The 576,716-nt window shown below is 39.2% G+C and overlaps 2 protein-coding genes and 1 long non-coding RNA gene across 6 annotated transcripts; 2 read left to right on the top strand and 1 right to left on the bottom strand.

Moving 5' to 3' along the window:
* Positions 1 to 40,869: 40,869 nt before the first annotated feature.
* On the top strand, positions 40,870 to 43,536 carry LOC124884760. The gene is made up of 4 exons (XR_007042500.1): positions 40,870 to 40,940; positions 41,068 to 41,091; positions 42,307 to 42,332; positions 42,433 to 43,536. It is a non-coding gene; the product is annotated as an uncharacterized LOC124884760 (long non-coding RNA).
* A 119,605-nt stretch (positions 43,537 to 163,141) lies between these two features.
* dph1 (diphthamide biosynthesis 1) lies at positions 163,142 to 260,273 on the bottom strand. Of its 2 annotated transcripts, none has more exons than XM_047391473.1 (12): positions 260,114 to 260,273; positions 257,896 to 258,045; positions 244,316 to 244,379; positions 201,767 to 201,888; positions 196,077 to 196,231; positions 192,425 to 192,546; positions 189,361 to 189,429; positions 187,938 to 188,094; positions 179,872 to 179,972; positions 167,061 to 167,139; positions 164,261 to 164,395; positions 163,142 to 163,876 (listed from the first exon to the last, which is right to left on the bottom strand). In XM_047391473.1, the coding sequence occupies exons 1-12, from the start codon at positions 260,163 to 260,165 to the stop codon at positions 163,796 to 163,798; spliced, it is 1,287 nt and encodes a 428-aa protein (XP_047247429.1). In that variant the 5' UTR covers positions 260,166 to 260,273; the 3' UTR covers positions 163,142 to 163,795. The 2 variants fall into 2 exon arrangements, with proteins under 2 accessions (XP_047247429.1, XP_047247430.1); XM_047391474.1 differs by lacking the exon at positions 260,114 to 260,273 and adding an exon at positions 259,295 to 259,359.
* Positions 259,449 to 515,212, top strand: rtn4rl1b (reticulon 4 receptor-like 1b). 3 transcript variants are annotated; one of them, XM_047391470.1, is made up of 5 exons: positions 259,449 to 259,542; positions 260,132 to 260,299; positions 261,148 to 261,435; positions 510,489 to 510,940; positions 513,351 to 515,212. In XM_047391470.1, exons 3-5 carry the CDS (start codon positions 261,423 to 261,425, stop codon positions 514,236 to 514,238), a joined length of 1,353 nt encoding a protein of 450 aa, XP_047247426.1. In that variant the 5' UTR covers positions 259,449 to 259,542; positions 260,132 to 260,299; positions 261,148 to 261,422; the 3' UTR covers positions 514,239 to 515,212. The 3 variants fall into 3 exon arrangements, 2 of the variants coding, with proteins under 2 accessions (XP_047247426.1, XP_047247427.1); XR_007042361.1 differs by lacking the exons at positions 510,489 to 510,940; positions 513,351 to 515,212 and adding exons at positions 259,640 to 259,741; positions 278,470 to 278,640 and having other exon boundaries at positions 259,492 to 259,542; XM_047391471.1 differs by lacking the exons at positions 259,449 to 259,542; positions 260,132 to 260,299; positions 261,148 to 261,435 and adding an exon at positions 293,751 to 293,832.
* Positions 515,213 to 576,716: the final 61,504 nt, after the last annotated feature.

The raw sequence follows: 576,716 nt of genomic DNA, 5'->3' as shown, positions 1-576,716 counted from the left end.
GTTAACTGTTTATTACTTGTGCTTAATAGCTCCCTTTGACTCTCTTAACTCTAGGCTGGAGCAATGAAAAGGTGTCAAAGGTTCAACTCTACAATGATTTAGCTCCTATTTTTTAATAATAATAACAATATAATAGACATTTTTGATCTCACAATGGAGAAATTGTCCTCTGCATTTAATCCTTCCCTTAGGGAGCAGTGGGCTGCCATAGTATGGTGCCCGGGGAGCATAAGGGTCTTTCTCAAGGACCCAAAGGGGCAGGCTGTGGGATTCAAACCATGATACTTGTGGCCTCTCCGAGACACAAATGCCCTGCCCTTAAACCACTAGGACACCACTGTTCACTCCCTAGATAGACCTTCTGTCCCACAGAATGACTGATTTTATCTCTACTTCTGCTGATCTCTCCTTTGGTGTTCTGCAAGGATCCATTCTTTGTCCTCCTCTTTCTACACTGTACCTGCACAGTTATCATTTAGAAACATTGGACTTTCTTTAATTTCTATGCAGATGACTGGCAGATTTGTTTTCCTGCCTTGTTGACAGTAAGAAATGGAAAGCACAGATTTTCTGATATTATAATGGACTGCAGTCATGTTGTTCAGACAACGATAAGAGGGACATTTATGCTTTTGGCAGTTTGTTTTTGCTGGTTCCAGTTCCAGCATTTGTCAAACATAAAGTCCATACTTTCTACACAATCTAGAGACACTAATCTATGCTTTTATTACATTATTTCTTGACAACTGTAGTGGCATCCTTTTTGAAAGTAGTAAGGCTGCCACATTGCTCACTTACAACTCACAATGTTTAACAAGTACAACTAAATGGAATCTTATTTCAAAAATATTGGCATCTCTTCAATGGCTGCAAGTTAATTTTTATTATCATATGTTTAAGCTTGTTTCATTTAGTTTTACTAGTCTCTTAACAAATTTGCTTTATTTAATCTGTGTAAACTACAGCATCCACATATATCCTCTTACTCCCCCTGGTCAGTTGACCACATCCAGTTCCAAAGACACAATGCAAACTGAAAGTTGATAAAGCCTTTGCTGTTCCATAACTGAAATACCTTGTGATTTAACGTTAGGCAATCAACTCCACTTGTTGCAATTAAATTAAGAATAGAAACACACCTTTACTTTTGGCCTTAGACCTAGTATGGCATGATGACTGTGACCAAATGTTTATTTTACTCTTAGTAAGACATTTACTAGAATGACTATCTTTGTTTACCTTTATTTTTATCGCTTGTTTTGCGTTCTTTTATTGTCGGATTTTATTGTACAGCATTTTGGCCAGCGTTGATACTGTTTTTAAAGTGCTTTCTAAATAAATTGATATATTCTGGTATGTTAAAGGCTTGGAGAGCATTTCATAAGGGTTTGTCCTTGATTATTGATATGAATATATTATTTAATATTTAATATACATATTTTAATATTTTATTAAATAATAATTCAGTCAGTAAAGTGTTGTCCGGTGAATACCAGCCCAATAAGGCGGTGGTATTAGGATAATAGTGAAAGGGGTGAGCCAAGCTCTGACATTACTGAACAGCAAAACTCTGCACACACATGGAATAAATTCACACAATTTCCTAAAACACAAGAATTTATTAATAAAAAGAAGTCAACTCAAAGTCATATTTCAATCAACAAACTCATTACTATACTAGAACAATCCAACTAAACTACCAAGCAAAATGAAATAATATGGAAGACCAACTATGTACAATAAGAACAAGTGAATCAAAGATGATTAAAAGCTATGACCAATAAAATGATGCAACATTATTATTCAATGTTATTTATGTTTGAGAACCAATGATTTTCTTGTAGAATCTGGAAATTAAGTTAAGTTAGTCTTGGAACTAAATTAGACAATTGGCATACCTTCAAACAACCATTCACAATGTAAGATAAAACACTTAAAAATAAAGATAAAACATTGTTAATAAAATAATATTTTATAGAATGATTTGCTGAATAAAACCAACCTTCTGGATGACTAATTCTCAATGGAGTTTAATCAGCTGGCTTTATTTAGTACAATAATATTTACGGAGATACCATTAAGGAAATATTAAAATAATATTTAAGTAAATATTACACTGCCTGGCCAAAAAAAAGTCTCCACCCAAAAAAAAGGGTCACACACTAATATTTCGTTGGACCACCTTCAGCTTTGATTACGACACGCATTCGCTGTGGCATTGTTTCGATAAGATTCTGCAATGTCACAAGATTCATTTCCACCCAGTGTTGCATTAATTTTTCACCAAGATCTTGCATTGATGATAGTAGAGTCTAACCACTGCACAAAGCCTTCTCGAGCACATCCCAAAGACTCTAAATGGGGTTAAGCTCTGGACTCTTTGGTGGCCAATCCATGTGTGAGAATGTCTCATGCTCCCTGAACCACTCTTTCACAATTCGAGCCCGATGAATCCTGGCATTGTCATCTTGGAATATGCTCGTGCAATCAGGGAAGAAAAAATCCATTGATGGAATAACCTGGTCATTCAGTATATTCAGGTAGTCTGATAGCTGACCTCATTCTTTGAACACATACTGTTGTTGAATCCACACCTGACCAACTGCAGCAACTCCAGATCATAGCACTGCCCCCACAGGCTTGTAAAGTAGGCACTAGACATGATGGGTGGATCACTTCACCTGCCTCTCTTCTTACCCTGATGCGCCCATCACTCTGGAAGAGGGTAAATTTGGACTCATCAGACCAAATGACCTTCTTCCATTGCTCCAGAGTTTAATCTTTATGCTCCCTAGCTAATTGAAGCCTTTTTTTCCCGGTTAGCCTCACTGATTTCTTAAGGCTACACAGCTGTTCAGTCCCAATCCCTTGAGTTCCCTTCACGTTATACGTGTGTGAAATGCCCTTACTTTCACTATTAAACTTAGCCTGGAGTTCTACTATTGTTTTTCTTTGATTTGATTTCACCAAACGTTTAAGTGATTGCTGATCACGATCATTCAGGATTTCTTTCCAGCCACATTTCTTCCTCGAAGATATTGGGTCCCCACTATCCATCCAGTTTTTAATAATGCGTTGGACAGTTCTTAACCCAATTTTAGTAGTTTCTGTAATCTCCTTAGATGTTTTCTCTGTTGGATGCATGCCAATTATTTAACACTTCTGAAACAGACTGACATCTTTTCCAAGACCACGGGATGTGTCTTTCAACATGGTTGTTTAAGAAATGAGAAGCAACTTATTGCACTAGTTGGGGTTAAATAACTTGTTGCCAGCTGAAACATAATCGCCCATGCAGTAATTATCCAATGGGAGGCTCGTATCAACTTGCTTAGTTAAATCCAGGTGGCGACTTTTTTGTTGGCCAGGTAGCGTATTTTGAATAAGAACCATACCTTTCTGGATAAATTGGTCTTAATGGTGTTTAATTAGCTTTTACATTCTGTAAAATAATATTTGGTGAAATATTATTTTCTTAGATTGGAACCTAACAACCTTTCTGGATTAAAGATTCTTAATAGACTCCTAAATCACGTGTTACCTTAGCTGATAGCAAGTTGAAGCTAAGGAAAGAAGCTTATAAAACTCCTTTAAACTCCTTTAAAAATCAAACATGTATCTTTAAAGTACCATCAATAAAAGGATCAAAATGCATAAGCGTTATGGCCGATTTGTGTTTTGAAAATCCATCCTTTAAATAAAGTTTATCTTAACACAACATAGAACACATCATTAGCTGAGCAACTAGTCTGCTAGCACTTAGCTGAGTTTTCTCAACACGTACAACAAACCAACCATCATTGTTACATTATTTAGATTATTTCATTCTAAATCTTCTCTGCCTAAACACTACTTTTTACGTGAACCTTTCTGAAGACAGGGTTTCCTGGGCGAGAAGTTGAGAAGTGAAACTGTAATCCACATGTGGACATTAAAGGGACTAGTGTTGTAGCTAATCTCAGTAGCTGTAAGGGGTCAGCTGTTTCGCTGGCCCGGCCGAACTGTATGACAGTGGGGGTTGCTCTTGCTACCTGGACATGCACGCAGGAAGCCATGCGATGCTGCGGTCCTGATGCCTTCTTCTTCTGGCCATGGGGAAAAATCAGCTTAGGTTAGGGCTGCTTCTGGAGGCCTCACAAGAAAGTCAAGCCACACTTTTATGTCTGAATGATGGATACTCAAACAGCAAAATCATTACTTAACTTTGTTGCATATGATCAGCGCAGTTGTAGTCACTTTTGGATCCAAGGATTCTTTGAAGTAGTAGCCTTACTTATCTGTGACGTTTGGTCTGATCCCTCCATTAAACGCTATCCACAGCCGGATTGAAACCGAGTAGAGAGAAAAACGTATTCATGGGTCAAGATTCCAGCTCTGACTCCTCCTCTTCCTTGGCTGTGTTAAGAACACGTTAGTGCAATGTTGAAAGATGCAGAGGTCCATACCTCTGCCTTTGTGTGCAGTTCAGAGCCCATGTTCATCCATGTTTCACTTCATGGCTGGGGTCCCAACACCCAGAACACATTGGAGACTACAGTAAAAATCCCACTTATTGGTCTTGTTTAGTAACATATCGGTCATCATTTGGTTTTTGAAATTAGCCTTGAACACACACGCATTTCTGATTTCTAGCTCTAACACATCCATCTCCACATCCTGTTGCAGTTAAAGCAAACACATGTTGTGGCCAGTGATTATAGCCAAGTGTTTACAATCCTCTTTTATTAACACTTGAGTTAAACAGCATGTGGTACCAACCTGACATTCATTTAAAAAGGGACAAAACGGGAATTGGATTTGACAGTTGTCCTCTACCTTAACGCAAAGGCACCTGCTAATCCTAAATATTGCACATCCCAGCAACCACCAGTGACCTTGACTGGGTCACTCGTTCACAGCAAGGCAAAAGACAAGAGGACATATTATCATGCATGCACACTCTTACACCTTAAGGAAATTGAGAGTAACCAATCATTAAAATCCCTTTTTTGAATTGTACCAAAAGAAAACCCATTCATGCACAAAGAAAAAATGCCTTCACACAAAGAACCCCCAGATGATAACTGAACCAGAAAATTCCTAACTTTAACACAACAAAGTTAACCACAGCCCCATTGTGCAGTATTGAACTCTGTTCACTTCTTATCTCTGCAAATATGATCACATTTGCATTATGGCTAACATAGAAAGAGGTGTTCCATCTTCCTTTCTTTTCTATTTCTTACTAGGTTGCTGATGATTTATTCTGCCTCCTTCTTTCTAATTCCAATTTTTATTATTGCCCCATTTATTCTGTTCTACACCCGTCAATGCCTAATTTCCCAATATGCAGGTAAATTGAAAATGGCACTTCAAGCTATTGCACAAGCTTCCATCTGCATCTTTAGAAGTGTGCATGTGCATTAGGGGTGCGAGTGTGTCCTAGAAGTGCATGTACATGTGTGTAATGAGAACCAAATGGTGGAGTGTGTGAGTGCATGGTTTTTCTCCCCCATCGCTAATCAGACAGCCCCCAGGAGAACTCTGTGAGTATGGACTTGGGGCTGAGAGCCCTGAGCTTTTCCATAAATCAGCTCTGCCCTGAAGAAACCTGGATACACAAGGACACCGCTGACATTCTGATTGAACTACGAATCGCCAAGTTCTGATCAATTTAGTTATTGCTTTAATACTTTATTTTTATTTTTATCTGCAGTTAAGACAGCAGAAAGAGGAATGTATCATTCAAAATTTGGCTTTATGTATTGGTTAAAGCACAGGCAAGAGCTGTGAAGCAGCATAAAGTATGAATTTGCCTATATTTGACAACTGACCACACAGAGACACAGTTTTGCCCAGGCAGGTGGTCTCCGATGACAAGGTCAGATGCAGACTAATAAGCAATAATTTATGCTTGTTCTCTCAAATTAGATTCCCAGCTTTGTTACGGATCTTATTAGTATATATGCGCCCCCCCCCCCACACACACACACACATTTTCACCATCTCTTCCTTCTCTACTTTTGTTTCAGACTGTATTCCCTGCAGGAGGTAGCCTCTCCTTATCCTCCATCTCTCTTTCTGCTCCCATTTCTTTCTCTCCCACATCTGGTCAGGCAGCTGTAGTTGGCCAAGGTTCATTCGGGTGGGAAGGTGTAGAAGGAAGAGGAGGAGGAGAGCTGGGGGTTTTGAGAAGGCTATCAATTGCAAAGCCCAGGGCACAGTAAAATAAAAAGAATAGATTTGACGCAAAATGTGCACAGTGAAAGAAAAAAGACTGAACCAAATCTCTTCGGTTTCTCTCAGTCGATCTATCACACTGTCTCCCTGTGCGCCATTAAACTCTATTAAAGAGAACAGCAGTGCAGTGAGCAGGGGTAAGGGAGGATTGGTTTTTTTTTGTGGGGGAAGCAAGGGAGGAAAGTGAGGGCAAAGATTTCAATAATACATTTCCACGTCTTAAATACATTAATTTATTTCTCCCCAAGGCTCTTTTAAAGTTTAGGGGAAAAAGGGAGGAGGATGGAGAGAAAAAAGAAGTGAGGGTACTTATAAGATTTTTATTGTGGAATCCTGCTTCCATTGTTTCTCTGGTCAACACATTGCCCTAAAAGTCCACATGCCATTATGGCCACACAAGCTTGGAGCTGCTAAACACTCTCAGATGGCATTAAAAACATTGTGTGCACATGGATATTTCTTTATTCATGCCTAAGACACTTTCTGTTGTCTGCAATATGCCAGTGTTAGCAAGTGATTTATCACTTGTGAGTGCGTCATTGTTTTTCACATTCCAGGATGTTGTTTAAGCTACCTTTATGCCATCAACCATATTGCTGCTGTTGTTCACCCTGAGTGCCACTTCCTCTGCGTTCAAAATGAAAGTTCACGACCCCCTGAAGTTCACTTCGGGACGAGGGTCTTTCTGAGGCAGAGTGAACTGTTTGCTGTGTGTTTGGCTCACGTGACTCCAGCACATGGTAAGTCACCCCGAGAGTGGAAAAAGCTCCACTTTCAGTCACTCACAGTTCTTTCCAACTAATTTTATGGCCAGCCACATATCACAAGTAGCCAAACAAACAGAGAGGGATACATGGTCATAGTAAGAGGCTAGAAACAGTAAGGCAGATATGAACTATTAAGCAGCTATCCATCAGTGTAAGTAGAAAGTGACAGATGGAAGTAAGTGTTACACAAGTCTGCAGGTACAGTGCCTGGCAAAGCTATTCATGCTCATTGAACTTTTCAACATTTCTTGTTGAAACGGCAAATTCAGTTTACTTTATCAGGATTTTATTAGGCAGACTAACACAAAGTAGTGCACATTGTGAAATTTAAGGAAAACAATACACGATTTTGCTAATTTATTTTATAAATACATATTTTAAATGTAATTTCATCTCAAGTTAAATTCAACTGTTCCGTGAAGGCCCCAGATTTTTTTTAGATACAATTATTAAACACACTGCATCATGAAGACCAAGGAACACAGTAGATAGGTCATGGATAAAGTTTTGAAGAAGTTTCATGTAGGATCAAATTCTAAAACAATTAGTCAGAGAAGCAGCCTATATAGGGCAAGTGAAACTCTGTGGGAACTGCAGAAATCTAGTGCTCAAGTAGAAAAGTTTGTCAACAGTACAACTATATTTTGTGCACGTCACAAATCTGACTTTTATGTGAGAGTGACAGGAAACAACCACTGATGAAAAAAGCCACAAGAAGACCTGTTTGCGGTTTATCATCTCTGTAGAAGACACAGCAGAAGAAGGTGCTCTGGTCAGATTTCACCAACATTTCAGGCCTACAAAGATTGCACATCAGCCTGAATACACCATGCCCTGGGTGAAACATAGTGGTGTTATTGTGTTTGGGAGGTCTTTCTTCAGTAGGGACTGAGATGCTTATCAGAGTTGATGGAAACTCAGATGGTGATAAACACAGGGCAATCCTTAAAGAAAATCTGTTAGATTGAGCAAACACTTCAGACTTGGGTGTAAATTTACCTTCCAGAAGAACAACGATCTTTAACTTACAACCAGAGCTACAATTGGGTGGGATACAGGTCCTTCTCAAAATATTAGCATATTGTGATAAAGTTCATTATTTTCCATAATGTAATGATGAAAATTTAACATTCATATATTTTAGATTCATTGCACACTAACTGAAATATTTCAGGTCTTTTATTGTCTTAATACGGATGATTGTGGCATACACCTCATGAAAACCCAAAATTCCTATCTCACAAAATTAGCATATTTCATCCGACCAATAAAAGAAAAGTGTTTTTAATACAAAAAACGTCAACCTTCAAATAATCATGTACAGTTATGCACTCAATACTTGGTTGGGAATCCTTTGGCAGAAATGACTGCTTCAATGCGGCGTGGCATGGAGGCAATCAGCCTGTGGCACTGCTGAGGTGTTATGGAGGCCCAGGATGCTTCGATAGCGGCCTTTAGCTCATCCAGAGTGTTGGGTCTTGAGTCTCTCAACGTTCTCTTCACAATATCCCACAGATTCTCTATGGGGTTCAGGTCAGGAGAGTTGGCAGGCCAATTGAGCACAGTGATACCATGGTCAGTAAACCATTTACCAGTGGTTTTGGCACTGTGAGCAGGTGCCAGGTCGTGCTGAAAAATGAAATCTTCATCTCCATAAAGCTTTTCAGCAGATGGAAGCATGAAGTGCTCCAAAATCTCCTGATAGCTAGCTGCATTGACCCTGCCCTTGATAAAACACAGTGGACCAACACCAGCAGCTGACACGGCACCCCAGACCATCACTGACTGTGGGTACTTGACACTGGACTTCTGGCATTTTGGCATTTCCTTCTCCCCAGTCTTCCTCCAGACTCTGGCACCTTGATTTCCGAATGACATGCAGAATTAGCTTTCATCCGAAAAAAGTACTTTGGACCACTGAGCAACAGTCCAGTGCTGCTTCTCTGTAGCCCAGGTCAGGCGCTTCTGCCGCTGTTTCTGGTTCAAAAGTGACTTGACCTGGGGAATGCGGCACCTGTAGCCCATTTCCTGCACACGCCTGTGCACGGTGGCTCTGGATGTTTCTACTCCAGACTCAGTCCACTGCTTCCGCAGGTCCCCCAAGGTCTGGAATCGGCCCTTCTCCACAATCTTCCTCAGGGTCCGGTCACCTCTTCTCGTTGTGCAGCGTTTTCTGCCACACTTTTTCCTTCCCACAGACTTCCCACTGAGATGCCTTGATACAGCACTCTGGGAACAGCCTCTTCGTTCAGAAATTTCTTTCTGTGTCTTACCCTCTTGCTTGAGGGTGTCAATAGTGGCCTTCTGGACAGCAGTCAGGTCGGCAGTCTTACCCATGATTGGGGTTTTGAGTGATGAACCAGGCTGGGAGTTTTAAAGGCCTCAGGAATCTTTTGCAGGTGTTTAGAGTTAACTCGTTGATTCAGATGATTAGGTTCATAGCTCGTTTAGAGACCCTTTTAATGATATGCTAATTTTGTGAGATAGGAATTTTGGGTTTTCATGAGCTGTATGCCAAAATCATCCGTATTAAGACAATAAAAGACCTGAAATATTTCAGTTAGTGTGCAATGAATCTAAAATATATCAATGTTAAATTTTCATCATTACATTATGGAAAATAATGAACTTTATCACAATATGCTAATATTTTGAAAATGACCTGTAGATCGAAACATTCATCTGTTAAAATGGCAGAGTCAAAATCCAGACTTCAATCCAATTGAGAATCTGTGGTAAGACTAAAACTGCTGGTCACAAATGATCCAAATTGAATCTGACTGACCTTGACTTCTTTGGCAATTAAGAATGAGCACAGCTGGTAGAGGCATAACCCAAAAGACTCGCAGTTGTAATTGCTGGACAGTTCAGTAAAACATTAATACTTTTGTAAGGCACTGGATATGGTCAGAGTGAGGGGCCAGAACCAGCAAATTAGAAATGGACCTACTATTCAACAAGAACAAGTAGAAAGTGACAGATGGAAGGAAGTGTTACAGATGTCTGCAGATGTGTGTGCATGTGGACATCCTACAGGTGTATATCAGATTTTCAGATGGTGTGCATGGCATGTGTCATTTTGTATATGAGTGTGTGGGGTTACAGTATGGTTAAGGTGAACTCAGGGTCCTCTCTGTACAGGAAGCCCCTGATTAGCAGTAATGAGAACTGCAGACCATATTAATGCAACCACACACCTCTCCCTCTTTGCCTCCCCCTTTACTCTACTGCTCTTGCCATCTGCACTCTCTACATCCCATGCCAGACATCATAAACCCACTGCAGAGCCCTGAGACACACCAGAGCTCTTAGGGGGGTGGGGTTGGGATGCTGGGGGAGGCAGGCAGGGGGCTGCCATGCACTCAGTCCCCTCTTGCACATTTAACTCTACTATTTATTCTCTGAAGCAAACACATGTGGTGGGACATACACAAGTACACACATTGGAGACATTTTGGACCATATGAAAGAAGATTTCTCAGCACAAACATTTACCCACCTAAACAAACACAGTACACAAAGAGCACAGTGAAATTGAAACAATATGCAGGTGTGAACATTCACAAGTTCTCTAAAAAAAGCACATTTTCTATTTCCCATCAAACTTCATTTGCATAGAAAGAATCTGAGCTCAGAGATGAAAGATAACAGGAGCACAAGTGACTGGGGATATGGATGGGGAAAGGAGGCTATGGAAAAAAGGTCTGCTAGTGTGCTGGACTTATTAAATGTTCCTGCAGATGGACAGACAGGGCGTTTTCATATTGAGACACGGATACCCTACTCTGCTCTATTCTCCTGACTCCCACCCTCACACTAACATGTGGTTCACATTCAAAGCAGAGATGTGCAAACCAACAGCCAACATCTCATTGTGACTGGCAGCTTGTACTCTTCAGTCATAGGGATGAACATGGAAAACAGAACTGTGCCTTTTTAAATTATTATGGACAACTGTGGATAACACGTCTTACTTTTTTTTTGTTTTTGAGAAGATATTGGTTGTTTTTACATTTATGAAGAAGAACCTGAAGAATATCTCAGTTGTAGTTGAAAAAAAAAAAAAAATGTTTTCCCTTATACTGCTCTTTTGGTTCAAACTGGTTGTAATGTGATGACATAGAAAGTGCAGAATTTGTACATATATTGCAATGTTACAGTTTATTTAAATTCCAGTTCTGGAAGATTTTCTGTTAAGGGGTAAGAAAAAGGGCCTCAAATTTCCTTCTTCTAAACAGTTCTATTGGCTTAACTACTTTGTTTCTATACAGATATTAGGCACATTTTACACCTGATATGATCCCATCTTAAAATTGTAAACCTTTAGTTTATTTGAAGTTAGTTTTCAAACTTTTCAATAAATACATTATATCACAAATATCTTTACATTGTTTTTAAAGTAGTGCCAATAAAAATCCTTTTATTTGAAAGGGCAATAATGTTTTTTCTGGTACTTATGTCGGTGTTTGTAAGGTTAAAAATTAGCACCGCATTTTAAAAGCAAAAACTCAGGTGTAATTTGTGTGCTCCAATTCACATTGAAACTTGTGAAAAGTCAACTCAAGGTCACAAAAAAGCTTAATTATTATTATTTTTAATTACCATGAAACATTAAACAAATTGTCTTCTTAACGAATACTCTTTCATTTTATTTTATTAACCTAAAGGGCAAGTATGAAACTTTAGAAAATACAGGAGGGTCGCTCAGGTTCAGGTGCTGGGGCAGTCTGACTGTTTTTATGTGTACGCATGATGGTGGGAATATGTGATTGTGATTGTGTGTGCCTGTTTTTTGTGTCAGGTTGGGTCTTGGGCTGCTCCCTCTCCTGGATCAGTTTAGGACCCTCATCAAATATGGGCCGCCACACTACATGCCGGTGGTTGGTATCTCTGCCCGCCGTTGTACTTGTGGGTTTCGGTATCCGGCACTGGGTGCTTTGGTGTGTGCGGGCTCACTCCTGGTGGCTGCTTGCCGGGGCCTGGACCTCTGGGCTCTGTAGGGCCTCTGCTTGGGGAGTGATATGTTCCAGGGTCTCGGGTCTCTGGGTCCATGACTGGATCTGCTCGGGCGTAGACGGCTGCCGACAGGGCCTGTGGGCTCGTCGCTGCAGCTCCCTGGGGCTTCTGCACTGTAGCTGCTGGGTGGTTCCCCTGAGACTCTCCCCTGCTCTTCTCTGGGAGGGTTGCGGTAGTCCTGGCGGTGGTTCTCCTGGGGTTCCTGTGCTCTGAGGGGCCTCCTCCGTATCTGTCCCGGGTCCAGGCGGGCTCCTCACACTCACTATTGCATATTTTTATGGAGAAACCTTGTATGCACAAGCGCGCTCACACTCAGACCCACAGGTGTTTAGATACAGGTGTTAACAGATACACAGATGTTCTATATTGAGCCGTATTTACCACTAAATACATCTTGCATTGATAAGTACTGTGCACTTTTCGGTAAAAAAGCTGGTAATATGAACGTTTCTGCAAGTGTAGAAGCAAGCAGGGTGTTATCTTGTATTCTCTTCATCCTTCTTTCTTTCCTCCATTCCTTTCTCCTTCTCTCCCCTTTTCCTTTTTGCCCCACATTTCTCTCTTTTTTTTTTCCTTTTCATTTCTGTCACCGTGTCTGTAACACGTGAAATAATCCGAAAGCAGTTTCTAATAAAGTTTCATTTTATAAGTATCAAGCAGAGCTTTAAAGCATTAGCTGTATTGCTCCACGTCAATTCAATTCAGTTTATTTATATAGCGCCAATTCACAACACATGTCGTCTCAAGGCACTTCACAAACGTCAGGTTCATACATTCCAATTAATCCTAATCATTGAACAGTGCAGTCAGATTCAGTTATTTATTCAAATTGGATAAAAAGTTTTTCTATCTAAGGAAACCCAGCAGATTGCATCCAGTCAGTGACTTGTAGCATTCACTCCTCCTGGATGAGCATGTAGAGACAGTGGACAGTCACTGGCGTTGACTTTGCAGCAATCCCTCATACTGAGCTTGCATGTAGCGACAGTGGAGAGGAAAAACTCCCTTTTAACAGGAAGAAACATACAGCAGAACCAGGCTCAGTGTGAGCGGCCATCTGCCACGACCGACTGGGGGTTTTAGAGAACAGAGCAGAGACACAAAGAGAACAAAGAAGCATTGATCCAAGAGTCCTTTCTATGGGAAGGAAAAGTAAATGTTAATGGATGTAGCTCCTTTAGTCGTTTCACCTAGAAAGAAAGAACAGATAAACTCTGAGACAGTTTTCAAAGTGAAGGTCTGAAAGAGAGCACGTAGAGTTAGTCACAGTAAAAGCTCAGTCAATTGCCATGTCTAGGAGAGAGAAAGGGTTAAACACTGAAAGACAGGGCCATGTGGATCATCGGTAGAGGGTGAGCATTAAGTTGTTGCCAGCAGAAGCTTGGACGATGCCCCTCTCCAGAAAGTTGTCACAGGTAGACACAGAGTCAGGCCAGGTGTAGCTTCTAGGAAGAGAAAAGAGAGAGAACAAAGTTAAAAGCTGAAATAACAGCAAATAATGCAAAATTGGAGAGTATTGTGAGAATGTAGCGAAGAGGGTTAAAGTGGTCATTATGTCCTCCAGCAGCCTAAGCCTATAGCAGCATAACTACAGCGATAGCTCAGGATAACCTAAGCCACTCTAACTATAAGCTTTATCAAAAAGGAATGTTTTAAGCCTAGCCTTAAAAGTAGCCAGTTTATCCATCTAGAGCCCACTGATGGCCATTGTTATACTAAAAACTACAAGGATTGGGATACCTCTGTCGGGGGAGGACTGTGGGTCGGACCAAAGCGCAGACAAGAGCTCGGTAGCCGCATCTTAGAACTTCCTTGTTTATTCAAAAAATATCCAAAACGTAACAAAAACACTGCAGGGATGAATCATAAGTACAGTCCAAAACTTACATGAACTCTGCAGGTCACTTAAGGCAAAAACGTAGCAAAAACATAGCATAGTCTCCAAACGAAGCATAGACAAAGCATAGACATGGTAGGGAACGGGGTAGTAACAGAACGAACCAGCCCAGGAACTAAGCAAACAGAACTACTAATATACACAGAGCACAAAGAGGGGAACAAAAGGCAGGTAATCAAAGAAACAGGGAACAGGTGTGACATGGACGCAGGGAGACAGAGGGAGCAGGTGAACTTAATAAGACTAAGACATGAGGAAAGGGACTGATTAACAAAACAGTGAAACGGACCTAAACGAAAACTACAGACCAAGATAAAACAGAATCAAGAATAAACACGAACTAAAGGAAACTGAGAACTGGAGGTAGCACAACAACCTAAGATCTAAGGACTAGCAAAAGAAACCATAAAGTCCAAAAATGTCACTCCATGACAACCTCTCTCTGTCAGATTGATCATAACCATTGGAAAAGAGAGGGGGCCATACAGGTAGCAGAAATGGAGGGTGTGTTTGCACCTCAACCATAACTGAGCCAGTTTAGGCTAAACCTGACTCCCCCTCTCTCCATCCAACAGGGAGGGAAGAAGACGGAGGTAAAAATTAAGGAAGATAGCTCAGAATAACCTAAGCCACTCTAACTATAAGCTTTATCAAAAAGGAAGGTTTTAAGCCTAGCCTTAAAAGTAGACAGGGTATCTGCCTCATGGACTAAAGCTGGGAGCTGGTTCCACAGGAGAGGAGCCTGATAACTAAAGGATCTGCCTCCCATTCTACTTCTAGAGACTCTAGGAACCACCAGTAAACCTATGTTGTTTTTCTTTTATTTGAACTAGTAAGTAGGGGCAAAACCCTAACCCTAACCCAAGCCAAGAGATGGAAGACTGGGAACTGCACACTGAGAGATTCAACCTGTGTCCATAAAAGAGGTAAGAGAACAACCCATGTTGGACTGAAGTAAGGCACTTTTTTGTTGTTTTATTTGCTTATTTCATACTCACATTCACATTCATACATCATAATACATATTTACATTAATATTAGTTTGAAAAGAAGGTAGGTAGAAGAATAAACTTTTTTTAACCTTACCCCCTTCCTTTCATGTGTAACTTACTTCACACATTATTCTTCATTGAAAGAAAATAATAAAAAAAGAAAAAAAAAAAACTATAAAAACAGGACACCTTTTCTTTCACAAGAAGAGACATAAGATACCCAAACACAAATCAATAAATTATATTTTTTCAAATAACACAATTTATTTTAAATAAAGCACAACAAAAGAAAGCAATAGACTCATTTATATTTTATACTTTTAAACATTTCCTTTACTGTCCGAGTTTAAACTACTCCTCTCCATCCATATTTGTATTTACAGTTTGTACTTTGTATTTCTTTAGAAATGGCTTATGTTTTTTACTTTGTTTTAATAGTAATAATTGTTAGACAATAATAGATAATAGTAATTCGATTGTATAAATGTTATCAATGTTTTCAGTTGTTCTGTTTATTTTTTATTTACTGTGGGCTATGTGACGGTTGTTGGCAGTTGGCAGCACTGTTGCCTTGCAGCAAAAAAGTCTTGGGTTCAAATCCTGGCATGAAGTTTGCACGTTCTTCCTGAGCATCCGTGGACTCTCTTCGGGGTACCGTGGCTTCCTCCCACAGTCCACAAAATCACTGTTATTGTTGATTGTTTGTCCTGTATGTCTCAGTGTTGCCCTGTGATCGACTGGTGACCCTGTCTCACACACAGTTACCATTGGAGACAGGCACCAGACATCCCCACCTCGGAAGGATAAGTAGGTGTAGCCAATTGATGGATGTAAAACATGGAACTTTAGTATTTGTTTCTTAAATGTATTGTATAGTCAAAATCTATAACTGGACCATCATTGTTTCTACAGCTTTGACTCTTTGTTGCAACTTTAGACGAAGACACATTTTAGATTTACACTCTGAATGACATAGTAGGATGTCAAGTTTGAAGAATATGTTTTTATGTGATTTGATTTGATTATATCCCTTTGGGTATTATTTAGAATATAGTGTGGGGTTCTGTGTCTCTGCTAATCTATTCAGAGTGTGTGTAAGTGTTGTGATGGTTTGGTCCATATTGCCTAAAGACAGAAAGATTTGTTACTATATTATTACAGAAGTTCTGGCTGCAACCAAGAGGTGGAGGGTGTTTGGTGGGATTGGGATTTCATTGTGGTCCCCATGGCTTCATTGACATGTGACCTCTAGCTCTAGCTGTATGTTTACAGCTGAGTATAAAGCACCTGCAAAGAAAATTAGCACCTCTAACTCCAAGGCCATACCTGTTTCAGGTTTCAGTTGGAGTAGTTTTCTCAAGTGGAAAATGTTTCACAAATTATTCCTAAAATATTTGGGAAATTTGGAACACGGGATTCACCTGTGGATGTCTGCACAATCTAAAAACATACAAAAAAATACACAAGAGTGTGGTAAGTGACCACAAGAATAAAATATCAAACTTAAATCACCGTAATAATATTTTTTAAATGTTTATGGCTTATAGTTGACAACAAATGATGAGCTAAGTAATTCGGCATGGACTCTTGCTTAAATAAATTCACGAGTCGACTAAATCAGCTGTAACATCTTAGTTAGGGGTGATGATGGCAACAGTGGTAGGGATTTGACTTGTAACTAGTGGGTTCAAACCCCCGATCTGTCTGTCTCAGTCATTGTGTCCTTGCGCAAGACATTTCACATGCCTTGCCTGCTGATTGTGGTCAGAGGGCCCAGGGGCACCTGTGTATGGCAGCCTCACTTCTGTCAGTCTGCCACTTCTTCTGCCTTCTGTCAGTTTACCACTGTCAGTGTGTGAATTGGTGGATGACTGATTGTAGTGTAAATCGCTTTGGGGTCTCTGGGGACTTCATAAAGTGCTATATAAGTGCAGGCCATTTACCATTTCCTTTATTGATGAGCTTCAAATATTTGATGTTTGAAGCTTCCTTGCCATCAACGTAATATTTAGCTCTCTTCACAGTTTATCTATCAGATTCAAGTCGTTACTCTGACTGTGTCAGAATAGGACATTTTTGGACTTAGTTTGTGGCTTTGTGTTAACTTTTGTTTAGTTGTTTCCATTTTGTGTTTGGCATCATGTTTATTAATTCTTTTCCTCCCTCTACCACCTCCTAGTTTGTGTTTTCTTCCTCTCACTCTTAGTTCCTTTTGTGGTTGCTTTCTTATTACTTTGTGTGGTATTATTATTATTATTATTATTATTATTATTCGTCCTTGGATTCTCATTTAGTATCTCTGTGTTTATTTATGGTTAGGTAATTGTTCTCATTCCAGCTTTAGTTATTGTTTACATTTGGTTTGTTTACTTTGTAAATCAGGTTCTCCTTATGGGCTCTTTGTTTGTTCTTAGGTTGTTGTTGGTGTTCCTATGTTTCCCTTTAGTTTCTCTGTTTACTTTAGTTCTTAGTTCTTCTATTTTCCTCATTCCTCCTCTGATTAATTATCTTGCATAGTCTGTGTTTTCTGTTTATTGTTTATTATTAGTCTTTTCACTCTTCCTCAGCCTTTGTATTTGTTTCTTCTGTTCCTTCTGCCTCCCTGCCTCCTAGTCACACCTGTTCCCCGTTCCTTTGATTACCTGCCTTTGTTATCCCACAGTATATTAGTTGGTTTGGTGTCTTTGTTCGTCGCTGGTTCCTTGTGTTCGTCATTACCCCGTTCCCTACCATGACTATGTTTTGTTTATGCTTCGCTTGGAAACTATGCTTAGTTTTTGCCTTGAGTAATCTGCAGAGTGCATGTAAGTTTGGCCTGTACTCATGCTTCGTACCTGCAGTGTGTTTTGTGACGTTTTTGCTCTCATCTTGCAACCTCTAAATAAACGAGGATAAATTCAGATGCGCCTCCCAAGCTCTTGTCTGCACTTTGGTCCGACCCAAAACCCCATCATGACAGACTGGGTTACTCCAAAATGATAAAATTACTCTCAGTAACAAGAAACATGTTAGTAAAATAAAAGGGTTTATTCTAGTTACTCTAAACCTATAAAACCGATAGGTATTGAAGATTTTTGGCTTAACTGTACCAGAAGTATTACCAAATGCTCAAGTTATTGCACTTAAAGTGGTGCCAGTAGCAGTAATCAATTTTCCAGAAGCAGTCTATAATTATTATTAATAATATTAGTAATAGTTGTAGTAGGAGTTGTAGCAGTAGTAAAATATGGATTTATTTTGTTTATTTGATCTTATGCTAGTTCCCATTCTTGAAAATTGTTGAAGCAGGATGTTGGTTCTGTGGGAGTGGAAATTTGCGTGAGCATTCTGGAACTTTACCAAATATAAAAACGCTTAAGACGCTTAGTCTAAAAAGTTACCAAATATAGAAATGGTAGAGTTACACAAATTTTTCACTAATAGGTAGCTGCATTTCTGCCTGCATCACTTATAGTGCACTTAGCACTAAAAAAGTTCTTATATTTTTTGCAAGGAATGATTAGCAAAGTTTGACCACTACCCTTTATTAAATGATGTTGCTCACAGACAATCTCTAGCACATACACACCATACACCCAGCATTAACTTTTTATAAGTGAAAAGAATGTTGTAGGCTGCTTTAATTAGCTTTCAATTATGTTCTCTTACTTTCAGAATTCACAATAGGGTCTTTTTCACCAAACCAGTTAAAGTGCTTACTTTGTCCTAGATCCTACTTAGCACCAGTTCTTTGTGTTTCCACCACCAAAACTCTAGTTCTGGCCCTTAAAAACTGCCAGTTCACTGCTGGACCTGAGGAAAGAACTGCTATCATCAGGAGCTAGAGGTTGGCTCATACAGAAAAGCAGCCAATCAAAACGGTTTATTTAAAACTCTGGAGCTTAGTCTCATTTTTCAGATGCCACATTTCAAACAAACAAACAAACAACCAACCAACAATAACAATAATAATGAAATCTTGGATTAGCATCTGAATAACTCGGGAAGGATGTTTCTTATCTTCCTGCAGTTTCTTTTTCAATCAGCTGTCTTAAGTAGTTCAATGTGCTGCTTGGAGCTGCTCTCATAGCTTTTTATTTTCCACTGAATCCATAAACACCATTTCCGACTCAGTTCTTGAACACTGTCCATCTTGTAATACGGCCAGGTGGTATTAATACCTCTCTGAAAGTTTTGTTTACCTTCCATTTTCCAGCACTGTAGGAGGTATGAGATATGTGAGCTGGTTATGACTCTGAAAAACTCACAAAGACTGCTTGTTTTTTATAGCAGCATCACTATGTTATGGTGCTCATATTAGGGCATCTGTTTGCAGGGATACAGAGATAAATAATATGATTTGTATAGTTAAACTGCCTATGCACTACAATCCTTGAAAAACTGAGAATAAAACTGGGGGAGGATCACTCATTAAATGGATGAAATGTTTATAATTACCTAATGACATGGCTCTGACATGTTTCTCAGGTTGTGGTAAAGTAAAGTAAACTGGTTCTTTTGCAAAAACCAGTTGAGAACTGGCTCTAGCACCTGCCATGGATATGTTCTAGAACCACTTTTGGTGATGGTTTGCAGGAAGTTGTTTCAGTTTGCATTGAGGTTTCAAAGAAAATCGGAGTTTCAAAGAAATCTGACAAGCTATTAAAAAATTAAACAGATAAACCGGACCATTATGAAGACCTCAAACATCCGGATAAAGGTTAACTTATCATTGGCTGCTAGGCAGATATTGGCAGCTGGAGGAAAAGTACTTCTCAGGTTGCTTCTCTTTACATGGAGTTAGAACAAATACATCTCTAAAATGTACTCCCTATGCAGTTATAAAGTCCAAGGTGCAGATACACCTAGTGCTGTTTTGTGCTTATAATTGTGTTTTCATTTCTTATTACGTTTCTATGTTTGATGGACAATATCACAGTAAGCATGTACAGTTTCAATAATGACCTTATTTTTAAACAGTAATATCAACTTTGGGAGATTTTTGTCATGGTATGACATCCTTGGACTTGGTTTGTGTTTTTGTGTTAACTGTGCTTAGGTTTATGTTTTCCTTTATTGTTAATTAGTTCCACCTGTCCCTTATGCCTCCATGTCTCCTTGCCACACCTGTTCTTAGTTCTTGTGATTACCTGCCTTTGTTTTCTCCCTGTATATTAGTTGGTCCGTGTTCTTTGTTCCCCGCTGGTTCCTCCGTCACTATTCCTGGTTCTGTTTTCTCTACATTTTCCTACAGAGAACTCTCATGTAAGTTTTGTCTGGATTCTTGTAGTACCTGCAGTTACTCGCTACGTGTTTGTAAATACCTCTGGAAATAAATTCTGAAGACTCTTACAAACATGCTGCTCCCAAGCTCTTGTCTGCGCATTGGTCCAATCCGAACACAGAACGTGACATTAGGAACCAGCCAGTACCACGACCAAGCGGACAAACAAAAAGAGCTGAAAAAGTGGATGCGACTGCAGAGGGAGGATTTAAAGAAAATGTACGGCGATGAGGTGGAGATTGTACCTTCACCCATGTTGCTCCAGGAAATGGAGGAAGCTGAAGGACGCCAACCGACGCCGGTATCTCCAGTCTCCATACCGGGTCGGATCCGCTCCAGTTTGCCTCCAACAGTCTCAACCACTGCCGCCTCTTCACGCCGTCGTCGTCATCGCCACGAGCCCTCCTCGTCACCCATAGTAACAGCAGCTGCCCCAGAGCCATCCTCGTCTGCAGCAGCCCCTGCTGCGGCCGAATTCCCCGCTGGTTTCGGCTCCCGCCCTGGACGATGTCGTCGCCACGGAACAGTCGCCATTGGGGAGGTTCGGATAGGCGCCTCCAACCGTTCTACGGAGGGTCCATCCGCCATGGCCTCCTCGCGGCTATCTTCCCCGGAGTTGGTGGGGGGTCGTCCAGCGCCCTCTGCAGTTCTCCAGCCGCCGGTGCAGCCTCCAGCCCTGAATTGGGTTCAAGCCAGGCTGGATTTCATGAAAGAGGATTTCATGAAGGGACATTGCTGTGATTTTGTGCTTCATCTCATGGATCATCCTGAAGATTTGGAGTTCGTGCATTCATTACTACAAACTGAGTTTCTTTCTGAGGGATGGTTAGACGCTCCAGCTCCTGTCTCCGCTGGAGGTCCCTTCGACCCTCTTCTCGTGGCCGTTAAGGCAGCCAAGCTACAAGAGCCACAGCCTGCTGCCGGGCCTCTGGACTCACAGCCTGCCGCCGGGCTACAGGACTCACAGCCTGCCGCCGGGCTACAGGACTCACAGCCTGCCGCCGGGCTACAGGACTCACAGCCTGCCGCCGGGCTACAGGACTCAAAGCCTGCCGCCGGGCTACAGGACCCAGAGTCCAGAGAGGGGTTCAATGGAGAACCGCCTCTCATCCAAGTTCCTGAGTTTCCTGAGGGGTCCGAGGACGGACCGCCTCTCATCCAAGTTCCTGAGTTTCCTGAGGGGTCCGAGGACGGACCGCCTCTCATCCAAGTTCCTGAGTTTCCTGAGGGGTCCGAGGACGGACCGCCTCTCATCCTAGTTCCTGAGTTCCCTGAGGGGTCCGAGGACGGACCGCCTCTCATCCTAGTTCCTGAGTTCCCTGAGGGGTCTGAGGACGGACCGCCTGTCATCCTAGTTCCTGAGTTTCCTGAGGAGTCCGAGGATGGACCGCCTGTCATCCTAGTTCCTGAGTTTCCTGAGGGGTCCGAGGACGGACCGCCTGTCATCCTAGTTCCTGAGTTTCCTGAGGGGTCCGAGGACGGACCGCCTCTCATCCTAGTTCCTGAGTTTCCTGAGGGGTCCGGGGACGGACCACCTCTCATCCTAGTTCCTGAGTTTCCTGAGGGGTCCGGGGACGGACCGCCTCTCATCCTAGTTCCTGAGTTTCCTGAGGGGTCTGAGGACCGATCGCCTCAGATCTTGGCTCTAGGACCCACTGACTGTGCTCCTGGGCAGTCTGACACCACAACTGACTCAGGGCCAGACACACCACAGCCTGACCCAGGGTCAGACACGCCACAGCTAGACACACCGTAACCGGACGCTAGACCCAAGCCTCTGCGGGCCCTGCCTAGGCCCAAGTTTTCGCTGCGGTTCTGGATTTGCCGCAGACCTCCGAGGCACCTGCTTCCACGTCGCAGACCGCCTGACACCTCGCTTTGTGGGCCTCCTAGACGCCTGCATCTCTGTCGCTGCCGACCTCCTAGACGCCTGCATCTCTGTCGCCGCCGGTCTCCTAGACGCCTGCATCTCTGTCGCCGCCGGTCTCCTAGACGCCTGCATCTCTGTCGCCGCCGGCCTCCTAGACGCCTGCATCTCTGTCGCCGCCGGTCTCCTAGACGCCTGCATCTCTGTCGCCGCCGGCCTCCTAGACGCCTGCATCTCTGTCGCCGCCGGCCTCCTAGACGCCTGCATCTCTGTCGCCGCCGGCCTCCTAGACGCCTGCATCTCTGTCGCCGCCGGCCTCCTAGACGCCTGCATCTCTGTCGCCGCCGGCCTCCTAGACGCCTGCATCTCTGTCGCCGCCGGCCTCCTAGACGCCTGCATCTCTGTCGCCGCCGGCCTCCTAGACGCCTGCATCTCTGTCGCCGCCGGCCTCCTAGACGCCTGCATCTCTGTCGCCGCCGGCCTCCTAGACGCCTGCATCTCTGTCGCCGCCGGCCTCCTAGACGCCTGCATCTCTGTCGCCGCCGGCCTCCTAGACGCCTGCATCTCTGTCGCCGCCGGCCTCCTAGACGCCTGCATCTCTGTCGCCGCCGGCCTCCTAGACGCCTGCATCTCTGTCGCCGCCGGCCTCCTAGACGCCTGCATCTCTGTCGCCGCCGGCCTCCTAGACGCCTGCATCTCTGTCGCCGCCGGCCTCCTAGACGCCTGCATCTCTGTCGCCGCCGGCCTCCTAGACGCCTGCATCTCTGTCGCCGCCGGCCTCCTAGACGCCTGCATCTCTGTCGCCGCCGGCCTCCTAGACGCCTGCATCTCTGTCGCCGCCGGCCTCCTAGACGCCTGCATCTCTGTCGCCGCCGGCCTCCTAGACGCCTGCATCTCTGTCGCCGCCGGCCTCCTAGACGCCTGCATCTCTGTCGCCGCCGGCCTCCTAGACGCCTGCATCTCTGTCGCCGCCGGCCTCCTAGACGCCTGCATCTCTGTCGCCGTCGGCCTCCAGATCGTTGGCCTCTTCACTGGCTACATCGCCGCAGGTCTCCACGGCTTCACCACCAACCGCTCAGAACTCTGTGCCTGTTGGGGACGACCTCCTGGTCGCTCGCCTGAACTCTGGGCCTGTTGGGGACGACCTCCTCGTCGCCCGCCTGAACTCTGGGCCTGTTGGGGACGACCTCCTCGTCGCCCGCCTGAACTCTGTGCCTGCTGGGGACGACGTCCTGGTCACCTGCCTGAACTGTTTTTTTTGTTTTGGACTTTGTGTTTTCTAGTGGTCGTCTGGGATCCGACCTTAAGGGGGGGGAGGTTATGTCATGGTATGACTTCCTTGGACTTGGTTTGTGTTTTTGTGTTAACTGTGCTTAGGTTTATGTTTTCCTTTATTGTTAATTAGTTCCACCTGTCCCTTATGCCTCCATGTCTCCTTGCCACACCTGTTCTTAGTTCTTGTGATTACCTGCCTTTGTTTTCTCCCTGTATATTAGTTGGTCTGTGTTCTTTGTTCCCCGCTGGTTCCTCCGTCACTATTCCTGGTTCTGTTTTCTCTACATTTTCCTACAGAGAACTCTCATGTAAGTTTTGTCTGGATTCTTGTAGTACCTGCAGTTACTCACTACGTGTTTGTAAATACCTCTGGAAATAAATTCTGAAGACTCTTACAAACATGCTGCTCCCAAGCTCTTGTCTGCGCCTTGGTCCAATCCGAACACAGAACATGACAATTTTACCGTTATAATCATTAAAACTAACAACAGTTTCATGCCACCAAGTCAGATGTTAATCCCAGAAAAATAAGCACCTGTTTTCCTGCAACATTTTGGGAATTCTTATTCATGAAGGAGTTGAGGGTTTTAAGTAGAAAGTCTGGACTTCTCTACTCAATTATTTGTTCAAAACTGTCAGGAAAGGGTCTTGGAACTGGGCCCAAATGCAGACAGACAGGCAGAAGCAGCATGGTGATTCAAAAAGTTTAATAAAATAAAAAGAGAAACAATGACAGCCAGACTTGGAAATGGCAGAAGCAGGCATGGCATGAGTAACACAATATAAATCAGCGAGGAGCAAATGGGAAGCATAAATAGTAGGGGGAACAGGTGGAAAGCATGAGTCTGATGAGCAGGTAGCAGGTGGACTCAGTGAGCTTAATTGCAGAGGGGCTGAGAGAGACTAATAAACATGATTGAAACCGCATTGTAAAAAAAAACTAAAAGGAAATATCTAACAGGGAACTAACAGAAAATCCCAAAATAAAAAGAGAGCCAAGAATGACTAGGAAACTGAAAATTAATCTAAACATGAAAACTCCAAACAATCATGAACAGTGGGAAGTGAACTAAAGAAGGCAATGTTTAAAGAGCACATAGATGACAGGGGAAAAGTCCAAATAAACACACAGAAAGAAAATTAAAAACTCAAAACTCTTCAAATCATGACAAAAACTTGTTAATGAACCTTAAGATAGTATGTCTATAGTTTCTACAAACCATCTTTACAGATAAAAAAAATAGCAGTATATAACATTTAAAGTTACTATAATTAGTATAAAAATGTCAGCACAGAAAACAGACATCTATTTTGTCTTGCATGTGTGTCTACATGTCAGCAGGTGCCTGTTTTTTGAACATGTTCAATGGTAATCACAGTTAGCGGATGAGGAGCAGACACACATGCAAACATAAACACAGACGATTAAAGGAGAGAGTGACATAAAGGTGAACCAGCATGGGGAAACACATGGCATTAAAGTCATCAACTCACAAAGGGTAAGAAGTGTTTGAGAAAACAAATGTGGTCCCAGACAAGAAGAGATCGAAGAAAAGGGTGGGGGAAGGAGACAAAGCCAGAGAAGAAGTGGTCTGCAGATGACTGGGTGGGAATGGTGGTGGGGGTCTCTCTCCCTCTCTGTCTAGTTTACCCAGCTGGAAAACCACAAGACCCAGACAAGGCCATGAAGTCACCCACTGTACCCTACCCTCTCAGTTTCCAAATTTCCTGTCTTCGTAAGTGTGATGTCACAAGCCAGCTGGGGATGTCACGTCCCCACCCCCATCTACCCCTCCTTCTGTCCCCCATGTTCCCTGTTGCAGCACAGCTTCAATCAGCTCGCTGAGGCTCAGCTAGTTTATGAAACACGTACAAACAAATGTCAGGATTCATACGCAGTCCTGGAGAGTCAGGAAAAGTATAAAATCTAAATTTTAAAGTATTGGTATAAATATGTAAAAATAAAATTGAGTTTGGAAAAATTTTTGAAAAACTGAAAATAAATAATAATAATAATAAAAAACATTTACAATTTTTTTTTTAGTTCAATAAGACTATTTTTCAGCTTTCAGCTTTTAAGTTACTGACAGTGAACTGACAGATAAATGTACATAAAAAAAATCTAAATTTCCCAAATTCCTTTTTCAGACTGTATCATGGTTCTAATCTAGACCTGTTGTTGTTTAGATATAAACAAATTAAGCATTGAAACTCCTCTATCTTTTAATTTTTACAAAGAAGTATCAATAATCACAAAATGTGTCTCTGTATTTAATGCGCCCCGGTCTAGATTTGACAGGTCGAAGTGTTATACATTTGGAAAGAGAGCTTATCAAAACCTTGTTCGTTAAATTAAAATAATTAACAGGGCCCACTGTCCTGATTTATTAAAGTGTTTCCCAGTGACCACACACCTGACCTTAATAAATATGTGGTTAACAGGGGTCTGCAGCACTTGATAGCATTCTGAGGAGGTATTGCTATCATTTCAATCAAGTGTGCTGGACCAAAGACACGTCTAAAACATGAAGGATGATGGGCCCTGAAGGCCAGCGTTAAGAATATTCTAAAAACTCCTGAAAAAACAAAAAACATTGAGTACTGTGTTTTATTGTGTTTTCATAAATTACTTTGTGACATAATTTCCATTTGATCTATTTCCCATTATGTGTTTTAAGAAGTTATATTTTGTTCCTCATCATTGGGTTGTACCATTGCTGTGCAGCACTGAGATATAACTCTTGCAGAACATAACACACAACAAAATGAATGTTTCAGCTGCACTCTCCTAACTACTGACAGCTGTGTAGACATGGTAAAAAGGCAGGCAATGAGATGCAGTAGCCAAAACAATCTCTCTTTCACTTCGACTGTCCTTGTAGACACTGGGTCATTTATTGCCATTCTCATGACATTGTCAATAATGAGTGTTAGGAACAACACATTTTCATCAGATTGACAAACACAACGAGTAACATCACAGTGAACAAAATACAACAAAACAATATACCACATACGAAATATAAAGGTAACACAGTACTCCATCAAATAAATGGTTGACCGATAACTCAATTTTCTTATTTAGTCTTAGGCACATAGAAGGTTTACCTTATATTTTAGCACCTAACCAATTGAAGTTCATATAAGTACAAAACAAGCAGTTGGTATCATATAGGCGACTGTGGCTCAGTAGGAAGAGTAGTCGTCTTGCAATCAGAAGGTTGTGGGTTCGATTCCTCCTGCCATAGGTTGATGTGCCCCTGGGCAAGGCACTTAACCTCAAGTTGCCTACTGATCTGTGTATCGGTGTATGAATGTGTGAGCGTTAGTGAGTACAATTGGGTGAATGTGGCTCTAGTGTAAAGCGCTTTGAGCAGTCTGTATGACTGGAAAAAGCGCTATATAAGTTCAGTCCATTTACCATGTTGTTAGGAGGCCATAAGCCCTCTTAATCGAACTCTGCTCAGTTTGCAAAACATTGCTAAAAGCTAAACCTTTGGTGCTCCAATCTTTTTCTGACATTAAAAATTTTATTACACACAGCTTTTAATGGTTATGACTTCTGTTGACATACTGCCATACACAGGAAATGGAATTGGCTCTTTTTATCCAATCAGAAGTCTGCTTTTATTGATGCAGCCAATAACAATGTTTGCCCAACAGAGGCTTTTATTCACACGTTTGTCCAACAAAAGAAAGTTTTGTGAATGTGATATCAAGGTGACTTTAAATTACAGGATTTTAAACCTAAAGAAAATACGTTTTTTATAAAATTTATGTAACTGCATGAAAAATATATTAGAAAACACTTTTTCTTGTGGGTTACAGTAAATTTGTTGGAACCCTTTCATGCAGTCTGTACAGTCTTTGGTTAAAATGCTCCTCAAAAAACCTAAATGTTATAAAGTAGTCACAATTGCTACCTGTGCGACCTCTTCTCTTTTCCAATGGTTATAATCAGTCTGACAGAGAGAGGTACCCCCAATCCTTGTGGTTTTTAGTATAACAATGGCCACCAGTGGCTCTACATAGACAAACATCATCAGTTTATTATTTTACTTAGTAGCCCTACACATAGCCCATTCTAAAATGTCCAAACTCTAACACTCAGTAATTTATTGTAACCTCCCCAACAACTCCACACCATTCCAAACCCTTCGTGAAGTGCCTTGAATTGAATAATTCAAGGCAACTGAATTGATTTGAAAAATGCCTCGTCACAAGTGGAGAACAAGTGAACCAAGGTGGATGAGTAGTTCTTTTTCTCTTATTAATATTTTTGTGAGGCATGGCACTGGCGTAGAGGTACAGAGCGTGACCCTTATACGGAGGCCTTAGCCACGACGCAGGCATCCCGGTTTCAAGTCCCAACCCTGAAGACCTATGCTGCATGTCTTCCAACTCTCTCTACCCAACTTCCTGTCTGCCTACTTGGGAAAAAATAAATAAATAAAGGCCACTAATACAGCAAAAAAAAAAACACATTATACATATTTTTGCCTCATGACCATTCATAGAAAGAACAGCCAATGAAATAGCGCTCACATATTGTATTATGAGCAGCATTTAGAGCTATTTTTTAAAAAAGGCACCTCTACAGGAAGAGAAGTATGTGACAGATTTATGGCTCAAAGTGACCATTAAATTTGTTCAACTTCTTTGGGGCACCTCAGACTAATGAAATGCTGGTGACTGGCTCAGGAGGAGGAAAGCATCTGTTGTTATTTTATGCATTTAAAGTGTTTGTTGTAACTGAAAATGGAAATTATGTGTAATTTTCATGTTTTGTTTCCAACCCGATGTCTGTAGTCAAAGAAGGGAGTTATTGGAGTTGACAGTTTCTTAATTCATTACTCATTTCAATTGGGTGTTTCCTCTAAGCTGGTTCTTGACCTGTAGATGTCTGCATGCTATGCACATTCTAAAACAAAATTGTGAAGAATGGTTCCAGACAAAGCCAAGTTTGTGAAAAGGTACACTTATCCTTACATGCAACACAGAGAAACAGGCCAAACTCTTACAACAACCTTTCTGCAAAAACAAAATAGTTTTTCATAATATCATATGGTCACAAAATAGAAATACTTGAAACACAGTAATAAAACAGGGAAAAAAACCTAAACATTAAGCAACCAGAGGAATGCAACAAAACAGCAAACTAACTCTGAAACAATGTATAGAAGGAACATGCCAAGGTGGTGTAGCGTGTATATATTTTCACCTCTCAGAGAGGAGGTCTCTGGTTTGAATCATGGCTGTGCTGGCTTTTCTTCTGCAAGGAGTATGTGAGTTTTCCTATGCTGATGAGCTTTTCCCTCTGTCATTTCTTTACACAGCCCGAAAGTACGTTAAATCAATTGATGATTCTGAACCTAATCAATGATTGCACACAGCCATTTAATCTTATCTGTATCCTGCAGTTCTGTGATGGACTAGGGACATACAGGGGTTGGACAATGAAACCTGTCATTTTAGTGTGGGAGGTTTCATGGCTAAATTGGACCAGCCTGGTAGCCAGTCTTCATTGATTGCACATTGCACCAGTAAGAGCAGAGTGTGAAGGTTCAAGTAGCAGGGTAAGAGCACAGTTTTGCTGAAAATATTGAAATGCACACAACAGTATGGGTGACATACCAGAGTTCAAAAGAGGACAAATTGTTGGTGCACGTCTTGCTGGCGCATCTCTGACCAAGACAGCAAGTCACCTCAACTCTCCTGTTTCCACCAGAACTGTCCGTCGGGAGCTCCACAGGGTCAATATACACGGCCGGGCTGCTATAGCCAAACCTTTGGTCACTCATGCCAATGCCAAACGTCAGTTTCAATGGTGCAAGGAGCGCAAATCTTGGGCTGTGGACAATGTGAAACATGTATTGTTCTCTGATGAGTCCACCTTTACTGTTTTCCCCACATCTGGGAGAGTTACGGTGTGGAGAAGCCCCAAAGAAGCGTACCACCCAGACTGTTGCATGCCCAGAGTGATGGTTTGGGCTGCCATATCATGGCATTCCTGTTTACATTTACATTTAATCAGATGAAACCAAAATGAAATTCTATAGATTTATAACCTCATTTATATGTGAGAACATAGTTTCTTGGTTCTCAGTTGATTTGAATAAAGAAATCTAGAAAACATAAAGACGTTATTCAAATGTAGACGGCAAGGCACTTTCTTTGTGAAGTTTGCGTGTTGTGAAGTACTTTTTGATGTTCAGTTTTGTATGTCCCCTCTGTATCTGTGCTGTCTCTTTGCTGCTGGAAACCTGTCTGGGATGTGCTACACACCTTGACTGCTAGGAGAAGCTCCACTTTGCTTTAATAAAACAATGGGTGCTGAAAATGAAGGAGTGAAAGTGAGTGGACTGGGATAAATTAGACCTGTAAAATGTGAGGTATCATACCTGGTTATTGAAGAAGTTTAATTGAGATTTAAAAAAATTATCTTGTCACTGACACAAAAGTGTATATATGGCATTTTGTTTGACTTTTATTTTAATCAAGTAATGACCGTCTACGACTTCATGACTAGTTTATTCTCCAGATCATTGACATTAAAATACTGCAAAGTACTTGAATTTACTTGCTGCATGTAAGGGTATCATTTACTAATATTGCAGACACATAAATCCTTTCGGTGAGTCAGTGAGGGAAGCCACCTCCCATTTGGGGACAACATGCAAATCCTTATGGCATAAATCCTTATTTTGGTGAAAGTTTTGCATTGTTTTTTGAGTCAGTTAAGTTGTGGTTTCAACAAGTTTCTAAAAATGAATGGACTTAATTTTGTTCTCAGAAATAATGAAAGTATGACAGTGTGTGTGTTTCTGCATTTTTGAGAGACAGAAGTGCATGACTCCCCCCCCCCCACACACACACACAGTGTGTTACGTGCAGGCTGACACAGGACCCCCCAAAAGAAACTGAATACCATAATATTCCTCTGCGCTGCCCTGAACCCACCCTGTCCCCTGCTGGCCACTGTCCTTATTCAAATACACAACGCACACATGCACACGCAGACTTTACTTGAGTTATCACACAAACACATCGACTCTCATATACACACACACACACTGCAAAAACACTCCCTCAACTTTAATATGGGATTATGTTTCAGTGATGCACTTGTGTGGGTGTGACATGGAACAACGCACACAAATGCTTCGTGCACTGGTCCTTCTAAAAACACTTACATCCTTTCACTTTCTTTGAAGGATGGGGAAATGCTCATACTGACAAATAAACAGACCCCCCATCCCAAACCCAACTACATGTGCATGCTTTTCCAAGAGCTTCGGTCATGTCTCCAGCGACCTGATGCACCAAGCAGCTCCGCCTCCCATCCTATGCTCTCTTTCTCTCTTCCAACTTCAGCCCTACCTGATTGTCTGCTTGTTTTCCCTGGTGGCTCTCAGCTTCCGTTCCCAGGCTGGGAGGTGGGAGGTGGGAGCAAAGCCTGCGACACACAGTTTCCACCCCTGAAAGCCATGGACTACTGGTGGTTCCTTCTGTCCATTAGGCCTACAGGAAACACCTCAGTCCAGCTGCTGTCCAATCAAACTAAAAGGCTGCTCATGCTTCAGCCTGGAGTAGAAGTAGGGCTAGGCTATTGAGCTATAAAAACAGTGGAGGTTTATCAGTCACGTTTAGCAAACAGTTGCCTTTCTGGTGCTGTTCACCCAAGTGGTAATCAGAAACGGTTGTTAACATCTATCAATATTATAACGGAATGATATTTCTTATCAACATGAGGTCTGTCATGTGATGCTACCTAGTTGCTATAATGTAACTTTATCTGGTGAAATAAGTCTAAGCCATGTAATAAGCCTGAGAAAGAGGGTCATTGCTTTTAGCTTGATTGTTAAGCTGTAAATATGTTTTTATAATTTTTTGTTGAATTGTAAAAGCAAGTTGCTCTTTATTTGCCCTGTAGCATTGATAAAGTCAACTAGGACTTTCTAAGGCTTCGTGTTGTGCCTTTGTTGTTCTGCCTGACAACACTGTTAGAATAGCATTTAAGAAGCCATTAACACTTTTAAATTGTATGTGCAGCAGCATTTTAGGTAATCTGTAGAGATAATTATCTTTGAAAGAGTGACAAACAAGATATGAAAACCTATAGATGCTATCAAATGTGAAATGTATTCAATTTTTAATGTATTTGTAAAAACGCAAAAGCAGAGCATTTTCAAAGACTTTTATGTAACGGGAACCATCTCAGCAAAAAGAAAAATAAAAAAATAAAAAAATTGCATGTCCTACACGTTAATGATATGTAAAAAACAAAACAAAACAAAAAAACAAACGGTATTGTCGTCTTGGTGTCATGAACACAGTGTTGTGTATTGTTTTGTCTATTGAGCTGGATGGACCTTTACAACCCTTCTGGTAATCTCAGATATCAATACAGGCAGTGACAGAACACATGTGGTGTTTTCTAAAAACAATGGAAAGTGCACAAAGAACAAAATAAGTGTCAGTCTAAAAAAATATGTAAAGAAGATGACCACTATCTGAAAACACTGAGCTCAAGCTATGTTGTCTTTGGTATTTTGATAGATTCGCTTAAAAAAGTGGAACGTGTGTCTTTGTGGATATAAAGGTTATTTCCTTGGGTTGCAAAGCCACCTTCAGATTAAATGTTCAGCTTGATAGTTTTCATCCTACTGGGCCTCCTGCTCTGGTCGGTGAGGCAACTTGTAGGTGGATGTCTTACAAAAATAACCTGTAGAGGTGATGTGCTGGTTCTATAACATTAAGAACATTTTGTTCATGTGTTTATGTATTTATATATCACTGAGATCACTTTGTCCTGTAATGTAATTTCAGTAAAAAAACAAACAAACTTGAACCTTTGGCCACAATACCAAAAGGTACGTTTGGCACAGCGCATTACCAAAAGAACACCAAACCAATTATAAAATACAGGTCCTTCTCAAAAATTAGCATATTGTGATAAAGTTCATTATTTTCCATAATGTCATGATGAAAATTTAACATTCATATATTTTAGATTCATTGCACACTAACTGAAATATTTCAGGTCTTTTATTGTCTTAATACGGATGATTTTGGCATACAGCTCATGAAAACCCAAAACCCAAAATTCTCACAAAATTAGCATATCATTAAAAGGGTCTCTAAACGAGCTATGAACCTAATCATCTGAATCAATGAGTTAACTCTAAACACCTGCAAAAGATTCCTGAGGCCTTTAAAACTCCCAGCCTGGTTCATCACTCAAAACCCCAATCATGGGTAAGACTGCCGACCTGACTGCTGTCCAGAAGGCCACTATTGACACCCTCAAGCAAGAGGGTAAGACACAGAAAGAAATTTCTGAACGAATAGGCTGTTCCCAGGGTGCTGTATCAAGGCCCCTCAGTGGGAAGTCTGTGGGAAGGAAAAAGTGTGGCAGAAAACGCTGCACAACGAGAAGAGGTGACAAGACCCTGAGGAAGATTGTGGAGAAGGGCCGATTCCAGACCTTGGAGGACCTGCGGAAGCAGTGGACTGAGTCTGGAGTAGAAACATCCAGAGCCACCGTGCACAGGCGTGTGCAGGAAATGGGCTACAGGTGCCGCATTCCCCAGGTCAAGCCACTTTTGAACCAGAAACAGCGGCAGAAGCGCCTGACCTGGGCTACAGAGAAGCAGCACTGGACTGTTGCTCAGTGGTCCAAAGTACTTTTTTCGGATGAAAGCAAATTCTGCATGTCATTCGGAAATCAAGGTGCCAGAGTCTGGAGGAAGACTGGGGAGAAGGAAATGCCAAAATGCCAGAAGTCCAGTGTCAAGTACCCACAGTCAGTGATGGTCTGGGGTGCCGTGTCAGCTGCTGGTGTTGGTCCACTGTGTTTTATCAAGGGCAGGGTCAATGCAGCTAGCTATCAGGAGATTTTGGAGCACTTCATGCTTCCATCTGCTAAAAAGCTTTATGGAGATGAAGATTTCATTTTTCAGCACGACCTGGCACCTGCTCACAGTGCCAAAACCACTGGTAAATGGTTTACTGACCATGGTATCACTGTGCTCAATTGGCCTGCCAACTCTCCTGACCTGAACCCCATAGAGAATCTGTGGGATATTGTGAAGAGAACGTTGAGAGACTCAAGACCCAACACTCTGGATGAGCTAAAGGCCGCTATCGAAGCATCCTAGGCCTCCATAAGACCTCAGCAGTGCCACAGGCTGATTGCCTCCATGCCACGCCGCATTGAAGCAGTCATTTCTGCAAAAGGATTCCCGACCAAGTATTGAGTGCATAACTGTACATGATTATTTGAAGGTTGACGTTTTTTGTATTAAAAACACTTTTCTTTTATTGGTCGGATGAAATATGCTAATTTTGTGAGATAGGAATTTTGGGTTTTCATGAGCTGTATGCCAAAATCATCCGTATTAAGACAATAAAAGACCTGAAATATTTCAGTTAGTGTGCAATGAATCTAAAATATATGAATGTTAAATTTTCATCATGACATTATGGAAAATAATGAACTTTATCACAATATGCTAATATTTTGAGAAGGACCTGTATGGTGGTGGAAGGATCATGCTATGGGGTCATTTTTCTGCAGATCGAACAGTTTTTTTTCCAAAGTGAATTAAATCATGAACAATTTAAATGCTAGTCAGCTTTGACCCAAAACCTCAAGGTGTTTGCTAGAAAATAGAAGGGATTTTATTTATCAGCACAATGATGAGTTCAAGTGCACATCCAAATGAACAAAAGTCACTTTTAAGAGCTAAATCCAACAGCAAATTTGGACTGTCACCTGAAAGGGGCAGTGTACAAGAGATGTCTTCACAATCAAAGAGATTTGGAGAAATTAAGCAAATTGCCAAGGCAAGTTGTGGGATGTTGAATGAGACTGAATGCTAAAATGGGCTCGAAAGGTGGTTCAACAAAATTTTATTTCAAGGGTGTTAAAACTTATAAAACCAAGTTGCAGCCTTTTTATTTTTTATATTTTACCTCTCGTTATGAAATAGCACAATACATTTTTTTTATATCACAAATCCCTGGTATTTATATAGGGGTTTGCAGATTGTCATATCCAGATTGACTGCATTTGAGTTTCCTTTTTTAAATTCAATTACTTGAATAAATGAACATTCAATGATATGCTAATTTATTGAGATGCAGTGGGTGGTGAGGTATACACTTTTTATGCATCCTTTAAAAGTGACACCTGCATGTCTCTTTTACAAGCTTTCCCTGAGGAACTTCCTGCATTTGCACTTGTTAAAGCCTGCTGGCTTCCATGACATCCATGAATAATGCACCAGACTCTCATTATGTTGAAATACTGTAGTTTCATGAGCCAGTGTAATACTGTGCACTAATGCAATGCAGCTTCTATAACTGACAGCACCCACCCACCAGTCACTGAAACTTGTTACTCATTTGGAAACAGGTAAATTGTTCCACTCGTTTCTTTGCTTATGGCCTTTTTTACACTGCAGGTTTCTCTTTTTATGCCCTTGGGTTGATGCTGCTGTTTCACTGCTGAGTGTTAGACTAAGTCAGACGTGAAAGTGAGCTCAAACATAGAACATGAGGCACTCATTTTAGATGAGTTCTGTTTTATATGAAACAAGAGCAACAGTAATCCACCTGAATTGCACCAAGGTAATTTGGTTCCTATTTCCTAATTCATTAAGGTTTTATGTAGGCTCTGTAAACATCTGCACAGGACTTGAACTCTACGTTGTGCCACTAAAACATGAAAAGCAGTTGTAGAAGTCAATAAAAAGGCAAGGAGGGATTTGTTGTTAGACATTAGAGCCTCTCTGCTATAGTTGAGTTGCTTACGCACAACACATTTCTACAAAATAAGACTGCTGGTTCACCTCGGTTTTTATTAGTTTGCTATGTAAACCTCAGAGGAAAATTACAAAGGGAATTTTTTGAGCCGCTTGGTAAAACGTGTGTTCTTACACAAACCTTATCCAAGAAAAGCCCTTAAAGTTCCTTTTTGGTGTTAAAATAAATGAACTTAAAAACTAAACTTTGCATTAGCAATACTCTTTTTTATGATGTGCATGTTATGATCTGATAAATAGTTCTTTCGGTTAGCCAGATAACATACCACTCATCGCATGACATGGCCAAGCTGATAGAGATCTGCACTTCTGATGCTTCCGCTTCAGAAGATGTGATACCAAGCATGCCCAAATGTCAGTATGATCAGTGGCTGGGTGATATCAGGAGAGTGTATAATGTTTCACTGAGCTTTTCACTTTAGCTTCATATTTGTTTAATAAACCTTGACATGGTCAAATCTGTGGCATGTGGTTCTGTATAGCTAAGGTTTACATTTGGACTGTTTTAGACACTGAAACTCTAACTTATAGAGGATGTACCTTCTCTTTGCCATGACTCCAAGTACAATACAAGCAGCAAACATGCCTAGTAATTAAAATAATTCTGCAAAGAAGAGTGGGACAATTCCTTCACAGAGATGTGAAAGACTCATTGCCAGCAATCACAAATACTTGATGGCAGTTTTGGACAGCCGGTTATTAGATTTTTACTACATGAAATCATCATTTCAAAAACAAATATTGTATTTACTCATGTTATCTTGTCAGATATTAAACAAAAAAAAAAAACAAACATCTCAAACAAAGGGCAAAACCCTATTTCATGGCACTGTAGAACATTGGACTTTGGGCACCTGTTACAGCAGCTTGAGAACAAGGTCAAAGAGTGTAATCAACAGAAACACATCTGTGCACACTCAGTCTAATTTATGGCATCTTACCGAAGCTATGTTTTTATCAATATTTGTAATAATGTTAAGTTTACCTACTGCAATGACAACATTATCGGTACTGTCCTAAATACAAAATTCTTAACATTGTGTTTGTTAAGCAAGTGTTGTTATCTTACAAACTAATTTCTTTAGTCCTGCTGGAATAAGAAATTCCCACTCTGTATTTATCATAGTCTAAAGCGCAGGTGTCAAACTGCGGCTCTCAATGGACCAAATGGACTTTAGATGTGCCTCTGCTTCAATCTGAACTTGAATTAAATAATTAGGTCATTAGCAGGACTCTGGGGAACCTGACTGCATACTGAGGAGGTAGTTTAGCCATTTCATTCAGATGTGTTGGACCAGGGACACATCTAAAAGTGAACAGCAGCTGATTTGATCATGTCACTTACCATCTGGTGACACCTCTGACAAAGACGAAAGCTCTGTCGTTGAAACGTGTCAGGTATGTTTTGACAACATTGAGTTTGATAACAGAAGTATCTAAAAGCTGCACATCTAGACGTTGCAGGACACCAGCTCTCGAGTGTTGGAGTATAAAACTCCTGGTCTAAAGCATTTATAGTACCAGTTTCATAGGAACGCCAATCTAATATATGACATCTCTCTGTGTAATGTAAACACTGAGCAGGCATCAGTTATCTCAGAGCCACACAGATACATATTTTATTGTAATCTCATGTTAAACATGTTATCCCACTGTATCCTTATGATTGAGGAACATGTGACAGTTAAGTCTTATAAAACCTTTTGGTTTTATAAGACTTAACTGCCAACCTTTTGGTTGGAGTTTTTTCAGAAGTATTGGGGGTTTGTAGGATGGGTGCTGGGGCTGTAAGGAAGACAAAATATGATATTTAAATGGGGGTACTATAGAAATCTCACTTCATCTTACCTTGAAGGCTTAAAGAAACAACTAGCAACATAGAATGTAACACAGCTTGAAATGCAATGCTATACACCTGAAGGGTTTCATGTGAAATCATCCTGAATCATTTTGAAACAGCTTATCGAATATTTTGGGTTTCCTTCCACAAGCTTCTCATAATTGTTTGCTTGAATCTTGGTCCATTCCTCCTGACAGAAATGATGTTACTTGGTCTTGTCAGGGTTTGTGTTGGAGATGCTTGGGAGCCACATGGGCAGGTTTGGATCCTTCATTTATTTGGAAGGAGGGGGCAGAACAGGAACATTCAGGAACTATGCTGGCAAGAAAAACGGGAACATCACAGGACGTGGCGACAGGGAACAAAGATAACAGGTGAGCTTTTAAACAGGGGGAAGTGACTAGTGAGACAATGGGAAGGAGAGGCAGATAATCAGATGATTGCTTACAGGTGCGATGGCCAGGCGAAGGAAACTGAGGGAATGGAAGTTGCTATACTTACTAATGCGGGGAACACAGAGACATGGAAGAAAGTAAACTAAACCTGAACCTACAAATGTAAACAAACACAACAACCAAAATGGCAGATCCAGACAGGTCTCAGTTATAGTCTACCACAAATTTTCTACGGGATTAAGATTTGAGCTTTTTGACACCCACTTCAAAATATTAACTTGTTGTCCTTAAGGTACTTTGTAATTAACCTTCTGGCTGGTGTCAAAGATGTTGCTTCAATATTTACTCATAATGGGCTTTTCTCATGATACCATCCGTTTATTTTAAGAAATACACCGGTCCCTCATACAGCAAAAATGCCCCCACAACATGATGCTGCCACCCTCGTACTTCATAGTTCTCAGGCTTGCAAACTTCCCTAACTTTGAATTTTTTTTATGACCAAACACTTCAATTTTAGTTACATCAGACCTCATGGCATGCCACCTCACCAAAAATATGATCTTTTTCCCTGAGTGCATTTGGTTTCCTTCTTTCTGTGAGGTCTTTTAGCCAATCAGTACAAGACTTCTTTCCCTTTGGGTAAAAATGCTCCGTCACCTGCCTTAGCCACCATCTTCACAAGGTCTTTTGGTTATGTGCCAGGGTTGATACCCACATTATTCACCAAAACACGTTCATTTCTGGGAAATAGAACCAGACTCCTTTCTGAATAGCATGACATTCTTGTGGTGTTTCAAATTGCATATAATTGTTTGAATTGTTTTGAACAGATAAACATGGGAAATTCAGGCACCTGGAAATTGTTCTCAAGGATACAAACTTGTGGAGTCCCAGATGCCTTGCCTGATTTATTTTTTATTTTATTTTACCTGTGAGTTCTATTGTTGAATTTATTCCGATTTGACCAAACCTTTAAGAGATCTCTCCGATCACGATCATTCAGGTTTCCAACCATACTTTTTTCTCAAAGACGATGGTTGCCCAATATCATTCCAGTTTTTAATGTGTTAGACAGTTCTCATCCCAATTTTAGTAGTCTCTGCAATCTTCTTAGATGTTGTATCTGCTTGATGCATTCATATGATTTGACCCTTAACCAGACTGACATCTCTCCACGACAACAGGATGTGTCTTTCAACATGGTTTAAGAAGTGAGAAGCTACTCATTGCATCAGCTGGGGTTACATTAATTGTTGCCAGCTGAAAGATAATCACCCTGCAATAATTATCCAATAGGAGGCTCGTACCTAGCTGCTTTGTTAAATTCAAGTGGTGACTATTTTTTTTGGCCAGGCAGTGTATTTTCATAATATCACACGAGAAAACAATGTGTTTGAGGTTTTATATTAAAATACATCCACAAATGTGCCTACACGTAAAGTAAATGCTGTGAATTAACCTACCAGAAGACTAAAAAAGCCATTTCATCATCTACGCTTTTGCAAATTGTTTAACGGCACTGTTATCTTAGCGTACATCACTTTCTGAACATGAAGTGATGAGTAATTCTACTATGAAGGAAAAAGGACTACTTTTTTGTAATTCTAACTAACCTAAAACAAGAACGGCTTAGTCTGATTTAATGCCAGATGTTGAGTAAATGTGCAATGTGCTAATGTTTCATTTTATACAGTGAATCTGACTTTAACTATATATCATGATGTCATGATGCATCTGTTTAAAAAACAAACCCAAGATGCTTATTTGTGGTGTAGCTTTTAGCATAATTTTAAAAAGTAGACTCTTTTTTTTTTTTTTATGTTAAACAATGCTTACATTTATTTTATTACCAGCTTTAATTTACTTTATTTATTTTGCCTTTTGTATTTTTTCATGTTAAATGTTACAGCGTATCTATAGACCAGTTTAGCTTATACACTAATTCAGTTTTCCTTAAGTCTTTGTGCGACAATCAAAACAGGTAATAAATATTATGTATAAAATTATTAGAACTGTCATAATAAATAAGTAAGATTATTTTTGGCAGCTTCAGAAATACATGATACTTTTCTGTTTTAAATAAAAAGCAATTAGATCATGCTTTTTTTAAAAAAAAAACAAACTTTAGACTTTCTGTTTTGGCTCATTCTAAAATGTTAACCTCATCATAGGTTTATTGTGTCTGCAGTTTAATCACACATTGTTGATAATTATTATTTTATATTTTTGTTTTTATCACATGTAGCTATTTTATAAATTATTTTTATCATAGTTTATTTATGTTATGTTTTGTTTTTTCTTTCTTTTGATTATTTGTGGTTTTGGTTTAATTACTTTTTGAAAATATATGTTTCTTGTATTTTTGTGTCTGCCTAAGGTGATTCCTTCTCCTCTTTATCACCATTATTGAAACAATTGCTTCAACAATTTGTTCAGTACTTCAAACCAACACTATCTTTGTTTACCACAGGTTTTCTGTTATTTAGCCAATTAGACCTTGGTCATTTATGTATTTTTGTTTTGTTTTATCTGATGTAAAGCACTTTGTGTTGCCCTCGCTATGTATGCTTGGTGCTCTACAAATGAAGAATTATGGGTTATACAGTTTAGTTTTACATTTTGATAAATTTTTTTTTTGTTTATCGTAAAACTGTAAAACAAAAGTATTCTTATATTTTCAATGTTTATATACTGTTAATTATTCCATATCAGCAATTACCTACTTTCCAGTGTTTTTTCTGCTGGTGTATTAAGTAGTTTGTCAAATGAGATGCTGGTTTATTGGTGATATTTGGCTATGGAGCATTCACTGTTAATGGCACAAGGTCAATTGCTAAAAACATCAGACATACGATCACTAAATAAGGAAATAAATAAAAAAAGCTTGAGTAAAAGAGGTATTTACTTCATTATGGATGACTCCTGAAAGAACCATTTCTGGATTTAAAATTAAGCTGAAAAGATTAATAAGGCACATTTTAAGGTAAATCCTCACTTATACTATTATATACAGTGCATGTGTGAGGGGACTAATCCTGATTGAATTACATGGTAAACTCAATTGTTGGATATCCAGAGCTAAGACAGTGTCCTCGGTGTACCCTCTGCACAGAGCAGGAAGCTGCCAGCCTTTTTGAGATTAGGCCTGTTTCCTCTCTCCGCAGTGCACTCACAGCGACCTCGTGGTCCTGCGACCCCTGCAGCCTTCCTCCGGGTATGTATGGCATACAAGCCATCAGCCGCAGAGCGTGAAGCATGACAAGCACAAAACCTACTAAATTATGCCTCAGAAAATGATATTTGAGTTCAAGTCAAAAAGAATATGGTCCTTCCTGGCACAGAAGATGAACACTACAGTGTTCAGCAGACACAACACAGTCACATATGCCAGTACTGTGTCTTTGCAGACCGTTACTGGAGGACGCACCCTTTGTTTCTCCCCCTCCCACACTAACAAACTGTGGCAGTAATTTTTCCCTTCTTACTGCATTTTACGAAGCATAATGCGAAGCACCTGTGGCCACAAGAGGGGCCAGACAAGGGCTGGGGGAGCATGTCTGTGACCCAGCTTAAGTCCGGTAGGGCACACTTTTTTTGAGGTTTAGAAAAAAGCCTGACCTTTTGTTTGACATATCGGTTGGTCAGTTCACTACTTTGGTCAATCTCTTAATAACTACAGGTTTGATTATTTCTGATGTCTTTCAGGGTTGCACCGTGCCCCCTCCCAAGGTAATACTTTGTAGAGGTAGTTTTGCTGCAGTCACAGCTGCAAGTCTTTTGTCTTTTGGTGTTTCCGCCAGCTTTGAAAATTTAGAGAGTTATTCCTTGCAAAATTAGCTGGAATTCTGACATGAAAAGAGAGTCAAATGTCCAAGTTTTGCCCTAGAAATGAAGGTTTGAAAACATTAGTCTGTGTGTAATCAATCTGTATAATGTGTTTCACTTAGTGAATTCAGTCACTGAAATAAATTACCTTTTAAATAGTATTCTAATTTATTGAATAGGACTATACATGTTTACAAGTGTGGCAATCTACTGGGGAGATACAATACAAGAAGAACTGATGAAATGTGTACACTTCCTCTAAAGTGGCTGATGCATAATTGAGCAATGAAGAAAACCCTGAAAGCAACCCATGTGTCATGGGCTTGATCTTTATCTCCCAACAACCTGATATGTGACCAAAGTACAGGATATTGCACCTGACAAAGATGAGTGTTTGGGTCATGTCAAAACGACTACGTAGGTCACATTTGAGTTGCACTAAGGTTCATAAAACTTGCTGTTAAACTGAGGTTAGATTCCTTTCATCTGACTCTGTGGGCTATTGAGGCCACATGTAACACTCAGCTTGCTGTAAAAACAAGGGGTTATTAGTCAGAGTGAAGAACTGCAACCTGCAGTTCTGTGACGTTTCAGGTCAGCTGCTTTCTATTACCTCTGGGGGTGACTTGTTGCAGACTGTGAGTGTTTAAACCTGACTGGCTGTCTAACTTTGGATGCAAACATTGATCCTATTGATGGCTTGTTGATCTGAGTCATCCAGTAACCACCTCAGATGATAGGTGATGTATGTTTGTGTGCCTTTTTCTGTTACTAAACCCTTGACCCAGTCACTGCTGTAGTATTTTCTGGCTTATTAAAATAAAGGTTCATCACTCCATTATTTTTATTCATCATGTAATAAGCCTGTGTTTCTTGACAGGTTGCATTTAGTGATTAGTTAGGAGTCAGGAGAGCACAAGCTGCTATTTAACTAGCAGCTTGTGCATTCACAGGATGATCTTAAAAAAATGTCTTTGTTATTAAATCCTAATCACAGGTAAAATGTTTGAAGATCATTTACATGAGGCATGGCTGTCACTGGTCTTTGTTTCATTTCAGCTTCATTGTTTATATACTATTTCCACTTTTTTCTAATGTCCATTTCTTTCTCATCATCAGGCAACAAGAAAATACACCCTCTCCAGGTGACCCTAATACTCCTTTGCACTCAACTTCACGATTGCACTTTGCACGATGAAAATTTCTCTCCACTAACCTTTTTTCCCTCTCACACCTGGTCCCCAGCATTTGTCTGTGGTTTCCTTGGCCCTCAGTAGTTGAGTTTTTGGATGGTGATAATAAAAGGCTTGTTCTGCTCCATGTCCATCATATTACGTGAGGAACGTGTTCAATCAACCAGGATCTGGCTGCAGGGGAATGCAGCCTGTTTGAAATGGAAATTTGTGTTGGTTCATCCTCTGCCACCCCGAAGAGTCACAATGGAAATCCCCTTCTAATTTATTGGCATGAATCAGTTCCAAATGAATAAATTAGGTGAATATTTTTTGTGTGTGGACTGATGCCATTTGTAATTCCTTTAAAAAACATTATGTGAAGCTGCAGAAAATGGCCCATCTAGAGCCTTTGATAAACATTCTTATCTAAATGTGAGATGTTGAAATGTGATCTGCTCAGACAGAGCAGAAAGCCTAAGGCGTGTGAGTGTATGTATGCCTCACTTGCCTTTCATTTGCAGGACTAAGGGCCTGCTTTATCAGCTCCACCACTGCAGCTGGCAGTAATGTGTGCCCACCCATGTAGACAACTCTTTCAACTTAAGACAGCGAAATACATCTTATGCAGACACAAACCCTTGCAAATTAAAATGTGTGGCAGTGCATTTATGACTGTGTGTGCCAGCCAGCTGGCTTGAGGATAATTCAAAATATCTTGGCTGATTTACAGAGTCTCTTCAGGCTTTAGAGAGGTCTGCCTCATGACTCAAGACAGAGCAGGGACTGTACAGGGACAGCCAAGCCTAATGAGTGCACTGGTGCCAAATCCAGAACAACTAAGAATGTTTGAACAGCTCAGAAAACCAAACACACAATAATATATCAATCAGATACAAAGCAATAATGTAAACATAATAAGAAATTAATTAAAGCAAAGATACATGTCAGCTTTAAAGTTTGAAAATGCAATAGATATATGAGCAAATTAAGATGTTTTTTTTAGTTGGTTTTTTTTACAACAAAGAACATATTCTGATTTTTGCAGAAAAAAAACTTTTCAAGTCCATTAAAAGATTGGAGGATATAACTGTTAACTAAAAATGCAAGTTAATGGAGTTGTTTTCTAATAACAAGCTATTGTTATATGCAAATAAAACAAGATTTTGAAAAGAAACCAGTATACCCTTGATTCTTTCTATAAATCAAAAAAATTTAATAGATTAAAGAAAAAACAGGTTAATTTATCTGTTTTTCACCTGTTACCAACTGATAGAAAAAGGCCCTATTTGAAATGTAGCCTCAGATCAAAACAACGAAATGGAAAGTGGGCAACCAGACAAAGTTCAATATTAACATTAAATTGGTTAGGTTTACGTGAACCACAACTTGTTCTGCACCTAACTGTAAATAATGTAGTAACATCAAACTGATATCACTGATACAGCTACTGCTTCTGGTAGAAGTGCAAGCAACATAAAGATCAAAAGGAATTTGTGTGAAAGAACATTTTAAGAAAAAGTTAGTAGCTTAAGTAAGTTAAGTTTCAGATGAGTATTTTGTTCCACATTAATTTGCTTATGAATTTATCCAACACCATCAACTGAGCAATAAACCTCACATAGACATTTTGGTATGAGTGTATATGTCTAAACATACTCTTTAGAGAAGAGATTTAGCCTATTTTTAGACCAAGCAAACCTGCATGGTCTAAAATTGGTTTAAGTGGAATTGGAATTAGAAATCCATTAGGCCTGCAAAAAAGTCTGTAAATCATGCAAAAATGCCAGACAGCTTAAGCTAAAACTTAAACTTGGCTTCTCTTGCATTAATTTCAATAAATTTTCCAGTGACGATATTGCTGTAATGATGAAATGTACAGATAAAACACTGTATTTTTTTATTTCAATGAGGATAAAAATGAGAAGATTAGTGGTAAATATAAAATATTTGTTGCACTGGTTGCTGTTAAACATTCAATCTGTGAAGGCCATTTAACGACAGCAAGGTACCCTCTGGATATCAGATATCAAGGTAAAAAAGGTAAGTTGTCCAGCAAAAATAAAGGATTTTCCAACCAGAACGTTTACTGCGTCATACAGAAGCAGCACCTCTGTGACCGAAATGCTAAGAAAATAAATGATGCGGTGTTGACAGAATATCTCTGAGGCAGACAAATAATGGAGTTTAATTTGTACTTTTTACAAAACTTTCAAATTTACTAGCAACAAGACAAAACACCTGACTGCACACGTGAAAAGACCTGGACTTAAATGTTGTTGAATCTTTAAATATCGTGTCAATGAAATTTGTGTGATCTTGTAGTTTATTGCATATAGACACAATTTTCTTATTTTTTATCTGTGGGTCTGAAGTTTGAGTTCTTGCTCTTTTTTATGGTTGTTTGTTATGGGGTGACTGTGGCTCAGTAGGAAGAGTAGTCATCTTGCAATCAGAAGGTGGTGGGTTCAATTCCAGCTTCCTCCTTCCATATGTCAATGTACCCCTGGGCAAGGCACTTAACCTCAAGTTGCCTACCAATCTGCATATTAGTTGGGTGAATGTGGCTCTAGTGTAAAGTGGTTTGTGTGACTGGAAAAGCAGTTCATTTACCATTTATCTAATATAAGTCTATGTTTGGACCTCTAGTAAACCTCTAAAAACAAATATAATACAAAACAAAAGAGAAAATGTTTAGCTGAGCTTGACTAGCGCAAAAAAAAAAAAAGGAGCAACAACAGCAACCTCAAAATCATGACCATTTCATTACTAACCTTTGCTATTCTAACTGAGGTTTCAGGCAAAATACAATTTTCTGCATAATTACTGTAATTTATAAATCATTTTATTGTATGTATTGTATGTATACATGAGCGGCTAACATTGTTATGCTTTAAACAAACTTAAGCAACACAAAGTTAAGGCTTGTTTCTTCAATGGGTTTTTCAGTATTTTTCCTCTGGAAATTAACTCTCTGGAACTATTGTGGGGTCTGAAAGCTGTGCATTTTATGTAGGAATACACATAAAATAAGTTTTATTTATATAGCACAAAGTTACAAAGTGCTTCACATTGATAAAAACATACAAAAAACATACAAATACATAATAAAATACATGAAAAAAAAGCAGAGCAAGCTTAATAAATAAAAGCTCATTTATACAAATATGCTTTAAGGAAATTATTTTAAAGAGGACATGGAGGAGGTCTGTCTGATATCAAGTGGACAAGCATTCCACAAAAGAGGAGCCCTGACCATGAAAGCCCTACAACCTTATGTTTCAAATCCTTCTTCTGGGAAAAGTAAGCAACAATTGGAGGGATGATCTTTGAGTCCTATAAAAAAATACACAGCAGCAAGACCGTTTAAAGATTTAAAAACAAACAATAATATTTTAAAAGCAATTCTCAACTTTACAGATATCCAGTGTAGCCAGTGGGTGTCAACTCACATTACATGATATTATCGTCAGCAATTCTACTAAAATAGGCGTGGCTCCATTGATTGATTTTCTTGCATGTTAGTTGCCATGCCCAGACAATGGCACGTAACTAATGGAAAATGGGTCTTCAACCCACTTTTGGGTTGGGACCCATCAGTTGACACAGACTGTTCCAGAGGATTTTACAAAACAAGGTAACTGCAATAGGTATAGTAAATCACTATGCATAGTTATGTCAGTGAGATACAGACATTAAGATTAATAGACCCATTGTTTAATCACACAAATTTATTTTTAATCAGTTGTATGGGGGAAATTTACTGACAAAAATCAAGAGCACATGTTTTCAAGTTGAGAGCAGGATTTCATTCTGCTTGCACTCAAACTTAGTATAACTTGCAGTCAAAATTAGTAATGCTTGCACTCAAAACTTCTGCCATCTTTCAAATATACTCTGCTCTTTCTCAAATCTTTATTTCTGCGCTCTGGTCTAATGCTTCTTGCATAGATAATTTCTCCTCCTGCTCACTTCATCCTCCATGCGCACAGACTTGCTCTCTGCTCGGATCAAAACTGTGCTCTCAAGTTTCTTTCCTGCTCATAAATTCTTTTTGCTCTCTCTTAGATTAAAGTCGCATCATCTCCTAGCAACCCTATCAGCCAATAAAATTACAGTGTGCAACTGCTAGGTCACAGGTTTAGTTGGGGTGCACTTGTTTCCTTCTACTGAGCATACTTGTGTTGCTACTTCCCTGACACAGGTCATACGGAGCAAAATCTCGCAGTAAGTGTTTCTATGCATGTGTTGCGCGTCGCAATTTAGTGAAATAGGTCAATCTACTTCAATGGATAGCTCAACTCATCAAAGTACAATGACAATGGGTAATTTAAAATATCCTGAAGTAAGTTATTTTAAACATTCAGTATTTTAATATGTACGTCTGTTTCTATCAACATAAACAACATTAAAATAAAATATAACAATCAAACATCTTTTCAGTGGAAGACATATTTAAGAATTTTATTGTAAATTTGCTGATTCATCTACTATATCAAAGATAAAGTTAATGATTTACATTATCACTGTTACAACAATATTTTCAATAAAATGGTAACAAAGCTAAACTTACATTTAAAGGGTTTGGCCCTTGTTGGGTTAAATTGAACTTTCTTTTTACTTACTGGGATAGCTATTTATCTGAATCATACATTTTATAAATAAATGCTTATTCTTCATTTTCATAATTTAAGTGCTTCACAATAAAATAACTGTAATGTTATACTTTCTACCATTGTTAAAGACTCTGCTGAGGCATCAAATTCTGGAGCAATTGCTGAGCCAAATGCAATATGTTCTCAGTTATCAATTGTAGCAACACAGGCACAGTCAGTAGAAGGAAACAAGCGCACCCCAACTTAGCCTGTGACCTAGCATTTGCACACTGTCATTCTATTGGCTGATATGGTTGCTAGGAGATGATACGACTTTAATCTGAGAGAGAGCATAACGAATTTGCGAGCAGGGAAGAAACTTGAGAGCGCAGTTTTGATCCGAGCAGAGAGCAAGTTTGCGCGCATGGAGGAGAAAGCAAGCAGGGAGAAAAAATTGTTAAAAACTGACAAACCAAAGCAACCCAAATTATTTCAAAACACAATGATTATCACATAAGAAACAGCTTGGAAAACATCTCATTGTTTCTGCTTTATTGCCAATAACAGCTCTGCAAGCTGCTTTTGAAAGCTACTTGGCCTCTCTAAATGATCTACCATAGCCACTTGTCTAAAAAAATGCAACACACATTCCCAAAAGCATGTAGGAGGTGTTGATGGAGGCGGTGTGTGGTTGTATAATTGATCAAACAGGACTGCCACTGGCTGTCTTGTCTCTTCCTCCTGCGCTGATAAGATTTCGCTGCCTTTTTAACTTTGTGCATCACAAGGAATTTAGTGTACTGCCATGTTTATGATTGTGGGAATTAAAACTATCAGCTTGATGTCATAACATCTGCACAGCTGCCTTTTACATTTTTTCTATGTTATTCTATCATCTTTCATCATTAGTCACCAAGCTAAAGACGGTAGTCGAGGGATACCTTCATGAGACCAATGTGTGGTTGTGAGCTTGGTTTACACAAGCATCCTTTCTAGATAAATTTTTGTAGCATTCCTTTGGTACATGTCAGTACCGTCTATAATATGTAAGACAACCAAATATTTTGAGAGTTCCCTATTGTGATTTTGTTGTCGTTGATTGTTGGCTCCTAAGATAAAAGGAGGCATTATGATTAGCCTCTATTTGCTTACTGGTTAGGGCAAACACTAACCAGTTTACATTATCCAAGAGGAGGTTTTTTATCCATTTTTGGTTGACTATATGTCCAAAATTCTTTACAGTACGTAGAAAGCAACATATGTAAAAACTTTTACAGCACCCTCCAAACCTGTTGGCTTTTGTTACATTAGCATAACCTTACTCAAAAAATAATGGATAAATCTTATTTTTGAATTGAATGCATTTATTCAGCACAGCGAAAAACATCTCACATTATAGGTGCCCCATGCAGAGGCTACAGTCCTCAACGCAGTTGTCCCCAGTTTGACAGCCGACCCTGGGCTCATTTGATGCATGTCTTCCTGTCTCTCTGACCTTCTTCCTGTCCAGCTACTGATGAATAAAGGCCACCAGTGCCACAAAAACAACAAAATCTCACATTATGAAATAATTGACTTTACATAGGGTGCACAGAGGGCAGGAAGACGGTTTAAATAGTGACTGAGACTTTTTTTGGATGAAGTTTACATGCTTTCCCTCTGCATGCATTGATTCTTTCTGATCTCCTGCCACACTCCATGAACATCCATGTTAACTTTAAATTGACAGGTATGTAATAGAATAAATGACAAACAAAGCTGGGTGAGGACCTAGGTGTCATCGTCTTTCTAGCTGCTTTGACCCACATGCAGAAATACACAGGAAAACAGGAAAGGTTTTGACAAGTTTATTAAGAAGTTTTTGTTTGCTGGAGAAACAGGAACTTGCCGCTGTATGGAGAAGAGATCAATGGTAAGTGACAGGTAATATTCTGGGTTGTTGATCTTGATATATTTTTGCTTACCGAGGGTGATTAGGAGATCCGCCAGGGGGGAGGAGAAGTGAGATGATGGAAAACTCTGGGAGCGTGTCGGGTAAATGAAAGGTCCAGGTAATTCTGTTTTACTTGCACTTGAGGTGGCACCAGGTGAATGATCTTGGAAGGGAGCAGGGTGGAGGGTGACCCAGGTTCGTTCACAGGAAGCCTGAGGAGACTTGAAATGCAGCCGAATGCAGCCAACTGAGAAGATAATCCGTGAAGTTGTCTTACGGAGAGAGAGTCTGGATCTTCTGCATATGCAGACTGGATAAGAAACTCGGAACTGGAGGTAACCTGGGAAGGAGGACACGAGGAGGTAAGTACTCAGAAAATAATCACAAGCCGACTTGTCTTAGCCAGCTAGAGTTACCACTCTAGGTTAACACTCAGTGTTGGCAACGTTGGGTACTTAAGCTCCTCTCCTGATGAGGCTGATGGAGAACACCTGTGGACTCAGCTCCTACCGTGCGTCTGGTGTCATCTAGAGGTTGGATGGGGTAAGTTGCAGGTAAAACAGGTGAACAGAAAGGAACTCCCGGAACTGCGACATTAAGTTCATGTTGCCACTGTACACACCGAGGAGAATGGGAAGGAATGCAAAAAACATCTGCAAAGCTTACTGTTTTGAATAGTGCATGTGTTTTGGGAACAAAGGTATGGAACTGCATATGAATAAAGATGAACTGATAGTCTGGGAATTAAATGTCAGTGATTAGAAAGTACGTCTTGCCATCAGCTTTCCATTCAATTTCAGGGATTTAGCATACCAATGTGAGTAAAACATCTGCATATTGTTGCATGAAATTTGGTAATGTTGTCATTGGGTCATTGCTCTGATATTTGGGTTGCAGTTGCATTGATGCTGTCACACTTTCACACATGTGCAGTACATGTAGCATGTGAGAGCTGGAGCAATCATCTGTTGGAATTTTTCACCATATGCAAAACTTTGTGGCTGCCTGGCTTATAGCGTGATTAAACTTTGTAAGCTACAGTGTCAAATGAGTGGTGAGGTGATACCTGAGGATTATTTTTCTATGGCGAAAGGCAGAAATGCAACGGTAAGATGGGGGTATTAGCTGTCTCCATACTTTGCAATTACTTGTAGAATTGGTCAGTTTTACAAAATGTAGATCACCCTTAAATATGTCTTTTAATCACTCTCTCTTTTTGTACAACACAGCTCTCGGCCTGTGATCTCATCCACATGTGATTTCTTATCATTTTAAAATTGGTCCATTTGGGTTCCACCCAGGCGTTCAGTGAGTTACCACATGGGACTAACATGATTAACAAACAAGGCCTGGGGTGGGGGGTATACTGCAGAATGTGTAAATCTGCCTCTAGAGGCCTATGTGGTGTTATTCTGGAACCTTGTCAGATCACGGGGGAGATATGAGAGATCTATGACCAGCTCACAGGGGTGACAAGAGGCTGTCTGAGGGCTGGAAGGATGGTTTAATGTACAAAGAGGAAGGGGGATGTTTAAGGTAGAACAAAATCCTTAAAATATTTTATAGATCTTTCTTTGCCCTTCTGAAGAAAGAAAGCAAGGGGTATTTTTTTCAAACACATACACTAAGTGATTTTGATGATTGATAGAGAAAGGAAGATGAAGAAAAAGAAAGGAGAAAAAAATCAGGGGTGGTGGCAGGGGGGTTTAAACATGATGCAAACCATTTGGAGTAGAGAGCGGAGGTTGCCAGCACAGCCTGCTCTGTTTAAACTGGAGAGGAAGTGACCGTATATACAGCATGCCAGCAAACTCTCTCTCTCTCTTACTGTCTTTCTGTATCTCCTCTTTCTCCCTTAGCTCTCAATCTGGCTTTTTTCTCACACATGGAGATATACACATATCTGACTTGTACAGTTTGAGACGCTCTGGAGAGACTGCGCACACATAGGTACAGACTCAGCAGTCAAACAATGACCACTGGTTAGAGAGTGTGTTTGTTATTTCAATATTATGTTTCTTTACATCACCATTACCAGCCCCATCACCATTATTATCATTATTACTATTATTACAATCTGGAAGGCTGGGGTGTGCATGTACATGGGAGAGAATGAAGCAGCTCTGAAGGAAGAAAAGAGCCAAGAAACAGAGACTAAAAAATGAAAGATGGAGCAAAAAGGGAGGAGAGGAGGTCAACACCCGTCCATGACTTAATCTTATGCCTCTCTATGGAGACCTTCCCAGGAATGAAAATGTACGCACTGAGACACAGAAGGAGAGAGTAGGATAAAAAGTGAGGGGGAGATGATTTAGTGAAGTGGGTGACAAGAAGGTGAAGGTGAAAAGAAGCAAAAGAGGGAATTAGAGTGAGATGTATGGGGAGGTGTGGTAGGTGTGATTCTCATCTTTAAGGATGATTGTGTTTTATTGCATTCAGAGTTTTCATCACATTTCATCGTAAATTGATGGTGTTCCTTCCTACTACAATTCCATACACAGTTAAAGTGTGCTATGAAGCCCTGTCCTTGTTTCGTTTAGGTCATCTTCAGAAGTTACTTAGTTAGGAAAAAGGTTCCAATATAAACAATATGGCACAACTACAAACCTACTAAGACATGATCCCCACACCTAAACTAGGAGGCCTGCTAAAGAGCATTGTTATGATTTTTACCATAATTATATTATTTAATATGTAATATTTTAATATTTAATTACATAATAATTATGTCTGTTAAGTGTTATCTGGTGGAAACCAGGTATCAGAACAATAATGAAAAGGATGAGCCAAGCTCTGACATTACCAAACAGCAAAACTCTGCACACAAGGCTTACATTCACACAATTTCTTATAAAACAAGAATTTATTAACAAAAAGAAGTCAACTCAAAGTCAAACATATTTCAGTCAACAAACTCTTTACTATACTAGAACAATCCAACTAAACAATCAAGCAAAATGAAAGAACAAAGAACTACGGTACAGTATGAACTAGTGAATCAAAGATGGCTGAAAACCATGACCAATAACGTGATGCAACATTACTATTCAATGTTAATTATGTTCGAGAACCAAGGATTATCATGAAGAATCTGGAAATGAAGTTAAGTTAGTCTTGGAACTAACTTAGACAATAATTAGTAGCTTCAAACAACCATTCACAATGCAAGATCAGATGAAACGTTATTTTACCAAAACAATATTTTAAAGAATGATTTGCTGAATAAAACCAACCTTCTGGATGATTAGTTCTCAATGGTGTAAAGCTGTCCTTATTTAGTACAATAATATTAATAATAAATTAAATTAATAATAACATAAGGAAATATTATTAAGGAAATATTAAAATAATATTTAAAGAAATATTACTTTGAATAAAACAAACATTTCTGGATAAATGAGTCTTAATGGTGTTTAATTAGCTATCACATTTAGTAAAATAATCAGTCAGTCAGTCATTTTCTACCGCTTATTCCATAGTGGGTCGCGGGGAAGCTGGTGCCTACCTCCAGCAATCTATGGGCGAGAGGCAGGGTACACCCTGGACAGGTCGCCAGTCCGTCGCAGGGCAACACACAAACAACCAAGCACACACTCATTCATACACCTAAGGGCAATTTAGGGTGACCTAACAGGCATGTCTTTGGAATGTGGGAGGAAGCCGGAGTACCCGGTGAGAACTCATAAGATGATGGTCATCAGTCACGTGTTACCTTAGCCATTAGCCGTTGAAGCTAAGAAAATAAGCTTATAGCTTGTTACCACTCCTTTCAAATCAAATATGTATCTTTAAAATACCATCAATAAAATGATCAAAATGCAGAAGCATTGACGACACGCTATGGCACGGTATCTGTGTTTAAAAACCACCCTTTAAATAAAGTTTGTCTTAACTTTAAATACACAACACAGAACACATCATAAGCTGAGCAGCTAGTCTGCTAGCACTTAGCTGAGTTTTCTCAACAAAAACAAACACCAAACTTCATTATTACAATTTAGATAGTATTTAGATTATTTCATTCTAAACTAATCTTCTCCGCCCAAACACTACTTCTTATGTGAACCATGTTGAGGAAATGGTTTCCGGGCGACGAGTTGACTGTACGACTACGGCACATTGCAGCAACTTCAGTGGGGATAGCTCTCACTACCTGGACATGCATGCAGGAAGATGTGCAATGGTGTGGTCTCCAGCCTTCTTTTCCAGGCTGTGGGGAAATTTGCTTCTATTAGGTCTGCTTCTGGAGGCCTCAGAAGAAAAGTCAAGCCAAGCTTGTCTTATTACACCCTTTATATGAATGAATGCTGGAAACTCAAATAGCAAGTCATTACTTATCTTTGTTGTATAAGATCAGCGTCACTTAAGATCGGCGTCACATAAGATTGTAGTCACTATTGGATCCAAGGGTTCTTAAAAGGAAAAGCCTTACTGGCCCGCGGTTTTCAATGCTTCCAGCTGATGCATGTTCTGGTCCCTCCATAAGCCGTTGTCCGCAGCTGGAATGAGCCCAAGCAGGAGGGGAAAGGTGTCTTGAGGTTGGAGATTCCATCTCTGACTCTTCCTGGGCTTTGTTAGGAATAGGTAAGTGTCAACAGCATTAATCAGAGAAACAGCAAACATAGCCACGGAAGCAACCAAGCACAGTAAATTTGGAGGAGCTGCAGAGACCCACATCTCAGGTGGGATATTCCTAAAAACGTATGTTCACAGATATCCTCTATTCAGTCTAACTGACCTTGAGCCTTTTCCAAAAAAAAAAAAAAAAAGCATAGTTGTGAAGAAGAAAAAGAAGCAGCACTGGCGCTAAGATGCACACATGCTCATGACTTACAGGGGTTGGACAATGAAACTGAAACACCTGTCATTTTATTGTGGGAGGTTTCATGGCTAAATTGGACCAGCCTGTCAAGTTCATGACTGCCTTTTAAAGTACAGTACAGAGGCTGCATGTGCTGTCAAATAAGACCAAACTGGTTCAATATTCCTAAAGGAAATCAGCATGAAATTACATTTTGATTTAAATAAATCTAATTCTTTGTTATTATATTAATTCAAACATTAAAGTTTTATGACATACTGGTCAGAGTTTTACAGGTAGTCACCATGGGCATTTATATATTGTTTTGTAAAGCTGTTTTTATCCATGGCTGCAACAGTTAGACAACATACAGGGGTTGGACAATGAAACTGAAACACCTGTCATTTTAGTGCGGGAGGTTTCATGGCTAAATTGGACCAGCCTGGTAGCCAGTGTTCATTGATTGCACATTGCACCAGTAAGAGCAGAGTGTGAAGGTTCAATTAGCAGGGTAAGAGCACAGTTTTGCTGAAAATATTGAAATGCACACAACATTATGGGTGATATACCAGAGTTCAAAAGAGGACAAATTGTTGGTGCACGTCTTGCTGGCGCATCTGTGACTAAGACAGCAAGTCTTTGTGATGTATCAAGAGCCACGGTATCCAGGGTAATGTCAGCATACCACCAAGAAGGACGAACCACATCCAACAGGATTAACTGTGGACGCAAGAAGAAGCTGTCTGAAAGGGATGTTCGGGTGCTAACCCAGATTGTATCAAAAAAACATAAAACCACGGCTGCCCAAATCACGGCAGAATTAAATGTGCACCTCAACTCTCCTGTTTCCACCAGAACTGTCCGTTGGGAGCTCCACAGGGTCAATATACACGGCCGGGCTGCTATAGCCAAACCTTTGGTCATTCATGCCAATGCCAAACGTCAGTTTCAATGGTGCAAGGACAATGGACAACATCTTGGGCTGTGGACAATGTGAAACATGTATTGTTCTCTGATGAGTCCACCTTTACTGTTTTCCCCACATCCGGGAGAGTTACGGTGTGGAGAAGCCCCAAAGAAGCGTACCACCCAGACTGTTGCATGCCCAGAGTGATGGTTTGGGCTGCCATATCATGGCATTCCCTTGGCCCAATACTTGTGCTAGATGGGCACGTCACTGCCAAGGACTACCGAACCATTCTTGAGGACCATGTGCTTCCAATGGTTCAAACATTGTATCCTGAAGGCGGTGCCGTGTATCAGGATGACAATACACCAATACACACAGCAAGACTGGTGAAAGATTGGTTTGATGAACATGAAAGTGAAGTTGAACATCTCCCATGGCCTGCACAGTCACCAGATCTAAATATTATTGAGCCACTTTAGGGTGTTTTGGAGGAGCGAGTCAGGAAACGTTTTCCTCCACCAGTATCACGTAGTGACCTGGCCACTATCCTGCAAGAAGAATGGCTTAAAATCCCTCTGACCACTGTGCAGGACTTGTATATGTCATTCCCAAGACGAATTGATGCTGTATTGGCCGCAAAAGGAGGCCCTACACCATACTAATAAATTATTGTGGTCTAAAACCAGGTGTTTCAGTTTCATTGTCCAACGCCTGTATATTGTTTTATAACATGAAAATGTAACTGCCAAGCAGAGTAAAATGGTTATAAAATACAATAAAATTTTATCACACTAAAACAAAGTTCAGCAATGTAACACCCTCGGGTAAATAAAAGAAAATTATACTGGGCCTGATGATGCAGAAGTGGATGCTCCTTTAGCTTCTGCTGGTTGGCAGGAGGGTAATGAATCTGTGGTTTGGATAGGACGCATCGTTTATAAGGCTTTTTGGTCTACGTATGAAGAAAACCATCATATTAATGAATTAAACTCTGCTGTCACAGTTTATATCAGAAAAAAAAGTATCTGTCCTAGTCATGCATTTGTCATTGCAGAGTTTTTAACATCTGTGCTTTACTGGTTTTCAATCAAGCGTGACGAAGGCTAAATGTGAACTAATATTCTCTGGGCTCTTGTTTGGAGCTTTTTATAAACCAGACACAGACTACCTATTGGTGTGGTGTCTGTTTCAGATGTTTGCTGGCGGTAAAGAACTCACTTGACTGGAGCACAGCTTGGTTGACGTCATCCTATAAAAACACTGTGCAACTAATTGGTTTATGATCACTTCCAAATTAGTTCCTTGTGGATTTGTTTTGAGTGAGAGGCTGACATGAATGAAGAAGGTTACCTGGCAGTCGAGCAGGCTGAAGAAATTACCTGATCTTTTATATTTACAGGAATTATTTACAAGTTAGACTGAAGGGGACATACGCATTTAACACTTTTTTCTCAGAAAAAAATATTTCTATTGGAGCTATTGGCAATAGATTTAAATAAGTCTGTGACAACAAATGCAGTCCATACGTGATAAAAAATCAAAACAAATAAGTTCATATATTTAGTTTTGTGTTAAAAAAGTAGAATGAGAAGGAATATAAGGATTAAACACATAAAAAAAAGCATCCTGAAGGGAAAAGAAAACAGCTGAAATCTGTAGAATTTCGAAGACAATCTCGCCCTCTATTAGTGCAAGTTAAAATAAGATAGTTTAGTCCTAACGGCAGGCCAATAAAGTAATTTCTCATTACCAAAGGATTTCACAAGAAGCATTTTAGGATGGGTAAAAGTAAAGAGCTCTCTATAGGCCTGAGCAACCTTAATACTGAAAAACATATAATTTGCACGTGCAGTCTTTCTAATCTTCTGAATGTTCAAGTGGGAGTCATTATGTGGAAGTGGAAAGAAAATAATTTCACTGCAAACCAGCCATCCGCAGGTGCTCTTCACAAGATTTTTTAACAGATATGCCAAAATAATAATCAGAAAGTTTTTCCAAGAGCTAAGGACCACTTGCAGAGAGCTACAGAAAAACCCAGCATTAGCAGGTAGAATTTTTCATGAAAACCCATTTACGTTTTTGTGCACTTACTGTGCAAGACTGCACTGCTGAAGAAAAACATTGCAAAACTCATTTGAAGTTTGTCACACAACATTTGGACAAGTCAGTGAAATATTGGGAAAATATAGTCTGGTCAGATGGGAATGGCCTGTCATCCTAAAAACACTAAAATAACAATGAAGTTTAGAAGAGGGAAGATCGTGGAGTGAGGCTGTGTTTGGGCATATGTGAATGGAAGACTTCATTAACTAAAGGAGGAGTGAACGGCATTCTGGATAAAAATGTGAAGATGAAACCAGAGGGGAGTTTTTAATCCACACGATGATCACAATCACACAGTCAAGAACACTTTCATTGAATTTCAGTGAAAGGAAATAAAGTTCCTAGAATGACCCAGTAAATCCCCAGACTTAATTCAATGTAAAATTTCTAGAAAGAACCAAAGATCAGTAATGAAAGATGTCCCAGAACCCTGTAATGACAGTTCATGTGAAAGAATGGGTCAATAAAAATCACATCAATGCATGCGACGTGTTTCTCAATGCAGGAGAAATCTTAAAGTTCTGACTAGTAAAAAGGCTTTTCTGCTAAGAATTAAAAAAAATAAATGAAAATAAGCATGTTGAATACTTTTTTCTCTGTCTTTCCACTTTATACCACAAAACTTTCTCTAGGAACTATTGTATTTTGTATTCTGAGTGGATAACTTGGGTTGATAGTAAAATCTAATGAGAATTTAATTTCTATAGGTCTACTGGAAATGTATTTACTGAAACTAATGGTAACGTGTTAAATATATCATTACCCCTCCCCATTTTAGTGATTTGGTTTTCATAGTAAATGTTCAGTTTTTTACATTAATATTTCAAAAGTTATGAAATTAGACTTTTAATTAACCAAAATGGTGAAGTTGGCATTCTACCACGTCTCTTGGTATATGTCACTGATCTCATTGTCAGCTTATTCTGTTAAAGTTTTCTCCATAATGACTGATAACAAAAGCTGTAAAATGCTTCAGAGAACTAAACACGCCCACATATGTGTGCTTTTCATGTGTGTCCATGCTGTTGTTTCTGGTGGCTTGACTTCAGGATTGTGTCGAGGCTGTTTGTAATAAATGTGCCCAGTTGAGTGGGCCCAAAGAGATATATCACAAATGGGAGGGGAGGAAGAGTGCACAAGGGAAGGAAGAGGATGGAACAAATGGGGGTGAGAGGGGAGCAGAGTGGGAAAAGACATGAAGAAAAGGAGATGGGGGAAAGAGGGAGAAGGATCAATTAATAAGTAAAAAAAAAAAAACAGGGGGGCAGGGGGCTGTTTCTCCTGAGTCCTGCTATGTTTCCCATTATGTAAGCCCTGGTCACCGGCAGCATGCCAGCAGGCAAAATAAAAGAGTCTCTCTGGCTTGGCATGGCTTGTATTTTCCTATCCTCAGTTCAGGGTCAGGGAGGGGTCAGGCAGCTGGATGGGGCGCTGGGGGGATTGTGGGGTCTGGGCTGGCCTCCAAAACCCAAAAGGCCCAGGGTTCAAGTACCAGCTGAAAGCAATCAGGGGGAAATCTGGGAGTGCCACAGCTGCTCGCAGCAGCGTTGTTCTGTGGCCCAACTCTCTCTCTCTGTGTCTCTGGCTCTCTTGTCCCACTTCTACCCTCCCTCCTCTGTTGCTTGCACCCCCCCACCCTCCTTACTTTTCTTGACAGGCTTGCACACACAGAAAACTGCATACTTTAAACATGAAGCCAAAAGTACACTTCTGCTGTTGTGTGTGTGGGCACATGCAGCATTTGTATGTTTACATCTGCGTGCTTGTATGTGTTTGTCAGTTTGCAAGTGGGGTCACTGAAAAGACAAAAGGGATAAAAAGAAAGACTAATGTCTGGTCTGCTTAGACAATAACCAGTTGTGCACCACAAGACTGTACGAGTGTTTCACCACAGAGCATCTTAGTAAATCCTCATGTCTGCAGATATGTCAGTGTATGCGATTGTGTACATTTGAACCAGTCGTGTCAACCAAAATGTAATGGGATGCAAAATGTACTTATCACAGGTGTTTTGGATCACAGTATTTCAATAAAACCCACTGCAAGCATGCTGTGTCTCCAATATCACAGGTGCCAGCTTTAAATTAATGATGAAAACATTTTGTTAAGCATAGGGATTAAAATTGTTTCCTCTGGTTTCAGTCTAATCTTTTCCTCTAAGGGCACATTAAATGTCAAAAATATAATGTCTTTTCAGTGATTTGTTGCATTCTTTGATGTTTTTCATTTACCACTAAGATAATAGCTGGATCCACAGGACACTGGTTCCTCAACCAGTGAGATGAGCCTGAAAACAATGTAGAGTTTAATCCTGTACCAACCTTGATAAAAGTTAACACTACTGAGCAAACATGGCTCACTTATTGACTGTAGAACGCCTTATAAAAGTATCTTTACCTGTTCTTTACTTCTTCTTATTTTGTCACATTACAAGAGAAACCTTTATGTACACTATATTGCCAGAAGTACTTGTCTACTTTTACATGTACATGACCTTTGATGACATCCTATTCTTTCTAAGGTCCAGTTTGTTGATGGAGCCACTGTTGCCAGCAATAGCGACTTTAACTCTTCTGTAAACATCTTCCTCGAGGTTTAGGAGTGTGTTCATAGTTAGATGAGAAAACCAAACTATTTACACCCATTGATTTAGAAAGATCTCGATGCATATAGTATGTACATATTTCTTTATATAATTAGATATGTTGGAAGGTAATAATAATAATAATTCAACCACAAAGGTGTTCCAGAAGGTTAAAGTCAGAACTCTGGGCAGGCCAATGAAGATTCTTCACACCAAACTATACACCTGCAGCCATGGAAGTGATTGTAACACAGGAATTAATTCATTTGGTGGTTTGACCCAATACTTTTGTATGTTGTATACATTTTATATGATAGAACAACACAAAGTCTTGAATAATTGCGACATATGGTTAAACATGGTGGTGGTGAAAGCATCATGCTCTGGGGATATTGTTCAGCATTGACACAGAAAATGGGAAAATTGATGGAGCTAAATACAGGGCAATCCTGAAAACAAAATGTTAAAGGCTGCAGAAAAACAACTAAAACTGGAGCGGCGGTTCACCTTCTAACACTAGCCCGAACTACACTGGGATGATCTATATTTACAGCATATTCAGGGGAAACGGCCAACGGTCCTAAAGACACCAAAATATAATTGAGGATCTGTACCAAGGCCTGAATATTGAAGTTCACAGATGCTCCTCATCCATTCTGACTGAGCTGGAGATACTTTGAGAAGAAGTGAATACAAATAAATTTCACAATTAAATATTTTGTAATCCAATGAAAATTCTTCTTCCGACTCCCAATTATGTAGTAGTTTGTGTTGCTCCATCACATAAAAGCCCAATAAAACACTATAAGGTTTGTGGTTGTTATGTGGCAAAATGATGAAAATGTTCAGAGGGTATGAATACTTTGGCAAAACATTGTAACTAGATTGATCTCTCTCACTGATAGATTCAGTGCTGGTTGAATGACGGAGATGATAATGTGCTACACAACAAATGTTTTTGTAGACAACTGATTGTTGGGTCAACAAATGTAAAAAGATCAAATGTTATGACATGTTAAATGATAATTAATTGTTTTTGGAGAACCATCAGCATTGCTCAGATTCTTTTTCCTCTGAATTTTGATGTAATTTCTGAGGAGAGTATAATTTTGAGAAATTTCTGCAATCTCTCAATCAATGTTTGCAATATGCCAGAAAGGAACTTAATTCTTACACTCATTAAACAGAACACTGATCCATTTGTAGGGAGGGGTAATGTTCTATGCCTTTAAATATGTAAAAAGTTTCCCCAGTGTACAACAAAGTTGGTTTTAACAGACTCCAGGAGCTAGTAACCCCATTAAGACACTTTGAGTTATTTTATTAGCAAGAACACTTACCTGTGAAACATTACATATTAACATCTTCTTACAAAAAAAACTCACCATGAAACCTCTCAGCGGGATGATGGGGGGGGGGGGGGGGGGGGGGGGGCTGCGAGCCCATTAGACTTGTTTTAGAAGCATTTATCTTATAATGGGCCAGAGATAGAGCAGAGCATTCAGCCATTAAGCTCTGTATAATGTTTATGAGGGATCATGGATCTCCATTATGTCTTGCTTAATGTGCAAAACAGATTGTCTCCTGTTGTGTAACCAAAGGGTTGGCACTGGTGCCTTTTGCCAGTGCATGAACCTTCTTTTATAAATGAACTAGTCCTGGAATCACCATTATCAGTTGCATTCCATGTGTTAATTTCTTTCAACTCATGCCCCCCATCTAGACACCTGGGAAGGGGAGCGGAGGAAGGTTGGATGTTTTGAGGAAGCCAAAGAAATAAAGCAGCAGTGTGATTGAAAATGGCAAAACAGAGGAAGTGATATAGACAGAGAGCCAGCCAGCCGAGCAAAACACCAGACACAAAGAGCTGGAATGAAACACACAAGTGCATGCACACAAGCATACACGGTCTCCAACACATGCTCCCTAATTGTCCAAGAAAAGGGGGCACTGACAAATAATGCTTAAGGATCTTGCTGTATGAGACACCCACAGCTCATTTGCGAATTTGTTCCCTCGCTTGGAGTGATGGAAGGAGCACGGCTGGCTGTCGTCAGCCTGGTCCAGAGCAGGAAGTGTGCTGGGGATAAGGCAGCCATGTGGCAGGATGTTATGGATTTCTAATTAGGGCAATTCATCTGTCAGCAAGGGCATGCTTTCACTTGAGATTTCTCTGGCCTAAAGCTTGCTGGCTCTCAGTACTTTACACTCCAAACTTTAACCATGCTTCTTCATGCACATTTTTCACCCAGGGTGAACATGAACATTCACACACTGACCTAGAGATCTCACAGCCTTTTGTGACAAGCATACGAGTTCTAGGACAGACTGCGACAAAACAAATCATTCAGTTACCACCACTGACATCAGCCAAATGGCCAAGAATCATCTGAGGGCATCCCCTGAGACCAGTCTTTCTTTGGCAATGTAAAACTATGAATGAGATAAGGACTGGCCAGTACAAAGGGTGAGAAGGTGGGAGTGAAACCATTTGTCCGGGGAACTGAACTTCAAATAATGTAACATTCTCCTTGAAGTAAATGTTGGAGAGACTGCACTGTTTTGTAAGCAAAAACCAAAAATGCTTCATAGATGTTCCAGTGCCTGTTAATTGGAGAGCTCCCCAGGGAGAAAACCCTGCTATTGTGTTAAACCAGATATCCTGCTGCAGCTCTTTTGGACAGGAGCTGATAATCAGACAAATAAACATACAAAGGGAGGTGTGCTATATGTCTAACAAGTGCGCGTTCATGTGCGTAGGTGTTCGAAAGAGTGAATGCACCAAACAAATATTGGCAAGATTTGTGGATTAGAATTGCAATGGTCATAAAATGTCTCTACAAATCCATTTTATTTTACAAAATTATTCACTTAATGCTTCACAGAAACACGCCCACAAAAAGAGGTTGTAAAATACTGTTCAGATCACTTGGTTTCATGTTGTGCATGAATAATGGGTATTGAAGTGAGGCCTGTTCAGAGATACCCAATTTTTCCAATTTGAACTGTGACTTCAGGGAGTGTTCTTTAACACCACTCACAAAAAGTTAAGGATATTCGGTTTTCAAGGGAAATTTCAGGATCAAACTAAAATCCATTATAACCCTTACTGCTGAACTTAGTATGACCTTCTCTAAACATTTGAATGCAGATGTCCAAGTGTTCAGTGTTTCAATAGTTTTTGCACAACTTGCTGTTCTCTAACAAGGAGGTTAAAGGCAAATCACAACAGGTGTTTGATCCACAAATCGACCAGTGCATTTCCTGGTTCAATCAGAATTGAAACCGTCCTCCTTATGCTGTTCACATTTTAACATCATGAGACTGGACATTCTCCATACCTGAATCCCATAAAAAACCTATGGGATCTGTTGAGTCGCCGCCTGGAGGCTTGTAACCCCAGAATCTCAATAACCTGTGGACTGTCCTTCAAGAAGAATGGGATGCCATGCCTCAGGAGACATCGCTGTCAAGCTGTAATTGATGCTCAAGGGCACAAGACATGTTATTAAGACAATTAAATTTTCTTTAGGTATATCCACCACTGTTGTTGACTTTTGTTTCAATGAATTGTTAGAGTTGAGGAAATGACCATTGCATGATTCTACTTAAATGTCATACTTTCATGATAAACTATCACTGCCGTGTGAACCTTTTACGTTTTCCATAAATTTCACCTGTAAGCCAGATATTCCCAACTTTTTGTGAGTAGTGTATTTCTGATGGGGAACTACAAAAAGACTTTGAAGTAAATGGTAAATGGCCTGCTCTTTATCAAGTCAAAGAACTCCAAAGTGCTTTACACTACAATCAGTGATTCACCCATTCATAGACAGTGGTAGGCTACAGTGTAGGATGTATGTAGGAGGTATCTTTATTTGTTTATGATAAGACCCCATCCTAAAGGTGTCTGGCCATTGACAACTACTAACCAGCACAGCTGAAATCTTATGATCTGTTCTGTCTCTCCGCACCAAAGTGTACCATGTTCAAGGTGCTGATTGACAAGCATCAAATGACATACCGCACTGTATCCCTGTGTGTTTTTGCCTTAATTGGTCTCTTCAACTGTAGAGCAAACAGTTTTAAAAAGGACAAGTCTAGTTTAAAACTCTGATCCGTGATGTCGTTCTTGTTTGATTTTTGAAAGAGTTTACTTTTACGACAAAAAAAGATAAAAAATAATTTAAATATAAACTAATCTAAAAAATTCCAGATGTTTATCTTTTATAACATGTAATTAAACTGGTATAGAATCTCAAAGATCTTTTTCTTATTCCCCAGCTTCTTTTTTTCCATAATTGTCCAGATGTGGATAAAATCTAATTCCATTTTTTTCCAGACTTTTCAACAATGTTCACTTTTCCATTTTTGTCTCTCTCTACACAATGTATTTTTTGGCTGAATGAATAGAATAAAATAAAAAATATATATATCAGAAATAAAAGACAGATATTTTACATAGTTTACAGTATAACAACTCAATGATATGCCCGTAAAGGAGTAGGAAAATGTATGTGGACATAAGATGATCTTATACAGTAAATCTTACTAAACTGCCTCAGCAGCAAGGCTGTTCTTATTTCATCATGTTGGTGGGTCCATCATTATAGCCTTTAAGGTGCTGTAAACCTGGAGGACCAATACTCAGGATAACTTAAAAACAATTGATTCTGGCTCTTTGGAAACAAAACTAAAACTCATTCTGTATCAGAATAAAGTCAAAGCCAAAAAAGAAACTAACTGATGAGAAGCAGCTATCGAAGAAAAAGTCTGGGACATAGAGTGGCTTGGACACTGTGCCCAAACATAACAAACAAAAGAAAAAAAACTTACAGTAAACAAGGTTTCACAGAAAGCAGTAAAGATGGGCAGTGAGAATGAAAAATGAGAAAACCCAGTAGTGAAGGAGTGATAAAACAGAATAGGGTGTGAGAGAGAGCAGAGAGAGCCGAGTAAGGATGAAGCGAGTGATGGAGGAGGAGGTGGGGGTAGAGGCTGTGCGAGGCCGGGAACACAGAGGAGCGGCCGGGGGGATGTTTAGATAGGTGCAGGCTGCCACTAGGAAGTCCACGCTCCAGTATAAACAGGCCGCCACACAACCCAGCACTCCCAACTGTGGGAGAAATCTGCCCTAAGACGCATGGTGTAGTGCTGGCCAACAAAGTGAAGAAGGGCGAGAGGGAATGAAGGAGTGGGTGGTGGGGGAGGCTGAGGAGGATGGGTACACGACCACTTTGAGATCCCTGCAGAATATATACAGAACTGAATCTGGCCGCTGGACCCATTTCCTCTTGCTTCCCTCTCTGCAGTATGTACGGGACTCTTGAGGCCATTACGGCTGCTCTTATCTCAGTGTAATCTCTACACACATATAAACTCACACTTGGAATACAAATGCAAGTCTGTATCATTTACAAGAAAATACAGTGTGTTGCAAAAGCACTCATACCTCTTGAACTTTTTCACATTTTCTCACATTATACTCTAAACTTTAATGTATTTTATTGCCTTTTTTAAAAGTGTCAAAACAAAGAAGATTTTTTTAAATAAAAATGAGAATAATGCGGTGTACATTTATATTCAACCCCAGTTGGTCAATACTTTGCATGACCACCTTTCACTGCAAAGTCTACAGAATAAAATTTGTGCCTGATTATGCAAATTTTATTTATATTTTATTTCACCTTTGTTTGTAAAGGTAATTCTTACTGAAAAAAGAGATCTCCTTTTCAGGAGCGCCGTTAGTCAGAACGGAGGAAACAGATCAGTGAACAGTAAATTTTAAGTCTTGGAACAGATTATCAGTTGGATTTAGGTCTGGACCTTGATTGGGCCTTTCTATCACATAAATATGCTTATATCTAAACCTTCCCAGTCTCTTTTACAGCATCTAACACGTTTTCTTCTAGGCTTGCCCTGTGTTTAGCTCCACCCGTCTTCCCATCAACTCTGACCAGCTTTTCTGTCCCTGCTGAAGCAAAGCCTTACCATAAACATGATGCTACCGCCACCGTGTATTAATGTGGTGACAATGTATCCATGGTGAAATGCTAGTTTATTCCACACATTGTGTTTTGCATGAAGGAAAGAAAATTTAATTTAGATATGTTTTGACCAGGGCATCTCTTTCACACAGCCTGTCGAAATCTGTAAACACAAAAAACCTATGTTTCGGATCTCTGCAGCTCATCTAGAGTTATTATGGACTTCTTGCTGATCTCCTTACACAGTCTATCAGTTTAGGTCAGGGGTGTCGAACCTTTATGGACGTTGTTAAAATAAGCATATCCTTGCAGGATCAATGGGCAGCTGGTGTCTATCTTCGGTGGTCATTGGGCACGAAGCGGGGCACATCCTGGACAGATCACCGGTCCATTACAGGACAACACAGAAGCATGCAGTGCTAACAGCCATGCGCGCACAATCACACCTAAGGCCAATTTAGATAAACAAATGAACCATACAGTTTTTTGACTGCGGGAGGAAGCTGGAGTACCCGGTTGGAACCCACGCATACACAGGGAGAACATGCAAAAACTCTATGTAGAAAGACCCCATGCTGGGATTCAAACCCAGGGCCTTCTTGCTGCAAGGAAACATTTCTAACCACTGTTCCACCCTTTTGTTAGATCATTTGCCATATTGAAAACTGTGTATTATTTGTTTCCTTTTTTTTGTTATTACATTGTTTGAGATTTCATGTTGGTCTATAGCATAAAACCCCTATGAAATACATCACAGCTTGTGATTTCATTGTGATAAAATGTAAAAAACATTCAAAGGATATGGATACTTTTGATCAGCACTGTATGTCAGTCAAGCGGATAGTTTTGTCAAAACACATTTAAAAGTGGGGAAACGTGTCTCATGAGAATCAATGTTTTGCTCAGTGACACTTTAACATGATGTGGACTGATGAATCAAACTATGCTTTCAAGCAGACTGACTATATCTTCACTATAAGACACAAGCAGCAGAAGGTTGGAAATAAAAGGCATCTGGTACAGGGCTCGACGGACTCTGCTGCCAAAAAAACATTAACCTTTAGCCTAACTGAATTGGCGGTTATTAGAAACATTTTCCAAATGGATGATAGAATAATATTCCTCCACATCCGTTGGTTTTGTACTGCCATTAACACTTTAAATCTTTTTGGATCAGTGGCCAATCTATAGACGTAAAAAATATCTACAAATAACAAAATCTGCAGTTTGTCATGTTTTGTGAATTAGTAAAACATTGCTTTCTGAGTGTAAAAGTCAAAAATAAAATAAAATAAAATAATTGGCTCAATACATCATATTTTTTGTTAGAGTTTAATTATATGGTATCAAGATATGTAGTTTTGTTGTCTGTTACAGTTTGTAGTTTTGCGTATTTGAAAAATGGACAGGTTCTTAAATCATAGTTGTTCCTCTGCCCTTTAATCAGATCTGTTTAGATCTAATAAGTTTTATTTTTATAAGCTCCATGGGTACAATTATTCAAAGGCAAGATTCTTTTGCATTTGTTTTATTTAAGATAAATAAAGCATTTTCTGATGAAAATAATACAGTCTTTATTAATTTTTGCAAGTAATACAATAATAAAATAATAAAATACAACACGAACAGCATTCATTTTCTATCCGTGAATTAATAAGCAGAATAACAGAATGGAAGATAAGCAGCATGCTCCAGGTGGTCAACTGATGTTGTGCTCAGTGTCAATATGAAAAAATACTCAGTTTGACAAATAAGATAATAATACTCCTCAGTGTTAAAAGCTTATTTTAAAGCTTTAATTTAGAATTTCCACTCTTTGAAATCCAAATCTTACATATGCAATGCTGCATCACTTAGTAATTTTTGTAAGATTTGAGATAAACACTAAAAAAATAAACAACTTGTGTTCTATCTACACTATAATTACATAACTTTATTTTTGTTTGTATAAAATAATTAAAAGTTTATGTTGCACATTTCAGAATTGTATAGATGTTTGAATATGAACTTTTTAGGAGTGCTGAACAAATTATTCTCAAAGTTATTGATGACTGATAATCAGTTTAGTTGTAAATGTAAAGCAATGCATATACAGTGATGTGCTTCCTCACAGATGTCTTCTGTTTTTGTTTTCTTGTCACACATAAAAGTTTCACATCGTCAAATACATTTACACAAATTTACACATCATACAAACAAAACCAGAGTAAACAGTTTTCCAAATGCTGTTTTTGAAATGATTTGAAACCCCGCCTTATGTAAAAAAGTTTTCTTTTTACTCTTACATGTACAAGTTCACTCACCTCACAATAGAAGTTGCACATCTCTTGTGGTTTTCATGTTAGTCACAGAGTTTTCAGAGGAAATTCCTTTGAACATGAGAACCAGCAAAAACAAGCACTGTAAGCGAAGAGAAACACTCAGCATTCCATAAGACCAGACTCGAAGGCAAACCCCTGTCGCACACAACAATTTGAAGGTGACATCATATCCTGCAAGGTATCATCTTGTTTTCTAGATCACCTGGAGAAGAAGCTTTCTTGCTCTCATCCCGCACACACGCGCACACACACACACACACACACACACACACACACACACACACACACACACACACACACACATAGACGACAGAGAGATTATTGCCTTCAAGGGAACCCATCTGTACCTGGCCCAGACACCTTGGAGCTTAATGCGGAGAAAGGCCAGTCTCACCATGTTTAGTCTGTTCTTCTGTCCCTTCAAATCATGACAAGACCCATGAGAGGCTGAGGAGTAACTGAGGAGACTTACAGTGACATGATAGTTACACAGCTCTTCTCCTGTAGACATATATTCAGCACACTATTTATTCTGTCTCTGTCAGAGGTAAATTATTGTATGCACAAAAAGCTTGGTAAAAGTTTCTGTCTGAAGTTACAAGATTCTGATTTTATCCCAAGGCATTACAGCAGCAAATAGTAGAATAATTTAGGTTTAGAGGTTGTTAGGTTAACTCTAAACAACATACTCTTTTGTCAGTAGAATACCTACAAAAACATCAGCAATTCATGTTTCATATTGTGCTTTCAAGACCTATAAAACCTTGTATACTTTCTGGTGATGTGCTAAATGGAAAGAAAAAGAAAACTATAATTATTCAGTGCTTTCAACAACTTTTATTAAAATAGATATAAAAAACAGGTCCCCAAAACAAGACAGAAGTATAGAAAAAGTAATGTGTAACTACACATCCAGCTCTTGAGACATGACAATGCAAGTACAAGAAAATAAAGATTCCTACTGCTTTGTTTTCACAAATAGAGTTTAGGTTTGAGAAATTACAATTTATGTTTTACAGAATCACATTTCAGTTTAGAATTTTCTAATCTAGGTTTGATTAATCTAAATATTTTTATCGAGATATGATGACATGTCATCCAGTTTAATCAAAGAAAACATAAACAATTCCAACAAATGCTGAAAAATGGAAGAACATTTTTAATATGGCTACCGATCTTCCCAAAACAATGATGGTAGATTGCCCCATCCACTGGCCCATCAGTGCAGAGAAGTCTCTTAGCCTTAGCCCCCTGATGTGCATGTCCAGATCATTTAGTCTTGTCCAGAGTGATAGAGTGATTGGAATGTTTTGAGGACTTAACCACTTAAGGTCAGTAGAATTTGCCTTATTTATTGACAGTGTGCAATATGGTCGCATAAGTTATCTCCAGGAACCAGCACTTTAAGAGATGAAATACGTATTTAACTCAATAAGGTGGGTTTTTTCAGAATTCGTATTTGTTTCCTTACTTTGAAATTACACTACTGATTTACATAGCACTTGTTTAGTTATACTAAATGCACTTCACACTACAGTCACGTTAACCCGGTTACACACACATTCATATTCTGGTATTTAGATTAGTAAACAACTTACCCTAAGGTGCCTTGCGCATCTACATGTGACATTGGAGGGACCTAGAATCAAACTTACAACGTTCTGACTGTAAGGTCACCAAACCACAGACCTCAAAAGAACAGAAAATAAATCCTGAGTGAACTGATTTAATGCAGATGCTGACAAATGGTGATGTAGACAAGAAATGTTTTAAGCAGGTAATTACCATTTCTTGCCTATTTTTCTGTCCTATAGTACACAGTACTGTACAAAGGTTTTAGGCAGGGATGAAAAAATGCTTTAAACAAAGAATGCTTTTAGAAATATAAATTCTGTAAGCATTCTTTGAATTCATTGTTTACTTTTATCAATTTACAAAATGCTAAGTGAGCGAACCCAAACTATCTTCAGCGTAAAGAAGAACAATAATTACTGGAAGTGATGGTATGGCCCCCGCAGAGCCCTAATCTCAACATCATGGAGTGTGTCTGTTATTACATGAAGAGACAGAAGGATGTGAGAAACCCTACATCCACAGATGTTTTTTTTTCATACTTAAATCATTCAGTTAAGGTCTATATAAAGTGGAACTGCAATGCTTTGGTCTGAATTCTCTGTTATTGTAGCTCCACATGCCCCTCTTTTACCTCTGATCTGAGGTGCATCTGACAGCAACTTGTTTTGGTGCCGTCTCTTTAAATGCTGTTGAGGCACTTCACGCTCCGCCCCCCCTCTAGGTCAAAGAGCGCTGCACTTTATCGCATTTGACCATTTTTGTAGTTTGATAATTATCTAGCACCGCAGAAACAAGACAGAAACGGCAAAAACAATGCAAAACTCTTTATGTAATAAAAACATTCAAAACATGCAGTACGGTTATGTCCTCAAGGGGCTAAAAGCAGCACACAGCACTAATATAAGCAGAAGACACGATGCTACTGATATCAACGCAAGGGCCAGGACCTCATATCAACACAAAATTCATATCTAAAAAAGTTTGTATCTTTTTAACGTTATTTGCCGCTTTTCTGTGTCTGTCGTTTCCATAGACAGACGGAACCGATCCCTTAATCGGAATAAGTCTTTCAGCAGACCCTTCTTTATACTGATGGAGGTTGCTGACGCACCTGTCCTTGAAGTGGGGGGAATAGGAATTTTCCCACTGATGTGGGAACATTTCCATTAAAAATAAAATTGAACTAGACACTTTGAAGAGGTTCTGATGCTGGGGGACGGTGTAATAAATTGTGTGGGTTAATACACCCAACAACTGAACCGAACTTATCCTCTCGCAGCATAGGCATACTTTTTGAGTTTAGACTACAAAATCATAGCAACAAATAAATATGGTGAATACACGAAAGTGATCAACTAGATGTCAATGACCTTATTTAGCTGTTCTGCAACAAATACTGTGACATAACAGTTGGAAAACGTAACATATGATAGAGAAAACTGAACAGACTGAAAAATATGACCCAAACAGAAAATAAAGATATCTCCGCAACACCTGGAGAGACTGAATTTAACTTTTCTGCACTCCTACAGACTCCAGGTACACGACAAAATTAATAAAAGTGGATTTTGCATGATACATCCCCTTATAAGTATTTCTGTTGCACATTTACTTGTTGATGGATGTTGTCTGATAGTGATGAATCCTTGTAGGAGAGCCTTTTGAAAACCTTTTGAGAGCTTTTGAAACTGACATGACTATCAGCCCAAGGCCTAATGCCTCACTGTTGGGACTTACAAAAACATGGCTAAGTGCCATTTCTTTCAAAAACTCAGATCAAAATTTAGAAGAAGACCAGGTGAGTTGGGGGGCAGTTGAGAAATAGGGCAATGCATGACAAAACAAAAGTGGACCCACACCCAGCCTAACACAATGATGCAAAAAACTACACACGCTCACAAAGTGGATGCCAGTAAACACTAACAAGTCCAGCAGTTCTTCCTGGAAGAGCCCCATGAAACAGCTGTGAGTCCCAGCAGAGCCCGACTCTCCCACTCACTGGGCCTCGTACAAGCAAACATACACCCATGCCCTCACACACTGATATACATACCACACGCAAAACCTCGCTCAGACTTTATATGTTCTGATCTTTAACATTTAAACACTCACAGACAACAATCTTTGAAAGTAATTTGTCTTGCGTGAAATGTTTTGTTGCACAACAAATAAAAAGAACTATGGATTATTGTAAATAAACATGTATTTTCTAATGGCAGTATGATTTTGTCTTGTTCCAAGCTGGTTTAAAGCAAAAAAGCTTTCTTTGGGTGGATTTGTTAAGCCACCCAAAATAACATTTTGCCTAATCCCTTATAAACCACAAAAAATTACTTTGACAAATAAGTGAAAAAAGATGATAAGAAATTTTAAATTGTTCTTAAGTTGTTCTGAGTACTTTTTACAAAATACTGTAATCTGTAGTTTTAAATAAACAACTGCTTTTCCAGCAGGCCAGGTAGCAAAAAAACATTTGATCCAACGTACCCAACTAGGAACAATTATTCACTTGGTACTTATGTTTTAGCTTTATGTTTTTCTAAAGAGAAGTGGCATTTACCTCCTAGCTATAAAACATTATTACTGGGCAGCTAACAGAAGTGCTCTTACTCACCAGAAAGATAGTGATTCAACCTCAGGTGATGCACAGGTATGGCCAGAGCTTGATGCTTGATATCTCTTTGTGCAATCCTATTTTCAGTGTTCACACCAACAGACATGCAAATGTGTTTAAGCTTATTCCTAAAGTATTATATCAGATCAGATCAGACAGGTTTTTGGTATCCCTAACATTTCTAAACTCAATCTATTTTTTTTTCAACCCAGGGCAGAAGGATAAAGTAAACAAAAGTAGTGCAACATGTCCAGACTTTTATGTTGACAGTCAGTTTACATAATTTTCTCAGCCTCTGTAACCTTCGGTATGTCCAGATTAGACATTATGTTGGTGGACATTTTTCACAGTTTGAATTCCAACCACCTACTTATACTTTTCATCATAACAAACAACTTCTTGCATGTCCCTAACATTTAATTCTAACACTTTGAAACGTTTCAGTCTCCTTAATATCAACAAGAGAACTCTGGGCAAGAGATCTAGGCTCAGATGTCTCAGAGGAGCTCAAGGAAGAAGCAATGTCACATGTCCATTCCTGCTCTATTTGTCATCGTTTTTCTAGCTGCTTTGACCCACATGCAGAAATACACTCAGGAAAACAGGAAAAGTTTTAACAAGTTTATTAAGAAATATTTTGTTTTCTGGAGAAACAGGAACTCGCCACTGTATGGAGAAGGGATCAATGGTAAGTGACAGGTAATATTCTGGGTTGTTGATCTTGATATATATATGTTGATATGATAGAAGGACTTGTGATGACAGGTTTGATCTGAGAAACGTGGAACGTTGGATAATGCAGAGACTCGAAGGAAGCTTCAGGCGGACAACTGAAGGACTGATAACTGCCTCAATCTCATACGGGCCAATGAACCTGGGGGCAAGTTTCTTGGACATAGATTTTAGAGGGATGTTACGTGATGAGAGCCAAACCTTCTGACCACGCGGGTGGTGGGGAGCTGGACCCCTTCTCTTGTCAGCATACTTCTTGTTCTGTTCTGCGGTGCGTTGAAAGGCTTGTGCGGTGGCTGTCCAGATGTGATTGCATCTACGGATGTGATGACGTACAGAAGTGACAGAGATCTCTTTCTCGTCCGCAGAAAACAATGGTGGTTGGTAGCCCAGAGAAGCTTCGAAAGGGGAGAAACCTGTGGCAGGAGAAGTGTGAGAATTATGAACGTACTCGATCCATGGCAGGAATTGGCTCCAGTCTGTGGGGTTGGTTGATGTTACACAACAGAGGATGGATTCCAGTTCTTGATTCATCCTCTCCCTTTCGCCATTGGACTGTGGGTGATATCCCGAGGTTAAAGATACTTTAGCTCCCAATGCTAAGCAGAATTGTTTCCAAACCTTAGCTGTGAACTGAGGTCTATGGTCTGAGAGGATCTCCAGAGGTATTCCATGGAGTCTGAAAACTTGCTTCACCAGAAGTTGAGCTGTCTGAAGGGCAGAGGGTAGTTTTCTGAGGGGAATGAGATGACAGGTCTTAGAGAAATGGTCGATAATAGTGAGTATGGTGGTCATACCTCTTGAAGTAGGAAGTCTGGTGACGAAGTCGAGGGCTTTATGTGACCAGGGCTGCTTAGGAACACACAGGGGTTACAACAGTCCTGCGGGTGGTCTGTTAGACGACTTATTTTTAGCACAGATAGTACAGGCTTGTACACACTGTTATGGCTTGCAAGATATTGGACCCCAGAATGCAGACGAGCAGGCATCGTGACGGTAAGTGCAAACGATTTAATAACAAAAAACTCACTCACTACAGGAGGCAGGAACAAAACAAACGGGCAGGCAAGACAGGCATGGCATGATCAAAAAGACAAGACTTAGTTAAAGAACAAGACATGAGCATGAGAACTAGACATGAGCATGAGAGACGTTTCCACGATGACTAACTGAACAGGTGTGTATATATGGAGTGAAAACCAGGTGGAGCAAGGAGACAGATTAACTTGAAGCAGGTGAACAGAATAAACTTAATTAACAGACACAACAAAACGTGGCTGCGGCAAAAACAGAGACTCTAATATACAAATAAAACTTGACAAGACATGAACAAGACTAAAACATGACCAGAAAAATAATAAACAAAAGCATGATTCAAAACATATAAGGAAAAAACCTGAAACCAAAAAACCCCAAATCATAACACATACTCTTTAACTTCCCTATGAAGGGACTGCCACCAAAACCTCCTTGTCAGAGTTGTCCAGGGAGAACTGTACTTGAGCTTATGAAAAGCTGCATCTGCCTGTGGAGTCCTCTCAAAAGGGTGTCTAGTGTAAGTCAGACCGGTTAATGGGGCTGCAGTTTGACTGTAGTTTCTGATGAATCTTCTATAAAAATTGGCAAAGCCCAAAAACCGTTGAAGCTGTTTACGTGAGTCAGGAGTGGGCCATTCGAGTACAGCCTTAATCTTGTCTGGGTCTGAACGAACCTGCCCACCCTCTTGGATGAATCCGAGAAAGGTAACAGAGGACTTGTGAAACTTACTCTTTTCAGTGCCTCTAGGAGGCGTTGAAGGACCAGGCGGAAGTGTTGTTCTGCTCTGAGAGGTCTTTTGTGTAAATGAGGATGTCATCTAAATACACAAAAACGAAACGACCAATGAAGTCCCTCAGGACATCATTCACCAGGGCCTGAAACACGGCTGGGGCGTTACAGAGGCCGAAAGGCATAACAAGATACTCAAAATGTCGTAAAGAGGTCTTAAAAGCTGTCTTCCATTTGTCCCCCTGGCGGATTCAGACATGATGGTAAGCATTACATAGGTCAAGTTTGGAAAATATGGTAGCATCTTCGAATGCAGAGGAGATGAGTGGAAGAGGATATTTGTTCTTTATTGTGATAAGATTGAGTCCCCTATAGTCAATGCATGGACAAAAGGATCCATCTCTTTTTCCCCACAAAGAAAAATCCCACCCCTAGTGGAGACGTTGAGGGACGGATGATTCCTGCAGCTAGGGACTTAGTGATATATTTTTCGAGGGTCTGTCGTTCTGGGCGTGAGACATTATAAAGTTCACTGGGGGGCAGAGGTGCCCCAGAGAGAAGGTCAATGGTGCAGTCGTATGGCCTGTGAGGAGGTAAGGACAGAGCCTTAGTCTTACTGAAGACCTGTTTTAGATCCATATACTCCTCAGGAACTGAAGTTAAGTCAGGATACTCTGCTCTTACAGGATCAGGTTCTGGTTGTTTGGGTAGAACGGCTGAATTAAAACAGGACGAGAGTCAGTTAGTGGACCAGGAACTAAATTGACAGTTTGACCAGTTAAAGAGTGGATTGCGCTTCTGGAGCCAGTGAAAACCTAATACTAGGGGGTTCTGAGATACAGGAAAAATGAAGAAGGATATCAGTTCATGATGATTGCCAGAGATCATTAATTCCAAAGGCTTGGTCTTGTGTGTGATGTGTTGAAGGTTCGTACTGTTCATGGCAGAAACCAGGTGAGGGATAGGAAGGAGTTCAGTGTCGATCTGAGCCAGTTCCACCAGACGTTAGTCAATTAAACTTTGCTCACTTCCTGAGTCAATGAGAGCTAATAAATGGAGTGAATCTTGGGTTACCAAGATGGTAGTTGGTATGGTGAATCGGTTATTGGTGGGGGCGACATGGTGGTCCGTCAGGTTCCCCTTTACAGCTCTCTTTTGGTCGGACTGGACAATAGGCGATGAAGTGTCCAAGTGTGCCACAGCATAAGCACTGTTTGGATTCCATTGTTCGTTGACGTTCCTCAGAGAGAGCCGAGTTCAACCAATTTGCATGAGTTCTGTGGAAGGTGTAAGTGGTTCAGGGTGAGGTGCTGCAGCTGAGCTCTGAGGTGCCTGTGATCTCACAGCAAACCTTTCAAAACGTGACTTTCTTCTATCTCTCAATCTATTATCAACTCGAGTAGCAAGAGCTATGAATTCCTTTAGAGTCTTGGGTTCATCTAGCAAAACTAACTCATCCTTCAAAGATTCGTGAAGGGACTGGAAAAAGGCGGCTTTAAGAGCGCAGGTATCCCAACCTGAAGCTGCAGCTAGTGTACAAAATTCTATAGAAAACTCAGAATTTTGTTTATTTCTTTGTTTTAATGGCCACAAGCGGCGGGTTGTATTGGTCTGGTCTAACTCAGTGTCAAGCATCTGCTTGAATTCACTTACAAAATCATTATAAGTGCAGCCGAAGCGATTATAATCGGTAACGCGAGCCTCAGCCCATCTTAGTGCCTTTCCAGAAAGGAGTCCTAAAATAAAAGAGATTTTAACATGATCATGGGGAAAAGATTATGGAGAGCGATTAAACACTATGGAGCACTGTAGGAGGAAACCTCCACAACTACCAACCTCACCAGAAAACTTCTCTGGATTGGGAAAAATGATGTCATGGGAATGAGGAAGTTGCTGTGAGATGGCGGACTCAGCGGTGGCCCCTGGTGTAGCGGGGCTTAGACTGTTCAAGGCATGCTGGAGTAAAGAGGACATCTGTTCAATCTGTTGGTTTGTGTGGCGTTGTTGTTCCACGTGATTGAAGTGAGTTTCCGTGGGACTGGATCTGGAGGCTATGATCTGAAAGAGTCCTCAATTCAGTTTTATTTATATAGCGCCAATTCACAACACATGTCATCTCAAGGCATTTCACAAAGGGTTTGGAATGGTATAGGGTTGTTGGGGAGGTTAGATTAAACTACTGAGTGTTAGAGTTTGGCCATTTTAGAATGGGCTATGTGTAGGGCAGTGGCGATTGCTCTAAGACTGCAAGGGAAGCTCAGCTTCCCCTAAAATGTCAAAAATATAAGTGATCAAATATATACTGTTGTGTGTACATGTCATTGACTAAATATGCACTACAACGCATTCAACTTTTGTTCAGAATCGGCTTCTTATCACTGGTAACAACGCAGCTTTCCTCACTCATTCCTGCAGCTTCACAGTGCTTTAAACTGTGAGTTCAATAGCGAAGCAAAAATGCTGGGCTTTGTCCCGCTCATCGGATGCTCAGCGTCTCTGGGAGTCTATGGGGGAGCCTCGGCTGCAGCGAAACGAGACGAGTCATTGGATAAATGCTGGGCTTTGTCCCGCACACCGGACGCTCAGCATCTCTGGGGGTCTATGGGGCAGTGGGCTGGCCTCGGCTGGCCCGGACGCTCAGCTTCTGCATGATGATTGGATGATCTGTCTGAGGCTGAATCCCTTTTTGATTGACAGCGAAATCAGTGAATCAGCGATCTTGAAATTGAACTTCCCCTCCGTGAAAGACCAGCATCCGCCACTGGTGTAGGGGTACTAAGTAAAATAATACCCTGATAAAGTGTGTCCATGTAGAGCCCACTGGTGACCATTGTTATACTAAAAACCACAAGGATTGGGAGTATCTCTCTATGTCAGATTGATTATAACCATTGGAAAAGAGAAGGGGTCGCACAGGTAGCAGAAATGGAGGGTGTGTTTGCACCTCAACCATAACTGAGCCGGTCTAGGCTAAACCTGATTCAACCTTACTCCATCAAACAGGGAGGGATGAAGGCAGAGTTAAAAATAATTGGAGAGTGTTGTTTCCTGTTGCATTGTGTGAAAGGTGGGTAACTTTAAAATGGGCTAAGTCAATTCAGTCTAATCATAGTCAAGTCAGGCACATGCATTCCAATTAATGAACATGTTTGCATTAATAACATAGTCAAGTCAGGCACATAATCCTCCTGAGTGTATCTGCTGGGTCAGATTGATCTGAGTGTTCTGTCATCGTTTTTCTAGCTGCTTTGACCCACGTGCAGAAATACACTCAGGTAAACAGGGAAGGTTTTAACAAGTTTATTAAGAAATATTTTGTTTGCTAGGGAAACAGGAACTCGCTGCTGTATGGAGAAGGGATCAATGGTAAGTGACAAGTAATATTTTGGGTTGTTGATTTTGATATATTTTTGCTTACAGAGGGTGATTAGGAGATTAGGAGACAGAGGTTGGATGGGGTTATTAGCAGGTAAAACGGGCGGTGCAGACTGATGCAATATAAAGTTATGCATAGACTTCTTAAGTTAAGTTCAGCTGCTCAGAACCTTCAGCATGAGATAAATATATTTCAGCTGATAGGTTGTTGGCCCACATGTTCTTTTGGATTTTGGACTTGCTTTTCTCAGTGGCTTATAGTGTTGAGTGATGTTGCTGGAGTATGCTCCAGATGTGCTGCAGTACATGATATGGCGATATTTGTATGCCCATTGTGGTTAGCTTCTGCTACATGTCTAAATGGCTGTTCACCTTGGAATGATGGTGAAGAAACTCATCTCTTTGACTTGACTATCCCTCAACCTAGTTTTGCATGCTAGCTCAATGAGAGGTCAACAGTTTAACAAACAGAAAGACCACAACTAGGATCATGGCACCCTAGACAGATTTGAGAAAATGTGGATTGTCTTTTCTGACTCATTGCTGCCTCGCCTAGAAAGAAACTCTTCATATTGCATTTTTCTGTGGCCTTCGTTCAGATAACCCTTTGACCACAAATTTGATTTTTTACCTATGGTCCAGACAGTGTTGCTGTCATATTATATTTCTTTCTTCCTATTCATTCATTCATTTCTTTTTTTTTTTTTTGGTCTGGGGTCGACATCTTCACAGTGTTTTTCTAACACATATGGACATGTGACTAATTAATATCAATTTTAAAATACTGAAAATCTCACGTAATATAAATAAAAACTGAAGAAAATGCTAATAAAGGCTTTAAAATTTTTGTAAAATGTAAAAAAGCTATTTCTGGAGAGAAATAAATTACAATGTCCATCCCTTTATTCCTGAATAAATGGCTAAAAACACACACAGGTACACTACCTGTCAAAACTTTTGATACATTTCTCACATAATGGGTCTGTTTACTTTCATGACTATCTACATTGTAGCTTCTCACCAAAGACAAAAAACTTTGAATGAACACACATGGAATTATATAAAAAGCAAAACGTGTAAAATAACTCTATTTCACACTTTCACACCCAATTCTTCAAAATAGCCACCCTTTGCTTTGATTACTGCTTTGCTCTCTTGGCATTCTCTCGATGAGCTTCATGAGGTGGTCACCTGAAATGGTTTTCCAAAGAGCCTTGAAAGAACTTTCCAGAGGTTCACTGAGAGATGGCGAATACATAAAGTTATTTTACAATTTTTTGTTTCCTACATAATCCCATATGTGTTCATTGACAATTTTGATGCCTTCAGTGAGAATCTACGTACTATGTAAATAGCCATAAATATAAAGAAAACCATTAAATGAGAAAGTCTGTCTAAAACATTTGACCGGTAGTTTGTATCACGTGCAACAGGTGCAAATAAATTTCAGACATATTGTTGGCGGGCTACTGACTGTGGAAAAAAGCGTTTTTGTTGAGTCTTTGGTTGAGACCCAAATATCTACCTGAGGCCTTCAGAAGTAAGACTGTTGCAGTTAATTAGTCCAAAACCAGGGTTTCTGCAATAATGCACTTTAGACTGATGATTCTAAAATTCAATTATTTGTATACCAAAACAGAGGACATGTTTGGTATAAAATAAATGCATTCCAGAAAAATAACCTCATCCCAGCTGTGAAACGTATGAAGGTGGTTTGGGAATGCTTTGCTGCAGTGGGACCTCGCCCACTCACCATGAGAGAATCCACCATGAATTCCACTTTGTATTGGAGTGGACTTAAGGAAACTGTGAAACAATCCATGAAATAATTCAAGATAAAGTAGAACTGGACTCTGCAACATAAGATTGACCCAAAACATAACAGTAAGGAGGAACTAAGAAATAGAAAGTCCTGGACCAAGTCCAAGTCCAGATCTGAGCTCATTAAGATGGTAAAATGGACTGAACTTGTATAGCGCTTTTCCAGTCATACAGACCGCTCAAAGCACTTTACACTAGAGCCACATTCACCCAATCGCACACACATTCATACACCGATATGCAGATCAGTAGGCAACTTGAGGTTAAGTGCATTGCCCAGGGGCACATCGACATATGGCAGGAAGAAGCTGGAATCAAACCCACAACCTTCTGATTGCCAGACAATAACTCTTCCTACTGAGCCACAGTCGCTAGTTTGCCTTTAGATGCTGTGGTTTGACTTGAAACAGGTTGTACATACAAGCAGAGGGGCAAAGTTTCCTCTGACTGTCAGAGACATTTATAATGATGTTTGTAATGAAAATGCTAAATAAATTATCTACAAGAAATTATTTTTGAATTTTCCCAGCTTTTGCCAATCAGTCAAAAACATTCCTAGGTTCATGTGTATTTTAACATTTTGACAAATTTTTTTTGTTTTCATCAAAGTTATTCATGCGTCCAATCATTATTTTATTATTTTATTTGTCTAGTCAAGAAGATTTTTGAAATTTTATGTTGTCACACAGTCATGCGTCAGCCTCCCCTCATGTGCTTGTTACTTCAGATGGCAGTTCTGTTTTTATTTTTCAGCTGACTGTGGCATCGTTGCATAATGAATATTCCCATTCAGGAAACTATTGTTGACGTTATTTAATGCAGTCATAAACTGCTTAGAAGTTTAAAGCATGTTCTTATAATTATGGACACATGGATATTATAATTTTAGAAATGTTGATTATTATGATGAAAGCAAATAATACAAAAAAAACAAAACAAGATAACACAAACATTTACCAGATTTTAAACGTGTCTAGGCATAAGTAGTTATGTTAGGGCCATGGATAGTTTGAAAATAAGCAAATATTTACATACACTGTATGAAAACACCAGTGATCTTTTTTTCTCATAGTGTCTGAAGTTTTCCTGTTTTAGGAAAGTTTCTAAAATGATTTCTATTTGCTAAAGGCCAGAATAATGACCAACATTTTCTTTCAGATAACATTTGGTTACTATCTTCAAGTTCAGAGGTCTGCAAACATTTTCTTAGCATTTGGTGGAATTGCCTTTAAAATGTTTGGCTTGGGTCAAATGTTTTGGTTTTCCTCATGTTTCTAAAACTTGTTTGCTAGAATTTCACCCATTCCTTCAGACTGAACTGGTGCAAGTGAATCAGGTTAGTAAGTTAGCTTGCTCGCACACAGCTTTTCAGCTCTACTCACATCTTATCAGATCTGAACGTAAATTAGCTATAGAGCTAAGACTAGCGCTTTGTAATGGCCTCTTCAATACATTGACTTGTTGTTCTTAACCGTCTTTGTAGCTAATTTTATGGTGTGATTAGAGTCACTGCCCATTTGGAAAGCCACCTGTACCCAAACTTTAATGTTTTGACTGATGTCTTGAAGTGCTGCTTCAATATTTCAACATCACAGCCTTTCCTCATTAAGCCATCAATTTTGTGAAGTGCACTGCTAATCTCTCCTGCAGCAAAATAACCACATAATATGATGCTGTGAGGGTGTTTGGATGGTATTATTGAGATAATAAGCCACCCCACCTTCCCCCACCCCTAACCCCTTTACCTCCATGTGTATGACCAAACACGTGCATTTTATTTTAATCTAGCACATGACACGTCCCAATATATTACAGTCTTTGTTCCTGAGTAATTTACAAACTGTAATCTGTCTTTTTGTATTGTCTGAGTTTCTTTCTCACTCACCCCATGTTTCATTTTTGATGATGACACTCCTAGTTTCAGCCAGCATCTTCATAAGGTATTTGTTTTTGTTCTGGGGTTAATACACACATCTGATCTCTTTCACTTTCAACCTTGAGACACAAAACCAGTCTACATTCTGAACAGTATGATGGCTGGAAATCCCCATGCTGTATATATATTTGCATTTAATTGTATGAACAGATGAATGTTGAATCTTCAGGCAGCTGGAAACTGTACCCAAAGATTAACTGACTTGTGAAGATCCATAATTCTCTCCCTAATATATTGCCTTTGGATTTTTTTGTGATGTCAGACAAGCATCACTGTGTTTGAGGAGTTGAGGAGGTGTGGAGCCATTTATTTAAAATCATCCTCTGAGCTGTCCCAAATTATTAAAAGACATAGTGATTGAGACTTCAAATAGAGAAATGAAAATTAATGTCAGACAATAAGAGAAAAGGTTATATTTTTGTAAATTTTGTAAATGTATATAAACATTTGGTTTCAACTGTAAATGTGACCAATACATCCTTTCTGATAAACGTCAAAAAGTTATTGCTCACAAATAAGTATTCTGGCAGTACAATGCTTTGTAAATGTATTCATCCCCTTTGGCATTTTCACATTTACTTGTGTTGCAAGTACAAGCTTCAATGTTTATCATTAGGGTTTTATGTACTAGACCAACACAAGTAAAGTGCAAAATATTTACTCATAAAATTCAGAAAAGGGTGAAGTGCTTATGAATCGCCTCCCAAAAAGAATAATTTAAAGAACCACCTTTAGCTGCAATTAAAACTGCACGTGTTTTGGGCTTCTCAAGTTCAGGTTCTCAATTGGTTTTAGGTTTGGACTCTAACTTATATCCTTTGATCTAAATCATTCCATTGTAGTTATGGTTGTACATTTAGGGGCATTGTCCTGCTGGAAGATGAACCTCTGTCCAAGTCTCAAGCCTTTTGTAGCCTCTAAAGGGTTTCTTTCAGCATTGCTCAAACTGTGTTGATGGTATGATGGATGCTCCATCCATCATACCATCAACACAGCTTGTTTGAGCTTGGAGATGTTGTGCTCTGTGGCATGAGTAGTGGTCAGAAAGTTAAATGTTAAAGTTCTTCAACATGTTTGCTGTGTTCTCTACATGGTTTGTGAAAAGCTACAATTTCAAATGTAACTTTTTATGGCTTTCTTTCAAAAATGGCTTTCTTCTTGTGACTCTTCTATAAAGGCCAGATATATGAAGTTCACAACTAATAGTTATCCTGTGAACAGATTCTTCCACTTGACAAGTGCAGCTCCTCAAAAGACCCAATTGGCCTATTTGTTCCTTCTTTGATTAATGCTGTTTATTTGTGGCCTGCCAGTTCGGGTTAAGGGTCATATCATGGTGGGTTTATTCTATGCTTTTCGGATACTAAAATAAATCTGTGATGTTACTAAAGCTTGGGTTATTGTTTCACAACCAGTCTTTGAGATGCTGTTTGTTCACAAATGTTCTCTAACAAACCTCTGTGCATCACAGAACCATCACAAAACAGCTGTGTTTATACTAAGATTAAAATATACACAGGTGGACTCTATTTACTAATTAGATTGCCTTTAAAGGCATCTGGTTGGACTGGCTTTTATTTAGTAGTATCAGAGTAAAGACGGCTAAACTTTTCAGACTTTTCAGATTTTTATAAAAAAAAAAAAGAAATGTAAACCACATTTTGTTTCAATTGTAATTCACAATTATACAATACGTGTTGGTCCATTACTTAAAATCCCAATAAAATACACTGAAGTCTGTGGCTGTAACATGACAAAATGTTAATAAATTCAAGGGTGTGAATACTTTTGCAAGGCGCTGTCTACAAAAAAGTGTTTACTAAAAACGTGTGCCCACTCAGTTGTGAAAACACCTAAAACTTGTTGTCTGCCTCTGGCACATACCTCTCAATAACACACAATTCTCCAGATTTTGTGGTATGTTCAGATCCTGCCAGTATCAATGTTGACTCACAGTCATTTGAGCATTCCAAAGAAAACACTTCATAGCTTTGCTCTGTGAACTGTTACTGTGTCTTTCTCGTTGTTGAGTTTTCACATTAGCTTATGCCAGTTTGACTCTTAATTCAGTTTATGAAGAATTCACACTCCATATACTTTTAGATAAACCAACAAGTCAGTTAAAGGAATAGCTCTGATTGTTTGAAGTGGTATTTTGTGGAAAGTTCAGGAGTAGTCTGTGTCTTTCAGCAAATGTCGTATTGAGATGTCGAAACAAAAAGGTTTTTTCACCAGAAAGTCGAGCTAAACCGAACTAATCAGAGTGAGGCAAGTTTCAAACTTGATTTCTGCCAAAATGAAACAACTTAATTTGAATGTTATTTTATACCTTTATGCACTCCTATAACATTTGTGTTGGGTTTTCACAGCTGCAATTTGTAAATTAAGAGTTTGTCTTTAAACAACATTATTGTTTTGAAAATCAAGAAATGTAAAATTCTTTGTTTCAACAGCAACTTAACCATCCCTTGTGCAAACATGTTCATTTTAAGGATAGCAGTGCATTATTCTTATCTATTGTATGGACAAATATTACTCAAACATTAAATAATCTTATTAGTTTTTGTAGTACTGGGACTGGATGCATCACTCTGTCTAAGCTTGTGATTAACAGGAAATCGGTCATTCAACATTTGCTTCTGTCTGAGTTTCAAAGTGTCACTCAAATGTATTATAATGTTATTTTACATGTCTCTGGTTATATGTGTAGTTTAGGTGTTTGAATGATGCTGTCCAAAAAGGTTTCCACTTTCCTATTATTGTACACACCTCTTAGATGGCAACATTATATCAAGCTAAGGAAAAGTAGCAAAAACAAATGATAAAAGACACAGTGTGTATGTACAGTTACAGTAAGTGCATAATTATTCATACCCCTGGTAGATTTAGGTTTAATGTAGCCTTAATATCACCCATGTTTTTTCTGACTGGAAGTAACATTAATATTTTGGAGCGGCTTAGCCATAGTCCTGGTTGAATCTGAAACAGAATCTGTGGGGGGAGTTAAAGATTTGGGTGACAGCAAGTCCATGCTCAAAGACCTGAACACATCACCAAAGACAAATTGTCACATTACCAGGGTAAATATGCAAAAACCTGATCTTCCCTGAAATTCTTGGCTCATTTATTATTAGAAATAAACTTCTAGATTGAATAAAAAAATAAATCTACATTAAAAAGTAAAGAAAGTGTAAAGTGTAAAGAAAACATTTCATTACCCTTTCACTAAAATCATGGTTTATGTTTTTTTGTAGTAAAGTATTTTCATAATTTATTGAGTAACTTGTATAAAGGTGCTCAAATCTCATGTATAATTTAATAAAATTGCACACTGTTATCTAAAATACTTTGCATTATATTTTATTCTTATTGATTTGTCTCTTATCCTTGTACGGGCCAAATGGCTCTCATAAAATATGATCCCTGATAAAACCAAAATAAATCTAAGTGAATTCCACCTGGTAAATATTATTAATTGGACTCATTTATCATATTTCCTTTCAGTAGACTGTGGAATATTATCTTAAATTGACTGTCAAAGTTTGTACAATACATGTCCCTGGCCAATACAAGCTGATGTATGGTCAGTTCTACATGTCCAATGGTAAAGCATAAAAGGTAAAGAGGCAAAGTGGCTAAATGACCAGTACCCAGAAGCAACAAAGCCAGTGGTCTCAAGAGATGCTGAGTAGGTTGGCTGTGAGTCTCAACCAGCCGGCCTATGAGTGTGGTTTGGAAAAGCCACACTTGGAATCCCTTTACAAGTGAAAAATACACACACCTGTTGGGATTTAGAAGACCGGGTGTAGTTTTATAGGTGTCTCTATTATTAACAATGAAGAAGGAGTATTCGGTATGTTACAATAGTGTTCAATGCTAAACACGTATTGCATCAAAATGTGGGAAAAGCATTAATTTTAACAAACTATCTGACAGAAAAAAACTGCATGAAATTCATGTTGGATTGGAGTTAATTTAGTTGGGAATAAATCAACTTTGGCACTTACCTAAGTTTAATGAGCTATTAGCCAGGCTATTCACGGAGACCTAATCTCAGAAAGATGTTGCAGATAACTCCACACAACCCCATTTCAAACAAATAAAAACATCCCTTTGTGCCTAATCAAATGTGATCTTTTTTGCCAGGAATTGTTTTTAAAATTGTTTTTTTGTTTGTTTTTAAATAAAGCACAATATTTCAGACAGATTATTCCAAAATATATCATTTGGCTTTTAATTTAGACATTTTGGTGATAACATCTTCCCGCTTTAACTAAAAAAATCCAGATTTGCATCTTTTTAGTGGACAAAGTTGGGAATTTATTCAGAGAGAGGATCAATGTTTTACAACCCTAAAACTGAAATTCTAATACTTACAGCATGTTGTTTTTATACTTTAACATTTTTAATGTGGACAAAATTCAATGTGGAGTAAATAACAAAAAACATGGAAATTTGTTTGCTCAAACAAACTCCATAAAGTTTAGATTTGTTGACTTGTTTGTTTTCTTTCCACAAACCCTAAATTCAGTACAAACATAATTCTGCTTTGTCAACCTAACTCGTGCCGTAGCTCATTTTGGAAAGCAGGGTCATGTTCTCACCACAAAAAGTCCATAACTTGCTGACACTATTGTACATAAATTTCCAAATGCTTCATTACAAGCCTCAAACAGACTTAAGGAGGATGTAAGCTGCACTGCTGCACTTTCAGTGACACGCTTTCCCAGGCTCTGCTCCAGTAAGCGTGTTGCGTCACTGCTCCGGGTCTCATGTGGTTTTTCTGTGGTTGCAACTGCTCCAGTTCACAGAGTGAGCACTGAGTTTATGAAACATTTCTAATGATAACAGATCCATCCTCACATACTCACTGGCTGTAACACATTAAAAAAGCAGTTCTTGTACAGACGGAATAAAAACACCTGAAAGTGATAATTCCAGATCCGGTTTTCCAGTTTGGGGAAATCTCCCTGGATTTTATTGAATGAAGCCCAGAGCCACTCAGAAGGCTTGAGTACAAATATGATCCAGTCCTAATGACCTTAGCAGATGTTTCAGTTGGAATTGTGAAGTCACAGCGGTACTGTCTTAAGGTCAAACCTTCATCTGTGCCTATTTAACCTAGAGCAATGTCATTACATAGGCTTTCGTCCTGCAGGATGTATAGTGAGAAGAGAAGAGAAGAGAAGAGAAGAGAAGAGAAGAGAAGAAAAACTCTTCGTATTGTATTTTCTGAAGTTCTTTTCTTTATCTTCTTTGAAAAATATAATCATATTTATTGTCATTTAACAATTGCAGGCAAAATAAACAGAGACTAAGGAAAAGCTTTAAGAACGTTAAACTATTAAACAAAAAGTCCTTCAAATAAGTTGGGTGTTACAATGTCATGATAATTTGCAAACGGAAATTTGTAAAGCATTGTGAGCATTTGTTTTGACCCCCATTTTATTCTGATATCCCTAAATGAAATGGGGAGCCACCAATGGCCTTAAGAAATCACTTAATTAGTTAGACGGAGACCACCTGTGTGCAAGGTAATCTCAGTATTAAAATCTGTTTTGTGATAGTGTCTGAGATTTGTTAGAGAATAATATTGAACAAACAGTATCATAAAGACCACATGCCTAGATGCAAAACTATGTGAGGCAGCCATCACCATCACCATTGTTAGGCATAGTGGTGGCGGCATCATTCTGTGGAAATATTTTGTTCCACAGGGGCTGGAAATCTAGACAAAGTTGATGGAAGGATGAATGCTGCTAAATACAAGGTAATCCTGGAAGAAAGCCTTCTGGAAAACTGTGAAAGACTAGACTGAGATTAACCTTCCAGAAGGAGAAGCCCAAATGTTTACTGAAACAGTTTGGATCAAATCATAGTTATGTGTTTAATTGGTCCACTCATTGTTCATGCTTAAATCCATTTGAGAATTGGTTGCAATTTGACTGAGGTTGAGCTAATTTGCAAAGACAAAATACAAAACATTTCTGTCTCCAGATGTGTAAAGCTTGTGAAAACACAAAATATTTGCATTGCAATTGCAAAGAAAGGTGGTTGTACAAAGTACTGATTTAAGGGTGCTTAATCTAAAAATGCCCAAAACGATTTATTTCTGTAAAACAATCTGAAAAACATAGATCATTTCTCTTTAAGGTTCACAGTTCTGCACTACTTTGGGTTGGTCTACCACAGAAAATCACAATAAAATACAATGAAAGTTAATGGAAAATCATGAAAACATTTAAGAAGTATAAAGACTTTTGGAAGGTGCTGTAAATCTATTTCAGTTAGAACAACAGTATAAAGAACTATCAGGAAAGTTTCTAAAAGTTTTTAAACGCAATTGATCTGTCTATTTCAGGCTTACATACATACTGAAAATAATTTTTTTTTTAAACGTTTGAAGAAAGAGAGCCTTTGCTGCCTTAAAGATGAGGAACATTTCATGATATTGCATTCATTAAACTCATTAAAGTTCTTAAAAAAAAAACATTAAATATTTTCTGCTTATATGTCATGCTTTTTTTATATTAGACACATAACTTTTCAGATATTGCATTGGGGGGAAGTCTTCAAAGCATTTACTAAGGGGAATTTTAGACAGACTTTGCTATCATTATCTGGTCGTTTGCACACTATCACAGTCAGAGCAGATGGCAACTAGATTGTGCTGCAATTTACACTGATAATGTGTCAAAAATACAAGGAATCCCTACTCTTTTATTTCTGAGAAATATTTTTTGGCTCATGTTGTAGAAAACGTAAGTCTAGTTCTGAGAGCTTTGCTTTAAAGCTTTGGAGAGCTCTTTTTTTTTTTACCGTTTTAGTACTGAATTAACTTGCCACCAAATCCCACAGATAAAAAACTAAGGCAGGCCTTTTGTAGCATTTCCTTAGCTTGCCATGCACACTGAGGACAGTTTTGGTTTTCAGATTATTGTCTAGAAACTGAAGCCAATATATATAATATATATATATATATATATATATATATATATATATATATACATATATATATGTGTGTGCGTGTGTATTCTAATAAACACATAATATTCTCATTCAAAGAGTTTTCTTTATTTTCATGACTATGAATATTGTAGCTTCATACTGAAGGCATCAAAACTATGAATTAACACATGTGGAATTATATACTGAACAAAAAAGTGTGAAACAACTGAAGATATGTCTTATATTCTAGGTTCTTCAAAGTAGCCACCTTTTGCTTTGATTACTGCTCCGCACACTCTTGGCATTCTGTTGATGAGCTTCAAGAGGTAGTCACCTGAAATGGTTTTCCAGCAGTCTTGAAGGAGTTCCCAGAGATGCTTAGCACTTGTTGGCCCTTTTGCCTTCACTCTGCGATCCAGCTCAACCCAAACCATCTTGATTGGGTTCAGGTCCGGTGACTGTGGAGGCCAGGTCATCTGGCGCAGCACCCCATCACTCTCCTTCTTGGTCAAGTAGCCCTTACACAGCCTGGAGGTGTGTTTGGGGTCATTGTCCTGTTGAAAAATAAATGATGGTTCAACTAAATGCAAACCGGATGGAATAGCATGCCGCTCCAAGATGCTGTGGTAGCCATGCTGGTTCAGTATGCCTTCAATTTTGAATAAATCCCCAACAGTGTCACCAGCAAAGCAACCCCACACCATCACACCTCCTCCTCCATGCTTCACGGTGGGAATCAGGCATGTAGAGTCCATCCGTTCACCTCTTCTGCGCCGCACAAAGACACGGTGGTTGGAACCAAAGATCTCAAACTTGGACTCATCAGACCAAAGCACAGATTTCCACTGGTCTATTGTCCATTCCTTGTGTTCTTTAGCCCAAACAAGTCTCTTCTGCTTGTTGCCTGTCCTCAGCAGTGGTTTCCTAGCAGCTATTTTACCATGAAGGCCTGATTCACACAGTCTCCTCTTAACAGTTGATCTAGAGATGTGTCTGCTGCTAGAACTCTGTGTGGCATTGACCTGTTCTCTAATGTGAGCTGCTGTTAACCTGCGATTTCTGAGGCTGGTGACTCGGATGAACTTATCGTCCGCAGCAGAGGTGACTCTTGGTCTTCCTATCCTGGAGCGGTCCTCATGTGAGCCAGTTTCTACCGCTTGATGGTTTTTGTGACTGCACTTGGGGACACTTTGAAAGTTTTCCCAATTGTTCGGACTGACTGACCTTCATTTCTTAAAGTAATGATGGCCACTCGTTTTTCTTTACTTAGCTGCTTTTTTCTTGCCATAATACAAATTCTAACAGTCTATTCAGGAGGACTATCAGCTGTGTAGTGTATCCACCTCCTGCACAACACAACTGATGGTCCCAACCCCATTTATAAGGCTTGACATCCCACTTATTAAACCTGACAGGGCACACCTGTGAAGTGAAAACCATTTCAGGTGACTGCCTCTTGAAGCTCATCAACAGAATGCCAAGAGTGTGCAGAGCAGTAATCAAAGCAAAAGGTGGCTACTTTGAAGAACCTAGAATATAAGACATATCTTCAGTTTTTTCACACTTTTTTGTTCAGTATATAATTCCTCATGTGTTAATTCATAGTTTTGTTGCCTTCAGTGTGAAGCTACAATATTCATAGTCATGAAAATAAAGACAACTCTTTGAATGAGAAGGTGTGTCCAAACTTTTGGTCTGTACTGTACATGTAAACATGTAAATGGAGCCCGAAAATCCTATGTAATTTTCACTTTATGAGTCCTGGTGTGTGGTTTTTTTGAAGGCAAAGAGTCTACATTTCACCAAAATAATATGCAAACCTGATTTGAAGAAAGCAGACAGACATAGCTATTAAGGGGGCTGTCTACCGTTATCTACACACATTTGCAGTTTACACAATGGGTCTGTGTAATTGGTTGCTCATGTGGTATACTGCTGGAAAGCACAGATTGCTTTGATTTAGCAGTTCTAAAACATTTTACAATGCAGTCATCCCAACAGGTGCGATCAGTGCCAAATACATGATAGTAGTGCTGATCTGTGTTCATTCAAGCCACTGGCTCCAGCCCTGTTCATAAACATAGCTGGATCCTTTTGAGCCCAGGAAAAGCAAATACAGTCTCCAAGTCATGAAGCAAGTCCAGTAGGAGGGCAATTAATCAAGTCTGGGGGAGCATCTATAGCATTAAAGTTTAAATCAAAGCTCTAAATAAAATAGGTTAAAGGCTGAAAGAAACCTACATAAACAAATGAATGTCAGTCAGCAAAAAGTGTACAAACCCATGTTGATATAGGTATGGCAGAAATGGTGATGGTAACTGCCCTTCCAACAAAACCTTTAAAGGGAACGATTGATGAGTTCTTAGTCAAAATTGTGAGTGCATGAACACACTCTTCAGATTATGAGTAAACAAAACAAAGGTGCACCTCTGTCTATTGTAATCGAGTTCCCTAACCAGGACATCTCTTCAGATGGGGCAGAGAGCCTGGATGAGCAATAAGTGCCTTGAGCAGGCCCATCGACCAGCCCATGTGTCTGCATGGAGCAGTAAAGAGAGCAGTGAAACTACCCAGTGACTACTGGTTTATAATCAGTCAAACACAGGCATGTCAGCCCTGCATTCTGTGACACTGGTGCTCTGCACACTGGTAGCACAGAGAAAGTCTGCAGGATTTTGCATTTGCATGACAAGGACAGAAAAGAATGAATGCAGATGCAGACTTTAGTACTTGGGTCAATACAGGCCCAATGGTGGATTTTAAACAATTACAAATACCTGCCGGGTTTCAAAATGTAAAAAAGTTATATGAGGTTAAATAAGTTTTAGAACTTTTTCTACTTTCAATGTAGAAAAAAGTAGAGCTCAACTGACAGACTGAAATGTTGTGGCATATGTGTGCACACCCTTAGACTAATACTTTCTTGAAGCCGCTGTTGATTTTTTTGCAGTGGCCTTTTTTGGTTGCATGACACATCTTGACTTGTGATATTTGCCCAATTTTGTTTTTAGAAAAGCTCAAAATAAAATTTTAAGTTCCTCTTCATCTTGAGCCTTCAAACAGCCCCAAATCATGATGCAGCTACCACCATGCTTCACTTAGGGTACTGAATGATGTGCAGTACTACTGTCTCTCTAACCTTGTCTTTTGGGGTTAAAGTCAAAATGTTTCACCTTGGTTTCATTACACCGTAACACATTTTTCCACATGCCACATGGATACTTCAGTTTGTTCATACTAAATTCAGCCAGGCTTGGTTGTTTTCAGTAGAGGCTCCCATTTTACGTGCCCACACCATTGCCCACGATATATAATGAATATAGGAGATTATTGTCACACCACAGCTATCTGTCTGCCAGAAATTCCTGCAGCTCCCTTATTGTTGCTGTAGGTCTCTTGGCAGTCTCTCTGACTAGTTTTGTGGAGAAACATCCAATTCTTGATATCTAATCAAGCACTGATTAGATATCAAGATTAAATAATGCATTGAAAATTGTGTTTTACTCCACTCCTGCCCCCTGACCTTTCGGAAGCTCTCTACAGATGATAGCTTCTACTGTGAGATGCAACTCAAAACATGTCTGGAAAAGCCTACTAGACCACCTGAACGTTATTTGTGATCAATCAAAGGATCTTTATGTTATGGCAGGTGTGTCTTCCTTTTAAACCTGAGATTCAATGTAATGGTTCTAAAACCCTAAAAACATCCACTTTCTTAGTTATCCTTAGTCTACTGCATTTACTTTCCCTCTGAAGGGTTTAAGTTTCATTTTCAATTGAGTTTTAAAGGTTATATGTCACCTTAAAGGTAGAAAATTTGTAAAAGGATTTATCTTAAGTTTTTTAAAACACAAAAACCTAACATTTCAACAGGAGTGTGTAAAGTTTTATATCAACTGTACTTCATTTGCATATGTAATTGAACTTGTAATGGAAATTGACAGAAATTTCTCAAATCATTGAACTGCATTGTTTCTGGGACAAAGAACAGTAATAGTAAATAGAACAGGGAATGGCCACAGTTTAGCTCTCAGATTCAGATGTGCTTCTCTTGTCACAGCCAAAGAAAGCTGCAATGCTTGTTTCTGAGTGTCCGAATACATGTCAGACAGGTTATCTGCTTCGATTGAGGAAATTATTTAAAGCAGTGAAAAAAAAAACTACAAAGTCTGGCTCTGATGCACTGAAAATATACACGTGTACAATTCCACATGTTGGAGCAGAACTATGAGGCTCTCCAGAGGAAACAGTGCACTCTACACATACACACATAATGCATGTTGCAATGAGCAATACTTGTGAGTCTGGCTAGGAGAGTTGTGTTTGTGTGTTGCCCGTTTATGTGTGTGTAAATGTGTGTGATTAGAACTAGAGCAGTGGGGGAGGGGGTTTGCAGGTGGCTCACTCAAGTGTTCTGCCAAGAAAGCACAAACCCCTGGGGTGGAGTAGAATAAATGAAAGTGGAAGAGGAGCAGGAGTGCAAAGAGGAGTAAAGGAAAGTTGAGAGAACTTGATTCTAGATGGTGATTATCATAATCAATTAAAAGCTGCTTTTGCTTTAGTCTCAGTACCCCATGACTCTCGCTGGGGCTTGGGTGTGACTTCTAGAGAGGGGCTAGGCCAGATGACTTCATTGCCATATGGTATCTAACCTCTCAGTCACACTCATTTACACCAACAAAAGCATACCCATTTTCCAAATACTCCCTTTGTATGACAGCACACTGTTATTCTGATAAAGCCATGCCCATATAAATGAACAGTAAGTCAGGTGGAATCGGGAGTATGTGGCCTCTGATCACAGTCACCCTCCCTGCACAGAATGGTTAAGGGTAGGTCTTGGGAGGGACATAAGAAAAATGCAAAGACTAATACATTACCTACTCATGTATTCTTTTTCTTGTTCATCAGTCAAAACAGAACTTGAGCTGATAAGTAAAGCTTTGTGGCACTCTGAAATTTTAGTTTTCATGCAAAACCAGATTAACTTGTTAGAGGCCCAAGTGGATCCCCACTTAGGGCAACTTTGAGAAACATTTACTGTACTGTATGAGAAACAACACAATTAAACACAATGTACTTGGATTGTGCATATCTTGATGTATACTACAGGTCAGACGTTTTAGACACTATTTCAGATGTAGACAAAAAGAGAGTTGGTAAAGAAGAAAAACTATGTGCACCCCAAAGAAGTTACATAAAACCCTTGAATTCTGTAGGGTGAGGGTGGGTGTGTGGTTATGTGGCATATGACATACTTTTAATTTTTTCAGAGGAGGTCTGTAAAGTTATGATCATTAGTAGTTCTTTTTCACAGTGATAATCTCTAGAGCAAAAAACATAAAGACATTTCACATAAAATAATGAGAAAAATGCTAAAATAAAACCTTTTTTTTATCATTATTGCTGTATTTAAAAACACTTTTTAGATCAAATTTATTCCCACTAGCGAACCTCAGGAGCAGCTGGTTTCAGACTCTTGACCTAGTCAGACAGGCTCCACCATTTTAACCGATTTTATCAAGTTAAAACAACTGAACTCAAAATATTCATGAAATGCAGCATTATAATATACCTTCCCATTAGACCATTGGGTCTGTTTTTTTTTTTTGCATCTGCAACTGCATCCATGACCTCAAACCGAAAGATCCAAGTGTGACTGAATCTGCACTTAAAGGATCAGATACTTGTGCAATTAGTGTGTGTTTAAAGAAAACATTGCTGGTACAGAGGTCAATAGAATTACGACTTACAAAAGGCTGTGCATTGACACGACTATTAATGAGAAAGTCAAAACAAATTTTGATATGCTGACGACAGCGAAAATATGGAATGTATTACGGAAGTGAAAGACTTGAGGACGAAGACACAAACAAACACATAAATCTATAGACAGACACAGAAGATTGTGGAGACAGACAGGCACCCTCTACCATTACGGTCTACATTATATTTCCCTTTCTCTCTGCCTCTATCACTCAATCTTGCAACCTTTAGCCGTTACTCCCTTGGCACTGCTCTTTTCCCTTTGAGTCTCAAATAATCTTTCAGGTTCCCTAAGTGGACCGGGTCCGTTTTCCTCAGTCCGTCTTCCTTTTTTCCTACTTTTTGCCAGTGTCTTGGCAGCTCTATAAAGGTAAGTGAGAACATAGTGTGGGTGTTGGTGTCTTGGGGTAAGTTATGGGTACTGCAGCCAGGGGACCTTGGAGAAAGCCAAGCACTGTTGGGCGAAGGATGAAAGACAAAAAGAAAAGAGGGAGGGCAATTTAAGGGTTCAGCATGCCAAGTGCTGATGTGTTTGTTTTCCATCACTGCTGTTCCGGGCAATGACAGAAAGAGAAAACAAACAGCAATGTTGATATATGACATCCAGACTTTAAAATCAACTCTCAAAGCAGTAATTATATAGTGAAAGTGTCTTATCAATAAAACCTTTATTATCTATTCGTAACAAACTTTCACACATGTAATCCTGTAAACAACAAAGCAACTTCAGTCCTCAATCATGTTATCTCTTTGCCAAATAAATAAAGGAATTCATATTAAATATAAAAGCAAATCTTGAATCGTTTTGCCTGAATGTGAAGCTGCTGACATAAATGTGAACGATAAGGTGGCAGTTACATTACCCATCGCTGCGACTTGACAGAGAATGAACATATTTAACAGCAGGGCCCCCGTTCAAACCCATGACTTTTACTGTATCTTTAGCTGTGTCTGACAACTTTTACACAGAGCAGAGGTGTTTTATGCAAAGTGTGAATACCTGTCTTTATAAGGTAGTGTGTTGCTCCTGCTGCGTGCAGGGACAGCTCCAGGCATGCAGAATTGTCTGGCTTCACACGGGAAAGGTAATGTATGGGACAGGTTGGAGGCGGGAGGATTCGGTAAGCAGCATCGACCTATCTGCTGTGTATGTAAAAGGGGAACAAGAGATACATACATAAACAGAACATCGGAGTAAATGTTTGGGCCACTTAGCTTAAAATTTTCAAAATAAAGAAAAATTGACAACAGTATAGCTTAATGGTCAGCAGAAAAACATGTTACTAAACTAAATATACTTTAATGAAATAATTATATTCAACTCTTCAGTTGTATAACTTTGTAGTGGAAAATGTTAGGTTTTTGTTGTGGGTTTTTCCTACTGAATAGGCAGAATAAACTGGAAATGCAGTCCCATGTTCCAACCTGATCCCAATGTCTTAATTTAAATATCTGGGGATACCGATATTTTCAGATCCAGAACACATTTTGTAACTACTTAAAGTTTTAGTGCTGTCATTGGACATTGTTCTATAAGGTTATATATGAATATATATATATTTATATTTTCATCCGGTTCAGTCTTCATGTTTTAGACTTTAAACTACTGGTAAACAAATCTGGTACAGACTCTTTAAAGACTGTGGAATAGCTTAGTGCCAATAGGAAGCATTGCCGCAGGTGCTAACTTTAGCTTTATTAGTGACCAACAGTTATCCAGTGGCAGTTTTCACAGTGCTTATAAATAGTTGTCTGTTATCTTTCATTTTGCCTCAGCCTTTCTGTTGTTGTGATAATTATTATAAATATATATTGGCTAATATTTAATATTAATATTTTATTAAATAATAATTCTGTCATTGAAGTGTTGTCCAGTGAATACCAGCCCAATAAGGCGGTGGTATTAGGACAATAGTGAAAGGGGTGAGCCAAGCTCTGACTTTACTGAACAGCAAAACTCTGTACACACATGGAATAAATTCACACAATTTCTTACAATACAAAAAATTATTTGCAAAAACAAGTCAACTTAAAGTCAAACACATTTCAGTCAACAAACGTTTTACTATACTAGACCAATCCAACTAAAAGAAGCAAGCGAAATTAAAAACTAAGGAAGACCAACTATGTACAATATGAATAAGTGCATCAAAGGTGGTTGAACACCATGACCAATAAAATTATGCAACATTACCATTCAATATTATTTATGTTTGTGAACCAAGGATTATCTTGAAGAATCTGGAAATGAAGTTAAGTTAGTCTTGGAACTAACTTAGACAATTGGCATACCATTTACAATGCAAGATCAGATTAAACATTATTTTAAAGAATAATTTGCTGAATAAAACCAACCTTCTGGATGACTAATTCTCAATGGTGTTTAATTAGCTGCCTTTGTTTAGTACAATATTTAAGGAAATATCATTAAGGAAATATTAAAATAATATTTAAGGAAATATTATTTTGAATCAGAACCAAACTTTTCTGGATAAATGAGTCTTAATGGTATTTAATTAGCTATCATATTAAGTAAAACATTATTTAGAGAAATATTATTTTCCTAGATTGGAAACTAACAACCTTTCTGGATAAATGATTCTTAATGGATTTATAAGATGACGGTCATAAGTCATGTGTTACCATAGCCGTTAGCAGTTGAAGCTAAGAAAAGATCCTTATAGCTTTTTACCAACCCTTTAAAATCAAACATGTACCTTTAAAATACCATCAATAAAAGGACCAAAATGCATAAGCATTGACAATGCGTTATGGCCGATCTGTGTTTAACAAACCTCCCTTTAAATAAAGTTTGTCTGAACTTTAAAAACACAACACAGAAAACTTCATTAGTTCAGCAGCTAGTCTGCTAGCACTAAGCTGAGTTTTCTCAACGCAAACAAAAACCAAACGTCATGAAATGAACATTATTTAGATTATTTCATTCTAAACTAATCTTCTCTGCCCAAACACTACCTCTTATGTGAACCATTTGAAGACCAGGTTTATTGGGCGACAAGTTGAGGAAAGCGAAACTGTCCCGGTAATGCATGTGCGGACTCAACAAAGGGACTAGCGTTGCAGATGGAGGGGGACGTCGGCTGGTTAGCCGGCCCGGCCAAACTGTACGACAAAGGCCCGTTCGGCTCCTTCTTGGCCACGATGTGGTGGGGTAGCTCTCGCTACCTGGACGTGCACGCAGGAAGACGTGCGATACTGCGGCCCCGACGCCTTCTTCTCCAGGCCATGGGGGGATATCTGCTTCAATTAGGGCTGCTTCCGGAGGCCTCCAAAGAAATTTTAAGCCAGGCTTGTCTTATTACACCCTTTTTATGAATTAATGCCGGATATTCAAACAGAAAAACGTAATCAACCTTAATTAACTTTGTTGCATATGATTGGGGTTATTGTAGTCACTTTTGAATCCAAGTTGAAGAGTTATGCCTGCTTGCGGGTAAGGAGATATTTGTGCAATGTGCCCCTCCGTCCGGTCTCCTTGAAAGCCATGTAGTAGAGGCCACCATGTTTTTGTTCAAACAGTGATGTCACAGGGAGTCAGCTATGACTCCTCCTCTTCCTGGGCTGGGTTAGCCGCAAGTTAGTGTGACACTGGCCCTGTCCCAATACCTGTTCTACACCCTATGCCCCTCTATGAAGTTTATACTTTGTAAAAGTATGGGTTGAAGTGCGCAGGTTACAAGCGTGCAAAATTGGAGAATTGGGACAGTAGGTGTTATGTCATCGACTTGCACCTCTGTGCCGTAACTGCGACATCAAAATGACCGGACTTCACTGTTATTGCGGTCTTGCTGCTAAAAAAAAATTTGGTAGGAGACCAAAAATATTTTGAGGAGACGAAAGCGCAGGAATTGAAGGAGGCTTATACACCAGACTCTCACTGCGGCAGAAGTGTTTGTAACGTAATTTCAGTGTTATGGGCTACTGACTGCCCAGAATCACCCTGAAGCTGGTTGTCTCTTACAGTGTTGAGCCTGAAAAACCAGTAAAAAATACAAATTGTTGGCTTGCTGTCTAAAGTTTACGCAGCTCTTATTATTCTGATTTGGTGGTTGATTACATGGATGGTTGTGATTGGTTTTTGCTCAAAACGTCACATGCAGCAATGAATTGTGGGGAATATACTTCGGCAAAGTCCGCATAGATGCCTGCTTAGCCGAAGTGTGGCTCGAGGGCGCAAAGGGGGCAGAGCGAAAGATCATTCTGGAGAAATGGATACACTACGCACTCGAACCCATCAACGGGAATATGCAATTAAGGGGACACAAGGGTGGAAGTGCGAGTATTGAGACAGGGCCACTGAAAGGTGTGGAAAAGTTCATACTGGCTTTCGATTATGTATTGTTCAGAGTCCGTGTTCATCATGTTGTAATCCATGGCTGGGGTCCCAACACTTTATTAAATTATTTTACTTGACAAATAGTCAAAAGCAGAGGCAGCTATACACAATGGGATGCTAAACACTGGGAGACATACCTAACATCTCAATAAAACAAGATTTTATTATTTTTATGTTAAATAAAGCTGACATTTTTTTAAATGCTTTTAACAAGTTTTAGCAACAACTTCGGCCATTAGCGTGGCTGGCTTAATTTTAACAACAACCGTTGTGTTTTTGTAGAATATACATATTATACTGTGAAACAAATTTCAACAGGACACCAACCTTTCAAATCTTACCAATTTCAATGGCAAATTGGGACTGAAAGTAAAATAAAGCAGCTTTCTGTTATCCAGTTATCCTTCCTGTGGTCTATTGAAGCTCCTTAGTGCTCTTCCTATCTAAAAAATCTCATCCTAAAAATTCTCCTAATTAGTTGCAGATGTTTTTCAATCTGAGTATGCTACCTTTAGTAATTGTTCAGTATTTCTCATGCTGTAAATTTGCCTGTACAGTCTCTTATTCTTATTTTTCTTATTTTATCTTGCTTGTCACTTTGCTGCTAGTATAAACAAATTTCCCCGCAGAGGGACAATAAAAGATATTTCTATTTTATTTTTATTATTTTCTTCCCTAAAGCACATGTCAAGCCAGTTATTGCAACAATAATCCAACAAAATCTGATATAAGTCAAACCAAATAGTTTAATAAAATAAGAAGCTACCACTTAAGTAAAAATGAAGCAAGAGCAGAGCAGAAGAAGGTGAAATTTTTACTTTGACAACTTTTATTAGCAATTAGTGCCATTATTACACATAGAATTTTGTAACATCAGTCTCTCTATATGTGTTATAGATTGTACATATTATTTGTGTCAAAGTCTTTCAACAACCTGCCAGGATTTGCTAATTCTATATGCAGCATGATCAGATCAGCAATGCTGCACATAGAATTAGTGTTCTCCCTTAGTCCTAGTGTATACACTTAGTATAAGAAGGGCTACAAAATCAATTAATTTTTCACACATTCATTTTAGACTGACTTTTAACTGCACTGTGACTATATCATTGTAAATATTCTATCATAGGTCAAAACAGGAAGGCTAAAGTATTGATTTCCCATTTTTTACTGAGTGGAAAATGTAACATAAGGTGAAAAACAAAGTTAAAGTTTCCTAATGGGAAATGAAAGAAAGATAGCTGGATTTTAGAGGAACAGATAAGAAAAACATGGTATGAAAAGTCATAGGACAGGCAGACTGAGGAAGTGGAAGCCCCCCAGCAGCCCATGCAGCCCCAACCTGTTTGCTGTCTGACCCATATCGCTTCGTGTGAATGGAAGGAAATTGTCTCCTGAAAAAAAAGCTATTTTAAAAGCATGCAACAATAATAGAATCATGTTGGCTTCTGAGAGAGGTACAACAATCTACTTAGGACAATACAAGGACAAGACGGAAGAGAAGAAGAAGGGAAAGAAAGACAAGCAAATGGACAACCAGGGAGGTTTATTTCTATTAGCCTTTAATAAATATCTGACAGATTTCATGAGGAAATATTGCAGATCACATGTAAAATAGTTTGAGACTGATGTCAACTGCAGTAACATATGAAATCTATTAGTGTGGAGCCACAGCAGACATGGGGTGAGAGGGAGTGAGCGAGCAGCAGAGGAACAGGGAGTGAGAGAGAAAGAGAAAGAGAGGGAGCACTGCTGAAAGTGATGCAGGAGAAAAAAATCTCACAGCCTTTCCAAATTCTTCAGGAGGTAAAAAAGTCAGCCAAGACACAAAATCAGAAAAAGGAGGAAAAAAAAATAGAACAGAAGTACATGCCTGTTCTCAAACACACACACACACACACACACACACACACACACACACGCACACACACACACACACACACACACAAACACAAACTTCAACACTGATCTCCACATCCTGCTCGGTTCAGAGCCAGCAGTAAAATGAGTGCCCACACATTGCTGCCAGCCCCAGGGAAGGATGGAGAATGGACACACACACACGTATGTGTATGCACACAGAGAATGATGCACAAAATAGAAAAAAAGAAAAACAAGAAAAAGAAAGGACTGGTAAGAGAAAGAGTCTGTCAAGAGTGTTACCATCTGTAAAATAAGACGCCCTTAGGGCAATGCCTTGAAGCCCACCTCTTTTTTCTGATTCTGAACTCGTCAACGACTATTGTTTAAAATCTTTTCACATCACTGCTTCAGTAGTGCATGCATGCCTATGTAATTCTGAATGAAACTAACATGTTTCTTTTTTTAAGTGCACCATCCTTAAGAAAGAAAATGCTCTGTGCAAGACAGCAGTAATGTTTTATTGCTGAACACGTCTGGGTTACCCTGAAATTCTGCAGTGCACATGCACACTAATTATATCTGTGAGAAGCTCATCAGTTTAGGACAGAGATAGTGAATGCCACATAAGCAATCACTAAATCTGGTAATGGTTACACACTCACATTTCCACCCACACACATACACACACACACACACACACACACACACACACACACACACACACACCCACACACACAAACCAACAGCGTGGTGGTTCTGTATTTTGGAAAGAGGAACTTGCACTGACCCAGTGGTGCCAGTATGTCTGTGGTAGTGTGGCAGCTATGGTGTTCCGCCACCCTCACCCTTGCTCTCCACTGAGACCCAAACCACAAACCCATACCCACAAGCCAGAGAAGCCAGGATGAATATACCCACCTCACACAAACACACACATGCGTGCACACACACCTAACAGAGTCAACTGACCACACATACCAAGTAAAGAGGTAGAGTTCTGGAAAATGAGAATGAGTGAGGTTTCTCTCTTTCTCTGTCTGTTTTCTCCCCTTTTTAATCATTGAGGCCTGAAAGGGCACACAGAGTTCAGCGGGGACGAGGAGGCTCGTAGGCGGGGTGCTGCTGCTGCTACAGAGATGAGCAACATCCTTACTACATAATACACTGCCTAGCATGGGAAGTTAAGGTGGTGACTGTGCTGAGACATGCCTGTCGCAAGGCACGTGGACAAGGGCATGCTCGGTAAACATCAAAATCAAACTGTAAATTCTCAACAGTTAAGGCACTAGGTCTGTAAAAGAGATGAAGCAAAAAATTTAAAAGATTTGTAATTAGTGAGATAATTATGACAAGGTACCCATAATTTTCACTGTGAAAAAAGGTGAGAGCTAAAGGGGGTCTCAATAATCATCTCAGTCTTTTCTAGCACAGCCACAAGGGGGCAATAGTGCCAGAAATGTTGTGGAGAGTAGACAAACCACTAAAATATGTAATAAAAACTGGAAACCTGTTTAAATCAAATGCTAATTGCTTATCTAAAATAAATTTGATTAAAAAACAAATCTTTAAATGTTTCTTAGGCAGTTTCAAAGTTATTTCCAAAGCATATATATTAGGTCAAATTATTTTGTTTATTTGCAGGTGAATTCTTATTTCAGGAGCATTTTATGTATTGCATTTGCTTGCTATGTATCTTACTTGTAAAATGGGCAAACAGTAATACATTCATGTGTTTTATTGTTGTGTTGTTACAAAATGAGTGACTTCCGTCAGAGTGATTACAAGGCAGCTTCTAAGGTATCGTGTTCAGACTCTACATCAAGGCTTAATTAGGGCCCTTTACATACAGTACCTTGCAGATGTATTTATGCTTCTTGAATCTTTCCATATTTGGTTGTCTCACTACCACAAATGTCTTGTTTTCTATTGGGATTTAATGTGACAGGCCAACACAAATTAGCACAAAACGTTGAAGCGGAAGGACAATGATACAAGGTTTTCTAATGTTTTAAACCCCCCCACCACCACCTTTCAGGCTAAAATCAGGAAATAAAATTGAATGCAACAAACTGCCTTCAGTCACATAATTTTTGAGTTCACGTGGTTGCAATTTCTTCGTATAGGTTTAGCTGTTCTATGAAGTTCTGGAAGGAATGTTAGGGAACATGAGTGAGTACCAGCACAATGAAGACCAAGAAACACAGCAGACAGCTCAGGAATAAAACTGTGGAGAAGTTTAAAGCAGGGTTAGGCTATAAAACATAACCCCAAGAGTGGAAAGAATAAAACCATTGTTGAAAGGAAGACATATGGTGACTCATTTGCAAGACTGAGATTGAAATTTACCTTTCAATTCAACCCACATTTCACATCACTCTGAACACACCACCCCTACTATTAAACGTGGTGGTGGCAGCATCCTGCATTGGTGATGTTTCTCTTCATCAGGGACAGGGAAACTGTTCAGAATTGATAGGAAGGTGGATACAGCCAAACAGAAGCCATTCCTAAAGGAAAACCTGTTAGAAGCTCCAAAACACTGGAGACTGGAGCAGAGATTCACCTACACTTTGCAGATCTTTCTTTGTAAAGGAAAGGCATAATCCATTTTTTTATTGTTTAATCTAATTCACAATTATGCACTATTGGGTTGGTTATCATATTAAATCCCAATAAAATAGACAGCCGTTTGTTGTTATAATTTAGACATTTGGAAAATAATACTTTTGCGAGCACTGTACGCTCATTGGATTCATCTACTCCATTTAAATTCATTGTTATTGAGCTGCTCATGCTGGCAAGGACAAACACAATAAAGTTAAAAGGTCATGTTTGATTCAATGGAACCAGATCACTGGAAATTGTACTTAAATACAGCAGATGAGTAAATATTCTCAGTCATTTTCCATGTCTGCCTTGTGTATAATGTGTTTATAATCAGCCGAGCAGAATGTGCTCCGCCTGCAGCTAAAACATCGCTTCACTTTAGTGTGGAACACTGTGTACAAGAGTCATAGTGTCCATTTAAATTTAACACCAACAACACAGCATCTCACCACCAAATGTGTACGTGTGCGAATGCGCTGGTTGCTGAAGGTTAAGGATCCTGTATGTGATCTGCTGGTAGAGTAATGGCCCAGTGGAGTAGAAAGTGATGAGAAGCTGGTGTTTGGAACCAAAGCAGGCCCTTATAAGGAGTCCTGGAGCTGTTTTCTCTCCCTCTTCACAGACTTGCTTCTCTCTAAAAGTGCTGCAAGGTCGGAAGAGAAGAAGACATCCTTCCAAGTCAACATATTTACATATTTGCAGCGGCATGGGGATATTCAGCTGAGTGTTGGCAGGCCCTGCAGTGGTCAGCCAGGACAGCTGGGCCTCGGCTGTGTCCTTATCAGCCTATCTCCAGCAGACGAAACAATGCACATTTGACAGTGTCGAGAAGGGCTCTGGACATCTTAAGATGTTATCTTTGGTGAAAAACTTAGAATGAACTTACACATGTAAAACAAGATTTAATATATGGCCTTCTTCCATAATGCACTGTAAAGCTGAAGGAGTTGCCATAATGTAAAAAATGTTGTGGTACTCATGATGTGGTACTTTGCAATATCTCATATATTTATATTTTTCACTTAAATACCCAAGGGAACCCCTAATCTTTCTCCCCACCCTCCACTTTAGGACACACTTTCTTTCCCCCTCTTTCTCTCACCATTTTTCTGCTTTCTCCCCCCCATAGCTCTTGCGAGGAACACAGCACCATGTTTCTCTTGGCAGAACTCTGCAGGCTGTCCCTGCGTGCCTGAAAAGCCATCGTTCTACCCGTCATCCTTTACAGCCAACGTGCACATTTCTCACATTTTCTGCCTGTTCTCTCTCATTTTGGCCTCCCCGCAGCATCCAGGCTCCTAGGCACTGCAGTCCAGGGCGAGGAGAGGTAGGTACTCATCCATATCCTCCATTGTTGCTCTTCGTTGAGTTCTTTGTAATTCACTAACACTCTATTACTCTATTTACCCTCTTTGCTCAGTCTGAGAAACACAGGTGCGTCAGTTTGAGTTCTTAAAGTTATGAAAACAAAAACTGTTAATTTGAAAGTTTCAAAGCCAATGGGAAACCGAATGTCTGGTAGGCACAGTGTCAATTTGGGGACAGAGGTTTCACCAAACTTGACAAAAACAAACTTTCAGACTTACCCACCAGAACAGGTGCAAGATTCAGATAAATAGGGGAAGTGGAACTCTGAAAGTGGAGGGTAAGCTTTCAAGAGCTGGATTAAACTCAAAGAGAGGCCAGGTAAATCTCACACATATAAATACATTTTAGAGGATAATTGAAACAGCTGGAATGTCATCCCACACACAAGACTGTTTGGCAGCATATCACTGTTGTATTTATTATTTAATTTGTTTCTTCTTAACTTTAATTTAAACTTTAATTCCACTGTGAGGCTAGGGTCTGGGCATTGCTACATAAATTTCTGAGAAATCAGTAAGAGGGGAGAAATAGAAGGAGGGGAAGAGAGAAAAAAATGAAAAAAAGTGCAGCCTGTCTCTTGGGTGCCCTTTTTGCCATCCCATTTCCTATGCATCTGGTCTGTGTTTGTGCTGGGAGGGAGAGGAGGGAGCAAAAGGGGGGACGGCCGTCTGGGGGCGATTAATAACCAGTGATTTATAGGAACTTTTATAGAATAATACAATGAAAATTTGTGTGTACGTGTGTGTTAGAGCATGTGTGTAAGCACCAGCGAGAGTGTGCACAATGCTTTTCTAATTCTGGGGAATCAAAAACAAATTATCGGGGAAAAAACACAGGCTGCACTCAAGATAGATTGGCCACAGATGGAGGCAGGAAATAAAAAGAGCGGAGGTGAAGACACTCGAAAAGACAAGCCCAAGAGGAGGACTGTGAGGGATAGAAAAGGGGTACCAGAGAGAGTGACAGGACGAGGGCAGGACAAGGTAAGGGCGTTATGAAGAGAGGCGAAGAAGAGTGGAAGGGGAGAGGACAAGAGGAGAAAGGGTGAGCAAGAGGACAGGGATGATGTCGAGGAAGAGGGAAGAGTGGGAGGAGAGGAATCAGGGGAGTTCCCATGCCCTATGTAAAGGAAGTGGGCTTAATAAAGGGGTTATAGTGATCCTGTGTGTGTGTGTGTGTGTGTGTGTGTGTGTGTGTGTGTGTGTGTGTGTGTATGCGAGAGAGTGGGCAATGAGATGAGCAGACCTCTCTGGCACAAGAAAGTATTTCCCTGCCAAAGCATGATTTACCCCCCCGACAAACTCACACTCACACTCACACACACACACACACACACACACACACACACACACCATTACATCCCTGTTCATCCCCATCAATTTTCAACACTTTGACACACACTCGTGCACACACACTCATGACCCCAACAACTGACTGTTTCATTTTTGCACTCACATGGCTTTAACATTACTCTGAAGAAAAACAACTCAGTGCAACTACCAGTAAGTACAGCTCTCTAAGTGATATACAAGCATTGAGTTGGTTCAATATTTATCTTGCAAAGGTATTAACATCCACCGAGCATTTTCATATTTTTGTCATGTTACAACAACAAACTTTTTTTTTTTTTATATGGATGCAATGATATCGACCAACACCAGGAAATATAAAATTAAACAGTGGAAAGAAAATGATCCATGCTTTTAAAGGATTTTTACAATAATAATCTGAAAAGAGTGGGACAGCTCCCTGTACTCTGATGCTCCTAAATCAAATCCAGTGTACCCAGTTTGCCTTAAAAATGTTGTCCATCTGTGTGGAATTCAATTTTAGCAGATAATAATATATCTGAAGGAGCTACAGAGATTCCCAGCAGGCAGAATCTGGTGACAAGAAAACCTTTAGTTGTACTCAGCAAATTTGACCGTTATGAGAGAGTGGTAGCAATGAAAATGCTGTTAAACGTTTGCCACATACTATGTAGAGAGCACAGAACACAGCAAACATGTGGATGAAGTTGGTCTGGTTAGATGAAGTCAAAAAACTATGTATAATTTTACTTCAACGTCACAATTATGCACTATTTTGTGTTGGTTCGTCTCATATAATCTCAACAAATTATTCATTGAAATTTGCAGTCATCATGAAAAAATGTCAAAAAGTTAAAGGGGTATGTTTATGTTAATGCAGTTAGCAGCCACCTTTCTCCAAAGTGACTTACAAATGATGCCTTTACAATACAGTTAATATCAAAGCTAACAATAAGCCAGAAGGAAGACCACTAGTCAGGTTCTGTCAGAAGTGACAGGGGTGACAGTGTAGAAGTAGAGTCCGGGCATAGAGGGAGTTGCAGAAAGTACAGGGTAGGTACCAGGCTAGGAGATGCTCTCTGAAGAGCTGGGTCTTGAGAGTTTATTGAATATAGACAGTGAGACCCCTGTTCTGGTAGAGCTTGGTGGGTCATTCCACCATCGTGGAATGACACATGAAAAGTGTCTGGATTGTATTGAGCATGGTGTAGGCACTGCTACCTAACAATCCCTTGACAACCAGAGTGACCAAGCCGTGACATAAGCCTTTGAGAGGACATTGAAGTATATTGGAGTAACATCAGTGACTTGAATATCATGTGAGCGGCCAAAGGTAGCCAGTGGAGCTCAGCGAACAGAGGGGTGATGTGTGCACCTGTGGGCTCTTTGAAGACCAGAAATTGATTAATACTTTTACAAAGTACTGTAGAAAGTAACAGATTACCCACATTGACGTACATAATGTCTTTATTTATTCTGTAGATATTTGTACTGTAAGTTGCTTTTTGATTCTTGACCTGTGAACGGCGCTCTATAAACAAAGGTTAAATTTTTCGAATCAGATTTAAAAGGGAAAAGGATGTTTGCGTGCATGCTTGTCAAAGCTGATGCATAAAGTTAAAGACGCCACTTGCCTCTGCTACATCAGGAAGAGAAGCTGATATCTTTGCAAAGATAAGTCTGTTCAATCATTAACAAGCTGCAAAGTGACATTTATGAACTGTAAAATTAGCTATTCTGTCTCAAGATGCACCAGTCTCTTAAAAAACACACAACATAGTATAATCAGAAGCATCATGAGTGTATCGGTTTGGAGTTATGCCGCAGCAGTTTTATTATGTGACATAGTAGTTTAAAAAGAAGCTGGCAGGGTACAGTTTCATCCAAACACAAGTAACTAAATGCTCTGACTCTGCTAGGATGGACTGTAGAAGCTGGCAACAGCCAGTTACTAATATGAATGACTTCCTGTGCTGAGGGCCTGGACTGTGGCATCTGTCAGCCTTCCTCTCAACCTCTCCCCTACTCCCTCCTTACTGACAACTCCCCTGAACTCATCCTTTCCTCCTCCATCCTTTTGCCCTCTTGCCCACTCCCCCACCACTACCCCCACCAACCCTCAACTGGGGCCTGAATCACAGTGTTTTACTCAATTTGCTGGTAAGCCTCCCTTTCTGAAGGCCTGCTGAGTTCTCTCCCATCTTCCTCTACTCATCTCTCCCTTGGCATTGCTACCCACGCACATACTAGTTCCTGTTGATCCCTCTGACCCCTTCACGGCCCCCTGGGCCTACTTCGTGTTGCCCCTGGGTAAGGGTTAAAGCCAGGAAAGACAGAGAGGTTGGTGGTTCTTGGCAGGACAGCAGAAAAATGAGAGGGGCCTTCGCTGGAAAGTCAATCAGAGACTGAATCACTCTCAGCTGGATTATTACAAAGAATAAAAGGCTGGCCATTCACTTCCAGACCCTGAGTACGTATCTTTCTGTGGAATTCTCATGCCTTTCCTTCCTGATCAAAATAACTTGGTGGGAGATGAAGAATGGTACTGCTTTGGATCACTTGGTTTTAGTGATGACAAGACTTTTCTGACTAACAAATGTGGGTGTTGATTTGCTGGGATATGTCTTTTTCTCAAGATTGATTAATATTTACTGTGTCACCAGGAATAAAAGCTCCTCTGTTAAAGAGTACCAACTTTGTTAAAACTATAATAAAACATTTTATTTATGGGCACCTTTCAGAACACTTATCTTCATCTTTAGGAAGTAAAACTGTCTAAGAACAAGGGTACAAAAGGAAAACAATATTTTAAAGTAAAATTAAGCCAGCATAAAAGATACTTATAGCAAAAAGTATAGTTTTTCATAATGATGTTTTTTAGGTATGATTTGAAAGCGGAAAGGAAGTAAAGTGGAAAGGAAGAAGAAGGAGTGGCTGAAAGTTTGCCCACAGTGGTAACCAGATAATAAACTAGGCCACTAATGAATGGAGAATGAAGATTACAGAGTTTGAATGAGTGTGTAGATGCACAGATGACTAGAAAGAAACTGGTCATTAATGGCCTTAAAAGGAATAAGAACAATTATTTGTTAATGATGTATGCTTGAAACATTAGAGTGCTGTTGAGAATGAACCTCAGATTCTTCATCCAGGGGGATTTTTCACTTGCGAATGTTCTGGAAAATCTATTATGTTAAATGTGTAAATTAGAAGGACGTCTGTTATGTTGCTATTAAAGAATCGGAAATTACCGTAGTCAAAAATTTTAGTTTTGGTTTCTCTTAAGCAGTTACAAAGTCAGTTGGGAGATGGAGCCAGTGTACGTTTGGTAGAACTATACGTGCGGATGTCATCCACATAACAACAGACATTCATGATGTATTTAAAGTTGTGGCGAAACATTTAAAGATGTGACAAAGGGAGAAGGAGGTTAAAAACAAAATAGTCCCCAGGAGAGAGCTGTGAGGTAGGCTGAAGTACTTCAACCATATGAAACTTCTAATTATCCTTGGGAGCAACTTCCAAACCATGCCTTTAAATTTCTGTTGACCCTAAAGACTAGAATCAATGACAGCATAAAATGAAGGTGTGATGTTTTTTTTTTGCCAATCTTCTCTTTTGGTTTTCAAAGGCAGAAATGTCCCTGCCTTTCACAAAAAGATTATCAAAAGCAGGAAACATAACTCTTATACCTAAATATTTTGTTTGTTCTTTTTTTTTACATGCACATAATTGTGTATGAAAATATATGGGCATGTATAATCAAATTAACTGAACTTTATATGAGACTCTATTAAGCAACTGTTAAGCAGCATGATCCTGCATTTCAACAGGTCTTTCAGAGGAAACATGCTGTAGGTAACAGACAATCATTTGAAGTGTTTCAGTCAACCTTTCTGCTGTCTACACAATACTTTGGTGGTATGGTTTGGTAATACAATTATCTTCGTTTTTCTTCCACATAACTTGTCAAAAACTGCCAAACAGCTGTGCTCACACTTGACATTTTGCATTGTGTACCGTTTAACCTATCAGATTGACAGTAGTCAGTGGACGTTTGTCCCTGCAAACACAAGGACGAGTAGTTATCTTTCTTTAAAGACACATCATGCTGCATTATAAGACTTAAAAGTGAGCTCAGTTTCATGATCATTTCCACAGAATGAAAATATCTCACTATGTGAAGTTGGACACATGAGCTTTCCCATGCAAAAAGTGGCTGCTACCAGAAAGGGGGCAAAGAATAATACGTGCACAAATCAGGTTGACTACGTGCCGACTTGCCCGTTTGTGTATGAAAGTGTTTGCTTATGACTTTTAGCCCCAGTATGACTGCAAACGTGCCGCGTATGTGTGACCACAGCAAACGAGAACATGCCCGCCGCAAAGAGACTAAATGAGAGAAATTTAGAGAACAAAAAGAGAGGCAGGCGTCAGAGGTGTAGCAGAACACCGTCTGTTTAAAATGTTTGTATGAAAAGACAGTCTTCTATAGGCACATAGTTGGAAATACACACAAACACACATACACACCAGGTCGACTCAAAGCCACACACCCACAAGTTTCACTTCTGCCTTATGTGGCAGCACTTTTGAAACACCAGTGCACCAAGGTTAGGGTTCACATACAGGTCAAGGCACAGAAACGCCACATAGGAGAAGTAAAATTTACAATGGTTCTTTTTCAATTATTGATGCAGTTGAGGTGCAAAAAGAGTTGTGAAGCTATTAAACAACATCCCAGATTGAAAGTGGCATACTGGCATGTACAGCAGTTATGATTCTATTGTTTTAAGATGTCTGTAAAATCTCATTGACAAAAAAGCTATCAGCATTGGAAGGTGAGTGCCTGCAGGGCACCAAGATTTTTGTAAACCTCACACAAACAACACACAACAAATGCATGCACATAAAGACCAACAGAAGAACGCATCACTGCACCAGTTTGTCTATCAGATTCAGATTTAATGAAACTGGCAAAAAGGCATCGACTAAACCATGTTGCTACAGGAAAAATTAGCACATGCGAAACTGTGTTTGTGGTGACGCTTCAGAGCTATACTGAGATGGGGAACTTGACCCTGGGAAATGAGCAGGGTCTGGACTGTAACTTATTTGCATAAACAAACTTTCAGACATTTACTTAATCAAGCCAAAGTGCTTATCATGACCTTTAAGACCTCTGCTGCGTAAATAGGTAATAAAGGATCTGCTTTTGTCTCAAGATTAGTCAGTGTAACCCTAATATGATGGATCTAAACGTGGTGGGTGGGGGGGTGGGGGGTGGGGGGGGGGGGGGGGTTTAGAGGGTCAGGAGGGTGAGCATAGCGCAGGCCAGGAGGAAGACTGCGGGTGTTGGACAAGTCTTTCTCATGGCCTCTAAGCCCTCTCTGGACTTGACTCTCTTCTTCTGATTGGTTGACTTCCAGACACTGTCTGTGAGACACACACACACACAAATGTGCTTTCACATCTCAAAACGAGAGAAGATTTTAATGAAGATAAAAAAAAAGTTTGAGCATCAGCTTGATAGGTTATCACGAAACCAAGAAGATGGAGAAAAGAGAGCTGTCCAGAAAGAGCGGACTGAAGTGAACTAAATGTCTTTGTTTAAAAATGCCAGTCACAGTGCCACAGTGTTTATGCTTCCTGTTAAAGGAAGAGTCTGCCCTCTGCTGATAGCCTCTTGAAGTGCACAAAATTATATATAGATTTAGGATACATTTTTACTCTGATTTTAAGTAGCAAGAAGAGCAGTGCAACTAGATTTCTTTTTCAAAATAAGCTGCTCCTCTCCATTTTCTTTAGATTAATTCAATTTAACAAAATATATTTATATAGCACCAGTTTATAACAGATGCCATCTGAAGAACATGTCCAAATTATATCTCCTTGGACAGATTCAAATTCTAACAAATGGCATCCAGTACAGTTAGATTCATTGAGATACATGTTGCTGTATTCTAATGCAGGAATTTAAGAATGCCATGTTAAAGGTGACATAAATCTCAAATATTTGGTTTAAATCCAAAAAGTAAAATGTTTTCTTAATCTTAGATGACATTTTGTTTTACTGAAATGTATTTATTTATTTACTGTCGTTAAATGTGTTAAACCAGGATGATATCCATGGAAAATAAACTGAAGCATATCTACAGCACATATGACTGCATTTAAAAAACAAAAATAAAAATATGCCAAAAAAAGCATTAATCAGAAGGCAAACATTTGGCTCCTCTGGTAAGAATTACCACTATGAATAACCCATTTAACAAGAGGATTCGCTAGTCTATAATGAGTCTTAAAGTATTATCTGAGGTGTATCGCTGTCTTTTTGCACAGCTTGAAAAGCAAAATATGGTTCAACAAGTCATTTAAGCTTTCAGACAAGATTTATGAAGTCTTGATTATTTTGACGAGGTGAAACTTCAAAGGACTTCTCAAGCATCCACTTACTGTACAGTAGAATTGTTTTATAGCAAAATCACGACCAAGATTTAATAAAAAATTACCTATATAAAAACAGCTCTTAAGGGAAAAATTCACAGCAGAGCTTTTTGCCCAAAAACTATTCTGAACAGATTTTGATCAGTTTGTCTAGTAAATTCAATTCATTTCAAGCAGGAATGGCATTTAATAATACAAAGATATATTTAAGATCCTAAGTGCACTCAGTGTCAGGTTGTTTTGCACAATTCAAAAATTAATACAACATTTAAAATGTAAATAACGACAATACCCACTGATCAATTGCAACTGATCAATTGCACTGTTACTAAATAAAAGCTAGTTACAAAGCTAAAGCAAAAGGAGGAAAATAAGCACAGGAGATTGTGCAAGATCATAGAACAGCAATGAACAGAATTTATCCTCAGCTGTGGTGCATGTAAATGTACATTGTTGTATTGTTGTAATGAAAAACAATACCAGAAAATGAAAAACAATGAAATGAAAAACAATAACAGAAAATACCCTACTACAAAATCTAAAGGCCTAACTAGAAGCAACGCAGTACACAGGGGTAATCCTGCACCTTTATGTGTCCAATACAGGCAAACAAAAGCTCCTTCAGAGAGCAGCAGCCTCTTTAAAGGTAGCCTCAGGCACACGGAGTGGGCCATTAGTCACAAGCTAATGGGTGTCTTTAATATGCAGAGTCATACAGACAGACTTTAACATGGGATTGACCCAGAGCAGGAACGATTGAAACAATATACAGTAGCCTCCACAGAGTTGCTTATAAATCATATTCAGTATCAACACAACATAAGAGTGTTTCTATAGATTATACACACACTCACTTTGGTGCCCGTATACATACGCCCTCAAGCAGGTCTGGCACTCTAATGTTAGTGTAAGCGGTGAGGTGTTTATTCCACAGCCGGCTGGTAATCCCTCTGTTAGGTTAAGTACTATCCTCAGAAGAATGAGGCTCACACGCAGCACAAATGGGCACACACACATAAGGTAATATGTTTAAAATCCAACTGTAAAACTGGTTAACATAAGATAAAGTGCAAGCCTGTTATTGATAAAAAACTTTAAGATATCAAAACTCTCAGTGCTTTTAAGTTTCTCTGCAATCCAAGAGGCCTTCATGCCTAACACTAACACTCCTGCTGATATGCATTATGTATTATAGCCTTATGCCTTAATCAGCATCCTTAAAAGCTTGTCTTACAATCAGACTTTCATTAGAATCTTTTATGAAGAAAATTTATTTTTTAAATTTTTCTCTTTACCAGATTTACCAGTCCTTACCAGTATACCAATGCTGTTTTCTATCTGCTGACGTAATTGTCTAGTTAGGTCCCCGAAAAATAACTTTGCAGCAAGAATACCCTGGGTTTTTAATTTTATTTAAGTGTAATTCAGTGTAATGTCATTTGTTTTTTTTTATTTATATGGCTATTTTTAATTATAATACATAATTTATTTATTTATTTGTTTAACTTTTTAAAAAGATGTCCTGGGTTTGAATCCCAGCCATGGACTCACAAGGTAACACAAAAAAAAACATTATCTGCATTTAGATTAGTTGGCCACTCAATTGTTATGAGTGAGTGCATGTGTGGTTGTCTGTCCTGTTTTTAATTCAGTAGGTAATTTGTAGTGTTAATCATTAGGGAATACTGTATACTCAAGCATTTATATCCTAATTTGAGATGCCTGTCCCTAGCTGGGCTTTAGATGAATTCATGGTTCCTTACTAGAAAACAAAGGAACAGAGATAAAATACATTAAAAATGTCAAACACATCAAAAGTATGAAGTGTCACATAGAAAGAAAGGAAAGATAAAATGCAAATTTTAGGCAAAAAAAGCACAGGCATGATAGAAATAAGATGAAAAAACCATCTTTAGCCTTTATGAGTTACTGAACCAGCAGCTCTGTGTGGACTAACAAGGGCAATGAGGACTCAAAGAGCTTCTTAATGTCAGCAAGTAAGAATAAAAAATCAAAACATTTTTTAAATAGTTTTATGTTCGTTCATCTTATTTCATCTTATATTTCTTGAGGAAGTGACTGTGATGTGATGTTGATGGGCTCATTTTCCAAGATCCCAATTAATTTATTATTATTATTAATTATATATGTCTTCACTGCTGCAGGTGCTGCTTTAAGACTGAGAGGTAGAACAGTAATTCAAATCGGAGTTCACTTTTTTTTTGAATGAATTCAGGTATTTACAACATAAAATGGTAGATAGTCTTAGATTAGTCCAAAAATATGCATGTTTGCTTTAGCGACCAGGGCTGGGTTTAGGAGGATGTGGGACGGGCACCAATACTGTCTCTACTGTGATAGAGCCAGTATTGGTTTCCTTCCAAAGCTGCAGTATTAATAGTTCGATACACACTGACTTAATTGTTTTAGGTTGTGTCCTCATGAAAATATTTTTTCTAAAACAATAAGATTTTCTTCTTCCTAAGCATGGGATTTCTGGCATCATTTCTGCAAAAAACATTCATGCATACTAAGAAATTGACCCAAAAATGTTACAGCAATTATTAGCAGGCTGGTGTTTGATTTTCTAATCCTGATGCTGAAATACACCAAAAACAAAGGAGGCGTTAAGCATGTGCTTAAACTATTGTTACATCTAATAGGGTGCCCATAGGGTGCTAGGGTTTGGTTAGAGGTGGGGCTATGACATTGTTTTCAAAAGGTTGTGCATTGGTTACCTACAAAGAAAATCCAACAAGTTAAAACACCTCACCCGATATGGCATTAGACTTGCAGAGTCTTCTTTGTAAACCTATAAAATACTGTGTTTGCAACACATCAATTCTTTAAGAAATAAATTAAAAAAACAAAACACTGAGGCCTCAGGCTACTCCCCCAGAAAACAGTTGCTAAGGTCTGGCCTAATTTTCAATTCTGCTTTGAGAATCCAACATGACATGAAGATATTTTGCATTTGAGAATTTTTTTTTTTTTTTACTTTTAAAACTTGTTTACAATTAGTCAAAGAAAAAAAATTAAAACAACACGTTTTTTAAATTTAACGTAAGACCTGACTTTTCAAATCTTACTTCAATAGACTACAAATATTTAGACAGTCGGACTGAAACATATGCAACGTCTTTATCAGCTACAGAAAATAAATTTGTATCTTTAGCATACATCTGGAAACTTGCACCAGGATAGCAACATTGCATTAATATTGTTTCTATTTTGCCATATGATAGAATAAGAGCCTACTCATGCCAACCCTCAGGTGAGCATGCAAGGATTAGTAGAAATATTTTTTATGTAAAATTAATAGATAAATAGAAGAATTGCTGACCAACTAAACAAACATATACAAACAAAACTGTATTTGAAGGGTTGTCCAATGTCCATCCCACTCATTTTAAGGAGTGCACTGGCCTTGTCTTTGTAAGTACAATGCTCCCTATGCTTGCTGATGACAGAAGGTAACCCTGGAAACAGCTGCGAAGGTGCTGTTACTCGTCTCCCTGCACACTGATACACCACTGCACTCTTTCCCCTCTCTATCACCAGCTGTGGTGAGTCATGATGGCAATCATCACTTTCCTGTACAACAACTCATATCGACAGGCAGACTTTTTGTTGCGCCTTTGTATTTGTTCTAAAATGACAGCCACATTGCTGCTAGTATTCAATTACAAATAGTCCGTTTTCTATTATTTATTAGCATGCCAAACATAAAATAGGTTATATACCTGGAAATGTTTATTTGCAGTAATTTTTATAAAAGCCGCTATAGAAAGGTTATTACAGTGTGTCTTCTATGTGATTTTCATTGTCTTCTGTAGAAGACCAGCAGGTCAAACTGAAAAAGTTGTTTCCACTCCCACACAAACCAAGCGACGGTTTGAAAATAGATCATGCAGAAGCTTCATTTTTGCATCAGAGGGTAAGTTCAGTTGGACAATCTGTTAGCTTAAAATGTACAAAATAAACATTTACAAACAGCAACTTTAAATGTAATCCTTTACACTTGTAGCAGTTGTGTACAAAAAATATGTGACTGCAAAATGCATGTAATTTTATGTTAATTTTGTAAGGTCGCACAAACTTTGATGCATTTTGATGTTATTTTATGCCATAATCCAACACAAAGCAACTGTAAAGTAGAAGGTAAAAGATACAATGTTTTAAAACAACGTGTTAAGGTATTCATCTTGTTGGAGTCATCCATTTTGGTTGCACATTTTGATATACGCAGCTCAACAGACGATTTTTTTCTTTAATTTGATCACGGACGCGTGGTCCCCCCTCCCCTCCTTTTCTTCAGACCTGATCCATCCTCAACCGGTGGAGAGCAGAAATCAACATCAAAGTAATTTCGTTCTTTTCATAGTAAATCGGATAGGTGCATTTAGAGGTCTGGGCAGGATGAGGCAGTTAAAGTGATGTAGGATCACCAGTAGTTAATCCCAGGTATTAACTTGTTGCATGCAATACTGATTGAATTATGTTATGTTATGCTGAGCTGTGTTTTGATTTGCTGCGCAAGCGCTGCTGAATTGTGCGTGGTTAATGTTTTGTCCGGCTGGTCTCAAATCAGCCAGGAGTTAGAAGTTGGACTTTTAAAAGTTTTTCATTCAAGGCAACTGCGGTCTGGGTCTCGCCCGACCACTCTTTGTTCCAGTTTTATTGCTGGAGATTTTCCACTGAGTTCCCGCCTCAGAGTTTTATGACCCTTTGTCAAGATTTGGGGCCTTCAGCTGGTTGTGGCTAAAGGGGCGTGGCCCCACCGTTTTATCAGCTGATCGCTGCAATCGAGACATCAGCACCAGGAGGACTTCTCTTTCCATTTAACCCAAATTACACATTTTGTCCATAAAACTACTGGTTTGATCTTCATAGACACTAAATGCGCCTATATGTTTTTCTTTTATTATTATTGTTAGGTAGACATTGTTATTCCCTTTGTGTAGAATAGTGCTTGTTAGTTAGGTGAAGGTTTTTGGACCAGAATAATGGTATATCAGGATTATTCGGCTTCAATAAATCTTCAGATATATATAATTAAGAGAAGAGTTTGTGCTAATTTTGTGCAAGAGTGATTTATCTGTCAAAACAAGGTCAAAGATCCCCCACCTTCGGTGGAGTGGTTGGATAAATAGTGACAGTTGGTGGTTTTGGTTAATAATTTGTAATTATTAAAGAGCTTTGAGCCCATAATCACAACACCAGAGGACATCTCTGATTTCTATTCGTAAGTGATGATTTTTGGTTAAGAAATAATTTTTTTTTCAAATTATGATTTTAAATTATAATTCTTGATGAATATTAATTAATCAATAATCATAATTCTTACAATCTTCTTTCACTCTGGTAAAATCCAGTTAAACAGTTGCCTTCAGAAGTCACAGATTAAGTAAAAAGTGTACATCTGTGTGTAATTTATTCTCCTTCTAAGTCTAGCTGTTCTGTGAACACCTCAGAGATTTATAATCAAATATTTTTAAGCAACGAACATGAAGATGTCAGACATAATAGTCAGGTCTGGGATAAAGTTGTGGAGACGTGTATAGCAGGGTTGAGGTTTAAAGCAATATCCCAAGCTTTCAACTTCTCTCAGAGCGCTGTTCAACCCATAATTTTAAAATGGAGAGGGTATGGTAAAACTGCAGAGCTACCAACACAGGGATGTTCATCTAAGCTTACAGGTCAGTCAAGGAATTGATCAGAAAAAACAGCCAATAGGCCCATCGTAACTCTGGAGGAGCTTCAAAGATCCACAGCTCAGGTAGGACCATCTGCTGATAGAAGAACTACTAGCTGAGCACTCTAGAAATCTGGCCTTTTTCGGCAAGACACTGTATAGTGTTAAGAGCACTTGAATTGTTTAAACACTCTTTTGCAGGCTTTTTGTCTTCGCAGAATCCCATGTGTATGTGTAATACATGCATACAGGTGGAAAATTGTTACATTGTCATGAGCCAACACTGTGATCCAGCAGCTTTGAGTTTTTGATATGCGGAAAAGATAAGGTCTGTTTAAAAGGCCAGCAACTTTAGCCAAGGCCCATTCGTGGCCAACAGCAGCTGGCTTGGCACATGTGCACCTTCATCTGTGTGATCTGGCCCCAGACTCTGACAGGAGATCATAATCACATCCATTCAAGATTCAATCACTGTTTGTGAAACTGTGAGAAGACTGAATGCGCGTCCCAGCCAAAGCATGTGTTTCCATTAATGCTGAACTACTTCTTCAAGAAAAGTGTGTTTTTATTGGAGAGGTGCAGGAATATAAAGTCAGTAGAAGTGTAGATCATGAGTCTCAATATGTAGTTTGTCTACACGTGTGTGTGGCTCACCGCCATGGAGCACAGGCACAATTTTAGAATAATAGAGTAACCACAGTGTGGCAAAAACAGGTCACCTAGTGTGAACAAAGACAAATCAGATATAAATGGCAAAAGGTTGCACTGCTTCCCTTTACTTAGAAACAGACAAATATAGCACAGACTGCTGCTTGATTTATGAACTTCAGACACAGTTTCCTTTGGTGTCTCTCTGGCTTCTTTGCAGAGGGTAAAAATGTTGTATTCTGTTCACAGAAGTTCAAGATGCACCTTTCCTGATGTATAAAAATGTATGTTTTTTTCTTTTTTTTGTCTTACTAACATGTTAATAAAGTAAAGAAAAAAAAAACCTTGGTGTTATTTTTGACCAGGACATGTCATTTAAATCCCATATTAAACAGGTTTCTAGGATTTCCTTCTTTCACCTGCGGAACATTGCCAAAATTAGAAATATCCTATCCAGGAGTGACGCTGAAAAACTAGTCCATGCATTTGTTACTTCAAGGCTGGACTATTGTAATTCGTTACTATCAAGATGTCCACAAAATGTAGTTAAAAGCCTTCAGCTCATTCAAAATGCTGCAGCAAGAGTTCTGATGGAAATTAAAAAGAGAGATCATATTTCCCCTACTTTAGTTTCCCTTCATTGGCTCCCTGTTAAATCCAGAATAGAATTTAAAACTCTCCTCCTCACATATAAAGCCCTTAATGATTTAGCTCCATCATACATCAGAGATCTGATTGTTCCATATGTTCCTAACAGAGCACTTTGTTCTCAGATTGCAGGTTTACTGGTGGTTCCTAGTGTCTCTAGAAGTAGAATGGGAGGTAGATCCTTTAGTTATCAGGCTCCTCTCCTGTGGAACCAGCTCCCGGGTTTGGTCCGTGGTCCAATGGTTATAATCAGTCTGACAGAGAGAGGTATCCCGATCCTTGTGTTTTTTAGTATAACGATGGCCATCAGTGGGCTCTAGATGGACAAACTTTATCAGTTTATTATTTTACTTAGTGCCCTTACACATGGCACATTCTGAGATGGCCAAGGTCTGGCACTCAGTGGTTTGGTCTGGCCTCCCACGCGGTCCCGCACCGTTCCAGACCCTTTGTGGGGTGCCATGAGATGACATTGTTGTAAATAAGCGCTATATAAATAAATAAATTAAAACTGAAACTATCTCTGTAGTTATGCTACTATAGTCTTAGGCTGCTGGAGGACATAATAACCACTTTCACCCTCTTCGTTACCTTCTCACACTACTCTCCAATTTTGCATTATTTGCTGTTATTTCAGCTTTTAACTTTATGTTCTCTCTCTTTTCTTTTCCTAGAAGCTACACCTGGCCTGACTCTGTGTCTACCTGTGACACCTTTCTGGAGAGGGGTATCGTCCAAGATTCTGCTGGCAACAACTTAATGCTCACCTTCTACAGATGATCCACCTGGCCCTGTCTTTCAGTGTTTAACCCTTTCTCTCAACTAGATATAGCAATTGACTGAGCTTTTACTGTAACTAATTATATGTGCTCTCTTTCAGACTCTATCCTGAAAACTGGCTCAGTTTATCTGTTCTTTCTTTCTAGATGAAACAACTAAAGGAGCTACATCCATTAACATTTACTTTTCCTTCCCATAGAAAGTACTCCTGGATCAGTGCTTCTTTGTTGTCTTTGTGTCTCTGCTCTGTTCTCTCAAACCCCCAGTCGGTTGTGGCAGATGGCCGCTCATACCGAGCCTGGTTCTGCTGGAGGTTTCTTCCTGTTAAAAGGGAGTTTTTCCTCTCCACTGTCGCTACATGCATGCTCAGTATGAGGGATTGCTGCAAAGTCAACGCCAGTGACTGTCCACTGTCTCTACATGCTCATGGATGCAATCTGCTGGGTTTCTTTAGATAGAAAAACTTTTTATCCAATTTGAATAAATAACTGAATCCGACTGCACTGTTCAATGATTAGGATTAATTGGAATGTATGTACCTGACTTTTGTGAAGTGCCTTGAGACAACATGTGTTGTGAATTGGCGCTATATAAATAAACTGAATTGAATTTAATTTAATTAATCTCCTTTGAAATCAAACAAATTTTAATATATGACAAAGTAAATACCAAATGCAGTTTTCAAATGATGTTTGATTTTTTTTAAGGCAAAAAAACTACCAAAACCAATCTGGCCCCTTGTAAAAACGTAATTGGCTCCTTTGTTAAATCATGAATTAACTGTGAACAACCCTAACCAAATCCCTAACCCTTTATTGAAAGCTGAGTTGAATTTTCCTAACCACACCCAGATGAGATCACTGCTGGACCCGCAGAATTAGCAAGTCATTCAAATAGAATCTGTCTGACAACATGAAGTAGGCTAAGCTATCTCTTAACACCCATGCCCCAATCTAAAGTAATTTAAGAACAGATGAGAAACAAAGCCATCAAAATCTCTGTCTGGAAATGGTAACAGAGGTGGTTACAGAGGTACAATATCAATAACAACATAAAGAGAAGGAAAAATGTCATCCATAGAAGAGTTCTAATGTAAAAACCAATGATGACCAACAGTAACTCAAACATCTATCTCACATCTGGATATCATGATGACCACCTAGGTTTTTTGGTAAATATCCTGTGGGCTGACAAGACAAAACTGGAACTTTTTTAGAAGGTGTGTGTCCCATTACGTCTGGCATAAGACTAAACAGCATTTCAGAAAAAGAACATCAATGTCGGAGTCTGAGTGTGTGTGTGTGTGTGTGTGTGTGCGTGTGTGCGGGATGTGAGCAAGAGAGCTTCTTCTCCAGGTGATCTAGAAAACAAGATGATACCTTGCAGGATATGATGTCACCTTCAAATTGTTGTGTGCGACAGGGGTTTGCCTTCGAGTCTGGTCTTATGGAATGCTGAGTGTTTCTCTTCGCTTACAGTGCTTGTTTTTGCTGGTTCTCATGTTCAAAGGAATTTCCTCTGAAAACTCTGTGACTAACATGAAAACCACAAGAGATGTGCAACTTCTATTGTGAGGTGAGTGAACTTGTACATGTAAGAGTAAAAAGAAAACTTTTTTACATAAGGCGGGGTTTCAAACCATTTCAAAAACAGCATTTGGAAAACTGTTTACTCTGGTTTTGTTTGTATGATGTGTTTGGATGACAGGTGTTCCCTATCTGCTGATTGCTTGGAGGAGTACTTAAGTGGGAGGCTGCCAGCACTTTGATGCCAGAGTGTTTGCCTTAGTGGTAACAAGCTCAGCCACTACTAATTTTGTGCTTCGTTTTTGAACTCAAGTAATCTTGCATTTTTGTTCCCTCGCAGGTACCTGAGGCTTTGTTTACCTTGCTGAGTTCCGACTTCGTTTCCAGAGTGTCTCTGAGCATCTGGATCATTAACTACTGAGTTAAGGAACTACCTTCTTGTGGATTTCTCTCACTTCCATCTGAACCTTTCGGACACGGACCAAGCTGGCGGCTTCCCGTTTCCTTCGACTCCAAGACCCAGGCATCAGCACATCCTGCTTCTTCCTTCTTCTCGAATATCGTCACCTGAGCTCCTTTTTGCTGGCACCAAGCTCACAACAGAAAAAACAACTGGACAATTCCCCTGCGCAAGTTAAGACTCTGAATCTCTCTACCCCTGGCGGTTCTTGCTACAACAATTTAGTAAGTCATTTCTCAGATCTAAGTAATCAGTTGCCTCATATCATTCGCTTGTTCACCAATCCATTCTGCTTCCTTCCCTTACAGTTGGTGTTCCCATTTCCCGTCCTAGACTACTTTGTTGACAATAAAAACCGTAAAACTTTTCCTTCTGAGTGTTCTTTGTATGTGGGTCAAATCTATTCTGAAAATGACAATCAATCCTGCAGTCAAACATGGTGTTGGTAGTGTTTAGTCTGGAGTTGCTTTGCTGCTTCAGGACCTTAAAGTTTTGCTATAATTTGTGGAACCCTGAATTCAGATATCCAACAGAAAATCCTGAATAAGAATGTCAGGCCATACTTTAATGACCTTAGGATCAAATGCACTTGGGTTATGCAGAAAGACAGCAATCCAAAGCACACCAGCAAATTCATCCCTGAATGGCAAAAGGAAGGTTGTCGAGTTACCTATTTAAAGACCTGAGTGAAATCCCATTGAGATGCTGTGTCCTTAAAAGGCCATTCATGCTCAAATACCCTCTAGTACGGGTGAAATAAAACAGTTCTGCAAAGAAGAGAGCACAAAATTATAACACAACATTGTAAAAGTATAATAGTCAGCTTTCACAAACGCGTGGCAGCTCTTGTTGCCGAGTGTGGTACAACCACTTATTGGTTGAGGCTTTAATTAATTTAAACAGAGGGCCAGATTGTTTGGGAAAGCTTGTTTTTCTTTTCCTAAATGAAACCATCATTTCAAAACTGAACTTTGATTTAATGCGGTTAATTTTGTCTGATAATACAGCTAATTTTGAAAACAGCTCATTTTAAATTAACTACCATACTTTATTAATTTCAAATTGTTCTAAACAGCTTAAAATATGGCTGTAAACTACCTCTGTCTAAAATGTTTAACCTGCTAAATACAGAGATAATAATTAAAAACGGAAAAATGTGTAAAACATTAATATTTGATTTAAATATAAATCATTAAAAAAAAAAAAACTATCTTTTTCCCACATTTATACTTCTGCAAATATACCCTTTATGCATTTTATTTATATTAGTTTTAATATTTGATTTTACAGTGAATACTTTAAAAACCAAGAAATTTCAAGAGCTGGGGACTATAAATTGCCTTTATTCTATTCTATTCTACATAAACTTAAGTAATAACTTATTTGGTTTATTAATACCTTGGTCAAAAGCCATTTGCATTAAATCTTAAATCTGTAATACAAAGGGGAAAAACTGAATGCAGGTGAAATGAGTGTCTGATTTGAATATTCTTCTTTTAAGGATAATAACAGCTGATCGACATGTTTTCCCGTGTAAAGCACCAGTTAAAGCACTTGAAAATGTATACTGTATGTTTTTTTTTTCTTTAAATATAACTGCAATGTGTTTTCTGCAATATGTAATCAAGCCACATACATCAAATCTTAATCAATAAATTTTATTTATGGCCGTCATTTACAAAGTGCACATGCAAACACAACAGAAAAGGCATCATTCAGACACGTCTGCACAAATTCAGCGCTCCCGACTACATCCTGTGGAGTGTGAAAAAAAAAGATCACAGCAAGACAGAAGGTGCATGAAGAAGCTGCTGCTGATTTTAGATAATCTAATTTGGCTCAGGGCTGCAACTTCATCTATCTTGTGAGCAAATGCCGTGACATTTATTGCAGGAAGAAGACCTTCCAAGGGTTTGAGGGCATGGCAGAAGCACAGAGATGGAGACTGTATGGACCCTGGCCAGGACAACGCTGGAGCTGACTGGGTTTGGGACCTCTGGGAATTGGTGAAGCCCTTTGGAGCCAGTGGTGGCTAAGGTTTCTCGCCTGACACATTCACAAATACTGCACACATCCACTCCCAAAAGATGTCCAAACAATTTTGGCAACCACCAGTGTATCACAAAAACAAAGGAATTATTGCAAAGTGTGTTCCTGGTATGCTTGCAAACACAGACTATATCTTGTTTGAGCATGTGTGAGCATATGGATGGGTACAGTAAGGTCTAGATTTAGTCTCTTCATAGAAAATGAGACCTGTCAGGGTTGACCTACACTTGTGGCAAGGTTCTCCATGGACTGTAATGATGCATAAAACATCCAACAACCGCTGACTTACTTTTGCTTTCAATTATTGCCTTTTCGGTGCACCGTTTGTGTGAGTGTGCGTGTGTGTGTGTGTGTGTGTGTGTGTGTGTGTGTGTGTGTGTGCATGTGCATGTCTGTGTTTGTGTTTGTGAAAGTGTGGGAACTCGGCCCACAAAGTGCACTGACAGGGCAGAGGTACTTCCACCCTCACTTGCTGTGCAACCCAACAGCAAACCACAGAGCCATTTCTGCTACCTCTTCTGAAACAAAAGGTCAAATCTGAATTTGAATCTACTTTTAGTCAGCTCCAGTTCCCTTTTACTGGAGATCTCTGTTTTAATAGATATGTGAAGAAAGTTTCTGCGTATAGATTTTTTGCACTTTTTAAAAGAATGAAATGTTTTCATAAAAAATGTTTCATGAAAACAAAGTTTTAATCATCAAGTCATGAAGTTCTAACCAAAAGCAAAGTAGAGAGCAAATTGGTTAAACTGAGAAGTTTTGATTTTGGACACTTATATATAATTTATTTTTCGATGTTTTTCAATATCAATGTAATCTTATCATAAAGATTTAGGGCATTCCACACATTCCCAGTCTGCTTTTATGCAGTAAAGGTTATGATGGTGCTCTTTTAGGATTTTATGTGAAAGACCAACTATAAGTGTAACATTATTTTGAAGCGGAAAAAAATTATTTATCCAGTTATCTTTTTACCAATAAAAGTATAAAAAAACATGAATTTAACTTGTATGCAAACACCATATCTAAGATACCCCTAAATGTATTCCAATAGGATATAAGAGTAAATAATGTTGGATATATATAAACCCCACACTTCAAATGTTTCATTTTTTTGTTTTATTAAAAAAAACTAAACCGTGGATCTTTTAGTTAACATTTTGGTTAGAAAATTCCGAGTTAAAACCCAGCTGCCCTCTCGACCAATTTCGATGTGCCCTAAGGCAAGGCATTTATACCTAAGTTGATTACCGATCTATGTATCAGTGTATGAGCGTATTAATGTCCTGAGGGTGGATGGATGAGTGGGACAGTCTGAATGACTAGAAAAACACCATACATTTACTCCATTACCAATTTACATTGTGTTTGTCTATCATGTAAGACATGATACATTGAGAAAAAGTTCAATGCGTATGAATTATTTTGCAAGGCACCGTATCTGTCACGTCGCACCATGAAGCATTTCTCAACTAAAATTATATCACACTCAGTAGTTTGAGAGATTGGGGAAGATAAAACAAACTCAAGATATTGCCTCGGGATGTAAATTACAAAGTCATGAGAAAAAAACAACAGTATCTTTCATAATAAGTGAATTGTTCTCCATTTAGCTGAAATGAAACTGGTCACAGAGACAGAATACTGCCACAGCTGTAAGCAAAAGGTCCTGACCCCTGGGTCAGCTGAGCTATAGCAAGTGTGGGATCGAAAAACAGCAGCAGCAGAGAGAAGCTCTCAACATTGGCCGCTTGTGTGGCTTCTCCATTGGTCGCTGCTTCCCTGTCTGTAAGGGAAGCAGGACAGTGCCAAGATGAAATGTTTTATGAGCTGGTCTCGACTAAACTCGCCACATTCCCACAAGCATTGCACTGAGGGGCGTGACTTTGACCATGCAATTGCTGCTGCCAGACCACAGGGAGTGTGCATGAAGCATTCGCAACACATACAGTACACGTGCACACATACTGTGAATTATGTGTCCACAGGTCATAACTTTAGAACGGCTGACCCCCTGGACTTCACAAAAGAAGCTCAAAGAAATGAAAAGTCAATTGATCTGTGAAATGACAATCTTGGTTAGTTTAATGCATGTCACTGCTTATTTTGAACTATTTTTTCAAGTCTTGTGAACTTATTTATTATCAGGAAACAATCTTTCTGCTTTTATTTTCTTAAATCAAAGGTAAACTTTATTCTCTAAGTACTATAGAAAGTTGTGTTAAATATCAAACATCTGCATCAAATTCTTAAATATCTTTACAGCAGGCTGAATGCTCTTAACTGTCATATTCTGTATTGCATTTACATTTCTAATTTAGAAATAAGTAACAAATAACAAATAACCAATTACTTGCTGTCAGGTGGTTTAGGATTAAAACTCAGGGAGACAGGATTGTGTGAAATGTATTAGCTTAAAATATAAATCATTCCAAAAACTAACATGAATGGAGAACAGATAACAGGAAAATATGGCAAAACAAGGACCAGGATGGGGCTGAGAGCAAAGGAACAGGTTTGTTAAAACAGGAGAAACCAGCAAGGTGTGGCAGAAAACAGGTGTCAGCGAAAGTGTGAACACAGGTGAGTTAACTGACTGGTGCAGAACAGCTGTGAGTGTAGCATTGAGCACTATATTGAGGTTTTAAGAACTAATGGGAGATAATGTCTGATCTAAAATATATACTACAAAGGAGTCAAGAAAACAAAAATATTTCACAAAAAACGGAAGGACCTAAAACCTAAAAACCAAAACAGAAGAATATAAAACCACCACAAGAATTCACAAATTAACACTAAAACACATAAACTCTAAAACAGACTGACAAATTAAACCAAAGTCTAGAGGACCATGATACTGGCACTTCCACTAGAATTTGTCAAAGACCAATAAAAGCAAAACTGAAAAAAAAATTATGAAAAAGAAATCATCAAGATGCACACCAAACAAATTATCTACATAAATTGTTTTTTAATTGGGCCCTAATTGAGACTACCAAACCTCTATCTCTGATGGGTAAAGGGTGTTTAAAGATGAAGACTCTGTTCTGAATGTTGGGGTTTTGGTTTCTGTGTGTGCGTTTGTGTTTTTTGTTTTCAGTTTCCAGACGGTGCTGGAGTTTCTCAGGTGTGCTGGGTGACAGGTGCGACTAATCTGCTGATTGCATTGGAGGAGTATTTAAGCAGGAGGCTGCCAGCAATTCAATGCCAAACTGTTTGCCTTCAGTGGTAACAAGTTCAGCCACTTCTAAGCTATGCTTCATTCTTTGTCACTAAGCTGATGTTGTTTGTATTCCTTCGCAGGCAGAAACCTGAACCTACTGATCATTCTTGGTTGAACTTTGACTTCGGTTCCAGAAGTTTCTGGACGATCAAGATTACCCATGTTTGGTGGATTTCGTTTCCAAGTACCGAGCTGGCAGCTTCCTGTTATCCTCCATCTCCTGAACCAAGGCAGAAGCGTACCCTGTCCACCCTCCAATGCAAGTACCTGAACATTGATTTAACTCCTGAACTCACCAGAACTCATTCTACAGCTCAAGTAAACCATCTGGATTTTCTCCGCTTCACACACCTGGGTCCCGACTCCCTCTACCCCTGGCGACCTGACTTCACTCACTTAGTAAACTGTTCTACTATTAACTTAATTACTTCTCGTTTATTCCTCAAGATTATAGTTCTTGTTTTCACCAGTTCTCCTTCGCCTCTATCCATGCAGTTGGCGATTCTTCCGTTCACATTCCAGTATCACTTTGTAAATAAAACACCTTTCACTAATTCAATTGTGCTTCTGAGTGTTCTTCCGTATGTGGGTCAGATCTATCTCGAACAAAATGACACTGAAAACCTTCAGGAGTCCAAAGGAGGTTGGTGTGCCTGAAACATCACTGAGTAAATAAAGCTTTGTTACTCTTGATCACACTTTCTCTCATTTTAATTCCAAAATCTTGTTGATAACAATGTTGAAGTGCATAAAGTAAATTTAAAAAATGGCTAATCCATTTTGTGCTTTACTTGGTAAAGTGGCATGAAGTTACGCTGAGGTACAGATACAAGTCATGATCAGATATCTTATGTGGTAAAGTTGTATTCACTGCTGGTGTAACTCAGATAAAGGACCTTAAAGAACCCCTTCAAAAAACATGAAAAAACCGTAAAGAAATCATGATTCCATGAGGAGAAGAAAGTGTCAGTGCTGCTTAAATAGACCACATACACCATATGTAGATAATAAATGTTTTAAAGTCTTTATTTCTGTTAAATACGATTTTACCACTTACAATGAAAACATGACATTTAGGAATAGAACATAACATCAGACAGATTTAAAAAAATAAAATAAAAATTTAAACCTAGGTTTTTAGAAAAGTGTGTTTAATACCCATTTAAAGATTGTTATTTTCAAAACGTACTTTTATTCTGACAAGCAAGCCTCATTGGAGCACATATTTCAACCTGGAAAGACTCACAAATGAGAAACACAGAGATGGCAATTGGAGGATTTATTGTTTTTCTTTTGGCACTCGGACCCCGGTGCAAGACATGGATGCTGATAATGAAATGACCTTGAATAAACAGGGTTAGAGTTAGAGAAGTCTACCCCCCCAGGATCCTGATACTGGTGTGTGTTAACACAGCGCAAAGCAGAATGGACTGACAGAAATGTTGCTGCCTATAAATCTGACAAGGGTTATATGGCCATTTTCAAACAATCTGAATGGCATCTTTCTAAGTAGAAAACATTTGGGGGTGTTGTCAGTTTTCTGTCAATCCAACAAATTCAACCCAAGGTCAGACAATGCAATACTCAGGGAAATTGTAGAAGAGTTACAGGCCATAAGTCTTCTGGAATCATGTCCTTTGGACAAATGAAACCAAATTAGAGATTATTGTTCATAATGCAAAGCACCAGCTTTAGAGAAAAACAAACACAGCATATCAGTAATAACACTCAAAAACAACTGGGCTTCGGGTTTGCTGTGTTGGCCACAGGAGCTGGGCACCTTGCGGTCATTTATTCAACCATGACTTCCTCTGCGAATCAAAATATTTTGTAGTCAAATGTGAGGCCATCTGTCCGACAGCTTTAGTGTGGGTCAATAAACAGAGAAAATGGGTACTGAGAGTTACTCCTGCTAGATATAGTGTCACAATTAAACTGTGAGGAGTACATAATTTTTCATCTACAGCTACTTTGCCATTATTGTTTAGTCATCACAGTGTGAAATCTGTTGTATGTTTTGGTGCTCTTGAGATTAGATTAAAACGTTTAAGACCTGATCAGTGTTGTGTCCTAAAACATAAAACCTTAGAAATGAAGAGAGCTATAATACGTTTTTGTCTTTTTTTTTTTTATTGCTGTACTGCTTAACAGTCATTTACCAACTGCCTGCTAGATATAACACGTATAGATCAACATAGGCATAAGAAGATAGGATAATAAGATCTTAACCCTTAAAATATGTTTTAAAAAGTCATCAGTTACCTATTGATATTGATTAAATGTCTTTTATATGCTTTTGCCATCCCAAAGTTTAAAATTTCAGCTTTAGAATTCGGCTCGGATGAGAAAAAGGTCTGCCACTAGGAAATTGTTTGCCCTTTTCATTATTTGACAATTTTCTGTACTCTGACCCTTGCCAGATTATGTCTCCAACTAACAAAAACCTCTAGAAATTTATGAGGAGAGGACATGTAGAATTCCTTTTTGCTACATAGCTGACACAGAAAGACAAATAGCCAGCAGTGCTGTGATTCTACTCGCAAAGTAAAAGCCAGATTTTGAAGAGGAAGGCAGTCGGTGGGTTTCGAGTGTGTGTTGGCATATCCTATGTGAGGTTGACCAGAGATAGATTACACACTTGGAGTGTGCGGTGACCTGTGCTGCAGCCAACCAGCAGTGGTCTAGATTGCGGCACTAAATCATTTCATATTGTAGCCATATCTGTTCTTCCCATGGCAGTTAGGAGCTGCAATCTTAACCCACACAGTCACTACAGGAATGTCCAATAATATAAACTCGGTTTTCACAAGTTAAACCTTTGACAGATCCCAAGAAAAAATATATATCAGGATGTACAACCACAAAAATCTTAAATGAGGAGAAAAACATCATAACACAGCAATGCACACTTGTGCTGTTTTTGGGATTTATTTGATTATTTAAACAAACGGTATATACTTTTCACTGCAGGTTGTGAAAATACAGTGATTTTTGATCATAAATTGTACACCAAGCCATCAAATACCACTCTGTTTACAACCAGTGTGAGCAGAAAAAAACGTGTTTGAGGGAGATCCATGAAAACTCATATCTAGAAACAGAAACTATACAGAAGTTGTTTTATTAGCTCAACACTGACATCTGTTGGTGACCCAATGTCTCACATGTCTTATACATCTGACAAACGCAAACGTGATATAAAACGTGTGGCATAATTGTCCATATTCTACAATGTACTACAATATCCAAAAAAATCATTGTATCTTTTACTGAGAGCTGTCAGATTATATATTTGTTCACAGACAGACAGACAGACAGACAGACAGACAGACAGGCAGGCAGACAGGCAGGCAGGCAGGCAGACAGGCAGGCAGGCAGGCAGGCAGGCAGGCAGGCAGACAGACAGACAGACAGACAGACAGACAGACAGGCAGGCAGGCAGGCAGGCAGGCAGGCAGGCAGGCAGGCAGGCAGGCAGGCAGACAGGCAGGCAGGCAGGCAGGCAGGCAGGCAGGCAGGCAGGCAGGCAGGCAGGCAGGCAGGCAGGCAGGCAGGCAGGCAGGCAGGCAGACAGACAGACAGACAGACAGACAGACAGACAGACAGACAGACAGACAGACAGACAGACAGACAGACAGACAGACAGACAGACAGACAGACAGACAGATAGATAGATAGATAGATATCCCTCCCTCCCTTTCTCGCTCCATTTTAATTTCTAAGAACAGAGCTCTATTTAGTTGTAAGTTCCTAAAGATTTTCTCTCAAAGCAATGACAGGTTTAAAAAATCTCTTAAAAATTTTAGATCATCCAACATAGTAAATTTATACATCACTGTATGTACGTTGATCTATATTTAGTCATGATTACGTGTATAAATGTCTTGGACTGAATAAAATGATTCACACAGTGCTGCCTTACACCTGGATCACACACTATATTTGACCACAAAAGCTATATTTAAAAATCAGTGATGCTGGCAGATCCATTTCTAAAAATGCAAACATTTCAACAGCTCAGCCAATGGGACGCTTACATAAAACATAGATTTTGCATAAAAGAAGCAGATCTTTAGCTATGTCTCAAAATACCGGGCAACTTTCCGTGTTACTCTGACAAGGTTAGCCAAGAGAGATAATACAAAAGATGTGTGAGCCATGTGTTTGTGGGGGAGGGGTCGCGAAGGAGTAGGATTGGAGAGGGAGGGGAGGGAGTGAGTGAGTCATTTGGATGAGTCATGTGCAATGTGTGTGGACAGCATAGAATGGATGGATGGATGGATGGATGGAGAGAAAAAGTCTTAGGTGTAGAGCTTAAGGTGTCACAGAGCTCCAAACTGACCAATGGTTTAGGAACAGATGTTTCATAATCTGGCAGCCTTTTCATCAGGATATACAATTATACAGTACAGGTGAAACTGGAATCTGCTGTATGTTCTGTCTGAGTGCTATGTTCCTCTGAGAAAAAAATGACGAATTCACTTTAAGGCTCAGGCTTGTGGTATTCCTTTGGAACCAGCAGAGGGCCCCTAAATATTTAGATTAAGGTAACCATCAAAGGAAGAAATACTGTGAGGATTTAAAAGGAATCAGGAGAGCCAGGTAGATGTGAGAACGTTTTATAATAGCAAATGAGAAATAACCTTAGGTACTGCGTAAATAGAAGTTTGAATGGTGGTAACTTTAATGACAACCCCCCAGTATTTTATCCCAGATGTTTTTGTAGAGCTCATCTTCTTTTTTCCACTTATTTTGTCCCACACAGAGAGTATGTTAACATCAGAGAAAGCTGACTTTTCTTTTTACGACAGTCTCTCTCTTTCTTATACTCCAAAACCCCAACATATTCAATCAAAGGTTTCTGAGCAGTCTACATAAAATAGACCATATTTATATTTTGAGACAAAAAAAAGAAATGGCTGTCTTAATGTGTCTGCCAAAAGTCAGCTTGGTGCTTGGTTCTCTTTGCTTGGATGAGTCGTGATGAGCTGAGTCAGACTGCAGACTTTGTCCAAATTCATTAGGTTTATCCTCAGCGAGGCAGTGGGACTCCAGTGGACAGTCTTTCCCTTGATCAAGCAGCTATGCTTGTGCCTTAAAATGATCAGTAATGAACCTACCCGTTGCCACATATACAAGCCAGGATGGTGTAAAAAGAACACAACACAGAGTTTTAATCAGGGTTAACATCATCATGAAGTGTCAGTAGAAGAACAACAATTTTCAGCGGAACATGAGAAACATTTTTTCTCTGTTTTCACAGAAAACCACACCTGTAAAAACAGAGTACATGAACAGTCACGTCTGATGCAATCAAACTAGCTTTGGGTGATAATGTTTAATTAATTCTCTCCCACCAACAGTGTGTGTGTGTGTTTTGTTGAGAAAAAGAAACGCTGTGGAGGAGGAAGGGGGAATGTAATGAAAGATTCATGAGCAGTGGTGATGTTCGAAAATAGATAGGGCTTTTATATCAATCTAAGAAAAAGATGCTGTAACCAATACATGCATGGAAGCAAACACAATGTTATCACATTACATTTTCAACAATGCAGAGTATCATGCATAAAAAAGTTAAAAATTAGAATATCATCAAAAAGTAAATGGATCGGAATGTTTGTGTGCAATATGAGTTTCACTTTTTGAATCAAATCATTCAAATTTATTCATGGACGGTATTCTAATTGAATAATAGATTTCAAGTGTTCATTTTGAAAACTAACAGACTCCAGCCACAGTCCATGCTTTGTGAATCTTCCCAAATTTCTGGAATGGGCTTTACAATCCAACAATTCACAATCCATAATCCTCCCATGTAACCCTTATCTGGGTTACTTGGTAACCTTTTGATAACACTTTTTCCTTCCACTAAACTTGCCATTAATATATTTAGATACATCACCCTGTGAACAGCTGACCTCTTTGGTAAGACCTCATATGACTTACCCTCCTTGTGGACGATGTCAATGAATGTCCGCTGAACAAGTCACCTGTCTTCTCCATGATTTAATAAATATACTATGTAAGATAAATCTATATGATATACATATATATGTGTTTCTTTTTCAACTATAATGCTAAAATAATTAAATTTTAGATCATATTCTAATTTATTGAGATACACTTGAGATGTAGAAAACATTCTGTTTTTTTGTACTGATTCAGCAGGCAATGGGGAATTAAGAATTGTATGAATACAGAACAAGCCTCTTGTAACGAGCTACAATTTAAAAATTCTGAAACTCTGAATCTGGTCTGTGTTACATCGGAGTGCAGGTGAAGCTATGTAGCTGTGGTAGAAAGAAAAATGAGGATCACAGATAGTGACTTTGGAAAGACAGAAAAAAAAGGGAGCAGGAAGCAGTAAAGCAGAATACTGATGAGGGGTCTGTGAGAGTGAGTAGGAGAAGTGAGGCTCTGCAGGTGAAAGTAAACCCTGTGGGGTCTTTCTTCCCTCTCCTCCCATGTTCTTGTGTAACCATCACACACAAAATGAGCAGAAACTGACAGTGTGGAAAGAAATGACAAATTAGAAGGGGACATAATTAGAATCTGTAAAAGGAACTCCAGGATTAAACTGTTTTTTTTTTTTGGAATATAATTTTTGGAATATAGATTTCCTGAACATAAAAGTTGCTCCCTAAAATCTCTTTCCACTATATTTATCCTTCGTTCATTCCTCATTTTCTCTTTACTAAATGCATAGTTTCTAGTTTCTGGAGTGTATGTTAAGTTGAGGTTGGGTGTCTGAGATGATACTACTGTACATGAAAAAAACTGAATTCTGGAGCAAATAGTTGTGAAACATAGCCTCAGGGTAGAAATGGGGCTGGGGGGAGCGAGTAAAACAAGCGTAAGAACATGAGGTGCACTGAGGATTGAACTCCCAGTGACGTATTATGGTTTCATTTCTAATTCATGACACCCTGGTGGGAACACTGACGGTTGGTTCTGGCAATAGGGTGGGTAAGAGCACGGATCGAAGCCACCTTTTCCCTATGACTTATTAATGTTTGGCTCACTCGTTCTTAAAAATCATCACATCATGTTCGGTGATGTCTTTTAGCTAGGACAGAGATGTTAATCTGAAATTAAGACACATGAAGCCCTGTAATTATGTGAATTGCGTTATTAAATGAGTTTAAGTTGAGTTTGAATAAAATCCCCAGTGTCTAAGTCTTTTCTGTGTCTAAGTGTTTCTGTCATAATTTGTAAGGCATCAAAAAAAAAATACACCTCGCATAGAAATTTTGGGCAACCACACTGATTAAACTGCAGGTGATGATGACATTTGAAGGTAAACTGGGCCTTGTTCATATCACTGGGAATGTCCCAATCAGGAGATTTGCCCTGATATTCATTCAAGTAACCTAATAGCTCATTAAAATAACACTCCACTTTTAATAATTGTTATATGGTAAATATTAGTTTTGTGATTTTTGTCCTACTCAACAATGACGTTGCCGTTGTTCTTGACTGCAACAGATATTTTGTCCCAACACGAGATTCTTGTAAAACAGCATTGATATGGTGCTCCGAAATGGGGGTGACTAAAGTTACTACAGTAATCTGAAAATGCGTTACTTGAAACATACATAGCTTTATAATTTGTTTCTAAAGATACATCTGACTTGACACAAACAGTCACAGTCTTCAATAAACTCTCCTCTTGAACCTCCTGATGTGTTTTCATGTAGATCAGTTAGCCTATGTAAAACGTAAGGATGTTTGGTCTGTGTTTTAAAATGACTTGTTCATGATTTGGTCCAGTAAATTTCAGAGTGGTTCCAAACTTAACAGTTTGTTTTAAATATTGTATAATTTAATTTCAGCTACACTCAAGAACCGCAGAGTAGGTCACATGACATAAGCAATAACATGCAGCAGCAAATACAGTCTCTGTTTCTGTGAATGTCATTGAAAAAAGGTATAAAACACTTAAAGGACAGGTGCAGACTGCAACGAATAATCAGGAATGCAGAGAGAATAATCAGGGCTGACCTTCCCTCCATCCAGGAATTATACAGGTCTGGGGTCAGGAAAAGAGCTGCTAAAATCTCTGCAGACCCCACACACCCTGCACATAAACTGTTCAGAGCTTTAGCTTCAGGCCGCCGCTACAGAGCACTGTTCACTAGAACCAGCTGCCACAGAGACAGTTTCTTCCCCCAGACTGTTTCTCTGTTGAACATTCAATAGAGTACAAAACAACAGCATACAAATGTTGCAAATGCACCTTTTTATTATATATGTGTATATTGTACATTGTAAATATGTATATTCTGTAATGCAACAACAAGACCAAAGAGCAAAGTGTACCGGAGTCAAATTCCTTGTTTGTATGTATGAACTTGGCAATAAAGTTGATTCTGATTCTGATTCTGATTAAGGCCTGATATTCAAAAGGTTTGCTTGTGCAAAGCTGATCTACAAACCAGGTGCAAATCGAATTGCATGTGTAAAACCGCGAAACAGAAGGCGAAAACTATTGAGTGTTTTTGCCTTCATGAATATGCAAAACATATGATGGTAAATGGCCTAAACCTATATAGTGCTTTTTTTAAGTCCACGGAGACCCCAAAGCGCTTTACAATACAATCAGTCATTCACCCATTCTTACACACATTCACACCCTGACAGTGTTGAGCTACAATGTTGCCACAGCTGCCCTGGGGCCTACTGACAGAACACATACCATACAGGCCATACACATACGCCACTGAGCCCTTTGACCACCATCAGCAGGCAAGATGGGTGAAGTGTCTTGCTCAAGGTAACAATGACAATGATAATGGCCCAAAGGGGAGACGGATATTCAAATGTAATTACTTACCACCCGTAATGCAATTTATCAATCCTGAAATGGATGTCGGGTGCAGTTTTTGCATCTATATTTAGCACTTTTGAAAGGTATGTGCAAACTGGCATGCAAAAATGTTGTGCCATGTACAGTAGTTTAACAAACAAAACTGAACATTAACAGCCACCAGAGACCAGAAAACCATCACGGAGCCACAGGGACATTGAAGGAAAAACAAATAATAATAGACAGATTATTTAATTTTTTTCCCCTCCTCTGTCATTGCTCTGTACAAAGCAGGCTGATGTCATATTAAATGATTATGGGCCTACCTTGGCCTACAATGTTTGGGTCATGCGTGTCATATCCCCCACTTCACATCACATGTCACAGAAAGAAAGCTGAAAACTGTCGTAGAGTGTGGGCGGGAGGTTGCTGGCAGAGTTGACGGAGTACGCACTGGTGGAGTTTGGGTGGGAGTATATGTCACTGCATGCAGTCAGTGCAACACAAACACAAATATTGCATAAGTCAAACTCATCCAGTACATTAACAGCAGTACAAATGTGCCACTGAGAGGTACACAACAGTTGCATTCAATAATATTTTTAAATACATTAATATTTATTGATGTTTTCATGGAACACAGTGGAAAAAAGTTCAAGCAGTTAAAGTAACAGTCCCAATTACTAAGTTTTGCCTACGGTTAGACTTTATCAATATTAGGATAAATCACAATTCTTATAAAGGTGATTTATTTGATAAAAAATAATACAAAAATTGCTCTTAACTAAATTCTGTATCACCTTTCTATTTATCTTATAGTATAGCATGCAGGTGGCACTGCTTCAAAGTGCATCAAATGTCATGTAGATATGACACAGGATTTTTCCTTTAATACTATGCAGATGTTCTGTCTGCGTTGATGATGATTCATTCACCCTCGAATATCAAATACTTGAAGTGGCTTCAAGAGGAAGGTCTTTCAACCTACTGGTTCAGTCAGCTAATAATTGTTTGACCACTTGGGGGCATGCGCAGATGCCCAGGTGATTATTAACTATGAGGAAATAAAACAGGTGCATCCTTGCAGACTTGATGCTTAACAAAATGCATTTCATTTGTTCCTGTTTAGGACCACAAAAAGTGTATGTTAAGAAATGTCAACATGTGTGGCCAGATAAGAAAGAGTGTGACAGCATATTTTGCAAAAATTAAGGTTGTTACATAAACAAGATAATGTGTTCAGTCTATGATACAGTTTTGTGAGTCAACAGGCCATACATTTCGAAGGCTAGCTGTGAAAAGTGTGATTCCACAGTTTATTCAGGATGAGACTGAGAAAATGTCACAGAAAGTACACCAGTAACAGGTACTGGTGTACAGCCTAGTGAGGGATTCTGATACTAATCACCTAAAATTTCCTTGATGGGGACCCCAGTCTAATTCTCAGAATTCGGAATAGGACATCTCTACAATAAATGTGTTTATGTTATTAATGTTTTGTTATTACTTTGATTTTATTTGTAACCCATAAAGACCACAAGGTGTTTAAATAGAAAGGTGTGGATTGTTAAGTCAGAGTTGAAGAAACATGGAGAATTAATGAGAAATAATGAAGAGTACAACATTTTTCACACCAGCTTTCAGAGGCAAGTTTGCAAAAACGTATTTCCTAATTTCTGGAGACACAAACGAGACAAAAAAAAAAGCTATTTAGGCTCAGCCCAAGTTTTAAATCTAATTCACTGGAGAGGAGAAAGCCTCTTAACTCAACGTCATCACACTCCACGTTCACTTAGCTCCACAGGAAAATACGCCTGCCAAGTCTGAAACTAGGATAAAACAAATTTGTGAGAAAAAAAAATTAAAGGTCATCTTTATTTAACAATGAGATATACTTAAGAGAAAGACATCGGCAGAAGCGTACAATATAAAGCAAATACATTTGTTAAATGTTTGATCTGAATGTGTGTCAGTATGTTTTTATTTGAACTCTTCTATTGTTTATTGTGCTGTTTAACTCTACTGTCCCTCACAGGGTAAAATACACCATTAATTTATTTGGACAAGTTAAACACAAAATAATAATGAGGGAAAAGAGAGCAGTCCTAGAAACAAGTGTCTCTGTCTTCTCTTTGTATGTTGTGTGGCAGACAGTATCTCTCTATCGGCTCTATCAGCATTAATCTATCAGCCAAAGCTCTGTAACTTATTCTCTATTCTGTAGATCTTTACCTCCCCCTCGTCGTTTTCCTGCTTAGGGAACTAGTGAATCATCACCGTTGCTCCCTCCCTCTTCTGTTAACTGCAGTTTTCTCGCCTCTACACTCACACATGAAAGAAAAACAGCCGTCTGCAGCCTAAGAAAGAACACCACCTATGAGAAGGCGAGACGTAAGTGAGGGAAGAAGAAAAGCTAAAAGTGCCACACAATGGCCATATGTGGTTGATATTTTTGCATAATTTTAAGGGGTGACGGATATTTACCACATAAACACTTCCTTACATCTTTAACTTCATATTTATAAATCCTCTGTCCTGTTCAGGTGTAAAATATTGTTGGAAAATATGTTTATAACATCTGCTGTAATATTTAACCATAGGAAATGAAGTATTGATAGTAATTCAAAATATAAACTAATGAAATTATTATTAATAGTTTGTAGAAAATGAAATTAAATAATTAGAAACTACTGAACTGAACTATTTAAATCTGTAGTTGATGCTTTTATATTACAAACTGTATTATTTTTTCTGTCATAAAGAGAATAAAAAATCAGCTATAAATAGAAATAGGGTTAAAAAGTATCAAAGTTGAGGATCTACAGGTCCTTCTCAAAATATTAGCATATTGTGATAAAATTCATTATTTTCCATAATGTCATGATGAAAATTTAACATTCATATATTTTAGATTCATTGCACACTAACTGAAATATTTCAGGTCTTTTATTGTCTTAATACGGATGATTTTGGCATACAGCTCATGAAAACCCAAAATTCCTATCTCACAAAATTAGCATATCATTAAAAGGGTCTCTAAACGAGCTATGAACCTAATCATCTGAATCAACGAGTTAACTCTAAACACCTGCAAAAGATTCCTGAGGCCTTTAAAACTCCCAGCCTGGTTCATCACTCAAAACCCCAATCATGGGTAAGACTGCCAACCTGACTGCTGTCCAGAAGGCCACTATTGACACCCTCAAGCAAGAGGGTAAGACACAGAAAGAAATTTCTGAACGAATAGGCTGTTCCCAGAGTGCTGTATCAAGGCACCTCAGTGGGAAGTCTGTGGGAAGGAAAAAGTGTGGCAGAAAACGCTGCACAACGAGAAGAGGTGACCGGACCCTGAGGAAGATTTTGGAGAAGGGCTGATTCCAGACCTTGGGGGACCTGCGGAAGCAGTGGACTGAGTCTGGAGTAGAAACATCCAGAGCCACCGTGCACAGGCGTGTGCAGGAAATGGGCTACAGGTGCCGCATTCCCCAGACCTGGGCTACAGAGAAGCAGCACTGGACAGTTGCTCAGTGGTCCAAAGTACTTTTTTCGGATGAAAGCAAATTCTGCATGTCATTCGGAAATCAAGGTGCCAGAGTCTGGAGGAAGACTGGGGAGAAGGAAATGCCAAAATGCCAGAAGTCCAGTGTCAAGTACCCACAGTCAGTGATGGTCTGGGGTGCCGTGTCAGCTGCTGGTGTTGGTCCACTGTGTTTTATCAAGGGCAGGGTCAATGCAGCTAGCTATCAGGAGATTTTGGAGCACTTCATGCTTCCATCTGCTGAAAAGCTTTATGGAGATGAAGATTTCATTTTTCAGCACGACCTGGCACCTGCTCACAGTGCCAAAACCACTGGTAAATGGTTTACTGACCATGGTATCACTGTGCTCAATTGGCCTGCCAACTCTCCTGACCTGAACCCCATGGAGAATCTGTGGGATATTGTGAAGAGAACGTTGAGAGACTCAAGACCCAACACTCTGGATGAGCTAAAGGCCGCTATCGAAGCATCCTGGGCCTCCATAAGACCTCAGCAGTGCCACAGGCTGATTGCCTCTATGCCACGCCGCATTGAAGCAGTCATTTCTGCCAAAGGATTCCCGACCAAGTATTGAGTGCATAACTGTACATGATTATTTGAAGGTTGACGTTTTTTGTATTAAAAACACTTTTCTTTTATTGGTCGGATGAAATATGCTAATTTTGTGAGATAGGAATTTTGGGTTTTCATGAGCTGTATGCCAAAATCATCCGTATTAAGACAATAAAAGACCTGAAATATTTCAGTTAGTGTGCAATGAATCTAAAATATATGAATGTTAAATTTTCATCATGACATTATGGAAAATAATGAACTTTATCATAATATGCTAATATTTTGAGAAGGACCTGTATTTGTTCATGGTGTTGAGAGTGACAAAGCTAAAAAATAAAAGTTTGAGTTGGAAAGTTAAACGCAGAGGTGGGAGCAGTAGAGCTTATAACAACCACCAAAGTTTGTAACGTATTGATTAAAAAGGAAACACCTCCTGTAACAATTTGTAATAATTAAGATTATTTTGTGTCCCCTAAAGTGAAGACAAACAAAATATCTTTTAATAATCATTAGTTAACAACTATTTTTTATTACTTAACTCAGGAAATTGTTTTGTGTTCCCGAAAGTGAATTCAAACTTCAAAATATGTTATTAACAATAACTATTGATTAATTTACTTAGGCTTACAAGATTGTTGTGCCCCTTAAAATTACACACCAAAATCTCCTTTTTACCATTTATTCACTAGTGCTGGATTATTATCTCACCATTAGGAAACATTTTTGTGTGCTTTAAAGTAAAGTCCCACATCAAAATCCATGGTTAACATTAACTAACGATTAATTTATCATTATTTCGTTGTCAGTAAGACTTGTTTTAATCTCCTAAATTGAATTTAAGCATCAGGTTGTTAACCATTAGTTAACTATCAATTAATCATTACACAACTATTGGAGAATCTATTGTGTCCACTATTTTTCTGGTCAAGTCACACATCAAAATCTGTTATTATTAAATAATTACCCATCAACTGATCATTACCTAATCATTGAGTTACATTAGTTAATTAAACACTACTGGTCAAAAGTTTTAGATAGACTTTCTCACTTAATGGGTCTCTTTATTTTCATGACAATCTATATTATAGATTCTCGCCAAAGGCAACAGAACTATGAATGAACACATTGATAGAGTAAACAAGAAGTGAAATAACTCTAAACATTTTTAGATTTTAGATTCTTCAAAATAGCCACACTTTGCTTTGAATAATGCTTTGCTCTCTTGGCATTCTCTCCATGAGCTTCATGAGGTAGGTCACCTGAAATGGTCTTGAAAGAACTTCAGAGGTTCAGTGAGTTAATATTTCAGTCATCACAGCAAAGGGCGGCTCCTGTGACCGTTAGTGTACATCAGAATTTTGATTAGTAAAGTCAATAGTTTCCGCTGCATCTCCCTTTAGTGTTCATTTAAAACCTGTTCGTGGGATCGCACAGCTCCTAAATGCCTCATAAAGATTACACGTGGGAAAAATAGAAAATTGACTTTTACAATGAGTACGTAATGAGAAAGTGTTTCTCACATAGAAAACGAAAGTGATTCATTGAAAATCTTCAAGGATACTCCAAATGATTCACTCAGTAATGACCGGAGGAAAGTCGGTTTATTAGTAAATTAAAAGGGGGAAATGTAAGTTAACCTTTGCTGTTCTCTCCTCAAAAATCATTCTGGCACTCCACACCTCCAAAGCAGTTTTTACTGGTCTGAGACGTGCTTTACAAACACGAATAGGACAAGTGCATTGCTGCACCCAATAAACCCTCTTCCCCCCATTCCTTCCTCCCCTCGCGGAACCCTGAGCGTCCTCCTGTTGACTACATCTCCTCGATGACGTAAGAGTCCACGTACATCGTCCAAGTCGGTGATGCTTCTGAATGAATGAGTGTCCCCTCCCATCTCCATTACTAGTACTACGGGACGTCTATAAGAGCACATCACCGGAACAGCCCGCTGAATTTTATGTGATACCGACGTGGAGGAAAGGGATGCGGGACTTAAAAAAGAAATCTGAATCAAAGCTATCTTTTTTTTTTTTATCATGAAATAACACAGCCTGCATCCTAACGATGAGTTTAGATAGAAGTCGATTAGTATTTTTTTGTTCAAGATTTTAGGTTTTAGAGGAAATCGTTTCTCAAAGTTTGATAGTCGTTAACTAATAATACTTAGTTGGACCAGTGGAGATTAAAAAGGTAAGTTATATCTTCTCTACTTGTCTACCTTTTTCTTTAAATTTATTATGCTTACAATATATGTTTTACCCACGTGTGATATGGCGAGAATCTTTAAAATACGCGTAATCTCACTCTATTGAAATCACCCGAATTTCCCTCTGCGTCTCACTCCGTGAATACGGTAGATTACAGAGGCTGGAAGTTGCTGCAGTGTGAGTCACTTTGGCGCACATAGGCAGTGACAACTGTGGAGAGGAAGAAAGGGGAGAGTGACTTGTAGGGTGTAGGCTACGCCGAATGCATGTTAACCAGGCTGCATCTCCGCAGATATAGAGAGCGAATCATGCGGTAGATTTCTGAGAAAGTAAAGGTATCAGTCGGCGCGGGACGTCCTGGATCCTTAGATTTGCTACGCGGCCAAAACCGCTGTATTAAATAACAATGTGCAGGTGATTGTTGGGATGACCCAGTTTGTGAGGAGCAAATCAGCATCACTGAGACGCCATATCAAGTAAACCATTATTCAAGCTGAGTTTTTTCTTTTCATGTTCAAATGACATCGTGACGCGCTCTTGAGGTGAAGTCAATTTTGCGTCATTCCTGCGCACATGCAGTCAACTTCCAATCATCCAGCAGAAGGCGTTAAAGACACAGCTACAGTCACCTATATACGTCCATAAGCTGCATTGCATTGCGTCTCTATGTGCTAGGAGGTGTGAGAGCGAAGAAGGAGGGGCAGGGGAGGCCTATTGCCTGCTGAAGGAAAAAAGCTTCCGAAGGTAACTCCTGAAAGGGGAGCTGGCTGCTGTGACCAGAATCACAATGAGCTCTGATCAATAAGCGTCTCCCACAGTTTTTAAGGTTGAATGTCCACCTGCGCAGGCGAACCACCCTGTCTTCAGGCGGGACACACGGAAAGGCGGTGTGAGGCATACAAATGATCAATATGTCGCTGTCCGTGGTACTGAGAGCGGGCTGAGGGCTGCTTTAGAAAATACACTCTAGGTCGTTTATAACAAAAGTGTCAGCAGATGTTAGATTACTTGTCTTCAGAGTTTAGTTTGTTAAAGGTTCTTTAAAGCGTCAGATCCCTTCTACGCATGGATTCAATAACTGTTCTCTCCTTCATAAGTTCCCGTTAAGTTTAACAGTGTAGCAGAAATGCTGTAAACACTCTGACCCCTGCCGATAAAAGCAGGCGCACATCTCTTCCAATATCTACGGCTCGAGTAGCTGCAGAATCGTGTTGGTAATTTCGCCCATTCACCATTTTGTACATTTGTAGTCTTGGTCAAACAAGGGCAATTTCACACTCGCTTTGACAACCGATCATTCTATTATTAATTTAATAAAATAGTTTTAAAGTGTACTGTAAGGGAAATAATATCTGCCAACAGGAAGTCTCTTAAAGTTGCTTTAGATTAATTTCATCCCCATTTCATAAAATTCATTGCCATTTCGTCATTCCATTTCGTGCCTGTAAACAAACTGTTTTGTACTCATGTGCTTAAAGACTGGAAGACGTTTTGTACCCTTTTTGACAACCGAAGGTTTTAATTGACTTTCTATTATCTGGTCTGCTGTAAGCACATGCGGTTGCATGACTCCAGTAAATAACACTCACCAGCAAGAGCGCATTTAGAGTTACTTTGGTTTGATCAATGGTTATAATCTTTCAGATTTCACAACAGTCAACTTGCCCCGAAAGGGATCAGAATAAAAATATATAGAAATGGGCTGTAATACAGGAGCTTTCAGAAAACAACAGATAATGAAATTAAATCATACTTGAGATTTGATTATTTTATGACAATTTATTTTCATTATTCATGAAAAGGGCCTTTACAAAGAAAAATTAACTGCTACACATTGGTTTGAGTACATACATTCAAAATGCTCTGTCTACACATATGAAATGAAAGGAGTAAGGCAAGAAATGGATTGGGGGTATGGCTAAGTGATGAACTGAACCTCTAAAGTCTGGTACAAAACAAATGAGCCTTTAAAAGCTCAGAATCGTGAAGGAGTGAAACGAAAAGAGGAACCTAAATAATTGGAAGTACTGTCTACGTTTTCAGGAAATAATGTAAAATGGTGGCTTTTTATCTCCATAATTCACAGAACAGTTACCTGTCAAGAGATATAAATTGATATGCAATGGTTAAAGCACATAGATACAAAATGGAAGAAGGAAAAGACTAAGTAGCAAATGGGTGCAGAATCTCAAACAGGCCTTCCAGCACCATGGACAGAGTTCTTATACTTCCCATAACTAAATTAAAAAGAAGAATTTGGTTTTTTCATGCATTGTTTCTACATGGGTTAGAACTGCAAACTTATTACATTATCGTTACAGGATCTTAAATAGTCTACAGAAACCATTTTAACTTTGTGGTAACCTGTGATGGCAGCTTTCACTTTTAATCTTTCTTCTTTTGTGTTTGCTCCTTCTGTGTTTGCATGAAAAGACACACGTTTTCCTCTTCGAGACACTTTTTTTATTTACACAGAGAGGTCCATCGGATTGAGTACCCGAGTGAACCGAGATGTTCTGACGTCATTTCCACAGATACTCAGTTGGGCTTGCATAAGCTACCTGCTCACCTTGTCTTCCTGTGTTCCTGTCTATCCCTATCTTGCGGCTGAGTCATCCATAACCGGCATGGAAATCGATAAGACAAACATGACAACTAGTGGGCTATGTAACTGTCCTGTCTGATCATGAATAGCCTCAGGCCTCTGCCAGAAAAGGCCATGTTTTGTGTGCCTCTCTGAGCATTGTGTCACTCAGCTTTTACAGCAGTTTCACCAACTTGTTTTTCTTTGCCCTTTGCACCATGATATGTTTGTGTAGCACAGTTATTAATTAGCAGAGCAAAGAGTCCACCTTTGTATTTCCCTTTGCATGTTACCAGCTCCCTACAGCCTGATTTTAGCCCACTGCTCTCAGTCAGAGCATCAAGACCTTGGCTCTAGACTGCTTACTGCTAAAATTAACCCAAAGTACAGTAACAGTCTACAGTCATGGCTACTGATGCCTGGCAAACCTCTGCACAGTGAGTGTGACGGTAATATATTGCGTGAAGTTGCCTTCCGGAGCCCAGCACTGAACACTGAGGCTGCATCACCAACACCATCATGAAAAAAACACACACACACACACACACACACACACACACACACCGACGTCAGCTGTTACCACAGCCAATCCCCTTTCCTCCTGCTGTCTCCATGGTAACCGTGGCATTAGATTGTTACTGTAGAAACAGCACCACTGGTAACAGTCTACAGCCATGGTCGCTAGGGGGCAATACACACACGTAATCCACAACGGGGCAAAATTGAGAGTATTATTTAAAAAGCAGTTCTATTTAACAAAATATAGGAGACAAAGATGTAAAGTGCTGCATGTTATAGTTTTCAGCAATAAAAGTGGAATTTATGTAATACTTATACCTATTTATGCTATGTGACAAACTAACCATCTGGTTTATAGTCTGATCAATTTAAATTCTGATACTTTTGATGTTTACATCTTTGAACAAGTAATAAGATATATTTTACTGTGTCATTCTGTAAAAAATACTACTGATTGAATTATTTTCTTCGGATGTGAACTGAACGCAATGTAATTATTCTATCTAAATAAATAAAAAATAATCATAAGCCCATACGAGACCTGGTGTCTTTTTCAATTTCAAATTTTTTTTGCTTCTTCTCAGAGTCAAGTGAAATCAGAGAGTCTCGGTCACAGTCAAAAATGATCTGTTGGTACCAATATTCAGTTTGATTATTCTAATTTATCAAAACTTTATCATAACTTGTTCAGTGAAGGACTTTGTTTATGCACTGTAGGACCCCGCATGCGCAAATGAACTCGAGAAGGACACAAACTCTTGATGCAAAAATGAACAAAAGCTGCTGATTATAATCAGCTGGAATTGAATAACAGTGATTGACTTAGCAATAAAAATTATTACAATTTTTCAGCTGCTATTGCTTGTAGATGATTAGAATTTCCTTAAGAAAAGTGTAGAGACAGTGAGAAAAAGTTAACTTTCACAGTAAAGTCAGAGCTAGTTAAACAGACAGTATTAAAAATCATATAAATTATTGAATGATGCTTGACTCTATAATAAAATGTTTGATTCATTATCTAGAAATATTTTTAAACAGACAACTAGAATCATCGCTCCAAGCACATTTTCTTAGACATTTGTCTAAAAAACAAGTAAGGAGGTTGGAAAATAAATAATCAAAAGACATCAAGAAAGATTTTCAAAGATGTCTAATCTAAATATTCTTAATATAAATAAATAACTTTTGGAAAACTGAGTTTTTAAGAGATTTTTCTGATAGTAAATCAAAGACAATCACTGGCTGACCTTGAAATGCATGAGTGTGTGGAGGGATTATCCTAAGGAATAAAGCCTTACATTTTTGGACTGAGAGCTGAAGAAGTCAATATTGTGAACAAGGCTAAGACAGCAAACTGCATTTGTACAAAATAATGAAACAGACAATGTATAATAAACCGAGTTGAATACATTTTTTAGGCCTTTTTAAGTTTCTTTCATCACCTGACAGTACAGAGAATAAACATTCAAATTATGGTGGAATAGTGTATTTTATCTTACACTAAAATCTGAATCAAAATGTAATATCAGTTTAATATGTATTAATTTGTGAAGATGCTATTATATGCATAATTAGTACCCATTGTGTGTTGTATTTTTGTATGTCCAGGTGTCTAATCTGGGGTAGATGCAGGTACATTCTGTTTTTGGGCATTTCTTAATAAGATGTTAAATAAAACAAAACAAGTTTAATAAAAAAAAAAAAACTATTTTGAGCAAAAAAAAAAAAAAAAAAATGAATCCATGAAAGTCACACTGAACTTACAAAACCAATCAAATGTTTTCAGGCTCACTTATAATCAATGCTTCAACAATCATGACATAAGCTGATAAGTACATACACTCAATAACTTTCTCTGATGCAGATAATACAATATTGACATTTTTAAGGCTTTACAGCTGTTGCAAGAAGGGTTTATGTATCAATAATTATCTAAAAAACTAAGTCATAAAAACAAACAGTACAAATGAATAAGAGATTTCAGTGTGAGTTGCAACAATTCAGCCGAGAATTTCAGAAAATAAGTTCAAAAGATCTCATTCATATGTGTTATTGTCAGATTACACACCCAAACCTGTTTGTTTTTAATTCTGCGAAGTATATTTGCATTTAATTAAGTTTATATTAATTGATTTTGCTCAATTCTACCAGTTTAATGTTTGTTCAGTGCTCCCTATTCAGGAAGAATTTCAATACAAATTCATATATATATCTAGTGATTAATTCTTAGATTTCATTAGGTTTCAGTTAATTAGAATGATTTAATTCAATTAAATTCAAGATTCTTTATTTGTTCTGACACAACAATCACAACAAATATTTGTGAATTTTTATGGCAGTGTAGGACAATGAAGCAACCTAGGAGTATTTGAATTTATGAGCCAATAATGGTAGGATTATTAGGGTATAGTTAAGTGACTTAGGAAACAACCAAATCATTCCCCTGAAATGATAAACTACAGTTAAGCCAAAAAAATATATTATTACACCTGGTAGATTTATGTTTAAATTAGACTTTTAATTTTGCCCAAATTTTTCTTCTGACTGGAAGTAATATTAAGGTTTTCAAGTGGTCCAGCAAGAGTCCTTACTCTAATCTGTGGAGGAAACTAAAGAGTAGGGGGATGACTAGAGGTCTTCCAACCTCAAACACTTGAAACTATCATGATTGTAGGTTGAAAATGACCCAAGTGCAGAAACAGACTGTGGTAAGATGGATAATTTTAAAGCTGAAAAACAAGGGGAACTTACAGGGGGAATTGCAGAGCAGGTCATGGAAGACAGTCAGTCATACAAACCTGGAATCCCAGTAACAGACAATGTAATTAGGCATTGGAACAATCCAGCAAAGCACAGTAAAAGACATAAGATTATAGTGCCTTACAAAAGTATTCACCCCTCTTGGCATTTTTCAGGTTTTGTTGTCTCACGGTCAGGAGTTAAAATGGATTGTTTCAGAGTTTGCACCATTTCATTTACAGAACATTCTTACAACTTTGAAGATGTATTTTTTTTTATTGTGAAGCAAACAACAAAAAGAACAAATTAACAAAAAACTTAAGCCTGCATAACTGTCCACCCCCAGGAAAATCACTACATTGTTTTGACTGTTTTGATTTTGACTGCCTTTCCAACACATTTAAATGTTTCCCCCAAACCACTCGAGTGTTGCTGTAGCAGTATACTGTGGGTCACTGTCCTGCTTCAAGGTGAACCTCCGTCCCAGTTTCCCAGTCCACGCTGCTGAAAAACATCCACACAGCATGATGCTGCCACCACCATGTTTTACTATGGGGATGGTGTTCTGATGGGATGTGTTGGGTTTGCGCCAGGCATAGCGGGTTGTCATTTTTTGCTGTTCTTGATTAAGTAAATCACTATTGAAATCTTCACATATTAACCAGGTTTTCTTATCATTTAATCCGTCCATGAGATTTTCAAATTTTCTATAAATTTTTTTATTTTAGAGCCTGGTGTTCTATATATACAGGTCCTTCTCAAAATATTAGCATATTGTGATAAAGTTCATTATTTTCCATAATGTCACGATGAAAATTTAACATTCATATATTTTAGATTCATTGCACACTAACTGAAATATTTCAGGTCTTTTATTGTCTTAATACGGATGATTTTGGCATACAGCTCATGAAAACCCGAAATTCCTATCTCACAAAATTAGCATATCATTAAAAGGGTCTCTAAACGAGCTATGAACCTAATCATCTGAATCAACGAGTTAACTCTAAACACCTGCAAAAGATTCCTGAGGCCTTTAAAACTCCCAGCCTGGTTCATCACTCAAAACCCCAATCATGGGTAAGACTGCCGACCTGACTGCTGTCCAGAAGGCCACTATTGACACCCTCAAGCAAGAGAGTAAGACACAGAAATAAATTTCTGAACGAATAGGCTGTTCCCAGAGTGCTGTATCAAGGCACCTCTGTGGGAAGTCAGTGGGAAGGAAAGACTGTGGCAGAAAACACTGCACAACGAGAAGAGGTGACCGGACCCTGAGGAAGATTGTGGAGAAGGGCCGATTCCAGACCTTGGGGGACCGGCGGAAGCAGTGGACTGAGTCTGGAGTAGAAACATCCAGAGCCACCGTGCACAGGCGTGTGCAGGAAATGGGCTACAGGTGCCGCATTCCCCAGACCTGGGCTACAGAGAAGCAGCACTGGACTGTTGCTCAGTGGTCCAAAGTACTTTTTTCGGATGAAAGCAAATTCTGCATGTCATTCGGAAATCAAGGTGCCAGAGTCTGGAGGAAGACTGGAGAGAAGGAAATGCCAAAATGTCCAGTGTCAAGTACCCACAGTCAGTGATGGTCTGGGTTGCCGTGTCAGCTGCTGGTGTTGGTCCACTGTGTTTTATCAAGGGCAGGGTCAATGCAGCTAGCTATCAGGAGATTTTGGAGCACTTCATGCTTCCATCTGCTGAAAAGCTTTATGGAGATGAAGATTTCATTTTTCAGCACGACCTGGCACCTGCTCACAGTGCCAAAACCACTGGTAAATGGTTTACTGACCATGGTATCACTGTGCTCAATTGGCCTGCCAACTCTCCTGACCTGAACCCCATAGAGAATCTGTGGGATATTGTGAAGAGAATGTTGAGAGACTCAAGACCCAACACTCTGGATGAGCTAAAGGCCGCTATCGAAGCATCCTGGACCTCCATAAGACTTCAGCAGTGCCACAGGCTGATTGCCTCCATGCCACGCCGCATTGAAGCAGTCATTTCTGCAAAAGGATTCCCGACCAAGTATTGAGTGCATAACTGTACATGATTATTTGAAGGTTGATGTTTTTTGTATTAAAAACACTTTTCTTTTATTGGTCGGATGAAATATGCTAATTTTGTGAGATAGGAATTTTGGGTTTTCATGAGCTGTATGCCAAGATCATCCGTATTAAGACAATAAAAGACCTGAAATATTTCAGTTAGTGTCCAATGAATCTAAAATATATGAATGTAAAATTTTCATCATGACATTATGGAAAATAATGAACTTTATCACAATATGCTAATATTTTGAGAAGGACCTGTACAAGCTACAATGATATTTCTTGTTTTTTCCATCTCAGTTTCTACAGTAACACAGTGCATTACATCATCCAAAGCTAATGACATACATTCTAATTTTTTCCACCTCAAAATACTTTTAACATACAATGCGACACCTCCACCTTTGTTCTTCACTCGATTTGTATAAAACAGATCATACCCATTCGTGTCAAAATCTATAGATTTGTCATTTAACCATGTGTCAGACAATGCAATTACCTCAAAGGAGCTTCTAAGTATTTTCAGAGAATCTTGTCAAAGTCTGCATAAAGACTTCTGCAATTAAAATGAATGAGTGAAAAAATCTAAATCCACAAGAGTAATTAAATTGTTCATCTGTATAATTTGCAGATATCATCAATTTCATTTAGTGAATTACAAAACACCACACCTTTTCAAAAGGTAGATCTCTTGCTGATTTTATCATGAACTAATTATGAGAGTTTCTATTAATAGAAAATAAGTGATAAGGAATGAAGAAAAAAGAAAGGGAAAAAAGTAAATGTTTTATTTCCTCCATTTCTGTTTGTGTTTTTCAAAGGAACTTTATTCTCTTATGTTTCTGAAGAAGGACCTTAACCCATCCAACATTTCACGGCCTGAGGTTCTCCTTCTTTGGGTACGGGCTGACTCCCATTCAGCGGTCTGCAATGTTGACTCCAGAACCATCTCCTCCTCTGGATTGTTCATTTTAACTCCAAACTCGCATAATGTAATTGCAGCAGCTTGATGGCTCTTGTACACGCTTACCTTCCCGTCACAAAAAACTGTCAGTCTTGCTGAAAATAAAATCTGTCACTTTACTTTGCTTTCATTAAGTGCTTTGTGCAGATCTTTGTATTTTGAACATTTGATAAACACAGAATTTGTAAAGTCCTAATCAAAATAAACCCGTCAATCATTTACTTGTACAGCTTTTGCTCTCCACGCAGCCTGCAGCAGTTTTTGTTTTATGGCATATGAATGAAATCGAACCAGAACAGCTATTGGGTGCTCCTTTGGTCCAGGTTTTGGCCCACCCGCTGTGCCCTCTCCACATGCAATTCGTCCATCCCTTCCAGTTTTTGTACATTGCTGCATTTATCTGTCCCTCTATCCTTACTAGTGTGCCAGTTCCTGCTGCTGAAAAACATCCCCATAGCATAATGCTGCCACTACCAAGCTTCACTATAGGGATGGTATTAGACTGGTGATGAGCGATGCCTGGTGTCCTCCAAACATGACGCCTGGCATTCACACAGAAGAGTTCAATCTTTGTCTCATCAGACCAGAGAATTTTGTTTCTCATGGTTTGAGAGTCTTTCAGGTGCCTTTTGGCAAACTCCAGATGGGCTACCATGTGCCTTTTATTAAAAAGAGGCTGTCATCTGGTCACTCTACCATACAGGCCTGAGTGGTTGGTTGCTGCAGAGATGGCTGTCCTGAAAGCTACTCTTCTCTCCACAAAGAAATGCTGGAGCTCTGACAGAGTGACCATGGGGTACTTGGACACCTCCCTGACTAAGGCCCTTCCCCCCTGATCGCTCAGTTTAGACGGCCGACTCTAGCCCTGGTGGTTCCAAATAACTTCCGTTTACCAATGATGGAGGCCACAGTGATCATCAGGACCTTCAAAGCAGCAGAAATATTTCAGTATGCTTTCCCAGATTTGTGCCTCAAGACAATCCTGTCTCAGAGGTTCACAGACAATTCCTTTGACTTCATGCTTGGTGTTTGTGCTCTGACACGCATTGTTAACTGTGGGACCTCATATAAACAAATGTTTGCCTTTCTTAATCATGTCCAATCAACTGAATTTACCTCAGGTGGACTACATTTAAGCTGTAGAAACATCTCAAGGACGATCAGTGGAAAGTGTGCACCTCAGCTCAAATTTGAGCTTCATGGCAAAGGCTGTGAACACGTATGTAAATGTGATTTCAATCTGAAAAGACTCACATAGAGAGGTATGGCAATTAGAAAAGTTTTAATGATGAGATGGTTTAATGATGGTTATTTCTTTGGCGCTCGGACCTGGGAGGAAGACATGAATGCTGAAAATGACATGAGATAAGATGATCATTTGTAAGGCTTAGATTTAAATATGTCTTCCCCCTGATCCGACACTGGTGGTGGATTGGCGGCCAGGGAGCGAGGAAGCCAGGAGTAGATGTGAAGGAAAATGGTGGAGGTGGGGTGGAGGAGGGATGAGCTCAGCTGACAAGCGAAGATGAACATGGTAGAAGCTCCTTTAAAAGCAAGGCGTCAGAAGGTGATTGGATGGAGAATCAGACGGACGGGATGCTGATTGGAAGGCCGGGAGACGCACAGAAGAGTCATTGGAAGGTGGAGGCGGTGAAGGTGAGTGTTTCATTTCATTTCATGAATTTTCGTCAAAACCCCATTTCTTAGTTTTCTATTTGTAATACATTTGCAGCAATCACAAACAAACTTCTTTTACATTGTCATTATGGGGTATTGTGTGTACAATTTGGAGGAAAGAGATTAATTTGATACCATATGGAAAAAGGCTGTAATATAACTAATTGTGAAAAAAGTGCAGCACTGTTTTTGTGAGGACGTGTGTGCAGACCGAGACCTTTCCTACATACAACAGCAATAAACCATGGTTCACTTCTAATCTCAGGAAGCTGTGCAGGAACAAGGAATAGGCTTGGGGACCGGGCCCGATAAATAGACGTTTTCAGCATCAACAGACCAGAAAAGCTTTTAGGACCTAACTGTCCACCCATTGTGCCTGAGAACCTGTACTGACTAACTGGTCCCCATCTTCACTCAAATCTTCAACAAGTCTATGGAGCAGTGTGAGGTTCTCTCATGGTTCAAAAGCTCCAGCATCATCCCAAGAAACACACCATCACAGGGTTAAATGGCTACAGACCTGACACCCTAACATCTCTGGTCATGAAATCCTTTGAGTGACTGGCTGAAGCATCTAAATTATCTACAGTTTTCTTACTGGGCAAACAGATCAGCAGATGATGCAGTCAATTGGGACTAAACTTCATCCTGCACCCCTTGACCACTCAGGGAGGTGTGCCAGGATTCTGATTGTGGACCTCTGTACACAAATGATTACATGGTTATTTCTTTGGCGCTTGGACCTGGGAGGAAGACATGAATGCTGAGAATGTCATGAGCTAAGATGTACATTTATAAGGTTTAGATTTAGAGATGTCCTCCCCCGATCCAACACTGGTGGTGGATTGGCGGCTAGGGAGTGAGGAAGCTGGAAGGAGATGGGAAGGAATATGGAGAAGGCGGGGTGGAGGAGGGATGAGCTCAGCTGACAAGAGAGTACGTACGTGGCTGAAGGTCCTTAAAAGCGAGGCGTCAGAAGGCGATAGGATGAAGAGTCATGCAGACAGGATGCTGATTGGATGGATGGCTGGGAGACGCACGGAAGAGTCATTGGAAGGAGCAGGCGGTGAAAATGAGTCTTTCATTCTGAATTTTCGTCAAAACTCCATTAACACTGATCTTGAGGATGAAGTAAAAGACACAAAGAACAGAATAAAAGAAATAGACTAAGAAACTAAACACAAAAGAATGAACTAATATGGAACACCTTATTAACAATAATAAACACAGAGAAAAAATGAGAATATGGCAAGACCTAAAGAACATAAGTAAACAACAAGGAAATCATTCACCATCGAAAACCCCCTAAATCCCAGAAATTCTGCCATTGTTTTAGTGTGCCACAAAAAAATATTAGTAATCCCCATACTGCCACTCCTTATAAAACTTTCTGAAAATAAACATGGCAAACTAGTGAAATAATTCTGTAAAGTTTAATGAAATAAAAAGAAATGATATCAGGCTCTAATTATGTCAAAATCCAATAAAGGTGGACACAGCTAAGATCAACTGGGCAGTGTCCTTTGTGTTCTTATTGATTGTCTTTTGTGTTCTTATTGAAATATTCTTTAAATAGGATGGAGCCACTCCATTAAAAACCCTAAAATCCAGCAATAAATCTTAAAATAATTTTTATAATGAACAGAATTTCCAGATGCTGTAAGAACCCAAGCTTTTGTCACATCTGCAAGCAATGAAACGACGACAGTTTAATAATGTTAGTGTTTCTCTAACTTTAATGTGCTGAGAAGTAAGGTGACATGCCTTCTGTTTAAAGCCATTACTTGTTAACAAAACAGAAACTTTTAGAGATCATAAGCGCCTTCTTTAGGAAAATGTAAGTACATTTGAATCCAGATATTTACATACATATTTCTACAACCCATTTTCTGCTATTACAGAACTCAGATATATTTGGGAATTGTGCTGTTTAAACTGTATAACTTGAATTAAATGATCTGTGTATCCTTCCCCAGGTATTTTGTTTGCCAATTACTCCAAACAGAACTGGTGTAACTGAGTCAGACTTGTGAATTGCCTTAATCACGCACACTTTTTCTGTTCTGCCAACAATTTTTTTATGGGACAGAAATTAGGGCTATGTGACAGGCACTCCAGAACATTGATTTTGTTGTCCCTGGATTTCGTTTATGCCATTATTCATTTGCAAGACCCACTTGTCCCCAAGGTTTGACTTCCTGGCTGATGTCTTGAGATGTTGCTTCAATGAACATCTCTGCTAAAACATGGTCATCAATGTGACCCAAGGAGGAACCAGCCCTGTGGAGGTCCAAAGTTCTTATCCTGATCTCTTGGCTGATGTCACACAAGGAAGTAGTACGTTGAGATGTACCCTTAAAATACATCTACAGGAATGCCTCCAGTTAAGTCAAATGTAGTGAATTAACATGTATAAAAGCTTACAAAGACATGACATTATCATATAATGTTACCAAATTTATTGACAGCTAGGTAATCTTAGTGTATGTAATATTTAATAAAATTATCTCTCCCTTATTATTCTGGCACTTAGCAAATATGAATAAATTAAGTAACCCTAACCATCCTAATACAGAAAAGGTTTAATCTGATTTAATGTCAGAAAAAAGAAAAACAAAAATGGCCATGTCACTTTTTATACAGTGTATGTAAATATCTGGTTTTAGCTGTAGGTGTTAAAGATTTTTATGCTTCCAACTAAAAGAGCTTCACAGGGTAAATATCTATACTATAGAGTGAAAAGGTGAAAGCTTTTAATGTAAAGCATAAGTTTTAAGAAAGATATGTATAAGACTTTCAGCTTAACCCCATCATGTCAGGGTACATTTGGTGGCAGGACACAACATGTTGAAAAAGACGATGGCTTTTGTGACAGGCTTGTGCTGGGGTGGCGCTTGGCTGTATAATTTGGGACAGGCTGACCTCCCACGCAGAATTAGTCATCTCTTTACAACGATTATTTTTCACTTAAGACTCTTATTCAACCTTTCAGCAACCTTCCGACCCACTGCTGTTTGGCTGGCCAGGCTTCTTTTCTCCCACACACACAGTCAGTAACATCTACTCATAATTATTTACTGTTCAAATTTTCACAGGGATGCTGTACGCTGTCAAATATACAGTGGCTGACTGATGCCTTAAAGAATTAGAGCAGTTTTAAATTAAAAGCAATGGGCTGTTTTGGCAGAACTAGAAACAATATGAATGAGATGTAGAGCATGTTGTAGCTCAGTGTACCTCTGAGCAAAATAAATTTGGGTTTTGGATTTATTTTGCACAAAAAAGGGCTTTCCTCTCCAGAAAATCATCTCTGAAGTGCCAAAATCACACAAAAAGTGCCGTGACAGCAGGCAGCTTCTCTTCCTGGACTCTTAAATCTGAAATTGAAATTGCACCTGCTGCGCCACATCAGACTTCCATTATTATAGCGATGGCACATTCAAAGAACAGTGTTTCTCTGCTGTGAAACGAAGATCTTTTTCCCCCCTCACATCTTTTTTTCTAAGCTTCTCAGCCAATTGCAGAGTGTTTTGACAGACATAGATACAGACAGGTTTAAACAAATCATTTAATGTAATCCAGGAAATGACAGGGACAAAAGAGAAGAGACAGAGGGAAAGAGACTGAGAAAGACATAACAGGAATACTGTTTCAAAGAGCAAGGTTAAAAGAAAATGGAAAATGTCTTTATCATATGTAATGTAATATTCAACTATCTCTGTTTTGTTGCTTTTTGTTTATTATATATATATATATATATATATATATATATACATTAACCTTAACACCTTTTGTTTTCAAGCCTGTGGTGTTTATTCTGTATCAAAAATTACAAACACTCACAGGTTGGAGAGAGAGTAAAGAATACAATAAAAGTGTGAAAATGTTTAAATAATGAAGTTTGGAGCCAAATTTCTCCTATGTCTGGAAGGTGAGATACAATTCAGCTATAAAGTGTTTATGTTAGCAAAGACAGTCTACTCTGCACAGTTGCTCCACACAGAGATGTGTGTAAACTGAAGGCACAGCAAAAGGGTATGAAAACAGTGCCACTCAGTGGTCACACAGTTGTTGGCAAGACAAGAAATTAAGAGTTTTGATGACTGGATTACAGGTCCTTCTCAAAATATTAGCATATTGTGATAAAGTTCATTATTTTCTATAATGTAATGATGAAAATTTAACATTCATATATTTTAGATTCATTGCACACTAACTGAAATATTTCAGATCTTTTATTGTCTTAATACAGATGATTTTGGCATACAGCTCATGAAAACCCAAAATTCCTATCTCACAAAATTAGCATATTTCATCCGACCAATAAAAGAAAAGTGTTTTTAATACAAAAAAACGTCAACCTTCAAATAATCATGTACAGTTATGCACTCAATACTTGGTCAGGAATCCTTTTGCAGAAATGACTGCTTCAATGCGGCGTGGCATGGAGGCAATCAGCCTGTGACACTGCTGAGGTCTTATGGAGGCCCAGGATGCTTCGATAGCGGCCTTTAGCTCATCCAGAGTGTTGGGTCTTGAGTCTCTCAACGTTCTCTTCACAATATCCCACAGATTCTCTATGGGGTTCAGGTCAGGAGAGTTGGCAGGCCAATTGAGCACAGTGATACCATGGTCAGTAAACCATTTACCAGTGGTTTTGGCACTGTGAGCAGGTGCCAGGTCGTGCTGAAAAATGAAATCTTCATCTGCATAAAGCTTTTCAGCAGATGGAAGCATGAAGTGCTCCAAAATCTCCTGATAGCTAGCTGCATTGACCCTGCCCTTGATAAAACACAGTGGACCAACACCAGCAGCTGACACGGCACCCCAGACCATCACTGACTGTGGGTACTTGACACTGGACTTCTGGCATTTTGGCATTTCCTACTCCCCAGTCTTCCTCCAGACTCTGGCACCTTGATTTCCGAATGACATGCAGAATTTGCTTTCATCCGAAAAAAGTACTTTGGACCACTGAGCAACAGTCCAGTGCTGCTTCTCTGTAGCCCAGGACTGGGGAATGCGGCACCTGTAGCCCATTTCCTGCACACGCCTGGGCACGGTGGCTCTGGATGTTTCTACTCCAGACTCAGTCCACTGCTTCCGCAGGTCCCCCAAGGTCTGGAATCGGCCCTTCTCCACAATCTTCCTCAGGGTCCGGTCACCTCTTCTCATTGTGCAGCGTTTTCTGCCACACTTTTTCCTTCCCACAGACTTCCCACTGAGGTGCCTTGATATAGCACTCTGTGAACAGCCTATTCGTTCAGAAATTTCTTTCTGTGTCTTACCTTCTTGCTTGAAGGTGTCAATAGTGGCCTTCTGGACAGCAGTCAGGTCGGCAGTCTTACCCATGATTGGGGTTTTGAGTGATGAACCAGGCTGGGAGTTTTAAAGGCCTCAGGAATCCTTTGCAGGTGTTTAGAGTTAACTTGTTGATCCAGATGATTAGGTTCATAGCTCGTTTAGAGACCCTTTTAATGATATGCTAATTTTGTGAGATAGGAATTTTGGGTTTTTATGAGCTGTATGCCAAAATCATCCGTATTAAGACAATGAAAGACCTGAAATATTTCAGTTAGTGTGCAATGAATCTAAAATATATGAATGTTACATTTTCATCATGAAATTATGGAAAATAATGAACTTTATCACAATATGCTAATTTTTTGAGAAGGACCTGTACAGCTATGTGGTAAGAAACCTCAATAAAAAAAAATAAAATGTCATCCCACAAAACTCAATTCCAGAAGGCACACTCACCAAAACACGTTCCATATCTTTATTATCCATGTTCCAAGGGTTGGAGCTGTTTTGGTTGCAGACAATATATTTTAAAATATTCTAAATACAGTTTATTTGGGCATACAAACACTGGCTGAGAGACTTTGATAGTTTAAGTGATGCAGATTAGAGATCCAGCATAAAGCATCTGCCTCAGAGGTACAGGGTCCTGCTAAATTATTTTGCCCCAATACAAACACATTTTCCAATGTGTTTTTTTAAATGTCTGAAACCAACACATAAAGAGCTCATAATTGAGGAGTGATACATGGCTTACATGTTCTAATAACCTCAACTAAAATCTGGTGCAACCAGTTGCCTTCAGAAGTCACCAAATTAATAAAGAGTCATACTCTGTGTAATTTAATCTCAGTATAAACAGGTCTGTTCTGTGAAGGCCTCAGAGATTAGCGGGAGAACATAAGTAAATAAACAGTTTAATGAAGACCATGGAACACACCAGCCAGGGCAGGAATCTAACTAATAAAAGTTTTCTTCTTAGAAGATCTATCGCTTAAAGACATTAGGAGCATTTATGCGCAGAATTGAATTAAAGTCTGCCTACCTCAGCAGACTGTGCACAGGAAGGATAGCTTTGAAAGGTACCCCAGAGCCCATGATCACAGTGATATGACAAATGTCTAAAGGTCACACTTATCCAACAATGATTTTCCAGACATCACCTTTGCTTGCTGAGATTTCTCCAGAGTCCATAAAACTTTATACATCATGTGGATTCTTAAAACTCTAACATTAAGATTTATTTTTTAAACGCTTGACAATAAATCATATAAAACAAAGAATATGGTGAATGTCACTTTAATCATGAAATCTTCTGCAACATTTTAAGTCATATACTTGTATGTTCTATAAGCTTTCTCTTTTCCAAGATTCAAGAACTGTAGCTCGTTATCCCTGTGTCTTTAAAATAAAATTTAAACAATCCAACAGAGTACAAATTCTTTAATTCTTGCATTTTTAAATCAAAATCAAAAATGCAAATCAAAAGAACTGTACGCTAATCACTGGAGAGGGATTGGAGAGGTGAAGAGAAGAACACTGTTCTTACAAGGGCATAATAATTCCTTGGGCAGTGCAACGTTTGTTTTAGAATTGAAATTCTGATCCAGGACAGAAGAGGATGCCTGATATCGACATTTCTCATTATGTCATCATCTCATTGTGTTCCGGTCATTCTTCTACCATGTGGTGACTACTGAGGGGAAGAATCGGGTGAGGGTTTTCACTGCCTGATTGTTCGATGGGTGTTTTATACACTAATGTTTGAAAGGTGTCTGATGAAGTTTTTGCTCACACAGAGGATGACAACTATGAAAATTTTGTTTTATTATTCAATCTCATTATATATATTATTTTAATGATCACTCATTTACATACTTGGGTTTTAACCAGTGTTGATCAACCTTGAAACAACATTTATTTATGATTGAGAGGGTGAAATGCTGATGAAAACTTTGGCACCTGATACTTTGCATGACCTAAAATAGTAATCACCCCCTCTCCCTGTCTCTTAATTGATGGCCTAACTTATAATCAGCGCCTGGAGCAATGGATCTACAGACGGCTCTGTTTGTCCCAGGAACGAAGAGTCCCAGATAAGTATGCCACTGTACCAGGGCTTCAGTTCCAAGAATTACTTTGTCTTGAACCTGTTATAAAGGGATGTTCTTTGTTTGTCTAGTTAGAGCAGTTTTGAATACATCTTGAACTGCTGTAAACTGCTCTCCCATGCACATGGTAATCAATAAGGCTGACATGACTAATGATCTCTGGTCTCTTCCCTTGGTAAGTACAAATTTTTCCAAGATTTTATTGAAATATTTAAAAAAGTTTGCATGTTTAATCAGAAAAGATTTACATTTATAAACAAGTACATAACAGCACATTCCAAAGTGAAATAGCTTAAACAGACAAAGGATGCTATTTTTAAAACAGCATAACTTGGGTTTTCTCACAAAACTTTTAAATTTTAGGGTTTGTAATATTTATTAACAAAACTAGCTTGTGTTAGTTTAAGTTGATTTGCCAGTCAGTTATATCCAACATAACCGAACCGGCTAATAACGCTGTTTTGTGCAGTGTATTTATGTTACAGCAGGATCTGTTGATCATCAGACTTTATGTGAACATGAGTAAATGATGGAACACAATCTCTTAAGGATTTTACACATTCAACATAAACTCTGGCAGTAAAAACTGATTGTGATATGATTGAAGTAAATATAATTCACTATAAATACAACTGACAAAGTGACTGGCAGTAGTACTCATATATTATTCACATTTTGTCAATGCCACCACAAAAGTCAGTGTATTTTATTGGAACTTTATAAAATAGATGAACACAAAGAAGTGCTTGAGGAGTAGAAGAAAAATGTTTTATAACAGTGTGGTGTGCATTGGTGCCCACTTGACCTGTGTTAAAGCATTGTAGAACCACCTCTGCAAGTGTTGCAATTACAGCTGCAAGCCTTTGGGGCATATGTCTATTCCAGCTTTGCACAACCACAAAGATTTTTGCCCATCATACTTTGCAAGATAGCTCAAGCCGTCAGAGTGTAGGAAGTCTGTTTATGAACAGCTTTGCTCCAAGTTTTAAATGGATATAGGTTTGGACTTACCTGGTGTCTTTCCACATACAAATGTTTTGATTAAAAACATGTTGGAGCTCAGGGTCATCATCCCAGGTTCCATGTCCCTGCTAAAGAAAAGAATCCCCATAGAATGATACTGGTACCACTGGGCTTTACAGTGGGGATGTGTTCAGGGCGATTTGCAATGACAGTTTTATTCCACACAGAGATTTTTGCATGTGGGACAAAAACTTTAATTTTGGTCTCATCTAATTAGAACACCTTCTTTCACATGTTTGTCATGTTTTGCTTCACAGATTGTGGAAAACTGCAAAATGGAATTTCTTCTGGCTTCCTTCATGATACTCCATCATAAAGGCCGTATTTACAGAGTACAGAACTAAAGGTACCCTGTTGACGGATTCTCCCACCTGAGCTGTTGATTTTTGCAGCTTCTCCACAGTTACCATGTTCCTCCTGGTTGCTTCTCTCTCTTAATGCTTTCCTTGCCTGGTCGGTCAGTTAAGGTGGACGGCTACGTGTTGGTGAGATTTGCAGTTGCGTCATACTCTTCAAATTTTAGAATAATGGATTGGACATAATCCTAAAACAAAGTCTCATGGTGCTCTATAAGATCTTCAAAGCTTGGGATATTGTTTCATAACCTAACCCAGATATAGGTGTCCCCACAGCTCTATCCCAGACCAGCTTGGTGATTACCTTGTTCTTCATGACGCTGTTTGTTCACTAATGTTCTCTAGCAAACCTTTGAAGCCTTCACAGAACAGGGACATCATTTAGGGACATCAAGGTACAGGGGGGGTCAAAACAAATAAATGCTACACTAATTAGATTTTTATTTGTAAAATGTTTTGAAAACCACTTCACAAATATGAGCTACACTGAGTTGGTTTGACATGTATTGTAATAAAACAAATTGTGAAAAAGATATAAGGGCAATAACTACTTTTGCAAGACACTGAATACATAAAATACATATTGAATCTGATATTCATAAGTGTACTATGATGGTGGACAATAAGTGAAACAGAGATACAGTCAACATCCAACAATCACATTCTGGCAGATTTAAGACAGATTTCACTTCTGGTATTTAATATATTTAAAGGGAGTAACTCAAAAACTGATAACTCTACCTGTTTTACTTATCTTAACTGCTGTGCACATAAATTAGACAGTATAAAAAATCCCAGAGTTATTTATCGGCAATTTTTTCAATGTCTGTTGAGAGCAGCTGGAAGTCATAAAACAATTCTAAATTTTAAAAGTAAAACAGGAGTCTTAATCTTTTAAAGACACTCATGACACTTTTGTTTCACAAAAGTTAAAATTGGAAGTTAATTTATATTTTATTGATATGTCTTTTGACTTCAGATTAAAAGCTGTGCACTTTAGATGGGGAGTAAAGAGGATTTATAAAACCCCTCACTCCTTTTCCCTGACAGAATATGCTAATAAATAAATAAAACATTAGCTAAGAGACAGAGCACTCAGCTGGTCAATAATTTATTCGTGACCCCTCCACTGAAGATCACACAGTCTAGTCTGGTGAGTACAAAGCCCTTTAAAATATCCGCCACTAGTGGAACACGCATCCTGAGAAATATTGATAACTGGCAGGAGAACTTCATCACCCTGACTTTTGTTGCCAAGGAGAAATGATGATGAATATGACAAGAGAAGCCTGCTGGTAGTTGTAGGTGAATAAACCCCAAAAGAAAACTCTATACACTAGACAGTATTCAGTCATGTGGGGAAGTTTCACAAGTTCTTTAATTCCTCTGAGGCTACAGCCAGCTACTGTCAATCAGTTATTGCTGAAGCAAAAACAGCAATATAGTGTTTTTTATTTATATATCGACTGGCTGCAACATCAATAAATAATGAGGATGGAGAGCAGTCGTGACTAGCTCTGCTCACATCTAGGAACTCGCAGCTCTCGGCTCCATAAACAGGCACACTGGTCTCTGCATTTAAAAACAAACGCGCGCACACTGAGCAAGGTTCTGTTTCTGATTTATTGTTCTAGAATTGGAATAGGAAAAGCAGAAAAAAACAGACAACGTTGCATCTTTAATATTTACACTGTACATCAACAGAAGTGCCTCCCACAAAATGTCTGAGTGCCTTGGAAACGTATCGTGAGGAGAAATGTCAGAGAAATTACAGTGCTTTCTGACAAATGGGCTGCATTTGACTAAAGACGCCCACGTTAACAGACTTTTTTCTATACAACATGTTCAAGGTCAGCTTGAGCTCTTTCTCGCTCTGTCACAAAAGCAAATGTCTGCATTAAGGAAAGGGCCTGCATATTTCCCCTGTGCAGGTAGATTTAGAGCAAAAAACAAATCCTTTATGAGAAGTAAAACTCACATGAGCATACATCTCCATCTACTTGAAAGAGGCATACAATCAAAATATGAAAAATGAGCTATGGGCTTGTTTGATCAGCAGGCCTGTGATTAGGGATTAGATCTAGCTGCTAATCCTACTAATGAGGATAAAAACTCTTCTGGCTTTTAGCCTAAATTGCTGTTAGTTAGTCTGGACAGACACCCTCGCTCTCTTCCTCCACCCCACCCTCCTCTCTGACCTCTTCCTCTCTGTAAAGGCAGGCATGAGATGAATCGAAGACAGCAGTGGTCACGAAGTGTCATTCCCTTTGACATCCACAGAGGGCGCTCTGACTCTGCTCACAAGTCTTGGAAGGAAGGGCTGGCTCGGTGCCTTGTTTCTGCAGGCAGGCAGTGGGATAGCATTAACACTTGGAACAGTGACAGTACCTTCCTCAGACAGATTAGTGGTAATATTAGGCATTATGGCTACTGCTTGTGCATTAACAGAGCTGCATTTAAATAAAAATTTAACAGCCTTTTTAAGGCCTGAACGAATAAGAAAATGTAGGAACCACAGGAAGGTCAAGGTTAAAAATCACACCTTCACGGTATGTTTCTCCAGCATGTGTTCTGCTGTCACTGGGCCACTGGGTGTCAGTGTGGCGACATGCTAATACCAACATCATATTTAGACCCAACAGAACCCAGTCACAATCTTTACCATCCATATGATCTTCTTTTCCTCCCTGTCAGTCATTCTCTTATCTCCAAGCTCTGCTCACCTGGGTCTGTCTCCGAGTGGGGCGAGCCGGTTGGTTTTCAGGGTGGTTGGGTGCCCACGGCCCCGAGCTCTGATTGGAATAGAAGTCCATGGGATACACTTCCTTCCAGCCTACTTCCTGCAGAGCAACAGCTGCCTGAAGAGAAACAGAGAGATTTACAGAACAAAATAAACCTGAAGAAGCACATTAGAGGCCGTCTTCTCTCATCTACTAACATACTTGCCGTTTTGCATGAATGATTTACAGAAAACTGCAGAGTGATGAGAAGACACAACAGACTGAGTATTCAGACAGGACAGGTAAAATGTTAAGCTTGGATAGCACGCACAGTTGTCATGTTATCCCTAAACAGCTGCATAGTGTGACATAACAGCTGTTAGAAGAAAATAATCGCACCAGCAAGACTTCAACATGACACACTGTAAATGCAGACTGCTCCATATTGACGAAAAGTGACAGTTAATATTGATTATGAATGCAGGAAAGAGCAGCCGAAAGGCTGAACACATGAATAAACATGCACAACAGACTGCAAAAAAATGTTTTTATGTTTAGTTAATCCCTCATCCAATTTATTTTCTGGGGCATGTAAAAGTATTCACAATGCATGACATTTTTATACATGTTTATCCAAAGTATTTTATTTGGATTTCATATGATGAAGCAAAATCACATAAAATCCATTATTGTGAAGTTGAATAAAAACTGCAGCATAATGCGGTGTAATCTCAATAAATCAAAAAAATGTGGCTTCTATTGTATTCAGCACCTATGAGTTGATACTTTCTAGAACCAACTATTGCTGTAATTGGGGTTTCAAGTCTTTTGGGATAGGTCTCTACCAGCTTTGCATATGTAGAGTTTTAAATGTCTGCCTGTTGTTCTTTGCTGAGGTGCTCAAATTCAGTCAGATTAGATGAACAATGTCTGTGAACAGCAATTTTTAAGTCTTGCCACAGATTCTTAATAGGTTGTGGTCCTGCTGGAAGGTGAACCTCCACTTTAGTATCACTCTTACACCCAGGATCGGCCTGTATCTTCCCATCAACTCTTACCAGTTTAGCTTTGCCTGCTGCAGAAAATGGTTCCACAGCATGATTCTGCTGCATGTTTCACAATGATGACAAAAGGTGATGTACAAAGTTTGTGTTCTCCCAAACAAAGCATTTTGCATGTAGGCTAACAACACGTTAGGCCTACATGCAACACTAAAATGTCTGTGGCAAACTGGCTTTGTGGAATGCATTACAAAGATATATCCTACTAAAACCTGAGGTGTTTCTCTCTGCAGCTCCTCCAAAGTTACTATAGGCATCCTCGCTGCTTCCATTTACAGAGTCCTGAAGGCAATTGGTTGCATGGATTTTATTTAGGGGTATAAGAAAAAAGAATGAATAGATCTGAAAATTTAAAAACAATGTACTCTTTTCCTTCAACTGTACAATTATGCACCACTTTGTGTTGTTCTATCACATACATTAAAGGTTTGAGTATGAGACAATGAAAATGTTCAAAGTGTATGATTAGTTTTGATGCTTTGGCTTAAGGATCATCTGTGTGGGGACACATGAGACACAAGATCAAAATATATAAAAATACTTAACCTTCACTCTTGCCTCTTTACCATCAGTCTCTCCACCTATTAGCCACTGCTCTCCTCCTATTCCCTCTTTCACACCAAGATCTTCTCTGTGGAAGTAGCTTCCCTCACTAATCCCTGCACTGACAGGAGAGCCAAGTGGGTCTTATTGACTATAAATATAACATGAGATGCACTGAAAATAAATGCTGTGTACCACCACCACCCCTCACAACCACCAACACACACCCTTTACTGTGCTCACTACTCCATCCCCATCTCATTCCTCTTCATCTTTATCCTAAATGCCACAGCATAAAGCGCAGCTCACTGAGACGCACGACACTCATAGGTATGAGATGAGGCTGAATTAAGTCTCATCACAACCGTATAGATACGAAAGCAGCTACAAATTATTTTAACGTACAGACATTTTCTGTTTTTTTCCCTTCAAATAGCTGGCAGGTAGAGCTACAGACGCAAGAACACAAACAGAATTTAAGGAAACAAATTGACGCTTAGCTCATTACAACGTGGGTGAATTTAACATTTTCTTGTGCACAATTATAAAGAAAAAAAAAAAAGTCCTTTCTTTATGTAAATGCAACACCCATTCTAGATGGCTTTACTCTTAAGTCTAAGTGCCTCAATGAGATGCATTGCTGGAATTAAACAGAAACCACTTCCAATCACAACCCACTACTCAAGACAGCAATTCTGCCTACAGTAAGTTCGCAAGGATTTAAATCAGTGGAACATCAATTAGAGAAATCCTTGTACGAAGTGATAGTTACATGCTTCACACTGCCAATAAAACAAGATTGTTGTCAATTGTTTGTCAGCCGCAGAAGCGTAAACAAACCCTCTCTCTGATATCTGATCATTCTTACCTCTTCAAAAAAATGACAGCTGAATGAGGGGCGGGACTGTGTAGCCCTGGGGCCAGCAGGGGGGGCTGGTCCTCCGCTCGTAATGTTTTACATGTGTGCACTTCTGTGCTTTATGGTACGGTGAGGATAGAGTGAGAATGGCACTCCATCTCGAGCACAAACAAGCCTTGTTGAGAGGTATATAAATTCACTCCACTCAGACATGGCACTGTAACTTGTCTCCTTTAGTTTGATAAAAGCTTCAAGATACCATCTGTAAAAGGTTCCTGCAAGGGCTGTACGTGTGTGTGTGTGTGTTTTGGAAAACAGTGACTGGTAGAATGGAGTTTACCTCGTACGGAGACAGCAGGGGTTTAGAGAAGGCTGTTCCCCAGTCGATTGAGAGGCGTGGGCAGGCGATCTGGACCCACCTGTAACAATAGAAAAAGGTCATACAAATCTGAGCTCAAATGTGTATTTATGAGGGCAAAAGAGGAAATGTGAAGCTTCGATGGAAGCTGAGACAGAGAGTTATTATTAAAAAGGCAGGGCACATCTGCGACTGCACATTGCACGTGAATTTGTGATGCAGCAAGTTGAGAGGGGGGAGGAAGCCTTCCTCCAACTGATCACCAGCATCTGTTGGTGAAATCTGTGCTGATTTGTACCACTTCTGAAGACAATTTGATTGCACTGAATAAGGAGCGAGCCAATGTGAAAGCAGGGCTTGGAAAGTAAGGAAAGATTGCAGTGGTCTAGTTGGGTGGACTGACTGCGGGAGGCATCAACATAAAAACAAGAAAAGGATACCAGGGTGAATTGAGAGAAGGAAAAAAAAGCTGCGAAAGAGGGAGAGGTTAGGTGAGTGTGAATAAAAAAGCTGCAAGAGCTGGTCTCCACGGAGGTAGCCTACATAGCTCACAGACAGGGTGGTGGGGCTGTGGTTTAGAGAGATGGGGTAGAGGTGGGCAAAAAAGCAAAGAGAGTAAGAGAGAAGGACAGAAGTATGCAGTGATAGGAATAAAGACAAAAATAGGAAGAGGGGTAGAAGAGGCGAAGATGAGAAGTGAAGTCAGAACAGAAGCAAAAAGTGAGGAAGAAGATTGGCAGGGAGGAAAATGTTTACTCTGAAAAATGCATGAGAGGAATGAGGAGACTGTGGATGTAAACAGCTGCAGGGAGGAGTGAACAATGGGAAAATGAAGACGGAAAAACAGCTGGGGGTACAAGGGTTAGGTTTCACAGATCAATGCTATCCACAGCTCCATCTCTACTGAGGCAGCATGTCTTACTTCGTCCCTAACCTTTATTACAGAGCTCCGTGGGAGCTATTGACAAATATAGATTTACCTGCCGCGCATAAAAATAAGAACACTACGTGTAAGTTAATGTCGACAACAACAAACCAGTCAGAGATTTGAGAAAAGGATTCAAGGCAAAAGAAAATACCAAAAAAAACCCAAACGTTTGGCACAAGTGAACCTTGCTGCAGTAAATACCCCTTTTGTTCATTCCTTATTTTCCAACTTTCGCAGTTTTTCAGCTGCAGAACAGACTGCACCACTAACTCTCACTCAGCTCTTCTCTCTGTCTCAGAAACATTCCACACCTCCTGGGCAAAATGTGACATTTTATAATTTTCTAATTATGTAGAATATTTTTTTATGGCTCCCCAAACACAGTGAAGTGTTATTTATCTTTCTAATTTTGAGTCAACTGAGTTAAAGAATTTAGCCCCAAATACCAGTCTCCTAAGACTAAGGCAGCCATTTGCTGATTTTCTCTAATTGCAACCCTTTGAATATTGCATATGCAACAATGCTGTTGCGACCCACATGCACAGGAGAAAATCTGTCAAGACTGCTTGTATGTTGTTTTTAGGATGTATTTTTCTCCATTTACATTTAGTTTTTCATTCCCATTATTATCTGCATGTAATTTAATGATACCAACATGCTTAGTCTAGATAGGGGTAATTATTTTAAAAAATGACAAACACATATTCCATTGTGAAGGTGTTCATACCATTTGAACCTGTGAAAAACGTTAAAAAACAATGTAACATCAATATAATTTACCAGAATTTTATGTTAAAGGCCAACCCAAACTAGAAAAACATTGTAAAGTGGGGGAAAGATAACACCTTTAGATTTTTTTAATAGGTAAAAAGCAATTAAGTGCCGAATGTATTTGTATTCAGCCAACTCTAAACTAATGCCAACCTATCGTTGCAACTATAGCTGGTATGTTTCTAACGACTTTGAACATTTAGAAACTACATTTTTTCTCACTTCTCAATGCAAAATATCTCAAGCTCAGTAAAGCTGTATTGAGAGCATCTGTGAACATCAGATTTCTTTCACGGTTGCCCTGCATTTAGTATCAACTCAGACCAGTTTCTCTTTCCCAGCTGAGGAAATCAACCCCCATGATGATATTTCCATGTCTTCCTGGGGGGGATTGTTTGTTCAAGGTGATGTGCAGTATTAGTTTTCCAAAATGTACATTGTTCTGCTCCTTCTTCCACATGTTTGCTGTGTCTCTTAGATAGCTTGTTTACAAATGGTAAATTGGATTATTTGTGGATTTTCTTCAATAGTGGGCTTTCTTTTTGTCACTATATCACAGCTGCTTCACTGATTGATGTTCTCCTTGCCTGGGCTGACAGTTTTGTCTTTCTATTTTCAGATGATGGACTAAACAGTGTTTGGGGGTAAGTTCCACCACAACTTTATCTCTGACCTGCCTGATGTGTTCCTTGGTCTTTATGTTATTGTTTCTTATCTCACGTTCTATAACGAACATCTGAAGGCCGCATAGAACAGCTAGATTTAAACTGAGATTTATATACACCCTGACAATTTACTAAAGAGTTAAATTTCGAAGGCTGCACTTAAGGCTGTCAGAGTAAAAATAATTGAACACAAATATACCACACACTTTTAGATAGGGGGAGGCAGTATGGTGATCTTAGATCTTGAAGGATAAGAAAATGTTGAGCTGCAAAAGCAGAGAGATCATGAGATTATCTTTAAGATGCATAAAATATACTTAATGATTGTGTTTTTAAAAAATTCTTAGGTTTCTGATTATCTATCAAACATATCATCTCAGAATGCAGCGAAAGTAAGGCAGGAATATTAAACCTTTTGGTTACTAAGGTAACCCCAGTTCTCTAAAAACTGGGTGAGGTATCTCACTATGGGAAGCCCCTTCAAATGTGACCAATACCACCACTTGGTGACTACCTCTTGAAGCTCATCAACAGAATGCCAAGAGTGTGTGGAGCAGTAATCAAAGCAAAAGGTGGCTACTTTGAAGAACCTGGAATATAAGAAATTTTTTCAGTTGTTTCACACTTTTTTGTTCAGTATATAATTCCACATGTGTTAATTCATAGTTTTGATGCCTTTAGTGTGAAGCTACAATATTCATAGTCATGAAAATAGAGAAAACTCTTTGAATGAGAAGGTGTGTCCAAACTTTTGGTCTGTACTGTATATATATATATATATATATATATATAATTTTATTGACATGATATTCCAACAACTTTAAAGATGCATTATTTTTATTATTGTTAGCAATAATAATAATAAAAAAAGTCAGTACTTTGTACAGCCACCTTTCACAGCAATTGCAGCTGTAAGTCGCTTTGGATAAGTTTCTATGAGCTTGCCACATTGCCACTGGGATTTTTCCCCATTCCTCAAAGCAAAACAGATCCAATTCCTTTAAGTTGGCTGATTTGTGTTTGTGAACAGAGATATTCACGTCCAACCAGAGATGCTAAATTTGTTTGAGGCGTGGAATTTGAGTAGGCCATTCCAACACATTTGAAGGTTTCCCCTTAAACCTATTGAGGGTTGCTTTAGCAGTATGCTTCATTGTCCTACTGGAAGGTGAACCTTAGTTCCAATCTCAAATCACAGGCAGACTGATACAGATTTTACTTAAGAATATCCCTGTATTTTTACACCATTTATCTTTCCCTCAACTCTGACCAGTTTCCCAGTCCCTGTTGAATAAAACATCTCCAGAGCATGGTGCTGCTACAATGACTTTTCACTGTGGGGATGGTGTTCTTGGGGTGATGGGAGGGGTTAGGATTGCACCAGACATAGCATCTTTCTTGATGACTGAAAACTTCGATTTTAGTCTCGTCTGTCCAGAGCACCTTCCTCCATACAATTAAGACAGTCCCCCTCATGCCTTTTGGCAAACTCAAAACATAATTTCTTATTTTTAACACTAAGTAATTACTTTTTCTGGCCACTCCATAAAGGAAGAGGTGAAAACTTTAGCAAGGCACTCTAAATACTGAGGGTAGAGTGGAGAATGACATTAAATATAAATGAGTTAATCAGCAGATTAGTGAAACTCTACTCTCTTGTGATACTATTAGTCTTTGTAAAGCTTCCTCACATCACTTTGGTGTATAATTTTGCTTGTGGATTCACTTAAGCGGATACTGTATAGCGACAACAAAGACAGCCATGATAAAGCGTACTTAATGTCTGCATATCTATACTGAGCAAAATGCAATATTTGTACCAATCAGTTTTTTTCATTTGGATGAGAAATACGGGAGGTGCTATTGAACACAGCCAAGCAGCTTTGACTTGATAAACAAAGGAGAGGTATGCAGCTTCAATGACACCTTCCTTACAGTCAACCAGGATGGTGTGATGGCAATGCAATGAATGGCTTCTGAGAGCATTTAAACACTGTATCAAAGTAAATGAAAATTGAAGACTGCAGACTTCTTAGACTTTGTAACATAAATCATCTTATCATATAAATTCAGTTAAAATCTTTTTATTTATATAGCGCCATTTTGCTACATGTCATCTCGAGGCACTTTACAAAAAAAGTCACTTCAGTCCAATTATACAGATTCCAAGTAAATTACTTATGCCTTATTCCCATGGCCTCTACTTTGGCCGGCTCCACTCCATTCAACCCATATGATGACTATTTCCATAACTGACTTTTCTGGTACAGGCTTTTTTGGTACCTGCTCAGCAACAGGTCCCAGTGGGGCTGAGTAGGGCCGAAACGTGAAGTGAACAGATTGATGTTCACTGACTGATCATTTGCATTGTTTAAGATGCCGGACTATACACACACTACACACAGTAGCACTGATCCAGGAGTACTTTCTTTGTGACAAAAAGTAAAAAGATAATGGTAGTAGCTCATTTAGTGGCTTTATTTAGGAGAGAAACAAAGCTAAACAGATAAGTAAGATAAGTTCTGAGCCAACATAAACAACATAAAGACATATGTTGTTAATGATGGACCAAATGGTGCCTCTGAAAGGGTCAGAGAACAATATGATTTTAGAGTCACAAACCTAGAACCACACATGCCATCCAGAATCTGAAGGATTGCCTAAAATCAATTCCCTAAAGATCAACAAGACTGAAAAACAATTAGAAGAATTCCAGTAATTGTATTAACAGTCAGACTGCTGTTGTTGCAAATTTAGGCATTTGGAAATATAAACATACAAGGGAGGGAAACAAATAATTTGGCACAATTATTTTTTATTAAAAACCAAAAGACAAAACAACCATGATTAATAATTAGTGCTTAAAACACAATATCATGTCATTATTTGTCATTTTCTTGATTCATTTCCAGAGAACCTTCTAAAAACAGTCTATTCAATACAACTTTATTGTTTAACATGCATGAATAATTATGCTTAATTGTTCCTAACTGTATCTTTTTACAGCATGCCTTTGTGTTTTAATAATGCGCTGATTAAGGATTAATTCTAAAAGCGCACTAGGAAGAGGTTGGCGGTTGTTATTAATGAGCAAAGAGTCTTCTGTATAAATCCGATTAGTTACAAGAGTAGAGTCTAAGAAGAAAGTAAAACAAAAAGCATTAAATGGGCAAAAGCTCACTTTTAAGGGGTAGAAAGCGCAGTAAAAAAAAAGAGGAAAAGACAGACTTGAAGTATTCGGAAAGAGAGACTTGTTGGTACTTGAAAAATGGTCTAAATGGTTTCCTCAGCTCCAGATGAATCTCACAAAATCAGAATATCACTGAAAAGCTAATTTGTTTCTATAATTCCATTACAAAAGCAAAACGCACAAAGACGAAGTACACACAGAGTGATAAGTTTCAAGCATTTATTACTGGTCATTTTAATCATTATGGCTTCAGTTAATGGAACCCCAAGTTTTCTCTGAATTTAGAATATTCCAAATGGTAAATGTAGATAGAGTCAGTGCTTCAAAAGACAGTGCACACAGGTGTATCCAGGACATGAGCTACAACTACCGGATTCATTGTATTAACCCGAAACAACCCAAATATGTTACGTGGGCTAAGGTGAAAAAGGACTGGACGGTTGCTCAGTGGTCCAAAGTCCCCCTTTCAAATAAAATGTATTTCCTTTGGAAATCAATGATCCAGAGCATGAAGGAAGAGTAAAGGGGGTTATAATCCATGGGGTATGAAGTCCAGTGTGACGTTTCCACTGTCATTGTTGATTTGGGGAGCCATGTCATCTGCTGGTATTGGTCCACTATATTTTACCAAGTTCATATTGCCAAGTTCAAACTCAAAGTTATGTATGAGTAATTAGTTTATGCTTCCCCTTGCTGACAAGCTTAATGGAGATGCAGATTTCAATTTACTAGCAGGACCTGTCACCTAGTAACACTGTTAAGAACCAATACATGGCTTAATGACCACTGGTTCACTGTGATTAATTGCCCAGGAAACTGACCTTACCTAAACACCATAGAAAGTCTCTGGGATACTGTAAAGATAAACCAAATCTAAAATAACAGCTGAAGGATCCCATTAAATCCATTAAATGCAACTGATTTACTGCCAACATGCCACACCTCATTCAAGTAGAATTTCATGCAAAAGGAGCCCCAGGCAAGTACTTACTGCAACGACTAACGGAGACCTTTTTATTGATTTTACATGGTTTTAAAATGTTTTGAGAAACAGTTTGGGGTAATCATTACCTGTGGGCCAGAATTAAAATTAACAAAAGGTAATTTGTCAAATTTATCAACCCATGTGTAATGAATCCATTTAATGTTTTGAATATTGCTTTTTTAATTTAATACCAGAAAATAATTTACTTTTCGATGACATTCTAATTTAATGGGATGCACCTACATTATGGTGGTATGGTAGGAACCTTTATAATCACGAGCTATGAAACAAAAAGAAATCTGCACTGAATGAAGTAGAAAGAACTATCAAGAAAAAAGATAAGTTAGGATTTAGGCTCAAATAGTGTGGCATCACTTTACCACTCACATGTAACTCGACAAAGAAAGCCAGCAGACATAAAGAATCCGTGATCATGACTTCATTCTTTTATTCACTCTTAAGAATGTGTTTACTTCAACAGAAAGTAGAACCTTTGAACACAAGCACACATGCCAGGATTAGAGGAGCAGATTTCAGGCCCAGCGAGCTCCATGCTGTGATGTATAAAAGCTAAAGCCATGTCACATTTTCTGCAGTTATGCAATGTGAGCTCCAACCTGGCCATACTGCATTCCCTGCTGTGGACCATTACAGCCCAACGTTAAGAGGAGGAACCTCCACCTGCATGATCCTGCTTCAATTTGACTCTCTGTTTCAAACCACTATAAGCATTAAAAGTTAACCTTTCAGAACTGCAGGGAAAAAGTGTTCACCTTTAATGCCAGGCTTAATTGAAATAAAACAATCAATTCCCTTTAAATGTGGCCCAAAATTACATTTTAAACCGAAAGATAAGAAGTGCTCTGTACATTGTTTGCCGTCTTAAATAAATGTGTCTGTGATGTTCAGATATATGTACAATAGTTTAAAGCATGCTTGGGGACAGACTAATTACACACTTAAGAGCATATGCTAATGGCGCTTTTCTCCTTACATGGAAAAGTATGTGAGTGTTTAATGACATAGACAGCCTGCGGGTGGGCTCTGTACCCTGCGCTGTCTTATAGTGCTCAGCGGCAGCACACACTACATCTACCTCTCAATCCTCCATTTCTTTCACTGCCTCTTATTTCTGCTTTTATGCAACCTCAGCATCATACACCTTTTTGTTTGCCACTGTCACTGTAAGAGAATGGAGGATGCATGCATTTTTTTAGGGTATTCTGAACAGACAGGAGAAAAAGATACAGTTAAAAGAGAAGACAAAAAGTGCAGTATGATGAAAGTTTGCAGCACAAAAGTATTGAATCGGTTTTAAGAGTTTATACAAACCTGTGGAATTTGACGTTTTTAATTTTTTAGGTGTTTTATGAAGAACTTTATATCCCTTTGTAGTACATCAAAAAGACAAAATGAAGTGCTGTGCACATTTATTGATACCTTGAGTAGTGGTGAATTAAAAGCTATATTAAAAGAAATGTGTATTTTTGTAGTAGCATAATTTCACACTGAAGACTAACAGCTGACTGTGGAAAATTTAGTTGGGAGGAATTTCCATGACTAGACTTACTGTACCAGTGGCATCCTATCACAGGAGCTTGATAGAAAAACTTCAATGTATCACTAACCTTTCCGTCACAGATGTGCAAGTTATCTTTGCAATTTGTCCTAATCTAGCCCCATAACATAATAGAGGCTAACTTTTCAAAGGTATACTTATAAGATGGATGGTCACTTTCGGCTTCATTCCAACTTCTATCGTCTGCTTTAAATTCAGAAAGAACTTAAAGAACAATAAAATATTTCTAATTTCATGGATTGATGTGTTGTTTTGTACAGCTTTTAGTTAGATGCATGTTGCAGATGATTTAAAAACACGGAATTTGGTTTTCATTTACATTTCACAATGCATGCTGACCCTTTCAAAAACAGAGTTGTAGTTTGCGCCTTCACTTTGTATTCTAGACTTTTCCTTTGCATCAAGGCTATACTTGCCACCAAAGCAGATCTTGTTGAAAAGCTTTTTTGTCTGTAATGAGGGTTTGTTTTGGTTGGGCAATTCGTGCCTGAATTACATAATTTTAGCATTGCACTTGTACTTCAGTCTGAGGAGCACAAAAACAAAATAAAACAAAAGAATCACTTTCACCACAATCTCTGGCTTTCCAAACACAGCCCCCTCAACTATCTCCACGTCTCTCCTGCTCAATCTCTCTCAGACCTTCTGTCCCTCTCTCACCCACTCCTCCCTCACACATCACACCTCTCATTACTCCGCAGTGCGAGGCCAATCCGAAGGAGGGTGAGTGCCAGCGCCTCGGTGATTGGAGCTGTTGCAAATCAGTGGCTTGCTGACCCCTTGTCCATCTTCAACTCAGCCTTTGCAGCTGGAAGTCCAATAAATCAGACAAACTGAGATGTGAAGTCAGACAGTATCTGATATTTCATTTCAGTAACTTGAAGAGTAAATTTCTAAAGATAGGAATGAATGTGGCTGGCCTGAGTGTTGGAGAATATTTCACCGTCTTCAATTGTGAATTTTTACTTTAATATGTGATCAAACAAGTTGTTTTGTCAGGAGGATTCATGGTTTTCCTGGATTTCATGCAAGGCAATGTGTTTATTGACATTAGATTATTAAAACAGGCGAGTTGGAGAAAATACATAAACACATATTCAAAGCATTGGTACCACTCTGTATTTCTCTATGTAGTTTTACACACTTATATTGATGCAATAGAGGATAAAGTAAGCTCTTTAGTGAATTATTCATGTAAGAAATCCACTTTCTGTGAACTCCGTTTTAATGCTGAGGAAAATGTATGACACTTTCAGGATGAATTATGCTGGAAATTCACCAAGACCTGAATGCCAATATTGTTTACGAACCCACAGGCTTAAAAACAGTGTTTGTCAGCTGTGTTGTAGTACACAATGCCAAACTATGCTGACACCTCAATTATGCATATAATGATGCTTACAGAATACATCAGAAATATTGCTGATTTACTACTTGCTGTTCATCACAATTGCTCAGAAGGGGAATAAGTTGATATATAAATTATTCATGTCAATGAGACAAATGTGGTTAGGTATTTGCAATAAAAAAAATATTGCACCACCTTGAGAGTACAGGTTATTTCCTTTATCTGCATAACCAACATGAAGAGGAGTTTTAAAAAGCAAAATCCAATGTTGCAGATTTTGTAGCCCTCGTTTATTTTTTTTTTACTTTCAATCACAATAATTTGTTTTAGAATAACATTTAAGGAAACAACAGCTGTTGACCTATGTGCTGTATGTAACATTAAACCGGAAGAAGAGTGAGCACACGTTAAAAACACAATACAATTAATTAGAGGGATCATAATAAATGTCTTAAAATTATACAGCAACATCATAATAATAAACCTAGGACTGATTTAAAAGCCACTGAATGAAAATGGGTTTTTAGCTGTAATTTAAAAAGAGTTAACATTGTATGTTGGAGAAGTTGGTTCCACAATTGGGGCCAACAACTGCAAAGGCTTGATCATCTCTGCGATAATTGTGTTTTAAATCTAAGATTTAAAACACAATTATCATGTCTCTGTACCATGAAACAACAAGCAGCAAGCAATCACCCTAAGTGATCTTAACTGACCAAATTTTTATGAGTTAAAATCAAATCATATTGGAGCTTAACCAACAAGAGCTCTGTAGTTCAGCAATAAATTCCTAAAGTTGATCTTAGTGAAGAGTGACAAGTATAGGTGAGATATACTCATTTTCTCATCCACGTTAATGGAGAAGCTCCGTCATTCTGGTCCAAATGTAGACATGATAAGGAGGCCTGACTAATACCAACAAACACCGAATTGCAAAATACAAGTTGGAAACACACATTTAAAGATCACTAATAAATGAAAATAATTTTACCTTCTTTTTAAACAAAAGTGGAATGAAAAATATACAGCATACCCAATTTGATCCTAAGATTTAAAAAAACAAATATCATGTCAGGATTTTTTAAGTGTGACTTCACAAAAGGCTCCAGGCTACACATATCCAAAGTAGTAGTTTTCTGGGAACCACTAGCACCAATGCAGGGTGGTGAAACTGCAGGAATTTCCAAATTTGAAAACTCTCTATGGCAATTAATAGGACATTGGTATAATTAACAGGAATTTATTGTAGGAATCAGAAAAAAACTTAGACTTTAAAATATTTAAGATTGGCTATAAACTGATTATAAATATAGTTAGGAAAATATATTTTTGCCTAATATGGTAAGTAAATTTGAGTCAATCACATGTACACACCAAGTGCTTAACTCAGGGGTATTGAAACCACGCCCCCCTACACTCAATCAGCACACTTCTAGAACCCTGGACTATTTAGGCCACATTTTGAGCCAACGCCACTGATTCACATGTTGAATGGAACGTTTTTAGAGGGAGTGGGGACTCTTCTCATTTTAAGTTTCAAACTGGAGATGGGGGTGTCATTTTATGGAACTTGGAATATTTCCAAAATTCTCCAGCTTAACTTTTCAATAAAAGTTTCTGGAAAGTTTCTGCCTCTTTGGAAGTCATTACCAAAGATGAGTATTTTTACTCTTTTATCCTCACTGAAATTAGGTTAATTGCTTTTGTCAAGACAAGTAAGCAGTGTTTTAAAAGAAAATGAATTTATACAATTGAAATGTGTGTAGATCTAAGTATAATCTGCATAGCTATGAAAAGAGATGATATATTTTCTTAAAAGAGAGCTAAGGGAAGCATGGGGTGAAGAATATTATTAGCCTTAGTATAGAACCTCGAGGGACACTGCAAGAGCCAAGATGTACACTGAAACTTTGATGGAGTAAACATGCAAGTATAGAATCTGTATTGCAGACACAAGTCTCGAAAAACATTGTGATGTACTGTGTCGAAAACAGCTATGAAGTCTAAAGGCATAACAGCTAAATCACCAGAATCTAGTGATTAAAGGTCATTAAAACTTAAAAAAAAGTCTTATTCAATTAGTCTGCTTTTCGGTGACAAGCTGTGGATTCCAAGACAGCAGAACATTGTTAATGGCAGAGATATACCAAAACAGCAGTGTTATTTATTTTTTCCAAAATATTTAGATATCGGATCAAATTCAACACATTCAAAATTTCAGACTCTTTCATAAAAATATAGGCAAAAAAGACAAAAATCAAGTTAAACCTTCGGGCCAAAAGGCCAGGTAACTGAATTTAGCCGTATTTACACCCCAAGTTGCTGCCTTTGCAGTATCTAAAATGTTTTCAGATACTACTGTTAAAAGGTGTATATTAGTATTTGGTGATATTCCTGGAATACAAAAGAGCCACTACCCTAGTTAGGAGGTCTTAGGCCAAAGAAATCTACTTTGCATAACTATTTATATCCTCTTTCCCCAGTATAGGACTTATAGTGATTATTGGAATCACTAATCTGAAACAACTAGAGAAAAACAACAAATCAATTTATCACATAACATTTACTAATTGAAAGCAGGATGTGGATCCTGGATCAATTCATGGATCTGAGAGATCAGCTTGATATTCACCTGGAGAAATCAGGATTACAATGGTAAACGAAATTAGTCCCAACACAGATTTAGGGAGTGTTAGCCTAGCTATTTTGGGGATAAAATGTAAACATATTTCATGATATTTTTAAATAAATGACTCAAAGGCTGGATGGTGAACAAGTCATTCCACTCAACTTATCAGAAGTTTATGTTCTGAAGGATAACAATGTCGTTCGGTCAGGACCTTGCAGAGATTTTTCTTACACAAAAACATAACAATCACCTTTCAACTTTGAAATAAGAGGAAGCTGTGGCACAAGAGCTTACAAAAACCAACAAAATACATAGCATGAGAAGTTTTTAAGACTAGTGAAAATACCAAAAGGACTACCTTTTCACTGCATTGGAATAAAAAACCTTAGCCTTGCACAATAATGCTTTTATTCAGTGTGGCTCCAAGGCATTAGGGTCTTCTTGAAAATAGATCTATACATAAGGTGTAACAGCACACCAGGTGGTTCACTGGCCGGGTTGCTTGCTGTTTTAGTTTAAAAAAATTAGGTGATCTGTAAATTTTAACTTTGGTTGTCACATTTAAGAAGTAGTATTCTAGAAGAGTAAATGTACATCTGAAAAGATGAGTGGACAGATCAAAGCAAAGCAAAAAAAAAAAAAAAGTTTAATAGGTAAATGACAAGCGTATGTGTTTATCTGTGAATCTTAATACTTACGCATCTACATCTGGAATCAGATCCAGCTTGCGGGGAAAAATCTCAGAGAGCAGCACTCGGGTGAAGGACTTGCCCAGAGATTGAAGCCTTGACTCCAGGTGCTACAGAAAAACCCCAAAAAAAACCGTCAATAATCAAAAATGGGGTTCAGTTAAATGAAAAGGCTCGAAATTAACCCTGCCTTTGTTCCAGAGTGTTGGGCATGAATTGGAATATTGTGGGGATGCATCTGTAGGCCCTACCAGAAGGCAGATTCCCATGAAAAACACACAATATTTAGTCATTTTGTGCAATTTGGTGTCATTTTGAGGAATTGTTTTTATTTGTACTAACCTGTACTCCAATAAGCATTAATTCAGAGACAAACATAGATCCATTTTAGTAAGACATGTAACAATTCTGTGGGCTGCACAGTGGGGCAGCTAGTGGCACGGTTGCCTTGCAGCAAGAAGTTCCTGGGTTTGAATCCTAGGCCTGGGGTCTTTGTGGATGAAGTTTGCATGTTCTTAATGTGCATGTGTGAGTTATCTCCAGGTATTCCGGCTTCCTCCCACAGCCCAAAATCATAACTGTTAGGTTGATTTGTCTCTCTATATTGCCTTTATGTATGAGCGTGTGTGTGTCTATGCTTTTCCCTGTGATGGACTTGCTACCTGTCCAGGCTGTACACCGCATGTCACCCAATGACTGCTGGACTTAGGCAGCATCATCCCCGTGCAGGGTAGTGGGGGATGTATAGATAAGTATTGCTATTTTCCATTTGTCACTCCACTGCCATGCTCAAAGAAACACATTCACATTGCAGGTCATTTGATGGCATTTTCTTCTGTTGACCTGTCAGCTTAAAGTTTACAAAAACTTCATGACCTAACTTAGTTATGAATCAGCCAATAGAGTCAGAATGTCATTCGTATTGTCATTAAGCAGGGGAATTTGTGTCACAGTGTAATGCAAAAGACAACATAGATGTACACCAATCACAACAATAGTAACCATCAATAAAATGAGTACATGCTTCAGTCAGTGCAGAAAAATTATCTCCAGTTAAGTACCTAGTGCAGGTTGATCATTTTAATGGCTGTAGGTATAAAGTAGAATTTCTCTGTTACTTTTGGCCCTCAGGAGCCTGAATTGCTGAAGAGTGGGTGATCAGGGCTGGTCATAATTGCCTGTGCCTGACATAGATGTCAGACAGGGAGGGCTGCTGTATGCAGATTATTTTACTGGCTGCTTTGATAATATCTGATGTTCATAGAATTGATTCTTACCCTACCCGGGGTGAAATTACGTGGGAATGTTTACTTGGTGCTTTTCTCATACATCAGTCTGTCTAGGCTTGCGATTTCTAGGATGTACTGGTTGATTTTCCATGGTTACCTTGAATGTTATGTTTCCATATAAAAGCCAGATGATGTTTTCAACCGTCTTCATTTCAACTGCACTCTAAATGTTTGTTTTTCTATTAATTTGTTGCAGAAGTATGGATTGTACATATATTTTCCAAATATAGAATATGAAATATGTTCAAGTTTAAATCACCTAAATTAGTTGAAATGAGCTAAATGCTCTCTTGGCAAGTGGTGAATTAACCCAAAATGCTATGTTTGTTTTTCCTTGAACTAGTGCTTTACAAAATGCTGATGTGCAGTATGAGGAACAGAACTATGGACAAATCTTTACTTATGTGTTTGACTATTGTTACTGACAGTAACAACATTTATATTGGGTTCACAATAAAGTTGAACAAAGTCTATTGAGACCTCTCTCCTCTAACTACTTAAGGTTGTCTGCGTCTGTCAGAAACAAAGTAAATCATGGCCTCAAGTAGTATTTTGGCTGACTTTTTATGTTGAGAGCAGTGATAAATATGTCTGTAGCTTCACAGTTCTATAACCCCAGAGTTACCTCTCCAACACCTGTAATCACTTTACATTTTCCTCTTCGCTGTACAGCCTCACAATATAAAATGATATATTACAAATCAAAGCACACCACATCTACTTTCTCTGACAGCCCTTTGAGCTCCCTGTATGCTTGTTCAGATGTGTTGATTTACTGGCAACAACCTCAACAAGAAGAAGCTTTAATTAGGATTTCAGTCTTTGAAGCTTCACATTTGTACCCATGCATTTATTGCTTAATAATGTCTCCAAACTAGTGACTTTCTGAAAAGAAAGGTAAAGACAAACAGTTCTCACTGCAATATTGTCCAGGTACCAACAAGTTTTACACAAATTTCCCCCTACTAATGTGTCCAAGTCTTCTTTCAGTAAAATCTGGTCATAATACTGCCACAGACAAGTACTGGATTGTTGACTCTTGCAATTACTTCATGCACATGCTGTCTGTAGTTTACCGTCTGTCTGTTCTGATTTTTTTCCACTTACTGAGTGTACAGTGCCTTGCGAAAGTACTCGGCCCCCTTGAACTTTTCAAACTCTTGCCACATTTCAGGCTTCAAACATAAAGATATAAAATTATAATTTTTTGTGAAGAATCAACAACAAGCGGGACACAATCGTGAAGTGGAATGAAATTTATTGGATGTGTCAAACTTTTTTAACAAATAAAAAACTGAAAAGTGGGGCGTGCAATATTATTTGGCCCCCTTGCGTTAATACTTTGTAGCGCCACCCTTTGCTTCAATTACAGCTGCAAGTTTCTTGGGGGATGTCTCTATCAGTTTTGCACATCGAGAGACTGAAATTCTTGCCCATTCTTCCTTGCAAAACAGCTCAAGCTCAGTGAGGTTGGATGGAGAGCGTTCGTGAACAGCAGTCTTCAGCTCTTTTCACAGATTCTCAATTGGATTCAGGTCTGGACTTTGACTTGGCCATTCCAACACCTGGATACGTTTATTTGTGAACCATTCCATTGTAGATTTGGCTTTATGTTTGGATCATTGTCTTGTTGGAAGATAAATCTCCGTCCCAGTCTCAGGTCTCTTGCAGACTCCAACAGGTTTTCTTCCAGAATGGTCCTGTATTTGGCCCCATCCATCTTCCCATCAATTTTGACCATCTTCTCTGTCCCTGCTGATGAAAAGCAGGCCCAAACCATGATGCTGCCACCACCATGTTTGACAGTGGGGATGGCGTGTTCAGGGTGATGAGCTGTGTTGCTTTTACGCCAAACATACCGTTTTGCATTGTGGCCAAACAGTTCGATTTTGGTTTCATCTGATCAGAGCACCTTCTTCCACATGTTTGGTGTGTCTCCCAGGTGGCTTATGGCAAACTTTAAATGAGACTTTTTATGGATATCTTTGAAAAATGGCTTTCTTCTTGCCACTCTTCCATAAAAGCCAGATTTGTGCCGTGTACGACTGATTGTTGTCCTATGGACAGACTCTCCCACCTCAGCTGTAGATCTCTGCGGTTCATCCAGAGTGATCATGGGCCTCTTGGCAGCATCTCTGATCAGTCTTCTCCTTGTTTGAGATGAGAATTTAGAGGGACGTCCGGGTCTTGGTAGATTTGCAGTGGTCTGATACTCCTTCCATTTCAATATGATTGCTTGCACAATGCTCCTTTGGATTGTATCCAAATCCGGCTTTAAACTTCTCCACAACAGTATCTCGGACTTGCCTGGTGTGTTCGTTGGTCTTCATGATGCTCTCTGCGCTTTGAACAGAACCCTGAGACTATCACAGAGCAGGTGCATTGATACGGAGACTTGATTACACAAAGGTGGATTCTATTTATCATCATCAGTCATTTGGGACAACATTGGATCATTCAGAGATCCTCACTGAATTTCTGGAGTGAGTTTGCTGCACTGAAAGTAAAGGGGCCGAATAATATTGCACGCCCCACTTTTCAGTTTTTTATTTGTTAAAAAAGTTTGACACATCCAATAAAATTCATTCCACTTCACGATTGTTTCCCACTTGTTGTTGATTCTTCACAACAAATTCGAATTTTATATCTTTATATTTGAAGCCTGAAATGTGGCTCTCACAGAATCACTGGCTAGGAAGGGTGAGGTTCAAGCAAATCTATTATCAAACCACCACCTCTAGAGCCATTTGGTGGACAGAAGGTATAATTTTTGATAACTGTTGCAATTACGTGTTGGCAGATAACCTCAGAAGGCATTTTTGGTTTGAAATTTTTATTTGGACCAGAATTCCAGAAAACCAAATCCACTGCCTTGAAAGACCAACCAGAAAATCAAAGAACTGGTCATCAAGCAAATACTATCTGTCACAACCAAGGACATACTTTAGTAAAGCACCTACTTATAAATGTCACCTAATTAATTATAAGTAATAGGGAAAAATCCCTGAATCATTAGTCTATGCAGTTGTTTTTATTCATTTAGACAAATCTAGAAATGGATAGTCCAGTCTGGACTTTATGCATTATTTGAAAGAATGAGCTGAGAAATCAGGTGGTGAACAATGTATGGCTTCATATCCACTGATCTGGTTCCATCTGGTTGAATGGAAACTCAAAAATGTAATTATTTTCCATTAGCTAACACCTTCCCAGTGTAGTGATAGTTTTCTTTCCTTGAAAAGTTTGGGGGTGCTTACTGAAGATGAAACACATGTGGGAAGTAATGTTGATGCTGATGATCCTTCATGAATATGGTCTGCTTTATGACGTTTAAAAGTAAAGTGCTTCACCCTTTCCAGCTCAACATTCTTTCTTGTGTCTGCATTCCACTTTGTACATCAGTGCATGATGTGCCTGTCTTTTCCTGTGTAAGGATTATGATTATTGATTAATTAACATTTATCAAAAATTATAATAAAAAATTATAATTCAGGAAAATAATTTCTTAACCAAAAATCATTACTTACAAATAGAAATCAGAGATGTCTTCTGGTGTTGTGATTATGGGCTCAAAGCTCTCAATAATTACAATTAGTTATTTATATTGATAATGACTGATAATGATTGGTAATAATTGATAATGTCACTGTTTATTCAACCACTTCACCGAAGGTGGGGGAACTTCGGCCTTGTTTTGACAAATAAACTACTCTTGCACGAAATAAACACAAATGCTTCTCTTAATTAAATATATGAAGATTTAGTGAAGTCATATAATTCTAATATACCACCATTCTGGTCCAAAAACCTTCACCTAACTAACAAGCACCATTCTACACAAAGGGGATAAAAAGGACTATCTAACTGTCATGATTTGGGGTTGTTTGGTTTTTGGTTTCGGGGTTTTTCCTTATGTTTTTCACTGTTCAAGTTTTGAATCATGTTTCTGTTTATTTTCCTGGTCATGCTTTTGTTTTGTCGTCTTGTTCATGTTTTGTCAAGTTTAGTTTTCGGATCTGGTTATGCTTTTGCTTCATATTTTTCTAGTTTGTGTTCAAGAGTCTCTGTTTTGCTCCAGTCACGTTTTGTTCTGTTAATTAAGTTTATTCGGTTCACCTGCTTCAAGTTAATCTGTCTCCTTGCTCCACCTGGTTTTCACGCCATATATTCACACCTGTTCTGTTAGTCATCGCGGAGACATTCTCATGCTCATGTCTTGTTCTCTAACCAAGTCTTGTCTTTTTGATCATGCCATGCCTGTCTTGCCTGCCCGTTAGTTTTGTTCCTGCCTCCTGCTGAGTGTGAGATTTTGTTATTAAACCTTTTTTTTGACTTACCATCACGCTGCCTGCTCGTCTGCATTGTGGGATCCAATATCAAGTAAACCGTGACACAAACAATAATAACAAAAGAAAATATATGCAGATTGAGTGTCTATGAAGATCAAACCAGCGGTTTTATGGACAAAATGTGCAATTTGGGTTGAATGGAAAGAGAAGTCCTTCTGGTGTGCTGCTGTCTTGATAGCGGCTATCAGCTGGGAGACGGTGGGCTGTGCCCTTAGCCACTAGCAGCTGATTGCCCCAAATCTTGAACAAAAAGTCATAAAACTCTGAGGCGGGAACTCAGTGGAAAACTCCCAGTAATAAAACTGGAACAAAGGTGTGGTCAGGCGAGGCCCAGACCACAGCTGCTTTGAATGGAAAACATTAAAAGTCCAACTACTAACTCCCGGGTGATTTGGGATCAGCCGAACAAAAACATGAACACGCACCTTGCTGATCGCATCCGCGTTATGCGATTCAGCCGCACTTGCACAGCAAATCAGAACAGCTCAGCATAAAACACTTCAGTCAGTATTGCATGCAACAAGGTGATACCTTGGATTAACTACTGATGATTCTAAATCACCTTCACTATGCCTCATCCTTCCCAGACCTCTAAATGCACCTATCCAAATTAATATAAAATGGTGAACTTCTCATCCGTCCAAGACAAAACAATATGAAGAACCGTTTACTTGACTGAATCAACAAGGAGGAAAACTCATGTCCTTGGAAATAAAACCTCTGGGGGTTTTCACCTGCGCCAGGTGTAGGCACGGTCTTTGATTGGTAAATGAATCTTCTGACTTTCTTGTATCAGACAGATTTCCAGCTTTCAAGCTCTTCCAGGAATGGCCATGTGAAGAAAAAGTTCGCCTGCGAGCTTTTGTCTCTCCAGAGATGCGCCTCTGTTGTGTCGTCCCGTGAGATGCACTCGAAGTTGTAACGAAAGTTTATTTTCCGGGGATTTTATAATCTCGGGTGATGTCAGAGCTGCGACATCTGTTGAGCTGCGTGTGTTGACCTGTGCAGCTTAGACTGTCTGACCAAAATGGATGACCCCAACACCAGCAACAGAAACACTATTCAGTAGTGAAACTGTTACTGAAGGAAGAACACTTGAAGATGGCCATTTTCAGTATAAGTAAGATGTTTAAAAATAAAGACAGAGGAAGAACAAAGACAAAGCCTTTTCAAAATCACAGTGAAGGAAAGGGTCCAAATTCTAGCAGTGATAACTGCTCTAATCAGCAACTCAAGATGCAAAGGACAATTTAAAATGTCAACCCTCCATTATTGTGTCTCCTTTTTAAAAATTTTTATATACTGTTGTTACAGCAGCAACTCTCTCCCACACATGGCGTTACGTCGCCTTTTCTCCGAATACAAATAAAAAATTAGGTTCTTCGGGATTTTTTTAGGAGTGATTCCACAACAAAATACAGCATTATATTCATTTTGTTGGGGGTTAGACCAACACATATCCCTGGAGAGTAGCATACAAAGGTAAGGTTAGGTTCCTTTTCAGCTTTAATAGGGAAGTTATATGAGACCCCTTATATATAACCTTATCAACAGGATGCATGTATCAATAAATAATCTGTTCTTCAAGTGTAGAAACTCCAGTTCCCTGCTGAATCTGTCTTTGGAGATGTGGGCAGTTGGGTGAGGTGTTTTGTGAGAGGAAGGCTACCAGATGGAGGGAAGAAATCCAAAAATGCTCTTTAAGTGAGATAAAGGTAAAAGCAATGTAGATATCTACCCTCCCTGGGAGGATTATGAGACATTTCTATGACTGGGCTCTTATCAGAGTTAGTTCTGTTCTTTTACTTGTGAGGTTATATGACACCACACTTCTTAATCTCAACAGATTGCCACTGGAGAGCTCGAGAGCTTTTATTTTAATCTGCCTTTTAAATCCTTTCTCATCTTAAAATAAAATTATCTGTCTTGTCTCCTGTTGACATTTTTACATCAATGCTGTCTTAATATTTCAAATCTGGATTTTAAAAAACCTAAGAGGTGCTTAAGTACAAACTTCAGAATATGTATTAGTTGAAGAAAGATAAGTGATCTGCTTTTAAATCTTTTTCATCTAGCATTTAAGTTATTGCCAACTCATACTGTAACACACAAGGATTAGTGGTAGAAGAGTTTAGACTGCACAAACATTCTACATATTTTTGTATACTTTAAATATCTGTCTGCTCTGATTGATCATTTCTGTCTTTCTAAAATCCTCCCCAAATGCAATAAGATCAAGAGTAGAACTTTCATAGGATATGTATATGAATCATGAAATAAGTGAAATAACAAGCTGCCAGACAGAACACTGCCTGTCCACATAACATTACATGTCACAAAAACACTTGTCAAAAAAACTCAACATGCAATGTATTACAAGTCATTGCACAAGAAGCCGCAGGACAAGTAGACTGCTGAAATGAGAATGCAAACTCACCTCTAGAACTTTGGGACTACCTTGTCGGCCAAGTGTTCCCAAGATCAGACCCCATCTCTGGGCCAGTCGGGCCTTGTCAATAGCCTGCAGCCTCGAAGCACGCATGGCCTTGTGATCATAGTACTCCCTGGAGAACATCTTACTGTAGGGGTCATATCTATGAACAAGCACAGAGAGAAAATTGCTATGGCACACATGTTTTAGAACGTGTGCCTGGGCATAAACAGAAAAATTATATCATTCAAATTACTAGTTGTTGTCGGCTGTCTGAAGGACAGAAATGCACAAAATGACGAGAAATTTAATCACGAAAAGCCATCAAGTATGACAGGAGCTAGAGTATCTTAGGGAAATGGGGGAGTTTCTGAGCATTTAATCTCCTTTTCTCTGCTACACTTGAGATTAGAATCTTGTTTATGAGGAAGACCTTTAAGCAGTGCATATTGTGTGTCATAGCACTTTTGTTATGGCACAGCAATGTTGATGATTTATTGACTTAGATTGTATTGAAAAACAGAACAAAAAGTTTTTTCTACAGTAAAAACATCAAACTTATTCAGATGATCATTGATTCTTATAGACTGTTTTTTTTTTTACAAATACATATCTAAATTGGATGTCATGCATCTGCTTTCAGCCTCCTTTATCCTAATACTGCTAAACTGCTGATAGCTTTTGTTAACCTCATTAGTTAAAAAGACCATCTGTCTAATTTAATGCAGGTATAAATGCAGTTGTTGTGTTCGGGCTCAGCAGTTTGTTAGAGAACAAAAGCAGACATGGCAGGGATAAAGTTGTGGACATTTTTAAAGCAGGTTAAGATTATAAATTAATATGCCAAGCTTTGAAGATTTCTTGGAGCACTGTTCTGAATATTAAAAAAGTATGGCACGACTGTAAACCTACCAAGAGTTCAACTAAACCAACAGACTGGACTAGAACAGCATTCATTTCAGAAGCAGCCAAGAGACCCACGATAGCTTTGGAGGAGTTGCAGAGAATCTGTTCACAGGGCAACAATTATCCATGCTTTCCACAAATATGGCCATTATAGAAGGGCTGCAGGAAGATAGCCATTTCAAAAAGAAAAGAAAAATAAATCCTGGTAAAATTTGCCCAATCGGGCCAAAATACAGCGAATGTTTGAGAACGCTCTTTTTAAGGCAAGTAAAATGAAACTTTTTGGCATACATACTATGTAGGACTTTAACAGGGACGGGTGAAACAGGTTAGAGTTAGTTGCATACAATATTCATAAAATGCATTGAAATCTGTGGTAGTAGTCTGTAAAAATTTCAGGAATATAAAACGATTGCAGGACACTTTATGTACTATCAAATCCTTTAATATAGTGCTGTACAAGGTGATAGGCAGGAAAACATCAAACATGTAAACATTTCTCCAACGTGTTGTCTCATATTACCTGTAGGCAGGGATGTCAGGGTTGGCAATCATGATCGACTCCAGGTGAAATCTTCCATCTCCAAGATAACTAAAGAAAAAATATATTTCATGTTGTGTACAGGAATTGAAAAAAATTAAAAAAGGGAAGATTATTATATCTGAGTATAAAAAATCTGTCATTTGAATTCATTGTTCCTCAATATTAAATGACATTTAGAGTATTTTTGAAGACACACAATTCAACATAAATGTACATTTGCAAATTAGAGCATACAAACAAATCAAGCACTCTTACATACTTGTATGAGGGGAATGTTCAGGTCTGTACCTGTTCCTTACTTAAGACATGCAAAACATCACACTAATTGGTTTCTTTTTAGAGCAGTTTCAAACTAGATGTAGGTTGTTTGCAACACAGGCAATTTTAAACATGGCGAGCCTAGACTATTTGTAGAGTGTGCTTATGTGAAAATATGCACTTATTTCCCTGCATGTAACTGTACAATAAAACTGAACAATGACACAGAATCAAATCAGGCACAGCCTTTGCTGCACTGCTTTTCATTGCTTGGAAACAGCCAAGGCCCTCATAATTACATCCCCAACAACAAACCTGCAAGCCCTCTAGTCCTGTTGTCCGATCCTGGTTGTGCTCTCTGAACATTTGCCTTATCATCATATTCAAATCCACATATTGTTCTTTATAGAAAAGAGCAAGAGCACATTCATAAGATTGATATGGTCGACTGATCATTTCTTAAAGCTCTTTTCAATGCAATTTCCGGCTGCTAAGACTGTTTTTCCAGTGCTTCAATGACTTGTATGTGCATTTACAATTTGTGCATGTAGTTTTCTGTCACACACACTAAGTTTTAATTAAAGTGAAATAAGCCAAAGCCACATTTTAATTATTTCCAATTTAAAAGGTTATTATATTCTTCACTGTTTAAAAGATATATCACTGCTAACAAATTTAACTCTGCTACTTTTGTTAGAGATAGAGATGGTATCTGTCACGGCATTAACTTTATAATAATTCAGTAAAAGGAAAGTAAAAGGAAAACTAATCAGTGAAGGAAACTATTACCTGTTATTAAACTTTTAGTGTTACTGCAACTGCACAACAAAACACTTTTTCCATTCGGTGCTGCATGAGAGAGCGTTGAAGCTCATATTTAGGGATCCTCATCATAATATCAATATATTATTCATTAGTTTAAAAGACATCAGGTTAACAACATATATTTACAGTGAGCCAAATCTGCACATCCTTAACTACAGTGGGGAATGACTCCTTGTGACAAAACACATAATTAATAATAAATAATTGTGCCTTGTCAGGCATCAGCATGAGATAGGATGGATTGATGTTGTGGTAGAAAAGAAAGCTACAATACTTAGACTGCATCTGAAGCCAAATGTTCCCTCCCTAATTTGGCTTAGACACAAAGGAAAAAACATGCTGACACAGCTAATTATCAGTAAAAGAAAGCATTTTTATGATCACAAACAAAGGACAATTTGACATAAAGTTATGATGTACTGGTTTACTCTCAGCAGTCTGCCCACCTAGTGTGAACTAAGTTGTGTTCTCATTCCCCAAATCGGAGTTATTTCCCTAAATCCAGTAATACCATTGTTTCATGATTCTGGAAGAAGAATTGGAAAAAGAAGTTCTTCCAATGCGCAGACTGTTTGCAGTGAACCCCATCTGTGTTTAGTTCCACTAAGCTCAACCATATTTTCTGCAATGATGCTCTTTGCAGTCAAAGTAGTCACTACATCCTTTTTGATGTTGTCTAGAAGAGGCCACAAATCCATTCAGGGTATGGCTCTTAAAAATATCTTTTTTTTTTTTTATATATAAAAAAATATATATATATACATATCTTTTTATTTATTTATTATAAAACAATTTATCTATATACAATGATAGAAAGTGACAGCAGAATCATCATCCATAAATGGTTTGTTCTTCCTGTGTCAGTGAGAATGGCTAAAATGGCCTTTTTATGTCAGAAAGCAGTTTGTCTGCTTTAATAATCAATGACAATGCCAAATAGGATTAATTTGTTGATGTATTAACTTTAATATAATGCTATTTGTACACACATAAGAGATATGAGAAAAAGATACCAACTCTAAGGCAAGCTCATCAGTTCCTCAAAACACTTCTGCACTCCAACACTGGTACATAAAGGACAACATATATTACATTAGTATGTGAAACACACTGTAACTCTTGCATAGCTTTTGTCTCCACTTGTGCATATAGCAAAGCAAAGTGTTCTCATTTTAATCTTCATGCGCTGGAAGGTTTGAATCACATGGTGTAACACCAAATGTCTAAAGCTAAATGTGTGCAGATAAGACAGAGGAGGAATTTTCACCTATGCATAATTAAATCAGGGGAATTACATTATCACACTGTGCGCAACAAAGAACAGGATTTGTCAAACACAAACCAGCACGAGATGTATCGACACAAAGCAGCTGCAGGCATGTTGTCTGCTGCTTGCCCTTGATACTTTTGCAAATCTCTCTCTTCTTTTTTCCAACACTTTGAAATGTCTTACCTACATAGAGTTATGTAAAAACACACAACAACCAGTCTTTTTGGACTCATGTAACAACTGACTAGAAGTTATTTTTTTCCACAGAAAATGAGATAACGTAAAATAGGCAATCACATGAGCTGCAACAAATGTGTAAACAAACTGTGATGTGCTGTACAGTTTATCAATTCTCATCGTGCGCATGTCACAGTAGGTGTCGCACTTTGAAAAAGCTCTTTTTTAAAACTTGGAAAATTTGGCATGGATGTGGATACATTGCAGTTTTAAAACATCCGAAACTGTCAAACCATATCCAATTCTGAAATTTTCACAGTGAAGAGGTATTTTTAGTCTCCTCTGGATCAGCATCTGGCTTTTTCTGGCTGCATACACCATAGAGACAACTCTGTAGTAACTCTGCCAACTTTGTGTCATGTGACTGGAGTATTGTCACAGTGATTATGACTTTAATCACATGAGTGGGCATGGAACTGGCAAGAGCAAGTCGGGAGGAAAGATATTTCTTACATTATGGCATCGACGTGGCGATCCAAGCAAGGAGAGGTGCAACCTAAAATTTCTCCTGGTGACAGAGGCCGACACTGGGGGACAAGCACATCATACTCTGGCCTCAGGGCTGCACTCACAGCCTGCAACAAGAAAGAGGGAAGAAATTCAACTGGTTTTAAGGAGGTGTGTGCAAACTTCTATAGTTATTATCATTTTTCAAGTTAAATTAATTACGTTTTCCTTTCCACTAAAGTTAGGTATTGGAATTTGAAATCGCCAAAAAAAAAATCCCTTCAGGTAATACTTATATTTTAATCAGTTAGGCAAAGAAGAGTAAGAGACTGATTTAAGGACTCTCAAATGATTTAACATAGTCCAAACCCACTATCCGGTATTTCTAAATGTATAACTCATAAAATCTGAATATAGCCCCTCTGACAATGACTAAAATAACAATAAAATATAAGTAGTGGTAGCTTGTCTAGAACACAGCATTACTAATGCTATATTTGGTTTGTAGTGAAAAGTCAGAATTTTTGAGTTGCAAGTTGCAATAATCAAGTAGAATGCTAACCAAGGTCTAAATTCCTAATAGGCAAGTTGGCAGTCTCTGAGCCAATTCAAGTTCAATATCCAATATATATGAAACCCATTAAAAAGGATTGTTGATTTACTGCTAATACTATCAATTACATTAAATATATATATATATATATATATATATATATGTGTGTGTGTGTGTATATATCATACTATACTCTCTATTTGTAAGCATGTTCTTATATCGTTGGACTCCATAGACTGGAGATAAATATGTTATTATCTTGTATTTCTAATCGTAGTTGGTACTACAATGGTTAGCAGATGCCACTGTTTTCCCAACCTGCAATTAGAACTCGCTAAACCCGAGAGCGATGTCTTTCCCAGATTAAAATTGGAAATGGCAGCAGACACATTTGCAGAGGCATTTCTTTCCACAGGTTTTGATTTTGGCCCCAGGTGCTATGTAGAGTTCTCAAGTTAAGAACTACATTGAAATAGGCAATATTTACCATCTATTCAAAAAACATAAGTTCAATTAAGCTGAATGTAGAGCTAATAATTTATAGCTTTTGGCTGGACAGAAAATAGAAACAAGAAATTGTATCTTCTAGTTGGGCTATAAAGCACTGGACAAGGTAGAGATGAAGCATTATGAGTGCAATTATATCTAAAATTAAGTAAAGTGAATCAGTTTTTTAATCCTTACTGAGAGTACATTATATGAATTGTCATTAGATTAGGAGTGCAGAGCATGATTTACAAATAGCGTATTTTACATTAGTAAAGGCCCACAACGGTGGTGAAAAACTCAAAATGAAAGCAGCAGAGCACAATATAGAACAGCAAGGGAGCAAGCCAGAGAAAGGGATGTTAAAGCTTAATACTATAACTGCAGCCACTGCTTATGTAAAGAGCAGTCCTGAGCATGATGCTGAAATGAGAGGCTTTCCGAGGTCATTGCGCCTTTCAAAGCAAAAATAACTGCTGCCAGATTTGACAAACCCACACTTGAACTGAGCTTAGAAGAGGGTTCATGAAAACCAGGAACCACAAAAAAATATACTGTGCAAGGGTTGTGATGCATGCATGCCTGTATATTTCTGGAGCACCAAAACAGAAAAGAATAACTGAGGAAGTGAAAACTGGAACTCAAGAGAGTATTAAAAAATTACAGAAATAACCTTGGATGATTTCCTGACACAAACAAGAAGCATCCATGTTTATTGTGTTTTGTAAAATTGTTTATACCATGTTTCCAGATTTTGACGACCATAAACTTCACTGTACTTTATAGGGATGTTATGTGATAGACCAACAGAATTTAGTGAACTAATGTGATAATGTGAATTGGAAAGAAAAGGACATATGATTTCTAAGATCTTCTTTTTTTTGTTTTTATTAAATCTCTAAAAGTTTGGTGCATTTGTATTCAAGCCCTGAGACAGCACTTGAAACCACCTTGTTCTGCAATTACAGATGCAGATCTTTCGGGGTAAGTTTAAACCACCACATCTAGAAGACTTTTTCTTAATTCTTGGAGAAGAATTAAGAATTCGGTTAACATTAATTATGAAGTCTTACCAAATATTCTCTATTGGATTTAGATTCTTCATTTGACTCTGCTGGCTCTAACACATGAGTATACTTTGATCTAAACTAGGGCTGCAACTAAAGATTATTTTGCTAATCAAATAATTTTTCGACTATCTGATTAATAATCTGATAGCAAATGTGCTTAATAGAATATTTCTTTAACAGGTGAAGCTAAAACTATGCCACTTGAGGAATTCTGGAAAGAGTATATTTACAGAAAATGAAGCTGTTTCATATTAAATGTACATTTGTACAACCTTGGCCTAATGACTGCTCTGAGTGGGTTGTTCTTTCAGCAAATGGAATGTTTTAGAGTCTGTATACTCCAGTTATCGATTATTTGATCACTAAATTAGTTGAGGATTATTTCAATAATCAATTAATCTGATTAATTGTTTCAGCCCTAATCTAAACTATTCCATTGTGGCTCTAGCTGTATTTATAGTTTCATTGTTGAGGGAAGTTGAACCTGACCCCCGATATGACATCTTTTAGAGCCTATAGCAGATTTTCTTCCAATATTATATCTATTCAAATATTATATATCTTTGTGTTTAGTTCCATCCTCCTTCTTCCCCCATACTGCAGCCCCTCACCATCCTTAACAACAGTGTCTGCTATAAATCACTTCCGGTTCCTAGGAACCACCTTTTCTCCAGGACCTGAGATGGTTCTCACACATAGACACCGTTTGGAAGAAAGCCCAGGAGAGACTGTACTACCTGCAGCAACTCAAGAAGTAGAACCTTCAACAGAAGGTCCTGGTCATCTTCAACACTGCCATTATTCAGTCTGTCCTGTGTTTATCCTTCACTTTGTGGTTTGGCTGATCCGCAAAACAGGACAGATCTAGAACAAACTATAAAGTCTGCAGAGAGGATCATTGGGGCTGACCTTATTTCCATCGAGAACTTGTTCAGGTCTAGGGTCTGGAAAATGCAGCAAAAATTTCTGCAGACTCCACACATCCTGGACACAAAACTGTTTAGACTTTTGCCTTCAGGTTGGCGCTACAGATGGCTATATGCACAAAACGAGCTGCTACAGAGTCAGTTTCTTCCTTCAGGCTGTCTCTCTGATGAACACAATGGACACCTTACAGCTCAAGTAGCCAACTGTGCTGCTGTGAACCAAAATAAACATACTTACACTATCACAATCTGCCTTTCTGTTTTTCTCTACAAAACAAAATGGCTGAACATACACATACATATACATACTGCTCCTTTATCCTTATTTTTATTTCCTCCAAAGTTTATATATTTATGGTTAATGTCTGTGTGCTGTGAGTGCTTGAAAACAAAGTCAAATTCCTTGTTTTGTGCACACAAACTTGGCCAATAACGCAGATTCTGACTGTAAATGGGAGTTGAATACACATGCATGCCACACTTTCCAGATGTCTTTTCTGTATAAATAAAAAAATCCAAAAATACATTCAAAAACCATTAATCTTTTGACATGACAGAATGTGATAAAGCATGAATACTTTTGCAAAGCACTGTGTATTGGAACAGAAGCATTCGTTGCTCACCTGCAATGCTGCCACAAACTGAATAGTGCTGACAAGTGCCAAGGATTGTCCAGGATTGAAGTTGAACTTCACTGTGTCCAGGAAGTGTGCATTGTCCATCTGGATATCCACAAACACATACAGCATCTTAATCCCAGCCGTGGAATCTATGGGGACTGCAGGAAAGCAAAGTCAAACAGACAGAAAAGTCAGATGAATAATTCACTCTCCTGTCAGATAAAACTGTAATGTATACACTGCTGATGGTGCCTGAAACACTAAAGCCCTTACCATGTTCAGACATAAAGCTATATGGGATCCATGAATGAAAATTTATAGCTCACAGCTGGCGTCTGTGGGCCATAATTGAAAATCATTCGCATCAACTTGCTAACTCATGCAGGAACTGATGCAAAGACCTCAATTATTTGGGGAAGGAGAGGGACACATGTGATCGCTATTAATGCTATTAATTTCATAGGCCATTTGCCACGCACTTGGGCTTAGGAGGCATAGCTAGGGATGTGCCAAAGATGGTGCTAAGCAAAGATGGCAGGAGTCCATGAGAAGAAGGGGAAAAGGGGACAAATAAAACAAAAGAAGTACGGTTTGTTTTAACAATAAAAATTATGTATCATCTTATTTCACATATAATATGCTCACCAGGAGCAAGAGGACATCTTGTTTTAATTGAATAAATGGCCCATTAGGGTGCAAATTTCAAGACTGGAGAAGGTTGCTCGATGACCTACATTAAAACAACCAAGAAACATTAAACCAAAAAATAGAAAGCTACATGAATTCAGATTGAATACAAACAACAATGCTGCTTTTTGTACAGAAGACTAAAAGCTGATGGGAATGAAACAGGAGTGAATTATGAAAAACTCAAACAAAAATACTTTGGAAAATTTGATTTAATTTAGGGTGAGAGAGAGATTTCATCGACAACTATATGAAGTTCAAATAATTTGGCAGACAAGACAGAAATGGAAAAAGTAAAAGGATACCGAGTATGTGACAGGTGGGCTGTCAATTAACAGGACAGAGAAGGGATTAATGATCCCACATTTGAGTCGGGAGTACAAGGTATGGTCTAAAAGTGTTGCACCTGATGACTAAAACTGAGAACTGAGACTAACAGCTGTCTGCTGCTTGTTTAGAGGTACTGCCAAACCGTAAAAGGGCAAAGCAAAGTGACATCGATCTGTGTTCACATTAGCATGGCAGTCTGAGTGCACTTAGGTTCTGCAATTAGAGAAACAGTCAATGAGACAGACAGGACTCATTGTATAATCACTGTTTTTTTTTCCTTATGTTTTATAAGGCCTATTAGATCAGCTCCTTATTAAAACCCATGTAAACAACTATGTGGGTAAATTGGCTAATAGTAAATGTTGATAATGGTACACCAGCTCATTGAAAAAGTGTCTGTTGGTAAATGGATACAACTAAACAGAATGTATAATTTACTTTGTTCAATTTGTGAGTCTGAGTGAACCAATGCTTTCTACTGGACATTAAAGAAGTAGAAAGCAAGACTAAAGTGTGGGATGCATTTAGTGAGTATGTATGCAATCTACCAATAACTGTTTGCTCATAGTAAACATGGGCCAGTATGACACAGAGTAAAAATACCATGGTTTCACCTTGTCAAGGTAATAACTAAATAAATTATAAACATAAATGTCTTACATGACTAAACTGCATTTATATAAAACAGAAAAGTAGCAAATAATAACAATGTAGCAAAAAAATAGCAAATAATCTGCAATAACATTATGTATAAAATGTATTTCTTACGTGGATGATGTAAATGTGTAGCTACCTTGTTTTCAGAAGCTGACCAGCAGGGCGCAGCGACCGACGGGGTTGGGGAAGCGCTGCATTTTTCTATGCTACAAATACCATGTATTCTGGAAGTTCCTCAAAACTTTTATTAAATGGAACAAATAGAACATGCAAATCTGGCAATGATTGTGCTGGAATAGACATTAAATATAAAATTCAGAAATTCAGCATTTCCATGTCAGGAAGAATAGATGTATGAAGGGATGAAACATTTTATTAAGGTTTTAAGTTTTAATTGCATTGAAAACATTATTACTCTTGCCTGTTGAGCGGCGTGGATTGACTAGGTTTGCAAATAAAAAAAGATGAACCGATCCGAGTTTTTGTAAAGTTTTCATGCATTGGGACAAGTAAACTATGATTTCCCCTTTAAAACATAACATAAGATCATGCGAGGATAGCATTTATAATAACTTCTCTAAGCTTCTTGTTTTGAGCAGTCATTAGTTATTTATATAGGGGCAGAGACAATGTCCACCCGCATGAGTGAGAGAGCATTTGTATTTTAAAACAAAGACAAAATGATTCACATTTTAACCTTCCGGGGACTCATTTTCCTTATTTTTACATCCCATCAGTTATTGGACTTTTTGCAGTACTTCTATGCAGATTTTTAGGATAAAGCATAATTTGGAACAAAGGCTGAAATATTGCATCTTATATTAGCATTTCATGCTGCTAGCATTAAAAAAGAAACATCAGCCTCATTGTGAATGTTTATTTATAAGTAAATCCTTGCCTTTACTCAAATTTATAAAAGGATGTTAACATATACAAATGCAGCATGCTCCGTGACAGAGTTGGAGTGTTTTCAAAAGGATAAAAAAATAAACTCCGCTGTAATCTGCTCATCCATCCTGTTATTTGCGGAATGTCTCTCTCTTTCACATTGTGACTAAACCGCAGTCATGTCTCTTTACTTTGCAGAAAATACAGTTTTGTGCTGAATAACTAACTTTCAGTAGACTTCACTTGGTAGAAGCATCCACACTCAAGACTGCTGTTGCCTGAATCTGATATTGCTTAGATAAGATTTGTTTCCTGGACAGAAAAGCATCGGACCTTTGTGTTTGCAACCAGCTGGACACCAGCCAGGACTGATCGAGTTAAAAGTTCAACGATTCCCGTTACCAGACGAAACCCAAACCAAAAACAGTAGTTTCTCTTGCCTTTAAGAGTCTCGATCATTCCTTTTTTTCCTTGAGTAGAAAATTATAAATTTATTTTAATTTACAGACAACTACTATTTGATACAAAACGAACAATACAACACTGCCAACCTTCTGTGTGCCTTTGTTAAAGCTGGTGAGGGAGAAAAGGTTTTAATTTTAGCGTGATCAAAAAGTTCTTAAGCATTAGTGAGAGTCTGTTTCCATTGTCTTTAATTGTTGTGGAACATTGTCTGCATTGTTTAAACCAGCCACATTTTATTTTATTTTTAAACTGAGCCATCTCAGTGAGTCAGCATTGTGTCTGTCAGTGAAAGAGATCACTGACTGATTGGTGTAGCAAATTAGTGCGTGAGAATAGAGACAGCAACTGAAAACTGATACTGAAATCTATTAAATCTGTGCAGCACAATATAGTTTAACATTACTGGAGCAGAGTTGAAGCTATGCAAATAAGATTCAACTCCCAAAGGAGGGGGAGCAATTTGCATATTCATACGTACGCATGTAGATCCGTCCATATTCTAAAGGAGATTAAGGTGTACAGTTACATCGGAGCCATTTTAAGGCATGGAAACTATTTTATACTGAGAGAAAAAATGTATCTTCATATATTGCTCAGATAGCTGTAGATTATCAGATTTTTTTATTGTCATAACATGATTTTGGATATGTAGTGTTGCATAATTCTAAGGTAATCTTTGACAATAACATTTAAGAAGACAGGACAAATATAAAAAAAAAAAAAACACTGCAGAGAAAATGAAAGGAACACAGCGGAGACAGTAACTGTGAGTCATTCAAAAAAAGTCTTTCATCTTTCACAGGTGGTTGAAATCTTAGGAAATAGTGCAAATGATGTCTGAGAGATGAAGGCAAAGATCATACACAGAAAGACGACCATGAACAAAGATTCTCTGGCAATTTCTTCTTGTCTAACTTAACTCTGAAACCCACAAATACTTCAAAACCTTCAACTTTAAACCTACTGGGTGTTTTTAGGCAATCAATGTGTAAATATTCCTTTCGTCCTCCATAAATAGATATCAGTACTAACAAAATTTCTCTATAATAGATAAATAATAGCCGGAAAATCGGAGAGCTTTGGGCTGCAATGGACAGACCTTTCTTCACTAGCATTAAAATTCTCTGGTCATTTCTGGTATTTTGCAGAGGTTAGCTTGTTCTGGCAGAAATATATCAAAATTATTGATTTAACATTTCTTCCCATGTTGTGCAAAAGACACAGTGAGGGCATGTGTGAAGGTTTTTAGAAACGGCTCAAGGTTTCCAAAGGTCAGCTTTAATGCATGTTCTCAATTGATGTGAGTGACAAATGTGATGCTCTTAAGGTCTGGTACCATAGCTCACAAAAGCATTCAAAAAGCTTGAGCTTTTTCACATTTTGTCTCATTTTGTCAAAATACCAAAATAACATTTTGTGTAATGTATTGATTTAATGTCACAGATCAACACAAAGTAGAGTATAACTGCAGAAGGAAAATGATATATAAGTTTAATACTTTTATTACAAATAAAAATCTAAGATGTGTAGCGTGCGTTCTTATTGAGACAAAACATAGAAACTATTGGCTGGAGTTACAGTTTTAACTCTTTTGGGATATGTCTCTACCAGGTATAAACAACTAAAGACTGATGTTTTTGCCCATTCAACTCACTCAAATTCAATGCAGAGCATCTGTAAACATCAATCTTTAAGTCTTGCCAAAGGTTTTCCTTTGAATTTAGGTTAACAATTTGACAGGGTCATTGTAACTGAGCAATATGCTTTGATCTAAACTCTGTCATTGTACCTCTGTCTGTGTGAGCGTTATTGTCAGCCCGAAGGTGAACCTCTGCCCTAGTCTTAAGTGTTTTACAGCCACTAATTGTCCTCCATTGAACTCTCCACTGAAGAAAAGCATCCCCACGGTGAAACACTGGAGGCAGCATCATGCTGTGTTTATGGTGATGTGCAGCATTAGTTTTCTGGCACAAAGTATTTTGCATGTAGCCTAAAATGATAAATTTTGGTTTAATCTTCCCAAAGCATCTACTTCTGCATTTTTGCTATGTCCCCTACATGGCTTTTGGACAGATGTAAACGGGAATCCTCTCCCAATTTAGGTGGACTGACATGTCTTGGAAGGTTTGCAGTTGTCTCACCCTCCTTAGGATTATAAATTGAACAGTGACTTGTGAGATGTCCAAAGCTTGGGGTATTGTTTTATAACCTGCCTCAGCTTTAAACATATGTCAGGATCAAAGTAAAAGGCCTAAATCTAAATGCACACCACAGTTTTTGTATCAGTTTGTATAATGTTCCTTCAACTTCTGTCATGCATTACCTAATGTTGGTCTTCAACAGAAAAACCTGATAAAATATGTCAAAGTTTGTGGTTGTAACTCACCAAAATATGGAAAATGTCAAGCAGTAAATTTACATTTGGAAAGCTCTGTATTCTTCCGTGAGAGAACTGGTCTCATTACTCTAATTACCTACATTATGCTTTCATCAACAACAACACCTGACATTCTGACTTTCCTGATGCTGGTGTACTTTTCTCATGTAGCCCATTCTCTGTAGGTAGGTATCCTTAATGCTTGTTCTCTTCAGGCTGCTGTGAATTTTTTGCATTCACACTAATTAAGAAACAGACAAACATATACAAGGAAAGTAAAGAAACGCACTGAGACAACTGTGGCCGTAGTGAACCATAAAATCGGCTCCCAGGGCACGAGCAGTGAAGTCGTCCACGCAGCAAGCCCCATAGGTCACGTCCCCCATAATGATGGTGTCTGTCTCCGTGAATCTGTGAAACACAGAGGCAATAATAAGTGCAGTCACAGATCATATGCACCTCGCCTTGATTCCTACTATAGGGATCAATACATATGGCATGCAAGGCGCTATGCGATTATTAGAAGGCTGAGTAACATCGATTCCTTTCTTGGAGCAGCAGACAAACCACAGCATACAGTGTTTGACCGTCTTGCTGATCAATGGCTGACTCAAAACAACTAAATGACTTACTAGGGTGTTTTTTTCTTTTTGACCAGTCATTAAAATGGCCTTAGTATAGCATAACAGGGGTATTAATGCGACAGCCCTGATATACGAACATTTCTAGGTCATTCAGGCAAACGGGCCATTGAAAGGCAGACACAAGCAAGAACAGAAACAATTAAAAGGTGCAGTTTAGAGTTTTGACATTTCTCTGAAGTGAAATTATTTTCAGTAATTTGACAAATATCATTTGGTAGTGGTTCTGTAGAAAAGTGAAGAAATCCTTAGAGAGGTGAAGGCTAATAGCTAATCTATCCGCCGCATTTTTGCTGACTTTAGCAAAAAATGAACAAATCAACTTGAAAATGTGTAAGCAGTCTGATTATGGGCAGCAGCTCTCTGCCTGTTCCCTCCTCCTGCAAACACTGGTTTGCCTAAGGACTGTCAATAAATGTCCCAACCAAACATGCTGTTTCATGGTGGTATTGTTTTGGGGGAAATGTTTGGGCCTCTGAACAGCTGATTTTATGTGTTATCAGCTGGTTTAGAATGTTATTAAATGCAGCGTATTGCCTGTGTGTAATTCGGAAAGCTGATGTGTCCTTTTTCTTTTCTGTCAGTCTTCAGGCATTGTTTATGATCTGTAAATGGTAAAATTACATGTATGACCTGCTCCGGCCACTGTGGTCTCTAATATTATTGTAGTTGCTCTTGAGTTTTATTAACTTTTCCCTGCACTGTCTCAAGGAAAACTTTCTCATTTCTCCTCCTCCCACGGCCAATCAGTGAACAGCAGTCTGTTCACGTCACATGTAGTCCCTATTCAGCCCTGGTCGTACATGCTCAGGAACAGGGACCAAAAAAGTAGGTACCAGTACGGAAACAACAGTAATGGAAATGCTCGCAGACCGAACCGAGTGGAGTCGAGTAGGGCCAAATCAAGCCAGTGGAAAAGGGACATAAGTAGCACAAATATTGTTTGATTGAGAAAAGGGTAGCAACCATTTATGAAAGCGTAAAACATAAATAACTGCTAATATCAGATTGTATCATATGGCACTAAACATTTTCAGTTATTTTAAATAGTTTAAATCAGGTGAAATTGAAGGTGTGTCTGACTAGCTACTAGCTTTTCATCGCTTTGAGGATTTCTTTACTTTTCTAAAAACTCACTACAATGTAACGTCACTCAACTACAGGTAAGGGAAGTATAACTGATAAAGCTCCACAGATAAATCGACTGACTTTTTTAGCTTGAGCAGCCTTGAACGGTGGCCAGACAGTTGGAAAGTAAAAAATCAGATCTCTATTTGATCAGTGAATGCACCATGTCCAAACCCTACCAGGTCAGGCTAAAAACCACTTGTCAATGTGAGTGCTGCTATCACATGTACATAGTTTGGTTAAGCTGGGAGAGAGTGAGAGAGAGTATGACTTAAATCAGATAACAGGAAGGCTGAACATGGTAAAGTAAAGTTGCTCTGTTATTGAACATAATGGATTTGGAAATGTTGGTACTCTTTCGAAAATATCAGTTAGGGTAAGGCTCTACTTTCTCCAAGGAATACAGACAGAAACTAATGTTAGTCATGATAGCTGTGCTAACCATGCTAATGGATAATTAACTGTTTTATAGCGATCATACTCTCTCACATGTGAAGTCACGCTGCCTCTGTTCCCAATCTAATAATTCTTGAAGAGAAATCAGAATCAGTGATTATGAGAAAGTCAAAGCGTTACAAAAAACATAGACGGCATAGCACCTACTTTAAAAAATCTGAACTATCCCTTTAAAGTTAATAAAGTTTGCAGGCACTTTTGTTATCCACTCTATGGGCTGGATACTTTGCAAATCTGCCCAGAAACAAGAGAAATCTCCGTCTACAACGGTTGCATGAAAATAATAAGCCGTTCAGAAAAAATGCTCCCCAGCACAAGTAGGTTGTGAAAGTGTTTTACAAACTATGTGGACCTAATGTTCCAGTTCGCAATAATAGAGGGAAAGAAATCATAGCTTCCTGAGAGGAAAACTAACAAATTAAACTTGCATCTTTGGGCCCAAATCAGTTTGAAAGAGCAACAGAATGTGTTACTGAGAAAACCAGCCTTTACTTTAATAGCCCTTTATGGGCAAATAAATGTTAAGTAAAGGCATTAAGGCTAAGTAAAACAAATAAAATCTGAGAAGAACACAGAACAAGTAAATGAACCAGAGCTTGAGGCAATTGAAAGGGAGGACAGAGCTGCAGGCGAGGAGGTAGTTGGAAGACGGTGGTTCACGCCAGGTATTTGGAGTTTCATTCTGACAGATTTAGGCTAGACAGAAAGGGGGGTGAACAGAGATGAGACCGATGGCTTAGGACGGGATAAACAGACACAGCTGCATGCAGAACAGCCTCTGTTCCAGCCAACAGAATCTTTGTAATGTGTCTCCTGCTGTACAATCTTTCAACCTCCATACACTCAGTTTATTCCTCGCTCTGCCCTCTCTGTAGGGGCCTCAGACAAACTTTCTATTAAGCCTTTCCACCTTCGTTTTCTGTGATGTATACTCCAGGTTAGGCTCCCCGTCACTGTCCCCTTCTTATATATGTTGTTTCTTTTTCTCCTCCCATTTCCCAGTTCCGTATACTCATAAGGTTGCTTTCAAGTGAAGAGTAGCACAGACTGGCTGAGCCCAACAAATCAGAACCAGCAACTTATATGGTGAATAAATATTTGGCAGGTAGACGTTGAGGATTTGTGGAAAAGTACAGTATATAATTACAGGGGTAGTTTCTGGGGTTTGTGGACTCCTAACGTATTTCCATTCACTGCGGCATGGTTTTTTTTTTTTTCTACCGGAGTCTGCTGACTTTGTTTGGAAATTAATAAATAGGCATCAACCCTACAGCTAAAAATACACAGCCTGCCCACCAGGAAAAAAGCTATCCACTGCAGACCATGAAAAGCCATTTACAATGCAAAACACAGCACTACAGAAGATTATTGTATCTAATCAGCCATCTATCTGCCAAAAACATCATTATCACACTATCTCCACTGGCACTGCAAAACATATCTAGTTATTTCCAGGGTGAAATTTTATGGTAATAAATGCTAAGGATCTGAGTAAGAGGCCGATGTGAGAGGTGTGATTCTACTGGGACATAGGCATAGTAATTACTGGGCGATGCATACTCCCATATCTCACTGAGGGCAAGAAAAAGAGGCAAGATGGCTGATAGGGTAAAGGAGGCTGTTAATAAAATCCAGATTTCCATAGATGTATTACAAAACAGAACATACTATGAGACAGCATAAAGTACAACGGTCCTCTATCACTACCAATTTGCATATATTTCTCCTTAAAACTCCCATCTCACTATTTCGGTTTGCACTTATCTGTCGTGTCGGTTTCTTTCTCATTCCACATTGTATATCTGCATTGGTTGAGGCAAACTTTGTTCAGCCTTTCCAGCTGAAATGTCATTAAGATCTAATTAAGATGTTAGAGGCGCTTGTGAACTCTGAAACCACCCTTGTTAATTAGCTCTTTAGCATACAATTCAAAATGTTTGAGAAAATACTCACTGATTTAAATCTTTCTAATGATAAAAAAAAATGGACTAGTGTCAGCCGCAAACACAACCAAACGTCAACATGGTTGGAAAATATATGTACACGTGCAAAAACAAACACAGGCTGTTTATTTACTGAAAGCTGATCGAATCACTTTTCATCAGCAGATTAAGCTGCTATATTTTTCATAAATAGCCTTTCACTTAGCTGCATTTCTGTTCTAGAAAAACAGGACGAACATAAAGCAAACTAATGTTTCTGCTACGTCCTCCAGAGATTATATTCTTTTTCTGACTTTGACAGGAATTCCTTCAGATGCCACCATAAAAGAGAAAGTTGTTTGGTAATAATACCTTACAGCTCAGAGAATCTGCAACAGACAAAGAATATAAAAAACATGCCTGCCTTTGAAGTACCCATTAGCACACACAAAGACATTATGTCACAAAAGACAATCTTGTTTTGATGGAAAGAACTAGACTGAATTAAGAAAACAGGCTTTCACCATCTGTCTAAACAGTTTTTTTATTTAAGGTTGCAGTAATTTGTGTTATGAGCTTTTGCAGGTATTTTTTTTGCCTCTGACGAGGCCATTTTGGTCAGACATAAACTTTCAAATGGCTTGCAATAGAAGCTGGAAAATAAATACTAATTATTTTTATTCAATTTGTTTCTGGCAGTCCTGACAAATACTGCAGATGCAATAGAGTTAAGATGTTCTGACAGTACATACTTCAGTTAATTGTACATGGAGAGTAACAAATATGAAATAACAAAATTTACAGTTTTAGGAAAATCCTGAGCCTGAGATTATGCAATACATCAAAAATAACAGCAGAACAATTTATTGACTAAGGCTGTGATATATGGCTTTTCCTCTCTTTTCATCTGTGCTTCCTACCCTCTGTGATCTCTACCATTTTGGGCAATGTCATTTGTGTCCGGTGTGAAAATCTGCTACCATGAGACTCTGTCCAACTGGCTTAGTATTACAGTACCATGAAAAAAGTTCAAAACACTTACCGAAGAGGCCTGTTTAGGCTGCAATTACTGATATCCAAACAGTATTTTGCAATATAGATATAGCACACACTGATTTTGCACTCAGGATAGATTAGCAATATATTGTGCAGCCCTTTGACTGACTCATTGATTAAGGTTTATGTATTAACAGCCAATACAAACAGCATCGTTTAGCAACTCTCTCATTGGTGCGGGGGCCTCTGTCCTGCCCGTTGATCTCCACTTCTTTTGCCTGAGACAACATTCACTGATGGTACTGTTGGCAACTCACGTTTCCTTGACTGGGATCAAGCCATTGCTTCTAAGGTCGTCCACATGGTCAGGATCCATATGGGATAAGACCCAAAACTTTCTTGACTAATGATTTTGAAATCTGTGCTATGACATGGCCTTACATGAGTAGGGGGGTATTGTGCATCTGCTCAATTAGTGTGACAAGATGGCGCCGCAGATGGTCGCCTCGGCGTGTTGGTGCGCATTGTTTTGTTTTGTTTTTTGCTTTAAAACGGTCTTCTGTGATGGTACCCGGAGCTTTCTCACCAGAGAAGAACTCATGAACATCAGGGCTACTACACCAGAGGAGTTATATAAAACTTTTCCGCCTACTGCTCTGGAATTTTTGGACATTCTGGTCAAAGGTGCGCTCACCTTTGTTCACGCGGTGAAACGCCGGAAGAGAGGGAAACGGGCTGGGGTGCTGGTACGACTTCGCCAGCGTGGACTACGAACACCGTTACCTGGAATATTTCTCTCTAACGTGCGCTCACTTCCCAACAAAATTGACGAACTACAACTGCTGTTGGGGAAAAACAGGGACTTTTATTCATCGGCAGTTTTGTGCTTCACGGAGACGTGGCTGTGTGGATTAATACCGGACTCTGCGCTGCAGCTGGCAGGATTCCAGCTCTACAGAGCGGACAGAGACACGGAACTCTCCGGCAAAGCAAAAGGTGGAGGAATCTGTTTTTACCTCAACAGTGGTTGGTGCAACGACGTGACAGTGATTCAGCAGCACTGTTCTCCAGACCTGGAAGCCTTCATCATAAACTGTAAGCCTTTCTATTCCCCCCGTGAGTTCGCTTCGTTCATCCTGGTCGGTGTTTACATCCCGCCGCAAGCTAACGTGCAGGTCGCACAGCGCATGCTCGCCGACCAGATACTGAGTGTGGAGCGGACCAACCCGGACTCCTTAGTAATCGTCGTTGGTGACTTTAACAAAGGTAATCTGACCCACGAACTCCCCAAATATAGACAGTTTATAAAATGTCCGACCAGAGAGGACAACATTCTGGATCACTGTTACACCACCATCAGAGACGCTTATCACTCCGTCCCACGTGCTGCACCGGGCCAATCCGACCACAACATGGTCCACCTGATTCCTGCATACAGGCAGAAACTAAAGCTCTGCAAACCTGTTGTGAGGACGAGAAGGAAGTGGAGCAGTGAGGCTGTGGAGATTCTCCAGGCGTGTTTAGGCTGTACAGACTGGGATGTGTTCAGGACTACTACCAACAGTCTGGACAAGTACACAGAGGCTGTGACTTCCTACATCAGCTTCTGTGAGGACAGCTTTGTACCATCATGCACCAGTGTGAGTTACAACAACGACAAACCCTGGTTCACAGCTAAACTCAGAAGGTTAAGACTGGATAAGGAAGAGACCTTCAGGAGTGGGGACAAAGACATATACAGAGAGGCTAAGTACAAGTTTGGCAAGGCAGTGAAAGAGGCCAAACGACTGTACTCTGAGAAGCTCCAAAACCAGTTCTCAGCCAACGACTCTGCGTCTATCTGGAAAGGGCTCAAGCAAATCACCAACTACAAGCCGAAAGCCCCCCACTCCATCAACGACCGACGCCTCGCCAACGACCTGAACGAGTTCTACTGCCGCTTTGAAAGACAAAGGGACAGTCCTGCAACCATCCCCCACGACACCCCCCAACAGCTGCAGCCACAATCCACCACCCCCATCTCTCCAACCTCAAGAGGCGCCTTGGCACCTCCAACCCCCACCCTGAAGTTCCCCCCCACCAGCCCCCTACCCACGCCGAGGACGGCTCTTTCCATCCAGGAGAGGGACGTCAATAAACTCTTCAGGAGACAGAACCCCCGGAAAGCTGCTGGTCCGGATTCTGTCTCACCAGCCAGCCTGAAGCACTGCGCTGATCAGCTGTCTCCAGTCTCACAGACATTTTTAACACCTCACTGGAGACATGTCATGTGCCTGCCTGCTTCAAGTCCTCCACCATCGTCCCTGTTCCCAAGAAGCCAAGGACCACAGGGCTTAATGACCTCAGACCCGTCGCCCTGACCTTTGTGGTGATGAAGTCCTTTGAGCGCCTTGTGCTCTCACACCTAAAAGACATCACCGACCCCCTCCTGGACCCCCTGCAGTTTGCCTACAGAGCCAACAGGTCTGTAGACGATGCAGTCAACCTAGCCCTTCACTTCATCCTCCGGCACCTGGACTCCACAGGAACCTATGCCGGGATCCTGTTTGTGGATTTCAGCTCTGCCTTCAACACCATCGTCCCAGTTCTGCTACAGGAGAAGCTCTCCCAGCTGAGTGTGCCCGACTCCACCTGCAGGTGGATCACTGACTTCCTGTCTGACAGGAAGCAGCGCGTGAGGCTGGGGAAGCACGTCTCTGACTCCCTGACCATCAGCACCGGTTCCCCCCAAGGCTGTGTTCTCTCTCCTCTGCTCTTCTCCCTGTACACCAACAGCTGCACCTCCAGTCACCAGTCTGTCAAGCTTCTGAAGTTTGCGGACGACACCACCCTGATCGGACTCATCTCTGATGGTGACGAGTCCGCGTACAGATGGGAGGTGGACCATCTGTTGGACTGGTGCAGCCAGAACAACCTTGAGCTCAACGCTCTAAAGACAGTGGAGATGGTTGTGGACTTCAGGCAGAACCCAGCCCCACCTGCCCCCATCACCCTCTGTGACTCCACAATTGACACTGTGGAATCTTTCCGCTTCCTGGGAACCATCATCTCCCAGGATCTCAAGTGGGAGCCAAACATCAGCTCCCTCATCAAGAAAGCCCAGCAGAGGATGTTCTTCCTGCGGCAGCTGAAGAAATTCAACCTGCCAAAGACTATGATGGTGCACTTCTACACAGCCATCATTGAGTCCATCCTCACCTCCTCCATCACCATCTGGTACGCCGCTGCTACAGCCAAGGATAAGGGCAGGCTGCAGCGTGTCATTCGGTCTGCTGAGAAGGTGATTGGCTGCAGTCTACTGTCGCTCCAGGAACTGTACACCTCCAGGACCCTGAAGCGGGCAGGGAAGATTCTGGCTGATCCCTCCCACCCCGGTCACAGACTCTTTGAGACTCTCCCCTCTGGCAGGAGGCTGCGGTCCATCCGGACCAAAACCTCACGCCACAAGAACAGTTTTTTCCCATCTGCCACCAGCCTTGTTAACAAAGCCCGGAAACCACACTGGCAGTCCCCCCCCACCCCCCCCCACCCCCCCCCCACCCCCACCCTTTTTTTTTTTGCTGACAGGACACTTGTAACCTGTAACTCTATGCGTTACATTAACGCTCAGCTTGGACTCCTGCTTTACTTGCACTGCCATACTTGCACAATGTTCACCTGCACTGTTGTATTGCTCTTGCATCTTATACTGCTCTATACTTACTCTCACTCACTTCAAACTGTGCACATATATTTATATTATATTGTAGATATGTTTATACTGTTTAATTTGTATTGTATTGCACCAACTACGCCAAAACAAATTCCTTGTATCCGGGTACAACATTTTCCTTTACACTTTAGCCTTTAGATGAACAGCTATTTTGAAGTAGCACAGGACTCCAGGAACATGCCTTTACTTCAGCTATGAAACATTTAAGGTTCTTTGCAAAAGTATTAATTAATTTTTTCACATTTTGTCATGTTTTAACTATAAATGTCAATGTGTTTCTGGGGATTTTATTTGATATGCCTCCACAAAGTGGCACATAATTGTAAAGTGGAAGGAAATGATACATGATTGATTTTAGAAATCTGAAAACTGTGACATGCATTTAGCACCCTTCTCTCTGTTGGTCCTAAGTACTGTACAATTTAGTGAAGTAATTAAGTATAATCCATTTATTTTTTTAATTCACCGAATTGTACAGTAGAGGCAATCACTCTTTAGTTGAACCGTAATGTTCTGTGAAAGGCTTCAGAATTTTTTTTAAAGGAACAATTGTGGAGAAACAGCATCATGAAGATCATAGAACACAACAGACATGCCAGAAGTAAAGTTGTGGAGAGGTTTAAAGCATGGTTTGGCAGTAAAAAAAAAGGCAAAGCATAATAATTCATTAAGCAGCGTTCAATCTATTATTAAAAAATAGAAGAGTATGGCACAATGGCAAACAAAACAAGTCATGGGTGTCTACCTAAAATAATAGGACAGGTAAAGAGGTACGTAGCATTAATCAGAAAAGAAGCAAAGAGGACTATAAAATCCAGACGTGCAGAGACCCAATGATCTCTGAGATCCAACGGTCTCAGAGAAACAGGAGAGCTATTGGTTACCCAGCACAGAAAGTTTGCCTTCATGGAAGAGTGGCATAAAGGAAATTATAAGAAGTTGGAGATTGTACTATCATCAGCATAGACACAACCTAGATTAAACTGGGTAAATTGGTTTCGGCACCTGTATCAGATTGTTTCTTTTTGGTTTGGTGTCCATACTCCACATGTTCTGTCTTTTATTCAGCAGTAGGCTGTTCTATGTGTGCCACTGTTAGGTTTGTTATTGGAAGTTATAGCTATGGTGTTTCTCTAACCCCATCAGCATGTCTGCTCTCCCTGTATCAATGCAAAGAATAAAAAGGAGGGGAAATTGGGCCCACCTCTGGTCAACACCAGCCAAGATGGAGAATGGGAGCAACATTTTGGCAGGCAATTGTATGACCCTTATGAAATCATGACACAGGATCAATGTCCAACAAACATGCCTTTATGGCACTCCATATGACCTTGGTGCATATCAGATTAGTTTGTGGGAAATCCAGTCAAATGCCTTCTCAAGGTCCATAACTACTGCACCACGCAATGCTCACTGAAAACGGTACATTGGCAGAGACACACTAAGAAATGCAATCAGCTACAGAATAAACAATAGTGTATGTAACAAAAATGCTTCATTGCCACACTTGTCCCTAGAGGGGCTTTTGAAAATAACTGAAGTCCTTGTCAGACTGCGAAATGTTGCACAAAATCATTTTCGTGACCACAATATTTAGTTGCCTTTTGTCTTTAGTTTCAGAGAAGTGGGATTTTGAGATACTTTGCCCATTATGTTCAGAGGCATTTCAGCTTACTTTAGTGTTCCCTCATTGCCCTGGCCAAGTCTGAAGTCTCTGAATGCAGAGAACCTGATAAACCAAAATGCGTATGATCAAATTAATTTGTCTCTGTTTTTGCTCCTGCACTGATATAATGAGGTGTGTCACAGGTTTCTGTAAGATCAACACTGCCACACTCATTCAATCGTCTCTTCTTCAAAGAGTTTACATCTTCTTTGCCACGGCTCTGAACTCAAACTAAGACAATTTTCTAGGAAAATTTTAAATTTAAATTTTATGGAAAGTAAAACTCTAAATAATAATGGTTATTGCGTTAATTTAAATTTTAAAATAAAAACGGGTGAAAATAAAATGTTATTAAGGTGAATGTTGTGGCTGAGTAACGGAGAATGAGGTTGGTTGTCGCACTTTATTTCAACTTCATTTCTCAAAACATTTTATCCCAAGTCAATTCCATTTTAATGTGCAATGGACGCCTAAAGTGTCTGGATGGAACAGAGTAACCTTACACTCCTCAAGATATATCAGTTCAAAAGATAGGGACTGCCAACCACAACTGTGCATTTGCGACAGCTGACTCCACAATGGGGATGGTTGTCACACACAATGGGTTGGGTGGTGCTAAAAGATAATGCAGACAAAAAAAAAAAAAAAAAAAAGCAGAATTAAGAAATAGATATTTTTTTTATACAATCTTATATGTTAAAAGGTTTAAATTCAGATTATAGTTGAAACAACCTCATAGAGAGGCAACAACGTTGAATATGTCATGAACTGACATATTGAAGGCATGGCGTGAACATTTTCTTTAGAACAGTTAGCATAGCCTCTTTTCCACTGCAGGGATTTTGAATATATAATTATTTCCTAGTTCTTTAAATTTCCCGTATCCACACTGTCCTAGATAAAGGCCTTGGTCTGATAGGATCTTCAGATTACCTCGGGATTGTTGGGGGGGCAGCATTATGTGTTGAGCAGCAATGACTGGTGGACCTTATCTTGTTCTGCCTTTCGCTCACCTGCCATATTCAAGATCTGCATTCTGTTGTCATTGTTTTCTACTTTATGAGATCTTTTGGAAAAAGGCTCCACATAAACCAAAGAGAGAATTTTATCTTCATCTGAAGATAAGTATTTGAATGTATATTTTTATGCATGTTCGCAAACTTCAACAGTAGAGAGACCAAAATAAATATCTAAGGCAGTGATGATGTATATACTGCTTACAGATTTTACTCCTTCTAACTAAAAGCTAAAGGATTTCTAAAATATTCTGCAAATAGAAATGGGTAAATTTCCAGTTCAGCAACCTCCGTTGGACTATTTTTATAGCAGTGTCTTGTCAGTGTTCAGAATCAGAATCAGAATCAGCTTTATTGCCAAGTTCGTACATACAAACAAGGAATTTGACTCCGGTACACTTTGCTCTCTGGTTTTTGTTTTTTGCATTAATGAGTACACATATCTACAATATACACATATATAAATAAAAAGGTGCATTTGCAACATATGTATGCTGTTGTTTGGTACTCTATTGAATGTTCAACAGAGAAACAGCCTGGGGGAAGAAACTGTCTCTGTAGCAGCTGGTTTTAGCGAACAGTGCTCTGTAGCGGCGGCCTGAAGGTAAAGCTCTGAACAATTTATGTGCAGGGTGTGTGGGGTCTGCAGAAATTTTTGCAGCTCTTTTTCTGACCCTAGACCTGTATAAGTCCTGGATGGAGGGAAGGTCAGCCCTGATTATTCTCTCTGCAGTCCTGATTATTCGTTGCAGTCTGGACCTGTCCTGTTTTGTGGATGAGCCAAACAACACTGAGATGGATGAAGACAGGACAGACTGAATGATGGCAGTGTAGAAGATGACCAGCAGCTCCTGCTGAAGGTTGAACGTCTTGAGTTGCCTCAGGAAGTACAGTCTCTGCTGGGCCTTCTTTCAAACAGTGTCTATGTGTGAAGACCATCTCAGGTCCTCAGAGATGGTGGTTCCTAAGAACCTGAAGTGGTCCACAGCCGACACGGTGTTGTTGATGATGGTGAGGGGGGTGTGTATGGGTGGTGTTCTCCGAAAGTCCACCACCATTTCCACAGTCTTGATTGGTTTGAGTTCAAGGTAGTTCTGACTACACCAGTGTACCAGCTGATCCACCTGCTGTCTGTATGCAGACTCATCACCATCCTGGATCAGACCAATGACAGTGGTGTCGTCTGCAAATTTCAGGAGTTTTACGGAAGAGTCCACTGAGCTGCAGTCATTTGTGTACAGAGAGAAGAGGGGTGGGGATAGAACACACCCCTGGGGGGGCAACAGTACTTACTGATGTGGTTCGGGAGAGGATGCTCCCCAGTCTCACCTGCTGCTGTCGATCCATCAGGAAGCTGTTGATCCACTGACAGGTGGAGGCTGGGACTTTGAGCTGGGTGAGCTTCTGGTGGAGGATGTCTGGTATGATGGTGTTGAAGGCCGAGCTGAAGTCTACAAACAGGATACTGGCGTACGTCGCTGGACGGTCAAGGTGTGCAGGATGAAGTGTAGACCTAAGTTGACAGCATCATTTGCCGACCTGTTTGCTCGGTAAGCAAATTGCAGGGGGTCCAGCAGGGGGCCTGTGATGTCTTTCAGGTGCTTCAACACCAGCCGCTCAAAGGATTTCATGACCAAAGATGTTAGGGCTATTTACTCCTAGGATGGTGGGTTTCTTGGGCACCGGGCTGATGATGGATCGTTTGAAGCAGGAGGGGACCTCACACGTCTCCAGTGACTTGTTGAAGATCCGGGTGAAGATTGGAGCGAGTTGATGTGCACGGGCTTTCAGGCATGATGGGGAGACATTAACAGGTCCTCCAGCTTTCTTTGTTTTCATGCACTGAAAGAGCCTGTTTAGTGCAGGCAGAGGATCTGAAGGTAGGGGGTTGGTTGTTTTACGGGTCAAATTTGTTCCTGAATGGGATGTGGTGGGGATGACTTGATGTGTGAACGGCTTCCTGTCATGTCTACAGTAGAAGCCATTCAGACGGTTGGCCAGGCAAGGATTCTGTTCAGGAAGGGTGGGGTTGCTCCTATAGGCAGTCAGGTTTCTCAGACCGGTCCATACAGCTGAAGTATCACCAGTAGAAAGGCTGTTCTTCAGCTTCTCACTGTAGCTTCTCTTGGTTGCTTTGATCTCTTTTGTTAGTCTGTTCCTGGCCTGCCTGTGCCGCGCCCAATCTCCACTGCTGTGAGCTTCTTCCTTGTCCTTGCGCAGCTTCCTGAGGTGTGGAGTAAACCATGGCTTGTTGTTCCCAAAGGTGCAGAACGTTTTGGTCTGCACACACATCTCCTCACATAAACTGATGTACAGGTCCTTCTCAAAATATTAGCATATTGTGATAAAGTTCATTATTTTCCATAATGTCATGATGAAAATTTAACATTCATATATTTTAGATTAATTGCACACTAACTGAAATATTTCAGGTCTTTTATTGTCTTAATACGGATGATTGTGGCATACAGCTCATGAAAACCCAAAATTCCTATCTCACAAAATTAGCATATTTCATCCGACCAATAAAAGAAAAGTGTTTTTAATACAAAAAACGTCAACCTTCAAATAATCATGTACAGTTATGCACTCAATACTTGGTCGGGAATCCTTTGGTAGAAATTACTGCTTCAATGCGGCGTGGCATGGAGGCAATCAGCCTGTGGCACTGCTGAGGTCTTATGGAGGCCCAGGATGCTTCAATAGCGACCTTTAGCTCATCCAGAGTGTTGGGTCTTGAGTCTCTCAACGTTCTCTTCACAATATCCCACAGATTCTCTATGGGGTTCAGGTCAGGAGAGTTGGCAGGCCAATTGAGCACAGTGATACCATGGTCAGTAAACCATGTACCAGTGGTTTTGGCACTGTGAGCAGGTGCCAGGTCGTGCTGAAAAATGAAATCTTCATCTCCATAAAGCTTTTCAGCAGATGGAAGCATGAAGTGCTCCAAAATCTCCTGATAGCTAGCTGCATTGATCCTGCCCTTGATAAAACACAGTGGACCAACACCAGCAGCTGACACGGCACCCCAGACCATCACTGACTGTGGGTACTTGACACTGGACTTCTGGCATTTTGGCATTTCCTTCTCCCCAGTCTTCCTCCAGACTCTGGCACCTTGATTTCTGAATGACATGCAGAATTTGCTTTCATCCGAAAAAAGTACTTTGGACCACTGAGCAACAGTCCAGTGCTGCTTCTCTGTAGCCCAGGTCTGGGGAATGCGGCACCTGTAGCCCATTTCCTGCACACGCCTGTGCACAGTGGCTCTGGATGTTTCTACTCCACACTCAGTCCACTGCTTCCGCAGGTCCCCCAAGGTCTGGAATCGGCCCTTCTCCACAATCTTCCTCAGGGTTCGGTCACCTCTTCTCGTTGTGCAGCGTTTTCTGCCACACTTTTTCCTTCCCACAGACTTCCCACTGAGGTGCCTTGATACAGCACTCTGGGAACAGCCTATTTGTACAGAAATTTCTTTCTGTGTCTTACCCTCTTGCTTGAGGGTGTCAATAGTGGCCTTCTGGACAGCAGTCAGGTCGGCAGTCTTACCCATGATTGGGGTTTTGAGTGATGAACCAGGCTGGGAGTTTTAAAGGCCCCAGGAATCTTTTGCAGGTGTTTAGAGTTAACTTGTTGATTCAGATGATTAGGTTCATAGCTCGTTTAGAGACCCTTTTAATGATATGCTAATTTTGTGAGATAGGAATTTTGGGTTTTCATGAGCTGTATGCCAAAATCATCCGTATTAAGACAATAAAAGACCTGAAATATTTCAGTTAGTGTGCAATGTATCTAAAATATATGAATGTTAAATTTTCATCATGACATTATGGAAAATAATGAACTTTATCACAATATGCTAATATTTTGAGAAGGACCAGTATGATGTCACCACATCAGTTAGTTGGTTTAGGTCAGTGGCTAAAGTTTCAAAAACAGTCCAGTCTGTGCATTCAAAGCAGGCCTGTAGCATCTGCTTTGATTCCTCAGTCCACTTCTTAACAGTGTGAACCGTGGGTTTGGAAGCTCTTAGTCTCTGTCTGTAGGTTGGGAGGAGGTGGAGACGACAATTATCCGAAAAACCCAGAGCAGCCCTGGTAACAGCATGATATGTGTCCTTTAAAGTTGTGTAACAATGGTCCAGTGTGTTTTTGTCTCTGGTGGGACACTTAATATGCTGTCTGTATTTGGGGAGTTCATTGGAGAGGTTTGCGCTGTTAAAATCTCCCAGTATTATGATGAAAGAGTCCGTGTATTTTTTCTCCACGTCTGTAATCAGCTCAGCGAGATGTTTGTCAGCGGCAAAAGTGCAGCCATGCGGTGGAATATATGAGCTAATTATTATAAACGAGGAAAACTCCCTCGGCAAACAAAACGGTTTACAGTTTATATAAAATGCCTTAAGATCAGGACTACATGTTTTCCCCAGTACTTTTATGTCTCTGCACCAACCTTCATTTATATAAAAGCAGATTCCGCGTCCTCGCCTCTTCCCCGATAGCTCCGCACTGCGATCCGCTTTGAACAACTGGAAACCCGGCAACAGCAGTGCGCGGTCCGGGATGTTTCCACTCAGCCATGTCTTGGTGAAGCAGAGAACCGCTGATCCGCGGAGGTCCGAGTTTTTACCGGCAAGAAGCAGCTCGTCCATCTTGTTGCTTAGAGAGCGGACATTTGCCAGACATCAGTAATTTGTGTGAAACTCTAAGCCTTTCTAAAATTTTGATAGTATTCAGCAGCAAGACATGGGACAACCAAGAGAATGTGACAGCCATCCCACAACAGTGACTTTAATTAACATGCCTGCAGTTAAGTTAACAAGCCTACACTGTAGCCTTGCAAAGAAAAAGAAATCCTACATATAGCACTTTCATTATACTTTTAAATTGTAATAAATGTTGAATTAAATTACTGCGTAAAAGCCTTAGATAAGTAAAACAGAAAAACTGAAAAGTTACATTTTGATGTCAAAACAACACTAAAACTCCTACCACCTCAATGTCTAGTGCCAAATTACTGATATGATAATGTAGCTAATCACTAAACACTACTTTGGAAATTTAAGCACCAACATTTTTTTAACAGCACCAAGGAGATATTAGTAATGTGACAACCACCCTGAGTAACAATCAACTCCATACTCTCAACAGAGATCTTAACTGAATATAGAAATATCTAGGTAAGTGCTATGATTAGAGCCAAATAGACTCCAAACAAAAAGCACTAGTGTTAATACATGCTTCAGAATAAAACACACTGGGGCATCCTTTCTGTAGTAGAGATTACACTATTTAACATTTCCTTCAAGCTACCAAATTTCATGAGATGCTCAATTATTATTATATAGCCCAACTAATTGGAATTTATGAAGACAAATATGAAAACATTAAGGTGAGTGGGTGTAATCACTGAAAGCAATCCATCCCTATACATCACTTCTGTAGCTTTCCCCTTATCATTCTTGAATTACCACATCAGCCTTGTTAATGAAGAAAAATTTCATCTTATATTAAGTAATACTATATACATATGACATTCATAATAGTATATGGACTCTATGAAACAATATCAGGCTAAGCTGAACTTTAAATGTATATTTAAGTAGAGTGTTTTCCGAGCAGTTATAGTTTTGCAAAAACAAAAATCACCTCACATCTCAACACATCTTCCTAATATAGAGGGTTCGTCCTGAAACCGGTGAGTTGTTGGTACTAACACCTGCTCTGTCCGTCTCAGTCGTTCCTTGGGCAAGGCAACAATGTAGCCAACCACTGTTTGTGTGTGAATGTGTGTATAAATGGGTGGATGAGTGATTGTAGTGTAAAGTGCTTCAGAGCCCTCTGACTTGATAAAGTGCTTTACCAGTGCAGGTCATTTTTTGGTATGCCACTAGCTTAAGGTTTAACTACTGAGCTAACTGTGGGAAAAAAGTTAATATATTGTTTGTTTTTATTTAGATAGGCGTTCTTGGTGCTGTTTTAATCCTTGAATTTCTATTGTTCAAGATACAAAATAATTGTTTAATTGCAATTCAAGTACATGAGAAAATCTCCTATTTAATGAATGTGTTTGTCGTAGTATTATTGTGCTAAGCTTTTTGTTGCAAATAATACACTATTTTATTTGTCATTGCAATTGTAAATTCCAATGAAATTTGGTGTTTTCATGATTGTTTAGAAATGTTTCACGGATATCAAACAATTAGTCAAGGGCAAGAGATAAATAAAGCAGTACTCCACATTTATTGGCTCCTCCTGTTAAGGATGTGTAAAGGGCCATAAAATAAATTCATATTTTATTGTAGTAGCATAATCTCACATAACTTTTTTTTACTTTTTGCAGAATTAAAGTTTTAAGTTTAATTTTGTTTACTCAATAAAAAATAAATATGTGTTTTAACAGTCAATGGTGCAGCAGTTAATGGCATTTCTGCTATTTTTACGTACAACCCCCTTTTTCCACCAGGACAACACTTCACACTTCCACTTCTATAGCATTTTAGAAGGTTGGAGCATAGAGAGAAGGATATTTGATCATTCCTCATTGCATAATAACAGAAACAGGCCCAGAAACTTACAAGTCCTCCAATGCCTAATTTAAACTGTTCCAATATATTATGTTTGATCTCACTGGGATTGTTCATCATTAAAAAAAGACTAAAGATCCTGGTTTTAAATATTTTACATATCAACAACTATTACTGAGCATGACAATGTTTTTTTTTCTTCTCCACAAGCAAAGCAAGAAGGAAAAAATATTGGAGTATTTCTTTTTCATAGTATATTGTTGTGAGAACAAAAATTGAAAATACACTGTGATTTATAGTTTGATACACTGATGTATTAGCCTAGAGAAACATCCTTGTATGAAGCAAATTAAGCTTTCTTGAGTGCCTTAATTCTGGCATTTTGGAACAGCTGTATTCAAAGTACTATATATGTTTTTAATATATAGCCAATAAATTATAAAAATATTTCAGTACAGTAAAACTGATTTATTTATCATGAAAATATATTTGCCTTAACATTTCGGTTCTTTCTTTACAAGCATAAAACTGATATGTGCTGATAACTGACCAAAACACATGGTTTCAGTTAAACTTCCAGTAGTGTTTGCAATTGGAGTCCCACTCACTAAACGTGGTGCCTTTCGAAGTTCCAGTTGGGTCAAACATTTGCATTATTGAGCCAACTGTAAATATGGATCAACACACATTTGCCTAACTTGCATGGTCATTGAGGTGAGTACAGGTGTTTTCCATGTTGAATAGTCAATAAGAGAAAAATGTCTGAGTCACCTAATATTTATAACAATGGGAAACAAGAAGTCATATATTACTGATTACTGAAAAGACCTAAAAAAGCATAGTAAGGGTTATAAAGAGATTTGATAACTCTTATTTTGTAGAGATTTTGTAAGAAGTGTAGCACCAGACATTTTGATGAAAACAAATATTTCTCAAGATATGATTTTTTCTTTTACCCACTTAATAAAGTTTTGTGAGATTATGCTACTAAAACAAAAGATTAATTTAAGGATATTTAACTATTTTTACCAGGTGTGTAAATAAATGTAAATGATCATTTTGTCTTTGATAACATTCATAGCTGTGAATAATAAACAAAGCTGAATGTATCAATGGAGGCAAGAGAACTGCCTCAAAGTCTTTCCATTAAATGCATTGGTCAGAGGAAGGCTCCAATAACATGATTTTCTGACTGTGTTGTCAGCAACACTTTTGCATAAAACCGAGTAATAGAGGTGGTAGACTAGCCTCACAGGAAACAAACTGACAAGCAGGTCAGTGACATGGGTACAGGTGCTTCATTGCTGCTCTTGTTCAGCCACAGAGAACAAACAGCACAAATGAGCACATGCATCAGGCCATGTGCACACTTACATCCAGCAGTGCATGAGGATGCAATCTCCCTTTCCCCTCTGCACAAAACATGTGTGTTCTTTTTCTCTCACATCTGGCAAAAGCTCATCTTTTATTCCATTACATTTCAGGTATCAGCAACTGATGCGCCACCACCACAGCCTCCCCACACACCCACCAAACACTATGTCTCTGAGTGGGCTTTGGATGGAGGAAGAGCAGACTGGTACAAAAAGAGAGGCCTCTCCCAAAGGAAGGATCTTTCCGCACAGATGAACCGTCATTATTTCTCTAAATGAATTCTGTTTAGGTAAGTGGGGGAAAAGGATTAAATCAGCGAAATGAAAGTCCGCTGGAATAAATGATGTTATGTACAGTGGGAAAACAAGAGAATATGCACCTTGAAAACTAAATAGGAGAAAAATGAGAAGCATTATACAAAACATGGAAGTGTTTGGATCAAAGACACAACACAAATGAACAAAAGGATGGTGGCAAAGATGAGTGAGAACATGATTTTCTCCTACATACTTCTTCTCGTCATTTTTACATAGGAATCATTGGTTTGCTAATCCACAAAGAAGATTTAAATTAAAAAAATGTGACTGTCAACCTGCAACCATTGAACATCTGCCAACAAACAGAGACAACAGCGAGGCTGTGAGCAGCGGATGATGTTTACACAGATGTTTTTAGTAATACCATTAGATAATCCTTTAACTCCCTGAAAAACAAGATCATTACTGCCATTTCTCTGAGTGTATCTCATCTATTTGCTATGCCGTTTATTCCAAAGCCTGAGCAATAGGTCATTATAGAAAAGCCCACAGCTTTATCCAGATGGATCCCCGAACTGTACTGCAAAGCAGCATGTAGATAAAACAGTGGAAGGCAATATACAGCCAGGATCATGGTAATCTTCATGGATGTCTGACAAATAATACAAAAAGGTAGATTAAGTTTGATGTGGTAGTTGTCAGATCAGTGAGGGTTTAAAAACATAGATCACGATGAGCATGAACGAGAGGAGATAACAGGAGTATTATATGCTACTGTGCCACCACAGGAGCAGATGCTCAAAGGTTCCTTAAAGATGCAGTTCCCGTGTGCAATTAATAATTCTTCAGCACTCAAACCCAAATTATGCTGCTTTTATTTTGGGAAAAATACTTATTTTTGAGCCCAATATCTTTTGCTTCCTGACTTAAGTAGCTATGCAAGAACCCTCGTACTCGTTTTCTTTGGCATTATCCGGGACCGGGTCACGGGGGCAGCAGACTCAGCAGAGACGCCCAGACGTCCCTCTCCCCAGACACCTCTTCCAGCTCCTCCGGGGGGAGCCCAAGGCGTTACCAGGCCAGCCGAGAGACAGAGTCCCTCCAGCGTGTCCTGGGCCATCCCCTGGGCCTCCTCCCGGTGGGACGTGCCTGGAACACCTCCCGAGGAAGGCGTCCAGGAGGCATCCGGTATAGATGCCCGAGCCACCTCAACTGGCTCCTCTCGATGTGGAGGAGTAGCGGCTCTACTCCGAGGCCCTCCTGGATGGCCGAGCTCCTCACCCTATCTCTAAGGGAGTGCCCGGCCACCCTATGGAGGAAGCTCATTTCAGCCGCTTGTATCCGGGATCTCGTTCTTTCAGTCATGACCCAAAGTTCATGGCCATAGGTGAGGGTAGAAACGTAGACCGACCGGTAAATCGAGAGCTTCGCTTTTCGGCTCAGCTCTCTCTTCACCACAACGGACCGGCACAGTACCCCCAATTTCCTAACCGATCCGTCTGTCGATCTCCCGCTCCATTCTTCCCTCACTTGTGAACAAGACCCGTAGATACTTAAACTCCTCCACTTGAGCCCGGAACTCCCCTCCAACCTGAAGAGGACAAGCCACCCTTTTCCGGTCGAGAACCATGGCCTCGGACTTGGAGGAGCTGATCTTCATGCCAGCCGCTTCACACTCGGCTGTGAACCGCCCCAGTGCATGCTGTAGGTCTTGGCTAGAGGGGGCCAGCAGGACCACGTCATCTGCAAAAAGAAGACACAAAATCCTCTGGTCCCCAAACCAGACCCCCTCCGGCCCTTGGCTGCGCCAAGAAATCCTGTCCATAAAAGTTATGAAAAGGACCGGTGACAAAGGGCAGCCCTGCCGGAGTCCAACATGCACCGGGAACCAGTCCAACTTAGTGCCGGCAATGCGAACCAAACTCCTGCTCCGCTTGTACAGAGACCGGATGGCCCCTAGTAAAGGGCCCCCGATTCCATACTCCTGGAGCACCCCCCACAGGGCATCACGAGGGACACAGTCGAATGCTTTCTCCAGGTCCACAAAACACATGTGGACCGGTTGGGCAAACTCCCATGAACCCTCGAGTACCCTGTAGAGGGTATAGAGCTGGTGCAGTGTACCACGGCCAGGACGAAAACCACACTGCTCCTCCTGAAGCCGGGGTTTGACTATCGGCCGGACTCTCCTCTCCAATACCCTGGCGTAGGCCTTACCAGGGAGGCTGAGGAGTGTGATCCCCCTGTAGTTGGAACACAACCTCCGGTCACCCTTCTTATGTAGGGGGACCACCACCCAAGTCTGCCAATCCAAAGGCACTGTCCCCGTCCGCCACGCAATGTTGAAGAGGCGTGTCAACCATGACAGCCCCACAACATCCAAAGACCTGAGGTACTCAGGGCGGATCTCATCCAACCCCAAAGCCCTGCCACCGCGGAGCTTTTTAACCACCTCGGTGACTTCAGCCCGGGTGATGAAAGAGTCCAACCCCGAGTCCCCAGCCTCTGTTTCCACCAGGGAATGCGTGATGGCAGGATTGAGGAGACCCTCGAAGTACTCCTTCCACCGCTCGATAATGTCCCCAGTCGAGGTCAGCAGCTCCCCACTCCCACTGTAAACAGTGTTGGCGAAGCACTGCTTCCCCCTCCTGAGGGGCCGGATGGTTTGCCAGAATCGTTTCGGGGCCAACCAGTAGTCCTTCTCCATGGCCTCACCGAACTCCTCCCAGGTCCGAGTTTTTGCCTCTGCCACCGCCCGGGCCGCGGCACACTTGGCCCCACGGTACCCGTCAGCTGCCTCAGGAGTCCATTTGTATTATTTTTATGAAATTCATGTCGAATGACTCCTATTTTATTTGTGAACAACATTGTGCTTTATCCTTAATCAATCTTTTGACATTTTCAAATTGTTTTTGCTTGTAATTTTTCATTAATTTACAGCAGAAGATTAGAACTTTTTGTGTTTATATTAACATATCATTATGTCAACAAACCCTCAGTTGGTTCACTGAGAGTTGACGTACAATGCAACTGTATTCAATTGCACAAAGATATAGAGAAAAACTAATTTACCTGGAATGTAATAAGTACATTATTTATGCTTATAGAAGTTTATGACAGCACATTATTGAATTTTCAGAAGCTGTATGCATCAGACATTATTATATTAACATAAAGGAAACAAGCATTTATCATATTAGTTTCAAACTTCTGTCCTAGCAGCTCTTTCTGGCAAAATCATTTCACATCTTTAACAGGGGAGCTAGGAAGGAAATAAACAAGCTGACTGTGTCTGAAATCAGTAATTACTTCTAAAATAAAGTAACAATTATATTCTGTAGTTTTGTCAAAATGTATACTTCATACTTCATGTATGCTTAATATAGTTCATATTCAGACTTCTAAACAACTACAGTAAGTGTAAAGCTCAATGCTGCTGGATATAGCTTAAATTCAGCTTTCAACAGTCCCAGGGTTGACAGAAGTATATGAAATGTAGCAATACTCAGCATTGCTACGGAAATCTTTCCTGACATACACGTCAACTCGGGGGAAAAAAAAAAAACATGGTGTAGGAACCTTTTCCGTGTAGCGATTGATGAGGTCACATGAGTTTAAACCCTCCCTCGTTTATCCTTAATGCTTTCCACCATCATGTGTCGTTTTGCTCCCTCAAGACATTCCATTTTTATTTTTCACAACAGTTTTTAAACTCCTTTCTTTATGACACTTTTCATAATTCCTAAACTGGTTTGATTAAATCATCCACTTTTCTTTGGTATTTATCCTCACAGAACTTAGAGTTTTCTAATTACTGTTCGGACATCACATTTTAGGCTCTTTTCATCCCAAATCTATTACTAAACAGAGTTATGTATAGCTAATAAATAAATTTTGTGCAAGTTAAAGGTAGATGTTTATCTTGATGCAAAATAAAATTATTCTTTGAACACACGTGAGAAAACTTTCACTATTATGATAAAAATAGACAAAATGATGTTAAGCATAGTGAAAATTGATTATCTTTTGTTAAGTTATTCTTTTCAAGATAGTCTGAAATAGAATGCCTATTATTTTGGACACTCCACATGTGATGTGACATGATTGTGGGCTTAACTGCAGAATAAATATTTACAAAAATTAGTGAGAGTGATTACCAAGAGTGATTATGGTGGGTCAGATTGATTATGTTGGAGGAAGAACAGAGAAGGACAGAGGAAATAACTTTGCATATCTTTCTTCAACATTGCTGAAATGGGCCAAACAAAAAGAAACCAGTATAATGTAAAAAACTATTAGTAACCAATATTTCTAACCAAGCAATAATTATTCCATTTCTAGCTTAAACAAAAAATCCGAACCCAGAAATTTACTATTATGCAAGTTACGGCCAAAGTGAGCACTCTTTTTTTCTGTATCTGTGGAAAGAATCAATTGTACTTTTCACAACAGCAGGGGCAATTTCAGAGGTGCTATTTTCTAAGATATCATATTACACTTTGTCAGCACCTACCTGGATTTCTGGTCTGCCAGGGCATGATGTGATGTGATTACGTTTCACAAAGGTGAAACCGGTGGATATTTTTGTGATCTTCTATGTCTTTGTCTGTGAGGTGAGGATGGACATTAGTGTGGCTGATTCACTTCCACCTATCATGCCACAGACGGCAAAATAAACTGTGAAGGCATAGAGGGCACCATACAAAAGCATCTTAAATGATTTCTCTTTCCTTTGCTGTATATAAACTTATTAGGACCACTAAAAAGACAACATAAGAAGAAAAAGTACTTGAACACTCATTTTCTACTACATAAAAGAAATCATTGAAGATAAATTTCCCCATCTAAATAAAAAAAGGAAAGTGGAACTAGGAAAAAGAAAACTTTTCTACTGAAATTATATGCCATCAGTTATGTTACTATATTTCTCTGAAAAAGATGTCACAAACCATGAGAACAGTCTCACAGACACTAACAAGTTTTCACTGGGGTTTGCTGGTACCTGTTGAGATGCTGCTTCGGGAAAGTTTTAAGTGGGCAGTAAGAATATGGCTGGCTGGAGAGACAATTATTAGAAAATATATGGTTCTATGGGTGAGCTTGGAACTTAACACAGAAGTGTTCTAGGTAATCAGGATCTCAATTAGCCAAAGAGCTGGCCCAAGTGAGATTGAGCGCAAATTCAGAAAAACACACAATTCATTAATTTGCTAATGCCAGACCTGTTGCTATTGCTCAGCTGTGCTGTGGGCGCCGTGGAGAATGTGACAACGTGAGGAAAAGAATGCGTTGGAGTCTCCTACAAGGCTTCTTCCTAATGGTAGACTTGACATTTACCCTGGGATGCTGTGGGCTGTGGCTGCTGCTTTCACTGAAATGATTCAACCTGCTGTGCAGAATGGAATCTATTCTGATGGATGTCGACAACTAGGAAGTAAAGATGTCTAGGGGGGCTGTGTGTGCTTATATTGTTCCAGGATTTACCAACACACAGCAGTTGACATAGCTTTTATTTGAGCCATTTAGAGGGTTATTTTGGCAGTCACTCAGGGTTGGCACAATGAAGACAGACAGAAAACAGGTAGTGGGTTCACTGAGTGACTTTTTTCAATCACACTTTTGATGGAATACCCCTTTCAACCAAACAATTCCCAGACAGTTCAATAGCTCACTGGACTAAAGATATTTTATATATAATTGTCACAACCTTCAAACCTTCCTTGAGGAAAACTCAGACCCAGCGACTCAACTACCAATATAATATTAAACAAATCCCATTTGTACTGTTTAAAATTAACAGCAGGTCCAGCAGCTGCTGATAGACAGAAACAACGCCTTCATGTCAGGTAATAAGTGTCTCTACTGCAGAGCCCAAGTAAACCTGAAAAGAGGCATCAGAAGGGCCAAGATGGACTATAGGAGGAAAATCGAGGAACACCTGAAAAGGAGCAACAGCAGGCAGGTTTAGCAGAGGATCCAGCAACTCACTAATTACACCAACTGAAGCTTTTCTTTGCGCGCTTTGAGGTGGTACCATCACCACAGCCTTACTTCAGCCTTACTACCTATAGCCAACAGAGGCTCACCCTCACTGTGGAGGAGCATGAGGTGAGGCGCATGTTGCAGGCTGTCAAGTTGAGGAAGGCTGCTGGAACCCGACGCCATCTCCAGACAGGAGCTAAGGGACTGTGCTGAACCAGCTGGCAGGAGTTCTGACCCAGATTTTATACATTTCCCTGTCCCAATCCAATGTCCTACCCAGTCGGAAATGGTCCCTTATTGTCCCCCTGCCCAAGAAACCCAACATTTCCGACCTTAATGACAACTGGCTAGTTGCACTGACACCAGTGGCCATGAAATCCTTTGAACATCTGGTAAGGACTCACATCATTCCTCCCCAAATGTTTCAACCCCCACCAGTTTGTCTACAGGGCTAATAAACCCACTGAGGATGCACAGCCCTCCATGCTGCAGTGTCCTGTCCCAACAGCGGAAGAGCTACGTGCACCTGCTTTTTGTTGACTATATATCATATATCATCCCACACAGACCGGTGCACAAACTGAGGGACATTGGACTGCCACACTCCATCTGCATGTCGATCCACAGCATTCTGTCGGGTCAACATATATCTTCAGCCTTCAGCACTGGCTCTCCACAGGGTTGTGTTGAGCACCCTGCTCTACACCATCTACAACTACAACTGCAACCCCACTTACCACCACAACGCAATTGTTAAATTTGCAGATTACACCACATTTATCTCTGGGGGTCTGAGTCCACCTATCGGGACAAGGTGGAGCGGCTAGGGATGGGTACTTTTCACATTTGAATCGATACGGTACCGATGCCCAGTACCTGGGAATCGGTATCGGTACTCAACAGTACCAATTTTCTGTACGTTTTTGTGTGTTAAAGTGATAATAAATGTAATTCATTTAACAATAAAATCTCAAAATTTTTCAATGTAACATATTTATTTCTCAATATATAAACTTTAATAAACATATCAAAACAACATCCAGCTGTTTGTATTGTAACATCACAGTTGTTTCAAACATTTCTGGCTGCAGATGACAAGTCGCTAAGGGATGAAGGCATGCCGAATGCAGGAGTTATAGCCATAGATCTGAGGCTGACGAAAATAGTACACTCTTCAGCCTTGAGAGAAATCTTTGCCTAACCAGGTGCACCCTCAGATTAGAAGTATTCCCGCCGATGGCCTAGCACTTCGCATCACAAATATTGCAGCAAGCGTAATAGCGCTTTCTATTAGCCATGCTTTGTTGACTGTACCAGCGGCAACTGATGTCATTACGTTCTTGTATGTTGTGTCCATGTCTGGCATGGAAAATCGCCCACTCCTCCACTCCCTCAGTGTCAGAATGATGCGTTTAGGTACTGAAACATGGTGCCGTTTTATTTTACGTGTATAGGTACTCAGTAGTCCCGACGGAATTTGGTCTGTATCTATAAAAGTACAGAATTTGGTACCCATCCCTAGGAGCAGCTGACAACGTGGTGCACAGATAACAACTTGCTGCTCAACAACTCCAAGACCAAGGAGATAACAGTGGGCTTTAGGAAAAAGAGGATACACATTTCACAGCTGGAGAGGGTGGCTGACTTCCACTTCTTGGAGTCCACATCGAGGACGACCTGACCTGGAGCGTGAACACCTTTGAGCTGCTGAAAAAGGTCCATCAGTGACTACATATCCTGAGGGTGCTTAGGGAAATAACATCACACAAAGACTGCTGTTTTACTTTATCGGTGCCTTATTGAGAGCATAATGACGTACTACTTGTAGGACACCAATTGTACTGTGGCTCAAAGAAAAACACTCCAGAGGCACATTAACGCAGCCCAAAAAAATTGCTGGCTGCCATCTCCCAACACTTGAAGAGCTTGACAGTTCCTCCTGTCCATGCTGCAGCAAGAGTTCTGATAAAAATTAAAGAGAGATCCATCATACATCAGAGCTCTGATTGTTCCATATGTTCCTAACAGGGCATTTCGTTCTCAGACTGCAGGTTTACTGGTGGTTCCTAGATTCTCTAGAAGTAGAATGGGAGGCAGATCCTTTAGTTATCAGGCTCCTCTCCTGTGGAACCAGCTCCCGGTTTTGGTCCGTGAGGCAGACACCCTGTCTACTTTTAAGGCAAGGCTTAAAGCTTTCCTTTTTGATTAAGCTTATAGTTAGAGTGGCTTAGGTTATCAGGGAGGGATGGAGTAAGGGGGAGTCAGGTTTAAGCCTAAACTGGCTCAGCTATGGTTCAGGTGCAAACACACCCTCCGTTTCTGCTACCTGTATGACCCCTTCTCTTTTTCAATGGTTATAATCAGTCTGACAGAGAGAGGTATCCCAATCGTTGTGGTTTTTAGTATAACAATGACCATCAGTGGGACCCGTTGTGGGGTTCCTTGAGACGACATTGTTGAAAATAAGCGCCGTTTAACTAAATAATCTGAATTGAAACTATCTGTGTAGTTATGCTGCTATAGGCTTAGGTTGCTGGAGGACATAATGACCACTTTCACCCTCTTTGCTACATTCTCACACTACTCTCCAATTTTGTCTTCAAAAAGCCCATAACTTCATAAAGGACACTTCTTATCGGGGTCATCCGGGTAGACACTAGAGGTCAACATGTAAGAGAGATGCAATAATGGGAATGTGCAATCAGTATGAATGTGTGTATTTGTTTTTATTTTATCTTTTTAACAACGGCTTCTGTTTTTCTATTTTAAAGAAATTATTTAATGCTCATTCAGTGACCAGAAGGCATTCTTCTCACATTCATTGTACTTGTGACAATGACAAATAAATGAGATTCTGATTCTAATGATTCAAAAAGGGCTTTATAGGAGCTGATTCTAATCCTGGCTGCTTCACTCCCGGCTATGAACCGCAAACTCAGTGCAAACTGAATGTCATGGCTTGAAGAAACCAACAGCAAAGACAAAACTCAGAATCCCAGACCAAAAACACACCTCTCCAGAACTGTCTTAAGAGTCCATCAATTAGTACCAAAATCGAATCCGTTCCAAGGGGCTTCCCTGGCAAACCCTACTGGGAAAAAGCTCAACTTTGTACCAGGAATGCAAACACAACTTTTGCCTTGGGTATACAAGAACTGGATAGCCCTTAAACGCAACACTAGTAGCCTGAAACTACCTGAAAAGACATGGTTCTCTAAAAAAAGGACAGCAACAATATTATTGCACACTGAAATATATGTTTTTCCACACTGAACATAAAGAAAAAACAAAAAAAAAAAGAATATTTTAGTAACTTTCTCAACACAGTTCAAGCTTTGTTTTGAGTCTTCATAATTGGCATCTCAGTTTCTTTAAATGTTCTATTTAATGTTGTGGTTGTTCCAAACCGCAAATCAATGACTCACTGCTGTGAATTAAATGCCATGGATTATTGGCCATTTCAATGAATGTGTAGGCTCACTTATCTTTATTTGTAGTCCTATTTTTGAAAGAGCTCCCTTGGTACCTCTGATTTTGTATTCATCTGTAGGTTTTATCTATTGGAAAGGCTGAAGATCATAGATATTTTTAGCTTTTTGATTAGGTAAGGATGAATATTTTGGTGACTGTAAGAGCTTTTACATCAAATACAGTTTGGGCAAATGTATTACTCATACATCTTTCTTATTTCGCTATTTTTTTAGTTAATTTATTCCAATCCTGAAAAATCACTTTTGTATTCATTTTGTGCAACAGTGAAAAGTTATTTTCCCGGTTACAGATTTTATCCGTTTGCTTCTTTATCACACTTACAAATCATCAAAAAGAGTTCAATATAAGACAGAGATACAATACTAAATACTAAACACAGCTTTTAAATTAATATTTCACTTATTAAAGGAAAAAGTTCATCCCAGCATACCTGACCCTATTTAAATAAGTAATTGCACCTTAAATCTAACAACTGACTGTCCCACTAATAGCAGCAACAGCATCCATCAATCATTTGCAATAACTGGCAATGAGCATTTGTGCTGTGGTAAATACAGTCAAGTCTGAAATTATTCATACCCCTACAAATTTTGACTTGGTTACTTTTATTAAACCAGTAAGTTTTTTCTTGATTGTAAATCACACAGGTGTCTCCCAGCAGATAATGAGACAATATACAAGAGAAATCATTGAGGAAAAAATATTTCTCAGATTTTTTTTTTTTTTTTTTTTTTACATTTGAACAATAGGTGGTAGGTCCAAAATTATTCCAGCACTCACAGTCTGCAGGAAAATACAAAGTTCCTTACCATTCCGAACAGTCCAAGCTATTCTCAAGCATTCTAATTACCTCTAGTAATTGGGAACAACTATTTTAATCAACTCAACAGGTAAAAAACATCAGCTCTCTGCAGTTGGTTTGTGGACAGTCATGCCTAGGATAAAGAAGTTCATATACAGTACAGACCGAAGGTTTGGACACACCTTCTCCTTCAAAGAGTTTTCTTTATTTTCATGACTATGAATATTGTAGCTTCACACTGAAGGCATCAAAACTATGAATTAACACATGTGGAATTATATACTGAACAAAAAAGTGTGAAACAACTGAAAATATGTCTTATATTCTAGGTTCTTCAAAGTAGGCACCTTTTGCTTTGATTACTGCTCCACACACTCTTGGCATTCTGTTGATGAGCTTCAAGAGGTAGTCACCTGAAATGGTTTTCCAACAGTCTTGAAGGAGTTCCCAGAGATGCTTAGCACTTGTTGGCCCTTTTGCCTTCACTCTGCAGTCCAGTTCACCACAAACCATCTCGATTGGGTTCAGGTCCGATGACTGTGGAGGCCTGTGGAGGCGCAATCTCCTTCTTGGTCAAATAGCCCTTACACAGCCTGGAGGTGTGTTTGGGGTCATTGTCCTGTTGAAAAATAAATGATGGTCCAACTAAACGCAAACCGGATGGAATAGCATGCCGCTGCAAGATGCTGTGGTAGCCATGCTGGTTCAGTATGCCTTCAATTTTGAATAAATCCCCAACAGTGTCACCAGCAAAGCACCCCCACACCATCACACCTCCTCCTCCATGCTTCACGGTGGGAACCAGGCATGTAGAGTCCATCCGTTCACCTCTTCTGCGCCGCACAAAGACACGGTGGTTGGAACCAAAGATCTCAAACTTGGACTCGTCAGACCAAAGCACAGATTTCCACTGGTCTAATGTCCATTCCTTGTGTTCTTTAGCCCAAACAAGTCTCTTCTGCTTGTTGCCTGTCCTCAGCAGTGGTTTCCTAGCAACTATTTTACCATGAAGGCCCGATTCACACAGTCTCCTCTTAACAGTTGTTCTAGAGATGTGTCTGCTGCTAGAACTCTGTGTGGCATTGACCTGTTCTCTAATCTGAGCGGCTGTTAACCTGCGATTTCTGAGGCTGGTGACTCGGATGAACTTCAATAGTAATGGAGGCATGAATTACCTCTTCAAAATGTGCCCGAGATAGGCCTCAACTGAAAAAGCTCAGCCATAGACTGAGCAGTAGTCAAGTTGTGTTTGCATCACATCATACTTTTTTGGAATGTGGGGCCACCTTGCTATTGACAATCCTGCCCACATAGAGATAGTACTCAGTTGTAATGGAAAATGAAGCAAACCCTGCATAGCTGACCCAACCCTAGTTGAGTAGATTAGGTACTAATGGAAATGGGTGATGCCTACTGCACCCCAATAATAAAGAGATGACATATTTGAGAGAAGAGCTTTAAGAACAAAAAAAACACATTTAAAGTGTATAAGTCTCTGCCCCTTAGCAGGTGTATAAAGTGTTTCCTGTTGGAGCCTTCATATTTCTATGCTGTCAGAGATGAGACACCAGTAAATACTGAAGCAAGTTTAAAGTATCTTTCAAACCTAGAACAAGGCAGCAGAGAAAGCATCAAAAGCAATGAAACATATGGTGCAGTTATAACACATACATCACTGGCACCCTACAACATTGTTGGCTTGGTTTGGAATGTTTCCTCTCTAATTTGCCTGCTAGAGACGACTCTTAAACAATCTTTGAACCCATATGACACAGTCACCACAGGCAGAGGACTGAATTACATAAATTGGCAGAAAGAGAATCAGATAAAAGAGGCTCAGCATTGGAACAAACAGATCACTGCTATAATTAGCATAAATTAGTTCTTTAATTTCTGTCATTTACTGGTCGTTGTGACACTTGCATTTTTTTCTTGATATATTTTTGGCTCTAGGTAGAGACAATTCAGCCCTTGTTTAGAAAAAATATATAATCTAAAAGTGTAACTTCCCTGCTTGGCAAAACAGTAGACAAGATAACAGTATGTTAGTAAGTGTTAGTATCCTTCATGGAAGCATGTATCTTTGATCCAGGCAAGCAATTGTTTAATTTTATAATAATTGCTTACCTTTAGTGTGCCAATGAGTGCTTCTATTTGCCTGTCAATTTGCAGTTAAAACAAATAAATGTTCCTGCTCATGTACAAATAAAGGATAATTTTATACTTAAATTGCATTTAAAAACAGAAATGGATCTGGCACATACAAAAATATTTTTTACAGTGTAAACAAGGATCAGCTATCATGTGGCATCGTGCACATGCTAGCTGAGATCCCTTTCCAACACAGTGGATGAACTGGCAGCCCTTACCCTGCTTAAGAGAGTCTACAGAGGGAGAGCAGTTTAATTACCCTGAGATGTCGCTAACTGCACTACCTCTAGGCACACACAAACAAGGATGATTTTAATTTACTATGGGCCAACACCTGCTGATATACCTGTTTTCCCCCAATGTGGGACAATAAATGGATGGCATTAAATTGACCTCCGGTAATAAAGTAAAAAACCTTGGTGTTACTTTTGACCAGGACATGTCATTTAAATCCCATATTAAACAGGTTTCTAGGATTTCCTTCTTTCACCTGCAGAACATTGCCAAAATTAGAAATATCCTATCCAGGAGTGACGCTGAAAAACTAGTCCATGCATTTGTTACTTCAAGGTTGGACTATTGTAATTCTTTACTATCAGGATGTCCACAAAATGCAGTTAAAAGGCTTCAGCTGATTCAGAATGCTGCAGCAAGAGTTCTGATGAAAATTAAAGAGATTCATCATACATCAGAGCTCTGATTGTTCCATATGTTCCTAACAGGGCATTTTGTTCTCAGACTGCAGGTTTACTGGTGGTTCCTAGATTCTCTAGAAGTAGAATGGGAGGTAGATCCTTTAGTTATCAGGCCCCTCTCCTGTGGAACCAGCTACCGGTTTGGTCCGTGAGGAAGACACCCTGTCTACTTTTAAGGCCAGGCTTAAAACTTTCCTTTTTGATTAAGCTTATAGTTAGAGTGGCTTAGGTTATCAGGGAGGGATGGAGTAAGGGGGAGTCAGGTTTAAGCCTAAACTGGCTCAGTTATGGTTCAGGTGCAAACACACCCTCCGTTTCTGCTACCTGTATGACCCCTTCTCTTTTTCAATGGTTATAATCAGTCTGACAGAGAGAGGTATCCCAATCGTTGTGGTTTTTAGTATAACAATGACCATCAGTGGGACCCGTTGTGGGGTTCCTTGAGACGACATTGTTGAAAATAAGCGCCGTTTAACTAAATAATCTGAACTGAAACTATCTGTGTAGTTATGCTGCTATGGGCTCTGGCTGCTGGAGGACATAATGACCACTTTCACCCTCTTCGCTACATTTTCACACTACTCTCCAATTTTGCATTATTTGCTGTTATTTCAGCTTTTAACTTTGTTCTCTCTATTCTCTTCCTAGAAGCTACACCTGGCCTGACTCTGTGTCTACCTGTGACACCTTTCTGGAGAGGGGAATCGTCCGAGCTTCTGCTGGCAACAACTTAAAGCTCAACCTCTACAGATGATCCACATGGCCCTGTCTTTTAGTGTTTAACCCTTTCTCTCTCCTAGACATGGCGATTGACTGAGCTTAACTGTAACAAACTCTATGTGCTCTCTTTCAGACTCTAACCTTGAAAACTGGCTTAGAGTTTATCTGTTCATTCTTTCTAGGTGAAACGACTAAAGGAGCTACATCCATTAACATTTACTTTTCCTTCCCATAGAAAGTACTCCTGGATCAGTGCTTCTTTGTTCTCTTTGTGTCTCTGCTCTGTTCTCTCAAACCCCCAGTCGGTTGTGGCAGATGGCCGCTCACACTGAGCCTGGTTCTGCTGGAGGTTTCTTCCTGTTAAAAGGGAGTTTTTCCTCTCCGTTGTCGCTACATGCATGCTCAGTATGAGGGATTGCTGCAAAGTCAACGCCAGTCACTGTCCATTGTCTCTACATGCTCATCCAGGAGGAGTGAATGCTGCAAGTCACTGACTGGATGCAATCTGCTGGCTTTCCTTAGACAGAAAAACTTTTTATCCAATTTGAATAAATAACTAACTCTGACTGCACTGTTCAATGGTTAGGATTAATTGGAATGTATGTACCTGACTGTTGTGAAGTGCCTTGAGACAACATGTGTTGTGAATTGGCGCTATATAAATAAACTGAATTGAATTGAATTAAAGGACACTTTTATTCTTCTATTCTAATTTCAATATCCATATAAAAGGGTGGTAGTGATGGTAATGACAAATTGGTCCAACTATTTAACTTCTAGTAACCCTAAACATGCAAGGGTGAGTCAAGGTAACATCTAGGTTATGCCAACATCCTAACATTACTTATACAAATGTGCTCCTTTGTCCATGATCCCATGTTGTAGTTTAAGCTGCAATAATTTCACTCTGAATGGCTGCTGCCAAGACCCTCCTAAATACTTGTCCTGTGATCTTTGTTCGTTTTAACATGACAAATAGAAGATACAAGTTATTTAAATTTGTATTTCAACAGTTGACACGGCTCCAAGGCATCTCTACAGAACAGCAAGCAATCTTTTCAGGGCAGTGGGAGGGGCAGGGGGGTGTCAAATTAAACATCCAGGTGCAGAACGCTTTTACTTGTGGATTAATCCTCTGAAAGGATCTGCCAAATTTCATGTGCCATGCTGAGATTGTTATCAAGTCTATCCTCAAAGGGCACAACCTCATAGATTATATTACGAGTTTAAGTACAACTAAAACAAGATTCTCTGTTGCTTCAGTTTCCTCATATAAAAGTTAGAGATAGGGTAGATATAAGGCCATACAACTGTAAAGCAACAGTTAGCATCGTGAACTGTGAGCTAAACTTACATGTTTTCATCAATTTATTCAAATGTAAATTACAGTTGATATAAGAGGTTAAGAGTGTTTAACCAAAACATGAAAGTCATTAATTTGGGGTTTTAAAAGACTTATTATTTGAACTGATTATTGTCTAGGGTAGAATGCAAATAACTTCAATGAGTTTTAAGAACAACAATTATAACATGAATTTATAGTGACCAAATTTATAGTTTTCTAATCTTAACTGGGCCATAATTATACATAAAGGCTCAAATATAACCATAAAGTCCCACAAAAATTTGAACAAGTTTCCATAAGCAAGTTGCATCTCCACTACATGTTTCTTACAGCCATCAGCAAGCACCAGGCATAATTCTGATTTAGGGTGTATTCACATCACACCAGGAAAGTCCTTTGGTTGGCTTGTTTGGTCCAGAACAAAACGTATTTTTTTTTTGTTTGGTGCGGTTTGCTTTCACATTATACCTTTTGCAGGTAAACTATTAGTTGTAAACAAAGCCACGAGGGTGGCGATCATTGCTTACATTAGACAGAAAATACGGGGTGGGACAGAGCATAGACCCAGAAATGGAGGAAAACAACTATGGAAATGGTGCGTCCAGCCCCTCTGTTCTGCATGTTTAAGTTGTCATTACAGCTCCAATATCACTGTGAGCAGCTCATTCAAAACAGATTTTATGAAGTTCTATTTATAATTTCGGATCCCTGACGGAGAATGCGTGCTGCAACCCAAAAGAGACAATGTGCTCTGCGCCCCGTGACCCACAACATGCTGGTAGCAGCGTTGCTAAGCAACATACAGCTGATCAGGTATGATTTCATTACAATGTACACCTTTGCTACCAGCTACGTTGGCTTGTTAATTCGAAAGAGACGTATGTTTTTGTATTCACACCATAAGCAAATCGCACCAGATCTGTTTTGAAGCGGACCGAGACCACCTCAAAAAGTGGGTCTTGGTCCGGTTGTTTGGTCCAGACCGGGGTTCCCTTGACTGTATTCACACCTGCACAAAAGGTCAGGACCAAGAGGGGAAACGAATTCTGGTTCGTTTAAAGCGGGCCAAAAGTGCCAGGTGTGAATATACCCTTAATATGTAAACGTTATTCTGGGAAAGTTGATTTAAATTAGTTTGTTCCCCGACACAGACTGAATGTTTAAGGGTAGTCCACAATAATTCAACAGGACTGGGCTTGGGGCAATTCCTAAAGCTTAACTGCCTGCATTATCCATCTCAAAAAACAATTTTGATACATGTTTGGGTTTGTTGTCCTGTTGGAACCCCATAATTGTTCCTAGCGTTTTATTGCCCCACTGTTGTCTTGAGGTGAAGCTGAAGATTCTGGAGTTGGTCTTTCTTCTTATTTACTCCATCCACCTTGTCCAATGCATAGGTAACTGTTGCAAAAACCCCCAAAACAAAACAGCCCCAGAACATGATGCAACCACCACCGTGCTTGACAACTGGTACAGTGCTGGGTTTAATAGCCTTTGGGTTTAATAGCCTCATGCAAACATGCTCTTTCACTGTGGCCAAATAACTCTTTGCTTTTCTCGCTATGAAACTTTCTACAGAACGTACTTGGTTTGTCAATGTGAGCATCTTCAAGTTTCAGTCCAGCTTGAAAGTGTCAAGTTTGAAGCAGGGACTTCTATCTTGATTGACACACTCTCAATCTATAGCAAATTTGTTTTTCCAGCACTTGACAGTTCATGACAGGTCACAAGGTTTCTGGGTTGTTTGAGAACATACTAACTAGTTTCCTCTCATCTGAGGTCGACATTTTGGTTCTTCTTCCAGTCCTTGGCAAAATGATGGCACATGAATAATTGCACAAATGGCTCCAAAGGACGTTGTCAGAACATTCAGAAAATGTCATCACTGAGAGACATGTTGTTTTGTTTACTGAGAGATTTAGGTGAATGTATACATACATTTATGCTTGTACATGAACTTTTGACCCTGCTTGGATTTGAGAAAATCCACAATAAATTTTTATTTGCACAGCAATTTCTTGTTTTTAAAAATCATTAACATTACCATTCCAACTTGAAAAAGTAGTTACCATATATCATTAAAAGCTTCAGATGTACATAACAATCATGCCCATGATGAGCGCTTGTAAACCCTTGAACAAAACAGTTTTTTAAAGAAAATAAGTGAAACTTGCCTAAAGTCTAGTTATACACCAACTCGTTGCCTAGTTATTGATATTGTTTAAATTTTAAACAGCAACTGTTCAGGCAAATTTGTAAAATCTGATTTCTTTAGTCAGTAAGTGCATCAGCAAATAGCATGCTTTTTTAATACTCTTTGTTTAAAATTTTGTTAAAGTCAGACAAAGGTAAAGGGACACATTCTCTTTGATGGATAGTCTTATAATCTCTCCTCTTTCTTTTGGATTCCAAATGTCTACTTCTATCAAAGAACCTGCAACACTTTTACTGACAAACCAGGGTTTTTTAACTGTTGCAATATGCTCCAGAAACTTGCTTAAATATTTGAAAGTGAAATTATACATTTATCAGTCTAAATGTAGTAACTACGCACACTTTTTATACCACAAAACAGTTGGTGTATAGTCATTGATGGCTGCAATGTTAAATCTTTATAAAGGTTAGAAATCTGTTTACTTTGTGCAAGCCCTAATGTTTATTAAGAAATCAAAAAATGCACCAGTTATACAACAGAGCCTAAAGAACGGAATCTATGAGGAACATATTTTCTTTTTTGCAGTCTGAAGGGGAAATCGTGCAGATGGCGCAATGAAGGTGAAAAATATTGAGAGACAATGATAAAAGCCAAGTTATAAGGTAAGACAGAAAAGCAATTAGTGTCCACTAATTGCTCTCATTAGAAGAGATGGGGCTGATTTAGCAGACTTCCATGATGGACAGTTCAAACATGTAGCATCAATGTGGACTGAACAGATGTCCGGTCTGAGAGCTCCACGTTACATATTGGCAGCTCTCAGTCTGATAGCAGCAAAGCTGATAAGACTGGAGTCAATAATCAAAACTTTACTTTATCTTTTTTGTGTTAAAGAAGTCGAACTGACTGTGAGAACACTTGGAGATAGTACAATAGTAGAAGCCTCATAGAGGGGCAGTAAATATAAACAGCATTACAGCAAAAGAAGAGATGCTATATAAAAAGGTAACAATAGAAAGACATGGTTCAACACGAGTGAGGCCTTACTATTTATATTTTAAATAAGTGCATCAAGGCATCATAATATAAAGCACATGTAATCAAGAACACACTAACACACTAAAACTGATGTGATCTAAGCTTCCTGCATGAAATCAAATATCCACTCGCCCTAAAAGTTTATGGCAGCTTCCAGCACTCTATCATTCATCTTGTCCATTTTGTAATCAGGTTTCTATTGACTAAACACAGAAAGGAATCCACTCTAAGTGTTTAATGATAGCACCCATTTTCTTTAAAAGAACACATGACAGGCACTGCTCCTGGAAAACAGGCAAGCTGAAAGCAGAATGAGACTACAGTAACAACAGCGGAGGGAGAAGAAAACAGAAAAAAAGATGAGTTTTAAGGACATTATGGCCCACTTGGTAAAATGTGTTTTGGAATGTATTTTTATACACAAAACACCATAAAACACAATCTAATTTAGTGGAAAGCAGCCAAAACCAGAGCAAATAAGGTGGACCATTACAGTGCCTAGCAAATACATTCATATACTATGTGTTTCCTCACATTTCGTCACATTACAACTGAAAACTTCAATGTATTTTATTGGGATTTTATATGAGAGACCAATATGGAGCTAAATTGGGGCCATAAAGTTTGTTCAAACGGAAAAAGATTTAACCTGAAAAATAAAAGTTTGTTCAAAAGAAAAAAATTCTAACCTGAAAAATTATTTTGAACCTTCCGCAAAAAATGTGAAAACTGAAAAAAAAAGTTTCGCAACTGAAAAAAAAAAAAAAACAGATGTGAAACTGGAAAAAAAAAGTTCAAAACTACTTTTCAAATTCAAGTTTTTTTTTCGGCTTCAAACTTTTGGCCCTGTTTTGGCGTGGGGGGCGGGGCCTCGGATCACAGGGGTGCGGAATCATGACTGACAGCTCAACACAGCGGCTGAACAACATATTCCCAGCTGTTGCATTCAGGGACCGTGGGAACTGGAATTATCTGTAATACATCATCGATATTCTATATATATGTGATTGGTTTTGAAAGATAACACGCTTCACCGATAGAAGCAGCTTACGTGAATACACGACGCGCATCTCAGAGGAGAAAATATGATCTTGACAGATTTGCACAGCATTTTAAGTCCGTGTTGGAGATTTCCCATGCTCTCAACATAAAGCAAAAGAACCGCCAGACTGAGCGGCTGTATGAAACCAGATGGAAAACGAGCCGGTATTTTCCGAATATCCTTGCATAATTAAGCCTGGACTTGTTTTCACATGGACTGGACACGGGTTTCGGTTTCTGGTGCATTTTTGATTAAAACGTGTTTGGTCTTCATTTAGTGAAGTGACTCACAGTCAGGGTCAAACTGGCATACGGGGCAACCGGGGAAATCCCCGGTGGACCGCTGGCTTAGGCTTTTCTTATTTTGTGAATGTTTAGATTTTCATAACCGCCTTTCACAGACGCAGGGCGAGCGCGACATCAACTACGCAAGAGGCGACAGTTTCTGGGGCGCTGATATTTTTCTGGACCATTGTGCCCTAAACTATGCCATATCAACCTGTTAAGGATAACCTTTATTTATATGACTGATAGCAGTTTTTCCTATTTATAACATAATGATATAAAGCATAAGTTCTAATGTTTCCTTTTTGTTAGAATAGGACAAGAATGCTCATCGACACACATTACAAGGATAAATGACCCAAGGTTTGTCATGAATGAGCCTTTTTATATATTAATCAAAAATGCACCAGAAACCGAAACCCGTGTCCAGTCAATGTGAAAACAAGTCCAGGGTTAATTATGCAAGGATATTCATAAAATACCGGCTCGTTTTCCATCTGGTTTCATACAGCCGCTCAGTCTGGCGGTTCTTTTGCTTTATGTTGAGAGCATGGGAAATCTCCAACATGGACTTAAAATGCTGTGCAAATCTGTCAAGATCATATTTTCTCCTCTGAGATGCGCGTCGTGTATTCACGTAAGCTGCTTCTATCGGTGAAGCGTGTTATCTTTCAAAACCAATCACATATATATAGAATATCGAGGATGTATTACAGATATTTCCAGTTCCCACGGTCCCTGAATGCAACAACTGGGAATATGTTGTTCAGCCGCTGTGTTGAGCTGTCAGTCATGATTCCGCACCCCCGTAATCTGAGGCCCCGCCCCTCATGCCAAAACAGGGCCAGAAGTTTGAAGCCGAAAAAAAAATCTGCCCGTTCAAAAAAAAAACTTGAATTTGAAAAGTAGTTTTGAACTTTTTTTTTCCCGTTTCACATCTGTTTGTTTTTTTCAGTTGGAAAATGTTTTTTCAAGTTTTCCAATTTTTTGGGGGGAGGTTCAAAATTATTTTTCAGGTTTAGATTTTTTTCTTTTGAACAAACTTTTATTTTTTAGGTTCACATTTTTTTCTTTTGAACAAACTTTATGGCCCCAATTTAGCTCCACAGACCAACACAGAGTAATGCGTAATTGTAAAGTGGAATGAAAATGATACACAGATTTTAAAGTGTTTTACAAATAGAAACACCAAAGCCTGTGAGTTAATGAGTCAGTACTTGTAGAACCACTGTTTACTGCAATTACACCTGTAAAGCTTGGGTGGTATGTCTGAAGAATTTACACAATTGCTAACAGAAATTTCCCTCAGAATAGATTGAGAGTGTCTGAAAATAAACTTGTTTTCAAGTCTTGACACTTGGAAAGCAGACCAAAATTGGATTCGAGTTTGGATTTTGATTGGGCCACATAAACATGCTTTGGTCCAAATCCTTTCATTGTAGCTTCGGCTGTATGCATAGGGTTTTCTGATAGAAGGTAAACCTCCAACCCAGTCTCAAGTCTTTTGCAGTTTTCTTCAAGGACGGAATTTAAGATCGTGTTCTGGGGCTTATGTTCGATATCTGTGTCCTGGTTGGTGGTGGCCCTGTGGGGAGACTCATGTTGGGGTTCATGGGGGGTGGGGGGCTCATGGGGTGAAAATCGGATTTCAATGGGGGGTTGGGACTGTTTCATCCTGGAACGGCTTTAGTTGGCGGGCTCGTTTGGACCAGGTAGGTCCCTCTTTTGTACGTGGGCCCCTTTCCGGATGGGAACGATGGTCTTTAGGGGCTGGGGTAGGAGCTGGGGGCACATCTGTGGCTCCTTACACTCGCTATTGCATATTTTTATGGAGAAACCTTATATACACAAGTTTGCTCACACTTACACAGTTACCACTAAATACATCTTGCATTCATTAGTACTGTGCACTTTTTGGTAGCAATGCTGTTTTTATATAGGTTTATGTAGGTGTAGAAGCAGTCTTCTATGGTGTTATCTTGTATTCTCTTCAGCCTTGTTTCTGTCATCTATTCTTTTCTCCAACTCTCCCTTTTTCCTTTATGCCCCAACTCTCTCTCTCTTTCTTGCTTCTTTTTGTCCCTTTCCTTTCCGTCTCCTTGTCCATTGCAATTGAAATAATCCCAAAGCAGTTTCTAATAAAGTTTCTTTCATAAATATCAAGCAGGGCATTGTAGCGTTAGCTGTAATGTTCCACTAGTGAAACTAAATCACAGTAAAAAAAAAAAAGAAAAACGTTTCACAGCACATCAACTCTTACCAGTTTACCTTTCCTGCTGTTGAAAAGTTTCCCCAGAGCGTGATACCAGCATCACCACGTTTCACTCTAGAGATGCTGTGTTCCCGGATGATGTGCAGCAGTGGTATTCTGTCACACAGCATTTTTCATGTACATCAGAAATATATGTTTTTCTTTCATCTGGCCAGAGCAACGTCTTCTACATGTTTGCCAGACGTAAAGTTCACAACCTTCTTTCAACAATTCAACAATATTGTCTTAGATCTGTGAAATATCTGACTGATAGTTGTCCTGTTAACAGATTCTCCCTCAGAGGAGTCTTTGCAGCTCCTCTGGACTTACTAAGGGCGTCTTGGTTGCGTCACAAACTGGTAATCTCTTTAGCCAGCCTAACTCTCTTTATTCAGATGATGGATTGATCAGGGCTCAATGGGCTGTTTAAAGCTTGGAATACTGCTTTAGGACTGAACTTTATATTAAACTTCTCCTCAACTTTATCCTTGACATATCTGATGTGTTTCTCAGTCTTTGTGGTGCCATTTGTTCACTGAATTTCTCAACCATGCCTACTTAGCCTTTACCAGATAGCTCATATTAATACTGAAGAGGTAACTTCTAAAGACAACTAATTCCACTTCATTTTATAAAAGTAAAGGGGGCTGAATACAGATGCACTACACACCTTTTAGATCTGTATTTGTAAAAAATGTTAAAAACACTTTTTTTTCTTCCACATTTCACTCAATAAACTACTTTATTTTGGTCAATCACATGCAATTCCAAGAAAATATGAAAAAGTAAAATGGGTTTGAAAACTATTGAAAGCCACTGTATCTTTGGTGCATTTAAAGCTGAAATACTTCCTACAGTAGAAAAAAATGGTGTCTGTTTGATGCATTACAGCCTACATGGATGTAATTAACAAGAATGATAACTCTTCCCCCCTCTAACTGAGAGCAACGGGAGCCCCAGTATCTGCTCTGTTCAAAAACAGCATAATCGTGTCTCATTTCTGCTGAACTCTTGATTGAGTCAAAGGCGCAGAGTTACGATAATGCTCTCAGTCTGCTAATGAGTACCAAGCGGCTGCAGCAGTTTAAGGTTACATGCTGCTGGCTTGACTTCAACACCTGAAGCTCACTCAGAGTCCCAAAGAATATTAGCTGAAAAAAACCCACTTTTTTGTTCCTCCAGCTTACCTCTCAATTATGTCAGCGATGGTGCAGGCAAACATCTGCAGGCCCTCTGGAAGCTGCAGAGCGACTGAAACAAAAAGGAAACAGCAAACAGAAGTTACATACTTGTTTTAGAGCAATAGGGACATTTAATACATCCTCGAGAGCACAGCTATACATAGCCGTTGCTGGTTCACATCGCTTATAGCAAACTGTGACATTTCAGAGTAATATTAATTCCGCTGGTTTATTTTAGCGGGTGACGGGCTGTTGGAAAGTCCAAAACAATTACAACAGCTCCGTCTCTGCAGTTCACAACTTGCCACTAGCATCATATGTAGCACTGAGTCATTCTGCCCCTAAAGTCAAGCAACCAATTAACTTTCACTTGGCCTTCTGAACCTGGTGATCCCAACAATAGGAGGTCAGCTGATTTACTGACACATTAGTTGAGAAACCCAGAAGAAAAATCTAATTGCAGGGCTTACTAAACAGTTTGTGCCTTTTCTCACACTCCAAGAGGCAGGCATGCTTTATTGTATTTCTTTTTAATAACACAGGCAGAGGTGCCCAGAAGCAAAGCATCATCTCTACTGCACCCTGCCTGTAATCAGGAACCCCTTTCCGTTATGCATATTCCTTCAAAGATAAATGACTGCTACTAATGTAAACACACAAACCAGCTTTGAATGAAAAATTCTCACCATCAAAAAAAGTGTATTAAAGAAAAAATGAACTGGATGAAGATATTTCACATGTTTTCTATCAAACCCTCAGTAATAAGAACTGAGTGAGTTCAGCACACACAAGGGATCTGAACTACATTCGCTCAAAAACGTGGGAGCTTTGGCAAAGAAAACTTCTTAAGAATGAGAAATGTGAAAAATGTAAAAGCCAGTCGGTTCATCTGAAAATATGTTGTTGATCATAACCTGTGCAAACTAAGCATTTACAGCGCTGGTCGTTTTTGATATTAGGAAAAAATTGTCAAAATATAAAGGAACCTGTTAACAATTGCTTAGGTCCTTTTCAAAATGAATAATCACAAATGTATAAATTTACAGTTTTCTATGATTTTTTTACTTTTTTTGTTTATTATTTATGAATATTAAAACATCAATTTTATGATTGATATACTGTTCTCAAACTAATAAGTGAGTTTGGTTTAAGAAAAGCTGATCTACCTTTTATCACAATGCTAACATTCAAGATACTGATACATCAGACAATCAGCCCATGATAAAAACTGGTTAATTTCTCTTGATCAGCTCTTCTGGGATTGGTGTGACTGCATGTATGGGCTGACAAAGTATTTAGATATAGGAAATGTGAAACAATACTATCCTATTAGGTACCATTCTGTCTTTGTTTATGATTGTCCTCAAACTGTTTGTATTGGACGCCCAGTCTCCAGTGGTTTCACACTATAGATTAGGCAGGGCCTGGTTACTGGTATCAAGTTCCACCAATTTAAAAAGAAATGAAAATATTTAAACCTCGTGAAAATGTCCGGCATTTTTCCTCTGCTTTAATGTCATTTTCAGTGAGATTGCAGAGAAAATGCTGAAGTGACTGAGTGATGCATTGTTCCCCCTCCACTATCTGTTGCTGCACACTGCCGGTCAGCAAGCTGAAGCAAGCTATATATATATATATATATATACACATATTTTATATATATATATATATATACATATATATATATATATATATACATATTATATATATATATATATATATATATATATATATTTAAACAAAGGTTCATAAGGTGCATAACATCTAGAAGCACCACATTTATTCTCCTATCCACATAATCCACATCTGATTTCTTTCTTTAATGATTTCAAATGACTTCATCAGTGTGCTTGTAGTCTGTAAGAACAAGATGTAATCATGTGTAGTTAACACGGCACCGCCTTCAGGATACAATGTTTGAACCATTGGATGCACATAGTCCTCAAGAATGGTTCGGTAGTCCTTGGCAGTGACGCGCCCATCTAGCACAAGTATTGGGCCAAGGGAATGCCATGATATGGCAGCCTAAACCATCACTGATCCACCCCCATGCTTCACTCTGGGCATGCGACAGTCTGGGTGGTACGCTTCTTTGGGGCTTCTCCACACCGTAACTCTCTTGGATGTGGGGAAAACAGTAAAGGTGGACTCATCAGAGAACAATACATGTTTCACATTGTCCACAGCCCAAGATTTGTGCTCCTTGCACCATTGAAACCAATGTTTGGCATTGGCATGAGTGACCAAAGGTTTGGCTATAGCAGCCAGGCCGTGTATATTGACCCTGTGGAGCTCCCGACGGACAGTTCTGGTGGAAACAGGAGAGTTGAGGTGCACATTTAATTCTGCCGTGATTTGGGCAGCCGTGGTTTTATGTTTTTTGGATACAATCCGGGTTAGCACCCAAACATCCCTTTCAGACAGCTTCCTCTTGCATCCACAGTTAATCCTGTTGGATGTGGTTCGTCCTTCTTGGTGGTATGCTGACATTACCCTGGATACCGTGGCTCTTGATACATCACAAAAACTTGCTGTCTTGGTCACAGATGCACCAGCAAGACGTGCACCAACAATGTGTCCTCTTTTGAACTCTGGTATGTCACCCATAAGGTTGTGTGCATTTCAATATTTTGAACAAAACTGTGCTCTTACACAGTTTCATTGTCCAACCCCTGTATATACAGTATATGCATATATATATATATGTGTGTATATATATATATATATATATGCATATATATATAATAAACCCAAGAACAATTTAGTTACATTTAGTGATATGAATAATTTCTGTCTCTGTTAACTACACATGATTACATCTTGTTCTTACAGACTACAACCACACCGATGAAGTCATTTGAAATCCTTAAAGAAAAAGAAAGAAATCAGATGTGGATTATGTGGATAGGAGAATAAATGTGGTGCTTCTAGATGTTATTCACCTTATTCATGAATTTGTTATTCTGCATATCAGACATTTCTTAAGCTTGATCAAATAATGAAAGGAGATTATTTCACCAGCTTTGGGTGTTTTGAACGATCTTTCTGTATTCTCCAAGTGAAGAATGGTTATCACAAAATCTTTGTGCTCTATTTGACGTTCTATATTTGCCTGTTTTTTGTTTTTAAAATCAACCTGCTGTCTGAAACCTATACAATGAGACTTTTGAGACTATAAACAAGTGTAACATTTAACAGTATTTATGATACATGGGGTTGGATCTTTATTGCCTGAATAATTTTATATTTTTGTTATCAAGTGATGGGACTGAATTTTATTACAGTGGCAATGTCTTCTATTAGCAGATCATGTTTCCTTTTTATAGAGCTGCATCTCGATAAACTGACATCAAAATTAAATTTTAAAAAATTCATTTTAAAATTTGGAACTCATACAGATTTATTACACAAAGGGGCATATTTGAAGTATTCATGTGTCTTAATTTTGATGATGATGGATTACATCTAACGGAAATACAAAATTGTCTTCATCAGAGATCTACATTGTTGTTAATTACCAGAACTAAGTACTTGATCAGGGCTCCTTTTGCATGAATTACTGCGTCGTGGCATGGAGGTGACCTCTGAACCACTTCTGAAATGTTAAGAATTTCCAGGTTGCTGTAAAGCCAGCATGCTGCAACCAAGCACATTAATACCATGGTCATTAAACCTAGTATTGGTGCTTTAGGCAGTGGTGGCAGGTGCCAAGTCCTGCTGGGAATGAAACCAGCATCTCCATAACGCCTAGCAGAGGGAAGAATTAAGTATTCTACAATTTCCTGGAGGATGGCTGCGCAGAGTTGGACATAAAACACATTGGACCAACACCAGCAGATGCCATGGCTCCCCAAATTATTCCTGACTGTGGTAACTTTGAACTGGACCTCAAGGAACTTGGATTCTGTGCCTCTCCACTCTTCCTCTAGACTCTGGGAGTTTGATTTTCCAAATGAAATGTAAATTTTAACTTTCATCTGAAAAGAAAACTTTGGACCACTGAGCTACAGTCAAAGCCTTTTTCTCCTCAGCATAGGTAAGGGGTTCTGATGTTGTCTTTGCTTCAGGCTTATCACAAGGGATATGACAGCTGCAGCCCAAGAACTAAGCTCAGAGTTCACAGAACTGGCCCACAGAACCTTCGGTATTTGAAGACTGTGTTAAAGAATGGGCCAAAAATCACACCTGATAAACATGTGTTACTAGTTTCTCCGAACAGGATGGAGCTCTTGAAGTTGTCTCCAACAAAGGCTTTTGTAAAAAAAAAAAAAAAATTTCAGTAAGCATGTTATTACTTTTTCCTGTGTCAGTCCATTTTATTACACACCATTTAAGTACATCTATATTTTGATTTGTTTGCATATGTGGACTAGGTGGGTTGTTACAAACATCGTGTGACAATTTTATGTCATTTGCATCTTGAGAAATTTACTTAATTTAAAGTTGGTGTTGAGTTTAATACCCACAATAAATGAGTTTCCCTTTTTGAACTGGATAACTGAAACAAGGTTTTTGATTAATTTATTGAGATATAGCTCTATTTGTTATTTATTGATTTTATTTTTGAAAACACCCCCTTTTTAAGAGAGGGAACACCATTGCACCATTGCACCAACGTTTCAATCAACAATGACATTTTCTGCCAGTAAGTTCTGTCACATCCTTTTTACAATAAATCCATCAATGTGTCTGTGAACACGTTTAGTTTGAAGTTGCAAAATTCGGCACACAAAAAGTTTTTCAATGACTTTGCCGGAAACAATTTCAGGACTTCAGTGCTCGACAACATGAAATAATAAAAGATGGAACAGACAATAGGCCAGGGAGGCTGATGTGGGATGTACACGAGATGGAGTGATAGATGAAGCAATACAAAGAGGTGGAGCGGGAGTGCTTCTTACAGATGAAAGGTTACGGGATCACACGGCACTCATGCAGGCAGAGAGACGGGTCATTACATGGAAAAGGGCAAGTTTATTAACAGAGAAGGATTCAAGAGCACACCTCTGCCAAAGCTGACAGAAAATAAAGAGCTTTCTCCGTCTGCTGGTTGCTGTGAAAGGTGAGTCAGATGCTAGGAGTAAGAGTGCAAGTTTAAAGCTTAGAGGTAAGCTTTATAAATGCTTTTGACTTAAGAGAGACATTTCTGCCCCAAAAGACAAATAAAATAACTGTATTTATAGCTATTATTGGCCAAGTGAATGAATGCATTTATACTAAAAACATGAAGAAACTAGTCAGAAAGTTTCCCTCATATATAGAGACATGGCATTTATTTGCACCACTGTTGTAAAAATTTAAGTTTCAACAGGAATTATCAGTAGAAAGGTAGAAAGTCAACAGGTTTTGTTTGCACATCGTTTGCTGTAGCTCTGAAACTTGTAAAGGAGATTAGGAAGCTACATGTCAGATTACGATAACAATCAAAACCAAGAGGTAAACTTAGAACAGAGTAGAAGAAAACAACTTATGAGCCAACAGCAGACTGAAAGGACAAAGCCAAAAGATTTCTATGTTTTTGCACATAAGTTTATAACCAAAAGGAGGCAAGTAAGGGCACAGGAAGGGTTTATTATCCTTTAGAAAATCCAATATCAGGTATGTGAAGGCATTACATTTATGTAGTGAATTTTTAAATGTAAAAAAAATAAGCAAATACATCAGCAGCACTGAATATGCAGATAGTAAAAAACATCCAACATCCAAAGTTAATGTCAGAAAAGGTAGAAAAAAATAAATGGAAATATTGTTAAAAATGTTACAAGTTTTATTGCAATTTATTACAAAACCAATCTAATCCTACACAACAGTCCTGTAATACATAATAAAGGTCAAATTATTGCCAATAACATTGATGCTGTAATTACAATGCAATGCCCTGCGAGAAAACCTTGGATCCCGCATTGATTATAATGTTAATTTGACACAACGCTGACGTAAACACCGTAGCAGAAAATATTCCCCATGGCAGCTATGGTCGAGGTATGGCTGTGGCCTCACTCAGAGGCCTTGCCACACCAGAGGAAAACATAAAGGGAGGAAAACATCCTCATGATGTTAAATCTTGCAGTGTTGAACAGATTCTTAACCCTGGTATAGATTGGCCTGGACTTCCTAAAACAAGTCTAGTTGCCCTCTACTTAAGCACTTAGAACGGATACTTCATATTTTTGGGATTTAATCAACAGTGCTTTATTGGGTTTGACCTCCTGCATTATTTTGCAATGAACTTCCTGTCGGGAATATAACATTTTTAATATAAAAAAACTCACATTTACAAGGACATAACTGCTTCATTTAGTGCCTATGGAACATCAAGGTAACAGTATGAACAAGAGCTGGGGATCCACATTGATAGCATAATTTGTTCGACTTGATCTCAGTGTTTTGTTTGGGATTTTTTAAATATTCTTCCAAAATTAGGCAAAATGTAATTGTAAATTTCATGTAATTTGTTAGTTACATCAGATAAACAACACTTTATTATTCTGCTTTTTAAAATGTCCTTAATCTGATATTTGAATATCATTGTATGGTATTGGAATCTTGGAATTAGATTTATGTTAAATTACTTCGACTGAAAATATTAATGTACACCTTATGTGCTTGGATTTAAATTAAAATTAATTGACTATATGTTATGTTTGCACTACAAAATCTTTCTACTTAAATCATTAAAGTAGGATAAAAACTAGACTTAATAACTGCAGTATGGGAAAACTAGCATTAATTTGTAATTTTCAAAAAGCCTTACCTTAATCAGTCAATATTTCAGTCAAATTGTTTTCCTTCTTGTAAGTAAGTGGAAAGTGTAGCATCCCTCTTTCAGACAGCTGACCAGCAGTGTACAGTAACTTGTGCAGACTGGCAGTGTTGAATTATTTTCTGCTCCACGGTGCAGGAGAAAACACGTCACTCCAGCTCTCTCTCTTGCACCCATTAAAAGGGGCTTTAAACCATTAAAACAAACGATTTGAGATTTCCAAATTGGAACTTTTCAATACATTGTAATATCTTGATACTAATAAGGCAAAAGTTATTCATACCCCAGGCAGATACAGGTTAACGGTAATCTTTTAATTTTACCAACATATTTCTTCTGTCTGGAAGTAAGAGTACCATTTTGGAGTGGCCAAGGCAGAGCTCTAACCTGAATCTAAGAGAGAGTATGTCGAAGGAGCTAAAGATTAGGGTGCTGGTAAGTAGGCCTTTCAATCTCAAAGACATTGGCCGCCATCCCCAAAGAAAAAGCGACAATGTACTAGTGAAAACACAAAATGCTGGCCAGCGATTATAAGAAGGGTTTGACGGTTTAAATACCAAAAACAATTTACCCATTTATTCTTAAGAAGGGTACAAGTAATTTTCAACATGGCATTTTTTTTAAATAAAATGTAAATAAAAATGGATAAATTATGCAGAAGTGGTATATTAAAGAGTAAACCCACCATTATTCTTTAATTGAGACTCAAGAGGCAAAACAGAGGCTAGCTGCAGCTAATCAAATGCAAAACTTTGTTTGCAACTAACTGAGAAGTTTTAGCAGTACAACGGTCCCGTATTACACAGAAAATTAAACTCATTTATATCTAAATTCACAGACGAATATTTTTCATTACTGTAGACTTAGTTTATTCTGTTTTGAAAAAAATTACAAAATTGTGTGGCTGGTTTATTTTTCCTTTAACAGTCAAAACACTGCTCAGCAATATTCTTGCTAACCTTGCTCCTATATCGGTTGAATTTAAAATGTCAAATGATACTGAATAAGTGCTTTGATTTAAAAACAGATAGCCAGTACTGAATGCTATTCTGTGTTGTTCTTCAGTACTCCATTTCAAACAAATTGTGTGAGACTCAAGAGAGTTCAAAGGATGACAAAGAAGCAGATGGGCACAGAGAGGAACAAAGAGGGACAAGGGTGATAAGGTGAGTTATGCTCTTTGGGTTCAGAGAGAGGGGATGAGCACAGATAAAAAAACATCCCATAACTACAAAAAAAGCAAAGCCAGCAGGATGCAGTAAACCATACACTGCAACTGCCAACAGGGCTTTCTTTAAAAAGAAATAAATAAATAAAAATGATGCAATAGTCTTGGCATACAATCTGCAAAATTATACCCATGGCAATAAGGCGTGTTATTTACATTAGTGGAAAATATTTTGCTTTCCTCAGGCTGAGGGCAGCTATTAAAAAAATGACATCATGACCTGACAAACCAAGCATTAGTAGAAGTCAAACCACACATGAAGAACTGTGTGGGAGCAGATACTGAAAATAGGCATGCTATAAAGAGAGAAGTTACCAAAATATGCGGCTCACAGCCTGGCACAGGATTTTGTTTTAGTAAAGAAAAAACTGCTGGACATGGATTTGTTGGGATTCAGCAAACACAAACCAAGAAAGAATATAAAACAAACCTTCCCTGAAGATTAATCTTACAGTAGATTTTGCCAAAAAGAGGACCACCAGACTGAGTTGAGTCTACTGAAAACTCTCAAAATAAATTATTTTAGTCAAGCGTAACAAGTTCCTGAGACATTATGGGTTAATGTTATAAACAAAATTAGCACAATGATGGTTGATTTCTTGGTTGAACCTGCTGAAATACTGAGTAGATCTGTTCCTATTATGTTGTAAGGTCAGAATCTGATATTTAATTATTAAACATTGATCTACTAATCTCAAACTGCAACCGAAATGGATTTGTTTATTCAGTAACATTGAAGTGTAACATTAAAAATAACAAAGGCCTCAGGTGTCACTTTTCTTTATTTTGTCAGACAGCTGGTTTGCAAATTTGACCAAAAACCATCTGAGCTTTAACATTAAAGTACTTAGATATTAGAAAATTATACTGGCGTGGTGGAGAAGTTGATATAGCCGTAGATCCACATTTACTGGATGAGAAAAGTTGTAGAATTACGGTAAAATGGTGGTCTGAAGTTTACATGTACTCATCACATACCCAAACTCCGTGTTCGTTATGGGCATTTACAAACCTGGATTTAAACATAGTTCACAATTTGATAGGGTTGAGTGTCAGAGCCATTCCAGAGACATTTCTACCCTGGCCTATTGACATGAACTTTGGGTCATGACCGAAAGTACCAGATATCGGCTACTAGCAGCTAAAATGAGCTTCCTCTGCAGGGTGGCTTGGCACTCCCTTAGAGATAGAGTGAGGAGCTCGGCCATCCGGGAGGAAGTCGGAATAGAGCCACTGCTCCTCCACATCAAGAGGAGACAGTTGAGGTGACTCGGGCATCTGTATCATCCCACTCGGAGGAGACCCAGGGAACGGCCCAGAGCATGCTGGAGGGTCTATGTCTCTGGAGTGGCCTGTGGACCAAAAGTACCCCAAGAGCGCAGCGACAACTCATCCAAGAGGTCACAAAAGATCCCACAACAACATCCAAAGAACTGCAGGCCTCACTTGCCTCAGATAAGGTCAGATAAGCCTTTGTTGGTCAGTTCATGCCTCCATTATAAGAAAGAGACTAGGCAAAAGTGGCCTGCATGGCAGAGTTCCAAGATGAAAACCACTGCTGAGCAAAAAGAACATTAAGGCTTGATGATCCCCAAGACTTTTGGTAAAATACTCTGTATACTGACGAGACAAACGTTTTGTGTGGTCTGGGGCTGTTTTGCTGCTTCAGGACCTGGAAGACTTGCTGTGATAAAAGGAACCATGAATTCTGCTGTCTACCAAAAATTTCAAATGGAGAATGTCCGCCCATCTGTTCGTGGCCTCAAGCTGAAACAAACTTGGGTTCTGCAGGCAAATGATCCAAAACACACCATCTAGTCCAACTCTGAATGGCTGAGGAAAACAAAATGAAGACTTTGGAGTGGCCTAATCAAGGTCCTGACCTGAATCCTTTTGAGGTGCTGTGGCTTGGCATTAAAAGATCATTCATGCTCAAAAACCCTCCAATTAGGCTGAATTACAACTATTCTGCAAAGACAAGTGGGCCAAAATTCCCCCACAGCGCTGCACAAGACTCACTGCAAGTTATCGCCAATGCTTGATTGCAATTGTTGCTGCTAAGGCTGGCCCAACCAGTTATTAGGTTTAGAGGGCAATCACTTTTCCACACAGGGCCATGTATGTTTGGTTTTTTTTGTTCTACCCTAATAATAAAAACCTTCAATTAACTGCATTTTGTGTTTAATTGTGCTGCCTGTGACAAATATTTTAATTTGTTTGACGATCTGAAATGCTTAAGTGTGACAAATATGCAAGGCAATAAGAAATCAGGAAGGGGGCAAACACTTTTTCACACCACTATAGATTTCAAAGCAGTGGGGCTTATGTACTGCATTTGAGATATCTGATTGGAATCGTTCAACTCAAACACAAAGAAGATTTATATTTATTAGTTTCTACATGATCTCTGGCTTAGAGTTTTAGCTTTTGAGCATTGTGTGAATGATGATTTTTTCTTTTTTACATGTTCAGAATAGTCATTCCTAATGTATTTAATTTCCCTTTGGGATTAATAAAGTATTTTTGAATTGAATTGTATAACAAAGTTGACTGTATTGAGAAGTGCAAAAATACATACTTAGCAATAAACAATTAATATAAATTTTTTAGTAACAGAATGTAGCCTTTATGGAATCAGGAAATGCTGGAGTAAAACCTGAACAGCTAATTATGCTTTGACAAAAACACATAACCCTCCTCTTTACATATGGGTTACAGTCAGCTGCAGAAAATCTTTAACATGACACACTGAAAAGATACCGGTTTGTATAAGCATTCCTATCCATGAATCCTTATCCTTAAACTTGGATGACTTTAAATTTTCTGCTTCTAAATTCAGACAAGACAGAAGTTGTCGTCTTTGGACCAGAGGCTTTAAAAAAGAAACTGCTTAGTCAATCACTTGACCTGGATGGCATTAAATTGACCTCCGATAATAAAGTAAAAAACCTTGGTGTTACTTTTGACCAGGACATGTCATTTAAATCCTATATTAAACAGGTTTCTAGGATTTCCTTCTTTCACCTCCGTAACATTGCCAAAATTAGAAATATCCTGTCCAGGAGTGACACTGAAAAAGTAGTCCATGCATTTGTTACTTCAAGGCTGGACTATTGTAATTCTTTACTATCAGGATGTCCACAAAATGCAGTTAAAAGCCTTCAGCTGATTCAAAATGCTGCAGCAAGAGTTCTGATGAAAATTAAAAAGAGAGATCATATTTCTCCTAATTTAGCTTCCCTTCAGTGGCTCCCTGTTAAATCCAGAATAGAATTTAAAATTCTCCTCCTCACATATAAAGCCCTTAATGATCTAGCTCCATCATACATCAGAGATCTGATTGTTCCATATGTTCCTAACAGAGCACTTCGTTCTCAGACTGCAGGTTTACTGGTGGTTCCTAGAGTCTCTAGAAGTAGAATGGATGGCAGAACCTTTAGTTATCAGGCTCCTCTCCTATGGAACCAGCTCCCAGTTTTGGTCCGTGAGGCAGACACCCTGTCTATTTTTAAGGCTAGGCTTAAAACTTTCCTTTTTGATAAAGCTTATACTTAGAGTGGCTTAGGTTATCCTGAGCTATCTCTGTAGTTATGCTGCTATAGGCTTAGGCTGCTGGAGGACATAATGACCACTTTCACCCTCTTCGCTACATTCTCACACTACTCTCTATATTTGCATTATTTGCTGTTATTTCAGTTTTTAACTTTATGTTCTCTCTTTTCTTTTCCTAGAAGCTACACCTGGCCTGACTCTGTATCTACCTGTGACACCTTTCTGGAGAGGGGCATCGTCCAAGCTTCTGCTGGCAACAACTTAATGCTCACCCTCTACCGATGATCCACATGGCCCTGTCTTTCAGTGTTTAACCCTTTCTCTCTCCTAGACATGGCGATTGACTGAGCTTTTACTGTAACTAATTATATGTGCTCTCTTTCAGACTCTAATCTTGAAAACTGGCTCAGAGTTTATCTGTTCATTCTTTCTAGGTTAAAAGTCTAAAGGAGCTACATCCACTAACATTTACTTTTCCTTCCCATAGAAAGTACTCCTGGATCAGTGCTTCTGTGTTCTTTTTGTGTCTCTGCTCTGTTCTCTCAAACCCCCAGTCGGTCGTGGCCGATAGCCGCTCACATTGAGCCTGGTTCTGCTGGAGGTTCCTTCCTGTTAAAAGGGAGTTTTTCCTCTCCACTGTCGCTACATGCATGCTCAGTATGAGGGATTGCTGCAAAGTCAACGCCAGTGACTGTCCACTGTCTCTACATGCTCATCCGGGAGGAGGGAATCCAGTCACTGACTGGATGCAATCTGCTGGGTTTCCTTAGACAGAAAAACTTTTTATCCAATTTGAATAAATAACTAACTCTGACTGCACTGTTCAATGATTAGGATTAATTGGAATGTATGTACCTGACTTTTGTGAAGTGCCTTGAGACAACATGTGTTGTGAATTGGCGCTATATAAATAAAACTGAATTGAAACTGAATTAACCATGATCTGTTTCAGAATTGCATGCTTTTCCAGACCGAAACTAAAATTTGCCTCTATGGACAGTGAGTAGGAAAGAAATCTGAGTTAGGATACTAGCAGCTTCAGTGTGAGTGCAGTTCTCCAAAGCTGTCAATAACACACAAGCACAATTCCTGTGGGAGTGCCATCACTCTAAAGATCACAAAAAGGCCAACATGTTCCATTTACAAATTCAGTGTTAACTGACACCAAAGCACACTGGACATGAAGTGCATGTGAAAAGCATTTTGCTTCACTTTAGTGACCCAGAAGAGGGAGCACAGCACAAGAAAATCCTTGCTGTAAAATAACCGCAAAATGTATCTCAAACAATCTCCAAAAGAAGCACCCCCCAATGCAGTTTTGTTCGTAAAATATTTTGTTAAATACAACATTTAATGTTAATACAGAATATATTAAAATTAAAATACAAAATTGCTGTCGGTTTTGGATTAAATGAATTGTCCTTGGCCTAATGTGGCCTACTTTAACACAATAGCATTTAACATCTTTATCGTTTTCAGAATATCCAACTCAAAATCTATAAAACAAAAAAAAGTTTGCTGCACTAAATTTTAGAAAATATTAAGCTGTATTTACCCCATTAAAATATGAATATTCATATACGACCCCAAAAACAGTACAAATAGGTTAACGCCTGTCAAATTCCTAAATAATTTAAACAGGAAGTTAACATCAACGTTCGCTAGACTTGGAACACAGACCTGGAGTCCGAGTCCAGTATCGAGCATAAGTCAAGTCGTTTTTGTTTTTTTGGGGCGTTTTGCGACTAACAGCACTTCAGTCACATTCTCCATTGCAGGTAAACATTACTATTTACAGTTTTTTAGGCAGTGCTGAAATTGGGCATTTTCAAGCATTAGAATACAACTTCTTCAAAGGAAAGCATTTTCAGACACAGAGGGCAGAAGTAGCTACCAAATTTTTACTCTAGCTAGGCTGTAAACTAGTCATATTGTTGTATTAAATCTACAAAACTTTCAGCCTATAAAGAAAACAGTTTATCAAAAGTGTAATTATATCAAATAAATTGAACAAATTATCTAAAGAAAGATTAAAAGAATCACCTTTCTTTGCTTTTGCTTGTCTCACTCTCCAAACAGTCTTGTGGATCTCAAAGTTGTAATTTGGTGGCAGGACTTTGATTGCTTCCTGTAGTTCAGGGTCTTGGAGGATTTCATCTGGAATTTGATTGGCTACCCGCCGTGGGCCCCGAACTGGAGAGAAAATTGATTATTGTAAAGTTACCGATATGAACAATACCCAGGTTCAATCAAAGGAAATAAATACATTAGACAGGTCTGAAGGGCAGTTTGCCAAAAATAAACTACAAATTCAACAGAAAAAAAAAATAGTGTGAGGGAGAAGATTGAGAGAAACATATATCACTAAAACTAGATTTCCACACATTACTGATGAGTTTATAATTCATTAAAATCAGAGAAGCGTTGAACAAAAATTTAATACCCAGGGTACGAACAGGATTTCAGTCACAGCAATAATGTATAAATGAAAGAACCTTCAGAATCTCTCCTCTATCACACTGGGCCTTATTGTGACAGCTCACATATCCACAATAAGTATACGACAAATGCATTATTTTGTATTACATATTGTTAAAGTTTTTCTTTTTGAAGAGGGAAAATGTTTCATTTTTTTAAATCATAAGCCTTAATAGAAAAGAACTATGACGGTACTTATTTATAATCTAGTCTTTGCAACCATTTGTTTGGGTTTTTCCTCAAAAAGATGAACCTAAAAGAAATCCTTGTTCTTTGGAAAAAAATATGTAAAAACATTAAATTCAACAGAAAACATTTCAGCTCTTTCCAATATGTGTAAAAACATTTACAACAAATAGTTTCAAGTTAGACAGAAAAAAAGCTGTAAGAAATATTATGTTGAAATCATTTTAGTATCAAAAACTCTTTGTAGAGTTATGATGGGCAACAAGCACGGAAGTTATCCGCTGAAACAGTAATGAGGAATAAAAAAAGAAATAAAACTTCTACATTAAGATTTTTCAGCACAGGGTACAGCAAAACGTACTACAGAAACTTGCTGAAAACAGGACTGAATGTTTGTCATGGATCTGTGACTTATTGGTTTAAAAATAACAATTTACAGAGAAGCAGTCTGTGGATGGTCAGGTAAAAGACATTTTCAGAAATGAATAACAAATCTACTCCTGGGTGTATATGGACCTAGTCAGTATTGGCATGACTAACTGAAAAAAAAAAACATATTCCCACAGTCACTGATAATATGGACATGGATAAAAAAGAAGAACTGAGACAGATTAAAGTTTTTAAACTAACTTTGAACTTTGAATTCTTGCCCCCTTTTTTCATTTGTGTAATTTTAACGTGTGATACCCTGAAAAACCACTTGCTTACAGATTTCTTAGGTTTTTCTTCGGTTTTTGCGGTTTTAACGAGCCCAACCCAGGCATGATTACTTCCTTACCTTTCCTTTCCAATGCAGAAACCACTTAAATCACAGAAATAACTTAAATAACAAAAAAGTGTACTGAGGAGGCTAAAATGTAACTTTCAAAGAAAGTTGCATTTTGAAAAATGCAACTTCCAAACAAAAGAAAGTTAAATTTTGAAAAATGCATTGTGTATCTACTCAGACTGTCTCCACTGATCTATAAGATTAATGAAATACAAGCTAGGATGGAAATGGCTTGGGGTTGAGGTATGCTTGAAAAGGTCAGTTGGTGAATCTCTCTTTTTTTGGTCAAATAAATAAATAAAAACCGAACTTGCTCAAAACTTTTACTTCAAATTCCCTTCTAACAAAAAGTAGAGGCTTTGCTTGGGACTTGCATATCAGTGCTACTCAAATAAAGGTTATAGAAACATAAGCGGAAAGCATTTGATAAAGAGAAAACCGTTGTGACGTTTTGCTGTAAGTATACTTTTATCTATTTATCAGTTTCCATGTCCATTTTCACCCAAACGCTTACAACTGGCTTATAGAGAACTACGTTTCTTTATTGATAGAAAGTGATACAGTTCAACACTAAATATTGAAACCATGTATTATCAAAGGAAACGTTGTAATCAACCTAAAATACACCCACTATGACATTGACGTATTTTGAATTAGAGACATGTAACGCATCATGTTGTTCCTCCTACTACACTTCCCATCACTGTCAGGCAGAGCTGAGTTAACAGCAAGTCGATTAAACTGTGTCTCACTCACACTGTTAATAAAACACTGACTGAACATTAAAATATGTGCCAAAATATTTATTTCATTAGCAACAATGTTTACCTGTGGGCTTTTTGACAGCAACCATCTGCACTTCACTCGTGGACGCAGCCATGTTTGTTCACTTCTAAACAAGAAACACGTGAGAGACAGAAAGGCATGTCCAATCGCTCGACGAGGGAAGTCACGATAGGCTGAGCATCGAAGTCATCGATGGGACATCGCGGGACAAGAGCAGAAAACCAGCAAGTAGTTACGTTAAACTTACGTCAGATATAATGGAGACATTTTTGCTTTCACAAAACTAAAATATAAAAGAAAAAAAATAACACACCCACATACCCCAAAAGAGATAATCAAATATAATGTTTTTAAAAAACAAGATCAAAGTGAAAATGTACCTACCAAATGAATAATATATTTTACATCGGCAATGAGGCAAAAGTGGTTGCTTCAGCGTGTTTTGCAATATCATTATTATTATTATTATTTTTATTGTTATGTCATCTTAAATATGTTATGAAGACCTCCAGTGTCAGGTACGCGTCCCAGGCTGGTGCAGACAAGGACACTTGGCAGTGAGAGGGATGGAGCAGCATGGTGCCCTGTGGAGGGGCTGAGGCGGTATCACTCTTTCCTTCCTCCCTAAGCGCACAGCGATCTGATCCATAGTTGGAAACCGATGAGAGATCTTTCCACCTAAGGTGTCAGAAATGTAAGGAGAGGTGCGAGCCGAATCAGAGCGGGATCTGGAGAAAAGCAACGGAATCCAAGTCCACATTAATAAGGATGATTTGAGGAGTCTGCGCTGTTAATCTGGCATCAAAGGCGAAACGTGAATCATTTTAATTTATGATAATTATAAGTTTGGAGGACTGTGGTGAGATTTGGATGAGAATTTGGGCATATACATCTAAATCTCAACAGCTTTTTTGGGGGGAATTTTGGGTCTCAGTTTCCCAAAACTGATCTGAAGCCTGTGCGGTCATTCAGGTCTAAGAGGAGTTGGTTGGGCGAGGGGTTTCTGCTGTGCGTCCTAACACGCCGGAATTGATATTTCAGACTTGAAGTACCGATTTGTTGCATCTGTTTCACAGTGATTGTCCTCATTTCCAAGCTTCAACTGAGGTGTGTCGGACTTTTTAAGAGAAAGGAGCTTATTGTTGGTTAAAACCACGGCAGTCTACGGCTCCAGCTGAATCCAAGGAAGCGCACGGAGATCCAGAGGATTGACAGCTGACATTATATTCGAACAGACCCGGGATCCGCTCCCGATTGACTCCAAAGGTGAAGGAGCCAGTTTCAAAGCCTGGAATATAAGAATCGATGAGACGCGCAGGACGCAGGACGAAATAATCCATAGACCATCAAAATGTTCAAACGGGGTAAGTCTCAAGTTTTGCTCCAGATTCAGTTTCTCACCTGCAACGTGTTGAGACGGATATGATCTGTTTTGGAATAATACGTCCACTGCTTGTACTCCTCCCGGTTATAAGCAGATGTTTAAATATGACACATTCATAAGACACCAGGCTGCCCTGCAGATGTGTTATTACAGATGTTGCGCCATTTGAGGCGTATCTTCAATTGGCACAACAGGCTCTGTAGGTCTGTGGTAATTAAATATTCATCTGCGTGAGGATACACTGGGATGCACTGTGTGATATTAATAAAGCTGATGCCGCACTGCAGTTTATGAGTTATGCACGGGTCACAAGGCTATTTCTACCAGCGTATTCTACTCACTCTGTTTGCTAAATCTGGTGGGGGATAACTGCAGTAGTCTGACCCCCTCACAGGTAAAAACAAAGAGCTCTCCAAACTTTTAATATCTATATCCCCTGGGAAGATTCACATGAGACCACACTCGTACTTGATGGGATTTTTTTTTGTGTGTTTGTCCCAAGAACTGCTTCTATCATTCTGGCATTTAATTGGCCATAACTATCTCCACAGTAGGGAGAATAAAAAGCCCTAAGAATGAATTACAGTACTACATGCCCCCACTGTGCAATTATTGAGGGATTTAAATAATAATAAAATTAAACTGTTTCTCATTTTTGCTGCGTCTCCTTGATACCCCTGGGGGCGCCTGGTGATCTACTTCAGCCACCATCGTTTGGTTTATGCTCATGATGATGAGTAACATGCTCCTTTGTTTTTTAGCAATCCAGTGAGCAAGTAAAAGCGTCTGAAATGCCTCATAGAGTGCCTTGTAACATTACAACCACAAACTTCATTGTGGTTCATTGGGGTTTTATGTGAAAGGGCACATACATGCTTTTTAATTTAGGTCTTACAAATTACAATGTGAAAAGTGTGATGGGCATTTGTATTCAGTCTCTGTGAGTCAGTTACAGCTGCCAGTATTTTGGGTTATGTCTACTTACTTTGTACGTTTTGACACTGAATTATTTGCATATTCTTTACAAAATAGCTCAAGTTCAGTCACATTATAAGAAGAGCATCAGTGAAGACCGATTTTCAAGTCTACCCAGGCGTTCTCAATTGGATTTTAGTCTGGACATGAACTGAGCTATTCTAATACATGGATATGCTTTGGAAGGTGAACTTCCACTCCAGGTTAAAGTACCTTGCAGCCTCTAACAGATTTTCTTCAGGGCTGCTCATATTCCCCTATGAAATCTTGCCAGCATTGCTGTCCCTGCCGGAGGAAAGCATCTCCATTGCATGATGCTGCCATCACATTTCATTACGGAGATGTGCTGTGTTGGTTTTCCACCACACCTATCATTTTGAATGTTGGCCAAAAAAATCCTATTTTGATCTCATCAGACCAGAGCCTCTTCTTCTACATGTTTCATGCGTTCCCCACCGTCTATTGCAAACTGCAAATGGGACTCCTTATTGCTTTCTTTAAACAATAGCTTTTCTGCCACTTTTCCAAAAACAGTAGACCTTTAGAGTCCATGAACAGTTTGGCTATCAACAAATTCTTCCGTTTGAGCTGTGGATCTCTGCCGCTCTTCTAGAATTACCAACAGATCTGCTTGTCTGCATCTGATTGACAATCTTCTTGCCTGGCCTGTCAGTATAGGTAGACAGGCATGTTTTGGTTGGTGTATGGTGGTTCCATAGGCTTTTCGTTTTACACATCATGAATTAAAAAGTGTTCTGTGAGATGTTCAAAGCATAGTATTATTTTATAACCCCAACCTGCTTTAAACTTCTCCACAACTTTATCCCTGACCTGTCTGGTGTGTCCCTCGGTCTTTATGGTGTTGTTTGTTCACAAATGTTGCTTAACCAAACCTCTGGGACCTTCACGGAACTGAGATTTAATTTAGGGGTATCAGATGTGTAGGTGCCTGAATGCTTTCTACACTCATGACACACTTTAAAGATTTTTATTTGTAAAATAAAATTAAGACCTTGTTTTGTTTTCCTTTCTCTTCACCCGCTACAGACATGACAAAGTGTAAAAACGTTCAAGGGAAGGGGTGTAATTACTTTTGCAAGGCACTGTATACACACAAAAATATACATCTTCAGTGGTGGTCAACAAAAAAACCCATGAATTGTGGTGTTTGTATTTATTTAGAGTCTCCTGTTAAAGAAACTCTTCTGTTTAGTGTTTATTTTCGCTGTGTGCCTGCGGGGCGAGGGAAAACATGTTCTTTTTTTCTTGCTGCCATCAGATTGATTATTGCTGTTCCAACAGTTGAGATAAAGCACACCATAGTGATGACTGCTTAAAGCATTGGCACCTGTGAGAGAGGATATAATCCTGCCTCGTCAAAGCTACACATGAGACATGGGCATGTATAGAAAAATACCAAGGTTTCACAGTATCAGGGTATTGATATTATAATTTAAAGCGCTAATGTACAAAATGATCCAATTGTTTTTGTCTGTAACATCTTGCCAACCAGGTCCCACCTTGTCAAATATAGTTTTTTAACAGCATTACCTTTATAAGAATGATGGATGGGCTCCTTTGGTTTCAACACCAAGAGTGAACGACTGAATATATTTTCAAGGGGGAGAACTGGTCTTTTCTGTGTGTACAGAAACATGAAGGCATATAGGAACACGAGAGCACTGCAGGGAGGATTGAAAAAAGCACCATATTAATTTACCTCATAAAGAAACACCTTAAAAGATAAGAAAGGGACAGGAGAATATCTGTAATCTTTTATCCTATTAAACTTTTGATTAATGGATAGACATACATTTTTTGCAAGTACAAAATAAAATATGATACATTGAAATAAATTAAGATAAAATAAAAAAAAACAACAAATCAAAATAGTATGGAAAAATAAAAGTGCGTTGCGGATCCACCAAGCAGATTTTGGTCTGCCAGAAAACATGGTTCTTGGTTTGTTTGCAGGTGAACCCCAGGTGCTGTTCATTTCAGGCTCAGGTAAACGTATACATACACAGATTTTTAACAGATTTCTAAGAACATTCTGACATCAAGAAAGTCTCTTGGAAGTATATGCTTTTGCTTGAGCTGCAAAACACTAAACTTTGGATGTCACTGCAGAAAAGAATCTCCCTGTATTTAACAACTGGCAGCAGAAGAAGAATGAGTGCCAGAAGACCATTTCAGAAGAACAAGTATAACTTGGAGAGCTGAGCAACTTTTATGTATTTTTGAGTATATTTCCGCCATGTCTTTTTGTCCAGACTTGTAAAAGGAAACGTGCTTTCAGAAAATACTCTGACACACTTCCTGTTTGATGAGTGCCACTTGCACTGTAGACCTACACAAAAAAAGTTACAAAAATGGGGAAGTGCAAGACTGGCCTAAAAGATCAAGAGAACAAGACAAATGAGAGTTACTTTCTGCATTTTCTTTACAAGTCAACTGAGCACAATGTAACATTTCTAAATAATGAAAGGATAATAGATGATCATCGACAGACCCACTGAGATGATCTCTTATCACACACATTTATTTGTCTGTTGATCGGTAAATAGAGAACAGACTGGTGCAGGTGCAATTTGCATGCCTCATCTCTGCTCTGACCAAGGTTTTTGTATGTAAATCAGCTGTTTTATCCCCTTTGCAATCCAAGACGAATATAAATCTCTTAATTCAAAAGGAAGGAATTCAAAGCGCTGGATTCAGCCGTCTGCCAAATGTGTATGCCAACGAGTCTGAGTCTACAACAGAGAAGCAGGGATGCGTCAGCTTTGGCAGGAACAGTGCAAAAGTTCTCTTGTGAATTTGAATTTTTTTGCACCTGAAATTACACATTTTATAAGGAGCCAGGATGAGGCATCATGAGCAGCAGCCACTGTGAGAGATCCACCATTCACAAACACATACCAGGAAAGCATCGTGTTGCATCCCTTCCTAGGCTGTGGTGGGCTGTGCCTTCTTATATATTTTAATGAAGTGTGCATGTAGGTTTTGTAACGATCTACTAGTTTGCACTCTAAGTTAAGTCCCAATTCACAACAAAATGTCTGAACACATCCAGCATATGTGAGTCTTTCCTGTCAGTCACTTTGAAAACATCTAAGTGATTCTACATCTGAGTGTACAGATCTATATTTTTGTAGCCATGCAGACACACATGTCAGGTCCATTTCTGGCTTCACCGCTATGACTGCCTCTGTTTTTTGCTTTCACAATTTAACTCTATTTTTCTTTTCTCAAAACCAGCCAGCCACAGACTGGGCACAAGGGATGATCTGTCAGAGCAGCTTTCAGATGGAAAGGACAAGATGTCCACTGAATTTGCTATGCTGTGTCGTGCTGTAATTGCAGCTACAAGTTATTTAGGAGTATTGGAAGGGGCTCGGCTAAGGCCTTTTTTTCTGCTAAAACACACCAGAAGCACAGGGTGACTTGCATAGACAGGTAGCTGATTTATGGGTTCAAAAAGCATAATTTGAATCCACCTTTGTGTGCATTTATTGCTTAGAAATTCACATTGTTTTTCTCCTGGTTTGACCCATAAACTAAGCTCTGCTGACCTGGTAGTCATAGATCTTTCCATTCCCAAAGGTGCAGTTTTATTGTCATTCCAGAACAGCTTTATTTGTGAAGTCTTAAAACATGCTTAGCAGTATCTCAGTTGACATGAAACCAGCTCTATTTTTTACACTTACCAGTACATCATTATTGCATTATGATTGTATTTCAAAGAGAAACTACTTCTATCCCACTTTTGATGGTACTTAAAGAGGAGTTTCACCAGAGAACACAGAGAACTGGGTTGCATTAGGCCCTAAAAGCGCAAATCAGACAGCAGCAGGAATACTTTCTAGTTTGGATTTTGCTAAACATTTGCATAATTCTTGGATAAAGTCATTTTAATTGATGCTTAAATGTTGACTATACCATGAGTTAAAGGCATTTGTTGTTTCTTTCAAGTGGATTTTACATGGAAGAAAAAAAGATTTATTGCCGATTTTAGCTTGTAAGAAGTTAAAAAAATGCTAATATTCAAATGTCCAGTATACATTGGTTAAGTTAATCGACTCCTTAAATCAATATATACACTATATCATCATAAGATAAAATGTAATGTTGCTTGAAACCTAAACAATCACCAGTAATCAATGGTATGCGCTGGTAACAGCAATTATTTTGCACATTTTTAGGAATTAGTTATTAATTAAGGCTTTTTACATATATAGTCACAAAAAATCAGTGGTGCACACACATACACGCATACACACACACACACACACACACACGCACACACACACACACACACACACACACACACATGCACACACACACAGAGAGATGTCCTATCAATTTTGTTTTTTGTAAGTGTCAGGCTTCCAATATAGGATTAATTTGAAACACATCTGTTCTAAAATAATTTGATGTGATAAGCACTTTTAATGGAATGTAGCTCAAAGGGAACAAAGAAATTGTAATTGCTCTCCAGATTATTAAAGCCCTATATTTACGAATATGTGCATTCAAATCAGCATATGTATGACTAGTGATTTGTTGAAATGTTTAAATCTTGTGTTACTTATTATTCAAAAGAAAACAAAACAAACAGATCAGTTTGTTCCTTAACCTTCCCGCTGCGGTGATTGATGATAATGCAAAGATAATTACTTCTAGAAATTAGAACAATTTTGAAAGCAGCTTTAAATGGCTGTGTTAGCTATAGAAGTAGAACATTTCTTGTATTTTTCACATATTTGCAAACAGGGATGGAGGGTTTGTCATTAAGGATTTCAGCAGGGCAAATACAGAACAAAGAAACACCTGTGGCCCTGTAAAATAAGAGCGGCTCTGAGCCTCAAGCTTGATTTTTTTTTTTTTTTTTAACCCAGGGATGGTACGGCTCATAATCATTAAGTACTCTGGTAATTATTCCAAAGCAAAATATGGATGTCATTAAAGCAAATACGTTTCTTTTGTTAACAGCTGACGTGTGTTTCCCAAATGGAGCCACAGACAATACTTTCAGCAAACCTAATAATTCTAAATGTTGACACAAATTTGCACAAGAGCAATACAAGACCCATCTGTCACTGCTTGTGGCAAACATTCAGCCATCATAAAGGGCCAGAGAAACTTGCACTTAAAGAGAAAGACTCCTTGCTCATTTTTTCACTGGCCTAATCCTCTCAGAGCCTTGGAATGTGCCATCACTCCTTGTCAGCTCCACACCGTCATACTTTTTGGTGTTAACTCGGGTTTATGTGCGAGAGAGGGCCAACAACTGAGTTCGAGAGGAGAGGAGGTTTGAAAAGAAGCGAAGAGGATAATGTAGAGGGGTGCAAAAATATAAACCTCAAAGTGATCCCTTTAAATCTTTCTAAGCCGCCTGAAAAATAGAAAGTAAATCTCAGTGGAAAGTCGACGTTTCTACTCTAGTCTGACACTTGTTTAGAAGTGCAAGTCTTAAAAACCTTCTACCCCTCTGTTGAAAATGGTAATCAAAACATCAAGTAGATGCATGGAGGTGAAAAACACAAGCACAAAAAAACTGCTATTTTTCTTTTTCTTTTTGCTGGAGCTTTCATGCAGTAGGATGGAGAGAAAAATGCACTGAAGTAACTGACTGATTGGTATTCCAGAGATCTGTCTTAGAAAACACAGAGTCTAAGATAATTGACAGAGAAACAATCATCGGATAGCTGAGTCACATTTATTAGACGACCAGACAGTGCACCTCGGCTTCTGTCAGTGAATTCAAATGTCTCATTTAGCTGAAGGAGATTCTTGATACCCTAAAGCCATTTATTTAGCACACAATACTCAGGAGGGTTTCTGTGGGAGATAGTGGCACTTTTTGATCATATTTCTCCTAACAGAAGATGGCATATAATTAGTAGGTATGCGAGTGAGTGTGTGTATGTGTTCGTAAGCAGCAGTGCCTGGCATGAGTGTCCCACTGAACTTTGTTTTTATTTCTGGAAGCCATTTCACATTTCCCTTTCAACCATTTCATGATGTATTAGGTCACAAGGGGTCAGAGTTCAGAAGTGGATGCAGCAGAGGACTGTCTTATTAATGGGGCCTTAAAATACTTTTGGATTTCTAATTAAAATTAGGGGTTAAAATTAACTATAAGTGCACAGAAATAAAGTTTTATTGCTGTTTAGACAAAAAAAAAAAAAATCACCTGATTTAAGTGTAAATGACATTTTCTTTCCCTTTGTTGTAGAAATGAAATGCAAGGATAGTCATTAGTGGATGATAATGAGGTGAAGGAGACAAACAACCTAAGACCCGTTGGTTTTTCTAATATTAATAATTAATTTGTGATTAAGTGGCTAATTGGAGTTTAAAGGTCAATGTCAACTGGAATGCCATGGATCTTTAGGAGCCAGAAGGGAGGACGGGAAGCGGCAGGGGGAAGACAGTCCAGGAGACTGTTGACAGTAATCCCAGGTGCTCTCCTGTTACAGTGACAGCTCTACCCCATCTTGAGGATTCCTCCCCAGGCAACATTGCCTTTGTGCGCTGAGAACAGCAGTTCAGCTACACCAGCACCTGGTCTTCTGCCCTTTTGGCATTGAGAACATGAAAAGGCATATCCTCCAAAAAGGGAAGAGGCTAAAAAGGGGGGATTATTGTACAGATGCAACAATTAATGTGCCAGAAAGCAGAATTAGCTCATTTTCCCTTGTCTGGCTCTGACTGGAAATCTGCATTTCAAATGTTATATACGTTGGTATGTTTTAACATATTCATGAAATGCATCAAAACTAAGAACTTTTACCATTTGATTTACTTTAACAGGAAGTTAAACATGAATCAGGCGATTCTCTAAAAGGTGTACATATTTATTTTAAAATTCCAGGTTTTTGAGACCCCGCTAAATCGTTTTCAAACTTTCTCCACAATTTGTGTAACTTACAGTATATTCTTTACAATAAATTGAAAACAAAAATCTGTTAGGCTGAAAAAAAAAAAAAAATAAATAAAGGGTGCTAAGCATAAGTGTGAAAACCCTCAAACTAATAGTCCAAACAAATTTTGATTCACGTAAACATACAGGTCCTTCTCAAAAAATTAGCATATCGTGATAAAGTTCATTAATTTCCATAATGTCATGATGAAAATTTAACATTCATATATTTTAGATTCATTGCACACTAACTGAAATATTTCAGGTCTTTTATTGTCTTAATACGGATGATTTTGGCATACAGCTCATGAAAACCCAAAATTCCTATCTCACAAAATTAGCATATTTCATCTGACCAATAAAAGGAAAGTGTTTAATACTAAAAACGTCAACCTTCAAATAATCATGTACAGTTATGCACTCAATACTTGGTCGGGAATCCTTTTGCAGAAATGACTGATTCAATGCGGCGTGGCATGGAGGCAATCAGCCTGTGGCACTGCTGAGGTCTTATGGAGGCCCAGGATGTTTCGATAGCGGCCTTTAGCTCATCCAGAGTGTTGGGTCTTGAGTCTCTCAACGTTCTCTTCACAATATCCCACAGATTCTCTATGGGGTTCAGGTCAGGAGAGTTGGCAGGCCAATTGAGCACAGTGATACCATGGTCAGTAAACCATGTACCAGTGGTTTTGGCACTGTGAGCAGGTGCCAGGTCGTGCTGAAAAATGAAATCTTCATCTCCATAAAGCTTTTCAGCAGATGGAAGCATGAAGTGCTCCAAAATCTCCTGATAGCTAGTTGCATTGACCCTGCCCTTGATAAAACACAGTGGACCAACACCAGCAGCTGACACGGCAACCCAGACCATCACTGACTGTGGGTACTTGACACTGGACTTCTGGCATTTTGGCATTTCCTTCTCCCCAGTCTTCCTCCAGACTCTGGCACCTTGATTTCCGAATGACATGCAGAATTTGCTTTGGAAGTACTTTGGACCACTGAGCAACAGTCCAGTGCTGCTTCTCTGTAGCCCAGGTCAGGCGCTTCTGCCGCTGTTTCTGGTTCAAAAGTGGCTTGACCTGGGGAATGCGGCACCTGTAGCCCATTTCCTGCACACGCCTGGGCACGGTGGCTCTGGATGTTTCTACTCCAGACTCAGTCCACTGGTTCCGCAGGTCCCCCAAGGTCTGGAATCGGCCCTTCTCCACAATCTTCCTCAGGGTCCGGTCACCTCTTCTCGTTGTGCAGCGTTTTCTGCCACACTTTTTCCTTCCCACAGACTTCCCACTGAGGTGCCTTGATACAGCACTCTGAGAACAGCCTATTCGTTCAGGAATTTCTTTCTGTGTCTTACCCTCTTGCTTGAAGGTGTCAATAGTGGCCTTCTGGACAGCAGTCAGGTCAGCAGTCTTACCCATGATTGGGATTTTGAGTGATGAACCAGGCTGGGAGTTTTAAAGGCCTCAGGAATCTTTTGCAGGTGTTTAGAGTTAACTCGTTGATTCAGATGATTAGGTTCATCGCTCGTTTAGAGACCCTTTTAATGATATGCTAATTTTGTGAGATAGGAATTTTGGGTTTTCATGAGCTGTATGCCAAAATCATCCGTATTAAGACAATAAAAGACCTGAAATATTTCAGTTAGTGTGCAATGAATCTAAAATATATGAATGTTAAATTTTCATCATGACATTATGGAAAATAATGAACTTTATCACAATATGCTAATTTTTTCAGAAGGACCTGTATATATATATATACATCTATATATATATATATATATATATATATATATATATATATATACCCCTCCCCTCGTTGTCTTCCGCTTTTGCGGGAACAGGTCGCGGGGGCAGCAGACTCAGCAGAAACTCCCAGAGGTCCCTCTCCCCAGACACCTCCTCCAACTCCCAGGCCAGCCGAGAGACATAGTCCCTTCAGCGTGTCCTGGGCCTCTCCCCGGTGGGACATGCCTGGAACACCGCCCGAGGAAGGCGTCTAGGAGGCATCTGGTATAGATGCCCGAGCCACCTCAACTGGCTCCTCTCGATGTGGAGGAGCAGTGGCTCTATTCCGACTTCCTCCCGGATGGCCGAGCTCCTCACTCTATCTCTAAGGGAGTGCCAAGCCACCCTGCAGAGGAAGCTCATTTTAGCTGCTAGTAGCCGATATCTGGTACTTTCGGTCATGACCCAAAGTTCATGGCCATAGGTGAGGGTAGAAACGTAGACCGACCGGTAAATCGAGAGCTTCGCTTTTCAGCTCAGCTCTCTCTTCACCACAACGGAGCAGCACAGCGCCCCCATTACTGCGGCAGCCGCACTGATCCGTCTGTCGATCTCCCGCTCCATTCTTGCCTCACTCGTGAACAAGATGCCAAGATACTTAAATGAAGAAACAATCAGATAGAATGAAGGAGGGCAGCAGCATCGACAATAGATGTGGAGAACATGGTCCACTCGGACTCTATGTCTCCAACATTCCCCGGAATCTGGTCAAAGCTCTCCCAGAGGTGGGAGTTGAATACATCCCTGGCCAAGGACTCTGCCAGACATTCCCAGCAGACCCTCACTATGCGCTTGGGCATGCCAAGTCTGTCCGGCTTTCTCCTCCTCCAGCGGATCCAACTCACTACCAGGTGGTGATCAGTGGACAGCTCAACCCCTCTCTTCACCCGAGTGTCCAAAACATGCGGCCGAAGTTCTGCTGATACAACAACAAAGTCGATCATTGACCTCCTGCCTAGGGTGTCCTGGTGCCAAGTGCACTGATGGACACCCTTATGTTTGAACATGATGTTCATTATGGACAATCTGTGACTAGCACAGAAGTCCAATAACAAAACACCACTCGGATTCAGATCAGCCTCTCCAGGTGTCACTGTCGTATCCCACGTGGGCGTTGAAGACATATATAGATATATATCTATATGTGTATATATATGTATATATATATATATATATATAGATAGATAGATATATATCTATATATAGGTGAGCAGTATGTTCACCATAAATTGGAAACAGCAAATCAAACCCCTACGACAATTGGTATTGGAGGTAATACTCATATGTGGTTCTAATTTTCTGATATACCTGTATTTGATTTCTGGTTGCTGGTTGGTATCAGGTCTGCACATGCAGGCAAAGTCTCCTGACTCCTGCAATGATTTATTGCTTATTAATACTCAGATTATCCCCACTCTTTATCCACACCCCAGTCAGAGCTTGTTTATTTCAAGGTGTTTAATGTGAGAACAATGACTAATTCAGCCTCCTGTGTTTGCATATTTAAAGATGTTTATTTATTTATTTATTTTTTAATAATTCCTCCATGTGCTTTGAGGAAAATTTCAAACCACTCAGATGGGAATGAGATGACTGAAAGAAACAACCATCATCCCTTCATTTCTAAGAGTCCAATCTCTGACTGTGCACCTCCAATCACTTTCTACTCCACCAGACCTGGCCTTGTCATTTGTGGTGTTAATGAGACAGGCTGCTGTCACAGTCGCATGTAAGCTCGGTTCTTGTAATATCAGCCCTGACTTTGTTCCAGATAATGCTATTGGTACCAAGGCATCTGTCATGACTGTGGTTGACTTTAGGGAGCAGTAAGAGCGCTGGCCATAGCTGCAATCTGCTGCAATTAATTTTCCTCTCCATGGCTACCTTCTGTGGTGTGGCATCTGCAGAGCCACCCAAATGGAATCAGTGTAACCATTCTAGCTGATCTGATCAAGCCAATTTTGCTTAATTCAGCAAACACTACTATTTCTTGCATTCATCTAAAATGCTTTGTCACATTGCTTGCTCAGATTTTTTTACATGTTGCCATGTTACTACCTCAGGTTTCAGTGTATCTTATCGGGATTTTAGGTGATCAAATTACACAAATTAGTCCATAATTGTAAAGTGGAAGAAAACTTGTTTTTTTTCTGAAAATAAATATCTTGAAAGTGTGGTATGCATTTCTCTTAATCCCCTTTACTTGAATACCACTAAATGGCATTTATATAGCATTGTTCTAGTCATTTTAACTACTCAAAAAGCTTTACAGTAGAGCCACATTCGCACACAAACATGAACACATTCGAGGATAGGCCGATCTGTAGGCAATTTGTGGCTAAGTGGCTTACCCTCATCGACATGTGACAGAAAGAAGTTGAAATTGAACACACAACTTTCGAACTGTAAGATGAATACTCTACTGAGAAATAGATCAAATCTAGTGAAATAAAACCCAAATTGCTAAAAAAGAGTCCACCCATGTGCTCCTTAATCTCACTATACAGCTTTAAGAGTAAAGATTCAGAGTAGTTCAAAGCAGAATTAGGTTATAAAATGTTAACTCAGAACACTGTTCAATCCATCATCTGAGCATGGAAAGTCTATGGTACAACTGCAAAGCTGTACCATACATGCCAAGACATGGCCGTCCAGCTAAACTAGCAAACCCAACAAGGAGAACATTGATCAGGGAAGCAGCAAGGAGGTTCATGGTAACTCTGAAGGTGATCCACGGCTCTGGTGGTGGGACAACTAGTAGTCGTGCTCTATACAAATCTAGCCTTTATAGAATAGTGGCAAGAGAAAACCCATTGTCTAAAGAAAGCCATAAGAAACTAATGTTTGGAGTTTGGTACAAACAATGCAAGAGACACAGCAAACATGTTGAGGAAGGTGAACCTTTCCATGTTATGCAAAACGGTGTCTGGTGAAAAACTAAGATCACATCACCCTGAACACATCATCTATGTGGTGAGAAAAACACACACACACACACACACACACACACACACACACACACACACACACACACACACACAGTACAGTCCCTCCCATTCTTTTGCATCTTATATCTAAAGAAATGGCCTGGTATTATGTGACACCTTCAGAAGAACAAGAGGATTTTCTATGGAATTTAAAAAAGATGAAGCGTAGACTTAATGAATAAAAGGCAGAGCTCAGAGAGAAAGATGGAGTTGTAGTAATTACAGAATATAGGCCAAGGTCTTCCACATCACCAATCATTTATATGCAAATCCATGACAATTGTCTTAGAATGGTAATACATTTTAGGTACTTATACCAATACGACCATGTTTTGACCTAATTAAAGCACATATAAAGGGGATAAGAATGAACTGGAATTAGGGATTTCAATTTACTCCCTTTTTTTCATATCTCCCTAAATCTAAGTTTAAAATATCCCGCTGTGTTTGCAACCACCTTCGTCAAATTGAAATCTATTTCTGGAGCATGAAAGGGACCTCTCACACTCTCCCTCCTTGTGTATTTCAGGGACTTGAATGAGACTGAAGTCCTTGACATTTTTTTGGCTTTTCTTTTCTAATAAACATTGTTCGTCAGCCTTGGCTCTTACTCATGAAAACCATTCAAATCATTAAGACCTTGCATCGTAAAAATACTGGCCATCAAACTCACAATAGGGTTGCAAGGTGCTGTTTTGTGTGGGAGAGATAAGCTTTTAATTATTCCACTATTCTCATAAGAGTACTGAGCCCATGCTGCTTTCAAATAAAGTAGATTTTGACAAATAGTGCACGTTTAAAATATCTCAGTATTTTGCTGCATTGCATCTCCAGCCTCCTTAATTGATGTTGCAGGGCCTTTTTATTTCCTCATCTTTCAGCAAGGGGTTGCACTGGGAGTGCTGTGCCTAAAGATGAAGCACTTGAAACACTGTTGAGAACCAGTGAAATTGAGAGAAGCTTGTGTTAAATTCAAACCACCTTGAGTAGTGGGATTTCTTTTGTGCATCCTAACAAAGCCTTTTATGTGCTCCCTCGGGTTAAAGTTGTGTTACTTCTTGACAAAATCTCCTCTCAGTTCATCTTTTTTTTTTACCAGCATGGAAAAAATAAGGAATACAAAGGCTCCCTTGGACAACCCTTGAATCTTTTTCACGTTTTGTCATATTACAGTCTCAATGCATTTTACTGGAGTTTTATGTGATAGACCCACAGAAAATTGTGCAACATTTTAAAGTGGAAGAAAAATGTTGGATGATTTCCACATTTATTATGCAAAGGAAAATCTGAATCAATTGGCATACCTTAAGGGTTCAGTCCCCCCAAAACGTAGTAGTACCTTTCGGTGAAGTTACAGCAGGGAGTCTTGAGGTGTTTCTGCTAGCTTTGCAGATCAAGAGACTAAAATTTTAGCTTATTCATTTGTGTAAAATACAGGTCCTTCTCAAAAAATTAGCATATTGTGATAAAGTTCATTATTTTCTATAATGTAATGATGAAAATTTAACATTCATATATTTTAGATTCATTGCACACTAACTGAAATATTTCAGATCTTTTATTGTCTTAATATGGATGATTTTGGCATACAGCTCATGAAAACCCAAAATTCCTGTCTCACAAAATTAGCATATTTCATCCGACCAATAAAATAAAAGTGTTTTTAATACAAAAAAACGTCAACCTTCAAATAATCATGTACAGTTATGCACTCAATACTTGGTCGGGAATCCTTTTGCAGAAATGACTGCTTCAATGCGGCGTGGCATGGAGGCAATAGGCCTGCGGCACTGAGGTCTTATGGAGGCCCAGGATGCTTCGATAGCGGCCTTTAGCTCATCCAGAGTGTTGGGTCTTGAGTCTCTCAATGTTCTCTTCACAATATCCCACAGATTCTCTATGGGGTTCAGGTCAGGGGAGTTGGCAGGCCAATTGAGCACAGTGATACCATGGTCAGTAAACCATTTACCAGTGGTTTTGGCACTGTGAGCAGGTGCCAGGTCTTGCTGAAAAATGAAATCTTCATCTGCATAAAGCTTTTCAGCAGATGGAAGCATGAAGTGCTCCAAAATCTCCTGATAGCTAGCTGCATTGACCCTGCCCTTGATAAAACACAGTGGACCAACACCAGCAGCTGACACGGCACCCCAGACCATCACTGACTGTGGGTACTTGACACTGGACTTCTGGCATTTTGGCATTTCCTTCTCCCCAGTCTTCCTCCAGACTCTGGCACCTTGATTTCCGAATGACATGCAGAATTTGCTTTAGAAGTACTTTGGACCACTGAGCAACAGTCCAGTGCTGCTTCTCTGTAGCCCAGGTCAGGCGCTTCTGCCGCTGTTTCTGGTTCAAAAGTGGCTTGACCTGGGGAATGCGGCACCTGTAGCCCATTTCCTGCACACGCCTGGGCACGGTGGCTCTGGATGTTTCTACTCCAGACTCAGTCCACTGGTTCCGCAGGTTCCCCAAGGTCTGGAATCGGCCCTTCTCCACAATCTTCCTCAGGGTCCGGTCACCTCTTCTCGTTGTGCAGCGTTTTCTGCCACACTTTTTCCTTCCCACAGACTTCCCACTGAGGTGCCTTGATACAGCACTCTGGGAACAGCCTATTCGTTCAGAAATTTCTTTCTGTGTCTTACCCTCTTGCTTGAAGGTGTCAATAGTGGCCTTCTGGACAGCAGTCAGGTCGGCAGTCTTACCCATGATTGGGGTTTTGAGTGATGAACCAGGCTGGGAGTTTTAAAGGCCTCAGGAATCTTTTGCAGGTGTTTAGAGTTAACTCGTTGATTCAGATGATTAGGTTCATAGCTCGTTTAGAGACCCTTTTAATGATATGCTAATTTTGTGAGATAGGAATTTTGGGTTTTCATGAGCTGTATGCCAAAATCATCCGTATTAAGACAATGAAAGACCTGAAATATTTCAGTTAGTGTGCAATGAATCTAAAATATATGAATGTTAAATTTTCATCATGACATTATGGAAAATAATGAACTTTATCACAATATGCTAATTTTTTGAGAAGGACCTGTAGGTCAGCTTACTCATAATGGAGAGTTATGTGCAAGCATACATTTTCAAGCCTTGTCACAGATTCTTGACTTCTTCTTACTTCTTCTTGACTTTAACTGGGCCTTTTTAACACATAAATATACATTGACCTAAACCATTCCTGTGTAGCTCTGGGTGTATGTATAATATAGTGGTAGTGCTGGTATGACTGCAGGGGAACCCCTCCCCCCCTTTTGATGCAATAACTGCAAGTCTTCTGTTAAAGAAAGGCATCCCAACAGCTTTATGATAGTTTTCTTCTTGCCAATCTTCTATAAAGGGCAGATTTGTAGTATACAATTATTAGTTTTCTTCTGGAAATATTCCCTCACTGAACTGTGGATCTCTGCAGCTCCCTCAAAGTTACCACGGGCCCCATAGCAGATTTTCTGATTTATGAATGCCTTGCCAGGTCTGCCAAATTTGGGGTACGGTCATGTTTTAGTAGGTTAACAGCTGTGCCATACTCGTTCTGTTTTCATGATGGATTGAGCAACACTCCCTGAGATGTTCAGGTATTGTGTTCCTTGGTCTTCATGATGCTGTTTGTTCAATAATATTCTCTTACAAACCTCTGAGATCTTCACAGAATAGCTGTATTTATACAGATTATATTACGCACAGGTGCACTCTGTTTTTGAATTTAAGGGAATTGGAGTAAAGACGGTTAAATAAAAATGATGGTCAGATTTTTTTTGTTAAAACAGTTTAAACTATTTTTTTGTTACTTTCAGTTCATAATTTTGTGACACTTTGAGCTTGAACATTTCCCAATAAAATGTATCTAAGTTTGTGGCTGTAGTATGACAAAATAATTTAAGATGTATGAATACAGTGTGTTTTCATTATATGTTTGGGAAAAGGCTACTTTGTATGAACATTAGATTTCTTCCCTTTTATAAACTTTACTGGTGAGAAAAAAGGAAAGCTTGAAGTTGGTTTTATGAGGTTTCAATTCATCTGGCATGTTTACCAAGGGATCTTGAAGGCGAAAGCTCTATCCTGCCTTGCCTGCAGTCAAAAAAGAGAAAGGAAAAAAATGTCAAACTAATAGATAGTCACTACCATGTATGCTGTGTCTCACAGATGCAGCTCCTAGTCAAAGCCTCAATCACAAACTGCTCAATTCCTATGGGAGGCTCGGGAACACAGAGACGCCACAGTCTGACAGGGAACACTGCCACGGCTCTGCCCCAACACCCCAGTATAAGATCACTGTCAAGGCCATGTGTGCACCTCTGACAGCTCCAACTCTTACTTAAACTACAAATGTCTTTATTCCCCAGATGGCCAGGAAGAGCCTCCAGTTTGCCCTCAGCATTCCTGCTAATATGTCCCCAGTCCCAACTCAGAGACCTGCTTGATGTGAAAGTGTATTTTAGAAATGGAACGCAATATAGAGGGTAAATATAGCAGATGTCATCTGGTGCCAGCTCTCCAGTGAAACAATAAACACAGTTTGCTGTTGGCTTGTTTTATCACTGAACTGGGGTTGCATAAGATTTATGAAGTGCCACGGTGGCAACTATTCCATGCAGCAGGGATTGATGTTTGATACAAAAAAATTTGTCTGGCTGGGACATTAACTCAGCAGATTTGTCCCCGTCTTCACAAGTACAGCCTTGTCAATTATTCAAAGGAGCAAAACAACAGTCCAGAAACAACAGCACATTGTGTATAAAGCTCATTTACACATCTTTATTACCAGAAGTGTTCTCATGTGTTTAGACCACAATAGGAGGTAGCATTTTTTTCCTGATGTGTTTGCCTGCTAATTTACACCATTACTAGTGTGAGTTTCCATCATTCCTCAAAGAGGAAGGCATCAAGGGATGCAAAAAAGGCGGAAAAGGTAGCTGCTTACCTTACTGGTGCAGAGAAAGACCAAAGACTTCATTGTGGTATCTGAGAGATACACAGTCACAAGAAGACGGAGTGAATGCAAGGACAGGAATCAGGCTCTGTCAGGGCTCTAATGGAAGAAGCAGGTTCTCTGTGTCATTGCTTCTCCCTTCAGTGATGGATTGGGAGGTTAACAATCGCTATGTGTTAGGCAGCTCAGTGCGTAGCATCCTCTGCAGCTGCTTTTCAGACCTTTTATAATCACCCAATCTCAGACTTGATAGCTAGTTATAACAAGAAAACGTTTTTCCCTTGGTATGTTTGGATCTGTTTTATGTGGCAATACATTTAGGATAAATGTAAGATATTCATGAGAAGGTAACAAACGTGCTTCACATTCTGGCTCCACTTATATATCTTTTTATTATAATTGACATTTTGGCAGTCATTCTTCAAAATTAAAGGGGGCCTAAGGGCAGAGCCATTGACTAAATCACATAGAATACCTATGAAGCAAAAGAATGAGGCACATTTTAATTTTTTTTTATAGTTTTCCAGTAATATGTAAAACTTATAAGTTTTTACTAATTATTTTAAACATTATGTTGGACCAGAACTAAAAGCTGATTAGATTTACTGGTTTTTAAACTTAATTTTGAAGCACATAGCACATATACTTTAGTATTTCAAATGTATGTGATTAGAATTAATGCAATTTTAACTCAGGATTAACCTGTATTTTACAATCCAGAACTCTTTTATTTAAACTTTACGTGTTTTTGGTCCTGCACAAGTAAATATTAATAAACCACCAAGAAAATGATGCCACTGGCTGTATAAAACCAACCCCTTTCCAATGGTATGATCTCTTCCATTGTTCCTCTTTGCGGGACCAGGAACGGAGAGGAACTGCGCGCTAATGTCTCTTTGCTGGCAAACAGACATAAACTCTTCAACTGGATCCAAGAATGTCATTCGATTCCGCGATCATATGCACAAGTTAAGTACTGATGAATTGCTGTTGAAAGAATCCGGTATTCATTCATAAAAAGGGGTAAATTAAGGTATAAGCATTGCTCTCTGAGGCCTGCAGAAGCAATCTGTCCCAGAGAAGTCCCCAGTAGAGAAGCTGTCTCTACAAGCCGAGTGAAACGGTTTTCCCTGCCTGAGAGAAGGACAACAGGAGCCGCATCACCGTGGTTACGGTAATGTGCTGTTTGGCCGGCCGACAGAACAGCCGCCACTCCCCACAGCTAAGGAGGTTAGCTGTGGCTAACTGTTTAAAGACTGTGGACGTTTCTTCAAACTTCGCCGCCCTGGACAATGTTCTTCACCACACATGAGGTCAAGTGTTTGGGCAGGATAATATAGAAGTGATTTAGATTGAAATGATCTAAACGTTTTCCATTTTATGAAGTTTGGTTTTGTGTTCTTTGTTTGTATGTTTTAAAGTTAAGACAAACTTTATTTAAAGGGTGATTTTAAACAGAAGATTGATCAAAACGCGCCGTCCGCGCTTATGCATTTTAACCCTTTTATTGATGGTATTTTTAAAGGTGTGTGTTTGATTCTGGTGCTAAGCTATCAGCTTCTTTGTTAGCTTCAACTGCTAACAGGTAAGGACGTGTGCTTGCTGCTAAATAATATTCACCCAGAAAGGTTTAGTTTTCAATCCAGTAAATAATGTGTCCCTAACATCATTTTACTAAATTTGATAACTAAGTAAACACCATAAAGCCCCATTTCCCCAGAAAGATTTGGCTCTTGTCCAAAATATGTCCTTAAATGTTTTACCATTTCCTTTAATAATATTTCTTTAAATATTATTTTAATAAATAAAGGCAGTTAAGGAGATCCCATTGAAAATTAGTCATCCAGAAGGTTGGTTTCATTCAGTAGATCATTCTCAAAACATTATTTTATTAAAATAATATTTTATGATCTTGCATTGTAAATGGTTGTCTAAACGTTTGCTGATTATTTCCTAAGTTAGTTCCAAGACTAACAACTTCATTTCCAGATTCTTCAAGATAACCCTTGGTTCTCAAACATAAATTACATTGCATGGTAATGTTGCATCACTCCTTCAGTCATGGTTCTCAATCATCTGAAATCAACTTGTTTATATTGTACGTAGCCCATTAGTCTTCCCTATTCTTTAATTCCGCTTGGTATTTGTTGGATTGTTTTACTTATTGAAATATGTTTGACTTTGAGTTGACTTATTTTTGTTAATAAATTCTTGTATTTTAAGAAATTGTGTGAATTCATTCCATATATGTGCAGAGTTTATGCTGTTCAATAATGTCAGAGCTCGTCTCACACCTTTCTATTTTGTCTTAATACCATCGCCTTACTGGGCTGGAATTCACAGGACAACCCTTAATAGACCAACATATTATTTGATAAAATATTAAAATATTAATATTAAATATTAAATAATATTCTCAGATTCATAATCCCAACAATGGTGACATTTGTAATCTGCTTTAAACTTTTAACGATCATCCCTGTTAGCATTGCTGACTAAAGCAGCACTCTTGGTGGATTTTCTACATTGTTAATATTCCTACCTTTTATCACATTTTTCCAACAGGTTGCCAACACTTTCACATCTTACTTATGCAATGGCAGATAGAGGCTGGCAGCTCAAAACAAAAAAATTAAGCAGCTTTCTGTATTCCAGTTAGCTTTTCTGCTGCTGCTGAGGCTTCTTTTTATTCCTCTGTAGAGCACATTAGTGTTCTCTGCAGTTATTGTAACTGTAAAAGTCCAACATAATCTCCACTCGCTAAATGTCTGAACAAAACAAACTAGAAACATATAATTATATTTACTCCTCCTCAACACTAAGATATCTCAGAAGAAAATAATACTGTGTAGCAGTGTTTGACTGGCCAATGACAGGCTTCCATAAGGGCCACTAGTATGTTTAAAGTGTAACTAATCTGCCAAATCCGAAAATGCATCTGTACTTATACACAATTTATGAGATTACTACGAATATTTTATTGTTTAATTGTGCAATATTGTTTGGCTGTGTGCTTAAATATCCAGGAAACAATCAGACAAAATTAAACCTGAAGCAAAACAGAAACATGCAAAGTTAAGGTTTTTAGAGAGCAAGGAGAAATGTTTGCAAATGTTTGTAATCTCTCATAAACATGATAAGTTGTTACTTATCGGTCATCTGTCCTGGTCTATTTCTGTTACAGCATAGTTTCGAGATTTTGCTCATTGCTTGAGGAGTCACTAGGCTGCAAAGCAAATCAGAAAATATTCTATCCCACTGCAGGCAGAATATTTATGTTCACATCTACTGCATGTGCAAGTTCTAGACACATTCAGCCTGCTTTGTAGCAGTAGCCTTGAGATATATTCATGTCACTCAAGACAACAAAGATGATGGATGATGACTGATGATGAGAAGATGGATGGGGTATCCTCTTGTGAAGGTTGCCAAATACTCTTGAGTGATCCTTCTGTAATTTTCTTCTCAATCAAAAGATATTAACTTCCCCTTCTGCTGCTCTGAGTCTAAGTGTGAGTCACTGTGTCAGTGACAAACAACAAACATCATGGTAGTCAATTTCACTCATAAGGCACATGATAATAAATAGAAAGTCAAGTTTGCAGGGATGAGAAAAGAAGCCTTTTTGTGTTTGAAGAGGCTTGACTTATCACACTGTAAGATTAAAGGGAAATAAATGCTGATTTCTTCAGAATTGTACTAGGAGGATATTTAGGATTGGACTAAAGGGAAGAATGTGAACAATGTGTTGTTTGCTGCTTCAAACCTTCACGTTCACCTGCTTTTACTGGGTAGTTTGGTTTCCTTGCTCACTAGTCTAAGGATGGTTGCAGGGTTGATCAAGTATTTCAAGCTTGTTTAAAATAAACAAGTTTGAGTCTAGTTTAGTCTCTGTTTGTTAAAGGAGATTTTTTCATTACTCATTCAGGCTGTAGTTCATCTCTGATAGGTGGGATGGTAGTTATACTGTAGATTAACAATCTAACCAAAGAGCTTGGCAGCCCTTTTTTGATATCCAGTCCTTGGCTTGTTGATACCAATTTTAGCTGATTCCAAATTCTCTTTAAGAGCTGTAACATCCATTGGCAGACAGATGTGAGAAACCCAAAAGTATCTAACAAGCCAAGTCCATGGTTTACTCAGACCTCCCTACTGCAGTTTTAACACGTATGCATGATGCATTCACCAGCCAGAAAAAGGTTGGATTTTTGAGTTTCCAACTAATAATCACCAGTTAAGGCAATTCAAACTAAAAATCAGCCATATTCAGTCAATGCACCTTTATATGTTTTTAATTGTAATATTTATTAATTGCATTCCTCTTGTAAGTGAGCATTGTAGCTGACTGAGAAAGGTTAGTAGCAGCTTGATAGTTACAATGGAGCACAGGCCCTAATTTATACCCAGCTTTTGTCTTGGCTTTCACTTAAACTGCACAATACTTTGGAGAATAGATACAATTATGCAGTTCAGGCTGTATGGATGTGATAATAAAGGTTTTATTGTTATGCTCATGGAGAAAGCTGTCGGTGTCCACTTTAAAGCAACATTGCAGTTCAATTCTCATTTCCAAGTCTCTCGCATTGTTTGCAAAGTGGAGATCCTTGTTGAAGAGTCTCCATGCAGCAGAAGCTGTATGTCATGACGTTAGAAATAAACAGCACTCACACCCCAATCTGTCAGCCTTCTCTCTGCAGACCCCTACCACACACCTCATGTTTGCTGTCCACATTTACTGGTCCTTCTCAAAATATTAGCATATTGTGATAAAGTTCATTATTTTCCATAATGTCATGATGAAAATTTAACATTCATATATTTTAGATTCATTGCACACTAACTGAAATATTTCAGGTCTTTTATTGTCTTAATACGGATGATTTTGGCATACAGCTCATGAAAACTCAAAATTCCTATCTCACAAAATTAGCATATCATTAAAAGGGTCTCTAAACGAGCTATGAACCTAATCATCTGAATCAACAAGTTAACTCTAAACACCTGCAAAAGATTCCTAGGGCCTTTAAAACTCCCAGCCTGGTTCATCACTCAAAACCCCAATCATGGGTAAGACTGCCGACCTGACTGCTGTCCAGAAGGCCACTATTGACACCCTCAAGCAAGAGGGTAAGACACAGAAAGAAATTTCTGTACGAATAGGCTGTTCCCAGAGTGCTGTATCAAGGCACCTCAGTGGGAAGTCTGTGGGAAGGAAAAAGTGTGGCAGAAAACGCTGCACAACGAGAAGAGGTGACCGAACCCTGAGGAAGATTGTGGAGAAGGGCCGATTCCAGACCTTGGGGGACCTGCGGAAGCAGTGGACTGAGTGTGGAGTAGAAACATCCAGAGCCACTGTGCACAGGCGTGTGCAGGAAATGGGCTACAGGTGCCGCATTCCCCAGACCTGGGCTACAGAGAAGCAGCACTGGACTGTTGCTCAGTGGTCCAAAGTACTTTTTTCGGATGAAAGCAAATTCTGCATGTCATTCAGAAATCAAGGTGCCAGAGTCTGGAGGAAGACTGGGGAGAAGGAAATGCCAAAATGCCAGAAGTCCAGTGTCAAGTACCCACAGTCAGTGATGGTCTGGGGTGCCGTGTCAGCTGCTGGTGTTGGTCCACTGTGTTTTATCAAGGGCAGGATCAATGCAGCTAGCTATCAGGAGATTTTTGAGCACTTCATGCTTCCATCTGCTGAAAAGCTTTATGGAGATGAAGATTTCATTTTTCAGCACGACCTGGCACCTGCTCACAGTGCCAAAACCACTGGTACATGGTTTACTGACCATGGTATCACTGTGCTCAATTGGCCTGCCAACTCTCCTGACCTGAACCCCATAGAGAATCTGTGGGATATTGTGAAGAGAACGTTGAGAGACTCAAGACCCAACACTCTGGATGAGCTAAAGGCCGCTATTGAAGCATCCTGGGCCTCCATAAGACCTCAGCAGTGCCACAGGCTGATTGCCTCCATGCCACGCCGCATTGAAGCAGTAATTTCTGCCAAAGGATTCCCGACCAAGTATTGAGTGCATAACTGTACATGATTATTTGAAGGTTGACGTTTTTTGTATTAAAAACACTTTTCTTTTATTGGTCGGATGAAATATGCTAATTTTGTGAGATAGGAATTTTGGGTTTTCATGAGCTGTATGCCACAATCATCCATATTAAGACAATAAAAGACCTGAAATATTTTAGTTAGTGTGCAATGAATCTAAAATATATGAATGTTTAATTTTCATCATGACATTATGGAAATTAATGAACTTTATCACAATATGCTAATATTTTGAGAAGGACCTGTATTTCAGCTTCTCATCTCTGGATGGAGTTCCTCCAGTTATGAAACTGGAAGATGTTGGCACAATTATCCGCAGATTAGAATAGCATTGGGGCTGTGTGGGTGTAGCCAGGGTGATCTGGCTGCAGGTGTTCACACATGAGCACTGACACATATGTACATGGACTATTGTTATTCCATCCTTGTATGTATGAGGCCTCTCCAGCCTCCCACTAGCAGGTGCAAGCACTTCTATAGAGCTAAAATGCTTCAGTTCTCACTCCCAATAAACTACTCATCTACTTATCATGGCCCACGTAGCCCTCCTGATGAATGTGATCTCATCATGTATGTGTGAAACAAACAGTATGTAGTACAAAGCTCTTTGTTTTCTTCCACTACTGTTCTGCATGTGTAAAATATTCAATTTAAATGTTAAGCACAAATGTTTTTAGATAAGTATGCATTTTTGTCAGTCTGCAATAACTTACAGAGCCAATAATTCCACTTAAACATGTTAATGTTTTTTACATTGTGAATGCTTTTGCACAAATTCACAACAAAACAGAAATCCTGGTGGATGACAGATTGCAATCTGTGGTGAGCATCCTGACAGGCTGCTGTACCTTGTCTATTAAAATGCAGGTTTGCAGAAAACATCACGGAAAGGACCTTTGCTTATGATATAATGTGACCTGGTGTGGAGCAATGCAGTACCTGTGTTTTTATAGATATTTAACTGCTAAACTAAAGAATGGGGAAGTTGTCACAACATGATATATGAGCAAGAGACACTGAAGATGGACCTTTGCTGTGCAAAAGTATTCATACACCTTGAACCTTTTTAGATTTTGTCTCAAAGATGTATGTGTTTTATCTTTATTTTATGTGATAGCCCAACACTGGGGGATCCCCCTAGACTATCCCCACAACTCGGATACCTCTAAATTAAATTCAGTGCAACCATCTGCTTTCAGAAATCACAAGAATTCTAAGTAGATTTCACCAGCTCCAGGGATGCCATTTTTCTGTTAGGAAAGGAAAGATGCTCATAGTTGATGAAACACAGATGGCGTAAAATATAAGGCAATCATGGAGGAAAATCAGTGTGGTCCTAAAAAATTATTTGAAACTGGGGTGGAGGCACACTAAACCACAGTACGCTTACTCTAAACATCGATTCAGAGCTAGAATGGAACAATTTAGATCAATGTATATTCATGTGTTAGGATGGTCCAGCTGAATACAGACCTAAATCCAATTAAATGTTTAAGTTTGTGGTTCTAATAGGACAAACAAACAAACAAAATGGGAAAGAAATTCATGAGAAATTTTGGCAGGGCATTGCAGAGCTGTAGAAATGTTTTTTCAGGATTATGAACAGTACACAACAGAGTACTTTAGAATGTATTTTATAAATTACAGTTTTATTTACTGCATTAACCTACACTTGCTCTGATGTAGGTAAAATAAAGCTAGTTTACTTAGGACAGAAAAACAACTAAGAAGATTACAAGGAATCATTTCAAAATAGAATTACTGTTTTTTAGAAACAGTATAAAAGTTCAGACTAAATAAAATACAGTCTTTAACCATAAATATGACTATGATCTTTTCTAAATTCCTCATTATATGGAAAAATCAATCTCCTGTCTTATCACCCAGCAGGACTGCAACATCATTTGATTTGATATAATTGTACTGCTCTGTATGTCTCCTCAGCCCACAGACCTGGGCTTAAGATTGATAAGAGACGTGTCAGAGGTGTGCTTGTGTGTTAGCATTTGCGTATAAATTGGAGCTGTGAATTGAAGTCTGCTTTCCCAAAAGGCTGTGCTGGAACACAGAGGCTGTGACCTCTCAGCACCAGCCCTGCGACCCCACAACACAGCGTGCTCAGCCTCTGCTGCACTCTAAAGACTCAGAGAGCTATAGCTTATCTGCAGTCAAAACAACAAACAAGAAAAATTCAGAAGAAAATAGCAATGCAAACAAAGAAGTGAGGGTTTTTTCTCTGAGTCAGTGTATCTGTATGATTGGCAGAGGCCCATCTCTTTTTGTATTTTGAACGGTGATGTGAAAGAACTAACTGAAAGCACCAAAAGACAACAACCATGCAGCATTTAAGCATCAGATAGATGACGTTTGGATATACCTCAAAGTTTTAAATTAAAATAAACTGTAGTTCCATTTGTTGAGAGGCAATTGCTATCATGTTTCACCAGCAATTTAATCCACAAAGACAAAAAAACAAGATAACAGACATGCTTCGTGGTGTGACTTAACACAATGCAGCGTCAAATGATTAGATCTCATCCCTACATTTCCTCTTTTCTTCTGGCATGGACTGTGTGCACAGTCTCCAAATGAATAATTAATGTAAACTGGAGTTATTATCAAGGGTGGCAAAAATCACAAGAGCACCAAATAATTGCCCCTTTTCCATTTTGGCAGTGGTGGGAAATTTGGAACATAATAAGATGTGGTTTAGGTCTGGGTCAAGTGAGGTAGGACACCCAAAATTGACTGTCATTATTTTCGTAATAGCTCTGACCCACATACAGAGAACAATCCGGAGAAAATAGAAAGAGTGAAATGATATTTATTGTGCCACAAAATAATCAGGAACGAAAACGGGCGAAACTCCAACTGTAAGGGGAAAGGGGAAGAGAACAGTAAAAACAGGGAACAAACATAACTTCTTGAATCGTAACTGAGCGAACCACTAGAAATCACAGGCTTTAGTTGCGACACATGGAACGTAGGATGAATCCGAAGACTTGCAGGAAGACGAAGGCGAACTGCAGAGGGACTAATTAGTCTCTACTTCATATGGACCGATGAAACGAGGCGAATGTTTCCGAGACATGGATTGGAGAGGTATATCTCGTGCTGACAACCGTACCCTCTGTCCAGGCTGGTATTATGGTCGGCGATTCCAGTCAGCGAAATGTTTGTTTTGGTCAGCGGTGCGGTGTAGGGTCTGGATAGTCCAGATGGACTTGCAGCGTTGGATGTGTTGGTGAACTGTTGAAACCGTGATGCACCTTTCGTCAGCGGCAAACAAAGGGGGCTGATAACCGAGGGAAGCTTCAAAAGGGGAACGACCAGTAGCTGAAGAAACGTGGGAATTAAGTGCATACTCAACCCAAGGCAGGTATGAGTACCAATTAGTAGGATTTGTGGAAGTGGGGCAACTTAATGTGGATTCCAGTTGTTGGTTTAATCTTTCAGTTTGGCCATTGGACTGAGGGTGATAATCTGAGGTCAGTGAGACTTTAGCTCCTGGGGCTAAACAAAACTGTTTCCAAACTTGAGAGATGAACTGTGGACCACGGTCAGAGAGAACATCCTGTGGGATTCCATGAAGGCGAAAAACATGTTTTGTGAGTAGTTTGGCTGTTTGTAGGGCTGATGGAAGCTTCCTGAGGGGAATGAGATGACAAGCCTGATTTGGAATGCTGAGTGGTTGAAGAAGACCTGCCGGTGGTTGGTTACTGGGCTTATTCCTGGCACAGGTAGCACAAGCCTGAACAAACTCCTTCACATCTTTATTTAGAGAAGGCCACCGAAATCTTCTTTGTACTAATGCAATGGTTCTACTAACACCAGGATGTAGCCCAAGAAAGTGATTGAAGACTGGTGAAACTCACACTTCTCAGCTTTTACGAACAGGCGGTTCTCCAGAAGACGCTGAAGGACTTGGCGAACGTGTTTGCGATGCTCCTTAATGTCCTTGGAGTAAATCAAAATGTCATCCAAGTATACAAAAACAAAAATGTTCAAAAAATCTCAGAGAACGTCGTTGACTAAGGCTTGAAACACAGCAGGAGCATTACATAGTCCGAAAGGCATGACCAAATAGTCAAAATGGCCCAGCGGCGTCTTGAAAGCCGTCTTCCACTTGTCCCCCTGGCGGATCCTGACCAGATGATAAGCATTTCTTAGATCTAGTTTGGAAAATATGGTAGCACCATGAACCGGTTCGAAAGCAGAGGTAATGAGTGGAAGTGGGTACTTGTTCTTAACAGTGATCTGATTTAGGCCTCTATAATCAATGCATGGTTGTAATGAACCATCCTTTTTCCCTACAAAGAAAAACCCTGCCCCAAGTGGTGAGGAGGAAGGTCGAATAATACCTGCCGACAAGGAGTCATTAATATAGTTCTCCAGAGACTCTTGTTCTGGACGGGAGATGTTATAAAGTCTACTAGTAGGCAGAGGAGCACCGGGAAGAAGATTTATTGTGCAATCATAGGGCCTGTGAGGTGGTAAGGACAGGGTCTTGTTCTTACTAAAAACTCTCTTTAGATCATGGTATTCACGGGGCACATGAGACAGATCAATAATCTTGTCCTCATTGATCTGTTGGGGTTGACTCGGGGGAGAAGGCTGACTGGAGACAAGATGTGTGACAATTAGTAGACCGGGATTCAATGTGGCATTTAGACCAATCTAAATGAGGGTTATGTTCCTGTAACCAGGGAAAGCCTAGGACTGAGGAACCTTGGGACACTGGAAACACAAAAAAGGATGTCTTCTCCCTATGGTTACCTGACAATAAATGTTCTGTGGGTTTGGTCCGCAGAGTTATTTGCTGTAATCTCTTACCGTCTAAAGCTAAGACAGAACGTGGATAATCAAGTGGTTCCACCTCAATGCCTGCCTGGTTTACCAACTCGGTATCAATCAAGTTCTGTTCGCAGCCATAATCTATCAAAGCGGATAAGGTCATAGTATGCTGATTAACTATGATAGTTGCAGGTAAACTGAATCTGGGGGCTTTACTAATCTGTGTGTGGTCCACCAACCCCCCCTTCACAGTTGGTGGACCCTGTCTTTTGGGGACCCGGGTCAAACAGGACAAGCAGCTACAAAATGCTCTGAAGAGCCACAATAAAAGCACTGTTTGGACAATCTGTGTCTCTGTCTCTCTTCAAATGTGAGACGTGTACGTCCCACCAACATGGGCTCAGGTTCAGGTTTTGGTTGCTGAGGTGGAGTTTACCATGAGGTGGAGAATTAGTCTTCAGCTGGGGTCTGTAAAAGGACCTCTCTGCTCTGGCTCTTCTTCTCTCTCTTAACTGGTTGTCAACTCTAGTTGCCAAAGTAATTACCTCATCTAATGTAGGAGGTTCCTCAATCTTGCCTAACTCATCCTTTAAATAATCATCTAGAGCGTGCAAAAAGATACTCTTCAAAGCTTCGTTATTCCAACCAGAAGTAGCAGCTAGTGTGCGAAATTCAATAGAAAACTCCGTAATGGATCTATGATGCTGCTTTAAGGCTCTCAACTGTCGACCTGCACTAGATTTATCTGTCACAAGGGAAAAGGTTTGTTTAAACTCCTTGACAAATTCTTTGAACGTACAACCAAACTCTCTACAATCAGGAAACCGGGCTGGATTAGGGGAAATGACATCACGAGACCCCCAGTGGGCACACCACCTGCAGGGGGAACCATGAGGGACCGGTGCAAAGAGGATTGGGCGGCAGACGAAGGTGGAGACCTCGGTGGCCCGATGCCCGGATGCTTAGGCTGGCTCTAGGGACGTGGAATGTCACCTCGCTGGGGGGGAAGGAACCTGAGCTGGTGCGGGAAGTCGAGAGATATCGACTAGAAATAGTCGGGCTCGACTCCACGCACAGCGTGGGCTCTGGAACCCATCTCCTCAAGAGGGGCTGGACTCTCTTCTACTGTGGAGAGGCCTGCAGGGAGAGGCGGCGGGCTGGGGTGGGTTTGCTTGTTGCCCCCCAGCTCAGCCGTCTCGTGTTGGGGTTTACCCCTGTGGATGAGAGGGTCGCATCCCTGGGCCTTCGGGTTGGGGAGAGGTCTCTGACTATCATTTCGGCCTACGGGCCGAGTGGTAGTGCAGAGTACCCGGCCATCTTGGCGTCCCTGTCGGGGGTGCTGGATAGTGCCCCTCCTGGGGACTCCATTATTCTGCTGGGGGACTTCAACGCCCACGTGGGAAACGACAGTGACACCTGGAGAGGCGTGATTGGGAGGAATGGCCTCCCCGATCTGAATCCAAGCGGTGTTTTGTTATTGGACTTCTGTGCTAGTCACGGATTGTCCATAATGAACACCATGTTCAAACATGTTCAACACCAGGATACCCTAGGCAGGAGGTCAATGATCAACTTTGTTGTCGTATCATCAGACCTTCAGCCGCATGTTTTGGACACTAGGGTGAAGAGAGTGGCTGAGCTGTCCACTGATCACCACCTGGTGGTGAGTTGGATCCGCTGGAGGAGGAGAAAGCCGGACAGACTTGGCAGGCCCAAGCGCATAGTGAGGGTCTGCTGGGAGCGTCTGGCGGACCCCCTGGCCAGGGATGTATTCAACTGTCACCTCTGGGAGAGCTTTGACCAGATTCCGAGGGATGTTGGAGACATAGAGTCCGAATGGACCATGTTCTCCACATCTATTGCCGATGCTGCTGCCCGTAGCTGCGGCTGTAAGGTCTGCGGTGCCTGTCGCGGCGGCAATCCCCGAACCCGGTGGTGGACACCGGCAGTAAGGGATGCTGTCAAGCTGAAGAAGGAGTCCTATCGGCTGTGGTTGGCTTGTGGGACTCCTGAGGCGGCTGACGGGTACCGTGGGGCAAAGCGTGCCGCGGCCCGGGCGGTGGCAGAGGCAAAAACTCGGACCTGGGAGGAGTTTGGTGAGGCCATGGAGAATGACTACCGGTTGGCCCCGAAGCGATTCTGGCAAACCGTCCGGCGCCTCAGGAGGGGGAAGCAGTGCTTCGCCAACACTGTTTACAGTGGGGGTGGGGAGCTGCTGACCTCGACTGGGGACATTATCGGCCGGTGGAAGGAGTACTTCGAGGATCTCCTCAATCCTGCCATCACGCATTCTCTGGTGGAAACAGAGGCTGGGGACTCGGGGTGGGACTCTTTCATCACCCAGGCTGAAGTCTGAAGTCACCGAGGTGGTTAAAAAGCTCCGCGGTGGCAAGGTTTCGAGGTTGGATGAGATCCGCCCAACATCAAGTCCTTGGATGTTGTGGGGCTGTCATGGTTGACACGCCTCTTCAACATTGCGTGGCGGATGGGGACAGTGTATTTGGATTGGCAGACTGGGGTGGTGGTCCCCCTACATAAGAAGGGTGACCGGAGGGTGTGTTCCAACTACAGGGGGATCACACTCCTCAGCCTCCCTGGTAAGGCCTACGCCAGGGTATTGGAGAGGAGAGTCCGGCCGATAGTCGAACCCCGGCTTCAGGAGGAGCAGTGTGGTTTTCGTCCCGGCCGTGGGACACTGCACCAGCTCTATACCCTCTACAGGGTACTCGAGGGTTCATGGGAGTTTGCCCAACCGGTCCACATGTGTTTTGTGGACCTGGAGAAAGCATTCGACTGTGTCCCTCGTGATGCCCTGTGGGGGGTGCTCCAGGATTATGGAATCGGTGGCTCTTTACTAGGGGCCATCCGGTCTCTGTACAAGCAGAGCAGGAGTTTGGTTCGCATTGCCGGCACTAAGTCAGACCTTTTCCCGGTGCATGTTGGACTCTGGCAGGGCTGCCCTTTGTCACCGGTCCTGTTCATAACTTTTATGGACAGGATTTCTAGGCACAGCCAAGGGCCGGAGGGGTCTGGTTTGGGGACCAGAGGATTTCGTCTCTTGTTTTTGCAGATGACGTGGTCCTGCTGGCCCCATCTAGCCAAGACCTACAGCATGCACTGGGGTGGTTCGCAGCTGGGATGAAGATCAGCTCCTCCAAGTCCGAGGCCATGGTTCTCGACCGGAAAAGGGTGGCTTGTCTTCTTCAGGTTGGAGGGGAGTTCCTGCCTCAAGTGGAGGAGTTTAAGTATCTCGAGGTCTTGTTCACAAGTGAGGGAAGAATGGAGCGGGAGATCGACACACAGATCGGTGTGGCTTCCACAGTCATGGGGGCGCTGTGCCGGACCGTTGTGGTGAAGAGAGAGCTGAGCCAAAAAGCGAAGCTCTCGATTTACCGGTCGGTCTACGTTTCTAACCTCACCTATGGCCATGAACTTTGACCGAAAGAACGAGATCCCGGATACAAGCGGCTGAAATGAGGTTCCTCCGTAGGGTGGCCGGGCACTCCCTTAGAGATAGGGTGAGGAGCTCGGCCGTCCGGGAGGGGCTCGGAGTAGAGCCGCTGCTCCTCCACATCGAGAGGAGCCAGTTGAGGTGGCTTGGGCATCTATACCGGATGCCTCCTGGACGCCTTCCTCGGGAGGTGTTCCAGGCACGTCCCACCGGGAGGAGGCCCAGGGGACGGCCCAGGACACGCTGGAGGGACTATGTCTCTTGGCTGGCCTGGGAACGCTTTGGGCTCCCCCAGGAGGAGCTGGAAGAGGTGTCTGGGGAGAAGGACGTCTGGGCGTCTCTGCTGAGTCTGATGCCCCTGCGACCCGGTCCCGGATAAACAGAAGACGACGAGTACGAGAACGTGTACGACATCACGAGATTAAGGAAGTTGTTGAGATTCCGGGAGTGCGCCAGCGCCCTCTACATGAGAGGTGAACACACACACACACACACACACACACACACGCACGCACAACCCAGATCCCGACAGAATCATCTAAGACAAAATTAAATTAGAATCTAACTCCCTGCATAATGAAGAGCGTTGCTGGAGAAGCTATGCAGGTGCTTTGACAAATTGGAAAACTGAACAAAGATAATTGTACTCTAATTTTATTTAGTATCTGACATACAGGTGGAGTCCAACACCCACAATGAGCATCTAATTGCACACTTACAGTGTGAAATTGTTTTATTTTTGACTTGCAAAGTTCAGAATTTCCTTGTTTTTAGTTGACAAAAATAGACGGATGAAGTAGACCATTGTCTTGGTCTCTTAAGAAAGACATGAGCATAAATTAGGCTACAAAGTCAAACAGTGCCTAGCAAAGGCATTCACGCCCCAATGACCTTTATCTGACAGACCAACTAAAAGTAGCATTTTAGGTGGCTCAGCTCCGCTCCGATGAGGTGGGTTTTGGAAATACCGAAATTGGTGTATTCACCGGGGATTTATTTCCGAACCAAACACACCATTTCATGGTGGTATTGTTTTGTGTGTTTTGGGGGAATGTAGATGCGTCTGAACAACTGATTACATGTGTGATCAGCTGATTTAAGATGTTATTAAATACAGCACCCTGCCTGCATGTAATTCAGAAAGTTGACATAGTGTCCTTTTTCTTTCAGCCTTCAGGCATGGTTTATGATTTGCAAAAAGTAAAATTATATTTCGATATGACCCACCTCAGCCATTGTGGTCCTTAATATTATTGTCGGTGCTCTTGAGTTTCATCAACTTTTCCCTGCACTACCTTGGCAAAAACCCTCTCATTTCTCCTCCTCCCACTGCCAATCAGTGAACAGCAGTCTGTTCACATAACATGTAGTACCCAATCAGCCCTAGTCGTACCCGCTCAGGAGCAGGGACCAAAAAAGTAGGTACCAGTACGAAGAAAACTGTAATGGAAACACTCGTAAAGCGGGCCGAGTGGAGTCTAGCAGGGCCAAATTGAGCCAGTGGAAAAGGGGCAATAGACACTGTTCGGGAGAAGGGCCAGCAGAGACTATATTTCTTGCGACAACTCAAGAAGTACAACCTAAACAGAAGGTGCTTCGGATCTTGTACATAGCCATTATTGAGTCTGTCTCGTGTTTGTTCACAGTTGGGTTTGGCTCATGCACAAAACAGTACAAGTCCAAACTGCAACAAACAATTAGGGCTGCAGAGAGGATAATCAGGGCTGACTTTCCCTCCATCCAGGCCTTGTACAGGTCTAGGATCAGGAAAAAAGGCAGCTAAAATTTCTGAAGAACTTACTCATCCTGGACACAAACTGTTTTGACTTTTACCTTCAGGTCGGCGCGCTATTTGCAAAAATTTGCCGACACAGCCGCTAATTTGCAATGAAAAATTGGCAAAAATGGCTGTAACTGCAGTGAAATGGAGGACTGAATCTAAATGCAAAATACAATTTTATATTTGTTTTATATATTTTTTAAAGTATGTATTATTTTGCTGCCACTTCATAATTATGATCCTGGCTGTGCCGGTCTGTCACATAGAAACCCATTAAAATACCTGGGAGTTTGTGGCAAAATGTGAAAAAGTTCTAGGGGTATGAATACTTCAGCAAGGCACTGAACAAATGTGTCAAACTGGGAGATGTTATCGGATTCTTATTCTCCCTGTCATTTCCTTGGCCTCTTTGCTTGCTGCAAAACTGTCTCTCTTCTATGCATCCTGAATTATTTAAAAGTGTTGTGATTCCCAGTATGATTGTGAATCTGGGGCTGCAGCTCTCTACAGCGCAGTCATATGTGCTTGTTTTCTCTCTCTTCACAGTTTTCCTTGTCTTTTTCCCTTGGTTCAAATGCCAGAGCATGATGCTGCAGTCTTCACGCCCCAAATCTCACCTTCATTGGGGCAATAGTGTATTTGTGTTTATGTGTATGTGTGTTTGTGTGTTGTTGGGCTGGAAGTAATGAATAGTCAAAAAGCTGTCATCTACAAGGGAATGGCTATTCATATGTATCTATATTCAGGTCAGAGTCGTATTCAGAGGGGATGGGAAAAAGAGGGAGGGAATGGTTTTATTTCCCATCATGCATCTGCAGCGGGATCAAATTGGCACAGAGGATTGGGCAGTTTCTCCAGGGATAAGCATCCTGTCTTTTTTCCTGACACCCTCTAAGGGACGTCTGCCAAGGGGATCAGTTCTCCAGTAGATGCATGTACAACAAACATAACCTAAATCCCATGAGATTTACACTTGTCTCATCCATCAGCTGACTTGGCCACCTAAACCAACGATCTCACTTTTTATATTTTTCTGTACTTCTTCAAATGTCAATGCCTTGAAAACCTGAAGTGCCAATGACTCTTTGGGCACTGCAGAAATCAAAGTTAGCTGCCCTGAGGAGAGGTGCTTAAAACAGCTACTGACAGATGAAAAATTGATACAGTTTTGCCATATTTGAGCATCCCCGCCTCATCCTGTCCTTCCATCTCTATTTCTCTCTCCAGATGATGTGCAGATGACACACACAGTCAGTACAGCACATGGGTCTGAAGCTCTTTTGTCTCTGATCTGTGGGGGAATATTAATGTAGCGTGTGCTGTCTGGGATGGATCAAACTATTCAGTAAAAAAGAGGGATCTTTATCTGCGCCCACAAGCACAGGGATTTTAATGTGGCACTGGCTGGATGTACACTCTAATAGGCAAGTCGTGAAAACATGAGAGCGATCCTCGGAGAGCACAATAGAAGAGCGTATTGAAGAGAGAGAGATATGGATGGTTAGATCAGTTCCTTCTATAGATGGAAGCATTTGTAACCATAGTTGAGCTTCTCTGGAGCAGTATTTCCACCTTCCTTTCATAAATCTCCATCTGTAGATCCACATATACAGAGTGCTCCATGTTCGTCATTTAATGAGACTTTCATCTTGTATAGAGGCATCACTTTAAGTAGAGACGCATGGCTGAAATATATTAGATACACTTACTAAGTTAACGTCGGAAGAAAGCAAATAACTGTGTAAGAAAAATTAAGCAGTAATCTCAACAATGTGATTTGAAATTTCAGAGCCAATATGGCTCTACTGCACTTAAAATGTTTTTCAAGAAGATGAAGAAGAAACTTTATTCTTCAATACCAAAGAACCTAAACCTGGAGTCAGTGCTAGGTTCTATGGTATATAAGGATCTGGGAATTATAGTTAATTAATTCATTAAAGACCAGTTCAGTCTCAGATGGGCAAGGGCCAATATGAGAGTTATATGCTATTAGAACTTTGAGTGAAAAAAATCAAAGCAAAAACTGTATAAAGTTATGTAACTGCTTAAATTTAATGGCTGCAAAATAATGCAACATATTAGCTACTACAGATATATCAATGATAGCTATAACATTTGTTTGGTGATATTTTGGGTATTTTCCTAATGCATTACCTTCAAGTAAATTAGTAAATAACCATCCATTTAGTTGTACTAGTATGTGTGCTCAGTATTATTCCTTGTTGGTGTTCTGTTCTTTGTTGAGTAACACATTAAACAACCTGATATTAGCTTGTTAAGTAGTCGATGCTATGTTAAAACAGTGATGTTTGGTGCTCTTTTATATTCTGTGACTGGTTTTTTGTTATTTTTCCGAACAACCACATATGTGTTTATTTTAAACACACACAGCAACATGTGGGTAAGGAGCAGCGATGCCTCATTCAATTTGTCCACATGTCAAACATTTTGCAATGTATCAAATGGGCACAGGCATGTTTTACTTTATCTGTTAGATTGTATAAAACAGGGGTCCCCAACTAAAATTGGAGGAGGTCCACTAAATCCATCATTAAAACACTTCGTAGTCCAAATCAACTGAGAAAATATTTTATTTTATTTTTATTTAACATTTAATTTACACTAGAGTTTTTGTTTTTTAACTACTGATCAATTATTCATATGCCCATGATATCATCTGCTGAACAGAAAAGTGCAATCAGAGTATGTACCAATATTAAATGCACTTGTAATGCCACAGTCAAGCTGGGTCAGTACATCAGTACAGTTTATTTATATAGTGCCAATTCACAACACATGTCGTCTCAAGGCACTTCACAACAGTCAGGGACATACATTCCAATAAATCCTAATCATTGAACAGTGCAGTCAGATTCAGTTATTTTACTTAAGCTGTTGTCCTTCTTCTCCATCTAAAAGTGTTTCTGCAACAGCTTCCATGCACTCTTTGATCATTTCCCAGTCAGTGAAATGCTTTTTGTGTTCTCCTAAAATCCACTGTACTTGCAGTGAACAATCGTATGCTCGCTGTTGTGCCACAAGAGACTATGATGTCAGCCGTGTAGCTCGCTCATATTTTCCCCTCAGTTCATTTATTCTCCTTGTCCTACTGTCAGACCCAGGCCGATAGTTTTGGTTGAAGTTCTTATGTTTGGCTTCATAAGGCCTCTTTAGATTTACACTATTTTGTAAGTCCAACTGATTCAGAACACATAGGGCAGACTGGCCTTACAACCTATGGAAGTTAAAAGGAAAGCGTATGCTTCTGTCCATTCATCATTAAGTGTGCGATTTTCATAGCCCACTTTACATATTTTTGACAAAGCCATCTTCTTTTACTCACTCTGCACCAGCAAGTCATTTTACTGTCAGCAACCATGAGCTCACAAGCTAGTAACTTAGCAGCTATTAATAGTAACTTTAATAGCGCCACAGTGCACTACACTGATGGCTGGAGGCGAAGCTTTAGCTACCATAGCTCCAGCCGTCAGAGGGCCAGTGAAAACACAACTGGTACCGTACCGAGTAGAGTGAAACCAAGTAGAGAGAGACTGAGTAGAGCAGAGCCATGCTGCCAAAACAGAGCCAGTCGAAAAGTAGCACTAGCAACCTGTGTTCAAGGACCCCGCATAGCTTCTTCTTTGTTGTTTTGTGGTGGTTGGCATACAACGATGTGGTGCATTACTACCACCAGCTGGCTTGGAGTGTGGATCAGAATGTCTCTGACCCACATAGCTGTCTGTTCAAAGGTCCGACACGTCAGCCCACAGGAATAAAATGTCTACATCTACATAGTAAATGAGAAAATACCTTGTAATCAAGACAAAACGCTCTCTGGACCTGGATTTGGACCAGAGTCTGGGGTTTGGGGACCCTTGTTATAAGGCATCATTAACACAATGTGATATCAAAATTGAAGTATGTATTCTTTAATATTTAATTCCAACATTTTCTGTATTAAAATGTTTAGGAATGTATTTATTTATTTGCGTTATTTAAATCCAACCCAATCTGACTGATAGCTAAGGTGAAAGCAAACAGTCCTTTGAAAGCTTTGTTCAGGAGAAGAACTGGATTTCACTGACTGGCCTGATGGTTGGCTCTTTAAAGCAACTCGTCCTTCTGTAAACAATTCTTACAAAGTAAAGTTGTGTAAAATAACATTTTATGATTATACAAATTTGGCAAATGTTGAAAAGTAACCTTAAAATTGGAAGCCATTTAACAATTCTGCTCATTCAGTTTGAGGCATTCATAAAAGCCTTGTGGATTTTACCATTTTTAAAGGCAGATGTAGGCCAGTAACAATTGCAAAGTTTTGTGAATGGCACTTCAAATAAAATAGAATGGTATATTTGTGACAGGCAGTTTTTCATGTCTTCACTGGAAATTCAAATCATCAAAATGTGCAAAAAATATCTGTGAGGTTAAAAAGCTGCCTTCCATGGCCTATAATTGCAATTTCCTTTACACTTTCATTTAGATGTGAATCTTGAGTGAACCACTAAAACTATTTGTAATTTTAAAAGGCCTTTTTTTCTTCTTAAGAGGCACATGTAATTCTACCTTTATAAAAGCTCGCCTGGACAAATGAGACATTTTGTAATCATTAATTCAATGCTAACCTTGAAACAAAAATGATTATTTTATCTATGCAAGTCTTTCATTTGGTGATATGGTCAAATTTAATATTGTTCATCCACCCTAAAGAAAACTAATTACTTAATACTCTTTAAATGATCATGATTTTTTGGGATTCAGTAAAAAGTCATTTCTGCACATTCAGAGAATTGTTTTATAAATGATAATTGTGTCCTAAAGACATTTCACTGAGTTATGACAAGTGACCTAGAAATAATGCTGCTCAGTTAAAGTTCTTTTAGAGCTGGTGAAACTGCTGATTACATAATTTTCTTGCAAGATTTTATTCTTCTTGCACTTTAACAGTATCGAACTTTATGTAAATAAAAAAAAAACCTTGAAATACATTAAACAGTTCCATAAAACAGTAGGTTTCACTTTGACCAAAATTTGACTAAATCTAAAAGTTATATGTTATTCTTAGATGACAAGAGTCTTTTATTCTTGAAGCATTAGACATTAATGAAACTACTTTATTGGCCATTTAAGCCAGAAATCAAGTCATAGTTTAGCCTGGTCATTCATTTGGCCTAGAAAATATTCACAGAAAATCTTTGCTTCTATGTCCTGTCTAGGTTTAGCCTTACAAAGAAGTTAAAAGTTAGGCTTGTTAAGCCCATTTGATCAACCATTAACTTTTTAACCTTTTTACTTTTCACCTTTCTCTTTTGAACACTTTATCACATTGTTTAAATAAAAAGCAGCATTTGTCTTTTGCATAAAATGTTACTTTTTTATGTACCTTTGCCCTGGTGCGTAGTCAAGTTGGGACTGGAAATCTTCATCCCCAAATCATCCCCCAATTTTTGCCACAAAGTTTGGAGCAAGAAATTGTCTAAAATGTCTTTACATGTCAAAGCATTAAGGCTTCCTCTTACTGGAGCTAAGGGGCTGAGACCAACTCCTGAAAAAAGCCACACACCATAATCCCCTCTAATCCAAACTTCAAAATTGGCACAGTTCTGTCATGCAAGTACCGTTATTCTAGACACTGCCAGACCCAGACTTGTCCATTGGATTTTCGGACAAAGAGGTATGATTCTTCTGGAGTCTGCTCCAGAGTCCTTTGTTGGCATGCTTTACACCACTGCATCCGATGCTATACATTGCACTTGATTGTATAAGGCTTGGGTGTATTTGCTCAGCATTGGAAACCCAGTCCATGAAACTCTCTATAGACTGTTCTTAAGCTTATCTGAAGGCCATTTGATGTTTAGAGGTCTGTAGCTGCTGACTCTGCAGATAGCTGGGGATCTCTGTGCACTGTGTCCCTCAGCATTTGCTGACCCCACACTTTGATCTAATAAAGTCGTGACTGATTTGCATTTGTTTCATGCGTATTATGATACAGATAACAATTGGCTGTGGACTATTAAGTAGTAAAAGAATCTCATGACATTATTTATTGGCATATGGCATACTATCACGATACCATGCTGAAATTCACTGAGCTCCTGAGAACTATCCATTCTTTCACAAATGTTTGTGGAAGCTATCTGCATGTGTAGCTGCTTAGTTCGCATACACCAGTGGCCATAGAAGTGTTTGAAACACCTAAATTCAATAAACTGAATTCAATTAATACAGTGTATGTTGACTTCCCTGCAGTATCTTAATGTTAGAATTTGTATCGATTTTTTAGTTATTTTGTCTTACACCTCACCTTCAAAGCTTTAAGTGAACTTGCCCCTAAATGCATCTCTAAGTGTTGACCAGGTATGCAACCACTCAACCACTGGCAACTAGAGAGAGTTCACTACTAACTAAAGGTATAGCAGTATATCCTTCTCATGAGATAAGTTAATGTTCCCTTGTACTTACAAATCAGCTGTATCTGCTCTGTCGCTAAGTACCCAAAATGCTGTCACACCAGCTTTTCTAACCAATTGCTGTTAACCAAACTGATGTGCAGTCTTTATTAGTCGACTCCGTCACAAAACAGGAAAACAACTCTATTATTTCCTGTCTTACATCAAAATTAAAGTCTAAAACCTAGATCTGGAGTACCAAGCTTGAAGCACTCACCTTCATGTCCTGGGCCTTAAAATAATAGCTTGGAAAAAGCCAGAATTTGATAACTCTATGCTAAATGGACTTCACTTTGATGAGTAGCATTGTGATCATAAATCTCATAACACAAGATCTTGTTTACAACCCTGCCTTAAAAGGAGATGGTCTACTTTTATTAAATGAGCAATTTTATGAGTTTTAGAGAATGTCCTGCGATTTATTGTTCTTTCAGTGATCAAATTTAAGAACCAGACAATCTGTTCAGGCATTTTGGCAAAAGAGAAAATTCAAATTTGGCAGGTGTTTAATATGTTTAGGCTTTGTAGCGAGCTACAGGTCCTTCTCAAAATATTAGCATATTGTGATAAAGTTAATTATTTTCCATAATGTCATGATGAAAATTTAACATTCATATATTTTAGATTCATTGCACACTAACTGAAATATTTCAGGTCTTTTATTGTCTTAATACGGATGGTTTTGGCATACAGCTCATGAAAACCCAAAATTCCTATCTCACAAAATTAGCATATTTCATCCGACCAATAAAAGAAAAGTGTTTTTAATACAAAAAACGTCAACCTTCAAATAATCATGTACAGTTATGCACTCAATACTTGGTCGGGAATCCTTTTGCAGAAATGACTGCTTCAATGCGGCGTGGCATGGAGGCAATCAGCCTGTGGCACTGCTGAGGTCTTATGGAGGCCCAGGATGCTTCGATAGCGGCCTTTAGCTCATCCAGAGTGTTGGGTCTTGAGTCTCTCAACGTTCTCTTCACAATATCCCACAGATTCTCTATGGGGTTCAGGTCAGGAGAGTTGGCAGGCCAATTGAGCACAGTGATACCATGGTCAGTAAACCATTTACCAGTGGTTTTGGCACTGTGAGCAGGTGCCAGGTCGTGCTGAAAAATGAAATCTTCATCTCCATAAAGCTTTTCAGCAGATGGAAGCATGAAGTGCTCCAAACTCTCCTGATAGCTAGCTGCATTGACCCTGCCCTTGATAAAACACAGTGGACCAACACCAGCAGCTGACACAGCACCCCAGACCATCACTGACTGTGGGTACTTGACACTGGACTTCTGGCATTTTGGCATTTCCTTCTCCCCAGTCTTCCTCCAGACTCTGGCACCTTGATTTCTGAATGACTTGCAGAATTTGCTTTCATCAGAAAAAAGTACTTTGGACCACTGAGCAACAGTCCAGTGCTGCTTCTCTGTAGGTCAGGAGCTTCTGCCGCTGTTTCTGGTTCAAAAGTGGCTTGACCTGGGGAATGCGGCACCTGTAGCCCATTTCCTGTGCACGGTGGCTCTGGATGTTTCTACTCCAGACTCAGTCCACTGCTTCTGCAGGTCCCCCAAGGTCTGGAATCGGCCCTTCTCCACAATCTTCCTCAGGGTCCGGTCACCTCTTCTCGTTGTGCAGCGTTTTCTGCCACACTTTTTCCTTCCCACAGACTTCCCACTGAGGTGCCTTGATACAGCACTCTGGGAACAGCCTATTCGTTCAGAAATTTCTTTCTGTGTCTTACCTTCTTGCTTGAGGGTGTCAATAGTGGCCTTCTGGACAGCAGTCAGTTCGGGAGTCTTACCCATGATTGGGGTTTTAAGTGATGAACCAGGCTGAGAGTTTTAAAGGCCTCAGGAATCTTTTGCAGGTGTTTAGAGTTAACTCGTTGATTCAGATGATTTGGTTCATAGCTCGTTTAGAGACCCTTTTAATGATATGCTAATTTTGTGAGATAGGAATTTTGGGTTTTCATGAGCTCTATGCCAAAATCATCCGTATTAAGACAATAAAAGACCTGAAATATTTTAGTTAGTGTGCAATGAATCTAAAATATATGAATGCTAAATTTTCATCATGACATTATGGAAAATAATGAACTTTATCACAATATGCTAATATTTTGAGAAGGACCTGTATATTTAGTGGCCTGAACTGTTCTACAGAGAAACAGCAGCATCAGTCATTAGAGTAACTGCTCCAAAATGTTTACGGTCAGCAGAAAAAAACCCCGCAGAGGCTTGTAATAAAGAAAGATGTCTAGTGAGAATATTGCAAGAGAACCAAACTCTACACAGCGGTGAGTTGGACAGATAGATTAACAAAACATCACACTACAAAATGCTAAAAGTGCACTGTTTTGTCTGTGTAAGTAGGAGTATAGATCAGTATTTTTCATGAAAGAAGAACTAATAATCAATACTTCAGCTTGGTTCTGAAATGCTTCGGAAAAGAAAAAAAAATCTTTACACAAGAATTATTTATGTTGGAAAGATATTAGATTTGGAATGAAATAATTAGTTTGGTCGGTATGCAAGGACAACCTAAGAATAATTGCGGTGCATATTTTATGAAATTTTTGCAGCCACATAACTTCCCTCAGCTTCTAAATGTTATACTTTCTGTGCAGTCTTTGTTACACCTAACTATCTGTTTGTTAAAATAAATAGAAATGATACAACCATATTCATTATCGACATAATAGAAATCACACCTGATTCAAATAGCACCTTTTCCAACGGCTTGGTATTGAGTGATATTTTACACAAAAACACAGTTGGTATGAATTTGACATTAAAGGCCATGGGGATTATGAATAGTACTTTAATGAGGTAGTAGGTGGATGTCATTGCACTGTGCTGCCCAAACCCTGTCAAAGCTGAGTCTTTTATTCAGATCAATGTATGGTAATGATGGAGAAACAGACTGACTAGTTGAAGGATTGGAAAATGAATATGTAGTTGCAGTACGTTAAAGCTGCTGCAATAAGAAATTGGCGATGATAATGCTTGTGAAAGACCAAGGGTCCTTGAAGTATAGAGTACCATATATGCACCTGTGCTGCAGGTCATAATGTAGCCACAATGGGTTCGCAGTAGGATCAACGAAGGTTGCAGCTTTCAGCTTTGACCTGTTATTACAAACACTTTATTCTTGCAATGTGAGTCGCCTATAACCTTCACTACTCTGAATAATAATCAACAACTTCCTCACACACAATAATGCATTTATTGCATTTTTCTCCAAGCAAGCCATCTGTGCAAAATTCCAACAGCATGTTAATGCCCATGTTCCCCTAATCTCACTTCAGGATGGTCAGAGACTAACGAGCTAAATCACAGGAGGACAGGCTAAATCAGAAATCTCCAATAAAATCCAGTGGTCTCTCCTCCCTTGAGCATGCCTCCAGGGCTGGTTTTGTCCACAGTTAGACAGACTGTGATCAGTTTCAGTTCAGACACTTTTGGACGGACTGTATAGTGTAGTGATTGGCTTGGGTAACTTTTAGAAAGTGGTGAAGAACAGAAGGACAATTACAGAACCACAGAAGGTGACCCCCAGCTGTCAGTAACTTTAAGTGTCTGCACTGTGCTAGACGATCACATGATACCTCTGCTTTTCTTTTCTCCATGTTTGAATACAATTCTAGCTTCTCACCAAAGATTACTACTCTGGGCTTAACTTATCCTCCTCCTTCTTTTTCTATTGTTTGTCTCTCACACTATCACCCACTGAGTGGAGAAAACACTTGTTTTGACAGTTTTGATAACTGACCAACTGTCATATGTCTGGAAGAAAGGAAGCTTGCCGTATTGGAATAAATTGTGCTCTGTCTCTTTCTCATCATTTCAACCACTTTGTGCAAAATGTCACAGCATTATTGGTAGCAATCCCTTCCAGTTTAAGATAGGCTTTCCTTTCATCTAAGGGTTGCGTTTTGGGTCAAACGGTTGAAACTGGGATGCAGTTGGATGTTGTATCAGGGAAATGACTTGTGCATGTTGTTCTTGTTTAGTTATGTGTTCTATAATTATTCCCCTCTGTAAAATAGACAGTTTGAATAAATCATTAAATTGTAAAATTAGAACTATTATTATGAGTTTGTTAAACTTTGATGGAAAAAAACATATTATACTTAAGCCTAATCTTTAAGGGTGCCCAAAGTCTGCTTACTGGAGTTTTGTTTTTAATGCATGCAGAGCATAAAAACTTCAGTATAGCACTAACTGCAAATCTATGTTTTTCTTTGTGCAGATACTATTTTATAGCTATTATTCCAAGTCTACTTGATGCCCCTTTCTTGTTTCATGCGACAACTATACATTGTCTCATTCCTGTAGATGTCTGTCACCTTTGTCCTTGTTAACATTTTAAGACACTTTTTATCTGAAAAGGTTTGGCTAGATGACTACGTATAATCAGTGTGCAACATCATGTCTATTTTAAATCCTGCAACACCTTCTATTTTTTACAAAAGAGAGGCACTGCAGAAGGAGAGGATGGGGAAACAGGAAGCTGAACATAACCATCGTTTTCAATATGAATGTGAAAGGTTATGACGAAAAAAACTTTAGATCTTTGAGATGGGTTGGGTCTTAACTGCACCGCACAGCTTGCTGCCACAGGAATAAAACTTTCAGCTCATTTCCCAACTCACTGGGGGTCAAGGTTAAAGCAGGTTTTTTGGTACTATGACAAAAACGTCTGATTCTGGGGAACATTATTCTTTTGAAAAAAACTTCGAACTGGGATGAAAAGGAAAGTTTTTTCTCCATACCTACCATTTGAAGATGTCCATATTTTACAGAGATTTCACAGTTAATGATTTGTAGATTGTAGATGGTTCTGGACAGAACCATTCAGAGAGTGTGGGTCTAGTTACAACTTCCCCTTATGGTCTGCTTAGTGATCTCTGTTATGAGATATGAGAGACCAAGAGCCTCACAGCAAAATATGTGACATTAGAGGCCTGGACATAAGCAAAAACAGGCTCTGGTCTGTAACAATGACAACTCTTATCACTTGTAGTGTCAGTTGGATGACTGTGAAGTGACATCCAGTGACTTCATAATCCAGTGTCTTCAAGATTCGTATTTGACAAGATATCTGACAGTCAGGCTTTTGGTCTTATTGGCAGAACTACAAAGCTGGTTCTTCTTAAGCCAAGCTGTACTGAGGGTGGCCTTCTGTTGATAGATATCCAGATTGTCCATAGATGTCTTGGGTAATGTCAGCTACATTTTGCTCCTATATTAAACATTAAACAAATTAAAAGATCCACAGAAATCTACATTTAGAAATAATAAATTTAAATCTTTGAGGGCTTTCCAGTTTAAAATGGTAAATCTTAACAATTGCCATAATTTGTTGCAAAGACAAATTTAGCTTGTTCAATCAACATGCTTTGCAGCCATCTTGTCAGCACAAAGTGGGAGGAATTCACAAAGCTTCTCGTGTCGACAAAATGTGTGCAAGAATCAGACTGCATGCAAATGAAAATATGTTTCTAAAATCCTGTCTTTTAGTGATGATGCAGTTTGTCCATGTTTATTATGCATGCACTTAGTGAAAAATCCACCCATATTTATGTAAATTACAGCCAGAGAATACATTTTCTGGAAGACCAGGGCTGTTTACTTCATGCCGATAGCATTCTTCTGTCAGGATCTGCCATTTTGTTCTTTCTGACACAGTTTCCCCATATTTAAAAATTATGCATTCCTTTAAGGAAGAAACCACCTATATTTAGACAAATAATAGTCAGAGCAAATTGCTTTGCATTCTTGAAGACCACCAATGTTAGTGGTATAAATTCTATCTGCTGAAAGCTGGTGATAGTGAGTCAGAGAGCAAACATGCAGCAAACACCGCATGATAGAAACCAAATAACCTGTATATGCTTTTATGTTTATATCACCAAGTACAATAAAACTAACAATACTACTATTGCATCCTCTAACGCTCTTATCTAAGCAAAGTTATTTTTTGACGTGCTGATGTTATAACTACCATAATACAGAGAGAATAGTAAGGGAAGGTAACTTTTTAAATGTTCTTAGAGCAATTCAGCCCTTTTCAGTCAGCGTTGAAATCCTCATTGAATCTCTCTTGGCATTTCTATATTAACGGTTTTGTGTCCCACATATTTTCAGGTGTTTGTTTTAAAAAAAAACCTGCAAGGACTAAAGTGCCTGCTCTAAATGTGGTTCGAAGTTAGCTTGTGACATTTAGATCTAATTGAAGCCTTTGTGTAGTGTGTTTTAAAGTTACATCAATTATTTTGTAGGTATAAAACTGCATTTCTTCTGTTCTTCTTAAATTAGGATTTTACTATAATTTATATATGTTTTAGTTAAGAATTAGTTCATATTTCTGTTTCTAAAAGGTTTTCCATATGTTTTCTTCTTTTTTGTAAATTTTTTACATTGTGAAAGACAGCAAATACATGATGCCAACAGAGGGCACTACAGAAAGTTGCTAAGCGTCTTTTTAGCTCCTTAAAAGCCATATTATAATTTTCACTAAGATTTTAGCATTGTACAACTTGTTGAATATCCACCTTTCAGGCAAGGTTATGAATGCTAACAGGTAATAGGACTCTTATAAAAGGCTAGATTCCTCTACAGAGGTCCATTTTCAGAAAATTTGGAAAGCTGAGCAATATATTTGTTACTTACGCTTGCTCCCTGCCTTAGTAAGGAAAAAACAAATCCATTGGGAGTTTCACAGATCAACAACTAAAGTGTTGTGGTGCTTGTAATTCAGCCAGGCCCCTCTCTGTGGAGGCAAAACTACATTCTCTGTTGATAAATAGTTTAACAGCCACTCTAAATTCCAAGCTCTGAAGCACATCGATGCTGTTCACTCCTGGCTTTCTGGTTATCCATAGAGGAAGCTCAGCTATTCATAGAACATTCCAGAAGCCAACATTTTTTTCATTCACAGCTGTTTAAAAACCAAGCAGTTTTAAATCCCAAATTGATCATGTAACCTAAAAATACATGCAACATTATGTAGGAATACAAATATTTCGTAAAAATGTTTCCTAATTATAAAAATGCTTTTGAAATCCTCTTAATACTAAGCTGTGACTGTGAATGTGAAACATGCAGAAATATACAAATAATTACCTTCTACCTTGATCACTCATTTCAACTTGACTGACCCAGACCAGCTATTTATTCTGTTAAAGGAACCAGATGGCACATGGGGTGGGCAGGTCTGGCTGTAACCCAACAGGAGGTAGCAGGACGAGGAAGAAGAGGAAGTGCCCTGATGCCTACATGTCCAGACATCTCAAGGAGAGAGGTGATGTGAAAGTATATATCAGTTCCCGCAGTTCCTGGTGTGACAGCCAACACCAGAAGACTTAGCTACCAAGAAAAGAACAAGAGTGCAGCCACTGCAATCAGCAAGGGGTGCAAACAGAGCAGAATTCCCTCACCTCCTGCCAACTGTAACACACCAACTCCCACATATACCTCCACAAACATAAACATGCATGCACACACACTCTTTGAAATCCTTCACAGGCATGTACAAGACCCACAAACTCCAATATCTGTTGGGATAAATCAAACAGTGTGCTAAGACAGCTGCTCGCTGTATGAGCTGCTGTGACTCCAAAATAATGCCCTACACAAAACAAACACTGTCATAAAATCTTTTGCACTACCATGCACTGTAATGTCCAATAACAGTGTCACGCTAAAATAGAAAAGGAAATGAAATTGATCAGTTAATTTTTTAAGTTGAACTTTTACACCAAATAATAAACCGAAATGTAAATGGCAACATCTAAGAGAAAGATAAACTACTCGGGCATTTTGCTATGTGCTGGTTATCAGTATGACAGTATACCAAGGTTAATAAATTATGATTTCAAAACTCTCAATGTTTTCCCTCATACAATTTCTAAAGTCTGAAGTGTGTTTTATGAATGCTTGAGAAAGTCCCATTTTCTTCTTATATTTAATTTTTTTTGTTTTACTCAAGGAAGGACCATTTAAAACACATGCCATCTATGCTCACTGTTGATGATTAAAAAAACATGCTGACTTGCTCTAGAACAGCTCACCAAATGCCTGTAAAGGTTGGGTTTTTGTTTTTTTATCTCACCCTAAAGGAAAACCTTGAGTTAAACCCTTCCAATCAGTTGATGGTGAGTGACATGGAAAAAATATCACCTTATGGTTTTATTTACATTCAAACACAATCATGTTTTTATTATTTCTTTATCCAAAACCCTAACCCTTAAATAAACAGAACATTAAAGCCAAAGGGTGCTTTAAAATATTTTAATTCAATTTATCTAACTTCATATTTAAGACTTGACAAAAATAGATATCATTCTGTTTTGCCTAACTCAAAAATTTATTTTAATAGGATAAAGATAAAGAATATCAACATCAACTTAGATAAAGTGCATTCTTGATACATAAAAGCCAATTTATAAAAACCAAAGGAAAACACTTGTGGTGTACAGGTAATATCACAATTTGTCGGCTTTGGCAGACACTTAATTACAAACCTACCGATCAGAGTTTTTTGACCGATTTCTGATCTCAGATGTCACACCTATGTGTAATTTTTAAAGTAGTGGGTTGCTTCCTTCAGTAACATCTTCCACACTTAAGAATTTTGCTGTTAGCTTGACCTGTTAGCACAGTGTATTTAGTGTATTTACTAGTGTATTTAGTATGGTAAACACACTGATCGGAAAAAAGGGGGATTTTGAGTTTCTAATTAGCCAATCATTGTTAGGGCCAAAAAACTTGAAAATTAGCCAACTACTGTTACCAGCTGATTTCTCAGTGCATCTCTCTGGTTCTAGTCCTTTATGATCTAATGTTGTCATCTCGCCACCCATAAACTCCAGGGAAAATAAATTAGGAATAAAATTAAGCATATGTTTTTGCTTGAAGCTTGTAGAAAGTCTGGCTTATAAAGGCACAAACATATTCTCACACATCTGACTTATGATTGGTACTTTTCAATTACACAGTATGTTACGGTGCTGAACAATTGTGCTTCTTAAATGTGTTTCATCAGGTTGTACCATGGGCTACTCTCATCATGTAATGGGAAAAAGGCATAAGTTTCCAGTAATTTATCACGTTGTCTTTATTTGCTTTGGTCCCTGTAGTCAAGCTGTATGCCCTCAACTCTGTGGCCTGGAAATGTTATGTAGGCACTTTCTGTTCCTGCAACCTTTAGTTTACTGTTAGCTATTATGCCAGAGTAACAGTATGTTAACAGTGTTTGTTGTTGGGAACCAGATATAACACAACTCTGATTCTCAGCGGTACTTTGCACAAATCTCAGAAATGTCAACATTTTATTTATCTGTGGTTTGCAAAAATGTAAAATTTGAGCTTTCTACTCAGACATTGAGTTGATTAATTTGTTCTAAAGTAGGGATGGGCAACATTTTGTTTCCAGAGGGCTGTATTGACTCAGTTAAAGCAATTAAAGGACCTCACACTGAAACCCAGGCACCAATGTCAGAAGACCTAGGGCCTTTTCTTCATTTTCAGAGAAGACAGATTTGTACTTGTTTTCTCAACAATGTTGCTTTAAACACCGTGACACTGTGAAATATGCTGTGTGTGAATTTTCTACAGTCATTAAAATGCCAGCTCACTCTAATGCTAGTCTAGTTTAACCCTTACAATCCAAAGAGCTACTTTTGTACTCAGTCCAGCTAAACAAAACTCGTTCAGAGATGCAAATGTTACGTGACCTTTTTGAAAAAAGACAATTGATAATTTGTGAGAAATATCTACCATTTTATTTCTAGTTTTAGGTTTTAAAATAAAGAAAAACCATAAATCTTTTTGCAAAAGAGAGAAGATACATTTTCTTCTATGTGATGGTGATATTTGTGAAAAATTATGTAAAAAAAGGAGCAGAGTTTCTAACCTAGTGACAAGAAATTAATTTTTATTGTTTTTTATTGACTTTTATTGTCATTCTGTTGCTGAAATCTGATGCAAATTTTCCATGGTATAAAACTCAAAAACTGATAAAATCGGCCTTTGTTATTTTAACTGTATTCAAAATATTAGATAGTTCTTTACCATTTTAGCCAAAGCTATTAAGACCCATTGTTGAAAGTCCAAAGAGCCCCTTGTAGCTCCGGAGCCGATGGTTGCAGAACCCTGGTCAAGATAGTTTCGATTTTGTAAGTTGGTCTCAGTTTTAGTTTGTGTCAAGATTGACGAAATTTCTGTTGGTTTTCATTTGTTTCCTTGTTTGTTGTCACCCTCTGTGACTCCACAATTGACACTGTGGAATCTTTCCGCTTCCTGGGAACCATCATCTCCCAGGATCTCAAGTGGGAGCCAAACATCAGCTCCCTCATCAAGAAAGCCCAGCAGAGGATGTTCTTCCTGCGGCAGCTGAAGAAATTCAACCTGCCAAAGACTATGATGGTGCACTTCTACACAGCCATCATTGAGTCCATCCTCACCTCCTCCATCACCATCTGGTACGCCGCTGCTACAGCCAAGGATAAGGGCAGGCTGCAGCGTGTCATTCGGTCTGCTGAGAAGGTGATTGGCTGCAGTCTACTGTCGCTCCAGGAACTGTACACCTCCAGGACCCTGAAGCGGGCAGGGAAGATTCTGGCTGATCCCTCCCACCCCGGTCACAGACTCTTTGAGACTCTCCCCTCTGGCAGGAGGCTGCGGTCCATCCGGACCAAAACCTCACGCCACAAGAACAGTTTTTTCCCATCTGCCACCAGCCTGGTTAACAAAGCCCGGAAACCACACTGACACTGTCCCTTTCCCCCACACCCCCCCTTTTTTTGCTGACAGGACACCTGTAACTCTATGCGTTACATTAACGCTCAGCTTGGACTCCTGCTTACTTGCACTGCTTTACTTGCACAATGATCACCTGCACTGTTGTATTGCTCTTGCATCTTATACTGCTCTATATTTACTCTCACTCACTTAAAACTGTGCACTTATATTTATATTATATTGTAGATATGTTTGTACTGTTTAATTTGTATTGTATTGCACCGACTACGCCAAAACAAATTCCTTGTATGTCCAAAAACGTACTTGGCAATAAAGCTTTTCTGATTCTGATTCTGATTCTGATTTGAGGATTTTATGATCTGTATGCAGATTTTCAATTTCCTTGGGACATATTTTTTCCACATGTGCATAGAGAGCAATGGAGTTGCCCAAATTGGATCAGAACTGATTTATGCTGCAGCAGGATATATATATATATATATATATATGACCATGCTTGGCTCTGTAACAGCAGTTTTATTTTGGGAGTCGATTAATATCTCTAATTAGTTCCTTGCTCCCCTGGTACAGTGGACCATTTGACAGTACGATTTGTTGTTGATGCAGACTGAGGAATGAGGAGGAGATGAAACATGAGACCCAAAAGTGGTGTTGTTCTCTTGTCTAATCAGACATTCTCACACTCAAACACACATCAAATACTGCTTCGCAACACTCGCTCTCTATCTCTGCGCCTGCTCCTCCCAACTTGACTCATTCTCTACTTTAGAACAGAAGGGAGGGAAGCAAGCCCTGAACCTGTTTACCTTTCTGTCCTCTAGGACACACCTACAGAGACTGTATCGTTGAATCTAAGCCGTTTGTTGTAGATGTACTGTCACTAGTCATAAAACAAGGGTGGGCAATAAGAGGCCCACAACAGCTTGTGTGTAAATGCCATGACATTGAGAGCGATGCTCAGCAGCCTCATATCCCAGAATATGTAGTGGTAAATGTGTCTTTAATTATGTCAGTTTCTCTGTACTTCTTTATGAGTTGGTGAGGGAAAAAACAGGAAATATCTTAAAAGAGGTCAAATAAAGCCATGATAGGAAATTGAATCCATTGTAGGGAAAGCTAAGGCCTATGTGACAAGAGGAGGACCAATAGAGTTTTCAGTGTACAAGCTAAGGTTGTAAGCCCTTATAGAGAGTGGGACATGGAGGTACTGTAAAGTTTGTTGAGAGCAAAGCAGTCATAATTGACATTAGTAACAAATGGTAACAGTGCAACAAAAGAAAATAAAGATGAGTGCTGCTATATTGTGTTATATATTAAAATCTTCTGAACTTTTCCACTATATTTCATGTTAGAGCCACAAATTCCAGTGTATTTTATTGTGATTTTATGTACAAGACCAACACAATACAGTGTGTAATTCTGAAGTGGAAAGAATTCTGATTTTCTAGATTTTTTATAAATCCAAATTCTAAAAGTGTGGTGTGGATTTGTATTCAGTTTCGTTGACTCTGATACCACCAAATAAAATCCAGTCCAACTGCCTCTCACCTAGTTTATATATAGAACGGAATTGAGTCAAATTAAATCTCAGCTTAAATACAGCTGTTTAGTGAAGGCTTCAAAGTGTTTTTTAGAAAACATTACTGAATTAGAAGACAAAGAAAAACACCAGACAGATAAAAGGAAAGGTTATTGGGAAGATTAAAATATGTATTATGTCTGTAAACAATAGTACTGTGATTCAAGACAAATTTCAGACTTGTTCTGACAATAAAGGAATATAGTATCCTAGGTTTAGTTTTCAAAACAATGTATTTAGCTGTTATCACCTCATGGACCATTGTTCAATCCATCGTGCAAAACTGAAATGACTGAAGCACAACTGCAAACCTATCAAGACATGGTCACCAATCTAAACTGACAGGACAGGACAGGACCTTTTGTGAAGTTTTCACACACTTTGGAACCAGCTCTTTGTAAGCCACGTGTTTCACAGTCCAACATATTTGGCACCAATTTTAAAATCAGGCAATATGACACACGGGTTTTGAAAAAGTTTGTCATGGCATGCCATTTCCACAGCAATGTTCCTGCAATCACAGAAAATCAGCAAGGAGGAGAACTTTAAATAAAAACCTTGCTGTCACCGGTGCACCTGACCCAAAGCCCAACATATCAAGTGTTAATATTCTCTTTTTTTTTTATACATCCTGTTAAAAATGACTGTGGTGGAAAACTGCAGTGTTTTGACCAATCTGCTCCTCCAAATATGATACCCATAACAACATGCTCTCAAAAAGAAATACTTCAGCGAGGAAGCCTCCTTCAAAAAATGTTTGTCATTTCAGTTATTACCTTTGATTGCGGCCTACTTTTAGAGTGGGCCAATTACTTAAAGTTTTCCTCTTTTGCAGGAATCAACTTGAACTTTCTTTACTTTTTTTGCGGTGCACTAATATAAAGTTTTGTAGAGTGTGCCTGATTAAATATTGTTGTACAACTTAAATAAAGTAGTTTTGGAAGTGGGCTCCGACAGATGGAGATTAGATCATTCTTTACATCCTAGGCTTACCTTTTAATTTAATTGGAGGCACATCATTATGTGATTCTGAACAAGCTTGCATTTGAAGATTATAAAAAAGTAGATCACTAACTTTTAGTGGAAAGAAGGAAATCAGCCTTAATTCTCTAATGCAGTTATAGAAAAAATGTTCAGTATTGAGTTCAATGCACAAACTTAAAGATACAAACAAATTTGTTGGTACCTTTGGTAAAGTTGAACAATAAGTCTTATAGAGAAATAAACACATATTTTGTCACAGTAGCATAAGCTCACACTAAAAAAAAAATAAAATGAAATAACTGTGGGTCCCCCGCTGTTGATGTTTTGTAGAACCTGTTAGTACCACAGCATTTAGCTGTTTCCAGATCATTAATAATTTTGCTGCCTATAGATAAAGGGATCTTTGTACAGTTGCTCTAAGTCATTCAGAGTCCTGGGCTCCATGGTGTCACCTCTTGAGCTCACCACACTGGTTTTATATATTATATATTTCAATTTTGAGTATAAATAATAATATTTCAAAAAAAAGAAAAACATGTTTGAAACATGAAGAATGTCTTCAGCAGGAAGACTGATGCGGTCATAACAGATGGCTAATTTTGTGACTGAACTATTTCTGAGTTTACTTGTTTTTCTTTATTCTGCTGAGGGGCCCAATGAAGATCCATTTTTAAGGCTCCCACATAGTGAGGCATACTTGAGACGGACTCAATGTGGATCCAAAGCAGATGCTGCTGAGCTAGTCCGTGCAAAACTGAATTTTTACGATCCAGTACTGTATGCACAATAAACTGCTCGGCAGGAAAAAGTCTCCACGTAGAACTGTTTCATATGTGGCACACTGCTGAGAGCAACCAGTTGCAAGGACACACAATTTTTACTGCCACTCTCTACTCCCCACTGACAGGTGTATTCCGCTTCTAAGTCCCTAGTCTGGTTTATGAGGCCTTCTTTTCTTTTTGTTTTTCCAAAGCTACAAGGCAAATTAGCTCTTCCTCCTTGTCTCATGGAACTCATGGAAGAGTGTGGGAAATGTAGGAGATTGGTACGCTTGACTAAGAAACGTCTGCAGACGATGTGCATGGAATCTGCGTGGAGTCCGTGCTCCTCACATTATGCTTGACTCTGTGTTAGCCTTTAGTTTCTGGCAGAGTCAAAAAAATGTTTTTACCTCAATTACCAAACTACTCACAGTCTGCAATGACAAGATAAAAGGAGTCAGGCTAAAAAAAAGCATGCTCCTTGAACAGTTTTGCTTTCAACAAAAATAAATAGATAATGAATGCAATACTGAGATTACTTTAAAACAATGCCTATATCTGCAGAAGCCATAGACTCCTCCATCCAAAAGAGAAAATATAAAATAAAATCCTGCAGTGAACAAATGATCTGTTCCATTAAAAAACTGAATGTAAGCTGCTCTAAAATTTACATAAATGCAGCGTTTTATTTCTATTACACAAACAAAAGTGATAGGGTAATAAAAAATGCACTACAGACTGTTCTGTTTTCCACTTTATTTTTTATTTCATTATTTTCTATTTGAGTGAAAACTTTTGACTCAGTTACAAGACCCATTCTTGCATTCTAATCATGATAGATAGGCCATCCATTGTGCCTGGAGCACTGCAATGCTGTGATTGCAATCTCAAATAAAGAGTCCTTATTCCTTAGTTGTTTTTGATTGTTTTAGTAGTGCAACTTATTTTCCCCTCAGATATATCATTGTTCTATTCAATCGATGTGTCCCTCAAGGCCCTAAGTGACAGAATAATGAACCCTTTGTCCACTTCCTTGCCCATTAGATTCATGCTTCTTAGCAGCCACTTATTTTTATCTTGTATAATTTTTCCTAAGAAAAATTGAGATGAAAACCAATTAATTTAAAAGCAAGTAATACAGACCGTTGCAGTCTTGATCCATGTCCAAGTGACTGAAAGAGCCCTGTTGTGAGTTGACCTCGCACTGCTGTTTCTGCTGTCTGCTCCTTCATAAATATGCTCTTTACAAGTGCAGATGCTCTTTACTCCCCAAATGCTTTCTGCATTGTAAACAAACATTACAGTAGCTGGGGATAAAAATACTGCATCTGTCATCCTTCAATAAAGCCAAAGCATTTTCTTTAAATGAAGACACAAATGCACAAAAATGCTAGAAAAAAAAAAACTATGTTTGTTGGTTTCAATTAGCTCTTAGCTTTGAATATTAAGCCTGTTTTCAATTCAATTCAATTCAGTTCAGATCAATTCAAATTCAAGTTCAGTTTATTTGTATAGTGCCAATTCACAACACATGTCGTCTCAAGGCACTTCACAAAAGTCAGGTACATACATTCCAATTAATCCTAATCATTGAACAGTGCAGTCAGATTCAGTTATTTATTCAAATTGGATAAAAAGTTTTTCTATCTAAGGAAACCCAGCAGATTGCATCCAATCAGAGACTTGCAGCATTCCCTCCTCCCGGATGAGCATGTAGAGACAGTGGATAGTCACTGGCATTGACTTTGCAGCAATCCCTCATACTGAGCATGTAGCGACAGTGGAGAGGAAAAACTCCCTTTTAACAGGAAGAAACCTCCAGCAGAACCAGGCTCAGTGTGAGCGGCCATCTGCCACGACCGACTGGAGGTTTGAGAGAACAGAGCAGAGACACAAAGAGAACACAGAAGCCCTGATCCAGGAGTACTTTCTATGGGAAGGAAAAGTAAATGTTAATGGATGTAGCTCCTTTAGTTGTTTCATCTAGAAAGAAAGAACAGATAAACTCTGAGACAGTTTTCAAGGTTAGAGTCTGAAAGAGAGCACATAGAGTTAGTCACAGTAAAAGCTCAGTCAATTGCCATGTCTAGGAGAGAGAAAGGGTTAAACACTGAAAGACAGGGCCAAGTGGGTCATCGGTAGAGGGTGAGCATTAAGTTGTTGCCAGCAGAAGCTCGGACGATGCCCCTCTCCAGAAAGGTAGACACAGAGCCAGGCCAGGTGTAGCTTCTAGGAAGAGAAAAGAGAGAACAAAGTTAAAAGCTGAAATAATAGCAAACGAGCGATTACAATAGGCCCTTGCAGTTTTCCTGCTCGGGCCTAATAATGCAAAATTGGAGAGTAGTGTGAGAATGTAGCAAAGAGGGTGAAAGTGGTCATTATGTCCTCTAGCAGCCTAAGCCTATAGCAGCATAACTACAGAGATAGTTTCAGTTCAGATTATTTAGTTAAACGGCGCTTATTTACAACAATGTTGTCTCAAGAAACCCCATAAAGGGTCCCACTGATGGTCATTGTTATACTAAAAATCACAACAATTGGGATACCTCTCTTTGTCAGATTGATTATAAATTGGAAAAGAGAAGGGGTCATACAGGTAGCAGAAATGGAGGGTGTGTTTGCACCTGAACCATAACTGAGTCAGTTTAGGCTAAACCTGACTCCCCCTCACTCCATCCAACAGGGAGGGAGGAAGGCTCCCTCCCTGATAACCTAAACCTAGCTTTAAAAGTAGACAGGGTGTCTGTCTCACGGACCAAAACCGGGAGCTGGTTCCACAGGAGAGGAGCCTGATAACTAAAGGATCTGCCTCCCATTCTACTTCTAGAGACTCTAGGAACCACCAGTAAACCTGTAGTCTGAGAATGAAATTCCCCCGTTAGGAACATATGGAACAATCAGATCTCTGATGTATGATGGAGCTAAATCATTAAGGGCTTTATATGTGAGGAGGAGAATTTTAATTTCTCCTTCCCTCTTAAAGGGGGATGCTGTTGAAATGCTTCAAATTTATTCTCACTAATGCTCTTCATGAGTATTATATAACTGAAAAACAGACAAATCTAAGCTTAATTTTAAGCAATATGAGCTGTTGCTGTTAGTAAACCACAATGTCCAGAGGGAATGCCTAGATTTTAAACCCCATTGTGCACATTGTTAAACCCACACAGGTTCATTAAAAAGGGAGTGCCATGGAGCAGACTGCCTGCAGGGTTGAGGGAGTGGGATGAAGCTTAGCTCTTTGTAATAGCAGGATCTGGGGCATGTAGACGGTTGATGGCTGCCTGCCCTGAAACAGACATGCACGTCTGTGTCTCACAAACCATTTGCGTTTCTTTTCTTCCTCTCTCGTGCTCTCAGTGATTTTAACTTTGACTCATCCCTTTCTCGCTCTTCTTCTCTCCTTACATTGCTGTGCTATTAATAGTGAAGACAGCCTCTAGAGGATGTAAACTTGTTAGAGGGGGACAAAGAAACAGCATCACCTTCTAAGGGTAGAAGAAGTTGATGGAGAAAAAGGCAAAAATGAGAGAAGAACCGAGAAGGTGAAGACAAAGGTCAGGGATTCAGAATGAAGTTGAAAAAAAATATATATTACACACTCTGGAAACAAAGGAGATGAAGATATATTGAAGTTAAACAGTGTCTCACAGAAAAACAGCAACAAGAGAGCGCAAGGAAGATTGGTGACACCAGAGACTGCAGCTCTAAATCTATTTTCAGACGTGTCCTGGTGAGAAAGAAAGCAAAGACAATGAATTCAGATGGGACCTGATTCTTCAGTGTCCTCCTGTTATTCTAACCACTCCTGATGCTTGTGATCTGCTTGCATGGTCATAGTGGCTTTCCACACAAGTAATAGAAAGACAACGGATTAAAGTAAACATCTTACAAAAGCAAATGTACAGATTCATTCCAAATAAATTGAATATTGTATAGAAATTTAATATTTTTTGGCATTTTTTTCTGAAAGTGAAACAGTTATTGTATATAGATTCATTCCACATAGAGTAAAATATTCAAGTTTTATTTCTTGTAACTTTGATGATTATGGCTTACTGGTAAATAAAACCCACAATTCAGTGTCTCAGAAAATTCATATTAGATCAATCAAAAACGGATGTTTTGAGCACAAATGTCAGGCTTCTGAAAAGTATGCCCATTACTATGCACTCAATACTCAGTTGTGTCGATGCGGTGTAGTGGAGGACCCTAGAATGCAAACGAGCTGGAAGCATTGTGATGTAAAAGAACATTTAATAACTGAAACTTCCTGCAGCAGGTGGTTTCAAAAATAGACATGGACAGGCAAGCAAGACAGGCTTGGCATGGCAGGCTTGGCAAGAACAGAGGAACTGAAAACTGTGATAATGTTTCCGCAAGGAGTAAACAGAACAGAGCATGAACCAGGTGAAACAAGGAAACACAAGATGCAGGTGGACCGAATTAAGCTGATTGCTAAGCTTGATAGAGGCAGGGAGAACCAAAACATAACTGGGCAAAAAAAATTAAATCCAAGAACATAATCAAACCTAAGAAACATAACTGTAACAGAACATAAACCTGAAAGCTCTATGAACTGAAAACATCCACAAGAAAACAAACCTAAACAACTACAGCACCGCCTCTAAAACAATAAACAGAAAGAGATTTCAAAACTCAACTGTGAAAACAAAAATGAGAAAAATCCAAAACCAAAAACCAAACACCCTTAAATCATAACAGGTTGGGCCTCCTCTTGCATGAATTAGTGAATCAGTGTGGCATGGCATGGAGGCAATCAGTCTGTGGCTCTGCTAAGATTAAATGGAAGCCCAGTTTTTTTTTTCACGTGTCCTGTCTGGCAGAGTAGCACTCAAGGAGAACCCCATCATATTTACTTTCACAAGTGTAGCATTACGGCTAACACTATATTGCTCTGCTGGAGACATCTATATATATATCTATACATCTATATATAGATATATTATATATATATTTAAAAACTGTAATAAAAACTACTTTGGGATTAACTCAATTGCAATGGACACGGAGATGTAAACAAAAAGGGAAAAAAAAGAAGCAAGAAAAACAGAAAGGTGGGACAAAAAGGAAAAAGGGAAAGAAGGAGAAAAGAATAGAGGAAAGAAAGGATGAACATAATACAATTTAAAACCCTAGAAGACTGCTTCTACACCTGCAGAAACATATCTAACAATAGCAATGTTATTGAAAAGTACACAGTACTAACGAATGCAACATGTATTTAGGGGTAACTGCAGCTCAATATAGAACATCTGCGTCTGTTAACACCTGAATCCAAACCGAAGGGTGCCACAGAAAGGCCACAGCCTGCACCGCAGAGGGGCGGCATCCCCCGAGACGCAGAACCACCAACATTCAGGCCAGCCAAGCAAAAACAATAGAGCCAAGCCAAACCACAGCTCCACCTGAGCCAACACCACAGCAACAGCGACACTACACATCCTTCCACATGTCTGTAGGGGCACGGTGAAAACCACCAACCCCAAGCATACACCATTCACCAGAAACCACCCAGCAGACATGCAAACCCCACCCCAGTTCAAGGCCGAGAAGCCTGATGCAACCGTTAAGCCCAGTGATGACCGCCCCACAGCACCTACACATGATGGCCAGAGCCGCACTGCACCACCACAGCACACCATACAGCAGAGGTCAGAACACAGTAAAGAGCACACAAAGCAAAAGCCATGCATAAAACCCACACTGCGCAAATGCGCCCCCGCCAGCATCCCTTAAATAAAGCCCCCCAGCGAAAGTGCACCCCTGCTAAAAGAAGACCCACAGCATCCAAAACCCTACAACACATGCCTGACTCCCATACACCAGCCAGAAGCAGCCCCGCGAGAAAACACACACCAAAGCCCACAAAAGGCAGAGTGAAAACCAACACCCTGGGCCTGCTGCCCCTCTCAAGACAGAACCCGGAAGATGTTTGGTTATTTAGCCTGATACATGGTGTTGGGGAACTGTATAATATTTTTAACCAGTTTATAAAAGAGTTTCTAAAACCAAATTTACCCAAGGTTGCAAACAAGAGTTTCCAGTTTACTCTATCAAATGCTTTTTCTTCATCTAGAGATAATACATTAGCCTCAATGTTCTTACTGTAAGAATAGTCTATTAAATTAAGTAATCTGTGTGAATTTGTGGATGAATGCTTCCCTTTATAAAACCAGTTTGGTCAGGATGTATTATAAAAGGAGTTACCTTTTTTGGCCTTTTTGCGAGGGCTTTACAGATTATTTTGAGATCAACATTAATAAGGGATTTGGGATGGTAGCTCTTTGCCTGGTTTTAACAGGAGAGTAATGTTGGCAGAAATTATATTTGGCACAAGTCTGCCATTTTCCTCAGTTTCTTGTAACATTCTGTGAAACGTTGGAGCCAAAATATTCCAGAATTCTTTGTAGAACTCTGTTGGAAATCCATCTGGGCCTGGAGCCTTTTTATTGGGCATGCTTTTTGAGGACCTCCAGGATTTCAGCTGATGTCAGTGGTACATCCAGGGCCAGAAAGTGTTACTTCATCCAGAAATTGATAAGTGTCGCTATCTGATGGGTCTATCTGTGGTGAATATAAAGCTTTCTAAAAATCTCTGAATGTGCTGTTGATTCTTTCAGGATCATGAACTGTTTTTCCTGTCGAGTCTTTAACCGCAACTTGTCTTTTCTTTATTTATTTTTAGGTGGTTAGCTAAAAAGCTACCTGATTTATTGCCACGTTCAAAGTTTTCTATTCAAAGTCTTTGTACTAAGAATTTGTTTTCTTTGTCAAATTAAATTTCATTTAATTATGGTTTTGCTTTACGTAGTTTTCCCAGCATTTCCTCTTTTAACGTCTAACAATTTAACGGTTTCTTCTAATTCCTGAATAAGTTTGTTTTCTTTTTTCTTCGTATGTGATGAGAATGGGATTATTTTATCTCTCATCAGTGCTTTCCCTGCCTCCCAGAGAACAGATGTCGATGTCCCCAGGAGGTCATTAAACTCCAAATATGAAGTCACTCTTCTTTGAAATATTTGATAAAATCTTTGTCCTTAAGCAATTATGTATTTAATCTCCAGCTTTTGCTTTGTGGGTTTTCTTTATTATTTAATAGAGTTAAAGAGACAGGATTATGATCGCTGGGTGTATCTCAGTGTCTGAAATGTCAGTCAACAACGAGCTGCTGACTAAGAAATAATCCAGACGAGAGTGAGAGTGATGGACATGTGAGAAAAAGGTGTATTTTCTGCAATTATAATGAAGAGATTGCAATGCATCGCAAAGTCCGTAATCACTCATGTACTGTTTAACTATATTTATTGATTGCCAACTGTGCTGAGTCCCTGTTGTACTCAGCCTGTCTATTTCTTCATTTAGGCCAAAGTTCAGGTCGCCCCCAATAAGTGAGCAATCCAAGTGTTCAGACAGTATGGAAAAAAAAGCATGGAAGAATGGGAGGTCATCAACATTTGGGGCATATGTACTGAAAACACACACATTTTGGTATTGTATAAATATTTTTATTATTATAAATGTTTTATATCTATTATAACCCTCTAGATATGTAACTGTATCTAATACTGTAAAGTTAATGTTTTTGTAAATTAAAATTGCTACTCTCCTTTGCCTAGAATAATAGCAGGCAGAAAACAAATTAGGAAACTCAGGTGATTTAACATCTTTGCAGCTGTGGGAGATTTTCTGGTAATATCTGGTAATAAGACAAAATGTGCCTGTAGTCTTTTAAGCTGGTTAAAACTCTTTAACCTTTTTCTCTGGTGCCGGCTCCATGCACATTTCATAAAAAGTTGTTTTATCACAGAAAATCCTAATGAAACACATTCGAATTTGAGGTTGAAATTAGTTCAAATGTGAAAGAGTTCAAGGGGCAAGTTATTGTAATTTATCTTGTTGTATTTAAGCCAATAAAACCATTCACTGTCAATACCCTAGCCAATGAAACATCTGATTTCTTAATTAGCTGACTGATAATAAAATCACCTGGCTTGAAGCAAAGATTGCTCTGTGGGACAGAGGAAGGCAGGCCGGAGTCGTTATTGTAGTCTGACCTTGGAGACCTAGCTTTCCTTCAGGGCCACTGCTCCCACTGAGACATAATTACAATGTCACATAGCACTCAACAGTCACATCTGATTCCAGATTACGTACTTTGACACATTTAATTGAAATAAGAATTTTCTTTAAAAATGAGCCCAGCTTGCCCTGCCTCACATGAAAACGGCAACGCTACAAAGTCAGAATGAATATCTGCACCCAAGCAATGATTACAGACAGATAGGATGCTTACTCCAGGTGTCATAGCAGCTTAATCAATTACCTGCTAAATACAGGATGGATCACACCAGGATAACCTGGGTGAGTCACAGGCAGAGCTTGTGGCTATAAACAAGCAGGGTGTAAGGTGAAAGAAGTTATTGGCCCATTTTCCCTATTAGAACACACCAGCTATGTGTGGTCACATCTGTGGGCAGTTGTTCTCATCAGACTGGGTCACAACAGGGAGAATATCAAGATTATTACACCACTCCTAGCCTCTTCTTCTTTAGCTGAACCGTTTTTCCCTAATTTGTTCCTGCTTGCAAACCTTTTCGATGGATGGCTTTCTCCATCTCAAACCTTTTATTCCACAGCAGTGAGACGTGACTGAGATGTGTTGCAGTCGGATCAGTTGAAGAGATCCTGTGTTGAATAAAACAAGAAAGAGAATCTCAGTGTGCAACGGGGTACAAATTGCTTTACTGCCACGGTTTTTGTTCTGTTATAGATGCTGTGTGACTAACTTGTATTTGCCCTTTAGGTTTTTTAGTGAGTTGTAATCCATCACTGTACTCATTTTTCCTTTGATATTAGCAGCTACTGATGATTTTTTTTTTATAGATGTATCAATGATTCCTAAATAACAGCAGCAAGGTAAATAATATGCTCCTGCTTTAAAAAGTAATACTTTCCTCTTTAGGCAACATTTGTATCCTGTCTCTAAAGTGACACTGCAGCCCTTCTGCAGTAAACTTGTATTATTTTCTCATTCAAACATAAAATGTGAAAATAGTACTGTATTCATGAACATTAGATATTAATATTACAACATTTCTTACCATACCTATGCTGATGTCACACAACTTTATATTGCCACCACAGTCCCTTCTTCATTAAGTAAGAGTACACGTAATGTCAACGAGCGGATGGGTCAGAATTGTCTCCAGCTTAATGCAGAAGTCATTGTTTTTGGTACCAAAAATGCAAGGTTGGACATCAGCAACAAACTGGAGTCAATAAAGTTAAAAACTATAAGACCTGTGAGAAGCTCAGGTATCGTTATACATTTAGACCTAAAGTTTAAAATCCACATAAGGTCTATTGCTAAATCAGCCTACTAGCATTTCTATTTTACATTTTTCTTTTTATTGTTTTCATGGTAACGTAAATGAACATGGCAGAGGAAAAATAACGATATCTAGGGGAAACAGAAAGGGGAAGATTCAATGAGAAAATCAGGAACAAGAAAAAAAGATATTACACTTTTACATACAGCCAACATATTTTCCTGTTTTTGTTTTTACTTACTGGTGAACAATGTGTATTATGTAATCTTTTTGTAGCAGGTTTATTATCCAAAGACAATATCATCATATTAAAAGTAATAAACAGTGACACAAGGTCATCTTCAGACAGACAGAGAGGATAATTTTTTTCTAATTCAGAAAGGAATTCGATTTTAGTCAGTATTTATCAAATGTATTTAATTTGTTTAGGCGTCTGAAGGAAAAGGAGCCTACTTGCATTTTAAAACCATTTGGAGATTCATTGACTCACTGTCAAACCTGAACACAGACAGACTAGCTTCTATTTTAAGTAAGTTATAAAAGTGCACAGGTGTCTTACTAGTTGTGATTTTCTTTACCTTTGTTACTTCCTAATATTCCTTGAAGAAGTTAGAATGATGTTGTGTATGAATGGTGCTATACAAATAGGCTCGCTTTGCCTTGTCTTCTTTGTGTGATTAGACTCACCTAAAATTTTGCACCTTCATAAAAATGTAATACTTGAGTTCCAGGATCATTACCGCTGGTTTTAGTCAAACGTATCTTAACTACCACTTACTTGAAAATTAGTATTATAAATTTTATCTCTGCAAGAAGGTAGTTTCAGCATGCTCCCAATATGGACCTAACTTTATGTGTAACATATTTTATCTATGTTAGATGTATAAACTAACGTTATGTTACATATCCATTTCAAAATGTTATTTGTAAGCTTACATTTTGCTTATTTTACTCTTCATCTTTGTACTGTGAAGTTGGTTCTAATTCTAAGTATCTCACAGGAGTTGATCTTTCCTTGTTTTGTCTCTTTTTCTTTACCCACTCAAATCCCGTACAGTGTCGGTCAACGTCTCAAAGGTGGGCACAGAAATAATATTTAGAATTTTGCTGCATTGCAAATGTGCTGGAACAAAATGTTTTCCATTCTTACAAAATAAAACCTGGCTAAAAGTTAAACCTGCAGTTGGACAGGGACTGAGGAGGAAGGCCTTTCATCACCCCTACTCATATGGCCCACTGCCTATTGACTGTCAGTAATCAAGCAGCAAAACTGGCTTATTTGTGAGAGTAGATTGAGGGAAGTTGTTGGTAAGCCCCAGGGCAATGGTTTAAACATGACTTAGCAGCAGGTCTGTGTGCCTAAACATATGTTCAGACATACCAAAGCATAATATTTCATTCACATGAAGCAGCTAATTTACTAATGCCATGTACAATTGTTAATAGCTTTTATCATCACACACACTAGTGATTAGGTTTGACAGTCAGCTCATCCTCTGATGTGGTCATGTTTTTTCTTTGTTCATATATGTGTTGGAGGAGCACAACCTCCCTTTAGACACTTCCAAGATGTCATTCTGAACAAAGTCAGAAGATAATCTTATCTGGTACCTGAATGTGTTTGTCATGTGTGTGAATCTCCTTCTTTGTAACCAGTCATAGAAAATATCAGCCAACCCTGTGGGACATTTAACATGGCAGAAGTGCTTTAGGACTCCCTTTAACTAAAATATATTTACTGCTAAAGAAGGGAATGTTGTGGACTTTCATGGTCAATACAACAATATGTGTGGATAAAACAGGCAGAGGGGGAGTGAGAGTGCAGCTGTCATTGGATTACAGAGGGAGTAAAAGGTAGAGCAGGATAACAAGGAGAGGGAGCATCAGTGAGAGAAAGGCCTTTCATCTCTCTCTGACATCTTCAAAGATGATGAGCCTCACCCACTGTGCTGTGTTGACATTGACAAATGCACTCACTAGTACACACTAACGCAAACATCTGAAAGCGCACTAATGCATGTATCTCACCTTATACACATGCTCCACTGCTACATGTCCTAAACGTGGATGAATGTCAGGGAGGAGGCTGTTAATGATATAAACAGCATTCACATCATTCCTCCATGTCTCGAGTGACTGACCAACATTTGGCCAGTTGATCATTGTTAGAAGCTGGAGGTGACTAACATCCATGTTGAAGACTAACTTTTGTGTGTTATTCTAACTGCTGCTAACCTCACTGATGTAAGAGTACATAAAAAACGATTATAAAGTAACGATAGATGTGAGTAGGAGGCAAAACAGAATCCCACTTGAGGTTGTTTTGAAGGCAAAAGAAGAACTGTAGCTTTTATTTACTTCATTTATATGAAAACTATTCATTTGCTAAATGGACTGAGCTTATACATTGCTTTTTAAATCATGCAAACCACTCATAGTGCTTTTAAACTACAAGTCACATTCACCCAGCCACAACGGTCACGCATCAATATGCAGATCAAAGGACAGCTTAGGGGTTAAGTACATTGCCCAAGGGGTCATCCACATACAGTATGATGTGGAAAGCTAGAATCAAACTTACAACCATCCAACCGCTGGGACAACCACTCATTCTACTGAGAAAAAGTCAGCCTTGTCCTTTCAGCGTCATTTAAATTCAACTGTCATGACTTTTTGCCTTTGCTTTACTTGTTTATGTTAATTATGTGCATTTAAATGTTTTGGTTAATTTTCTTATTATACGTTGGCTTATACAAGTATCATACTGAGACACGTGTTTTTTTTTTTAAAGAAGTCCTGTTCTGAACAAATAAAACAATACAAAGCAAAAAAAAAAAAACACATATATATATATATTTTTAAACCTATTTTTCTTGATCAAGACATGCCGAAACCGTACTGAACAGTGATTTTAATTCCAGAATATATACTGAACCCTGATTTTTGTGTACTGTTACACCCTTGTTGTTACCGTTTTTAAAGTTTGTTTGTGTTTACTACTTCTGCTTGATGATGTTTGTCCCGGTTGAAGATGTTTTTTTTTTTTTGTTTGCATTGTGTTTACTGTTTATTTTGTCTTATTTATTAGCAGTGAATAAATAATCTTTTCAATTTCCTAAATTAATCAGATTTTATAACTGGGTGTGTTGGTTGGATTGTTCTCCAGTACCATAGATGTTTACATTCAGATTGGTGTTGTTTCAGGTGAGTATTTCAGTTACGGGCAGAATGAGCTACATACCTTGTTGCTATTGAAAAATGCATAAGCTGGCATAAAATTTTGCCTCAGTCCACCTTTCTTTCTCTACTCTAGCTGCAGGGGACACCTTAATGCTCCCAAAGAGCAGAGTTTAGTGAGACCTGTAAGTCTTCTCTGTTTTGTATATATATATATATATATATATATATATATATATATATATATATATAAATAAATGTAACTTTACACCCCTAGTAATAATTTAAGGCAATTGTTGATTTGTAAATTAACATATACCAGTACAGAAATCTAGGTGTGGACACTAAACGCCAGTTAACCAGGAAAAATAAAGTGCACCGGTGGTTATGAGTTTTATTTCCTGTGATAAATCTGAGTGATCCATGACAAACAGCGTCTAGCATGTGTAGAGAGCTAACAAGAGCATTCATATAAATGTCACTGCACATTAACTGAAGAACATGATCTATTTTGATAAAAGAACCCAAGTTTTATTTTTTAAAGATATTTTAATGTGTAAAGATATTTTGAGTCTTAGTTCATCTCCCATTCTCTTAATCCCCCCTCAGTGCCTCTGCTTTGATTCTGCCACAGCTGTTCCACATGTCCACTGAGTAGTTTATCTTATTCCTTCATCATTTTCAACTCCTACCTCTGTGTTTAAGCTTCTGGTTTTTCATTGTTCCATGCTGGATCCTTCCGGTACTCTACCCATGCTTCGTGCCCTGTTCTTCCTGTTCTTTATTAGTTATTTATTATTAAAAACTGCTCTTGCCACAGTCAGCCTCTGTACTTGGGGCCTGTACTAACTTGGAAACATGACAGCTTGCCTGACAGCAAACAACTGGGTCATCAGCTTAGAGATGGGTATAAGCATCAGTAATATTTAGAACCACATTAGTAATATCAAATGTATTGGCCCTAATGCAGAGTCTTCAGGGACACCTTTTGTGACATGCAGGGAATCGAAAGAAAGAATACTGAGCTGAACATACTCCTAACCAGAAAGGTATTTAAAAAAATAGCCAATGGCACAGTCTAAAAGGTCAACACCTAAAAGCCTCTGAAATAGGATTTCATGATCTGCAATGGCAACCACTTTGGAAAAAGTCTGTATTAAGCTGTCTAAATATTACAAGGACATATTAAAATACAAAGAAAATGTGTCTTTCATTTTAAATCTGTTTTTACACTTGCTTAATTGGATTTTTATCGTTTAGAAGACAGACACTAATGCACAACAAAAGATTGAAACGACTAAGATTTATTGACTTCTTTATGTCTTGCCTGTTCTGAATTTTAAAAAAAAGTACAGTGTTATTATGTGCTGGCATGTAAGAATAAATAAAAGTGAAAATGTTTGATTAATGATTTATGAAATACACAAAAAAAAAACAATCCACAACCGATGGCCGAGCTTAATCATCTTGTTCCCTGTTATCTTTGTTTGATGTTATGAAGAAATTTGTCACTGCAATTAGATTAGACGCATGTCATTGTTGTATTTTTTATCTTCCTGTTGGCTGACAGTTTTATAAGAAATATTAAGCAATATGAAACAAATCAGACATCAGTTAACTTTTTTTTCTTTTGTCCTTTTAGGCATCTGTAAAGTCAAAAGTAATTTTCTGAAGTTATTAAGATAGTCATTTAGTTATTTAGGTTGTCATATTGTTTGAACAAAGGACCACCTTAGAAAGTTTTACTTCTGGAAAAATGTATTTCTCTTAGAGCTCTGTTTCCCCATATCTTTCAATAAATATTATCAGGTTAGGTGGATAGAGGAGTAGTCACTTTCTGATAAAAGCAATAGATTCCTCAAAGCGTTAATGGTACTGCTAGTAAAAATCTAGTTAATGAGATGAAGAAAAAACTAAAACACTGTAAAGCTGACATGACCTGTGGAGGTGGTTGCTTGTTATCTTGTTTTTCTTATGGTGAGACATTATTTTTAGACTGCCTCAAACAAATAAATAGCCTTACTCAACATACTTAGACAAAAAGCTTTCAGTTCTAGTTTTTTCACTAGATTATTCCTAAAAGAGCCGATCAAAAATGTAGATATACTGTTTTCTTAATATGATACAAAAGCAAGGTAATAGAAAATTTGAGGGCATAAATATAGGCATTCTTTAGGTGCATGGCAAGGCAACCTGTAGTTCCAGAGCCATATGTGACTCTTCAGGCCCTCCAAGGTGGCTTTTAATAACTTTGACCATAAATGATATAGAAATGTGCAGTAATTTTAAATATAAAGTCAACAAGAAAGGTGAGTTTCTGTAAAAGCATCATAATTCCACAACAAAAGTAAGGGTACAGAGGGTATTGTTCAGTCCTTTGAATGTTATTTGGCTGCAGCCTGTGTGTTTTATCTTTTAAAGTGGGCTTTCCTCCCTAAAGACGTCACCAGAACTACTTTGGCCATAATCTACTTAAGAAAGTGTATATTTTTCTGGTATTGTAAGCGTTTGTGCGTCATTGATTGATAATATTTTTATAAACAAGCTCAATGTGAAAACAAAAAGTGGATTGCTGGTTACTGATTTAACTGATCATTTGCCAGTGTTCACTATGTTGGATATTAGTAATCAGTTTAACTTAAGTATGACCAAACAAATTACTAATCTAGTTAGAGTAAAATCACCTGAAGCTGTGGAAGAAATTAAAGTAGAATTATTAAATTATAATAGGCAAAATGTTTATGTTGATGATGTTAATGAGTCATATAATATGTTTTTGGAAATATTTGAAAGAATTTACAATCATTATTGTCCCTTCAAAGAATATAAACAAACACCTAAAAATAGATTGACTCCCTGAATTACAAAGAGTTTGGAGAAGAAAAATAAGTTATATAAGGATTTCATTAAATGCCCAACTCAGGAAAAAGAAGAAAAATATAAAATATATTTAAAAGAATTAACATCAGTGCTGAGAAAGCAAAAGCAGGATTATTATGATAGGTTGCTGCAAAAATACCGCAATAACATTAAAGGTACTTGGAATATAATTAATAGTATTATTAAAAATAATAAAGGTAGCTATTTCACAATAGGTATTAAACACAACAACACTACAGTAGAAAAAAAAGAGGATATTGTTGAAGTTTTTAACAAGTACTTTGTTAATATCGGTCCTGATTTAGTTAATAAATTGCCAAAGGTTACAGATGGAATACATAATTATAAATTTAACTATATTAATACAATGTTTCTGGGAATAGTGAGTGAAAGTGAGGTAATAGACATAGTTAAAACATATAAAAAAAAGAAATCCAAAGACTGTAATGAAATAGATTTGGTTTTGTGAAAGAGGTAATTTAAAACAAACTAAAGTGCACAATAATGAAACATATCCATTAAATATTTCAAAATGTTTGTTCCAAACCTGCGCACCAACATTAATGTGTATTTATTCATTTCAGTTCTACAACCATAGATCATTAAATATCTAAGTAGAATTGTTAACATACCTTCTTCTTTTGTTGTGACATATTTTATTGCCTTTATTTTGCTCAAGGCTCTGTGCAGTTAGCAGTGGTCTGTGCTTGTTATGTAAGCAAAACATCTTTTAAGTGTGTATCTCTCCCTGTTTCACTGTGTCTATGCTGCTTTGAATACCCTTATGAAAACACAGGGCTGGTTTGTATGGACATGTCTGTATGTTTAACAATGTAGATTTGTTTTCTGAGTAGGTGTTTCTGACAGACACCTGAGAAACTGAGTAACTGAGTGACAGATTCTTAAAAATTTGGACACAGGTTGTTTAAAATGTATCTGCTTTTGTGTTTGCCTGCAGCATTAATTAAGAATATTTGCATTACGGAAGATAACTGACTGCAGAGGGATGTTGCATTGTATTTTAAGGAAATTATTAAAAAGTGTAATTTTTGTAGTTTTTATGCCACTGTTTAGTGTCATAGTGTTACTATCATGGTTTCGGTTGTTATTGTGTTATTATAATATTGTTCTTTGCATGGTTTTATACTTTATGTTTGAGTGTTAGATATTATCACATTATATTATTATTATTCTTGTTTCATATTTTTTCTCTATTTGAATTGTTTACTACCTGGTTTGTTTCAGTCTGGCTTTCTGCTCTACTCTTACACTAAGTCATTTCCTAGTTGTTGAACTTGTCCTTGGCTGTTAATTGACATGTGCGTTAACATTTGGTTTCTCAAATCTTGGCTAAAACCCTTTAAGTGTGGGCCAATTTCACAAAATGGGGACTCAAATTGAATTACCATCTAATTTTTCAAGAGGAACCTTATCAAGGGGGCAGGTAGGAGACACAGAAAAAAAAAAAACAGAAGATAAAACAAAATGACTACACATAGTTGTTGGCAGTGTCTGTCAACACTTTGACTAAGAAAGAAACAGCTACGTTTAGAAGCAGTGAGCCATAGGTACTTTCTAGTGGAAGGGATAACAACGTAGAATTTCTCTTTTTTTAATTAACACAAAATTATTTTTCCCTTGGGTATACCTGTCCACCTTTTCACTGCCATTGTGAAACGTTTTTTCTGTATGCACATTTTAACAAAATATTAGGATGCACTAGCTCATGATTTAACCTAGAATAAAAGGGGTTTGCCGTTGTCCAGAGGGAGGATAATAGATTTATTTTCTCATTCCAATCAAGGACAGTTTTGACTACAAATAAACTGTAAAGTGAAATCTTATGACGCTAATTAAACATTTTAAGAGTTTATGAAATTAAACAAGATAGACGGTGCCTTTAGATTTAAACCTTAAAGTTCAATCACTTGAGAAAGTTAATGTGTTCTTGCCCATGTTTATGGTTGTACTGTGATCAAGGTTACAAAGCTCAGGTTGGATGTGTGAAGATACATTTGCTTACAGCAGTGTTTCATTCCTGAGAATGTGGTTTACAGACCACATGTCTTTGACACTAAAGGCTCTGCTTCTGAACTGCCTTTAATGCCTCATTATTAACCCAGGCTGCTTCTCTCACACTTGTCAACATCCCCACACTTTTACATAATTCCCGACTGGTGACTGGCCAGACAAGGTTCAAACAAAAGATGAATAGCTTTCTCCGCTCTATCTTTCACAAAGGTGAGTTTTATCATAGAGTAGAGTAAGAACAGTACTTTAGATTAAAAGGTACAAAAATGCTGCCTCTCAAACCAAATAAAAACAACTGCCTGTTCTGGTCACTGAACTATGTTAACTTAACAGGATCAAATTGAAACTGGAATGTGGTCTTTATTTGGTCTTTTACTGAAATATTATCCATGCTTAAGAGCTGTTCACACAGGTAAAGAAGGCATTTGTGGCTTAGCTTTAATTGTGGGAGAGCTTTCCCATCTGCACCAAGACATGTCTAGGGCTTTTGGGCACATGCCAGCTCCCTGGCCCGTCAACTAGCTGTGACTTGTGTATGTGATTTGGAGGTAACAAAGTGACAGGAATGGTACCTGGGTTAGCACTGAACAGTGTGGCACATGCAGGCCATCTGTAGAGAATAGTGTGGTTCTGTTCAGAGGTCAAAAGGAGAGACGAATGCAAACCACAGAGCTGCTTTTATTCCTTTGGCCTAAGCGACCTACCGTTTATCCTCTCATACAAGCTCCCCATTTGCCACAGAATGCCAGACCCATTTATCTGCAGGATCCTGCATCAAATCAGCATCTCTGGATCCATGGAGACTTAACTAAATTCACCTCTGCAAAATGAGTCTCAGCTTACATATGAAGATGCACAGTTTATTTAGAGCAGACAAGACTAAGAAATAGTACAATACAATCAAGGCTATTCTAGATTTTTTTTAAAAAAAACAGCTGCAGTGTTGCTTCTCTTGTTGGCAGAGTAGCAGAGATTTCACAGACTTACCTACTGGAAATAACTTTTTTTTTATAATTTGAAATTCCTCCACAGTCCATAAAGCTGATGCACAGCTTTTTTGTTTTGATGTTGAAGACTGAGCACCAATAATCAAGGGCCAGTGATTCTCCAGTTTTCCTGCTAATATTATCTTTGTGAAGAATACTTAACACAGGCTTGTGTCATTATTTGAGATGTGCAACTGCTGATTGTAATGAACATTGATGTTCAGGACCAGCAGGGTCACGGTACAGAAGGCGATGAATTTTACACATAGGTCATGGTAAATAACATAGCTGCCACTAATGTTCCAGGGATAGATAGAGATGGTGATTATTTCCTCCACAGAAATGCCAGGAGGTTAGCAAGATGGGGCAGATGCTCAAGATAGGGTGCCACCATCAAAGTGGTGATCTGGGACTGATCCTGCCACAAGCTCGACACCAATACCTTTCATGTGTTCTTTGCCCATGCAAGATCTACCCCTGTGTTCTGTGACCTGTTTTTTATGCATTTGATGTGCAACCCATCCATACAAGCCACATTAAAGAGGACCACCTGGAAATATAGAAATACAGTACATTGTAAAAGTGTTCATGATAGACCAGCACAAAGTGGCAAAAGGTGGAATGTAATCAATTTTTTGTTTTTTAAAATGTTGTGCAAAACAACATACATTTGTGATATGCATTTGTGTTCAACCTCCCTAATTCAAACTTTGAAGAATCATTCTTCTCTGCAGTTATGCCAGTCTTTTGGAGAGTGTATCTATCAGCATCGCACATCTAAAGTCTGACACTTTACCCAATTCTTCTTTGCAAAACAGCTCAAGCTCAGAGAGACTGAACAGAGTGTGTCTGTGAAAATTAACTTGCAAGTCTTGCCAAAGATTCTCATTTGGATTTCCTCAGGCTTGGTACTTTTACTGGGCTTTCTATAAAGGCGAGATTTGGGAATTGCACAACTCCTCTAGAGTCTGTTCCTTGGTCTTCATGATACTGTTTAGTTATTGATGTTCTCCAACAAACCTCTGAGCTTGTGGTTGTAACATGACACAATGTCGAAAAGTTAAAGTCTAATAAATACTTTGGTAAGGTACTGCACAAATTTGCTTTTACCTGTGTTTGAAAGTAAATCACAACAGTAAGCAATGCAACATGTAGCAACAGCCTTACACCACCCACAACATAGCTTTGTCTGAATCTAAGGGAACATCTAAATTAATTTGCAAAGTTTTGTCTTTAGTCTGTGTAGCTAAGAATGTGAGGCAGAGTCTATTTTCCATCACAACTTTGAATTTTGTAATTACTTCCAGGGCCCTCAGAGGGACTTACACAGAAATGTCTGCACACTTCTGAGCTAGCAGCCCTTCTCATGTACACTTCTACTCTTGCCTACCCTCTGTGCAAGGCAACATTGTTGTATCCCATCTAGAAGAACATTTTGTGAGCACTACACGATTGTTAATCTTGGGTAGCCAGAGTCTGGTTCTTGTACATGTCTAGGTTCTCTGGAGAAAATATCATTACAAAATGTGATGGTGAGCTCTCAGGTAATCCTTTGACAGCTCTTCATCTGACAGTGAGTTAAGTTGTTTTCCACAGGAAAAGAGTCACAGTTAGGGTACAAAATTATTCCATCCTGAATAACTGTATCAACCGAAAAAGCATATCTGACTTACATTTTACTTGACCGGAGTTCTAGTTTAGCTTTTAAAGCAAACTCTCCAGAACCCACAATCTCCCTAAATGCTTAATCTAAATCCATGACTCTGAACAATATGTTTAGAGTCAGATAAAATGTTAAGCTCCCAATAAAGTTTAACATTTCAACCCTGCCTTTACAGTAGTCCAACAGGTTAGATGTGGGGAATTCTACTCCATACGGTTAGTTCTGAAATGCATTTTGTCCTGGAGGAGGGTAAACAGAGCAGAACTGACCTATGATGAGTCCCAAGATGGACTCATCATTGGCGTGATGGCAACAGATGAGCGAGTTTAGTCCACATGGCCACCCTTCGCTCATTAAGCAGGCCAGCACCTGTGTCCCTGCTGCACAGCACATCTGCCAGCGAAGCTCTGCCTCCACTTTGCAAGCCTCTCAAGGGATAGCGTACCCTATTCATAAATATTGAGATGCATTGAGTATATTTGTCTTTTAATGTGCTATTAAAAAAAAGCTGGCCATCATCTCATCAGCATTTATTTGCCAATGTTGCATTCTGTCACTTTAATAGCCACGTGTGTGTGCTTTACTCTGTTTTCCATATGGAGTCCTGGAATTTAGGTGCATACATTGATAATTAAAACAGCAATTTTTGAGACAACTTAATAGTTTGATTTAATTTTAGAGAAAATGTGAATATTATGTGCTACATATTTCACTTGGGCTCAGAGAAAATTTGAAGTTTTACAAAACATACCACTCATACCACATTTTTGTGACAAAACATGAGCACATAATAAACCATTTACAAAGTTTTTCTACCTTTGCTAGGAGTCTATCAGCATGCCACATCCTATGTTGGCAATATTTGCTCACTCTGCTTTGCAAAAGTTCCCCAAATCAACCAGATTGTGAGGACATGTCTAGTACACAGACGTAGAAGATCCCACTGATCTCTTTCTATCAGATTAAGGGCTGTCTAGCTAGGCCATTTCCAAACTTTAATCATCTTCGGGTGAAGCCATTCTTTTGTTGATTTTGTTGTCTGCTTAGACTGGGGGTTGAAAAGTGAAATTGCTCTTCATGTTCAGCTTTACAGCAGATACCTCAAGGTTTTTGGAAAAAACGTAATGGTGGTATAAATTGTTAATAATTTAATCCACCTCGATAAAAATCCCAATTCTATCTGAAGTAAAGGGACCACAGCCCATGATACAATGATATTCTCCCAAAACATTTTTAGAGGAATTTAGCCAGACCTTGATACAGTTTTTGTAATACCACTACTGTGCCATATTTTCTCCAGCCATGACTGTCAGCACTGTGCTATGACATAAATATAATGCTGCTGTATTTCTTTTGTCCTTTTCATTACTGATAACGTTTTCCTTTAGCATTTCAGCAGGGGGTGTGTACACATTTACGATCCACATAAATGCAAGTTCTGCTTAGTTTACAAATGAGGTGCATGAAATCAAAGTTTGACTTATGTAGTGTAAATTATTTTTCAGACATCTTCCATGTGTAAGTCATTTAGCAGAATCGGCTGTATCTCCAACGATACATGTCTTTCTTGCATTAATAATTTACCTAGAACTTTTGGTCCAAAGTTAGGAGTTTTTCTACGAAGGGTAATATTCAGCTAAAACAATCAGTCATCAGCTTTAATAATAACGTGTATTGTGATTCTTCAATTAGTGACATTACTTCTTTACTTGAAGTGTCTTAAAGTGTGCTCTGAATGAAAATAAGAACTCAATATCAATATGTCACATCTATTACTCAGAGCTAGTTGTGAATAACTTGCTTTGCTTCAGTAAATGTAAGTGGTTTTATTAATATTTAGCTTGAAAACTAATTGGATATTTTGTAGATAAATAGTCAAACTGCCATTGTTGCCATCATTACTTTATTGGTAATGACACAGCTTATCTGGACATATTGCATTTCTATCAAATATGTAATATCTTTTCAGGAATGCACCAAACTATATAGGATACAATATTAAATTAAAGAGTTATGAATGAACCAATATAGAACTGCCTATTATGGGGGCAGTGAGAATATAACTGAAAGCTAATATTAAATATAATTCTATCAGCTGTCATTGTTTTGAAACTCTTTGGTTATGCCAAATGTGCTTCCAGGCACTCATCTCACTGCCTCGCTGAACGAAGCCTTTCTACTCAAGGAAGAAAGCCATGCCATGCTTCAGAGCTTAAATTAAATCCATGTCCAATATTTTTTTCAAAGAATAGCACAGCAACAGCCCAATAGGATATTCACTTTAACTTCTGCTTTGCATACATCAAAGAGAGCACTGTCTGCAGCAACTTAGTCCTTGTTAAGTTTTTTTAAGTACTATTCCCCATTTCCTGAGTTTTCTTCTGTTGCACAGGAAATCACATTCATTCTAATCAGAAACTGATGTTCATCTGATCTGAGCTGTCATCTTTCTGGCACTGTGCAACAGTAGAAACAGCAAATCCTTCACTCATTCTTTGTTTTTGTTTTTTTTTTGCATCAGTGTTACAGTTTGAAAAAAAGCTTCTTTAAACAAATATTGATGTGTTTCTTACTATGTGCAAGTCTACCAGTACATACTCAGACAGCGTCTGTTTTTCATCTTTGTTAATATTGAGCTCAGAGGCTTTTGATATGCGTTCTTCAGTGTTTGGCTCCATAGGACACAGCTTTCCGGGGCCATCCTGCACAGTAGCCAAAAAACAAAACAAAAAAACAACAATACTCTAAACCACACTTTTGTTAGCCTCTGGTGTTTTATTTATGTAACTAAAGATTAGAATAAAGATTATATGCATATAATGAGAAGACAGTTGTTTCTCTGAAGGGTTGTCAGCTGTTTGGAGTTTGATTTTCTGTTGTGTGCGTATTTTGGCTGCATCTTTGTTTTTTTATTTTGCTCCTTAGGTCTAGGTCTTGTTTCTTAAGTTTATTTCTCTGTGCTTATTATTTTTAGGTGTTTTTCTTATCAGTTCATAAGGCATACTGCAGAGGCTTTTACCTTCAGATGAGCATGACAAGATGAATCAGAATGAGGCCATCCTGTGATCCCCAACACAGAGATCATACCCAGGAAAGGAGGACCACACCTATTCAAAAGAGCAGTCACATGTGAAATGAGTGCAGCATCCCCAGCATTGCTAAACTCTGTTGCAGACAATATTTTACAGATTGATGCAGACTCCCTCCTGTATCCCTCCTGTATACATCCACTCATTGAGTTTATACTTGTTTCTTGCCTACAGCCATTTGCTTCTGCTTCATCAACGCCTGTTGTGGACCAAATTCTAATGACTTTGTTGAAGCTAAGACAGAACTTTGTAATGGTTGATTTGGCACAACAGTTTAAAACATCGCAGGGTCAGGTCAGTAAGACTGTTGGAATGTGAATAATCATAATGTCCGAACACACCAAGGGCCTTATTATGTGGTTTTTTCGTGAAACAAAGCACCATTGCCAAAAGCTTTTTAAGAGCACTTCTCAAAAACAATCTATGTTACTGACTGCACAGTGACAGTTTTGCAGAAAGCTAAAAACCTGAATTACAGAAGTAAATCATACAGTCACTGCTATGACAACAACACATAAATATTTAGAGGCCATTTCTCCCTCAGAGCTTATCATGTTCATTTCATATGTAGATGGTGGTAAATGCAGAGACAGGGATATAACACAGAACTCAGAGTTTCTGGACTATTCATGTGCTGGATATGTGGGGATGGGTAACCATAGTTTTACAGTTAGGGACTTGCTGGAGGAGCATTGTGTGAATCTAATCATTCCAACATTCACACGTAATGGATGCCAGTTAACTAGCGAGGAGGTCACTCGCACACGCTGCATTGGTTACATTCATGCTGGACGAGCAATAAGCCTCTGCAGGTGTATACGATTCTTTCTCAAATGATGTCAATTAACTTGGTGCCTACAATAATATTGCACTTACACATACTTATTTTCTTTTATTGAAAAATTACTCAGGTACTATATTTGTTAGTAAAGTTAAAAAAAAGAAGTTCTCAAACATTTAACCTGTTGTTGCAACGGAACGCTAGAAGACACAATGTAATTTGTTTGTTTTTTAAAACAATATTTTGTGTTTAAATGTGTTCTTATTTTTATACTGTCAGTGATACAATTCTATATGTATACTTATAAAATTCAAGTTTTTGGGTGTTGCAATATATCATTTCCTATTTTGGGATTAATGAAGTACTTTTATCGTATCTATTGTATTTCCTAATATGTCTGGAGGGATTTTTCAGGTTTTTATATTTTTTAGTGTTACAGTGTTCTAAGTGTTTTGTGTATTACACATAAAACCTGTTATTTGCTTACTGTATTTTGAAGAGATCCAGTTACTTGGCGCAGAGCTACATTTTCTTTGCAGCAAATTAATTTACTAATGTTAGAAGCACGTGTATAAAGTAGAAATTTCTTGAGGTGCTTCATTTGTGCAACAAGTATTTGTCTTTGTCAGTTGGTGTTCAGATAACAAGCTTGCGGCTCTACAGCCCCAGGCACATCATTGTCAACTGGACCTAGATGAATAAATGTAAAAGTAACAATATTTACTCACCTGGAGTTAGTATCCACTTTGCCTATTGGGAAGTAATAAGATTCTTTACCATTTTCTAAGCGTCTCATGTCACCATTTGGCCGAGTAAAAAACTCTGTGACATGGCGTACTTTAATGGACACTTGATCTCAAGGAGTTGTCCTGACCCCAAAATTCTATCTGGGCTTGCTCCAAACCAGGGATGGTCAGGACACACCACCAGGCCTCTCTGCTCCACAATGTGCCCTTGTGCCTACAGGAGTTGTATGGCTTTGTCCTAATTTACTTTTCCGTATTTAGTTGCAGTATTGGCCATGAGGGTAGGGTGAAAATGTTCATTTAGGAATTTTTGTGGGTTAGTAGTATTTCACATAAAAACAGACATTTCTTGCAGGTCAGCCTTGTGCTGTGCTCTGTATGGGGCGCCTGTAGATCACACTGGCTCTGAGAAGATTCATAATTTTCTACATAGCACGGGGAAAGAACACTGTCTGTCTACAGCTGAAATAGTGGGCCATCATAGAGGAATTGATATAAGTTTTCTTTCCTTGAAAAGTTTGTGGGTGCTTACTGAAGATGAAACACATGTGGGAAGTAATGTTGATGCTGATGATCCTTCATGAATCTGGTCTGCTTTATGACGTTTAAAAGTAAAGTGCTTCACCCTTTCCAGCTCAACATTCTTTCTTGTGTCTGCATTCCACTTTGTACATCAGTGCATGATGTGCCTGTCTTTTCCTGTGTAAGGATTATGATTATTGATTAATTAATATTCATCAAGAATTATAATTTAAAATCCTAATTTGAAAAAAAAAAAGTAATTTCTTAACCAAAAATCATCACTTACGAATAGAAATCAGAGATGTCCTCTGGTGTTGTGATTATGGGCTCAAACCTCTTTAATAATTACAAGTTATTAACCAAAACCACCAACTGTCACTGTTTATCCAACCACTTCACCGAAGGTGGGCGAAGTTCGACCTTGTTTTGACAGATAAATCACTCTTGCAGAAAATTAACACAAACGCTTCTCTTAATTATATATATCTGAAGATTTATTGAAGCCGAATAATCCTGATATACCATTATTCTGGTCCAAAAACCTTCACCTAACTAACAAGCACTATTCTACACAAAGGGAATAAAAATGACTAAGTAACAATAATAATAAAAGAAAAACATATATGCGCATTTAGTATCCATGAAGATCATACCAGTAGTTTTATGGACAAAATGTGTAATTTGGGTTAAATGGAAAGAGAAGTCCTCCTGGTGCTGATGTCTCGATTGCAGCGATCAGCTGATAAAACGGTGGGGCCACGCCCCTTTAGCCACAACCAGCTGAAGGCCCCAAATCTTGACAAAGGGTCATAAAACTCTGAGGCGGGAACTCAGTGGAAAATCTCCAGCAATGAAACTGAAACAAAGAGTGGTCGGGCGAGACCCAGACCGCAGTTGCTTTGAATGAAAAACTTTTAAAAGTCCAACTTCTAACTCCTGGCTGATTTAGATCAGCCGGACAAAACATTAACCACGCACAATTCAGCAGTGCTTGAACAGCAAATCAAAACACAGCATAACATAATTCAATCAGTATTGCATGCAACAAGTTAATACCTTAGATTAACTACTGGTGATCCTACATCACCTTAACTACCTTATCCTGCCCAAACCTCTAAATGCACCTATCTGGTTTAATATGAAAAGAACGAAATTACTTTGATGTTGATTTCTGCTTTCCACTGGTCGAGGATGGATCAGGTCTGAAGAAAAAGGAGGGGAAGGGGACCACGCGTCCGTGATCGAATTAAAGAGAAAAAAACGGTAATTTCTCATCTGTCCAGGAGGGGAAAAGATGAAGCGTTAGTCGACTGCATTACACAAGGAGGAAAAGTCATCTCCTTGGACATAGAACCTCTGTGGGTTTCCACCTGCGCCGGGTGTCAGAGTGGTCTTGAATCGGTGAATAAATCCTCTGATCTTCTCGTACCAGAACAGATTTCCAGCTTTCAAGCTCTTCCGGGAATGGCCTTGTGGAGCAAAAGTTCGCCTGCGAGCTTTTGTCTCTCTAGATATCCGCCTCCTTTGCGCTGTCCTGTGAGACAGGTGGGAAATGGAAACGAAACTCTGCATCTCAGCCGGTTTATACTCCCAGTGACATCAGAGCTGCGACATCTGTTGAGCTGCGTGTGTCAAAATGTGCGACCAAAATGGATGACCCCAACACCTGCCTGATAGCATTCTTAACCTTAATTGAAAATGCACGCATTTAACAATATTTTCGCATTGTCAATAAAAAATGCTATAAACATGATTACTAAAACTACGAAAACAGCATGTACTTTCCACAGTATTTCAGCAGCATGGCTACAAGATCTACCATGTCCTGCAACATATGAACACCCTGCTGTTAGTATTTCACCTGACGTTGAAATTAAGACCCAGGCTTAGTGATGTGGGGCTATAAGGCTTTGGCTTGGCTCTATGTCTGCTTTAAGGTAGATAAGATTGTGTCCCCCCTCTTTTAACTAAACACAACCAAATGTTTTACTGTGCATATAATGACTCACCTCAGAGCATTTCAGATTGCTCATCCCTTCACCATCTGAAGCAACCGAGTCAATGAAGTAACTAAAGTTGCTACTGTAAGTTATCTGCGGCCACTTCTTCAGGTTGTCCTCACATCCCTCAATAGCAGTAGGCAGAGATATGATAATATTGTTACATTTGAGCTCTGACAGCTGGTGTTCCCACATATTTTATGTCCCAACCACTTGAAGAAAGAGGATTAGTACTTTCTGTTACATTTCCGCTGTTGTAATAGCTGGAGGTTGGCCAAACAAAGACCTTCCCAGCATGTACACATCGAATGTGTAATGGGATTAGTATGATGTGATAAAACATTTTGCCTCAGCGTTTCCACAACAAGTTTAGTGGGAGTTCAGACTGTAAACTCAGTTAATATTTCTATTTGATTATTTGATGTGGTGTCTACATTTATGTATTTCTTAGCAACTATGCTTCTGAGAGTTAATTTACTCTTAAATAGCATCAGATAAATCTGTAATAATTGTTAATTTGTGACACTGAATAGTACTTTAATCAGTCATTTTTGATGTGTCACACCATTCATACATATTTTTAAATGTTAACTAACCTTATGTTACTTTTCTTTATGTACTTAATGTTTTATCATGGGGAGTTAAGAGACCTCCGGGATTCATAGCAGTAAATATTCCTTCATTACAGGGTGCGGCGCATGACTTTGCGTTAGGGCATGTGACCCTTATACAGTACAAAGGCTTCAGTCCTTGACGCAGCTGTTCTGGGTTCGAGTCTCGACCCAGATCTCTCTTCCCCTTCTCTCCACCCCATTTCAGTAATGGCCACTAGTGCCACAAAAAAATCATTTAAAAAAAATTTACCGTAATGATATGGAGGAGCTTTACTGAACATAAAACAAGTTATTTGCATATCTGCAGCTCAACTCAATTCATTGTTAATATGATTTTAAAGAAAAATATTTTGCCTAATTAACATTTTCTTATAGCGATTAAATATGGGTAAAGAGTAAAAAAAGTTTTAAGATAGAACAAGGCACAGGGAAAAAAGCACTGAACAGCATGGTGCACAAACAGAGCTGCATTGACTCCATTAAAACTGATGGCACCCTCATAAAGCTGCTCTTCCTGCTTATACGCGTCTCCTCATCCACTACAAAAAACTGGCGTTTGAACTTGACATATTCAGGCCAAAGCTGGTTTAAGCTTCAATACACATATTGGAGTTGTGCGCATATTTTTTTTCAACACTGACTCACTGAAAAAAGGACCCGAGAACCACAGCTCTTGTTCAGCATTATTATGAGCAGGCAGGGCTTCATATTCTCAAGTGAGCAGTCTCTACCACAGACAGAAACAATATAGCAGCTGCATAACGCTCCTGTAGCCATCATTATGTCATGTGTCCATATGACATGAGGTTTAAGAAGGCTGCTTCTGCAGTCACTTGGGGTAGAAAAAAAATAGAAGAGGCAGGGCCCTGATCTTTAATGTTCTTCCATCTGCCTTCTCTAGTATCTGTCACAGCAAAAAGAGCGACTGTCAAAGCCTGACAACGGAGATTGTGCCACACAGTGCAGCACTTAACATTCTGACAGCAAGTCAATTGAAAAACAAGATTACTTTGCAAGTAAACTTACAGCAAGTGGATCAAGTAAACATTAGGCTATTGCTGAAGACACAGAAGGATAATATTATCCCTTACATAAACACTACATTCATCATTATGTATAAATCTGAGAGGCTTTAGTGATACTGATTCAGCACGTTTGAGATCAAGAACTGACTCAGTGTTATGGACAAGAGAACAAAAGCGTCATCATACCTAAAATATTTCAACCACAACAATATATATAGTGATCAGAAATGTTGTTTTTATGTTGACTGTACTCTCCAAAACTCTTCTTATAATCTGTGTCTTTATGGGTCAGATGTAGAGGCATAGGTTTTACCTAAGAGTGGCTGAGGTTCAGTGTTGTGATCATCTTTCAAACAGCAGTGGTTCGATCCTTAGCTTGGTCAATTGTTAAAGCTTATTTAAGCAAGTCAATGCACTTTTTATTGCCCCAATACAGTAGTTGGTGTGTAAGTGAGTATAGATACACTGACTTTATAGAGCACTGATCTACAAATGGTAAATGGTCAAATGGTAAATGGCAAACAATGGTAAGTTCTATTTGTAGGTGAGAAAGAACCACATGTTTGGCAACAAAAAGGTGGTTGAAAGTCTGGGTGTGTTTCGCTGATGAAACCTGAACAGAATGATTTTACTGATAAACAAAAAGTAAAAAAATCTTTGCACTTACAGCCCTAGCTGGGAAAGAAATGTGAAGTATGTAGAGTGCCTGGCAAATGTAAGCATACTCTTTGGCATGCTATACGTGAGCAACCAACCATGTGTATTCCCCTGAACTCACAATTCCCACTCTGAAACATGGCGGTGGCAGCAAGGTGTTGTGGGGATGCTTGCTATCAGCAGGGTAAGAAAGTTGGTATAGGTTGATAGAAAGATGGGTGGAGTTTAATACAATGCAAAGCCAAAAGAACAGCTATAATGCGCTACTTGTATTTATCACAAAGCCAATAAAATACAATTAAATGTGTGGTTGTGATGGGGCAAAATGTGAAAAGGTTAAAAGATTATAAACACTGTTTCAAGACACTGTATAGCTATTTCAAATAATAAGGGTTATCAAAAACAGCTGCTTCATTTAAATAAAACAGTTGAAAAAAAAAGATTGGTCAGGAATTACTTTGGAAAACATTAGGAAATGGTGGAGGCATGCAGTGAGTAAATTTTGGGAAAGGAGGAGTGGAAGAGATGAACCGAGGTCCAGTGGGACAAGTACAACATCACAGGTAGGTCTTTACTTGATACAGTATTATATCAATGCTGCAGTATGCTTCATTTGCTGTTTCACAGGCCGAAGGGTGTATTGTTTTAATAGATGTTATTTACAGTAGGGTGAAACAGAACTGACCAGTGTCAAGGGAAACTTTCAGTTTTTATGCCACAGGATATACAGCTCTGTTTATTTGAGGTTGAAACCAAGGCTGGCAAATGATATTGCACATAAAAAACAAAAACAAAAGGTCTATAGTTAGAAATATGTTTTTTTCCGGTCGATGTGTTGCAATAAACAGGTAGCTGATTAGCTGTTTGTCTAAAATATTACTAACACTTTCACGATATCATCTAAGTCAATGACCTTCCATGATCCATGTCTTTCATATCACAGAGCACAGATTTGCACTCTTAGGGCAAACAGGAAAGTGGAGAGAGTTGGCCAGAAACATGTATCAACTCCCAGTGGTATAATTCTCAGTAGATCAGTATAGACTGCAATGTCAGATGGGTACTGCTGACATTTATAGTGCCTTGAGGATGAGGCAATAGGGGCTAGAGATTCACTGGTAGGTTGGTGCAAGGTTGAAGATGAAGTGACCCTGGTGCAATGCACCGCTTCTCCAATTCTTTGCCCCTTTGCCACCCACTGTGGTCAGGATTGATGAGCAGTGGTTGGTGCAGAGGCACTAGGCTGGATTACAAGTATACCACTTGTCACATGTGCAGTAGTTCTTCAAAAGGAGCTATGCTCCCTTTAATGGGTTACGATTCTTCCAGAGCAATTTTCTCAGCACGTTCCTCATTCACTGCATATTGTTTGGAACTGGAAGAAGGGGGAAAGGGAGACTCTAGTGTAGCAAAGCAAATGATGAGCAGGCCAGTGTCTTATATATCCCCATTTTTATCCTATTTAGTGAAATGAAAAAGTCAACAGATTTTCTGAATTCTTTAGTTTTTTTGTCTTTTGTTTCTGCTTTTTTTCCCCCATGACTGTTAAACTTACATAATTACCTTTTATTAAGGAAACAAAGCTATCCAAATCAACCCTGTGTGAAAATATATATGTATCACTGCATGATAAATTTAAGTCATTAACACCTTATATTTTTTGGTTACATTTTACAACCAAACCCAGTCTTGATTACTCCTGACCTGTAGAAACAATAAATCAATTAAATAGAATCTGTCTTACAACATGAAGTAGGCTAAAAGATCTCCAAAGGCAAAACATCATGCCCCAATCTAAAGAAATTCTAAATCAGATGAGAAACAAAGTAACTGCCATTGATCAGTCAGGAAAGGGTTACAAAGCCATTTGTATGGGTTTGGGACTCCCTGCTCCATAATGAGACAAACCAAAATAACATGGAAGAGTGTATAACCTGCCTTTCCTTGATTCTTGCTTTAAATGCTTGATGGACGTGGTGGCAGAACCCATAATTAGGTCTAAGGGGCAACTAACTTTTTACATGGGGCCAGGTTGGTTTAGATAGAAAACAACATTCTCTTTTTAATCTGGTGATGCTTGTCTGTTCGTATTTGTTTAATCTTAAAACATTTAAGAGTGACAAAGAGCAAAAACAGAAGAAATCTATAACGGGAAATCGTTTTTCTTGTACTTATTGTTGGGCTTATTTGCCTATTTCTTTGTTTCAAGTTGGACCAGAGACGTATAATGTACTGGCCAAGCAGCATGTGGATTTGGCAATCATTACTGTTGCTAGAGACAGAAAAAGGCAGCAAACTGCAAACTCTTTGAATGACTTCAAAGACTGAACCAGTTCTCAAGAAATGAAGATGAACAGCACAGAAAGATTAGAGGAGAAGTGTTGGCTCAGATTTTAATAATTCCTCCCTAAGAGTAGCAGGTGCAGTTCAGACACAGGTGCTCAGTTTTATTAGATCTCAGCGTTGTATCCTAGCAACCTGGCTATGGGAATAGGCAGCTGCCCCGCCCATGTCCCAGGGGCTGTTGGGATTGAGATTCTGATTAAGGCTTTAGGCTGGTCGTAGAGGGGATTGCAAATCATCAGTGCAGCTTTTAAGAGTTGTGGGAATCTGGCAGCCCCGGAGCCTTGATGGACTAAAACCAGCTCCAGCAATGATTTAAGAGAAACCTTGATGACTCAGTAGGCCACAAACTTATAACCCTGTAGTCTGACGATCATGCTCTCTGAGGACAATTCTGAAACCCAGCAGAACTGTTTCACTACATATTCCTTCAAATGTTTGCCAGGATTTTCAGAAAGTCTACATAAACTTGTTTATTGATAAACTTTTGAACACAGGGCTTTTTTTATTCTATTCCAGTGTGTGTGATGTTATGCATGTAGTCTCCAGTAACTCATGTGTATTTATTATTCCTAACATGACTCCTTAATCAAAGAAGAAAGCTCCTAATGAATATTATTTACTAATGCACTTTACTCAGTACATCCACCATTTTTTATCTCTGTTTTTGTATTTCAGTGAAGCCATTTCAGTAGAACTAGAGATGTAAAGAGAGGAATTTAGAAAAACAAAAACAAAATAGAGATAGGAGAGATCATTACAGGGTTTGGATTTGAGAAAAAAAAAAAAAAAACATGTTTTGGAGAACAGAAGTGACACATCTAGAGAGGTAAAATGGGAAAATCATGATGTGAGGTGTAAGGTGAACGTTATGTCACGGACAGTGTTGATAAAGGGGTTGCATGATAAGGAAGTAAGACAGTGACGGAGAGAAGGAACTAAAAGGGGAGGTGGATAATGTGGTGACCCACTTGCGGGCACCCTGCTGAGATGCTAACCATTGCAGCAATAAATAACACACAGCAGGCCAGCAGAGCTTAACAGCTGCTTGGTGGCACTTTATGCCCCCTCATCCCCTGATCTGCAACGTCCAGTCATAACCTCATATTTTTATCCATCACATCCACCTCCTCCGATCATCTAATTGAATGATTATTGAAGTTGATAATTGAAGTTGAGTTGTATTTAAAAATCTAAAGAACTGGTTGGGTATGTGTTAAGATTTGGTTGTGTACACTGATGATGGGATGAGCGATGAAGAATATAAACATGTATTCCTACATTTACCTGCAAATATCAGTCAGTAGCTGTTGTTCAGGCAGAAAGCAAATTAAGCTAATAAATGGCAGAATAAAAGCTCATTAATTGTTCCTATAGAAAATCAATTCCTATAGCCACCAGTTAATAACTGTTCAGCATTTTTGCCAAGGCTTAAAAATCTCTTTGTATGCCAAATACATTTTAACTGACACAACAATGTTTTTTTTGTGTTGTTTTTTTTGTCACCACTGAACAGACAGGTACATTCATCATTATGCATGATAGGTCAACACCTGTTTGCTGTGGCAGGTTTTTGCATTAATATATATTTCTTTCAGTTATTTGCTGCATATCTTAAAAAGAATCAAAAAAGACTTTAATTGAAAAAAATCCATCTGTTACAAAACAAAGTTTCAAGGCACTGGGTTTGTGTAATAAAATTAGGTTCTAACATTATTTTTGGTAAACTATGAATCCTGTTTGGTTTTGTTTTGTTTTGTAAAAATAAATCTTCACAGATCAAACTCTGTGTTTTAAAGAATCTGTAGTCAGCACAGAATAATTCAATCCATGAATGACCAACCTATGCAGCAACTGGCCATCTGATTATGTACAGCCTTTCAATTGCTTGTTAACAGAAATAGGGACTCAGCCAAGCACATAGCAGCAACTCAGTGCAGTTAAGCATGTAGACATGGTACAGATTACTTGCTGGAGTTCAAACTAAGCATCAGAATGGGGAAGAAACAGAATTTAAATGACATGGTTGTTGGTGCCTGACATGCTGGTCTGAATATTTCAGAAACTGCTGATCTACAGGAATGTTAATGCAGAACCATATCTGTGGGCTTGCAGAGAATGGTGCTAAAAGAGAAAATATCCATTGAGCGACAGTTATGTGAATGGAAATACCTTGTTGATGTCAGAGGGGAATGTTCAGACTGGTACAAGATCCCAAAAAGTCAACAGTAGCTCAAATAATCACACATTACCACCAATATATGTTGAATATCATCTTGGAATGTGCAAAATGCCAAACCTTAAAAACAAATGGACTACAGAAGCAGAAGACCAACTGTATGCCGCTCCTCTCAGCCAAGAACAGGAAAGTGAAACTGTGATTCGCACAAGCTCACCAAATTGGATAAATTTGGAAAATTGCTTTCTAGTCCAGTTTCATCTGCAACATCAAATGGAATTGACATGGATGAAAGTATGGATCCATTCTGCCCATTCTGCCATTTATACCATTGGTATAAATGGCAGAATGGGCCATTGGTGGTATAAATGGTATGAGGGAGGATTTGTTGGCATACGTTAGGCCCTTTACTACCAACTGACCATCATTTCAATTCCACAGAGTATTGTTGCTGACAATGTACGTCCCTTTAGGACCACAGCATACTTATCTTCTGATGACCATTTCCAGCAGAATAAATTTAATTCAATTCAATTCAAAAATACTTTATTAGTCCCAAAGGGAAATTAAATGTTGTTGTAGCTCATTATGTAGGTTTCTTCAAAGAATGGTTGTACATGCTGATTGTTGTGGGCACATCTGAAGAAGCCTCTGACTGAAGACACTCTGTTGTTAATTGTTGTTTATAATAAAGCTCCGTGCCACAAACCAGTCTGAGATAGGAAGCAGTCGAAACTTATTTGAAATAGCCCTTCAGTTTAGCATTGACAGATCATCAGGCGAAGCCAACTTTTATATCAGCACAGCTAACGGTTAGCTAATCACAGTATTCTCAATTGCTTACAAATTTCTTGTATATTGTGTGCCACTGTTGCTTTTTTTCTGCCAAGTACCCTAAATGTCTTCAGCGCTTTTGTGACAGTGTTGAGGGCCAGCTTGATAAGAAGCGTTTAGAGGTAGACTTTACTTGCACAACAGGGTGACTCAAGAATGACTTCCTTTCTTACTTTAAAACAGGAGTTTCAAACATAGATTAATTTGGGTGTCAAGCATAAACCATGTTTATATGTGTGGTTAATAATAGTAACTTCAACATAGTTAACCACATTAATATGCTAGCAGCAACTGGTTTCAAAGGATAGGCTTCATTTATTGGAAATATCGTGGTGTTTTAATATTGTCAGATCTTGTACATATGCAAACTAATAAAAAAACAGACAAGGATGAATAGCTAATAAAATGTAAAAACTGTATATTTATTTGCTGAAAAGGGGTAAATGGCAAAGATATCCAATAAATTCAATCCCATTTCATTCAGTTTAATTTAACTTTATGACCCCTGAAGAGAAGTGAATGTTGTAGTAGCTCTCATTAAATGAGACTCTTCAGTCTTTATAGATAGTATGGCTGTGGACAGGAAGGATCTCCTATAGCGGTCTGTGTTGCAGTGTATCGAAAGAAGCCTGCAGCTGAAGACACTGTTGTTAAACTATTGTTTTCCAGATTATGCTCAGGGTTGTCTATCATACTTTTTTCTTTTATGAAGCATCCTTATTGCACAGTAAGCTCTGTAGGATCCAGAAGAGTCCCTATGTAAACAAATGCACATCTCTAAAGGAACATGAAGTGCAATCTTATCTGATCTTACTTGTACTTCTAAGTACCAACCTTTGGATGTGACGCATGAAACACAACAGCTTTTTAAGTGGGAAAACAAGAACTATTGTTTTCAGTCAACTATTTAAAGCTGAATGATACACAAACTAATGTTAATTTATCTGAAAACAATAGGTTCACTTAATTCACATTAGCTAGTAAACTGCTGCAATCCAAGTTCACCTTAAAACACAACATGAATACACTATGGCTTTGTATAACTGGAGACCTATGCTCACAGCGGCTGCTATGCTGAGTATGTCATCAAACACAAAGACAAGCATAGTTTACTTCAAAGACCTGTTCGAGGCTAAAGTTGGAGGGAACGGTGCTCAGTTTCTGTGTTTGTCTTTGTGTGTAGGTGCTGGGTGGAGAAGTGAAGCCACTCGTCCTTGTAAGGGGTTTTAGCCTGGGTACTGGCAATCAATCAATAAGTGATGTTGTGTGAAGAGGTCACAGTAACATGTTCCTTTCACCTTTATCTCTTCATTTCCAAAAGGAAGATGTCCATTTTTTTTGTTTTTTGTTTACTGCACGCAGGTTTAATTCTGTATGCATGAGATCATTTTATGCTAATCCCTGAATGAAGACCTCATGACATAAAAACCATGGACCTAAACAAAGATCCACAATAAATTAAACCAATCATATTATCCTTTTCATGCTGTTTATGGAAAATGCATGAGGGCAGTCACTCAGGAACAAATGAAGACATTAGGTTTCAGGGGAGCATTCTTTATTCCGGCACAGTGGCGCTGTCTGGAGAAAGGAATAGAAGACAGTACAAAGGAATATTATCACTATACATCATCCATATCATGTGGGCATACTTCACTAATCCTGAGATGAAAACAATTTAGAGTGTTTGGGGAAAGTGTTTATACACCTTGAACTTCAATAAATTTGATTAATATTTTGTGCGATAGACCAACACAAAGAAGCACACCATTGTTGGTCATTCTGACACATTTTACCCCAGTCTTTATTCTTTTGCCGTAACAGAAGTTCTTCTTACTGTAGATTACCCTGTATTTATCTCTATCCATCTTTGCATCTATACTGAGCAGCCTTCATGTCCTTAGTAAAGAACCACCACCCCACAGTGTGATGCAACATGTCTTACCGTGCGGATGATGTTTTCTAGTTCATGTGAATGTTAGCTTTATGCAACACATAGTTTTGCATTAAGGATGTGCATTTATTAACAATAAATTGTTTATTGTTACCATGTTATATTTTACTATTTTCTCCACTGTTAATTCCATGAGAGTGTCAATAATTATCAATATATTTGAGAAAATAAATAAATGCAGTTACTGTGTGCAGTTTAGTGATAAGAATCACACGATTTAATGTCACTGAAGTCCTGAAGAAGCCTATTTTAAAATGGCTATGTTTTTCAAGAGCATTATATTTGTGTTTGTGGTGCTTTTGTAGCAGTGACATGCAGCCACAGTTATACAGTTACCTACAAAGACTGAAAAGAAGTTGTGAACAGTTTTTACATCACCCACCCCTATTTTTGCTTGTAGACACGTTTTGCAGTTTTGTTAGGTGTCTTTTATTAGCAAGGGCTTGTAACACTTAAGTCAAATTTGTGGTTTTGGACCTCTTGATTGCTTCTCTAAATAATGCAGTCCTTTTCAGCTGAAGTGAACAGCCATGTGTTGGTAGGTTTGCAGTTGTCCATAACTTTTTCCATTTAGGGATTTTGAATTGAACAATCCCTGTGATGTTCAAATCTTGAAATATAGTTTTATAACCTAACCGTGCTTTAAACTTCTCTACAACTTTATCCCTGAGCTGTCTCCAGTGTTCCTTGATATTTATGGTGCTATTTGTTCACAAATGTTCAAACAAACCTCTGAGTTGTCATAAGAACAGCTGCATTTATACTGAGATTACCGTATGTACAGACAGACTTTACCTACTAATCAGGTAAACGTCTTACGGCTTCTGGTTGCACTGGATTTTATTTAGGGTTATTATTAAATAAAGGGACATGAATAGATATGCATAATAGGTTTTTCAGGTTTTTTTTGTAAAGAAAAAGAATAAACCATGAATCATTTTCTTCCTCTTTACACTTATGCACTACTATGTCTATCATAAAATTCCAATACAAAACATTACATTAAATTCAGTTGTTTAACTGTGACTAAACATTTCAAGAAAGCTGAACCCGTGCATGGCATTATGTGCTGGCCAAACATGCTGCAACATTTTCAGACTTTTTCCCAAAACTGTTTAATGTTCGTCAACTGTACCCTGAATACCCTGGATTGTTGGTTTTACATATATAACAGGACCCAAAGTTTGACAACTGACCAGATGCCCAGTTAAGATTAAAAAAACACAGGAAACAAATCATTTTGACACTGTACAATATAATAGAACAATGCAATGTGACTCTTAAGTTAGCTAGTGCAATTAGTTTGAGTGGATGTTTTTAATACTCCCAACCCTCCATGAATAAAAGGTTATTGCTTTTTTTTTTTTGCCAAATGAACATAAATTTTTACATTCATCTTTTAAATTAAATATTAAGCATACAATGGACCCATATTTTAAAGAGCCGGACACTTATAGGCACATCACATGCACTTTTTTCAACAGCCTTTCATCTAGGAGTGCTGCCACACTGGCTTCATATCACATCCTTGAACTGTTGTAAATTTTAATTGTCGGTTCATTACTGTGTCATGAGCCTTTTATGGATGTGCCATATAAACCATTTAGAGGACAGCTGAAACATTGTGCATGATTTCAATGACTGAGAGGATTTCCTGACAAGAGTCGTTGCCATCCATTTACTGTGTAAGTTGATCACTAGCCTTTGTGTTACAATTGCACAATGCATGGAAATACAGTAGGCAATTTGAGATATTGTAATACTGAACAAAAGTGCTGATTAATATAACTTCTGTGTTATTAGAAACTGTATTGATGGAAGAAAGAAAAAGAAGTTAATGGAGCAGCAGTTCTTGGTTGAGAGAGGAGAGAAAAATGGAAGAATGCCTTGATGAAATGTCAAGCATAAAAACGCTAGGTGGGTGCAGTCCTTTAATTAATTGACTTCAAGTAGAAGCATGGTCACTGACCCATGCACAGATGAATTATCAAAGGCGAATCCGCTTGAATTAATTGATTGGGTCACATGAATGCAGTGAAAACTTTGCTGTGTGTAAATTTGCTAAAAACACTCAAAGAGTACTCACAACAATTCTCACACTTTTGTTGCTAAAGTCAGATTTTTTTTACAGCTGTTACTGTTGTTGAATAATATATTTGCACCTAATATTATTAAATTTTCACTTTAAATCAGGTTTACTGACAAAATTAAAACTTGATCTTTCAGATGTACTCTACTACTGACTCAAAAGTTAAAAAAAAAAATTGCTCCAGTTTGCTGTCAGATATATTAAGAAGCCAAAGAGGTTTGGGGATTCTGTCTGTGTATTGATAAATGAAAAGTAAAACTTGTCAGGCCTTTGGATAACTGGTATGACATAAGTAAGAAGAATAAAGCATATATTGAAATGATCACCATACCTGCAGTGTAGCATGATAGTTGTTCAGTAAAATGCAGGAGCTGCTTTTTATCACTGGAATCATGTAGACCCTGGAGGGCAAGATGGATTAAATCGAGTATTAGGAAATCTTTGGAGAGAAAATGTCAGATTGTGAGAGGGCTGAAGCTTAGGTGTCATTGGACCTTCAAAAAGTATGGAAGCAAATCGTTACCATATTTCAAATGAAAAAGCATTTTCAGAAATGCTTTTTCATTTTAAGAATGTGGCTGCATTGTTTGACTCATATAATTAATAATCCTATTTGCATTTTAATTTTCTTCTTCAAGACTGCTCATTCCTTCACTAAATTAAAATGAAAAAGAAAAAGACATTTGAGATTTATTCATTATTATTTATTTTCAAAATGTACTCAAGTAAATAGATACCAAAATTCAATTTGAAATGTAAAATTTGAAAATGAAAACGCATTTGCTGAAATGCTTTTTCATTTTAAGAATGTGGCTGCGTTATTTGACCCATAAATAAAATTAGTAATTAATCATCCTATTTGCATTTGCATTTTCTTCTTCATGACTGCACATTTTATGCCATAATCAAAAAGAAAACAAAGCAGAAATTGCTTTTTCGTTTTCGTGGTCTGCCCGCAAAGTCCTGCCCAGAACTCGAAAACGAAAAAGCATTCCGAGCGGCGGGTGCAGCAGAGTGACGTCAGCAGCCACTCTTCCTCAGCTCCCTGCTTGACCAAGCTACCCATCTTGTTCGGTAGGGGGCGCTGTGCACGTCTGCATTGCATTACATTGCAAACGTGCCGAGAAATTGATTGAATTGCAGCAGGGCTGAGCTCAATTTGTGGCAGTGGCAGGCAGAACTGGTAGTTCCGGTGGCAGGCTGTGACATCCTCGTGGCAGCCTTATGGCCTGGGACATCCAGCGTGTTTTTAAGCATTTATTTATAATTTTCTGTGAGTGACAATTCAGAATAGCTGCTCGTGCTCTCTAATAAACCGGCTGTTTGTGCAATAAATCTTTGTCATCCTTTCAGTACGTCACACATACACATAGTGCTATTTATTTTCCATGTCAAGTAAATACAATCACCTCATGTTATGGGTCTAAAGCTGTTTATTAAATAATAATCAATAATGAAATCATTATTTAAAGGTAATAGGCTATAACAACAATGACATCCCGTTTGCCGATAATCAGCATTGGCATCACTTCCGGTGGCAGCTCCACAGACACTATTAACAATAATGACAACCCATTTGCCGATAATCAGCATCAGCTTCCACAAAAACAGCGGCAACCGCATTGGCAAGCTTTTACGGCTGGTCTGGCACCTTCTGGCATCCTCGCGGAATCCCCCTTAATCATTTTCAAAATATGGATAAAGAAGAAAACCATTCATTCTCTCCCTCAGAAGTGTGTTTACTGACAACATAAATCATCTAACGTCTTAAATCTCTTTGATGTACGACAAGAGAAACATAAGTCAGTTTACATCACTTTGATCTGCACAGTCACTCTCAACTTTAATAGCTATATATAGAAACTGCCTTATAATAGTTCCTCTCCATGGTTCTTATTTAGTGAAAGAGATACGGGCTGGTGTTGGACTATTGGATGATGATATGCTATCTGATGGGTGGGCTAGGGGCTGGAGATAGAGTTGATTCAAGTGACTGCTGGGGAGAAACACTGAAATAAATTGATGGAGGGTAACTAAAAGTCATCAGAAAATGATAGATGTATGGAGTGATAAATGATGCCATGCCATCAGTGCAATGCACCATTGTTTTGTGAAAAATCTTCATGTGATTTATGTTTCAGAGCGTGACTTAAACTGCTCTCTATTTCTTTCATCACTATCATGAAGGTGTTCTTTGAGGTATTCACTATCTGGTACACACCGAGGTCAGTATTTATGTGGCAAATGCTGACAGTACATAATGTGGCCTTCTGGGTTGTGAAGTATGCAGCCGCATGATTGGAAGCAGGAAAGAATGGAGGTGGCTTGGATATGTTTAAGGTTCAGTTCTAACAGCAGGAATAATCAGAAAGAAGTCTCATCCTGTGATGTGAGCAATGTGAGAGGATGACCTTTTATCTCACCCATCAGGCCAATCAGTGGGTTTTTGTTTTAAAATGCCAAAACACAGCATCAAGATCACTCTGTCGCTTTTTTATCGATAGTATGCAAATATGATTATGTTATGACTACATTTTTTATATCAGGCTTAAATCAGGATTGTCTCAAACTAAAATAAAAAAGATCCTGGCCATTTCGCCCGTTTGATATTTCGTGCTACAGGATGTTTCTTACAATTCATGTGCCGGTTTGTTTTCAACAATGGGGCGTTTTACCAACTTTCACAACATATACTATAGAAAATTACTTTAAATTGGCGGTTGTCAAAGTGGGTGTAGCAGCTTAAATAAATCTCAGGTAGGCTAATGACACATACTAAATCACTATTTTTTTTATGTCTTTTGTTTTTATTAAAATGGGGTGAGGATAAAGAGAGTGAGACATAAACAATGGCATTTCCTTGTGTTCTTTAAAAAGCTCCACTACAATAATTGCTTGTTTTTTTGGGTATCACCAAACTGAGAGACATTTAAAAATTTTGTACAACAAAAATACACTTTCAGTTTTTTGTGGTGTGTCATAGAAACCAAAAATGAAAAAAGACCTTCTTATCCGTAGTCACAGCATTCCTGGTTTAAATAGTTAATTTAGTTATGCTTTCCATTTTTACATGGAAAATGACATTTTCATATTTTAAGTTTGAAAAGTTAACAGGTAAGTCCTCTGAAGACAAAATTTCAAGAGAGAAAGTAAAGTAGGTTTCTTAAAAACCCTGACTTAAAAATACAACACGTTTGATTTGCATGTCAAACTTACTGATAGTTGCAGTAAAAACTGTTTACATTTGTACCTACTACAGTTTCTGTGGGAAGATCAATACATTTCCTCAACTGCAACTCTGTTAGAAGTGCTGTTTAGAAATTTTCCAATGAAGTATAAATCAATGTGTATAAATCAAACTCATCTTTTTTTATATTTTATTTTAGTAGCTCTATACTATAATTAATTTGTTCATATTTGCCTTGCAACTAAAATGTAAACTGAGGCAGCCCAACTGCCATAAGTTGCACTGTACCACAGGCTGCTTTAATAATCATGCCGTTTTATCATTAATGTCCGTGATACAATGAAATTAAAAATAACACTTCTATTTCTACTAACCTACATGTACTTCATAATTTTCTCAAACACCAACAATAGTAATCTTAAATGATGTAGATAGAAGCTTGAATGAACCTTTAAACTCCACAAGATCATACAAGAGGATGTAAAGTACTGAGGCGCTAATGTTGAAGTGCTAAATACAGGATATGGTGAGCTATTGTGCTAGATCAAATATTCTACAGGGGGAACTAGAGTTGTTTTGTTGTTAAGACTCTTACAGTAGACATGGGCAAAGACCCCCAGGTGCTGTGGGCTCAAGCTTGGATTTTCCTTTTAATACTGTAGACTTCTCAGCCTTTCAGTGACTTCATAAGTTACCTCTGCTGGTTTGGTATAGGTGAAAGTGGATTTTTCAGAATTTCTCACCTCAGTATTACTGCCCCACCGTGGAAAGATCTGAATTACTGTATAAGTAAAGCGACAGACAACATAATATGAAAATAAAACCTGTGAGAATAGAATTAGAACTATTCAAGATAAGTTTTCAGTAGCTGTAAAAATAACTATGAAATGCAAAGGAACTTACAAAAGAAGTATATACGTACAAAAACTATACAACCAGAATAAATATAAGCTTACAAATTAATCTCTACAAATAAAAAATGAATTTAATAAAACAGACTCAGTCTAAAGATGTACTTAAATAGAAATTCTAAAGCTGTATTGACAAGTGACTGTGAAAAGCATTTTTCTATATACAATGCGATTAAGTATTATTTTCCTATCTTATCCATCTAATGAAGTCAAACAACAACTTTTAGATACATTTAAACTGTATGATGTAGAAACTAAATACAGCCTAAAAGATAAACTGCTAACTAAAAGAAAGGCAAGCTACAGCATTTTGAAATTTGCGGTCTACAGAAACTGATAGCACTATACAAATGAACAGAAATGTTAGTAAAGTTCCGATCAAGATCTTTTTTATGTCCCCGGATATCATGTAGGCATTTGCCTATACAGAGTCACAATCCTTTACAGAAATAAAATCCGTTTAACTCTGTGGCTTTGACGTTCTGTAGAATAAAACAGCACATTTAATAACCATTACAGTGGGACTGAGGTTTACTCATCAATAGCACTACAATATCCATTTTTCTGGACAGCAAGAGGTATTTTGTCCAAAATTGAGTTTCTGTAGAAAAGATCTTTGTCTCTAAAGATATAGCTGGCTCAACACTTACAGCCGGATAGCTCACATCTTCACTAAACTCATGTCTTGCTGCTACTGGGAATATCGTAGTGATCAGCAGTTTGCTGAAGTACTATGCCAATGCTAGAATGTTTACTTTGTTTTGACATGGCCTAATAATTTGAGTAATAATTTCAGGGCTTTTGCAGATAATCCCATTAGCCACTGTTTTCCTGCTTCATAAACCTAATGCTTTGCTTTGAACAGCATAGCATTTTTTGGGCAGTGTTATAGTTGCTCTCTGTGCACTGTGTTGAGCAAAATGTAGTAGGAGAGGAAAACAGGTAACATGATACAGATAGACAGGCAGCTGCAGCAGCCAATAGACTCCTGCAATTGTAAAGGGAAAACAAATACTTTGTCAAAGAAAACCCAGATTTGATAATGTGCATAGCCTATAGTGCATTTTTAAGGTTTAGACACAGAAATATGTCATGAGAATTTTTTAAATTACAGATAATTGCAGACAATACAACCAGGGGTGGCCAACTCTAGCTCTTGAGAGCTACTATACTGGAACTTTTAGGTCCATCCCTGCTCCAACACACCTTAATGAAATGGCTGAAACCCCTCGTCATTCAGCTCTGTGGAGGCTTGGTAACGAGCTATTGATTTAATTCAGGTGCGTTGGAGAAGGGACGCATCAACCCCTTAGTTCACACTGACTACGTGTCTGCTCTGTCATCCATTGCAAATTGTGGAGCAATTCAAGCTAGATGTGTTTTTGCAATTAGGATCCATTCATGTATTCGACAACAGTTCCATCATCCATGAAATTTACCTGCATTGAAATTCACACGTATATGCTCCGTCATCCGTCAAGATAGACCCAATCCGTATCTATGATGGATGACAGAGGGGAGCAAAACACAAGGATGACGGAGTCAGTTTTAAATAGGGTTAAAAGCTACCAGATAGTAGCTCTAAAGGACTGGGGTTGGGTACCTCTGAATTAGACAAACAGGTATGGGTAGTTTACTCAGATACAGATTATTTGAAAATGATACTTAGAATCAGATTGATGATCCCTAATAAATAAACTAAGGTGCTGAAGTATTTATATATGTTTCCTTTTACATGGTTATTTACTTTCTGATGTTGCTGTCAAAATCTTGTGCCACTTTACAGACCAAAATAATATATTCTGTCTTGTTAAAAATAACAAATCCAAAATATAGTTTTTCTTTGCTTCTCTATTTTTCTTAAATCACTATATTTTTACTGAAACTGCTTCTAATCTGCCAGAGATAAACAACTGCAGAAATGCTTTGCAACACTCTGTAATCTGCATAAGTATGTGATTTTAGTGAGCTGTTACTATCAGGTAAAAATAAAAATAAAAAGTTGTCTAACCACTAGATATACAATATATTTAACTGTTTGCTTTGTAACAAAGAAAACAAGACAAAGAAAAACAATAAAAAAAAACATAATTTAGTCTTTACCATCCTTTCTTTTTTTTTGGCACCATGAATAATTAGGAATACATTTAAATGGCTACGTTAAGGTAAGTCTAGCTAAAGTCTGGGTGCTCTTTTTAAGATTTTAAACAAGCACTCTGCACACAAGGCTCTGTCGTCATCAGGTTGTGAAAATCTTACATGTTTAAAACTCTCCTCTGGGAGCTCGACGAGGGAGCCTGTGGTATCTTTAAGACCCCTCTTCTTCTGTAATGGACTTGTAAAAGTGCAGACCAAGGCTGTCAGAGGAGGCAAAATGCTGCACAGTTTAAGGCTCTTCGTTCACTTATAGTCTTCCACCTCGTATGACCTCCCTAAGATTTCTTTATGTGTATTTTTGCAATGTGCAAAGGTTATCATAGTGAATGGTGCCCTAAGAGCTGATTTAAAATGCATGATATGATATGATGCATACAGGTCCTTCTCAAAATATTAGCATATTGTGATAAAGTTCATTATTTTCCATAATGTCATGATGAAAATTTAACATTCATATATTTTAGATTCATTGCACACTAACTGAAATATTTCAGGTCTTTTATTGTCTTAATACGGATGATTTTGGCATACAGCTCATGAAAACCCACAATTCCTATCTCACAAAATTAACATATTTCATCCGACCAATAAAAGAAAAGTGTTTTTATTACAAAAAACGTCAAACTTCAAATAATCATGTACAGTTATGCACTCAATACTTGGTCGGGAATCCTTTGGCAGAAATGACTGCTTCAATGCGGCGTGGCATGGAGGCAATCAGCCTGTGGCACTGCTGAGGTCTTATGGAGGCCCAGGATGCTTCGATAGCGGCCTTTAGCTCATCCAGAGTGTTGGGTCTTGAGTCTCTCAACGTTCTCTTCACAATATCCCACAGATTCTCTATGGGATTCAGGTCAGGAGAGTTGGCAGGCCAATTGAGCACAGTGATACCATGGTCAGTAAACCATTTACCAGTGGTTGTGGCACTGTGAGCAGGTGCCAGGTCGTGCTGAAAAATGAAATCTTCATCTCCATAAAGCTTTTCAGCAGATGGAAGCATGAAGTGCTCCAAAATCTCCTGATAGCTAGCTGCATTGACCCTGCCCTTGATAAAACACAGTGGACCAACACCAGCAGCTGACACGGCACCCCAGACCATCACTGACTGTGGGTACTTGACACTGGACTTCTGGCATTTTGGCATTTCCTTCTCCCCAGTCTTCCTCCAGACTCTGGCACCTTGATTTCCGAATGACATGCAGAATTTGCTTTCATCTGAAAAAAGTACTTTGGACCACTGAGCAACAGTCCAGTGCTGCTTCTCTGTAGCCCCGGTCAGGCGCTTCTGCCGCTGTTTCTGGTTCAAAAGCGACACCTGTAGCCCATTTCCTGCACACGCCTGTGCACGGTGGCTCTGGATGTTTCTACTCCAGACTCAGTCCACTGCTTCCGCAGGTCCCCCAAGGTCTGGAATCGGCCCTTCTCCACAATCCTCCTCAGGGTCTGATCACCTCTTCTCGTTGTGCAGCGTTTTCTGCCACACGTTTTCCTTCCCACAGACTTCCCACTGAGGTGCCTTGATACAGCACTCTGGGAACAGCCTATTCGTTCAGAAATTTATTTCTGTGTCTTACCCTCTTGCTTGAGGGTGTCAATAGTGGCCTTCTGAACAGCAGTCAGGTCGGCAGTCTTACCCACGATTGGGGTTTTGAGTGATGAACCAGGCTGGGAGTTTTAAAGGCCTCAGGAATCTTTTGCAGGTGTTTAGAGTTAACTCGTTGATTCAGATGATTAGGTTCATAGCTCGTTTAGAGACCCTTTTAATGATATGCTAATTTTGTGAGATAGGAATTGTGGGTTTTCATGAGCTGTATGCCAAAATCATCCGTATTAAGACAATAAAAGACCTGAAATATTTCAGTTAGTGTGCAATGAATCTAAAATATATGAATGTTAAATTTTCATCATGACATTATGGAAAATAATGAACTTTATCACAATATGCTAATATTTTGAGAAGGACCTGTAGTGATAGAAAAGGATTTAGTGGACAGAAAGCAGTTGCTTTAGCTAATAAGGGCAGAGGGAAAATAAAGGAAACAGAGGAGAGATAAGTTGTGGTGTTAGTATTGTTAACCATGTTCATTGTTCTGCTTTTATAATATTGTTAATCAATTTAAATAAAAAGGATATGTAAGAAAAACTGATTTATAACTGGTCATGTAAGTTTACATATTATCAATTATCACATTGATGTCAAAAAGCTGGGCTGATTATATAAAGTAAAATCTTTCAGACAAATTGAGAAGTTTGCCAAATAAATCATATTTGCTGACCTTGTGAGGAAAGAGCTGAGCCAACATCTTGTTGTCTTGTCACACCAAGAAAGTCCCATGTGTAAATTTGTGTAGCTCTAAGACTGCTTAGCAGGGAAGTGTAGCAAGAGGTAAACATGCTCAGTCAGCTCTCTGGGCAAATTAATGTTTAAAAATGGCAGGGAGTCAGGAAAGAGCATAAGGGAATTTTAGCTCATGTGCCTACAGCTTGAAATAAAATTTATAATTACCTTGCAAGTATGCATTGTTTAGAAGTGAATTTCTGATTTGCATGTATAGCAACATGCTGTAGCCTTGCGTGTCTTTGTATGACTTCAAACAAGTATATATAATATATAACTGTAGTATAATAGCGATCAAACTTAACTTTATACAAAATTCATTTTCTTCAAATAACTTTATTTTGCAATACATTATTTTGCAAGAACTGTATCTTACATACACATGTAGCCACTTAATTGTATGAGGACTTTAAATGGAACCTCAAAATGTTTGTTTGCTTTGCTACCTTCTGTTTTTACATTGCAGTTAATTGTATATTGAGTTATTTATTAATGATTTTGTTATTTTCCTGTTTGTGATTTTAATCAGTTTCTTGACACTGTAACCAGAGGAACCTGTTAAATTATTTTTCTTTCTTGATCATCCTGTCATAACCTGGTAACCTATTGCTTACTGATCATCTGCATCCACTCACCTCATTATTTCCAGCAGTATTCAAGCTTCCACACCAGCATTACTGCATTTGCCTGATCCATGTAAAAATTGTTCCCTATTTAAAGTTGAAGTTGAGCTAAAGTCAAGATTATTGTCACACGTAGAAAACAAACGGCGCTTGTTGAAATTGCTGTCTTTGCAGCCTCCCCGACTAGTTTAATTTCACTGGTTTTGGAAAAACGGCCAGTTTATGTGACTGTATCGTATTTCACATTAAGGTGGAAAAAAGTTTGGAAGTCTTAAAAAGTGTAACTTTTGACAGGGTAAAAAACACATTTGAGGTCTACTGTAATTTGTGTACTTGGATAGATGAGTTACTTTTTGCCTTTAAGTAATCGTCCCTGTATTTTCTTGTTTTCATACTTTATAATCACCCTTTGGGATTAAGTTTCAATGCTCTTTACATAACCAGTGAGTGTCCCCAAGTGGTCAAACACTTATTAGCTGAATCAATAAAAATTTAAAGGCAAGACCCCTACCATGTTGGCAGTGCAGACAGTGTCTGCATAGTGTAGTACGAGAACAAGTGCTGTTTTATCAAGTCAATGCTATGACATCAGGGAAGCTCTTATGGTAATTTTAGTGAAGTATATATGGCACACTTTAACCTAAAAGAATAATAAGTGACTATTTAATCCCCTTTGTTTAACAAGTTCTCAAGTTAAACCATTTGACAGCTCAAAGATTCGTTGTCACTGTTAGCATTTAAAACTGTATAGACCTTCTGTTACACTATATGTATTACACTAGCTTTTCCAACTTGTGACTGTTTAAACTATACACATATGGAAATTTAGTGGACACGTGTACATCGATGGAAATATTTTCATTTTGTGTTCATACATTTATGTATATTTTCAAGGGCTGCTGTGTGGCTTAGTAGAAAGGATTCCAACTGCAGTACAAATTCCACTGTTTCATGCTTGAAAAACGTTTCCTCCTTCCCATCATTTTGAAAACTCGTTAGAAGTAAAATGCAGCGTGATGGATAGATGAAAAACATTCCCATTATTTAATTTTTTTATTATAATAATCTGATGTGTTGAAGAATTGCTGCACATTGCACTGAAAAAATGTTTTCACATTAAATTTATCACTCCCCACTCTAGCTGGCGTGACCACCCACAGCATCCTCATAATGTATTATAATCAACCCCCCCTATGCTGACAAATCAGTGCTGCTCTCTGGAGGCGTGGACTCTACAGGACCTCTCACAGTATTTTGAGGTATCAAAAGGCAGATCTGAGTGGCAGATCTTTGTTTTAGTTACAAGGTGTGGTCTCTTTGGATACGACTTTTTGTCTTCAGGACATCCCAAAGTCAATAACATCAGTTCAATGCCCTGTTCCTGTCACAGTTCCTGATACAGTCTTGGCAAGGTCACAGTGAATTATGGAGCCATCATTAGGGAAATTCATGACGAGGACGTTTTTTCCATATTGTATCTTGTTTTTTTTTTACTTCCCTTACATGCCCAGTAATGTTATATATATATATATATATATATATATATATATATATATATATATATAAAATGGAGGTCATTTCATTTCAATGGTTTTTGCATTTCACGTTTTCCAGATAAAAATATAGCCATGTTAAATTTTTTATACAATTTAGCCAGAGGTAGGTCATTGTGTTGTGTAGCGATAGAGCGGGCGCCCCATATTTAGAGGCTCTAGTTTTTAACGCAGCTGTCCTGGGTTCTATTCCCGACCTTGAGACCTTTGCTGCACGTCTTACCCCCTTCCCTCTCCGCCCATTTCCTGTCTGGTAATTGTCAATAAAGGCCACTAGTGCCAAAAAAATCATTTGAAAAGAATTTAGTGAGTTAGGTGAACAGGGTCATTTCATGTATCATAAAGACAATTTGAGTTAAATGTTCATCTGAGGTGGACGGAATATCATGCAATTATAACAACCAAAACTTGGATTAGACATTTTAATTTGATTTGTTGAGAAATGCATGCACAGCTAATGTGAACATATTTATGTTTTTCCAAAAGGATAACAATGTAACATTTTTTATTTTATTTTGTCACATTACAAGGATAAATTTCAATGTATTTGTCATTTTAAGAAAGGAGTGCATACTTTTAACCTGAATAACCTGAAATGATTTTCTGACTCTTTAATGAATGACAATTTTAAAAGTATTGTGTCCATTTGTAAGTAGCCTCCGTTCAGTCAAAGTCGTCGTCGTCTTCCGCTTTATAGGGGACCGGGTCGCGGGGGCAGCAGACTCAGCAGAGACGCCCAGACGTCCCTCTCCCCAGACACCTCTTCCAGCTCCTCCGGGGGGAGCCCAAAGCGTTCCCAGGCCAGCCGGGAGACATAGTCCCTCCAGCGTGTCCTAGGTCTTCCCCTGGGCCTCCTCCCGGTGGGACGTGCCTGGAACACCTCCCGAGGAAGGCGTCCAGGAGGCATCCGGTATAGATGCCCAAGCCACCTCAACTGGCTCCTCTCGATGTGGAGGACAGCGGCTCTACTCTGAGCCCCTCCCGGATGGCCGAGCTCCTCACCCTATCTCTAAGGGAGTGCCCGGCCACCCTACGGAGGAAGCTCATTTCAGCCGCTTGTATCCGGGATCTCGTTCTTTCGGTCATGACCCAAAGTTCATGGCCATAGGTGAGGGTAGAAACGTAGACCAACCGGTAAATTGAGAGCTTCGCTTTTCGGCTCAGCTCTCTCTTCACCACAACGGACTGGCACAGTGCCCCCATTACTGCGGCAGCCGCATCGATCCGAAAAGTCCATTTGTAAGTAGCCTCCCTTCAGTCAAAGTCCTTTATAAAACTGACTTTCACTGCAGTTAGAGCTGCAAGTCTTTTAAGGTATGTCTCTGAGATTGAATGTTTTGCCAATTCCTCATTACAAAACAGCTCAAGCACAGTCCATCTGGATTAGGAGCATCTCAGAAAATTGCAAGTCCTTCCACAGGTTCTCAATTGGATTTAGATCTTTTCTGGAATACGCCGGTCTAGATTCTCATACAAGAGTCCTAAGTGCTTAAGAAACAAGAAAAGAAGTGCAGTTGGCTTCTACCTAAGCACTTAAGATCTTTTCTAGAACAGAACTGGTTTTCTTCCAGGCCGGCCGTCTATTTTGCTGTCCATCTGCCCATCAATTCCAACCAGCTTTCCTGAACCTGCTGAAGAAAAGCATCTCTGCTGCATGATGCACGAGCATTTTTGTTTATCAGGGGCAATGTGTATTCAGGATGTGCAGAGGCCAAAAAGTCCAATTTGGTGTGTTCTGATTAGAGTATTTTTTTCTACATCATTGGTGAGTGCCAAACAGGGTTTGTAGCAAACTGAAAATAGGATTTCTTAAGACTTTCTTTTAAGAATGGCTTTCTTCTTGCCTGTCTTGCATAAAGTCCAGATTAGACCAACAACCAGTAGTTGGTGCTAGATTATCCTACCTTAGCTGTGGATATCTAGAACTCCTCCTCAGCTCCATTGGCCTCTTGGCTTTGTCTCTGATTAATGATATTCATGCTTTTCTTTGTGAGTTTAGGTGGATGGCCATGTCTTGATAGGTTTGCAGATGTGCCATACTCTTCCCATTTTGTATTTGCCAAGTAGGAGACTTTTGATAGTAATCATCTGCTATGCATTTTATTTTAGGGCTTCAGTGTAAAAAGGGCTAAATACCAATGCATACCATACTATTGAGATATTTATTAATGAAAAATTAAAATCCATGCAATTCTTCTCACACTTCACAATAACCCGCAACTTTGTGTTGTCCTATCATACAGAATCCCAGTAAAATACATTGAAGTCTGTGGTTGTAATGTAACAAAATGTTGAGCAGTTTAAGGGAATGAATACATTTGTAGGTCGCTGAAGTCTCTCAGTAGTTTAGTTACCTCACACTTTCCTGATTACAGTAGGAAATTTTGTGGTGGACAAAGAACATAAACACTATGAGACAACACTATTCATAGTAAGCTGTGATTTGCTATGTTCTGACATCTTGCAAATATTGCAGTCATTCCGCTGTTGTTCATCCTAACTTTCATTCTGAGGCATTTGGACTGATGACTATCCATCTTTTATCACCTTCCCATCACACAGAAGTCCTGCTGTAGGCCCAGGCTCTTTGTAGCACTGTGCTTGGCTCTCTGCTTGCTTTGGCTACCCTGACAGATGATTGGCTTTGCTATAGAGCTGAACTCTTAGCTTCCCACCCCCTGGGCTCATACTGGCTCAGATCCACTGCTGTGAATCTGGCTAAATGTGGACCTTAAGATGGATTTCCCCTGATCTTACCCTGTGTAGTTGTGAATAGACATAAACAAGCCTATAATTAGTTTCCCAGCTAGAAGTATCTTATATTCAGGAAAGGGTCACTTTATTAGCCCTTTGGCAAATTTCTTATCTTCCTGTATTATGGATGTGTGTAAATATTGTTATATCGCATTTTCATGGAAGTTATTTAGTTGCTCCCTGACCTCTGCTTCCCCTGGTATTTAACATGCCCATATGCTGAGAAAGCACCCAAAACACGTTGCCAGGGAGAAGCTGAATTAATGATGCAAGAAACTCTGGCTTGTGTTACAAGACTAACACACTGGACACTGAATGGGCTGATTGTCACATGCAGACCCAGCGACCAAATCCATCAGGCTCAGCAAACGGCATCACATTTCCTACCTCAGCCATGAAGCTGTATGGCTTATCTGGCAATGCAGGCTTTTCATTTCATTGAATTAATTCCTCCATTTGCCTTTGTTTTGCAGTGCTCACATATTCATTATTCACAATGGAGTGTATATCGCAGGAAACGGATGCCTCGTCATTGTCATTCAGCCGGAGACCAAGCACGTACATAACAAGCAAAGCTTGTTAGATTAAATTTGTTTTCCATTTTTTTCTGTCAAACCAGCCTCTCTTCAACCATTTGTGAAATATAAACACAAAATGACTGTGATGTGGCACATTATAGGTTTTGAGCTGAGACTGTGTCACCAATAATAATGGCATTACACTAAAGATTAGTTGAGCCATTTGGTGCAACAGCAGAGCCCTATGCAGAGCAAACCAGATATTGTCTGACACCTTTTACTGCTGATTATAGCCTTTGTACCTTATAATCATGCAGATTGAGATCAGTCTAGTTGGACTGAAGCCTAAGTGCTTGCTTCTGCACAAATGATATTACTATTACTGGTCATTGGTTACTACATTGTAATTTTTTTATCACCTGAAGCAAGGAGAGATGACACCCAACGTTTTATCCATTGCTTCTTTTATGCTAATTACGCTTTGACATGGTGTTCCTTCTCGCACAGAATAACTAAAGAACCTTTTTAACTAATTGTCTTCATTCATCCTAATTTGTATAAATGTATACATATAATACAGTGAGGAGGTGTCTGGGGAGAGGGACGTCTGGGCGTCTCTGCTGAGTCTGCTGCCCCCACGACCCGGTCCCGGATAAAGCGGAAGACGACGAGTACGAGTACGATAATACAGCGCCAAGCACTTTTATTGACACCTGTAGTTAAAATGTCAATAGCCTTCAAATAAAAAAAAACAAAAAAACCCCTTTTATTTAAGCAGCATAATCTGACTGTTTGCTACAGTTCGCTTACCATCCTCACACTGTTCGTGGGGGCAACATGAACACTGGGTCCTTATCCAGTCTATCTTTTTCAGTTCCAGTTATCTTAAACTTTGTGATGGTTGCACTGACTGTGGATATGGACATGAGTACATAAATTGACATGTCAGGTTATTTATAATGTTCTCCATAATCATTGGAAAAATCTTTTTTGCTACTAAAGTAATGAAACCCTCCTCCTGATTGCTGACCAAGTTTTTTTATGTTTAATGGTATTTTGATTAAGTCTTTGAGGTTAGAAGGCATCTTTGACTTCGCCTTCATTTTTAACTCCCTCCACAGATTCTGTCAGATTCAAGTTGGGACACTGGATGGGCAGTTCCTAATCTTTAATTTTGCTTGCAGGAAATATGCTGGTGAAATCAAAAGATTACTTTATACCTAATATGCTGGGGCATGAATAAGTTTTTGCCATATTGTATACCCTTGGGAAACAGGAAGCTGTGTATTACTACCTAGAACTTCCTCAATACGCTGTTCAACTTTACAAGGTTAAGCAATAAATGTCCATCAGTTGAATCCATTTTATACCATTTTTTTTGTTATAGGATTCCCATCAATTTTCTGCAAATAAATCTAGATGAAAGAGTTTTATTGACTTTCTTGTATGGGAGTCAAACTCAAGTTAAAACATTATCCAAAATACAGGCAACACTAAGCCAAATTGAAAAAGACGCCTGATAGAAGCAGGTGGTTTTCCTTGATTCAAACTGAGATCTAAGTAATGGTTTGTGTTCATATGCATTGGACATCATATTTGCTATTTCTATTAAAAAAAGATGCAGTGCTCCTTACCTCAGTGATTCCCTTTTCACACTAACAATCATTATTTTTTCATTTGGAAATAAGTGCAGAATTCAGATAACTTAAAAATTAGAGCCCTTTTTTCTTCAAGGTGTTTTTCTGCACAGTTGCATTAACCAGTTAAATCATGTTTGCCTTCATTCATAAACAAGACACCACTCTATTAACTTCACAATCTCCTTTATGCAGAAAACAAATTCTAGCGCCTCTTCCCTTGGGCGAAGGCCAGAGCTCAGAAAGATCAAATGTTGCAGAGGCTGTTTCCCCACATTTCAAGCTGGAAATCTACTGCTCCTAATTGCAGCCTCACCTACGTACTTGTTCTAAATATAGTTATGCTTCCGAATATAGTTGAGGTTGCTAAGATTTCCCCACTGACGCAGGAGAGCTGAGGTGGATACTAATGTATCCTGTAATTGAAATTAACAATCTCATACACATGGACCCTCAGAAACACAACCTAATTGCCTCCCTCATTAAAAAACATGTGTTGCGTCTTTGCAGTCTGCACTGGGTTTCATATTAAACTGGATTATTGCTGCTACCACGTACGGTACGATCTGTCAGTCTTTCCTGTCGGGTAATTTTGCGACTGTGTGATGAAAGTGATGTAAGAGTCTTTAGAGCAATGTGCCTCAATGGGGTCTCACTGTGAAGGTCTTGCTCCTCTGAGTTTGAATTTTATGCAGCATCCAGTCCACTGTGTTCAGAGGCCTTGATCGTGACAAAATGCAATCACAGCTCCTGAAAGAACCTGAATCTGATCAATTATCCACAGTGGCCAAGAAATTTAGACATTTCCAGTCTGCTGTTAAGGCTAGCTAAATTCCAGTTAAAACATTTTTGACAGAATAAATTAAGTCAGTCAATCATTTTAAAATATGGCTTTCACAGATATTGTACAGTGCCTTCCAGAAATATTTAAACCCCATTGAACATTTTCAAATTTTATTGTTACAAATACAAACTTTTTATTTTAAGATCAGTAGAAAGCTGTACATAATTCTGAAGTTGATTACAATGAAATATAGGGTTCTGTTTTTACAGATAAAAATTTTAAATGCATGCTCATTTGTATTCAGCCCCTATGAGTGAACACATTGTAAAATTACAATATGCATGACTGCAATTACAGCTGAAAGTACTTTGGGAGACTGAAATGTTGGACCCTTTATCTTTGCAAACTGATCAGGCTCAGTCAGACTGGATGAAGAGCATTTGTGAACATTTTTAAGTTTTGCCTCAGATTTCAAATTTTATTTACATCCGGACTTTAACTGGGCCACTTAAAAACATGAATATGATTTGATCTAAACTATTTAATTGTACAGGGGTTGGACAATGAAACTGAAACACCTGTCATTTTAGTGTGGGATGTTTCATGGCTAAATTGGACCAGCCTGGTAGCCAGTCTTCATTGATTGCACATTGCACCAGTAAGAGCAGAGTGTGAAGGTTCAATTAGCAGGGTAAGAGCACAGTTTTGCTCAAAATATTAAAATGCACACAACATTATGGGTGACATACCAGAGTTCAAAAGAGGACAAATTGTTGGTGCACGTCTTGCTGGCGCATCTGTGACCAAGACAACAAGTCTTTGTGATGTATCAAGAGCCACGGTATCCAGGGTAATGTCAGCATACCACCAAGAAGGACGAACCACATCCAACAGGATTAACTGTGGACGTAAGAGGAAGCTGTCTGAAAGGGATGTTCGGGTGCTAACCCGGATTGTATCCAAAAAACATAAAACCACGGCTGCCCAAATCACTGCAGAATTAAATGTACACCTCAGCTCTCCTGTTTCCACCAGAACTGTCCGTCGGGAGCTCCACAGGGTCAATATACACGGCCGGGCTGCTATAGCCAAACCTTTGGTCACTCATGACAATGCCAAATGTCGGTTTCAATGGTGCAAGGAGCGCAAATCTTGGGCTGTGGACAATGTGAAACATGTATTGTTCTCTGATGAGTCCACCTTTACTGTTTTCCCCACATCTGGGAGAGTTACAGTGTGGAGAAGCCCCAAAGAAGCGTACCACCCAGACTGTTGTATGCCCAGAGTGAAGCATGGGGGTGGATCAGTGATGGTTTGGGCTGCCATATCATGGCATTCCCTTGGCCCAATACTTGTGCTAGATGGGCACGTCACTGCCAAGGACTACCGAACCATTCTTGAGGACCATGTGCATCCAATGGTTCAAACATTGTATCCTGAAGGCGGTGCTGTGTATCAGGATGACAATGCACCAATACACACAGCAAGACTGGTGAAAGATTGGTTTGATGAACATGAAAGTGAAGTTGAACATCTCCCATGGCCTGCACAGTCACCAGATCTAAATATTATTGAGCCACTTTGGGGTGTTTTGGAGGAGCGAGTCAGGAAACGTTTTCCTCCACCAGTATCACGTAGTGACCTGGCCACTATCCTGCATGAAGAATGGCTTAAAATCCCTCTGACCATTGTGCAGGACTTGTATATGTCATTCCCAAGACAAATTGACGCTGTATTGGCCGCAAAAGGAGGCCCTACACCATACTAATAAATGATTGTGGTCTAAAACCAGGTGTTTCAGTTTCATCGTCCAACCCCTGTAGCTATGACTGTTTGTTTAGTGTTACTGTTGACCTGGAATATGAACCTTTAACAGGTTTTCGTTGAGAACAGTCCTTTAATTTGCTCCATCCATCTTCCCATCTGACCACCTACCCTGTCCATACTGAAAAAGGGCATTCCAACTGCATTAAGTTGCCACCACCTTGCGTCATCTTGGGGATGATGTGCTCAAGGAGATGTGCACTGCTTGTTCTATGTCGCAGACAGGGTTTCATATGAAAGTAAGTTTTGTTTTGGTCTCAGCTAACCAGGACACCTATTTTGACATGTTTAATGTGTCCCCTTCATGGCTTGTGTCAATCTTTGAAGAAGGCTAACTGCTTTCTTCATGGTTCTCTTAAATAATGGCCCGATTTGTGGAGTCCACTGCTAACAGTTGTCTTGTAATATGAGCTGTGGATCTCTGCAGCTCCTCCAGAGTTACAATGGGTTTTTTAACCCCTTGGTAAGTAACAGTTGTGCCAAACGTTTTTCAATTTTGAAAGCCAAATTAGTGGTCCATGTTCCATGAGAGTAACGAAGCCTGGAATATTTTTTATAGCCTAATAGCTTTAAATGTTCCCAAACCTTTTCTCTGACCTGCCTGCTAACAATAAACCATTTAACAGAGTTCAATCTTCATATTTTTGACGTAGTTTCTATTTTATATAAACTCCACACATGTATGAATAAGGTTTGTGGAAGTGGAAGATAAAGGAGAAATCTGTGTTTGTGGGTTCTGATGTGTTGATGGATTATCTCACTTTCAAGTGAGCATTTCTCATTCACATTTTGACTGTTCCATTTGAAACATTGCTTAATATTTAATGAAGCTACCTGCCTTAGATCTCAGTAAGCAGTCGATGAACAAAGCTGCACAATCTGTGCAAGAGTCTGCTCTGGCATTAAACATTGAAAAATTGAACTTATTTTCATGCTTTACAAAAACAAACTATTGTAAATAATTTATTTTTGCATATTTCAGGTAATAATAGCATTGTTTAAAAAAAAATAGCCATGTGTTTGGAAATCCTCTTCAGAAAACAATGGAATTGGCTTCAACTTTACTCATAAGCACCCTTGACTAATAATAGTGGGCCAGTTTTTAAACACATATCTATTCTTAAAACCTGATGGAAGAAATTAAGTTCTATGAAAAGTTAAACCAATGATGAAACTAAGGCAAATAGCCCATTTTTTTCATTCAGGTCTTTTTTATTTATATGCTGCATTCGGTGAAGCTTAAGATAGAAAAACACAACACTTAAAGGCTGACTGTCAAGGTTGTTCCTTATTGAATAAAGCTCCAAAGGGCTTGAACATAAAAAAGATTAATAGGTCTATGTGCCACCTATTTAAAATAATACTGACATGGAATATACAGCTTTAATCATGTCTTGTCTTAAGTAATGGATGTAGCTTCAGAGTCAATAACAAATATATGCCAAACATACACTAACATACTGACTTTGAAAAGCTTTTATCCCTGTTTATAATCAAGTAGATTTACAGCAGAAAACTGTATAAACTCATGAATGGTATTAATGTTGTGATTTTAAATGATACATCTAAAGTGTTCCCCAAAGTACTTCAGTGTATTTCAAATACAGGCATTCAATGCACAGGTTTGAGTTTGTTATGGATTTTCTCCAACACACAAATGGTCAAATTACACATACTGCAGACCTCTCTTACATTAGTTAAGGTCAGTGTTCATAATTCAATGATAAGAAAAACACTGGCCAAAAATGGCATTAATGGGAGAGTGCTAAGTCAAATATCCCCGCTGCCCAAAAAGAACACAAATCTTATATTTGAATTTTTAAAAAAAACATCTTAATGATCTGCATAGGTTTTAGGCACATATTTTGTGGAGGTAAAAGTGAAACTTTTTAGGAGGTGTGTGTTCTGTCACATGTGGCAAACAACATACACATTGTTTTCTTTACAAAATCATGACAGTCAACCATGGCGGTGGTACCGTGATGGCCTCGGACTACTTTGCTTCTTCAGGAACTGGATGGCTTGCTGTAAATGATGAAACCATGAATTCTGCCTAATGGAGGAAATGCACAGGTCGAGATTGGATTAGGGGTCCTTTTTTTTTGTATGTGGCCTACTCATTTCATGTTGACGTTATTCTTTAACATCCTAAGCAATTCACTTTCATCTGAGAGTGAAGGTTTGGGTCAGATAGTCTTTTTTACTCTGCCTCTCTAAATGCCCCTTATCAATGGGATGTATGCATATATTGGATGTGAATAAGTCAAATATTTGTACTCAACTCCCGTTTTTTTTAATTATTGAAGCTGTTTTTTGTATAATCGTTCAACCCTGATAAAAGGAAACATCAAATTCATGTAAAGGAATTGATATTCATGCTAATAATGAATGTATGCAAATGTTTTACAGTGAGTAATTTCTATGGAGTTTATATGGTGACTTAAACATTCTTGATGTAGTTTACATAAGAATCATTTTTATTACTCAATTTGTTTGCATGTCATATGTCATGGCCACCATTAATATACTTTTTGGAGGATAATTACTTAGAGGGGATCCAAACTTACTACAACCCTCCTGAACCCAGCTCAGCATTTCTGTTGGCATTTGAACACTGAGGAAACAAAATACTACTGACATTAAAAAAATAGCATATGAATAATTTTATAATGCTTTTGAGACATTTTACATGAAGAATTAAGCTATTCTTCCATAATAGCAAACCTACAGAATAATGATGCCACCCGTGTGTGTTCAGGGTGATGCATTTTGCAAAGTTCATTTATAGACCCATCAGAGTACCTCACCATCTTCTACTTTGCTGTACCCTCTTCATACCTTGTAGCAGCCTACAAACACAACCTAATATGGCTTTCTTTCAACAACAGCTTTCTGCCATTAAAGCCAGATTTATGAGATGCACACCTAAACTAGCAACTTTTACATTGTTTTTATGGGCCTTTTAGTAGCTTTTCTGATTAATGATGTCTTTGCATTGCCTTTTCAGATTTTAAATGGAGAACAATATTAGAAAATTACTTATCTCTAGCACTACTTTGTGGTGGTAAAATCCCAATAAAGTACACTTGTGTTTCTAGCATGACAAAATACAGAACATTTCCAGAGGTTTCAATACTTTGGAAAGATACAGGGACTTGCAAAAGTTACGAGGGTTAAAAAAAATACTGACGCAGCTATATCTTCAAAAACGTGGCAGGAAAGGTGATAATCTATGGGGTAAGAATGCTGTAAAAAACAATTTGTATATAAAGATGGAAATGTGTGCATATTAGTCAATGGTTGTGCATAAGTAAAATCCAAAAGAGGTAAAAATAAAATGTTACAGCTTCAAGAAATTACAAACACAAATTTCAAGTTTACAGTTGTGGTTTATTCTTTAAGAATACAATATGCTATAACAGTTTGTGAATATGATTTCTTTTCTCCACCCACAATATTCTATGTTTTAGCTTTGTATTTCATAAAAATAAGAACAATGCTTTATTTATAATACTCTTGATCCCAACTATCTCCCCTCTGTTCCTAATATTCCTTTTAGACTGAATTACCTCCCATTCCGGCACTATGTTTACTGGCGGTGAGGAGTGTGACAGCGCATGCGCAACGCAAATTGACTAACTCTGTGCTCCACTAACCAGCCTGAGATCACGTGACACCAAGTTGCTGATGTAAATTCGTATTCTCAAAGAAAAGAAATCATATTCACAAACTGTTATAGCATATTGTATTCATAAAGAATAAACCACAACTGTAAACTTGAACTTTGTGTTTGTAATTTCTTGAAGTTGTAACATTTTATTTTGTGTTCTTATAGAGAAAATATACAATACCTCTTTTGGATTTTACTTATGCACAACTATTGACTAATATGCACACATTTCCATCTTTACATACACATTGTTTTTGACAGCGTTCTTACCCCATACAAGTCGCTGAAGTAAATTCGTATTCTCAAAGAAAAGAAATCGTATTCACAAACTGTTATAGCATATTGTATTCATAAAGAATAAACCACAACTGTAAACTTGAACTTTGTAATTTCTTGAAGCTGTAACATTTTATTTTGTATTTTTACAGAGAAAATATACAATACCTCTTTTGGATTTTACTTATGCACAACTATTGACTAATATGCACACATTTCCGTCTTTACATACACATTGTTTTTGACAGCGTTCTTACCCCATAATAATCCTTCAGAGCAATTGTCCTGTGAGCCTACTTGTCACTCAGAAAAGAGCATCTATACTAGTGTGTCAAGATACTCAGCTTGTCAATAGTTCAACCGTGTGAGAAGTTGCTAGTTTCTGCACCATTTCACCCAATGCTCCTTTTGGATGCAGCTGGGAACAGACAAACTGTTAGCATTTTTTATACTCTGTTTACCTTGTAGCTGTTTTAAATGTTTGGGCACAGGTTAGTATTGTGCTTTATCCTCCTGTCATCTATGCATGCCTTTTCTGTGCATATATTACTCTCTGTGCATCCTGCCATTAAGATTCTGCTCACTATGTCTAATTAGATTGAGACAGAAAGTCTGGCTTCCTTCCACATGTCCTCTGCTTCCTCCTAGTGCTTCTACACCCTTCCAACCCTCCACCAGCTAGATAAAAAGGGAAATAGTGCTAATTGTCTTGTTAAAAGGCACTTGATTCCTTATAGTATTTAAAAGACTATGCTGTTGTAAGATAAGCCAGAGCATTTATTTTATTCCAAACATGACAACCCTTATATAATACTCTTTCATCATAAACTGTAAGCCTTTCTATTCCCCCCGTGAGTTCGCTTCGTTCATCCTGGTCGGTGTTTACATCCCGCTGCAAGCTAACGTGCAGGTCGCACAGCGCATGCTCGCCGACCAGATACTGAGTGTGGAGCGGACCAACCCGGACTCCTTAGTAATCGTCGCTGGTGACTTTAACAACGGTAATCTGACCCACGAACTCCCCAAATATAGACAGTTTATAAAATGTCCGACCAGAGAGGACAACATTCTGGATCACTGTTACACCACCATCAGAGATGCTTATCACCCCGTCCCACGTGCTGCACTGGGCCAATCCGACCACATCATGGTCCACCTGATTCCTGCATAAAGGCAGAAACTAAAGCTCTGCAAACCTGTTTTGAGGACGACAAGGAAGTGGAGCAGTGAGGCTGTGGAGAATCTCCAGGCGTGTTTAGGCTTTACAGACTGGGATGTGTTCAGGACTACTACCAACAGTCTGGACGAGTACACAGAGGCTGTGACTTCCTACATCAGCTTCTGTGAGGACAGCTGTGTACCATCATGCACCAGGGTGAGTTACAACAATGACAAACCCTGGTTCACAGCTAAACTCAGAAGGTTAAGACTGGATAAGGAAAAGGCCTTCAGGAGTGGGGACAAAGACATATACAGAGAGGCAAAGTACAAGTTTGGCAAGGCAGTGAAAGAGGCCAAACGACTGTACTCTGAGAAGCTCCAAAACCAGTTCTCAGCCAACGACTCTGCGTCTGTCTGGAAAGGGCTCAAGCAAATCACCAACTACAAGCCGAAAGCCCCCCACTCCATCAACGACCGACGCCTCGCCAACAACCTGAACGAGTTCTACTGCAGCTTTGAAAGACAAAGGGACAGTCCTGCAACCATCCCCCATGACGCCCCCCAACAGCTGCAGCCACAATCCACCACCCCCATCTCTCCAACCTCAAGAGGGGCCTTGGCACCTCCAACCCCACCCTGAAGTTCCCTCCCACCAGCCCCCTACCCACGCCGAGGACGGCTCTTTCCATCCAAGAGAGGAGAGGGACGTAAACAAACTCTTCAGGAGACAGAACCCCCGGAAAGCTGCTGGTCCGGATTCTGTCTCACCAACCAGCCTGAAGCACTGCGCTGATCAGCTGTCTCCAGTCTTCACAGACATTTTTAACACCTCACTGGAGACATGTCATGTGCCAGCCTGCTTCAAGTCCTCCACCATCGTCCCTGTTCCCAAGAAGCCAAGGACCACAGGGCTTAATGACTTCAGACCCGTCGCCCTGACCTCTGTGGTGATGAAGTCCTTTGAGCGCCTTGTGCTCTCACACCTAAAAGACATGACCGACCCCCTCCTGGAACCCCTGCAGTTTGCCTACAGAGCCAACAGGTTTGTAGATGATGCAGTCAACCTAGCCCTTCACTTCATCCTCCGGCACCTGGACTCCACAGGAACCTATGCCAGGATCCTGTTTGTGGATTTCAACTCTGCCTTCAACACCATCATCCCAGCTCTGCTCCAGGAGAAACTCTCCCAGCTGAGTGTGCCCAACTCCACCTGTAGGTGGATAACTGACTTCCTGTCTGACAGGAAGCAGCGCGTGAGGCTGGGGAAGCACGTCTCTGACTCCCTGACCATCAGCACCGGTTCCCCCCAAGGCTGTGTTCTCTCTCCTCTGCTCTTCTCCCTGTACACCAACAGCTGCACCTCCAGTCACCAGTCTGTCAAGCTTCTGAAGTTTGCGGACGACACCACCCTGATCGGACTCATCTCTGATGGTGACGAGTCCGCGTACAGATGGGAGGTGGACCATCTGTTGGACTGGTGCAGCCAGAACAACCTTGAGCTCAATGCTCTAAAGACAGTGGAGATGGTTGTGGACTTCAGGCAGAACCCAGCCCCACCTGCCCCCATCACCCTCTGTGACTCCACAATTGACACTGTGGAATCTTTCCGCTTCCTGGGAACCATCATCTCCCAGGATCTCAAGTGGGAGCCAAACATCAGCTCCCTCATCAAGAAAGCCCAGCAGAGGATGTTCTTCCTGCGGCAGCTGACGAAATTCAACCTGCCAAAGACTATGATGGTGCACTTCTACACAGCCATCATTGAGTCCATCCTCACCTCCTCCATCACCATCTGGTACGCCGCTGCTACAGCCAAGGATAAGGGCAGGCTGCAGCGTGTCATTCGGTCTGCTGAGAAGGTGATTGGCTGCAGTAAACTGTCGCTCCAGGAACTGTACACCTCCAGGACCCTGAAGCGGGCAGGGAAGATTCTGGCTGATCCCTCCCACCCTGGTCACAGACTCTTTGAAACTCTCCCCTCTGGCAGGAGGCTGCGGTCCATCCGGACCAAAACCTCACGCCACAAGAACAGTTTTTTCCCATCTGCCACCAGCCTTGTTAACAAAGCCCGGAAACCACACTGACAGTCCCCCCCCCCCCCACTTTTTTTTTGCTGACAGGACACTTGTAAACTGTAACTCTATGCGTTACATTAACGCTCACCTTGGACTCCTGCTTTACTTGCACTGCCATACTTGCACACTGATCATCTGCACTGTTGTATTGCTCTTGCATCTTATACTGCTCTATATTTACTCTCACTCACTTAAAACTGTGCACATATATTTGTATTATATTGTAGATATGTTTATACTGTTTAATTTGTATTGTATTGCACTGACTACGCCAAAACAAATTCCTTGTATGTCCAAAAACGTACTTGGCAATAAAGCTTTTCTGATTCTGATTCTGATTCTGATTCTTACTTACAAATAGTAGCTTAATAGTCTAACAATAGTGCTATATTTCATATGAAAAACCTTGCATATTTCCACTCTTAATTCTTCAAAATCAATTATGCATACCGTATTGACCTTTTAGCAAATTATCAGTGCAAAGTTTAAAGTAATGGAATAAAAACACATTTATGTAAAGCATACATACGTACAGTGACTTCAATCTATGAGGGGATCTTATGTGATAGACCAACAAAAAGCAGCACAGAACTGTAACGTGGAAGAAAAATGCTACATGGTTTAAAAAGGTTTTCTTAAAAAAAAATAAAAAAATGTTAATGCGCATTTGTATTCACCACTCTTTACTCTAAAACACCTCAGTAAAATCCAGGACAACCAATTGCCTTCAGAAGTCACTTTACCAGTAAAGAGCCCAATGTAAACAGAAAACTATTCTTAAAAATACCAGAATCAGTCCCTTTTGCAGTTTGCTACAAGCTATGTAGGAAGCACAGCAAACATGTAGCACAGCAAACATGCTTTGGTCAGATGAGACCAAATTGTTCTTTTTTGCCTACATGAAAAGACTGAAACAGAGCACATCAACCTGAGCACATCGTGTCCACTATGAAACATGGTGATGGCACCATCAGGCTATGGGGGTGTACACCAAACTGTTTATTTTTTTTATTTGTGTTGGTCTATCACATGAAGCACCAAAACATGTGTCAAAGTTATAAATTTTAATATGTAAAAAAGGCTGAGTATGAATACTGTTGCAGTGAACTGTCTTATTCATGCATCTTTTTGTCTGCTTGTACATTTTCCCTCTGCTGTGGAAGGTGATTAATATTTTAGTGAAGTGTCCTTTCAGCACCTTGCCTGTTTATTTCCCCTGTCTGTTTTAGGGATGTGTGATGAGCTGCCCCTCATGTTTCAAAGCTTGCGGAGGGTTGTGCATGCATGCACAGATGTGGACATATGTCAAGACACGCACTCTGTCATGCAACCCCAACAATTTTAACACCTCAACTAACACAGCTAGGTAAAACCAACCACTCTTCTTTGACTCTCCAAATCCCCAGCTGCCCCACACTCGGTCCAGCTGCCCCAGTGAGCCAAGATCATTTGTAACATTGGCTGTGTGACACCTTCCGGCACCGTCTACAAACATGCAAAATCCGCTCTGCAGGGAGGCATGCATATGTGAGTCTGTTCTCCTGGTTAACTCAAAGCATTGTTGCTGAGGCTCAGCTGTGCTGATTTTATCTCAAAACCTGCCAGCTGGTCCCACATGCCCATCCCGATTGGTCATTGTTAATAGGAAAATCGAATCAAAAGTCAATTTTATGTCTTTTGCCCTACTGCTCGCTATCTGTAAAAATGACCTGAGTAAAAAGCAAAAGAAGAAACTGACAGTAAACAAAATTGTGATATCACTTGAGCTGTACACTTTACAAAATGGTATTTTTATATATCTATTATCTTGACTTTCAAATATAATTAAAAAGTACTAAATATGGTTGAATTTTGCTTCTTTGCTGTTACTGATGCTTTTCATGCTTGCCCTGTTTAGGTTGATCAGGGGCTTCTGCCTAACGATCTGCATCAGATTAGAAAGATAAATCATTAAAGCCAATTGTTTGTGGCCATCCTCAAGTTGACCTTCTCAGCAACGCAATGGAGTGGAAACTTTGTTTTCAAACACTTTCTGCATTAGATTTTTTTTATTTAACCCCCTTATCTTACTGTACCAGAAATTTACATCCTCCGGTTTATTCCCAGTTCCCTCCTTCCCTCTTCAGCAATGACATTTATTCGCATTATCACACTTCATTAGTGCAATTTTACAGAACAGAACATTTACTGTTATTTCTCCCATAGTGATAATTCAATTCAATTCAGTTTTATTTATATAGCGCCAATTCACAACACATGTTGTCTCAAGGCACTTCACAACAGTCAGGTACATACATTCCAATTGATCCTAACCATTGAACAGTGCAGTCAGATTCAGTTATTTATTCAAATTGGATAAAAAGTTTTTCTGTCTAAGGAAACCCAGCAGATTGCATCCAATCAGTGACTTGCAGCATTCCCTCCTCCCGGATGAGCATGTAGAGACAGTGGACAGTCACTGGCGTTGAGTTTACAGCAATCCCTCATACTGAGCATGCATGTAGCGACAGTGGAGAGAAAAAACTCCCTTTTAACAGGAAGAAACCTCCAGCAGAACCAGGCTCAGTGTGAGCGGCCATCTGCCACGACCGACTGGGAGTTTGAGAGAACAGAGCAGAGACACAAAGAGAACAAAGAAGCACTGATCCAGGAGTACTTTCTATGGGAAGGAAAAGTAAATGTTGATGGATGTAGCTCCTTTAGTCGTTTCACCTAGAAAGAAAGAACAGATAAACTCTGAGCCAGTTTTCAAAGTTAGAGTCTGAAAGAGAGCACATATAGTTTGTTACAGTTAAGCTCAGTCAATCGCCATGTCTAGGAGAGAGAAAGGGTTAAACACTGAAAGACGGGGCCATGTGGATCATCGGTAGAGGGTGAGCATTAAATTGTTGCCAGCAGAAGCTCGGACGATTCCCCTCTCCAAAAAGGTGTCACAGGTAGACACAGAGCCAGGCCAGGTGTAGCTTCTAGGAAGAGAGTAGAGAGAACAAGGTTAAAAGCTGAAATAACAGCAAATAATGCAAAATTAGAGAGTAGTGTGAGAATGTAGCGAAGAGGGTGAAAGTGGTCGTTATGTCCTCCAGCAGCCTAAGCCTATAGCAGCATAACTACACAGATAGTTTCAGTTCAGATTATTTAGTTAAACGGCGCTTATTTACAACAATGTTGTCTCAAGGAACCCCACAACAGGTCCCACTGATGGTCATTGTTATACTAAAAACAACAAGGATTGGGATACCTCTCTCTTTCATACTGATTATAACCATTGGAAAAGCGAAGGGGTCATACAGGTAGCAGAAATGGAAGGTGTGTTTGCACCTCAACCATAACTGAGCCAGTTTAGGCTAAACCTGACTCCCCCTTACTCCATCCAACAGGGAGGGAGGAAGGCTCCCTCCCTGATAACCTAAGCCACTCTAACTATAAGCTTTATCAATACTTTATCGGTAATTTAAACTTTAGCAGCATCCATAAAAAAACATACTTTGATTTCCTAGTTTCATTTCATAATCTAACAGATTTTTTCACTAACCTAACACTAGCATAAACCAGAGATGGAACAATTGCTCAGCTTGATATTGACCCATAATCTGATCAATATACTTTTCAATTTGTGGACACTATTTATGACATTAATAGTAAGATCATAACTTTCTTTTTATTTCTGCAATATGTAAGTACCACATTTAAAACATTTGTGTTACGCCATTTAAAATATTTGGGAAAAGAGAGGAGAAGAGTCAATTCGGAATTTCTGTGACTGGCTCTTAGATGCTACTGATGAAGGTCACATCTACTTTAAAGATTTTTGTATGATAAAATAAACAGCTGTTTTACATTTTTGTAATTCATCTGGACTTTAGTAGATCATCTAACATCGTCAAACCTGACCCTGACAATTCTGTAACTGGTGGGTTGCCGGTTCGAACCCCATCGTTCGACACCTCACCCACCCTGCCTGCTGATGGTGTCAAACATGGACTCGATAACACAATTTTGTTATACCTTTACTTTATTTGTAAAAAGAAAAAAACAAAATATGGCTTTTTTTTGTTTTTGTTTATCCCAATAACATTTCTAAAGTCTCGTCTCGTTCTTCTGAACCCAATATCATGAATCATCTCACCTCGTGAGCTGGATGTATTGCTACTCACCTACTCCTTAGACATCAGCCTGCAGCAGTGACTTCGATGTTTCTTTTCCTGAGGACATATAAATACATTGGTGTGTTAAACACTGATGAATCTCTGGTAGTAGATTTAAAGGTCCTAAAGTGTTAAACCTTAGGATGGGAGCTTATTAATCTGATTAAGGCATCATGGTAATGTGGTGGTCAACCATGCCACCATAAAAAAAAAAAAATGTATATATGGAGTTTACATTTAACTCAAATATTATTTAAATTGATGGAGTGTTTGCTATTTTCTAAGCTCATTGTAGGTTATTTAAAGGTGACCTATTATACTTTCTGTTAAACATTTGGGATAGGCCTATAAACTATACAAAACATGTTAATTACCTTTTTCACACACAATATCATTCCCTGATAATGATATTTCTCCTCCTCAGTTACCCCTTTTTTGAGATCCTTTCTGAATGAGCTGTCTTTCTGCAAATCCTGACGTGTAGTGATGTGAGTTCTCAAAGCAGTCCATTGTGAAATGATTCGCGCAAACTAGTACTGTCTTCGGCAATGTGACTGGAACATTGCCCTCAAAAATAAAATGAAGCCACAAATCCCTGTTATCAGCGGGAGAATGTGCATGGACACATGTGGGTCTTTGCAGCCAGCAACAGAACATCCGCCTTTGAGCGTAGCCATTGTAAAGCACGTGTAAGGTAAAACCACCCGGTAAGACGTGATCCTCTACTGAAAATCAAGTGCGTGGATCTCCGCTTCAGTTGCTAGTCAGGGGCGGGACCCAGGTAACGTTGGTAGGTGCCAGTGTAATTGTTACAATTACACAGCTTTTGATACCGCGCGTTTTCTAAAAATATTCATTTTTAGCCAAAAAATGGCTGAATGTTTTAATTTTTTGTGATGTGTTTGGACTATTTGTTGAAGCATTAGAGACCCAAATGGAAATATTAAAATGATCAAAAAGGGAATTTTAACCTTAACATTTTGCTGTCCGACTAGTAATAAATTTGTACCACTTTAACTATCTTCTTCTAGCTTCTTCTGTTTAAAATTTATTTTAATTAGAATAACAAGTGGTGTGGCAAACAAACAAACAAACACATGATGTGAATTAGCCAGCAGGTGAGGTAAAGTCAAGTACTTCTGATAGCCAGTAATTATTAAAAAAAGAAAAAGAAAAGAAATACAGAGTATTTCCCAGTGCGATCAATAAAGAAGTTAATTGAAGCCATTCCAAAATGCAAACGCTTAACAACTCTCTAGGATGCAATCCTCATTTTCCTCAGCTTAAACTGATTATGCAGAACATTATATTTTTAAAATGCTTAGTTCACTGGCGGAGCTTACAGGAAAAAGTCAGGTATGATGCATTATTTTTAACATTCTGTTTCATAAAAATGAAAAACGACCGATGACAGATATTTTGACTGGGTGTGAACATTACCTACAAAGCATACCTCAGATAACTTATTTCTGTCTTCAATGTTCTGACTGTTCTTCAAGGACATTTGACTCTGTCAAAAAGGAGAAACAAACAGGATCAGCAGTGGAATGCCTACTTCTGTTAAGTACTGAGGTGAAGTGTGTCTCTGGCTGGTGGAGCTAAACTCGTGTGTGTGGTGTGAGTGTGTGTGTGTGTACGAGGTGAAAGTGAAGAATGAGAACTGATGCTCATTAGTTTTGCCTGACAGTTACACTGGACAGTTAAACCTATAACATATTTCTGACAGAAAATAACATTTCTTTTTCTGTGTGGGATGACCGGCTTTGAAGAGGAAAAGACAGCGCTCAGTCACTGTATATCCTCTGACAGCTGACAGCCTAAGAAAGTCTCTGTGTTTATGTGCGTGTGTGTGTTGGGTTAGATGAGAAAAATGGATCAACGTGCTATGTGGTTTCAGCGCCAGAAAGAAACACACATTATCAGCATGCTTCTCGAATCTCCAAATTCCCTGTTGTTACAGAAGCATCCGACACGCTCACAACGCAACAACTGTGGCCAAAATATTGGAACTGGCTGAGCGGCATTAGTCTGTTTTGTTGTGCTGTGCAGAAAGACAAACAGGTTGAGCTCCCCTGGTGGCTGCCCACCAGACCAGAGCAGACTGACCGTGCCTGACCAGCTGCTGCGGCTTGTCTGTGCATGTTAAGATCATCTCATGATCTGGCCATGCTGACCCAGCTCCAAAGCCACCTTTCATTCACATGTGAATGTCCTGAAAGATTGATGAGAAACCTGAATGTGCAGTAGCCTTGAAGGTATAGTGGGCAGCCAATGGAACATCCATACACATGCTGACTAGAGTTGTGTAGATCCAAAGAAATTCTGATGAGATTTGTATCTGATTCCAAATTTTCTTTCTTTCTCTGTTGCTGAATGATACTCCATAGGCACGTGCTTCTTAACTTTTATTCTAATCTCGATACCATTTCCCCAGTGTCCTCTTTAGAGATTCAAAGAGACCTGAACTTTGATTAACCCTAATTCAGCCACAGAGGCCAGGTGAGATGTCAGTCAGCTTGAATATATGCATTTAATCAAATCTGTTACTGACCTCTCAGCTTAATTAGTGAGACTGGGAAAATAAAGGTAATTTGGCCCCCATTTATCCCGCTCTATGGAGTTACTTTTTTCTTATATGAGTTTAAGGAAGACATCTTGTAAATGCACAAATTATAAATATCTATATCTATATATCTATATCTATATCTATATCTATATATATATATATATATCTATATAGATATATATATATCTATATATATATATATATATATCTATATATATATATATATATATCTATATCTATATCTATATATATATCTATATATATATATATATATATATATATATATATATATATATATATATATATATGAATTCCTTCAACCGCTTGTTGGTCTGTAACAATGTTACAACATCATAAAAATTAAATGTAAGAACAAAGCGAATACACTGATTTCAAACTGACGCTAGCCAGCCAGGAATGGATTATGTAGGTCAATTATTTTGCAGAATTCATTAAGAGCCAACCCAACATGCAGAGTAGAGTGTGTGTTGTATGCAAAGCTTACATCAATGGATTTCAATTTGCTTGTTTTTTGCAAACACCCACTCATCTTTAAAATGCACTAAAAAGGCTAAAGGAAAATCACAGGACTCCCTCATATGGCGGAGGATTTTGATTAATTTATCTATCATAGATTTGTTGCACCACATGGCAAGTTTCTTTCTTGCATCTGACTTTCTACCTTAGTTTGTAGGAGCAAGCTAAGCAGATAATGGCCCCTTAGTAACCATATATATAAAAGAAAGCTTTCATAAGCTGGTGGCTTTCATAAACTCTTTCTGCAATGCACAACAAAGAGAAAGCAAAACTTTAATGGACCAGTTTGGATTTTGTGGCAGATTGCAAATTAACCAGTATTTCCTTCCTCACTTATCATTACTTAGCTTGTTGAGGAATTTGCAGTCGCCCTAACTTCAAAAAAACTTCCCTGTCTTGTGTCAATCTTTTGTTGTCCCCTGCAATCCTTAGTTGGTGTTAATTGATTTAATAGATTTTTTAACAACATCAATGTTTGAACTGATATTGTCAGAGGCAAATGATTAAAAGCTTCTCTTGGAAAAAAAACCTGTGATTATTTCAGAGCTTATCTCAATGTTGTTTGTTAAACATCTGTGAGAACCTTTTAATTTAAGCTGTAATCCTCTTTCTTCAAAGTAAATTATACCCAGAGGACTGTCAGTTGGAAGGAGATCCTTTTCCCTGCTGAATTCAAGAAATTACCCTATAAAACGTTTAAATGAAATGCCATTTAGGAACACTTCATTTAAGTCTTTGTCTCATCTCCAGTTGTTAGATTGCTTTCTAACGTTCCAGGTGCAGTTGCTGCTCATTCAGCTGTAACAGTGACTTAAAATGTATTCACAGCCCTTAGACTGTTTACATTAAAATAACAAACTTCAATGTATTTTAGTAAAATCCTATGTAAGCAGCACAATGTAGTGCATAATTATGAGAAGGCAAATTACACATGGTTTGTATGCCAGTGCAATCCAGTGCAACCAACTGTCTTAAAAAACAGTAATTAGGAATCAGAGTCCAAGTTTTTAATTTGTTCAATCTAATTGTAATATAAATCCAGCTGTTAGATAACATTAGTGAAAAAACAGCATCATGAAGATCTGTTAAAACCTGTTAGATAAATTAAAACGCTTGTCTGGGGTGGAGGTTCCCCTTCTAGCTGGACAACTTTCCTGAACACACAACCAGAGCTATCAGTGGAATGGTTTACAACATATTAATGTGTCAGAATGGCATAGAGTTAAAGTTCATATCTAAATGTAATTTAGAATCTCTGGCAAGACTAATGTTCACAAGCGCCTACCTTTTAGTCTGACTTCACAGGAGCATTCTGGCAAAAAGGATTAGACAAAAATATCAGTCACTAGAGATGAAAAAATGGAAGCTGGTAGGAATAGCAAAAGACTTGTAAGTCCAATGAAAAATTGTTCTACCAAGTGTTGTCTCAGAGGGACTGAATTGAATGCCATGCTTTTCAGATTAGTGCTTTTTTTGCTTTATTTTTGTGACAGAATGGGGAAAGATTTTTGGGGTGTGGATACTTTCAAGGTATTCTATGTGTATTAGTTTTTGGTAGAGAATAATGGAAAAAATTGCTGTACACTGATGGAGAGTACAGCAATTTAACATAACATAACTTTGCTTCACTTCTAGCAAAGTTATGTTATGCAACATAGCTTTGCTAGACGTGAAGAACCTGGAGGACTTACTTAACCTAACGTAGCTAACCTAGGAGAAACTGTTCATTGCTGGCCTGTTTGAAAACCTAGTTTTAATGAAAAGTGTTAGTGGTATTTTGTTGATACAGGGTTGGATACCTTGAACCATGTATTCCCCACAAATTACCACAGTGGTCACTACAGTTGGACAGACTGGGTAGGCATGGGTGACTTTGGAGAAGTGGTATTTACTTGAAAAGGCTTTGAGAACAGGGATTAGTACTCCTCCACTCAAGCACTGGGCAGCACATCCTGGCTCTGCAGCTGGAGTATCCAGCACTCTTTCAGGAAGATAAGGGAAGGAGAAATAGTTCCTGAAGAAGCTTAAACATATGGGAAATATATGTTAGCATGCAGCATGCACTCTTAAGAGCTTACATACACATGCAGGTGAAGCATTTGAGCCTCTTCACATACTGATACAAAAGTGCACTTTTTTACAAAGTACTAACATGATGAGTCTTTCTCAGAAAGATATGTCTTGTTTTCTATCCCTGTTTGATAATAACAATACAAACACAGGACCTCGTAAGGGTGAATTAACTGGATGACTTGTGGGTGGGATTAGGGACAACATGGGTAGCCATAATGAAGTAAGGATAAATGGATGAACAGAGATGAAGAAAAGGAGTGCAGAGGCACCAGACGTGGAGAGGAGGCAGAAATGGGTTCCCACAAAGTAATATGAGAGCAGGGGAGGTTGTGAGAGGAATGATGCAAGGGATTGGATCTTTCAAACGGTAATCGCTTAGCAACCCAAAGGGGACAACTCCCTCTTTCCTGCTCTCTCAGCTCAATCCCCTGTCAGGATGAGGAGGAACAGGCTGGTGGATTGAAATGTAAAAGAGGCAGAGGATCAGAGACAGGTGGAAAATGAGAGGAGCAAAGGGCAGAGCAGGGTTGGGATGAGGCAGAAATGGCTCCTGTCCCCTTGGTGAAACGAGTTGGAGGCATTGCATGTGTGCGTTCTTGTTTATGAACGGGTTTCATGAGATATTTTGCAGGCAGTTATGTTCACGCGTATTATCGGATCACTTCACGTACCCCACCTTCAGGATTTGTCACTCAGGAGAACATCTCCTGAGAAAGAGGTAAAAAATGATATCTATCAGTAATGTAAGCGGCTGAGGATGTTGCCATGTTGTGGAAATATTCAGTGCTCTGGCTCCCATCATTGTCTGCTAAAGGGAACTCAGGAATGATGTAGTGATTATTGACCTTGCAAAAAAACGGTGACTTGAGTAAGAGTCAGTGCCAGAAATAACTCAGGCAAACATGATTGTTGCTTTCCATTTCTGACTCAAGTGAACAAATATTTACACCCTAAGCAATGAAACGAATAGTCTGATACATGAAGCTCATGCAAATACACAAATGAGGCATAACATTATGACCACTGAATGGTCAAGTGAATAACACTGATTATCTCCTTATCTTTGCACCTGTTAGTGAGTTGGAAAGGCAGCCAGGAACTAGCAACAGAGTTACTTGCAACCAAGTTTCATTGAAGCTCAAATAGCTGAGGAAATGAATGCTGGTTCTCACAGAAAAGTGTTAGAATACACAGTGCATCAGGGTCCCACAGCTGCAGACCACTTAGTGTGCACATGCTGATCCTGATCCTAATCCAAAAAGCATTAGCAAATAAAACGCAAGCATCAGAAGTTAGTGTTTTAGTTAAGCCTACCTAAGCAAGGAATGATTCAAGACCAGAACATACATGACCTAGACAAGACCAAGAGTTTGAAGGAGGCAAGACCAAATCTAAGTCCAAGACCCAAACACAACCACAATTTCGAGGTTTTGACTTGGCTCCTAATTCCAAAGGTCTCAGTCTAATCAAGCAAGTGGGATGTGCTGGACAAACATGTCAGATTCATGGAAGCTTGCAACTTGCAGGACCTATAGGATCTGCAATATTCTGATGCCAGATTCCTCAGCACACCTTCAGGAGTCTGGTTGAGCATAGGGGTTCGCAAGCATTGGCTGTTTTAGCGGAAAAAAAAGACACCAACACACTAGCATGTGGTTGTGATGTTATGTCTGATTGATCTATGTCCATCTGAGATCATTTAGAAGTTGATGGACAGTTCTATCCTGTATAAAAAAGATCATTCATTGTATAATTTCTTTGTGTTGTACAGAAATGCACTGTGCACTCTATCCATGGATCATGTGCATGTATACATTTTAGAACACTAACAACATTAATAATTTATTGTTCTAATAACAGCCATGACTCATTAAATCACATGTGGAGCATGCATGAAGTTATTCAAAGAAAGAATGGCTATGAATCATGGATTGCCCACTGTGAACCACATCAATTAGCAGTGTCTTGTTCAATAAATATAAAATAATTGGGCCCACAGAAAGTATGTTGTTTGAAAGCAAGCCTTATTAAATTTAGAAGAAAATACTGTGTTTGGTCCTCAACTGACAATTGTATTTTAAATGACCATATGAGTAATTTCTGGCCTATTTCAAAACAAATATATTCTGAAGTCTATGGGTTTCTTGCTGATGTTTTTCCCATTGAAGCCTGTAGATCATGTCCCATTTGTGATTTTATGCTGCAAATCCCTCTTTTGAAAAAAAAAGATCAATAAAGATTTTCTTTTATGTTATTTCATTAGCCTTTTTTTAACAAAATGCCAGTTTGTCAGTCAGTCAGTCAGTCAGATTTGCTCTCCAGAAGGAGAAGGATAGGATAGTCCCTCAGTTTGTTACATATTATTATTATTATTTTTAATCTATACCGAAATATTAACTTAAAATTCCCCCTCAAATCCTTGATGTTCGCGGACATTTATATGGCTATTTCAGATCATTCCTTATCTTTACTTAGTCCAGAAATATTTTGAAAAGCGTACTTCTTTTGTCTGAATACATTGTACATCAATTTGGCCAATTTACTCAACTCTAACAATGTTTAGGAATCCATTGGACCCTTAATTTGATAAAGTCAGTCAAGCAACTGAGGGACTGTCCCATCCTTCTCCTTCTGGAGAGCAAATCTGCCCTGACACCCCCTTAAAAACCTTTGTATGGGCTGAATCTTCTAGCAAAAATACCTAACTAGAGTACTCCCTATTATCTTATCTTATCTTATCTTATCTTATCTTATAGGAAATGTCTTTAATTCTTTGGAAAACTGGTGTCAGTAAGGTATTTTTTCCATCATTTGAAGCTTTAGTAGACACAGTTTCTGTAATGGTGCGTACTTCCTTCATCTTCTTATCACCATAGCTACCATATAATACATATCTGGTGAACGGGTAGAGGTCTTTCCCTCAGACTTGTCATCAGTGCCAAACATGGCGATTTGCTCATTTTTATCAGACTTCACTTTCCCTTCTACAAATGTTCTCCCCCACATCTTCATCAGCATTTGCATCAGTGGTCTTTTCTTGCCAGAAACGTTCAACATAAATCCTCTCTCGTGGAATGAGAAGCTGTGGGGTTGCAGAGATACTGAAAACGTTGTGCTTTCAAATGAACAGTTACATTTCCTGTTGAGAGACAGTGTGTATGAGAATGTTGGCCATGTATCCTGTATACACTGGCTCACATTTATTGATCAATAGCCTTGGACTTTCTGACCCCTTTTAGCACTGTCGTTCAAGCGGCTCATTCTCACCCCCCCCCTTGCTGATTGAATGTCAGCACTAAGGTCATGGAGCACAGTTCTACTTGACTCACAAAGACCGCTTATCTGGGAAGTATTTTATGTTTTTAATTTCCTGCCGGTGTCATGCACACTGATTCCTCAACCATCATGTTGGAACAGACTCAGACACAGCATTGTCATGCCAAACTGCCACCAAACATGAAATAGTACTGTTTAGATGAGAAAAACAAATTGCTCATGTGACTTTCCATCTTCCTTGACATTGAATTGTTGATGAAAATGAGTGTAGCTGTAGAAGGGAAGTTTTTAATCAAAGTATTTGGTCTTAGCTTTATTTTATATGGTTGCTTTCTGTGCACTATATGCAACTACTCTGCAGCAACTGTCAGCATTTATGGAGTGCTTTTCAAATTTTGCATGTATTTTAATGAGATTGTTTTGTGATAGACCTACATAACTGAGTAAATTACCTCAACTTGAAGGAAAATTATTCAATTTGTTTTTCAAATTTTTAAAAATGTACATCTGAAAAGTGTGGTATTTATTTGTATTTACTCCTATTAATCTGATAATCCTAAATAAATACCAGTGCAACCACCTACTTTCAGAAAATGCCTAATTAATAAATAGAGTTCACCTGTGTGTAATTTACTTTGAATTTAAATACAGCTGTCCTGTGAATGTCTCCCTGTTTGTCAAAGAATATTAGTGAACATTAGGCCTATGGTAACTCTGGAGGAGCTGCAAAGATATCCAGCTCAGATAAGACAATAGTTAGATGTACACTCCATAAATCTGATCTTTATGGAACACTTTCAGGAATAAAGCCAGTTTTTGAAAGAAATTCATTAATAATTTCATTTGCAGTTAGCCACCAGCCATGTTGGGGAAACAGCAAACGTGTGGAGGGTTAGTTAATATGGAACCAAAATGTTTGGCCTAACCCTGAACACACAGTTCCCAGAATGAAACTTGCTGTGGGAGTGCTTTTCTTCAGGGTCAGCATAGCTGGATAAGAGCTGACAGGAAGATGTGTAAATACAGGACAATTTTGTCAGAGGCTGCAAATGACTTGAGACTAGGGTAGAGGTTCATTTTCCAGCAAGGCATGAACCCCAAACAAACGGCCAGAGCTAAACTGTAATGCTTTAAAAAGCTATAGTCATGTGATAAAATGGCACAGTCAAAGCCAAACCTACATCCAAGTGAGAATCTATGGCAGGACTTGAAAATTGTTTTTCACAGATGCCCTCCATTCAATCTGACTGAGCTTGGGCTTCTTTTTAAAAAATGCATATGAATAACACTAATGAATACAAATGAACACCACATTTTTGTAGTTTTTTTCTTTGGGTTTTCTTTTCCTTCTGCAGTTTTGCACTTCTTTGTGTTGGGCTATCACAAACATTCCAGTAAATTACATTGAAGTTTTAGGTTTTAATGCGTGATAATGTGAAAACGTTCTAGGTGTATGAAAAACGTTTCAAGTCATTGTATATTTTAGCAGTTTGTTTGGTTGGACCTAATGCTACAGAGACATATTGTGCACTATTCACAAGTGCTTAAAAGTAATTTCTTCTCTACGTTGCTGGGAAACTTACCTTCCAGGAATGGTAATTCATTTCTATTAGTAAACCATGTCATTTATCATCTTTGAGAAACTATTGAGAAGAATAGAACAGCTGAAATCCTGAGATGCAATTCTTAGTAAACCAGTGCCAGGATTTTGTGGAAGTGGAAGAATCAGTTTTAGAGAAGGTTATCGCTTCTGCTTTAGGCTTAGTCAGTAAAATACATAGTTGCAGCTTTTTTTATATTATTTATTCATTAATGATACTTCCTGATCTGGCAGATCTTAGTAATCATTAAATATATTGTTTCTTTCCTATGGGGAAACTTTGTAAATAGTGAAATTATTATGAAGCTGAGGTAATGTTTACCCCATCTTTTATTGTAGTCGGCATCTGCTTACACTTTTATTTTAAAGAAAGAAAATCGTTGAGAAGTCATTGTAAAATGAATTTTTCAATTAAGTCTTTAAACAAAATACAGTCAAGCTTATCAGAGCAGGTTAGTTAACACCAGAATGAAACTTACTACATCCTGTAATGATGGAACATAACTTTGTCATTGCACCAAGGGCACCCATAGGAACTGTCAAAGGGGTGGCCAAATAGGGGCCATTTGATTGTCAAATCCAAAAGGCATAACAGAATGTCAGCATATAAAATCTAAACCAAAAGCCATAAAAGGATGTCAGAATTAGTGAAAATGAATATAGGGTGCGGCACGTTGCACAGCGGTATATTGCGCGAACCATATATGGAGGCTTCAGTCCTTGACGCAGCTGTCCCTGGCTTGAGTCCCAATCCCGGCGGCCTGTGCTGGATGTCTCTCTTCACCCCACTTCCTGTCTGCCTACTTTCAAATAACAAAAAATAAAAACACCTCTGGTGCTGTAAAACAATAAAATAAAATAAAATAAAATATTGTAACTGACTGGAGCTTTTCCAACCTTGTTTTAAATTAATCTTTATAAACCACATTATACAAATACATTAGCCTATTTTTTGTTTCTTTACAAAATACTATAATGCACACTTTTAAACTGCTACAAAACAATTGACAAACAATGTGATTACAGGCCAAGAGAGAAACTGTGAAACATTGCAGATAGAAACTGTAGGGAACTGATGATTAATCTAACATTTTCTCCCTGTGTGAGCCACATCTGCTTGTGTGAGCCACTATTGACAGAGAGACAGCAGACTTGTCCCCTTGGAACCTGTTTGTGGTTTTCTCACTTCTGAGTGAAAGTCTCTGCGGTTCTTATCATTTGTTTCTCTCCGTTTTAGGTTTTCTTCACACTTCCCTCTGCATGGAACCACTAATTAACTTTGCTCCCTCATGAACTTCATTAGAAAGTCCTTCATCCATTTCAAATAGGCTGTAACTTGCACACTAGATCAATCTAATAGACTGTTCAGTTCACACAGAAGCCAAGAGGACAAGGCTGAAAAGTGATGCCTTAGGTTTAAAATTCGAGCTATATTGTTAATGTGATGAAATCAGATAGCTTTTGAATTTGTTGAAAAAATTAGTTGAAACGTGATGTTACAAAGTTAGAGATTCTGTTGACAGAACAGATATTAGCTCCAACCTCCACAAATTTGGCCTTCATGAAAGAGTGGCAAAAACAAATTCTAATGATCAAATTAACACACATAACACTGATCTTACACTCCCTATGGTGAAATGCGGTGGTAATATCTTGCCGCAGGAATGTTTTAGTCTTATCATTAATCTGATGAAGGCAGATACCTTCTGAGTTTGTCCTTGTCATTAATTACAACAAGTCGTTACAAGCCCCTTTTATTAAATGCAGTCACTCAGTAGCATTCTGGCCTTAGTAGGTGTTTTAGACCCTTATCACAGCACACCTTTTGACTGATCAGTCCTTGGTCTGTGTTAATTGGTGCCTAAGAACAGATGGACTGGCATAAAATTCTCACAGTGTGATAAGATTAAGTAAAAAGGGCCACAATTTCAAAGAATTATTCAATATTATTTTCCAAACAAAAATAAATAACATAATCTAGCTGCTTCTTTTAAAAAAGAAAGCAATGATCATTCTGCTGATATTATACTGTAACTTATACATACACAACTGGTCAAAGGTTTTAGAATGCCTTCTCACTTAATTGGTCTCTTTATTTTCATGACTATTTAAATTGTAGATTCTCACCAAACAAAAAAGCTGTGATTGAACACAGATAGAATTATGTAGTAAACAAAAAGTGTGAAATAACTCTATAAACATTTTTATATTTTTGATTTTTACAAAATAGCCACCCTTTGCTTTGATTTCTACTTTGCTCTCTTGGCATTCTCTCTATGAGCTTCATGAGGTGGTCACCTGAAATGGTTTTCCAAAGAGTCTTAAAAGAACATCCCAGAGGTTCAATGAGAGATGGCCAGAGGTTATCATTACAGCAAAGGGCAGGCACTTTAAGGATTCTTAAATATAACATATTTAAAGTTATTTTACAATTTTTGGGTTGCTACATAATTAGATATGTGTTCATTTACTGTTTTGATACCTTCATTGAGAATCAATGTACAATGTAAATTGGCATAAATATAAAGAAAACCATTAAATAAGAAAGGAGTTCTAATCTACCAGTCTTTGACTGGTAGTGTAGTTATTTTTCATCATTTTATTATAAAGTTAAAACTACTACAGTTAGGCTATTACATTTACAATAATATTTTCTTTAAACATTTATTTCTTATTATTTAGATTTGATACATGGATTTAATAGTAGTTTTGAAATGCTTTACCGTCCAGCCCATTCTTTAGCCTAAAGAGCTAAAGTGCAGCCTTACTTCTCGCTTACCCATTCTGGGGTACACTTCTGCCTATGGCACAATAATGGCAAACATGCAACAATTATACAGAAAATCTGGGATCAGTTTTGGAGTTTGGTGAGTCCAATTTTAGTTTAAAAGGTGGGGTCAAACTACATCTCTCAGTCCCTGGATGAATTATGTTCAAGCCTAGTCTGATTTCTTTTGCAATATGTTTCACAGCAGGACATTTTTTAAGGGTAAGGCTTTACTTGACATGCTTTTGCACTCTCCAAGTTCAGAGGCAAAGCACCTCTGAACTTGGTTGTCGTGCCAAGTGTACTTAATCTACTTGAAGTTTTCATTGAATCCCATCAGGACTTATTTGACAGGGTCTTGGGGAAGCACACAGATGACAAACCGGAACCCTTTGGACACCAAAGGTAAAGTTGCTTTAGATGATGGCATTGTTGGCACTGTAGGACTGTGTTTAATCAGTTCCAAATATGCTTTTACAATGTTTAGTTTATTTTTTTATACTATAGCTAGCGTTCCTCAGGGTTTTTGAAACTGTTCAGTTTAACACAGTTTGTAAGTGCATTGTTAATAGCAGATCTTTGTGGCTGGTTCTGTATGTCTTAAATGTGAAGGGAACATGAGGGCAGTAGATGAAGTATGAATTATCCAGTCAGTCTGTAATGTTAATATTGCAGGAATTCCTTCAGACACATGTACACATATGAGTATTACTCCATGTCATAATACTGGCTTACATTGATTTCTTAGACATGTCAAAATAACATATATGCTCTCTGTAACCAACAGGAAGGTAAGACCGTCATGTACCCACCACCCCCCTCCGCCCACTCCATCACACTACCACTCATGTAGGGCCTTGGGGTGCAGGTGTGTCATTGGGGCGCCGCAAGGGATTTCCATCTTTGCAATCCCATGGCAGCCTGTGCCCCAATTTTATTGTACAACTTAGACACTCGTTTATAACATTTTCATGGCATTCATATGTAGGGCCTTGGAAGTGAGTGCACTCAATCGCACTAAGAGGGAGGGTATTTTATTACCCTAACCTCTGGTGACTGCGCTCACCTCTAAGGGTTAAGTTGCATGTAGACATTTAGGGTTCTGGGTGGGGAGGGGGGGGGCATGGTAAACCCTCTTCCCCACCAATTTTTCTTTTGAAATGCACACTACAACAACACGTATCAACACCACATTTGAGTGGGCGGAGGTAGGCTTGGTTTTTTTTCCCACCTGTCGTTTGCTGTTTGCCGTCTGGGGTCGGATACCGGGAGAGGGAGTGGGCCTTCTGATCGGGATTTGAGCTGGTGTTGAGGTTCGGGTCCTGGGGATTTTCTGGTGCTGGGGCTGGCTCTTCGGCCCTCTTGGGATCATTTGGATTGCCTTGGATCTCGGTCCCTGGCTTCGGTGCCTAGTCTGTCGGTTGGGGACGCGTCGGGCTCCGGCGAGGGGGTCTTGGCTGGGTGGTATGCAGTGTTGATTGAGATATGGCTTTGCTTTGATGGAGGAGCTGGCCAGCTTGCTTGGTGCGGTGGGGTGTGCCGTGTGGGAGAGTGGGTGACCGGCATCCTGGGGTTCCTCCGGGGTTTGGGTGTGGGGTTGGCGGGGTGCCTTGGCGTGCTGTGGTGGCCTTCCTCCAATGCTTCCTTCTGTGGCTCTTGCCCATGGCCGGGCACAGGGCTACGGTTGGCAGTCAGGTGGGTGGTGCAGCGGAGCATGTCTTGTGCCCGCACTGGGGTGGCTGATAAGATGTGCTTGGCCTGGAGCGGTTGGCCCGGTTACCCGGCTGGTGCATATTTCCCTCTCACGGACTGATGGGCTGGGCCTGCTGACGGTGGCCGAATGGTTGGGTGGGCTTGGCAGTGGGCTGCTCTGCTGACTGTTGTGTCCGTGGGGGGATCAGGGTGGCGGGCTAAGGGGTGACGTGGGGGACTGCAGCGCGTGGGGTGAGGGGGTTGTGTCATCTTCTTGGATGTGGGGTCAACGGCATCTGGATCTGCTGAGCGGTGATGGTAGAGCTGAGCTGGATAATGTTTCTACCTGGGCTATCGTTTCAGTGGCAGTGATGTGGTGTGTCTGTGTGGTTGCAGGGTGAGTTTGTCCCGTGTTGGTGTGGGGTAGGGGGCTCCGTTGTGAGCTCGGTGCTCAACGGTGTCTGCCCTGCTGCACCTGTGGGCGGGGACTGGGACAGCATTGCGTGGGGCCCTTGCCTTGCTGTCGCGGCGTGCTGTGTGGTGGGGGTGGGACACGGTGGGGGTGCTTGGAGCAGGGTTGTGTGCGGAGCTTGCATTGTGTGGGTGTTGCTTCGTCGGCCTTTCGGGGATGAAGTTCTCCTGTGGGAGTGTGCCCATGTGCTGTGGGGGGGGGGTGATTCATGGTGTTTGGGTTCGGGAGCATGTGTCGATATCTTTGTCCTGGTTGGGGGTGGCCCAGTGAGGAGATTCATGTCGGGTTCATTGGCAGTGGAGGGCTCATGGGGTTGGAATCGGATGTCATTGGGAGTTGGGACTATTTTATTCTGTGGCGGCTCTGGTTGGTCGGCTTGTTTGGACCATATAGACCCCTCTTTTGTACATGGCCCCCTCTCCAGATGAGGATGGTGGTGGTTGGGGACTGGGGTCCGGGCCGGGGTCGCTCAGGTTCAGGCACAAGCCCGGGCTAGCCCAGACCAGGTTCAGGCACTGGGGCGGTCTGCCTCTCTCCACCCCGGGAAGGAAGGGGACCACCTACTGGGTCCGGGGGCTGGTTGTCCCTATGGGGTATTGGCACCTGGACCTGGAGGTATAGAGTATGTATGGGGAGTGTGAGTGAGTGTACGATGTCCATTGTGGTTTGTCTTTACGTTGGGTGCATGGGTGTGAGTGTTTTTATGTGTACGCATGAGGGTGGGAATGTGTGATTGTGATTGTACAGGTCCTTCTCAAAATATTAGCATATTGTGATAAAGTTCATTATTTTCCATAATGTAATGATGAAAATTTTACATTCATATATTTTAGATTCATTGCACACTAACTGAAATATTTCAGTTAGTGTGCAATGAATCTAAAATATATGAATGTTAAATTATGGAAAATAATGAACTTTATCACAATATGCTAATATTTTGAGAAGGACCTGTATGTGCCTGTTTTTTGTGTCAGGTTGGGTCTTGGGCTGCTCCCTCTCCTGGATCAGTTTAGGCCCCCATCAAATGTGGGGCCTATTCCCTCCCTGCCACACTACCTGCCGGTGGTTGGTATCTCTGCCCGCCGGTGTACTTGTGGTTCTCGGTATCTCGGGGGGGGGTTGCGGTAGTCCCGGTGGTGGTTCTCCTGGGGTTCTTGTGCTCTGGAGGGCCTTTGGATATCTGTGGCTTGGATCTCCTCTGTATCTGTCCCGGGTCCAGGGGGCGGGTCTGTGGCTCCTCACACTCGCTATTGCATATTTTTATGGAGAAACCTTGTATGCACATGTGCGCACGCTCACACTCAGACCCACAGGTGTTTAGATTCAGGTGTTAACAGCCGCATTTACCACTAAATACATATTGCATTCATAAGTACTGTGCACCTTTTGGCAAAAAGGCTGGTAATACGAATATTTTTGCAGGTGTAGAAGCAAGCAGGGTGTTATCTTGTATTCTCTTCATCCTTCTTTCTTTCCTCCATTCTATTCTCCTTCTCTCCCAGTTTCCTTTTTGCCCCCCTTTCTCTCTTTCATGCTTCTTTTTTTTCCTTTCCATTTCTGTCTCCATGTCCATAACAACTGAAATAATCCCAAAAGCAGTTTCTAATAAAGTTTCTTTTTATGAATATCAAGCAGAGCTTTAAAGCGTTAGCTGTAATGCTCCACTTGTGAAAGTAAATGTGTTGGGCTTTTTCCTGGCACTCAGACAACAATTCTGATTGCTTCTCTGCCAGACAGGACACGGTAAAAAATAAAAAATAAAATGAGTAATACCCACCCACACAAAGTTAATGCAAATACAAAAAGCTGATACTTCAGCTGCAATGTCTATGACACAGTTATGAATGGGAAAACATGTAAACCAAAAGATAAGAGGTAGTCATCTGAATTCCCAACAAGGACAAGACTGTAAATTGTTTTTTATTCAGAGGAAATGTTGGTCATGCTGCCCATGTGAGACTCACTATGGGTTTTGTAATCTATTATGCATTTGACAGTATCCACAGTCAGACCTTGGAGGACAATGGCAATCAAACTGTACATGGGTTTAAGGTGTCCTTGCTGCTGTGATGTTCTGCGTGGTCAATGAAAGAAACCAGCAACTGTTCCAGTCTGTCCTTCTACCTAAATTGAAAGCTCTGACATAAAGTAAATGACAAAACGTACAATTTTTGATGGACCACCTCGGATTTTCTGTTCTCTTTTATGAGTAGGATGTTTGTGCATCACTGTGGCAGAGTTTACAACCACACAGAGATATAAAATATAGAGATAATATAAAAAGTGCTTCTCGAAGTAGCATAGGTGAAGAGGAGTTCCAGTCAAAAATGTGCTCTGCTTGGCTTGGTTCAATAGAGCATTACACAAGTGGCTACAGTATACACTAATTAGGCATAACATTATAACCAGTGACCACGGTGAAGTCTGAACCCTGATTTTATTTTCATAATGGCACCTGTTAGTAGGTGAGCAATTAAATATTTTGTTCCCAATGTTGATGTGTCAGAAGCGTGAACAATGGGCAAGTGTAGGAATTTAAGGGAGATTTGTCAATGGCCAAATTGTGTGGCTAGTCGTCTGGGTCAAGGCATCTCCAAAACTGCACGACTGCACTGCAAAGGACAAGCTACAATAGTTCAAACTGCGGAAGACGTCAATTTTGATGCTGAATGAAAAAGGCCTGGTCAGAAGAAAGCTGCTGTGCTTTTTATTACAAGGATGGCAGAATTACATTGGGAACATAAGGCACGAGCATGCACTATCAAAAGAAGGCAAGCCAGTGGTAGATGGGGTCATCAGCTTTGCTGAAAGTTGGAAACTTTGATAGGGCTCTTCCCCACTGTTCTAGTCCTTGTTTCGCCTTGCAATATTGAACTTCTAAGTGGCTTAAGCATATAATCAGGTCTTCTATCTCGTATTGTTGACTGCAATCTGGGATGGCCTGCAGGTTCTGTCATATGTTGAGGTTTTTGTTGTGGACCAAAGTGCAGATGCAGGCGAGGAGTCGGCATGGTGAGGCAGAACGATGATTTATTTAAATCAAAACAAAGGCTAAACTCACAGGTAGGCAGGCAGGATGAAAACAGAGAGTTTAGGAGTCCGAGTCTAACAGAGCACAAAAAACGAAGGGAACTTGGCGCAGGGAAGGTGACACAACAAACCAGCCTTGAACACAAGAACCAAACTAACTAATATACTGAACAAGAACATAGGTGGGTAATCAAGAAACAGGGAACAGGTGTGGCAAGGAGGCAGAAGGGACAGGTGGAAACAATAAACAATAAAGAGAAACATAGACCTAAGAAGAACAATAGACTAAAATAAAATAACCAAAACATAAGAAATCTAGAATAACCAAGAGGTAAAGGAAACAGAGGAACTGGAAGGAACAGAAGAATAACAAAGGGAATAAAGACGAGGAGGAACAGAAAACATAGACTAGAAAAACAAGAAGAGTGCAAGGTGAAAAAAACACCAAACCATAAATAAACACAGAGATACTAAAAGAGGAGCTAAAGAATCCAGGAGAACAAAGGACCCTAATACAGAGATTAATCATAATAATAGAACCATACAAAGTAATAAGGAAACAACCATAAGGAAACTTAATGAGGGAGGAGAACAACAAAACACCAAGAGGTGGTAGAGGGAGCAAAACAAACTAATAAACATAATAGAAACATCTAGACAAAATAAACCATCACAAGAAACCATAAAACAAAGTCCAAAATGTCACACTGTGACAGGTTCCTCTCCGAGTAAATCATCCATATAGGTTTGCACACCTGCATGACCAGTGGTTGCCCTTGTCTTTTGAAGAGTCAAGACAGAGAGAAAGATCCACCTTCACTGGTTGGGTGACACCAGGTATGAGTTTTGTGGCAAATTCAGCATACTGATCCTTTAACCTCAATCCAAGTGAAGCATCAATCTTTGTTCTTAAATACTCTACGCATTTATCCATATGTTGACAAGTTGTTTTTGCTGCTCCACAGCTAACTCTGTCAGCTTTGTGTCCATATGTTCTATTTGTGACAGCTGTTCAATACTCATTTTAGCTCCTCCTGGTAGTGCTGTTGGTACCAGAATTTTGCTGCCTGTGTTCTATTATATATATATATATATATATATATATATATATATATATATATATATATATATATATATATATATATATATATATATATATATATATATATATATATATATATATATACACACAGTGGGGAAAACAACTATTTGATACACTGCTGACTTTGCAGGTTTTCCCACATGTAAAGCATGTTTAAGTCTTTAATTTTTATCATAGGTACTCTTCAAGTATGAATAACGGAATCTAAAACAAAAATCCAGAAAATCGCACTGTATGATTTTTGAGTAATTAATTTGCATTTTATTGCATGACATAAGTATTTGATACATCAGAAAAACAAAACTTAATATTTGGTACAGAAACCTGTTTTCAATTACAGATATCAGATGTTTCCTGTAGTTCTTGACGAGGTTTGCACAGACTGCAGTAGGGATTTTGGACCACTCCTCCATACAGATCTTCTCCAGATCCTTTAGGTTTTGGAGCTGTCACTGGGCAATACGGACTTTGAGCTCCCTCAAAAGATTTTCGATTGGGTTCAGGTCTGGACACTGGCTAGGTCACTCCAGGACCCTGCAATGCTTCTTACGGGGCCACTCCTAAGTTGCCCTGGCTGTGTGCTTCGGGTTTTTGCCATGCCGGAAGACCCACCCAATGATCTTCTTTGAGACTGTGGTCCCAGCTCTCTTTAGGTCATGGACTAGGTCCTGCCATGTGGTTCCGGGCTGATCCGTCACCTTCCTCATGATCATTGATGCCACACGAGGTGATATCTTACATGGAGCCCCAGACTGAGGGAGATTTACTGTCTTCAAATTCTTCCATTTTCTTGTTTAATATATATATATATATATATATATATATATATATATATATAGACAATGAAACTGAAACACCTGGTTTTAGACCACAATCATTTATTAGTATGGTGTAGGGCCTCCTTTTGCGGCCAATACAGCGTCAATTCGTCTTGGGAATGACATATACAAGTCCTGCACAGTGGTCAGAGGGATTTTAAGCCATTCTTCTTGCAGGATAGTGGCCAGGTCACTACGTGATACTGGTGGAGGAAAACGTTTCCTGACTCGCTCCTCCAAAACACCCCAACGTGGCTCAATAATATTTAGATCTGGTGACTGTGCAGGCCATGGGAGATGTTCAACTTCACTTTCATGTTCATCAAACCAATATTTCACCAGTCTTGCTGTGTGTATTGGTGCATTGTCATCCTGATACACGGCACCGCCTTCAGGATACAATGTTTGAACCATTGGATGCACATGGTCCTCAAGAATGGTTCGGTAGTCTTGGCAGTGACGCGCCCATCTGGCACAAGTATTGGGCCAAGGGAATGCCATGATATGGCAGCCCAAACCATCACTGATCCACCCCCATGCTTCACTCTGGGCATGCAACAGTCTGGGTGGTACACTTCTTTGGGGCTTCTCCACACCGTAACTCTCCCGGATGTGGGGAAAACAGTAAAGGTGGACTCATCAGAGAACAATACATGTTTCACATTGTACACAGCCCAAGATTTGGCATTGGCATGAGTGACCAAAGGTTTGGCTATAGCAGCCCGGCCGTGTATATTGACCGTGTGGAGCTCCCGACGGACAGTTCTGGTGGAAACAGGAGAGTTGAGGTGCACATTTAATTCTGCCATGATTTGGGCAGCCGTGGTTTTATGTTTTTTGGATACAATCCGGGTTAGCACCAGAAACATCCCTTTCAGACAGCTTCCTCTTGTGTCCAGAGTTAATCCTGTTGGATGTGGTTCGTCCTTCTTGGTGGTATGCTGACATTACCCTGGCTCTTGATACATCACAAAGACTTGCTGTCTTGGTCACAGATGCGCCAGCAAGACGTGCACCAACAATTTGTCCTCTTTTGAACTCTGCTATGTCACCCATAATGTTGTGTCCATTTCAATATTTTGAGCAAAACTGTGCTCTTACCCTGCTAATTGAACCTTCACACTCTGCTCTTACTGGTGCAATGTGCAATCAATGAAGACTGGCTACCAGGCTGGTCCAATTTAGCCATGAAACCTCCCACACTAAAATGACAGGTGTTTCAGTTTCATTGTCCAACCCCTGTATATATATTGAAAGTAACCTCTAAGCAAGTATTAAGCATACTTTTTAGAAAGATATGCTTGGATTAAAATGCTGTGTTTTCACTAAGTAGAAAATAATCATAATTAATATAAATAAGGGCTTGAAAATATCAGTCTGTGTGTAATTAATATATATAATGAGTCTAACTTGCTGAATGGAGTCACTAAAATAAATAAGTTTTTCAATAATATTTTGATTTAATGAATGGGTCTGTATATACACATAAATCCTTTCATTTAGTCTTTCATTTGTCACTCATTTCTTTGAGAATGTACTTAGATTTCATTTCCCTCTTTGCTCTACCTTCAGTCCTTTCCTATTTTAACTAGTGCAAGAGGAATACTTGTTGTTTACAAGGGCCACATCTATTTCACACTTAAATGTGCAGAACCAGAGCAAATGCCCTTTAGTATCAGCTGGGATGTGTTGATCTTAGCAAGAAAATGTTTACAGTCTGTATCAGAAATATGACAAGGACAGTGGAAAACTACACATATTGTCACAGGAAAATACTACAGTCTCTATATGTGGATCAGCAAGCTGGCTTAGTTTTGAATTCCAATAAGTAACCCTTAACAATGTTAACCCTTAAGCCTTAAGAATGGTAATTCAAAGATGAAAAAAGACCCTGTATTCCTGCTCTTGAAGTGAACCGTAAAAAAAGTTGGACACACTCATACTGAGATAGTCTCATAGAGTAGATGAATGGGTATAAAATGGGTTTTGGACATAGCCATTGACCAGTGAGGAGAACAGAAGTGGGATTACGAAACTTTCCATTACCTGACTGTCTTTTGAGGAATCGAGGTGGTGCTGGGAACCTAGGTAAAATTTTACAGCAGAACTGGAGAAATAACCCCTGTCAGAGACTTAGATATAGGCGCAGCTTGCAACCACCAGAAACAGAGGGGAAGATGAATGTTTAAGCAACACTCCAGGAGCTTGCATTTTACAGTCGATCACCACCAGCTTAAATTGGACCAGACAGTCACCAGGGAGATACCAATCTCTGGAGGAAAAAATCTAGGCTACACGCACTGAGCACAAGATGCATTGCTTTTGTTGCACAACAGTTGCTTTGCCAATCTCAAGTGGTTTCCAAAAGTTGAGAGTCAAGGCAGGTATTAATTAATGGGTTTTTTTTCTCCTTGAGAAAAAACTTGTTCATATGAAAGCTATAGTGCCTTCTCACTATATTACTTACTATATTTGCCTTCTTAATGATTTTGTCTGTTTTTACTTTTTTGTCATTCTTAAATGTTTCAGATTAACAAAGACAATTTAATAACATAGAAATGCACCCTGAGTGAATAGAAAAAGAAGTCATTGAGTTGAAAAAAAAGCTATTTAAATGAGCTTTGCCGTAAATGAAAAAGTTATCACCCCTCTTAGTGAATCATGAATAATTTGTGATTCACTATGTTTTTGGTTCATTGTCAGTAGCCACACTCATGCCTGGTCACTGCTTAACCTTTTAAACAGAAACTTTGTGACAGCATTAGGTAGGTTAATATATCTCAACACATCATGCCCCAATCTAAAGAAATTCAAGAACAGATGAGTAACAATGTAACTGACTTCTATCAGTCAAATGAGGGTTTTAGACTCCAGTGAAACACAGTATAGACCATTATTATTAAGCCATTAGTGTGATTGACACTGCTGAGACATTCCTCCTGGCTCTGATTGGTTGGCTCTGACTGGGAGCAGTGTATTTCTGCAAATGGCAGTAAGACCACTGGGAAGAGACAGAGGGGTTAGATGTTTGTCATAGATCATCTGTCCATATTCTACTGTCATGATATAGTGACAGTTTTAAAAAATATGTAAAAAAAAAATACATTACCTACAGCAGCTATATGCTCAATCACACTTAGGTTATGCAGCAGGAGAGTTACCTAAAACACACCAGCAGGGCCATCTCTAAATGGCTCAAAAAGAGGTATGGCTTGGGCTAGTCAAAGTATAGACTTAAATCATACAGAGATACTCTGTAATGACCTGCAAAAGGGCAGTTCATTCTCAAAAACCCTCCTGTATGGCTAAATTTAAAAAAAACTCTGCAAAGAAGAGTTGGACAAAGATCCTCCTCAGTGGGTGTAACTATGGTTAACTAAATAGTTTGGATAGTTTTTTTTTCTCATTAATGAAGGAAATCATATAATATATAACATATAATCAATATTTAAAAACTGCTTTGTTGTATTTACTAAAGTTATCTTTGTCTTATATTAGAATTTTTGATGATCCAAACATTTAAATGTTACAAAAGCATAATCAGAAAAGAAGCAAAATACTTTTCATGACAGCTGACAACACTGAAAGTGAAGTTATCTAAATGATGCTTTTTTTAAGACCCGATGTAAAGTCAGCTGCTATGGTGTTGTTAAAGACGATAATTCTACTGAACAGCCAGAGGGGAAATATATTCAAGTATTTAGATAACTGACTTATTTGCTGTTTCATTGTTACAGCCAATGGAGAGAAGTTTATTTTGAACGTCATTGTTTGCTCAATAAAAATGTAGGTCATTAAGAAGCAAGTTATATAAGAGAAAGAAAAATAGGATACGGAATGACCATTGGCAAGTCTGTGGTCATGGATGTGTCTCCTCTTCACTGCTGAAGCTTTTCCACTGCACAGCCATCTTCAATTTTTCAGCAGCTTCAAGATTATGGTCGAAGCATGTTCATAGAGTATATAAGCGCAGCTCAATATATCAGCCCATGCTTTTTCTAAAAAAATATTTCATAAGGCATGGCTAAGCTGAGGCATCTATCCATCCTCACTCAGAGTTTGGCGTCTGGAAGTAAAAGCATATTGACATGTTCATTCCCACTTGTTCCTTCCCTCTCATTTACTTCTCCCATGTTCTGTTGTCACATTTTGCCACAGTTTCCTCCTATTACCTCTTCCACTCTTTGTTCGCCTGCTCCTCCATGCACAGAGAACATGTCTTTGGTTTCAGAAAAAATTATGCTCATTCACACTAAAGCTGACATCTTCCTCTATTGCCCTTGTTCTTTTGCTCGAGTGATGAAATATTAACTTTTCTGTTTTTATTCAATTGCATGTTCTCCCCTCCGACGGGGTCAGGATGCAAGGCTGCTTTGTGTTTGGTTGAGCAGAGATGTTTTACAATACCCAGCCGGCACTGGAGAGGCATGAGAATTTGGAGTGTTGGGATACAGCAACACCATGAGTAATTCATAGGTTTTGCATTTCTACCAATACAGATTTAATTGCCCTTCATGTGCCCTGTTTCTGGAAATTCCATCTCACCAGCATTCCTGACAGTAGCATAGCAGCAAGAAGTTTTGCACATTGTGCATTAATTAGTAGACAGGGATGCCTGGAGGGAGGACATTGGTTTACTTTACCTTGTATGTAGGCTTAGTCAGGGATTGCATAATATTAAAATCTTTGTTTGTTTGTGTATTTGTCTGTGGGAATGTGTGTCCATGGAAAAGGATGCAGCCCAATGCAGCCCCACTGTGGGTGATTCATTGATCTGTGATATGGCAGACTCTGCCTTATTCTGAGGAATACAGAGTTAGAAAGCACCTGTGATGAAATGTGAAATCAATGTGCAAAGGGATGATGCAGCAAAAGTGTGATGTTGGAGGAAAGGAGGCTGATCCAAATGTTCTGGGAACTCAACCTGCATTACAAAACTGACAGACTGACACATGACTACATGATTATTCATAGTCTTCTCAGGTCCTCAACTCCTACGACGAGGCTCTTTCTTTCACACAACATCCTGCTGCTCTGGTTAAATCATTAGGGCTGTTGAGCCATGATTATCCTGTGAGGCAGGTGGACTTTTGCAAGTTGAGGGAAGAACCCTTTGAGGGAAGAATCCATCTTGAATCAGAATCAGAATCAGCTTTATTGCCAAGTTCGTACATACAAACAAGGAATTTGACTCGAGTACACTTTGCTGTCTGGTTTTTGTTTTTGCATTACAGTATATACATATATACAATATACAAATATACAGGTCCTTCTCAAAATATTAGCATATTGTGATAAAGTTCATTATTTTCCATAATGTCATGATGAAAATTTTACATTCATATATTTTAGATTCATTGCACACTAACTGAAATATTTCAGGTCTTTTATTGTCTTAATACGGATGATTTTGGCATATAGCTCATGAAAACCCCAAATTCCTATCTCACAAAATTAGCATATTATTAAAAGGGTCTCTAAACGAGCTATGAACCTAATCATCTGAATCAACGAGTTAACTCTAAACACCTGCAAAAGATTCCTGAGGCCTTTAAAACTCCCAGCCTGGTTCATCACTCAAAACCCCAATCATGGGTAAGACTGCCGACCTGACTGCTGTCCAGAAGGCCACTATTGACACCCTCAAGCAAGAGGGTAAGACACAGAAAGAAATTTCTGAACGAATAGGCTGTTCCCAGAGTGCTGTATCAAGGCACCTCAGTGGGAAGTCTGTGGGAAGGAAAAGGTGTGGCAGAAAACGCTGCACAACGAGAAGAGGTGACCGGACCCTGAGGAAGATTGTGGAGAAGGGCCGATTCCAGACCTTGGGGGACCTGCGGAAGCAGTGGACTGAGTCTGGAGTAGAAACATTCAGAGCCACCGTGCACAGGCGTGTGCAGGAAATGGGCTACAGGTGCCGCATTCCCCAGGTCAAGCCACTTTTGAACCAGAAACAGCGGCAGAAGCGCCTGACCTGGGCTACAGAGAAGCAGCAGTGGACCGTTGCTCAGTGGTCCAAAGTACTTTTTTCGGATGAAAGCAAATTCTGCATGTCATTCAGAAATCAAGGTGCCAGAGTCTGGAGGAAGACTGGGGAGAAGGAAATGCCAAAATGCCAGAAGTCCAGTGTCAAGTACCCACAGTCAGTGATGGTCTGGGGTGCCGTGTCAGCTGCTGGTGTTGGTCCACTGTGTTTTATCAAGAGCAGGGTCAATGCAGCTAGCTATCAGGAGATTTTGGAGCACTTCATGCTTCCATCTGCTGAAAAGCTTTATGGAGATGAAGATTTCATTTGTCAGCATGGCCTGGCACCTGCTCACAGTGCCAAAACCACTGGTAAATGGTTTACTGACCATGGTATCACTGTGCTCAATTGGCCTGCCAACTCTCCTGACCTGAACCCCATAGAGAATCTGTGGGATATTGTGAAGAGAACGTTGAGAGACTCAAGACCCAACACTCTGGATGAGCTAAAGGCCGCTATCGAAGCATCCTGGGCCTCCATAAGACCTCAGCAGTGCCACAGGCTGATTGCCTCCATGCCACGCCGCATTGAAGCCGTCATTTCTGCAAAAGGATTCCCGACCAAGTATTGAGTGCATAACTGTACATGATTATTTGAAGGTTGATGTTTTTTGTATTAAAAACACTTTTCTTTTATTGGTCAGATAAAATATGCTAATTTTGTGAGATAGGAATTTTGGGTTTTCATGAGCTGTATGCCACAATCATCCGTATTAAGACAATAAAAGACCTGAAATATTTCAGTTAGTGTGCAATGAATCTAAAATATATGAATGTTAAATTTTCATCATGACATTATGGAAAATAATGAACTTTATCAAAATATGCTAATATTTTGAGAAGGACCTGTATATAAATAAAAAGGTGCATTTGCAACATCTGTATGCTGTTGTTTGGTACTCTATTGAATGTTCAACAGAGAAACAGACTGGGGGAAGAAACTGTCTCAGTGGCGGCTGGTTTTAGTGAACAGTGCTCTGTAGCGGCGGCCTGAAGGTAAAACTCTAAAGAGTTTATGTGCAGGGTGTGTGGGGTCCGCAGAGATTTTAGCAGCTCTTTTTCTGACCCTAGACCTGTAGAAGTCCTGGATGAAGGGAACGTCAGCCCTGATTATTGTCTCTGCAGTCCTGATCAATCGTTGCAGTCTGGACTTGTCTTGTTTTGTGGATGAGCCAAACCACACTGAGATGGATGAAGACAGGACAGATTGAATGATGGCAGTGTAGAAGATGACCAGTAGCTCCAGTGGAAGGTTGTACTTCTTGAGTTTCCTCAGGAAGTACAGTCTCTGCTGGGCCTTCTTTCGAACAGTGTCTATGTGTGAAGACCATCTCAGGTCCTCCGAGATGGTGGTTCCTAGGAACCTGAAGTGGTCCACAGCTGCTACAGTGTTGTTGAGGATGGTGAGGGGGGTGTATATGGATGGTGTTCTCCGAAAGTCCACCACCATTTCCACAGTCTTGAGTGGGTTGAGTTCAAGGTAGTTCTGACTGCACCAGTGTACCAGCCGATCCACCTCCTGTCTGTATGCAGACTCATCACCATCCTGGATCAGACAAATGACAGTGGTGTCGTCTGCAAACTTCAGGAGTTTCACGGACGAGTCCGCTGAGGTGCAGTCATTTGTGTACAGGAAGAAGAGGAGTAGGGATAGAACACACCCCTGGGGGGCACCAGTACTTATAGATCTGCTGCGGGAGAAGATACTCCCCAGCCTCACCTGCTGCTGTCGGTCCGTCAGGAAGCTGTTGATCCACTGACAGGTGGAGGCTGGGACGTTGAGCTAGGTGAGCTTCTGGTGGAGGATGTCTGATATGATGGTGTTGAAGGCCAAGCTGAAGTCTGTAAACAGGATCCTGGTGTACGTCCCTGGACGGTCGAGGTGTTGCAGGATGAAGTGTAGACCTAAGTTGACAGCATCATCTGCTGACCTGTTTGCCGGTAAGCAAACTGCAAGGAGTCCAGCAGGGGGCCTGTGATGTCTTTCAGGTGCTTCAACACCAGCCGCTCAAAGGATTTCATGACCACAGACGTCAGGGCTACAGGCTTGTAGTCATTTAATCCTAGGATGGTGGTTTTCTTGGGCACCAGGATGATGGTGGATTGTTTGAAGCAGGAGGGGACTTTACACGTCTCCAGTGACTTGTTGAAGATCCGGGTGAAGATCGGAGTGAGTTTATTTGCACAGGCTTTCAGGTATGATGGGGAGACGTTATCAGGTCCTCCAGCTTTCTTTGTTTTCATGTGCTGAAAGAGCCTATTTACATCTTCCTCAGAGATCTTTAGTGCAGGCTGTGGATCTGAAGGTAGGGGGTTGGTAGCTTTGTGGGAAGAACTTGTTCCTGAACGGGATGTGGAGGGGATGATTTGAGGTGTGAATGGCTTCTTGTCATGTCTGCAGTAGAAGCCATTCAGACGGTTGGCCAGGAGACGACTCTGTTCAGGATGAGTGGAGGGGGGGGGGGGGGGGGGGGGGCTCCTGTAGGCAGTCAGGTTTCTCAGACCAGTCCATACAGCTGAAGTATCACCAGTAGAAAGGCTGTTCTTCAGCTTCTCACTGTAGCTTCTCTTGGCTGCTTTGATCTCCTTTGTAAGTTTGTTCCTGGCCTGCCTGTACCGCGCCCAATCTCCACTGCTGGGAGCTTCTTCCTTAACCCTGCGCAGGTTCTTGAGATGTGGAGTAAACCATGGCTTGTTGTTCCCAAAGGTGCAGAAGGTCTTGGTCTGCACACACATATCCTCACAGAAACTGATGTACGATGTCACCACATCAGTTAGTTGGTTTAAGTCAGTGGCTGAAGTTTCAAAAACAGTCCAGTTTGTGCATTCAAAGCAGGCCTGTAGCATCTGCTTTGATTCCTCAGTCCACTTCTTAAGAGTGTGAACCGTGGGTTTGGAAGCTCTTAGTCTTAGAAGAATCCATCTTGCATAACTCGAAATACCATTTAGTGATCAAAACAACAGTTTACTGAAACACTCACTTAGGTATATCTCAAAAAATTTAATATTGTGAAAAACGTTTTTGCAAAAGCTTTGTTCCTCATTTCAGAAAGTGGAACTCATATATCATATATATTCATTACAGATATAATGAAATATTTAAACCCTTTATTTCTTGTAATTTTGATTTTTCATGAATTACTGCATCAATGCGGTGTGGCCTGGAGGCGATCAGTCTTGGGCTCTGATGAGGTGTAGCAGCCTTTTAGCTTATCTGCATTGTTGGGTCTGGTGTCTCTAGTCTTTCTCTTGACAATACTCCACAGATTCTCTATGGTTCAGTGAACCAGCTTTTGGCAGTGTAGGCAGGTGCCAAGTTCTGCTGGAAAATGAAATCATCATCTTCATAAAGCTTGTCCACTTCACTTCTTGTGAAGTCTCCCCCCATGATTGTGTAGTCTACTGACCCAGACTGAGAGACAATTTAGAGGCTCAGGAAACCTTTGCAAGTGTTTGAGTTAATGAGCTGATTAGGGTATCACATCATGAGTTTCCAGGATTTAACCTTTCACAATATTATAATTTTCTTAGTCGCTGAATTTTGGATTTTCATTATCTGTAAGCCACAATCATCGAAATTACAAGAAACAAAGGCTTGAGATATTTCACTCTATGTGTATTTATTCTATATAATTTATCAGTTTCTCTTACTAAAATGAGTGACAAAATGTATTGAACCTTTTAACGATGTTATAGTTTTTTTTAGATGTACCTGTGTAACTGCAGCTATGAGCTAGTTTTAGGTGTGATAATCAGAGGCATGGATCCGGCTTTTCTAAATCTTTTCAAGCAGAATACAATTTTCCGTTTCTAAGGACATTAACATATAAACTTGAAAAATGTGCTGCAGGTCCATTAACAATAAAGAGTTTTGAATTTAGCAAAGAAATTATGGAATTACAAAATCCTTCCGATTTTTGAGAAAAAAAAAAAGGCTCTTCAACTTCGTAGGATTTTGATTTACCCAAATATGCACAATAAAGTACATTCTGTTGGTTGATGCATTTCCTGACCTAAAATTGGGGGAGTTCTAAGTAATGATAAATTTATTGAAAGTGAAAAAAAGACACTGATTTCTTTTGTATTTTTAATGTTTTCAAAAGACTTATCTTTTTTGGTTTAGCTTTCAGATATTTAAAAATAAAAAGTTAAATTATTCCTAATTTAAGCTTATCATAATGTATGTAGATAGATGATGCATTTTTTTATTGTGTTCCCTAACAAACTTAACATAGCTGTATTTACTAATAGTAAATTACACACAGGTGGTATCACGGAGTGACATTGTGGACTTTGCTTGTGGCTTTGTGCTAACCTTTGTTTCGTTGTTTCCATTTTGGATTGGGCTTCATGTTTATTAGTTTCTTTTCCTCCCTCTATCATTTCCTAGTATGTATTGTAGTCCTGCTTTAGTTATTGTTTTCATTTGGTTTGTTAATTTTGTAACTTAGATTCTCCTTATGGACTCTTTGTTTATTTCTTAGGTTATTGTTTCTATGTTCCCCTCTAGTTTCTCTGTTTACATTAGTTTATAGTTTTTCTAGTTCTTTATTTCCTCCTCTGATTTATTATCTTGCTTAGTTTGTGTTTTGTGTTGTTTATTTAGTCCTTTCACTCTTCCTCAGCCTTTGTATTTGTTTCACCTGTTCCTGCTGCTTCCCTGCCTCCTTGTCGCACCTGTTCTCAGTTCCCTTGATTACCTGCCTTTGTCTTTCCCCAGTATATTAGTTGGTTTGGTGTCTCTGTTACACCAATTACTGGGGAAAGACAAAGGCAGGTATATAATATATATATATATATATATATATATATATATATATATATATATATATATTTATATATATGATAGAACACAGGCAGCAAAATTCTGGTACCAACAGCACTACCAGGAGGAGCTAAAATGAGCATTGAACAGCTGTCACAAATAGAACATATGGACACACAAAGCTGACAGAGTTAGCTGTGGAGCAGCAAAAACAACTTGTCAACATATGGATAAATGCGTAGAGTATTTAAGAACAAAGATTGATGCTTCACTTGGATTGAGGTTAAAGGATCAGTATGCTGAATTTGCCACAAAACTCATACCTGGTGTCACCCAACCAGTGAAGGTGGATCTTTCTCTCTGTCTTGACTCTTCAAAAGACAAGGGCAACCACTGGTCATGCAGGTGTGCAAACCTATATGGATGATTTACTCGGAGAGGAACCTGTCACAGTGTGACATTTTGGACTTTGTTTTATGGTTTCTTGTGATGGTTTATTTTGTCTAGATGTTTCTATTATGTTTATTAGTTTGTTTTGCTCCCTCTACCACCTCTTGGTGTTTTGTTGTTCTCCTCCCTCATTAAGTTTCCTTATGGTTGTTTCCTTATTATTTTGTATGGTTCTATTATTATGATTAATCTCTGTATTAGGGTCCTTTGTTCTCCTGGATTCTTTAGCTCCTCTTTTAGTATCTCTGTGTTTATTTATGGTTTGGTATTTTTTTCACCTTACACTCTTCTTGTTTTTCTAGTCTATGTTTTCTGTTCCTCCTCGTCTTTATTCCCTTTCTGTGTTTTTATTCTGTTCTGTCTAGCTTAGTTCTTTATGTTTAGTTTCTAGTGTTCCAGTTCTGCTTCCGGTCAGCTTGAGTTATTGTTTACTTTTATTCTAGTCAGGGTTTCTTTATGGTCTCCTTTTGCTTAGGCCTTAGGTTCTTGTTATTCTTCTGTTCCTTCCAGTTCCTCTGTTTCCTTTACCTCTTGGTTATTCTAGATTTCTTATGTTGTGGTTATTTTATTTTAGTCTATTGTTCTTCTTAGGTCTATGTTTCTCTTTATTGTTTATTGTTTCCACCTGTCCCTTCTGCCTCCTTGCCACACCTGTTCCCTGTTTCTTGATTACCCACCTATGTTCTCGTTCAGTATATTAGTTAGTTTGGTTCTTGTGTTCAAGGCTGGTTTGTTGTGTCACCTTCCCTGCGCCAAGTTCCCTTCGTTTTTTGTGCTCTGTTAGACTCGGACTCCTAAACTCTCTGTTTTCATCCTGCCTGCCTACCTGTGAGTTTAGCCTTTGTTTTGATTTAAATAAATCATCGTTCTGCCTCACCATGCCGACTCCTCGCCTGCATCTGCACTTTGGTCCACAACAAAAACCTCAACATATGACAGAACCTGCAGGCCATCCCAGATTGCAGTCAACAATACGAGATAGAAGACCTGATTATATGCTTAAGCCACTTGGAAGTTCAATATTGCAAGGCGAAACAAGGACTAGAACAGTGGGGAAGAGCCCTATCAAAGTTTCCAACTTTCAGCAAAGCTGATGACCCCATCTACCACTGGCCTGCCTTCTTTTGATAGTGCATGCTCGTGCCTTATGTTCCCAATGTAATTCTGCCATCCCTGTAATAAAAAGCACAGCAGCTTTCTTCTGACCAGGCCTTTTTCATTCAGCATCAAAATTGACGTCTTCTGCAGTTTGAACTATTGTAGCTTGTCCTTTGCAGTGCAGTCGTGCAGTTTTGGAGATGCCTTGACCCAGACGACTAGCCACACAATTTGGCCATTGACAAATCTCCCTTAAATTCCTACACTTGCCCATTGTTCACGCTTCTGACACATCAACATTGGGAACAAAATATTTAATTGCTCACCTACTAACAGGTGCCATTATGAAAATAAAATCAGGGTTCAGACTTCACCGTGGTCAGTGGTTATAATGTTATGCCTAATTAGTGTATACTGTAGCCACTTGTGTAATGCTCTATTGAACCAAGCCAAGCAGAGCACATTTTTGACTGGAACTCCTCTTCACCTATGCTACTTCGAGAAGCACTTTTTATATTAACTCAACAGCTGATCAATGTTCTTTTTGAAGTATCACAACACAATGGCAAACTATTTGATAATCTGTTCAGCAGCATATAAACAGTGGTAGCAAACCAAGGGTAGGTCCTCAACAAGTATGTTGCGTGTTTGTGCTGATACAGTCTGATAGCACATCCATAAGTGACTTTATCACTTCTCCTCTGGGAGAATCCAGCTAATAGAATAATTGGATCCCAAAGTTCTGTTTGAATTCTCACTTGTGCCATTTATTGCTCTAATTGGCTTCATCAAGGACATCTCTTGAGCTAATTTGTAAGACCTGTCTTATGATACAATAAAAACAAACAACCTCTCCCCTTTGCCCACTTTGGTCTCTGTGTGGTTGTAAACTCTGCCACAGTGATGCACAAACATCCTACTCATAAAAGAGAACAGAAAATCCGAGGTGGTCCATCAAAAATTGTACGTTTTGTCATTTACTTTATGTCAGAGCTTTCAATTTAGGTAGAAGGACAGACTGGAACAGTTGCTGGTTTCTTTCATTGACCACGCAGAACATCACAGCAGCAAGGACACCTTAAACCCATGTATATATATATACATACATATATGCTTATGCTTCGCTTATGCTACGTTTTGCCAAGGTACCCACAGTGTTTTGTAAGTTTTGGATTTTGTCTCTGATTCATACCTGCAGTGTTTTTGTTACGTTTTTGACCTTTTTGAGAATAAACTGAGATGCGGCTGCCAAGCTCTTGTCTGCACTTCGGTCCGACCCAAAATCCCTCTTCGACAGGTGGACTCTTTTTTTTTATTAACTGATTAATGAAATTCAGTGGTTGCACTTTTATTTAAGGGAAAAATGTTATAAAGAGTATGAACACTTCTGCAAGGTAGTTTAATCGTATTACTTTGCCCTCACCATGCATCATGAAAACAACGTGGTGTCTAAGTCCCTTAGTTTGAACATGCAAAGCAAAGTTGTAGCGGGAAGTGAGGAGTGAAACTGCATTGCAGTCATGTGATGGGTATCTTATGAGTAGGAAAAGTCTAAAGCAACATATTTTCATGATGACCTCTTGTATTCATATATTCTCAAAAAACCATGAAATGAACTTTAAAGAATGTTTGTGCTGTCTTATTGAGATTTGTTGCAACTGTCTTACACATTATGTTAGTTTATGAGTCAAAGCCTGACTTTGGACCTGTATTAAAACATATATAATTTTGCAGTCCTGTTATTTTTAAAAAGCTAGTTAACCCTCAGAGATGCTCATTAGATCAAAAGTAGGCATTAGTCAGCTATAAACTAATCTCTGCAAACACAACTTTAAATTCCCACTCTTCAACAAAATGTTCAGTATAAATTTTCAGTATAAAATAAAGAGCTGTGATCAATAAACAAATCAGGAAATGCATCTTATCAAAAGCAGAGAGTTTCAGTTTCAGACTTTAGTGCCTGCGAGGTTTTGAGTATGAGTGAAGGATCTGTAATTAAAGCTAACTCGAGTATAGCCAGGCCCTACAAGAGAACTGTGTGAAACTGCTGACCTGGCTGATTGATTTTACAAGCTTAAGGCCCAGGTATGTCAGCCTGTTTTAGTCCTTTAAATGCAAAGTGAAATACATTTTTTACTATCATCATTCTTGTTAAAACCAACATGAAAGATATTTCTCATTACTAGTGCTTTTACTAAAAGGGGACACTCTATATGTTTTTAAAATTTAAATACCCGTTTTCCTTACTGCACTGAAATCTGTTTGACACTAAAACAATATCTTTCATAAGTTTCCAATATTCCGTTTTTATAACAAAACAATTTACCTAATGTGTGCAGGTTCTGTATGTTGTATTCTGCAGCAATGATGGCAATCTTTAGCAGTCTAGCCCTCTGGTAGACCTATTACAATCAAATAATGAAAGATTTGATGTAAGATAAACATTACTATAGATTAGTCTCTGTAATGCTGCATAAGAAATTATTGACAGCAGTGGCAGATATTAAGCCCTGATTTGTCCTTTTCTGTCATCAATACATAATTGTGTTTACAATAATTTTCTACTCTGGAAAATTTATCAAGCTGATGAAACAGTCTGAATAGTATGTTTGAGCTATTAATTAGGATTAAGCTAAGGTAGATCAAACTGGAAAAATCCAAATGAATAAGCAAACTGACTCGAAACTAGGAGAAAAAAAGCTAAGCTGAGTTTTTACTTCACTGAACCCTTTAATGTGTGATAATTCCAACGGGCTGCAACATAGAGAGTGCTCAGCTAGCAGTCTGCCCATTTATATAATTTTCAATGTGCACAATAATTTGACATCTAGTAAAGGTTCAGAAACTGGTTATCACATCCATCAAATTGAGTTTAATTATGTGGAACAATGAGCCACAAGTGGCATGTGTTGTTGTCTGAGAAGATTAGAATAATGTCAGTCCTCTTACCTCTAACCCTGATACAATAAGAAAAGTGCTGTTGATGGTAAGACATTTTTCAAGGTTTGCTAAGCTTTCCCAAATAGAAATTATGTATACACTAACTTCAGTTGTGGAATAGTTGGGAATTTAAATCCCAGCTTCTTTAGTACTTAATACTTTTATTGTACCAATATTAAGTGCCTTTCAAAAGTATTCACATCCTTTGAATGTTTTAACATTTTGTCACATTAAAACCTCAAACTTCAATGTTCTTTATTTATGGAACCACCTCTTCTTGCAAATGTGTCCTGCAAATAAGTCTTTTAGGGTATTTCACTTCCAGCTTTGCATATTTAAAGACTTAAAATTCTGTCGGTTGTTTGCATAATAGCATGCCTAGATGACGTCCTCTTTGGAGGGCTGATGCCTCTACCCAGCCTCAGCCTACGTGTCACCTCAGAGCACCAGAGCCAGTTACTTGTCGCTTCAGAGTACCGGAGCCCACTCCTCGTCGCCTCAAGCTGCTGCTGCCACTCAACCACAACCTCCAACACTCACATCATTACTTAATGTTCCTGTTCCCAAGTTCTCATATTTGACAGTTGAGGGCGACCCACCTCGTTCCTGTCCCTGAGTTCTCTGACTTTCATCCCTGCTTCTGCTAATAAAGGCATCCCCACAACATGTTTCTGCCACCACTTAGTTTCTATTCAAGATGATGTGCGAGCAGAGTTTTGGCCATACATAGTGAAAACAAAGTTTTGGGATTTTATTTAGGGGCATCAAAATAAAAGGAGCTGTATGCAAATGCATGCCACACTTTTCAGATTTTTTTTTTTTGAAAACCATTTAACATTTTCTCTCCGCTTTACAATTACGTGTTACTTTGTGTTATGATGTCATTTAGAATCCCTTAATTAAACTTTTGTTTGTAATGTGACAAAATGTAAAAAGTGAACAAATACTTTTGCAAGACACAGTGCAGGATGATCTGTCTTCACCCAACCTTCTGACTGCTCTTTACAGTAGAAGTTCTGAGTGTATTACATATTGTACACGAATGTGCATTGATCACCATGATATCATGTGTATTGCATGTTTGTGTTTCATTAATATCGGACAGTTGTGATCACATTGAATCTCATTTTACACAAGCACAAATGGACGCATGTTAAATGAGCGTCATGCCTTGCTGGGGGACCTGAAAAGCTGTGACCGCCTCCCTCCTCTCTCTCTTGCTCTTTCACCTTCGGTGTCAAGCCACCCATTGTGTTATGTAAATCATCTGTGATTTGACACCCCCAGCCAAACATCTTCATTAGGTTGAAGAAGAAGAGAAAGGAGCTATTTCTGCATTCTTTAGGGCTGATTTGTTACATTATGTAATTGGATAACTCCAGTCATGTTACAGACATTTATCTGCAACTGGCAACTAACTGGACACAAGTCAGACCTGACCCATCATTCATTTCTCATTGAGACATAGTTAGACACTCAGAGCTCATTAACTGACAGGAAAGAGCAAGGAAACTGATACCAAATATATTTTTCTTCCAGCTCTTAATATATAAAAATCCAGACTTGGGAGTTTTTTTAAGAGATGCATCTGTTTAATACTTCACATGATAACTAGCACTACTAAAAGTCTACTTATTAATTTTAACACAGCTTATTGAAGCCGTCAGGATAAAATGCAAAAAAATAGGTCAGCTTTATGTTTTATTTATTCGCAACAAGAAAAAAAATGTGCATGCTCTTACTGGATGTGACATCCATCACTGCATATTTTAAAAGTCAAAGCACATTTTTTTTAGAAGACTTACTCCATGCATTAACAGTGCCTAGCTGGTTGCTTAAAAATAGACTCACTGAATCATCCCATTGACACTTATCCCACAAAACTGGGACTGGATGTAGACATTTTAAAATGCTAGACTATCGTTGCATTAATCTTCCAGATCTTTATTGTGTAGCACAGGGAGTCCATTATCTCCTGATTCAGCATGGGGATCGTGAGGATGTCTAGCCCATCACAGACGTTTTTCACATTTCCAGAAGAGAACTATTATTATGTCAGCACATTCCCTTCATTCTGTATATCTGTGATTCTCATTTATCTAAGTTTCACTGTATCTTTTCTGAAACATTTAAAAAAGTGGTGACGCTGCAAAAATGGTGCCACTCGGAATTATGTTTATCACAACCAGGCATTTTGAAGCACAATCCACAAGACCAGTCTTAAATATGTTGTATGAGAGTGATATTTTTCCTCACATGAGCTTCAGATTTATCTCATCACTCCTCATTATCATTTCATGTCCATCCACCGTGATGCTGCAATCCTTGCTTTACATCGAATTACTCCACAGTCCCTTGACTGCCCAAGACACTTCCCAATCCCCACTCAGGCCCAATCTCCTCCTTTAACTTCCCCTCGGGCTTCATCCAAGTGTGACAGATAGGGCCAAAGTAGGAATAAAATCAGCAGGCCAAGCCTCCAATAAGATTAAGTTCTGCTACGTGTCAGCTCAATGTCTGTCCTTCTTCTTTTCTCCCTTAGTTTGCCACATCTGCATACATTTAGCATTAACATCAGGAAAAGTTTGAAGTAGGGGACTTGATTAAATATGAGCTAGATTGAGTGTTGAGTGTTGTTGAGGGAAAGTAGCAGCCAGGTCCTGCTAATCAAAAGTTCCTGATCAACTGATCATCCTCTGTGTGACCACCTCTAAGCAGGAGTTTTGGAGTTTGCAGATTAGAAGCATACAAGTTTGTGCTAACACAGTGCCAAGAAGAAAAGACATTGGCAACAACCTTAGAGAAGCAACTGCTGCTGACCCTCAATCTTGGTAGAATTATAACACTATTTCCAAAAAATGTAAGCTCCATAATTCTATAATGAGAAAGGTTATTCACAAGTGAAACATATTGAGGACAATAAACAATCCTGTGATAGAGTGGAAAATCTTGCAAATTCAACCGAAGTTTAAATTGCACAATTCTCAGAGAAACTCAAACATTTCTGGAGCTCCATCTCTCACTCTACAATTCTCAAATACCATTTAAAAAAATTAAGTTCATGATTGTGTCATTAGAAAAAGAGAAATATGGCTTCTTTGATAACATTTCTCTTCAGCATTACCTCATATGGTCAAGCATGGTGATAAGGAGGTAGTGATTTGTGTTTCATTTAAAGCCATAGGACCTGGGCACCTTGTAGTTGACCACAATGTATTTTGTATACAAAGGTATTCCAAGGCAAAATATAAGGCCAGCTAAAGCTTTACTGAAACTCTGCCAAAGATGGTTCTACATGATCGTGAATCATACGGTGTTTTTTGTTTTTTTCCACATGGTTTTCTGTTTTATTTATGTTTGGACAGTAGCAGTGTGAAATCTGTGGTGTGTTTTTGAACACTTCGGTTTGGTTGGAATATTTTTGGAACCTGGTAAGAGCCTTATCACATTCATTGTATCCTGGTACTTGGAACCCTGGTTGGGAGAGGCATTACTTTCTTTTTACCAAATACTGTTTGTTTACTATTTAACCAAATACTGAATAAGTTAATGTGAAAGAGCTTTGTATTTTACAACTCTGAAGGAAGATAACCAAACTTTCGTGAGGAAAAAATATTTTTGAGCTGTATTAAAGACGCTTAGGCCACGCAGATTATTTTTAGATGTTCTGAAGGCAAGAAAGGGTAACAAGTCAATCAAGGTGGGCTATTATTCACTTTCAACAGCGATGCCAAATCAGAAAGAGTGAATGCATTACAAAATGAGATTGTGGCTGGATTTGAGGAAGCTCATGAGTGTTCTTTTTATACAGCCCAATGCAGGCCAGTTCTGGGTCATTAGGGACACCTTCTGATGCTGTGCACCATGCCAGCCAACCTTCGGACTGCATGCTAACTAGGAAAGGCCAAACTCTGGTGGAAAGGAAACTTAACACAGACTGATAAAGGAAATGAGCATTATTTAAAATAGGAAAATGACTACATTGAAACCATATTTTGAAATACATCTTAAGGCTTTGGAGAAATAAATAAACCTTTTTTGACATAACCAATTTTCTCTAGTATCTGGATTTAGACTCCAACAATTTAAGAGAGATGTGCACAGAATGTAATCACACTATCACCTCAAAATCTCTGAAGAGAGAAAGAAATAGTTGCTGTAGAGAATCTTTGTTTTAACTTCAGGTTCTGTTTCACTCCTGTTTGTATCCACATTAGCCTTGCAGTGGGGTAACACAGCAGGGGAGTCTATGCGCACTATATTGGAATTATCTAAATTGGTCTTATTTGTCATGTGTGTCATGTTTTGTTTAATAAAGTACTCAAATGCATCAGGCTGAAACCGAAAGGGCAGGAGTATGGCAGACATTGGAGGCAACAGAAGAAACCAGAAAGAAACAAAAAAAAATCAGGAGCTTAAATACTGAGGCAGAGGTGGACAAATGGCAAGCAAACCAGAAGAGCAATCGGAGGAGATGTGGAGCAGCTGTGGCAGAGGGAAAGCAAATCATCTGGGACAGGGAGACACAGGCCCTGTCCCAATATCCACACTACACCCAAACACCCCTCTATGGAGTGTGTACTTTGTAAAAGTGCATGTTGGGGTTGAAGCGTGCAGGTTACAGGCGTTCAAAATTGGAGAATTGGGACAGTAGGGATTACGTAATCGACGTACACCTCTGCGCCGCAACTGTGACATTAAAAATGGCAGGACTCGTTGCTGTTTTTGCAGTTTTGCTACTAAGAAAATATTTTAAAACTTCATGAAGCAATTGTTTTAGGAGAAGAAAGCACAGGAACCGAAGGAAGCGTATACACCAGAGAACTTGGTGATTGGCTAAAGAGATATTTCAACCCCTTAGAACAGATATGTTGGAGCAGAAGCACAAATAAAACTTGGAGAACACCGACTCTTTAGGACTGATTTAAGGTATTGCTATTGTGTTTTTGTTAGGTTATCCATGTTCCATGATTTCTTTCACAGTTTAAAATCAGGTTCATTACATTAGGTTGTGATCCAAAATTGCGCTTTAATATTGGCTGTGAGATGTACTGGTTGTTATAATGTTGTGTTGTTCATGCTTGCTGTGTTCCTTTTTAGAGTTTCTTTTATTATGTCATTCAGACAATCTAATGTAGTTTCTCTTGAATCTTCAGTTTCCACACCCTCTCTTCCCCTCATCAGCCAATTAACTTGCCAGGAGCCTTTTTTGTGAAGTGTTCCTGTGGTCTGATGAAACTAAAATCAAAGTGTTGACCATAAAGGCCATTGTTGCATTTGGGAGAAAATGTGGGACGCTTGCAGGCATTAGAATACAATGCCAGATGTGTAGTACTGGGGTGGTAGCCTCATGTTGTGAGAGTATTTTATGTTTGACTTAAATTATACAGTTTGAAAGGCAATTCATCTAAATACTAAGGAAATGTTTGTAAACATTTGAAAAATATATTGCAGTCAGGTCTGATAATGTCCTCGAAAGCAGTGCTTAGATTGGGTGAAACACTGTCTTCATTGCCCTTTCTTAACAAATTATGATTAAGTTTGTCAATATTTTAGTCTCCTCCATGCGACTAGTTGACAATCACTGCTCTTTAAATGCAAAGCACTAAAATATAATGTTTGGAGGTGTTGCCCAAAAATATTATTAATGCTCATATATTATTAAGTTTTAATTATTAATAAACAAATGTTTATAAACTAAAATGACATTTTTGGCATCTCGACTAGATTAAGGTGGGAAACAATCAGCCCCATCACATTTGTTTGTTCATCTCTTCATTGCTCTCAGTAATGGTGCCAGCTGTCACTTGCTTATCTGCAGAGGCATCTCAGGCATCAGGGATCTGCATGGCATGCTGAGTGTGATTATCTCATACATCCTTCCTGAGAAATATAGCAGAAAATGTAATAAGTGAGAAACTGAATATTTGAGATTCCTGAGTGTATTAACAAGTGAAAAAAGTGTGTAATTGCTCTGAGCTCATAGGAATGTTTTGTTGCAGGTGTGGAGCGAGAGGGGCATTATTGGTACTAATGGGAATATTTCAGGTCCACTATGACGGCATGTTAGAAAATCATCTCCAAACAGATTTGAGTAAAACATACAGTGAATTTCAGTTGTCTTAACACCAGCACACTGTGTTACAGGAGCAAGTAAACACTATGATGTTTATCCGGAGATGGGCGAGCCCTGCTTTGCAGACTGTGCACAGACACACTCTGTCAACTGCATCCAAATGAGCTTTTTCCTTTGGAGCAACTTTTAGTGAGTGTGGATTTAAGCAAACCCTGTGATGCACTCATATCTCCTGCACTACTGCATTCTTACATGAAAGATTATCTCAGCTCTTAATGCTGTTGGTTTCCATTTCCAGTGCCAGGAGTAAACAAAAGGATGCAGTTGTGGTTTCTCTGTGAGGCACTTTCAGTTTATGACAGTAAAATAGCTCTTTGTTTGATACAGGGATGTCCAAAGTGCGGCCAGGGGGGCATTTGCAGACCTAAGAATGATTTTGTGCAGCTGTCGAAAACAATTCAAAAATTGTGCAAATTTGATGCTTTTTATTGAACTAAAAAAACAGGATAAAATTTTCATTGCAATGAGGCCTTTTAAAAAGATGCAGAAATCTTCAAACAAATGGAAGTTGGTTGGTATAGCACTGAGTATTTCTCTTTTATTAAACAAGCCTTTTGCTTTCATTATACTTTGAAAATGTGGTGTAAATTGGACCAGTCATTTTTACTCAAAAGCAGATTTGGGTGTGGACATTTGTTGAGGTTCACAAAATAAAGCAAGCATTAGGAAAAGGAGGGACCAGTATCCTGTTCTATGCTGAGAATACACAGAAAAAAAATTATAGACAGAGAAAGTTGAAAACAATTCCCCAACAAATGAAGTACACTGAATGCCTTTAGATTCAGAGGGCATTTTTCTTAAAATAAATTGACTACTTTGCTTGTTATATAAAAAAAAATAAACATGTATTCAGATTTTTTGCTGAGCTGGTAAAAAAATAAGAATTTTACTGTGAAGTTGTTCTATTTTCATTTTTAGTAAAATAAACTGTTTTTTTTTTCTGGCCTGGAAGTACTTTTAACTGGACAATTTAGGCAGGTGTGGAACTTAGGTTACCATTTTGCACGTTGGTGCAATTGTTACCACTGTTGCAAGATGGTCCTAGGTTCAAGTTCTGGTCTTGGCTTCTCTGTGTGGGGTTTGCATAATGGCTAAATTGCCTTCTCAGCATGAGGTCAAATTCTTCAGTCTTGCTAATGATGCAGTTATTTGATTCAGGTGTGCTGAAGCAGGACTACATCTCAAAGTTGCATGATACTCCCCAGAACTGGAGTTTGACACCCATGGTTTAAGAGTTACAGGGGTTGGACAATGAAACTGAAACACCTGGTTTTAGACCACAATCATTTATTAGTATGGTGTAGGGCCTCCTTTTGCGGCCAATACAGCATCAATTCGTCTTGGGAATGACATATACAAGTCCTGCACAGTGGTCAGAGGGATTGTAAGCCATTCTTCTTGGAGGATAGTGGCCAGGTCACTACGTGATACTGGTGGAGGAAAACGTTTCCTGACTCACTCCTCCAAAACACCCAAACGTGGCTCAATAATATTTAGATCTGGTGACTGTGCAGGCCATGTGAGATGTTCAACTTCACTTTCATGTTCATCAAACCAATCTTTCACCAGTCTTGCTGTGTGTATTGGTGCATTGTTTGAACCATTGGATGCACATGGTCCTCAAGAATGGTTCGGCAGTCTTGGCAGTGACGCGCCCATCTAGCACAAGTATTGGGCCAAGGGAATGCCATGATATGGCAGCCCAAACCATCACTGATCCACCCCCATGCTTCACTCTGGGCATGCAACAGTCTGGGTGGTACACTTCTTTTGGGATTCTCCACACCGTAACTCTCCTGGATGTGGGGAAAACAGTAAAGGTGGACTCATCAGAGAACAATACATGTTTCACATTGTCCACAGCCCAAGATTTGGCATTGGTATGAGTGACCAAAGGTTTGGCTATAGCAGCCCGGCTGTGTATATTGACCCTGTGGAGCTCCCGACGGACAGTTCTGGTGGAAACAGGAGAGTTGAGGTGCACATTTAATTCTGCCATGATTTGGGCAGCCGTGGTGTTATGTTTTTTGGATACAATCCGGGTTAGCACCCGAACATCCCTTTCAGACAGCTTCCTCATGCGTCCACAGTTAATCCTGTTGGATGTGGTTTGTCCTTCTTGGTGGTATGCTGACATTACCCTGGATACCGTGGCTCTTGATACATCACAAAGACTTGCTGTCTTGGTCACAGATGCGCCAGCAAGACGTGCACCAACAATTTGTCCTCTTTTGAACACTGGTATGTCACCCATAATGTTGTGTGCATTTCAATATTTTGAGCAAAACTGTGCTCTTACCCTGCTAATTGAACCTTCACACTCTGCTTTTACTGGTGCAATGTGCAATCAATGAAGACTGGCTACCAGGCTGGTCCAATTTAGCCATGAAACCTCCCACACTATAATGATAGGTGTTTCAGTTTCATTGTCCAACCCCTGTATATGACACAAGAAGCTTCTTCTGTGACGGTGTTACACTGTGCTCTCTCAGATTTGTTTACATCAAAGAAAACAGACCAGTCTCATATGCATGACATTGCTTTTTAATAAATTGTTTTTCCATCCCAGTGACTTCCAAAACCATGTTTTTGGGGAGCAGAAATTATTGGGAAGTGAAAATGATGAACAATCCATTAGAGGTCAGCAAGCAGGAAATGAGGAGATAATGATAAACCTGATTCAAACGCACCTCTGTAGCTAATGGACCATTCAGGCTTTATATTGTGTTTTATCATTCATTTATTGAGAAGTGTTATTTTCTAAACATCAAGTCAAAGGTTAAAACTCTAAATGCAGACAAAACACTACAGTGCCTTGCAAAAACTCTTGCTCACTAAACCTTTCCACAATTTTTCATATCACAACCACAAATGTCAATGTATTTGATTGGCATTTAATGTAATAGACCAAGACAAAATTGTGGGTAGTTATTATGTAAAAGGAACTGGTTCTAAAGCTTTTAAAATGTATTGCAAGTAAATATCTGAAAAGTATTGTGTGCATTTGTTAGAAAAAAAAAACAGTCCACATCACCCTGAGGAAATTATCCTCATAGTAAACAGGGTGGTGGGTAGTGTTGTGCTATGGACATACTTTTCTTCAGCAGGTGTAAGGAAGCTGGTCAGAGTTGAGAGGACGATGGATGGAGCTTTGTGCATACATTTCAGCAGTAAAACAATCCTAAAAACCATAAAGTTAGAGCCACAATTGGATGGTATAGATCAAAGCATATTCTTGGCTTAGAAAGGCCCAGTCAAAGTCCAGAACTAAATCCAACTGAGAGTCGATGGTAGTGCTTGAAAAATGATGTACAGATACAGTATGCTTTTCATCTGATCTGAATGAGTTTGAGACATCTTACAAAGAAAAGTCAGTCTCCAGACCTGCAAAGACATGTCCCAAAGTACTGACTAGGTGGGAAAATCTAAATTTTCAGGTTCTTATTTATAAAGAATTAAAAAAAAACTTTCCTTTCATATGAATAAATATGTTGTGTTCATCCATTGGATCAAATAAAAGAAAATATACATTTAGGTCTATGCTTCTAACTTTACAAGATATAAAAAGGTTTATAGGTATAAATGGTTCATGGACATAAATACTTTTGCAAGTTATTGTAAAATTATAAGTTTCACATCTCTAAAAGGATAAATATGTCTAAATAACATTACATACCAATTCATATGATATTTGAGAACAAGCTTATCTTAATTCACCAATGGAGATTGAACAAAATGTCCAATAAAAGAGTCAGAAACTATATTTGATGGTACGTTAAGATGAGTACTAATTTATTGGCCATTAGAGTCAAATATTAAATCAAGCTTTGTCATCAAACTGCTGTGCATACAGACATTGTGGAGCCATGAAAGAATGTTTCTCCAGGGCCAATAAAATAAAATTAAAAACGTTTTTAAAATTAGAATGAATTATGATATATATGATCACTCATCCCCATTAGCAAATTATGTGGTAGGACAAATCACATGTAACTGGATGTCTTTATTATGTTATCTGTTGTTTTTGTTATTTTATTATTTTAAAGTGGCCAGAAGAAGTACAGGCAGAAGTCTAACCTAAATATTTTATTTTTTCTTTACCTTGGAAAATTGTTTTTGCAACATAGGCTGAGAGGAACCCCTCTGTGCCTAACATTTTATAGAATCTAAACCTCTACAAAGTCCAGTCTAAAATTGACTAATAAAAAAAACACTTTTAGGGCTAATTGTCAGTCATTATGCTATAAGACTTGGCAGCAAGTGGTTTTATGAGATCCTACAACATCTGATTAATGGGACATTAAAATGAAGAAAAGAAGCTTTACAATTACTTTGTTCAACATGAGGCAGGGATTAGGGAATTGGATAATATGCATTACTTGTCAGGCACTAAATTATTATTTGTCCCCATGTTCGTGGCTCAATTTCATGTAAAGTATAGTTTGACAAGAAAAGTGATTAAATTTGACATTGCACATGTGCCAAAGGTTAGGAGAAAATTCACTCTGATTTGACGAAAGTAGGAGAAAAAAAAAATCCAATAAAGCTTAGTCGTGCCCCAGAAAGAGAAGATGTTAAACCAAGGCTGGTTTTTCATTTAGACTTTATCTCTTTTTCTTTCTCTCTCTCCCTGTTCCTGTTCTCTTATTACCCTGCAGCTCAGAGAGGAAGGGAAATGATTTAGCTTGAACCAGCAACAGAGTAAGGACAGACTGACTGAGACCCGTAGCGAGGGGTTGTGCCTGCGTTTGAGGCAGAGTCGGAACAGGAAAAAATCTGAAATGGAGGGAATTATTAGTGTATTCATTATTCATTTCAAGCATTCCTCTAGCCTCAAATTCAGCTGCAGCAACACTGCACCGCTTGTTTGTTTCGCCCCAGCAGCATTCTCATAAAGATGCTGCTGAGTGAATGTGTGAGGGAAAGCTTACACCTGAATGTGTGGCATCACACACCTCCATCTCCACATGGCTATGGATGCCTGCAAATGGCCTGTCCCTCGTGGTTGATGTGAGTGCTGTTTCCAGATGGCTTCTAGTGAAACCCTGTTATAATCGTTGCCCACACCTGTCCTCTCAGGGGTAATGACAGCGACCCGCTTTACTCTACCACCATTTGATGTCTCCTTCTTTAAACCTCGGTAGCTTTGTCCTGTCATCCTTTTTCTTTTTTCCATGCTTAATGAGGCATTTGAGAGTTTTTTGTTTGTGATTTTCCTACACACAATACATTACCAACAACCCTAACACATAAATCTGTCTTCTTGGATATTAGATCAAAAAATGTGTTTTGTGATTCCCATTCCCATAAACTTTTGTTGTCCTTATTGTCTTTCTCTAAAGTCTCAAATAAGTGGGTGAAAATGTCACATACTAGTTGCTTTTCACAGGTGCTGCTTTGAAAATAACACATATTTAAAAGGTGTTGGCACAAACAGAAGGCTTTTGTGCAATTTATTCACTAAAACCCCACAATTTGTTTCATAAAGTGTTACCCATTTGTTGTCAGTATGTGACTTTACCTTGTAGGGAGAGTTTGTTTGCTCTGGATATAAAGATTAGTGCTTTAAGTGCGACACCTTGTATGTACGTGTGAAAGTCTTTTTTAGAAATTAGAAAGAAAGTAGTTCTTCTGTTGCACTGTTTTGTGTTTGCAGTCAATCAAGTCAATTAACTGGCTGTAAAATACATAGTTACAAAAGCATTTAAGCCCCTGATACCAACTAATCTGTAAGGAAAGTAAGCACTGGGTGTTGTAAAAGTCACAAAATGATGTCACCTAATTAACATAAATGGCCGTGTGCATGTAACTGCAATAAATGCTTTCGCAGACAGAAATATATTTCTGGATGAGAAAAATAGTTGTCAGGATTGGTGTGGCAGAGGACCCCAGAATGCAGACGAGCAGGAAGCATCGTAGCGAGGTAAAACAAAAAGATTTAATAAATGAAACTCATTTCAGCAGGTGGTGGCAAAAACAGGCATGGGCAGGCAGGCAAGACAGGCTTGGCATGAACAGAACGTGACATGAATCGAACAGAGTGAATGTTTCCGCAGAGAATGAACAGAATGGCAGTTTATTAATAGAACATATTGCAGGTGAAACGTAGAGACAGATTACATTCTGCAGGTAGACCAAATGAAACTGATTGCAGGTTGACAGATGTAGGGAGAACAAAACGTGACTTGTCCAAACACAAATCCAATTATACAAACTAATCGGGAAGACATGACATAGAGAACATTACGGAAGCCGAAAGCAGTCGTTTTCTGCACGTACTTTTTCCCGATGGTTTTCTCGTGATAACGAGTTAATTTTCTCGTTATCTAAAGGTAACAAAGACCATTTTCTTGTGATAACGGGATAATTTATCTCGAGAAAACGAAGTTTGTTTTCTCGAGATAAATCATCCCATCACAAAATGATTTCCGTGTGTGTTAAACCTGATTCCATCCTTTAAAGCCATGCTACAACAGCGGGAGAAGACTTATAAGTGTAAGTTTACTATATCAGCAGGATCACTTAAGTGTAAAGTGTAAACGAGATGCAATCGGGCCAGTCGTTTCCTTATATGACGAGGACTGATATAAAAATTATCTCCTATCTACACTCCTGATGTTATGTCATACAAGTTTATCTCTACAAGACAGACAAATGTATCAGCCCGAGTAAGACCACGAGAGAAGAAAAGTCTGATGTGTTGATCAGTGTCATTTTCTCCACTATCTGATATTTTCTGCTTGAGTCCGTTCTTGGAAAGGTTTTAAGAACACTGAGAAACTGATCATGAGCATTAAAGAAAAAGCTATATATTTCTTCCGTTATCTCGTTTTCTGGAGATAACGGTAAAAGTATATGCGAAAAACAACTGCTCTCCGCTTCCGTAGAACATAACTAGAAAACAATATAAAAACCAGAGCACAGCCAGAGAAAAATAAGAAACAGAAACAAAATTCAAAACATAAGCTGGAAATAAGAATATGTCATGCTCTGCCTTTTTGGAGTTGTGTTTTATTTTTGTTCTCTTTAGATCTGTGTTCTCCAGGTTTTGTGATTTAGTATTGTTTTCTCATATTTGTTTTCTCCATCTGCAGTCTATCTTCGTTAGTATAATCAGTCACCATCCCTCAGTTCCCCTGCAACCCAGTTCCACACCTGTTTCATGTTTCATCTGATTACCTGTCACCATTGGTTCTCACTCCTCTTTCCCTCAGTATATATGTTTGGTTATTTTCATTGTTCCTCGCTCGGTCCTCCTGTTTACTTCCATGCTGATTTATGTTCCATGTCATTGTTTGAACCTTTGGAGACCTGTGTAAGTTTATTCAATTCAATTCAATTCAGTTTTATTTATATAGTGCCAATTCACAACACATGTTGTCTCAAGGCACTTCACAACAGTCAGGTACATACATTCCAATTAATCCTAACCATTGAATAGTGCAGTCAGATTTAGCTTTTTATTCAAATTGGATAAAACGTTTTTCTATCTAAGGAAACCCAGCAGATTGCATCCAGTCAGTGACGTGCAGCATTCCCTCCTCCCGGATGAGCATGTAGAGACAGTGGACAGTGACTGGCGTTGACTTTGCAGCAATCCCTCATACTGAGCATGCATGTAGCAACAGCGGAGAGGAAAAACTCCCTTTTAACAGGAAGAAACCTCCAGCAGAACCAGTCTCAGTGTGAGCGGCCAACTGCCATGACCGACTGGGGGTTTGAGAGAACAGAGCGGAGACACAAAAAGAATACAGAAGCACTGATCAAGGAGTACTTTCTATGGGAAGGAAAAGTAAATGTTGATGGATGTAGCTCCTTTAGTCGCTTCACCTAGAAAGAAAGAACAGATAAACTCTGAGCCAGTTTTCAAGGTTAGAGTCTGAAAGAGAGCACATATAATTAGTTACAGTAAAAGCTCAGTCAATTGCCATGTCTAGGAGAGAGAAAGGGTTAAACACAAAAAGACAGGGCTATGTGGATCATCGGTAGAGGGTGAGTATTAAGTTGTTGCCAGCAGAAGCTCGGACGATTCCCCTTTCCAGAAAGGGATCACAGGTAGACGAGAGCCAGGCCAGGTGTAGCTTCTAGAAAGAGAAAAGAGAGAGAACAAAGTTAAAAGCTGAAATAACAGCAACTAATGCAAAATTGGTGAGTAGTGTGAGAATGTAGCGAATAGGGTGAAAGTGGTTGTTATGTTTATCTCTTTTGTTATTAAAGACTAAATATTCTTAAATCTGCAATGCTGTTGCCAAGCGTTTTTCTACACTCCGGTTCCGTTCAACCTCACATTATGACAGAATAACTAGAACCCTAACATAAACCAAGACACCCAAAAATCATGACAATAGTGAGTGTAACTAAATCTACTAAACTTTTTTCTGTCAATTCTTGTTTTTTTAATACAACTTTTTCTATTCCTCTTTTGTCCAGACTTTGGACTAGTAAAAGAGACCCAAAAGTGACACACTTGATGGAGTTACTTTGGGACCATTTGGGTTTTTTTTTTCTTTTTCTTTCCCTGTAGTTTTTTTTATTTGGTTTAGTTTCATTTTCTTAAGTCTGGTTTGGATTATGATCCATCTAGGAGCCTACAACAACTCACTGAAGCCTGTTTCATAAAGCATACACCCATAAAGTAAAGATGCTGATAAACTGCTTTCAGAAAGAAAGCTTACACCTAGGGCTGGGCGCTACGGACCAAAAACAACATTTCAATATTTTTTAGCTTTTTTGTTTCTGTCAATAAAGTGGTAATAAAAATACACTTCTGAGTCAAAGCTTGTCCTAAATGTCACACAGGCATATTTATTCACAAACAACTGTAGATGTACATGAGAAATGGCTCAAAAACATTTTAAATAACAATCCTGTTTAAATAAAATAAGGTTCCTATCCTGGATAACAAAATAGAAAACACAGCTGTGCAATTAAAATGTAAACTTAAAAGATACAGACCAAATATAAAAAAGGTAGACTTGCTCTTTAAAAAGTCTGGAGTTCAATCAGCTTCCTCTTGTTTTACTTACCCTTTTGTCTGACATATTTTTTTTCTTATTTCAAACTGATTCATAATTGCAAATTGCACTCAACAATAGCCAGATGAACTCTGCGTTCAAAACATTGCACATCAGCCAGTTATTTAGTTGCACTGTATTTTACAATGTTAGCTCTGTTGTCAGTAGTTATAGCGACCAGCCCTGTCGGGTTGAGCTTCCAGCTTGTGAGGACATTCTGTAGGACCCCAGCTATATGCTCTTCAGTGTGATCTTGGGGAAAGTTGGTCAGTACTGGTGGTCAGTGCAAAGTGAGACAATTTGGCGAGGTAATCCGACTTTCTCTAACTTATATTTTGGTAGTAGTTCTCTGGCATACCAGTTACCGACTTGCCGCACTTCTCACTTTTTCTCTCATAAGGCACAACACATGTGAATGAGTTTTGTAATAAATAAATCAGAATCAGCTTTATTGGTAAGTTTGTGCACACTAACAAGTGTATAATAAATGGCAATGAGGAATATCTTTTCAAATGTACATATATACAAAAGTGACTTTACAAAAAAAAAATAAGAAGATAATATGGGATAAGTCCAAGTATGCATAGTGTTGTTCTGAAACTTTGAATGTCTTTAGACTTTATTGATCTCAAAATGGAGAAATTAGGTTGGGTGGGGGGATTGCTCACCTGCTGCTCTTTGTCGTCCTGTCCCACTTTTAGAAAACACATAAAGATGGTAAAGAGGTACGTTAATCCCTCCTTGAAGTGTTTTGTTAAAGGGGCAAGTAAAGCGTGGAAATTTTAACTGCAATATTTTAAACATTTTGTTAACAACCTATTTGGTCCTAAAAGAGAGAACAGAAATGCATTGATTTATTTTATTGTACTAATTTATATTAGACAACGAAAGTTATGAATTTACATCCCGCTCTGAATAAACCAGAAGCAGCTTTGTTCATGTGCAGAGAGCTGCTATGACTACAGCTGGCCTGCTGTTTAAGTACTGAGCCCTCTGTGAATGCGTTGTGACATGGGAGTGGCCCCCAGCAACATCCACTGCTTATTAGGAAGAGTAAGAATGAAATGTGCTTTCACATCTCCACGTCTCCAAAACTGTTCAATAACAATACACCATTTGGTCCTAATCGCTTTCTTAAATAAAAAGGAGTTGCTAGAGGAGTTGAAACACTTACTGAGCATAGCAGCAAATTGGGATCACTGATTAAATAAGCTCCCACCATACGGCAACATTTGGGTACCAAGAAGACAAAAAAAGAAGGACATTATTGCATGTGCTGTAAGAATACCACCACTGGCTAACCGTCAACTGCTGACAACACTAATGTTAGCATCTGCTTCAGAGCTTATCAGTGCTAAACTACTGTACTTGGCTATTTCACACCTTAAGGAATCTGGCTAGCTTTTCATAAGCTGTTTTATAAAACTTTGTAAACCTGAAGTGGATAATTCTGCACTGAAAAAGAGGTTCTCTAAAACCCCCACATGTATTTACTTTATTTTAGGTTTTTGCAGGCAGTAAGAAATGTCTAAATGTGAAACAATAAAAAAGCTGCTTTTCATGGAGTTAATATATACCCAGAACCATTGGAAGGGTTATTATGTGGTTTACCAAGTAACAGAGCAGCTGATGATTTCTGACATACCATTATGAAAGGGAGGACTTAAAATGTGTGCGCATAATCTGGAAGTAAAAGAAGGTGAGGACAACAAGGTCACAACAAATTGCATTTTATGTCAGGGTCACCATCGACTGTAATGAGCTCCAAGATAAGGGAAGTTGTAAAAGGACAAGGGTATGTGAATCAAACAAAAAAGTTGTATAAAGCAAAAATCTGAGAAAGGTCAACATTTGCTGTGGCAAAAAATCTAGTTTTTATAAAGATAGAATATGACATTAAGTGCCAGTTAAAATGCTATGTCCTAGCATAATGTTTGTGTCTCTGCTCACACAAACTGATTTTGTTCTTAACCTGGCAACTAAAGCATACGAATATGCTTTAGTTGCCAGGAAGATGAATGAGTCTAAAATTTTAAATCAAAGAATAGACAGAATCAGAAGCTATTCATCACTTTAAACAAAAAGGCAAATAAAGGCAATGCTAATCAATGTTGGTAAACTTTCTCTCATTTCTTGTTTTATATTTTCTCCATTACAAGCAAGCAAATATGTTCTACATTTATCTAATTTGTACAGTGTTTTAAGAATACTCTTTGCAATATGTACGTTCAAGAGACTATGCGTTCAACTATAATCTAAAGCTGATTGTGACTATAGTATTTTGTTATGTACATAAATCTTTAAACAAATTATGAAAATATTCTGGGAAATATTTTTAAAGTAAGTAATGCTGAACAGGGTAAAAAATTTAGGGAAAAGTTAAGTTATTTAAATTTGTTAATGTTAATTTAAAATGTGATTGTATTACTATATATTTTTTAACAGTTTCAACACAAATTAATGAAGAAGAGCTGTTTTGTATAGTCCATGTGTATCTTCTTTAATACATCTCCCTTATAATGTTAGTCTCCCTAGCCACACAGCAAATCATTAAATGCACATTTGCATTAATGCAAGACTCTACAATCTTATAAGACACCGTGCATAAAAATGCTTTGATTTGCTTGCACATTAAGTAATTTAATGGCCTGTTGCCTATGACCATGTGCATTTTCCACAGTTTTATAAATACCATTTACATTTAATAATCAGGTTATCATTAGAATCATTCCTGCCTGTTTTCCTCCCATATGTAACCATATCACCTGCCTGGGGAAGTGAGCAATAAACCAATTACCCTCTAAGGCGCCCAATGTATGTTAAACCAAATATGACATGCCTGTGAGCTGTGATGTGCATCAAGGTGGTTAATGCCGTGACAATATGACTGATTCCTCCATGAATTGGATCTAAATGAGTCAATACTCTTCGCTGTTCTGCTTATGAGAAGGGAGCTGGTTTGTCGTTAATAGGTGTGGTGGCTCTTGAAATCGGAGTGAATTGCTGTAAAACCTTCAGGCTAGATGATCCTCGGGGGCTCCTTACTGAGTACTACTTGACCTTTTTGTTGAGTGTTAGAGTGGAAAAACAGCATAGTGGATAAAACATACCGCATGCTTGCCTATATACAAGCAGCTTTGCATTGCCTGCAACTCCTACTGATGAATGGATGAAAAAAAATGTAGACAGGGATTTAAAAAGTTACTGTAAAGCTGTTTTGGCCACGTTGGATTGAGCCTGTGTCTGATCCAAACTGTAGCCGGCTTTTACCTCATCTAACAAGTGGTGTTTAATAATAGTGCTAATAAGCCAAGAGTGAAATGCCATCTGTAAAGTAACTATTAGTAAGACTTTCAGCTCCATTCCTGCAGCCATGCACCAGCCGCAGTTTAATTGTCACCTGTTGGTCATACACACAGCCAGGACAGACTGAGTAAAAATTCAACCAGTCCAATAAGGGGAAGGTATAATATGGCTTCTGACACTGCAATCAATAGGTTGTGTCTGTGAAGGGAATATTGTTCTCTCAGGGCAGTGGCACAGGGAGAGCTGTAACTAGAACCCAGTGCCAGGCAATGTAGAACACAACGGGTGGGTTAGCAAGGGCTGAGGCCACATTGACTCACAGGTTACTGAGACAGCATGGCTCAGTAAGGCAATGTAGGTGGAACCTATATAATGCTTAAATATTTAGGTAGCTACAAGCATAATCTGTCCTCACATTAATACAAAATTGAGTCATGCAAATCTGCAGCCACACAAACTCAGGATGTTGTTCTGGCCTTTTCAGCACTGCTTTTCTTTACTGGTAGAGTTGTCTTTATCAGTGTCTCACTTTATAGCTGCTACTCCCACTGGGATGAATCCATCCCAACTATTCCTTCCATCCATCTCAGTCTCAGACTACAGGCCAGGAAGGATGAGCTGCCTGTCAGCAGGGGAGATGGCACAAAGATTCACAGCCTCTTCAATGCCTTTTTAGTTTTCCTTCATTTTTTCCAGAGGGGCCTTCTGAAGTTGTTGTCGACGTATCTTGACTAAACACAAATTCAATTATACCACCTTAACTTTTTATTTTTTATTAAAACTGGATTTTATTTAGGGATTTCAGAGTAAAGTGGACTGTAAAGTTATCCACTTGTTAAGCATGCCCATTACATGAAATCTTAATTTAATTCATTAAAGTTTGTGGTTGCAGCTTGACAAAATGTGAAAAAAAAATTAAACAGGTGCAGAAACCTTGCAAAGCATTGTATCACTTGTCCAAATTTAGAAAGATAAAAAGTAGAGAGGGTAGATAAAGGGTATGATGCTTGAAAGGCAAAGAAAGCAGATTAACTCCCAGACAGCATATTTATATCCACAAACTTACCATCAGGGGGGTGGGGGGGGTCACAAAGAGGTGAAGCAAAAGGGCAGCTGCACTTGAGGATGAGAGACAGGATGGATGGGCATGAAAGTATTAAACACAAAAAGACAGATGAACACAGAATGATAAATGACGAAAGAGAGTGGCTGTACTGTCCTAACCTGTCGCTCCCCAGTCTGAGAGGTTGGATGTAAGCTGCTGAACAGCACTTTAATAATACACCAACCATTGTAACCATGGAGGTAAAATGAATAAACATATAAAAACATTATCCACCTGTCATAGAATGAGTGTATTACATAGTGGCTTGCCATACATGTTCTATGGTCTTAAACATTTTAGAGAACACAATGTAGACGTCTTAGTGTTCCAGCAATGAAAAAAGCTTTCTCTGAGATCTGAGACTGACGTGGGCAAAATAAATTCAGCCAGCAGGATGCTGATAAATAGCAAATGTAACAGCATTTACCAAGGCTTGAGCTGTCAATGGTAATGCATGGTGCCACTGCACAGTGCACAGTCTGCCTAAAACAATCCAAGGCAACAAAGGAAAATCTCAATCGAAGCAGCCTTTATGGCAATCACAGCCACAGTCACATCTCTGCTTCATCAGCAGCCCTGACAACGCAGAGCCATTAATAATAATAATTAGAATGTGAAAACATGCAACTCACCTGCCTCTGTCTAAGGCTTCAGTGTTCCTACAGTTCAATTAGTTGAGCTAAATTCAACTCCTTTCCAATCCCAGTAGCCTCGTCAATCAGGACCTGTCACTGCCCTGCTTTCAGTTTGACAGTCAACTGGTCATGAACACATACAAGAGTAATACACCTGCTATTTCATTCTGGCTTTGCAATATTTTCAGCACAATAGAGACAGCTTGAAAACACTAACAACAGATAGACTGCTGTGTCATTCTCCTTTGTGTTAGACTGATTACAGTTAGAAGCAGTTCAGGGGTGCACAATAATGCAGCACAACTCCTCCGCTGTTTTTACAGAGATAATAAAATCACCTAAGTGAAACAATATAGCAAAATAAATGTTGAAACAGTATCTCTGCATAATCAAGACTTGAAGGCCTGACCAAAAAATATGTATTTTTTACCTTTCAAATTTAATCTTTATCAGGAATAGACCTGTGGACCTCAACCAGTTTGGAAATTGGGTACAATTTCCAAATGTCCGAAGGTGCAGCATATGAAATCCCAGTCGTTACACCGCCCAGGAAGGAGACAGGTTCTGTGTCCCAGTGTCATGATGTAGGGTTGTTTGGTTTTTAACTGTTTTTCACAGTTAAGGTTTTGACTCGTTCTTTTGTTATTATTCTTCTTAGATTTCGAATCATGCTTCTGTTATTTTCCTGGTCATGCTTTTGTTTTGTTGTCTTGTTCATGTTTTGTCAAGTTTGGCTTTCGGATCTGGTTATGCTTTAGCTTCATATTTTTCTAGTTTGTGTTCAAGAGTCTCTGTTTTGCTCCAGTCACGTTTTGTTCTGTTAATTAAGTTTATTCAGTTCACCTGCTTCAAGTTAATCTGTCTCCTTGCTCCACCTGGTTTTCACGCCATGTATTCACACCTGTTCTGTTAGTCTTCCCGGAAACATCTTTCACTCTCATGCTCATGTCTTGTTCTTATGCTCATGTCTAGTTCTCTAACCAAGTCTTGTTTTTTTTATCATGCCATGCCTGTCTTGCCTGCCCGTTTGTTTTGTTCCTACCTCCTGCTGAGTGTGAGTTTTTGTTATTAAACCTTTTTTTTCTTCACTTACCATCACGCTGCCTGCTCGTCTGCATTCTGGGGTCCAATATCAAGTAAACCGTGACACCCAGAGGGAAATGTGTTTTGTTGCAAATTTGTAATTGCCCTGGGACAAAAGCAAATGACCTTATAAAGATGCTGGCTGAAGCTAGAGATTGTCATTATCCACATTAAAATAAGTACTGTAGCGACATGGACTGAAAGGATAAGAAGTCATTACCCCAAAAGGAACATAAGAAAGCCGGATAACAGTTTACAAATGTACCCAGGGAAGTTAAAAAAATCTCTCAATCTGGCATTTAGCAAATAGAATATTTTGTTTAATATGTATTTTTATGTACAGGTCCTTCTCAAAATATTAGCATATTGTGATAAAGTTAATTATTTTCCATATGTAATGATAAAAATTTAACATTCATATATTTTAGATTCATTGCACACTAACTGAAATATTTCAGGTCTTTTATTGTCTTAATACGGATGATTTTGGCATACAGCTCATGAAAACCCAAAATTCCTATCTCACAAAATTAGCATATCATTAAAAGGGTCTCTAAACGAGCTATGAACCTAATCATCTGAATCAACGAGTTAACTCTAAACACCTGCAAAAGATTCCTGAGGCCTTTAAAACTCCCAGCCTGGTTCATCACTCAAAACACCAATCATGGGTAAGACTGCCGACCTGACTGCTGTCCAGAAGGCCACTATTGACACCCTCAAGCAAGAGGGCAAGACACAGAAAGAAATTTCTGAACGAATAGGCTGTTCCCAGAGTGCTGTATCAAGGCACCTCAGTGAGAAGTCTGTGGGAAGGAAAAAGTGTGGCAGAAAACACTGCACAATGAGAAGAGGTGACCGGACCCTGAGGAAGATTGTGGAGAAGGGCCGATTCCAGACCTTGGGGGACCTGCGGAAGCAGTGGACTGAGTTTGGAGTAGAAACATCCAGAGCCACTGTGCACAGGCGTGTGCAGAAAATGGGCTACAGGTGCCGCATTCCCCAGGTCAAGCCACTTTTGAACCAGAAACAGCGGCAGAAGCGCCTGACCTGGGCTACAGAGAAGCAGCACTGGACTGTTGCTCAGTGGTCCAAAGTACTTTTTTCGGATGAAAGCAAATTCTGCATGTCATTCGGAAATCAAGGTGCCAGAGTCTGGAGGAAGACTGGGGAGAAGGAAATGCCAAAATGCCAGAAGTCCAGTGTCAAGTACCCACAGTCAGTGATGATCTGGGGTGCCGTGTCAGCTGCTGGTGTTGGTCCACTGTGTTTTATCAAGGGCAGGGTCAATCCAGCTAGCTATCAGGAGATTTTGGAGCACTTCATGCTTCCATCTGCTGAAAAGCTTTATGGAGATGAAGATTTCATTTTTCAGCACGACCTGGCACCTGCTCACAGTGCCAAAACCACTGGTAAATGGTTTATTGACCATGGTATCACTGTGCTCAATTGGCCTGCCAACTCTCCTGACCTGAACCCCATAGAGAATCTGTGGGATATTGTGAAGAGAACGTTGAGAGACTCAAGACCCAACACTCTGGATGAGCTAAAGGCTGCTATCGAAGCATCCTGGGCCTCCATAAGACCTCAGCAGTGCCACAGGCTGATTGCCTCCATGCCACGCCGCATTGAAGCAGTCATTTCTGCCAAAGGATTCCCGACCAAGTATTGAGTGCATAACTGTACATGATTATTTGAAGGTTGACGTTTTTTGTATTAAAAACACTTTTCTTTTATTGGTCGGATGAAATATGCTAATTTTGTGAGATAGGAATTTTGGGTTTTCATGAGCTGTATGCCACAATCATCCGTATTAAGACAACAAAAGACCTGAAATATTTCAGTTAATGTGCAATGAATCTAAAATATATGAATGTTAAATTTTCATCATGACATTATGGAAAATAATGAACTTTATCACAATATGCTAATATTTTGAGAAGGACCTGTATATAAACAACTAGTTTCAACAGCATAAGAGCATTTAATTTTAAACATTGATCATTGTTATCTTTTTGATGTGATTTATGTTATAAGACTTTGATAAAAAAGAAGGAAATTACTGAAAGTTTGCAAAATGGACTGAAGAAATGCTTCTTCTACTGTATATAAAGAAAATTATCTACTGGCAAGTTACCTTTAAGTTCAAAGTGATCATCTTTAATATCAGGAAGAGGAACAATGTGGCCAGGTAAATCAACGTTTACATCTAAGGGAGAAAAGTAATATGTCAATCAAACTGAGCTGAACAAATCTAAAAGAAACTTGATTTTGTCCTCATGAATTCTGCGACCTCCGTTCTACCGCCACCTATTTCATGGACATTGCGGCACCTGAAGGGCTCTTTTGACTGCTTTCAGGGCTACCTGCCGTCCCTTAGGAGCAGTGTGTTATTTTGCCACCATGCAGTAAACAAAAAGATCAAATATTGATTTGCCACAATGACAATTCGCCTGCCACCAGAGTAATGTGAAAAATCTCACGCACCGCAATGCTCTCTAATAAAAGAGGTTAAGATGGATAAACTGTCCAAACAGCAACAACAAATTCTTAAAACCTGTGTTCACAATATACTTTTCAGTTCTACCTGCAAGGTGAATAACTGCAATCAAAAGTGAAATAAATATTTTTCTGACACTGTTTTTATATTGTAAAATCTTTACCAAAATAAACCAAAACATTTAAAAAAAGATTTCAGTTAATCCTATTTTAGACATTTTCGATATCATTTTTCTGGAGTCCAGGGAGGCCTCCAGACAAGTTCCATCTCTGAATTCCAGCTGCTTCAACATTACCCACTGTTTTGTTTTTTGGCTCTTCTTCCGTGGCCCCCTCCATCCACCAGGTTTCAGTTGTGGGTTTTTTTTGTGGTCATAGTAGTATGTCTATAAATGTTTCTTGAAAAAAGGTGATAATGTCATGATCTATTGGACATTGAGTTTAGCTTGATAGATTTGGTTTCTTTTGTAGCATCTTATGTTTCAGTGTATTACTGTGTTGGATGTTTGTTATTACTAGTATTTTATGGTCTCCAACATTTGGTTCTCAGATGTTCATTCACTCACCTGTGTAGCATTCAGCAATCAAACTCCTCAGTATATTTACTCCTTGGTTCAGTTATTCCATGTAAGATCATCTGTTGTCCACAGCCTTTTTTCAGATCGTTGCAATTTACTTCTTTTTATTAAAGCATTTTTATTCACTATGTGCCTGCTATCCTCGTCTCTATATTTGGGTCCTTATCAACACCAAATCATGACAGACACTTGCTCACTCCAGTCATCAACTATCTTCTGGTGCACGTAATGGTCACATGTGTAACAGTAATGTTTTTTGAGAGTATTCTAAACATAACAATTGTATAACTTGAAGTGCAACTCTCCCTAGATTCATTAAAGAGCTCTGTGAACAAAATCGAAATTCGTTTGAGATTAATTTTCGCTATTTTTGGGAAAAAATATATATACAGGTCCTTCTCAAAAAATTAGCATATTGTGATAAAGTTCATTATTTTCTATAATGTAATGATGAAAATTTAACATTCATATATTTTAGATTCATTGCACACTAACTGAAATATTTCAGGTCTTTTATTGTCTTAATACGGATGATTGTGGCATACAGCTCATGAAAACCCAAAATTCCTATCTCACAAAATTAGCATAGTTCATCCGACCAATAAAAGAAAAGTGTTTTTAATACAAAAAACGTCAACCTTCAAATAATCATGTACAGTTATGCACTCAATACTTGGTCGGGAATCCTTTTGCAGAAATGACTGCTTCAATGCGGCGTGGCATGGAGGCAATCAGCTTGTGGCACTGAGGTCTTATGGAGGCATGGATGCTTCGATAGCGGCCTTTAGCTCATCCAGAGTGTTGGGTCTTGAGTCTCTCAACGTTCTCTTCACAATATCCCACAGATTCTCTATGGGGTTCAGGTCAGGGGAGTTGGCAGGCCAATTGAGCACAGTGATACCATGGTCAGTAAACCATTTACCAGTGGTTTTGGCACTGTGAGCAGGTGCCAGGTCATGCTGAAAAATGAAATCTTCATCTCCGTAAAGCTTTTCAGCAGATGGAAGCATGAAGTGCTCCAAAATCTCCTGATAGCTAGCTGCATTGACCCTGCCCTTGATAAAACACAGTGGACCAACACCAGCAGCTGACACGGCACCCCGGACTATCACTGACTGTGGGTACTTGACACTGGACTTCTGGCATTTTGGCATTTCCTTCTCCCCAGTCTTCCTCCAGACTCTGGCACCTTGATTTCCGAATGACATGCAGAATTTGCTTTCATCCGAAAACAGTACTTTGGACCACTGAGCAACAGTCCAGTGCTGCTTCTCTGTAGCCCAGGACTGGGGAATGCGGCACCTGTAGCCCATTTCCTGCACACACCTGTGCACGGTGGCTCTGGATGTTTCTACTCCAGACTCAGTCCACTGGTTCCGCAGGTCCCCCAAGGTCTGGAATCGGCCCTTCTCCACAATCTTCCTCAGGGTCCGGTCACCTCTTCTCATTGTGCAGCGTTTTCTGCCACACTTTTTCCTTCCCACAGACTTCCCACTGAGGTGCCTTGATACAGCACTCTGGGAACAGCCTATTCGTTCAGAAATGTCTTTCTGTGTCTTGCCCTCTTGCTTGAGGGTGTCAATAGTGGCCTTCTGGACAGCAGTCAGGTCGGCAGTCTTACCCATGATTGGGGTTTTGAGTGATGAACCAGGCTGGGAGTTTTAAAGGCCTCAGGAATCTTTTGCAGGTGTTTAGAGTTAACTCGTTGATTCAGATGATGAGGTTCATAGCTCGTTTAGAGAGCCTTTTAATGATATGCTAATTTTGTGAGATAGGAATTTTGGGTTTTCATGAGCTGTATGCCACAATCATCCATATTAAGACAATAAAAGACCTGAAATATTTCAGTTAGTGTGCAATGAATCTAAAATATATGAATGTTAAATTTTCATCATGACATTATGGAAAATAATGAACTTCATCACAATATGCTAATTTTTTGAGAAGGACCTGTACAAATAATTTGCCCTCAAAGCCAAGAGCATTGTGACTGCTACATATTTATTCAGGCTTTAATTGTAAACGTATCATGTCTGCCTCTAAACTTAACTATAAATTCTCAAGGCTCATACCTAATCATAAAGACTTGTAAATTATGTCAAATTGTCTCTGCTCATCTGTTTCTGTTGTTACCTGCTGCGGGCAGGGAATGTGACCAACTGTGGGCTTGCAGGTAAAGCTAAGACAAACAGAAGCAGCTGCAGCATAATGCATTTTGGTACAAACATTTCTTAGAGAATTGTACAGGTATGTATAGCTATAATAAAAGTGCAGTTGCAGATGAAAAAAGAAATCTATATATATATATGTGTGTGTATGTGTGTGTGTCTTAGAGGGAGCGATAAAGATGTTATAACATGTTTTCTTTAATTTCCCGTTATCTTATGTCCCTTTTCTCACACATAAAGTGTTTGCACAGTTTTAAATCCACATCTAAGGGGATTATTATTTTTCTACACTGCTCCTGAAGTGCCTGAAAAGCCTTGTTTGTAGGGCAGATCTTTTCAACCTTTGCTTAATGCCATCCCCATGAAACACATTTCCATATTGCTTGCCCTGTGGTTTGTCTGACAGGCAAAGAGTGAGCAGCTTGTTTACACACAAACACTTTTATCCAACCAGCTGACCAACAGGACCCTACGGAGCTTTTTTGGGAAAGAGATATCAAAAAGGAGAGAGCTAAAATGGAGCCAGGAGGGTTTACAGCGATATACAGTATGAGGTGATATTCTGATTATACAACAACAATCAAATTGCATTGTAAATCAGTCTAATATCAATTCTTTAAGAATGCACAGGCTTTTAAAAAAATTAGCCCTACAGAACCCTGTAAAAAAACTGTTTATTGGTATTCAAGAAAGTGAAAACAATAAGTCTATATTCAATATACAGCCATATAAAGTTACTATTGCACTATTAATGTCAATTAATTTAACCAAACTACATTAGCACACTACTGGTGATAAAGGATAGTTTTACATTAAAATAGAATGCTGTATTTTTTTCTCAGACTGTCATATCCAGCCAGTGTCTGTGTTTTGAGTTCGTATTTTTGTTTATTTCTCCTGGTCTGGTTCTTAGTTTACCCTTAGTTCTGTTTTTTTGACTTGTTAATTGGTTTCACTCCCTATGTCTCCCTGCAGTCTGACCCACACCTGTTCCTAGTTCCCCTGATTAGTCTGTCCCTCTGTTCAGTGGTTTCTCCCTGTACTCTCTGCCTGTATATAAGTTCCTTAAGTGCTTTTGTTCCCCGCTGGATTCCTGTGTGTGATGTGTCTCCCATGTCTGGCTGTCATGTCTGGTCTGGTGTTCTGGCCAAATAACCCTGCTGTCTGGATCTTGTATGGACAATAATTAAAGCGTGCCTACCTTCAGTCTCCGTGTTTCCTGGAGTACTTCTCTGCACTTTTGTCCTACCACAGCCCTCATTATGACACAAACCTTTTTAACTATTATTACTGTTTTTTCTTATGTAGGTTGTCATTCTTGTATTTCAATGTAGTAGAGATAAAGGAATTGCAGTTCAGTTTTCCATTTCATTCTTTCAGTGCCTTGCAAAAGTATGCACATCCCATTTTTCACATGCACATTTTCAGATTTTGTTACAATGCAACCACAAACTTTATTGGGATTTTATGTGACAGACGAACAGAGACTAATGTGTAACTATGAAGTGGAAGGAAAATAATAATTAGGTTTACCTTATAGTTTAAAGCATATTTTTATTTTACAATGGCCTAGTAAAGGTCCAGAGCTAAAAGCATTGGAGAATATGTGGAAAGAGTTTAAAATCTGATTTTCACTGATGCTTTCCATGACAAAGCTTGAGTCACTTAAAAAAAACAGTGGGTAGAAGTCTCTGTCTCCAGGTGTGCAAATATGGTAAAGACTTGCAGCATTAATGGCAGTGGTTGAACTGAAAAGGTTTGACTAATGGGACCTGAATCGACAGGCAAGAAACAATCCAACCCTTTTCAGAATTTATTTGTAAAAATATTTAAAAATCATGTATCTTTTTCCTTCATAATGAACAACTTTGTATTGGTCTATCAGATAAAACACCCCCAAAATAGATTAAGTTTCAGGATGTAATGTGACCAAAATGGACCAAAACGTTTTAGATGTATGAATGCTTTTGCAAGACGCTGTAAAGTGGTTGTAGGTGCTCGATGAGCATTGAAACTGTGATGGATAGTTCCAAGATGCCATTCTAATTTCAAGGTGATGTGAATGCTTGCATCGCTTCCACTCTTTAACTTCGCCTCACAAATAATTGGTCCAGCCAGACCTGTCCATCCAGTCTGTATTCAGAATGGATGGCTTCAGATGTGCCCCATTTCCTCTCCTCATGCAAACTCCTTCCCATTATTTCCTCAAGTTATCTCAACCTTGCATTATTCTCTAGGAATCTACAATCCATTAGCGATTTCAACAAAAAGCACCAGACAGTCTTTCAGCACATCATTTACAAATATTAGCATTAATACAAAATGTATAAGTAATAGATATATGGAGGTGAGTGTGTTGTTCTTATTTCCTGAAGTATTTTTACATAGAATATTTCAGTAGTGTGTCAGGCGTAATGGAAAGGACAAACAGGGAGAGATTCTATGAGATAGAGTAATTAGGAAATTTTAATATACCTTGTACTGAACATTAGGCTGGCGCAGGCTGAGTAAAATATTGTGTGTTTGAGTCGGTAGTATGCTGCAATGATGCAGAAAGTAAATGTGATGAGCCTGACTGTGACAGGGATGCAGAGGTGACAACTTTCATTTGGAACACACCTTCAAATCTGAATCCACATTGTGCATGCATCAAAGGTATATTAGGGGAGCACAGATCTGTGTTTACCTGCAAGGTCCTTAAACCTTATTCTGCAGAAAAATTAATCAGTCAAATAATCTCTCTTTGCCTTTGGAGGATGAGGATTACACATTTAATCTATAATTATCTTCTACTTAAATCAGTCACAATCTCATCATAAAACAAGGGTGCTATGCTTCCCAGCACTCTTTTTCTATAAAAGGCTCTGTGATGCAAGCTTAATTATAACTTTGTGATTAAGTCCTGAAAACCATCAGGCCGATGGACAAACTATAATAAGACTATACTTTGTAACTATGAAAAAACATTCAAGGAACTAAAGTTAAAATAAAACTGATCAGACTTTGTAAAAAAAAAAAACATTATATATATATATATATATATATATATATATTATCTCATTCAGATTTGAAGTATATAGAAAGCAAAATACAAACCTATTGTCTGAAATCTTTAAGTGTTAAATGAGCAGAATGACTTTCTGCCCAGTACTGCTTCCCAATGACCTTCTTGCATGCTGCGTGGGCCTGGCAATGAGTATGAAGAAAAATGTCAGTCAGATTTCAGAGGAGGGGGAAATAATGAGTAAGATGAATAAATTTGTTGTAAGACTTCTGCAAAATTGGGTAAAGATCGGGTAGCATTTGGTGACACAGGCTGCATAGATGTGCATTTTTTAATAATGTCTAACAGCAAGCAGTCTCAGATATAAACCTGGGCTATGCAGGAGTATCTGTTTTCAAGTTCACCCTATGCATGCATGGGTTTTTTTCTGGGTACTCCTGCTTGTTCTTGTATGTTTATTAATTGGTTATTTTAAACTGGCCTTAGGATTGAGTGTGTGCATGTATGGATGTGTGTCTCAATGTTGGCCCTTTAATGGACTGTCCAGGATAGACTCCTCTTGCTTGTTGAGGACAGGAAGAGATTACAGCTTCTTCCATCATGACTAGGCAAAACAAAACTGGATCAAACAGTGGAGTTTAGTTTAATATTCAATATAAAGAAACAAACCTAACACTTTTATTATCATGTACATATTTTTAGCATTAGCCTCCTGTGCATATTAAGGCTCCATCTACATTATCTCAGATAGGATTTTAAACACATATTTTTTCCTTTACACTTGAAAAAAACAGCATCTTCAGGACTCAATCAAAATGCTACAGTACCCATTTTTTGTCTGTGAGAAGTCAATATTAACAAGACTATTACAGAGTAATAGACCTGTCTACCAAGAATCAAAGGATAAAATGTATTCCTGAATAACTCTTAAACTGTTAGCTGTAGCAAGTGATCTGCAGACAACTTTGTTTTTAACACAGACACATTGTCATTCATTTCATATTCAAGAAAAAAAATAAGCAATCCCATCAGATAATGCAACAAATCAAGAGACCTTTATTTATAAAGCTTTCCAGACGTTTGTATGGGCAGAAACCTGTGCTAACAGAAACTGAATTTGACTTGCTGAGATTGAATTTACACTTCCATAATTAGAAATTAATTACATTAGTTTGAAAATGAATTTCACTTTATTGAAACTAAATTTAATGGTTTGAAACTGAATTCAAATTTCAGTTTTTGTGTATCACACATCCAAAGAAAGCCACAGAGTAATCAAACATAGATTTACCAATTTACATTTCACATCATGTTAAACTTCCTTTATGACATTTTAAGCTGGAGTAGTGGGGCGTACTTGAGCTTGGCGGATGTCAAATGACTTGACAATACTCTCATCAACTCTGGCTAGCTTCCTTGATTCTGCGGTAGAAAAGGATTCCCACAGCATGATGCCACCGCCATGTTTCATGAGGGAATAATGTTTAATGGATGATGTGCAGTATTAGCTCCTTGCAGGCATACGGGCCAAAAAGTTCAGTTGTGGTCTCATCTGATCAGGGCAGCCTTTTCCACATGCCTGCTGTGTTTCTTACACAGCTTGTGCCAAACTTGCACACCACACTTTAAAGATTTTTACTTAAAAAAATTCAAAATCATAGCATGGTTTTCAGATCTTTTTATCTGTACAATTTTCCTTCAACTATACAATTATCCACTACTTTGTGTTGGTCTATCAAATAAATCCTAGTAAATCACAGTGTGGTTTTTTGTAACTTTCCAAAATAAGACAAATTGCTAATGGGATATGATTACGTTTACAAGGCATTCCATCTGTCAGCAAAAAAAGTCTGTGACATTTGAAATAATTTTTAGCAAAACATCCATTTTTTTTACTGAATTTTATGATAAGAACATAAAAGTGGAGAATCTGAAGCTATAGTATTTTGCTTGTCTCTCTTGAAATATACAACAAACCGCTACATTGTTTTTTCTTTCTTTTTAGTTTTTTATTTTCAATTTGGAATCCCATCAAACAGCTTGCAGTGGTGAGCAGTGTGAATTGAGGAGTAAGAATAGTGCTATAAAGAAGCAATCTGAGTTGATGAAGAGGCAGAACTTGCAGCCGAAAAATGGATGGGTGGTAAATACTTGGCTGGGAAAAGAGAATAACACTACATAGTACACTTTGTATGGGGGAAAGTTTATTCTCTCTCTTGCTCTCTCTGTCTTTTTAGCAAATAAACAGCCACAAAGGTGTTAAAATTAAGCAATGGACAAAACAAAACTTTACACAATGGTCCAAATCCATTACATTACACAGAATCTCCCTTCGCCCCAACTCAACTTCCACTGCCCCACATACGGACTCATTCAGCCAATTCAAATCAATAGTTTTCTTCTTTTCATGGCATGTCTTTTGCGACTTTTATCTCCGGGTAGACTTTCTATGGTTACAATGTGCAATTTCTTAATAATATATCTCCTAAACTCCCGTCCAGTGTCAGTGAGAATGACAGTTTATATTGCCAAACACTTCATTACATATCTGTCAATCTTCATTCTTTACACACTCTGTCTGGGTACCAAGGTCACTGTGTTCAGCTTTTTTCTATGGGACGTTGCAGTCAGGGATTTACCTAACCCCCCCCCCCCCCCCCCCCGATGAAATCTGACATATTCTTTAGACATATACATGTTGCATTTAATGCTAAAATCTCAGACAGACAGACAGACACTAAACTGAATTACTTTTCATTATTGTATTTAGTTTGGTGCATTCCGCACCGCAAAAAACATTTCTACAAACAGCAGGTAGCAGTAATCCAACCTCGTCTGGACACATCTTGTCAAACAAAACAACCTGGGAACCCTGCACTTTAGAACACTACAAAACTGCTGAGACAAGATGGCTTTAAAGTGTTTGTGTGGGACAGATATTCTCAACCCTTTCACACTTTGTGGCAAAACAATTTTCTTCTACCAATGTCAGCTCCCAACCATTTTGATACTTTAGCATAGGGAAGGAGGACTGTAGAGCCTAATGAAGAGTAAGCAGTTTTGCTGCAGGGCAACAGCTTTTTGCTTCAGCATCTCTTTCAGGTCTCTCTGTGCATGACACTGGCAGGCAGAGCTACAACTATGAAATGCAATGTGAAATCAATCGCTAAGCCACACGAGTTGTTTTCATAATAAAACTGACATATTATGGGAAGATGCAGCTGAAATTGAAGAACTGCAGTCTGTCAGGAAGGCAGGGAAGCTATTTCTGTGCAATACTTCAATCACAGTTTTGATTGACATACCAGGAACATTATGCTGAAGTAATCTCAGTCTTGTGTTCATCTGTTTTTTGTGTCGCTGCTGATCAAGGAACTCCTTTTTTTAATTGGACTGCAATGCAATCATTGATAAGTGTAATCCTTCTTTCCATGACTGAAATAGTGAGGATATGATTTCAGTGTATGTTTTTAAGATAAAAATTGGAAAACATTATAGAGCTATAGCTACCTATGCATCTAAAGCATTATCTATAGATGGAATGACAAAAACAGAGAGTCTTGCACAATAATCTGCACCTCTCTTTAGGACTGTATCACAAATGTAAATGTATTTTATTGGGATTCTATGTGTTGGACCGGCTCAAAATAGTAATGTCATGATGTGTTTGAGGTAGGACCCAGATGCAGAATAAAGTGTAATTATGAAAAAGGATTTAATGAAAAAATGAACTTACAGATGAGTAGGTACAGGCAGGTGAAACCCAACATAAACCGTTTGGTAGCAGGTGCATGAAAATCCAGGCAACGCAGACATGGAAGAACTCAGGACTGGACCAGAGCAAAGACACAGGGTAGGTAACGAGGTGTAAACAGAGTATTAACAGAAGAAACCAGTGGAGAACAATGCAAACCAGGGAGCTTATAAACTGAGGGAAGTGAAGTGAGAACCAATGAACTGGGGGGGAAGCTAATCAGGAGCAATATGGCACAGGTGTGGACCAAGGCTGCAGGGGGACAGAGGGAGTGACTCATTAACACAAATAAGCAAGGAGAGCATGGAGGTGACCAGAATACAAGAAAAAATTCACTAGACTAAGAACATAAACAAGAACCGGATCTATCAGAATATGACTAAATGTGTCTAACACCAGAACACAGAAAAAACAACAAAACTAACCAGAAGGAATCTAAAGAACCAGAAATGGACAGAAAACCACCTGGCTGAGCAAAAAGTAAACAAACACATACCTAACAGACAGATCCTGACAACTACATACCTCTGAAATGAATGAAAATGACATGTGGTTTAAGAAATATGAAGAGTGTACTGCATTTTTATTGAGCCCCCTTTAATAAGATACCCCTAAATAAAATTAATTATAACTGATAGGCTTCAGAAGCGACCTACTTAGTATATTAAGTCTAATCTGTGTGTAATTTATTTTCATTATTAATACATCTTTGAAGGTCTCATTCTTTTTTAAAGAATGTTAGCAAAGAAAAATCAAACAGAAAAATAGGTCAGGGATGAAGTTGTGGAAAAGTCTACGGTTGGTTTATAAAACAATATGCCGAGATTTTTATTTTTTATTACCCACAGGACTGTTCAATCCACTAATGTAAAACGAACCATTGTCACTTTTTCTAAGCACAACATCCCTTTGGTAAAACATGGTGGTGGCAGCATCATACTATGGGGATGCTTTTCTGCACCAGACAGTGAAGCTGGTCAGATCTGATGGGAAGATGGATGGAGCATTACTGGAATATAGTGTATTAGAGGCTGCAAAAGATATGAGAAGGTTTACCTTCTAGTAGGGCAATGACCGGAACCATATGTCTCAGATCTACAATGGAATGGCACTTACTGGACTTCAGAGTAGTATGAACTTCTAAGTAAGTAGGAATCAGGAAGATTATTGGTGTTAAGGACTATAGGAAGGTTAAGTATGATTAAATAAGTTTTACCTCTTGATACCCTTTTTCAGACATAATCACTAAATTGGACATATAATATAATTGTAAATATAATTAATTATACATAACGCTTCTTTGTACTTGTACTTGTACTCGTGCTCATCGTCTTCCGCTTCATCCAGGACTGGGTTGTGGGGGCAGCAGACTCAGTAGAGACACCCAGAAGTCCCTCTCCACAGACTCCTCATCCAGCTCCTCCGGGCGGAGCCCATGGCGTTCCAAGGGCAGCCGAGAGACATAGTCCCTCCAGCGTGCCCTGGGCCTACTTCTGGTGGGACGTGCCTGGAACACCTCCCGAGGAATGCGTCCAGGAGGAATCCGGTATAGATGCCCGAGCCACCTCAACTGGCTCCTCTTGATGTGGAGGAGCAGCAGCTCTACTCCAAGCTCCTCCCGGATGGCCGAGCTCCTCACCCTATCTCTAAGGGAGTGCCTGGCCACCCTGAGGAGGAAACTCATTTCAGCCGCTTGTATCCAGGATCTTGTTCTTTTGGTCATGACCCAAAGTTCATAGCCGTAGGTGACTGACCGGTAAATCGAGAGCTTCGCATTTCGGCTCAGCTCTCTCTTCACCACAACGAACGGACACAGCTTCCCCATTACTGCGGGAGCTGCACCGATCCGTCTGTCAATCTCCTGCTTCATTCTTCCCTCACTTGTGAACAAGACCCCAAGTTACTTGAACTCCTCCACTTGAGGCAGGAACTCCCCTCCAACCTGAAGAGGACAAGCCACACTTTTCCGGTCGAGAACGATGGTCTCGGACTTGGAGGAGCTGATCTTCATCCAAACCACTTCACACTCGGCTGCGAACCTGCTGTAGGTCTTGGCAAGAGGGGGCCAGCAGGACCACGTCATCTGCAAAAAGAAGAGACGAAATCCACTGGTCCCCAAATCAGATCCCCTCCGGCCCTTGGCTGTGGCTAGAAATCCTGTCCATAAAAGTTATGAACAGGACCGGTGACAAAGGGCAGCACTGCTGGAGTCCAACCTGCAACGGGAACAGGTCCGACTTAGTGCTGGCAATGCGGACCAAACTCCTGTTCTGCTTGCATAGACCGAATGGCCCCTAATAAAGGGCCCCCGACTCTGTACTCGAGTACAGTGTTTGTATGTGTTAAATTTATAATTTTATTGGATTGTCTGAAATAAGAATTATTCATTCACTCATTCATTCATTCAAAGCTGAAAACATATTGCAAAAGCTGCATTTGCATTGGAAGGGGCTTCTATAAAGTAAAGACTCAAGTAGGGTGAATACAAATGTTCTCCAAACTTTTCCCACTTTCATTTTTCAAAAACATAGGAATGATAATTTTGTGTTCATCTATTACTCTAAATCTCCCTAAAATACATTGGAAGTTGTAGTTGTAATGTGACAAAATGTGAAAAAAATTTAAGTCATATAAATAATTTTGCAAATTGTTCTATATAGATATACAGGGGTTGGACAATGAAACTGAAACACCTGGTTTTAGACCACAATAATTTATTAGTATGGTGTAGGGCCTCCTTTTGCGGCCAATACAGCATCAATTGGTCTTGGGAATGACATATACAAGTCCTGCACAGTGGTCAGAGGGATTTTAAGCCATTCTTCTTGCAGGATAGTGGCCAGGTCACTATGTGATACTGGTGGAGGAAAACGTTTCCTGACTCGCTCCTCCAAAACACCCCAAAGTGGCTCAATAATATTTAGATCTGGTGACTGTGCAGGCCATGGGAGATGTTCAACTTCACTTTCATGTTCATCAAACCAATCTTTCACCAGTCTTGCTGTGTGTATTGGTGCATTGTTTGAACCATTGGATGCACATGGTCCTCAAGAATGGTTCGGTAGTCCTTGGCAGTGACGCGCCCATCTAGCACAAGTATTGGGCCAAGGGAATGCCATGATATGGCAGCCCAAACCATCACTGATCCACCCCCATGCTTCACTCTGGGCATGCAACAGTACGCTTCTTTGGGGCTTCTCCACACCATAACTCTCCCGGATGTGGGGAAAACAGTAAAGGTGGACTCATCAGAGAACAATACATGTTTCACATTGTCCACAGCCCAAGATTTACGCTCATTGCACCATTGAAACCGACATTTGACATTGGCATGAGTGACCAAAGGTTTGGCTATAGCAGTCCAGCCGTGTATATTGACCCTGTGGAGCTCCCGACGGACAGTTCTGGTGGAAACAGGAGAGTTAAGGTGGACATTTAATTCTGCCATGATTTAGGCAGCCGTGGTTTTATGTTTTTTGGATACAGTCCGGGTTAGCACTCGAACATCCCTTTCAGACAGCTTCCTCTTGCGTCCAGAGTTAATCCTGTTGGATGTGGTTCGTCCTTCTCTGTGGTATGCTGACATTACCCTGGATACCGTGGCTCTTGATACATCACAAAGACTTGCTGTCTTGGTCACAGATGTGCCAGCAAGACGTGCACCAACAATTTGTCCTCTTTTGAACTCTGGTATGTCACCCGTAATGTTGTGTGTGTTGTAATTATGAATCTGAGAATATTATTTAATATTTAATATTAATATTTTATCAAATAATATTTCAGTCTGTTAAGGGTTGTCCTGCGAATACCAGCCCAGTAAGGCGATGGTATTAGGACAAAATATAAAGGTGTCAGACGAGCTCTGACATTATTGAACAGCGTAAACTCTGCAAATATATGGAATGAATTCCCACAATTTCTTAAAATAGAAGAATTTATTAACAAAAATAAGTCAACTCAAAGTCAAACATATTTCAATCAACAAACTCTCTACTATGCTAAAACAATCCAACTAAACTACCAAGCAGAATTAAAGAATAACGAAGACTAATGGGCTATGTACAATATAAACAAGTTGATTAAAGATGATTGGAAATCAAGACCAAAAAGAGTGATGCCACATTACCATGCAATGTTTATGTTTGAGAACCAAGGATTATCTTGAAGAATCTGGAAGTGAAGTTAAGTTAGTCTTGGAACTATCTTAGGCAATAATCAGCAAGCGTTTAGGCAACCCTTCACAATGCAAGATCAGATAAAATATTATTTTAATAAAATAATGTTTTAAATAATGATCTGCTGAATAAAACCAACCTTCTGGAGGACCATTTCTCAACGGTGTCTAATTAGCTGCCTTTAGTTATTGAAATAATATTCGAAGAAATATTATTAAGGGAGTATTTTGGAAAAGAGCCAAATCTTTCTGGAGAAATGGGCTTAATGGGGTTTACTTAGTTATCAAATTTAGTAAATGATGTTTAGGAACTATTGTTCACTAGCTTGAAAACCAGCCACCTTTCTGTTGAATACTCTTTAGTAGCAGCACGTGTTCTTACCGGTTAGCCGTTAAGCTAACAAAGAAGCGGATATCTTAGCACCAGAATCAACACATACCTTTAAAATACCAGGGTTAATAAAAGGGTTAAAATGCATAAGCGCGGATGGCGTGTTATGATCAATATTCTGTTTAAAATCACCCTTTAAATAAAGTTTATCTTAACCTTAAAATATACAAAGAACACAAACCGGCCCGTGTGCTACAGATACCCTGCTAGCACTAAGATAGCAGAGTTTCACACAAACTTCATAAAATGAAAAACGTTTAGATCATTTCATCCTAAATCTGTCTCTGCCCAAAACACCTAACCTCATGAACCATGGTGAGGAAACGTTGTCCAAGGGGCGAAGCTTGAAGAAACGTATATAGTCAACAAGCGGTTAGCTTTCAGCTAACCTCGGGGGTTGAAGTTGCGTTCGCTCTGTGAACAAAAGGGTTAGCTCCGGAGAGCTGGGTGGCTCGTCCTGTCCGCTGCGGTCTCTGCTGTCTTCCTTCCAGGCTGGGAGACCGCGTCTTTGCCGGGGCTTCTCTCGAACACCGTTTGCATCTGCGGGGGCTCGGAGAGACAGTCAATCAATGCTTGTACCTTAATTATCCCCGTTCTTGAATGAAAATACTGGATACACAGACAGTATTTCATCCGTACTTATCTTTGCATATGATCGATGATCGTATGGCTTCCTTGGATCCAGTTGAGTTTATATCTTTTTGCCAGCAAAAGACATCAGCACGCTGGGTCTCCCCTGACCCGTCCTTCTCGAAGGCCGTGTGGAAAGAGAAAGACTTGTGGGAAGGAGGGGGGTTTTATGCAGGCAGTCGCATCATGGGAAGTCCTCTGTTACCCCCCTTCCCCCTTCTGAAGTTGTGCTGAAAGTCTGTTAAATGCAATTTATTTTGAAAGTTCCAGAAAAGTATGTACCGGAGTTTAATGTTGAAATCCATGGCTGTGGGTCCCAACATGTGCATTTCAATATTTTGAGCAAAACTGTGCTCTTACCCTGCTAATTAAACCTTCACACTCTGCTCTTACTGGTGCAATGTGCAATCAATGAAGACTGGCTGGTCCAATTTAGCCATGAAACCTCCCACACTAAAATGACAGGTGTTTCAGTTTCATTGTCCAACCCCTGTAATATTCAAACTCAGTATCACCATTGTCTAAACATGTTTAAATTTGTAAGGTAAAGGAAAGTGTCTATATGGCAAACAATTTGTGTTTTATTAACAAAAGAAAAATATTGTATTATTTTAAAAACCCAGTACTCCCAGCATTGGCTCAGTAGGCCCACACAAGTTCATGCATCTAGGTGCTTGTGTGTTTCTCCCTGCATTATGAGCACATGTTGCGCTCTCTGGGAGGCCGGCTTCCAGCTGTCAGGAAGTGCAGCTTGCAGTCAGTCAAGGAGAACAGGTCTGTGTAAGCTGCCAGTCAGTCCCAGCACTTCAACTGCTGTCCCTACAGTAATGATGCTCAGGGTACACATCCACCACTCCGGGAGCTCATTAGGGGAAAATAATTGGAGTTTGTTAAAAACAACAGCCTTCAGGCTTTGGAGACAGGTGTTTGTCCAGATTTGAAAAGACACTGTCCCCTTTTGACACTTAACACTTGCCAACAGACAGACAAACAGACAGATTTACCCGTTTTCCCTTGAAACGTCACTTCAGCTGTCTCATTCATCCCAAATCCTCGTCTTCTCTCTCAGCAACAATAAAACAGGAAATATGGCCTCTCTTTCACACAATGAAAGCCTCCTCTGATCCCCTGCTTTCACAAAACACTGACAATCACCCAAATTATTACTGCCCTCACCAATAAGTGAGAGTTGCCAATCATTTAATGGCGCAATCTGAAATTAAACACAACACATAAATACTGTCACAAAAAGAGAAATATATAATTACTGGTAATCATTGTGCAGGATTCTACGGCAGAGTCAGTATGCTGCTGTTGCCTGGGTAGAGACCTCACTTTGGCAGAACTCAGATCAGATGAGATTAACCCACTGTGGCGAAAGCAGCAAGTTTGTGTCCCATATGTCTTTCAGTTTTGATTTAAAACTCACCGTGTCATTATTAAATATTTATGTCCTGATTTGAAAATCTGTCCATGCAAAGACAAATCATGCTAAATTCAAGTCACACATAGAGACTCTTAAACTGGTACAAAGTATACTAATCCTCCTCAAAGTCTGTCAGGCTGCATTTTATTTAGTATTATGCTCCCAGTTTTTATGTTTCACATGTTCCTCCTTGAGCAGAAGGTACTTAGATCATCCAGATGGATTACTTGAGTGTTTGATGTGCTTTTAAACCTTTACCTCAAGTCATACAGATAGGACTATAGGCAAATATTAGCGTACTTTGACATGACATTTTTAATTTTTGACAGGCAAATGAACAAACAGGGCAGAGGTCATGTATCAAAATATGAGGTTTAGATGGATTAAACTCACTGATGCCTTGATATTTATGAGTAACAAAGGGTTCAGAATAATAACTGAATAAATACCGATTGCAATGTTTATTTTTTGGGGAACAAATATAAGAGTCATCCACACCAAGCAGAAACAGAGTTGGGATGCGGGATAATGAATCAGTGTCCACCCAAATTCTGGTAAGTTTGATGCAATAAAAATGTAAATAACAGTTCAATGTAATTTCTACCTTTTAGGGGCTCGATTATCATGACAGATGAGGTAAACATATGACATCACTGCTGGTCACTGATTGGAAATGTTATATGCAAAATCTTAGTAAAGACACTGTCTTTTTAGCCTGCCTTAATTGAAGTGGATAAGCCAACCCAGCAATAGACCCAATGCTTCATACATGGACATACAGGGGTTGGACAATGAAACTGAAACACCTGTCATTTTAGTGTGGGAGGTTTCATGGCTAAATTGGACCAGCCTGGTAGCCTGTCTTTATTGATTGCACATTGCACCAGTAAGAGCAGAGTGTGAAGGTTCAATTAGCAGGGTAAGGGCACAGTTTTGCTCCAAAGTTTGAAATGCACACATCATTATGGGTGACATACCAGAGTTCAAAAGAGGACAAATTGTTGGTGCATGTCTTGCTGGCGCATCTGTGACCAAGACAGCAAGTCTTTGTGATGTATCAAGATCCACGGTATCCAGGGTAATGTCAGCATACCACCAAGAAGGACGAACCACATCCAACAGGATTAACTGTGGACGCAAGAGGAAGCTGTCTGAAAGGGATGTTCGGGTGCTAACCCGGATTGTATCCAAAAAACATAAAACCAAGGCTGCCCAAATCACGGCAGAATTAAATGTGCACCTCAACTCTCCTGTTTCCACCAGAACTGTCTGTCAGGAGCTCCACAGGGTCAATATACACGGCCGAGCTGCTATAGCCAAACCTTTGGTCACTCATGCCAATGCCAAACGTCGGTTTCAATGGTGCAAGGAGCGCAAATCTTGGGCTGTGGACAATGTGAAACATGTATTGTTCTCTGATGAGTCCACCTTTACTGTTTTCCCCACATCCAGGAGAGTTATGGTGTGGAGAAGCCCCAAAGAAGTGTATCACCCAGACTGTTGCATGCCCAGAGTGAAGCATGGGGGTGGATCAGTGATGGTTTGGGCTGCCATATCATGGCATTTCCTTGGCCCAATACTTGTGCTAGATGGGCGCGTCACTGCCAAGGACTACCGAACCATTCTTGAGGACCATGTGCATCCAATGGTTCAAACATTGTATCCTGAAGGCGGTGCCGTGTATCAGGATGACAATGCACCAATACACACAGCAAAACTGTTGAAAGATTGGTTTGATGAACATGAGAGTGAGGTTCAACATCTCCCATGGCCTGCACAGTCACCAGATCTAAATATTATTGAGCCACTTTGGGGTGTTTTGGAGGAGTGAGTCAGGAAACGTTTTCCTCCACCAGTATCACGTATTGACCTGGCCACTATCCTGCAAGAAGAATGGCTTAAAATTCCTCTGACCGCTGTGCAGGACTTGTATATGTCATTCCCAAGACGAATTGACGCTGTATTGGCTGCAAAAGGAAGCCCTACACCATACTAATAAATTATTGTGGTCTAAAACCAGGTGTTTCAGTTTCATTGTCCAACCCCTGTATATAATAACTTCATTGAATTTCCAGATGATCTACTTTTAAATAATATTCAGAATCAATTTTAGAATCTTTTTTCATGAAATACTGAGCCCAATATAGCCATTAATATATGTAATGTATGCCTTTTCCTAAATTGTTTAAATGGTGTTAAAAGAGCTATACAGTAAATTAATTTTCACTTTGTTGTAGATCAAGCAACCCAGAAATGTAATATGTAATTTACAATATAATCACAATAACAAAATAGAAAACAAATTAATAAATACATACAGTCAGTCAGTCATTTTCTATACCGCTTCTGCCATAGTGGGACGCGGGGAAGCTGGTGCCTATCTCCAGCAGTCTATGGGGTAGGAGGCGGGGTACACCCTGGACAGGTCGCAAGTCAATCTCAGGGCAACACAGAAACAACTGTGCACACAATCATTCACACACCTAAGGGCAATTTAGAGAGACCAATTAACCTAACAGGCATGTCTTTGGACTGTGGGAGGAAGCCGGGGTACCCGGTGAGAACCCACGCATGCACAGGGACAACATGCAAACTCCATGCAGAAAGACCCCTGGCCGGTAGTCGAACCCAGGACCTTCTTTTAAGATATATCCTGACAGCTTTGTGTGCTTGCTGGTGTTTATCCACCTATTTAACAACAGGCTGAAGTGACTATTTTTAGTGCAAATACTTCAAGATTTTAACATTACCAATCAGCAACCACAACTTAAATCATGCAATTGTTTACCTTGTATGCCGTGATATCTCAGCAACTAGAGCTAAATACACAATTTGTTTGCTAATTATAGGTTTTCATTGCAACGAACATCCCAGAGGTTGCATTGACTCCCATTCAAATCATAGGTTCTGTTTTTATCAGAAAAGGGAAGCCATGTTGTGCAAAGGGTAGACAGATGTGTTGAACTTCAGTTTGTCAGTTTGGTACTTTTTCTAGCATCTTATTAATGATGGAAAATTTAACTGTTAAAGACCTAACATATGTTATATGCCTTGATGCCATAAACCAGCCCTTCCCTAACTGAGAACTAAGCCTAAACATTCTATCAAAGCAAAAACAAAATGCGTCAATTTTTTAGAAAAACAAACCAAAATATAAGATGTATTTTTGTCACCCGAGGTAACATTGGCAGCTTTCTGTGTGTTTGTGTGTATTTTTTAATTCTCATTGTTACAAGAAAATTAGTGTCAAAGCTATTTTTGTACTCTGTGTTTTTGAACCTTAAATAAATATGTTATCTGCTCACAAAAAAAAATTTAATTGGTAAGCCACAGTCCATAGTTATGAGCAACCATTGGCCAGTATTCAGTATGAAGGTATTCAAAAGGTATTTAAGTGTTACCAATAAATTTTTTTTAATTAAAATAATTTTGTGGAACATCTAGTCCTATCATGTATTTGAAGTGTGTATATCATTTCTGATGCACTCCCATTCTGTACAGTGTGTTTACACCGAGGCCAATGGAGTGGAATTCACACTGTTCTGCTGCGTTATGACTGGGTCCATTACGCCATTATGACATGGTTTCCATTATGTCACCATCACAATTATTTAGGATTTTGATATTAAAGGATTACCTGTCTATCTGGCAACAACATTTAAATGCTCTATGAATGCCCCATAGTGGCCATTATTGTTAATTAGGTAATAGGTTATGTCTAAAATTTCACTTTAGTGTCAACCACCTAGCATCCCAAGATGAAGGAACAGTCTGGATAGCTAGCATGGATTGACAATGTTAACATTGGGCCATTTCATTCAAAATCCATTGTTACATGGTGTAAAATGTGGAAATTTGTTTAAAATGTCAACAACAACAAAAAATCCATGGCAGTCTGGCTTGTCTGCCTTAAGTGTGTATACTACAAAGTCAAATACAAAGGGAGGTGATGTGGGAGCTGTGAGACGGGGGTACAACATTTTCCATCATTCCTTTTCCCAAGTCGTACACATACTCTTCGTCTTCCGCTTTATCTGAGACCGGGTCGCGGGGGCAGCAGACTCAGCAGAGACGCCCAGACGTCCATCTCCGCAGACTCCTCCTCCAGCTCCTCCGGCGGCAGCCCATGGCGTTCCCAGGCCACCCGAGAGACATAGTCCCTCCAGCGTACCCTGGGCCGTCCCCTGGGCCTCCTCCCGGTGGGACGTGCCTGGAACATCTCCCGAGGAAGGCGTTCAGGAGGCATCCGGTATAGATGCCCAAGCCACCTCAACTGGCTCCTCTCGATGTGGAGGAGCAGTGGCTCTATTCTGAACCCCTCAGATGGCCGAGCTCCTCACCCTATTTCTAAGGGAGTGCCCGGCCACCCTACGGAGGAAGCTCATTTCAGCCGCTTGTATCCAGGATCTCGTTCTTTCAGTCTTGACCCAAAGTTTATGGCCATAGGTTTCCCAAGACCTTTTCATGAAATGTTGGAGTAAGTGCCAAAGTGAATCGAATTTTCTCTAACTGTATTGAGCATACAATATCTCAGTGTTGCCCCTCCCCCTCTTGTTTCTTGTTACCCTCTTGTCACACTGCTGGTAAGCTGGTTGAGTAAAGGGTACAGGTCCCTTGCTTACAAGAAATGCTACTTTGTAAAATGTATCATCACAAAAGAAATATGGAGCTCCACCCATCACTCTTTATAATATTTTGCGCAATAAGTGCTGATAAATATAGGTTAATTAACTACTACTGGGAATTTAAATTTGTGTTTAATTCGAAATAAAAATCAAGTTATCAATAAATATAAAAAATAACATTATAACAGTATTGAACAGTATTTTATATTATTGTAACAGATGAAGTAGTGGTAAGAATACCTGTTTTTTTTTTTTTATTAGATCATATTGTACATGGTATCCTTACTCAAGGTTATCATACTGTGATCAAACGGTCATAACGCCCCATGCCTAATGAGACATTAAAACCGCAATCAATCACCAATCATAAATATGTGTTTATTTTCATTCATACCTCTGTAAATTTTAAACAGCAGATTTATCTTAATTCCAGCGCTAACCATTTGCAAATGAGAACAGAGAAGAAAAGCAAAGAATCACAAGAGGACATTTTGCATTCGTTTGTATGGGCTTTGTCTCGTGCATTCCTTTTGTCAGTGTTTTTAGACTGTTAATCAACTATTTTGTATTTCTGCAACAGTTTAATATCACAATTATAAGAAGTAGGACAATCGAGACCTTTTCAAAACATATAGGTAGAGAAATGAGTAAAGAAACAAAACCCATTGTAAACATGTTGAAAATTACTGGAAATCTGAAACAACTGCGTTGTGAAACAAAAACAGCTACAACATATTCAGCCCATCGATTTGGTCATTGAACAGAGCTATTATAGATTTGATCAAAAGTCATTGCTGTAACCATGGCAACAGCTGCCTATATTTACTGTAATTTTACATATTCTTGTACTTTTGTTCAGCCCAAATACAAAAGTGGCATGTGAAATTGAACTGACAGTAATGCATATCTGTAATCGAGAGCAACTGAGCCATCAGCATTTAGCTTAGAGCGTAATTCAGAAAGTGATTTGCAAATATAACAGTTTGTACAAATGATCATAGGTCAGCGACTCGACTGAAATCACTGACAGGGTAGTACGCTTATAAAGAACTCAGACTTTCTTTCCACCCCTTTTTGATCAGATTACATTCTATAAAGTAGAGTCTAACTCAATGAAAGCTGCTGTATAGAAATAATGATACCCAATCACAGTTTTTGGGCAGCAATCATGCAGATTTTTTCCTGAAATGGCTTCCAGATCAGAAAGTCACTCAATAACACACTTTTACTCAACATTCCCTCCAATTTCCAGGTAGTTAGCACACATTATAGCATAACATGAAAAAGTGACTACATAGAAGTGGACCAGAAAAGAATCCAATACATAAATGAGAATATTTTGTCAAAAATAATCTTACCAGTACTCACCCATGCATAGAGTTTCAGCAGATGTTATGAGTTCACCATACCAATGTTATCCAGGTTATTCCCTCCTTTCAGTAAAAAACTTTACCTTGGGCTGCTTTTTATTTGCTCAAGTTTCCTTTTTTTCCTGCCATATAATTGGCTTATCTTGCTTTCAAGTGGAAATATACACAACCATATTCATCGTGTGCAACTTTTTAGTGGGAATGCATTGTGCTTTAAACTACCCTTTTAGCTCTGACTTCAGGGCAGGCTTTATTTTGTCTCAGTGGAGGAAATGTGACTCACGTCTAAAACATTAAAAGCAACATGTTTCATGGTTGTGCTCAATTTTTTTCTCTTTTAAAGCTGTTGTGTACAAATTGGCATCTGTGCCACGACAACATAATTCTCCCTTTATGAGTAGCTACATTTTACTTTAATGTAAATGGTGAGTCAAGAAAATATTATTTGCTGTTTGTCATTGAAAGGCTATGAGCAGAACAACCATTCTGCTGTCAAATGGTGGAAGCAGCAAATGTCATTATGATGTGTTCAATAAACCACATAGTGTTTATGAGAAGAAATGAGCAAAAACAGATACTGTCACATTCCATTTCGGGACCACCATAAAGCCGGTTTTTCACTTCCTTCTTTCATGCTTTCTTTTGATTGTTTTTGGGTTGCTCATAGTCTACGCTGTTGTTCACTGCTTGGTGGAAGTTTGGAGCAACTTTGTAAAAGTAAAAAACATCTAAATTGAGTCTCTATCAGTGCTAATGCAAAATAACATCAAGTCATTGTTTTTCTTTTTTCTTTTTTTCTTTTTGCGTCATTAGTGGGCTTCATTTTTTTGAAGTAGGCAGACAGGTAGTGAAGTGGGGAGTGAAAGGGAAAGACATGCGGCACAGGCCTCCGGGGTCAGGATTCAAACCCAGGACAGCTGTGTCCAGGAGTAAGACCTCCATATATGCATGCTTTACCGTTACTTCACACCCTTGTAATAAATATTATTATTGTTATTATTATTATTATTGTTGTTACTGGGGCCACATGGTGTAGCGGCCTGAGATGTTGCATGGATTTTGCATGTCCTTCCCATGCATGAATGGGTTCTCTACGGGTTCTACAACTTTCTTCAGTCCAAATCTGTGACTATTATATCAACTGACAACTCTAAAGCATTCTTAATAAAATCTTTGAATGAAAAAATCGATACAGAACTATTGTTTCCTTCCTGCTTTTGCATAATGGTATGATACTCATATGCCATAGCCATTGATTGACTGCACATTGTTCCCATAAAAACAAAGTCCTGACCCTGCCTGCATGGATTCTCAGCCAAAGAGGAGCAGAAGAATCAGAGGTTTCTTGTTTCCCCAACAGGACTTCACTCTTTTTAATTACCACAAAGAATGGGCTCTTAGAGTTGTTTGAGAATGACACATCCCTGCTTTTCAGAGATTCCACCTTCAGAACTAAAACATAGCTATACAGTGGTGGGATGTAGCCATCTCGAATTGTTTATGCATGAATTACCAGAGTTGACCTAAAACTCACCCCTCTACCAATTTGTAGCCCCATTCAATTTTCAAAACCATTAAGGTCTTAGGTCATACCACCACTGCAGTTAAAAGAGCATTCAATCAAATGCCAGAGAAAGTTAAGGAGTGACCGGAGTTTGGCACACTACGTCACCGCTCACTTTTGTTTCTGCTGGTAGCAAGAAGCCAGACAGCTCCTTGGAAACTTATTGGCTAGAAACTAAAGGACACTGTCCATTACGGACTTTAAGGTTATGCTTGCTGAAAGTAAAGTTGGAGCCGTTTATCTGTCAAGCAGAATGCAGACAAGCTAAGCAAGCCTGACCAATTAGTCAGCTAATATTAGCTTACAGTGTTACTCCTTTAAGATTAGAACAGCAAAAACAATAAGATTTTGCACAATAAATGAACTAAATTCAGCAGATGTTTATTCAATATTTTGCTTTAGTCTTTCAAAATGGTGTAAATCTCTTAAAATAATCATTTAAATTGACCTAAATTTAGTTGACTACTTGTGATTGAAATAGCATAAAATTTTTTTTTTTTTTTTTAAACATATTTCTAATTCAGTCATGAGTACTTGAAGCAGCTGACAGTCACTCTCAGCTGACTTCTCAATACAACAATCGATAAATGTCATAAGACACATTATTATATTAGGATAATCAGAGATTTTGGACTCTGATCAAAATAAAACAAGTTATCTCTTGTAGGCACATACTATTTGTTGGAAAGATATATCTATCTTTCCTTCTGAAGACTTTATTTGAAATGTAGAAAATATAGAAAATTAATTCATATACTGTATGTTAACCAGCTATGAACTGTAATTTATTAAGACAGACCAATGTGTTCTGTCAATCAGCTCTTTAAAGAAGGAGAGTAATTTACTTTTCAGTCTCTCTGCTTGTTAGGGATTTAATCTCAGAGCATTTGTTTCACTTGTAAGATAATGTTTTACTTAAAACATGGCATATCTTTGCAAGTAAGGATGAAGTAGAAAAGAGAGCCTTGACTCGTGATTGCTCAAGTGACGAGAGAACACAATCGGGAATTCAAATAGGCGTGAGCCAATTTGTATTCCTTATTGTGGTCTCTTGTCCTTCTGTTACAGCAAATTGACTGTGGCTGCCATAGTTTTTTACAATAAGGAGCGTGTCCAGTGTGTCAACTACTTAACATACAATTGCCTTTGTCTTCAGAACTCAAAACCAGAAAGTCTCAGGAATAAACTGTTGGTTCAAAAGTTAAATATATGGCCATTGAGCCAAGCTCAAACCCTCAGTGTGCTCATCATTTCCTGATATAGTACCCTAATGTTTCCACCCATTGTAACATAGCATCAATTACTGCCCTAACAATGAAACAGATGTAAAAAATATACTTTGCTTCTCATAAAAAAATGTTTTGTCAAATTGAACTGACAAGGAGCTAAAACATCAAACATATTGAAACAAATCTTCCACTTCCCAGGCTTACTGAGGTGCAGTGTTGTAACTAATTTAATTTTGATTGTTTCAGGATGGATGAATGGATTGTAAAGTAATTTTACCACCAAAATAATAGATTATATATTATTTACTAAAATAAAAGTACCAATTTGATGGATGTCTTTTACTTTTTAGTAGTACTGATGATGGATGCTAAAGCATAAATATAATTGCTGTACATTTTCTGAGGATTTGTTTAATATTGTAATTGTTTCACAAGTATATTGCTCTCCCGATGTATTTGTAGTTAAGATGACGGACCAAGAAACTATGGTACAAAGCCAGGTAATGTTAAAAAGTTTATATATGTCTTGATGTCGTCAATATATGCTCTTGGTCCGTCATCTTGGCACTAGTGCTGCTGCTTCTTCTTCTTCTTCTTCTTCTTCTGCTAGCGGTACGCAAGAAATTCAGAGGTGCATACCGCCACCTATTGTACTTCATTGTATAACTCCACCACTATATTCTATGTTTTAGTTTTGTATTTCATAAAAATAAGAACAATGCTTTATTTATAATACTCTTGATTTCCCCCATATCTCCCCTCTGTTGCTAATATTCTTTAGACTGAATTATCTCCCATTGCTTTTTTCCATCATCCAATCCCGGCACTACGATTACTGGTGGTGAGGAGTGTGACAGCGCATGCGCAACGCAAATCGACTAACTATGCTCCACTAACCAGCCTAAGATCACGTGATGCCAAGTCACTGATGTAAATTCGTATTCTCATAGAAAAGAAATCGTATTCACAAACTCTTATAGCATATTGTATTCATAAAGAATAAACCACGACTGTAAACTTGAACTTTGTGTTTGTAATTTCTTGAAGCTGTAATATTTATTTTGTATTCCTATAGAGAAAATATACACTACATCTTCTGGATTTTACTTATGCACAATTATTGACTAATATGCACACATTTCCGTCTTTACATACACGTTGTTTTTGACAGCGTTCTTACCCCATAGGAGAGCTTAGTAGGTAGAATAGTTGTCTTGCAATCCTGAAGTCGTGGGTTGGATTTCAGCTTCTTCCTGCTACATGTTGGTTTGCACCTGGCAAAGAAAATACTCCCCAAGTTGCCTACCTATCTGTGTGTCAGTGAATGAGTGTGTTTGTGAGTGTGATTGGGTAAAGGTGACCCTAGAGTTAAGCTCTGTCAGTGGTCGGTACAACTGGAAAAGCACTATATAGATTGAGTTCGTTTAGCATTTTCTTTTTTCTACATCACAAAAACCTGTGCAAGCATTCAGAGCTTGTATAGGATTGATATTGCAATAACTTTGAAGATATAATACTATTCTTATGTATTGGTTGCAGTATTCTCTCATCTAGATTCCAAGTTAATGTCAGGACTTGCAAAATGGAGGACCCCAGAATGCAGACAAGCAGGCAGCATGACGGTGAATAAAAAAAAATGTATAACAAAAAAACTCACTCACAGGAGGAGGCAGGAACCAAAACAATAAACAGGCAAGCAAGACAGGCAAAAGCAGACATGGGCAGGCTGGCAAGACAGGCTTGGCGTGAAGAACAGGACACAGGTGACATGATCTGAACAAGACATGAGCATGATCTGAGAATGTTTCCGTGATGAATAACTGAACAGGTGTGTATATATGGAGTGTGAACCAGGTGGAGCAAGGAGACAGATTAGCTTGGAGCAGGTGAACCGGATAAAGTTAATTGACAGGACAAAACATGGCTTGAGCAGAACGAAAACCCAAGGATACAAACTAATAGAATCAAAACCCCAAAGCACCCACAAATCATAACAGTTAAAATGAGTGAGTTCATTATTTTGTGAAAGATAAAGTGGAATATTTTCTGATACTGAAAGGAACAATTCTTTGTCCAAACAACTGGTGTGTGAACATTGTGTGGTTATTTTTTCTGCTGACAAACCTGGCTCTTGCTTTCTTTCTTACCAAAAGTCTCCACCCACTGATTCCAGTGTTTGCACCACAATATCAAACCAGATGTTCCACATGGTTGCAAAATAACTATAGTCTAGAAGAGTCTGAAATGAAATATGACTTTTAAAACATTGAGTCCAAACCGTGATTACTCATAAAAATACATATAGAATACATTTTTATAGACTAAATTAAAATACCATCAAAAACTAAATCTTACTTAAAGTTGAATCAAATTGTTTCGCAAATGACTTGATGAGTTGAAACCACAGTGGATCAGATGTCAGTGTAATATTTAAAAGGGATAAATTAACATAAACTCCAGCTTGTGACATAAGTAATCTCTTCAGCAGAAGGGCTATAGATACAGGCAAATGCCTGTGAGTGTGAAATGTTGCAGACATGACATGAGTGATGTAGTACTTCCCGAAGTTATAAAGAAACAACAGATGGCAACGTAGTCATAGAATGGAAAGCACACATGCTGGCAAGTCATGTCAGCAGAAAACGTCAGTATACAGCTGGAAAACAAAGCTGGTTTGGAGGAATATTCATCCCGTTTGGAACTCACAGTTTTAGTGATTAAATGATTGGAGCATAACTTTGGAAAAGCATAGTTGTTACCTGAACCTCCTGGACTCCCTTTTGTGTAGTTAGGAGCATTATTTATGTTTACTGAGTTTTTATAATTTTTCCCTAACCCGGAGGTTCTGTTTGGACTGCAGTCTGACAATCACCCAACATCTCAGAATACTAAACCTGAAACCAAAGTTTAAGCACATATTATACATTAACTACAAACTTTATTTTGAAGGTAAATCTTAAGCGCAAATATCATTTAAAACTGTAGAAAGGATGTTGATGTTTAGTAACCAATGCACATGTCATGTTATGACAAAATGCCTTATGGGCATGTGAATTATTCATTATAAATCTTATTATTGGGATTACCCTAGTCAGGATGTTTTTTTTTTTTTTTTTTTGGTCGAGATACTAACTTGAGTTATTTAAAAATAGGCATTTGCTGATACCAAGTCCCAGTCTGATATTTTATGTTGTTAATACTTGAAGACTGTGGCTTGAAAGTGCAGTAAAATAACATACTATACTTCATCAGTGTTTTATGGTTACATTAGTATTGTCATTGTGTCTTACTTAAGTTATCTACCAGTGATGTTACAGACAGGGAGGACAATCTCAGTACTCTGCTTAAATGTGGTTTTAATTCAGTTAAGAAAGCCATTATATTGTTCTAACACCACATGACCCAAAAGGTGGATAGCTTGATCATTTGTGTCCACACGTATACTGCATCTGACTAAACAGAAAGAGCCACATTCTTCAGTAAACTTATGTCCTACTCCTGCTGATGAGTTTTTCCAGGGGAACCATTTTCTTAAGGACAGGGCTAATGCTAACATGTTTAATTTCAGTTGTGATATGACTCACTGAGAATTTTACTCGTAACATATTTTATTGTGGTTCCAGTTATTTGTGTGCGGAAAAACGTATTTGTTTATATATTGTTCACCTGCATCACAAACTTACCTTACTTACCTTACTTATTTGTTTTGGATGTCTTAATTTAATTTATAATGTTTAAGCTATATGCTTTGCACAGGTTTGACTCACAAAGAGCTATCTGGACACAGCACTAAGAGCAAGTTGCAAGACACAGACACACAGTTGCAAGAACCTCCAGCAGTCTATATAGTCTTGCTTTTACTGTGATCATTGTAAAGACTGAAAAATGCCTAGATTATTGGGGAAAGCCCAAACTCATTACATTAAGAAAATAATGTTTGAAGCCCATGATACAGGTTTTTCAAGCCCTGTATACAAATATAGGCTGATATTGTTAAAATTGGCTGTGCAAAATTCAATTCAAAAATACTTTATTAATCCCAAAGGGAAATTACATGTTGTTGTAGCTCATATTATGAAGGTTTCCTCAAAGAGCCGTTGTAGATGCTGATGGCTGTGAGCAGGAAGGATCTCCTGTAGCGCTCCGTCTTACAGCAGATCTGAAGAAGCCTCTGACTGAAGACACTGTTGTTGTAGGACAGTCTCATGAAGAGGATGCTCAGGGTTCTCCATAATGTTCTTCATTTTATGAAGAATCCGTCTTTCCACAATGATCTCCAGAGGTTCCAGAGGACTCCCCAAAACAGAACCAGCCTTTTTTATCAGCTTGTTGAGCATTTTTTAAGTCCCTGGCTCTGATGCTGCTTCCCCAGCAGATGATGGTAGAAGAGATCACATTCTCCACAACAGACTTATAGAAGATATGCAGCATCTTGCTGCAAACACCAAAGGACCCTAAGCTTCCTCAAGAAGTACAGTCTGCTCTGTCCCTTCTTGTAGATGGCTTCACAGTTGCATCTCCACTCTAGTCTGTTGTCCAGGTGAACACCGAGGTATTTATACTCCTCCACCACCCCCACTTCTTCTCCCATGATAGAAATAGTTTTTGACTTATTCCTGTTTCTCTTAAAATCTACAATCATCTCCTTTGTTTTAGTCACGTTCAAAATGAGATGATTGTTTCCACACCATGCCACAAAGCGGTCCACCACCTTCTTGTACTCAGCTTCTTGTCCATCTCTGATCCACCCCACAACTGCAGATTCATCCGAGTATTTCTGCAGATGACAGGAGTCTGTCTTGTACTGGAAGTCTGAGGTGTACATAGTGAAGAGGAATGGTGAGAGTACAGTCCCCTGTGGTGCTCCTGTGCTGCTGACTACCTGGTTAGACTCACAACCCTTCAGTCTCACAAACTGTGGTCTGTTTGTCAGGTAGTCTTTGATCCAGGAGATTGTTGAGGCCTCCACCTGAGTCTTCTGGAGTTTCTGACAAAGCAAATCAGGTTGTATTGTATTAAATGCACTGGAGAAATCAAAGAACATGATCCTCACAGTGCTACTGGCTTTGTCCAGATGACAGTGGGTTTGTTGAAGCAGGTGTATGATGGGATCTTCAACTCCAACTCCACAGCAATAAGCAAACTGAAGGGGGTCCTGATGGTTTACTGTTTGCTTACTCAGGTTGGCCAACAGGAGTCTCTCTAGGACCTTCATGATGTGAGATGTCAGGGCAACAGGTCTCTAGGGCTGACATGATCTGGACCTGCAGCCTTATTCCCATTCAGTTTCTCCAGTTGTCTCTTCACCTGACTTCTTGAGACACACAGGTGGAAGGGGGAAGCAAAGGAAGCATCAGCATCTTCTGATATGGTTGAAGGCAAACATGTAGAAGCAGAAGGGTCTAGGGCTGAGGTGGAAGATAAAAAATATGAGGTGTTACTGGACAGCTGTGGGTCCTGTGGGTCAAAGGCAGGTGGAATGTCTGTTTGGCTGTGAGCAGGAGAGGAGGCTGCGAAGCTTGTTTCTGAACTGAACCTATTGAAGAATGTGTTCAGTTCATTGGCTCTGTCCAGACCTCCATCGGTCTGATCATCCTTCTGCTTGAAGCCTGTGATCTTCTTCATCCCTGTCCACACATCTCTGATATTGTTTTGCTGGAGCTTGCTCTCCAGCTTCTTCTTGTACACCTCCTTGCTGTCTCTTATCTTGACTTTAAGTTGCTTCTGTATAATCCTCAATAATTCTTTGTCTCCCTCTTTGAAGGCTCTTTTTTTCTTGTTAAGCTGGTCCTTCAGGTCATTGGTGATCCAAGGTTTGTTATTGGGGAAGCATCTCACGGTTCTGGTGGGGATGATGTTATCCACACAAAAGTTTATATATTCGGTTACACACTCAGTCATGGCATTGATGTCTTCTCCATGTGGCTGGCACAGTGCATCCCAGTCTGTAGCCTCAAATGCAGCCACTTTTCTTAGTTGTGGAGCAGTTGACATAAAGTCATAGACAGGACATCAAGACGATATATGATTGTTAGTTCACAAGAATTCTACACGATTTGGCAGTATTATTGGGGGACAAATAATTTTATTTTTTGTTTTCACAAATAGAGAAAAGGTTTCATAAATCAACAAGCTGCTTTTTGATCAATCTGTAATCAGTGTCAATCAGTACAGCTTGTTTTTATATTCCAGTTTTTATGCTTGCATAATTCTAAAGTTGTCGTAATGCCAAAATATTAATGAAAATTTATTTTTAGTATATGAATGAATAAAATAAAACTGCATTAATAAAACTGTGTTTTAAATAATCTCTATTCAGTGTAGACATATGAAGTTCACTTTTGTGTCATAATCATTTGGCGTTGATGTCTTTGATCTAATGTTCAGAGTTTTAGTCTTTTTGGTTACTTTTTGTGCCTTTTTATAAACCCTGTCCTGTTTTATTTTTAAAGTGTGTTTCATTTTCCTCTTGTTTCTGAGTTTTTTTGTCATTGTTTGATTTGGTTTTTTGAGTCAGTCTTGTGTTGTGTTATGGTTCACTTAGTGACTGTATGGGTTTGTGTTCAGTTATTACTTTCTCAAGATTTCCTTAGTTTTCTCTTCAACTCCCAGTTTATCTTCATCTCATAGTCTGTCCTACCTGCTTCCATTCCAGTAATCAACCTCCCCAAGATTTAAGCTTCAGTCACTCTTATGAGAGATCCTTCCATGCCTTTTCCCTTATGAAGCTATTGTTGAAAACCAAGTATATGTTCTGCTTCATCTGCTGTTTTTGGATTCCTTACATTTCTATGTCATTTATTTTTAGACATACTGCACTTGTGAGACTCCTGTCTGCATTTAGGCCCCCCACTTGACTAAGTAAGGATGCACAACATGCAGTGTGCTTGGAGACTGAGGCTGGGGAGCAGAACGTCACCTGATTATGGCAACATCTTACAGTTTGACCAGCAAAAGTATTTAAAATTTTAAACTAAAGATATTTAAATACATTCCAATCTCACAAAAAAAACGTGAATTAGCCCTTCAGTTTGGCAATGAAAGGAAGCTCTGAAGCAGATGCCAACTTTAGTGATGTTAACAGCTAATGATTTGCCACTTGCAGTATTATCACAGTGCTTACAAATCACTTGTATCTTATCAGCCACTCTCACCATTTCTTTTTTCCATTTGCTGTATGACCAAAATATTCCCACAGAAAGGACTTCAATGTGGTTGAAGCTTTGTTGATTTGAAACACATTGTCCAATTTTGAGGTGTATTTCACCATAGCGGGGAAACAGTTTCCATTTTAAATACAAAACGAGCATCTCAAACTTAGACATACGTTGTCAAGCTTAAATCAATCACTTTCATATATGGCCTTCATCATAATAGCTTAGACTTACTTCACTTCATGAAGTCACATGCTGACAGCTAATAGAAAGTGCTTCTCAGGATAGATTTTACTTTGAAGAAAATTATATTTGTATTTTAATATCGTGAGATTTCATTCCACTAGATCACGTTTACACCCCTAGAATCAGTAGTTGAGGTTAATCAGGGACTCTGATACCATTTAAAAATACCTCAGTCGAGACTCAGCATACCATAATCTTAGTTTGATCCGGACATCTCTAGCTATTATTTGTCATGTGTTCCTAAGAATACGTTGCCAAGAAACATTGGGACGATAGTGGTTTACAAAAGCAAATAAAACTGCATTATGTGTTAGCATTGTGTTTAAAGGTCTGTCAGTTATTTAATAAAAACTGTGTTTGAACATAAGGGGACTAGAAAAGATGCCTCTCTGTTTCTACAGTCGTAATATAAATATTCTCATCACTCTCATGCACACATTGCCAGAGTCTGTGAAGCAGTTGGACTTAAAATTTAAAAAACACTTTCAAAAACCATGGCAAGGCTCCGCTCTTCATCACACAAGACATCAGTACAATGCCCTTCAGTCCACAGTTCCAGCTCAGTTTATTATTTTGTAAGAGAAATGGTCTTCCACTTTCTGTTTTGTCGTTTTTAACTGGACCAATCCAATGAATGGATTCCCAGAGTGCCATGGTACACGTCAGAAAGACAGAGGAAAGAAGAAACAAATGGAGGGATTGAGAAAAAATACCCTGCGCTGTTAATGGGACTTCTTGACTGAGAAGAATTTTGTGGTGCACGTTTTTCATCATCACTATTTCTCAAACTCCTCTTGTGTCATTAGTCTCCGGGTGAGGAAAAAACGTTATTTTTCTCTTTGCTCCAAGTACAGGACGCAGCACATTATCTCCCTGCAGATTTTTACTTTCAAACACGCTGGCTGTCATTGGTGGAGGAGCAGCCTGGGGATAATAATGCTGGGGTGGGAAATGCAATAAAAGTAAAGCCATTTGCTGCTCACTTACTCATTCATTTAATGACAGCTTGTGGCAGCCACCATAATAAAATTAGCTTCCAACCTTTCATATGCTGCGTTAGAAGCAATGCAGCAAAATAATTAATGCCCATTTTCGCATTAGTATTATATTTTGGGACGATAATTACACAATTGAACAAACATTATGTGTGAAACTTCTTGTACAAGGTAATGGCTTATTTAATTTTTGTATGATTTGCTCCACCTACGTTCATTACCATTTTACTCTGTTGCACTTGTAAACAGAGACAGCCTTGAATATACCAATTGACATGCTTAAAAAATGCTGTTGTCTATTATTTTAAATTGTGTTAGTGACAAGCCATACAATCACAAGACATTCTGAGAAACTGAAGTGTAACAATAAGCAAACATGACTTTTGTTTCCCCGTTTTATACAAAAGGAGACTTTTCTCTCAAGCTTCAAAATCCAATTTTATAATGATCATTATGCAGTGTCACGTTTTCAAGCCATTCCGTGCTCTTAATCACAGAAAACCTCACAATCAACAGACTTTCATTGGAGCCATGTAGGTTACAAACCATTAATTATATTAAAGTACAAGGATCCAAATGGCTAAATAACCTTTTTGCATAAACAGAAAATTAATTTGGTTGAATTTAATTCCATCTTATCATATACTGAGATGAACATCTTTCCATTAAGAAACATTTACAGTATCACTAAAGACCACACAAAAATCATAAGATGACAAAAAAGCTATTTGCCCAGCATTTTTTGGCTTATCAAAATGATAGCATTTTTTTCTCTGTTCTATCAAAAACATTATTATTATCTTTGCTATTTGAAGTGCAGTAATAGATAAGCAGGTAAAAAAAAAAGTGGAACCATGAATTGACCGTGCTGGTGTAGCGCTGGGCCAACTTTTACTTTCAGAACGGCCTTAAATCTTCTTGACATAGCTTTAACAAGGTGTCTGAAATATTCCTCTTAGATGTTGGTCTATATTGACAGTATCACTCATTTGCTAAAGATTTGTTGGTAGCACATCAACAATGCAAATCTCCATTCCCCCACATCTCAAAAGTTCTCTACCAGTTATATATACTTTTTGTTGACTGTGGAGGCAATTTGATTACAGTAAAGTGATTCCCATTTTCAAGAAACCCATTTTAGGTAGGTAGGTAAGTTTATTTATATAGCGCTTTTCAGTAACGAGACACTCAAAGTGCTGTACATACAATTACAATACAATCAGAAAGAAAATAAACACAGATACAGACACAGAAAAACAAATCAAATGATACTACAATCCTTCTAAGAAATCTAAAAATCTATGAATCCTTCTGAGAAATCTAAAAATCTGTGGCCAACATTACAATGATACAGATAACATTAATAATCCTTTGGGTTTTACTGGTAAGAGCTGGTTCTAAACCAATCTTTCTAAAGAGGTAATTATATCATTAAATCCTCTATGTAGAGGAACGCATCTTGTGCTTAGAGAGAATGTAGTCCAATAATAACAGTCATTTGCATCCATTGAAATTTAACAAAGCAATCATTGAGTTCTGACCAAGGAAGCTGAGTCACTGGTGTAAAAACAGCTTTTGTTCAATTTTATTAAGAAACTAGTATTATTTTCCTTTCATTGGTAAATCTACAAATCTATGAAAAGGAGAAAAAATTAAGAAATGAAATCCACATTTAGGTAAAAATAAGGAGCCTGGGAAAGCAACACACATTAGCAAAGATTTTGCAGGGGCATAGTGGACTCGTGAGGGTGCCAATATTTAAGTATGATCATGTGTGCAAAGAATTAGACTGTCAACACTGACAGTGTTTTAGACAATTTGTGACAATATGCTACTGGAAGTAGTCATTAGAAGATGTGTATACTGTGCTAATAAATGGATTGACATGGTCAGCAACTATGTCTTATTTAAATTATGGCCTACCTTGCCAACAAGTGAGCTGTTGTTGCCTTTCTATCATCTCAAACCTGTCTGCCCATTCTCCTCTGACCTCAACAAGGCAATTTTGCCACACATCTGGACTATATTCTAAGCCTGAGAGATGGTTGCAGATAAAAATGCTAGTAGATCTGCATTTTCTAATATAGATCAGACCATTTAGCACAAAAAGCCATGCATTGTTCTAAACCACCTAAATCCTCTTTCTTGCAAGCACCAATAGATTGTCTACTGGGATTCAGAGACATTGCTATTGAGCCAATCCAAACTGAAAATATTAGAGCTTCTACGTTCCGAGTGTACATGTTGTATGTGTACTGCAAATGTAAACGATCCATTCTTTGATCATTAGAGGTGGTGTAGTTATTTTCTGCAAGTCAGTTTTTAGCCGTGCCAAGGTAACGGCTCTGCCGTCCAGCCTCCATCTCCAAGCATACCGCATTGTGTCCATCCTCACTCAGTCACCCTGGCTGTCTCCTCAGCAGTTGATGATGCACCACCTCCTCTATAGCAAGCAGTGTCTACTATTAGCGGTACGCTCTCAAAGGTTATCATTATCTGTATTGAAAATAAAAAACAATCCCTGCATTCTAGCACTGGAACCCCCAAAATAACCTAATTTCATAATAATGATCTGCATATTTCTAGATGCTTGCACAGACTGCAATTTTTATCTATCAGTACCAAAATAAGGTTGATGACAGGGTTGTTATAAAGTAACTTGTATGTCCATGAATCTCGAGCAGTACCCATCTACACTCGCTGGCCACTTTATTAGGTACACCTTTCTAGTACCGGGTTGGACCCCCTTTTGCCTTCAGAACTGCCTTAATCCTTCGTGGCATAGATTTGCCAAGGTACTGGAAACATTTCTCAGAGAGTTTGGTCCATATTGACATGATAGCATCACACAGATGCTGCAGATTTGTCGACTGCACATCCATGATGCGAATCTCCCGTTCCACCACATCCCAAAGGTGCTCTATTGGATTGAGATCTGGTGACTGTGGTGGCCATTTGAGCACAGTGAACTCATTGTCATGTTCAAGAAACCATTCTGAGATGATTCGTGCTTTATGACATGGAGGGTTATCCTGCTCGAAGTAACCATCAGAAGATGGGTACACTGGTCAAAAAGGGATGGACATGGTCAGCAACAATACTCAGGTAGGCTGTGGCATTGACACAATGCTCAATTGGTACTAAGGGGCCCAAAGTGTGCCAAGAAAATATCCCCCACACCTTTACACCACCAGCCTGAACCGTTGATACAAGGCAGGATGACTCATCAGACCAGGCAACGTTTTTCCAATCTTATATTGTCCAATTTTGGTGAGCCTGTACAAATTTTAGCCTCAGTTTCCTGTTATTAGCTGACAGGAGTGGCACCCGGTGTGGTCTTCTGCTGTTGTAGCCCATCTGCCTCAAGGTTTGACGTGTTGCGCATTCAGAGATGCTCTTCTGGACGCCTTGGTTGTAATGAGTGGTTATTTGAGTTACTGTTGCCTTTCTATCAGCTCGAACCAGTCTGGCCATTCTCCTCTGACCTCTGAAATCAATAAGGCATTTGCGCCCACAGAACTGCCGCTCACTGGATATTTTCTCTTTTTCGGACCATTGTCTGTAAACTCTAGAGATGGTAGTGCGTGAAAATCCCAATAGATCAGCAGTTTCTGAAATACTCAGACCAGCCCGTCTGGCACCAACAACCATGCCACGTTCAAAGTCACTTAAATCACCTTTCTTCCCCATTCTGATGCTCGGTTTGAACTGCAGCAGATTGTTTTGACCATGTCTACATGCCTAAATGGATTGAGTGGCTGCTATGTGATTGGCTGATTGGAAATTTGCGGTAAAGAGCAGTTGAACAGGTGTACCTAATAAAGTTGCCGGTGAGTATACAATAAGCATTGCCATAAGAAGAAGCTGCTCTCATAGCAGATCCATCCATACTCACTTTGTTGTTTTTAGGCAGACTTGTTGGAAAACATCCATCAGTGTGGATTTGTCCATGGATGTCCATCAAAAATGCACAGTTTAGAACCCTACCGTACCTTTGTTACAGCAACATGCTGGTGGTTGGGTTTTTCTGCAGTTTGTCTGAATAAACAATGAGAAAGATTTGGTTTTACTCTGCATAACATTGTGAAAATAACAAAAAAAATCTATTAAATTTCTCACAGTCCATTTTAGCAGTAGGCAACCTCTTGTGACAATAAATGAATGTTTATAATGAACTGATTACTTTCAAAGTCAAGCAGATAATAAAAAGAGAGTAAAAGAAAAATTATATTATGTGTCTACAGTAATTACCCATTATCCTTTACATCCATTACAGTGATCAAGGCAAGATGCAGATAGATTTCAAGTGATGGTAAATTTGAATTAAAGCCATAGATAAAGTTGATAAAATGTGGAAAAAGATAGCACCTAATACATGTACATTAGACTGAATCATAACTTAGACTGCAAATGACTAAAACACTCTGCAAGTGTCTCAACAGGTTAGTTGAGGGTGAAGTTTTTTGGCTGCTTATTTACACATTGTTTTTTCACTTTATAACAATTGTGAACATAATATGTGATGTTTTAGCTATTACAGATGTTTAGGTGACCAGATGAGCATAAGCAATTCTTGCTTACAAAAGGGCAGAATGCAAATACACTCTTTGACAAGAAGTGAAATATTGCAGAGAAATGGTCACGTATACTAAAATTTGACATAATTCGGTGTACATTAGGACAACCAACAGGGATGTTAAATATTTGAATTGCGACAATGCAGGCATGTCAATAACAGGTGCCACAGGGAATAAGTTACAGGATCGTGGATGGAAGGATAGTGTTATCAGGCAGTTGCCAGAGCATCCAACAGTTAATCTGAACATGAGTAAAGGTCAAAAGACTGTAATTAAGCCTTTTAAATGTATTTTGTATATGAGCCCAGGTAGTCATAGCATGCATCTGTACAGATGTTAAGGTGGACCAAAGTTTTGTCTGTAAAAGGAGACAAACATCCCACAAAGTATTTTAACTCAAGTCAATTTAACTTTATCTATGCACTGCAGAATTACAACAAATGTAATTTTGAAGTACTTCACAAGACAATCTCTTCATATACAATTAAATATGTTCAGTTTCAATTCAAATCCATCCACTTTATTCCAGTACAATACTATCATATAGTCACATTCAGATTCATGTACATGCAGACCAATATGATCCTAATTGCATGCACTGAGCTGTTGACTTGCAGAAATCTCTCCTCCAGAGCAAGCATTCATAATGATGACAGGAACAGATATTACAGTATTCTATAATACATGCCCACAAAATAACAGCCGCCCCTTGGCACGGTCTGTCTTCATTGACCCCAGTCTAATTGATGTCTACTGGTGCCTTTTCAAGACACTCTAGTTCCTTGCAAATCGAATCACCTACATGTCCCGTCTTTGGTCTGCATATCCACCAAATTACAGCAAAGCGGTACCATTCCATCTGGGTACTTTACCAATTGTGACAAAGAGATTCAGTGAATTCATGTATATGTACGTTTCCAAAAAAACAAAAAGCTTTTTATATTTATTTCCCTTTTTATATTATTTTTTTTACATTTCTTCATTTAGAGCAAAGTGGAATGAATGAAACTTGGTGAATGCAACTGATTCTGATTCAGGATATGACAGACATACCCAGATGTAAAGTCATAAGAGCAAGCAAAACAAAGAGGAAACAGAGGACTGACATACTTTTGCAATTCATTTTGATAAAAGAATCAAATGAGGATATGGGCAAGAGTCTATGTTTTTAACTACACATTGAGACTTAATGGATTTTATCTAGTAACAATAATGCATCTAACATTTAAAATAAAATGCAGATGATTAGATGTCATATAATGTATGGTAAGAAATGCTTTAATCTTTTCTTGGACTGGTTCTTTTCTTTTTGAGCTATTTTAAAAGGGACACAAATATTCTGAATTAACATTAAATCAGTATCAAGTTTATTGGCCAGGTTTGTGTGCATAAACAAGGAATTTTACTTGGTTTCCATCACTCACATCAACATTAGTCCAAACAACAACAATGTGTAAAAACAAAGAATTAAGGTAAAGGAACAGAACGTGATCAGGAAAACAGAAGCATGATTCAAACCCCAACTAAAAATAAGACCAACAAAAACCCCAAAACACCCACAAATCATAACAAAAGCAGTTTTTTAACAGGGTTTCTTTTTTACAAATATCAAGTGGAGCATTATAGCGTTACCCATAATGCTCCACTTGTGAAAATAAATCCGTTAGGGTTCTTCTTGGCACTCAGACAACAATTCTGAGTGCTACTCTGCCGGACAGGACACGGTTAAAAGAAGAAAAAAAAAAAGCCTACATGGTTCACAGTGAGTTTTTAAAGACATAACAAGTGCAGATTCAATATGGTTGTTGTTCGTCTACATATAAAGATCCCATAAAGGATTTATTTGTCCAACAAGTGTTATCATGAAATTCAGCCCCACTACCCCTGCAGGCAATACTGAATGGATCCCAACATCTCTACCTCCATCCCACCTACACACTCACCCACACATCTTATATCTCAGGGAAAATTCAGTGTAATTATGGATATTTCCACAAGGACAGCATGTAGAGGAAAATCTAAACTGTGCTCCAAGAGCTGCATATACGGGATGATTTGCTTTCAAATGTTGTATTATGCTGTGCTGTGGCCCTGAGAAGTTTTATTATCTCTAAGCTATTTCGTTTTTGCATTTTAGTTTCACCTGATCTTTTTTATCAACATACATCATTATTAAAAGAATGCATCTGGAAAAAACCATTGGGTTTATAAAAAAAAAAAAAAATGTTAAGTACCGGTAGATGTTTCACTTTATTATTATTTAAAAGAAGATAAACCTTTCTTAAATGTTTCAAAAAACAAAATAACGTTAAAGTTCTGTTTATTGAAACCCATTACAAAGTCTAAATAAACCAGAAGACCTCAGAGGTAACTTTGACATTTTTATATTATATATATTTTATATTTGCTGTAAACAATTGTGTGTATTTATGTTTTGGCCATTGTAAATAATTTATTTTACTGTAATCCTGTAAGGTGTAGAATTTTATTGGAAAAAATATCAAAAATCTTTGCACTTGCAAAAGTCATGATTTCATGTTTGGTCATTTTTATAATTTCCTAAAACATGTAATCAAACTTGATATGATAGTTTCCCAGTGTCAGCTGAAAATGTGTAATAATGGTTGAAATTGTACTAAATTACATAGTAAAGCTCTTTCTTATTGATTCATATAAAGTCACTCTCAAAACTTTAAAAAGTAATGTCGAAAGACACCAGTGGTTTATCACCTTCTTGTTTTGTCTCTTTGATTTATTTTATTTAAATGGTTCAGGCTTAACCCTCCTGTTGTCCTCAGGTCAAAATGACCCGCCACTGTGTTAAACCCCCCCCAAAAATCCACTAAATGCTATTTTTTTAACTTGAAATTTTATGACTTTTCCTAGATTGGCCCCAACAATAGAAAAAGTGAAATGTTGCTTTTATTCACATTTCCATATAAGCTGTACAAAAAAAGGTACAAAGGTGGTCTTCGGGTCAATATGACCCGTGAGACAAATAGAGTTGAAATCAAGGTCACAGAGTTATTTACAAACCACAGAAGGTTACAATGTTTTAGTTGTGTCTCAGATCAACCAGTAGCAGAAGTAAACAAGGCAAATCAGGTGGTGTTCTCGCAGGCTTCAGAAGACCACCTGTTTATTTCCAGAGGTTATAAAGGTGCTGCAGATAACATGACCCCGAATTCTGACTGTGCTGAAGCCGTTAGTGTGCGTTATACTGCTGAAGATGCTGTAGAGCTGATTTTCTCAGATGTCCAGCAAGACAACTCTGAATCAGAAGAGGAAGTGGAGGATGTATCCGAAGAAGAAGATGGGGAGGAATACAACCCAGAGCATGATGAATCATCTTCAGAAGAAGAAGAAAACCCTGAAGCTGAAAGAGAGACTTTCCTTTCAAAAAATGGCAAAATAACATGGTCCTCAGCAGCATATGACCAACACAGCAGGCATGCAGAACAAAGCATCATAAAGATGACCCCAGGACCCACGAGGTATGCCGTTTCTCATGCCCATTGCACATTCTACCTGTTTATCACACCAGCAATAGAAAAAAATAATCCTGGGGATGACAAATCTGGAGGGTTTTCGCAAATATGGAGACAGCTGGAAAAAGATGGATGAGATTGACCTGCAGGCCTACTTAGGGCTGCTAATCTTAGCAGGTGTATACAGGTCCCGAGGTGAGGTTGCAGCTAGTCTATGGGATGCTGAGAATGGAAGGCCAATTTTCCAAGCCACAATGCCACTCAAAGTGTTTCACACATACTCAAGACTGCTACAATTTGATGACCGTGAGTCAAGACCAGCAAGACGTGTGACAGACAAACTTGCAGCCATAAGAGAGGTATGGGACAAGTGGGTGGAGCAGCTGCCCTACCGCTACAATCCAGGGCCTGACGTAACAATGGATGAACAACTGGTTCCATTTAGGGGTAATCTGTATTCATATTTGCAATAAGTGATTTTCACTATTGATTTCTTTGACTGTTTTCTGTGACACTGATACTAATCACTGATGCTAATGTCTTTTGTCCAAAGGTCGTTGTCCTTTCCAGCAGTATATGCCCAGCAAACCAGCAAAATATGGGATCAAGTCATGGGTGGCTTGCGATGCCAAATCAAGCTATGCTTGGAAAATGCAAGTCTATACTGGGAAGCCGACCAGTGGATGCCCAGAGAAGAACCAGGGGATGCGAGTTGTGCTTGATGTGACAGAGGGACTGAGGAGTCACAATGTGACATGTGACAATTTCTTTACCTCTTATGAACTCGGACAGCAGCTCCTAAAGAGGAAGATCACCATGGTTGGTACAGTTCGAAAGAATAAGCCTGAGCTCCCACCTGCACTGTTTGCGTCAAAGGAGAGAGAGGTCTTCTCCTCAAAGTTTGCCTTAACGCCCAACACCACTCTAGTTTCCTACCTCCCAAAGAAAAACAAGAATGTAGTTCTTCTGAGCACACTGCGCACAGACGGTGACATTAGCGATTGTGAGGACAGGAAGCCAATCATCATCCTAGACTACAACCGCAACAAAGGAGGTGTGGACAACCTGGATAAGGTGATTGGAACATATAGCTGCAGAAGAATGACTGCCCACTGGCCCCTGGTCATCTTCCCCAACATCATCGATGTTTCCTCCTACAATCCCTTTGAGATTTAGAGAGAGATCAACCCAACCTGGATGTCTCATAAGCAGAACAAGAGGAGGTTGTTCCTGGAGCAACTAGGAAAGGCACTTGTAACTCCACTCATTGAAAGAAGGAAGCATGTCCCCCGCACAGAACCCTCAGCAGCAGTTGTGAAAGCTATTCAGAGTGCAGGAGCTCCTGATCAACCTGAGGATCCATCTACCACAGCCACTTCCCCAGCTAGGGCAAGTAAGAGGAAGATATGTCAGTTCTGCCCTCAAAAGAAGGACTGTAAAACACATACTGTGTGCTTCAGGTGTAATAAATATATCTGCAAGGGCTGTGCGCTTGTATACTGCCCTACATGTGCTAATTAGTTGAATGGGTTATGTTATTTTTCATATTTTTGTATTGTACATTGTCTTAAATTGTTCACTGGAGAAAAAAAAATGAAACCGAGTCATTGGGATGAATAAAAATGTATTCAAAACTCCTTTTTGCAAATTCTTTTTATTTTCTTAAGCTATAGAAATTCAAGTGAAGAGGGAAAACTCAAGTATTCACATATTTTGAGCTCAATGACAATATGCAAGATGAAATTTGGTGTTTAAAATTCAATTAAGCTGTTTATATTGGGGGTTTAGTGAAGACGGGTCATTTTGAGCCGGAGGACACAGGGTGTATACAGAAAGTGAGGACAACAGGATATTGCTAAGACAATTTTCTTGTGTTTAATGATTTAATCTGTTTGGTTATTGCAAAGTTTATTAAAACCCATTTAAAAGTGGTGTACAAACATCAAGTTTGTTAACATGTCAACAATGTTAGCTCAACAGGAAAAAAAAAATCCCTATGGCACACTTGGGGTATTTGAGTTTGTGCTTTTGCCATGATTGCTTCCCATGGTTGACTGGTGCCCAGCTTAACCTCCCAATCAGCTCCACCAGCAATGCTGCCTGTGGGTAAAAGGGAGAATGGTTGGTGAGACAGAGTGACATGGTGAGGAGGTAACATTTGTGGGGCTGAGAGCAGAGAGGTGTAAAGATAATAGCCCCAGTGCGGAGATATGCAAGGCAGGGGCACGTCATGAAGCTTGATCAGTCTGCTGTGAAGGAGCCCTGCATTTCACACAGAACTAAAAGAATATTCTTCAACCTATTCAGTTTTTACCTCTAGAGATTTAGCATCTTTTCTGTTTTTTATCTTCTGATTGTTTTGCTCATAACTTCAATTGAGAATTATCCTTATGGTCATGACAATTATTAAGCAGTTGCATGCGAGCATTCTGATATTATGCATTAGGGTGCCCCATATAGGTGTCAAGGATGCTAGTTCTCAACGCATCTGTCAAGGTTATAATTCCTCTTCTCTCTCCTCCATTTTCCTGTCAGATTTCTGTAAATAAAGGCCACAAAATCACAAAAAACAGTGCTAATGTTGACAGAAATGTCAGATGGAAGTGATACAAAATAGCTCTACCAAGCAAATAAGCATGCATTATGCATGTCTAAAACTGCATTAATGGAAGGTTCATCCAAATTTCTGTGTATCTGTGTAAATTACAGCCATTGCAAATAGCATCACATTGTAAAAGACCAGACTGTTTATGATATGTGAACTACATGAAAAAATACCACCTGCTAAAAGCTGTAGCTAATTATGGCAATGGGAGCAGGAGGCAACAAGTGTATAGCCTGCATCTTGTAGTAGAAACAGAAAAACAATTTTCTTATATTTATTAATTGAAAGAAATAAGATGTAGCCACTGTAAAGAAAGCAAAAGTGTTCCTTTCTTATTCTGATAAATATTACAAGTTACTACAGTAGGTGGGATATTTAGACTACATGTATAAATTATTTCAGTTGACACATTCTTAACTTCAATCAGTGATTTTTTTTTTTTTCATTAAGCAGTTAAACAGATGGAATATTGAAGTGTTTCTCACATGCAGTGGTGCGATAAAAGCATCTACATCATTCATTAGCTTAGAAACACCATTCTGAACATGATTCCTCCCAGATACTTACATGTTCTTAAGGTTTTGATGAATACCTTAGTCTTGTCAGAACCTGGAGCTTGCTGTGTTGCAGCTAAAGAGAGGACAACTCTAAACTGATGCAAAGGCAAGTTCAAAGTATTGGCATCTGCAGCACTTCATGGCCTTGTTTGTGTCTGGCTATGTTTTTGCAATCTGTGTCATGAATCAGGTTCAGATGCTAAACAGTTGCAATGGCACAGATTGCACTGTTTCAAGAATTCCTTCCATAGCCCTTTGCAATTTTGTCCATCTCTATGAGAAGATATGTGTGGATAGATCTCCGTCATTTAAGATGCACTCATGAGAATTGTATTGTTTGTAGTTTGGATCATTCTATCTACAAAACATAGATGCAGTAGAATCAATTACTAAAATTTCAAATATTGTTTTGGTCTGAAAGTGTTTCATTTTGCCATCTTGATTTATGTTTTATGCTGTATCATTTTTTTAAGATAGAGATAAATATGTTATTACTCTGAGCAAGCTTATAGACCTTCTTGCCTAAAGATGGATGAGTTGGTCTAAGTTCTGTTCTGTGATGGTCCACAGTTTACCTGACTATTAAATTTGTCTGATCTGTTCTTAACAGCATATTTGGGCTCATCTCTATGGGGTAGTTTTGACTGAAGAGCTAAAGGTCTATTGAAATGAATGTTTATATGTATGTGCTTTACTCCCACATGCATCTGCCATTGACTGGTTTGAAAAGGAAAGACCACACCAAGGCAGTTTATAGCCAAGCTGCTATTGCGAAACCTAATTAGAACAAGATTTTGCTTTAATGCAGCACAATATCTATTGTTTCACATTCTGCATCTTCTTGTTCTCTGTTTTTATGCCCTCTTTTTGTTTCCCCTCTATTCCTCTGCCTCTCCCAATTGCTTGTATAAACAAAACCCTCACTGGTTCCCTCTGTCCTTGACTTTACTTTTCGTTATCTATCTTCAAGGAGAGATGGGGGTAGGGTGGCTGGAGGGAATCATGTTTCATCATCTGACAGTATAAACTGAGATGAGGGCTGATATTTTCTTTTGCTGCCGCTCATCTAAATACAATTGTAGTTTGTGACTAGCTGAAATATTCAGGCTGAAATGATCCCTTTTTTCAGTGAAAAATATGAACAGGGTTCAAGAAACCAAGTCATAGCAAGCAACAAAAATTAGTCTGAGGCCATCGCTGTGGAGGGGGCAGGAGGTGTGGGGGGGAATAAACCACTTATCTGTGAAACGTCTACAGCAAGGCACTTGGCTTTATGGGGAGAGAGAGGATTGGGAGCACTCACTCGTGAGCATTGGTTCCATGCAGACAAGCAGCTGTGAGGGAGGGGAAAGCACTCACAAAGCTGTGTGGTTTGCTTCTGGAGGGTTCAGGTTTACAATGAGAGGAGGAAAGAAAAACAAAAACCTTCAAATGACCAAGTTGTGGCTAGAGGAGAGGCTCTTGTGGCATGATGGAACAACAGCAGACATTGTGAAAGAGACCAAAATGACATGTTTTAGTCTTCATGTTTCACTTTTTGTGAATAGGTGAGGAAATAGGAGTAATGGGTTTATTGCTTACAAAATCTTTCAACTAACTAATCTCTCCTCTAGACAGACACAGGTCCCTTTAATTACAGCTAGACAGCGTTTTGTTCTATCCATCAAAGGCTCTTTTTTTGCCGAGATACATTTTGGGAAAGATGGTGGGCATGGCATGATAGAAAATTATGAAACTAAATACAATATCTCGCAAAATTATTCATAGTACTTTTCACATTTTGACTTGTTACAACCAGATCCTTGAATGTGTTTTATATGAGTTTTAAGAAACAAACGAAGACAAAGTAAAGAATAATTGTTAAGAGGAAGGGAAAAAAGAGAAAAGTGTGCCAAACATTTATGTTCTTCAGCCTTTATTTTGATAACCCTAAATTAAATCTAATAAACCAACATATTTTGTTGTAATGTGCAATGAGTTATGGTGAATGAAAACAAAAACCAATTCAAGAAAAAAGTTGTATTGACAAGCGAAATAGATGAAAAAGATGTCTCCTTAAGTTGATAAGAATTGAACTTATTGCAGAATTTCTTATTTTTGTGAGACAACGTTACATTAAATGCTGTGTGTGTGTGTGTGTGTGTGTGTGTGTGTGTGTGTTCCTGTCTTGGCATCACAGTGAGAACCATTTTCCCGATTTCACCATCAAATTGAGGACCGTTTGTACCAAAGTGAGGACATTTTGCTGGTCCTCACGACCTATTTTGCTAACGGTTAGGTTTAGGACTAAGGTGTGAATTGAGTTTAGGTTAAGGTTAGGGTTAGGCATGAACTGGTAATGGTTAGGTTTAGGGTTATTGTCAGGGTTAGGGCATAGAAAGGGTTGAAAATGACTGAAAATCAATGGAAGTCAATGGGAGTCAACAGATGGTCCTCACTACATATAGCAAAACAAGAGTGTGTTTGTGTGTGTGTGTGTGTGTGTGTGTGTCTTCTGGGTAGAAGTCCTGAAGGCCTTCAAGGTGATAAGCCGCTGCAAATTAATGAATTGACATTACACAAGGATCAATGGAGAAGCTCTCAGTGTTTGAAAAACTACTCTTAATGAAAAGGGATTACTCTCTGAAGATCAAGGTCTTCCACTTCCTCCCCCATCACTCCTGCTATGTTCCTCTTCCTCTTTTGTATTCTGTGCTGTTTTAGGTCCTCAGTCCTCAACTCAGCCCTCTTTGAAGAAAGCACACATGAACACACATTTTAAACCTAAATCTTTAAAGGTACTTCCAGTCAAATGTTTTGTGTGTGACATCTGGCAAGGTTTAGAAAGCTACATTATGTTATTTGCGCTTTAAGTAAATCATTCATTAAGTAGTTTTTACAAAATATCTGATAATGTTAACAACTACAAACTAATCTTTGAAGACTACGATTTAATCTTACAAAAAGCTACTTTCAAGAAAAAGTCAAAGGTTTAAGATCTGAAGATTGTGTTCCAAAATATGATCAAAAAGTACGAAAAGAAAAATTTAGGAAAAGTAAATAATTATCCATAGCCATTTCCATCCATCCATTTATCCATTTTCTATACCCACTTCTTCCGTACAGGGTCACGGTTGGAGCTGGTGCCCATCTTCAGCAGTCTACAGGCAAAAGGTGGGGTAAACCCCTGTACAGGTCGCCAGTCCATCACAGGGCAACACAGACAAACAGGACAAACAACCATGCACACACCCACTCACACCTAAGGGCAATTTTGAGAGATCATTTAACCTAACAGTCATGTTTTTGGATTGTGGGAAGAAGCCAGAGTACCCACGCATGTACGGGGGAGAACATGAAGACCGGGAGTCAAACCAAGAATCTTCTTGCTGCAAGGCAACAGTGATAACCACTGCGCCACCATGCAGCCCCCATTTCCATTTTGACTGCAAAAAACCTTCAGGAGGATCTGTCCCTGTGCAGCTTTTTACTGTACTGCATCATCTGCACAAATATGACCTTCATGGTAGAATCATCAGAAGGAAACCTTCTGAATCCAGAAGGCAAATGAATATTCAAACAATGTTGCCTTTCTTTTGACTGACAAATGCAAAATATGCTCTAGTGAGTGAAGGCATGTTTGGAGAAAACAGTGTGGGATTTTCCTGAGGAGGACACCTCCTCATCTGTAAAACATGAGGGTGAATCTATGTTGCTTTAGAGCTGTATTTGCAACCAAAACAATATTACAGAAAGAGGAACACATTTACTTGTCTGGAAACAAAGAAAGATGAAAAGAATAATAATACTTTTTATGTATAGGCACCTATAATGAGTATCAAGGTCATCTTACTTTATGAGCAACAATTCAGAGAAACATTGACAAAATTACTTAAAAAACACACAGCCCCCCCTTAAAACTACTGCTCTGAAAAATAAAGGCAAAACTTAGCAGAATGTGTTGCGGAAGTAGTATGGATGTAGTATTCATGTGGAGCCAGTCTCAACAGGTTGGAGTCCGGAATGTGTTCAAAGATGAAGTTGTACAAAAGTTAGGAGGGAAGGCAGATGGTTTCTGCAACAGGGTATTTATCCTAAGAACATATGTCAGAATTTGACCTGCATCTTAAAAAAACATTAAAAGCATAATCATAACAGTGAATATGTGTCAACAGTGAAAAACAAATATTAATACTTGTTCATCTTAAAAAACAAACATTTTTGTTAATGCTAATCTTGCCATAAGACATGCTGTAAAAATACTGCTTTGCACACCATATTTTTGATTCAAACATTCCCTACCTATAGATGACAATAAACAATATTTCAAAAATCATAATTTATTACATACAAAAGTCTTGGTTCAATACATTGTTGATACTGTTATATTAAGGGAAATATGAATGGCTTATTTTTTTACTAAATCACCAGTTTACAAATCATGAAACAAAATCTCTGTCTGAAAATGGATATTATCTAAAGTAAATAAGAACAATAAAACATGAAACAGTAAAATTCGAACATGAACTGCACCTGATCTACATTGTGCTTTTAATCAGATTAGCATTACCATCAGTAGTGGGGGAAAGAGGAGAAGACTTGGACAAGCTGTGAATAACTACTGATTTTACTTGCTAATATAAAGCTCCTATAATTTGCTGGCTAAGAGTGAACTTCGTCACCTGGTTTTGTAACTTACAACATGTGTTTCAAAACGGTGTTTTTGCCAGTGTGGTGTTGCTGCTGGAAACACTCCTACAGGCAGCTGGTTTTGCATTTTAGCTTTTTATTTTCTTCATAAAATGATGTTTACAGTTGGGTGTATTTCAAGTTGTTAACTAAGTTCAGTGCAGAAAACATCACATACCTTGTTGCAGTTGAAAAATGCTAGAACTGTAAAATAAAAAAAAGAATGGATAGAAGTTTATTTGTATTTCTAAGTATATTTAGGATGGGTTTTTTTTCTCATATTTAGTCTCTCCAAAACTGTTCTCCTCTCCTGTAGTGACAGTCACAGTTACAAACACTTGTCAATTAAGTAAATTAGGTCATAACATCATTTTGCAATTTGTGGGCTAATAATTACTTTCCTTACAGAGGAGCTAGCAACTCTGTCTCCATGCTTTATTATTTTTGTGTCACTTCATGTACTACCTTTCAAATGTTGGATGACAGAATACAGAGTCCACACTTTATTTCCAAGACAAACAGGTTATGAATGTGTACAGATTTCATCAGACCTAAAAGACCCATTCCAAAAATCTGCACTAATTGTAGATTAACTGTTACACCTCACTGAATAGCATTTTGTTTCTGTTTTGCTGCATATTTTTGTCTATACATGCAGGTTTGTATTTGTCATAACTGTTCTGCAAGCTAGCTGCTGTCCTTTATAAAAAAGTAAACTTTCATAAAACTAGAGGCCTTTGTGACAGAAGTTTCTGTTGCTGAAATATTTGAGCTGTACCTGTCATTTATTTCATGAGCTACTACATTCAGTCGTACTCTGTGTGGGTAGAAGCTGCATATGTAGCACTGGATATATACCACACATATCTAAATGCATTGTTTTTTTTTTCTGTTTCTGGATTTCAGGGCCTCTTTATCTCCTGGTCATCCTATTGCTTTTTCAAATTAATGAGCCACAATGTATTTATGTACCATCATACTGTTTTCTGCTTGATTTCACATTTCTCCTTGTCTCCTTGAAGCCATTAGTTGAGAGTGCTGAAACTGTGAGTGTGTGTCTTTATGTACATAGAGCGCCAAACTCTCACCTGCTATGAATAATTGATATTTTGAATCTAGGGCGTATGAGGTTTGTATGCAGGAAGGTAGCTGCTGCTGCAAGAAGACACCTTACACTCCCCGCTTTAAAAAGAAAACATGTAAGGGGATCTGGGTGGTGCAGGCCAGTGAAAATGCGAAGTTTCGGTGCAGGTATGGATCTGTGCCGGTCGGCTCCAAAGCAGGCCACTGCAGCATCTGAATTATTACTGAGAAAACGTGTTTAGTTGCATGTGTTTGTGCACACGGTTAGTCATTGTTGTGCATACACATGATGCAATGTTAATAAATTTTAAGTTGTAAAATCCAAACAAAGCTTGCTTTTAAACAGCCTCAGTTTAACTCTGAGGATAGGATACAGAGTTTGATGAAAGAAGAGAAAACATCTTTCATGATGAGCAGAATATTCAGCACCATTTAATCTGTGTTTGAGCTCTTTGTTGATACCTCAGTAGCATCGCATTCACAAATAAGGGGCTAAAACAAAATCAATGTGTAAGATAAATAAGTCTGAATTATTCATGTTTGCACATGAGCTTTGTTAATTCATGCGGTAAAGAGCTCTCAGACCATCTAAATGATTATAGTTTGTGAGCTGACAGGTATGTGAAATGAAGGGCACTGAGATAAAACAAAGATGGAGACAAATTGTAGGGTAGAGCAGCGTGTTATTAGACTGATTGGAATGTTAACAGTAATAGCTTATTTGATTTTTGTGTTGCTGTGTGAATCCCAAAAGGAGACATAAATCACTTTTACTTTAGACTGCAGCCCTATTCTGACCATTCTACAATACTTTTCTAAACACTCAATTTATTAATTCCACTGGGAAATTACAATATTTTACTTGGCCCCCATCTATGAAAACATCAAAGCACAGGGTCAGTTAAAGAGCATCCGCCCTGGAGCTGGTAGTGACTCAGTCCATTGCTCAGATTCTTTATTGGGCACACTCTGGCTGGCACAAGGCTTGTAACCAGACTGTCTGGTTTCACAGAATGACTACAGCACCATGCTCCCAGACATATTTCTTCATAGTTGCTCTTTAAAACCGTGTCCCACCAATATGATCTTTTTCCCATCTCTCTATTAAATAAGGTAGACCCGACACAGCAAGTTTTTGTCCGAGATATTTCTTTGTCGCTTTCCTTTCGTTCCTTCTGTCTGCTTGCTGTCACCCAACATCACGGCTGCTCAGCTGTCACACTGAGAGATGAGTAATGATTGGCTTTGCTGCACTTTGTCGGTGACAGAGAAATGTAAGATTGAAAAGGTGCAGTCGCTGAACTAGCCAGGCGGACTGACAACTGTCCAGTCAGCAGCTGAATAAAAAGAAAACTGAGGAAAAAATGTATCTTAAACACTGAATGCATGGTGATAAAAGGAGAATAAGATTACTTGGTTTGATTAATGAATGTTGATATTAAATAATATGTAATCAGTTCTAAAACAGACTTGAACCAATCCTGTTGCATATCCTTCTATTTTTGCCCCTGTACGGATTTCTTCTCTCTTTTTTGTCAAACATTTCAGATCATGCAAAATTTCTTTCAGATGATTTAACTCAATTCAAAATGCCATTTTCAAATAATTTCAAAAAGTTATCCTAACTAACCTTGCCCCTTGTGAAATAATAGTAAATGCTCCCTGAACCACATAATTGGCAAAAACTCCCATCAAGTATTTATGATAATTGGAAATTAGTCCGTCATATAGCGGCTGAGGAAATTTGCCCCAACACTTCTTTGCAAAATCGTTTCAGTTCCATCAAATTGGAGGTTTTTAAAGCTCATCTGACAGCCTCTCAAATAGATTTAAGTCCAGACCTAACTAGGCCACTTTCAACCATTATTTTAATCATTCTGACTGGACTATCTGTATTGCTTCAGATCATTGTTTTTGAAGTATAATATTGTTCTGATGCATAACTCAAGTGCGCTTGAGCTTGTAGGTCACAAACCGATGACCTGACTTTCTTTTTTAGGACATTTTGCTAGAAAGCATAATTAAGGGCTCCATCAAGTACTTTCCAGCTCCTAAAGTAGTCCCAGACCTTGCATAAAAAACCGACAAAACCACTTATCATTAGCAATAGTTCAAAATCACCACATTACCAAACAATTGGACACAGGACTTTACCTTGGGGATTGATCACCCCGAAGGGCCCCCGCTGATGAGAGCATCTGGTGATAAACTGGCCAAAACGCTTGTAGATTCAGCAGTCACCACTGATGATGTAGTCCTAAAATTCGTCTTAGCATTAGATACAAATTAGTACAGACACAGTACTACTGTATCCATACTTACAACGCAATTCTAACTAGACTGCAAAACAGTTTTTTTTTTGCCTCAACCAGTATTCCTTTGGTTCTACTTTAATAAATTGCTCTAAAGTTGGGTTATTTTTTTATAAATGTCTTTCTAAATTCTGAAAAGCTTATATTCAAAGTAGAAGATCCTGATTTGATCAACAAAATAGGGTGACCATTCCATTAAACTGGCTGTGCACATAAAACTAGCTTTGGCGATTAAATGTTCATCCTGAGATTTTAGAGAGTAAAACTTTTTCCCATTTCTTTGATTGATGTGCCCCTGTCTAGTATATGCATGCACTATTTTGCCAAATGCTCATCTGTATTAACTCTTGAATAAGACAGAAAACCATATTTATGTGGATACTGTTTGTAAGTGCTTTGAGTGGTCGGTTCAGTCCATGTACCATTTACCATAATTGATTGACAATGTGTGATTCAAGATTATTAATTTTGCCTGGAATGAGGGATTTTTTTTTATTCTCCTCTGTCTTTCCATGCACTTTTTCAGTGCAGATTTTTTTTTTCCTTTAAAAGCTTGTCTTGTTTGTTCCTTTTGGATACCTATACCATGTGTGGTGTGAAAATGCTAATTAAACTGCTGTTAAACATTTAGTCATTACATCAACTCATATTCGCACCTCTGTCATGATTAAAGGGTTCACTGCTGTATTGACATCTGCAGGCAATGTTCCCAGACTGCTATTTGTGTCAGTCAAAGCAAATTGCTTTTTGGCAGGATGGCCAGAAAGTGTAATTCATGGGAACTCTTGCCATGAAAATCTTCACGAAGGGCCTTTTTGACCTCCGGATTATTGTTTGATACACATGTTACTGACTTGTGATTCAGGCGTCATTTCTACTGGAATTTCGTTGACAAATGAACTTTACTGCAACTGTTCTTTAAGGTGACGCTTGACTCAAATATTCATGTATGTTGTCAAACAGTCTGTACAGACCAAGGGTTAAAGCTTCTAAACACCTCTGAGAGTTCCAAACCATCAATATAAAATATAATAATTGCCCTTTCTACCAGTGGGAATTACAAATGCCCTCCATGACCGTAATAGAACTGCAGTACTATATAAACTACATATGGATACACTTTGGATGGTTTATATAGTTTTGGCAGACCCATTACTTTAGTTTAGTCCTCCTGCTGCAGTGCAATATCGCCACAGGTAGTGCAATATATTTGAATCATTTGGCTTTATGCTGTCATGATAAATGGATGTAGTCAGTGGCTGCTAGTGTTGCCCCCCTTAGAGGTGATTTGGAAAATGTACCCATGTACATATGTGCTTGGATGATCTATGAGTTTTATGTATGTAAAGATGTGTCTGTGTGTGTGTGTGTGTGTGTGTGTGTGTGTGCGCGCGTGTGTGTATTTAGTTTCATGTGAGACATTTATGGATGTTGAAAACAAGGCAGAAAAAGTAGTAAAGGACCAGCAGGCACAGACGTGCCTCTGAATGCAAGTGGAATTAGCGCATAAATCTGTTAATTAAAATGTAGGAATCTGACATATGTGGCTCATGCAAGCATTAGCCTTCCACCACACTGTTTGGCTTCTCAGCATCCCAAACACTATTTTTAAACACAATGAGCTTCATCCACACTCCAGTTCTTTCCTTTTCTTTTGTTTTCTTCCTTTTTTAGAGGAGTTATTTTTGGTCTCTCTGAGCTGTCAACTTGTGAAACCTGGCTGTCACACAGCCATGCCAGCCTGTTTTATGTTTAACTTCATCCTGGTTTCTTTGCATGGTTTTCATGTGATTTGTGTGTTATTACGCAGTGTATGAGACTCTCAACTAAATCTGTCAGCAATGTTGAGAGAGACTTCTGTCATTGTTTTCATTCCTTCCTCCAGCTTATTCTTTTATGTCTTCCATTCTAAATATAGAGGCATTTAATGATCAAATGGATAGACAAGGTCTTATATAACAATAATGTGGCAGAAACACAAGGCTTTTTAACCCTGGATTCAGCACCATACAGGGCCTTAAATTCAAGGTTTTACACCATCAATAATCAATAAAAGGTTCTGATTAATTATGGAATATTTAATCACTTATTACATTATAGACCGAGAAATAGTCTATCCCAGAACATTTTGGACAATTTGTTTGTCTGCGGATTTGTAGGCAATTTGCTCAGCAGCTCCTATGCCCATACTTGCTGCCAGTTTGGATTGATTTTTATTAGTTACAGTAGGAATTTGCATCCATTTGCTCTTCAAAATAATACCTTTAAAGAAGTTGTAGAAACTGGTTTGCCAAGGTTGCAAAAATGCTACTTTTTTTTTACTTTTACTCTACCTGGAAATATTTTCATTGTTAACTCATCTAATATTCTAGGGATGTTTTTTTTACCAACCAAAAAAATTCCCATGCCATGTGAGCCTCCACAAAGCCAAATTGACAAAAAACGGAGTTATAGTTTGTGCTTTGTTCTGTTGTAGTCTTTGTTTTGTAGTTTTGTGGTTTTTGAAATATCTTTATTTCTTATGTATGCAGTATCTGTATGCAATATCTGTTTTAAAATTTAGATTTTCCTTTGTCTGTTTCCATGTTTTCATCAGTTTCCGTCGTATTATCTCTAACTGCAATTTTACTATGTGTTATATTCCTTATTGACATCCCTAACCCCTTCACAGTGAAAAACCGTTCTTCATTTGTTTGTCAGATCCTTATTGAATCCTTCATTAGACCTTCTTCTCACTGGACTTTGACTGTCAAGACATCAAAAATCAGCCAAAACATGGATGGTCTCTGCAGTCTTGGAAATGTCTTCTAGGGTGAATCTAGAATGCAGTCTGGTGTGCAGACCATTATGCATGATGAAGCATGAGAGCACAAAAGCTCCATGGTGAGATGGGGGTTTGTTATTGTGGTAGAATATTTGGATCCTGCTGCATGCTGGTGCCCTGTAGCATCCATGGTTGCTTGTTCATGATGTTTGGCACCCATGCACCTGTGTGGCTTAATCATGAGAGAATCTGAAACATGAATAGCCATGGAGTCTTCGTTAAAATCTTACAACACCCATACAAGGCTGGCAGAACTCCAAGTAATTTATTGTAAGGCTTTTGGCACTTTAGCAGCAATGTGCACATCATCCTGTCACTTCTCAGGCTATAACAATAACAATCTCACCAAGCAGCTGAAACAAATATTATGCTCTTTCTCTCCTTTCCAAAAAAACTGGGGAAAAATAAGCATAGAGAACTGTATGCACTAAACTCACCATAATTGGGCTCCCTCCCATATGGAAAAGTGTACATAGCTCCAAATTGTGCATACAAGCTGGATGCTGGGAGACCATATAATGTACAGAGTTTTTCAGGCTGAGTTCAAACACAAATCTATTTGGGACCCTGCTGAAAAGAAGCCCTCAAATAGTATTTAACAATTATGAAGGAGGAGGGGGAGAGGATACATTTTAATTGAATATGTTAAGAAATATATAAAAGGTACCAAAATATAATTTTATTCTTTTTAATTTTAGTATCAGCTTGCAATGTTAATCGTGGGATAAAAAACAGCTTCAGTACTTCTTTGTGCTTAGAGATATCAGTAAGAAACACCTACGTTAGATTTGTATTAACCTTCTGGGGTGTATGGTGGCACAGTTGGTAGCACTATTGACTTGCAGTAAGAAGGTCCTCGGATCGACTCCCAGACGGGGGTCTTTCTGCATGGAGTTTGCATGTTCTTCCTGTGCATGTGTAGGTTGTCTACAGCTTCCTCCCACAGTTCAAAAACATGACTGTTAAGTTAATTGGTCTCTCTAAATAGCCCTGAGGTGTGAATGAGTGTTTGTCTTCTGTATGTTGCCCTGCAATGGACTGGTGAACTGTCCAGGGAGATAGGCACCAGCTCCTCCACAACCCAGTATAGAAGAACTGAGTATAGAAAATGGATGGATGGATTTACCTTCTGACAGTAGTTCAGATTTTTGTACAGAAATCTGCACCAGGAAAAAACTATTGCTCAAAAATGGCACACTTAATAGTACAGAGCACATTGTTCAATCTCCAAATGACACTGTATGGCTGTCCTAAACCAGTGTAAAGGTTGCCTTACTACAAAGTCTCAGTTTCCGAAAGGAAGTCTGTTAGCCATGTTTAACTGTGTTTTCAGCTTTTGTTGTTGTTAATAAAATTTTGTTGTAGCTCCAGTCTGTCCTCCTGCTGGTTTAGCCTTGACTATTTACAGTGACAGAGTGATCATATTCAAATTAATGTTCTGGAAGTGGTGACACTGCAAGAGTGTTGACACTTTCACAGGACATGTTGTGCTGATGCAGAGGGAACAAATCACAGAAACGAAGGATGGGATAAAACAAGCCAATGCAAACCAATAGCAGAAGAATCAGTGGCGTGAAATTCATCAGTAACATTTAAATGAGAAACTTACAATCTGCTTTTAAACTACAGGATATCAATATCAACCTAGTAATTTCAATTATGATTTATGATGATAATTTATAATAGATATTTTTGGAAGATTCCCTTGGGTTTTTATTTATTAAATATCCATCATTACATCCTATCTCCTTTGATCTTTTTCTTACATACTTTGTCTGAATCACTGTAATTCCTTTGTATCATTCAAACAAAATATATAAGGGAGAAGTCAGTTCAGATGCTTTCCAATAAAACACTAATCACCAAAGCAGTCATTATTTTATTTTGCACTAGAAGTATATCACAATGACATAATAAATGGCTTTGTGTCGCAAACATTTCTGTTTTGCTGCATTTCTGCACAAACTCCATTATTTTTTCCCATTTTCCTTTTATTGACTGGAAGAATATTCAGAGAAGGAGAGGAGGCAATATTGCCTACAGTTGTACCGAGTAATGCCAAATGAGACAATGTCTATAACATTCTTCTGGCAACTGTGAAAACAAAGAAAAATGATAATAATTTGGAACAAATATTCTGAGCTAAGTGTTGTTGGTCACAGCTGCAGTGTTCATCTGTGAGTTCTGCGCTCTGACAGAAAATAATGGCTGGAATTTTAACAAGTCAACAGAGAAATTCTTTAAAAATGCTAATCAGAAACAGCCTGAGAGAAAATATAATTATTTTGGTCTGTGTGTGCCATGATTGCTGTTTCTTTATCCTCAAAGAATAAATGCTTGATTTTTTCCTTTTGTTCTGTCCTTGCTAATTAAAATAAATATGTAATCATTGACCCGTACTTACGATGTCAGAAGCTGATGTTCTATTCGCAGCATAGTTCAGCTTCCTGTGAATTCAAGGCTAATAAAAACAAAGATAAACAGAAAATAATTTGATGTAAAACACACAATTCATTTTATTAAGCATTTACAGTAGTAATGTGTCTGAACATTTAATATTACAGTTCAACCATAATTCCCTGTGGTTACTCTGGAATCAGTACAGTAAGGATGATAGGTAGAGAATCAAAAACAGTATTGCAACAAATATTAATTGAACACCTCCTACCCAGTTCACTTGATCACTTGTTTAGTGAACCTAAGCTTCTGATATTTTTTTCAGATGTGTTTTTCTTGCCTACAGTCAGCTGACTAAATGTCTCTTATAGTTTTCCAACTGTAGTTTTAAAATACTTTTACCTTGTTAAGAAAGATGGTTGGAACTCCTTCGCAGCATTTCACAAAAGTCCGTACACATTATTGTAAATATTTTTATTATACCTTTTTATGGGACAAAACTGAAAATATGATGCTTTGATAGAATGTCATGTAGTCAGTCTACAGCTTGCCTAATAGTGTAAAGTACCTCAACACACAGCCATTAATGTCTTAATTACTGGCAACAAAAGTGACCAAGCTCCTAAGTGAAAATGTTCAAATTGTGCCCAGTAAGCTGTTTTCTCTCACCAGTATCATGTGACTCGTTAGTATTACAAAGATTCATGTATGAATGGTGAACAGGTATGTTTAAAAAAAAAAAAAACCTCATACTAGCCACTAGAAGTTCAACATCATGGCACTTCATGGCAAAGAACTCGCTGGGGATCCAAAAAAAAAAATTGTTTCTCTACAAGATGGCTAAGGCAATAAGAAGATTGTCAACACCCTAAAACTGGGTTGCAGCACGGTGGCCAAGACCATACAGTGGTTTAAAAGGACAGGTTCCACTGAGAACAGGCCTCTATTTCTGGTTGAAATGGTGTTAAGCGTAAGTGGCGGCAACCAGGTGAGAAATACAAAGACAAGTGTGTCTTGCTTACAGTCAAGCATGGTGGTGGGAGCGTCATGGTTTGGGACTGCATGAACGCTGCCAGCTGTAGAGAGCTACAGTTCAGGGAAGCATGAATGCCAACATGTTTTGTAACATACTAAAGTAGACCATGATCCCCTTCCTTTGGAAATCAGGCTGCAGGGCAGTATTCCAACATGATAACGACTCCAAACACAACTCCAAATCAACCACTTCCTTGCTAAAGAATGTGATGGAGCATGTCTCAAGACCTAAACCCTATTTGAGCATCTATGGGGCATCCTAAAACAGAAGATGAAGGAGCACAAGGTCTCTAATAACTACAAGCTTTGTGATGTCGTCATGGAAGAATGGAAGATGATTCTAGTGGCAACCTATGTAGATCTAGTGAGCTCCATGCCAAAGAGAGTTAAGGTATTGCTGGAAAATAATGGTGGCCAGACAAAATATTGACGCTTTGGGCACAATTTCGACATTTTCACTTAGGGCTGTACTCATTTTTGATGATCATTAATGTTGTGCTGACTATCTTGCCAAAAGTATTGGGTCACACCACCAAATCAATAAATTCCGGTGTTCCAATCACTTCCATGACTGCGGGTGTATAAAGTTTGGTGTGGAGAAACTTGACTGGCCTCCACAGAGTCCTGACCTCAACATTCTTGAACACCTCTGGGAAGAATTGGTGAAGAAGCTGAAATTCTGGTTTTCTCATCTAACTATGAACACACTCCTAAACCTTGTGGAAGATGCTTACAGAATGGTTAAAGTTGCTATTGCTGGCAGCGGTGGGCGCATCAATAAAGGCGTGAGAGTGTAACATTTTTAAAAATCCCCCAGTATGACTGCAACTGGTTGAAATTAATGCTTGCGGGCACAGCATAACAGATGCCAACCAGTTTAGAAGATATCAACAGTAACAATGGCAGATTGCAGATAACTAGATAACTTGTTGCATAGACCAGTCAGAATGCCCCTGCTGGTTGTTGTTTACATATGGTCAGTGTGATTTGTTTTAACTATATATTTGTCTCATTTGACTCTTTTCTCAAGAAAACATCTTTATAGAACATCAGCACCTGAAGTGACCAAAACCTCATTGTCAATTTAAATTACATTTCTACAATGGTCAAAAACAAGGTTGACCAAAGTGCTTTACAAAGGAATTGGAAGAAAACGGAAAAACCAAAGTCTGTCTGTCAGTCTGTAAAATAATAATGTCAATGTTGATTTGTGGGTGTAATTACTGATTTGGACAAGTAATTTCCATATAACTCAGTTTTCTTATACTATAAAAGATTAAATAACTTTCTAGATGACTGAAGAGTCCCTTTGCAAAGAAAAGAACTCTAATTATGAAACTGACAGTTTTTCAGTTCAATTAGTCAATAAAAAAGAGCTATAAAGCATATACAACTATAAAATGTATCCCTATGCTTTACTGCTTTATTAACTAGAGCATCTGTGGGTATTATTGCAAGCAGTATTTGAGCGGATGGAGTGAGGACACTATTCAGAGTCTGCTGGTGGCAGCAGCAAAACAACCAGAGTGCTTATCGTGGTCTTTGGAGAGACACAGGAAATTGAGTTTGTCCAGTCTAATGATGGGCAGAGTCACGCAGCTTTACAGGCGTACCATTTCTCCCCTATTAGCAAAGATGTGTTATTCATGAGGGCAAATTCAGTATGAACTGTCTGTCATTGATATTCTACACATTCGCGTCTCATTGTCTGTCAGGGGGACCTTCGCCATTCAGTTGTATTCACTTATTCCTCTATTTTCTTTTCTGCACCCTGAAAGAAAAATTTAAACTTGGCAAAAAAATAGGGGCGATGGGGGAGTCAAACGTGACCCTCCTCCAGTGAAGGGCTATCCATGTCCTCTGTCTGCAGTAACTGGTAGAGAGATAAATGGAGGTAAAGGCAAAACTTCAAGGGAAGACTTGGAGCTGAACGACTTGTGACGAGGGCGTTAATACGTGCACCAGAGCACAAATAACTGCACGTTTTTCTTTCCAAAAATACATTATCTTTCTCTCAGAGTGCCTTTATTCTGCCAAATTCCAATAGGCGCAATTGGCATATACATGCTTTGTTGAGTCCAAAGCTATTTATATTATACAATTTGAAGCTGAATGGCTTTTTTTTTAAGCTTACAATGCTGTTATGACAGACATTGATTTCTTTTTTTCATACATTTTTTAGAACAACCTTCCTACATAATACATCTTTTTACCGCTCTGTGCTGAAAACCAGCCTTGCTATTGTAAGCTATGTAAGCAAGCATCAATTAGACTTTTATGCCGTCACGCCGTTGTGAGCAGCCTTGATTACATCGAACCCTGAAGCTTCAGAATGCATGCCATTCAGACTAAAACCCACATGTGGTAATATATGAGGTGTCCTGATGTGTGATTGCATGCAAGCAGTTGTGTTTACATCTGCGTTTAGTGGTGCAATTACACAGGGCGAGCTGTCAGGTATTGAAGTCAGGGAAAAAGGAATGTGATGCCAGCTGCAAACAGAGAGTACACATATGAGTGTTGCTGTAAGCAAGGAAAGGGTTTTTAGTGCTCCCTTGCCTCTTACTCAGTGTGTAGAAAGAGCTTCCACATCATATATTCATGTTGTCTAAAGCCTCACCTGGGATGAAGGTAAACAACTTTCTTCCTCTGAGAGTGAAAGGAGGAAGATGTGTTGCAATGATGTGAACTACATAAAATATTCTCACCCCTTAAACTTTTCACATTTGTGATGTTACAACCAAAACCTTTAACTCATTTTATTGGATTTTAATGTGACAGATCAAGGATATGTGTTTTGTTTTTTGTTTTTTCAAATATTCACAAATAAAAATCTGAGAAGTGTGGGATGCATTTGTATTCAGCTCAGCTGAGTCAATACTTTCCTGTGATTACAGCTGCAACTCTTTTAGTGATTGATTCTAACAGCTTTGGACATTAAGAGACTGAAATATTTGTAAATTTTTGTTTTTAATATAGCTTGAGTTCAATCATATTCAATAATGAACATCTATAAGCATACATTTTCCACCTTGCCACAGATTCTCAACATGAATTAGGTTTGGACTTTAAAACAGAAATATGTATGTTTCAGGTTTTTGTCCTGTTGAAAGGTTAATCTTTGACTCAGTCTTTTGCAGCCTCAAACATGTTTTCTCTGAGGATTGCCCTCTATTTAGCTTCATTCATCCATTCATTACCTCTGAACTTCCACGTCCACGCAGAAGAAAAGCCTCCTTCACCACTGGGATGGTGTGTTCATGATGATGTACAGTGTTAGTCGTCTGCCACACAAAGAGCTTTGTATGTAGACCAGACATTTTAATGTTGGTCTTAATTTGACTACAGCACCTTCACCCACGTTTTCTGTGCCTTGACTTCAACATTCGCTTTTTTTATTGAAAAAAAAAAAAAAATTAAATAAATTGAAGTAACAAAATTGAAATAAAAAAAGGCCCCTTGGCTGCTTCTCTAATTCACGCTCTCCTTTCCCATCCTATCAATATTGGTGGAAGGCAATGTCTTGCCCATTTTCAGAGGAGTGCACTATGAGATTTTCAAAGTTTGGGATATTGTTTTATAACTTTGACCCACAACTTTACCTCTAACCTGTCTGGTGTTTTCATTTAAAGTTCTTTTAAAAAATCTCTGGGACCTTCACAGAACAGCAGTGTTTATAATTAAATTCAATTATACACAGGTGCACTCTATCTACCACAGCCTGATGCTGCAGCCAGCATGTTTTCATGGTGGGGATTTGATGTTCAGGGGATGGTGTAGTGTTATTTTATTTAGGGGTTGCAGAGTAAACTGAGCTGAATACAAATGCATAACACACATTTCGGATTTCTAATTGTTTACAAATACTGAAAACCAGGTCTTATCTTCCTTCCACTTCATAATTGCTTTGTGTTGTTCTATCACTTAAAATCTTCAACATGTAGCATTGTACCTATCATCATCATTTAGTGTAGACTAAAAAATAAAATGTAAAAACTAACGTTTTACAGGAAAGAAGGAATCAGGTTTTACATTTTGTTTTTTGTTTTTTTACAAGCTGAGCTGAGTGAGAGTAGAAGAGGTGCATTCTTATGTTTCTAACATGATTAGCAGATCACTGATTTAAATTGTCTCACTATCTTGACCACATCTACATTCTCATTCCTCCATGCTCTCCAAGTGTATCAGGCTTATCGCTTTCTGTCTCTCGCCTGCTCAGATAATTCTTCTGTCAGAGATCTGCTACCTAATTCTTATTGAAGACATGCATGAGGGAAGGGTTTAATGGAAAAAGTTTAAGGCCTAGAAAAATAATTACTAGAGTGAGGAGATTTTTTTTTTTGTTGGATAAATTACTTCCGTGACAGGTGATTAAAATAAGTCATCTAATCTAACAACAAATATAAAAGCAAAAGGCAGCTTAGGTTTGATTTGTGCCTTTTTTAACATCCTCTCTGAAATTCTTTTTCCATGAAGGTCAGTAGCCAAAGAAAGTGTGAATCGAGACCAAAATTAACAATTAGGAAGGTACCATCTCGAATACCAGGTGCATGCTGCCTAATGCAAATTTCCCCTCACAGTGTGTCTGAAACATTTACTGTGTCTTGTCTTATTTGTCTGATAAATAAAGCAAACTCTTATTTCTCAGGAGAAATGGAAAAACATTTTCACCAATTTAACCAGTCAGCAGGTGCTGTGTTTGATACGTCTTCATGGAAATGGCAAGTAAAGAGGAAAACACCCACAGAGTGATGAAGTAGCGAAACAGGATTCCTGTTAGGGCTGGAAGGTGTGACAAATATGAACATAGCTCATGATATACAGAGGGATTTATGTCCTGGTAGAGTAAAATCTGAAAGTAGGGTTCTCTCAGGGTATGACAGGGTTACCAGTGCAACATTTCCCCCCTCGGAACACAGGAGCACACTCATATTCAACCTTTTTGGTAGTGTTCAACCATGAAGAATCACCTTATTTATTAAGCATATTTTTGGTTTAGGGAGGTTGGATGCATTTTCCATTGTTGCCCAGTGTCAAAGCTTAACAAATAGGATTAGATGTCTGCCCATGAGAGCACGTTCCTGTTCAGGTGATACACACACTCTCAGTGCTCCAGCTCTGCAACTAGAAACAGAGAATTACTGCTAAAGGTCAGTGGAGTCAGATGCTGAATGTCACAGCTTAGCCAGAGTTTGGCAAGAAAATGCATTCAGATAAATAGCCTTGTCCCCCGGGAAACCGCCAGCTACTGAATTTCTAGCATAAAAGACCAGGGATTATAGGGTGGGTTAAAAGGCAACAGAGGCATATCGATTAGAGGCAGTGTATCCAGGCTCCATGTTGCTTTGAATAATAAATTGAGTACAAGGCAGCCAGGAGGTTTATCAGATGGAAGCTTCGTAATGGGCTGTGAGTTGGGTTCATCTGGGATGAGACTGTGTAGAAGTCCCATCTCCCATCTTATGAATCTGGGGGAATCATGTCACTGATCAGAAAGCGCCTTGGAGCAGCTGACTACAAGTTAAAACAGGCATTCCACACCCCATTTAACAACACAAACTGACTGATCACAGCCTTCACTTGTTGGAAAGAAGCACCAGACTCAGAAGGAAGGAATCTGAGTCTCCCGACAGTGGCAGAATATTGGAAAGCGTAATTTTTGGAAGGAATGCATATGTGTCAAATGAGACTGGAGCTGGTGCCGTAGTAATCCAATCAGGATCAGTGAGGCATCTTGTGACTCAGAGGAGCAGGTGTTATTGTTTGTTGTCTCTTAAGTACATTTCTTTTTTTTTTTTGGCTTCAACACATTCATGGGATTAATGTGGTAAAATGTGAGCAAGAAGGTCCATATGTGTACCACACTCTGTGCAATGAGCTGAAAATATTATCAAGACAACTATACTGCTTTATGAAAGCAAAGAAACATTTACAAAAGTCTCTGCTGTTTTTTTTTTCAGTTGGGTGTTTTATAAGTCAAAGTTTCCTTTTGCACAATAAAGACAGTGTTTGAAACTTGTATATAGTATACGTGTGTAGTACTTTTATGTAGTATTTTTCTAGTCACACCTAGCACTTACAGCACCTTAACAATAAGAGTCTAATTCACTCAGGAGGAGTCAGGCAGGCCCACACATTCTTACACTGATCATTACTTTGGGGCTGACAAACTGAAATATTAGGGCCGAGTAAAAATCATGTTTGTGGCCTCATCTTGTCTCATTTACCCAGGATACTTTGACATGGAGGAGGACACTGGAATCAAACTTGCAATCTGCCTTTTACTAAATGACTTCTCATTCAACTAAGCCACCTTTGTTCACAACATAACCCTAGGATAACAATAAATTGAGGCAATCCTCATTGTACAAATAAGCCTCTATAACTCCAGGGTAGGCCGTCGTTGTTCAGTTACTTTTGATAAAACTGCATAAATGAGACAAGATGAGCCACAAACATAATTTGTTGGTAGTACTGTTGCCTTGCAGCAAGAAGGATCCTGGGTTCGACTTTCGGCCGGGGGTCTTTCTGCATGTAGTTTGCATGTTCTCCCCGTGCATGCGTGGGTTCTCACTGGGTACTCCAGCTTCCTCAAAGACATGCCTATTAGGTTAATTGGTCTCTCTAAATTGCTCTTAGGTGTGTGAATGAGTGTGTGCATGGTTGTTTGTGTGTTGCCCTGCGATGGACTGGCGACCTGTCCAGGGTGAACCCCGCCTCCCGTCCATAGACTGCTGGAGATAGGCACCAGCTTCCCTGCAACCCACTATGGAAGAAGCGGTATAGAAAATGACCGTTTAACATGGATATATAATTTCACATTGATATAGCCTAATCTGTCTGCTGTCGTATTATTTATACATACCTGTTATGAAATAACATGTGAAGAATATAATTTACATGTTTCACATTTGCAAATGATATTTTGTTGTAACGTGAATATACATGTCTCACAAGTGAAACCTCTATATTGTGGAGTAACACGTAAGGCTTATGTTTCAATGGTGGGAAGGCAGTACTATGATCAAACATATGTTTCACATGTGAAAATGTACTACAGTAACATGTAAACATCTGTAGAAATTGAATCGTGTAGAAACATATAAATAATTACTACTACTAGTCCTACATAATATAAATATTATGTAGTAACTTGTAATCGCTTACCTCAATGTGCCGTTTATATTGCATATTAACATATAATACACATGTGAAATACCTTGCATAAAGGGTTTTCTTACATGTGTTTCACATATGGAAATGATAGTATGTTGTAACATGCAAACACACATGTTAAATGTTAACTTTTAAATGTGTGTGAAATTGTGCGTGAAATTAGGCAATGCCATGTGAGCACACCTGTTTGAAATGTTGAATTCACATTGTGTAGTAACATGTAAACACATGTTTCACATCTATAAATTATACTGTGTTGTAACATGAAATAAAAATTGGAAGATTTTCCCATATGTGGAACACTTTTTTCACATGTTACCTATTTTGCTCTAATTATTTTTAACCCATGCTTTGCGGTGAAATAACCTGTGGAAAATGTAACCTTGATGTGCTTTTTTGATGTGACAGAAATGTCGCCATGATTATATCAGGTTGTTCAGAGAGAAATATTTTAGTGACGACTGTAATTTCTAGTTCAGATTCAAATGTTTGGTCTGTCAATTAAATAACTTATAATTCATTTGACGTTGCAGTAAAGTTTAACAATTTAGTATTTGTTCCCATCCACTTTTTATACGTTTTATCAATTGTACATTTAAAAACATTACCAGCATTCTTACTTTAATATTGTTTCATATTTAATATTAAAGTACTAACAGTTTAATGGTATTTCAATGCACTGGTCATATCAAACTTTAAAAGAGAAGCTCTGGTGTTATTTTATTTTTTTCACTTTTTTTCATTTTTTCTCAAGCTCAAATCTAACCACATTTACCACTGTGCACTATTTTAGACATTTCTGACTGTAGAATATGATTATAACAATTGTTGAATAGATATTTCAGTGGTATTGTTTAAAAAGAAATTTTTAAAAACTTATATAGAGATATAGCCAACCAGATTTAGTGTTTGAAATAGTTGATGATGATACCTGCAAGGCTTACAGCTTATTTTACCAAGTAGGAGCATGCAACTCTGGACCCAAAAATGCTGTGTAAAATATAGAGTTGTCCCTAATAATGTCCTGCTATTTTCACTTCATGAGTAAAAATAAAGTCCTTGTTTTTGTGATGGAAACAGAGCTGCGTGGTGCACCCTGTCCTCGGGGTGTCATAATTCACCTTTGAAGCCAAGTCCTGGTGTAAAAGGGCCTTCATAGTGTACTAGATCAACATGCACAAATGTAACAGAGTTTTATCTTTTTTAGGTTTGTCTATCATACCTTTAACCTCTGTATGTCTGTCTGTTCTCTACAGGGTGTGGGCTGGAGTTCCTACTGGTTCTCTGTGGACTCAAGTTTTCCTGGTCCTGCCCCCGTCACTGCATATGCTACACTGCACCCAGTACTGTCTCATGCCAGGCCCACAATTTCCTGTCGATCCCTGACGGTATCCCCCCGAACAGCGAGCGCATTTTCTTGCAGAACAACAAGATCCATCGCTTACTTCGGGGGCACTTCAGTCCAAACACAGTAACTCTGTGGATCTACTCTAACAACATCACGTACATAGAGCCATCCACCTTCCATGGCTTCACATTGCTGGAAGAGCTGGACCTTGGAGACAACCGCCACCTGCGCTCTTTGCCTGAAGACACCTTTCACGGGCTGAATCGGCTAAATGCGCTTCACCTGTACCGCTGTGGTCTCAGTACACTTCCAAACAATATCTTCAAAGGCCTCCGAAATCTACAGTACCTTCACTTGCAGGTACATTTTGAACCATAATATTAAAAAGCTGTTGTGTTTGAATTCTAACCTTAACTTTTGTGTTTGTTGAAGTGTTTTCCAAGAATTCTGTAAGTGTTGAGGATGGCTTGCAGTGTTCCAATAGTACGCAAGACGTTTTTGTTAGACCTTAGCATGTTTTCTCTGTGTAAGAGTGGATTTACTCTGGATACTCCTGCTTCATCCCAATGTCCAAAAATTCCAAGATGTACCCCACCTCTTGCCCATTGACCAAAGGAGATAGGAACCTGCACTTATGACCCTGCAAGGATTATGCTAGCATACAAAAGGGATGTATGGATGGATGAAGTAGGATTCAGCAGTAATACATACTTAAATCTGTAGTTTTGAGACACACTGTTTAGTGGGGTGCAATGTTCCTGTTAAATGTTTTATAAATTATCAGTCACTGACAATGTGGTGAGACCATGAAATTGTTGATGGATGACTCAGAAAGTTTTCTGTTTAAAGTTAAATGAGAAATAAAGATGCTACAAAGATGTGTAAAGGACAGCTGAACTACAGAACATATTCATTGCCCCCAGTTATCCAAATTCTGTTTCTGAAAGTCTGGCACAACTTTTATATATTAATCAAGGTGTCCTTTGGCATCTGTGCTCTAATGCAATGACCTAGCCAATATAGCTCCAGTGCCCTTCTGCAATGATAACACATAAACAACCAACAAGATCCTCATACAAAAGCTAGAATTACAGAGAGGCAGTGAAAAGAAACAGAAATTGACAAGGCCAGCTTAATTCAGATTTATTTTGTTTTCTAATGGTAAATGACCTTTACTTGTATAGGGATTTATCAAGTCAGCAAAAACCCCAAAGCGCTTCACACTACATTCAGTCATTCACCCATTCATACACACATTCACACACTGACAGTGGAAAGCTACATTGTTTTCTGATGGATTTTTAAACTCTGAAATAGATGACTTAAACATATAGTTTGGATCTTTTGAAAACAGACTCTGAAAAAATAGTAGAATAGTTATTTTACCTAAAGTAGTGAGATGTCATGTTGTCTTGAGTTTGTAGAAAAGCAAACCTCAAAGAAGGGGGAAGCTCTGAACAGTCACTCTGAACCAAATAATGATCCAAGAATGCTGTACATTGCTTTGTAAGATTAAAAAAATGACAGTAAAGAGCTCTGTCTCTACCTATTAATATCACCAAGAGGGTCTGACAGAAGAGTTCTCAGAACATTGAAAATAATTTCCATGTCTGAGTTTTAATCTAACAATTGCTCATATACACTGATGGCAAAAATGAAAGCATACCCTTTGTCAAATCTAGGGATCTAAAATATGATCTGGCCTATCTCAGGTTCTGAAATTATTTAAATCTAAGCTCAATATATCGAACCCTAGACACGTACAAAATATGTATGTTTTATCATGATTCTACAATTATAGTTGTCATTCACAAAATGTATGTATTAAATTTGTTGTTTTAATAGTCAACCAGTTTCTCAATATTTTTATGCGTTGTTTGTAAGACAACGATTATTTAAATCCAGCTCATCTTTTTTTGAGTACAGCTTGTGTTCTGAGCACCAGAATATGTTTCATCTTCTCAGGTCTGCACACCTGATACCTCTACATTATCATAATTATTGTAAATTGAAAAGTTAATTTAAAAATAAATTCTGTATTCTTTGTATAACTTAATCCAAAATCAAAAACATTTAATTTAAGCCTGAACTTGATTAATCTTCACTGATTGCAGAGGCTTTCAAACTGTTTGTGAAACCGCTACTGTTTTTTTTGTGAAAAAAAGGCAATTTTATTTGTTTTATTTGGTGTATAGACCACCTTAGACTGAGTCAGGCATGATGAGTGATGTAAACAGACTGCAGCTAAAGCTAAAACTAGATTATTTTAAACTGAACATACACAGACGTGTTTTGAATATCTGTTTAGGAGTGAAACCATTAGTCCAGGTTTGATCAAAATAAATATTTTAGAAATTGGTTCTCCCGGCTTTGTTCTGTTTCACTTCAAAATGACACATTCAATATGTGCTACTGCCAAATTACATGAATAAAATTACCAGTGGTTTCAGGTATGTTTCCAACTTATTTGTTGACTTAACCATCCAGAGTTATCACATGGTGCTTGTGTTTAAATGCAAAAGCATCAAGGTAGTGCTTTGCACATTCAGCATTCGGCAGTGCCGACAGATAATGTTTATGTTGCTCTTCCCGCAGCTTCCTGAATGCATTTACATGGTTCTACACAATGCATCAACAATAAAATATCAAACATTTGATAACATTTGTAGTAAATTTTGCAACCATTGAGCCATTTTGATATAAGATTAGGTTTTATTGACAGAAAAATAAGACATTGCACTGACAATCCATTTTCCGTGTGTCTTCCCAGGATAATCACCTGAAGTACCTGCAGGATGACACATTTATGGATCTCCACAACCTAAGCCACCTATTCCTGCATGGAAACCGTCTGTGGAGCCTCAACCAGAACACCTTCAGAGGACTTCGAGCCTTGGACCGTTTGCTTCTGCACAAAAATCAGATCGAATGGGTTGACCGTTTGGCCTTTCATGATCTGAAACGCCTCACTACCCTCTACTTATTCAACAACACCCTGGTAGAGTTGTCTGGACAGTGCCTGGACATGCTTCCTGCCTTGGAATACTTGCGCCTCAATGACAACCCCTGGTCATGTGACTGTAAATCTCTTTCGCTCTGGGAATGGTTGAAAAGTTTCAGAGGTTCGACTTCTTCTGTGGGTTGCCAGGCCCCAGTCAATATGGTTGGGAAAGACCTGAAAGAGCTGCATGAGGAGGATTTCTCCAGCTGTTCTTCAACGGTTTCTGAGTCCAGATCTCAGACTAACAATCTATCTGGCACGGTAAATCCATCCATGAATCGTGGAGTTGCATTGGGCTCTGGAGATCAGACCCACATTGTGGATCCCTCAAGGCCTGGGCCTCCTAAAAACTGCACAAAGCCTCGTAACAAAGTGAGCAAGAAGAAGGGTGACAATGAGGTTCACCACTCAAAGGAGGTCATATCAGACAAGGAGGATTCCTCCCTTGATTTCACAGAGGGGGGAAAACTAGACCACACATCCCCAGACGGCACAGTCACACGGAGAAAGCACAAGTGCTCTCCTCGGACCACTGTTCGCCCCCCCAGTGGGGTTCAACAAGCCAACAATAAGGCCCCCTCATCCAAGACTTCACTACATATCCAAACCCTCTTTGTGGCCTTGATAGTGACAAATATCGATCATATTCTCCGCTGACCTTCAGAGGGTTTAACAAATCAAACAAACAAAAAAAAGCAAAGCACAGCCCTCAGACCTTTCTCTTGCTCCTGCACTACAAGGCCTGTGTCTTTTATGTATGTGTGTGAATGTGATTATATGTAAATGTTGTAGGGAGCTTTATTGTTCAAACTGAAGACGATATCAAAGCATCAATCATCTATAAGGGAAGAATTCAGAGCAGAAAAATCTGACAGAAAATAATAGAAAGTGAATGCAACTAAGCTTGCACTGCCAATGCCAGTATGATTTCGTCACCATACATCTTGTTGTTTTATTTTTTGTTGCATTTTTTACTCATTTGGGGCTCAGATAACGAAAATTCAATAAAAAGAAGGCAAGGATAAGAGACAAAAGACAAATCAAGCTAAAACCTGTTAGCTAAGTGGCTCCGAATGTTGTTAAATAGTCCACTGAGCTTTTTGGTTTTGTTTTTAAAATGGCTTTCTGTTTTAATTTTTATAACGGCTACTAGTTTTTTAGGTGTTGGAAAAATAGCAGATTGTCAGTCAATATCAAACTTAAGGATTTGAAGTAAAAACCCATTGCCTTTTGATTTTATTGGTGATAAAGGGAACTCACACAGAGTACAAAGCTGTAGCAGACTTGTTACTTTTTTCAGTTAATCTACCTTCTGCCTGCACAGTATTTTTGCAAATAATTCTCTCCTATCTTCATGAGCATCTCTTCTGTTCTGTGCAACTGAAGATTAAGCTACTAATTGTTGCAAGATGACTTGGATTGTCATTTGCTATTTTCATCTGCTTGGAAATGTGCGTTTCATGGGGGGATCAAGCTGTGAATATCAAGGAGTCTGTCTATACAGAGCCTTGCGAAAGTATTCACCCCCCCTTGAACTTTTCAACCTCTTGCCACATTTCAGGCTTCAAACATAAAGATATAAAATTCAAATTTTTTGTAAAGAATCAACAACAAGTGGGACACAATCATGAAGTGGAAGGAAATTAATTGGATGTGTCAAACTTGTTTAACAAATAAAAACTGAAAAGTGGGGCGTGCAATATTATTCGGCCCCCTTGCGTTAAAACTTTGTAGCGCCACCCTTTGCTGCAATTACAGCTGCGAGTCGCTTGGGGTATGTCTCTATCAGTTTTGCACATCGAGAGACTGAAATTCTTGCCCATTCTTCCTTGCAAAACAGCTCGAGCTCAGTGAGGTTGGATGGAGAGCGTTTGTGAACAGCAGTCTTCAGCTCTTTCCACAGATTCTCAATTGGATTCAGGTCTGGACTTTGACTTGACCATTCCAACACCTGGATACGTTTATTTGTGAACCATTCCATAGATTTGGCTTTATGTTTTGGATCATTGTCTTGTTGGAAGATAAATCTCCGTCCCAGTCTCAGGTCTTTTGCAGACTCCAACAGGTTTTCTTCCAGAATGGTCCTGTATTTGGTCCCATCCATCTTCCCATCAATTTTGACCATCTTCCCTGTCCCTGGTGACGAAAAGCAGGCCCAAACTATGATGCTGCCACCACCATGTTTGACAGTGGGGATGGTGTGTTCAGGGTGATGAGCTGTGTTGCTTTTACGCCAAACATATCGTTTTGCATTGTGGCCAAACAGTTCAATTTTGGTTTCATCTGACCAGAGCACCTTCTTCCACATGTTTGGTGTGTTTCCCACACCAAATATGGTGGCTTGTGGCAAACTATAAACAAGACCTTTTATGGATATCTTTGAGAAATGGCTTTCTTCTTGCCACTCTTCCATAAAGGCCAGATTTGTGCAGTGTATGACTGATTGTTGTCCTATGAACAGACTCTCCCACCTCAGCTGTAGATCTCTGCAGTTCATCCAAAGTGACCATGGGCCTCTTGGCTGCATCTCTGATCAATCTTATCCTTGTTCGAGATGAAAGTTTAGAGGGACGGCCGGGTCTTGGTAGATTTGCAGTGGTCTGATACTCCTTCCATTTCAATATGATTGCTTGCACAGTGCTCCTTGGGATGTTTAAAGCTTGGGAAATCTTTTTGTATCCAAAAGATTTGTATTATGTCTTTAAACTTCTCCACAACAGTATCTCGAAACAGCCTGGTGGGTTCCTTGGTCTTCATGATGGTCTCTGTGGTTTGAACAGAACCCTGAGACTATCACAGAGCAGGTGCATTTATATGGAGACTTGATTACACACAGGTTCATTCTATTTATCATCATCAGTCATTTAGGACAACATTGGATCATTCAGAGATCCTCACTGAACTTCTGGAGTTAGTTTGCTGCACTGAAAGTAAAGGGGCCGAATAATATTGCACGCCCCACTTTTCAGTTTTTTATTTGTTAAAAACATTTGACACATCCAATAAATTTCATTCCACTTCACGATTGTGTCTCACTTGTTCTTCACAAAAAATCTGAATTTTATATCTTTATGTTTGAAGCCTGAAATGTGGCAAGAGGTTGAAAAGTTCAAAGGGGCCGAGTACTTTCACAAGGCACTGTATCTTGTGTAAAATGTTGCTCATTTGATTTTTTTTTTTTTAAGACACAAAACAGACCTAGGATGCGTCCCTTTTGCAGAGCCAAGAGGGGCCTTAGAGGTCAGAGGTGAAATATTTTGGGGTTTCACATTGAGGTTGTGTTGGACTGCTCCCTCGATAGTGAGGACATCCCTTCCTCAGCTTCAATGAGAATATGAGAAACACATTTTGTTTTTTTCTTGACCGCTCAATCTCAACAGTACACACATAACAGGACTCCTTAAAAATGTGGGCATACTTTAAAGAACTTTTGTGATCCATAAATAATTAAAGGAGCAATTTGAAATGAGCATGGCAGCTCGGATCATGCAGATTTATGCCTGTTCGTTTACTGCTGCGGTTGTCCATGGATACGAGGATTTGAGAAAGAGACAGTTGTTTTTGAAGAGGGTGCAGTGAAGCGCAGACTATAACAGGACGTCCCACTGCACTTCTGGAGCTTTCGTGTCTCCCTTGAAATATGTCATGACTTAAAAACGTGTTTGTATCAACGATGTGAACGATGTGATCAGTAACGATGAAGACGAGAGGACATATCGCAGTGCTGATAATAATCATTTTCTGTATAACTATGAGAAAAACAGTATCAGTGACATCAATGACGATAACAGGGTTTTCTGCTCCTCTCGTCAAGAGGAGTGTTTCAGTTTTAGATTTTCTGTTGACTTCTTAATTTTTCATGTCATATTTTTAGAGCTGTCAAATCGTTCCCCACCACTTTCTTTCCTGTTCTGCTGTATGCCTATTGACCTTTTTTTCTTTACCATGATTAAACTGTTCAGTAAGTTATCATTAAAAAGAACAGTACAAAAATGTTTATAAAGATATTAAAATCTAGATCTTCTTATGTCTACCGTTGCAGTGTCTGTTTATCATTGCTGCATTAGCACCAGGGTCATTTGAAAAAATCCTTCTCTTGAATTTATTTAAAGTAAAAAATGTATTCTGTCAGCATATTTAAGGTTTTTCCCCCATCCAGTTTCCTGCTTATTTTTGCAGCGTGTCTCTCCTGATTAGATGCTGCTGGCTAAACTATTTCTGCCTTCATTAACAAGACCTCCTCCTCCTACACATCTAAAGGACTGTCCAACAATGCAAAAAGTAAATATTAATCTAGTTTAGCAACCATTGGAAATAAATTAAAATAACACATACAGTGGGGAGAACAAGTATTTGATACATTGCTGATTTTGCAGGTTTTCCCACTTGCAAAGCATGTCCAGAATCAAGAAAATCACATTGGGTGATTTTTAAGTAATTCATTTGCATTTTATTGCATAAGTATTTGATACATCACAAAAACAAAACTTAATATTTGGTACAGAAACATTTGTTTGGAATTACAGATATCAGATGTTTCCTGTAGTTGTGAAGTCAGATTACAGTTATCATATGGAAAAATTGTGTGCGAGCAAGTTGGGCCAAAACCTGACTCAGTTACGCTGGTTCTGATGGGAGGAATTGGGCCAAAGCAAACTATTTTAAGGCAGTGGTGCCAAATATTAAGGACATTTATTTAAACTTCTGAATTTGAAATATGTAATCAAAAACATATATCAAATATTTCAGGCATTCCACAAGTAAAATAAATTGTGGCAATCCTAACTAACCATAAAACAGTAAGGTTAAGTTTGATTTAAAGTCCGACAGTGAAAACAACAGGATGAGTCTTGTTATACAGTGTATATAAATATCAGGATTTAACTCTTTAGAGTTTATTAAAGTATTTCTGTATAAAAAGCAAGCTCCCAAACTCCAGCTCATAAATACATTCATTTTTGCCCTCTACTCTACCCTACCCTACTCTACCCTACTCTACTCTACTCTACTCTACTCTACTCTACTCTACTCTACTTTATAATTTATGGTATTTTTGCCTGTGCTATGGTTAGCAGTGTTGTCTCACAGCAAGATGACAAGAGGTTAAAATCTTAGCATGGCCCTTTCTGTACAGAGAATGCATGATTATATTATGATTATATGCGTGAGTTTTTTTCTGGTTTGCCTTTTTCCTTTCACAAAGCAAAAACATTGAAGTCACTTTAAGTGGATATAGTAAATTGACTTTAGGTATAAGTCTGTGTAATTGATTGTATGGCTCTATGATGGCCCACCCAGTAAAAAACGGGTGGGCCATCCTGAATCCTGTTTAGTGTAGCTAAACAGGATTCAGCAGTTGATGAAACTAAAACATACACAATTTGTGAAAAATTTAATTTAAAACTTTTAGGAAGAACTTAATGTCAAGGGAAAATTATACTGTTTTATTTAATTTTCTGTATCACAGAAAGCTAGTCAATTGATTTATTACAAAAGGCAGTCCAGAGAAATAGTTGTGCCTCTAATCTTTCCAATCCAAAGACAATTAAACAAACAAGGCATTTTGTCAGGCTTAAATCAGCTGAAAGATTTTCTGTATTAAAAACTGGCAGGACAAATGGCAGAAAGTTGTGAAAATGCTGATGTGCGTTAATTAAATGGCTCAATAATGTGAAACTGGTACTATAAAGAAGATGAGGGAAGCGCAGACAGAGGGAGAGAGACCACAGCCTGTCAATAGCAGTTGGAAAGAGAAAAATTTGAATTCATGAGAAAAGAAATGAAACACAAAGAAACCGTAATTAAATGCTGTGTCACAGTAATGAAATGGAGAGGAAACAAAACACAGTATCAGTAAATACAACATGCAATATTGCACAACACTCCAGGGATGTTTTCCTATAAAGATATCATTCCTATACAAACATAGGAACATATAGCCCTCATTATCATACGGAGTCCAGTGCCGTCTCAACATGGCAGATTTCACATAATTTATTTATAGAGGAAAGATGCAGTTTGTTGACGTTATTGTGGAACCAAAATCTCTGTCCGGAAATGCCGCACCGCAAGTACCCACCTCTCATAATGCAGCCTTTGACTATCTGTGCCCATTTCTTTGCTTTTTAATAGACTCGCTGCCATTGCTGTGTGGCTTTAATTAAAACCATGCAATTAGAAAATGGAAAAGAGATGAAGAACGTGGGTGAACTAGGAAAGAGACAGCACACTGGGGGACATGATAATTAAGAGCCAGAGCACCACAAAATGCCACAACACATGCATTTAGTGTGACTTTCCATTGTCGCTTTTTTTCTCCGATACCTTTTCTCCCTGCTCAATATCCTCTTTCACCATAAAACCCTTTGTTATTGTAGCTCTTTTATTTTGACTATTTATTTGGCTGAAAATCCCCCTTACAGCAGGTTTTTGACCCAGTTCTTCACAGCAGTCAGTCGGCATACTGAAGTGGAGGCTTGAACAGCTCAAGGCCACATCAGTACCTGCATGGATTACAGACTTGCTAATCCTTTGCTTCTTGACCTCTAGTCAGATGAAATAAGAGGACGAATTAGTAAATGTCAGAGTGGCATGTTCCTCGATGCAATACAACTTGGTTAAACAACAAGCTTTTTGAAGGAGGGACTGGTTAGGAGAAGGTGTTTTTCATGAATCATATTTATCTGTTTCTAGAGATGAAAAAGAAAAATCAAGCAGGCTTATAATATGGTCTATCTGGTATACCCATCAATTTTGTTTGTGACTTAATTGTCCAAAGTTATTTAGAAACATGGTAAAAGAGCTAATATAAAACAGAAAAGAAAAAGATTTAATCGTCAAAACAAACAAAGCAATATTAATTAATTTGAATAAGGATAATTTGAGGCTGCAGTAAGGATTCATCCCCAAAATAATGCCAATATTCAGTAGAAAAGACAAAAGGTTCCTTTGCTTCTACAACATGCTCTGTCTTCAACAAATTGAATACAGTTGAGACCAGATATTTACACACACTACATAAAAAAACACATTACCTGTTTTAGGTCAGTTTGTATTACCAGAATTATTTGTATTTACTTAATGCCAGAAATGATTTTCCATTCCTTCCAGTAAGTCCTGGGTCTCCGTTAAGTGGAATATGCTTGAAAAACTTTCAAAGGGAGGAGCCCATAGGCTTCCTGATCAGATGCCTGAACCACTCAAACTGACCCCTTTCTATGTGAAGGTGCAACTTCTGTACTCCAAGCTCTCCACAGATTACAGAGTTTCTTACCATAATACTAAAGCCTGGAAATGTTAACAGATATATTGACAAACAAACCAACTGAATGAGGAAGCCTCTTGTATGCAACATCTTTTTCTTCCAGTCATGGTCTACAGGTCCTTCTCAAAATATTAGCATATTGTGATAAAGTTCATTATTTTCCATAATGTCAAGATGAAAATTCAACATTCATATATTTTAGATTCATTGCACACTAACTGAAATATTTCAGGTCTTTTATTGTCTTAATACGGATGATTTTGGCATACAGCTCATGAAAACCCAAAATTCCTATCTCACAAAATTAGCATATCATTAAAAGGGTCTCAAACGAGCTATGAACCTAATCATCTGAATCAACGAGTTAACTCTAAACACCTGCAAAAGATTCCTGAGGCCTTTAAAACTCCCAGCCTGGTTCATCACTCAAAACCCCAATCATGGGTAAGACTGCCGACCCGACTGCTGTCCAGAAGGCCACTATTGACACCCTCAAGCAAGAGGGTAAGACACAGAAAGAAATTTCTGAACGAATAGGCTGTTCCCAGAGTGCTGTACCAAGGCACCTCAGTGGGAAGTCTGTGGGAAGGAAAACGTGTGGCAGAAAACGCTGCACAACGAGAAGAGGTGACCGGACCCTGAGGAAGATTGTGGAGAAGGGCCGATTCCAGACCTTGGGGGACCTGCGGAAGCAGTGGACTGAGTCTGGAGTAGAAACATCCAGAGCCACCGTGCACAGGCGTCTGCAGGAAATGGGCTACAGGTGCCACATTCCCCAGGTCAAGCCACTTTTGAACCAGAAACAGCGGCAGAAGCGCCTGACCTGGGCTACAGAGAAGCAGCACTGGACTGTTGCTCAGTGGTCCAAAGTACTTTTTTCGGATGAAAGCAAATTCTGCATGTCATTCGGAAATCAAGGTGCCAGAGTCTGGAGGAAGACTTGGGAGAAGGAAATGCCAAAATGCCAGAAGTCCAGTGTCAAGTACCCACAGTCAGTGATGGTCTGGGGTGCCGTGTCAGCTGCTGGTGTTGGTCCACTGTGTTTTATCAAGGGCAGGGTCAATGCAGCTAGCTATCAGGAGATTTTGGAGCACTTCATGCTTCCATCTGCTGAAAAGCTTTATGGAGATGAAGATTTCATTTTTCAGCACGACCTGGCACCTGCTCACAGTGCCAAAACCACTGGTAAATGGTTTACTGACCATGGTATCACTGTGCTCAATTGGCCTGCCAACTCTCCTGACCTGAACCCCATAGAGAATCTGTGGGATATTGTGAAGAGAACGTTGAGAGACTCAAGACCCAACAATCTGGATGAGCTAAAGGCCGCTATCAAAGCATCCTGGGCCTCCATAAGACCTCAGCAGTGCCACAGGCTGATTGCCGCCACGCCGCATTGAAGCAGTCATTTCTGCAAAAGTATTCCCGACCAAGTATTGAGTGCATAACTGTACATGATTATTTGAAAGTTGACGTTTTTTGTATTAAAAACACTTTTCTTTTATTGGTCGGATGAAATATGCTAATTTTGTGAGATAGGAATTTTGGGTTTTCATGAGCTGTATGCCAAAAATCATCCGTATTAAGACAATAAAAGACCTGAAATATTTCAGTTAGTGTGCAATGAATCTAAAATATATGAATGTTAAATTTTCATCATGACATTATGGAAAATAATGAACTTTATCACAATATGCTAATATTTTGAGAAGGACCTGTATATACAATAATCTCAGGTGAGAGTTGAAGGGAAGACTGAACAGTAAACTAGATAATTTTTTAACCAGCTCTTTTTTTTTCATGGCATGATCTTTTTTTGTATCAGTTAGATTTAGTTCCTGCTTTCTTTGGAAGCCTGTTCTTCTGTGTTCTGTTTACTTCTCATTTTTGCATAATTCTTGTGTTTTTCTGGAAATAAAAGAGGATAGTTTGATAAGCTCAATATCAAACTCAGTTGAAACCTGTGCTAGAATTCAATTCAATTCAAAAATACTTTATTAATTCCAAAGGGAAATTAAATGTTGTTGTAGCTCATTATGAAGGTTTCTTCAAAGAGCCGTTGTAGATGCTGATGGCTGTGGGCAGGAAGGATCTCCTGTAGCGCTCCGTCTTACAGCAGATCTGAAGAAGCCTCTGACTGAAGACACTCTGTTGTTGTAGGACAGTCTCATGAAGAGGATGCTCAGGGTTCTCCATAATGTTCTTCATTTTATGAAGAACTCGTCTTTCTACAATGATCTCCAGAGGTTCCAGAGGACTCCCCAGAACAGAGCCAGCCTTTTTTATCAGCTTGTTGAGCTTTTTTAAGTCCCTGGCTCTGATGCTGCTTCCCCAGCAGATGATGGCAGAAGAGATCAGACTTTCCACAACAGACTTATAGAAGATATGCAGCATCTTGCTGCAAACACCAAAGGACCTAAGCTTCCTCAAGAAGTACAGTCTGCTCTGTCCCTTCTTGTAGATGGCTTCACAGTTGCATCTCCACTCCACTAGTCTGTGGTCCAGGTGAACACCAAGGTATCAAATACTCCACCACCTCAACTTCTAATCCCATGATAGAAATAGTTTTTGACTTATTCCTGTTTCTCTTAAAATCTACAATCATCTCCTTTGTTTTAGTCACGTTCAAGATGAGATGATTGTTTCCACACCATGCCACAAAGCGGGGTCCTGATGGTTTACTGTTTGCTTACTCAGGTGGGCCAACAGGAGTCTCTCTAGGACCTTCATGATGTGAGATGTCAGGGCAACAGGTCTATAGTCATTGAGGACTGATGGGTGAGTTTTCTTTGGTACTGGAACATGACAGGAGGTCTTCCACAACACCGGAACCTTCTTCTAGGCCAGGCTAAGGTTGAAGAGGTGCTGCAGAATCCCACAGAGCTGCTCTGCACAGGCCTTCAGGACTCTAGGGCTGACATGATCTGGACCTGCAGCCTTATTCCGATTCAGTCTCTCCAGTTGCATCTTCACTTGACTTCTTGAGACACACAGGTGGAAGGGGGAAGCAAAGGAAGCATCAGCATCTTCTGATATGGTTGAAGGCAAACATGTAGAAGCAGAAGGGTCTAGGGCTGAGGTGGAAGATAAAAAATTTGAGGTGTTACTGGACAGCTGTGGATCCTGTGGGTCAAAAGAGGGTGGAATGTCTGTTTGGCTGTGAGCAGGAGAGGAGGATGCAAAGCTTGTTTCTGAACTGAACCTATTGAAGAATGTGTTCAGTTCATTGGCTCTGTCCAGACCTTCATCGGTCCGATCATCCCTCTACCTGAAACCCGTGATCTTCTTCATCGCTGTCCATACATCTCTGATATTGTTTTGCTGGAGCTTGCTCTCCAGCTTCTTCTTGTACACCTCCTTGCTGTCTCATATCTTGACTTTAAGTTGCTTCTGTAAACTCCTCAATAATTATCTGTCTCCCTCTCTGACGGCTCTTTTTTTCTTGTTAAGCAGGTCCTTCAGGTCTCTGGTGATCCAAGGTTTGTTATTGGGGAAGCATCTCACGGTTCTGGTTCAGAAGTTTATATTACACACTCAGTCATGGCATTGATGTCCTCTCCATGTGGCTGGCACAGTGCATCCCAGTATGTAGCCTCAAAGCAACCTTGCAGAGCTTCTTCAGCTTCCTGTGACCATTTTCTCACAGTCCTCTTTATTACAGGTTGCCTCTGAACAAGGGGCTTATATTTCGAGCAGAGAAAAACAAGATTGTGATCTGATTTGCCTAGAGCAGGTCTTGCTGTAGAGATGTATGAGTCCTTGACATTTGCATAAAACAAATCCAACGTTTTGTTTTCTCTGATAGAGCAGCTGACAAACTGTTGAAACGTTGGAAGTGTAGCAAAGAGTGAAGCATGGTTAAAATCACCAGAAATTGCCACAAAAGCATTGGGGTTTTGTGTCTGTAGCTTAGCAACAACTGACCTGATGGCATCACATGCAGTGTCAGCAACAGCGGAAGGTGGAACGTAAACTGTTGCCAAAATAACACTGGTGAACTCTCTGGGAAAATAATATGTACAAAAACTTACTGCCAACAGTTCAATATCTGGACTGCAGAGATGACACTTCCCAGTTACATGTCCTGGATTACACCATCTGTTCTTCACAAATACTGCCAGTCCATCTCCTTTACATTTGCCGCTCCTCTTTAAATCTCTGTCTGCTCGTATGGTTAAAAAGCCCCGCAGAGAGACGCTGGAGTCGGGGACATGATCCTGCAGCCATGTCTCAGTAAAACACATAATACTGCATGTCCGGTACTCTGGCTGGGTCCTTTGTAGGGCTTGGAGTTCATCCAACTTGTTTCCCGACGATCTCACATTGCTCATCATAATCGATGGAAGAGATGGTTTGAACTTCCTCCTTCTCTCTCTTCTCTTAGCTCCTGCTCTGCATCCACGGCGTCTCCTTTTCAACTCATCAGGGATTTGGGGTTGTAGTTGAAGTATTATTTGAGCTTTTGAGATATTAATCAGCTGCTCCCGGTTGTAAGAAACAACCCCGTTGCCATGGCAATGCATCATAACAAATGTCCAAAAATAGAAAGTATTAGGAAAAATCCTCCAAACTGCACAGCACCGACACCGGAGAGGACAGTCGTCCAAAAAAAATCAAATGTATCCACCACAAGAGGAAGATTTCCCAAAAAAGAATAAATCAGAATCAAAAGTAACAGAGCTACTCCAACCTGCTGCCACCTTGAGTGGCGCACTTCTAGAAGTATGAATTTTACTTGATCAAGAGAGCTCCCCAGACAGTGTGGAAAGCCTGCTATACTGTAGCAAACAATAGTTCTTGCAGATCTGGATCTGGGCGTCAGAACATTCCTGATTGGTTCACTTCAGTCCTATAACCATAACCAAGTATGTCTCTTTTCAAGGCAAAAAACTGGTTCCTCATGATGACTTTGTACATCTGTTTCCCTGACACCTTTCCCTTCTTGTTTGTTTTTTCACCCTAAGAGCATTTTCCTTGTCACCTTCTCCATGGCTTCATTCTTCCCACTATTAGTAATAATAATGTCACTTGTTTACCTGCAGAACAGTCATTGTGCTAAGCTTAATACTTTATTTGATGTTATCCTTCAATGAATAATTCCATTATCTTTCAGTTGTCTGGGATCCCAGTGTATTTATTCTGTTAATCGTTCCATTTCCCTCAACCCTTTGAATTCCTGCTTTTTACAGCTGCATTACATCAGTTAATCACCCACCTGGTTCCTATTCTACAATCCCTCATTCCTGTATATCCTCCTGGTCTTTTCAGCATTTTGTCAGGTCTATCAGTCATGCTCCCATTTTATTCCTGAGGTTTACTCGTGTTTCTTCCTGAGATTTATGCATCTTACTTTCCTTGATTTTCCTTAATTAAAGGCTTTTACTTTCCCCTGCCTGCCTTCTCTTTGCAATTCGATCCTTCACAACACTGAATTATGATAATGCCATGCAAGATGGGAGCAATGCCTGGATTATTGCACTTGCTCTTGAACAGGAGGAAACAATACACCTTCTTTCAGTAGAACCCATAACCACACAGTTGAAGGAACTGACACTTATGACGGCTGCTTCTTACTTCGCTGCGATCTGCTCCAGTACATGAAAAGGTGCTAAAGTACTTGAATGAAAATGCCAGGGAAACCACATCATTTGCAAAAAGCTAAGGTTTCCAAGCAAGTCACCCTCCTCTCCACAACTACACTTCCAGATCCTGTCCATGCATACCACAAACAGAGTGGGACACAAGGGACAGGCCTGATGGGGGGCAGCTCTGGTAGAATCCTGCTCTGGGTTCAAGTTTGATTATTGAGGGAAAAATTGGACACCACCCTGCTTTAGTTATATAAGGACCAGCTAGCATTTAAAAGCCAGCTAGCTGTAAGCCATATCTCACTCCTCAAAGGGCATGTGGATCTGATAATAGATCTCCCACAAATGCCCTCAGTAACTCTGTGAAGGTAAAGCTCAAGTCTACCACAGCAAGGAGAAAGGCCATAATACAAAATCACTTAGTTAGACCATACAGCATCATAATAAATCACACTTCATTAAACCTTAAGCATCGCTTTTTTCTGTGATGAAATTTCTTCAGGTTGTGTTTTGTTCTGATGAATGTACGCAATTTATTAAATCATCTGGGAGGCCCACAGAAACAGAAACATAATCAGTTAAGTAGGAAGTAGCTTTGAAGCCTTGGTACTCCAGGAGGGGTCCACAGTTAAGTCAGAACAGTCTCCATCCAAACACAGAAACTCTTAGACCTGAACTGAATCACTCACTGCTTAAATATGACTTAACGAAAACTAATCTCAGCACTAAATATCCATCTCATTTACAACCGCTTGTGTGTTTGCTGCCTATAATTTATTATGTAATATATAATGTACATTGAATGTACATTCAAATACCAATTGTGTGTACTGTGTGTACACTGAAACAATACTGAATTCACGAATTATAAAACAATGTAATACACTTAAACAGGAGGAGAAATGGTAACTTGTTCATTTACAGTAAACAAACCCTTTTAGATTTCATATTGAGCGTATAATGATTTTTAAGACAAATCAGGTCTGGCAGACGTTGCCTATATATAAGAAAGAATCTAACATTCTACATATTAAGAAGGCTTTTAATTTAAAACCTTGAACTGGTCAAGACTTTAAGAACCAAGGAACATTATTTTCTTAGTAAATGTTTGATGGAAACTTTGGTTCCTCTCTCCTGTAAGAAATAGGAAATATAACTGATTAAAAATCTTTCTTACAGTGTCATGATGTAGGGTTGTTTGGTTTTTGGTTTCGGGGTTTTTCCTTATGTTTTTCACTGTTCAAGTTTTGAATCATGTTTCTGTTTATTTTCCTGGTCATGGTTTTGTTTTGTTGTCTTGTTCATGTTTTGTCAAGTTTGGTTTTCGGATCTGGTTATGCTTTTGCTTCATGTTTTTCTAGTTTGTGTTCAAGAGTCTCTGTTTTGCTCTAGTCACGTTTTGTTCTGTTAATTAAGTTTATTCAGTTCACATGCTTCAAGTTAATCTGTCTCCTTACTTCACCTGGTTTTCACGACATATATTCACACCTGTTCTGTTAGTCTTCGCGGAAACATCTTTCACTCACATGCTCATGTCTAGCTCTCATGCTCAAGTCTTTTTTTTTTTTTGATCATGCCATGCCTGTCTTGCCTGCCTGTTTGTTTTGTTCCTGCCTCCTGTAGTGAGTGAGTTTTCGTTATTAAACCTCTTTTTTTTCACTTACCATCACGCTGCCTGCTCGTCTGCATTGTGGGGTCCAATTCCAAGTAAACCGTGTCAGAACCGTGACATACAGGTTCTTTTTTTTTCAAAAATAAAGACTAAGTGGAAGGTATATAATTGTCACAATTAGTCATTTAGCAAAATTTGAATTCTAGGTGTTCAAGAAAAATCGGCAACTCCTTCAAGTAGAATGAATTCTGCCAAAATTAAAATAAAATGAAACATTGGGTAATTCACTAACAAAACCCACACCACAAAGATATGAGTATAAAGATTTAGGAAGGTGTCGAGGGGATGGATCAATTGAATTTGAGGATGGGTTTTCTGGAGAGACTTGATGAAAGATTCAGAGAAAGAGACTCAGTGTGGGGTGTATTCTTCAAAAATGGCTTTTCCCAAGCCCACTAATAATTGAAACTTCATCATTTTGTATTGCCTGTTTTACTTTGTTATTCATATTAGTGTGTCTAGGAATTCTAAATTAATCCATGACTTTCTTTATCCTGGGACAGAAATATGACACCACCAGAAGCCTATTTCACTGAGCCAATCTTCAAAATGGGAAAGTCATTAGTTCATGCCATTCACATAAGGCAGGTGTATGTTGATCTTTACGACACAATAAAATGCTTATACAGATCATAATACAATTTTAAAAGAAAACGGAGCATAAGAAAGGTTGACTAGGAGGTGGCCAGAAAACGATGTGGGCTACATTGATAACTCCTGAACATTTTGGGGAAAACCTGGTCTAATCCAGAGAGATGGCATCCATCCAATTTTGGATGGAGCAGCTCTTTTTTCTAGGAACCTGGTTGAATTTATTAGTTATCCAAAACTCAGGGTTCAGACCAGGAAGCAGGGTCATAGTTTAACACTCCTCTCTGCAACTTCTGTACTGCTACCCAAGTGTCTTGTCCATGACCAAAATTGAATAGATTAAAAAATTATCTAAAAGGAGGAAATCATGAAATTGTCATAAAAAAGAAAAATAAAACAACGTGGCTTACTGAACATAAGATCTCTCTCTTCAAAGACTTTGCTAGTTAGTGACCTGATTTGTGACAATCGGATTGATTTATTTTGCCTCACAGACACCTGGCTGCAGCAAGAGGATTATGTTACAATAAATGAGTCAACTCCTACCAATTATTTACATTTTCACATTCCTCGAAATACAGGGCGAGGAGGAGGAGTAGCAAACAACTTTCAGTCCGATTTATTGATTAGTCCCAGACCAATTAATAGCTACAACTCTTTTGAATATTTAATGCTTAGTTTTCCTCATCCAAATTCCAAAGCACTAAAACCACTTCTGTTTGTTGTTTTGTACCATCCAACAGGTCCTTACTCTCAATTTGTGATCAGTTTTCAGAGATTTTATCTGATTTAGTGTTAAATACAGATAAGGTTATTATAGTGGGGGATTTTAACATTCATGTTGACACTGAAAGTGAAAGCACAAATATAGCCTTTAATGCTTTCTTAGACTCAATTGGCTTTGCTCAAAACATTAACAAACCTACCCACCTTTGTCTTCATTCTCTGGACCTTGTGCTGACATATGGCATTGACTGTAAAGAAATAACAATATTTACTCATAACCCTGTCCTGTCAGACCATTTTTTAATAACCTTTGAGTTTAACTGAGTACTCCACACCTGAAAGAAAATATCATTATAGTAGATAATTATCAGACAATGCTGTAACAACCTTTAAAGAATCTGTTCCACTTTTAATTTCCTGAGTTCGTTCGTTCGTTCGTCGTCTTCCGCTTATCCAGGACCGGGTCGCGGGGGCAGCAGACTCAGCAGAGACGCCCAGACGTCCCTCTCTCCAGACACCTCCTCCAGCTCCTCCAGGGGGAGCCCAAGGCTTTCCCAGGCCAGCCGAGAGACATAGTTCCTCCAGCGTGTCCTGGGCCGTCCCCTGGGCCTCCTCCCAGTGGGACGTGCCTGGAACACCTCCCGAGGAAGGCGTCCAGGAGGCATCCGGTATAGATGCCCGAGCCACCTCAACTGGCTCCTCTCAATGTGGAGGAGCAGCGGCTCTACTCCGAGCTCCTCCCGGATGGCCGAGCTCCTCACCCTATCTCTAAGGGAGTGCCCGGCCACCCTACGGAGGAAGCTCATTTCAGCCGCTTGTATCCGTGATCTCGTTCTTTCGGTCATGACCCAAAGTTCATGGCCATAGGTGAGGGTAGGAACGTAGACCGACCAGTAAATTGAGAGCTTTGCTTTTCGGCTCAGCTCTCTCTTCACCACAATGGACCGGCACAGCGCCCCCATTACTGTGGCAGCTGCACCGATCCGTCTGTCGATCTCCCGCTCCATTCTTCCCTCACTCGTGAACAAGACCCCGAGATACTTAAACTCCTCCACTTGAGGCAGGAACTCCCCTCCAACCTGAAGAGGACAAGCAACCCTTTTCCGGTCGAGTACCATGGCCTCGGACTTGGAGGAGCTGATCCTCATCCCAGCCGCTTCACACTCGGCTGCGAACCGCCACAGCGCATGCTGTAGGTCTTGGCTAGAGGGGGCCAGCAGGACCACGTCATCCGCAAAAAGAAGAGACGAAATCCACTGGTCCCCAAACCAGACCCCCTCCGGCCCTTGGCTGCGTCTAGAAATCCTGTCCATAAAAGTTATGAACAGGACCGGCGACAAAGGGCAGCCCTGCCGGAGTCCAACATGCACTGGGAACAGGTCCGACTTAGTGCCGGCAATGCGGACCAAACTCCTGCTCCGCTCGTACAGGGACCGGATGGCCCCTAATAAAGGACCCCCGATTCCATACTCCTGGAGCACCCCCCACAGGGCATCACGAGGGACACAGTCAAATGCCTTCTCCAGGTCCACAAAACACATGTGAACCGGTTGGGCAAACTCCCATGAACCCTCGAGCACCCTGTAGAGGGTATAGAGCTGGTCCAGTGTTCCACGGCTGGGACAAAAACCACACTGTTCCTCCTGAAGCCGAGGTTCGACTATCGGTCGGACTCTCCTCTCCAATACCCTGGCGTAGGCCTTACCAGGGAGGCTGAGGAGTGTGATCCCCCTGTAGTTGGAACACACCCTCCGGTCACCCTTCTTATAAAGGGGGACCACCACCCCAGTCTGCCAGTCCAGAGGCACTGTCCCCGACCGCCACGCAATGTTGAAGAGGCGTGTCAACCATGACAGCCCTACAACATCCAGAGACTTGAGGTACTCAGGGCGGATCTCATCCACCCCCGAAGCCTTGCCACCGCGGAGCTTTTTAACCACCTCGGTGACTTCAGCCTGGGTGATGAAAGAGTCCAACCCCAAGTCCCCAGCCTCTGTTTCCACCACGGAATGCGTGATGGCAGGATTGAGGAGATCCTCGAAGTACTCCTTCCACCGCCCGATAATGTCCTCAGTCGAGATCAGCAGTCTCCCGCCCCCACTATAAACAGTGTTGGCAAAGCACTGCTTCCCCCTCCTGAGGCGCCGGACGGTTTGCCAGAATCGCTTCGAGGCCAACCGGTAGTCCTTCTCCATGGCCTCACCGAACTCTTCCCAGGCCCGAGTTTTTGCCTCTGCCACAGCCCGGGCCGCAGCACGCTTGGCCTCACGGTACCCGTCAGCCGCCTCAGGAGTCCCACAAGCCAACCACAGCCGATTGGACTCCTTCTTCAGCTTAACAGCATCCCTTACTGCCGGTGTCCACCACCGGGTTCTGGGATTGCCGCCACGACAGGCACCGCAGCTATGGGCAGCAGCATCGACAATAGATGCAGAGAACATGGTCCACTCGGACTCTATGTCCGGGATCTGGTCGAAGCTCTCCCGAAGGTGGGAGTTGAATACATCTCTGGCCGAGGGCTCCGCCAGGCGTTCCCAGCAGACCCTCACTATGCGCTTGGGCCTGCCGAGTCTGTCCAGCTTTCTCCTCCTCCAGCGGATCCAACTCACCACCAGGTGATGATCAGTGGACAGCTCAGCCCCTCCTGGTGCCAAGTGCACTGATGGACACCCTTATGTTTGAACATGGTGTTCGTTATGGACAATCCGTGACTAGCACAGAAGTCCAATAACAAAACACCACTCGGATTCAGATCGGTGAGGCCATTCCTCCCGATCACGCCTCTCCAGGTGTCACTGTCGTTCCCCACGTGGGCGTTGAAGTCCCCCAGCAGAATAATGGAGTCCCCGGGAGGGGCACTATCCAGCACCCCCGACAGGGACGCCAAGAAGGCAGGGTACTCTGCACTACCACTCGGCCCGTAGGCTGAAATGATAGTCAGAGACCTCTCTCCAACCCGAAGGCGCAGGGATACAACCCTCTCATCCACTGGGGTAAACCCCAACACGAGACGGCTGAGCTGGGGGGCAACAAGCAAACCCACACCAGCTCGCCGCCTCTCCCCGTGGGCCACTCCAGAGTAGAAGAGAGTCCAACCCCTCTCAAGGAGATGGGTTCCAGAGCCCACGCTGTGCGTGGAGGCGAGCCCGACTATTTCTAGTCGATATCTCTCGACCTCCCGCATAAGCTCAGACTCCTTCCCCCCCAGCGAGGTGACATTCCACGTCCCTAGAGCCAGCCTAAGCATCCGGGGATCGGGCCGTTGAGGTCTCCACCTTCGTCCGCCACCCAATCCTCTTTGCACCGGTCCCTCACGGTTCCCCTTGCAGGTGGTGGGCCCACTGGAGGTAATTTCCTCAGTATCACGGAAAAACACCGTGGAGGGCAATAATTTTGTTTCTTCCCCTTCACAAATGTATTCTCTTGTTCATAGTGTTACTTCATCAATGCGTGGTGCATTAGACAATGCAGCCCCCTTGAAGAAGAAGGTAATTATTTATTGGAGGCTGGCTCACTGGTTTAATTCAGAGCTGCGTACTTTAAAGCACAATGTTAGAAAATTGGAGAGAAAATGGCGCTCTACACACCTAGAGGATTCCTACTTTATCTGGAAAAATAGTCTGCTGTTGTATAAAAGATACTTTGCCATGTTAGAACAGCTTATTTCTCATCATTAAGAGAAGAGAACAAGAATAATCCTAGGTTTCTCTTTAGTACAGTTGCTAAACTTACACAGAGTCATAACTCTGTTGAGTCATCCATTCCCTTAGCTCTCAGCAGTTATGACGTTATGGCATTCTTTTTTAAATAAAATTGATTCTATTAAAAATAAAATCATTGACACACTCCCGAAGATGATTACTTCATCCTCAGCAAATGAGACAACATTGGAAGTAACTGTAGAACCTGATCTGTGTTTGGACTGTTTTGATCCTGTGGAGCTTCCTGAGTTATCAAAAATATTAGCTTCATATAAACCTTCAACTTGTATGTTAGACCCAATCCCGACCAAATTATTTAAGGAAGTGTTCCCTCTGATTACCAGCCCCATTTTAGATATGATTAATATATCCTTAGTAAATAGATATGTACCACAAGCTTTTAAGGTAGCTGTAATTAAACCTTTACTTAAGGAACCTTCGCTTGATCAAGATGATTTTATAAATTACAGACCTATATCCAATCTTCCTTTCTTATCTAAAATTCTTGGGAAAATAGTTGCTAATCAAATGTGTGAGCATTTACACAGCAACGATCTGTTTGAAGAGTTTCAGTCAGGTTTCAGAGCACATCATAGCACTGAAACAGCTCTGCTGAAGGTCACTAATAATATTCTCCTAGGCTCAGATAATGGACTTGTGTCTGTACTTGTCCTGTTAGATCTCAGTGCTGCATTTGATACAGTCGATCACAATATTCTCTTAAAAAGGCTGGGATATGCTGTAGGGATCAGGGGAACAGCGCTAGGCTGGTTTAAATCTTATTTGTCTGACAAATTCGAGTTTGCTCATGTAAATGATAAATCAGCTTCAAACTTCAGGGTTAATCGTGGAGTACCACAGGGTTCAGTACTTGGGCCAATTCTCTTTACTACATATATCCTTCCAATAGGTAAAATTATCAAGCAGCATAGAATAAATTTTCACTGTTACGCTGATGACACTCAGCTTTACTTATCCATGAATCCTGATGAGCCCAACCAGTTAGATAGACTACTAGCATGTCTTGAAGACATAAAAACTTGGCTGACTTTAAATTTTCTGCTTCTAAATTCAGACAAGACAGAAGCTGTCGTCTTTGGACCGGAGTCTTTGAAACAGAAAGTGCTTAGTCAATCACTTAACCTGGATGGCATTAAATTGACCTCTGGTAATAAAGTAAAAAACGTTGGTGTTATTTTTGACCAGGACATGTCATTTAAATCCCATTTTAAACAGGTTTCTAGGATTTCTTTCTTTCACCTCAAGAACATTACCAAAATTAAAAATATCCTATCCAGGAGTGTTGCTGAAAAACTAGTTCATGCATTTGTTACTTCAAGGCTGGACTATTGTAATTCGTTGCTATCAGGATGTCCACAAAATGCAGTTAAAAGCCTTCAGCTGATTCAAAATGCTGCAGCAGGAGTTCTGATGAAAATTGATAAGACAGATCATATTTCTCCTTTTTTAGCTTCCCTTCATTGGCTCCCTGTTAAATCCAGAAAAAGTTTAAAATTTTCCTTTTCACATATAAAGTCCTTAATGATCTAGCTCCATCATACATCATATGTTCCTAACAGAGCACTTCATCTCAGACTGCAGGTTTACTGATGGTTCCTAGAGTCTCCAGAAGTAGAATGGGAGGCAGATATTTTAGTTATCATGCTCTTCTCCTCTGGAACCAGCTCCCAGTTTTAGTCCGTGAGGCAGACACCCTGTCTACTTTTAAGGCTAGGCTTAAAACTTTCCTTTTTGATGAAGCTTATAGTTAGCTCAGGATAACCTAAGCCACTCTATCTTCCTTATTTTTTACCTCTGTCTTCTTCCATCCCTGTTGGATAGAGTAAGGGGGAGTCAGGTTTAGCCCAAACTGGCTCAGTTATGGTTGAGGTGCAAACACACCTTCCATTTCTGCTACCTGTGCAACCCCTTCTTTTTTCCAATAGTTATAATCAGTCTGACAGAGAGACGTACCCTCAATCCCTGGGATTTTTAGTATAACAATGGCCACCAGTCGGCTCTACATGGACAAACTTTATCAGTTTATTATTTTACTTAGTACCCCTACACATAGCCCATTCTAAAATGGCCAAACTCTAACCCTCAGTAGTTTAATCTAACCTCCCCAACAACCCCACACCATTCCAAAACCTTTGTGAAGTGCCTTGAGACGACATGTGTTGTGAATTGGCCCTATATAAATAAAACTGAATTGAACTGATGCCCTGAAACCTACACTACAATACCTCTCAATTAAACCTTGATTTTCTGATTGAACTTCTGAGGTAAACATTTTGTCATCATACAAATGAATCTTGCACTCTTCTGGTGTTATCCAAGACAACAACACTCTGCTACTTTTCATGAGCAGGAAGCAAAGGAAGGGAGTTATATTCTTAATTTTTCTGCCATACCCTCTGTAGGTGTCAGTGCCCAGATATATTCTGTTTTTTTCATTTGAATAAAACTCCCTTCTGATCTACTGACAAAGTGGCTCTCTGGCTCTCTTAGCTTTTGGTACAAAAAGAATGAAATATGCTGATGCTGTAGTGATTTTGTCACTCACCTTGAGGCGAGCCAGATACAGAGCTTCCCAAGTTCCCTTGATATTTCCCAATCTGTCTGAGTGCAGAAAAAAGGAGTGAACCCACAAAGGTGTTATGGGTGTTCTTCTGTTCTGCAGCAAGGCCCTGTTTTGTTATAATCAACCAGATAATGTCATGTTTTGCTCACCTTCTGTCAACACTCCTAATCAAAATCTTTGACGATGTATACCAATCATGTATAGTGATGAAAGCAGAGAAAGACTTGTCTTTAAAACAGAAGAGCAATATTAAACGTCTATTCTATAAAGGCAGAATGTGAAAATATTCCAGAGATAAAGATATAAGAACATGCCTCCTGTCCATTAGCCGAACATCATTACTGAAGAGAACATGCAGGGAGCATGTAGGTCTTTCTCCAGAGACGTTTTCTGCTGCTCTTTCTACATCACATGTTGGAAGACAACAACAAGAGACTCCACATGCACAGTATGTCCCCTCACTTAAATCCGTATCTCTCAGCAGGAAGCTACATAAAGATTGGAGGTTGAGTTTAAGCTTGTCTCAATTACTCGTTCTGTACCACTGCCTAACAGCGTGGCCATCAAGCAAAAAAAACACAGATCTGTTAGAACACACAGCTAATAACACAGATAATTCAATTCAATTCAGTTTATTTATATAGCGCCAATTCGCAACACATGTCGTCTCAAGGCACTTCACAAAAGTCAAGTACATACATTCCAATTAATCCTAACCATTGAACAGTGCAGTCAGATTCAGTTATTTATTCAAATTGGATAAAAAGTTTTTCTATCTAAGGAAACCCAGCAGATTGCATCCAATCAGAGACTTGCAGCATTCCCTCCTCCCGGATGAGCATGTAGAGACAGTGGACAGTCACTGGCGTTGACTTTGCAGCAATCCCTCATACTGAGCATGCATGGAGCAACAGCGGAGAGGAAAAACTCCCTTTTAACAGGAAGAAACCTCCAGCAGAACCAGGCTCAGTGTGAGCGGCCATCTGCCACGACCGACTGGGGGTTTGAGAGAACAGAGCAGAGACACAAAAAGAACACAGAAGCACTGATCCAGGAGTACGTTCTATGGGAAGGAAAAATAAATGTTAATGGATGTAGCTCCTTTAATCGTTTCACCTAAAAAGAAAGAACAGATAAACTCTGAGCCAGTTTTCAAGGTTAGAGTCTGAAAGAGAGCACATAGCGTTAGTCACAGTAAAAGCTCAGTCAATTGCCATGTCTAGGAGAGAGAAAGGGTTAAACACTGAAAGACAGGGCCATGTGCGTCATCGGTAGAGGGTGAGCATTAAGTTGTTGCCAGCAGAAGCTTGGACGATGCCCCCCTCCAGAAAGGTGTCACAGGTAGACACAGAGTCAGGCCAGGTGTAGCTTCTAGGAAGAGAAAAGAGAGAGAACAAAGTTAAAAGCTGAAATAACAGCAAATAATGCAAATTTGGAAAGTAGTGTGAGAATGTAGCGAAGAGGGTGAAAGTGGTCATTATGTCCTCCAGCAGCCCAAGCCTATAGCAGCATAACTACAGAGATAGCTCAGGATGACCTAAGCCACTCTAAGTATTAGCTTTATCAAAAAGGAAAGTTTTAAGCCTAGCCTTAAAAGTAGACAGTTTGTCCATCTAGAGCCCACTGATGGCCATTGTTATACTAATAACCACAACAATTGGGATACCTCTCTCTGTCAGATTGATCATAACCACTGGAAAAAAGAGGGGGTCATACAGGTAGCAGAGATGGAGGGTGTGTTTGCACCTCACCCATAACTGAGCCAGTTTGGGCTAAACCTGACTCCCCCTCACTCTATCCAACAGGGAGGGAAGAAGACAGAGGTAAAAAATAAGGAAGATAACTCAGGATAACCTAAGCCACTCTAACTATAAGCTTTATCAAAAAGCAAAGTTTTAAGCCTAGCCTTAAAAGTAGACAGGGTGTCTGCCTCACGGACTAAAACTGGGAGCTGGTTCCACAGGAGAGGAGCCTGATAACTAAAGGCTCTGCCTCCCATTCTACTTCTAGAGACTCTAGGAACCACCAGTAAACATGCAGTCTGAGAACGAAGTGTTCTGTTAGGAACGTATGGAACAATCAGATCTCTGATTTATGATGGACCTAAATCATTAAGGACTTCATATGTGAGGAGGATAATTTTAAATTCTATTCTGGAAAAGAAACAGTTACTCAAATAACCACTCGTTATAACCAAGATATACTGAATATAATGCATCACACCTTGAAGCAGATGGGTTACAGCAGCAGAAAACCACTACTGTGGAGACTGGTGTTGTGCTATCTTTGTCAGAGCTCTAGTTGGTGGTGTGTATGCACAGAATTCCCTTCACTTAAAATGCTGCCAGTATGAAGGTTTTGAAAAGTACATCCACATACAAGGGTTGGACAATGAAACTGAAACACCTGGTTTTAGACCACAATAATTTATTAGTATGGTGTAGGGCCTCCTTTTGCGGCCAATACAGTATCAATTCGTCTTGGGAATGACATATACAAGTCCTGCACAGTGGTCAGAGGGATTTTAAGCCATTCTTCTTGCAGAATAGTGGCCAGGTCACTACGTGATACTGGTGGAGGAAAACGTTTCCTGATTGGCTCCTCCAAAACACCCCAAAATTGCTCAATAATATTTAGATCTGGTGACTGTGCAGGCCATGGGAGATGTTCAACTTCACTTTCATGTTCATATAACCAATGTTTCACTGGTCTTGCTGTGTGTATTGGTGCATTATCATCCTGATACACGGCACCGCCTTCAGGATACAATGTTTGAACCATTAGATGCACATGGTCCTCAAGAATGGTTCGGTAGTCCTTGGCAGTGACGCGCCCATCTAGCACAAGTATTGGGCCAAGGTAATGCCATGATGTGGCAGCCCAAATCATCACTGATCCACCCCCATGCTTCACTCTGGGCATGCAACAGTCTGGGTGGTACGTTTCTTTGGGGCTGCTCCACACTGTAACTCTCTCAGATGTGGGGAAAACAGTAAAGGTGGACTCATAAGAGAACAATACATGTCTCACAATGTCCACAGCCCAAGATTTGTGCTCCTTGCACCATTGAAACCGACATTTGGCATTGGCATGAGTGACCAAAGGTTTGGCTATAGCAGCCCGGCCGTGTATATTGACCGTGTGGAGCTCCCGACGGACAGTTCTGGTGGAAACAGGAGAGTTGAGGTGCACATTTAATTCTGCCATGATTTGGGCAGCCGTGGTTTTATGTTTTTTGGATACAATCCGGGTTAGCACCTGAACATCCCTTTCAGACAGCTTCCTCTTGCATCCACAGTTAATCCTGTTGGATGTGGTTCGTCCTTCTTGGTGGTATGCTGGCATTACCCTGGATACCGTGGCTCTTGATACATCACAAAGACTTGCTGTCTTGGTCACAGATGCGCCGGCAAGACGTGCACCAACAATTTGTCCTCTTTTGAACTCTGGTATGTCACCCATAATGTTGTGTGCATTTCAATATTTTGTGCAAAACTGTGCTCTTTCCCTGCTAATTGAACCTTCACACTCTGCTCTTACTGGTGCAATGTTCAATTAATGAAGACTGGCTACCAGGCTGGTCCAATTTAGCCATGAAACCTCCCACACTAAAATGACAGGTGTTTCAGTTTCATTGTCCAACCCCTGTATATACTTATTTGACCTGGATAGAAAAATAATTCCACTGTGTAAAATGTGGAGAAAAAGAATATCTTTACCATAGGTTTGATAATATAACAGGTAATTCTTATGTTTGTTGACTTGGGCATTTACAGTAGGATTGATTTTGCACATTGAAGCATGATGATGCCGCCACCATGTTTTAGAGTGAAGATGATGTGTTGAAGGTGATCTGAGGCGTTATCTTCTGGCTGCAAGTTTGCCATCAGACATTGATAAAATGTTACACCTACAGACAAATGAATGTGCTTTTCACTAAACACTTCCCTGTCCAACAAAATCTAATTTCTAATTTCTACAACAATTAATTAGCATCTCCCAGACAATACTTCAATATCCCTCTTGTACCACTTTCAGTTTGCAGAAGGAAGCAAAATAATGGTAAAAGTGAGAAAGACATCACGTTGTTACCACTATCTTGGGCCTCACTGCCTCCTCTTAGATCCACATTGATTTTGCTGCAAGATAATCAGTCTTGTTTATTTGGTTGTGTGCATTCAAAGTCTTCCAAGCTAATTGCTCAAAACAGTGGAGGCACAAAATGGGCTGCAGGAATTGAACCAGTTTCACCTGTGTTTCACAGCTCCTAAGTATCACTATATGTCATTGGTAGAGGATGACCCATGTGACAGAAATTTCTAATACCAATATCCAACTGGGAAGTAGGAGTTTTGATCAACACCTTAGATAATATAAAACACTCATTTTGCTAACTTAACTGCCCCAGGCATCAGTTGGAAGACTAACAAGACTTGGTTAATATTATGGCAGGGCTGACATTCCCACAATATATCAAGCAAAGTTGTGGCTACAAGACATCAATTCAATAACTCTTTTTACTTTAATAGGTAGGTGATATTTCTGACAGCAGCCATGAGCAGCAGACTTCCAGTCTCTCAAGGGCTCCTCAGAGATGAGTACTGTCATCCTATTCTATACATGTTATGTTGGAGAGGAACCGTGAATAAAATTCTCAAAAGGATTTAAGTCAGCTGAGGATGGGAACATGGACATTAATCTGCTGCGCTGAGTGAATGAATGCGTTTGGGCATTTTTCTGCATAAAGTTCACAATGCTGATTTAAACCCCTCTGTTTAATGTTCCATTTGTATTTTTTTTGCTGGCAAAACAGACAGTTTTACCATGGTGTGAAACAGTCTTTTTTTTGTTGAAACAAGAAAAGTTGTTGGGACTTTTTGTTTTGTTATTTCCTTCTTTTTTTTACTAAACTATTTCTCCTGAATGAATGTGAAAATGTTCTTGAATTGCTTTGTTTTGTTGGTTCAAATTTCTTTTTAAATGTCGAATGAAAACCTATTTTCCTGGCAAATTCATTGGAATACAACCAACAAAATGTTCACAACCATAACCTGTTCCTCACGTTTTGCTGGAAATATTGCTGCGAGTCAGTGACTTTATAAAGTCGGCTGGGTTTCCTTAAATGTAAAACCTTTTTAACAATTTGAATATTAAACTGAACTTGCATTGTTTGATAACTAGGATCAATAATGAATGTATGTAATCAACATTTAAGCTGTCTGTACGAAAACGTGAGTTGACTTTTTTTAAAAGTGTCTTAAAAGATATTTGTTGCAAGTTGTCATTATATAATTAAACAATTGAATTGACCCAAGGGCTGCACAGTGGCACAGTTGGTAGAACTGTTGCCTTGCAGCAAGAAGGTCCCTTGTTTGACTCCCAGCCGGGGGTCTTTCTGCACAGTGTTCATGTTCTCCCCGTGCATGCATGGGTTCTCTCTGGGTACTCCAGCTTCCTCCCACAGTCCAAAAACATGACTGTTAGGTTAGTTGGTCTCTATTTTCTAAATTGCACTTAGGTGTGAATAGGTTTGTGCATGGTTGTTTGTCCTGGGTGTCTCTGTGTTGCCCTGGACTGGCGACCGGCCTAGGGTGTACCCCACCTCCCGCCCATAGAGTGCTGGAGATAGGCACCAGCTCCCCACTATGGAAGAAGCGGTATAGAAATTGACTGACTGACTGGACTGAAGTGGTGCTGGATAAATACACCTCCAGTGTGGAGCCACTTATTCCTAACCTACTTCCATTTCATACCCATGCACAGTCATGTGAAAAACAAATTTGGACACATCGATATATGAAATGAATTTTAAATTAAATAAAACATTTTTGTAAAATGTAAAAAAATAATAATTTTGGTGAGGAATCAGTTAAGACTCCCACAGATTTATTAAAAATTAAAATAGCAAAAATTAAATGGAGGCAAATCACATCATGAATATTGAACGTCATTACAAAGCATTTTGAAGGAGGTTTGTCCTGTTTAAACCACAGACATTTAGTTTGGTGTGCTCCTGATTGTTGAAGTGAGGGTAAACACCGTGGGATCGAAAGAGCTGTCTAAGGCCTCCACAAAAAAATTTATTAACAGAGTCTGGTAAAGGATCTCAAGTGGTGTGAAAAGAATTTGAATTCAGCTACTCCAGTGGAGGACATTCAGAACAACTCTCAGCATGCTCCAAGCAAGTTCTCCCAGAAAGCAGATCATAAGATGTTATAATGTACAAAGAAAGTCCATGTTTGCACTGCCAGAAAAAGACAACACGAGTTTGATTTCCTTTTTTTTTTTTTTAACCGTGTCCTGTCCGGCAGAGTAGCGCTCAGAATTGTTGTCTGAGTGCCAAGAAATTGCACAACAGATTTACTTTCACAAGCGGAGCATCACAGCTAATGCTTTAAAGCTCTGCTTGATATTTATAAAGAAACTTTATTATAAACTTCTTTGGGAATATTTCAATTGTTACAGACACGGAGACTGAGATGAAAAGGAAAAAAGAAGCTCAAAAAAGAGAGAGATGGGGCAAAAGGGAGAAAAGGAGGAAAGAGTGGAGGAGAGAAAGAAGGATGGAGAGAATACAAGGTTACACCCTGCTTGCTTATACACCTACAGCTGTTTTTTGTTTTTTTTAACAAAATCGTACACGGTACTTATGAATGTAAAATGTATTTAGTGAGAGGTGCAGCCCAATATAGAACATCTGTGTATCTGTCAACACCTGATGCTTAACACTTGTGAGTATGAGTGTGGACACACTTTTGTATACAAGGTTTCTCCACAAAAATATGCAATAGTGAGTGGACCCCTGGACACGACAGCTAGCAGAGCAGCACACCGCCAAGCCCGCCCAACCCCCCGAGACAGCGCCAGCAGGCTCAGCCCACCAGTCCACGAGAGGGATACATGCACCAGCCGGGTACCTGGGCCATGCAGGCCAACCACTCCAGGCCAAGCACAACCCACCAGCTGCCCCAGTGCAGTCACAACACATGCTCCGCCGCCACACCCACCCGACCGCCAACCGGTCAAGTGAGAAGTGGGGCAAACTTTCCAGACCAACGTCAGGGACAGATGGCTACAAGAAGTGTCTCACTAAAATAATGGCAATTAGAGTGGGCAAGACTTGCTTATTATTCTGTTCCCAGAGACAAATGCAACATCCAGAGCTTTCAGCACTTTAGCATCTAGGATCAATTAATCTTGTATAGATTCATATTGTCATACTGGCTCTGGACTGCAGGTTGTAATGTGTTATCAATGGCTTTTCCAATCTTTTTAAGAACTTTTGTCCTTTCGTTACTTTACTATTTTGTACTATAGATACAAAAAACAAAACTGGCAAAAACAACTATTTTATATTATATAAAAGCGTATGTGTATGATGCAAAATTAAAATAGACCAAGGTCGCTCATGAGGGAAGTGTTAGTGACAATGGTAGTAAAAAAGACAAAAAGCCAGCAGAATAAAACGGCCACAAAAAATAATTTATGCTAAGGATTTTTTTTTTTTTATTTAACTGTAAAAGCAAAAATGCCTGCTATCCTGGGCAATAATATCTGCAGGATGTACTATAAATGTAAAAATATACCCTTTACCATTTTCCCCAAAGTGTGAGTTACAAAATCAAGCTCCCAAATCACATCCCCATAGCTCTGACAGGAACGGCGAGGCTGCTCTGTGAGTGCCACTCCATCACAGGGGACTGGTGGTGTAACGCTGCTCATGTCAGCATGCCAATCTCTCCTCACAGCTAAAAATAAGATGTTAAAGGGAAAAAAATGTAGTTTAAAAATGCCTCTCAACTTCCTTAGTTTGTAAAGTTGTTCATAAACAAAGACTAAGAGTTTCCACATCTTCTCATCAACTTTACTGCAAGTCTTCTCCCTGACCCTAACCCCAGAGAGGCAACAACTGGAATCTTGGTGTTGGTGTGCAGGAGATGCAGCTTTTCAAGATTTTCTCCTTAAAGGGAGTTTCAGATCAAAAAGCTTGAAATAATTTGGATTGCCTGCTAAGTCATGAATTTATAAACCAGAACCTGAAAGAATGAAGAGATTCCTTCAAAACATGATTTCTGTTTTCTATCCTGGGAAACAATGCAGAACCACTCAGGGGCTTGCTGGCTGCAAAACAAGCCGAATTTTTAAACCTATTTTAAGGCTGACATAACAAGACTTAAAATTGCAATCCTAATTTCTGCTCTGTCCTTCTTTTGGAATGTCTTCTCTATTTCATCACAGATATTTGGTTTGAAACTGTCACATCAAACAGACTAACTTGGTTTTGTCCATTTCTTTCACACATTCCTCTGAGTTTCCACATCACGAGGAGGAGATATGATGTCTTTAATTCACAGTTTGGAGAAGAAAGCTAACAGTTGGAGAGGGAGTGTCTGTTCAGAGCTAAGATGCCGTGAAGCACATGCAGACTTTAACAGCATCCTCCCAGAGCCTTTGATCCACTTTAATACTCCCTGGACATGCCTCTGCATTTATCGTGAAGCAACCTCAAAGTTTTTGTAAAGCACATGCATGGACTACAAACATGAGGACATATTTAAAGTGTTGAACCTCAAATTTGCTGCAATATTTCTTCAATGCTGACAAACTTTGGACAAAGGCATTCCACAATAAGAACCTCATAAAACTGTCAGATTGTAGAAAAAGGAAAGGGTGGTTGTCTCTTGTAAATAGGTTAGGGTATATAGAGGTGTGATTTCAGCATAAATGAGTCTTACTGCACTGTCACTGTTCCAAAGAAAGATTTGTAGAATTTATCTGCTAATGTCAGCTGAAATATATGATGGAAAACCTTCAAAAAATAATTATTTTACTGCAGTGTGACAATTTGATACTGAAAAATGTAAGGAAAAGTCAGCATTTCTTATGAGTAGCTACATTAATTTAATGGAGGAAAAACATTTTGCTATATTTCTGTTTTGTTTTACAGTCACAGATATTGTCATACCCTAATAAGTAATATAAAGTATATTAAAGTAAGCATTTTTGTTTTAGTGGTGGAGAGTTTTAATTAGCAAGAGTCTTAATTTGTTACTTCTTGTTTCCCTGGGGGCATAAATATGACCTTTCAAAATAGAAACATGCCCTTCAAACAAAGCAGATGTGTGTTGATCTTCAAAATTCAGGAAATGGCAGTAAGAAAATAGCTAGTCGCCTAAATCTGCTCAAAGTCAGACTGTTAATGCAAACATTAAAATAAACTGGAACTGTGACAAACAAGGCTGACGGATGACCCACGTTTATTATTCCACAACACATATTGAGAGGAATGATAAGAGATAATAAAAATTCTCAAACCTCATTGTTAGATAACTGGAGCAAACAGTGGCTTCTTACAGTGACCAAACCTCCATTAAACTAATTAGAAGCCATCTCCCCACTAACTGGCCATTGCTGGGGAGGCAGGTCAGGAAAAGGCCTTTTCTGTCCTGCACATTCACAAATGCTGGTTTCTCAGTCATCCAGGACATGACAATCCTTAGTGCTTAAGTAGAAGACAACTGGACTTCTTCTCTTGTTTCTTGAAGGTTTCTTGAAGGATGATGAGCAGCAAAACATCTTCAGGAAACAAGAGAAGAGGCCCAGTTGCCTACATAAGCAATTAGGAATACCATCACAAACATAAACCTGGGGAGTTTGGTAAACAGTACTGGGACTTTAGCTGAAACAGTGTGTTTCGGTCAGATAAAACAAAGTCTAAACTTTTCGGTCATAAAAATTCCAGGTGGGTGTGGTTTAAAAAAGGATGATGCCCACTGTTAAGTATCATGGATGATCTGTGTTGGTGAGGGCCTATTTCTGTTCCAATGGCCTTGAGAACCTGATTGAGTGTGTTCATGGCATCACAAACTTTTTAAAATGCCAAAACATGGGCGTGGCGCTGATAGTGTAGGGGCAAAAGCATGCGACCATATACAGAGGCTATAGTCCTCGAAGCGGCTGTCCTGGGTTCAAGTCCTGGACCCGAGTCCCGGACCCGGTGACATTTGCTGAATGTCTCCCCATCTTTCCTGTCTGCCTACTGTCAAAAAATACAAATAAAGGCCACTAGTGCCAAAAAAATACCAAAATGTTTTGAATAAAAATCTGGTGCCCTCTGCCAGAAAAATTTACATGGGTAACTGTTAGGTCTTTTAGCAAGATAATGATCCAAAAAATATACACAAACAAAACTGAAATGAATGACTAGAAACAATATTAAGTACATTTATGAATTAAAGCTTGGATATATTTTTGGTATGAGTTTATATTAATGCAATTATCCCCTCGTAGTGTGGTAAATATGAATCCCTGATATGGGGAACCTGAGTTCAATTCCTAATACTATCAGGAAGGTCATCCAGCATAAAGCTAAGCAAAGTCTGTGTGCAAGTTTTTCTAACTTTCTGTGGTGAGCTTTGAATAAGAGAGCAGCCAAAAAGTGTCCTTCTCCTTATTACTGCAATTAAAGATGAATTTATGTGATGCTTATATGTTTACTACTGAGGTCAGTAATTGCAGAGGGTGTTGGAAATAATGTATTTATCAGTTATAAGTGCTCCTTTTTACTACAAATTACCAAAGTCAAGCAAAAAGCCTCTGTCAAATTGACTAATTATTCCCAAAACTAATTACTCCAAGTTAATTCTCCAACCTGGCTTGTGTCCTGAAATGCAAATGCAAACAGACACTCACACATAAATAAAAACAATCACTTTTTCATCGCGAATAAGTCCACTTTGGATACTGAACAGGTCATGTGTCTTTCTGTATACTGGAAGCGCACTAAGCATTTTGTCAGCATGTGTCACAAATACATAGATTCAACATGACAGAGGCCTCTAACCCAGAGGTGAGAGGTTCTCTCTCTGCCACTCAGTCTTCCAGACGCTCGCTCTCCATGATGTATGAGGTCAGAAGGGCATGGTGTGTGCTTACCACAATCGTAATTTTAATTAGATGTTCATCACTTGAAATGTATGACAGGACAGAACCAAACACAATGAGGCTTAATCCCAAAGGTTTGCTGAACCTTCTGTAAATACAGCATCCTATTTATTATGCCTCACTCTGAAGGATAACAATATGTAAACAGTGAGTGAAGAGTTTTCTCAATTCCCTAAGCGCAAAAGTAAGTCTTGATTGCCTCTCGTGTGATGACCCTTTACAGCAGACTTCAGAGCGACCACCCTCCCTCTTCCTATTTCATGGACTCTTGACATCAGAATAACAGGGATTAATATTGTCTCTCTTGGCAATGTGGAACTGAAATGAAAAGTAAACAAAAATATTTTCAATGGGACATTCCTTTAAGCCTTACCAGTTCAGCTGATTTATTTGCCGCAATGCTGAACATGGCTTATTTTGTGTGTTTTTTAAAGTAATTGGAATTCCTTTTTAAGGATACTGGTATACGCCTGTAGTTCCTGCATAATCCCATTGGTTGGGAACCTTGGATTTAAAGCTTAAATATGGTTGTATATTTTTTCTTGGCTATTGAAACAACATTACAGCAGGAAAAGTTGAATGCGAACAACTTAGAAATACTGCAAAAACCTGAATAATGTCTTTCACATTTTTTGTTCCCTTTGCTTTGTGTTTTTGGCAAATACTGTGGCAAGTAAAATCACTAAACCTTGTTAATCTGCAAAGTTTTAGCTTTCCTTTAAGTATGGCATTCAAAGTCAAACAAAATCAACATGTTTCTAGGAAAATCCGTTACAGTCAGTGCATAAACCCACAGACATCAGCTAGTACCTTTCTGTCTTATCTCTCTCCAAAGACTAACTGCAGAGCCAAGGGAGTAGAACAGTTTGATGTGGTTGTCAGGTTGCTTTTCACAAAAAATAAATAAATAAAACTGAATTCACCCAAAATTCATAGCCAACAAGTCCCACTTAAGATCTAAAGTCGAAACATGTGGTTTGCATCCACATATATCTGAAAAGAGAAACAGTGTATTTTTTTTATTTTATTTTTTTACCAGCAATGTGAATTCAGCACATTACAAAAAAATAAAAGAAGCTGACATCATGCAGGCAGTTGTGCAGCAGGATCGGAGTTAGATGATTCCAAATATCAGCACTTTTCTAGAAGCATTGCAAAAAATTTTCTCAAACACAGAATGTGAAAGAATAATTTGTATGCTGAGTGAGTTATAAAGAAGCAGCTACAGCGCTGGATGGAATTAAATGTGCACAAACCTGCAGCTGTTCCCCAAAGACACTAAAGAACGACGCAAAGTAAATAATAGTTGTTATAATAAAAGTTCCATCTTTGGCTTAGTTCAATAATAAAACAAGTTTACCTGTTAAGCATCATTTATTGCTACACCAGAAATCCAATTTAAACACGCAGTAGCTGCTATTAAAAACTCTGGCACTCAGGAGAGTCGAGTAGGGAGCTGCATATGAGCGACAGCTAATAATCAGAGGTGACCATTGAATTCTAAATTTAAAATAGAAAAAAAAACAAAAAGCATAATAACTACTGAGAAACACCTAACAATACAGTAATCGGCATACAGCACATGCATGTGTTTAGTAACGTTCATTACTCTGCAGGCTTAAGCATTGTTTAAATTCAGTGTTTAAAAAAGGTACTTCACTGTAGTGTGCAGGCAGTTTACATCAGGTTTTTACTTGTTGAGTTCTTATTTAGGACCAGCTTCTGCTTGCTTACTGTTGAACCATACCAGCAGATACTTTAATGCAGCAACTTCAATTCAACTCATCCAGCAGTCCACTGTAAAACCATTTCATGTCATAATCAATGTCTATCAAATAGATAAATAGAAAGGATTGGTATCATGTCTTCAGGTCATTTACTCTGTCTTTGTGCTCTGCTGTCTGATGATATATCTGTAAGTGTGCACACATGCTCAGACATGAATGTACATTTGTGAGAGCAAAGTAGTCCATCATATTGGCCTTTCAGACAAGAACATGCAGATTTAATTGCAGTGAAACTGATTTCTGTTTTCTGAATTGCACATTGGGAAAAAAAAAAAAACGATGTGTGACATGCAACATTATATTATATATTACTAGTTTTGTATGATGTTGAGTGTTATTCCTGCTTATTGATCATTTCACAAAATGTACATAGATATATGAATTTCGGAGTGAAGCTCAACAGGTACAGGGGCTGCACGGTGGTGCAGTTGGTAGCACTGTTGCCTTGCAGCAAGAAGGATACTGGGTTCGACTTTCGGCCGGGGGTCTTTCAGCATGTCAATTTGCATGTTCTCCCACGTGCCTCCGTGGGTTCTCACCGGGTACTCCGGCTTCCTCCCACTACCCAAAGACATGCCTGTTAGACAAATTGGTCTCTCTAAATTCCCCTTAGGTGTGTGAATGAGTGTGTGCATGGTTGTTTTTTTGTTGCCCTGCTATGGACTGGCGACCTGTCCAGGGTGTACTCGCCCGTAGACTGGTGGAGATAGGCTCCAGCTTCCCCACGACCCACTATGAAAGAAGCAGTATAGAAAATGACTGACTGACTGGCTCACCAGGTACATGAATATGTTCTGCATATATGTTACACTATACTGATTAAGATTGGAAATATGAATCCATCCATCATTCCATCCATTTTCTATACCCCTTCTTACATACAGGGTCAGGGGGGAGCTGGTGCCTATGTCCAGCAGTCTACAGGCAAGAGGCAGGGTGCACCATGGACAGTTCGCCAATCCATTGCAGGACTACACAGAGACACACAGGACAAATAACCATGGACACACTCATTTTCACCTAAGGGCAATTTAGAGAGACTGGAGGAGGAAATCAGAGTACCAGAGAAAGCCCAAACATGCACGGGGAGAACATGGAAACTCCACACAGAAGACCCCTGGCCGGGAATCAACCCAAGGACCTTCTTGCTGCAAGGCAACAGCATTAACCACTGCACCACCGTGAGAAACAAACAATAATGTTACTAAAGAAGGTTTTCTGGACAATTACTAGGAGCCTGCAAAACGTAGTCATGTACAATAGAAAAAACTCAAAATATCAATAAATACCCCAAAATGTTTATCTAAGTATCTAGTTATCTAAGTCTTTTAGCACTTGTATCCAAATCTGCAGTAGTGATGGTTCTTGCATGAATGGTGCTCTGGATGAGCCACTTATTCTGTGCCTGAAACTATCACATCTCTGCTCAGTTTGGAATTCAAGTTTGATAATTTTGAATTAAAGATGATAAAATGATCTGGTAAAAAAGCTCTTTACTCTTTGTTCACCTGCCGTGGCATACAGCAATCCACTGAAAGCTCAAAATACAAATTTGTACATTAATTAATTAATACAAAAGTGGATTAAAGGGACTGCACTTTGCCACAGTTGTTAGCACTGTTGCCCTGCAGCAAGGAGGTCCTGCGCTTGAATCTTGGCAGGGGTTTTCTACATGGAGTTTGCATGTTCTCTATATGAATACATGGGTTTTCACTGAGTCCTACTCCTTCCCTGTCAAGTACCGGCAGCACTGGCATCATGTCTCAAGGCTTGATATTAAGAAGAAAGCAAACATACGACTGTGCTTCCGCTTGGTCTTCAAAAGCACAGATTTATGATCGCATAACAGACAGCTTTGTTAAAGTGATGCTGGCCATGGAACATTGGCACATTTCACACATTGCACACAGCCATTTGATGGATCTGCAAAAAAACAAAACACAGCATTAAACCCATAAAACCAGCTGGCTAAAGAAACATAGTCAAAGTAGTTCAGTTCTTTTCAATTCTGTACCTTTAGTTCACAACAAATCAACATTTTACAAAACAAAAAAATCTAATTTATATACAGAAATATATATAAATGCAATTCAATTATTCAGATAGAGATTTAAATTCATTTACATAGAGAAAATGAAGCAGGCTGGCTGTACGCTTACCACTGTCTTTCTGCATGTTTGCGCGTGAATTAAAACTTATGTTTGGCACATTCCGATTTGAAAAACTTTCTGTTCAGATGCTGGACAGAAAACCTCTTGTGAGAGCAACTGATGGATAACTTATCACCAGCACCACAGAGTACTTGAGCTGCCCAGTCGGAAAGACACCCTGAGTAGTGAGCCACGCTACCCTTATCAACAAACACCATTCATCTGCTGTATCTGCATTGCATAAGCTGAAGAGTTATACTTTCACAGAGGCACTTATTGTTTCATTTCTTCACACATTTCAAAAGGCAATAAAAACATCTCATAAGTGAAATTATTCTGACCAGATGGAATATTTAAAAAAATCATTCGAGCTGCTCTGTTTTAGTGGCAATTAGTTGTTGTTTTTTATTATTGTTTTGAACAGGCTTGATTTGATGTGTCTAGAGAAAAAACAAACTTTAAATACTTGTTGGATTCTGTATGGTATGCATGTGCCTGGTAGATTTTTGGTAGCATCAATGTAAATGAACAATAAACAATTTCACCTGTGATTATGAGTCAGGTAACTATTTTTTATAGCACATGCATGCACACGTTAAATATACAATTAGTCCAGAAAGGATGTAGAAAAATATAACATCAGACATGTTTAATGCAAAGCTTCTGCATAGCTGAAATAATTTATTCCCCTCTGATATCATTAGAACCCCTCTGATGCAACAAGTTAAAATTCTCACAGCTCTGCCTGTATTCTGTTACCTTTTTCAGAAGAAGCTGACATGTTGTTAGGTGAAAGAAAAATCTTGTCCCTACAGGCTCAGAAAGCCATCTTTATGGATTAGATAGGCTGACAGGTACATCAATATTTGTAAGGCCAATTTCAACAGCATGCAAGGGGTCCCATTTATCCTGTCAGGAGTGAAATCCGCCCCAAAAGGCTACTCACTTCTTTGACAACACTTTCCCCCCTGAAAGATGCATTCGCTGATTTATAATATAAAACTCAAACCATTTCCAAAAGAGGTAACAAAGTTCCCTTAGCCGGAATCTTTGAGGGCTTTTGGATGTCTTTTACTTGAATGGTGTGATGCAATTTCACCTTGAAATCAGACATATTTTCAAGCTTCAATTTGCAGACCATTTTTTCACTTTTAGGCAAGTAATGTGGAAATACCAGGATTTTTGTAACTTAAGATAAATATTTATTGAAAACTAAACAATCTTTACAGACAAAAAACAGACAGGCAGCTATTATGTGGTGGAGGACAGGTGACTGGTCTGACAAAACAGGAAAAGACATGTAATCAAAAGGGAAAACAATCATTAGATTTATTCTATTCAACAGTCCCCAATTTCCTCTGTGCAGACATTAATAACAAGGTTTCTGAGGTTTCTTAACAAAAGAAGGTATTTTATAAATGATCGGTTGTGATTTGTTTCATTTTACAGGATTCCTGTGTCCATGTAGACAGTGTCGGTATAAAACAGAAAGTATAGATTCTGCCGCCTTATATTTAAAAAATAAAGCAAAATGTTCATAAGGCCTCTTAGAATGCACTTTTGACAACAATTCTGATTATTTTATCATTATCTCTACACATACAGTGTTGTAAGAGGAAGAAAAAGAATGTTTTTACTAATTATTTCTCAAAGTGCCTGCCATGCAGACAGTATTCATTTTATCTCCTAGGTAATAAAACATTCACTCCGTCACGCACTCGTGTCTCACCCAGAACAATGAGACTGAGAGAAATTCTGTTTGTACTGCTCGTGAAGGTGATAATGACATCCAAGCTCAGCAGCAGCATACCTATCGAACAGTATAGTTTGGCTAACCTGCAGGTCTTGAAATGTTTGCTTTTGAAATATATTTTTCTGAAAATCATAAGACTTAAATACGCAGACAATAGTGCCATCGATTATGTGCTCTTTATTTGTAAATCATTCAGAAAACATGAATAATGCATTCTTTTGACCAATGTACAGCCATACATTTATACAGTGAACCATTAATGATTTCATCAAAGCCATTATTGGATTAACTCATGTCTGCCACAAATAATTACATCTGCCTGTGCACTGGCATCCTGTTCACACAACTGGCCCAAGGCATTAAAAGACTGGTTTGATAGGCCTGTTTTCCCAGTACAAACATCCTGCCAATGCAATCTGAGTTTTGGTTTTGAGCTACTTGGAGTTCACTCGATTTTTTGAGAAATGATTATTTTCAGATAAATATTTTAATTATATTTTAATTAACTATTTCAATTAATTTGAGCTCCCTGTTGTGAGCCTTATAGTTGCTTTTATACAAGGAAGCCAGCCTGACTCCCACTGTTTTTTCATACAACACACAGCAAATGTTTAAACAACCAGTGAATAATAACAAAGTTTCACTATTCTGTTTTGTGTTTCAAGTTAAACCTTGCAATGTCATTGGGACTGGTGCCTATCAGGGGTCAACCTGCTGGAGGCATGGTATGACCTGGACAGCTTGCAGGTCCATCACAAGTGAACAGAGAGACACACGAGGCAGGCTGTCTCGCTAATTTAAAGCTACAGGAAAAGCGGAAGAAATCTGAATTTTTTTGCCCACAGTAAAGGCCCAAACTATTCATACCCTTGGGTGATTTCAATTTAAAGGAATCTTTTAATTTTAGCAACATATTACTTCTGATTGGAGGTAATATTAATGTTTTGGAGCTGATTAATTAGAGTCCCCATTTGAATTTAATAGAGGGAGCTAAAGATTAGAGTGACGCAAGGAGGCTTTCCAACCTCAAAAGCTTGATTTCCTTAGATAAAATGCTAAAAGACCAGAAGAGCAGATAAAAAAAAACTGGTACACAATTTGAAGAATTGTTTGATTGCTGTGAAGCAATACAGGTTTTTTCACTTACTTTTTATGCACACACATTGATTACAAGCAAACAGAACATGAACCCATGTATAGGTATGTTTTCACAAATAATACGTAGGTTTTATATAGTTCAAAAACTATATTTTAATGAGTTTCTGTACAAGCAAAATAATCCAGTTCAGGTTTGCCCAGTCAATGGTGTTAGATTTGTTGCATGGGATGTAAAAGATAACAGTTTTTTCACTTACAAAATAATGAAACAGTCCTTTAGTGAAGTAAGGTAAGGTAAGTTTATTTATATAGCGCTTTTCAGCAACGAGACACTCAAAGCGATGTACATACAATTACAATACAATCACAAAGCAAATAAACACAGATGCAGACACAGAAAAACAAATTAAATGATAAAATCAAACAACAGAGGTGATTTAAAAAAGTAAAATAAAGAGAATAGAATAATGGACAAGAAATGAAAGGAAAATAGAACTGAAAACTCAACTAATCACGCCTAAATGGCACAGTCAAAGGCCACTCTAAACAAATACGTTTTTAATATTGATTTAAAGCAACTTAGGGTTTCGGCACTTTTACAGTTTTCTGGCAGTTTATTCCAGATTAGTGGAGCATAAGAACTAAAAGCTGCTTCTCCATGTTCTGGTTCTGGGTATGCAGAGTAGATTTGAGCCAGAATACCTGAGAGATCTGGTTGGTTGATACACTGACAACAAGTCTGTAATGTATTTTGGTGCTAAGCCATTCAGTGATTTATAGACTAACAGAAGTATTTTAAAGTCTATTCTCTGAGCTACAGGGAGCCAGTGTAGGGACTTTAGAACCGGGCTGATGTGCTCCACTTTCTTAGTTCTAGTGAGGACGCGGGCAGCAGCGTTCTGGATCAACTGCAGCTGTTTGATCGACTTTTTAGGCAGACCTGTGAAGACACCGTTGCAATAATCAATTCTACTAAAGATGAACGCATGAATTAGTTTTTCAAGGACCTCCTGAGACATTAGTCCTTTAATTCTGGAGATTTTCTTTAGGTGATAGAAGGCCAACCTAGTTACTACCTTTATGTGCTTCTGAAGGTTCAGGTCTGAGTCCATCACTACACCCAGGTTTTGAGCCTGACTGGTGGTTTCTAGCTGTATTAAATGAAGCTGTGTGCTAACTTTTAAACGCTCTTCCTTTGGTCCAAAGATTATTACTTCAGTTTTGTTTTGATTCAGTTGAAGAAAATTTAGGCCCATCCATGCATTGATTTCTTCTAAGCATTTACCCAGCGCTTGAATGGGTTCATGGTCACCTGGTGACATCGTAATGTATAGCTGTGTGTTGTCTGCATAGTTATGATAACTTACGTTGTTGTTTATTACAATCTGAGTTAGGGGGAGCATGTAGATATTGAATAGGAGGGGCCCTAAGATGGGCTCTTGGGGAACGCCACATGTGATTTTTGTGCTCTCTGATGTAAAGTTACATACTGACACAAAAAAGTCCCTGTCCTTCAAGTAGGATTTAAACCAGTTGAGTGCTGTACCAGAAAGGCCGACCCAGTTTTCCAGGCGCTCTAATAAAATGGAGTGATCAACAGTGTCGAATGCTGCACTAAGGTCCATTAATACCAGCACTGTGGTTCGTCCACAGTCTGTATTTATGCGGATGTCATTGAACACCTTGACAAGAGCACTCTCTGTACTGTGGTGAGCAGGAAGCCTGACTGGAAGACATCGAAGCGGTTGGTCGTTGTTAGGAAGTTGTTTAACTGCTGAAACACAGCTTTTTCAATAATCTTACTGATGAAGGGGAGGTTTGATATAGGCCTGTAGTTCTGTAGTAGCAGCTTGTCCAAGTTGCTCTTTTTCAATAGAGGTTTGATAATTGCTATTTTTAGGGCCTGGGGGAAAACACCTGACAAAAGGGACGTGTTTATTATTTGTGTTAAATCAGATGTTATTACAGGCAAAGCTTTCTTAAGGAAAGCTGTGGGTAAAACATCGAGACAGCAGAAGAGAAGAGCTTAGTTGGTGTACAATTTCTTCTAAGTTTTTGTTGTTTATTTGGTGAAATTGGGAAATTTTGTCAAAACCAGTTCTAGTTGGAGACAACTTTGGTATTGGAGTTGATGTGGATGTGCTGACTACCTCTCTGATCTTTTGGGTTTATTCAGTGAAGAAGTTAGCCGTTCATTGCAGACCCTGGTAGAGTGGAGTTCAGATGCTACAGTTACAGGAAGGTTTGTTAACCTGTCGACCGTGGCAAATAATGCACGAGCATTGTTAATGTTTTTGCTGATGATCTCAGAAAAGAAAGATTCCCTTGCATTTTTCAGTTGTAGGTTATATCTGTATAGTCTCTCTTTATAGATAATATAGTGAACCTGGAGTCCAGTCTTTCACCACCTGCGTTCAGCTTTTCGACACTCCTTTTTTTCACTTCTGGCTGGTGGAGCACTTCTCCATGGAGACATTTTCTTCCCAGAAACGACTTTCACTTTAATTGGAGCAATTGAATCAATGATGTCAGAGATTTTAGAATGAAAGCTTTCTACCAGCTCATCTGCAGTGTTACAGGGCAAAGTGGAGGTTGAAGAGTAAATCTGGTTAAAGGTTTCAGCAGCACCGTCCTTAAAGATGCGTTTTCTTATCATGTCTCTTTGGCAAACTGAGTCATTGCAGATGATGCTTTCAAAAATAACAGAAAAGTGGTCAGATAGGGCAACATCAGTTACAGACACCTTGGAAATGTTTAGACCCTTAGTAGTGATCAAGTCCAAAATATGTCCCTGTTTGTGCGTTTTCTGTTTAACATGATGAGTCAAACCAACATTTCTAAGAGTGTCACATAGATCTATTGTACTTCTGTCTTCAGGATTGTCCATGTGAATGTTGAAGTCTCCCACAATAATTAAACAGTCATAATAAACACATATCACAGATAAAAGCTCATTAAAATCACTGATAAAGTTTGTTTTGGACTTAGGAGGCCTGTAAATATTCAAGAACATGGTTCGGACCGGGCTCTTTACCCGGAGAGCCAAATATTCAAAAGAGTCAAATTTGCCCAGAAATACTTTTCTACACTCTAATAAATCTTTAAACAAAGTGGCAACCCCTCCACCTTTTCTTTGCTGTCTGCTCTCACAAAGAAAAATGTAGTTCGGAGGCATCGTCTCTATCAGAATGGGAGCTTCATTAAATTCATGTAACCATGTTTCTGTTAAAAACATAACATCAAGATCGTGGTCAGTGATGAATTCATTGATTAAAAATGATTTTCCTGACAGAGATCTAATGTTCAGTAAAGCCAGTTTATATGACTTAGTTGTTGATATTAACTCTGCGTCTGGTTGTACTTGACGGTTTATGGCTTTTGTTGATTGTTTATTACTGTCTCTTATCCTTTTGGCTTTGTTCTTTCTGTCATGTATGAGCACAGAGATTTTACAACTACAGGTCCTTCTCAAAATATTAGCATATTGTGATAAAGTTCATTATTTTCCATAATGTCATGATGAAAATTTAACATTCATATATTTTAGATTCATGGCACACTAACTGAAATATTTCAGGTCTTTTATTGTCTTAATACGGATGATTTTGGCATACAGCTCATGAAAACCCAAAATTCCTATCTCACTAAATTAGCATATCATTAAAAGGGTCTCTAAACGAGCTATGAACCTAATCATCTGAATCAACGAGTTAACTCTAAACACCTGCAAAAGATTCCTGAGGCCTTTAAAACTCCCAGCCTGGTTCATCACACAAAACCCCAATCATGGGTAAGACTGCCGACCTGACTGCTGTCCAGAAGGCCACTATTGACACCCTCAAGCAAGAGGGTAAGACACAGAAAGAAATTTCTGAACGAATAGGCTGTTCCCAGAGTGCTGTATCAAGGCACCTCAGTGGAAAGTCTGTGGGAAGGAAAAAGTGTATCAGAAAACGCTGCACAACGAGAAGAGGTGACCAGACCCTGAGGACGATTGTGGAGAAGGGCCGATTCCAGACCTTGGGGGACCTGCGGAAGCAGTGGACTGAGTCTGGAGTAGAAACATCCAGAGCCACCATGCAGGAAATGGGCTACAGGTGCCGCATTCCCCAGGTCAAGCCACTTTTGAACCAGAAACAGCGGCAGAAGCGCCTGACCTGGGCTACAGAGAAGCAGCACTGGACTGTTGCTCAGTGGTCCAAAGTACTTTTTTCGGATGAAAGCAAATTCTGCATGTCATTCGGAAATCAAGGTGCCAGAGTCTGGAGGAAGACTGGGGAGAAGGAAATGCCAAAATGCCAGAAGTCCAGTGTCAAGTACCCACAGTCAGTGATGGTCTGGGGTGCCGTGTCAGCTGCTGGTTTTGGTCCACTGTGTTTTATCAAGGGCAGGGTCAATGCAGCTAGCTATCAGGAGATTTTGGAGCACTTCATGCTTCCATCTGCTGAAAAGCTTTATGGAGATGAAGATTTCATTTTTCAGCACGACCTGGCACCTGCTCACAGTGCCAAAACCACTGGTAAATGGTTTACTGACCATGGTATCACTGTGCTCAATTGGCCTGCCAACTCTCCTGACCTGAACCCCATAGAGAATCTGTGGGATATTGTGAAGAGAACGTTGAGAGACTCAAGACCCAACACTCTGGATGAGCTAAAGGCCGCTATCGAAGCATCCTGGGCCTCCATAAGACCTCAGCAGTGCCACAGGCTGATTGCCTCCATGCCACGCCGCATTGAAGCAGTCATTTCTGCAAAAGGATTCCTGACCAAGTATTGAGTGCATAACTGTACATGATTATTTGAAGGTTGACGTTTTTTGTATTAAAAACACTTTTCTTTTATTGGTCGGATGAAATATGCTAATTTTGTGAGATAGGAATTTTGGGTTTTCATGAGCTGTATGCCAAAATCATCCATATTAAGACAATAAAAGACCTGAAATATTTCAGTTAGTGTGCAATGAATCTAAAATATATGAATGTTAAATTTTCATCATGACATTATGGAAAATAATGAACTTTATCACAATATGCTAATATTTTGAGAAGGACCTGCTTATCCTATTAGGGGCCCAAGTTTTTCCTGGACATGCTCATTCCTGATAGAGTTACCACTGGGGCCCAGACTGTATCACAGAGAAGTGATTTGAAGGTCCTGATTAGGAGGAGATAGATTAGGAGGTGGTGGGGCTCTGCGGCATTTGGAAGATGTTGGTTCAGTAGCAGGGCCTCGGCCACAGGGGGTGTTGAATGGAGAAGATGTCAGAGCCATTTGGGTCCCGATTTTAAGAGCTCCTTTCATGTTATCAGAATCCAGTAAAGCAAAAAGCGGGCTCAGTGGGGAGATGGGAGAGTTCTGTGCAGTCTGGGTCGGGGTCTGGGGTGAGGGGGGTTTACCGGGGGTGTCGGTCTGGGTCTGGGTTTGGGGGGATGGGGGTATAATGGGGGGGTCCACTTCTCCTGTGGATTTTGACAGGGAGACCTTTTGTGATGACCTCTCTTTCTCAGCAAACTGGCTGTTTCTGCTGGAACTGTTGGAGGCAGCGTTATCATTGTTGTTGATACTCCATGTTCTCTGCTAAAGGTCGAAGCTGCTGGCAGATTATTTACTGAATAGAAGAGATTAGATGTGAGACTTCTGACTCCTGGCTTGTTCAAACAGAAACCATCTTGCTTGAAGAGTTGCCTTTTTTCCCAAAAAATATTAAAGTTGTCGATGAAGTTCACAGGTGTGGTAGCATATGTTTTTTTCAACCACTTATTAATTATCAGAAGTCTGGAAAAAATCTCATCTTCACAGTAAATCGGTGCAAAGGGTCAGCTGAGAAACACCTTGATATTGAGACCTCCTACAATATTCAGAAGACGAGTGAAATCGTCCTTCAATCCTTCCGATTTTTTCTTAGCCACGTCATCCATGGCTCCACAGTGTATAATAAGGTTTTCTAGAGACGGGCGCTTTTCTGTGATTGTAAGAATATTCTCTGAGATATCAGACACCACGTTACTGGTACCAATCATAACTTCTGTGTTTTTCTTGTTGCAGAAGTTTTTAATCCCATGCACAGCTGTGTTGCCCACTATTAGGGTTCTTGGTCCGGTGGGTTGCTTTTTCTCTGGCAATTTAGGAAAAGACTGTTTAGAATGAAGATTGTTCTCAAACCTTTTATTGTTCACAGAAGATGGATCATTATCCTGGTTTTCATTCTGTAGTCGGGCAAATATGTTTTGGAGGGGAATTCCATTATTTCCAGCTGTCTCACTCCTATCAGTTGCTGTGACAGCAGCTCGCTGTCAAAGTCTCCTTTTCCCAGGGGAAACGGGCATTTCTCTGTAATTCTGGTCATTCTAATTTATTTAATTGCTGAGATTTTCCAGTGAGTCGTCCACCTTGATTTTTTGGGCATGCCCCTAAAACATGCCAGAGGGGTTTTCTGGTAGGTTTATTCTCAGTGTTCTGATTGCTGGCTGAGTCGTTGAGCTGGCTGTCACTGTTTCGGATCACAGGCAGAGTTGAATCGTCGCTGTACCTCATATTCTCCTCCACATTCACTTCTAGCTGATGGATTTTTATCTCCAAAACAGCCAATTTTTGTAAAAGTTTGTCGAAGTCCTCTGTGGTGAAGGGAGGCATTTTATGCTGATTAGCTGGCGTCAACTTGTCCTGCTTTCGAGTTCGATTATAAAAACATCAAAGTCCTTTAAAAAAATAAAATAATAAAATAATAATAATAATCCTTGGAAGTCGCTGGTAAGAAGTTGTTTGAGTCCAATATTTCTGCAATTTTGGCTGAGAGATAAAAAGTTAGGAGTAAAAGAATATAAGCAAGCAGGGCGTTTAGGAGAAAAGCGTCTGAGCAGGCAGAGAGGCGGAAGTAGAAGTGCCAAAGCAGATGTTTAAAGTCAGCACAGTATTTTCAGACATTAGTTATACAGGTAAATAACCTGACAAACAGCTACCAAAAACCACAAATCAAAGGCTGAGTCCGCCCTCACAGCTTTAACATTGGCTCGTAAAGATATTCTGTGAATATATACTGTTCAACTTTTCATATTAGTATTCATCCTTTTTTCACTTGCTAGATATCTTAAGTGAAAAGGTGAAAACACTACTTCAAAACAAGAACTTATTTCCTGAGTCTGGCTTGTGAAATAAAGTTGTCCTCTTCATTTAGTCAGGAAGAGGTATTTCTGGTTGGACAAATGTGTGTTGCGGTTTTGCCTCTGTTGACCAAAATGCTTTAATTGCTCATTAAAGCGGCATAATTCAAAAAGTCTTTTGACTGAGTCCAAAGCTTTGAATCCACTCACTAAGCTGCAGCTGGAAACAGGACATGTGGATGGTTGATGGTTTTGTTTGATATCAGGGAAGAAAGAAGCGCAATTAGAGTTGGAAAGTAGATGAGGGTCACAGAAGAAGCAGAAACCCAATTCATTAGGAAAATCTTAAGTATTACACAGCAGGTGTGCTTTTCAACTAAATGATCATTAAAAAAAATCTGAAACTATCTTGTCTTGTTTAGTCGCCCTTACATTCAATTAGATAAGGGCCTAATGTTTTAAGCGTCTATTGCAATCTTTAAAAATTGTATCACCCAGAACTATTTTTTCTCCTCTATACTCTGGCTTCCATGTTTGACTGGAATATTTTCCGTCAGAAGGGCATCCAGAAACATTTTTAACAGAAGATCTACAGCTGAAATGACTTAGAAAGAGTGATCATCTGAGAATGAACCCCAGCAAAGAAGCTGGGAGTCATTTTAAATTCAGATCTCTGTTTTGAGACACACATTTAATTTGTAGCTACAACTGGATTTTACCACTTGAAAGGAGAAAGACCATTTATCTCTCAAGCCAACCAACTCTTTTATTACCTGATGACTCAGTTATTGCAATGCTCTTTTGTATGGTGATCCTGACAAACACCTAGACAACAAATACTTCATACAAAAATGGCAACAAGAATAAGACAGAGAAAAGACACCAATTTCAAAGTCTCTATTGACTAAATTCAATATTTTAGGGATGGTTTTAAGATCTTTTCACTAGCACCAATAAGGGCTTTGTAATTGAGAAAAAATATCTTAAAATTATGCCTGAAATATTCTATTTAGTCAATGTAGAGACTTTGAGAGGTTGAGTCCGTTGCCCTGACATTGCCAAACACATCCCCCACCATCCCCTCCCATTAACAGATTGATTTTGATGCAAACAACCTGCAAGGATTGTTTCAGAAGTGCAGGAAGAAGAGAGTTCAGCACCTGAAAGAGAAGAGTTGAGGATGTGTAGCAACAGTCGAGAAGTTGTGTTCACTGACCTGTAGTTGTAGGTTTTCAACAAATTACAAATGTCTGATGAATTATTTGTAGCGGTTGCTTTATTTGTGCAAAAGTCATTTTCACCATTTGTAATTTATTTTCTGCAACTTCATATTCAGAGCAAGTTTCTGCAGGTAAAAACACAGGCTCAAATTGATTTTGCACATATGTTTTGGTACATAAATATTGGTAAGTAAATATTAAGGTGTACAAGTTCAGATTTTTTGCTGTGCAACTTCTCACATCATAATGCACAGATGTTCACATCCAAACTACAAGCTTGGATGGTTTGAAACACATAGTATGGTCTCCATAGAAAGCCTTCAAAAAACAAAGCATTTATTGGAAATTTACCAAAAGGGCTTTTCAAAAGTACTTCATCATCCTTTCTAACAAATGGGACAGCTTTGCAGTAAATGATGTGCTTTTAATTTCTGCTTTTACATGTATTGGTCTGCAAAATACTTTTAGTCTGTTTTTTGCTTTTAATATTGCACTGTTGTTTTATTTATAGAAAGAAAAAGCCTCTTAGAAACTTCAGGGATTCAAGCACTGCTGTTGGTGACACCAGATCCTGGCTTTGTGCTTTATCAGGAGAACTCAGAGCATACAACACAGGGTGGGGCACCAGCATGGCCTCTGTCTTTTAAAGGCAGCATAAACCCAGGTCTTAAGAAGTTGTTTTTGATTTCAGAACTGACAGGCCTGAAAGAAGGGATTTAGATGCTGATCAAAACATCTTTCCTCTTGGCTTTGAAGCCTGCATGTAAAGCCTGGTATCACACTGTCCCACCACCTTTCTTTCAGCAGGAAAGCCTCCAATGGACATGCCTGCAGATTCAAATGTGATGCTTTCAATTTCAATTTTCTTTTTGTTTTTATTTTCATCCAGCCTTTATTATGCCAGGAAAATAAACTTGACAAATCTAAAAATACCATTTTCAAGAATGTCCTAGACAAGACAGGCAGCAGAACAGGTAAAGTCAGGACAAGTTACAACAATTAACTCACTTGAATTCATTTACTACACACATACACATTGATAACCATAGTATTTTTATCAAAATCAATTTGGCAAAACATCTACAGCCAGATATATCCAAGTAATTGGGAGGTCCATTAAAAATGGTCAAGACCCTGATATCCACTTTTGGCGTGAGAGGCACTGTATGCCTTAAAAAAAAATCATACGTAGCTTTAGGACCGACAGCAAGAGGACGTCCTGGTAGGAATGATAATACATCGAGATTTTCAATACATCAAGATTTTTTTAAAAGAGTTATATGGTGAGGCAATATCGTTTATATCGAGAAGGTCTATATTGCGTTATAATTGTCTTATAACTTCACACTGTACTGCCTTCCTCCGTCTCAGAACACAAATCACCCTTCTTCAACGCAGGGGAGGAAAACCTGGGAGGGGATGTCGAAGAGCAGCAGGTGAGCAAAGAAAAAGAATATATCAGTTATTTGGAAATAGTTCAGATTTAAAATTTCAGGTGAACAACAGAAATATGTATTTTGTGGAGAATTATAATCCATGTTAAAAAACCTATTCACCTGTGTTTTGTGCCTTATGAGAGAGAAAGTGAGATGTGGTGCAAGTAGTTAACTGGTATGCCAGAGAAGTAATACCAAAATCTAAGTTAGAGAGAGTTTCACCACCTGGCTACACATTTCATTGAAGACTGGGAACTGAACGTGCGTGTCCCCAGACCAACTACTTTCCCCAAGACTACATTGGAGAGCTGAGGCCCTGTAGAATGTTCTCACTAGCTGGAAGCTCAACCCAACAGGGCTGGTCGCTATACCAACTGACAATGGAGTTAATGTTTTCAAGATGGTGTAACTAAATAACTGGCTGATGTGCAATGTTTTGGACACAGAGTTCATTTGGCTATTGTTGAGTGCAATTTTGTAATTATGAATCAGTTGATTTGAAATAAGAAAAAAATATGCCAGACAAAATGCTAAGTAAAATAGGAGGAAGTTTTACATCAGTGGAAACAGACTTTTTAAAGAGCAAGTCAACCTTTTTTAGATGTGGTCTGCATCTTTTCTGTTAACATTTTAATTGCACAGCTGTGTTTTCTATTTTGTTATGCAGAAAAAGAACATTATTTTATTTCTGGAGGATTATTATTTAATATATTTTTGAGCCATTTCGCCTGTATATCTACAGCTGATTTGAATAAATATGCCTGTGTGACATTTAGGACAAAGCTTTGACTCAGATGTGTGTTTTTATTATTACTTTATGGAAAGAAAAAATATCAAGATATATATTGTATATTGACATTAGGCTCAAAAATATCAAGATATTATTTTTGGTCCATATCGCCCAGACCTATGTCCTGAAGACTGTAACTACCTGTACTTTACTGATAAATATAGGTCTGTAGGCAGGTGGTCCAAAATAGTCTCATACTCTGGTGACTTTAGTTGGTACTTCTGGTTGAACCCATTTTCCTTCCAAGATGCAACAATTTTTCAAGGCATAGATTCAACAACGTATCTCACAGAGATTCCTTAGTGATTATAGTCCATATTGACAAAACAGCATCATGCAGTTCTTAGAAATTTGTCGGATCTGATGTGATTCCCCTGTTCAAACAAATCCCAAAGGTACTCGGTTACACTGAGATCTGGTGACTGTGGAGGCCATTGAATTACAGTGAACTTGTTGTGATGTTCAAGAAACCAGTTTAAAATTATCTGAGGTTTGTGTCAGGGTCTATTGTCCTGCTGGACATGGCCAGAAGGTACACTGTTGTTATAAAGGGATGGACATGGTCAGCAAAAACACTCAGAGGTTGTGGTGTTCAGTTTCTAATTGGCCAACGAGGTGCAAAGAAAATATCACTCACACGATAACACAGCCACATGCAAATCTGAACATCCAACAAAGGCAGGATGGATGTTTATGCCTAATGTTGATCCTATACCATCTGAGTGCTATAGCTGAATCGAGACTAATTGCACCAAGCAGCTTTTCCAACCTCCTCTGACAGGAGTGGCATCGGGAGTAGTCTTCTGCTGCTGTAGCCCATCTGCGTCAAGGTTCGAGATGTTGTGTGTCCAGAAATCGTATTCCGCATATTTGAGTTACTATTGACCTTTCATCAACAAAACACGTTTCTACACACAAATGGAGCTCACTGGATATTTTCTGTTTTTGTCAGTAAACTCAGGATATGGTTGTGTATAAAAATCTCTATAGATCAGGACTTTCTGAAATACTCAGTCCAGCCTGTCCAGCACAAACAACCATTCCAGGTTCAAAGTCACACTCATATATTTTATGTCTCTTAATTTAGAAAGTCCAAAAGCTGCCTTGAAACTATAAATGAAATCAACATTCAGATTTGCATGGGCTCAACTCTAACATGCTTAAGAACAGTCAGGATATTTTACAGTTAAAGTTAAGTTAATCATTGCAAAACACACAAACTTACAATTGTGTAAAAAATTCATTATAACAAGTGGAGTTTAAAAGATAAAATAAGTGCATAAGAGCATTGTCAGTTTTTACAGTACACCCCTTTCTTCCCCACTCTAATGCCTGGTTTAAACGTCTGTTTTCACAGTTTCTAGTGGTCTAGTTGCTTTTAGTTGCTGCCATGTAATTGGTTGATTTACTATTTGTGTCAACAATCCCTTAATTGGGTGTCACTGAGAAAGTGGCCAATGAGCAAAGACTAAAACACACCAGAGCTCCACTCAGCGAGTGGATAAGTAAGACCATCCAAGCAATCATACAAAAGACGAAGATGTTTTTCTTTTAAAATTCAAGTTACATTTCCCTGATAAACAGTATATAGAAAATATTGCTTTACTATTTTTGCGTACTGCATTATATTTAAATCCTGTTTGGCTCGAAATTCCTGTTTCTAAGTTTCTTTGTCAACCTTTGGTTCTGTATTTTCAGTGGTTCTTGTGTCTGGTTCTGTTGAGTGATTGTTTAGTTTTCTAGGGGTTTGTTTATTCAAGCTGTCACCTATTTATTTGTTCAGTGTATTATGCCACCATCAGTGGTTTCCACTCTTAATTAATCTCACTTGTTTCTTGTCTCAGTAATCATTCTCCCCAGTATATATTCATCTCTAGTTAATTCTTTCATTGTCAGTTTTTACTGTTGTCTAGTTCTCCTGCTTCTTGTTTTTGATTTTGTTTCAGGTTTGGATTTTGTCTCTGCCTTGGAGATATTTACTGTAAGCTTTCAAATTAAATATTATCTTTTTGCACCAATTTTGCTTCCCATCTGCCTGCCTTCCAACATTTGAGTCCTACCCCTACACACCCATAGACTGCTTCAAGTATTACCATTTTTGAAATAATTAATCCTCCAACCATTGAACAGTGATCTAAGAGGCCATACTGGCCCGTCTCTGTTTCAGCAGTCTTTGATTTATCATGTCAAACAATTTTTAAAAAGTCAAAAGTCATCATGTTGTACTTGGTGCAGCTGTTAATAGCATAACAGGTCAATATATTGCTCAAACATGCAGAACCTTTAATTCTTACAAACAGCTACCTCATACTAAAACCTCAAAAATTAGTCAGATAGCACTGAGGTCCTTTCTTTGCTGAATCAATCATTTGCTGGCTTTAGGAGATATCTCCTACCACAGTAGCGTTATCTCCTCTGCTGCAGACATGCATGCATCGCCTGCAGCGTCACAGAAAACACACACTTGGCAACATACATTCTTGTTTAATTATAGCTCTTCAGACTGATGCTGCACATTACCTTCATTTTACCTCATAAATGATTGTCATGAAGCATCCCTTGGCTTCCCCATACTCTATTTTCAGTATGTTGACCTTATTAGTTAAACACGGGGCACAGTGGCTTGTAAATAATGATGTTACGATGAAGCTCTTGGGCATCAGCTGAAAAAAAGCCACGGAGCTGGCACCGCAGCATAGCCAGAGCACCTTGACAGCTGGGAAGTGTGTCAGCAGCACAGTGCCTCCTCTTTTTGCTGGATGATGATGTGAGAGTCACTTGGAAGAAGAATAGAAGTCACATGCTTGGAAAAAACAACCAGGAGTCACTGAGTTGACTTCTTCACTTTCAGCTCTGCTTGAAGAGTGTGTCTGAAGACAGTCCTGAGCTCTGAAACTGACACACCTAGGCTTGGACCAAAGAAGAGACAGCACAGTGCTGGACACAGGAGTGTTCTTATTGTGTCCTTCAACCTGGATCCTTCAATGATGGTAACAGTAACATATTCCACCAAACATGTATCTGTTTCTATGAAGAGCTCTAATTGTTTGCAACTGCAGTTTATACATTTAGTAGTTATTAGTTATTCACACATTGCATTTTGTATTATAAACCAGAGGCCCTTTTTCCATGTTGGTTACATCTTCTTCAAGCATTGTAGCAAATCTATGAAGGACCTCTTGTGACATTCTTTCAACAAAAGCAGATTTGAGACTCCTCCATAAAGGTCAGGTATTTGCAGGACATGTTTTCCTTTCAGCAGATTTTGACAAGGAGCTGTGGATCTCTGCAGCTCCTCTGGAGTTGCCATTGGCAGCCAATAGTTGCTTCTCTAATTAATCGTCTCCTTGCCTGTCCTGTCAGTTTAAGTGGATAGCCATGTGTTTGTTGTTTAGTCTTTCCATTTCAAATGATAGATTGAACAAAGTTCTTTCATATGTCCAAATGTTGGGATCTTGTTTTACAACCTACCCCTACTTTTAATTTCTCCTAAGTACAAATTCATGCTACAATTTTTAGATATTTATTTTTAAACACTTTTGTAAATCACATATTTTCTTCTTTTCATTTCACATACTGCATATGCACTACTTTGTGGTGGGCTATCATAAAATCCCACTAAAATACAGCAAAGTTCATGGTTGTAATGTGACAAAATGTGTCAAGGTTCAAGGCACTGTACACTGGAGTTTCATTTCATTAACTGCAAATGCATTCATCTTCTTAAAAATAAGCTTATTAAATGGGAATCCTTCAGATTAGGTAAAACAAAAACAAGACTGTGATTTCAAAAGCGTCTCTTTTTTTGTTACATATCAGTCATCGTTCTTCAGCGGCTTTGTTTTCGCACACTGCCTGAATGGCTTTTCCTGATTTTTCACTCCTGTCTTCAAGGGGTCTGTAAAGAAATGTCAAAATATCATCTCCAGCAGGAAGAGTTGTAAAGCTGCCTGTGCAGCACTCTGTCAGTTCCTGAGACAGCCTAGTGTCTCTCCTTGACACCCCCTTTTTTCATCGTATTCCAGAAAACAAGAGGAGGCTCAGCTGACATTTAAGTAGGTAAATAAGCCAACCGGCTTTTTTTTTCACATTTGGTGAGTGAGCTGTAGCTCACACAAGGTTTGTGTAAATTGTTAATTGTGTTGATACAAGAAAAATTACTCTGTTCCCACTTTGCATTTACTCTGAGGACTGAGGAGGCTAGACCATGGACACATATTGTACTGGAGCACAGCCTGAGGCTACAGCCTCACCCAAATGGGTCTGCTTGATCTGGCCTACTTGACATGGAAATATAACTGAATTTTAGTCATGGACCTGGGAATAAGCAATATGTATTTCATTGTTATTAGAGTTTGTTTTTTTTCAAAACGGACTTTGACATACAGTAAGGAAAATAAATTTTAAATATGTCACTGTCTTTCACAGTAAAAGTATTTCTATTGATGCTATTAATGAGATTCATAGCAGATGTTGGCAATAACCCTTGTGAAGGATAACCCAGCCAAAGTGGCTGAAGAAGGGCAATAAACAGATTTTGCTCAGGGTAGCTGGTGGTTTATTCACAAAAATCTTGACAAACAAATGACAAAAATCCAGAAATTATTACCTCAAAAGGTAACATGGCAATTCCTACCAAGAATGTCACAATACATTCCCACTTCCTTCATTTATATATATGTTGTGTTGCTATTTTTCCTGAAAATTCATGTGTGATGAAATTCAATGTGCTCAGTTTTGAAGTTCTGATAAATTACATTCTCCTAGGCTTGCAAAAATGTTCAGCAGGAAACTTTAAACAAGCTTCAGGGTTTAGGGTATTGCTGATTGTTTTCATGGGAAACCTTTGCCAGCTAACTCCATTTCTAACTGAAGCTATTTCTGAGTCATTATTGGCTTTTGGAAAACTCTTCTGGTTATTGTTTTGATTTTTGTCAGATGACCTGCAAGGAGCTCCAGATGGGGGATGGTTTGTGGTGAAATCATTTTCTTTCCTTTCAGGATTATAGCCACAAAGTTACTAACTGGAATATTCTGAAGTTCTGAAAATATGTCTATAACCAGAAAACATCAATATTTTTATTTATAATTTTTCTTGCCTTGAGAGAGATCTTTCATTCTGCCCTTTGTGTGCTAAGCCTTGGTAAAGAGAAGCCCTTTTATATGCCATCAAGTAGAATTATAGGAAGTAACGTTCTAGTGAGAGATGCTCATCTCTAGTGCCACCACATTGTAATCTTTTTCCCATGTCATTCCATGTTATTACATATAATCATTTATGTTTTGTGCAACAAGACACTATTCTTTGTTTGGAATTACCTTAAAGGTGTCATTCGGTGTAAAGTTAATATCAAAAGTTGTATTAGAAATATCTGAGGAAAAAAGAGCTTTGTTCAATACTTATTTTCCTGTTATAAATCAAAATAAATAAGTTGGAATGCAGAAGTTTCCACTGCACACAAGGTTACTATGTTCAGCACTTGTAGAAGAATCATTTTTAGAAAATAACAAAAAAAGCACTCAAATGCTAAATGTGCATCTCTACACTGAGGATTTATATAAGTATAGAGACAAATGGGATATACTGTCAAGGCTGGTGTGGCGGAGGACCCGAGAATGCAGACAAGCCGGAAGCATTGTAGCGAGGTAAAACAAAAAGATTTAATAAATGCAACTCACTTCAGCAGGTGGTGACAAAAACAGGCATGGGCAGGCAGGCAAGACAGGCTTGGCATGAACAGAAGTTGACATGAATCGAGATAACAGAGTGAATGTTTCCGCAAAGTCAAAACACAAATCCAATAATACAAACTAATTGGGAAGACATGACACAGAGAACATAACTAGAAAACAGTAAGAAACGAAAGCACAGCCAGAGAAAAATAATGAAAAGAAACAAGATCCAAAACATAAGGTGGAAAAAGGAATAACTAGAGCGCTAACAAAAACAAAAAAACACCCATAAATCATGACATATACAGAGAGCAACAAACAACCACAAAGGAGAGGAGAACTAAAGCTGAACTTATACAGAGTCTAGCTTCCACCTTTGTAGGGCACAAACTTGTGCAGCAGCAGTCACAAAACACTCGCCTGGAGGGAGCTTAACCAGAATCTCTTAACAATTAAAACATAAACAAATTAAGACGGGAGAACGAGAGAATGAGGGAAAAAGAGGTGCAAAAGTAGAAGAAGGGCCCAGTTACTTAAGTAAAAAAAAACTGTCCAAATCCTACTCCAAGGGGAATATTAAAATATCTCTTTGTAGAGTAGAGCCTGGAGAGGACAGAAAAGTGGTGCACAAGTAAGGAAGGAGGTTGAAAATGTTGAAGGAGTCATAAGGGGAGCATGTACTGTAAAAACATAACAGCAAATTAAAGTTCATGACTTTATTCGTATCTCCAGAGGAAAGAAACCTGATTGACTGATATTTCCAGTTTGGTCGCTGCATGGGCTCGACATCCATAAATCTTTGCCTCTCCTTGTACTGTCTAATCATTTGTTTTCCTGACACTTCAATGAACCCAGGGATTATACCACCTCTCAGTGCTCACTGATGAGCAGCCTTTATTCCGAGCTATGGGCCATTCAATTAAAGAGAACCCAGACAAGGTCACCCACACCTGTATATATCCAATGAAGACCATGAGATCTTAAAGCATGGAGTGTCAGTTCCTTTGTGAGGTTTACAAAAGAGCAACATGAAACTTCAAAGTTATTTTAATATTGGAAACCATAGAGGAATAGCAATTTCAGTGAAGCTTTGATGTTTTTTCCTTTTATATTTCTTTGCTCTTTAAATGTAATGAGTACAAGAAAATTATTCTAGTAAGACCATTCAGAAAGCCCTCATAGTGCTGGATCTTTTCCTTGAAAAGAGGAAGAAAATGTGTGTGTGTGTGTGTGTGTGTGTGTGTGTGTGTGTGTGTGTGTGTGTGTGTGTGTGTGTGTGTGTGTGTGTGTGTGTTGGTTTCAGGTGGGGACACACATTATTAGAGCCATCTACTTTTAATCAGATCACCCCGGACACACGATGGCACCCTCAGCCGGAGTTTTTTCCAAGAACACCAGTGAAACTGAGGACTTTACTGACACTGAATTGTGAGCTGTGGTTTCAAGGACTTCTCGACCTGACAAGTAATCGCTGACAAAAAAAAAAAACAATACATTACTCATTACTCGCACACAGAATGACATGCTTGGGAAGACAACACAACCTTTAAACAAATTCAATAAAAGTCGAAAAATGGGCAGAGGCACATTTGTGTCTGCACCTTCACAGTCCCCATTTCTAGGACTCGAGCAACAATGGATTGTTATTTTATTTGATTGCCACAATTATTGTGACTATCAGCTGCGCACCTGCCAGTCATTTTGGCCGCCAGCACAATTTTCTGCTCTCATTTTAAAGACTATTCACTCTCACACCAGTATGCCTGTTGGAAAGCACATCCAAAAATAAATCAAAACTGAGCCCTGCTGCAAACCAGACAGATGGGATCCAGGGGTCTAGATGGCACATGTGGGTTTGAATATACACATAAAGGCCAAATCCCAATTTTCCTCTTTCTATGACTTGACCCCAGGGCTCCATTTCCCATTCTCTCATGTGGTCCAGTTTCTGTTTTTAAAGAAGATTGGTAATCTCCTCATCCAAATGCTTCCCTAGGACGACTGGTTGTCCTTACAGGAATACATTTCCAACCTTAGGCCTTGATACTTTATTCCCAAGTGTTAGTACCCAGTCAAAGGTACAACTAAATATGTCGAAAGAAGATGAGAATTGGGAACATTCTGGGTCCCTGCCCTCTCTCATGAGCAAAAGCAAATACCCCATGGCACAGTGGAGAAACAAGACCCATGGATCTTAAAAAGGCACATGCTACTTATTCACATTCATTGCAGCAGTACCCCAGGGGTCTTCCTCCAGTCCGTTTATCTCCTTGGTGTCAGGGCCACAGGCTTCTCCACACTCAGCACAATCTCAAGTCCTCAACTCTGGTAGTAAAATAATAAAATAACACAAACTGGGCAAGGCCATGGCCATCATGTAGTTTACAACAACATCCCCTAATGATTTGCAAATGTAACAATTAAAAACAAATTCTGCAGGCTGTAAATATGCCTGTATCAAACAGCCTCGTTAGTTTTCAGGCCACAGTTGTGATTACTTTTTCTTGGACAAGGTAATTAATTTTCAATTCCAACACTTTCCAAATGAAAATTAATTTGAACACCATTTATTTCCTGACAATCTTACTGTGTTTTTTGCAAAGGAAAAGCCCAACTCAGTCCAGCTAATTCCACTGCCTTACACATACAATCATGTCCAAAAATGTTAAAAGAATTGTTCCCAGCATTAATGTTATTATCAGAACTCCTTATATCTAGGTTTGGATCTTCATTTACCTTTTTATATATATTTAGCTCTGATCAGACATTTGGATCCAGTCCTCACTGTCACAAGTAAATTTGTTACCTCTCTGCAGTCCATAATGTCCAAAGTGCTGTATCTGTGAAACATCTTAAAAAGAGGCAACAATTAAAACAAAGCCACATTCAACTTTTTTTAAATGAAACAAAATAGTAGAGCAAATAAAACAGAAAAGCAGAAATACAACTTGGGAAAAGTAGAAAACTGTAACTATCAAATAAAAAAGTTAAGATTTGAGCCCACATTTAATGTGGAAATCCTGCCACAGCATTTTGAAGTATGACATTGGAAGTAGTTCTCTATCTTTATTATTCCACCTACCTTTTGCAATGAAACAGCACCACTGGCACCAAAACAACCCCTCAGCATGTACAATATAGTTATGTTTAAAACCTCAGCTTGACTATGATGACCAATGAGGTCAATCTTTGTCTTGTTTCACTAGCGATCTTTTCTCCAGCAGACATTTTCTTTTTCGTCCATGTAGGCAACTGCAAAGTTCAGTAGAGCTGAATTTGGAGCAGGACCTTCTTACTTGAACACCACCCTCTAAGTCCATGTTGATGTTATACCTCCCTGTTGTAAACGGGGACACCTGTGTTCCAGTAGTTTCCAGTTCATGGCACTATTGTTCCTGAATATTGTAATGAATTTGAAACTTGCTAATAAATATTTAACAGAATATTAGTGTGGTATGTATATATTTGAGCCTGGTTTGTATGTACATGTTTGATCATGTGTGGTTTAAAGGAAATCCGTAATAAATTCAAATTTGTGAATAAAGAATAGTTCAAAGACCAAAAATGAATATGACATTCATGACATTTCCAAATAAACTTCTAATCCAAACTGTATATGCAGCATCTGACGATAAGAATTAAGGAACTGCTGCTAAAGATGGATATCAGCAAATATGCAGGGAGATTTCCAGCCAACAGCTAAATGCAACTTGCCTCAGGTGCTCGATCTTATTGGCAAACGCATCTGGAACTTCATTTATATGCATCTTAATGGCAGACATGAAAAAAAGATATTTTCTAGTGTGGAGGCTTAAAATGTCAAACCAATAAACACCTCAATAAAACAAATGAGTACACCAATGTAGCAATCGATGCCTGTAGTTTACCAACATATGCTCCGCTTCATATAATTAAGGGCAACAAGCATCCTTTCTCCATAAAGTACAGCTGCATGGTTTTGCAGTGATGCCTGCTATTTAAGCTCTGTGGGTGTTCTGGCAAAGCATTGGTCTGTGACTTTTAGGGGGATGTGTTTCGCTTCTGCAACTTTTTTTATGTGATTACAAAAGTGTTCTTATGGTAAGGGCTCTTCTGATTAAACGTGTGATTATTCCAAAGCTCTTGTAGTGTCTGAAGTTTAGACTGAAATGCTTTCATTCTCCCATGTGGCTCATCACAAGTTCAGCCCAAACACAGACGAGGAATGTTTGTCCAAACAAAAAAACAGATGTAGGACTGTTCAGAGCCGACATTATTCTTTATGACAACACATTGCTGAGTCAGAGTCATATGTTGAGGGTTACCAAATGAGACAAGGCATGTGCTGTCTAGATGCCTGACTGTGTCTGAAGATAATTCGAACCCTATGCTGAGTAATAATAAAAACAGGAAGTAGGAGGTGTATGCAATGTCTGAAATACTTATACAAAAGGGCTGTGTTGATAGTTTGGAGGGCAATCCTTTCACATTCTTATTTTTGTGTTTTAATATTTGTGAATCTGCATGCTTCCATTTTGCTGCACTTTGCTGCTGATACGCATGAATTTCCCCACTGAGGAAAAATAAAAGATAATACTTCTGTTCTATTCTATTCCCATTTTTAATGCTTAAATGATAGAAAACTCAACAGAATTCAGAGTTTCATACAGTCAACGACTGTAACAATCAACTGAATTACATACAGTTATGTTCGAAATAAATGAAGTCCAACAAAACCAAACAGGTCAATCGCTGTATTTGGTAGAAATAATGCGACATGGCAAGTAATTCACTTGTAAGAGTAGTAGAGCTAAACCAACCAAAAAAAACAGGAGTGCCATTCGAGTAAATTAGAGAATAGCCAAAATGGCAGCGACTTACAGTTACTTGTGAGTACTCTTAACAATGAGAAATTGCGTAGGTTAAGCCAAGCTATCAGCAAGAAGCAAGAAGGTTCTTTCTAGCCACTGAACAGTGAGAAACACTCAGGCATCATAATTTAGGGATGTTTCTCATACTATAGTGTCAGGTGTCTGTATCACAACCCAGTCATTATTGATCAGCTTGGATACATCTAAATACTTGAAGTTTCTTTACGCATAAGAAGAAATGCCCTTGAAATAGTTGTTTTAACAAGACAGCAACCACAAACACACCAGTAAGCGAATAGCATCTAGGAACCAGACCAACAAGATTAATGTTTGGGAGTAAACAGCCCAACCTCCCTAATCTGAATGAGAACTTGTGTGCTGGCATCAAACATGCTGTTTCTGGGGCAAAACCTAGAAATGCAGAGGAATTTCGAGATGTGCTCCAATCTTCCAGGAGCTGCAATACCCATTTATAGATCCGACAAGACAATAGACTTCATGTGACTCTGATGTGAATGAGTCTTAGAAACAGTTCACAACGGAGTTTTAGTTCAGTGATTCTTGAAAAGAGTAATATTCAAGCATTGTTCAGTAAATATTTGAGTTTGTAAAGAAAAATAGCCAGCTTATGTTATGCTGTTCATAACTTTTATGGACAGAATTTCTAGGCGCAGCCAAGGGTGTTGAGGGGATCCGTTTTGGTGGCCTTAGGATTGCGTCTCTGCTTTTTGCGGATGATGTGGTCCTATTGGCTTCATCGGTTCGTGATCTGCAGCTCTCACTGGAGCAGTTCGCAACCGAGTGTGAAGTGGCCGTGATGAGAATCAGTGCCTCCGAGTCCGAGGCCATGGTTGTTGAGCTGGAAAAGGGTAGAGTGCCTTCTCCGGGTCGGGCGGGAGGTCCTGCCTCAAGTGGAGGAGTTCAAGTATCTCGGGGTCTTGTTCACAAATGAGGGAAAAATGGAGCGGGAGATCGATAGACAGATCAGTGCTGCGTCAGCAATGATGCGGGCGCTGTACTGGTCTGTCATGGTGAAGAGAGCGCTGAGTCAAATAGCGAAGCTCTCGATTTACCGGTCGATCTACGTTCCTACCCTCATCTATGGTCATGAGCTTTGGGTCATGACCGAAAGAACGAGATCACGGATACCGTGATCGGCCGAAATGAGTTTCCTCCCCAGGGTGTCTGGGCTCTCCCTTAGAGATAGGGTGAGAAGCTCAGTCATCCGGGAGGGACTCGGAGTAGAGCCACTGCTTCTCCACAGCCAGTTGAGGTGGCTCGGGCATCTGGTTAGGATGCCTCTTGGATGCCTCCCTGGTGAGGTGTTCCAGGCACGTCCCACCAGGGGGAGGCCCAGAGGAAGACCCAGGACACGCTGGAGGGACTATGTTTCTCAGCTAACCTGGGAACGCCTTGGGATTCCCCTGGATGAGCTGGCCCAGGTGGCTGGGGAGAGGGACGTCTAAGTCTCTCTGCTTAGGCTGCTGCCCCCGTGACCCGATCCTGGATAAGCGGAAGACAATGGATGAATAAATGGAAGAAAAATAAATGCTATTTTTTTGATCATTCAAATATTACTTTCCCTCAGTTTCTCTAGACTAACAATGAAATCAGCTTTTTTCCCCATTGTTTGCTTTGGAAAATAATGTGCAGTGCTGCTCATGAATTTGTGTAAATGAAAATAAAAGCTAATATAAGGGTTCGAGTTTTATTTACGTTATTACATTGAAAGCTGCCAGCAGCCCGGCTGTCATACCAGCTGTGGATATACATCAGTCTTTACTTTAGCCATCCATCTTTAATTACTTGCTCTCAAATGACTAAGCATGCCATTAAATAGTTCTTGTAGACGACTCCAAACAATCAGGGTGCATCACTGAGGAAGCCAAACTTATGTAGATGCTAACAATCAAGTCCACAAAAACACAATCATGCAGGGGTGTCAGACTCCAGTTCTTGACGGCCAGTGTCCTGCAACCTTTTGATGTGTCCTAAGTCCAACACACATGAATGAAAGGACTGAATAACCTCATGCACTCAAATTCTCCATAGTTCTGCTAATTACCTAATTATGTTGCAGGACGTCAGCCCTCAAGGACTGGAGTTTGACACAGATGCTTAATTATATTAGATCCAAATTTATTTTTAATCACATGGGAAGGGATGTTAAGATTATTGCCTGTCTGGTGGGTGATTTTTTTTTATT

Source organism: Girardinichthys multiradiatus, chromosome 18 (assembly GCF_021462225.1).
Source record: "Girardinichthys multiradiatus isolate DD_20200921_A chromosome 18, DD_fGirMul_XY1, whole genome shotgun sequence".
Classification (NCBI taxonomy): domain Eukaryota; kingdom Metazoa; phylum Chordata; class Actinopteri; order Cyprinodontiformes; family Goodeidae; genus Girardinichthys; species Girardinichthys multiradiatus.
This window is presented reverse-complemented; position numbering and strand designations above follow the sequence as displayed.

Bases quoted from the DNA above. Each gene is read 5' to 3' on its own strand.
- rtn4rl1b (XM_047391470.1), top strand. The intron at 510,941-513,350 runs GTACATTTTGAA...GTGTCTTCCCAG, and splicing joins TACAGTACCTTCACTTGCAG to GATAATCACCTGAAGTACCT.
- dph1 (XM_047391473.1), bottom strand. From the start codon at position 260,165: ATGGCTGCGTCCACGAGTGAAGTGCAGATGGTTGCTGTCAAAAAGCCC. The intron at 189,430-192,424 runs GTAAGAAATATC...TTTTTTCTTTAG, and splicing joins CGCCACGTCGATGCCATAAT to TTATCTTGGAGATGGAAGAT. The intron at 164,396-167,060 runs GTAAACTCCATT...GTTTCTCTTCAG, and splicing joins CCCTGCTGTCTCCGTACGAG to GCAGCTGTTGCTCTGCAGGA.